Genomic DNA, 576,716 nt, shown 5'->3' on the forward strand with positions numbered 1-576,716 from the left:
TAAGTATATAAAAATTGACTGTAAACAATAAGGATTCAAGTATGAACATTTATAACAGCTTGTATGACTTGAACAATGTACAACATTATAAAAATCAATACCACTGTGCAAACATGTCATTGTAACACAAATGACTAACAGCTTGAACAGAACACTTCAAACAGACAACCTATTGTTAATGGCTGCTGTGACATAATAATTCGACACAAGTGTTTACTTCAAGATTTCAGTTTTTTTTTTTCCCCCAGAGCATATTTGAATACATGCACGCACACATGCAACCCACACACAGGCACACACACACACACACACACACACACATCAAAGCTATATTGCTCTTATACCAATAAAACATTTATGATTTTATGATGGAAGTAATGACACAGAATAAAGCAAGCACATACAGAAAAATAGCTGTGGCCAATAAACAGTCATATTATAGGTTTCACTGTTGGATTGTACTTTATTGTGAATGCTTTACCATCATAAAAGCTATCAGAGAAATCACACACACACAGAGATACAAAATAGCGCGACATACTAATCATTAGATGCAGTCCGTGCCCAATCCACTCTTTAAGTTCAGCTGTTTCGACAAGGTTAGAGCCGCTAGCCGACTCCTTCACGTTAATTTGCAGCGTTAGCCGCTAGCGTTAGCCTGTGGCCTGGCTACCAGTAGAAGCACTGAAAGCACAGAAGGACAGTGGATGAATGCCCGTCTGGATGCCGCCAAGAGTCTACTTAATGTCGGGTGAAAGTTTGGCATAGCTCCCTGAAGTCACACTCTATCACGTTTGCTTGTAGCGTTAGCCTACAAGGCTTCTGTTTGTTTGACTTCCTGACAACCACGTGACTTCATACGTAAGCACACGGCTTTCTTAAAGGGGAATACACATAGCCGAACAACACCAAGTCAAAGCGGGATGAAAAGACTATATTTTCTTGTTTTATTAAATTACCGAATTTACCAACATGGTCAAAATTACGTCGGTCATCGTGAAGAATTTCGGTAACGGTAAATTTTCGGTATACCGCCCGGCTCTATTTCAGACGTCACACGTACTGGCTTCAACAGGGGAACATTCGGAGCAATGCTTGATTTTAAACCATTGCATTGTAGTGTTCTACTGACAGCTCTCTTCAGGTCATTGACCAGCTCCTGCCATTTAGTTCTAGGCTGAGCCCTCACTTTTCTCGTCGAGTGATGCTCCACGAGGAGAGATTTTACATGGAGCCCCAGTCCGAGGTAGTTTGTCAGTCATGTTTAGCCTTTTCATTTTCCGAGGTAGTTTGTCAGTCATGGTTAGCCTTTTCATTTCCTAAAAATAGCTGCAACTGTTGATTTATTCTCACCAAGCAACTTTCCAATTGTCCCATAGCCTTTTCCAGCTTTGTGGAGCTCAACTATTTTTTTCTCTGGTGTCTTTCGAAAGCTCTCTGGTCTTGCCCATGGTAGCAGTTGGATTATGACTGACTGTGGGGTGCACAGGTGACAATAATGAGCTCAAACAGGTGGTGAGTGGGTGGGTGGTTCCTCATGGGATAAAGGTGGACTTTTTTTAAGGTAAACTGACAACTCTTTGAGTGTCATAATTTTTGCTGGGGTGCAAATACTTATGAAACCCAGTAAATTACAAATGAGTGCCAAATTTTTTTTAATTTTAGATCACAACTCGATAAGCTGAAATGCATCTACGATTGAGATTTCAGACTTCTGCCTATTTTCTAAGTGGGTAAACTTGCAAAATAACAAGGGGTGCAAAATGCAAATACTTCTGCGCCTCACTGTATTTCAAGTATGAGTAATTTGGAATGTACCTAATTGCTTAATCAATCCTGTCACCCGCAGGGCATCACGTATGATCACGTGGAGATGAACTTGTATTTGAATGGAAAGAATATGCATTGTCCCGCATCGGGGATACGAGGCACCGTGTCACCCGTTGTCTACGGTAAGAGATAGGAGTGGGAACCTCAGGGCACCTCATGATACGATACGATTCACGATACAAGGCTCACGATAATGATTATCTCACAATATCACGATGCAGCGATTATCGGTATATTGGTCAGAAATTTGATACATGATATTCTACGATACAATTGTTGAAACGAAAATATATATATTTCAAAATAGAAAAAAAAATTTTTTTCATATACATGTAAAGTGACACCTTTTCTGTGCAACGTTGCTGTAAAATATGAATCTACTACTGCAAATTGTTTACCTGCACATATAGAGGAAACAAACCACAACCACTGATATCTCTTGGATAGATCATGATGAATGGCAACCTTAATTTCTTTAAAGTTTTAAGTCTTCAACAACAACAAAAATAACAGTGCTGTAGGTGTCAGTCAGCAGTTGAGCTTGGAGTGGGGAAATGAGAAAATTGGTGGGTCTTTTCTTCGTCTATGACCTTCGTTGCCAAAAGCACTGGTTTGAGGACTTCCACCATCTGCTTCAGCATTTGAGTTGTCGGACTCAGTCAGTCACATTCTTCTTCACCTTAAAAACAACAAAATAAAACCAAAAATATTAGGTACTTACCGTAAATTTCGGACTATTAGCCGCTACTTTTTTCCTTCACTTTGAATCCTGCGGCTTATAGTCCAATGCTGCTTATTTGTTGTTTTTTTGGGGGTTAATAGGTAACACTTTATATGACAGCGGCATCATAAGACCGTCATAATTGTGACATGAGACTATCATGGGCATTACTGACTGCTTATGATGGATGTCATTAGGTTTCATGCGGCAAATTATGTCACTAACTCCCGTTTATGTCCAGTTCGGATCTTTTACATCCATTCAAAAGTGAGCCAATTTGCCAGAAAACACTAAATTCCATCCGTTAAAGGCATTCACGATTGATTATGACAGTGGTATGTCATAATTATGATTGTCTTATGGCGCCACTGTCAAATAAAGTGTTACCAAATATCGTAACTAGCAATTAATCAAACAACTGAACAGTAACTGAAGAAATAATTAGCACAGAACATGAATTTTGATTGTTATTTACATCTTTAGCGCTGCAATGCATGCTCGGAGGCATGTTTGATGACAACAGTGTGGACAGCAGGTGGGAGCAGAGGTTGATTGTCTCTCCCAAGGGAGCAGTGACGGCCAAATAAAGCTTCTTGAAGCAATGACGCTTCAAAGGTTCATGGTGGTTCATTTGGTCATATGATGCCGCTGTCGAATGAAGTGTTACCGGATGATATCTTTTGGTGTAACTATCTCATAATACAGTGATGACAGCTGCAGCTTATAGTCCAGTGCGGCTTATCTATGAACAAATGCGTTTTTTGTCTCAAATTTGGTGGGTGGCGGCTTATAGTCAGGTGCGCCTTATAGTGTGGAAATTACAGTAATAGCTTTTGAGTTAAAATCCTGATTTTTTTTTTGTGGTTGAAGTATTGAGTGAAATAAAAAAGATATGAATGAATTGAATGTATACAAAAATAAAAAATAATTACCTATTTGTAATATGTAGGCTACATTAATTATCATGCGCATCACCTTATATATCTTGGAAGCTATTCAAAGCATTTTTATAGCTTATTGTTTTAAAATGGCAGTAATAACAGTTTGTGTAGTAAACTAGATGGAAAGTGGTTCTCAAATAATATCAAATCAATAAATTCATGAATCGTGCCGCTCTTAAATTGTTCCTCTGTATTTCCTCATTTCCCGTTGCAGTGGACGACAGCGCCATCTTAGACTGCCAGTTCAGCGACTTCTACCACACGCCTCCCCAAGGGTTCGAGAAGATCCTCTTCGAACAACAAATCTTCTAAACGAGCGCCTTTATGATCGCTGTCGTCGCCCTCACGTACCGTAAACACGTTTCGATTGTGATTTGCCAATTTTCTCCGGCGGACGCCTCCCCAACAGTCCCGAATAACGTGTTCTCGAAATGTGTCGATGTGTGATGTCGTACTCATTTAAAAGGCCTTTAAGAGTGGGCACAATGATCAGGTTAATGATAATGTTAGCAGGGTTAATGATCAATTGTAACACTTCCAGTAGCCTCTTAGATTTTCCGAAATTGGATGTTTTCTGGATCACAAGCCATTTCTCGGGCTTAACGGTTTAAATAAAGGCCGGCACTGACATACAATTATATATTTATTTTATTTACAGATCAAACTTTAAGCAAGTTTCCATTCTTTAATGGATTGATCGCTTTTCCATTGCCTGAATTCATGAGGTTAATCAAACATGGAATACAGTGTTTTATGTTTGTGTTGAACTGACAGAAAATCAAGACATTTCGACAAACGCCTCCAAAGCTCCTTATGTATATGTATATCTTGAAAATCGTGTATGGCTTATTTATTCTCCAATATATGAGTACTATCAGAAATGGTGGCGCTCGGCTCTTAAAGTGAGATGCCGTACGGTTCATATTGTTGCAAGTCTGCCGCCGAAAGTTCCAATTACGTACTTGTCTTTGTTTGCACTAAGCATTTGATTGTACATGAAAATCCAAATACTGTTGAACGATTAAACATTTGTGTCTGCAGGAATCAGTTTTTTTATTGTTCATTGCAGAGAAGAAAACTTTTTTTTTTTTACTGAACAAATGTTTAGTCGCCCTTCCCAGTGTAAATGGTAGAGGTGTGCATCGGCACTGCCTTCACGATTCGATTCGATTACGATTCGGAGGGCCACGATTCGATTCGATTCAAAGGGTCACGATTTGATTCTGTTCGATTCGGCAATGCATCTCTATGCATTAAAGCCTGGGATGCATTAAAATTCTAAAGCAAAGCGTATTTTTCGTGAATCATGAGGCAACACAAGCGGTCAGACGTTAAACAACTTTTTATTGGCTCTTGTGTCACTCCTGGTTCAAGTCAAATGAAAATACTTTCATATATATATATGGCGGAAAACACTCAGGTGACTTGAAGTTCCGCTCTGAGACCCCCAATTTGGCCAAATTTCAAAATTGTCCGATATGCATGTGTTCTACATCATTGGAAAGCTTAAAATCTCATTTTTCTGGGGGAAGAAAAATTTTGAACTGGAGGGCATTTTAAAAAAAAAAATTTTTTTAAACAGCAAAACCCTATCTGGAGGTGAGAACACGCGAGAGCAGAATTACAGACGCCATGACTTTAACGAGATATTATCGCGTACTTATCTTGTTTCGATCCAAAAACTGCATGTTGCATGTATCACTGAGTGTCAAGCTACAGCTGTGAATGACCACAGCTGGATTTTTGGGGGATTTTATGGGTGAAACATGGTAATATAACAAGGGTAGCAATGCAGAAATCGCAGACATCAAGGAGTGGTTGAGATGTTCTTTTTCATAAATTTACCCTTTTAAACGTTTTTTTTTTTTTCTTTTCTTGGATCGATTATTATCTCAAATATGGGGGGAAATGCGACAGCAACAAAAAAATACAATTAAGCGATAGTTATGAGGTAGATATCCGTGACTTTTTTACAAACGCCATTTTTTTCATTGAGACGTCATTTGTTTAAAATATGCAAGTGAATAATTTTCTAAAGTCGTTTTTTTTTTTTTTTTTTTTTTAATGAAATATTACACATCAATTAATGATTCTAAGCTAAAAATGACTGACATTTTGAATGATAAATATAATTAATTACCTTCGTTTTATGGCTGGGTCGAAACAAAAGCGGTTGCGCGACGTCTGTAAACGGGGGTTTCCAGGGTAAAACGGACAAATTAAAAATAGTTCGGGGGCTTAATGCGCCATGAATCTGCTATGGCAGCATATAGACATTGTTCTATGAAACACAACAGTTGTTTTGGCTTTAAATAAGGCAGTTTCTTTTAAAGAGGAGTGCAAGAGCAGAAACTACTTATTCAGTCTTGTCTGTGTTTTCCGCCATATATATATTAAAAAAAACAGATCACAGCATTTAATTAGTGCTTTGAATGACACCAGGGCTTTCTCTCTTTTTTTTTTTTTTTTACACACAGTAGCAGCCTTTCACACAGTGCAACATTTGAACTCCTGTGCAAAATCAGTAATAATAGTCACTGTATTTTAGTCACAACGACCCATCAATAAAAATATTCAAGTAAATATTAAAGAAAACGACAAAGAAAATATTGTAGTGCAGCAGCATCTTTATCGCAATATCAATCCAGGGATCAGTTCAGTTGCAAACAAAACACCCAACTAAATTGCAATGTAGAACAAAAGTAAAATGTAGGCCTAGCCCACTAAATATGTGCAATAGAGGTTAGATCAGGCCTAAAAAATCCAGCCTGACCCGACACGGCCCGCTGGTATTGAAGCCCGACCCGGCCCAAGCCCGATCAATTAACTAGATTTGCAGGCCCAGCCCAAAAAACCCGATTTTTTTTTTTTTTTAAATAATTTGGAGTTACGCGGGGGGGAAAAAATGCAGTAGCAGCAGCAATTTATTTTCATTTCTTCGAGTTGGAAGAAAAAACACAAGTTTTCTTAATGTTTAAATAGTCTATATATTTTTATGATCATTATAAAAGCATTTACACAACGAAATAACGCTGGGAAAGTTTAATTAAAAAAAAAAAAAAAAAGCAAACTGTTTTGCAGACAAGATTCAAAAGGATCACATTTCTGTTGCCTTTGTGTGCATAAATAAAAGTCCTTCGTAACGAATTCTCAGTTGGCAGAAAAAAACGCAAATTTTCTTAATGTTTAAATAGTCTGCATATTTTTATGATCATTATAAAAGCATTTACACAACGAAATAACGCCGGGAAAGTTTAATATTAAAAAAAAAAAAAAAAAACATGCGGTTTTGCAGACACACAGAGGAGAAGATTCAAAAGGATCACATTTGTGTTGCCTTTGTGTGCATAAATAGAAGTGTCTTTCGTAACGAATCGCAAGCGCCACAGCGGGATGAGAAGCCACGGCATTCATGTGCGTGCACAAGCAAATGCACAATACAGAGAGCCTGCTCTCGGTTTTATCCCATTTTTTAAAATGTATTAGTCGGTGCGGCGGCCTGACCCGACCCGAACGTGAATGCTTAACATTTTGGGTCCGGGCACAAGATCTAACCTCTAAGAGATAGGACATAACAATGGCTGAAGCGGAGAAAGAGGGAGCGAGAAAGATTATTGATGCACCTAAGACATTGAAAGCAGACATCTGGAGACATTTTGGCTTCTACAAGGTTGGTGGGAAACTTGACCAGAGTTATGCGTGTGTAAAAAATGAAACATGAGAATAATAATACAAATGGGAAACCAAATCCGTTGCATCACCGGAATTGCGCTGGGAAGATTTTTGAACGTACTTATATATTTTAAAATGCGCTGAATCGGCAACTCAGTGCATTTTGGCATGTAGACATGGTTTAAGACAATCTCCTGCAGTTCAAACCGAGCATCACTATGGGGAAGAAAGGTGATTTGAGTGACTTTGAACGTGGCATGGTTGTTGGTGCCAGAAGGGCTGGTCTGAGTATTTCAGAAACTGCTGATCTACTGGGATTTTCACGCACAACCATCGCTAGTGTTTACAGAGAATGTCCGAAAAAGAAAAAATATCCAATGAGCGGCAGTTCTGTGGGCGGAAATGCCTTGTTGATGCCAGAGGTCAGAGGAGAATGGCCAGACTGGTTCGAGCTTATAGAAAGGCAACAGTGACTCAAATAACCACCTGTTACAACCAAGTAAGGCAGAAGAGCATCTCTGAACGCACAGTATGTCGAACTTTGAGGCAGATGGGCTACAGCAGCAGAAGACCATGCCGGGTGCCGTTCCTTTCAGCTAAGAACAGGAAACTGAGGCTACAATTTGCACAAGCTCATCGAAATTGGACAATAGAAGATTGGAAAAACGTTGCCTGGTCTGATGAGTCTCGATTTCTGCTGGGACATTCGGATGGTAGGGTCAGAATTTGGCGTCAACAACATGAAAGCATGGATCCATCCTGCCTTGTATCAACGGTTCAGGCTGGTGGTGGTGGTGGTGTAATGATGTGGGGAATATTTTCTTGGCACTCTTTGGGCCCCTTGGTACCAACTGAGCATCGTTGGAACGCCACAGCCTACCTGAGTATTGTTGCTGACCATGTCCATCCCTTTATTACCACAATGTACCCAACTTCTGATGGCTACTTTCAGCAGGATAATGCGCCATGTCATAAAGCTGGAATCATCTCAGACTGGTTTCTTGAACATGACAATGAGTTCACTGTACTCAAATAGCCTCCACAGTCACCAGATCTCAATCCAATAGAGCATCTTTGGGATGTGGCGGAACGGGAGATTCGCATCATGGATGTGCAGCCGACAAATCTGCACCAACTGTGTGATGCTATCATGTCAATATGGACCAAACTCTCTGAGGAATTCTTCCACCACCTTGTTGAATCTATGCCACGAAGAATTGAGGCCGTTCTGAAGGCAAAATGGGGTCCAACCCGTTACTAGCATGGTGTACCTAATAAAGTGGCCGGTGAGTGTATGTGTTTATTTGTACTTTAATAATGAATTTGTGAATTAATAATCATCAAAAAAAATTAATTGCAAAAAAAAAAGGAGTAAAAAATGATTAGACTAGTCGACTAATCGTTTAAAAAATGCAGACTAATCGGGAGAAAAATAATCGTTTGGGACAGCCCTAAAGCATTTTACCCCCGCCCACATCCGCCATGTGACTTTTGACGTCACCGACCCGCCCCGCACCCTGGAGCTCACCAGCAGCAGCAACAGCAGCAGGAGAAGGAGGACACGAGCTGCCGTGCCTGAGCCTCATCTCACAAGGAGGAGATCCCGAAAGCCGCCGGAGTAATAGAAGAAACCCCCCGCCCTCCCGGCTCTACACTCACGCGCACAGCCATGGCAGACAACGCCGGCTTGGAAAACCACCGCATCAAGAGCTTTAAGAACAAGGGGCGCGATGTCGAGGTGAGCCGAACCGATTGTGTGAGGCGACTTGGAGTCGTTTGCGAGCGGCTCTCGTTGGGCCTCCCTCGGCTGAGTAGCTTGCCCGGCCCCGGCTACAACTCCGGGAAAGCTAACCTCAGCAAAAGTGCTTATTAGCTTACCATTAGGACATTTTCCTGCAATTTCACTTATTAGGATAATCGCTGACTCGCTGTTAGTTCCTAAATTTGCTACTTTTTTCGAAATTACGACGTATTTAAATGGAATTTGAGCAAATGAAGCCTCGGCGATAGAGCTAGCTGTCAGTGGCTGCTAATGCTTCTAGCTAGTCGGCTGGACGCCGGTGGGAGCGGGCCTGGTCCTGTGGAATTATTTTCACATTCGCCTCGTGTACTGCCGAAACTTTTTCCGTGTTATCGTCTTTCCTGCATGTATACATCGCGTTAGCTATGAAATAGCTAACAAGCTGCTGGGAAAAATGACAAATCGCCCCACCTTTCCTCGCTCATGTTGCGAGCTAGCCAGGTGAGCTAGCTCGAGCGAGCATTCGGATTAAGCATTTTAATCACATGTTGACGTCGCCACATTACATTCACCTTCATGGTAACTGTATTTTAAACAACGAGGATCTATCTACAAAGTAACAGGCTTGTTACATCACCCGTTAACTAATCACTGGAAAAGGGACCACTACTCCATCAATCAATTTGATTTGGCAAATACTGTGTTCAAATTGATGCAAAATTGAGGTTTTCCTTGTTTCAGCCAGACTTTTTCCAGGATTTTAGTCATGAATTAATAGTTAAAAGGGTAATATCTTTGAAGAAACGCCACCACTCCTGCTGCTTCCTGATCTATTAGTAATCCTGAGATAATCCTCCAGCAGTACAATGCCTATAAAAGCAGCCTTAAACCAATCCACTCAGCCTAAAATTTGCAGTTCAATGTTCAGTACGTGCTTGTTTTGAATGTGTTTGAATGTTGGTGAGACGAGCACATGGCTGCTTTGACAGATGGACTTTGCCAATGCATTCTTGATGCTATTTCAGGCATCCTGCACGTCTAGCTTCTCCGTAGCAGCCTCTGCCTCATTGCATGTTGGCTTCAACATTTTTTCCCCGACCGTATTTTGGGGGACTTTTTTTTTGCAAACGATCCCCAGTGGCATCATGTTTTTTTGCTCCCGATCCGATCCCGATCGTTTTAGTTTTAGTATCTGCTGATCCCGATATTTCCCGATCCAATTGCTTTTTTTTGTTCCCGATTCAATTCCAATCATTCCTGATAATTTTTCCCGATCATATAGTACATTTTGGCAATGCATTAAGAAAAAAATGAATAAAACTCGGACGAATATATACATTCAACATACAGTACAAAAGTACTGTATTATGACAATAAATCCTCAAGATGGCATTTACATTATTAACATTCTTTCTGTGAGATAGATCCACGGATAGAAAGACTTGTGACTTTGTATATTGTGACTAAATATTGCCATCTAGTGTATTTGTTGAGCTTTCACTAAATGATACTGTAGCCATGCCCAAATGCATGATGGGAAAAGGAACCATGACCGTGCGTAGTGCTACCAATTGATATATCTTCTCTGCATTGGGAAATAACATAAGGTGTTAAGAAAAAGATCAATTGGAATCTTGCTTCCCCTACAATGCTTCCCATGATATTGCTAATCGTAGGGAGAGGGATTGTAAGGCTTTAGCCAATTACAAAAAGACTCCAAATGCTGCCAAAATTCACTCTACTCATTTTACGCTGCCTTTTATCTCTCTATATAGGTAAAACGGCGCCATTACAGATTGAGCGCGACAATGCGTGAGTAGGTCGTGCAGCGCATGCATTAATTGGGTTAAATATTTTAATGTAATACATTTTTAAAAAAAATAATTACCGCCGTTATCGGGATAGATTTGATGACCCTACCTTAAGCCTAAACTAAAGACTCTGGATGAGTGTAACATTATGTCTGTAGCGTTAAATACAATTAGAAAACGATTTAATAAAAATATATATTTAAAAAAGGCATGGCCGATATTTTTTTGCCGATTCCGATACTTTGAAAATGACGTGATCGGACCCGATCGATCGGCATCTCTACTTATTAGTTACCGTAATTTCACGAATATTAGGCGCACCCGTGTATAATGCGCACCCCAAATTTACTTGTAAAATCTAGGGAAAATTATTGTACCCGTTTATAACTCGCACCCTAATTTTAGCACCAATAAATAGAAGAATACAAGAAAACAGAGCTCGTGTACAGATACAGAAATGTCATTTACTGACTGGTGAAACACAGCACAAGCATAGCACATTGGTAGTTCAAAACATTACCATAAACTGACAATATTTACGGTAATAATTAGAGGTGGGAATCTTTGGGCACCTAACGATACGATTACGATTCAGAGACTCCAATTCGATTATAAATCGATTATTGATGCCCCCCTCCCCATTAGTATTTTTTTTTTTTTTTTCATGTTTTGTATATTTGTTCCAAAATTGTTAAAAAATCCTCTCCGGCTAAATAAACTTCAAATATAAATAAAAATAAAATTCAGCCCATTGAGGGGGAATTATTCAGAACGAGGAAAATCTGACGAAGAGAGCCGCAAAATGCCATTGTTTCAGTTTCTCTACTCCAGTATTTTTACAGGAAATTCATTTTATTCAAGTATTTTTTCCCCAATTGCTAAATAAATGGTATGGACATGACAAATAAGTCTTGTGCTAAATGGAATATGAAATAATAAAAATACATTTATTCATTATGACATGGCAAAATTACATAATGGTCAAAACTGTCGACTTCAACTTTACTATCGCACCTCCCGAATGATATTTTATGCCACCGTAGTTTGTCAGGCTTTTGTCATTTCCCTGCTCCGGCTTCGGAGAATGTAAACAAACCATAAGGCGTGACCGCTAGCTGACATGCTAATCCTGACCGAGTGATGTTTCAAAGTCTTCTAAGCGAAAAATCGCACAAAACTAGCCCGGATCATTTCACACAGCGGCCAGTTTGTCGATTGTCTTTGTCTGTCAGCAACCCGCCCGGCGGCGAGCAAGTTACAGCTCGTCACCTGCTGCGTGCAGGGGAGAGTGTTTGCCGGGGAAGCAGCTGGAGAATTACCGCCGGACAAACTGGCTGACGACGGAGGAGTGCGTAGCTGCCACATGGTCAACACAAATATGGCGTAAATTAATGCTTAACTACACGGCGAAGACGTAAACAGTGAGAGAGACTCATGCGAGAGCAGCTGCAGTTGTTGTGCAGCTAACATGGCAGAATGTGTCTGAGGAGAACTTTTCTACCTGTCTGTCCATGATCAAACGTATTTAAATAGTCCTTTATTTAAAGTAAGTTTTTAGTGTTTACTTGCTGCGAATACAGCCATTACAAAGTTGCAATTTCTGATGGGGTTGAAAATTTGACAGAACACCGAGCACACGAAGAGGGCAATAAGCCGAGTACAGCGCTCTCCTGGCGGGGGTGGGGTGCAATAAGACGCCGGTTGTCGGCCAAGTGGCATTCTCGGCGGACAAGGAGCATTGTCGGTCACAAATTACAAGACACCTCCGTATTAAAATGTGTGCCATGATCCCAGTATTTGACATAATACAAAACACGATGTCCAATGGTCCCACAGTTGTCACACACTTGTCTTTGCCGATCTTGGGGTGAACGGAAACTTTCTGAAACCCTATAAGGCTCACGCCTCTCCCTGGTGCAGCTACAAAAGCCTGCAGCCGTTTGGTTGCCGTGATGCAAAAAATAAACAAATAAATCTGTAAAATGAGCTGAATCCGCAGTCCATCTGCATGCTATAAAGCAATGCTGTATTGTGAGATGCTGACCCGGGTGACGTCACATTCCCATTCGTCCTAAACCCAAGATTGGAGCCGGAAGTCACTCATTTTCATGGCGCGGGATTCAAAAATTGAATATATAAAACGATCGCTTCCACACACAGCCAAGTGGTCAATTACATACAGGAGCATAAAACACCGCGTGAACTATGAAAGAAAAATGTGTTTTGCTTACATATGCACTAGGGGTGCAACGGTTCAGTTAGCCCACGGTTCGGTTTGAACCTCGGTTTTGGGATCAAGGTTTCGGTTTGCGTTTTGCTTTTTTTTTTTTTTTCTTCATAAAAAACTGCCTTTATTTTGCTTTTAATCAAAGTGAAATAAACACTTAAAACCTAAACATTTTCGACTGTTAAAATGCCTCTTAGCTCTTTGGCTAGTGTAGTGACTAACTACTGAAATACACAGTAGTAAAAAAGTTACTTGGCAAAGTAACTGGTGTTACCGTTCGTTGTCCCCCCCACCCCACCATTTTTTCAAAAAACAAAACAAAACAAAAACATAGTAACCTTTGCTATGTTTGGAGGTCATTTAATGTTGTGAATCCACTGTTAAAGTAGATAAAATTGCTCCCGTTTTTGCATTAGTTCCCTTCTGTTTACTTTCGACATGTGAAAATTTTAAAACTGTTTCATCCTTTAAAGATAGACTCAAGTCAAGATTTTGCCGATTTAGGAATATTTTAGATAAAAAATTACTTAGGTTCGCTAGGAAGGTTCACTACAACAGAGCCTTTCTGAGAAGTTTACTGCTCTAAAATGGCAGCTTTTTACTAACGCTACCGAGTCCGTCATTTCGTATGTAGTTCTATATGCATGAGCTATCTAGGCGTAGATTGTAGGCTGTCGGCTACAGTCAGGAAATATTGGAGCCACCTAGCCTAGCATCGTGTTTGCTACAGCGTCACAACAAACACTCTTCCCTCTCCGTGTCTCTGACTTTTCTGGTGTCATTCAACCAACGCACATTCTCGTTGCCGAAAAGGTGACCAAATCTGAACGGATGAAAAAAAAACAAAAACGTAATGCACGAAAAACGTGCTGATTTTGAACGTAACGTACGGCGTACACATTTAAAAATCAGTGCTCACTTGTACAAATTACGACGAGACCGTACAACTTGACAGGTATGAATTATAGTGGCCCGTCAGTAGCACTCCGTAGCACGGGACGTCCAACTATCAGTGGTCAGGGCGAAACTATGTGCTTTAGCGAAATCATCTTCGATGGCTTCGCGTGCCATTTCAGAAATGTCGGGGATTACGTTGTTGGAGAAATATGTCCGCGAGGGAACAATGTAACGCGGGTCAAGCGTTGCAAATAAATTAACGAAGCCCGCCGTGTGTTTTCACTGGTGTCGTCTTCGGGGTAGTCCTGCTCTGAAAAAGTGATATCCGTGGGTGATGCCGGTGTTTGCCATTAGCATAGGGAACAAGCGCTGAGCAATGCTTGAAAATTGTTTTATTTATTTATTTTTCAATATTTTCTCTTCCTCCGCATTGTAGTCCACAGGGAAACCGAAATGTTGCCACACCACAGATTTGAGAGAGGCCGGTGCTTCCTCAAAATTCGGTTTCTCCACTCCTCCGCTCGCCATAGCGTTTTGTTTTCTTTCTTGTTTCACTTTGCTCGTAAGCGAGAGAGGGCATTTCTCTGCTTCTATTACACAGGTGCTTGACAGCAATTGGACATTTACTTGCGGGGCGGGAATTTCTCACAACTGTGCTTCACGTCACACAGGCACACAGAGCTCGACCGATTCATTCCACAAGCGTTCGGAATAAATTAATTGCAAAACCGAAAAGGTGCGGTTCATAAAGGCGTATAGACCCCACTCACATGACGTCACAACCACGCCTCCGCACCATATTGTCCGTCTACTCGTCGTTTTGACACATTACGGCTACGTAAATTCCTCCTATTATGGCGTGTTTTTCTGCTCGTTAACATTAATAATCAAAATGGTGAAGGCGTGTGTGGCGGTTGGTTGCAGTAACATAGAAGATAGACGGAGAGACTTGAAGTTCTACCGTATTCCGAGAGACCCGGAGAGGAGAGCGAGATGGACTGCTGCAATTCGACGAGAAAACTGGGCACCAAACGATCACCACAGATTATGTAGTACGCTTTTTATATCTGGTAAGGTGCATTTAATATATATTTAGAGGGTTTTGGGCTGACAACCACAATTAAGATCATTGCTAGGCTAATCGCCGAGAACATACAGTTTCAAATTCAAGATGCTTATTTCTTCCACCATCATTACATTTTGAATAATATTTAGCTGGTACCAAGTGAAAGAAGCTGGCCTCGTCTACGGATCATCAGTTAAACGGGTGTGTCCAAACCTTTTGCAAAGGGGGCCAGATTTGGTGTGGTAAAAATGCGGGCGGCTACCTTGGCTGATTTACATAGAACAATATATTTAAACAAATTTTATCAAGCCCTTCTGTGTGGCACATTTGCTTTATTATTTTTTTTAATTCATGATTTCAACAGACTGTGGCGTTCTCTTTCGACACTTGGGCTCTTGCGAAATACTGCTGCTGTGAAATTAAACTAGCTTCAAGTTGCTATAATTTCTCGCTGCGTATCTTCCCTGTAATGTTGTCGTACATGTCAGCGTGTCTTGTCCGGTAATATCATTATCGCGTCACATCGAACTCTTTGAAAACGGTGACTGTCTCTTTGCAAATGAGGCAGACACAGTTGTTGCGTGTTTTATTGAAGAAATAGTCCAATATCCACCTATCCTTGGAGTGTCGGTCATCGCAGTCAACTTTTTATTTTTATTGATCGTCGCCATTTTAGAAAATTGGAAGTAAAGGGTCACACGGGGTAATGTTGCTTAGAGTGCTGCTCTTAAAGTTTTTCAAACTTTCGTGAGAATAGGCTGATTTTGTGTGGACAAGATAGTTGTAGATATCAGGGTAGCAGATGTCAGGCAGAGAGGGCGAAGACAGCGGGTCGAAAAATATCGATTTAGGCATCAAATATGGATCTGGCGAATGGATAGACTGAAGCTTTTCCACATAACACCTTTTATGCAACGCATCCAATGAGTTTACTGCGTCTGGAAGCACCGGGGCTTCCTTGAATTGCACTATAAATTGCACGACAAATTGAAACCATTGAGAATACGGACAATGATGGACATTATGACGGCTGAATACAGCGACACGTCATTCTGTGACATTGGGGAGTAGGGTCTATTGAACCGTACAGGGCGAACCGTACTGTTCGGCTTTGAACCGCAAACCGTTGCTCTGCTAACATGCACCTTAAGGCTAAAGCAATATGGCATCGCCAAGATAAGAAAACAAAACCGAGCAGCACCTGACACATGCATTTCACAAAGAAAAGCCTGGAATGGGCACATCACATGAGTGATAAGACCAAACACTGCTAACATGCGTGCTAAATTGTAACTACACATACAATAAGAAAATATCAGACATTGTAAATTTATGACGGGCACTATGGCGAATTTTTATCTCCTTCTCGTGTCGTCAGACGACAACTGGCATCCAGCTCGTTATGTTTTAGTCTTCAGAGACACGTCAAATTTTCGTGATCATCATCGTTGACGAAAACAACACTGCTCATAGGCTATCCCTAGTTTTTAAATTTGCAACATTAGGCCGGATCATCCCACCTGTGATTTAAATGAATGAGTCAGGCTACGGCTGGATGGATTACTAATGTTAACGTGGGCTTTTTGGAGCAAACATTTACACCGGGGTTCCTACGGGTCCTGAAAAAGTCTTAAAATGTCTTGAATTTAAAATCAGGATTATCAAGGTCTTCAATTGTGATAAATTTAATGGAAAATTGCAGTAGCTATTCAATAGCTAGACGATGCTTTTAATGCCAAGAAAATCACTGTAGTCTGCCGTCAAACTTTTTGTGCTGTGTATTCATTTGTAAGGGAACCTTGGACTTAAAGATTTGTAGGCTCTGATAAGCCACAATTGTTCCCTTTTCCTAAAATAAGTCATTAGAAACATGGGGCTAGGACTGCAGCTGTGGAATATTTTAGTAAGCGACTATTCTACTGAAAATTCCATCAATGTAATCGAGTAATCGGATGAAAATTTTTTTTTTTAAGGTAAAGAGCAATTATAAATACAGTGGTACCTCTACATACGAAGTTAATCCGTTCCAGGACCTTGTTTGTAAGTCGAAATGGTCACATGTCGAGCAGGATTTTCCCATAGGAATACATTATAATTCCATTAATTCGTTCCACAGACCAAAAACCTATACTTAATCCTTAATGAATACTGCTGGTACTATTACAAATGGATATTACACATAGCAAAACAAATGAATTATAAATCACAATCGGAATACAGCCAATATAATAGAAATAATAATAATAATTCCTGTATTAATATAACGAATCGGGTTCTAATGTGGCGGATGTTTTTTGCTGTACCTGAACGCACCGCGGGGCTGACGTGCCAGAGGGTGAGCTTGAGAGTAGAGCTGAAATGAATACTCGAGCAACTCGAGTAACTCGAGCTTAAAAACTGATCCGAGTAATTGTATTCACCTCGAGTAATCGTTTATTTTGACAGCTCTAAGTATCACGTTTTGCTCGGACTACTTTTAATGCGGGACAACGTGCTGATGTCACGCACGTGGAGGAAGAAGCAAATTAAAAAAAAAAAAAAAACTTACTGCAGTTACAAACGACGCCGACGTTGCTAAATACCAGCCCGCACGATGCTACGTTGGTAGCAGGTAGCGTCTGATGAGTCTCATAGAGATCACATGTATGTTGAACTAGATGCGAAATGACAGACTCGGCCGGGTCTGGGCAGCGTTAGTAAACAACCGCCATCTTAAAGCAGTAGAGCGCTAAGCGCTAATAAAGAGCGCTAAGCGCTAATAAATAAGATTAACGTTACTGTCACTAGCTCAAGTAACGTTAGCCCTGCGGAGGGCTAGGTTTCTATTAATTATGACCACTTTCGATGCGTGGCTAACGTGTCTTACATACAGGCTTTAACATAACATAGCGTTGTGGAGTGATGGGGGTGTAAAATAAAAACTCACTAATGCTAACTATCAATTTTAGCGCAGTAGTCATTGCTGGATAAAACACCAAGTAGCACTGGTCCCGAATGTGCTCCAATACAGCCTGTATCATACATTTATTTTGAACACTGCAAAAACTCAAAATCCTATCTGGACTTACAGTTTAGACTAACTTAAAACTTAACTAGAACTTAAAAATGGCTTGACACAAATAGAAATTCAATTGAAACACGTGGGGAAAAGTCCTAACTTTTAAGTGATGTGTGTTATCAAGCGTAACGGCATTTTTAGGTGTATATATATATATATATATATATATAATTTAATAAGATCTAAAGGTTTTTTGAGTGAAAGCAATGAAGTAGTCTTTTTTTAATTCTAGTTACATCTGAGATGCAATTGTTGGCTATTTTCAACAATATACATAAAAAATAAAGACATTGATTGACTGAAAATGGTTCAAGATTAGATGAAATGTCTTGTTTTCTCATGTATATTTATAATTGCTCTTGACCTAAAAATATATTTGTTTCATCCGATTACTCGATTAATCGATAGAATTTTCAGTCGATTACTCGATTACTAAAATATTCGATAGCTGCAGCCCTACTTAAGAGTTTCACTTTCAATTTTTTGAAACCTTGGGACCTTAATGGAAAAAAAGAGAAAAATCCAACCTTCAATACAAGTGCATTCATTCAGTGGGGAAAAAAATCCCACATAAAGAAAAAATTATTTGACATCAAATAATGTGTGTCACAATTATTAGCACCGCTGGTGTTAATAATTTGTGCAACCCCCCTTTGCCAACAAAACAAGGTCTGGGAACTGAGATGGCCATGGGAGGAGCTTGATTTTGTGTCTGGTGAACCATTTCTGTGTAGATTTGGCCATATGTTTAGATTTGGCCATCTTCAGCTTTCGGGCAACAGATTTTGATTTAAAATGTCCTGGTATTTCAAAGCATTCATGATGCCATGCACCCTAACAAGGTTCCCAGGGCCTTTGGAAGCGAAACAGTCCCACAGTATCACTGACCCACCCCCATACTTCACAGTGGGTATGAGGTGCTTTTCAGCATACGCATCTTTCGTGGCACGCCAGACCCACTTAGTGTTTGTTGCCAAAAAGCTCAATCTTGGTCTCACACAAAAATACATACACACAGTCCCAGGCTTCAACTGGGACCGTGTGCTTTGGTCAGATGAGACCAAGATTGAGCTTTTTGGTTGCATTTAGTTTTTGCATTTAGTTTTATTGCTGTGGGAGGATACACGGCACTCTAGTCTACCTCATTTCACATGGCTGAATCGATCTGATCCCTGTTAAGACCAACATAAGAAGTTTTTGTTTGAGCGAATGTTTTTTTTAATGCATTCGTCATTTATTTTATAAGTATATTTAGCCTTTTTTCTGCGAGAATGTTTCTGAAACATTTGTTAACAGCATTGTAAAAAAAAAAGTTAGCATTTTATCGCTGTTCGATGTTCCTTATCCGATTACTCGATTATTCGAACTAAATAGTTCATCGATTAATCGACTACTAAAATAATCGATAGCTGCAGCCCTACATCAAACTGTGTTTCATAGTCATACCATTTCATAGTCAATGTAGGGGTATTGTGGGTCAATATTTATAATGATCAGTGAGTGGTCCCAAACCAAGAAGTACTCCATATAGCACAGAAGTGAGGAGAGACAAGCTGGAGTAATTGCTGTATTTGTGCATCTGTTGGCTTTTGCCGTTTGAGGTCTTGTGACTTTTTCAAAGGGTTCATGTTGCTTTCCCAAATAGCCTCTTGCGTAATGTGCCCACAGTCAAAACTCAGGACGCTGCGGAGGTACCCGCCGCTGATCAACATCTTACGAGACTAAATTGATGGAGAATAACGGACCAAAAGAATCTAGACCTACTATTTTTTTTTTTTTTTTTTTTTTACAGTACTGTCTAAGCAAATCCACCGTACAACAATAAACAGAAAAACAAGCTTCTGCTGTGAATCGGAATGAGTTTATCATGAGTAGACGTCCAATCCATTTGAACTGGGAGGGTGGCAGCGAATGAACGAATCCCTCCAACTTCAAACGGATTGAACGTCTATGGCCGTCAGTAGCAGCCAATGCCAGTCAATGAGGTAATTTTGGACCATTTAAGGTCATTTACATGTTGATTTTCAGTTACTTCCTGTTGATTTGGGGGTATTTTATGGGTCACTTGCTGTTAATTTTGTGTTACAGAACAGGAAGTGACCTGGGAATAGCCCAAATGAATAGGCAGTGAATCAAACTCAACAGGAAATGACCTGCAAATGCCCTAAAATGAACAGCAAGTGACCTATAAATGTCCTGAAAATCTGACAAAATGACTGAATGCTCTGGTTTCGAATGAACGAACGTTCCCCTTTTTTTTTTTTTTTTTTTTTTTTTTTTTTAAGTCATTGACACCTTTTTAAAATGATATCTCGATTCTTGCAGGAGCATATCGATAACCTTTTGGGATACAAAGTAGGCCTGAACGTTATTGGGAAAAAACTATTGCAGCGATTTTTTGGGGGGGGGTTTGCGATATATTGGGATATTATATTACGATATTGAAAACAATATTAGGGCTGTCAAACGATTAAAATTTTTAATCGAGTTAATCACGGCTTAAAAATTAATCGTAATTAATCGCAATTCAAACCATCTCTAAAATATGCCGTATTTTTCTGTAAATTACTGTTGGAATGGAAAGATAGGACACAAGACGGATATATACATTCAACATACTGTACATATGTACTGTATTTGTTAATTATAACAATAAATCAACAAGATGGCATTAATATTAACATTCTGTTAAAGTGATCCATGGATAAAAAGACTTGTAGTTCTTAAAACATAAATGTTAGTGCAAGTTATAGAAATTTAATATTAAAACCCCTTAATGTTTTCGTTTTAAAATTTGTAAAAATTTCAATCAAAAAATAAACTAGTAGCTCGCCATTGTTGATGTCAATAATTACACGATGCTCACGGTGCTTAAACCCATAAAATCAGTCGCACCAAAGCACCAGCAGAGGGGGACAAAAAACACAAGTAACAATATTTTAAATGTTCTTTAATTAAAAAAAATTAATTGCCGCCTGTTAACGTGATAATTTTGACAGCCCTTTAAGATATATATATATATATATTTTTTTTTTTTTAAAAGAAATTTTTACTAGATGACTTGAATACCCCCCCTCCCATTTTGGGGGGGTGCTGAATGTATTTATTCAGATCTAGGACTGGAAAGCAATACAAGACATGTTTTTTCTCAATTTTTTTTCCCCAAAGTATGATTTTAAGAAATGTATTTATTTATATATATATATATATATATATATATTAGGGCTGTCAAAATTACCGCGTTAACGGGCGGTAATTATTTTTTTTAATTAATCACCTTAAAATATTTGATGCAATTAACGCACATGTCCCGCTCAGACAGATTTAAATGTCAGTAGAGTGAAATGCCCACTTGTTAATTGTGTTTTATGGAGTTTTGCCGCCCTCTGCTGGCGCTTGGGTGCGACTGATTTTATAGGCTTAAGCACCCATGAGCATTGTGTAAGTAATTATTGACATCAACAATGGCGGGCTACTAGTTTATTTTTTGATTGAAAATTTTACAAATTTTATTAAAACGAAAACATTAAGAGGGGTTTTAATATAAACTTTCTATAACTTGTACTAACATTTATCTTTTAAGAACTACAAGTCTTTTTATCCATGGATCACTTTAACAGAATGTTAATAATGTTAATGCCATCTTGTTGATTTATTGTTATAATAAACAAATACAGTCCTTGTGTACCGTATGTTGAATGTATATATCCATCTTGTGTCTTATCTTTCCGTTCCAACAATGTATTTTACAGAATATATCTAAAATTTACAGAAAAATATGGCATATTTTATAGTTTGAATTGCGATTAATTGCGATTAATTACGTTTAATTAATTTTTAAGCTGTAAGTAACTCGATTAAAAATTTTAATCGTCTGACAGCCCTAATATATATATATATATATATATATATTTTTTTTATAAATGGTTTTTAAGCACTTCAAATGCAATAATTATGATCAGTTTTAAACATAACTGTCCCACCGAATCATTTTTAAAAAAGAATAAAGTACCGTAGTAGAAAAATGCTTGGCTTTATTAAATGCTTGTGTTTACGCTTACTGTTTACATGGCTGTGACTCTTGGAGTGACATGTAGAAATTACAAACTCCTCATAATCACTTCTGGCGTTTATTTTATATGTCTGGAACCCCCCCCCCAACACACACAGACACACACGCACACATGCATTCCAGCCCGCGCTTCCTTGCAGAAACTGTTTAACAAGTTAAACGATGATTGACAGATTGCTGCCGTGTGAAGTCCGCTTCTTTGGCCAGATCAAAGCCATCGTTAACTTTAATAAGCAAGTGCCGCAGTGACAGAGCTGGGAAAGGGGGTGAGGGAGGCTGTGCGAGCGAATGGAGCAGAACAAAGGTTTGTTGATTGGAAGAAAAACAAAACAAAACTATTGCACGTCCTTGCGATGGGACTATCGCGCATGCGCACATCGCCATGACGATGTTTAAACGATATATCGTTCAGGCTTAATACAAAGTATCACAATATATCACCATTTCGATATTTTGTCACACCCCTAATCACAACTTGTCTGGAACGCCATCTAAGAAGCTTACTTGAAGTGCTATATTTCGCCAGAGGAAAAACATTCAAGGCATGTTGTCGTGTTGTGCGAGTTTATAATTGAGTGGAATGCTTTGAGAAGGCAAACATGACTCTGTCGACCTAGTGGCAACTGTCAAGATGTGGCTGGTGAGTAAAGGTGCTTCAGTGTTCACCCACAAAGTTGTAGAGTGAGGCAGTCTTAATAAAAATGCAATTAAGCCTATCAATGTATTTGAGAGGCTCACAATGTGACCTATAGTGTAATAGATATTACTCAAGAGGTAAAAAACGTGTCACCAAAAGTATTTTAAAACCCTGCATTCCTGAAAAGGAGCCAGGCTGCAAACCAATTAATATTAATGCTGCGTTCAGACCGTCCGCATTTTGTCACGCAAATACTTTTTGGTGTTCACACTATAAGTGTGACATTATCTCGAAAAGGTGCTATATCGCAGTACTTTGTAGGCTAAAAGATTATTTGAATAATGTGAGTAACTCGATTTTAAAAATAGATAGAGGAATTTTCCCCGCCTCGAGGAATCGTTTAATTTTGCCAGCTCTAAGCATGACGTTTTGCCCGGACTACTTTTAATGCGGCACAACGCGCTGACGTGACGTGCGTACAGAAATAAGACTGAGGCGGTGGATGTATTGATTTCAACTAGTGCTGCAACGATTAATTAACTCGAGTAGGGATGTCCCGATCCAGGTTTTTGCACTTCCGATCCGATACCGATATTGTTTGGCACTTGATGGCCTGTCGTGAGGAGGCAACCGTGAGGTACCCCCCCCCCCCCCCCCCCCCCCAACAGGTCCCAACCATCCCACAACCTTGGTATTGTTTATGGTGGTATTTCGCTAAATGCTTGATTAGGTTGGTTGTATTAAAACTTCTTACAGCTTTACCACCACGCTTGACTTTATTGTGGCATATGCTGTACTCTGCATCTTCGTATTTGTCGTCCTTTAAGGTGAAATGATCCCACACAGCTGACATTTTTACCGATAAAGTGGGAGACGGTAATGTAAATGTAGTGTGTTGAAGGTGTGCTGTGAAATGCGGACCGGATTTTAGGGAAACCGAAGTAAAAACCGGAATGGATTATGTCAATCTGTGCGCTGGAAAACCCGGACTGCACTTTTTTTTTTTTTTTAAAAACTGGATCGGAAGTCTGGTTCGGAATTTTTCCATGTTGGCCGATCCGATACTGACGCGCATTTTTTTTGCCCATATCAGCGATCGGAAAATTCAAATTGTCAAATTTGCCTCATGTAGATGTTTCACTGATGTAGGACATTTTGGCAGACCGCCTAGACATATTTCCTCCACACCATTCTCACCTTTTTAACCCCTGACCCATTTTCATGCCTGAATCAGGGTTCATGGGGGTTCATTTGGTCTTATGACATTCTTATGATGCCGCTCTCCAATAAAGCGTTATCGGTTAATATCTTTTGGTGTAAATATCCCATAGTAAAGTGAGGACAGCAACGGCTTATAGTTCAGTGCAGCTTATCTATGTAATGTGCTGTCTTTTTTTTTTTTATGTTCTCAGTTGTTCTTTGTGACATGTTTGTGTTCTCAGTTGTTCTTTGTGACGCATTAGGAGCGCACTGTATTTAGGGACGCCTGTGTCAATCAGCTGTGCTGGACGATTGCCTTACTTACAGCTGTGTGTGCCCTCATCTTTGTGCTCTCCAACATTTCCTGCGGTTGTATCCTACTTTTGATCTTTTTTTTTGTGCTCTAATTTCTATTGGACTTTGTTAAATTGGCGTACTGTTTGGCATGCTTCCTTTGTTGTACTTTTTATCAAATACAAACCTATTCGCTATTTCTATTTGTATCGCATATTGTATCTTGACTTAACCAGAAGTGTACGTAAAATGGTTGCCCAAGTTGGGAAATACTGCTGTACGCGAACGTTCAGGAGGTTTGTGTTTCAACATCACCTGGTGGTTAAGCGGGTTGTGTGAGAGGCTTTAATGCAAATGAAGAAGCTTAGAACACTTCCTATCCACAGTAAGGTCACTTCAGGCCGTTATCAATAAATGTTGTGTTTTTTTTCCACAGACTATGCGAAGACATCGGAATGAAGTGACGGTGGAGTTGAGAAGGGTGAGAAAACACACAGACACAAACATTGTAGGGCTGCAGCTATTGAATATTTTATTAATCGAGTAATCGACTGAAAATTCTATCGAGTAATCGGATAAAACAAATATATTTTTAGGTGAAGAGCAATTATAAATATACATGAGAAAACAAGACATTTCATCTAATCTTGAACCATTTTCAGTCAACCAATGTCTTTGTTTTCAATGTATATTGTTGAAACCAGCCAACAATTGCATCTCAGATGTAACTAGAATAAAAAAAAAAGACTTAATTCACTGCTTTCACTCAAAAAACCTGTAGATCTTAGTTTTTTTTTTTTTTTTTAATTGCAGTATTCAAAATAAATGTATGATACAGGCTGTATTGGAGCACATGAGGGACCAGTGCTTCATGGTGTTTTATCCAGCAATGACTACTGAGCTAAAATTGATAGTTAGCATTATTGAGTTTTTATTTTACACCCTCATCACTCTGCAACGCTAGGTTATGTTAAAGCCTGTATGTAAGACACGTTAGCCACGCATCGAAAGTGGTCATAATTAATAGAAACCTATCCCTCCGCGGGGCTAACGTTACGTGAGCTAATGACATTAAAGTTCATCTTATTTATTAGCGCTTAGCGCTGTTTATTAGCGCTTAGCGCTCTACTGCTTTAAGATGGCGGCTGTTTACTAACGCTGGCCAGACGCGGCCGAGTCTGTCATTTCGCATCTAGTTCAACATACATGTGATCTCTATGAGACTCATCAGATGCTACCTGCTACCAACGTAGCATCGTGCGGGCTAGTATTTAGCAACGCGGCGTCGTTTGTAGCAGCTGTCGGCTGCAGTAAGTTTTTTTTTTTTTTGCTTCTTCCTCTACGCACGGGACATCAGCGCGTTGTCCTGCATAAAAAGTAGTCCGAGCAAAACGTGATGCTTAGAGCTGTCAAAATAAACGATTACTCGAGGTGAATGAAATTACTCGGATCAGTTTTTAAACTCGAGTTACTCGAGTTGCTCGAGTATTCGTTTCAGCTCTAAAACATTGATTGAAAGGTTATTTCAAAGTACCAATGATACCGTGCCACTGTTTGATATTGAGTATGCTTGCATTTTCCAAATTTGTTTCTAGAAAGTCATCGAAATAAAAAATATGGTGTTAAAATGTTGTGGAAATCTGTACAATATCACAGTAATCTGTGTTTTGGCATCAATTTAGCATTTTTGTAATTGTAAAACAGTGATGCTTGGTGTCATTGAAGAACTTTATAGTCCACGTATCCGCGATGTGTCAGTCAATACACGCTTTGCCAACGCCCACGAACATCCGACCGACGGCCAATCAGACCAGAGAGTTGTAATTTCAGTGTTGAATATTCAAATTGGATCCAATGAGAAACCGGATTTTGCAGAAACACGAAGGAATCGATCAATTAAAATAGCTTTTTAAAAATGGTTTGTTTTGAAAGTGTTGCATTTAGTTTTATTGATTTGGGAGGATACACTGCCCTCTTGTGGCAATGGTGAGTATGACTCAATTGGCAGTGTTGCCAACTTGGCGCCTTTCTCGCTAAATCTGGCGACTTTCCAAAGCCTATTGGCGACAAATCTAGCAACTTTTTGTATTTTTTTAACTCACACTTTGCTACTTCTACCTTGTTAATCCTCTCTCTTACAATGTCCAATTGCAATGCAATATCAACCATGCAAATTAGGTGATGACGTCATTTAGCAACTTCTATAGACTCTTAGGACAGCTAATAGTTACTTTCCTTTCTGGGGGGTTGGCAACACTGTATGGCTGGATCCAGCTGTTCCCTATTAAGGCCAACATAAGGCTGTAGGTTTTTGTTTGAACTAATATGCTTATGCATTAGTAAGTTAGTTTTAGAGGTATATTTAGCAGTTTTCTGTGGAAATACATGTGTGAAGGATTTATTAAGAGAATTTATAGACTTCACTATCAGTTGACAAGACAGCTCCTACAGACATTGCGTAACTCCTTCCCGTAGGGGGCGGCCCAGGCAGATCGTTGTGGTGGCTTTAACTGTGATAAACTTAAACACTAACTGCGTTCTAACGCCGGATTTAAGTGGACACAGGACGAAAGTTTTACTGCATACAAGCAGGCAGGAGTGTCTCAAGAGTGATTTGGTTGAGGATTCAAGTAATGCTGCAATGATTAATCGATTAATTCGAGTATTCGATTAAAAGATTTGAATTAAATTTTGCTGCTCCCAGTATTCGTTTAAGTGGCGTTGCAATGGTTTATTTTGGAAGTGTTTGCATTTAGTTTAATTGATTTCGGTGGATACACTGCCTACACTGTTAAGACTAACATAAGCTAAGTTTTTGTTTGAGCTAATGTTTTTTTTTTTTTTTTTTAAATGCATTCGTAATTTAGTTTATAGGTATATTTAGCCTTTTTTTGTGGGAATATGTGTCTGAACCATTTGTTAAGAGCACTGGAAAAAAAAGTTAATAGCATTTAAACTAGCGGACTTTTGCTATGTAAATTAGCCAATTGTTCTTTTGTTGTACATAGATCCTCATTTAATTATTTATTATACCGTTTGAGGCTCAGCTCAGGTAATTTAATTTTTCATGTTCCTTATTCGATTACTCGATTATTCGAACTAATGGTTCATTGATTAATCGACTACTAAAATAATCGATAGCTGCAGCCCTAGTTTCAAGGTAATTATTATATAAAATAGCAGCATGCGTGCACTTTGGGGAAAAAAGTGAATGGAAAAAAAAATTTGCGTAACTTGAAATATTTACGTAAAATGAATGATAACTGTCCGGGTTTTGCTTTTAACCATTTGGACTGTTCCGCGTTCATACCTATAGAAATTCCGGGATTTTAGCATTGATTTACAAGAATTTTCAACTTAAAAAGCTCTTTGTTTTGTGATGGCCGCCATATTGGATTTTGTATCCATACACAATAGCGTAACTTTAAATTCAAATAATCAGGTAATTTTTGGCCAACTGCCGTTTTTTGGCAAAACTCGAGTAGTTTCGACTTTTCTATGTCCATACAAAAAACAATTCGGCTTTTACGTGTTTTATTTTATGTAACATTTCAATCTGAAAACGACGAGGGCCAGATAGCTGACAAGATGTGATGAGGCAATAGTGACATCGGAATTCAACCTAAGTTGTGATTGTATAAAAATGTCAAATTTGCTTTTGTTGAGTAAAATTAAGACTATTCTGCAGGCTTTCCTCAAGTATTACGTTTCTGATGTGAAAATTGAGTGATTTATTTGGTGTTGAAAACATGTCAAAATACCACTAAATTAAAAAAAAAGTCGCTATAACATAAATGATACGTTAAATATAGCTATTGATCCTGAAAGTATAGGTGATTATCTCTGCATTTGGTGATTTTTGTGCATCTAGCGCAAAATCTGAGAATTTTATAGCCATTTTAAGTTTTGTTATACTTGTATAAAAAATAATTCATCGGGAATTACTAGGGAGTGATTTTGAATTTTTTGATGCAGCGGCTCATGGAAACTCGTACATGCCTAAGGGTGGTGCCTGTTTTGGTTTTTGGGTGCTAGCGGCTTTAGTTTTGAAAATATTTGAATTTTAAGTTTTTGAAAATAGGCCCCCTACGGAGTGGCCTTTGCCCCGTTTCCCGTCATCTAATAGTGAAGTCTATGGAGAATTGTAAAAAAGAAAGAAAACAAACCTTAGCAATTAAGCTAGCGGGCTTTTGCTTTTGCAAGTTACTGTATGTGAATTTACTAGTACATCAAATTAACCTGTCAATTCAACTAATAATGAGTGAGATATTTAAACTCTTAATTGTTTTTTTGTTCTTTTGTTGCACTTGGATCCTCTTGGTGCTGATGGATTTCCAGGTTGAAATTAATATCATTGCTGGTTTAAGCACTTTTTTGTTTTACCTCCATAAAATTCTTCTGCAACACATTAAATGTTTGTTATCTGACGATGACTCAAATAGTGCTGCAACGATTAATCGATTAACTCGAGTAGAAAAAAGCTTGGAATCAAATTTAGCTGCTTTGAGTATTTAATTCGTAGCATTGTTAAGGTTTGTTTTGAAAGTGTTTGCTTTTAGTTTTATTGATTTGGGTGGGTACACTGCCCTCTAGTGGCAACAGTAAATATGACATAACTGATTAAAATGGCTGAATCCAGCTGATCCTTGTTAAGACCAACATAAGATAAACTTTTGTTTTAGCCATTGTTTTTTTACGCATTCGTAATTTAGTGTCTTGGTATATTTAGCCTTTTTTTGAGGTAATATGTGCTTGAACGATTTAAGAGCTTAGTAAAAAAAAAATATTAGCATTTCATAGAATTTAAGCTTTATAAGAGTTGCTTTGCAAGTTAGCCAATTGTTCTTTTGTTATACCTAGGTCTTCATTTTTTTGTAGCATTTTATATAATTTAAGCTAGCTGACTTTTGCTATGCAAGATAGCCGATTGTTATTTTGTTGGACTTTTTTTTTTTTTTTTTTTGGTTTACCGTTTGAAGCTAAGCTCAAGTGTTTTAATTTATTTTTAAATGAAAGCGCCAATCTGCATAGTTTGAAGAAACACTCAAGAATTTTATTTTGTATTCGCATGAAATGCTGTTTTACATCTCTTAAACTTGATTCTGCAACTCATTAAATGTTCCTTATCCGATGACTCTATTATTATCTACTATCATGACTGTGAATGCTCTGGTTTCGAATGAACGAACGTTCCTAGTATAAATGGATTGGGTGTCGAGGACCGTCAAGGCAGCCTTAGACTTAACTGAGACACTATTATGGTGGAAGATTTTGGTAGCAATTGTTGGTTCTAGGGCTGCAGCTATCGATTATTTTAGTAGTCGATTAATCAATGAACTAGTTCGAATAATCGAGTAATCGGATATGGAACATGAAATATTAAGATACCTGAGATGAGCCTCAAACAGTATAAAAAGAACAATTGACTAACTTGCATAACAAAAGTCCGCTAGCTTAAATGCTATAAAATACTAACTTTTTTTTTTTTTTAACAATGCTCGTAAAAAGTGGTTCAGACTCATATTCCCACAAAAAATGACTAAATATACCTTTTAACTAAATTATGAATGCATTAAAAAACATTAGCCCAAACAAAAACTTAGCTTATGTTGATCCTAACAGGGAGCTGTTGGATTCAGCCATGTAAAATAAGGCAGACCAGAGGGCAGTGTTTCCACCCTAATCTATAAAACTAAATGTAAACCATTTCAAAATAAACCATTACAATGCCACTTTAATCAAACGAATTCTCGAAGCAACAAAATTTAATTTGAACATTTTTTTCTTATCAAATACTCGAGTTAATCGATTAATCGTTGCGGCACTAGTTGGTTCCTTTTTTTTTTTTTTTTTTTTTTTTTTTTTTAATAGACATCGACACCTTTTTTAAACGATATCTCGATTCTTGCAGGAGCATATCGATAACCTTTTGGGATACAAAGTATCAGGATATATCACCATTTCGATATTTTCTCACACCCCTAGTTAACAGGTCAGCATCCTCATTGGGTTTCCGAATTAAGTAAGGCGCAACCATAAGAGGAGTTTAAGCGGGGCCCCCCTGGTGGCCGAAAAGTGTCATAGCATGTAACTGACTTTCCTGTATATATAAAAGTTGTAAAGCAATAAAACGAACAACAAAAATGAATGAAATGAACAAAAAAAGATATTTTCATAATGGGTCATAATTATTTTTCAAACAGATCATGTGACTAGGACCTTAGATGGTCATTTTCTTTGCATATTATTTAAAAAAAAAAAAAAAAAAAAAGCAATACAAATAAATACAGAGGTGGGGGCAAGCAATACAAATAAATACAGAGGTGGGGGCAATTTTATTTTTCAAATGATTTTTTCTCTGTTTTAATTCTTTTTTTTATTTATTTATTTTTTTTATTTTATTTTTTTTTTGATTGAAGCAACTTTTGGGGGGATTGAATGATTTGGGCAAAAATGTCCAACCCATAATATGGGCCAAAGACAAAAAGGACTGCTAAAATCTAAGAAAACTTTTTGAATGAAAAATTAAGTGTTCAAATGCAAATATTTGAGTCTCAAATATTTTTTCGCATTCAAAAACTTTTTCTACGATTGAAATTTCTCTTATTTTTATTGAAGTGATTTTTCTTTTGAAAATGTATATTTTTTGTTTGAAGCAACAGATATTTTTGTTTGAAGCAACATATTTTTTGATTAAATAATAAAGACATTAATATACTAGCCAAAATGTGACCCAAACGCAAAACATTACTTCAATCAAAAAAGTTGCTTCTAATTTTTTATTTTTACTTCAATCAAAAAAAAAAAAAAAAAAATTCAAATGGTAGAACAATAGCTTTCAAATGCATTTATTATATAATATGCATTCATTATATAATATATATTTTGATTGAAGCAACCTTTTTTTGTTTTTTGATCGAATAATGAAGATACAAATCTACCTCCATATGGTTCTGCGCAGGGGATACAATTTTTCACTGGGGTAACTACATTGGTACGACACCGGCGGGCGTACAATATTCACTGGATAACGTTCTTGGCGAAAAGTATAGCTGTCCTAGGCAGCCTGATTTAGAATTCCCCTCAAGCATGATGGGAACCACAAAACGCTCATTTTCAACTTATTATTATAAATATTCTTGTAAGTTTTTTATTTTTTTATTGCTGACACTGCGTTTTGGGGTCATCAACATGTTGTGCCCCCCCTGCCCCAAAAGTCAAACTCCGCCTGTGGGCGCAACACGTTTCATCACTTCCACATAGTATGATAAATTTACTTTTCTTCTCCTCAATCTCATATGAGGGCACTTTTCAGACTTTTCATAAAAATATCAGGGTTTCCCCTAGAATTTTTTTAAAACTGTGGTGGTGGGCTGCATCGGAGTCAGATAGCCTCACTATGTCGTGCCACGGTGAATTTTTTTCCCCCATGTTTTTACCCCCCAAGAAGAACCATAACAAGGATATATTTGAAATATTTCCTTCACGCTAATGTTGTAGCTCTCAGCTCCGTTACATTTATGTAAAATGCGCAGCTGATTACAGCTACGTTACCCTATGTAATAATACTTTTTTTCTCGTAGCAATAGTACGACTTACATCTCGTAGTGACCCAGGGGTCGGCAACCCAAAATGTTGAAAGAGCCGTATTTGACCAAAAAAGAATGTTTGTGTCATGTTTGTCCGCCTACAGCAGGGGTCGGCAACCTATGACACGCGTGTCAGCATTGGCACGCGAAGGGTTAACCAGTGACACGCGAGCGCATGGCAAAAAAAAAAAAAAAACAAGAAAAAAACGCCCTTTTACCTGAATTTCAGACATTTTCTGTTGCGCGCCCTGTTATTTAAGCCACACACACATCCAAGGGAATTCATGTGTAAAGAGACATGGGATTTACTCACGTCATTGCTTTCACGTATAAAAAGATGTCCCGAGAATGGAGCGGGTTGGACGCTTTCACAGACTTGTCCCGTTTTGCCCACTGGCGCTCTTTGTGCGGGAAGGGCCGCTGGCGCGATTTTATAACCTCTGACATTACGTCATTTTTGGTAGGCATCGGCTGTCACAATGTTGGTCAAATCGTGTTTTATTCCAGAGTCAGCGTTCCCAACGTCGTAACTGCAGCCAATTCAATCTCATCAAGACTGTATTTAAGAGTGTTATTCCCCCACCAAGATCTGCACCCGCGGCTCCACCCGGGCTGGTATGGGGCTAGATCAGTCTTCTAGCCCCACACGCCCGCGCCTTCCTTGGGCACCACGAGAGCTCCACCCGGGCCCGCGCCCGAGGCTTCCATGCGCACCATGAGAGCCAGCCTCCTCGGGGAGAGGCGGCTCCACTCGGGTTCTCGCCCGAGGCTTGCGTGGGCACCGCGATAGGGAAGCTTTCTCTCCCCGGGGAAAGGCTCGCTCCTCGCGGCTCCACCCGGGCCCGCGCCCGAGGCTTCCATGCGCACCACGAGAGGGGGCTCCACTCAGGTTCTCGCCCGAGGCTTCCGTGCGCACCGCGATAGGGAAGCTTTCTCTCCCCGGGGAAAGGCTCGCTCCTCGCGGCTCCACCCGGGCCCGCGCCCGAGCCTTTCGTGCGCACCGCAAGAGCCAGCCTCCCGGGGGCCGCGGCGGCTCCACCCGGGCCCGTGCCTCTCCCCGGGGAGAACAAGTGTCAAACGTCATTATGAGACAAACATGAAAATTCATTCAAGGAGGAGTCTGACAAGGCAGAGACATTAAAACGTGCTGTGTCCAGATAGTGTAAACAAAAACACCCTGAAAACCTTTTGTCACTGCTAAAAACACCGCCACCGAAGCAAGCTATCACTTTGCTCACTGCATTGCAAAGCAAGGAAAAACTGATGGCGAATATATCAAAGAGGCGATCTTGTCAAGCTCAGAGGTTTTGGTTGATGGCTTGACTAACAAAGAGACACTCAAAAAAAAGGGATAAGCAGCTAAAAGTCACAAAGTAAAACCCCGAAATCAGAGCTGAGCCAAGGAAAACAGGGCCAGGGATCACATTAAGGTAGGCATCTTTTATCTTTGTAATATAAAAGAATATCTAAAATGCTGCATATAATTTACTGTTTAAGTTGATAGTGAACAACTAGCTAGTGAACTGTTGCACTTATTTTCAAGTTTTGACATTTTCTACAATATGCATTTATTTTTTAGTTAATTGAAAAAGAATGGTAGTTATACGATTTCAATATATGTTCATGTTGTTTTCTTTGGGGTAAAATTACAGCTCTGTTGGATATAAAAAATTGGATGTGCGTCATTAATCTCGGTGTGGCACACTGATTGACAAGAAAATTTGAAAGTGGCACTCCACACCAAAAAGGTTGCTGACCCCTGGCCTACAGAAACCATATTTTAAAAAAATATATATTTCCGTCCCCCATCTTTTTCTATTCTCAAAAATCTTTGAAAACGCTCCAGGGACCCACTAGGGCAGCCACGCAGCTCTAGAGCCGCGGGTTGCAGACCCCCGTCGTAGTCCTTCTTTTTCCATATATTTAGCTCTAATACATGCTACATTACTACAAAAATAATGGTCCTTCTGTCAACTGAGCCATTTCAAGGAGTAGGGGGGAATTCTAATAGCCGTGTAAAGCGTTTTACTAGTTACGGTGAGAAGGTGAATAGTTTTTGTTGTTGTTGTTGTTGTTGTTCGTGAACTACATTTATACGCAAACGCACATCGAGGTACCATTAACCTAGCAAGGAGAGGCATGACAGTCATTTTTGGAGTGTCCCAGAGCTCGCAAAACTTGAAAAAAAGTGCATTTATCACGGTTTCTTCAGCTGTGATTGCGTCGGCCGAAACAGCAGATAGCACAGATTAACTAAGCCTGCCCCTCGTTGTCGAAGTTAGCGCGGCGGCGCTCTGGAAATCGAGCAAGGCTCTCGGCACAAATTCATTCAAACTTGGCCTCCCATCCAAGACGACCGTCCACCACTCACATTCGCCTAAATGTCCAATCCAAACTCCTGTAATGCCCCGGATATGGGGAAGAAGGAGAGAAGTCTGTATTGGCTCACCCACTTTATTGTGGTAACAATAATAAAGAAAAACAATTACAAAATAACAGTGGGCTGCCGCAACGTGCAACCGCTATCTCTCGCTAGCTCGCCCATTCTCCTTCTCGCTTCCTTCTACGTCACAGCTAGTCTTTTAAGGGGGCCTCGCATAATTACGGACATTGCAATACACAATGAATAGGTTGCCGCTGAACCCTTCACACTAGGCTTCTGCTAGTTTGAAACTGCCTTAAATTTTCTAAAATAATGATGTTATTAACAACAACAAAAACTCATTTGCAAGGCGTGGCGGCTTTTAGTTTAGTGTGGCGTGCCGCCAGAATATCTTGTATGTAAGGGAAACCCTGAATTTGCATTGCTAAGTACCCATGCAACCGAGACGGAGAAAGGCGAAGGAATGAAACTGAAAATAAGTCATAGGGCGCACATTGGAAGTGTGAGAGTGTCAACTAGCACGTAGACCTAGTAATTAATTCTGGGCAAAAGGCAGTTAAATCGTCATGGTCGTGCTTTGCTGAGGTGGTCTGCCGTCTAGTACATTCCGCAGAGCGGGATCAGGTCAGGACCAAAACAGTGCAGTAGGCTGATTAGTCATCGCTGACGCACAGCGGCATGATGCACAAGAATGTAGGCCAAGGGAATCTCCTCCTACCAGTAAAGTTGGTGTGTGTGCGCGCGTGCGTGCGTTCTGTACCACTTGATAATGAATATGTGTTAACTCTCAGGATGCGAGCCCATATATTCGAAGCTTTCAATTGTGATGTCGCATGTTCCACAGGGGGAAAAAATCTTTGAGGGATGATGGCCTGGATTCACAGTGGCTTTAAGAATTGATAAATGCAATAACACATTCCACCTTCACTCATGGTTTCATGACTTCTTCTGTCCTCTTGTCAGAATAAACGAGACGAACACCTACTGAAGAAGAGAAACGTCCCACAGGAGGAGAGTCTGGAGGACTCTGACGTTGATTCAGACTTCAAAGGGGTAAACAATGATCTGTTGTCATATATGTGGAATTCATTGTCAATGATTTGCTCCCAGAGGTTGGTAGTAATGGGTTGATTTACTCCATTACTTTTTTAGAGAAATGTTTTTCCAAGAGTAAATTTACCACACCATACTTTTTACCTGTGTAGATATGTGAAGAAGAAAGGCTATGCTTACTCCTGTATTTTGGAATACACTAGTCGTTACATTTGCCCTTTTTATTCTACAAAATAGATTTGACTTTATTTTATGCCCACGGTGGCTCTACCCGTTTCATCAATGAGACGTCACAAAAATAATCATATGATTCCATGATACCAATCAGATGTAACAGTACAATCGGTGTCCGCATACAAGCTTGCAAGTCGTAAGTCCTATGATCACGCCGGTGTCTTTAAAGCGCCGTAAAAAATAAACTATTTCGCACAGAGTGCTGCAGTCAACATGGCTCGAAAGCACAGATTTCAACCTCTCTCCCAGTTTTTATCTGGCACCGATAGACCACGGAAAACAACAGAAATGATCGTTTTAATTTCATGGGAGGAAATGTTTTCTTCACTACAGAGCACTCATGTTCTTTAGATGGGTGATGTTTCATTTCTGTAGCTTTTACTAGTTATAAGTTTAGAATTTGATTTTTTTTTGTGTGTGTGTATTTCCTGGCCTAATATGGTTGTGTAGTAGGTTATAGTACAGTAAAATAATAACGGTTCATATCAGGGGTGCACAATATCCATTTTTTGAAACCGATACTGATATCGATAACTTCCTGCTCCTCAAGGCCGATACGATACGATAACTAATAATATATATATAATTTTTTAATGTATATCAGTCAATATCATTGATGATGTGTCCCCTTGAACAATGAGCACTGATCTAAAACAAACATACACCCAACAGGTATTGTGCTTTGTCAGCAGATCAAACATTTGGTGCAACAGCAGAGGAGACTTTTGTCGTCTTGGTCCATGAAACAACGTTCTTAACCTGGCAATTATAGAACAGCAAGCCTATCAATAACCAAAAGGCCTCTCAATAACTTGTAAACATAACACTGTAAAATACAAACATTTGCTAACTGCCATAGTAAGGTTTATAACTCAGTGAAGGAATAATACGGCCTATAGAACAGTAACAAGCCTTTGCATACTGGCAAAACAGCAGTGGGAACAAACGTACACATCCCAATCCAACACCAAAAATATTATTACTAGGCCAGATAACATTTATTGTTATTGGATTTATCGGGATGACGTCATAATTCCTATAATCGGACCGATAATTATCGCGCACCTCTAGTTCATATAGATGATGACGTACTGAGGAAAAAAAATCTACCATTGTTAAAAAGAAAATCGGACATTGTAAGCCGTTGCTCATTACTTGAGTATTCTTTTCACCAAATACCGTAATTTCCCGAATATAACGCATACTTTTTCCCCCCAAAATCAACTTGTAAAATCATGGTGCGCATCATAACCGGGTACAGGGATGGAGACATATACAGTATATACAGTTTTTTTTTTTTTTTTTTTATTGACACGGCCATGTTGTGTTGAAGAAATGTATGCGGCAAACCGTTGCCAACCATTATGGTACGTGACGTCACCATTTTGTTTCTGTCGTGGCGAGCTAGGGAAGGAGTCGGAGGCGGAGTATCAAACAACAGCTAATCCGCGTTGTTTTATTGACATTTAGGCTGCGACAAAATACGGTAGCAATGTCTGTCTCACATGCAAACCGCGGAATATAACTATCTTTCCGGCTGTTCCCTCAACAAAATACCTCCCCCCGGGAACTATACAACGTGCCATCATAAGTTCCGCCGATGAATTCTGTTCTAACTCGTTACCCAGTAATACTCGAAATCGAATGATTTCGTCTGTGTTAAATTCAGTTGGCATTTTACAGCATTTAAGCTAGCGGACTTTTGCTATGTAAGTTAGCCAATTGTTCTTTTATTGTACTGTACATAGATCCTCATTTATGGTATTTATTTTTTTTTTAATACCGTTTGAGGTTCAGCTCAGGTATTTAAATTTTTTATGTTCCTTATCCGATTACTTCTTTTTCATACTTCTACTCCTTTTTAAAAGGATATCTCGATTCTTGACAGGAGCATATCGATAACCTTTCGGGATACAAATATCACGATAAATCACCAATTCGATATTTTGTCACACCCCTAAAGCACATCATTCAAATAAATAATGTTGTAAACAATTATTAATATACTGGTGGAAATTGGTAAACAGTAAAAAAAAAAAAAAATCTAAAGAAAAGGATTAAGGCCCATCACTAGAAATCAGGTGGCTGCCTTGTGGATTTCCTTCCTCCGGCTTTTCTTGAGACAGTGCAGCCTTCTTGTCAAAGGGGAATGGAGCCACCTAGGGCAACTTACTGTCAACATTGATTAGAACAAATCTCTATTTACCATGTTACATATTTTTCTCTGAGATTTTGTCGTAACATGACTGTTATCCCATGCAAAGAAACATCCTACACTGAGTCGAAATATTTAACTCACAGTAGCCTAATAGAGCAATGCATTGGACATGTAGCACTGTCAATGACAGCTAGTGAGTTAAGCTGTGAAATCCAGACAGTTGACACGCACTCTCTTCCTGCATAGATCCTTAAAAATGTTTTTCGAGCCAGTAATAGTATCATGGTATACTATGCGCAAAATGTGTATACACATGATAAAATAATCTATAGTGCAACAGTTGTGCATATGGATGATAAACCATCAGTTTTGTAGTTATGCATCATTTATGCATAGACACACACCCAGCGCTAAAATGTCCTTTTTGTGTCCTTTTTTGCAGCAAAATATCAGACTTGATGCCATTTTACAGGTAAGTCTCCTACTTAACTCCTAACTGTTCAAGTGAGACAGCTCAGCCGTTCGTCACTCGTCCTTCCTCATTTTCAGAACGCCACCAGCGACAATGCAGTCATCCAGCTCAACGCTGTGCAGGCGGCCAGGTGACAAATTCAAACGCACGTTGTGTAAAAACACGTTGTGACTTCAGTTAAGTTTAACATGACTGCGTTTCTCATCTGTCAGAAAATTGCTCTCCAGTGACAGAAACCCCCCCATCGACGACTTGATAAAGTCTGGCATCTTGCCTATTTTAGTCAATTGCCTGGAAAGAGATGACAAGTGAGTTTGAAACATTTAAGTCAATGTAAGCTATTAGCATTTGTGTGTGTGTGCTTATGTCTGAGTGTTGAGGAAATGCAGTTGGCGAGTCCAGGCCAAATATAACAGCATTCCTGTCTTTCGGAGGTCCAGAATTCCCAGGACCTCATGTTCACTTGAATAAATAGCTGGACTGGAAGAATTTGTAGGTGGAGTAGCAGCTCGACTAGTATCACATTGCCGCTACATTGGAGAATGTGATTGTTGAATTGTTGGTTTGCGTATCTTTTCGCTATTGGCATGCTTATTTTGTTGCCCTTTCCGCCTTCTCATCCCAAATGTCAAATGCCCTCTTAACTGTTCCTGTTAATGTTCTGCAGCCCCTCTCTTCAGTTTGAGGCCGCTTGGGCTCTGACCAACATTGCCTCTGGGACGTCAGCACAAACTCAAGCTGTGGTTAAATCCAGTAAGTTGACCCGCAACCTACCCAACGTTTTACAGCGCTATTTGTGTTTGCCTGCAGACTGTCTGGTAAACCTACATTTTGTTTTTTAAAATTATAATAATATATATAATATATATATATATAATATAATAATAATATTAAACTGCACTCTAGAATTTAGTGAACAATATCTCAACATTCAGTTGAAATACACAAGTGATCTATAACAAAATAATATATAAACAATTTACTGCTTCTAACCATTAGGGATGGGACAGTACTAGGCCTGCAGCTATTGATTATTTTAGTAGTCAATTAATCTATCACCAAGGTAGTTTGAATAATTGAGTAATCGGATTAGGAACATTTACGGGTTGCAGAATAAATTTTAGAACATGTAAAAAGGGCTTACTAAGACAGCACTTTCAAAGAGAATTAAATACGAATACAAAAGTATGTATTTCTTCAAACTATGCAGAATTGCACATTCACTTAAAAATAAAATAACAAAGCGTAAAAATTCATAAATGAAGATCAAACTACAACAAGAGAGCAATTGGCTAACTTGCATACCAAAAGCCCGCTAGCTTACTGTAAATGCTATCAAATGCTGACCTTTTTTTTGTTTTTGTTTTACAATGCTCTTAAAAAAATGTTCAAACACATATTCCCCCCAAAAAAAACTAAATATGCCTTTAAAATAAATTACAAATGCATAAACAAACATTTTAGCTCACAGAAAAACATAACTTATGTTGGTCTTAACAGGGAGGAGCTGGATTCAGCCATGTTAAATGAGTTATTTTATATTCACTGTTGCCATTACAGGGCAGTGTGTCCACCCAAATCTTAAAACTGAATGCAAATACTTTTAAAACAAGCCATTACAACAAATACTCGAACCTAAACCCTAAACCCTAATTAAAACTTATTTACTTTTGTTTCGGTTGCACGTGCAAGTACTGTACAGACAACAGTATAAAGTGTCCACAAAACGCAATGGCGATCGCCATTGAGTCTCATTTCACATTTCGTGGATTTCGGGTTGTGAAAGAATGTTATGAAGTGCTAGTGAAATCGTTTAAAGCCAAACACTGTGGGAAAGCTATTGTTTCTAAATAAAAATGAATCACTAATTATCCTTATAGCACTTGTAGCATTTTCTTCATATAGTAACATACAAACATATCATTTTCTTAAACAAGTAGCCATATAATTCTCAATACTGTTGACTTCTTGGGCTTTTAAGGCCAGTCAAGCACAAATGAACCACCATGAAGCTTTGAGCCAATTTTGCTACAAAAATTCATTGCTTCAAGAAGCTTCATTTGGCCATCACTGCTCAATGTAATCTCTCACTTCCCTTGGGAGAGATAGACAACTTTTGCTGCCACCTGCTGTCAACACTGTTGTCGTACACAATATTGTTAGCATGCCTCCCAGCATGCAATACGGCGGTACACATCTATATAATGGTCATGTGCTGTGCTAATTATTTCCATTACTGTTGCACTTGTTTCATTAATTGCTAGTTATGCTATTTGTTTTGCGATAATTTTAGTTTCGTCTTGACCTATGATTTAATGACCTGCTATTACTTGGTAGGAGCCTGTTCTTCTGCTTACACACTATGAGTGGAAAATGATCCAGCCTCATGAAGGCATCGAAATGGCTGGTGGCCACTATTAGTAAAGTTGCTTAGACAGTGCAGTGATTGGACTGAAATAGTTTCTGGGGTAATTGCTCAAATCATTTCCCAGTGCACTTAAGTCGCAATACATTTTTTCCCCCCAAACTCGGTGCGTATTGTAACGTTTCGTATGATCGTATCGCAGAATATCGTCAAATGATATTTCCTCCCAAGTCTTCCAATCATTGCTCTTTTTAGCGCTCCTCCCTGGTGCCAATGGGTACCATTTTAGTGAGCTCTACTTTGGTCTATAACGGATACCAAATTCTTTATAATGAATTAGTCAGCTGATTGATTTTTAGGCCATTCTCAAGTCAGTTTTTTGGGGGGGGGGGCTGCCAGAATATGATGTAGGCAGTGTTGTGTTTGGTCATTCTGAATGTTCACAGTTGATGTGTGTGTCTTTAGATGCAGTGCCATTGTTCTTGCGACTGCTCCTATCTCCTCATCAGAACGTATGCGAACAGGCTGTTTGGGCTCTGGGAAACATTATAGGTCAGTACACTGTGTCTTAGCGTGTTGTTTTTTTGTTAATGTTGTTAGAAAATACAAAACATGGGATGCTTGATGGTAAACGTTTTACTATGACTGATCCAAATATAAAATTCAATATATTTTCTACACTTGCATGTGAATGTATTGTTTATTTAGGAGCTCATTTATTCATCGAATATTTGAAATACTGTTGTTGTTGTTTTTTTTTTTTGTCCAATATTATTTTAATTTCAAGTTATTTCCTAGTCGAGAACACAAATACTACCCATATAAGAAAACACTTAAAACCAACTAAGTGAGTGGAACTTTTACACCTTCATTGTCCAGGTGATGGGCCAGAGTGCAGGGACTACGTTATTTCCCTGGGCGTGGTCAAGCCTCTGCTCTCATTCATCGACCCCTCCTTTCCCATTACTTTCCTGCGCAACGTCACGTGGGTCATAGTCAACCTCTGCCGCAATAAGGACCCGCCCCCGCCCATGGAAACGGTGCAAGAGGTAAAACGCTGATTGAATCCCCCCAGATTATCATGTCCCAACTCTTGTTGCACCATTAAAGTCTTGACAGCTTCTTCCTCTTTGTGTTGTTTTCATCTCGGCTTTGTGCTTCATATTTAATGAAACAGCTCCGCCCACTCTTAACTTGCTGTTTCTCTCTCTCTCTCCTCCCACACAGATTTTGCCTGCCCTCTGTGAGCTAATACATCACACTGATATAAATGTAAGTAACAATCAAAGGACATCAATGGTGTTGCCTCTTAATGTGCCAGATGCACACTAAGCGATGTGACTGAAAATTTGAACATATTGGTCGGTTCTGCAACTAGTTTTCAGTAGTTTCGGGCCATCTGCTACTGAATTGACTGTGAATCCAAATTTTACATTGCAAGTGAATAAATTTACAACAGCAAATATGTTTAAGGCCATTCAAAATTGCGTATTTTAGCTGATCTTTCACCCCAATGCTATCAAACCATACACAGTAGTGTTCTTATACGAGTTTTGAGATTCAAGCCATCATTTGTTTGTTTTAGTCTTTCTGCTCTGACATTCAGCTGTCGCAAAAATTCCAACCTCATTTCCTCATAGTCACGTCTCGTAAATGTACCTTCCTAACCAGCCTGGCTTTGGCGGACAAGCACTCATAAAGCGCATTCAAGGTACACATTGTCAGTTTTTGCAGTTTTTAATTCAGCATAACTCTTGGACTTATGTTCTTTAATATAAAATTAGCCATTCTTCCCTCCATTTTTGCAATGCAAATTTGAATGTTATCGCAAAATTCATTTGCTAACATTTGACCTCATTGCCCCAAATTTAAATCACTCTTCTGTTTCATATTAACTCATTCACTCCCAGCCATTTTCACCGGTGCAACCCCCTTCGCTCCCGGCCGTTTTACTGGATTTTGACTGATTTTGCAAGGCCCACAGAAAATTCTGTTCTATTGCTATATGAACATGGAAACCACCAGAAGAAAGATTACTCTCTTCTTTCAGCAGGATAAAAAAGTTAGTTCATATCTTTTTCCATTCTTTAGCAATCAGCATTAGAAAATAGCTTAGTTTGAGCAATTTTCCAATTTCTGATGAAAAAACAGAAATTGAGCTTTTTGTGAAAGCATACATTTCAAACATAACTTTGACTTAACACAGCTATTTTTTGCTTTAGTTACATCCCAAACATCTGAATACTGTTTCCCTTTTACAAAGTAAGATAAACTACAAGACAAATAGAGCTTTTGATAGCAAAGTAAATATTTACATATAAATTACTGAGAGATGACGCTGTTGTGGCTGCGACAGCCAGGGTAAACTTTTCCCTCATTGCTGCCTCTCTGCTCGGTGAGCAGCAGGGACTCAACGGCATCGTCCGCTGCACTGGTGGTCCCGGTCGTTCCGGTAGGTCGTGCAGCCCGGGCGTCCTCCCGGTTGTTCGGCTCAGTCGTCTACCGCCTGGCATCCTGTACGTCCATTCAGTCGTCTTACGCTGGCGCCCCAGCCGTGCGTCCAGCCGTTCGTTCCCTTGAATCGGGTTGCGGGTCTTATCAAATGCGCTACTGCCCTCCAGTGGCCAGTTTTATTGCTTTAAAATGGATTATTAGCTTCCTCTGTATTTAGCGGTACGCCCGAAGGTTCGTGAGCGGCTTGCCGGCTTAAGAGAGCGGCCAGCAGTTTCTTGTCTTTGGAGCTTTATTGCGCGCATTTCACTCGCTATCCGAGCGCTTTGAGGCTTCTTGTGAGTGAAAATAGTTGGAACAGCATTTGATTTTAGTCTCCGCTTATATCCAGCCGCTCCGGTGAGGCTCTTTCATAAGTTGTCGTCGACTAAAAGACTCAAACGCGGTAGGAGAAAAATGGCGAGAACAAAGCCTTGGGTGTTTGGGAAGTTTTGTCAGTCTACAGGCATTTTCCCAAACCTTTCTCCTCGTCTCGTCAATAGGAAATCTGTGGAGACTCACATCACTCCCCTTGCTTCCATTTGACTGGAAATCCAAAAGCAGCACATCGTGGCATTTTACTTAGCGAGTTTAGGCAGCAATACACAATTGTTGTATACAATTGGAAACGTCCCAATTAGGAGTGGGAACCTCAGGGCACCTCACGATACGATACGATTTGCGATACAAGGCTCACGATAACGATTATCTCACGATATCACGATACAGCGATTATCGATATATTGGTCAGAAATTTGATACAGGATATTCTACGATACAACTGTTGAAATGAAAAAAAAAAATGTTTCAAAATAGAAAAAAATACTGTTTGAGTCATTTATTAAACAGTGACACCTTTTCAGTGCAACATTGCTGTAAAATATAAATCTACTGCAAATTGTGTACCTGCACATATAGAGGAAACAAACCACAACCACTGATATTTCTTTGAGAGATCATGACGAATGGCACTTCTAATTTCTTTAAAGTTTTAAATGTTCTGAAAAAATTTTAACAGTTCTGTAGGTGTCGGTCAGCAGTTGAGCTTGGAGTGGGGCAATGATAAAATTGGTGGGTTTTTTCTTGGTATATGACCTTTGTTGCCAAAAGCATTTGTTTGAGCACTTCCACCATCTGCTTCAGCATTTGAGATGTCGGACTCAGTCAGTCACATTCTTCCTCACCTTAAAAACAACAAAATAAAACAAAAAATATTAGCTACTTAATAGCTTTTGAGTTGAAATCCTGATTTTTTTGTGTGTTGGAAGTATTGAGTGAATTAAAAAAATATGAATTGAATGTATAGAAATTAAAAATGCAATAATGATCTATTTTTAATATGTAGGCTACATTAATTATGCACATCACCTTATATATCTTGGATGCTATTCAAGCCATTTTTATGGCTTGTATCAAAATGGCACTAATAACAGTTTGTGTTGTAAACTAGATGGAAGAGGTTCTAAAAAAAATATCAAATCAGTAAATTCATCTAGGGTTGTTCGATATTCATTTTCATCCAGTTTAGGGTACTGGTTTATTTTATTTCATTCAACACCAAATGTCATCAAAATAATGCATGTAAATTAAAAAATCAATTACATTGTAAAACTTTCTTACCTCAAGTGATGAAAGGGAAGCAGTGAAGAAATCCAGTGTCCAATTCGTCACCAGCCGCTAGTGAACCTTATTTTTGTTAGACAATTCTTGCATACAGCAAAGTCCTTGTTCACCTTACTTCCTTTCTTGTTGGTGTAAAATGTAAAGTGTGTCCACATATGTGATTTGTAGCAATATTTTTCTCACTTTTTCCTCCACCGTTCTCACGAAGCTTTTTTATTTTTTTCAACCCACTTGGAGCTTCCTCTCTTCTTCTCTAGACTACTTGTGCGCACTTTACCTTCACCGCCACTCTCGAGCGCTCCTAGTGGACCGCCAAGGAATTGCTCAACAAACATTGAGCAGTTTACAACATCCAATGGCCAATATGTCAAATAAAAGTATCGATACTTGGCGGGAGCATATCGATAACCGATCGGGTTGCAAAATATCGCGATATATCGCTGTATCGAGATATTGTGACACTCTTAGTCCCAATTACGTCATCACTCCGAGCCCGCACAACATGGCACCAACTATCGGTCAAAATATGTACTAAATATTATAAAATATTGCCATTGATTTAACATTTTATGTGTTTTCTAACAACATATTTTAGTACAAGAGAACAATTGTGGTTTATTAGAGCCTACAGGTCTTTAAGATCGAGGATCCCTTTAATGAACAGTATTTTAATCTCTTTTACATTGCTCCCATGTGGCCAAAGCAGGCACATCAGAAAGAGCTGACTTCAGTGAATGTGCTATGATACATAGAATATTTTTTAAATGTTATTTTACATCATTAAAATACATATTTTGTTCTGCGGGGAAGACAGGAATGGAGAAATGCCTTGCACGTTGCGTGGGCTGACATTTTTAAACCGTTGACATTTGGTGTCTTTAGATCCTTGTCGATACAGTTTGGGCTTTGTCCTACCTTACGGACGGTGGCAACGAGCAGATCCAGATGGTCATCGACTCTGGCGTGGTTCCGCTTCTCGTGCCTCTCCTCAGCCACCAGGAGGTCAAAGTGCAGGTGAGATGTCAGATTTGAATATTAAAAAAAAAAATCAAAATCCGTTTCATAATATTTTCCCTTGCTGTGTTACAACATGTAGACGGCAGCTCTGCGGGCGGTGGGAAACATTGTAACCGGCACAGACGAGCAGACGCAAGTTGTTCTCGACTGCGAGGTTCTCAGATTCTTCCCAAAGTTGCTTACACACCCAAAAGAAAAGATCAATAAGGTACACCAAGTGCGGCCATAACAACAATAGATTGAGCTTTTCTTCCACGTGATACGTTAAGTCATTGAACCTGTTTGTTATCTGTTCTCTAATGACTGTTTTACCTCTAAGTTGCTTTAGTTTTTGATATCAAAATGGGCTTGATCTGTTTCAGGGTGAAATTGTCAACATCACAAAATCATTCTGCTCAGAAATAGCTGTTTATGTGATTTGTAGGAAGCCGTGTGGTTCCTGTCCAATATTACAGCAGGGAATCAGCAGCAAGTCCAAGCTGTCATCGATGCCGGACTCATCCCCATGATCATTCACCAACTGGCCAAGGTCTTTTTAGTTAGTGTATTTTCAGCACTATAGGGCGCACTTAAAAGCCTTAATTTTTTTCAAAAAGCGACAGTGCTTTATAATCCAATGTGCTTATACAATATATGGTGAATCATGGCATGATATTCCCTTTAGCGCAGCTCCATATAGTGAATGCATAACGCAACCCCAATCACCACTACTATATATATATTCCGATTCGCCTTATATATATGAATCAATACAGTTTGTCCTCGGTTTACGAATGAGTTCCGTTGCTACGCTAGCGACGTAACGCAAATTTCCGCATAAATCTGAGTTAACTCTTTAGTACTCCTAAATCTAAAAATAACTATGTCCAAAAGTATTGTAGTTTGTTGAATAGAGGAGGATACACTGCCCTCTGGTGGCAGCATTGGGTCGGGCTGGACTGTCGCCTTGTATGACTGAGGAACAGACTCAGGCGACTAACATGGATAAAGGATAGCTGTGCTCTGGTTTGGCCCACATCAGGCTGTAAGTTGTTTCAGCTAATATATGTTTGACTATGCATTTATAATTAAGTTTAGAGCTACAGTTTGTAGCATTATGTTTGAGCGATTTGCTAAGAGAATTGTAAATACGTTAGCAATCGTAGCATTTAAGATAGAAGACTTTTCTTAGGCAAATTTAATCTACTAAATTTACATATTGATCAGACTAAGGAAGTTTGAACACCAATTGTTATGTGTCAAGTATTATTAAAATGCGTTTGGTTTTTGGACATAAGTGTACATATGTGTGTTACAGGTTTACAAATGTCAAAAGTGAAGGGAGTAAAAAGCTTCAAAAAGCACAATTGCCTTGTTTGCTGTCTGTAAAGCTAAACAACTTCACGTTTAGTGAGGGCTGAACACATCATATTCATAAAGTAAGAAAATAAGATACTGAGATATACAATAAGGTACTGTTTATGCGACTAAAAAAACGACTGGAGACAAAATGGCAGCTTCATAAAGTCAAAATCGCTTTAATCGAGTATGTCGTAACCCGGGGGACTACCTGTATTGGTTAATCATGGCATAACATTCCCTTTAGCGCAGATCCATCTAGTTAATGCACAACGCAAACCCAACCACCTGCTACGACTGCTGCTGTGACTACTACTACTGCTACTGCTACTGCTACTGCTACTGCTGCTACTGCTACTGCTACTGCTGCTACTACTGCTACTACTGCTACTACTGCAGCACCTTACAATGTGGTGCACCCTATATATGAAAACATTTTTAAAATAGGCCATTCATTGAAGGCGTGCATTATATCCCGATATAGGGATATTCCTAATCCGATTTTTTTTTTTTAAATGTATAAATTTTTTTTTTTTAAGGGCTAAAAAGGAACAACATCCAGAAATACAATGGCATTGCCTAAAGAAACAAAAATATATACGTTTTATTAGTGCTGCAACGACCAATCGATTAACTCGAGTATTCGATTAGAAAAAAATATTCGAATTAAATTTTGCTACTTCGAGTATTTGTTTAAGTAAGGTGACGTTGTAATGGTTTGTTTTTTTAAAGTGTTTGCATTTAGTTTTATTGATTTGGGTGCATACACTGCCCTCTAGTCTGCCTCATTTTACATGACCAAATCCAGCTTCTACCTGTTAAGACCAACATAAGCTAGGTTTTTGTTTGAGCTAATGTTTTTTTAATGCATTAGTAATTTAGTTTAAAGGTATATTTAGCCAATTTTTGTGGGAATATGTGTCTGAACAATTTGTTAAGAGCATCGTTAAAAAAAAAAAAAAGTATTTTATAGCGTTTAAGCTAGCGGACTTTTGCAGTGTAAGTTAGCCAATTGTATTGCACATCGATTCTTGTTTAGTTTTTTTATACCGTTTGAGGCTCAGCTCAGGTATTTTAATTTTTGTATGTTTAACGGATTACTCGATTATTCGAACTAACTAGTTCATCGATTAATCGACTACTAAAATAATCGATAGCTGCAGCCCTACATTTTATACTCCCCAATACTCCTGGGAAAAGCGGAAGAGGAAGTACTGGAAACTACAGTACGGCAACATATTTGGAACTTTTGTTCAAATTAAACTTTTTTTTTTTTTTTTGTATTGGATCAAGACTATTGGCATAGTCTCAAAATCGGGTAACTCGAACTCACATACATTACTCTCCATTTTCCCTCATGGATTGTTATATTACTACACAATGTGCTGAATAGGCCTAGGTTCAGTGTGGTTGAAAGGACCATGTCATCCACATCATAGTGACAGCCTGCTTCTCCACAGGGTGACTTTGGCACTCAGAAGGAGGCAGCGTGGGCTATCAGCAACCTCACCATCAGTGGAAGAAAAGACCAGGTGAGCCATTTTAAAACAATCCGGCAGGCTTCTTGTAAGTAGATTGGTTTGTTGTGTGTGTGTTTGACTGTTCCTCCTGTATAATACTCGGCTGAGTGCATCTGCAGTGCTGGGTGTATTCAAGTAAATGGGAGCGAGTCATGCTTTTCAATATATCCTCACGTTCCTCTTTATACTTGCTCACGTCTTTTTGTAGCCACTCGCGTCTTTCGAGACTGTCACTATAAGCCGCACTGGACTATAAGCCACAGTGTATGAGGGTAGGTAGTAGGACTGAACGATATTGTACAAACTTACTAGTACATAGCGACTTTTTGGGGGTTTGCGATATGTATTGCAATATTAAAACTAAAAGAATTTTCATCAGATGACTTGAATAGCTTTGTTTGGGAAGACTTTTGTTGACTCATCTTCAGTGTTGTCAGTAATGCATTACTAAGTAACGCGTTACTGTAATCTGATTACTTTCTTTCAGTAACGAGCAATCTAACGCGTTCATTTTTCCTGGCCAGTAATCTGATTAAAGTTAGTTTCCTCGGTGCCTGTGCGTTACTATTTTGTTGTTGCCTCATACTGTATGTAGAATAAAGAATATTGTAGTCATGTACGCAGGGCATTTGAAAAGAAAATACTGCGCTTGAGTTTGGGAGTGACATCACATCTCACGTTTTCTCATCGGGGGGTAAAAAACGGGTCACGTGTAATACCATGCTGCCTGTGCGCGCGCCGTATGCCACGGCGGTCAACAACATAGCCTGCTAGCTATCAGGATGCTAACAGTAAAGGAGCCGGAGAGATACAACAAACGGCTGCATTTGCTCACTGGAGATACAGCCATTACTTCACATATCCGTCCTGTAAAGATGACAAAAATATCTCCGTGCGTCGCAAACTCGGCGCTGGCTCAGAAAGGCTGTCGACCGCTTTATACTCGACATCCAATTCAACAAGGAAGCACTTGGAATTACAGCACAACGCGTCGCGAAAAAAAAAAAAAAAGCCGACAGGTAACGAGACAGCCAGCTCTTCTACAGTTTGTAACCAGCCTTTATAATATGTGTAATTATGTACATTTTATAGTTAGTTTGTAATCATAGGCGGAGTTTTACATTTGTGGGACTGCGGGAGAAGCATGTTGAAGACTGAAACGAAAGTCAAAAGTTTGGACACACATTTTGTGTTTTATATATTTTCACTCCTATTATATATTCTCACTGAAGACATCAAAACTATGAACGAACATGTAGAATGGCAAAAAAAAAAAAAGTGAAATAACTGAAAACAGGTTTTGTTTTCTACATTCTTCAACTCCTCTGGTGTAGTTTTGGCTAAGCAAAGCAAAGGATAGTCTCCAAGGTGCAAGTCACGTGATCTGTTCGAAAAATGATTTTGACCCATTAGGAAAACTTAACGTTGTAGGATTTTTGTTCATTTAATTAATTTTTGTTGTTTGTTTTATTGCTTTACAACTTTTAGAAACAACATTTTAACGGCTAGGTCTTTTATTTCAAAGGGGAAGTTCTGAATTTTTTACATTAGGCTTTATCAGCGGGGGTTTAATTAGTCGTTGGAGTTGATTTCAACAAATTTTGTGCAGTTTGTCAGTTAGTTGTTAGTTTTAGGGCTCCGGAATGGCTAAGCAAGGGCGAGTCAATGGTGGTCGACTAATTAAACCCCCGCTAACTCAAAGATTAAGCCTTTATGTGAAAAACTCAATTAAACGCGATGACATTTTTCTGTTATTTTTATGTTGAGGCAGCGAAAGAGGAAAAAAATGGTAAAAAGTAACTGATAAGTTACTTTTAAGGTAACTTAGTTACTTTGATAATAAAGTAATCAGTAAAGTAACTAGATTACTTTTTTGAAGTGTAATCAGTAATTAAATTACTTTTTTAAATAATCCGTGACAACACTGCTCATCTTGACCACATTGTATTCATATAATACAGTTTACTTCAGGCAAAGGGGCTACATCTGTGAACTATGGAGATTGATGTATGTAAAAGGGATCCAGGAGGCCACGTCTCTGCACACTTGCTGCTTATATGAAGCAAAATAAAAGTTTACATGTTCAAAAATCAGAGGACGCGTTCGCACTCAGCTTGAGCTAGAACAAGAATGACGTCTTTTCTTCGGGTTAACCATATCACAAAGTCATCTTGTAACTGTCAATGATACCGGTGATGATGACAATAAATGAATAAAACAAAAAAACAATTGCACATCCTGCGATAGGACTATTGCGATGGCAATGTTCAAACGATATATTGTGCTGGCCTAGTAGATAGCATTGGCTACGTAATGTGGGCCTCGTGCAGCCTATTGAGGAAGCAAACTACTGTAGTTTTTAGACAATAAGGCGCACCTGACTATAAGCCTCACACACTCACCCACGAAATTTTACAAGAAAAAAAAAAACTATTTGCTCATATAGAAGCTGCACTGGAATATCAGCCACAGTGTATAGTATGGGGGTACATAGCATTTGTTATGTAATGTGGGCCTTGTTCAGCCTATTGAGGAAGCAAACTACTGTAATCTTCGGACTATAAAGGCGCTTTCACACTACCACTGTGTGTAGCAGTGCACCGGTTTGCGGTTCAAAGCCGAACCGTACGGTTCGCCCTGTACGGGTCAATACGCCTTTATGAACCGCGCCTTTTCGGTTTTGAAATTAATTTATTCCGAACGCGTGTGGAATGAATTGGTCGAGCTCTGTGTGCCTGTGTACACAGAAGCACAGTGAAGTGCAGCTGTGGAGAAATTCCCGCCCCGCGAGAAAATGTCCAATCGCTGTCAAGCACCTGTGTAATAAGGGCCGAGTAACGCCCTCTCTAACTTACGAGCGAAGTGAAGGTGAAACGAGAGAAAACAGAAAAAACTATGGCGAGCGGAGGAGTGGAGGGACCGAATTTTGAGGAAACACCAGCTTCTTTTAAATTTGCGGTGTGGCAACATTTTGGTTGAGGAGGAAGTCACTCTGTACATTTCAAAGGACTGTCTCGATGTGGATGGCACTCATTTTAAATGGTGGGAGAAGGAAGAGGGCAGGTTCCCCTATTTGGCAAAAGTTGCTCAAAGGCACTTCTGTGTCCCTGGAACCTCTGTTCCAAGCGAGAGTTTTCTCCATTGCAGGGGACATTATCAGTGCATGCCACTCTCGCCTTGCTCCAGAGAATGTCGACAGGCTTGTGTTTTTGCATAAGAATCTGAAACTTGGAAAAAAAGAAATAATAATAATCTAAATAATAGCTATTATCTATTAACAGTAACTGTAACTGATGTTGCACTTTTGACTTTACTGTACAGAAGTGTTTGTTACTTGAAAACGGTCAGTATTTTTATTTATTTGTTGCTGTTGCTGGCCGTTCTATTTTTGTTATTGTTTGTTTCCCCTGAACTGTTGTTTATATTCAGTCAGTTCACTCAGTAGTTCAAGGTAATGTGCAATTGTTCTTTTGAAGTTGTTTATACTACTGTGTGTGTATTTCAGTAGTCAGTCACTACACTAGCCAAAGAGCTAAGAGGCCTTTTAACAGTTAAAAATGTTTACATTTTAAGTGTTTATTTCATTGTATTAAAAGCAAAATAAAGGCAGTCTTTTGGAAAGTCAGACTTTTTTCTTTAAACGCAAACTGAAACCGAACCGAAACCGTGATCCCAAAACCGAGGTTCAAACCGAACCGTGGGCTAACTGAACCGTTGCACCCCTAACTGTGTGGTCTATTTTAAACGGACCAGAGTTCTTTTTCTCAGATAGTCCGCTTCGTTTTGTAAATGTGAATGCGCATCCAAAGTCTAGATCGGACCAAACAAACGAACCCTGGTCCACTCAAAAATCGTGGGTCTCGGTTCACTTTAAGCGCACCCTGCTTCGGTTGCGAATGCCACCAGAGCAGGGTGCGCATGTGCAGCGTCTCATCCTGGAGCTGTGATGCGCCAGGCTGTGACACTACATGCAGGGCATCCTTGGAAGTGGAAGTACAGCGCGCACGCTATTCAAAATCAACAATGGCAAGATGACTGACAATTAACCATGACCAAATGTTGTTGTGCTAAGCAGTTGCATTTGATACACAGAATCGGGTTCTAATGTGGCGGCTGTGTTTTGCATGCTGTTCCTGAACGCACAGTGTAAAAGGGACAGTGGCCTGGACAGGCGGAGCCTCTCGAGCGTCCGTTTCGTGAGTCTTGCGCTCCTGGAAGTGGCGACAATTTGATAGCCCCAAAAGGTCACAAAAGTGAGAGCGATAGCACGCTCCTGTGTGACTTGGGGTACCACTTGGTGCCCGTTCATGGTTTACTTTTCCCCTAGGCATTTTTTTTCATATAGTCCAATTCGCTCGGCATCATGTCGGGAGGAAGCGACCCCGCCGCTGGCTGAGCAGTGACTTCATTTATGCCGCATACGCTCCCTTCCCTCCCAGGAGGGAGGTATTTCCTCTTCTATTTGTCCAATCAATGAGTGCGCCTTTTGTCCACGTGACGCTACTCGGAAAGTCCGGTTGGCGCATTGTGAATACTGAACCTTTTCAACATGTCATTTGCAAGTGTTGTTGCGAGGCAGATCTCCACCCGGACCCTGCAATAGACTATAAACCGCAGGTGTCTCCACACCAAAAGATGATTAGCTTTACAAAATACGGCACACTGGACGATAAGCTGCAGAGTTCAAAGAGGAGGGGAAAAGTAGCAGCTTGTAGAAAATTACAACCGTTTCACCATGAATTCGCTTTCACTCGTTGCTGGATCAATTCTATGCCTCCTATTGCTTGAACTCAAATACCTACAGCACCTAATAATACAATATGTTTGTCTCATCCGAATAAATCTTCGCAAGTGATTACTCCTGCCTGTTCTGACTTCTTGTTATGATAGTGTTTGTCTCCATTTAGGGACCACTTCATCGCCTATTGTTGACCAACCTTCAGTTCTTGTAAGCACTGAATTTGTAACTAATAATATGCCTGTGGTGTGTATTTGTAGGTGGAGTACCTTGTGGACAAGAACGTCATCCCACCCTTCTGCAACCTGATGATGGTGAAGGATCCCCAGGTCGTTCAGGTCGTCCTCGACGGCCTCAAAAACATCCTCATCATGGCAGGCGAGGAAGCTAGCAATATTGCCGAGATCATCGAGGAATGCGGGGGTGTGTACTGTCGTTTTGTTTCGCTTTGCCTTGCACATGTGCATCCTCGGACAATTTTCTCTCACCGGATTTCTCAGGTTTGGAGAAGATCGAGCACTTGCAGCAACATGAAAATGAGGATATCTACAAACTAGCCTTCGAGATTATTGATCAATACTTTTCAGATGACGTAAGTTCACACCAAGTCATGACAAGGCACCCATTCACGACAATGTTCCACTAAGCAAACACTGTTAATGCTATGATTGGCTGCAACACATAATTGAACCGTATCGTATTATTGGTTAGAAACTTGTCACTCATTGAGTTACATTGCAAGATGGTACAGAAAACAATATCATTGGTCTATGTTATTGATTAGGTAGCTTTGCAAGTAATGCACAAGCTACCATATATAAAATTATACAACTTTTTATATTATTACCCATCTTATTCTTAGTGGTTTTTTTTTTTTTTTTTTGGCGTACTGCACAACCCAAACAGTTTGACCAACGCCGGGAGATTTTTGTTTGACCTCGTCAAAAATTACCGTTTACACAAAAAATATGGGTTTTGTGCCCAAAAAAAAAAAAATTTCAAAATTTATCGAGTCCTACACTTTTTGTCCAACTCGCATAAATCATGCATAAAAAAAACTTCAGGATATCAAGGCTGTTATTTTATTTGGGCTAAAAACATATAATGGGGCAAATAAGTATTTAGTCAACCACTAATTGTTCAAGTTCTCCCTCTTGAAAATATTAGAGAGGTCTGTAATTGTCAACATGGGTAAACATCAACCATGAGAAGCAGAATGTGGGGGAAAAAAACTGAAAATCACATTGTTTGATTTTTAAAGAATTTATTTGCAAATCATGGTGGAAAATAAGTGGTCAATACCAAAAGTTCATCTCAATACTTTGTTACGTGCCCTTTGTTAGCAATCATGGAGGCCAAACGTTTTCTGTAACTCTTCACAAGCTTTTCACACACTGTTGCTGGTATTTTGGCCCATTCCTCCATGCAGATCTCCTCTTGAGCAGTGATGTTTTGGGGCTGTCGTTGGACAACACGGACTTTCAACTCCCTCCACAGATTTTCTATTGGGTTGAGATCTGGGGACTGGCTAGGCCACTCCAGGACCTTAAAATGCTTCTTACGAAGCCACTCCTTTGTTGCCCTGGCTGTGTGATTGAGATCATTATCATGCTTAAAAGATCCAGCCACGTCTCATCTTCAACGCGCTTGCTGATGGAAGGAGATTTTCACTCAAAATCTCTCAATACATGGCCCCATTCATTCTTTCCTTTACACAGATTAGTCGTCCTGGTCCCTTTGCAGAAAAAACGCCCCAAAGCATGATGTTTCCACCCCCATGCTTCACAGTGGGTATGGTGTTCTTTGGATGCAATTGAGGATTCTTTCTCCTCCAAACACGAGAACCTGTGTTTCTACCAAAAATTTCTATTTTGGTTTCATCTGACCATAGCACATTCTCCCAGTCCTCTTCTGGATCATCCAAATGGTCTCTAGCGAACCGCAGACGGGCCTGGACGTGTACTTTCTTCAGTAGGGGGACACGTCTGGTAGCGCAGGATTTGAGTCCCTGGCGGCGCATTGTGTTACTGATAGTAGTCTTTGTTCCAGTGGTCCCAGCTCTCTGTAGGTCATTGACTAGGTCCTCCCGTGTGGTTCTGGGATTTTTGCTCACCGTTCTTGTGATCATTTTGACGCCACGGGGTGAGATCTAGCATGGAGCCCCAGATCGAGGGAGATTATCAGTGGTCATGTATGTCTTCCATTTTCTAATAATTGCTCCCACAGTTGATTTCTTTACACCAACGTTTTACCTATTGCAGATTCAGTCTTCCCAGCCTGGTGCAGGTCTACAATTTTGTCTCTGGTGTCCTTCGACAGCTCTTTGGTCTTGGCCATAGTGGAGTTTGGAGTGTGACTGACTGATTTTGTGGACAGGTGTCTTTTATACCGATAATGAGTTAAAACAGGTGCCATTAATACTAGGGTTGTTCCGATCATGTTTTTTTGCTCCCGATCGTTTTAGTTTGAGTATCTGCCGATCCTGATATTTCCCGATCCGATAGCTTTTTTTTGCTCCCGATTCAATTCATTCCCGATAATTTTTCCCGATCATATACATTTTGGCAATGCATGAAGAAAAAAATGAATAAAACTCGGACGAATATATACATTCAACATACAGTACTGTATTTGTGTATTATGACAATAAATCCTCAAGATGGCATTTACATTATTAACATTCTTTCTGTGAGAGGGATCCGCGGATAGAAAGACTTGTGACTTTTTATATTGTGACTAAATATTGCCATCTCGTGTATTTGTTGAGCTTTCAGTAAATGATACTGTAGCCATGCCCAAATGCATGATGGGAAGTGGAACCGTGACTGTGCGTCGTGCTACCAATTGATATATCTTCTCTGCGTTGGGAAATAACAAGGTGTTAAGAAAAAGATCAATTGCTATCTTGCTTCCCCACATTGCTTCCCATGATATTTCTAATCGTAGGGAGAGGGATTGTAAGGCTTTAGCCTATTAAAAAAAGGTTCCAAAGGCTGCCAAAATTCACTCAACTCATTTTGTGCTGCCCTTTATCTCTCTATATGGGTAAAACGGCGCCATTACAGATTGAGCACAACAATGCGTGAGTGGGTCGTGCAGTGCATGCATTAATTGCGTTAAATATTTTAACGTGATACATTTTTTTAAAAATTAATTACCGCCGTTATCGGGATAAATTTGATAACCCTACCTTAAGCCTAAACTAAAGACTCTGGATGAGTGTAACATATTATGTCTGCAACGTTAAATACAATTAGAAAACGATTTAATTAAAAAAAAAAAGTATATCTTAAAAAAATGCATGGCCGATATTTTTTTGCCGATTCCGATACTTTGAAAATGACGTGATCAGACCCGATCGATCGGCATCTCTAGTGAAAATGCATGACAAAATAGTGATTTTACAAAAACAGATACATCGAGAAAATGTTTTAATTTGACAAAACTTTTAACTGGATTTAGTCACAGAAAAAAAGTATTAAGAGACTAAGGGTATCATTTTAAGATTTGTAGGAATAATTCTAATTTTTTTTCCAGAAATCCTAATTGTGTTGCAATAAATGATAATATTACCAGATAATTTGGAATATTAGGAGAAAAATAGTGTCATGTCAGATTAATGTTAAGCTAATGTCATATCAGGAAAAACACTAAAGTTAACAAAAAAAAAAAACAAGTATAATTTAACATTTTTCATTTTATGCCAAAATATTAACAGCATATATGTTAATAAATTATGATTACTGTAATTTTCTCACTATAGGGGTGAGTGGGTTGTGCAACGCATTCATTAATTGCGTTAAATATTTAACGTGATACATTTTTAAAAAATTAATTACCGCCGTTATCGGGATAAATTTGATAACCCTACCTTAAGCCTAATCTAAAGACTCTGGATGAGTGTAACATATTATGTCTGTAACGTTAAATACAATTAGAAAACGATTTAATTTAAAAAATATATATATATTAAACAAAGGCATGGCCGATACTTTGAAAATGACGTGATCGGACCCGATCGATCGGCAGTGGAGCCTCGTTAGAAGAAGTTAGATCTTTTTGACAGCCAGAAATCTTGCTTGTTTTTAGCTGACCAAATACTTATTTTCCACTCTAATTTGGAAATGAATTCTTTAAAAATCAAACAATGTGATTTTCTGTTGGGTTTTTTTTCCACATTCCTGTCTCTCATGGTTGAGGTTTACCCATGTTGACAATTACTGGCCTCTCTAATGTTTTCAAGTAGGAGAACTTGCACAATTGGTGGTTGACTAAATACTTATTTTCCCCACTGTACCTTGAAACCGGTAATCGGCACATGTCTAGCACTGAGAGTGTGCAAGCAAGGTGCAATTGCGGAAGCGCGCAGCTTAGAGGGAACATTTTCTCTAGCTATTACGCATCAATCTGGAATATGAGTAAACATTTTATCCTCATGTTTAACATTTCCCCTCCTCCTCTTAGATTGATGAAGATTCCAACGTGATCCCGGACAGCACTCAAGGAGGAACCTTCAACTTTGACCCCGCTTCCAACATGCAAACAAAGGAGTTTAATTTCTAAGAAAAGAATATGGGGGGGGGGGGAAGCAAAAGCCAGGATGTTTGCTTCAACCAGCTGCACGGGTACTCTGTAATCTCTACTCCCCTGCTCCCCAAAATGACATTCATGCATTTTCCCTCCAATCTGGCAACCTAATATGGAAGAATTGACTTCAATATGGATATTCAGTCACCACTGGGGGATTTGTGGCCCTCATCACCCACCACCTTTGCACTGTGGGGATTCTTTTCTTCTTTTTTTTTAACTGGTCACCCCTCGCCACCATCTGGCAACCTGCCTCACAACAAGGATTTTTTGCTTCAACATATCACACGACACAGAAAGAAGAAGGACGGAATGATGTCGGTGGCAACATTTACTTGCCAAAATGTTCACAAGCACACGTTACTTACACACGCGCGTACATGAACACACACACTTTTGGACAGTTAGTGTGTATACTTCTTTTGGAAGCCATCATATCACAAATGGGGGAGAAATACTGCTGTTTTTGTTTTCCATTTGTTTTTGTTGCCTCCCTAAAACACTTTTGGTGTACAAACACGCCCACTTTTAGGGTCACACATGCTCCTGCAGGCCCCCGTCCCCAACGCAGTCCAAGTAACATATTGCAGAGCAAAGCCACGATTAACCACGGACGAACCCCCTCCCCTTTGCTCCCCGATCTGCTGAGGGTGAAAGGGCTCTTAGAGTGGCAGATGGACTTGACCGGACTTCATGATGTCACTTTTTTTTTTGAACGTGACTTAAAATGAATTATTCAACCCCAGCCCTACACCAGAAAGTGAAGTAACTGCCATTATTTTTTATTTCTTCCTGTTTAAAACTGAACTAGCTGCCGAGAAGGACCGGCAGAGTAAGGAAAGAGGTGACTGGGAAGTGCAGAGACTTCCTGTGTCCACTGTAGCGCTGGTATACCACCCGCTGCCCGGACTGGAACGCACTGGACGTCCTGTTTGCTCATGACTCCCCTGTAATGTGAAATTTGCAAGTTGGTGGTGGTGGGGGCTGGTGAGTTTGTACCAAAATTAGCTAAAACCGAGCTGAATTGAATATGTTCATTTTTAAACAATCCCAAAAAAAAAATGTGTTTAAAATGTTTTTGTTTTTTTTAAACAGATTTCAGTTCACCATGTGATGGTTTCTGTTTGCAGCTTCCATTGCCTTTGGTTTGGACCTTCACTATATTTTTAGTCTTATGAGCAGGAAGGAGTGTTAGGGCCACGCTGAAAAGAAATGGGGGAAGAAAATGATCTGGTCACAGGTAGTGGAAGTTTAAAAAAAAAATTGCAGGAGAAATTGTAATGGGAGCAATGTTGGAATATCACAAGAAAAAATGAAAATGTTGTTATTCTCGTAACTTTTTCGGTTGCAACTATTTTTTTTTTTTTTTTTACTTTTCCGAAAAACCATTTTCTGAATTCTGACCTCTGATTTTAAAAGCAGAATTCGGAGACTATAGAATACTGGTTTTAAAGTCAGAGAATAAAGTCAGAATTCTGTTCCGAGATTAAAATCAGGATTCTGATTTGAGATTCTATTCTCAGAATTCTGACAAATGAGATTTCTGATTTGGGATTCCTTTGTCATTGAGATTCAAATCGGAATGTTGATTTGAGATTCTAGTTTCAGAATTCTGACTATTCATTCTGACGTTAATCTCAGAACTCTGATTTAAATCTTAGAAGTCTGACTTTAAAGTCAAAATTTTGTTCTGGTTTATTTAATGTCAGAATTCTGATTTTAAAGTCTGAGAATAAAGTCAGAATTCAGTCTTAAAATTCTATTCTAAAAATTCTGATTTGAAATTCTATTCTCACAATTCTCACTATTCATTGACTTTAATCTCAGAATTTTAAAACCAGAATCCTGAGATTAAAGTCAGAATTCAGATTTTTAAATCAGAGAATAACGTCAGAATTGATTTGAAATTCAGAATTGATTTGAAATTCTATTCTCAGAATTCTGACTATTCATTAATCTTTAATCTCAGGATTCTGACCTGATTTTAAAACCAGAATTCAAATTGAGAATAGAATTCTGACCTAATTCTAATTTTAAAACCAGAATTCTGAGATCAAAAAGTCAGATTTATGTTCTGATTTGAGTCAGAATTCCAAACCGAGATACGATGAGATTAGTCAAAATTCTATTCTCAGAATTCTGACTTTTTGTTCTGATTTCAGAGTAAAGAATTCAGAATTCTGGTTTTCAAGTCTGAGAATAAAGTCAGAATTCTTGTCTGAGATAAAAATCAGGATTCTTATTTGAGATTCTCTTCTCAAAATTCGGACCAGAGATTTCTGACTTGAGATCTCACTGTCAGATTAAAATCAGAATTCTGATGCGAGATTCTATTTCCAGAATTCATTCTGACTTTAATCTCACATTCTGTTCTGATTTTAGGGTAACGTCAGAATTGCAATTTTAAAGTTGGAGAATAGTCAGAATTCTGTTCTGAGTTTAAAATAAGAATTCTGATTTGAGATTCTATTTTTGAAATCCTGACTTCAATCTTAGAATTCTGACCTCAATCGGATTTCTGTTCTGATTTCGAGATTCTAGTCTCGGAATTCTGACTAAGAATTCTGATTCTATTCATCTAATTCTGACTTTAATCGGATTTCTGTTCTAGTTTGAGATTAAAGTCAGAATTCTGATTTGAAACTATTCGCAGAAGCCTGACATAATTCATTCTGACTGTAATTTCCGGATTTTGACTTTAATCTTAGAATTCTGACATTAAAATGAGAATTCTCTTCTGGTTTGAGATTAAAATCAGAATTCTGAGAATAGAACCTCATACCGGAATACTGATTTTAATCTTCAGAATACTGATTTTATTCAGATTTGAGTTTAAAACTAGAATTTTGATTTGATTGTATCTTCAGAATTTTGACTTTGATAAAGTCAGAGAATAAAGTCAGTCAATGTCAAACTTCTGATTTATTTCATTCTTTAATCTTAGAAGTCAGAATTTTGACGTTAGTCTTCATTCTCACGTAATTCTGACTTGAAAATCGTAATTGTCATTTGAAAATTTTTGAATTCTGATTTGGGATTCAAATTCCATTCTTAATCTAATTTGGGATTAAAATCAGAATTCTGAGAATAAAGTCAGAATCTTGCAGACCTTTTTTGTTTTCTTTAGTGGCCCTAACCCTCTTCTGTTTACATTACTGTACATTTTTAATTTCTCGCAAGGTCACTCCGACTGTTAAAAAAAAAAGTCAACATTTCTTTTCAGCGTGGCCCCGTTCTTAGGCTGTTGAGAATGAAAATGAAACGTTGGGGTTGGGGAAGGCGCACGCAGGTTCCAACCTTCACAGTACTACTTCACCACTCTTTGGCCGGAGTGCTCGCTCACTCGATTTGAACACTTGTACAAAAAAAAAAAATGTGATGTGTATCTCTCCTAGCCGTCTATTGAATATAAATATATATATATATAAGTATATTGACATGAAGCCTGTACAAAGCTGCTGCAGCTGACACTCGTTGGACAGACGACAACGTTGACGACCTCGCTGTCCGACATGGCTGCCGAGGCTTTTTTTTTTTTTCCTCTTGATGAAGCAATATTTCTTTTGTTTTTATTTTTGACTTGCATATGTATTGTGATGATATGCTGATTATTAATAATTGGAACAGGTTTTTTTTGTCCTCTCTTCGTAGTGTTGTCGGGCTGAAGATGTGCGCTTTCTCCCGAGACTTTTCAAACGCTCCTCTAGTCGGCCGCTAACTACTGAGAGGGCGTGGTCACAACTGCTGGGGGGCGGGGTTAAATAGGGGATGGGGGCGTGCTAGTTGTTTATAACAGAACAAAAATTCTAGAGCGAGGGTGTACAGTCATGCACTAGCAGACTAGACCGAGCCACTTTAAAGATTTACAATTATGTTTGCCTTGTAACCACATTGGATACAAGCTTATGTTTGTTGCAAGATTTTTACTTGCTCTTTAAAAAAAAAAAAAAAGTTGTTTTAAATGAATAATAGTAAAGCAACAGACAGCGTTTTGGCCTCTGATTGTTTATATCTTTTTATAAATTTTAGATTGAACTCTCTTGTCTCTTTAAGGTGGCTCAATGATGCTTTCAACTCCTGTGCATATTAAAGACAAATATGAGTTGGAAAAAAAAAAAGTCACGGTGCCTTTTGTTTTTGTCGTTTGGTTGATTTCATTTTAGATTGTTTTTTGTTTTTTTTTAAGTGTGGGGAAAGTTGGAGCATAAAATGGCTGATCTCCATCAGTCATTGTAAATTCTGATTCTTAAATTGGTTGAATTAATGTTGCAAATTCTAAAAGTTTTTTTTTTTCTTGAAGGTGCAGCTCCCCGCACTTTTTGTTATGGAATATGAACACGCCAGATGTTATACCTGTACATGTGACCTCGTACGCACACATGCTGGTTGCCATGGCGATGCAAACACATTTTTACCCGTGTGCCCCCCCCCCCTTCCCATCACCACAAGCCATCGTCGCCACGTAAAACTCATTCAGGGGGATTTTTTCATAGCATTTCTTCTCATGGCACCCTCAGGACATGATCTGTGTTTCTGATCCGAAGCAAAATAAAAACCTGCTGTTCAAGCCGATTGGTCATCCGGCGTTTGCGAGTGTTTTGATTTGTTGTCATAATAATAAAAAAGTAAGGGGTAGGTAAAGTAGTCACTATATTTAATCGTTTCAGGGACATTGGTCAATACAGTGGACAGCTTTTTAAAAGTTGACACTTAACATCTTAAATTGTATTTATATAACATTATTTGAATTTATATATAATATATATATGTGTTAGGGAAGTTCACATTTGAACATCAAGACAAGTATTAACAAATAGCTCAAATAAGAGAAAAGAATCAGACTCAGCCAAGGACTGCCTGCTTCGAAGACTTTATGCATAGTATATACACTCTATTAGGTACACCATGCTAGTAACGGGTTGGACCCACTTTTGCCTTCAGAACTGCCTCAATTCTTCGTGGCATAGATTCAACAAGGTGCTGGAAGCATTCCTCAGAGAGTTTGGTGCATATTGACATGATGGCATCACACAGTTGGTGCATATTTGTCGGCTGCACATCCATGATGCGAATCTCCTGTTCCACCACATCCCAAAGATGCTCTATTGGATTGAGATTCAGACTGTGGAGGCCATTTGAGTACAGTGAACTCATTGACATGTTCAAGAAACCAGTCTGAGATGATGACATGGCGCATTATCCTGCTGAAAGTAGCCATCAGAAGTTGGGTACATTGTGGTCATAAAGGGATGAACATGGTCAGCAACAATACTCAGGTAGGCTGTGGCATTCCAACGATGCTCAATTGGTACCAAGGGGCCCAAAGAGTGCCAAGAACATCTTCCCCACACCATTACACCACCACCAGCCTGAACCGTTGATACAAGGCAGGATGGAGCCATGGTTTCATGTTGTTGACGCCAAATTCTGACCCTATCATCCGAATGTCGCAGCAGAAATCGAGACTCATCAGACCAGGCAAGGTTTTTCCAATCTTCTATTGTTCAATTTTGATAAGCTTGTGCAAATTGTAGCCTCAATTTCCTGTTCTTGGCTGAAAGGAGTGGCACCTGGCGTGGTCTTCTGCTGCTGTAGCCCATCTGCCTCAAAGTTTGACGTACTGTGCATTCACAGATGCTCTTCTGCCTACATTGGCTGTAACGGGAGGTTATTTGAGTCACTGTTGCCTTTCTATCAGCTCGAACCAGTCTGGCCATTCTCCTCTGGCATCAACAAAGCATTTCCGCCCACAGAACTACCGCTCACTGGATATTTTTTCGTTTTCGGACCATTCTCTGTAAACCCTAGAGATGGTTGTGCGTGAAAATCCCAGTAGATCAGCAGTTTCTGAAATACTCAGACCAGCCCTTCCGGCACCAACAACCATGCCACGTTCAAAGTCACTCAAATCACCTTTCTTCCCCATACTGATGCTCGGTTTGAACTGAGGAGATTGTCTTAAACCATGTCTAGATGCCTGAATGCACTGAGTTGCCGCCATGTGATTGGCTGATTAGAAATGAAGTGTTAACGAGCAGTTGGACAGGTGTACCTAATAAAGTGGCCGGTAAGTGTATATCAAGGGTACAAATGATGTGATCCAGGCAAGAGCTATGATCACGCAGAAGTACAATAAAACAGTGCATGACATGACTATATGATTTGTTGAAAGAGCATTACGTACTATGGGTTAGTGGTGCGTCCCCTCTTCCCATCCCTGATGGCCGGTTGATGGGAGACCACCCTGGATCCCTGGGGGGGGGGGGGGGGTTGACGATGGCTCCTTTGATGAGCTGCGGAAGGAGGAATGGGCTGTGCTGCGCCCCATCTCCCCCACCCCGAGCTGACTGGGTTGGCGCCTGCCCGGTGTCTCCACTCGCCTGCGGGGCTGTCGCGTGTTTGGTGGGGCTCACGTGTGGCTGGATGTTATTGGGCGCGCTCGGGTGGGGGGTCCCGGTGCGGGGACTGCCGGTGGGGCGGCGTAGGGTCGGTTGCCGACGGGCTTACCCTCACAAGGGATTCACACGATTACTGGGTTCTAGATCACAGAGCTGATTTGTGTACACTCTACCCCTCATGATTCAAGCATATAATGTATCTAATACATCGGTATCATCCCATAATAAGCAATCCAAATGGCAACAAGGGTCAAAAAGATGATGCTAGTCAGTAGCCTGCTGTGTCCATAACTCTCGCACTAGCGTTGGACTGCAGTGTATTTTTGTCTTTTTGTGGCTTTCTGGTGACTCGAGGTGAGAGCATGAAAGAGCATAATTAAAGACACCATGATTTTAACGAGATATTATCGCAAACTTATTTTGCGTTTTTTTTACTGATCTCGGCGGGTTCTGGTCCCCATACACTGCGTAAAACGAGGAATCATTGTACAGTATTTGTTTTTAAAAAAAACATTAAAATGAAATAAATCGACATTTGACTTATTCATAAAAATGTATTTAAAAAAAAAATTTTTTTTAATATAATGGGCCAAAAATGTGATCTTCATTGGGTTAAGTTCAGTTTTTTTTTTCTTTTTTTTTAATGACCAAAAATAGTCATTTACCCAATAAAGGCTAAGTGGGCGTAGTAAATGTCTGATTTGATTGCATACTTTACAAAAACACACTTAAAAACTCCCAAAAGCTAGTGGTTCAATCGAAACCAAGGTGGATTTTCGCTTAAAAACACCCCTCCCCGTTCAATTAGTCCAATCAAAACAGAGCAACTCTACGATCGATTAGTTAGCCTGCGTCATAAAGCGACTTCCGCAAACAAGCTTCAAAGCGTTTGCAGCCCGCGTTGCCAGATTAGGCCGGTTCCTGCCTTTTATATTTTCATCCACGTTGCTTCCTTACACTAGCATCTTCGCTCTAATCATAATGTATTTCTGCGTTTGACACTAATCTCCATAGAAATAATTTTTCCCAGAACGCACTTCGGAATCGACTGTGGAAAGTATTGTAAAAATTGTTTTCAACGTATAATAATGAATGAATATCCATTTGAAACGAAAAATAATACGATAATTTTAACCTTTTCTAATAAAGAACTACATCTCCCATGATGCTTATCGGCAAAACGGCAATGATTCCAATTCATCGTGAACGGGAGTTGATAATTTGGGTTGGTTTGTATTGAAGTGGAAACATGTTACGGCTTGTTTGAGCAGGAGACAGTCTTTCCGATCTGGCAACTCTGGTTACCCGGGCGGCTGCGTACAGCAGACTTCCTCGCTGTCACTGTTTTTTCCTGACCGCGACGCGGTAAACATTAGTAACAGACTTCCACAGTGGACCCCGGGTGCCATGGTGAAAGCGACAAATAGACCTGCTTCCCTACAGCCCAAGTGCATATTAGTAACGGGTGAGTTTTCGCCGGAAAACTAGTTAATTGTCGATGCTAAGTAGCTCGCGAGCTAAGCCGACGCTTTAAAACGCAAGAGCCCAGCAACGATTCGATCAAGGGCTCACGTTTGCCACTGAGCTAAGGCTAGCCCCTCTCCAGTCGGAAAGACCAAGTCAAGCTAGCAGCCTCTCTTTTACTTCATAATCAGCACCCAAAAATATCTCATTTAGGGGACGCTAATACGCTAGACGACTCCAGGATTCGAACTGAAGTACTCTTATTTAAAGCTGAAGTTGCCTTTCAAAATAAAAGTACTCAAAATGACTGATTTCGCCTGGTTAAAAACATTTTTAAATGTCTGTGTTATTTAAGAACCATTCCACATTTGAAAGTCCTCAGACTACCCCAAGAATCGACCTAAAGTACTCCAACTAAAATCTGATGTGGCATTTAAAAATTACAGTACTCTGAATATGGCCTAATTTGACTGTCATATTACCTGATTAAAAATTCTGTATATGGCGGAAAACACAGACAAGGCTGAAAAAAAAAGTCCCTGCTCTTGCACCCCTCTTTAAATTAAATTGCTGTATTTTAAGCCAAAAGAAGTGTTGTGTTTGATAGAACAATATGTCTATACAATGGGGCGAATAAGTATTTAGTCAACCACCAATTGTGAAAGTTCTCCTACTTGAAAAGATGAGAGAGGCCTGTAATTGTCAACACGGGTAAACCTCAACCATGGAGGAAGTCGGCGTGATGTCACGATGACGTCACCTCGCTTAGCAACGTGTTGCCATTTTGTGAAGGGGGTACGCACAGCTAAACATTCCACAGACAAACGTCTGAAATTCATATATTTCAGGTGTGTTTTGCGTCTTTTTTCCTCAAAACGTCTTAAATGTGGCTTACTATTATCACGAGTCACTGCCGACAGACGCGAGGAGGCGATGCAATATAAAATTAGCGTTTATTAGCTTACAAAACTGCCGATACAAAGTCGCAGCTGATAGCTGGATAAACAAAGGAATGGCCTGCAATGGAGTTCGGAAACATCTACAACTACCTCATAAAGTCACCCAGTAAATTGACCTTTATCATTTACGTGGAATATGTACTGTGTGGAACTGAGAAAATTGGTAGTATATACGAAGTGATTATTTCTGCCATTACCGGTAATTCGCCTGCAAGCGTTATTTAGCCGTCAACACGTCACGGCAAAATAACCAATTTCCACCAGGCCAATAATATACCGATTGACTAATCAGAGCAGTTCACGGCAAAAGAAAAAAAAACGCTTTGCGAGTTGCCAGTTAAGGTAAAAATAACCACTGCCTTGTCTATTGAATCGTAGCAGCTAATTTGGGCAAAAAATAGTCTATTAAACTCACTGGTAATAAAATGTCGGCTGCACACATAAATATGCTTGGATTTAGGTTCCCACAGGCGAATATAATTCCACGGAACCGTCTTCTTTTACTGTTCCTCGATTAATAGCGCTCAGCCATTTGTTTCTCATTTTTTTCTCACGTGGAAGAATGAAGAACTTCAAACACGGCTCCGAACTCTTCCTTGTGTGACAACCCGCAACACAGCAACTTTTAGCCATTCCGACGGAAAAAAGACGGCAAATAAGACGAAAGTTCAATGCGTTTGTATTATAAGTGACTCGTCTTTTACCCCGTTGTGAATATGGCGACGCTTTGTTGTGGCTGGTGACGTCATTAAATGCCCGGATGTCCGACTGCCTCTATGAGAGACAGAATGCGGGAAAAAAACTAGGGGTGCACGATATCCATTTTTTGAAACCGATACCAATATCGATAACTTCCTGCTCCTTAAGGCCGATACCGATACGATAACCGATAATATATATATAATTTTTCAATGTAAATTCACCTGAGTTCTTGAACACCTGTAGGTCAAAAATACTAGTGGTGGATTCAGCATAGATTTGCCTTTGACCTAACCAGAATTTTCATGAGTTACATGATTATTATCATCTAAAAATGTGATGAATATCATGTAAAAACAGGATAACTATCATGTAATAACGGGACATCTATGATGTAAAAACATGATTGCCATCATGTAAAAATGTGATATCTATGATGTACAAATTATTATGACGTAATCCCAATAAATCCAATAACATTATATTGGTATATAAACAGGAGTGGAAACGAATTCTCACATCCCAATCCACCGACACCGTCCCAAAATTAATATTAATAGGCCCAAATTAGGCCGCCCGATAATATATAATGTTATTGGATTTATTGGGATGATGTCATACTTCCTATTATCGGACCGATAATTATCGGAACGATAATTATCGTGCACTTCTAGAAATAATCCAGAAAATCACATTGTTTGATTTTAAAAGAATTTATTTCCAAATTAGAGTGGAAAATAAGTATTTGGTCACCTACAAACAAGCAAGATTTCTGGCTGTCAAAGAGGTCTAACTTCTTCAAACGAGGCTCCACTCGTTACCTATATTAATGGCACTTGTTTTAACTCATTATCGGCATAAAAGACACCTGTCCACAACTTCAGTCAGTCACACTCCAAACTCCACTATGGCCAAGACCAAAGAGCTGTCGAAGGACACCGGAGACAAAATTGTAGACCTGCACCAGGCTGGGAAAACTGAATCTACAATAGGTAAAACGCTTGGTGTAAAGAAATCAACTGTGGGAGCAATTATTAGAAAATGGAAGACATATAAGACCACTGATAATCTCCCTCGATCTGAGGCTCCATGCAAAATCTCACCCCGTGGCGTCAAAATGATAACAAGAACGGTGAGCAAAAATCCCAGAACCGCACGGGGGTACCTAGTGAATGACCTTGACAGTGAATGACAGTGCAGGGACTCAAATCCTGCACTGCCAGACGTTTCCCCCTGCTGAAGAAAGTACACGTCCAGGCCCGTCTGTGGTTCGCTAGAGAGCATTTGGATGATCCAGAAGAGGACTGGGAGAATGTGTTATGGTCAGATGAAACAAAAATAAAACTTTTTGGTAGAAACACAGGTTCGCGTGTTTGGAGGAGAAAGAATACTGAATTGAATCTGAAGAACACCATACCAACTGTGAAGCATGGGGGTGGAAACATCATGCTTTGGGGCTGTTTTTCTGCAAAGGGACCAGGACGACTGATCTGTGTAAAGGAAAGAATGGATGGGGCCATGTATAGAGAGATTTGAGTGAAAATCTCCTTCCGTCAGCAAGGGCATTGAAGATGAGACGTGGCTGGGTCTTTCAGCATGACAATGATCCCAAACACACAGCCAGAGCAACAAAGGAGTGGCTTCGTAAGAAGCATTTCTGGAGTCGGTCCTGGAGTGGCCTAGCCAGTCTCCAGATCTCAACCCCATAGAAAATCTATGGAGGGAGTTGAAAGTCCGTGTTGCCCAACGACAGCCCCAAATCATCACTGTTCTAGAGGAGATCTGCATGGAGGAATGGGCCAAAATACCAGCAACAGTGTGTGAAAAGCTTGTGAAGTTACAAAAAACGTTTGGCCTCAGTTGTTGCCAACAAAGGGTACATAACAAAGTATTGAGATGAACTTTTGGTATTGACTAAATACTTATTTTCCACCATGATTTGCAAATAAATTCTAAAATCAAACAATGTGATTTTTCCCCCCACATTCTGTCTCATGGTTGAGGTTTACCCATGTTGACAATTACAGACCTCTCTAATATTTTCAAGTGGGAGAACTTGCACAATTAGTGGTTGACTAAATACTTATTTGCCCCACTGTATACCGTGGTATGAAAATGTCAAGGTTTCAAAACAGCCAAAAATTTTCAGTCATACCGTGCCTACGGTATTATCTATTATGTCCCTGTTACTTTACCTGATTAAAAAATATTAAATAAAGCTCCAAGAACCATTCTAGTAAAAAAAAATATATATATTGACAGTGCATTTCTGCATCGTTTGAAGAAACACTCATGAATTTTATCGGGATTGGAAAGCATTCATTGGAAAGCTTAAAATCTCAATTTTCTGGAGGAAGAAAATTTTGAACATGAGGGCATTTAATTTTTTTTTTTTTTTTGACAGCAAAACCATGGAGGCGAGAGCACACGAGAGCAGAATTAAAGACACCATGATTTTAACGGGATATTATCGCGTATTTACCTTGTTTCAACCCAAAAACTCCATGTAACATGTATCATTGAGTGTCAAGACACCAATGTCAATGGCCACAGCCGGATTTTTGGGGGATTTTATGGGTGAAACATGGTCATATAACAAGGGTCGCGATGCAGACATCAAGGAGTGGTCAAGATGTTCTTTTTCATATATTTACCCTTTTAAACCTTTTTTTTTTTTCTTTGTTCTTGGATCGATATTTATCATCTAACATATCGGAGAAAATGTGACAGTAACAAAAAAAATACAATTAAGCGGTAGTTATGAGGTGGATTACCCGTGACTTTTTTACAGACGCCATTTTTTTCATTGTGACATAATTTGTTTAAAAGTTTAGAATATGTGAGTGAATAATTTTTTAAAGTCGTTTAAAAAAAAAAAAAAAAAAAAAAAAACGAAATATGAGACATCAATTAATGATTCTAAGCTAAAAACGACATTTTTAATAGTAGGTATAATTAACTATCTTCGTTTTATGGCTGGGTTGAATTAAAAGTGGTTGCGCGACGTCTGTAAACGGGGGTTTTCAGGGTAAAACGGAGAAATTAAAATAGTGTGGGTCTTAATGCGCCATGAATCTGCTATGGCAGCATATAGACATATTGTTTTATGAAACACAACAGTTCTTTTGGCTTTAAATACAGCAGTTTATTTTAAAGAGGAGTGCAACAGCAGAAACTGCTTTTTCAGTCTTGTCTGTGTTTTCTGCCATATATAATTGGAACCTGAGCTTGTCCAATGTCCCCTTCAATTGGACCGGTTCCTGAATATCTCCTCGTTTTATTATTATTATTATTATGTATTATTATTTTTAAATTGGATACCGTCACTCTGTAGGGAACTTGTCGTAATATTACATAATGCAGACTAGGAAATAAAAGGGGAGTGGCTAGCTTGACCTCATCTTTCCGACTGGAAGCTGGCCTGACCTCAGTCTTTTATCCTGTGGCGTCAGCCAGTTTGCTGAATCGTGTGTTTGTAACAAAAGCCACAATTTGTCTCTCACCTGAGCCTGTCATAGAGAAAACCACTGATGGGAAAACCTTTATTTGTTTCCCAAACGTGAACGAGTTTTGCTTAGATATATCCTCTAGGCGTGTGCCGTTATGAGATTTTGATGGTACGATAACCTTGAGCAAAAATATGCTATTTTGAGTGTGGGTTAAAAAAATTTTTTTCGATTGAAAAGCTTTTTTTTTTTTTTTTTCCAGAACATATTTAAAAATTGGTCCATGAATATATTGTTAAGATAGATAATTAATTTACCAAAAAATAACACATATTTTAAATAATATGAAAATGAATAGCACTTATAGAGTAGTCACAGGCTGCTCAGGTTGCTCAAGATTAGAGCAAGAACAAAAATAATTGCTATAAAAAAGTAAAAACAAGGCCTGTCAAAATTATCGCGTTAACGGGCGGTAATTAATTTTAATTAGGGCTGTCAAAATTATCTCGTTAACGCGCGGTAATTAATTTTTAAAATTAATCACGTTAAAATATTTGACGCAATTAACGCACATGTCCCGCTCAGACAGTATTCTGCCTTTTGGTAAGTTTTACAGCAAGGCTTTTTGCGCTGTCTAACAGCGAACTCTTGTGGTCGCTTTGCGACATGGTTTATTTTTTTCTTGCCAGTTCAATATGGCTGCACGACGTCTCGGGCTGACGCCTACGTTGTAATGTTGTGCTGATATGATCCTTGGACAAGATTTGTCCGTAAGTATGGTTGTTGTAAAGAATGTACATATTATGTTAGTAAGCGAAATGTTCTATTTTTTGTATGAGACGCTTTTGTTTATATTTAGTAAACCTGTATAGCGTGCTAAGCTAACGTTGTTGCTAATGCAATGCTTGTGTACTTTTTTTGTTGTTGTAGTTTTATGACTGTCTAAAGAGGACAATGGTTTGAGGCTATTTTATTAATAAATCAGATGAAAAAGGAAGAAGTCTGATTATTAAGGCGTCGTTCACTAGCTGTCTAGCTTTGGAAAAAGTAGACGCTTCGGAGTGAGGACAGCATAGACAAATTTAAATGACAGTAGAGTGAAATGCCCACTACAGTCCTTATGTACCGTATGTTGAATGTATATATCCATCTTGTCTTATCTTTCCATTCCAACAATTTATTTTACAGAATATATATATAATTTACAAAAAAATATGGCATATTTTATAGATGGTTTGAATTGCGATTAATTGATTTTTAAGCTGTAATTAACTCGATTAAAAATTTTAATCGTTTGACAGCCCTAATTTTAATTTTAATTAATCACGTTAAAATATTTGACGCAATTAATGCACATGCCCCACTCAAACAGATTAAAATAACAGTACAGTGTAATTTCCGCTTGTTACTTGTTTTTTGGTGTTTGGCTCCCGCTGCTGGCGTTTGGGTCCAACTGATTTTATGGGTTAGTACTACGGCTGTCCCAAACGACTAATTTTCTCCCGATTAGTCAGCCGACTATTTTTACGATTAGTCAACTAATCTAATAATTTAAAAAAAAAATAATTTTTTTTTGTTTTGTTTTCTAATTTAGCAATGAAATTTTTGTTGACGCCTATCAATTCACAAAAAACATATTGGAATACTTAAATTATTTATTAAAGTACAAATAAACACGTAAATAACAATAATAAATCACAAATAAACAATGAGTTGAAATGCTGATAGAATTAACTAGTGTAGCATCCTGATTGAAAAGATGGTCTCTTAAACTGATGGTTTACAACTTTTATTCCATCCTTGATGTAATCACACTGTAAAAGCTACGGTGCACACAAATAAAACAACACAATTAGAAATTAACGAAAACTTTTCACCTTTTTCCTTTTAAACCTTATTTATATATCAATGAATTGCCTATATGAATTGCCTTTACCTTAATTTATTACCTTATCATTGACAATCTCTCCCTTAAGTGCAATCACTGTATATACTGTATATATTTATGACCTTTTCACCTTATATAATTTTCTATACTATAAAATAAACCATAACATGAAATAAACCTTTCAGTTAGCATTAAGAACAATACTAATAGCGCTTACAGGCCCATTGTCAATGAAACATTATTACAGTGGTACCTCTACATACGAAGTTAATCCGTTCCAGGACCTTGTTTGTAAGTCGAAATGGTCGTATGTCGAGCAGGATTTTCCCATAGGAATACATTATAATTCCATTAATTCGTTCCACAGCCCAAAAACCTGCACTAAATCCTTAAAAAATACTGCTGGTACTATTACAAATGGCAATTACATATAGCAAAACAAATAATAAATAAAAATCGGATTAATAATATAATAATAATAATTCCTGTAATAGTGTAACGAAACGGGTTCTAATAAGGCGGACGTTTTTTTCTGTACCTGAAGGCACCGCGGGGCTGACGTGACAAAGAGGGAGGGGAGCGGGTGAAAGTTTACTTTCGCTTTCAATGCTTTCTTGAGAACATCGTCAATTGCGGCAGACAGCAGGCGTTTTGTGTTGAATAAGTTGTGAAAGAAATGATGAAAACGTGGCTAAGCTGGCGATTTCTCTGGAGGTGTTACCACAATAAGAATTGTCAGCTTAACTTATAAAGACTGGCGAACGATGGTCGGAGGAGGACCGTGGAGATGTATTGTTGAGCCATTTCACGGATGCCCACCCTACGCTCATATTTTTCTGTCATTTGCATCTTCATTTAGAAGGTAAGCGTCAACTTTTTCCTTGTTTCACCACCTGTACCAACCTTTTCTGAAACCTGTGTTGATTTGTCACACAAGAAAATCCGCCGTGCATTCGTCTGCGGTGCTGCCATTGTCGTCGTATTTCGAGCATGTCGTCGGATGTAGAAACAAATGGCGAGTCAAATTTTACGTCGGATGTCGAAAAGTTCGTGTGTCGAAGCGATCGTATGTAGAGATACCACTGTATTTAGTAAGGCGACAGCACCCTCTGGTGTACAAAAAATGAAAAAACAAAAAAACAAAATTACAAACTGGGTTACGGCGCTTGAGGTGTTTATTCACGGTCGACGTTTAGCCAAGCTTGGCATTGAAGAGACAGGACGGAAGAGTGTACGCTCCTTTGTTTCTTTGAAATAATGTTTTGGACACTCTGGTGCGGTTTTTTGGCTTTGTGCCGCTTTCCCCGCTTGCATACAGAGCATCCGACATTCTGAACTTTCCGTGCATATATTTTTTTAACCCTTCATTAACCGTCGACGGGATGTTGTGCTCGTCGACGGATTTACGTCATCGATGACGTCGACTATGTCGACTAGTCGGGACAGCTCTAGTTAGTACCATGAGTGAGCATGCTGTAATTATTGACATCAACAATGGCGAGCTACTAGTTTATTTTTTTATTGAAAATTTTACAAATTTTAATAAAACGAAAACTTTAAGAGGGGTTTTAATTAGGGTTGTTCCGATAACGTTTTTTTGCTCCCGATCCGATCCCGATCGTTTTAGTTTGAGTATCTGCCGATCCTGATATTTCCCGATCCGATTGCTTTTTTTTGCTCCCGATTGAATTCCAATCATTCCCGATAATTTTTCCCGATCATATACATTTTGGCAATGTATTAAGAAAAAAATGAATAAAACTCGGACGAATATATACATTCAACATGCAGTACATAAGTACTGTATTTGTTTATTATGACAATAAATCCTCAAGATGGCATTTACATTATTAACATTCTTTCTGTGAGAGGGATCCACGGATAGACAGACTTGTAATTCTTAAAGGATAAATGTGACTATGTATATTGTGACTAAATATTGCCATATATGTGACTTTGTATGTTGTGACTAAATATTGCCATATAGTGTATTTGTTGAGCTTTCAGTAAATGATACTGTAGCCATTTAACTGTTCTGCCCAAATGCATGATGGGAAGTGCAACCATGACTGTGCAAAGTGGCACCAATTGATATATCTTCTCTGCGTTGGGAAATAACATAGGGTGTTAAGAAAAAGATCAACTACTACCTTTCTTGCCCACATTGTTTCCCACGATATTTCTAATTGTTGAGAGAGGGATGGTAAGGCTTTAGCCATTTAAAAAAGGCTTTGAAGGCTGCCAAAATTCACTGTAACTCATTTTACGCTGCCTTTTAGCTCTATATATAGGTAAAACGGCGCCATTATAGATTGAACACGACATTGCGTGAGTGGGTCGTGCAGCGCATGCGTTGATTGCGTTAAATACTTTAACAAGATTAATTACAAAAAAATTAATTACCGCCGTTAACGCGATAAATTTGATAACCCTACTTTAAGCCAAAACTAAAGACTCTGGATGAGTGTTAGACATTTTGTCTGTAACGTTAATACAATTAGAAAACGATTTAATTAAAAAAAAAAAAATTTTAAAGGCATGTCCGATATTTTTTTGCCGATTCCGATACTTTGAAAATGACGTGATCGGACCGATCGATCGGGACATCTTTAGTTTTTATATAAAATTTCTATAACTTGTACTAACATTTATCTTTTAAGAACTACAAGTCTTTCTATCCATGGATCGCTTTAACAGAATGTTAATGTTAATGCCATCTTGTTGATTTATTGTTATAATAAACAAATACAGTACTTACTGTATGTACAGTACGTTGAATGTATATATCCGTCTTGTGTCTTATCTTTCCATTCCAACAATAATTTACAGAAAAATATGGCATATTTTAGATGGTTTGAATTGCGATTAATTACGATTAATTAATTTTTAAGCTGTAATTAACTCGATTAAAAAATTTAATTGTTTGACAGCCCTAGTAAAAACACTTCTAAATAAAATGTAAAAATATATACTGTACGACTTTTTTGTTTTTTTGGGGGGGGGGGGCTCAAGTGAAGTTTCCCCATTTTTAGGCATTGTGTCGACTGTAGTCTACATGTCATGCCTTTGTGTTAAAAAGACAAAGGTTATTACGTTAGTCAAAATGCAAATATTGTTGTGTAAAGGTTTCATCTTAAAAAAAACAAAAACATTGGGAGTGTGACTTCTCCTTGTCCAGCGAACGTGGATTTGTGCTTAGGGCAAGATCATCTGTCGCAATTAGCGATCTTTGACGCTATTCTTTTCCCCTTCATTCAAGCTTGTTTCTCAGTGGCAATTACATCGACGAAGTTCCTCTCCCAGCTAAGACTAGGCTAAAATTCTTCTTTGTAAGATTTTAGTCAGTTTGTATTTTGAATTTGAAAGGAAAATGTGTGTTTTATTTTTAGCAAACTTTTTCATGGTGTTCATAGATATAACTTTGTCACATTCTGTTGTGTTTGTGCTAATGAAGCTATTCACACGTGTTAAAAATACTAAATGTATACATTTTGTATATTGCAGTTACTATGATTTGAGAACTCCATAAATTCAAGAAAAGTACACCTTGTGTTTGGAGTGTTTCTTTTTTGGTTCGCTAGCTGTCTAGCAGAATAGCGTCACTGACAACCGGAGCGGGAGGGGTGAGCGCTACCGCTCCAACACACTTCTGGCTGCATTTTTGGAACATGTAAAATAGCAAATACCGTACTGCGGTATGCCGGAAAATTTTAGTGGTTTTGAAACCGTGAGGTTTTCATACCACAGTAAACCTTGAAACCGGTAACCGGCACATGTCTAACATCTCTAACCGTTTCCTTCTATTAAATATACAAGAGAGCTTCTGTAAATTCCCTCCTTCACTCCCCGTACAATCTCAGTATGTTTTAATCTTTGTTTTATGATGGTGTTGAGCAGATTTTGCAACACCCACTAGAGGCAAAGGATGTTGTACGTATTTCTGACTTTAAATTTGTACACCAAGTGCTGCATCTTAATAGCTTGAGATCAAATTTAATGGCACTTTTGAACACTCCAAATATCTGAGATGGGAGGAGCGCAACCTATTTCCTTGTTCTGTTGATTCTCAAAGGTAAACTAACTTTACTCCTATGCAGGAATTCGGTGAGAGCATGTTATTGTATAAAGTGTATCGCGTGACTTTGCAAACGTGTTTTGGGAAGATAAAGGAACACAGGTATTTGCGTTTATAAAGTGAAAGACTAAGAGAAATGTCACATTCTACAGGATTTTAACCAATAAAAGCCTAATTATTATATTATTATATTTAGGGCTGTCAAAATTATCGCGTTAACGGGCGGTAATTAATTTTTTAAATCAATCACGTTAAAATATTTGCCGCAATTAACGCACATGCCCCGCTCAAACAGATTAAAATGACAGCAAAGTGCAATGTCCACTTGTAACTTGTGTTTTTTGGAGTTTTGTCGCCCTCTGCTGGCGCCTGGGTGCGACTTTTTTTATGGGCCTCAGCACCCATGAGCATTGTGTAATTATTGACAACAATGGCGAGCTACTAGTTTTATTTTTTGATTTAAAATTTTACAAATTTTAATAAAACGAAAACATTAAGAGGGGTTTTAATATAAAATTTCTATAACTTATTCTAACATTTATCTTTTAAGAACTACAAGTCTTTCTATCCATGGATCGCTTTAACAGAATGTTAATGCCATCTTGTTGATTTATTGTCATAATAAACAAATACAGTACTTATGTATTGTATGTTGAATGTATATATCCGTCTTGTGTCTTTCCATTCCAACAATAATTTACAGAAAAATATGGCATATTTTATAGATGGTTTGAATTGCGATTAATTACGATTAATTTTTAAGCTGTTATTAACTCGATGAAAAATTTAAATCGTTTGACAGCCCTAATAAAAACCTATAAATGTTTGGGTGGTTTTAGTTAAAGCACAGTTTTTTCATCTGTCTGATTTTGACAAAGATCAGGTCACATTTGATGGTGATTTTATGCAGAAATGTGAGAAATTCCAAAAGGTTCAGATACTTCTTCATACCAATTTATATTAAGTGGAGCTGATTTATCAATCTCAATAATAATATGCCCAAGTATTCACAAACATTCCCATCACATGATCCAGCACCCGGCTAATCTCTGCCATGTGGTCGACTTCTTTTTTATTCACGCTCGTTTGCGCGTGGCTGTTTGTTGTAAAAATATTGAGACATTTTGCTGTTTGCAGCACGGGCAGCCTTCACTGCCTGCAGCCTCCACCTCTCCCCTTTGGCTTCCGCTTGAGAGTTCTACACCTGGCTGACCTCACAGTGACTGACAAGCGAGAACAAAATGGTGGATGTCACAAAATGGCCACTTTTCAGTCTAATGGCACCCCAGGAGCTGGCCTGCATATGGAAAGCATGTGTGTTCGGAGCTGCCGCCAACGAGGCCATATACATAACAAGTGATGACGAGGCAAGTGAACACAGCACTTCAGAATTGGTATTTATACTTTTATGAACACTAACTGTTCAAAGGTTTGGGGTCACCCAGACAATTTTGTCTTTTCCTTCTAAAGCAGGGGGTCCCCAAACTTTTTCGTGTGAGGGCCACATAACTTTTCCCTTCTCTGATGAGGAGCCGAGGTCAATTTTTAACCAAAAAAAATGTGACCATTGCAGGAGAGCCTAAATGTAAAAATCTATTGTTTTTCAGTAAGCCACAATCAAATAACCCTTGCTGGATTCTTCACGGAACAAAAGTAAATAAAATAAAAATAATGAAAATAAAATATGATATAATATAATAATACATTATAATATAAGTAGGGCTGTCAAAATTGTCGCGTTAACGGGCAGTAATTTTAAAAATTAATCACGTTAAAATATTTGACACATTTAACGCACATGCCCTGCTCAAACAGATTAAAATGACAGCACAGTGTCATGTCCATTTGTTACTTGTGTTTTTTGGTGTTTTGGCGCCCTCTGCTGGCGCTTGGGTGCGACTGATTTTATGGGTTTCAGGACCATGAGCATTGTGTAATTATTGCCATCAACAATTGCGAGCTACTAGTTTATTTTTTGTATGAAAATTTTACAGATTTTATTTTAAAAAATTAAGAGGGGTTTTAATATCAAATTTCTATAACTTGTACTAACATTTATCTTTTAAGAATTACAAGTCCTTCCATGGATTGCTTTAACAGAATGTTAATGATGTTAATGCCATCTTGTTGATTTATTTTATAATAAACAATTATAGTACTTATGTACAGTATGTTGAATGTATATATGCGTCTTGTGTCTTATCTTTCCAGTCCAACAATAATTTACAGAAAAATATGGCATATTTTATAGATGGTTTGAATTGTGATTCATTATGATTAATTAATTTTTAAGCTGTGATTAACTCGATTAAAAATTTTAATTGTTTGACAGCCCTTAATATAATATAATATAATATAATATATAATATAATTATATTATATAAAATGTAAAAGACGTATGAATATGTCTTTGGAACACTGAAACAATTAATAGAACGTAATTATACGTTTTTGGGAGCAAATGAGTCAATGCTCATGGCAGTGTCATGTCATAACTATGATTGTCTTATGGCAGTCTTATGGAGCCACTGTCAAATAAAGTGTTACCAAATTCCATAACTAGCAATAAATGAAACAACTAGAACAGTAACTGAAGAAATAATGAGCCCAGGACATGAATTTTGGATTGTTATTTAGATCTGTAGCGCTGCAATACATGTTAGGAGGCATGTTGGAGGACAGCAGTATTGACAGCAGGCTGCAACAGAGGTAGACTGTCTACCCCAAGAGAACAGTGATGGCCAAATTGAAGCTTCATGAAGCTTTGCAGCCAATTGGTTCAAAGCTTCATGGTGGTTCATTTGGTCGTATGAAAGTCTTATGATGTAGCTGTCAAATAAAGTGTTACCGGTTGATATCTTTTGGTGTAAATATTTCATAATACTGTGAGGACAGCTGCGACTTATAGTCCAGTGTGGCTTATCGATGAACAAATGCCGTTTTCGTGTCAAATTTGGTGGGTGACGGCTTATAGTGCGGAAATTACGGTACTCGAGTTAATCGATCAATCGCTGCAGCACTACTTGTAATGTCTGGTGGTTTTATCATCCCTGCCTGCATCAGGTGTACGTATTTGGCCTGAACTGCAGCAACTGCCTGGGCACCGGAGACAACCAAAGCACCATCGTACCCAAGAAGCTGGACTTCCTGAGCGGCAAGAAGGTGATCAGCATGAGCTACGGCAGCGGCCCGCACATACTGCTGGCCACCGAAGGTATCGTCACCACACCATGACTTCCTCCTGTGAACTATTGCGTGATCAAAATTGGTATTTTTCTTTGCTTGAATCATGTTTGCTTTCAGGCGGCGAACTTTTCGCATGGGGGCACAATGTTTACTGCCAGTTGGGAAACGGGACCACAAACCAAGGGCTTTTGCCGGTGCTCGTGTCGACCAATCTGCTCAACAGGAAGGTGACCGAGGTGGCCTGTGGCTCACATCACTCTATGGCACTCACTGAATTTGGAGAGGTGTGTGTTCTCACTATTACTATCACTAGCCAATTACCTGATATTAGCAGCTACTAGTGTTGCATCGATATAAATTTTGGCTTACGATACCCGGCTGTGTCATATAGGATGATGCCGATTTTGTACCGTTGCAATTATTTTCTGGGAGAAATTGAGCATTATCTGACAGAAATGCAGGGGTCCCAATACTTTTGGCCAGCACTGTATACAATATTGGCACGATAACGTATTGTTACCTATATACAGTGGGGAGAACAAGTATTTGATACAATGTCAATGGGAAAACCCATTGGCAGTGTATCAAATACTTGTTCTCCCCACTGTATCATTGGTACCAATACTGTATCGGTGCACCATTGGTAGTTATCATTTTTTTTAGTATGACTAGCAAGTATTTTTTACTCGCTGATCGCAAAAATGCAATTTTTTTGTTGTCCTTCTTTGTTTCTGTCAGGTGTTCGCATGGGGTTACAACAACTGCGGACAGGTGGGTTCCGGTTCCACGGCCACTCAGCCTCACCCGCGTCGCGTTTCCAGTTGCCTTCAGAACAAGCTGGTGGTCACCATCGTCTGTGGGCAGACCTCATCCATGGCGGTGGTGGACAACGGCGAGGTGATGACATTTTCCTAGCAGGGCCGAGAACCAAAAGTGGTATTTGCCACGTGGTAAAATTGATTTTGCCATGTGGATTTTTTTTTGCCATGTGGCAAAATTGATTTTGCCATGTGGAATTTTTTTTTGCCATGTGGCAAAATTTATTTTGTCATGTGGCATTTTTTTGCCATAAGGCAAAAATGATTTTGCCATGTGGCATTTTTTTGCCATGTGGCATTTTTTTTTTTTTTGCCATGTGGCAAAATTGATTTTGCCATGTGGCATTTTTTTACCATGTGGCATTTTTTTGCCATGCAGCAAAATTGATTTTGCCACGTGGCATTTTTTTTGCCATGTGGCAAAATTGATTTTGCCAGATAGCATTTTTTTGCCATGTGGCAAAATGGATTTTGCCATGTGGCATTTTTTATTTGCCATGTAGCAATTTTTTGCCATGTGGCAAAATTGATTTTGCCATATAGCATTTTTTTTTTGCTATGTGGCAAAATAGATTTTGCCATGTAGCATTTTTTTTGCCATGCGGCAAAATTGATTTTGCCATGTGCCTTTTTTTGCCATGCAGCAAAATGGATTTTGCCATGTGCCATTTTTTCTTTGCCATGTGGCAAAATGAATTTTGGGGATGTGGCAAAATGGATTTTGGGTTGTCGCATTTCTTGGGGGGGGGGGGGGGGTGTTTATTACAACGCATTGACTTGGGCATTGACATTCAACTGGCACCCAAGTCAATGCACTGTAATGTGGAGTGTATGGTCAAAAATCACAGCCACACATTGTTTTTCTGCCATTTAAAATGAATGGAAAATTTGGACGTGCATAGCTGTCAATGGCATGGATGTCGTCGTGCATGGCATGCAAAACTGACATACTAGTATACACCAAAAAAATGCCACATACCTCCCAAAAAAATGCCACAAACCAAAATCCATTTTGCCACATACCAAAAAAATGGCACGTGTCAAAATCCATTTTGCCACATGGCAAAATCAATTTTGCCACATGGCAAAAAAAATAAAATAAAAAATGCCACATGGCAAATACCCTTTTTGGTTCTCACTGTCTCTCAATCTTCTTCAGCTATCCAGAACGTTGTTCAGGTCTGACTTGCCTGCGTTTTTTTTTTTTTTTTTTGGAGACAGGTTTACGGTTGGGGCTACAACGGGAACGGACAGCTGGGAGTGGGGAATAACAGCAACCAGCTGACTCCCAATCGACTCACGGGTTTGCAGGGTTTATGTGTCCAACAGGTGAGTGAAGACTATAGCCAGGGGTGCACATATTTTTTTTGCCCAGGTTCTCAGAGGAGGACCTGGCGATGTGACTTGGTCCTCATTGAGCTTGAGAGCCGACCCGCCTGATGCGAAAAAATTATGACAAGCTTTACTTAGAGCCAATTACCTTTAATTCATTATATAAACAATTAACGCTTGATTAACATCAACTGGCACAACAAAATTGCCATTACTTTGAAGTGAAAAGTAAAGGAATAAACATAAAAGCACAAATTCAAAATAAAAGGCATTCATATGCGACTCCCACATTAACTCCAAGCCTTTGTAAAAGTGGGATGTCCTCCTCATAAGAGCTCATTGAACGTGCATGTTTAGCTTTGTGAAATGCGAGCAAAAACACATTTGTCAGTTCATGGCGCTTTTCTTCAATGACTTTTTTCCGCCACTTGTCCATAGGGTGAGTGGGGTCCTGTCTTGACATCGATAGTTTTCTTAATTGCCACATGCTCTGTTTTTTTCGTGCTTTTCAAAGTTTGGATGGCTAAAATTCTTTGACCCTACATAAAATGCGCTGCTCTTATTAACGACATTGGGATTCTCACGGCAAATGTTGCACCACATTACCATGCGAGCAGCATTTGCTACTAGCCATGGTACCTCCTGCCGCCACTTTTCAGCAAAAGTCCTTTTTTCCGGTAGCTCCGGTGACGTCGCTGTCGTCCGTCTGTCTTTTGACGGGGGTGGGGGAACACGGAAGTAATTACTCATGGGGCCTGCCTCTTTGACATTTCGAGAAGTGATTTTCTCGTGTCCGCCGCAAATACAGTGGTCAGCCATCGGTACGCAAAAGCGTATGGAAACCGTTGAGGCCCAGCGCATTTGTCTACCTCCAGTACGCATGCGCGCATGCGGACCACTTATGTGCACCCCTGACTATAGCGTAAACCACAGTAATTAACTTTAGGGGTGTGACAAAATATCAAAATGATGATATATCGTGAAACTGTGTATCCCAAAAGGTTGTGTTTTTTCATTACAAGCAAAATAAATGAAAATATTACTACCAAAGCATTTGTAATTGCAATCATTTTCTGGGAGAAATTGAGCATTATCTGACAGAATTGCAGGGGTGCCAATACTTTTGGCCAGCAGTATATTATTTGCCTTCAAACACCCAATGATTTATAAATGAAAATAATGGAAATTGTCAGGGGTGCCCAAACTTTTTTAATACCACCGTAATTGTACCCTACGTTGGCTGTTATTTTTACTCCAGATTGTGTGCGGTTACGCGCATTCATTGGCGCTGACGGATGAAGGCGACCTGTACGCGTGGGGCGCCAACACGTACGGGCAACTGGGCACGGGAAACAAAAGCAACCAACTGAGTCCCGTTCAGATTATGGGCGAGAAAGGAAGGTATGACAAAGCTCTTCCCTTTTGACCTGTTGCCATGTGGTTCCAAATCTGACAGGTGAAAATACTCAAGTCTCCCAATGTCAGATCAACCGACAACCTTGACAATCAACTCATTTAGAGGCCGTTTACATGGTGACTCTCCGAGAAGACGAAAAATTTCATGTTTGCATTTATATGGGCCCGTCTCCATTCAAACAATGTCGCAATTCCGCATGAAAATGATGTAGTATTCATGCCAGGCCCTAGGGGGCAGTGCACATTTACAAGGCGACAGGCGAATGATGCACTTTGACCCCACCAAAGTTCCTCAGCCCGGAAAAAAATATGCCCGCCCACTCGAAGCGATGGCATTTGTTTTTTTGTTCAGTATTTTTGAACTGACAACATATTTAATTTAAAAATATTAAAACAGTAAATTAAAGCCGACATTCTGCCATATTTGCTGTTTAGTAGCACCGCTGCGCATGCCCAATGTGACGTATACGAGTGCTGACGTTATCGGCGTGGTGTTGCGCCGCGGGAGCCTTTGATATAGAATTCTTCCACTTTGGAGGCAGGATTCAGAATTTTTCGTCTTCGCCGACACAGTATGCACGCGAGACCACTCCGCAACACAGTCATTGCGTCTTTGTGTCGCAGAGTGGCCATGTAAACTGCCCCTTAGAGTCCAAAAAGCTAAAAAAGAACCCAGACACGAAGTCAAACTTTTTATCGACCTATTTCAAACAAACAAACAAAAAACTGTGCCTGTGACATAACACAGTGTAAATTGATGCAAAGAAAAAGACAGCACTTGACAGTCGCTTCTCATGTTCCTCTCCAGAATAGTGGAGGTGGCCGCCTGTCACTCCACGCATACTTCAGCCGCCAAGACGCAGAGCGGCCAGGTGTACATGTGGGGCCAGTGCAGGGGACAGTCTGTCACGCTGCCCTACCTCACGCACTTTACCTGCACGGACGACGTCTTCGCCTGCTTTGCCACGCCCTCCGTCATGTGGAGGCTTCTGTCCGTAGGTGAGATTCGCGCAAACGTTGTCATATATTGACTTTTTAATACAGGTCGTTTGACAGAGGCGTCATAAGACTGTCATAATTATGACATGACACTATCATGGGCGATAATGAATGTATACGACACGTCATTTAGTGTCATCAGGCAAATCATGTCACTAACTCCATTCATGTCCAACTCGGATCTTTTACATCCATTCAAAAGTGAGATAATTTGCCGGATGACACAAAATGATATCTGTCATAAGCATTTATTAATGCTCATGGCAGTGTCATGTCATAATAATGATGGCCTTATGACTGTCTAATGGCGCCACTGTCAAATAAAGTGTTACCACATACTAGGGCTGTCCCAAACCACTAATTTTCTCCCGATTAGCCAGCCGACTATTTTTACGATTAGTCCACTAATCTAATAATTTAAAAAAATATTTTTTTTGACTATTTTAGCAATGAAATTTTGTTGACACTTTTAAATTCGCAAAAACATTTTGGAACACTTAAATTATTTATTAAAGTACAAATAAAAACGCAAGTAACAATAATAAATCACAAATAAACAATGAGTTCAAATGCTGAAAGAATGGAATGCAAACAGATTGAGACCAATGACTTCGCCTTTCCAAAATGATTCAAAATAATTCTTAAAAAAACACCTAGCATTAGTATTATAGTATAGTACTATATATAATAGTATTATAATAATTCTAATAATTATTCATTGCCAATCAGATTTTTCATAAAGGGTGTCATTTTAAAGGTATTCTTAGTGTAGAATCTGAATTCTGAAGTATGTGGATTAACTCCAGAAATCATTATTTATATGACGAACATGACATGCCTTTATTTTGAAGTGTTCACCGGAAGTTCGTTCGCTAAACAGCTAACTTCAGCTTTACACTCCGCAAAACAAGCACTTTTTGTCATTGTATGTAGTGTCAGTAATATATATATATTTTTCATTTTTTTCATTTGCAAATGCTGTTAACCAGCGATTTTTCTTGTTTGAAGTGTCACCTTTTAACCGCAAGTTTGCTTTCATGAGACGACTGCCAATGTTTTATAGCAGGTATCCTTTTTTCCCCATTCACCTCAGTGTAGCAGTGCTAACGTTACAGTGTTTAATATAGATGTGTTTTCTTATTTTGTATGTCTAAACTTTAATTCTACAGCGTGTTGATAAGAGAAAGGAACTGGAGTCTCATATGCCATCAGCACACACGCACGCGCGCAGCAATAATACGCAGCTGTGAAAATTACTGCCCTCATTTTTATTTGCCGTGCAATAAATGGACATATCGCGACAGGCTTAGCAACTTCAATAAAACATGTCGTTAGTTAGTTAGTTAGATAGACTTACAATCTGGATGACGGCGCTTTAGGTGTTTATTCACGGCCGACGTGCAGCCAAGCTTGGCATTGAAGAGACAGGACACAAGCGTGTACCCTCCTTTGTTTCTTGAAATAAGTTAATGTTTTGGACACTCTGGTGCGCTTTTTGGGCTTTGTGCCGCTTTCCCCGCTTGCATACAGAGCGTCCGACATTCTGAACTTTCCACGCATATATTTTTTTAACCCTTCATTAACCGTCAACGGGATGTTGTGCTCGTTGACGGATTTACGTCATCGATGACGTCGACTATGTCAACTAGTCGGTACAGCTCTACCACATACCATAACTAGCTATTAATGAAACAACTGGAACAGTAACTGAAGAAATAATTAGCACAGAACATGAATTTTAATTGTTATTTACATCTGTAGTGGTGGAATGCATGCTAGGACGCTGTTGGACGACAACAGTGTCGACAGCAGGGGGCAGCAGAGGTTGACTGTCTCCCTCAGGGGAGCATTGATGGCCAAATGAAGCTTCTTGAAGCAATGAAGCTTTGCAACCAATTGGTTCAAAGCTTCATGGCGGTTCATTTGGTCTTATGACAGTCTTATGATGCCGCCATCAAATAAAGTGTTACCAGTTAATATCTTTTGGTGTATATATCCCATAATACAGTAAGGACAGCTACGGCTTATAGTCCAATGCGGCTTATCTATGAACAAATGCCGTTTTTGTGTCAAATTTGATGGGTGTCGGCTTAAAGTCAGGTGCGCCTAATAGTCAGAAAATTACGGTACTTTTAATGCGGCACAACGCTTGCATCACGTGCGTACAGAAAGAAGACTGAAGCGGCGGATATATTTGATTTCAACCATGCATGAAGATAGAGGTAATGGCGAAGAAGCTGACGAAAGCAAATAGAAAAGCACCAAGAAAAAGCAGATCATGTTGGACACCAAGTCAAGCAGTTTCATGTATTCACTGTAAGATGACACTTGTTTTGAAAACGGGAGTTTCCTGATCCAAGGAAGGGGCGCCAGGCCGAATGGGTAATATTTTAATGCAGTCGTGTTCAGGCTGGGATACCTCACATACATGCCAGATATAAAAAGGATTGAACCTTGTATCAGGGCATGATTAGTCCTTTACTGAATCTGGCGAAGACTTAATTCTTAAGTTTGAAGACTTAAGATCTCATATGTCTCATGAACAGTCTTCCCAATTTTGAGGAGGATCCAACTAACTCCCTAGGTGACCGTGTCTCTGATATAGACCCTGTAACTCGATAAAAATTTCACATTCAATCCAAAATACCCGATTTCCTGTTGGGTTTGGAATATGGATGCAAGAGACTCCCCAAATTTCATTGCTCCATGTTGTAAAAACCTAATAGGAGAGGCCTGTTTGAAAGATTCAAGGAGACATTTTTCGCAACGACGCAAAATAATCGAAATTTACAGCCATGCCGCGTGTATGTGCAAATTTTAGTGACTTTTTGTGCATATTAATGCTTTCAAATTGGCCATTTTCATTTGCCATGAAAAAAATAAATCTTTTGTTGGTGCTCGGACCCTATTAACACGAAATACTGTTTTGGTAACCAATCGTTGATCTTTCAACAAAAAAATGAATTATTTCAGGTTTTCATGACTATAAGCACTCATATTTGCATTTTCCATGTTAACTCTTCAGCTGCCATTGGTCTTAGAGGAGCCCGATGTGAGATGTGCACAACAATTATTCATGAACTGGCCCTAATATTTCAATACACATTAAAGAAACGTTTTTTGGAAATACTTCTAACACGCTTAAGCCGAGATTTTACGTGTTATGTTGACAACGGATGCCTCGCCCTCCACTAATCAGCCAATTACGAGATAAGGTCTTTGTGTTTGTCCTGTTCGCCATAGCTCTTCAGACTCCGTAAATTAAGGTTGGAGAAATAAAACAAGGATATGCATATACTTTTTAGTTTAATTTTGGCCATCAATATTGCATATTGCTCCTTTAAGTGCTCCTTTTGAATAGCTGTTCCTGAAAGGGTGAACAACAATTGGGCAATGAAATCAGGTCAGCCATGTTACGTAGATTACATAGAAAAAAAAGCTTGCACTAATAAGCGTAACAATGGGTTGTATTTTTCTTCAGAGTTGGATGACTTTCTGACGGTGGCGCAGTCTCTCAAGAAGGAGTTTGACAACCCGGAAACGGCCGACCTCAAGTTCTGCGTGGATGGCAAATACATCTACGTCCACAAAGCAGTTCTAAAAATCAGGTTAGACTCACCTTGGAATGCAAAAACATGACCTCGTTCAGGCATGACTTATAGAATACAATAAAAAGCCTTTACTCTCATTGTACAGTAGGGATTTTTTGTAACCCTAAGGTTAACGATATGCTCCCACCAAGAATTGATACACAGCGGTATAAAAAAAGTATCTGAACCTTTTGGAATTTCTCACATTTCTGCATAAAATCACCATCAAATGTGATCTGATCTTTGTCAAAATCACACAGATGGAAAAACGGTGTCTGCTTTAACTAAAACCACCGAAAAATTTATAGGTTTTTAATGAGGATAGTATGCAAACAATGACGGGGGGGGGGGAGTAAGCGAACCATTACATTTAACATTTTGTGCCCCCCCCCTTTGGCAGCAATTACTTCAACCAGACGCTTCCTGCAGCTGCAGATCAGTCTGGCACATTCATCAGGACTAATCTTGGCCCATTGTAGTTCAGTCAGATTCCTGGGATGTCTGGTATGAATCGCTGTCTTTAGGTCATGCCTCAGCATCTCGATGGGGTTCAAGTCACCATCAAATGTGATCTGATCTTTGTCAAAATCACATAGATGTAAAAACAGTGTCTGCTTTAACTAAAACCACCCAATCATTTATAGGTTTTCATATTTTAATGAGGATAGCATACAAACAATAACAGAAGGGGGAAAAATAAGTGAACCCTCTGCCTAAGGAGACTTAAACAGCAATTGAAACCAATTTTTACCAAACAATTTAAGTCAGGTGTGTGCCCAATCACTGTTGTGTAGTGTAAAGCTGTCCTGCCCACTATAAAACACACACCTAGTAAGAATTGTCTTGATGAGACGCATTGTCTGATATGCATCATGGCTCGGTCAAAAGAGCTGTCTGAAGACCTGCGATCAAGAATTGTGGATTTGTATAAAGCTGGGAAAGGATACAAAACCATCTCTAAAAGTCTGGATGTTCATCAATCGACAGTCAGAGAAGTTGTCTACAAATGGAGAGAGTTTGGCACTGTTGCGTCTCCTCCCATGGCCGACCACCAAAGATGACGCCAAGAGTTCAGCGCAGAACACTCAGAGGTAAAAAAAACAACCCTACTTACAGAAATCACTGGCACTGTCCAATAGCTCTGTGCACACATAAACCATATGTAAAACTATGGCCAAGAATGGTGTTCATGGGAGGACTCCACGGAGCAAGCCGTTGCTGTCTAAAAAAAACATTGTTGCTCGTTTAATGTTTGTAAAAAGGCACTTGGACACTCCACAGAAGGGCTGGCAAAATATTTTGTGGACTGATCAAACCAAAGTTAAATTGTTTGGGAGTAACACACCATGTCATGTGTGGAGGGAAAAATGGAACAGCTCATCAACATCAGCAACTCATTCCCACAATGAAGCATGGTGGAGGGAGCATCATGATTTGGGGCTGTTTTCCTGCCTCAGGGCCTGGACAGCTTGCAATCATTAAGGGAAGAATGGATTCAAAAGTTTATCAGGATGTTTGCAGGAAAACCTGACACCATCTGTCAGACAGTTGAATCTAAAAAGAGGATGGTTGCTGCAACAAGACAATGATCCAAAACACAGACGTAAATCAAGTTCAGAATGGTTTCAGAAGAACAAAATACATGTTCTGGAGTGGCCAATTCAAAGTCAAGACTCGAACCCCATTGAGATGCTGTGGCTTGACCTAAAGACCGCAGTTCATGCCAGGCATCCCAGGAATCTGACTGAACTACAATGGGCCAAGATTAGCCCTGATTGATATGCCAGGCTGATCTGCAGCTACAGGAAGCGTCTGGTTGAAGTTACTGCTGCCAAAGGGGGGGGGCCCAAAATATTAAATGTGATGGTTTACTTACTTATTTTTCCCCCCTTCTGTCATTGTTTGCATACTATCCTGAAGGGCATAGTATCTTGTATTTACCAATCGACTGTTTGTATTACTCTAACATACTTAATATAAAATAAATAGCACTTATACCATAGTTTAAGGAAAACAAGCAGAATATAGGGCATAAGAGATACATGACGCCTTCTTATCACGGAAGCCCAACGTGTGCGTCATGCAGCTGACTGAGCAAGATTGACGCCGACTACCATGTGATAGGCAAGACATCTACAAGCCTACGCCTCCACGTCAGTTCTTCCGGACAGTCCAGAACAAATGCCGGGACGATCTGTCCCAACAACAGGAATACCGGCGAACGTCCGATATCCAACTGATAGCGCGACTGATAAGACTCCAAGAGCCCCTTTGACACTGAGGCGGGCAAAATCTCCCACTGCGGGTGCCTCAGTAACGGTGACTCAGCAACTGTGACGCACGAACTAAACAGCCCAAAGTGCGTAGAAGATTATCCTGAACACACCCTTCTTCTTGCCCACGGCCCGCCCCGTGAGAGCCTTCAAAAGACTCAATATTTAACTAAGCATTGTCATTTTTCTCGGGAACCTTTTGTTGACTTGTGATATGGTGACCCTGAATGCTCGTCTGGGTACCTCTGTGCTGTATGATTGCTCTCGACTCAGAATAAATTGTCAACTTGTGTTTGAAGCCTTTTTCCAGCTCTCAAATGGAGTCAGTACAAGGGGTTAAGAATGAGGTGAACGCGCAGAGTTTGGCCTTTTAGCAGAGTTGTCGGGGTCTCGCCGGGCCGGGTCGTTGGAGCGTGTGTCCGGCTGCCGTGATTTCGGCAATCTGGCGAAAGGGTCAGATTTCTTCAATCCTCATTGAAATATGAAAACCTATAAATGTTCGAGTGGTTTTAGTTAAAGCACTGTTTTTTGTCTGTGATTTTGACAAAGATAAGATCACATTTGATGGGGATTTTATGCAGAAATGTGAGAAATTCCAAAAGGTTCAAATACTTTTTCACACCACTGTATCGTTTTAAGAGGTGTCACTGTTTAGAAAAGAAAAACTACCAAAATTTTCCATGAGAATAGTTGTCTGTGTTACCTCCCTGGCTTTCACTTTCGTTAAAAGCAAAATGGAAAAGGCAAGCGAAATAGAAAAGTCAATGAAAAAATGGCAGCGTGTACCCCGCTTAGTGCCCATAGTTAGCTGGCATAAGCTCCAGCACCTTCGCGACCCTCGTGAGGATTAGCGGTATGGAAAATGAGTGAATGAATGAAAAAAAAAGTCATGTTTTTTTTAGGGCTGTCAAAATTATCGCGTTTAACGCGCGGTAATTAATTTTTTAAATTAATCACGTTAAAATATTTGACGCAATTAACGCACATGTCCCGCTCAGACAGTATTCTGCCTTTTGGTAAGTTTTACAGCAAGGCTTTTTGTGCTGCAGCACAACAGCGAACTCTTGTGGTCGCTTTGCGACATGGTTTATTGCTTTCTTGCCAGTTCAATATGGCTGCACGACGTCTCGGGCTGACGCCTACGTTGTAATGTTGTGCTTATATGATCCTTGGACAAGATTTTTCCGTAAGTATGGTTGTTGTAAAGAATGTACATATTATGTTAATTAGCGAAATGTTATATTTTTTGTATGAGACGCTTTTTGTTTATGTTTACCTGTATAGCGTGCTAAGCTAACGTTGTTGCTAATGCAATGCTTGTGTACTTTTTTTTTTGTAGTTTTAGGACGGTCTAAAGAGGACAATGGTTTGAGGCCATTTTATTAATAAATCAGATGAAAAAGGAAGAAGTCTGATTATTAAGGCGTCGTTCACTAGCTGTCTAGCTTTGGAAAAAGTAGACGCTTCGGAGTGAGGACAGCATAGACAGATTTAAATGACAGTAGAGTGAAATGCCCACTACAGTCCTTATGCACCGTATGTTGAATGTATATATCCATCTTGTGTCTTATCTTTCCATTCCAACAAATTATTTTACAGAATATATATATAATTTACAGAAAAATATGGCATATTTTATAGATGGTTTGAATTGCGATTAATTACGATTAATTAATTTTTAAGCTGTAATTAACTCGATTAAAAATTTTAATCGTTTGACAGCCCTAGTTTTTTTTATCTTTTAAGAACTACAAGTCTTTCTATCCATGGATCGCTTTAACAGAATGTTAATAATGGTAATGCCATCTTGTTGATTTATTGTTATAATAAACAAATACAGTACTTATGTACCGTGTGTTGAATGTATATATCCATCTTGTGTCTTATCTTTCCATTCCAACAATAATTTACAGAAAAATATGGCATATTTTATAGATGGTTTGAATTGCGATTAATTGCGATTAATTACGATTAATGAATTTTGAAGCTGTAATTAACTCGATTAAAAATTTTAATCGTATGACACCCCATTTTTTTCCTTTTGTTATTTTTAATGACAAATGTGAAACTCAATAACAAAATATACTTTTATATTTTCATTTATTTATTTATTCATGTATTTTATTTTTATTTTGGCACTCCTGTAATTCCATACGATCTGCCATAATTGCCACAGACAGTCTATTTTTTTTTTTTGTTTTCTTTTTTTTAACAACAAGGATGAATTTTACAATTTAAAAGGCAGTTTGGTATAAAATTCAAACACTGTGCTGGCTCCTTAATTCATTTTCTTCTTTTTTGGTGGTAAATAGATACAGTCCCTGACGAAAGTGATGTTGCTTATCCATTTTATAGGAACAATTGCTAATAACCTGACTTTTAATTGTTCAATTGGTTTCAGAAATGGCTCATATGAAAGCTAAGACCCTCCCAAATGATGTTAAATGTACAAAAATATATTTGTTTCACTGAAAAAAGATTTATTATTTAATGAAGACAAAAAGGTTATATTTTGGCAAGACAAACGTTTTGTCACCTACAGAAAGTAGTGTGAAAATTGAACAAAAAAATGTACTTCAAATACAAAAATACGTTACATAACATAGGCGAATCAAGTAGTGGTGCTGTGAGCTCCAAATGGAATATTTTGTATGACTTCCATGGGCTTCGGCAAGGATTCATACAATTTATTGATAAAGTCATCAGGAACATCAAAGAAAGCAGTCTTGCATGCCTCCCAGAGTTCATCAACATTCTTGGGTTTCGTCTTCCATGCTTCCTCTTTCATCCTACCCCAGACATGCTCAATGATGTTCATGTTCGGTGACTGGGCTGTCCAGTCCTGGAGGATCTTGATCTTCATTGCCTTGAGGAACCTTAAGGTAGAGATTGAAGTATGCGATGGAGCACCATCCTGCTGCAGAATTTGTCCCTTTTTATGGTTAGGAATGTAAGAGGCAGCTAAGATTTGTTGATATTTCAGACTATTTATGTTGCCTTCCACCCTGCAGATATCTCGCACACCCCCATACTGGATGTAACCTCAGACCATGATTTAGCCACCACCAAACTTGTTCTCGGAGTGAATCTCAGATGCATGCGGGCTCCAGTAGGTCTCCTGCAATATTTGCGGCGACTGTGGTGTAATTCGATGGAAGATTCATCTGAAAAACCCACCATTTTGCCAATTTTCCAGCATCCATCTTTTTGACAGGCTGTGGGCCTTGGCAAATGCCACACGGTTTTTTGTCTTTTGTTTAATGCTAGTTTCCTGGGACTGATTCGACCATGGACGCGGTTTCTAGACAGAATTCGACAGACTGTTCTGGTTGACACAGGGACCAGGTCTCGTGGAGCTCTGCTGCAGTGGAGAAAGATCAAGATCCTCCAGGACTGGCCAGCCCAGTCGCCAGACATGACCACATCATTGAGCATCTCTGGGGTAGGATGAAAGTGGAAGCATGGAAGACGAAACCCATGAATGTTGATGAACTCTGGGATGCATGCAAGACTGCTTTCTTCGATGTTCCTTGACGACTTGGATGAATCCTTGCCGAACCGCATGGATGCAGTCCTTCGAGCCCATGGAAGTCATACAAAATATTAAATTTGGATCTCACAGCACCACTACTTAATCCGCTTGTTATGTAACATTTTTTTGTTCAATTTTCACACTACTTTCTGTAGGCGACAAAACTTTTGTCTTGCCAAAATTTGACCTTTATGTCATTAAATGATAAATATTTTTCAGTGAAACAAATATATTTTTGAATATTTTACATCATTTGGGAGGGTCTTAGCTTTCATATGAGCCACTTCTGAAACCAATTAAATAATTAAAAGTCAGGTTATTAGCAATTGTTTCTATAAAAAGGATAAGCGACAACACTTTCGTCAGGGACTGTAGACAGCAGCAGCGTTTCAGCTTCATTATCGCCACCACAGACATATTTTCCGTGCACTGCTGCAATGCACTGGCTGCCACTGACGGCCATAGACGTCCAATCCGTTTGAAGTGGGAGGGATGGCAGCGAATGAACGAATGTTCATTCGCTGCCACCCTCCCAGTTCAAATGGATTGGACGTCTACTACTGATAAATTCATTCATATTTACAGCAGAATGATAAAAATTGCTCGATTTTCCTTTTTAGATAAACCGTTTTCATTCCGGTTCAGGTGCGAACACTTCCGCTCCATGTTCCAGTCGCACTGGAACGAAGACACGAAGGACGTGATCGAAATCGACCAGTTCTCCTTCCCGGTTTATCGCTCCTTTCTGGAGTTCCTCTACACCGACAACGTGGAGCTGCCGCCCGAGGACGCCATCGGTCAGACCCGAACGAGTCATCCGGCGCCCTCGTCGTTTTTAAACCGTTTTTCTCCCGTCCGTGCAGGCCTTCTGGACCTGGCGACGTCCTACTGCGAGAACCGCCTGAAGCGTCTGTGCCAGCACATCATCAAGAGCGGCATCACGGTGGAGAACGCCTTCACGCTCTTGGCGGCGGCCGTGCGATACGACGCGGAGGTCCGACCTCGTACCGTCGTATAAAAAAGTGGATTAACTCGTTGTGTAACTGTTTTTCAATGTCGATCAGGATCTGGAGGACTTCTGCTTTAAGTTTTGCGTCAACCACTTGACACAAGTGACCCAGACGGACGCCTTCGTCCAAATCGACGGCGACTTGTTGAAGGACTTCATATGTCGAGCCAGTCGCTGCGGAGCCTTCAAGAATTGACTGAGCAGTACTTTCACGGGCATTTTTTTTTCCTTTCTATTGCTTGCATTATTGAACTGACCATGTTATTATATGCACTTTTCCTACTTCCTTTTGGCTTAAGACGACCGTTTGCACTTTTGGAAGGAGCCGAATGTCTTCTTACTTAGCACTTATGAGCAGAGGTAGGTTGTGTAATATTGAGCACTGACAGCATAACATTGGATTTCATAAATAATATTTAAATGGACTTGTCAAGAAAAGCACCTCAGGTTACAAGACACATTCAGTTTATTAAAAGAGAAATACCAGTACAGAATTTCTTTTCTGAACAGTCGCTATGTACAACAAATGTCAGAGTTTGACTGGAATGACACCTCCATATCCAAATGAACACTCAACTGAAAGTAGTTGGGTTTTCCTGTATAATTCCCCTATTTGTAATTTTTATAGTAGTGTATAATAGAACAAATTATTTCCATCAATAAACATGATTTGAATTGAAATTTTGCAGAATTCAAGCACTATTTGAGAAGGACTAGGAATATACGGTGGCTGAGAAGTTCAGGTGACCTGCAAAGTCCAAACTTATCGCAAAAAGAAAAGCACGAAAGCAAATAGCCACAATTGCGCTCGTCATGCTTAAAAACGTGTCTCTGGCGCATTTGTCTTGGTTTTAGTCTCCATAGTTTGTCACATGTTCACAGTGTGCTAGAGATGAAACGATTACTAGAATAATTCGAGTAACTCAATTTAAAAAATTGAACAGGGAATCGTTTAATTTCTGCAGCTCTAAGCATGATGTTTTGCCTGGACTTTTCATGCGGCACAACACGCTGATGTCACATGCTTATTTATGAAATGCTTGAGTGAAATTTTTTTTTTTTGTTAAAAACCCGATCCTTTTCACCTGAGTCCGATCCTCTGAAAAATGGCACTACCCCTAGTCCCAATCCCTAGTTTAAATAGCGGCCGGTCATTTTAAAATAATTATGCTGATACCGATGTAAAGTGGGGCAAATAAGTATTTAGTCAACCACCAATTGTGCAAGTTCTCCTACTCAAAAAGATTACCCATGTTGACATTTACAGGCCTCGCTAAACCTCAACCATGAGAGACAGAATGTGGGGAGAAAAAAACAGAAAATCACATTATTTGATTTTAAAAATTTATTTTCAAATTAGAGTGGAAAATAAGTATCTGGTCACCGACAAACAAGATTTCTGGCTGTCAAAGAGATCTAACTTCTAACGAGGCTCCACTCGTTACCTGTATTAATGGCACCTGTTTTAACTCATTATCGGTATAAAAGACATGTCCACAACCTCGGTTAGTCACACTCCAAACTCCACTATGGCCGAGAACAAATAGCTGTCGAAGTACACCACAGACAAAATTGTGGACCTGCACCAGGCTGGGAAGACTGAATCTGCAATAGGTAATATGATTGGTGTAAAGAAATCAACTGTGGGAGCAATTATTAGAAAATGGAAGACATACACCACCACCGAAAATCTCCCTCGATCTGGGGCTCCATGCAAGATTTCACCCCGTGGCGTCAAAATGATAAGAATGGTGAGCAAAAATTCCTGAACCACACGGGGGTACCTAGTGAATGACCTACAGAGAGCTGGGACCACAGTAACAAAGGCTACTATCAGTAACACAATGCGCCGGCAGGGACTCAAATCCTGCACTGCCAGACGTGTCTCCCTGCTGAAGAAAGTACACGTCCAGGCCCGTCTGCGGTTCGCTAGAGAGCATTCGGATGATCCAGAAGAGGACTGGGAGAATATTATTGTCAGATGAAACCAAAATAGAACTTTTTGGTAGAAACACAGGTTCTCGTATTTGGAGGAAAAAGAATACTGAATTGCACTATACCCACTTTGAAGCATGGGGGTGGATACATCATGCGTTGGGGCTGTTTTTCTGCGAAGGGAGCAGGATGACTGATCTTTGTAAAGGAAAGAATGATTGGGGCCATGTATCGAGAGTTTGAGTGAAAATCTCCTTCCATCAGCGAGGGCATTGAAGATGAGACGTGGCTGGGTCTTTCAGCATGTCAATGATCCCAAACACACAGCCAGGGCAACAAAGGAGTGGCTTCGTAAGAAGCATTTCAAGGTCCTGGAGTGGCCTAGCCAGTCTCCAGATCTCAACCCCATAGAAAATCTGCGGAGGGAATTGAAAGTTCGCATTGCCCAACGACAGCCCCAAAACATCACTGCTCTAGAGGAGATCTGCATGGAGGAATGGGCCAAAATACCAGCAACAATGTGCTAAAAGCTTGTGAAGAGTTACAGAAAACGTTTGGCCTCAGTTATTGCCAACAAAGGGCACATAACAAAGTATTGAGATGAACTTTTGGTTTTGACCAAATACTTATTTTCCACCATGATTTCCAAATAAATTCTTTAAAAATCAAACAATGTGATTTACGGCCCCCCCCCCCCCCACACACACATTCTGTCTGGGTTTACCCATGTTGACAATTACAGGCCTAATATTTTCAAGTGGGAGAACTTGCACAATTAGTGGTTGACTAAATACTTATTTTCCCCACTGTATGTCAAATTTCCAAATATCGGCCTATCCCTACTAACAAAAGTCAATCTAACTCTAATACTTTGCAGCAGTTAACTCCCTTTCTCTTGTTCTAATCACTGGTGCATGCCAGCTGCGTTCCAAAAAATTATTAGATGCGAAATTCGACACGTGACAATTAGACTACGATTCATAAATGTTCAAAAATGATAGATTTCCGCTAACTTTATACCAGCCGCTAGTAGCGGAACGAAATTCAAAACATGTCTGCCGCCTGGACAACTTTAACGGACGCACGCCAACGTTATGATGGTTGCAGCTCTGAAGTTACTGAGCGAGATTTACTCCTGTTCAAAAGACTCAAAAACAAATTTGTGTATGAGACAGGCAGGGGCCCGGCGGTCACGCTCTGGGTCCTCTTCTGTGCGCAATTTGTTTTTTTTTTAAGCGAGAGGGGAAGATCATTTGTTGCTCCTCGTCTTTCAGTTGTCCAGCAGTAGGTTCAAGTCGTGTTAATTGAAAAAGTCTCTCGTGTTTTGTTAAGTCCCGTGTGCGTCTATCAGAGGTGAGTACACCAACCCTCTTGTACTGTTGTTTTTCAGATGTTAGTAGTTAGCGCAGAGCGCTATGCTAAATAGCGACTTCACTAACATGTATTTCAATGTCAATTGTTTGGTGGTGTACAAAAGTTACTCCAGATGCAGAATGTATAAAACCAGGATTAAGCGGTAACACTACAAACATGCCACATAGTACCGAAATCTGTGAAAACAAAGTACATTGGTTAAAAGTCTTATTTCTAAAGACTTTTCCAGAAAATGTGGAATTCATTCCACCAGTGTAAATTTAAGTATGTAAAAGTCCAAGAGTTTTAAGAGGATGCTCGCTGTTAGCGTTAGCCTAATGCTAGCCTAACGCTACAAGTTACATTTACACGTGACGTGATTGTGTTGTGGAACTTGTGGTTATGTCCCACACGGTTGTTGATGCGCTTGCATTTGTGCTTTTTTTTTTTCCCCCACAAAGTGTTCGGACTTTTTAGTTCGCCTGACACTTCTCAGCCACCGTAGGAATATGGCAAACAACACAAATTGACTCAGCACCACCAATAAGGCAATTTAGGTGGGGGGGGGGGGGGGGGGGGCAATCTATAAAGACATACCTATCTAATACTGTACTCTCCAACTAATTGCTGTGTTCATCAGAACTTGTCTTCTGTACTGCAGTACAGTATTTTTTTGAAACTATGACTACACAAACTTGTAGAAAAAAATGTATTTTAAAAACTCCAATGTGGTAACAAAAAAATCAGATACAAGTAATCATGAAACTCCAATGAACATTGACCTATAAAAATACTATTGCTTTGAAATTGTCGTTCAACCAAATGTTTTTTCAAAAATGAAACATTCAGGGGGGAAAAAATGACCTGCATGCAGTTGCGGAACAAATGTAAACAAGGCCCGGGTGCGATGAATATACAGCCTCCCCCCATGGGGTGAAATTCTGCATGTGGGTTCGTAGTGGATAAGTATTCACAGGCTCTTTAAGATGATCGTGGTACAATTGGGGGTTTATTTTAATATTTAAATTCTATATCAAGTCTTCGCTTATCATACCTTTCTGTTTGACGCTCTCGTCGTCTAACCACGTCACCTAGAGGCTCAGCGCCCCGCTTGCATGAATTGATTTCATTTCAGTTATTCCCGTGACCACTGGGGGGTCCCCCCCAACTTACAAACATTTTATTTGGCAGACCACTTACGAAGTTTTATACCAGTTTTCCTTTAGAACAAGTCTTGTTTTGTGGCGAGTTCACGTACAGTACTTGGAAATGAGAGAAGAAACAATAAATAACCCAGACGGGAAGGTGGTGAACTCATCTCCTCAGCAAAGACACGACATCTTGCATCGCCGCCATCGATTTCTGCACAGCCATTTGTTTCTTCTCCAACTCTAGCAAAACCACAAAGTTAAAAGGTTAATGACAAAAGTGTCCATTCTATAAAGTCAAAATATAGGTATGAAAATACAAAGTCATGACTAGGGATGTGGGCGACTACAGTCATTTTGGCACTATCGAGCGCAACTGACTATAAGCCGCCCACCGCATCAAATTTGGCACAAAAACGGCATTTGTTAATAGATAAGCCACACTGGACAATAACCCTAACCCTACACCAAAAGATATTAAACGGTAACACTTTATTTGACAGTGGCATCATACAACTGTCATAAAACCAAATGAACCACCATGAAGCTTTGAACCAATTGGCTGCAAAGCTTCATTTAGCCATCACTGCTCCCTTGGGGAGACATTCAACCTCTGCCGCCACCTGCTGTCAACACTGTTGTCGTCCAACATGCCTCCTGGCATCCATTGTAGCACTACAGATGTAAATAACAATCAAAATTCATGTTCTGTGCTAATTATTCCTTCAGTTACTGTTCTAGTTGTTTCATTAACTGACAGTTATTGTATTTGGCAACACTATTTGACAGTGGCGCCATAAGACTCATTAGACAATCACAATTATGACAGGACACAGTCACGAGCAATGTTCCCTCTAAGCTGCGCGCGTGCGCAATCGCGCACTGCTGGCACCTACTCTGCGCACAAGAAATTCAATGCTGCGCACAAAAAAAATCAACAGAAACGTATGTTGTAAATCGGTGAGTGACAGGTGTCCAGCAAATGATACGATAAGGTTCACTTCCGCTACGCAGCCAATCATAGCATTGACATTGCTCGCGTATTGCCCAGCCTACACGCGAGGTGTAGGTTAGCAAGCTGTCAACAGTGCGTGAGTGCGCGGAGTTGAGAGACGTAAAGGCCAACCCCTTATCATGGCGAACCGAACGGGCAGCGACACATCCACTCACCAAGCCAAAGAAAAAAAGAAATGCGGTTCATATCAGAAGGAGTGGCTGTCGGAGCATGTGCAAATAGACGAACAAGCGGTGAAACTGAAGCCAAAGTACCAAGTGAGTTTTCAGAGGGAAAAATGTGGACTGAATGGAAGTGGGACTACCTCAAGCGTCATATTCAGCAGAAAAGTCATTTGAAAGCTGTTGAAAATTACAAAGACTCAAGATGCGACAGGGGATTGGTACATTATAGCGGGAGAATGCAAAAGACTGACAGAAGAGAAACGAGCTGTCCCACAAAACAAAATCTGACCCAGAGCAAGTTGAAGTTCTCATTGACAATATTTTACTTGCCATCGAAATGAATGCGTCAATGGTGTTAGTTCAACAAATCCGCAATCACATGGCAAAGTATGTGAGTATACCAAGAAAGTTGGCGAAGTAAAAACTATGCCTTTGAATTTGTAAACTCAATCAATGATAGAGTGGAGAACGAGACTATGTGCAGTGTTAAAAATGCACCCTGGCATACACTGAGAGTAGATGAGAGCACTGACATATCAGTACACCAAATGCAAGTCCTATAAAGATGTGAAAAATAAGGTACAATTTAAGTCAGATTGGTGTGTATTCTAGTGACATTTATTAAGATATTTTAATTATGGATATTAATCATTAAATGCTCTGACTACTAAATAATTTACGGGCAGTAGAAATGCTAATAGGTGTGAAAAGGCGTGATACTGGTGTGTGGCCGCTATGTACCTTATTTTTCGGACTATAAATCGCAGTTTTTTTCTTAGTTTGGCAGAGGGTGCGTCTTATTTTCTGGAGCGACTTACAGTGGGGAGAACAAGTATTTGATACACTGCCAATGGGTTTTCCCATTGGCTGTATATGTGAACTTATTCACACATTATTATATCATTGTTGCTAGTTAGCATGTGCTTCATGCTATAGTTATCTGAATAACTCTAAATAGCTATGTTACATTGACATACCAGGCATGTTCTCAGTTCGTTGTTTATGAGTCATCTAATGTTATCATACCGTACACTTATTCAGCCTATTGTTCTCTATTGTATTATTATTCTAAATTGCCTTTCAAAATGACATGTCTGTTCTTGGTGGTGGATTATACCAAATAAATTTCCCCCCAAAATGCAACTTATACACTGGTGCGACATATATGTTTTTACCTTTTCATTGCACATTTTTTTGGCTGGTGCAACTTATAGTCCAAAAAATACAGTGCACATCTGATGTTGCTCATCGTGGGCCGCAGTGTGCTCAGGGAGATTGTGTGTTTGCTCAGACACATGAAAAATTAGAGGGAACATTGGTCATGAGCATTAATGAATGCTAATAACAGGTGTCATTTAGTGTTATCCGGCAAATTATTAAGTAATTATTAAGTTTTTAATGGATGTAAAAGATCTAAGACAGACGTAAATGGAGTTAGTGACGTAATTTGCAGGATGACACTTAATGACATCTGCCATAAGCATTCGGTAACTGCAGGATTCATAATGAAGGGAAAAAGTAGCGGCTTATAATCCAACAATTGAGCTAGTTGTTTAATTGTTTCACTGCCTACTTAAATGTTTCGTATTTTACTCGTCGGTTAAACGCAGCTATAAAATTCACTATCAGCTGATGGGGCGTGGAGCCGTTCCGTTTGGGGCCTATTTTCAAATACTCAAAAAGTTGTTTCCTAAAAAAATCCAAATTAATAATTTTTTTTTAGTGTAAGTATAACAAAACAGGGTGTACCCTGCCGTAGTTAGCTAGGATAGGCTCTAGCACCTCCGCGACCCTTGTAAGGATAAGCAGCTTGAAAAATGAATGTATGAATGAAACAAAATTTAAAATGGCTATAAAATTCTCAGATTTTACGTTAGATGCACAAAAATCACCAAATGCAGAGATAGTCACCTATATTTTCAGGATCAATAACAATATTTAACATATCATATACGTTTTTGCCCGAAATAGTGACTTAATTCTTTTTTTTTTTTTCAACAGCCATAAATCACTCAATTTTCACATTAGAAACTTAATACTTGAGGAAAGCATCCAGAGTCATCCTAATTTTACTCAACAAAGCAAATTTTGGATTCTTCTATATATAATCACAACCTATTTAGGTCTGAATTCCGATGTCACTATTGCCGCAGCACGTCTAGCCGGCTATCTGGCCCTCGTCATTTTTAGATTGAAATGTTGCATAAAACACTGAAAAAAGCAAGAATTTTTTTTAACCGATGCAGAAATGTCGAAAGTACTATTTTTTTGCCCAAAAACAGGCAGTTGCCCCAATGATACCTGATTATATTAATGTTAAGTTGCGCGATTGTATAGGGATACAAAATCCAACATGGCGGCCATCACAAAACAAAGAGCTTTTCAAATGGAAAATTCTTGTAAATTAATGCGTAAATCCCAAAATTTCTAACCATATGAACATAAAACAGTCTAGATTCTTGGTGAAAAGCAAAAAAAATGTGCAGTTTTTATTCATTTTACCTTAATAATTCAAGCTAAACTTACGCATAATTTTTTCCATTCATTTCATTGTATTCACAACTAGAGATGTCGATCGATCGGGTCCGATCACGTCATTTTCAAAGTATCGGAATCGGCAAAAAAATATTCGGCCATGCCTTTATACAAGGCCATATATATATATATATATATACACACATACACATATATATACACATATATATATACAGTGCCTTGCAAAAGTATTCGGCCCCCTTGAACCTTGCAACCTTTCGCCACATTTCAGGCTTCAAACAAAGATATAACATTTTAATTTTTTGTCAAGAATCAACAACAAATGGGACACAATCGTGAAGTGGAACAAAATTTATTGGATAATTTCAACTTTTTTAACAAATAAAAAACTGAAAAGTGGGGCGTGCAATATTATTCGGCCCCCTTGCGTTAATACTTTGTAGCGCCACCTTTTGCTCCAATTACAGCTGCAAGTCGCTTGGGGTATGTTTCTATCAGTTTTGCACATCGAGAGACTGACATTCTTGCCAATTCTTCCTTGCAAAACAGCTCGAGCTCAGTGAGGTTGGATGGAGAGTGTTTGTGAACAGCAGTCTTCAGCTCTTTCCACAGATTCTCGATTGGATTCAGGTCTGGACTTTGACTTGGCCATTCTAACACCTGGATACGTTTATTTTTGAACCATTCCATTGTAGATTTGGCTTTATGTTTTGGATCATTGTCCTGTTGGAAGATAAATCTCCGTCCCAGTCTCAGGTCTTGTGCAGATACCAACAGGTTTTCTTCCAGAATGTTCCTGTATTTGGCTGCATCCATCTTCCCGTCAATTTTAACCATCTTCCCTGTCCCTGCTGAAGAAAAGCAGGCCCAAACCATGATGCTGCCACCACCATGTTTGACAGTGGGGATGGTGTGTTCAGGGTGATGAGCTGTGTTGCTTTTACGCCAAACATATCGTTTTGCATTGTGGCCAAAAAGTTACATTTTGGTTTCATCTGACCAGAGCACCTTCTTCCACATGTTTGGTGTGTCTCCCAGGTGGCTTGTGGCAAACTTTAAACGAGACCTTTTATGGATATCTTTGAGAAATGGCTTTCTTCTTGCCACTCTTCCATAAAGGCCAGATATGTGCAGTGTACGAGTGATTGTTGTCCTATTGACAGACTCTCCCACCTCAGCTGTAGATCTCTGCAGTTCATCCAGAGTGATCATGGGCCTCTTGGCTGCATCTCTGATCAGTTTTCTCCTTGTTTGAGAAGAAAGTTTGGAAGGACGGCCGGGTCTTGGTAGATTTGCAGTGGTCTGATGCTCCTTCCATTTCAATATGATGGCTTACACAGTGCTCCTTGAGATGTTTAAAGCTTGGGAAATCTTTTTGTATCCAAATCCGGCTTTAAACTTCTCCACAACAGTATCTCGGACCTGCCTGGTGTGTTCCTTGGTTTTCATAATGCTCTCTGCACTTTAAACAGAACCCCGAGACTATCACAGAGCAGGTGCATTTATACGGAGACTTGATTACACAGAGGTGGATTCTATTTATCATCATCGGTCATTTAGGACAACATTGGATCATTCAGAGATCCTCACTGAACTTCTGGAGTGAGTTTGCTGCACTGAAAGTAAAGGGGCCGAATAATATTGCACGCCCCACTTTTCAGTTTTTTATTTGTTAAAAAAGTTTAAATTATCCAATAAATGTTGTTCCACTTCACGATTGTGTCCCACTTGTTGTTGATTCTTGACAAAAAATTTAAATTTCATATCTTTATGTTTGAAGCCTGAAATGTGGCGAAAGGTTGCAAGATTCAAGGGGGCCGAATACTTTTGCAAGGCACTGTATATATATATATATATATATATATTTTTTTTTTTTTAAATTAAATCGTTTTCTAATTGTATTTAACGTTACAGACATAATGTTACACTCATCCAGAGTCTTTAGTTTAGGTTTAAGGTAGGGTTATCAAATTTATCCCGATAACGGCGGTAATTAATTTTTAAAAAATTTATCACGTTAAATATTTAACGCAATTAATGCATGCGTTGCACGACCCACTCGCGCATTGCCGCGCTCAATCTGTAATGGCGCCGTTTTACCCATTTAGAGAGATAAAAGGCAGCGTAAAATGAGTAGAGTGAATTTTGGCAGCCTTTGGAGCCTTTTTTTAATTGGCTAAAGCCTTACAATCCCTCTCCCTACGATTAGAAATATCATGGGAAGCAATGTGGGGAAGCAAGGTAGCAATTTATCTTTTTCTCACACCTCATGTTATTTCCCAACACAGAGAAGATATATCAATTCGTACCACTACGCACAGTCATGGTTCCACTTCCCATCATGCATTTGGGTTGAATGGCTGCAGTATCATTTACTGAAAGCTCAACAAATACACTAGATGGCAATATTTAGTCACAATATACAAAGTCACAAGTCTTTCTATCCGTGGATCCCTCTCACAGAAAGAATGTGAATAATGTAAATGCCATCTTGAGGATTTATTGTCATAATAAACAAATACAGTACTTATGTACTGTATGTTGAATGTATATATTCGTCCGAGTTTTATTCATTTTTTTCTTAATGCATTGCCAAAATGTATATGATGGGGAAAAATGATTGGGAATGATTGGAATTGAATCGGGAGCAAAAAAAGCAATCGAATCGGGAAATATCAGGATCGGCAGATACTCAAACTAAAACGATCGGGATCGGACCAGGAGCAAAAAAAAAAAAAAAATGATCGGAACAACCCTATTCACAACGTTTCAAAGTGCATGCGTGGGGCTATTTTATATTATAATTACTTTGAATCCTTGAACAAATCACTCGAGAAAATCTTTCCTGCTTGGATGCAGAATAACTTTCGTCCTGTTTCCACCTAAACTTTGCATTAGAACGCAGTGTATGTTCATCACAGTGACAGCCGCCACGACGCTCTGCCCCCTACGGGAAGCCATGGCACAATGTCCGTAAGAACTGTCTCGTCAGCTGATAGTGAAGTCAATTACGCAGCATCTTGAGCCCCTTTCAGACATACGACTAGTCGCAAATAAAATTGGAGAAGAGTTGGCAGGGAAATTAGTCGAAATTCCCATCCCTAGTCATGACTGCAAATTAAATATGTAAACCTATTAGAATTAAGTTACGATGAGAAATACTTGTGTTCAAAATGAGGGAACTTTACAAGACATTCCTAGGAAGAACAGGTAAGATCACAAAAAGAAGAAATAGTGAAAATGCATGACAAAGTAGTGATTTTACAAAAACATACATCGAGAAAATGTTTTAATTTGACAAAACTTTTAACTGGATTTTTTCACAGACAAAAACTATTAAGAGACTAAGGCTGTCATTTTAAGATTTGTAGGAATAATTCTGATAATTTTTTTTTCCAGAAATCCTAATTTTGTTACAATAAATGGTAATATTACCAGAGAATTTGGAATATTAGGAGAAAAATAGTGTCATGTCAGATTAATATTAAGCTAATTCATATCAGGAAAAACACTAAAGTTAACAAAAAACACTAGGGCTGTCAAAATTATCGCGTTAACAGGCGTTAATTAATTTTTTTAATTAATCACGTTAAAATATTTGACGCAATTAACGCACTTGCCCAGCTCTGACAGATTTAAATGACAGTAGAGCGAAAGGCCCACTTGTTAATTGTGTTTTGTGGAGTTTTGCTGCCCTCTGCTGGCGCTTGGGTACGACTGATTTTATAGTGTAAGTAATTATTGCCATCAACAATGGCAATAATTTTAGTTTATTTTTTGATTGAAAGTTCTACAAATTTTATTAAAACGAAAACATTAAGAGGGGTTTTAATATAACATTTCTATAACTTGTACTAACATTTTTCATAAAGAACTACAAGTTTTTCTATCCATGGATCACTTTAACAGAATGTTAATAATGTTAATGCCATCTTGTTGATTTATTGTTATAATAAACAAACACAGTCCTTATGTACCGCATGTTGAATATATATATCCATCTTGCGTTTTATCTTTCCATTCCAACAATAATTTACAGAAAAATATGGCATATTATATAGATGGTTTGAATTGCGATTAATTGCGATTAATTACGATTAATTAATTTTTAAGCTGTAATTAACTCGATTAAAATTTTTAATCGTTTGACAGCCCTAAAAAAAACATCAGGTATAATTTAAGATTTTTCATTTTATGCCAAAATATTAACAAGATATATGTTAATAAATTATGATTACTGTAATTTTCTCACTATAGGACTCACCTGACTATAAGCCGCCACCCAGCAAATTTGGCACGAAAACGGCATTTGTTCATAGATAAGCCGCACTGGACTATAAGACGCAGCGGCTCTCACTTTATTATGGGATATTTACACCAAAAGATATTAACCAGTAACACGTTATTTGACAGCGGCATCATACGACTGTCATAAGACCAAATGAACAGCCATGATTCATTGCTTCAAGAAGCTTCATTTGGCCATCCCTGCTCCCTTGGGGGAGACGGTCAACCTCTGCTGCCAACACTGTCTTTGCCCAACATGCCTCCTAGCATGCATTGCAGCGCTACAGATGTAAATAACAATCAAAATTTATGTTCTGTGCCAATTATTTCTTCAGTTACTGTTCCAGTTTTTTCATTAATTGCTAGTTATGGTACTTGGTAACACTTTGTTTGACTGTGATGCCATAAGACTGTCATTAGACAATGACAATTATGACATGGCACTGTCATGAGCATTAATGAATGCTTATAACAGATGTCATTAAGTGTTATCCGGCATATTATCTCACTTTTGAATGGATGTAAAAGAGCTGCACATAAATGGAGTTAGTGACATAATTTGCCGGATGACACTTAATGACATCTGCCATAAGCATTCAGTAATGCCCATGATAGTGTCATGACATAATTATGATAGTCTTATGACGGTGCTGTCAAATAGGGTTACCTATTAATCGAAATAAACAGACAAATAAGCCGCACTGGACTATAGACCCTACTCACATGACGTCACAACCACGCCTCCGCGCCATATTGTCCGTCAACTCGTCGTGTTGACGCATTACCGCTACGTTAATTCCTCCTATTATGGCGTGTTTTTCTGCTCGTTAACATTAATAATCAAAATGGTGAAGGCGTGTGTGGCGGTTGGTTGCAATAACAAAGAAGATAGACGAAGAGACTTGAAGTTCTACCGTATTGAGATGGACTGCTGCAATTCGACGAGAAAACTGGGCTCCAAACGATTACCACGGATTATGTAGTAGTCATTTTATATCTGGTAAAATGCATTTAATATATATAGAGGGTTTTGGGCTGACAACCACAATTAAGATCATTGCGAGGCTAATTGCTGACAACATACTGTTTCAAGTTCAAGATGCTTATTTCTTCCACCATCATTACATTTTGAATAATATTTAGCTGGTACCAAGTGAAAAGCTGGCCTCGTCTACGGATCATCAGTTAAACAGGTGTGTCCAAACCTTTTACAAAGGGGGCCAGATTTGGTGTGGTAAAAATGCGGGGGGCTACCTTGGCTGATTTACATAGAACAATATATTTAAACAAATTTTAGCAAGCCCTTCTGTGTGTCACATTTGCTTTATTATTTTTTTAAATTCATAATTTCAACAGTCTCGTCTTTGTGGCGTTCTCTTTCGACACTCGGGCTCTTGCGAAATACTGCTGCTGTGAAATTAAACAAGCTTCAAGTTGCTATAATTTCTCGCTGCGTATCTTCCCTGTAATGCTGTCGTACATGTCAGCGTGTCTTGTTCGGTAATATCATTATCGCGTCACATCGAACTCTTTGAAAACAGCGACTGTCTCTTTGCAAATGAGGCAGACACAGTTGTTGCGTGTTTTATTGAAGAAATAGTCCAATATCCACCTATCCTGGAAACTATCAAAACCTTGCATTAAAGGGATCAACTTCAGAGGTATTGTATTTAAAAACTTAAGCATCAATTTGAGTGAGGCATCACCTTTTTGCTGTTTGCTGAGCATCTGCGTTATTTTCCCAGAAGCCATCATAACCTTGAGCGCCACGTCATAATCTGCAAAGACAGGCGTCATCACTTTACGTCCGGTGTTCTGACAAAATGTTCTACCCCTGTGAAACGTCCTACCAAAGAATAATTTGACACCTGAAGTACTACCAGGCACTTTCAGCTTGTTTTGTTTAGATGCATACAGAAGAAAATAATTAAAAAATGCCTTAAGAAAATACTTTAGTGTAGTAAGATCAAATAAGGGTGGTTTAAATACACTACGTGACTAATGTGTAGGGCTGTAGCTATCGATTATTTAAGTAGTCGATTAATCTATCAATTTGCTAGTTCGAATAATCAAGTAATTGGATTAAGAATACATTTTAGGAGATTGCACTTTCAAAAGAGCATTAAATGTAAATACAAAATTCCTGAGTGTTTCTTCAAACTATGCAGAATTGCGCGTTCGTTTAAAAATAAATGACAATATCTGAGCTTAGCCTCAAACTTTTTTTTTTTTTTTAAAAAAAGGTACAACTAAAGACATTTGGACAACTTGCATAGCAAAGGCCCACTAGCTTAAATGCTATAAAATGTTAACATTTTTTTCACAATGCTCTTAACAAATTGTTCAAACACATATTCCAACAAAACATGGATAAATATACCCATAAACTAAATTATGGAAGGATAAAAAACATTATGTTGGTCTTAATAGGGAGCAGTAGGATTCAGCCATGTTACTCAAGTTATGGCATATTCTCTGTCACCATTAGAGGACAGTGTATTCACCTAAAACTCAACACAAACATTTTCAAAACAAACCATTATAACGCCACTGTAATTAAATACTCGAAGCAGTTAAATTTGATTCGATGCTTTTTTTTTTTTTTTTAATCAAAATACTTGAGTTAATCGATTAATTGTTCGTTGCATTAAGATTCGCCACTTTTAACCGAATGCGTGAGTGCACTAGGCATTGGTAGGACGTTTCACAGTGTAGGAAGGAATTTCCATGAGGCGAACCGGTGTTTAACCTTCCTTGCTGGCCGTTTGATGCTGGATCCTCTCGGACATGTCCTTCATGTAATTTAGGAAATCATTGAAGATGGCTTCCGTGCATCCTGCCGTGTTGCATTGTCTCCAGAAGACGGCGGCGTTAAAGCCGCACTCTGTTAAATTGCACACATCAGAATGAAAATGATTGAAATTGTCAGTGGCACTTTGCAGTACTTTTTACAATTCTAGTATCAAGGTCAGATACCTCAAAGTTAAGGCTAGGGCTGCAGCTATCGAATATTTTAGTAATCGAGTAATCGACTGAAAATTCTATCGATTAATCGAGTAATCGGATAAAACAAATATATTTTTAGGTGAAGAGCAATTATAAATATACATGAGAAAACAAAACATTTAATCTAATCTTGAACCATTTTCAGTCAATCAATGTCTTTATTTTCGATGTATATTGTTGAAAACAGCCAACAATTGCATCTCAGATGTAACTACAATTTAAAAAAAAAAGACTAATTCCCTGCTTTCACTCAAAAAACTTTTAGATCTTATTAAAAAATGTGTATATATATATATATATATATATATATATATATATATATATATATTAGGCCTGAACGATATATCGTTTAAACATCGCCATCGCGATGTGCGCATGCGCAATAGTCCCATCGCAAGGACGTGCGATAGTTTTTTCATTTCATTTTTTTAAATCCACAAACGTTTGTTTTGAGCAAGGAGCGAGAAGGAGAGTGCACAGCCTCTCATTCTCTCCAGCTCGCAGTCATCGGCTCCTCCCCCTCCCCTGCTAGAGCGGAGTGGAGGGAGGAGGGGCCGAACAGCAGAGCGGAGGGAGGAGGGGCCGTTTTCAAAGTGAAAGCAAGCAATCAAGCAGCACGTTGAATAGGGAAGACTGTCTCCAAAAGGAGTTTTGGAAGTATTTTGGCTATCGACAAGAATGTAAGGAACAAAAAACAGCCCTGTTGACAGTGCCTCGCCGTGGTTGCCTCAACAAGAAGTAATCCGTCGAACATGTGGGACCATTTAAAACGCAGGTATCTATGCATTCCTGCTACGAACTTCCCATCAGAGGCTTTTTAGTACAGGTGGGAACATTGTTACGTGCCAACGTTTTTGTCTCAAGCCTGCAATGGTGGATAAACTAGTAGTCTTGGCCAAAAACCTATGAGACCCAGTTGAGAATTGCTGAGCAAGGAAGGTGGACGATATGCAGACAAATACATAACACAGCTGCAGGAATGTCTTTTCTTCTTTTTATTCATGTGACAGCTATCAGGAAGGCAGGAAATTTGGGAGTTAAAATGGTTCTGTTATTCATCAGTTATTTGCTGTTATTCAGTTCAATTATTTACAAGTTCAATTGAGTTTCTGTTTCTTTTATATTTAAATTAACTGTAAATCGTATTTTTCAAATAACTATAGTACAGCTGCACATAAAGTTTTGATACTTAATATTTTTTAAATATTTTTACAACTTTGTTGCAGTTTTGCAGTTCTATATTGTTATATTTTGTGTAAACAACTCAGGGGACTAATGCACTTGCACTTTTATTTGACAGATTTAATATTTAAGTTCAAATATGTTGACAACTTTATTGTTTTACTGAGGTTCTTATTTATTGTTATAGTTTGTGAACAACTCTTATTTGTCATATTTAATATTTTTGTTCAAATATGTTTACAACTTTGTTGTTATTTTACCGAAGTTGTTATTTATTGTTATATTTTGTCAAAAACTCAGGGGACGAATGCACCTGCTCTTTTATTTGTCATTTAATGTATTTGCTGCTGTTGAAGTGTCAAATATTGTGTTCAAGAAATTATCTATTTTGTGCAGACATGGCTTCCTGGATCCCTTCATAGTAATACAGCAATCTTAATCATTCACAAATGAAACGGTATTATATGAATACACTGTGGTCACGGTGTGTCATGCAAAGTATTTCCAAACAGCTATTCAAGTCATCTAGTGAAAATTTCTTTAAATTTTTTTTTTTTTTTTTTTTTTTTACTATCGCAATATAATATCGCAATATATTGCACACCTCAAAAAAATCGCAACAATAGTTTTTTCCAATATCGTTCAGGCCTAATATATATATATATCTTACCTAAAAATGCCGTTACGCTTGATAACACACATCACTTAAAAGTTAGGATTTTTTCCCACGTGTTTCAATTGAATTTCTCTTTGTGTCAAGCCATTTTTAAGTTCTAGTTAAGTTTTAAGTTAGTCTAAACTGAAAGTCCTGATAGGATTTTGAGTTTTTGCAGTGTTCAAAATAAAGGTATGATACAGGCTGTATTGGAGCACATTAGGGACCGGTGCTACTTGGTGTTTTATCCAGCAATGACTACCGAGCTAAAATTGACAGTTAGCATGATTAAGTTTTTATTTTACACCCTCATCACTCCACAATGCTATGTTATGTTAAACCGTGTATGTAAGACACGTTAGCCACGCATCGACAGTGGTCATAATTAATTGAAACCTAGCCCAGGGCTAACGTTACGTGAGCTAATAGCGACAGTAACGTTAATCTTATTTATTAGCGCTTAGCGCTCTTTATTAGCGCTCTACTGCTTTAAGATGGCGGCTGTTTACTAACGCTGCCCAGACGCGGCCGAGTCTGTCATTTCGCATCTAGTTCAACATACATGTGATCTCTATGAGACGCATCATACGCTACCTGTACCAACGTAGCATCGTGCGGGCTAGTATTTAGCAACGTCGGCGTTGTTTGTGGCGGCTGTCGGCTGCAGTAAGTTTTTTTTTTTTTTCCTTCTTCCTCTCCGCACGTGACAGCGCGTTGTCCCGCATTAAAAGTAGTCCGAGCAAAACGTGATGCTTAGAGCTGCCAAAATAAACGATAACTCGAGGTGAATAAAATTACTCGGATCAGTTTTTAAACTCGAGCTACTCGAGTACTCGTTTCAGCTCTAGTTAAGGCACTACTGATTTACAGTATATCACAAAAGTGAGTACACCCATCGCAAGGGTGTAACGGTACATGTGTTTCTATTGAACCGTTTCGGTACGTGGTTGCTCAGTTCGGAACGGAGGCGTACCAAACGAGTTTCTGACGTAATGTAACCCTTACTTTTCGAGGCTGTGAGTTGATCGGGTTACAGTTTCTTTGTGTAGATTATATTTACTCCATCTTCTCTACTATAACGAGAACCAACACAATAGGACAGTATAACACAGAAACGTCAACGGCGCGACAACGTGGCCGCTGCGAGAACGCAGCGAAACGCGGGCTTAAAGTCAATCACCCAATGCACACCAGTCGCAGTGCAGCCGCGTCCCAGAAGCGGCTCAACACGACGCACGCGAAAAGAATGGCAGAGTTTATTATTTGACGTGAGACGCGACCCTCGTGCGTCAATACTACTACCGGTAGCTAGGCTCGACAAGACTGGAAGTTACCCGTGTAAAAATACGGTGGATCCAGTTGATTTTCAAACTAATATGCAATCGTAACCCTATTTTTGAGTCCATCAGATCTCTTGAGTGGTAGATCCGGGCACAGTTGACTTGTCTTTGTTGATTTACTGCTGTCTTCTCTGCTATAATAATAACCAACACGTCGATAATACAAAACCCTCCTACCACAACAAAACAAGAAGGAACTAATATTCACATAGGAACTTAAGTTATACAACATAAAATATACAATATAAATGAATTAGGGCTGTCAAAATTATCGCGTTAACGGGCGTAATTAATTTTTTAAAATTACTCATGTTAAAATATTTGACGCAATTAACGCATGCAATGAAGGACCCGCTGGCATATTGCCTCAAACATTACAATGAGGCCGTTACAATGTGGACATTAAGAGTGAAGAGAATGCCACCGGCCGCTTGGGGGCAGCGCCGTTCTATACTCATGTTATGTCTTCTAAATGTGGGAGAATTAGTAGTTGTGAGATGTTTATGCTGTATTCACAATGCAATGCAAATTGCTATATGTGCTCCACACATATTTCGGTAAGGTTTCTTTCTTTTAGTGGCAATTATGTGTCTCTTGTTTTATTTTGGGTAAGATATGTACAGATACAGTGGGGAGAACAAGTATTTGATACACTGCCAATGGGTTTTCCCATTGGCAGTGTATTAAATACTTGTTCTCCCCACTGTATATGTTGTACAGTAAAGGCGAGTGGACACAGGCGTTCTTTGGACCGCGCCGTTTATTGGCATAAGCTTCTCCTTCACAACAAACATAAGTATCGTTTAGTGAAAGCACAACAAATATTCCTATCTCTCTCTCAAAAAAAAAAAATGTTCACAAAAAGAAAAGCACTTCAGTCTATAGTAATGAGGCCCTATTCTGACACACAGTTAAACAACAATGCAAAATGAACTGGCATTCCATATCAAAATAGCTATGCAAAATACACGTTAAACTTTTCACTCTATTTTTATTATAGTTACTTTTATTCTTATTATTATTATTATATTAACTCTACTTTTGATTGAAAATTTTACAAATTTTATTAAAACGAAAACATGAAGAGGGGTTTTAATATAAAATTACTATAACTTCTAACTATAACATTTATCGTTTAAGAACTACAAGTCTTTCTATCCGTGGATCACTTTAACAGAAAGAATGTTAATAATGCCATTTGTGGATTTATTGTTACAATAAACAAATACAGTACTGATGTACAGTATGTTGTATGTATATATCCGTCGTGTGTCTTATCTTTCCATTCCAACAATAATTTACATAAAATTATGGCATATTTTAGAGATGGTTTGAATTGCGATTGATTAATTTTTAAGCTGTAATTAACTCGATTCAAAATTTTAATCGTTTGACAGCCCTAAATGAATACTACATCGCATTTGTAAAATATAAACACGTGATAACATAGATAATAATCCATTTAAATAAAATAAATTGAAATGAGCTAAAACACCTGTAATTAAATAAGAATAATACCCAGATGCTGCTTACACAATTAAATTTATGAATTTCTGTGTGGCGCTTTAACTTGAGAAAATCCACCAATAAAGCTTTTGAAAACCCTAAGAAAAAAGATTCATTGAGGCATTTCATTTGTAAAATACGTGTTAAAATCATCTTCATTGGGATTGCTTTTCACTTTAGCACAGGACTTTTTGTTTCTTCTTTCAAAAAGAAAGCTGACCAATACGCGGGGTCTGAAAGGCAAATTGTTGTTGGATTATCTTTAAATACCCGCTACTTTTTTAGCAGGATTCTAGCTTTGTATAGGCTAATGTTCCTATTGTTGAAAGCACAAAGGTGTGTAATAAACTAGCATATTTATATTTAGCATTTTGTTTTCTTACTGTACCGAAAATGAACCGAACCGTGACCTCAAAAACACCGAGATTTTTGTGTACTTTTACACCCCTAGTACCAATACTTTTTTTGAAAACTTGGGAGAAAAAAAACATTTGATACTGGACTAATGTATACTCAATTGACTGTAAAGTAATTGCTATCAAGAAATTATTTAATTGACTAGCTAGCGCTAGCTGCGAAGGTGCATCTTAGCCTGCGGAAGAACATAAAGTGTGCAAAGTCATTACTTCTCTACCTTGGTCTCTCCACTGCGTGACCTCAGCTGTGGTGGGCGGTGGGAGCACAGTCTTGGATTCGTTATACTGAGGGAACATCTGCATTAGGATTTATTGAATACTACACGACGGGTGGATTAGTGAGCCGAGTATGGGACTGACCGCGCGGAGGGAGACTTCAGCAATGCTCACTTCAGTCATCTCTTGCTCTGCGGGAGATTTAAACAACTTGTAAAGTCGGCGGTGGCAATTAATGTTATCATTTCACCCGGCGTCAGGTATACCTTTGATGGACATGGGCGAATTTGTTGCATTTTCCCTGCAAGAGAAAATGTTGCATCATGTCATTTGTAGGGTATAAACACGATATCCTAAGTCGTTATTCAACAAATTGCTGGTGTCAATGCTTGGGTGATGATCTTCCGTACGAAGGTCGGCCAATATATCGATCCGATACCCGTTTTTTTTTTATCTTCAAGATAGGACGTAATCACCTAACATTTAGCTGATACTTAGTCATCCGGTAGATATATGGTCTTTAAAGATTGGCCGATATCAGCCAATATATAGCCAATATAATAATATGACAACTTTCTTTCTTATGAAGGTTGGCTGATATACAGTTTTATTTTCAACAACGGCTGATATCAGCAATTACAGTGGTATGAAAAAGTATCTCAACCGTTTGGAATTTGTCACATTTCTGCATAAAATCACAATCAAATGTGATCTGATCTTTGTCAAAATCGCACAGATGAAAAGTGTGTCTGCTTGAACTGAAACCACCCAAACATTTATAGGTTTTCATATTTTCATGAGGCTAGAATACAAACAATGACAGAAGGGGGGGAAAATAAGTGAACTGTCACATTTAATATTTTGCGCCCCCCCCCCCCCCCCCCCAAGTGTTACTGGTATTTTGGCCCATTCCTCCATGCAGATCTCCTCTAGAGCAGTGATGTTTTGGGGCTGTCGTTGGGCAACACGGACTTTCAACTCCCTCCACAGATTTTCTATGGTGTTGAGATCTGGAGACTGGCTTGGCCACTCCAGGACCTCTAAATGCTTCTTACGAAGCCACTCCTTTGTTGCCCTGGCTGTGTGTTTAAGATCATTGTCATGCTGAAAGACCCAGCCACGTCTCATCTTCAATGCCCTTGCTGATGGAAGGAGATTTTCAATCAAAATCTCTCGATACATGGCCCCATTCATTCTTTCCTTTACACAGATCAGTCGTCCTGGTCCCTTTGCAGAAAAACAGCCCCAAAGCATGATGTTTCCACCCCCATGCTTCACAGTGGGTATGGGGTTCTTCGGATGCAATTCAGTGTTCCTTCTCCTCCAAACACGAGAATCTGTGTTTCTACCAAAAAGTTCTATTTTGGTTTCATCTGACCATAACACATTCTCCCAGTTCTCTTCTGGATCATCCAAATGCTCTCTAGCGAACCGCAGGCGGGCCTGGACGTGTACTGGCTTCAGCAGGGGGACACGTCTGGCAGTGCAGGATTTGAATCCAAGGTGGCGCATTGTGTTACTGATAGTAGCCTTTGTTACTGTAGTCCCAGCTCTCTGTAGGTCATTCACTAGATCCCCCCATGTGGTTCTGGGATTATTGCTCAACGTTCTTGTTACCATTTTAAAGCCAAGGGGTGAGATCTTGCATGGAGCCCCAGATCGAGGGAGATTATCAGTGGTCTTGTATGTCTTCCATTTTCTAATAATTGCTTCCACGGTTGATTTCTTTACACCAAGCGTTTTACCTATTGCAGATTCAGTCTTCCCAGCCTGGTGCAGGTCTACCATTTTGTCTCTGGTGTCCTTCGACAGCTCTTTGGTCTTGGCCATAGTGGAGTTTGGAGTGTGACTGACTGAGCTTGTGGACAGGTGTCTTTTATGCCGATAATGATTTGAAACAGGTGCCATTAATACAGGTAACAAGTGGAGCCTCGCTAGAAGAAGTTAGACCTCTTTGACAGCCAGAAATCTCGCTTGTTTGTAGGTGACCAAATACTTATTTTCCACTCTAATTTGGAAATAAATCCTTTAAAAATCAAACAATGTAATTTTCTGTTTTTTTCCACATGCTGTCTCTCATGGTTGAGGTTTACCCATGTTGACAATTACAGGCCTCTCTAATCTTTTCAAGTAGGAGAACTTGCAGAATTGGTGGTTGACTAAATACTTATTTGCCCCACTGTAGAGTCATTTTCAAGATTGGCCGATATCAACCAATATGTAGCTGATACAATAGAATAACTGTTTCGTTCACTGTTTGGGTGATATGTTTCTTATGAAGGTCGACCGATATATTGGCCAGCCGGGGATGTGTGGACTATTTTTCCCCATGATCCGCCGATATCAGCCGATATTAAAGCAGATATAAAAGGATAACTTAGGTTCACTGTTTGGGTGATTGTTTTTGTGACCAGTGACCAGGGTTAAAAGGAAGTCACAAAAGAAAAAAATATATATATATTTTTTAAATTAGCATCGTCGGCCTTTCAAAATCCCAGGATACTTCGATATGATCACCATGGTGTGGAAATCAAACCCACAACAGCTAGGTTGGGGAATGACTACAACTGATCCATGCCGCTCCTCACACACACAAGACAAATATAAACAACAACAAAAAACTGGCTATTTTGTACAAAATTGTCAATCACTGAATAACACTGATGTCGGAAAGCATACCTGACACACTGCAGGAAGATGAGGAGAGAGAGAAAAAACATGGGTGTTATTAAAAGCCATTTCAAATTATATGCCCACAAAAATGACGCAACATACGTGCCACGGCTTCACGTCCTGACTTTCATCGAAATCTGAATCAATGGGAGCTAAAATTTCAGCTGGCTCTTCCTCACCTATGGGAGGGGGAAAAAAAGGCATGTCATCAAGTAACGTGGTGACGTATTGCTGTCAAATCTTTAACTAACAGGATCCATGAGAGTACTCTGTACATTTTAAAACATGAAATTGGAAAAGCCACAACCTGAACTTGAAGAATCGGACATTCGCTTCCTCTTATTTTCTGCCCTCCTGCAACACACAAATGTTACAACAAGGCAATTAATAAGCTCAATGAAAATTTTCCTCGCTAACAAGGGCATTTACAGTGACAAACTGAAATCAGGATTTAATAATTTTGGACTCATTGGCTACAATTGAAGGCTGTAGACGTCCAATTCGGTTAGACTGGGAAGGGTAAATTAACCCAGTCAAAATGGATTGGACGTCTACTACCGTCAATGGCATTGCAATGTAACCATTCACAGTGAGCAGAGGTGGGTAGAGCAGCCCAAAAATTTACTGAAGTAAAAGTAGCATTACTTCAAAATAATATTACTCAAGTAAAAGCAAAAGTAGTCATCCAAACAAATGTGAGCAAGTACAAGTAAAAAAAGTATTTGGTGAAAAGAATACTCAAGTAATGAGTAACATTGTGAGTAACTGCTCACAATGTTTGACTTTTTTAAACAATGTTTTTTTTCCCCTCAGCATATGAACTGTTATTATTATACTGTACTATAACCTATTACTTAACCACATAAAGCTAAATAAATAAATCATTGGATTTCAGCGAGAGAGAGAAAAAAATACAGAAAGGAAGCATCATTTGTCCAAAGAGCATGAGTGCCTTCTAGTGGAGAAAGTAGCTCCTAGTTTGAATTAGGGCTGGGCGATATGGCCTTAAGTACGTATCACGATAAATTGAGCAGATTTACCTTGATAACGATAAATGACGATAAATTCGCCCAAGCGGACTGTTATATAATTTGAAAATTTGAATCAATGCATGGAATACAAATTAAGCGTTTCTCATTAAATTTATTTAACCAGCTTCCAATTTTAAAATTGCAAATGCAGTCTAAACATTAAGTATTTAAAAAAAATCTTGTAAACAATAAGAATTCTAGTGTGAAAATTTATAAAGGCCTGTATGACTTGAAAAATGTACAGCATTATAAAAATCAACATGACGACTGTGCAAACATGTTATTCTAACCCAAATGACTTTCAGCTTTAACAGTACACTTCAGACAACTTATTGGTAATGGCTGCTGTGAAATAATTATTCAAAACAAGTGTTTACGTCAAGGTTTCAGTTTTTGTTTTTTTTTCTTCCCCGAAACATTTTTTAATACATGCACCCCCCTACACAGACACAACCAGATTAAAGCTGTATTGCTCTGATGCCAATGAAACATTTAAGGTTTTATTATGGCAGAATAAAGCAAACACATACAGAAAAATAGCTGTGGCCATTAAACTGTCGTATTATATATAGGCTTCACTATTGGATTGTACTTTATGCTGGGTGCTTTACCATCATGAAACCTTTCAAAGAAATCACAGAGATGCCAAATAACGCGACATAATGATTGCTACATGAAGTCCGTTCCCAGTCCACTCATTAATTTCAGTCGTTTCGGCAAGGTTAGAGCCGCTATCCGACTCTTTCACGTTCATTTGTAGCCGCTGTTAGCCGCTAGCGCTAGCCTGTGGCTTGGCTACCAGAACAAAGCACGGAAAGCATCCTCTCCTGATATCGTGAGAACCAGGGAGGACAGCGGGTGAAAGTCCATCTGGAACCCGCCAAGAGTTTACTTAAAGTCGGGTGAAAGTTCGGCTAAGCTAACTTAAGCCCGAATCCATCCCGTTTACTTGTGGCGTTAGCTGCTAGCGTTAGCCTACCGGGCTTCTGTTTGTTTGGCTTCCTGAAAACCACGTGACTCCATACTTAAGCACACTGTCTGCTTTCTTAAAGGGGAATGAACATAGCCGAACAACACAGCATCAAAGCGGGATGAAAAGACTATATTTTCTTGTTTTATTAAATTACCGAATTTACCGACATGGTCAAAATTACGTCGGTCATCGTGAAGAATTTCGGTGACGGTAAATTTTCGGTTTACCGCCCTGCTCTAGTTTGAGTAGATGAAAAGTGAATAGTTTCATCACAGTTCCTATTACGAAATTCAAAGTTGAAAAGTGGATAGTTTCCTCACAGTTCCTATTACGAAATTAAAAGTTTCAGATCTTTGGTTTTCCGTGTTTAATACGTGCCAAATAAAAACTGGGAGAGAGGTTAAAATCTGCGCTTTTGAGTCATGTTGAGGGCAGCACTCTATATCAAATACTTCATTTTTTACGGCGCTTTAGAGACACCACGTGATTGAACAGGCCGGCGTAAGCATAGAACCGCAAGGTTGAGTATGATTGGTATAATGGAGTCATGTGATTATTGTTGCCACGTCTCATTGGTGAAACTTGTAGAGCTACTGTTGGCATCGCTGGGAAAACACTAATATGTACAATAAAGAGGGAAAAATGTCCCGACTAGTGTAACCCAAAGTAGCGGAGTAAGAGTAGTGTTTCTTCATAAATCCACTCAAGTAAAAAGTATGACGTAGTAAAACTAATCTTAGAGGTATATTTTTCAAAAAAGTAACTCAAGTAAATGGAACAGAGTAAATGTAACATTTTACGACCCACCTCTGACAGCAAGTCTATACAATCAATGGCATTTCATGAGTAAAATACTATTAAACAAATGTAACCTGTGTAGGGCTGCAGCCATCGATTATTTTAGTAGTCGATTAATCGATGAACTAGTTAGTTCGAATAATAGAGTAATCGGATAAGGAACATAAAGAATTAAAATACCTGAGCTGAGCTTCAAACGGTTTAAAAAAATAAATAGGGATCTAGTACAACAAAACAACAATTGGCTAACCTACATAGCAAAAGTCCGCTAGCTGAAATGCTATTAAATGCTAACATGTTTATTCACGACGCTCTTAACAAATGGTGCAGATATTCCCACAAAAAAAAACTGCTAAATATACCTATAAAATAAATTACTAGAGCTGTCAAACGATTAAAATTTTTAATCGAGTTAATTACAGCTTAAAATTAATTAATCGTAAATAATCGCAATTCAAACAATCTATAAAATCAGCCATATTTTTCTGTAAATTAGTGTTGGAATGAAAAGATAAGACACAAGATGGATATATACATTCAACATACGGTACATAAGTACTGTACTTGATTATTATAACAATAAATTAACAAGATGGCATTAACATTATTAACATTCTCTTAAAGCGATCCATGGATAGAAAAACTCTTAGTTCTTAAAAGATAAAGGTTAGTACAAGTTATAGAAATTTTATATTAAAACCCCTCTTAATGTTTTCGTTTTATTAAAATTTGTAAAATTTTCAATCAAAAAATAAACTAGCTCGCCCGCCATTGTTGATGTCAATAATTACACCATGCTCACTCCTCAAACCCATAACATAATTGGGACCCAAGCGCCAGCAGAGGGCGCCAAACAACAAAAAACAAGTAACAAGCCGACATTACACTGCTGTCATTTTAATCTGTTTGAGCGGGGCATGTGCGTTAACTGCGTCAAATATTTTAACGTGATTTAAAAAATTAATTACCGCCCGTGAACGCGATCATTTTGACAGCCCTATAAATTACTAATGCATTAAAAACATTAGCTCAAACAAAAACTGATTTTATGTTGGTCTTAACAGAGACCAGCAGAATTCAGGCATGTGAAATCAGTTCTGTCATATTCACTGTTGCCACTAGAGGGCAATGTATCGACTCAAATCAATAAAACTAAATGCAAACACTTTCAAAACAAACCTTTACAATGCCACTTACATTATACTCGAAGCAGCAAAATTTAATTTGAATCTTTTTTCCTAATCAAATTACTCGAGTTAATCGATTAAAGTTGCAGCACTAAACCAGTGTGTATTTCTAATACACTGTTCTAATTTATTATAATGTCTAGTGTGGCAAAAATGGGAAACATACACAACACCAATCTCTCGCTATTCACTATCGGCAAAGTAGCAAAATACTTTCTGATCTGCATAGAACTATGTATTAAACACAGATAAAGAGGTATTAATGTTTACCACCACCATGTTAATACTGGAATACATAAACATTGTAATTTGCGAATTATGCCTACGAGAAAGGTGACTCTTCCCGGTCATTCTTTGAGCCACCAGTTTTAGGAGTAATGGTCTCTGGGATCTGGAAAAGGAAAAAAACAAAGAGGGGATATTATTACTCCAGGTATACAAAGTACATATGTAAATGTCTGCCGACTGTAATTAAATGCACAATTTTCAGAAATAAAGCTTGATATATATATATCCATGTCAAAAATCGTCAAATCGTAATTTTTTTTAATTGAGTTAATCACAGCTTAAAAATTAGTCGTAATTAATCGCAATTCCAACCATCTCTAAAATATGCCATATTTTTCTGTAAATTATTATTAGAATGGAAAGATAAGACAAGACGGACATAGACATTCAACATACTATACATAAGTACTGTATTTGTTTATTATAACAAATCCACAAGATGGCATTAACATTATTAACATTCTTTCTGTTAAAGGGATCCACGGATAGAAAGGCTTGTAGTATTTAAAAGATAAATTTGAGTACAAGTTATAGTAATTTTATACTAAAACCGATTCTTAATGTTTTCATTTCAACAAAATTTGCAAAATTTTCAATCGAAAAATAAACTAATAGCTCGCCATTGTTGACGTCGCCGAGCAGGACGTCACATGGGCTCTTTTACTTCTTTCTTCCACAGTGTCTTTACGTAAGATAGTGATTGAAATACACCACAAGGTGTCAAGGGCGAGTGTTAAATTAATTAGAGATCTAGCCAAGGCAAAGTCTGAGTAAGTTTTATGTGTATTTTGCATAGCTTTTGTTTTTGTGAACATTATTTCTTTAAGAGACAGGAATATTAGTTCTGTTGTGCTTTCATTAAATGATACTCTAGCGACATAACTGTTCCGCCCAAATGCATGATGGGAAGTTGGGCAACCATGACTGTCAGTGGTGGCTGCTAATAGTATACAGCAGGGGTCGGCAACCTATGACACGCGTGTCAGCACTGGCACGCGAAGGGTTAACCAGTGACACGCGAGCGCATGGCAAGGAAAAAAAAAAAAAAAAGCGTGTTTATTGTCAGTTGTATCTTTATCAGTTGCTGAAGCGCCCCATCTTGTGGCCGTTTTATTTATTGGTTCTAAAACAGTAAAAGAAAAATGCAAATAGGAAGTTCTTCAAATGTGATTGTTACATGGCAGCTCCACTCTCACAACTTCTGTGGCATTTGTGTTTGTTAGAGCAACGTCTGTGAGTATTTTGTTGTCAAATTGAGAATTTCATTCTTTATATTGTCTTTAGGTTGCATGTTTGTGGGGAAATGTGTTTGATATTTCTAATTAAGAACTACTGAATACAGGCTAATTGTGTTTGCATATATGGATGGCATTTTTGTTATTTGCAGCATTGTTGCTGATTGCATGTATTTTTTCATTGTTTTAGTCTCACAAAAAAGGAAAGAGAGACATAAAGGATTACTGAAAACATCCGACGTGTGAACCTTTTCATGTTTAGCTGCTTGGATAGCAGAAGCGAGCCCATTTACAATGCGCCTTTTTACCGGAAATCAAGGCATTTTCAGTTGCGCGCCCTGTTATTTAGGGGCTTTACGGGACCGCCCCTCTCACCCACTCTGCCTGTGGCGTTATATGCGAGCAATAATGGATTTTGAGCACACCTCCAGCTCTTCCTCTATTTCTCGACTCCTGCGCTTGTCGGATTTTTTTCTCTGCACGTTTAATTCAGCCCACGCTACTAACATGTCACGAAGCCGACCAATCAGAGAGCTGGCGGAAGTACACTGTGTTACCAATTGCACTTTTTGGTAATTGCAGTGGTTTCAATTCTGCACCGTAGTGTGTAGTAGACAGGCGATTAACGTGGCTTGTTGTCGTCGATTCGCCCGGTGCTTACTTCAGAGAGGTGGTGATGTGTATAAAAACACAGTGACACGTTGCATGGCATTTTGCTGGAGACTTGTATTAATAAAAGTAAAACCATCATGGTACACAGCCACTTTTCACGGCGCTCTTCGCACAACTCTCTCTCTCAACACCTTGTTTCGCTGCCTCTCTTTTTCTCACCCTTAACTAGTAAGCCGGTCATACTGTCGGTAACAACTGGTTCGCTGGTTACTTCCGCTAGCTCTGTGCATTATGCCTCAAGAGCGTTGTGTGCGTGTGTCTCACAACAAGTGTCAAACGCCACTATGAGACAAAACATGAAAATTCATGGAAGACTGGGCCAGGGATCACATTAAGGTAGGAATTTTTTGTATTTGTTATATAAAATCTAAAATTGTGCATAGAATTCACTGTTAGTGAACAAGACAAAGTAGTCTCCTGTTCTGACTTTGAAGGTTAAAACAGCCCGCTCTGTACTGTGAGAGACCTGCACTGAGAATCACGCTTGTTCCCGTTTTCTTGCTGGGTTGTGTGTGTGTGATATGTTTACATAAGATGATGCTCAAGTTTTGATATTTTCTACAATATACATTCATTTTTTTAGTTATTTGATAAAGAATGGTAGTTGTAAGATTTCAACGTATCTTCATGTTGTTTTCTTTGGAGTAAAATTACAGCTCTGTTGGATATAAAAATTCAGATGTGCGTCATTAATCTTGGTGTGACACACTGATTGACAAGAAAATTTGAAAGTGGCACGCCACACCAAAAAGGTTGCTGACACCTGGTATACAGTATGTTCTGCGATGTGTTCAATTAAGCGTGTTAAGAAAAAGATCGTCTCCAGTGAGAGACAGGAATATTAGTTCTGTTGTGTGCTGTCATTAAATGATACTCTAGTGACATAACTGTTCTGCCCAAATGCATGATGGGAAGTTGGGCAACCATGACTGTCAGTGGTGGCAGCAAATGGCATACAGTATGTTCTGTGATGTGTTCAATTTAGCGTGTTAAGAAAAAGATCATCTGCTGTCATTCTACACCAGGGGTGGGCAAACCGGTCCTTGAGGGCCGCAGTGGGTCCTGGTCTTTGTTCCAACTGACCCAGCACAGCTAGTTTAACCAATGAGGTTACAGCAGAAATGAGAAGCACCTGACTCCGATCGACTGATTGCACGTGTAAAACAGCACATTGGTGAAAAGGTGTCCTCTTAATGGGTTGCAACAAAAACCCGCACCCACTGCGGCCCTTTGTGGAATAGTTTGCCCACCCCTGTTCTACACCATGTCATTCGCCACAATACTTGCCACTAAAAGGCACGGTCCAATGAGCGCCTGTGTCCGCTCTTATTTCTCAGCATTTTCAGTCCCAATGTCCAAAAACGGCGTCATTGTAAACTGTTTTGAGGCAACGCATTAACGGGTCATTCCATGCATGCGTTAATTGCGTCAAATATTTTAACGAGATTAATTTAAAAAATGAATTACCTCACGTTAACGCGACAAATTTGAAACCCCTAATATAAATACAAGCTTATTGGCCTTCTCTCATGAATACAAATGCTGATCAAAACAATCGATCGCTATACAGGCATACAGTGGTACCTCTACTTACGAACGTCTCTACAAACGGAATTTTCAGGTTACAAAGACCTAAACGGGAAAATCTTGCCTCTTGTTACGAAAGAGATTTCAGGATACTAGAGGCAAAAATAAAGTATGGGCAGCTACTCGCACCTCCAAGAGTTTACTGAACTTTACTTATGGTTGCTCTGCCATTGGCCATTGCCAAGCATCTTCCTGGCACCCAATTTGCTACGAGGAACCGTTACTGTATGTGTGTATGTATCTCAGCGTCATTTTATGTTTATTGTGCAATAATGTAATTGTAACATGTATTTTTTACATGTTTTAATGCATTTTTACGCTTTATAAAAAATTTGTCTGAATTTTGAGGGGTTTGGAACATATTAGGGCATTTACATGGAAAACTCATCTTTACTTACGAAATATTCACTTTCTGAAACTACTACTACTACTATCTAATTTCACAAGTAGATGTACCACCGTATTCCCCCCCCGCCCCCCCCCCCCCCCGAGGTAAAATAAAAGCAGAGAGAAATCTTGAATTTAAAAACATGCACTAGCCAATGTAAAATAAGAACATCAATAAGGACATATACAAGTAAACATAAAGTACGTGGAAATCGTACGGATGTCCCGATCCCATCACGTGATCTGAAATCGGGCCGATCGCGCCATTTTTAAAGGATCGGAATCGAGTAAATAGGATCGGGTTTTTAATTTTATATGGCGGGAAACACAGACAAGGCTGAAAAAGCAGTTTCTGCTCTTGCACAATAAACTGCTGTATTTTAAGACAAAATAACTGTTGTGTCTGATAGAACAATAGGTCTATATGCTGCCTAAGAGTGTGACAATATCTCGATACAGCGATATATCGCGATATTTTGCAACCCGATGGGTTATCGATATTCTCCCGCCAAGAATCGATACTTTTATTTAACATATTGGTCATACAATGGAGTATGGATGCTGTAAACTGCTCAATGTTTGTTGAGAAATTCCTTGGCGGTCCACTAGGGGCGCTCGGGAGTAGCGGTGAGGGTAAAGTGCGCACAAGTTGTCTAGAGAAGGAGAGGAAGCTCCAAGTGGGTTGAAAAAATAAAAAAGCTCCGTGAGAACGGTGGAGGAAAAAAATGAGAAAAATATTGCTACAAATCACACATGGGGACACACTTTAGATTTTACACCAACAAGAAAGGAAGTAAGGTGAACAAGGACTTTGCTGTATGCAAGAACTTTCTAAGAAAAATAAGTTTCACAGGGAGCTGGTGACGTAGTGGACACCGGAGTTTGTGAGCTTCGCTTTCATCACTTGAGGTAAGAAAGTTTTGCAATGTAATTGACTTTTTAATTTACATGTATTATTTTGATGACATTTGGTGTTGAATGATATAAAGTAACCAGGACCCTAAACTGGATGAAAATGAATTTCGAACAAGCCCACATGAATTTACCGATTTATTTGAGAACCAATTTCCATCTAGTTTACTACACAAACTGTTATTACTGTCATTTTGATACAATAAGCTATAAAAATGGTTTGAATAGGTTCCAAGATATATAAAGTGATGTGCATGATAATTAATGTAGCCTACATATTAAAAATAGGTAACTATTGAATTTTTAATTTCTATACATTCAATTCATATTTTTTTAAATTCAATACTTCCAACACAAAAAAAAAATCAGGATTTCAACTCAAACGCTATGAAGTAGCTAATATTTTTTGTTTTATTTTGTTGTTTTTAAGGTGAGGAAGACTGTGACTGAGCAAGTCTGACATCTTAAATGCTGAAGCAGATAGCGGAAGTGCTCAAACCAAGCAACAAAGGTCATATACGAAGAAAAGACCCACCAATTTTATCATTGCCCCACTCCAAGCTCAACTGCTGACACCTACGGCACTTTTTATTTATTTATTTATTTATTTAAAGATTTAAAACTTTAAAGAAATTAAGGGTGCCATTCATCATGATCTCTCCAAGCGATATCAGTGGTCGTGGTTGGTTTCCTCTATATGTGCAGGGGCACAATTTGCAGTAGATTTATATTTTACAGCAATGTTGCACAGAAAAGGTGTTACTGTTTAATAAATGACTTAAACAGTATTTTTTCTATTTTTAAATATCTTTTTTTCCCCCCCCGTTTCAATAGTTGTATCGTAGAATGTCATGTATCCAATTTCTGACCAATATATCGATAATCGCTGTATCGTGATATAATCGTTATCGTGAGCCTGTTATCGCGAATCGTATCGTATCGTGAGGTGCCCTGAGGTTCCCACTCCTAATGCTGCCATAGCAGATTCATGGCACATTAAGTCCCCGAACTATTTTTAATTTGTCCATTTTATCCTGGAAACTCCCGTTTACAAACGTCGCGCAACCTCTTTTGTTTCAACCTTGCCGTAAAAAGAAGGTAAGTGATCGTATTTATTATTCGAAATGTCTGTCATTTTTAGCGTAGAATCATTAATTTATGTCTAATATTTAGTTAAAAAAAAAAAGACTAAAAAATTATGCACTCCCATATTTTAAACTTTTAAACAAACTATGTCACAATTAACAAAATGGCGTCTGTAAAAAAGTCATGGATATCTACCTCATAACTATCGCTTAATTGTATTTTTTTTTTTGGTTACTGTAGGGTTTTCTCCAATATGTTAAGCCAGTCAACATTTTGAGTTCCACAACAATTCTGTTTTATTGTGTTATGTATATATTAGGCATAAGGTTTACATTAGGGCAGTCAAACAATTAAAATTTTTTAATCAAGTTAATCACAGCTTAAAAATTAATTAATCGTAATTCAAACCATCTCTAAAATATGCCATATTTTTCTGTAATTTGTTGGAATGGAAAGATAAGACACAAGACGGATATATACATTCAACATACTGTACATAAGTACTGTATTTTTTTATTATAACAATTAATCCACAAGATGGCATTAAAATTATTAACATTATTTCTGTGAAAGGGATCGGATAGAAAGACTTGTAATTCTTAAAGGATAAATGTGAGTTTGTATATTGTGACTAAATATTGCCATTGAGTGTATTTGTTGCACTTTCAGTAAATGATACTGTAGCGACTTAACTGTTCTGCTCAAATGCATGATGGGAAGTGGCGCAACCATGATTGTGTGTGGTTGTGGCAAACGCTATATCTTCTCTGCGTTGGGTACACTACAGGGTGTTAAGAAAAAGATCAACTATCATTCTTCCCCACGTCGCTTCCAACAATATTTAGAGTTGCTCTGGGAGAAATGACAAAGCATTTGCCAATTAAAAGCACAGCCCCAATGAATGCTTGTGTCTGCTCCACTCACTTGAAACTGCTTCTTATCTCTGTATATAAGTAAAACGGCGGCATTGTGGGCTGTTTACGGCAATGCGTGTGAGTCGTACCGCGAATGCGTTAACTGCGATAAATATTTTCACGTGATTAATTTTTAAAAATTAATTACCGCCCGTTAACGCGATAAATTTGACAGCCCTACATTTAACAAAACAAAATAAATGCATTAATTTGGGATGAAATGCATAACCGATGCTACAACAATCTAACGATATACTGGTAAGTAAAGGTGTGCAAAATTTCCTATTCTTAGATTATTCGCGATTCGGCCGTGGAAGATTCGAGAACGATTCACAAACATCCAAATTCCGATTATTGAAATATGCCAAGTAAAGTGGAAGTACAACACACTCAGCGCGCCGCGCGGTCTTCGGGACAGAACGGAGCGAGAGTAGCTAAACATCATGCTTCTCATTAATAGTAAGGTAATGCCAACGCTCAACTCGCGGCTCTAGCTCAACTCATGCCACGAGATAAAAAAAACACAACAACATACCTGACTGCTGCCGAAAAGCTGCTACAAAGTACAGCCACATAATGTTACGGTAGATATCATTTATATAAGACTAGATGCATTATAGATTCGGTAGTGTTAACTGCACATCTACAAAAAGCTAGATGCGGGCGTTAGTAAACGGCTGCCATCTTAAAGCAGTACACTTCCCTGCAAGGCTGTTGTAGCGAACCTTCCAAGCAAACCTAATTAACTTTTTATCTAAAATACTCCTAAATCGGTAAAATATTGACTTGAATCTATCTTTAAAATAGTTTTTAAATTTTAGGGAAATTATGGAATAACGGGAGCAATTTTAACAACTTTAACGGTTGATTCACAACATTAAATTAATTGAATGTAGTTTAAAGCTGCTGATACAGAATGGGGACTGGAGTTTTTTTTATTTAATGTTATTTTTGTCTATTTGTTTACTGCTATATGTTAACTTGATACTGAAATAGTAGTTTGGTTTAGCCTGAGAGTATTTTTGAACAATTTTGGAACTAATGTACAAAAAAAAAAGGAGGGGGTGCATCAATAATCGTTTTATAATCGAATCGGAGCCTCTGAATCATAATCGTAATCGAATCGTTAGGTGCCCAAAGATTCCCAGCTCTACTGGCAAGCGGGGTGGCCAACCAATTTAAAGCGGGTGGCCGTGGCCACCCCTGGCCACCCCCTGGTGGCGCCACTGATAATATCCCGTTAAAGTAATGGCGTCTGTAATTCTGCCCTCACGTGCTCTCACTTCCAAATAGGGTTTTGCTGTTTACATTTTTGAATTTTTTTTTCTTCTAAAAATGCCCTCCTGTTCAAAAATTTTCTTTCCCCTGAAAATTGACATTTTAAGCTTTCAATGGGAGCCAGTGAGTTCACACTATTCTAACGGAAGACTTTAGTAGCAAGTAGCAACCCTGGCATTAAACGCATCTTATGGAAATTTAATACCTCCTGCAATTTTCCATTAAATTTAAAACAAATGAAGAACTTGATTATCCGGATTTTTAATTTAAAACATTTTAATATTTTCTAAGGACCCGCAGGAACCTACATTTTAGTTTGTGTGTTCCAGCACAAAAAAAAAAGCTTAGTTGCGAATATGACGCGTTATGAGAGCACGAACCTATCACAACGCACGGTGTTTGCAGGGGGTTTAAATATCTACCCAAAACAAAAGGGTCAAAATACTTGATTTTACTTACATGGTTCGTTATCAGACCATGGACACCGATGCCCGGCTGCGAAGCTTGATGATGGTTTGGGGATACAACGTGAGGGTGCTTCGCTCTGAGATGGTACGACAAAGACGTGCTGCTTCTGTGGTACTTGAATTCGTTCTCGCAATACACGCAAATGACTATAGACTTCTCAAGCGAGCCGTCGGGCAACCTTTTAAAAAGAAACTTTCCACCTAAAAGTCCTTTGTACATTTTGGCGCCGGTATCCATCTTTAATTCGGCTTCACACGTGAACATAGGTGAAGAATCAGCTGCGACCGGAAGTAAACAAAGAAGTGCATTTCCGGTTAGCGTGAAAACAAAACAACAGAATAACGACGTGTCGTCCGTTTTTGTTTGAATTACGCTTTTATTTCAAACACAAAAATTATTTGCGAATTGTGTAGTGGTGGTGAATATTAAAATATTGAGGTTTTCCGTGCGTTTTGTTTGACTCGCGTCAATGCTTCCACTGTCTCTAGCACCACCAAGTGGACATTAAGTGTATTGATATGCAAGGATGAGTTTTTGTTGTGCAAAATTTGGATTAGGATTACTGTACACTCATTAAATGATGGATTTTCACCTCCCAGAGAGAATCTTTCCGCCTTTGAAAAAAGTTCACATGGAATATATGAAAAGCACAAGTAGCTTAGTTTAAACAAGTTTGGGTAAAGGTTTTGTTATACCCCCTAATATTGCAGGGGCTCCTCGTACTAGTGGAGATTCGGTTCTCCTAGGTATATTTTCACCTCGATAACGTAGTCTGTACTGGAAGTGCTGCGCGTCTGCCGTGAACTGAGATCTACACGATGCCACACTGTGGTGCCTGGAGCGACAAACAAAAAAATGATGTTGGAAAAAGAAAGTCTCATAAAACATACAGTCAATAGTGAAATTCGAGCGCACGGCATTGTGGACCTTAGAAAAAGGCCTACACTGCAAAAACATACCTCCTTAAAACTAGTTAAATTTCCTCATTTTCAGTGTAAATCTATTAAAAATAAGTGAAATTATCTGCCAGTGCGACCCTCGTGAGGATAAATTGTTTGGAAAATGAATGAATGAATGGGTCAAGTAAATTTTACTCACTGAGATTTCTTGAAATAAGAAAAATAGCAATCTGATAATAAACTTTAGACTTATTTTAAGCAATAAATTAGTACATTTAATCTTAAAAAAAGTTTGTTTGCCTTTTATGTTCTTAATTCAAGAATAGATATTGTTCAAAATGTTATTTGAAAACATTTTTTTCTTGATTTAGGTGATTTAGATGTATTGGCTTAATAACAACAAATCGTAATATTTACTTAAAGTAAATGGAACAATCTAACACAATATTCTGTTATCTAGTCTTTAACACTCAAAACAAGATGGAGAAATTTATTTGACAAGAATAACACAAATGCTTTGGTAGTAATATCTTCATTTATTTTTCTTGTAATGAAAAAACTCAAAAGAGAATGGGAAAAAAAAAATTAATCATTATAATTTTACACAAAACTTCAAAACTGGGCCGGACAAAGGTATTGGCACCCTTTGAAAAATCATGTGCTGCTTCTCTAATTTGTGTAATTAACAGCACCTGTTACTAACCTGTGGCAAACAACAGGTGGTGGCAATAACTAAATCACACTAGCAGCCAGTTAAAATGGATTAAAGTTGACTCAACCTATGTCCCGTGTGTACCACATTGAGCATGGACAAAAGAAAGAAGACCAAAGAACTGAGGACTTGAGAAGCAAAATTGTGAGGAAGCATGGGGTAATCTCAAGGCTACACGTCCATCTCCAAAGACCTGAATGTTCCTGTGTCTATTGTGCGCAGTGTCATCAATAAGTGTAAAGCCCATAGCACTGTGGCTAACCTCCCTACATGTAGACGGAAAAGAAAAATTGACGAGAGATTTCAACGAAAGATTGTGCCGATGGTGGATAAAGAGCCTCGACTAACATCCAAACAAGTTCAAGCTGTCCTGAAGTCCGAGTGTTAACCCGTACTATCCGTCAGCCTCTGAATTCCCCTAACCCTAACTCTATGGTAGGACACCCAGGAAGACCCTACTTCTGACCCAGATACATAAAAAAGCCAGGCTGGAGTTTGCCAAAACTTACCTAAGAAAGCCAAAAACTTTTTGTAAGAATCTTCTCTGGTCAGAAGAGACAAAAGTAGAGCTTTTTGGGAAAAGGCATCAAAATAGAGTTTACAGGGGAAAAAAATGAGGCCTTCAAAGAAAAGAACACAGTCCCCACAGTCAAACATGGTGGACATTCCCTGATGTTTTGGGGTTGCTTTGCTACCTCTGGCACTGGACTGTTTGACCGTGTGCATGGCATTATAAAGTCTGAAGACTCCCAACAAATTTTGCATCATAATGCAGGGCCCAGTGTGAGAAAGCTGGGTCTCCCTCAGAGGTCATGGGTATTCCAGCAGGAAAATGACCCAAAACACACTTCAAAAAGCACTAGAAAAAGGTTTGAGAGAAAGCACTGGAGACTTTTAAAAAGGCCAGCAACGAGTCCAAACCTGAATACCATAGAAAAGGGGTCCCCAACGACCAGGCCGCGGACCGGTCCATGGCGCATTTGGTACCGGGCAGAAATAATAAATAATTTATTAACGACTGCATTCTGGCCGATTGACTTTGGCCTGTGCCGCTTAACACACCAATATCACTGTCTACTCTAGATATACAACTACAGGATAGGAGGTTGTCAGAGAAATGCATTGATTGGAATGTTAGCAGTACAACTTGTTTTGTATATCTATGTGCGCTTGGCCTCGATAATAACGTACGACGTAGGTCGTCGCCCATCACATTTGTTCCCGGAAATAATTAGCCCCCACACTAGAACGACTGAAAAACAGACGTCTTTGGACAGATTTTTTACAGGGAAAAGGGAACCTGACGAGCCAGAAGATGAGCCTATAACCTCGAAGAAAACAAAATCTATGCTACTTCCCAATCACTAAAGACCCACGACCACGAACTGCGAAGGAGTGGATTCGCGACTAGGCATGTGCCGGTTACCGATTTCAAGGTTTACCATGGTATGAAAACGCCACGGTTTCAAAACCACTAAAATTTTCCGTCATACCGTAATACGGTATTCGCTATTAAACATTTCCCAAAAATGCAGCCAGAAGTGTCTTGGCGGGGCATTTTTAACTCAATAACTTATGAATTCTTTATGTCTTTTTAACACAAAGGCATGACATGTAGACTAGAGTTGACACAGTGGTTGAAAATGGTGAAACTTCACTTGAGCTTTTTGCCCCCTCAAAAAAAAAGTCGTACAGTAGATATATATATATATATATATATATTATATATATGTATTTTTTTTTTTTTTTTGAAGTGATTTTACTTTTTTATAGCAATTATTTTTGTTCTTGCCCTAATCTTGAGCAACCTGAGCTGTGGCTAATCTATAAGTTCTATTGATTTTAATTTTATTTAAAATATTTGTTATTTTTTTGTTTATTTAGTTTAACATTATATTCATGTTCCAATTTGAAAATATGTTCTGGAAAAGAAAAAAAAAAATCCCGAAAAAACGTCTTTTTTTAACCCATACATCTCAAAGTAACACATTTTGAAGCTATAATTGCAATACCGTGATACCGTGAAACCGCGGTATTTTTCCTCAAGGTTATTGTAACGTCAAAATCTCATACCGGCACATGCCTATTTGCGACCTGTATGTGAATAAACCGATTCGAGCATGTCTGTGCAACAGGAATATCAGCTTGTAGAGATCGCAAATCACGGCGACCTTAAACGTACATTTGAGACAACAACTCTATTGAGGTTCTGGATTAAAGTCATTTCGGAATATCCTGACATCGCTAGGAGGGCACTGAAAACTGTGCTACAATTTCCAACTTCGTATTTTTGTGAAACGGGCTTCTCTCACTTTCCCATCTCGGGACCATCTCGTATCAACAAAACAAGGTCAGGCCTCCCACCGATTCAGCGGGTGAGTTGTATTTTCCATGCACTTAACACGGCGGGGCTAAAAACAAATGTTATTTTATATCTGCTGTATTTTTCTGCCGCACATTGCCGGGGTTCTGACAAATTTGGCATGTGCGTCACGTTAAAAATTACCATGAACGCAGCGATTTCAAAGCACACACTACAAACTTTCTTTAAAGAAAGGAATATTAACTTACGTTTGCCATGTTAGCTGCACACAACAACTGCACGCAGCTCTCTCACTTAATGACTTCGCCGTGTCGTTAAGCATTAATTTACGCCATTAACGTGTTGCACATGTATGTTTACGATGTATATAGTTTTTTAGCACTGTTGGATAACATTGAGAGTAGGCCTGAACGATATTGGAAAAAACTATTGCTGCGATTTTTTGGGGGTTTGCGATATTATATTGCGATATTAAAAAAATATATATATCTTTTTTTTTTTAAAAGAAATTTTCACTAGATGACTTGAATAGCTTTTTGGAAAGACTTTGGATGACTCACAATGACCACAGTGTACAGTGATCCCTCGTTTTTCGCGGTTAATGGGGACCAGAACCCGCCGCGATAAGTGAAAAATCGCGAAGTTGCGCACCCCGCCGCCCAAATTTGTATTTTTTTGTGTGTGTGCCCAATGTATTTATTCAGATTTAGCATTGGAAAGAGATGAGGCATGTTTTTTTTCTCACTTTTTCCCCAAAGTATGATTTTTAAAAATGTATACACATAAATAGGGCTGTCCCAAACGACTAATTTTCTCCCGATTAGTCAGCCGACTATTTTTACGATTAGTCGACTAATCTAATAATTTAAAAAAATAAATTTTTTTTGGTTTTTGTTTACTAATTTAGCAATGAAATTTTTGTTGACGCTTATCAATTCACAAAAAACATATTGGAACACTTAAATTATTTATTAAAGTACAAATAAAGATGTAAATAACAATAATAAATCACAAATAAACAATGAGTTCAAATGCTGATAGAATTAACTAGTGTAGCATCCCGATTGAAAAGGTGGTCTCTTAAACTGATGGTTTACAACTTTTATTCCATCCTTGATGTAATCACACCGTAAGAGCTGCGGTGCACACAAATAAAACAACACAATTAGAAATTAACAAAAACTTTTCACCTTCTTCCTTTTAAACCTTATTTATATATCAATGAATTGCCTTTACCTTAATTTATTACCTTGTATACCTTGTATTACCTGTATATACTGTATATATTTATGACCTTTTAAACTTATATAATTTTCTATACCATAAAATAAACCATAACATGAAATAAACCTTTCAGTTAGCATTAAGGACAATACTAATAGCACTTATAGGCCCATTGTCAATGAAACATTATTATTCAGTAAGGCGACAGCACCCTCTGGTGTACAAAAAAAAAAAAAAATTACAAACTAGGTGACGGCATTTGAGGTGTTTATTCACGGCCGACGTGCAGCCAAGCTTGGCATTGAAGAGACAGGACAGAAGAGTGTACCCTCCGTTGTTTCTTTGAAATAAGTCAATGTTTTGGACACTCTGGTGCGCTTTTTTTGGCTTTGTGCCGCTTTCCCCGCTTGCATACAGAGCATCCGACATTCTGAACTTTCCACGCATATCTTTTTTTTAACCCTTCATTAACCGTCGACGGGATGTTGTGCTCGTCGACGGATTTACGTCATCGATGACGTCGACTATGTCGACTAGTCGGGACAGCTCTACACATAAATATATATTGATAAATGGTTTTAAGCACTTCAAATGTACCGTAATAATTATGATCAGTTTTAAACATAACTGTCCAACCAAATCATTTTTGAACAAGAATAAAGTAGTGTAGTAGAGAAATGCTTGGCTTTATTAAATACTTCTGTTTATCTACCTTAGCTGTGACTCTTGGTGGACATGTAGAAATTACAAACTCCTCATGATCACTTCTGGCATTTAATTTACATGTCTCAAACCTCTCCACACGCACACACATTCCTTCCAGAGCTGCTTCGTTGCAAGTTAACAAGTTAAAGGATGATTGACAGCTGCTGTGCTGTGATGTCCGCTTCTTTGGCAAGATCAAAGATACCAGCATGATAACTTTAATAAGCAAGTGCTGCAGTGACTGGGAGGTTCAAAGAGCTGGGAGAGGGAGAGTGTGAGGCTGTGTGCAGAGAAGAAAGCAGGGCGTATGTGGATTAAAAAAAATAAAAACTATCGCACGTCCTTGCGATGGGACTATCGCGCACGCACACATCGCGATGGCGATGTTTAAACGATATATCGTTCAGGCTTAATGTATATAGTTTTTTAGCACCGTTGGATAACATTGAGAGTCCAACTGAATATAAAAGAGGGCTTTTTTCACTGCCACAAAAGCTTTGGGAGCAAAATTTTACATTTGACAGAACACCGGTCCGTGAAAAAAAAGACCCACATCACAATGGTCCCTGGTGGAAAAAATGTTGGGGACCCCTGCCATACAACATCAGAGGAGAGATCTGAAAATGGCAGTTTGAAGAAGGCACCTTTGAAATCTCAGAGACCTGGAGCAGTTGGCCAAAGAAGAATGGTCTAAAATTCCAGCAGAGCATTGTAAGAATTTCATTGATGGACGGAAGCAGTTGTTTGCAGTTATTTTGTCTAAACGTTGTGCTACCAAGTATTAGGCTGAGGGTGCCAATACTTTTGTCCCGGCCCATTTTTGGAGTTATGAGTAAAATGATCATGATTTAATTTTTCTTTTCATTCTTTTTTGTGTTTTTACATTGCACTGCAAGCTGCGGCCATCCGTTTCTTCTCAGTAGCCGAAGTACTCCCATACTAGCGACTTTGTCTTTTATTTTAGGGGGGAAAGCTAAGGTGTAGTGTCACCGACAGACACGGGACAGAGCAACAAGTGCGTGGGGGGGGGGGGGGGGGGGGGGGGCACACTGCTACTCCAAGACACGGATTTCTTGCTGCTTTTATGGGACATAAAAAATAACTAATACCTTACTACAGTATGACGGAAAATTGTAGCGGTTTCGAAACCGTAACGTTTCTATAACACGGTAAACTTTGAAACCGGTAACCGGCACGTTCTTACTGCTGACGATGTAAAATGTCGGACCGCACTGTTCGCAGCAGTACGGGATGATCAGGAAGGCTCTGGTCTTGTAGTGTGACAACTTGTTCGTTCCAAGACTCACTGCGACATCATGACACATTACATGATCACAATATGACACTGCGATTGTTTGGAACGACCAAATAAATTGTGTACTCTAACATTAGTCTGTCTTTTTTGACTGAAATGCAACACTACAATAATAACCATTTGTGATACAGACAGCAGAACAGGTGCACTTTCACCTAAAAGCAGATTTGAAAACGCTTATCTGGCAACCTAAAGGAGATGTGAATGTTGTCAATTTGAATATTTTGATCCTGGTTGCAGTACCATTTCTGGCCAAAAATCTTACATACTAGTATGGCTCCTTTATTTGAAGCAATCATTGCATTAACAACTTAACTACTAATGTTTATTTTATATTTACAAGTTTATCCTTAAAACATTATTTCGCTTACTGGTGTTCTGGCGTTCATGATTGGTGTCATTCTCATGCAGGGCTCTGTAATGTCTCAGCATGGATGAAGTGTTGTTGTTGTATCCCAGCTCTCTCAAACACAACATGCACTTCACCTAACAATGAAAAAATCGACTATAGTCACAATTCATCAAAATACACATTCAATTCCATCTGGAAAACTTTGTTCTTACCTTATTCGGGTTAATCATTTCGAAGAAATCCCAAATAGGGGAAAACTTTCTTTTTTTCACTGGATCCATTACAGGGATGACTTAAATGTCAAATGACAAGCTGCTTACAAAACTATCTGAAATATCGTACTCACAAACGAGTAAACTCCATCGCGTTTCGTTGACGTTTTGACATCAGGAATTGAACTGCAAGAGCCACTTCCTGAAGCGGTCACGTGGTACGGCCGGAGCCGCGAGAGCCTTGTTTCGAGGCTTCGAACGTCATCAACCACGTCAACGGAGCTTTTTTTACGGTGCGCGCTTCAAATACTTGCTCTCCGTTTACACGGTACACGCAACAAAGACTCAACACAAAGAACACATCACTACTATGTTTTTTAAAAAACACAAATCATAATGTAAAACGCCCATCCCCCCTTATGCCATATCCTGGAAAACGTTTTCTTCTGCTACTTGAACATGTGTTTCGGTGTGACACTGCCCCCTGTTGATTTCATGAGTTTGTGCATGATTTCCAGGAGTCGAGGAAAACAATGAACTCCAGCCAACACCTTTAAAAAAAAAAAAAAAAAAAATCTTTCTTTCTGGGCAATGGCCAAAATTGTAATTTATCTCGTCTTGATGGGTGAATGAAGCCCTCTGAAGCACTGAGGTTTTCTTTTTGTATCAAAAATGATTCGACGCTTTGGGGCTTCACTGCGATATGAAACAGTGCTAACAGAGATTGCGCTAGACTTTTTTGTTGTCTGTCATTTTGACTGACAGGGTCATAAAAATCCGGTCATAATCTATTTTTACCCATCACTTAAATGTTTAAAATGACTATCTTGATCTTGATGCAGTCACTATATGTATATAGACAATAATACAATAATACTTTATAATAGAAAATAACTAACATTAGTGCAGTCATGGATTACAGTAAGCAGGTCAGTACTGTGTTTCCATATATATTTTTATTATGTATATACAGGATATATATATATATATATATGTATATGTATATATATATGTATATATATATATAATCCCCCCCCCCAAGTGGGACCTTCCATGATCCTTATACATTTAATAATGGTAAAATATTATATAATGCCATTTTATATATATATATATATATATATATTTTTTTTTTTTTTACATTTATTATTATTATTAAATAAAAATGCACGTTGATACGACGCACATAAAGGCAACTTCCAATTTTTAAAAAAATCGTTAGAAAGTTGTATGGACTTACAATCCGCTAGCTTGTTGTTTCCTGTTGTCTTCCGAAATACACTGGGGTGACGGCGCGTCAAGTGTTCGTTCATAGCCGACGTGCTCCCGTGGTATGCGAGCTCAGCTTGGCAAAAAGACTACACACAGTGGTGGCACCCTCCATATTTTCCTTGAAATAACTTCAGGCTCTGGCTAGTCTGGTCCGCTTTTTTGGCTTTATGCCGCTTTCACCGTGTTACCAATTCTGCCCTTCTTGGTAATTGGCAGCGTTTTCAACTGCTCGCCGCAGTGAGGAGTGAACCGGCGATTCACTTGATTTGTTGTCATCCTTCACTGCATCAGTCCCTCTTTTTTCACCTCTTTTATCAACACCATTGTCGTTTTGGGGCTTTTTGAAGAAACTTCGGACACTCAGTTGCCTTGACATTTTTCCGAGTAAGGCCAACGACGTCATGCAACAAGAGAGACAATAGCTAATTAATATGCTCACTCGCCACCCTGTGGTCTGGGGTGTTAATTGCAACCTGTCAAAATGACAGATGGACTTCAGTTTTTTCCGTCACCGTTGTAAAAAACCGGTCAACGACGGAAAATATTCGGTTAACACGACCCCTGAGTGCTAATCAGGGGTGAAAGTGGCTAAAATTTCTTGCCGGAACTCCCCAACGTAATATAACACATACAAAAACTGATTTTCATTCAAAATTGTGTTTTTTCAATGATTTGCAAAATAAAGTAAGTGAACAAAAACAGCAATTACCCCATCCTCCTCATTTTTATTTTCCCTCATTTCCTCACATACTAAATGCCAAATCTCAATTTTAACTACTTAGGAACATAGGATGTATATTAAAATTGAAGTTAATGTAAACATTTACTTTTTGTTTTTTGTTTTTTTAATATTAAAGATATAAGTAACATACATTCAGAAAAATAAGTACCCTAATTTCCGGACTATAAGCCGCTACTTTTTTCCCTCATTTTGAATCCTGCGGCTTATAGTCCAGTGTGGCTTATTTGTTGATTTATTTGGGTTAAAAGGTAACACTTTATTTAACAGCAGCATCTTAAGATCATCATAATTATGACATGACACTATCATGCTTATGACAGATGTCAATAAGTGTCATGTGGCATATTATGTCACTAAATCCATTTATGTCCAGCTCAGATCTTTTACGTCCATTCAAAAGTGAGATAATTTGCCTGATGACACTAACCGACATCTATTATAAGCATTCATTAATGCTTATGACAGTGTCATGTAATAATTATGACTGTCTTATGACAGTACTATGGCACCACTATCCAAGAAAATGTTACCAAATACCATAACTAGCAATTAATGAAACAACTGGAACAGTAACTGAAGAAATAATTAGCACAGAACATATCTGTTATTTACATCTGCAGCGCAGCAATGCATGCTCGGAGGAATGTTGGATGACAGCAGTTTTGAGAGCAGGTGGCAGCAGAGGTTGACTGTCTACCCCAAGGAAGCAGTGATGGCCAAATGAAGCTTTTAGTGACAATAAGGCTTTGCAGCCAATTGGTCCAAAGCTTAATGGGGGTTCATTTGGTCTCATGACAGTCTTATGATGCCATTGTCAAATGAAGTGTTACCAGTTAATATCTTTTGGTGTAAATATCCCATAATACAATGAGGACAACTGCGGTTTATAGTCCAGTCCGGCTTATCTATGAACAAATGCCGTTTTCATGTCAAATTTGGTGGCTGGCGGCTAATAGTCAGGTGCGCCTTATAGTCCAGAAATTACGGTACAAATGACTTATATTATGAAGAGTGAAATGGAATATATTTTGAAGATCGCGCAAACATTCACTTTTTTAAATCATAAGGAAATGAAAAGTAGCCTAAAATAAATGAATATAAGTCCAAAGTGCACATTGACAGCCAAGATGTTCTGAACCTCCCCATTACAGCAAATAAAACTAAATATGATAAATAAGCCTCCTCAACTCTTTCGTTGCTCTTAAAGATTTGATCCATTTTATGCTGTATTGCCTTTTTTTGGTCGCATCAATTCAACAACCTTTTTTTTCTGCTTTTCCAGAAAACATGCACATTTGAACCAATCAGAGCTCACAATCTCTGCTGATCACATGTCAGTATGTCAGCCAATTGAACGGATGAATGAGTCCAGGCGTTTTGCTTTGCTGCGTGCATTCGCACATTGACGTGACTCATCATCGTCAGACTCGGATAACTGCAGCAGCTGGGGAAACCTCCATGCCGTCCGTGGAATAAAATAAATGATAAATATTGGTGGGAACGAATTACGCTACACAAGCACTTTATTATGCTTGTTGTTAACACTTGTGTATGTAAATCTGATGTTGGTTAATTGTTTTCTTCTTGGAGATGAAATGCATGTGTGGTAGCTTAGCATTTTTTTTTTTTCATAGCGTTTTGACAGTTGCTGTCATATTTTTGGAATCAAACCATCGTGTACTGGAACTGCGTTCTGGCTCTGAATCTTATACCGGAACTGCGTTCCTGACCATTCTGGCCCACTTTCACCCCTGGTGCTAATTGATGGTAGAATCGGATTACAGTAGCTGCTTCCAAATTTGACCAAACATTGTTTCAAACCAGAACATAAATAAAAAATCTCCTGTTTTTGTAGACAGTCACTGACAATGCCAGTGGCGGAACAAATGTGAACAGGGCCCAGGTGCAATGAGCTTCCATGGGCCTTTTGAGCTGAGCGGGCACATGGGGGTTCAATCGACGCCCCTATTGACAAAACTAAAAGTAGTAGTTCTAAACCTTGATAAAGGTTCTGAATCCAATGAGTTTCACATGTGCATTCACCGAACCCTTTAGAATTCAATAATGCATATGGCGGAAAACGCAGACAAGGCAATAGCAGTTTCTGCTCTTGTACCCCTCTTTAAAATCAACTGCTGTATTTTAAGCCAAAAGAACTGTTGTGTTTGATAGAAAAATATGTCCATATGCTGCCATAGCAGTTTCTTGGCGTATTAAGCCCCCGAACAAGTTTTAATTTGTCTGTTTTACCCTGAAGACCCCCGTTTACAGACACTGCGCAACCGCTTTTGTTTCAACCCAGCCATAAAAAGTACGTAAAAAGTAAGCCATTGTTAAAAAAAATAATAGTCAGACTTCATGTTCATTTTGGCAGATCCGGCAGCTCTCGTGCATATAAAATAATAATATAAAAGCGTTGGGGGGAAAGAAGGAGATGAGTCATTGATGGCGTTCTCCACTTTATTGTGGCAACAATAAGAAAACAAAATAGTAGCGGACTGCCGCCACATTCGACCGCAAAGTTTTGCTTCTCGCTGATCTCCTCCTCGCCTCCTACTACTCCAGCGTCTCTTAAACGGATCGTGCATAGTGTCTGGTTATGAGCTTTTTGTTTACAAATGTATCGAACACATGACGTGCTGACAACTTTGTTTCTTTATTAACACATGGAGCTAACAGTACAACATGGCTCGGGGCTCTCGGGAGGAAGTGGTGTCTAATGGTGTGAGGAAATGTAGTTTTTTCACACAAGCGAACTGATTACAAAGCACCACTTCAGTGTTGTCCCGTGACTACATTTCCCATGATTCACTGCGTGACCTGCGCGCTCGCTGATTCGTTGCCAGACATTAAAAGCAACACGCATGTTGTTGTCACCTGTCAGCGGCTCTTGTACGTAAAACACAAACTAGAAGGCTATCAAGTGTCTGTTACGGATCGGCGCCGATCAATGCGTGATCACTGTGAAACGCCGAACCGTACAAATGCAATGCAATGCTAGAAGCATGAAGGTGGAAATACATAATACAAATACAAATAAATGTGCACAAACTCACCGGCGGTGTGTGTCTCTTACTGCAGCGTGACCGTGAATTACCGCGACGCCGACCCGCTTATATGCACATCCACACCCCTTTCCCGATTGACAGTGGATTAACCCTTTCGGACAAGATCGTAGATGACGCACAATTTAAACACGCTTAACCTAGCGAACTCAACAACAACTATGATCGGGGATTGCCACGAGTTAACTTTCGGCTAACGTCGCTAGTTTATACTGTTCATTCCACAACAGTTGGCAGCTCTGCTTTGACAAAGTCATCAGTCATCTATCCAAAAATCACACTTACTTTTTGGCAAATCCTTGATAATAAGCAGACCGGTTAAGGAAGCAGGCATCTTCGAAGTGTTTGCAGCAAAGAACACTACTAGATGATGGCGTGAAATTCATTCGCTTCGTGCGAACGAAAGATGTCCATTTACGTGCCCTGCTATCCTTTGGCCATTCATACAACTTTTCGTTTGAGTGAGAACAAAACATCGCCACACCGCCGTGGCATCTTACCGAGAAGCAATGCAACAAACAATACTGTTCTATGGCGCACTTCCCGGTGTGACGTATTTTCCGAAGATTTCCGAAGAAAAGCATTTTCGTTGTCAAGGGCGTTGCTATGGGTTAAACAAAGAATCTGGAAGGGTTGCGTTAAAAAAAATAACGAAAATATGCTTATAACTGTTTAGCCATTGATATTATTCAAAAACATGGTTGGCCAACCTTACTTCACATTACTGCTTTAAGCATTCATTCACAAGAATTTTCACCAGAAAAGCTGTGTTTACACAAGGCGGCCGCTAGCTACATTCACTAACAGACTAGCGTTGTACTTTGACATATTTATGTAAAATAAATGCTAACTGCAGTTTTTTTTTTTTTGCTTTGACCAAGAATGGACTATTAAAAGGAATAAAGCCTTTAAATTATTACTATTAAATTGTTATTAAGACAGCAGCCAGTGAGTTAAATGCAATAACCACTGGTCTTGCAGCACCATTGTCGGATTACTACTATTAATTCGTTCATCTGTATCGCTTATTCTCACAGGGGTCGCGGAGTGCTGGAGCCATTCCGACTAACTACTGGCCATTTGAAATATTTATCCTCGCACACACAAACAACAAAACATGAGTTATTATCATCAAATTTTTTAATACATATCTTAAAAAAGTCACAGGGCAGTGACATCACCATACATAATGTACAAGATAGCAGCTCCAATCATAAACATCTCATGACAGGCATTAATTAACAATATCTACATTCAGAGCACGGAAGGAATAAGTTATCGCTATACAATGCAAGTTTTCTTTTTGTAGATTGCAGTAACACACAGTGATGGAAAAATAGTCTAATGACAAACGACAGACAAGTTGTAAAAAAATAAAATATTACGAGTAAAAGTGACTAAAGTAACATTTGTGTTTTTCCTGCACTGACTTAGGAATATACACTCACCGGCCACTTTATTTGGTACACCTGTCCAACTGCTCGTTAACACTTAACTTCTAATGAACCAGTCACATGGCGGCAACTCAGTGCATTTAGGTATGTAGACATGGTTTAAGACAATCTCCTGCAGTTCAAACGGAGCATCAGTATGGGGAAGAAAGGTGATTTGAGTGACTTTGAACGTGGCATGGTTGTCGGTGCCAGAAGGGCTGGTCTGAGTATTTCAGAAACTGCTGATCTACTGGGATTTTCACGCACAACCATCTCTAGGGTTTCCAGAGAATGGTCCGAAAAAGAAAAAATATACAGTGAGCGTCAGTTCTGTGGGCAGAAATGCCTTGTTGATGCCAGAGGTCAGAGAATGGCCGGACTGGTTCAAGCTGATAGAAAGGCAACAGTGACTCAAATAACCACCCGTTACAACCAAGGTAGGCAGAAGAGCATCTCTGAACGCACAGTACATCGAACTTTGAGACAGATGGGCTACAGCAGCAGAAGACCACGCCGGGTGCCACTAATTTCAGCTAAGAACGGGAAACTGGCTACAATTTGCACAAGCTCATCGAAATTGGACAATAGAAGATTGGAAAAACGTTGCCTGGTCTGATGAGTCTTGATTTCTGCTGCGACATTCGGATGGTAGGGTCAGAATTTGGAGTCAACAACATGAAAGCATGGATCAATCCTGCCTTGTATCAACAGTTCAGGCTGGTGGTGGTGGTGTAATGGTGTGGGGAATATTTTCTTGCCACTCTTTGGGCCCCTTGGTACCAATTGAGCATCGTTGGAACGCCACAGCCTACCTGAGTATTGTTGCTGACCATGTCCATCCCTTTATGACCACAATATACCCAACTTCTGATGGCTACTTTCAGCAGGGTAATGCGCTATCAGTGTTGTCATGGATTACTTAAAAAAGTAATTTAATTACTGATTACTGATTACACCTCAAAAAAGTAATCTAGTTACTTTACTGATTACTGTATTATCAAAGTAACTAAGTTACTTTAAAAGTAACTTATCAGTTACTTTTTACCAATTTTTTTCCTTTTCCTGCCCCAACAGAAAAAATGTCATCGCGTGTAATTGAATTTTTCACATAAGGCTTAATCTGAGTTAGCGGGGGTTTAATTAGTCGACCACCATTGACTCGCCCTAGCTTAGCCATTCCGGAGCCCTTAAACTAACAAATGACTGACAAACTGCAAAAAATTTGTTTAAATCAACTCCAACGACTAATTAAACCCCCGCTGACTCCAAGATAAAGCCTAATGTAAAAAATTCTGAACTTCTCCTTTGAAATAAAGACCTAGCCGTTAAAATGTTGTCTCTAAAAGTTGTAAAGCAATAAAACAAACAACAAAAATTAATGAAATGAACAAAAATCCTACAACGTAAAGTTTTCATAATGGGTCAAAATCCTTTTTTCGAACAGATCATGTGACTAGCACCTTGGAGACTATCCTTTGCTTAGCCAAAACTACACCAGAGGCGGCAAGATGGGTATTTAGAATTTCTTCAAACCTAAGCTTTCAAACGCTGCCAACAACTTGAACAGTTGATTGAACTCGAACAGTGTCAAGATGTGTGTATATATTGGCCAAAAGTCTGGAGACACCTCAAAGGTGGATACTTTGAAGAATGTAGAACACAAAACCTGTTTTCAGTTATTTCACTTTTTTTGCCATTCCACATGTTCGTTCATAGTTTTGATGTCTTCAGTGACTGATGGGGAAAATATTACATTATGCCTTTGTGATGTATGGTCACTTCTGTGACCTAGATCATTACAACTTCTACCTTGAGTTTCATAGTTAGGAGGGAATCTCACGGGATAACTTGTTTTGCGTCATAGTCCCATACTTAGGAGGGCCATAGGTAGGAGGGAATATCACGAGATAACTTGTTTTGCACTCATAATATTTACCGTGGAAAAACACAACATCTGCTACCGGACGGCACAGCCTGGGAACCACGCAAAGAAAAGCCCCTTTTTCGAGGGGCTGAACCAAAAGTCGCTTTGTCATTGGACGGGGCCACGCCGCCTGGGAGCGGGGGTTGGCGTGTTCCTACAAAAACCGGGCATTTCCGGGCGACCAGTGAAGTCCGTCAGCGGGTCACGGATCGCCAGGCTTTGTTCCTTCGCCGCCTTACTGGAGCGTTGGCTCCCGCTCATTTGTCACGGTAAGCGATTTTCATTGCTAAGGGACATTTGGTTTTGCTGTAACGGTAGTGCGGGGATTCTGGGATTGACAAACTCAATCTAGCGTCATCGTTACCCTTGTTATGCTTGTTTTTGATACTTGTTGCTTGCTCTTGTGGGATTGTAATCAATAAATCGCATTTATTCTGCATTTTCTAATCAATAAACATGGTCTATTTTGCAAAAGTGTGCCTGTTACTGATTCACCGCCAACCTGGAAATTTCGGAAAACAGTGAGAATATACAATAGTAGTAAAAATATTAGGGCTGTCAAAATTATCGCGTTAACCGCGCGGTAATTAATTTTTTAAATTAATCACGTTAAAATATTTGACGCAATTAACGCACATGTCCCGCACTGTCCCATGTCAGACAGTATTCTGCCTTTTGGTAAGTTTTACAGCAAGGTTGTTTGTGCTGTCTAACAGCGAACTCTTGTGGTCGCTTTGCGACATGGTTTATTGCTTTCTTGCCAGTTCAATAAGGCTGCATGACGTCTCGGGCTGACGCCTACGTTGTAATGTTGTGCTTATATGATCCTTGGACAAGATTTGTCCGTAAGTATGGTTGTTGTAAAGAATGTACATATTATGTTAGTAAGCGAAATGTTATATTTTTTGTATGAGACGCTTTTTGTTTATGTTTAGTGAACCTGTATAGCGTGCTAAGCTAACGTTGTTGCTAATGCAATGCTTGTGTACTTTTTTTTTTGTAGTTTCACTACGGTCTAAAGAGAAGAATTGTTTGAGGCCATTTTATTAATAAATCAGATGAAAAAGGAAGAAGTCTGATTATTAAGGCGTCGTTCACTAGCTGTCTAGCTTTGGAAAAAGTAGACGCTTCGGAGTGAGGATAGCATAGACAGATTTAAATGACAGTAGAGTAAAATGCCCACTACAGTCCTTATATACCGTATGTTGAATGTATATATCCATCTTGTGTCTTATCTTTCCATTCCAACAACTTATTTTACAGTATATATAATTTACAGAAAAATATGGCATATTTTATAGATGGTTTGAACTGCGATTAATTGCGATTAATTACGTATAATTTTTAAGCTGTAATTAACTCGATTAAAAATTTTAATCGTTTGACAGCCCTAAAAAATATATAAAAGGCAAAAATTATGAAGTGTGTCCAATCTTTTGACTTTCGTTTCAGTCTTCAACATGCTTCTCCACCCAGTCCCACAAATGTAAAACTCCGCCTATGATTACAAACTCTAACTATAAAATGTACATAATTACACATATTATAAAGGCTGGTTACAAACTGTAGAAGTGCTGGCTGTTTCATTACCTGTCGGCTTTGTCTCGAGTTTTTTTCGCGACGCGTTGTGCTGTAATTCCAAGTGCTTCCTTGTTGAATTGGATGTCGAGTATATAGCGGTCGACACTCTTTCTGAGCCAGCGCATAGTTTGCAACGCACGGAGATATTTTTGTCATCTTTATTGGACGGATATGTGAAGTAGAATATGTGAAGTAATGGCTGTATCTCCAGTGAGCAATGTTTGTTGTATCTCTCCGGCTCCTTTACTGTTAGCATCCTGATAGGTAGCCACTAGCCAGGCTATGTTGTTGACTGCCATGGCAGACGGCGGGCGCAGACAGCATGGTAATACACGTGACCCGTTTTTTTCCCCCCGATGAGAAAACGTGAGATGTGATGTCACTCCCAAACTCAAGCGCAGTATTTTCTTTTCAAATGCTCTTCGTACATGACTACAATATTCTTCATTCTACATACAGTATGAGGCAACAACAAAATAGTAACGCACAGGCACCGAGGAAACTAACTTTAATCAGGTTACTGGCTTGGAAAAATGAACGCGTTAGATTGCTCGTTACTAAAAGTAATCAGATTACTGACAACACTGTGCGCCATGTTATAAAGCTGGAATCATCTCAGACTGGTTTCTTGAACATGACAATAGCCACGTTTACATGCTGACTTTTATTCATACCGACTCAAATCATTCCGAATGGAAATTTCAGATCAGCTGTTTACATGTCACTTCATCTATTCCGATCAAGCGTTTACATGTGTCTGCCTTTATTCCGAAAGGACGTTTGACAACTGCCGTCTGACATGCGCAGATTAATCAAAACAAAGCGTCACGTTGCAAAACATGGAGATCGATCGTCAGAGTGCTGCTGTTTTAGCTTTAACCCACTTGTTGTGTTTGTGGGGTCATATCCGCTTCTGCTGTTTTGCTCTTTTGCCTTGTAGTAGCCGATTGTCAGCGTTTTCCACCGGTTTCTAATCTGGTCAACGCTCCGGTCTATTCCGGCTCCGTGTAACCTCTCGTGAACTTTTTAAAATAGTTCACTGTTCCTCGTTTTACGCCCGTCTAAGCGAGCAATTATATTCAATTCTTTTAAAGTTTGAATTAAATACAATCTTTCCGCCAGACTCCAATTAGGTGCGCTGTGCTTGGAAGCCATGTTGCAAGTGACATTACTTACGTCACCAAGTGACGTCACCACGTCAGTACGGAGCATGCGCAGAAAGAACGCAACCAGACACCATTCCGCTTCCCTGTTTACATGATATAATTTTACTTCTAATCGGTTTGGGAAAAGGAATATTCCACCACTGTGAATCGGAATGAAATTCCATTCGGTTTGGGCCTGTTCATTCCGAATGAGGTGTTTATATGGAACACATTTATTCGGTTTGAACATCTAAACCGATTGTAATTGGAATATTTGGCTCCATGTAAACGTGGCAAATGAGTTCACTGTACTCAAATGGCCTCCACAGTCACCAGATCTCAATCCAATAGAGCATGGGTCCCCAAAGTACGGCCCGCCTCTACATTTGGTCCGGCCCCCTGAATTTTTTATTTTTTTTTCTCAATAGTGTTATTTATTTCCTGGCTTTTTTCTGTGAAGAACCCAGAGATGTTTATTTGGTTATTATCTATTTCATTAATAGTGTTATTATCTATTATTATATTATATATTTAGGGCTGTCAAACAATTAAAATTTTTAATCGCGTTAATCGCAGCTTAAAAATTAATTAATCGTAATTATTCGCAATTCAAACCATCTATAAAATATGCCATATTTTTCTGTAAATTATTGTTGGAATGGAAAGACACAAGACGGATATATACATTCAACATACTGTACATAAGTACTGTATTTGTTAATTATAATAATAAATCAACAAGATGGCATTAACATTATTAACATTCTATTAAAGTGATCCATGGATAGAAAGACTTGTAGTTCTTAAAAGATAAATGTTAGTACAAGTTATAGAAATTTTATATTAAAACCCCTCGTAATGTTTTCGTTTTGATAAAATTTGTAAAATTTACAAACAAAAATTTAAACTAGCAGCTCGCCATTGTTGATGTCAATAATTACTCAATGCTCATGGTGCTGAAACCCATAAAATCAGTCGCACCCAAGCGCCAGCAGACGGCGCCAAAACACCAAAAAACAGAAGCAACAAATGGACATGACACTGTGCTGTCATTTTAATCTGTTTGAGCGGGGCATGTGCGTTAAATGCGTCAAATATTTTAACGTGATTAATTTAAAAAATTAATTGCCGCCCGTTAACGCGATAATTTTGACAGCCCCCTAATTATTATTTTTTTGATTTTTATTTTATTTACTTTTATTCCGTGAAGAATCCAGAAAGGGTTATTTGAATGTGGATTTCTGAAAAACAATACATTTTTACATTTAGACACTCCTGCAATCGTCACACTTCTTCTGTTACAAACTGACTCATCAGAGAAGGGAAAAGTTATGTGGCCATCACAGGAAAAAGTTTGGGGACCCCTGCAATAGAGCATCTTTGGGATGTGGTGGAACGGGAGATTCGCATCATGGATGTGCAGCCGACAAATCTGCACCAACTGTGTGATGCTATCATGTCAATATGGACCAAACTATCTGAGGAATGCTTCCAGCACCATGTTGAATCTATGCCACGAAGAATTGAGGCAGTTCTGAAGGCAAAAGGGGGTCCAACCCGTTACTAGCATGGTGTACCTAATAAAGTGGCCGGCGAGTGTATAACAGCAGAAAATTTGCTGTACGTAACTGTCTAGCTTTGAAATGTGCTCATGTAGTAGAATTAGTTCCTGGTTGATCCACTGAAGGATACATTAGGTACTGCTGGCCTCTTTTATATACTGTATACGTCATCATGACATAAATTAATACTGTATATTCTTAAACAATTGCCCACCCGTTTAGGGGCGCAGGATGTCTATGCATGGGTGTTTGGAAAATATGCTGGTTTTGATGGGTGGATATCAATGTTAACATTAACCACAGACAGCCACAAAACTTTCGAGAGAGGGAGTGAGTGGCGAGTGCACAATTGAGTCAAGTGCGGGCCAGCTCAGGATTTGACATCGGTGAAAGGCGTGCAGGTTTCACTGCAACTGGATGATGTGCTGAGGTGTCCTGAACCGCTGCCTTCTGTTTCAACACAAGAACAAGGGTTGTATTGTTTTAAACTTCAGCTTTGACAACAATCAAGATGTTACACAGATGTTATCATAAGCGGAGTTTAAGGGGGGCCAGGCCCCCCGGTGGCTGAAAAGTGTCATTGCATGTAATTGACTTTCCGATATACAATGGGGAGAACAAGTATTTGATACACTGCCGGTTTTGCTGGTTTTCCCACTTGCAAGCCATGTAGAGTTCTGTAATTTGTATCATAAGTTCTCTTCAACTGTGAGGGACGGAATGTAAAACAAAAATCCAGAAAATCACACTGTATAATTTTCAAATAATAAATTTGTATTTAACTGCATGGAGTAAGTATTTGATACATTACCAACTAGTAAATATTTCGGCTTTTTGTTCTATTTTAAGAACCCCTCCTGTTCTCCACTCATTACCGGAAGTAACTGCACCTGTTTGAACTTGTTACCTGTATAAAAGACACCTGTTCACATGCTCAAACAAACAAACTCCAACCTCTCCACAATGGCCAAGACCAAAAAGCTGTGTAAGGACATCAGGGATCAAATAATAGACCTGCACAAGGCTGGGATGGGCTACAGGAAAATAAGCAAGCAGCTTGGTGAGACGGTAACAACTGTTGGAGCGATTATTAGAAAATGGAAGTTCAAGTTGACGGTCAATCTGCCTCGTTCTGGGGCTCCATGCAAGATCTCACCTCGTGGGGCATCACTGATCATGAGGAAGGTGAGGGATCAGCCCAGAACTACACGGCAGGACCTGGTCAATGACCTGAAGAGAGCTGGAACCACAGTTTCGAAGAAAACCATCGGAAACACATTACGCCGTCATGGATTAAAATCCTACAGCGTACAGTGCATGTCCAGACAGGTCTAAAGTTTGCCACTGACCATCTGGATGATCCAGAGGAGCAATGGGGGAAGGTCATGTGGTCGGATGAGACCAAAATTTAACTTGGCTCGTCGTGTGTGGAGGAAAAAGAAGGATGAGTACAACCCTAAGAACACCATCCCAACCGTGAAACATGTAGGAGGAAACATCATTTTTTCGGGGCTGCCTCTCTGCCAAGGGTACAGGACGACTGCACCGTATTGAGGGGAGAATGGATGGGGCTATGTATCGTCACATCTTGGCTGACAACCTCCTTCCTTCAGTGAGAGCCCTGAAGATGGGTCGTGGCTGGGTCTTCCAGTATGACAACGACCCAAAGGACACAGCCAATGCATCTAAAGAGTGGCACCGTAAGAAGCATCTTAAGGTCCTGGAGTGGCCTAGCCATTCACCAGATCTGAAACCGATAGAAAATCTATGGAGGGAGCTGAAAATCCGTGTTGCCCGGCAGCAGCCCCAAAACCTGAAGGCTCTGGAGAAGATCTGCATGAAGGAGTGGGCCAAAATCCCTGCTGCAGTGTGTGCAAACCTTGTCAAGGACTACAGGAAACGTTTGGTATCTGTAATAGCAAACAAAGGTTTCTGTACCAAATATTAAGTTGGATTTTTGTGATGTATCAAATACTTATTTCATGCAATTAAATGCAAATTTATTATTTAAAAACCATACACTGTGATTTTCTGTTTTTTTTGTATTAGATTCCGTCCCTCACAGTTGAAGAGAACTTATTATACAAATTACAGACCTCTACATGGCTTGCAAGTGGGAAAACCAGCAAAATCGGCAGTGTATCAAATACTTGTTCTCCCCACAGTATATGCATAAAAGCTGTAAAGCATTAAAGCAAAGAACAAAAATGAATGAAATGACAACAACAACAAAAAGATTTTTATAATGGGTCAAAATTATTTTTCGAACAGATCAGGTGACTAGCACCTTAGACAGTCATTTGCTTTGCATATTATTTTAAAAAAAATTAGGGGAGGGCAATTTTATTTTTCAAATGATTTTTTTCTTTGTTTGAAAATATTTTTGGGGATTAAAGCAACTTTTTGGGGGAATGAACAATTTAGACGCAAATGTCCTAACCATAATATGGCCCCGAAACAAAAAGGATTGCTAAAATGAAAGAAAACGTTTTAAATTTAAAATTAAGTGTTCGAATGCAAATATTTGCGTCTTAAATATTTTTTCCTTTCAAAAACTTTTTTCTATGATTGAAATTTTTCTTTTTTTTGATTGAAGTGATTTTTTGTTTGAAAATATATATTTTTTGTTTGAAGCAACTTATTTTTTTGATTGAATAATAAAGACACAAATGTCCTAGCCAAAATGTGGCCTAAACGCAAAACAACATTACTTCAATAAAAAACAAAAAACAAAAATTGTCTTCAATCAAAACAAAAATTCAAAGAAAAATTGCTTTCAAAATACATTTTGAGTTTCAAATGTATTTTTGCATTCAAACACATTTTTTAAATCTACAAATCTACCTCCATATGGCTCCACCCTGGGGATACAATTTTTGACTGGGGTAACTACATTGGCACGACATCGGCGGGCGTACCTTATTCAACGGATAATGATCTTGGCGTTTCGGGGTCATCAACATGTTGTGCCCCCCCCCGGCCCAAAAATCAAACCGTAAATGTAAATCAAAATGTACTTGATTTAGTTTATACTAGTGCTGCAACGATTAATCGATTAACTCGAGTAATTCAATTAGAAAAAAAGATTCAAATGAAATTTTGCTGCTTCGAGTATTCGTTTAATTAAAGTGGCGTTGTAATGGTCTGTTTTGAGTGTTTGCATGGATTTTTATTGATTTGGGGACATAACTCATTTCACATGGCTAAATCCTGCTGCTCCCTGTTAAGACCAACATAAGCTAGGTTTTTGTTTGAGATGTTTTTTTAATGCATTCTTAATGTAGTTTATAGGTATATTTAGCCATTTTTTGTGTGAATATGTGTTTGAACCATTTGTTAATGTAAACAAAAAACAACATTAGCATTTTATAGCATTTCAGCAAGCGAACTTTTGCTATGTATGTTAGCCAGTTGTTCTTTTGTTGTATTTGCGTAGATCCTCATTTGTTTTTTCCACTCAGGTATTTTATATTTTTATGCTCCTTATCCGATTACTCGATTATTCGAACTAACTAGTTCATCGATTAATCGACTACTACAATCGATAGCTACAGCCCTATTTCATACCCATAACATATACAGGGTGACCCAAAAAAAAAAACGGGCCCCAACTCTAATTAGGCCCCGTTTCTTAGTGTTTTGTCCGAATGAAATGAAACTTTGGTCATAACTAGTTTATTTTATTCAAAACATCACATCAAAACACTAGGGTCTTTGGCCTTTTTTCCTCCGTTCTACAGCATATGTTCTAGATGGCCTCCATTTAGCTCCATGCATTTCTTGAGGCGCTACTTCATTGGGTCTGGAGGACCCCCAGAAGACATTTGTCTTGGAGTTCGCCTTTCCATCAAGATGGAAGTGGGCTTCATCTAATGAAGTAGCCACCAAGCCCCTGCACTCTCCTAAGTGCATGGTGTGGGCTGCAATCTCGGCCAGAGGCATCAATGGACCAATCTTCATCGAAGAATCTGGCGCAGCAGTGACAGTCACCAAGGAGCGGTATGTGGAGGTCCTCAAAACCTTCAAGAATAAGCTCCAGACCATCTACCCGTCGCTCATGAGCAAGTTCTGGTTCCAGCAAGACGGAGCAAGTTCTCACACCTCAAATCTGTCCCGAGATTGGCTGAAAGAGAACTTCGGAGGCCGAGTGATCAGTCTCAAGACTGATTTTGAGTGGGCACCCCATAGCCCGGACCTAAGCCCCCCAGATTTTTTTCTTTGGGGCTATCTTAAGGACAGAGTCTACGCAGGGAAACACAGAACCATCACGGAACTCAAGAAAGCCATCTGGGAGGAGATGAGAGCCATTACCAATTCAGTCTGTAAGAACGTCATGGACAACTTCGTGCTGCGCCTCAAGAAATGCATGGAGCTAAATGGAGGCCATCTAGTACATATGCTGTAGAACGGAGAAAAAAAGGCCAAAGACCCTAGTGTTTTGATGTGATGTTTTGAATATAATAAACTAGTTATGACAAAAGTTTCATTTCATTCGGACAAAACACTAAGAAACGGGGCCTAGTTAGAGTTGGGGCTCTTTTTTTTGGGGTCACCCTGTATTCATATTCACTAGATTTGAGAAAATTTTGTATAAATACAATTTTGTATCTTGGCAATACAAGATGTCGCGATACGCAATTTGTAAAAAATGCATCGCGATAAATAGACTAGATGCATTGCCATATGATTTGAGCAATATAGCCTATATTTATTTTAGTTACCGTAATTTCAGACAACACAGCCATGGGAGGAGCTTGACTTTGCTTGAAAGCTCAATCTTGGTCTCACACAAAAATACACACGGTCCCAGGCTTCAACTGGGACCGTGTGCTTTGGTCAGATGAGACCGAGATTGAGCTTTTTGGCAACAAACACTCTAAGTGGGTCTGGCGTGCCACAAAAGATGTGCATGCTGAAAAGCACCTCATACCCACTGTGAAGTATGGGGGTGGGTCAGTGATGCTGTGGGACTGTTTCGCTTCCAAAGGCCCTGGGAACCTTGTTAGGGTGCATGGCATCATGAATGCTTTGAAATACCAGGACATTTTAAATCAAAATCTGTTGCCCTCTGCCCGAAAGCTGAAGATGGGTCGTCACTGGGTCTTTCAGCAAGACAATGACCCTAAACATATGGCCAAATCTAGAGCTGAAACGAATACTCGAGCAACTCGAGTAACTTGAGTTTAAAAACTGATCCGAGTAATTTTATTCACCTCGAGTAATCGTTTATTTTGACAGCTCTAAGCATCACGTTTTGCTCGGACTACTTTTAATGCGGGACAACGCGCTGATGTCACGTGCGTAGAGGAAGAAGCAAAAAAAATAACTTACTGCAGCCGACAACCGCTACAAACAACGGCGACGTTGCTAAATACTAGCCCGCACATGCTACGTTAGTTGCAGGTAGCGTCCGATGAGTCTCATAGAGATCACATGTATGTTGAACTAGATGCACAATGACAGACTAGGCCGCGTCTGGGCTGCGTTAGCAAACAGCCGCCATCTTAAAGCAGTAGAGCGCTAAGCGCTAATAAAGAGCGCTAAACGCTAATATATAAGATTAACGTTACTGTCATTACTAGCTCACCTTACGTTAGCCCTGCGGAGGGCTAGGTTTCAATTAATTAAGACCACTTTCGATGCGTGGCTAACGTGTCTTACATACAGGCTTTAACATAACATAGCGTTGTGGAGTGATGAGGGTGTCAAATAAAAACTCAATAATGCTAACTATCAATTTTAGCTCAGTAGTCATTGCTGGATAAAACACCAAGTAGGACTAGTCCCTAATGTGCTCCAATACAGCCTGTATCATACATTTATTTTGAACACTGCAAAAACTCAAAATCCTATCAGGACTTGCAGTTTAGACTAACTTAAAACTTAACTAGAACTTAAAAATGGCTTGACACAAAGAGAAATTCAATTGAAACACGTGGGAAAAAATTCTAACTTTTAAGTGATGTGTGTTATCAGGCGTAACGGCATTTTTAGGTAAGATATATATATATTTTTTAATAAGATCTAAAAGTTTTTTGAGTGAAAGTAGTGAATTAGTCTTTTTTTTAATTTAAATTCTAGTTACATCTGAGATGCAATTGTTGGCTGTTTTCAACAATATACATCAAAAATAAAGACATTGATTGACTGAAAATGATAAAATGTCTTGTTTTCTCATGTATATCTATAATTGCTCTTCACCTGAAAATATATTTGTTTTATCCAATTACTCGATTAATCGATAGAATTTTCAGTCGATTACTCGATTACTAAAATATTCGATAGCTGCAGCCCTAGCCAAATCTACACTGAAATGGTTCACCAGACACAAAATCAAGCTCCTCCATGGCCATCTCTGTCCCCGGACCTTGTTTTGTTGGCAAAAGGGGGTTGTACAAAGTATTAACACCAGGGGTGCTAATAATTGCGACACACATTATTTGATGTCAAATAATTATTTCTTTACGTGGGATTTTTTTCCCCACTGAATAAATGCACTTGTTTTGAAGGTTGGATTTTTCTCTTTTTTTCCATTAAGGTCCCATATTATTTGAATAAAAAAAAATTCTTAGAAGCTAAAAAACACATCTTTCCCAGGGGTGCCAATAATTATGGAGGGCACTTTAGTATCATGATGTATCGTATTGTGACCCTGTCATATAGGGATGTATCGTATTTTGAGTTTAAATGTTGCAAATGCATGTTTCTGATAAGGATATGTATGTTCCCGCCCCTTTTGTACGTCTGTGTTGAGTACCTGAGCTGGTGAGTGAATGACACGACTTGGACTTTACAATGAGTGTAATCAAATTTGCCGTGGCTATCCAGCCCTCAGTGGAGGTGTTGAGGTTACGCACTAACCTGCAACAAACAAAAAGAAACAAACTGTGTTATTTGTGATTCCGAAATGGATTGGTCAGTGATAAATGATGGCTATTCCGGCTCACCACTGTCCGTCCTCCCCCTCCTTCACCAGCTGCACAACTTCTCCGCTTTTTACCGCCACGTCTTGGTTGGAACTTTTCTCATAGTCCGCCGTTGCCGTGTATTTACCAGCGCACTGTTCACAAAAGTATTAAGTGATTAAAATGGTGTCTCTTGTGAAGGTTGCAGATCTTTACATTATGTGACAATTGTACATACTTTATATGAAATCAACTCAAAATGAGATAAGTATAGCAGTATAAGAACTGTATTTTTGAAAACATTAAGGCTTCTGGAGAAATTATCGGAAAAAAATACATTTTTGGAGATTTTTTTGGTGATATCACATATGATCTTTGCTCCTTAACCCATTGGTTTTGTCTGCTATTAGCATAACCTCTTTTCTGATTGGCTGAGAAATTTTATTTAAAACAAAACAAATATATATGGCGGAAAACACAGACAAGACTAAAAAAGCAGTTTCTGCTCTTGCGCCCCTCTTTAAAATAAAACGCTCTATTTTAAGCCAAAAGAGTTGTGTTTGATAGAACAATATGTCTATATGCTGCAACAGCAGATTCATGGCGCATTTAGCCCCCAAACTATTTTTAATTTGTCCGTTTTTCCCTGGAAATCCCCGTTTACAGACATCGCTTTTGTTTCAACCAAGCCATAAAAAGAAGGTGATTATATTTCTTATTCAAAATGTCTTTCATTTTTAGCTTAGAATCATTAATTAATATCTGGTATTTTGTTTGAAAAAAAAAAAAAAACACTTAAAAAAATTATTCACTCGCATATTTTAAAGTTTTTAAAAAATTACGTCACAATGAAAAAATGGTGTCCGTAAATAAGTCACGGATATCTACCTCAAAACTATGGCTTAATTTTTTTTTTTTGTTACTGTCGCATTTTCCCCGATATTTTAGATGATAAATAATCGATCCAAACAGAGGAACTGAAAACAAAAACATTTAAATGGGTACATATATGAAAAAGAACATCTCGACCACTCCTTGATGTCTGCGATTTCTGCATCGCGACCCTTGTTATATTACCATGTTTCACCCATAAAATCCCTCCCAAAAATGAGTGTTTTCCGCCATATATACAGTATTTACTGCATATACAGGTAGTCCCCGGGTTACTACGTACCCGACTTATGTGATTTCGACTTTTCTACGCGTGTCTCGTCAGCTGTTTTTTCTCTAGTCTTTTTTTCGTAACTGTGTCTCGTCCGCCACCTTTGAGCATTGATGGTAAATACAGTATATTATTTGTCATTTAATTTTGTTCTTTATTAAGTCTAAATAATCTAAACGGTCGATATCTCATTATTGTATACATTTCTGGTATTTCATTATACAGGTAGTCCCCGGTTTACAAACGAGTTCCGTTCCTGTGCTGGCGACGTAACCTGGCTTTCCGCGTAAATCGTAGTTAACAATTTAAATACTTCTAAACAGCCTCTAAATTAAAAAAAAAAAAAAAAAAAAAAAAAAATCCAAAAACATGTATTATAAATCATTGTACTGTCCTAACGTTGGAGCTAAGTCCTAGCTAGACAGTGAGTGGATCTCCAAAATGACGATATCAGATGTCCGTGTGGTTTGCTGACTTTATTCAGCTGCTTATATCAACACTTGCAGAATTAAACTAAAATAAAATAAAATTAAATCAGTCTCATCTTCAATTATAGCATTTCAAATTTGCGTTTACAAGCAGTTGCTGATACAGCAATAACAAACAATTAGCATGTATCAATTAGCGTCTGCACATCATCAAAGACAATCACATGAACTCGTCCCCAAGTATTCGACCACAATTGAAAACGCACAATAATTAGTACAAACAAAAGGTGTTATCATATATAGCCGTCGCCTCTGGATGCTTCACAAGTAACAAATGTGCGCGCAGGCTGTCACCTCTTTCACTCGGCTGCGCTCTTCGTCATGTGTGAGTGTGTGGTGGGGTGGGTGCGTGTGTGTGTACATGCGCTCGCGTGCGGAAGTACTACCTCCTCTACGCTTCCTGCACAAAAATAAAGGCATGCATCACAAAACAAATGTCAACATAAAAAAAACAACGACGAGACTCTGGCGTCGTAAAGTTGAAATCACGTTAGTCCGGTACGTTGCAATCTGGGGATTAACTGTAGTGGTGTTTAGCAAGTCATGTACTTCAGTACTCAGAATCACTCGGAATCAGACATTAGGGGTGTAACGGTACACAAAAATCTCGGTTCGGTACGTACCTCGGTTTTGAGGTCACGGTTCGGTTCATTTTCGGTACAGTAAGAAAACAAAATGCAAAATATAAATGTGCTAGTTGTTTGTTACACACTTTTGTGCTTTCAACAATAGGAACATTAGCCTCTACAAAGCTGGAATTCTGGTCAACAATAGAAAATACAATATTCTGAAATGTAGAAATTTTGAAAAACAAAATAAAAATAACTTTGGCTAAGACTTTTTCTTTAAAATAAATATCTGATGTGCAAAATTGAACTGTTGCAACACTGAAGTGAAGAGTTGTTCCATCTATATTCTTTTTTAATTTGAATTCCCCACCCAGAAGGCCAACCATCTTCCATGTTAACATTTAACCATTACCCACGCTGCTCACTGCACTTCTGAGTGGTGCGACGGCCCTGGCCGTTTAATTGTTATCTTTTTTGAGACTGTCAGTCATCTGATTGCCGCGTCCGCCAGCTGGCTGCCTCCCCTCCCAACGTGGCGTACTCTGATTGACGCCAGACGGGCTGACGACGTCACCGCCGCTGACGGGCCACCCGAACTAGCCGCTGTCTGACATGTATCCATTATGCAGCGCTTTGTTTACATTTGCGGCAATAACGACACTTTACGGCAGCTAATCCGATACACGGTAATACGGCTCTGGGTAATACTATTAGGCCGTTGTTTGAGCTTGCATACCCGCGTGTGTGTTGTATTGTTAACCAAATAAAGGCCGCGTTAACAAAAGTCATCTGACCGCTCGTCATTATACAGTCAACACTCAAAGAGTTCGCTACTTCGCATTTGACAGCATACGTGCCGCGTACCTCCTCGCCAGCTGTTAGCTCGCTATTCATTCACCTGTGCATTTGATCGCTATTTTGTTACACTCCCGCTTTTTCGGTGAGGTATTTTGTGTTCATTCGTTATTGGATCGTTTTTGTTCACCACTGTAAATAAGAGCATCGCAGCAGTAGAGGTAAACTGCCGTTTTCGTTCAACCCGTTTTGTTTAGTGTAGAAGCCAGGTTAGTGGCTGTATTGTTTTTTCTTTTTTACAATCAGTGTTTACTTAGCGGGTGGGGTTCAAGTGTAGTTTCATTTTTGTTGTTGTTTTGGCCTGAGCTTACGCTGAAGCTAGCTTCTTCCACATTTTGTGTATTTTGTTCATTGCGAGTTCGACTTGTGTGAATAAATTTGTGTCCACTTGCAACTTGTGTGCGTGTCTCGTTTTATGTTACGCCCTTAGCAGCCGTCCGTGGGACGTAACAGTGGGATTATGGGAAGCATGAGCGGGCATTCCGCGCTTGCGTTAAATGCGTCAAATATTTTAACGTGATTAATTCAAAAAAATTAATTACCGCCCGTTTACACGCTAAGTTTGACAGCACTTTACGTTTCGTCAGAAACTCGTTCGGTACGCCCTCGTACCGAACCGAGGACCCCGAACCGAAACGGTTCAATACAAATACATGTACCGTTACACCCTTATCAGACATTTTTGAAAAAATGATTTATTCACTATAAACATGAAAACGCATAAGACTCACAAGCTTCTTGGCGTTGTCCTCCTCTGCATCAGAGTTGAGAGGATCTTCGCCACTAGAGTAGCCTTCATGCTCCTCTGATGCATCGAGCGACAGGGAGGTCTTGTTCCAGCCTAAGGGGAGATCAGATGAAGTGGGATACAAGGTTAGTTCATGAAACACTGGACATGTGTTTGACCTATGTTTAATTTTGAAAATGTACTCTCCCTTAAAGTACACTTATTTGGCATATTTGAGCTGTGGCAAGATTCGTGATGCCTATTTGGAACATTCCTCGGCACTCTCTGATTCTGAACCAAAAGTGTTTTTTGAGCATTTTTGACATTTGGAAAAAAGCGTAGAAAAGTGCTAAAACTGGGCCCCTGTAAAAGTACATTTTTTGGCATAGGCGGAGTTTGACTTTTGGGGCGGGGGGGCACAAAATGTTGATGAACCCGAAACGCAGTGTCAGCAATATAATTAACTTACAAGAAAATTTTTAATAATCATAATAACCAATGTTTTTAATAATCATAATAACCAATGTAGTTACCCCAGTCAAAAATTGTATCCCCTGAGCAAAGCCATGTGGAAGTAGATTTGTGTCTTTATTATTCAATTAAAAAAAGTTTCTTCAATAAAAATATGTATTTTCAACCCCCCAAAAAAGTCCCTTCAATCAAAAAAAAAAAAAAAAAAAAAAGGGAATGCAAAAATAAATTTGAAACTCAGAAAAATGCATGTGAAAGCTATTTTTCTTTAATATATTTTTTTTTTGATTGGAGTTCCCCCCCCCCCCCCCCCCCCAAAAAATAAGTTCCTTAAAAAATATACATTTTTGAAGAAGAAAAATCAATAAAAAAAAGAAAAATTTCAATCATAGAAAACGTTTTTCAATTGAAAAAGTTTTCTTTGATTGAAGCAATCTCTTTTGTGTTTGGGCCATATTATGGGTAGGACATTTGTGTCTAAATCATTCAATTCCAAAAAAAAGTTCAATCAACTTCAATCCAAAAAAAAAAAAAAAAAAAAAAAAAAAAATTTCAATCAAAGAAAAAAATGTTTAAAAAAATTAAATTGCCCTCCCCTAATATTTTTTTGGGGGGGAAATTATATGCAAAGCAAATGACCATCTAAGGTGCTAGTCACATGATCTGTTTAAAAAATAATTTTGACCCATTATAGAAATATACTTTTTTTTTCATTTCATTCATTTTTGTTGCAGTTTTATTGCTTTACAACTTTTATATATATATGAAAGTCAATTTCATGCAATGAAACTTTTTGGCCACCGGGGGGGCTCCCTGCCCCCCCCTTAAAATCCGCTTATGGTTTTTGGGCTGTGCCAAGAGTTCTGATGCGTGTTTGGAACATTTCCCCGCACTCCCTGGACAAAAGTTTTTTTTTTTTTTTTTTGCCTTTTTGAAAATTTGAAAAAAGAATACAATGCAATTGTATGCAATACAAGCATACAATAATGCAAAGTCCTGGCCCTGCTCAGGTGGAGAGGGGGAGACCTCTTTGAGAGAACACAGTCAATGCCATGAATCGTTATGGATAGACTTATGGATGAATATTGAAAGTTACCCTTAAAGCCGAATGGTGTGGGGTCACTCTGGCGCTTAGTCTTGTGATCAGGGCTGGTTGGAGACCCTAAAAATATAAGGTAGTATGCATGTTAGCGCAAGATGATAGAACACACCATCCAAAGAGCAAATCCTAAGGAGGTAAGTACTACAGCAACCACAAGCAGAGGCTAGTATTTACTTTCTAAATTTTTTTTCATACTTATTTGCTCATGCTCTTTGGTTAGAGTCAAGTACAAGCGAAGCAAGTGGGAAAAAGTTTTACCAAGCAAGACTGGGCTAAGGAGCATATGCTGTCTCTATCTAGAATCTAAAACACTATCCACCAACGGTAATGGGTCAGAAGAGCGCATATATATGTAAAAAAAAAAAAAAAACTGATGATTTATTTTTATGCCATCAAAATGTCAAATTAGCTACGGGAAAAGCATCGGGACTGCACTGAATGATGCTGCTAATACTGCTACGTGATACCTGGACAAAGCAGAATGGTGATGGGCAAAGTGAAGCTTTTATCATCTGTGTTTGGTGGCTCTGTGGAGGTAAGCATGCAGTGTTGGATCTTACAATGAACTATTATGATTCACTAAATCTTCAATTATTTAGCCTATAAGATTCATACTTGATTCAGATCTTAGATAAGCTTTCTCATAAGATCTTTCATACCAGCAGTGAGTTATCTTAAGGAACAGGGGGCAGGGAATCAACAAACAATGGCTGCAGCGATAAGAGCTTATTTTAACTAAGAGCTATGATTAAATAGGCCAGCTGTGTATATTTTCTCATATTTGTAGTGATGCCCCCCCCATGTGTTCCTATGATAAGTACCGTATTTTTTCGGACTGTAAGGGGCAATATTTCCACAGTATGGCCGAGTGTGCAAGATACTCTGTAGCGGCTTATGTGTGAAATGACTGACACATTATTCTATCATTTCACATGTTATTTTCACACTAAACCGCAAGAGGGCACCTGTGTTTCACCTTTGGTGGGAACTTATAAAAACCAATTAAAACAACTGAGAAGGGCCAAACAAAATTTCACCGGAAAAGAAAATCATATTCTGCAAATTACAAGCTGCAAGTAGTCAAATATGCAGCTGAAAACAGTAATAGAGCGGCAGAAAGATAGTTTGTAGTTAGCAAGAACCTTGTAAGGGACTGGCGAAACATGGGGGTTACTCTTACTGAAATGAAAAAAACAAAAAAAGCTAATTGTGGGCTAAAAGCTAGAGGAACGACTTTGCACATGTGTGCTGAGTAACTCTTAATAGCTATGTTACGTTAACATCTCGGCCACAGTCTCAGTTCGTTGTTTTTGTGTCATGTAATATTAGTATACGTACACTTATTCAGCCTGTTGTTCTCCATTCTATTTTTACCTTAAATTGCCTTACAAAATGACAAGTCTGTTCTTGGTGTTGGATTTTATCAAATAAATTTCCCTAAAAAAATGTGACTTACAGTGGGGAAAATAAGTATTTAGTCAACCACTAATTGTGCAAGATCTCCCACTTGAAAATATTATAGAGGCCTGTAATTGTCAACATGGGTAAACCTCAACCATGAGAGACAGAATGTGGGAAAAAAAACTGAAAATAACATTGCTTGATTTTTAAAGAATTTATTTGCAAATCATGGTGGAAAATAAGTATTTGGTCTATACAAAAAGTTCATCTCAATACAGTGGTACCTCTACATACGAATTTAATTCGTTCCAGGACCTTGTTTGTAAGTCGAAATGGTCGTATGTCGAGCAGGATTTTCCCATAGGAATACATTATAATTCCATTAATTCGTTCCAAAGCCTAAAAACATACACTAAATTCTTAATAAATACTGCTGGCACTGTTACAAATGGCAATTAAACATAGAAAAACAAATAAGTTATAAATAAATAAGTCAGAATAATATAATAATAATAAGAATAATTAATAATTATTCCTGTAAATAATGTAACGAATTGGATTCTAATATGGCGGACACTTTTTACTGTCCCTGAACGCACCGCGAAGCTGACGTCACGGTGAGATAGGTCGGTGCGGTAGAGATAATACTTTCGTTTTCTTGAGAGCAGTCAACTGCTTAAGACAATGGGCGTTTTGTGTTGGATAAGTTCTTAAATAAATGATAAAAACGTGACGAAGCTGGCGATTTCCTTGGCAATGTTACCACAATAATAATTGTCACCTTAACTTATAAATAGTGGCGAACGGTGGTCGGAAGAGGACCATGGAGCTGTATTGTTGAGCCAGTTCAGGGACGCGCACACCAAGCTCATATTTTTCTATAACTTGCATCTTCATTTCAAAGGTAAGCATCACTTTTTTCCTTGTTTCTCCAACTGTATCAACTTTTTTTGAAAACTGTGTTGATTTCTCACACAAGAAAATCCACCGTGCGTTCGTTTGCAGTGCTGTCATGTCGTCGTATTTCGAGCAACTCGTCGGATGTAGAAACAAATGGCGGCTCAAATTTTACGTCGGATGTCGAAAAGATCGTGTGTCGAAGTGATCGTATGTAGAGGTACCACTGTACTTTGTTATGTACCCTTTGTTGGCAATAACAGAGGCCAAACGTTTTCTGTAACGCTTCACAAGCTTTTTACACACTGTTGCTGGTATTTTGGCCCATTCCTCAATCTCCTCTAGAGCAATGGTGCTTTGGGGCTGTCGTTGGGCAACACGGACTTTCAACTCCCTCCGCACCCCGTGGCGTCAAAATGATAACAAGAACGGGGAGCAAAAATCCCAGAACCACACGGGGGGACCAAGTGAATGACCTACAGAGAATTGGTACCACAGTAACTCAAATCCTACACTGCCAAACGTGACCCCCTGCTGAAGAAAGTACACGTCCAGGCCCATCTGCGGTTCGCTAGGGAGCATTTGGATGATCCAGAAGAGGACTGGGAGAATGTGTTATGGTCACATGAAACCAAAATAGAACTTTTTGGTAGAAACACAGGTTCTGTTGTTTGGAGGAAAAAGAATACTGAATTGCACCATACCCACTGTGAAGCATAAGGGTGGAAACATCATGCTTTGGGGCTGTTTTTCTGCAAAGGGACCAGGATGACTGATGCGTGTAAAGCAGTGCTTCTCAATTATTTTCTGTTATGCCCCCCCAAGGAAGACGTAAATGTTTCGCGCCCCCCCAACTCTCTGCCGCCACTGTAAGTAGTATCATTCGTCTATATTACTATTATAAGTACGCCTCAGCCTAACATTGTGTCCTTTTTTTTCTATTAAAGAAAAAAAGTAACATAGATCAACTTATAATAAAGTATAACTTTTTTAACATTGTGTTGCTTGCAGTGTTGTTAATAACGGCGTTACAATATAACGGCGTTACTAACGGCGTTATTTTTTCAGTAATGAGTAATCTAATTAATTACTTTTCTCATCTTGGTAACGCCGTTACCGTTACTGAGGCGGGAAAGGCGTGCGTTACTATGCGTTACTAAGTTGGTTGAATAAAAAAAAGTCAGAGAAACGGACTCACGGGAACGAGAGCAGAGCAGGAGTGGGGAAGACGCCGTTGCAACCGCGATGCTAGGTGGCTCCAATAATACCTGACTGCAGCCATAGCCGACAAACTACACCCACATGACACGGTAGATATCATATTATAGAACTAGATGCAGATGACAGACACTGCTGCATTGCCAACATGTTTTAAGGACTACATGCGTTTGTAAACAGCCGCCATCTTAAAGCAGTAGACCTCTCAGGAAGGCCCTGATGTAGAGATCCTTCCTAGCGAACCTAAGTAATTTTTTTTAAAATCTAAAATGCTCCTAAATCGGCAAAATCTTAACTTAAATCTATCTTTAAATGATGAAACAGTTTTAAAACTTACGCATGTTTAAAGTAGACAGAAGGGAACTAATGCAATAACGGGAGAAATTTTAACAACTTTAACGATTCATTCACAACTTTAAATGACTTCCACACATAGCAAAGGTTACTAGCTAGTTATCGCAATACCCTTTTGTCTAGTTAAGTTGAGGGTAAAGAATTGGGCTAGGGCCAATTGTCCCCCAAACCCTTTAAGCTTCACATTGTGTGACCTGTTTTTTTTTTGTTTTTTTGAGAAAAAAAATATATATCACTAGTTACTTTGCCAAGTAACTAATTACTCTTACATTCAGGTAACTGAGTTACTAACGCAATTACTTTTTGGGAGAAGTAATTTGTAACTGTAATTAATTACTTTTTTAAAGTAAAATTAACAACACTGGTTGCTTGTAATAGAAAAGACTTAACGCGCATCAATTTGCCTGAAGTTAAAAAAAAAAAAAAAAGTCACATCCAAACTGTAAAAATACACTCAAGGTACATTTTTGACCATTTGATACTGAAAAATAAAATGTAATAAAATCAGTAAATAATAACAAATTCAAATTGATTAGAAACATTTACTCTTCAGGACAACATGCCAAAAAATTTGACCGAAAAAAAACAAAACTGAATAGAAGGGGGGAAAAAGGTCTTTGGACAGAAGGAAAGTTTTTATTTTCGCTGATTCACCACAGTGCTCACTGGTTTACTGATATAACACTGACAAAGCAGGACGATTGTGACAATTGGCAATATTCGGCACGTTTTCGCTGAAAAACAATCAAGCGGCTTATCAATGAGATTGTGGTCTAATGTCTTTAAGTGGCGTCTTAACTGATTTGGCTTCTCCGCTATAATCATTTTTAGACTCAGTAAACAGTGGTCTTTCCTCATTTCCCACTATATTAAAAGTCAAAGGCAAACGGCCCGAAAAAAGCGCATTCTCGGCGGCCGAGGGAGAACCGTAGGTGAGGGCGGTGGTCGTGACGATCCCAAGCCGAAAACGGCACTTCTCGGCCGGACACGTGAGAACCGAAGACAGTGGGTTGCTGCGTGAGTCCAGCTCTGCATGAGTCTCTTCCGTGTGCTCTTGCTTACTTCAAAAATACTGCACGCACTTTGAAAATGAGAGCGCCACTGCCACCCACGGAGTGGATGTGCAAGTACACTTTATTCTAGTACGGCAAAAAAAAAAAAAAAAAAAAGCATGTTCCCCGAGGTCACTCGCGCCCCCCCTGGCATCGCTCTGCGCCCCCCTGGGGGGGCGCGCCCCACCATTTGAGAAGTACTGGTGTAAAGGAAAGAATGAATGGGGCCATGTATCTAGAGATTTTGAGTGAAAATCTCCTTCCATCAGCAAGGGCATTGAAGATGAGACGTGGCAGGGTCTTTCAGCATGACAATGATCCCAAACACACAGCCGGGGCAGTGAAAAGTCCGTGTTCCCCAACGACAGCCCCAAAACATCACTGCTCTAGAGGAGATCTGCATGGAGGAATGGGCCAAAATACCAGCAACAGTGTGTGAAAAGCTTGTGAAGAGTTACAGAAAATGTTTGGCCTCCATTATTGCCAACAAAGGGTACATAACAGTATTGAGATGAACTTTTGGTATTTACCAAATACTTATTTTCCACTATGATTTGCAAATAAATTATTTAAAAATCAAACAATGTGATTTCCTGGTTTTTTTCCCCACATTCTGTCTCTCATGGTTGAGGTTTAACCATGTTGACAATTACAGGCCTCTCTAATATTTCCAAGTGGGAGAACTTGCACAATTAGTGGTTGACTAAATACTTATTTGCCCCACTGTATACTCCAGTGCCACTTAAAATGTTTTTCTTTCCACTCCATTGCGCATATTTGGCTAGTGCGACTTAAGTTCAGACCACAGGTCTTAATGCACAAATCTGATTTTTTTTCATATCAGATTTTTTGGTGTGTCCGTTCATACTGCCTTTGTCCATTGAGCTCGTTCAAGTGTTATGCATATGCATTAATTCGTAGTCCGACACACGCAGAGCAAACTGACCCGCATGCCCAGAAGCATCAACTTCAAATTGAACTGCTGCCCTCTGGGGGACACTATAGGTGTTTAAAAGCAAGAGCAAACAGACTGAGGAACAGTTTCTTTGCTAAATGTAACACCACATCACCCAATGTCCAATATTCATTTACATGCAATATACTGCACTATGTACAATACTTACTAAGTGCAATATTCAATGCCTCACTGTCAACTTCTGCTACTTCTATCCACACATATTCTATGTGGAATACTTATTTATGTGTAATATTAATGTGCAATATTCAATGCCTGACTGTCAACTTCTGCTACTTAACTTCTCACACATATTCTATGTGCAATACTTATTTACGTGCAATATTAATGTGCAATATTCAATGCCTTCACTGTCAATTGCTGCTACTTCACTTCAATTACTTGCACTGCCTGAACATATAGGATTACCTCACACATATTTTATGTTTATTTAGATTTTATACTTTTATTCTTGCAAGCCACTTCGAGTTTTTTAGTTGTCCTGCACTGAAAAGTGAGATGCTCCACAATTTAATTGTACAACTGTATAATGACAATAAAGGGCTATTCTATTCTATTCTAGAGATGTCCCGATCTAGAGATGTATTTGGATCGGATCAGACGCCGATATGGGCAAAAAAATGCGCATCGGTATCGGATCGGAACACTGGAAAAATTCCGATCCAGACTTCCGATCCAGTTATTTTTTGAAAGTCCGATCCGGGTTTTCCAGCGCACCGATTTACATAATCCATTCCAGTTTTTGCTTCGGTTTCCCTAAAATCCGGTCCTAAATTACGGCACACCTTCAACACACTACATTTACATTACCGTCTCCCAATTTAATTTTAATTAGGGCTGTCAAAATTACAATTAACGCACATGTCCCGCTCAGACAGATTTAAATGACAGTAGAGTGAAATGCCCACTTGTTAACTGTTTTATGGAGTTTTGCCGCCCTCTGCTGGCGCTTGGGTGTGACTGATTTTATAGGCTTCAGCACCCATGAGCATTGTGTAAGTAATTATTGACATCAACAACGGCGGGCTACTAGTTTATTTTTTGATTGAAAATTTTACAAATTTTATTAAAACGAAAACATTAAGAGGGGTTTTAATATAAAATTTCTATAACTTGTACTAACATTTTTCAGAACCACAAGTCTTTCTATCCATGGATCGGTTTAACAGAATGTTAATAATGTTAATGCCATCTTGTTGATTTATTGTTATAATAAACAAATACAGTCCTTATGTACCTACCGTATGTTGAATGTATATCAATCTTGTGTGTTATCTTTCCATTCCAACAATTTATTTTGCAGAATATATATAATTTACAGAAAAATATGGCATATTTTATAGATGGTTTGAATTGCGATTAATTAATTTTTAAGCTGTAATTAACTCGATTAAAAATTTTAATCATTTGACAGCCCTAATTTTAATATGTAATATTTATCACCAGTACTTTAGTATATTGCTATTGGACGTTAGAAACTTAACATTTTTTAAAATAGTTTTGTGCAGTTGTTACCTTAAAAAATAAAATTTCTAGACACTTGAACGTGCTTCTCACATTTTCCCTAAATGCCTTGTGGGGTGTTCTTTATGAATGTCAAACCTCCCAGAACAGGCCTAATGATCTGATGTGAAAGGACAAGATGACCTGCAGTTACCTTTCTGAGCTTTGAGGTTACTGAAGCCCTGTAAAGTAAATCGCTTTTTAGCTGCCGCACTTCTGTCTGAGGTAGGGCTTGAGGCTCTCTCTTCCGACCCAAAGGAAATGCAAGAGGAACAGGAAGATAATACAAAAATAGAGGAAAGGCGCAAGGTAAGTAGAAAGACACTCAAAGGAAGGAAACATGAGGAATGACATGAATCAAACAAGAATTGGGAATAAAGGTGTAGTTATCATGTATGAATATAGCCTGAAACCCTCCCAAAATGTTACCTTTCCCTGCTGACTTTGACGAAGGAGAAGAATTGGAATCGAGAATGCATTGTTCTGCTTTCCTCTCATCTCCTTTCTTCAAACTTCTTTGGCCCATCTTGAATGGACTGCTGCTGGACATAAGTCAAGAATTTTAGCTTGGAAAACATAATTTTCAAGCAGGCCCGGCCCTCAGTGACAAGGTGCCCTAGGGGATGCTTGGACAGTAACTGAAGAAATAGCCAAGAACATGAATTTTGGTTGTCTGTAGTGCTGCAATGCATGCTATGAGGCATGTTGAATGACAACAGTGTTGACAGCAGGTGGATCTGCTAACATACTGTAAGCTTGGATTCCTCCTTCCTGCCTCTTATGTGCTACAAAATAGCAAGTGGCTAATACACCCCAGGTTGGAAACAGCCCACATTTTTTCTAGGGCTGTCAAACAATTAAAATTTTTAAATGAGTTAATCACATCTTAAAAATTAATTAATCGTAATTAATCGCAATTTAAACCATCTCTAAAATATGCCATGTTTTTCTGTAAATTATTGTTGGAATGGAAAGATAAGAAACAAGACGGATATATAGACTCAACATACTGTACATAAGTACTGTATTTGTTTATTATAACAATAAATCCACAAGATGGCATTAAGATTATTACCATTCTTTCTGTTAAAGGGATCCACGCATAGAAAGACTTGTAGTTCTTAAAAGATAATGTGAGAACAAGTTATAGTAATTTTATATTAAAACCCTTCCTTAATATTTTAGTTTTAATAAAATTTGTAAAATTTTCAATCAAAAAATAAACCAATAGCTTGTTGACGTCGCAGAGCGGGACGTCACATGGGCTCCCTGGCATTCTTCCAGTGTTTTTAAATTCGTAAGATAGTGATTGAAATACACCAAAAGGTGTCAATGGCGAGTTTTAAATTATCATATTTTTTTCATAGTTTGGCTGGAGGTGCGACTTATGTGTGAAATCATTAACACATTTTTATATCATTTCACATGTTGTTTTGGTGTTTTGGAGTGACACTGATGGTTTGCTAAACTTGTTAGCATGTTCTTTATGCTATAGTTATCTGAATAACTCTTAATATCTATACTACGTTAACATACCGGCCACGTTCGCATTTTGTTGTTCATGCATCATGTAATATTATCATACTGTACACTTATTCAGCATGTTGTTCTATATTTTTATTTTAAATTGCCTTTCAAGATGAAATATCTGTTCTATGTGCTGGATTTTATCAAGTAAATTTCTCCCCAAAATGCGACTTTACTCCAGTGCGACTTAGATATGTTTTTTTCCTCTTCATTGGGCATTTTATGGCTGGTGCGACTTATATTCAGGTGCGACTTATAGTCCGAAAAATACGGTAATTACAGATCTAGCCAACGAGTGCGTTTTCCCCTCGACTGACGCCGTAGTTTCTGGGTTCATTGTACCTTACGTTCATTTGAGTGTTGACTTCACAAAGTACGAGACCTCTGATAGTTTGCATATTGTGAGTAAATATTGCCATCTGTGTATTTGTTGAGCTAAACGAAATGTTTGGTTAGAGTTTGACCAAAGTTTAAGTAAGTTTTATGTGTATTTTGCAAAGCTATTTTGATTGGGAATGTCAGTTCTCTTTGCATTCAGCGCTGTTCTTTTTGTGAACATTATTTTTTCCGAGAGATAGGATTATTTTTTGTTGTTGTGCTTTGACTAAATGATACTGAAGCGACTTAGCTGTTCCGCCCAAATGCATGATGGGAAGTTGGGCAATCATGACTGTCAGTGGTGGCTGCAAATGGTATTTGTTCTGCACTGTTCTTCCCCACGTCGCTCGCCACAGTAGTTATATTTTATCTACTGTTAAATAGCAAAATATTTTAACGTGATTAATGAAATAAATTAATTACCACCCCTAACGCGATAAATTTGACAGCAATATTTTTTTCTTTTATATATATGAACTATTTAAATGAATTAATATGTTAGAAAATGTTCTTGAAGTGTAGCGTGAAAAAAATTTTTAGGGTATTTTTTTCCACCCCAAAGGAATTTGGCACCCCTGCAACAAGATGGCACCCTAGGCAATCGCCTAGCTCGCCCATGCACAGGGCCGGGCCTGTTTTAAATAGCAAAATCCCACTTACCTTTGATTGTCTGGTCCTCCTGGAGGACATTGGATAACCTGATCTGGCGCCCTCTGCTGACTTGCTTCTGAACAAGAAAAAAAAAGCATTTAGAGGGCGTCCATCCTCTATTTTATTCAGTGGCATCAATTCCCAACCATGATACCATGGCAGATTGTCAGAGGTGATGAAGGAAATGATCCAATTTCTGTTATATAATCTGAAAAGCAGGAAGTATTTATACATATAAATATAAATATATTGTTGCTTATCTCAACTCAATTTTATTAATATAGCACTTTAAGAACAGCTGCAACAAAGTGCTGCACATAAACACAACAGTCAAACATAATACAACATGACATCATCATTCCCACAAAAAGGCTAAAAAGTATAATAAAATAAAGAAAATAAAACAAGTCAGGAAAACACAAGATCATGAGCTTAAATTCTGTCAAAAGCCAAAGTGTAAGAGTGAGTTTTGCGGTGGGATTTAAATATGGACAGAGACGGTGCTCGTCTGGTGGGCACAGGGGGGTCTTTCAATAATTTCGGACCAGGAACAGAAAAAGTTCGTTCTTCTCTAAGCTTTTGCTTAGACTTTGGAACCCCCTGACGCTGCCGCTTGGCCGACCAAAGGCACCTGACAGGGGGATAGGGATGAAGCACCTCTGCGAGATAAGGTGGGTCATCACCACTTACAGCTGCTTTGAAGACAAAAAAGCAGAATCTTAAAATTACAGGCAGCCAATGAAAGGAAGCCAAAACAGGGGTGTTGTGCTCCCTATTACGTGTTCCAGTTCAATAATGAGGGGCAGAATTGTGCATTCTACAGTATTTGTGCATATAGTGTGGTCACATATAGTGGCATGCAATCGGATAGGGCAGGGGTCGGCAACCTTTAACACACAAAGAGCCATTTCGACCATGTTTCCTCAGAAACAACAACACTGGGAGCCGGACGCACATATTGATACTTGAAATGATCCCGTCAGCTTGACTATATATATATATATAATTAGAGTATATACAGTGCCCTCCATAATTATTGCATTTAAAATAATTATGTGTTTTTTAGCTTCTAATATTTTTTTTCTAAATAATATGGGACCTTAATGGAAAAAAAAGAAAAAAATCCAACCATGAATACAAGTGCATTTATTCAGTGGGGGAAAAAAATCCCACATAAAAGAAATAATTATTTGACATCAAATAATGTGTGTCACAATTATTAGCAGCCCTGGTGTTAATACTTTGGACAACCCCCTTTTGCCAACAAAACAGCACCTAATCTTCTATAATGTTTCACAAGATGGGAAAATACAGAAAGAGGGATCTTCAGCCATTCCTCTTTGCAGAATCTCTCTAAATCATCCAGAGACCTGGGTCCTCTCCTCTGTACTCTCCTCTTCAGCTTAGCCCACAGGTTTTCAATGGGGTTGAGGTCTGGGGACTGAGATGGCCAAGGGACGAGCTTGATTTTGTGTCTGGTGAACCATTTCTGTGTAGATTTGGCCATATGTTAAGGGTCATTGTCTTGCTGAAAGACCCAGTGACGACCCATCTTCAGCTTTCAGGCAGAGGGCAACAGATTTTGATTTAAAATGTCCTGGTGTTTCAAAGCATTCATGGTGCCATGCACCCTAACAAGGTTCCCAGGGCCTTTGGAAGCGAAACAGCCCCACAGCATCACTGACCCACCCTAATACTTCACAGAGGGTATGAGGTGATTTTCAGCATGCGCATCTTTCATGGCACGCCAGACCCCCTTTGAGTTTTTGTTGCCAAAAAGCTCAATCTTGGTCTCAACTGACCAAAGCACACAGTCCCAGTTGAAGCCCCAATACCGCTTGGCGAACTCCAGACGTTTGAGTTTATGATCGTGAGTGAGGAAAGGTTTTCTCCGTGCATGCCTCACAAACAGCTTGTTGGCGTGTAGACAGCACCTCATACCCACTGTGAAGTATGGGGTGAGTCAGTGATGCTGTGGGGCTGTTTCACTTCCAAAGGCCCTGGGGACCTTGTTAGGGTGCATGGCATCATGAATGCCTTGAAATACCAGGACATTTTAAATCCAAATTTGTTGCCCTCTGCCCAAAAGCTGAAGGTGGGTCCTCACTGGGTCTTTCAGCAAGACAATGACCCTAAACATATGGCCAAATCTGCACAGAAATGGTTCACCAGACACAAAATCAAGCTCCTCCCATGGCCATCTCAGTCCCCAGACCTCAGCCCCATTGAAAACCTGTGGGCTGAGCTAAAGAGGAGAGTACAGAGGAGAGGACCCAGGTCTCTGGATGATTTAGATAGATTCTGCAAAGAGGAATGGCTGAAGATCCCTCTTTCTGTCTTTTCCCATCTTGTGAAACATTATAGTTTTGTTGGCAAAAGGGGGTTGTACAAAGTATTAACACCAGGGGTGCTAATAATTGTGACACACATTATTTGATGTCAAATATTTATTTCTTTATGTGGGATTTTCCCCCACTGAATAAATGCAGTTGTATATTTTTCTTTTTTTTTTCCATTAAGGTCCCATAATATTTAGAAAATTTTTTATTAGAAGCTAAAAAACACATAATTATTATAAGTCCAATAATTATGGCTTATGGCTGAAAAAAAAACAGACAAGACTGAAAAAGCAGTTTCTGCTCTTGCACTCTCTTTAAAATAAACTGCCGTATTTTAAGCCAAAAGAACTGTTGTGTTTGATAGAACAATACTAGTATGTCTATATGCTGCCAATGCAGAATCATGGCGCACTAAGCCTCCGAACTATTTTTAATTTGTCCGTTTTACCCTGGAAACCCCCATTTACAGACGCTGCGCAACCGCTTTTGTTTCAACCTAGCCATAAATAGAAGGTAAGTAATTATATTTATGATTCTAAATGTCTGTCATTTTTAGCTTAGAATCATGAATTGATGTCTAATATTTAGCTTTAAAAAAAAAAACGACTTAAAAAAATTATTCACTCGCATATTTTAAACTTTTAAACAAATTACATCACAATGAAAAATTTGGCGTCTGTAAAAAAGTCACGGGTATCTACCTCATAACTATCGCTTAATTGTATTTTTTTGTTACTGTCGTATTTTCCCCGATATACAGTGGGGCAAATAAGTATTTAGTCAACCACTAATTGTGCAAGTTCTCCCACTTGAAAATATTAGAGGCCTGTAATTGTCAACATGATTAAACCTCAACCATGAGACAGAATGTGGAAAAAAAAACAACAGAAAATCACATTGTTTGAGTTTTAAATCGTGGTGGAAAATAAGTATTTGGTCACTAACAAAGGTTCATCTCAATACTTTGTTGTGTACCTTTTGTTGGCAATAATGGAGGCCAAATGTTTTCTGTAACTCTTCACAAGCTTTTCACACTGTTGCTGTTATTTTGGCCCATTCCTCCATGCAGATCTCCTCTAGAGCAGTGATGTTTTGGGGCTGTCGTTGGTCAACACGGACTTTCAACTCCCTCCGCAGATTTTCTATGGGGTTGAGACCTGGAGACTGGCTAGGCCACTCCAGGACCTTGAAATGCTTCTTACGAAGCCACTCCTTTGTTGCCCTGGCTGTGTGCCACTTCTCATCTTCAATGCCCTTGCTGATGGAAGGAGATTTTCACTCAAAATCTCTCGATAAATGGCCCCATTCATTCTTTCCTTTTCACAGATCAGTCGTCCTGGTCCCTTTGCAGAAAAACAGCCGCAAAGCATGATGCTTCCACCCCCATACTTCACAGTGGGTATGGTGCAATTCAGTATTCTTTTTCCTCCAAACAAGAGAACCTGTGTTTCTACCAAAAAGTTTTATTTTGGTTTCATCTGACCATAACATATTCTCCCAGTCCTCTTCTGTATCATCCAAATGCTCTCTAGCGAACCGCAGACGGGCCTGGACGTGTACTTTCTTCAGCGGGGGACACGTCTGGCAGTGCAGGATTTGAATGCCTGGCGGCACATTGTGTTACTGATAGTAGCCTTTGTTACTGTGGTCCCAGCTCTCTGTAGGTCATTTACTAGACCCCCCCCCTGTGCGGTTCTGGGATTTTTGCTCCTTGTTCTTGTTTTCATTTTGACACCACGGGCTGAGAAGGGAGTTGAAAGTCCGTGTTGCACAACGACAGCCCCAAAACATCACTGCTCTAGAGGAGATCTGCATGGTGGAATGGGCCAAAATACCAGCAACAGTGTGTGAAAAGCTTGTGAAGAGTTACAGAAAACGTTTGGCCTCCGTTATTGCCAACAAAGGGTGCATAACAAAAGTATTGAGATGAACTTTTGGTATTGACCAAATACTTATTTTCCACCATGATTTGCAAATAAATTCTTTAAAAATCAAACAATGTGATTTTCTGTTTTTTTTCCACATTCGGTCTCTCATGGTTGAGGTTTACCCGTGTTGACAATTATAGGCCTCGCTAATTTTTCTCCACATTGTCTCTCATGGTTGTGGTTTAGCCATGTTGACAATTATAAGCCTCTCTAATATTTTCAAGTAGGAGAACTTGCACAATTCGTGGTTGACTAAATACTTATTTGCCCCACTGTACTAGATGATAATCAATTCAAATAAAGAAAAATAGAAAAATGACGTTTAAAAGCGTAAATATATGAAAAAGAAAATCTCGACCACTCCTTGTTGTCTGCGATTTCTACATCGCGACCCTTGTTATATCACCATGTTTCATCCAGTAAGTATGCGATAATATCTCGTTAAAATCGCGGCGTCTTTAATTCTGCTTCCAGTTAGGGTTTTGCTGTTTATTGATTATTTATTTATTTCCTGTTGATTTTCAGTTACTTCTTTCTGATTTGGGGGGATTTAAAGGTCACTTCTTGTTGATTTTGGGGCATTTACAGGTCACGTCCTGTTGTTTTTGGGTTACTGAATAGGAAGTGACTCAAAATCAACAGGAAGTAACCTGTAAATGCCCACAAAATGCTGCGAATGCTATGGTTTCAGTGCCATTAAGGTACATAGACTATTTTAATGCAATATTTAGGTAGATTTTTTTTATTAAACAGTGACACATTTTAAAACGATATATGGATTCTTAGTAGGAACATATTGATAAATTTTTGGACTATAAATTATCGTGATGAATCACGTTTTGGATATATTGTATCGACATGCACTGACGTTTCATTTACAGATCACTTTTACCTCTGCATGCTTCCAATTGAGTTGTCAAAACCTTCCTTATCTCCTTCACCCAGGTGGTCTTAACTTCAGGTGTTGGTGCCTGATATTTTAAGAATAGCATGCAATGATAGGTTAGAAAAACTGGATTTTTGTTGATGTTGCTAATTATCAACATTGGAAGCTATTAGCATGTCATCAAGCATTTCCTACCTGCACAATGTAGACCTCTTCTCTAGAATTACACCAGATTTCAAACTTCTTATTATCTCCTTTGGCATTTTCAGTAATGCCAACAGCATTCATCTGTTGAGGAAAATAATCCAAATACATTTTAAATAATGCAAGCAAATACTGTATTTTTCGGACTATAAGTCGCTGTTTTTTTTCATAGTTTGGCTGGGGGTGCGACTTATACTGAGGAGCGACTTATGTGTGAAATTATCAACACATTATGATATCATTTCAGATGTTATTTTGGTGTTTTGGAGTGACACTGATGGTTTGGTAAACTTGTTAGCATCTTCTTTATGCTATATTTATCTGAATAACTCTTAATAGCTATGGCCACGTTTTGGCAATGTGTGCTCAATATTGACTTTTTTTATATTGAAATGCATGCTTTTAGTTTGTGGCGCTTTCACGCCCAAGTGGGGGCGCACTTGCACTTGTTTACGCAAAGAACAGCACTCACACGCCAGAAGAAGAGCGAGCGAGTGGGCGAGAGAGAGGGAGAGAATTGTTTATGCTTGTAAAATATCGCTACAGAGGCAACGTTTGTGTGTATCATCTTTTCTGTTGTTGTGTGTTTTCCACCCGCGTTAGGACACTTAGAGCCAGTTGTGTGGTTGTTTAAGCGATGTGCTAATGCTAGCGAACGCATGCTAACCGTTTGTGTCATTGCTGTAATAGCAGCTAATTATCATTTATTTACCTTAATGCAAACCTGTTTGGTATCGAGGACGAAATTGATTTGTATTATTTCTATTTTTAGTTTGACTCTTCAAATGATGGTGTCATAACGACGGCTTAATTAAAGGCAGCAAATTATACGGACGTCCAGCATCGTCATTTGGGAGTTTAGCTCGCTGTATAGCCAGGACCGTAGCGTCCTGGTGAGGACAGTATATTCGCATTTCGTTGTTCATGCATCATGTATCATTATCATACTGTACACTTATTCAGCATGTTGCTCTCTATTGTATTTTTATTAGGGCTGTCAAAATTATCGCGTTAACGCGCGGTAATTAATTTTTGTAACTAATCACGTTAAAATATTTGACGCAATTAACGCACAAGTCCCACTCAGACAGTATTCTGCCTTTTGCTAAGTTTTACAGCAAGGCTTTTTGTGCTGTCTAACAGCGAACTCTTGTGGTCGCTTTGCGACATGGTTTATTGTTTTCTTGCCAGTTCAATATGGCTGCACGACGTCTCGGGCTGACGCCTACGTTGTAATGTTGTGCTTATATGATCCTTGGACAAATCCGTAAGTATGGTTGTTGTAAAGAATGTACATATTATGTTAGTAAGCGAAATGTTCTATTTTTTGTATGAGACGCTTTTTGTTTATGTTTAGTGAACCTGTATAGCGTGCTAAGCTAACGTTGTTGCTAATGCAATGCTTGTGTACTTTTTTTTGTAGTTTTACGACGGTCTAAAGAGGAAAATGGTTTGAGGCTATTTTATTAATAAATCAGATGAAAAAGGAAGAAGTCTGATTATTAAGGTGTCGTTCACTAGCTGTCTAGCTTTGGAAAAAGTAGACGCTTCGGAGTGAGGACAGCATAGACAGATTTAAATGACAGTAGAGTGAAATGCCCACTAGTCCTTATGTACCGTATGTTGAATGTATATATCAATCTTGTGTCTTATCTTTCCATTCCAACAATTTATTTTATAGATTATATATATAATTTACAGAAAAATATGGCATATTTTATAGATGGTTTGAATTGCGATTAATTGCGATTAATTACGATTCATTAATTTTTAAGCTGTAATTAACTCGATTAAAAATTTTAATCGTTTGACAGCCCTAATTTTTATATTAAATTGCCTTTCAAGATGACATATCTGTTCTATGTGTTGGATTTTATCAAGTAAATTTTCCCCAAAAATGCGACTCATACTCCGGTGCCACTTATAAATGTTTTTTTTCCTCTTCGTTAGGCATTTTTTGGCTGGTGCGACTTAAACTCAGGTGTATACGGTAATGAAATATGTCGAGAATGGTGAAGCACTTACGCTGAGTGACTGCTTGAAGCTGTAAGAGGGAGCTTTCTCGTATCCCTCACCACTCTCCTCCCTTCGCTTACAGAAGAGTAGGGCTTTCTCATGCAGGAAGATGTGCCTTTGCATGGGCTTAAAACGGGCTAGGTCCTTCACCTTGGCGTGGCCTTTCTTGTGTTCCGTCCACACGCTGAATGACCCCTGCATCAGCAGCTTTCCCAGCTCACTCAGGTTGCCCTACAGTAGTAAAGGAAAATACACTGCAACTTAGACACAAGTGATGTCAAGTCTTATATGTCCATGTTTCAGTGAAGCTGGTCAGTTCAATTCTTTATTTCTAGCAAGGGACTAAAATACAGTGGATGTGTCTGAATTACTGTTTTTCCTCAAATAGTGAACAAAAATTACTTTCATTATGACTTATACCCGATAAACACTTTAACTGATAACCGATATTGTCAAACTAAAAAAATATGATACCGATATCTGCTGTTGTGCACTTAACGTGTTATTGCTAATTGTATTCTGATGCCCCACTGGATCAGATGCTTTAATAATGATAAATGTAACAACCCCAAGAAAACTTCAACTGGCGTTAATAGAAAATAAATGTCCCATATGGGGCTGCAGCTATCGATTATTTAAGTAATCGATTAATCCATCGATTAGTAAGTTCGAATAACCGAGTAATCAGATTATAAACATTTAATGCCTTGAAGAATAGATTTTAGGAGATGTAAAATGAAAGTGAAAAGTGTTTATGCTTGCAAAAATATTCATTTTGTCTTGCTTAGATTCATTCATTCATTCATTTTCCATGCCGCTTATTCCTCACGAGGGTCGCGGAGGTGCTGGAGCCTATCCCAGCTAACTTCGGGCAGTAGGCAGGGGACACCCTGAATTGGTTGCCAGCCAATCGCAGGGCACAAGGAGACACACAACCATTCACGCACACACTCACACCTATGGACAATTTAGAGTGTTCAATCAGCCTACCATGCATGTTTTTGGGATGTGGGAGGAAACCGGAGTTCCCGGAGGAAACCCACGCAGGCGCGGGGAGAACATGCAAACTCCACACAGGAAGGCCGAAGCCCGGGATTGAACCCTTGATCTCAGAACTGGGAGGCAGACGTGCTAACCACTCAGCCACCGTCCCGCCTTGCTTAGATTGCACTTTCAAAATAAAATATACAATCCCTGAGTGCACTTTCATTTCACAAGAGCAATACATACATTTAAAACTAATTTTAAATATCTGAGCTTAGATTCAAATAGTAAATAAATAATTAACAATGATATAAGTACATAAAATGAACAATTGGCTAACTTGCATTGCGAAAGTCTGCTGGCTTAAAGCTATAAAATGCTAATGTTTTTATTATTATTATTTTTTTTAACAAAGCTTTTAAGAAATTGTTCAAACACCTATTCCCACCATTCTAAATATACTTCTTAACTAAATTATGAATGCATAAAGAAACATATTAGCTCAAACAAAACCTTAAATTGGCCTTAACAGGGGAGCAGTTGCCACTAGAGGGCAGTGTATCCACTCCAATCAATAAAACTAAATGCAAACACTTTCAAAACAAACCATTACAACACCGTTCTAATTAAACGAATCCTCGAAGCAGCAAAATTTAATTTGAAGCTTCGAATACTCAAGTTAATCGATTAATCGTTGCAGCACTAATCCTGTATAAATCATATAACTTGAAATGCGCCAAATTTACAATTAAATCACGTTTACAGTAGTTACACTAAAGAGCCACTAGGGGACAACAAAAGCATTACAAATACAGGCAGGCAATCATTGCGCATGCCAATGCAATGACAATTCCCATGATACATTTTGCTGGGCTTTTCCACAGATTTTTTTATTTTAGTCGTTGGCGACAGACGATTCGATTGACCAATTAATTTTCTTTGAACCCTCTGATGCAGCTTAGTTTTAGATAAAATAAATGATTATTTCATTAAAATTTCATTCTGGTGCTTGTGAGATTTAACATAGAAACTTAACGGCTCTTTAGTAAGAAGATCAAGTCAAAGCAAACTGTTTTGTGTGTTAATTTTTGGAATATTCAAGCATTTCATGAAGTCCACAACTACGTGACAGGTGATTCAGTAGCATGGAGGTATGTACCACAACAAAGGGGTGGGCAAAAACTCGCACGGATGACTTGGCAACTTTTTTTTCCATCCATGCCTATATAAGTGATTCGTTGACCTGTATCACATCTCACCTCATATCCTGTAATGGCAATGAGATGCATGGAGTCATTGACAGCCTTAAGGATGCCCAAGATGGAGGTCAGAGCCTCTTGCAGGTCATCCGTACCCTCACAGCCTTTACTGTATTTAAGCATTTCCTGAAAGAAAAAAGACAAATCAATAATCATTTTTAGCCCAAAATACTCAAATTACGAAAGCGAGAACCAAAAGTGATATTTGGTATGTGGCGAAATGATTTTGCATGGTGGTATTTATTTACTTTTTTTGTCACGTGGCAAAACGGATTTTGCCATGTGGCATTTTTTTTGCCACATGACAAAAAATGCTACATGGCAAAATCTATTTTGCCACATGGTAAAAAAATGCAACATTGCAAAATCTATTTTGCCACAATGGCAAAAAAAATTTCACATGGCAAAAAACATTTTGCCACATGGCAAACAAAAATTGCAACATGGCAAAATCTATTTTGCCACATGGCAAAAAACATTTTACAACATGGCAAATTTGCCACATGGCAAAAAATGCCACATTCCACATGGCAAAATCCATTTTTCCACATGGCAATAAAAATGCCACATGACAAAATCAATTTTGCCACATGGCAAAAAAAAATTGCAACATGGCAAACTTTTTCCACATGGCAAAAAAATGTCACACGGCAAAAAAATTTTTGCAACATGGCAAATCCATTTTGCCACATGGCAAAATCCATTTTGCCACCTGGGAAAAAATGTCACATGGAAAAATGTATTTTGCCACATGGCAAAAAAATGCCACATGCCACATGGCAAAATCCCCTTTGTTGACATAATTCACCCACCGTAATTGTGTGTCTGATTGGCCGCGCGCGTTCCGGTTCAAGAGAGAGTGTACGAGAGTTCAAAGCGAGCAATAAAGACTCTTAACCAAGCATACAGCTTCACTGATTTTTCCATATGGCAAAAAAAAAAAAGCCACATGATAAAATCAATTTTGCCACATGTCAAAATCTTATTGCCAAATGGCAAAAAATGCCACATGGCAAAATCGTATTGCCAAAAGGCAAAATCTTATTGCCACATGGCAAAAACATAATGCCACAGGGCAAAATCTATTTTGCACCATGGCAAAAAAATGCCACATGGCAAACAAATCTAATTGCCACATGGCAAAAAAATAATGCCACATGGCAAAAAAACAAAATTCCCTCATGGGGAAATCTATTTTGCCACAAGGCAAATAAAAATGCCGCATGGCAAAAAAAAATTGCCATATGGCAAAAAGATGCCACATGGCAAAATCCATTTTGCCACGTTGCAAATACAGTGATACCTCAGCTCACGAACGCTTAAGCTCACGAACTTTTCGCCTCAAGAACATTAAATTCGCGAGCATATAGTCTCTGCTGACGAACTAGTTTTCGGCGGACGAACGAAACCACGCGGTCGAACAGCGCCACGAGAAGCTGACGCATGCCCACGGCGTCCCAGTTGGTCCCCTCCCTTTCGTTGAGTGCGGACGTGGTTTGTGTTTGATAGACATTTTTGACCATATTGAGTGTACTTTTGCTATTATGGGACCGAAAAAGAGTTACCTACAGTCATTATGGAAGGTGACTCGTGTTACCAATTCGCCCTCGACTGGTAATTGGTGGTGCTTTCAGCTTCCCACCGTAGTGAGAAGTGGACCGGCGAGTCACGTTGGCTCGTTGTCGTCGCTTGTCTTCGGTTCGCCCGATTTCCTCTCCAGAAAGGTGGCGGCGTGCATACAAACACCCAGAGGCGTCGGATGGCTTTTTGTGGACACTTTTATTAACAACCAAAAGCATGTGTGGGACACAGCGCTGGAGTCTACGCTAACTGCGCACTTTGCCGGTAACACTCTCCTTCCAAACAGTAACTCCCTCCCTCCCTCCTCCTCCCACTCCATTCCATCAAGCCATCAACTACCATCACAAAGGTAAATAAAACGACTTTATTCTACAGTACAGTTTATTTCTTTAATTATAATACAATAGCACATTTATTATACATAAAATAAGGTATATTTTTGTGTAGTTTTAAGGCTTATTTAGTAGAAAATTATGTTTTATGGGGACCTGGGAACGGATTATTCTCATTTTAATGGTTTCTTATGGGAAATAAATGTTCGGAAGACGAACTTTTTCGCCTTACACACACTTTCTGGGAACCAATTATGTTCGTGAGCTGAGGTATCGCTGTACCACTTTTCATTCTCGGCCCTGCTCCAACTTTCTCACTCATTGTTACCTTCAATAGCAGCTGATATTTGGTGATTCTCTGCACAGGTTTAAGCAAATAGGAATCCAAGCCAAGTTTGTGCTCCAGCTTTTTCTGACACTCCTGTTGAAGAGTGTGAAATAAAGATGTCAAACACACGAGCCAAAAATAACCAGGTTTAAATGTTGAGAGTACCTGGAAGAAGATGCAGTCGGAGCACTGCCTCCAGAGGCTTTCGGAGCGAGGCTTGTTGTGACAGTACTTCTCATAGATTTGCAGGTCTGTCATCTAAGCGAAGACAAAAATGTTGAGGAAATGTTACATAACAATCCTTACATGCTTACAGAACGTCTTAATTTGCTTACCCTTTCTAGGAAACATCTCCCGACTAGTTCTGGACAGTCTGCGTAAAGCTCCAACTCCCTGAGAAATGTCCTGGGAACAAATTTGGATGACTATTGATGAAGGCGCTAATTGTAGTTCAACTATCTAAACAGGACAAAGCCAATTTATAGTATTTTTGAGAACATTCTGAAATCAAATGATCCATTGTAGAAGATAAAAAATTGGGAAAAAATGTTTTTGTTATTTTTGGCTGTTCTGTCGAGATGATTCAACACTTTGTTATTTTTGGCTGTTCTGTCGAGATGATTCAACACTCTCATAGCTAGCAAGGAAGCATGATGATGGCCACATAAACAGAAATGGCGAAAGCATAGATGCGAGAAGTGGGGTGCTGAGGGTGATGCAGCACCCCCTGGTGTTGGGAAGGAAAAAGGTTTGGTAGGTTCATATATATATATTTTTTATGTTAAAAATATATAAAACATTGAAACAATAGCGTTGAGGATTAAATAGATGTGTTCTTTTCTTTTTAATAACATGGTCACCACCTGACGCCTTTAAAACGTGTTTAGGTCTAAACAGGAAAGTGAAAATGTCGGAATTTTGTGTCACGACAAATTTTGAACAGTCATAATTTGGCAGAAAACTATGGAGGTAGATTTGTGTCTTTATTATTCAATCAAAAAAAAAGTTGCTTCAATCAAAATATGTATTTTCAATCGAAGAAAACGTCACTTCAATCAAAAAAATGTGTTTGAATGCAAAAATAAATTTTAAACTCCCAAAAATATATTTGAAAACTATTTTTCTTTGATTGAAAATTTTTTTTTTTTTATTTAAGTCAAGTTTTTTTTTGACTGAAACACCATTTATGATTGAAGTCATGTAATTTTGCGTTGGGACCACATTTTGGCTCGGACATTTGTGTCTCTATTATTCAATCAAAAATTAAGTTGCTTCAAACAAAAAATATATATTTTCAAAAGAAAAATCACTTCAATCAAAAATTTTAAAAATATTCAATCGTAGAAAAAAAGGTTTGAATGTGAAAAAATATTTGAGACTCAGAAATTCGCATTTGAACACTATTTTTCATTCAAACTGTTTTCTTTGATTGAAGCAATCCTTTTTGTGTTTGAACCATATAAGGGGTAGGACATTTGTGTCAAAATCATTCAATCACAATAAAAGTTGCTTTAATCAAAAAATTATTTTTAATCAAAGAAAAAAATAATTTGCAAAAATATATTTTTTTTGAAAATATTTTTTTAAATTTGAAATATATATTTTTTTATTGAAGTGTCACTTTTTTTGAAAAGCAAAAAGTTTTAAACTCTTTTTTTTTTTCAAAGTGGAAAAGGTTTTGAACACACTTTTTTTTTTGAAGTGGAAAAAGTTTTGAAGGCACTTTTTTTCGATAGAATCATTTTGACACAAAGATTCAACTTCAATGCTACTTCCGGTGTGTTTGAGTGGCAGGTGGCTATGCCAATGACATAAGAGTATGAAGCAAGCCATTCAAAAAAAAACTTGACTTAAATCAAAAAAAAAAATTTTCAATCAAAGAAAAATAGTTTTCAAATATATTTTTGGGAGTTTCAAATTTTTTTTTGCATTCAAACACATTTTTTTGATTGAAGTGACGTTTTCTTCGGTTGAAAATATATATTTTGATTGAAGCAACTTTTTATTTGATTGAAGCAACTTTTTTTTGGATTGAATAATAAAGAGACAAACCTACCTCCATAGAAAACATATCTGCGCCAAAATTCCAGTGCTTGGTGAGTCATACCCTGAAGGGTATGGGTCATTTGCATCAATATACTCACAACATACTATGTTGTGTTGTAAATACCCATTGAGAGAGTGAGGACAGCTGCGGCTCATATTCCTGTGCGGCCTATTTATGAATAAATGCCGTTTTCATGTCAAATTTGATGGGGGGCGGATTATAGTCAGGTGTGCCTTATAGTCTGAAAATTACTGTAGGTACCTCATTCATTTAATCCATTTTAACATCAAATCAAAAATGAAACAAATCCCCCAAAATTGCTTTGGTTTGCATTTTCTAATCTGATGCTTACATAGAAAAATAACATTTGAAAGTACTAGCGTCATCCAATTCATGATAGGAGTGAATTAAAAATCAAATTCATCAATATCTTCCCTCCCTCACCTCTTGTGGAAATGGTAGATTTCTGGCATGTTGCCAAACAAAATCTCCTTTTTGTTCAGCAAATGAGGAGGGATAAGATGCGCCATGGCAGCGTTATCCATCTCGGAGGCATAACCCTGCAATAAACAAAAACTCATCGCACAGATGTCGCACATAACTGTCTAGTCTTGTGAGGAGGTTAAGTAAGAACCTGTAAGACACAGAGCAGCTCCTCCACATAGGCCCTTTCTGTTTCCAGCAGCTCATTCATGACATGCCTTCGAACAGATGCACAAATCAGTGAAAAGATCCAACAAAACAGTCCTTTAACAGTGTAGTCTGATGCCTCACCTCCTGAGCACAGCCAGATTCTCTTCCTCCTCTGAAAGAGAGCCGTGTCTGCGTTTGATCTCCCCGTTCTGAAGATGTTCATCTCCCTTTGGAAGGGTAAATTAAAAGTGTCAGCATCGGAACGTGTCTATACAGATAATATCGTCACTTCACCCACTTTTTCATAAGTGGCATTGTTTCCTTCGGAGTGGCTTCTATCCAGTTTGCCTCTGTGTGCTGTGGCAGAAAATAAAGACAGAATCAAAACACAAATATTTTAGCCTCACTATTAGGACATACAGTGCCCTCCATAATTATTGGCACCCCTGAAAAAGATGTTTTTTAGCTTCTGATTTTTTAAAATTTAAATAATATGGGACCTTAATGGAAAAAAAGAGAAAAATCCAACCTTCAATACAAGTGCATTCATTCAGTGTGGAAAAAAATCCCACATAAAGAAAAAAATATTTGACATCAAATAATATGTCTCACAATTATTAGCACCCATGGCGTTAATACTTTGTACAACCCCCTTTTGCCAACAAAACAAGGTCTGGGGACTCAGATGGCCATGGGAGGAGTTTGATTTTGTGTCTGGTGAACCATTTCAGTGTAGATTTGGCCATATGTTTAGGGTCATTGTCTTTCTGAAAGACGACCCATCTTCCGCTTTCGCGCAGAGGGCAACAGATTTTGATTTCCAGGGCCTTTGGAAGCCAAACAGCCCCACAGCATCACTGACACAGCCCCATACTTCACAGTGGGTATGAGGTGCTTTTCAGCATGCACATCTTTCGTGGCACGCCAGACCCACTTAGAGTGTTTGTTGCCAAAAAGCTCAATCCTGGTCTCACACAAAAATACACACGGTCCCAGGCTTCAACTGGGACCGTGTGCTTTGATCAGATGAGACCAAGATTCTCAGTCCCCAGACCTTGTTTTGTTGGCAAAAGGGGGTTGTACAAAGTATTAACACCAGGGGTGCTAATAATTGTGACACACATTATTTGATGTCAAATAATTTTTTCTTCACGTGGGATTTTTTCCCCACTGAATGAATGCACTTGTATTGAAGGTTGGATTTTTCTCTTTTTTTCCATTAAGGTCCCATATTATTTGAATTAAAAATAAATACTAGAAGCTAAAAACCACATCTTTTTCAGGGGTGCCAATAATTATAGAGGGCTCTGTACACTCAAGTTGTACATAAAGGATGTCAAACGTTGTACACGCCTTGTAGCTCATTCATACTGTACATACAGAATCCAATGCTTTTATTTTGACGTTTGTGCCATAAAATTGGAAATTTGTGATCAGGAAATTATTCTAGGATATTCTATAAAATAACTAGTAAACAGAAAAAAGCTATTTTCATCCTTCTGCTGTGAATTGGTATGAGTTTATCACTTGTAGACGTCCAATCCGTTTGAACTGGGAGGTTGGTAGCGAATGAACATTCGTTCATTCGCTGCCTACCCTCCCACTTCAAACGGATTGGACGTCTATGCCCGTCAGTGGCAGCCATCGCCAAGCAATGAGTTCATTTTGGGGCATTTCACGTCATTTTCTGTTCATTTTCAGTCATTTCCTGTCGATTTTAAGGCATTTGCAAGTCACTTCCAGTTGATTTTGGGGCATTTACAGGTCACTTCCTGTTGATTTTGGGGGTGTTACAGGTCACTTCCTGTTTATTTTGTGTCACTGAAAAGGAATGTGACTCAAGAATGTCCAAAATGAACAGAAAGTGACCTGTACATGCCCACAAAAGACTGGCTGTGAATACTTTGGTTTCAGTGCCATTGACGGCGTAAGTCGTCCAATCCAGTCAAAATGAGTTGGATGTCTAGAGCCGTCAATGGCAGCCAGTGAGGTAACAGACACTATTCTAATGGAAGATTTTAGTAGGAAACTGTTGGTTCCGCAACAGTGATGTCTTTTTAAATCTGTATATCAATTCCTGGTGGGAGCATATCGATAACCTTTTGGGCAACAAAGTATCATGACATGACACCTTTTCGATGTATTGTCACACCCCTAGTCAATAGCAGCCAATGAGTTAACAAAGAAGTGATCTAAATGTCCCAAAACCAAGAGTAAGTGACACAAGATCAACAGGAAGTAACTTGGAAAAGCTCAAAAGTCAAAAGAAAGTGCCTAATGAACAGGAAGTTGCCCGGAAATGCCCATAAATAGATAGGAAACTAGCACTGCAAGCAGGACTGAACGGGTCCGCGCAGTTTGGTACATCTTAGACGTCACACAACTCGGACAGTACGCAGGTCAGGGTGGTGGCAGATCGTTCCCCTCTCATCATCTTATGAGAACCTAACATGCTCAATATACACCTCTCGTTTGGGGATTAGCAATACATTCACACACCTAGGAGGAAAAATCCCTATTGAAGAGGGTGCTAAAAAAAAAAGAGGCACTACTGAGCTGTGCAGCCATGTCCTTATTCAAAACCAAAATGAATATTCCAATCGGGCCAATTCGACCAAGTGTGCCAAATTTTGTGGTGCTATAAACTGCCAAAGTCCCTGAAGTTTTAATGGCGAACAAAGGGTTGTTATGGCAACAGACAGAGAAATGTGGACATTGCCCTCAAAATGTAGTATTACAAAAGGTCTTGTAAGTACAATGACCAACCTGAAAAGAACTGGACATGTATAAGTATCATGAGTAATTTTCTGTTGCCACTAGTTGGCGCTGTAGGGTTGATGCAAAAGACACCTACAGACCCTTCAGGGTACGACTTTCACCAAGCACGGAAAGTTTGGTGCACATATGTTGTATATCTGCTGAGTTCTGACTGTTCAAAATTTGTGGCGAGACAAACTGGCAATGATGATTTTCACAGTCCTGTTTGAACACCTCTGCTTCAACGAAACTTCAGTATTTTTCATTAGGCACCTAAACAAAGGTCTTAATGCCCTGATGCAGGTTTAAGGTCAATTGATGTTTTTCCCTTGGAGGAGGTTCTTATCAAGTAAAAAAGGTTTTCTTCTTCCCAGCAGGGGACGCAAGGCCTATTGGTTAATTTTTCAATGCAGTCGTATTTAGGCTGGGATATCTCTCGTACAAGCCAGATATGAAAAAGACTGCACCTTGGATCAAGGAGTTATTAGTCATTTACTGAATTTAACTTAAGATCGCATATGTCTCACGAACAGTCTCACAAATTTCAAGGAGGATCAACCGAACTCCCTAGGTGCCAATGTCTCAAATATGCACCCTGTAACTCGGTGCTCGGGCCCTAATGATCCAGAATTTAGAGGAAGCGACCTGTACGAACCATAAAATTATAAGCAAGTAACGCAAAATAAACCAATTGCCTACGATTGACAGCGATAGACCCACATGGCAGTGGATGTTTATGTTTCAGTACCATCGACGCCGCTAGACATCCAAGGGACGTCTAATGCCATCAATGACAGTCAGTGAGTTAACATATTTGGCTAAAAATAAATGGGTCCCACACGCATGACATATAATTGCCATGAATATGGCCCGCAAATCAAACACCGTTTGACAGTCATGCTCTATATCTGTAAATAGATACGCCTGCACAAGAGTTCTATGAAAATTTGTGCGTATATAAAAATGCAATGCTTTGTTTTGATTTGACTCAGATTTTGAATCAAAGCGGTGTACAGAACTTCAATGTCCAAGTATACCTGTTGGAGATTTAGACTGACCGGGTGAGCTAAGAGGAGATTTGATGAAGGCTTCAGGTCTTGGAGCGACCGGCTGCACTGGCCTAGTCTGTTTGGCTGCCAGTTTGTTGAGGCTGACCCTTCTCTTGTCGAACATCTCCTGCATGGACGCTTGCTTCTGGAACACCTTCTCCACTTGGTCCTATTCAACAGTGTTAGAGTGTCAATGGCTTATTCTAAAATCCCAAATTTAGTTCTGAAAAAAATGTGTACCCTGAGCTGCTGGTCGAGCACGGCCTCATATTCTGTCCAGATGCCGCTTGGCTCCAACAGTCGGTTCTGTCCTGCGTCTGCCAAGAACCTTTCCAACTCCTGTAGGGCTGACTCCGCCCCCTCATGAGATTGACACTTGTCCACGGGCTGAGAGGCTAGCAGGTAAATGCCATCGTCGCACCACTTTAAAGCCTTTATCGATAGACAAGAATAAACATGTAAAATCTGTTTTCGTGTTTACATTTACGTGTTGCTCACCTTCTCCAAGCAGTGATGCAGCTCTCGGACTTTGAGGAGCAACTCCTTCTTTGACTTTAGGCTGTCGCTTAATTCCTGGCAGAGCGTCCGTAGCTCGTTGCTTTTGGGAACAATTGAATCCTGAGCGTAATGGGCCTTCTGGATGAGGTCATCACCTTCACGGGCCAAAGCCAAAGCTCTGTCCAGCACCTCCTGTGGAGCACAAACAAATTTTGTTATCCATAGAAAGACCGCAGGAACCATTGAGTAGGTTAGGACCTTAAGTAAATGTTCAAAACGGATGGAGAAACATGAAGTTTTTACACGTCGTGAAACAAAATACTGTTTCCCAGCTTAAACAATAGTAGATTGCACCAATACAGCACAAAAATGACGTCACTGGTATCGGTGAGTACACTTTTATTTCACCACTGGTTCTGTTATTTGCAAAAGACAACGTAATAATAATGCTTAGCATGTACTTACGCAAACTCTTTCCTCATGGGCGTTGAGACCACTGAGAATATGGTCAACATGGGTGGGGCTGATCCCCACCTCAGAGAACGTGTCCAGTTTCTCAGTCAGCTGATCCAGCAGAAGCCTTAACTAAGGTACAAAAACACATTGGAAATGAATAAGAGAAACCTCAACACTGCTAGTTAATTTCATAAGCTAACCTCCTTGTAATCATCCTCAAAGTGGCGCAACTGCAGACACTGCTCCAGTTTGGTCCGGTGCTTTGCCCAGAACTCGTCAAAAGCCGTTTCCGTCTCATCCAATTGTGACAGGAGTCTAGGAGATGGCAGAGAAATAGGTGATGGTTGAAAAATTTGCTTGGGTTTAGAGACGAAAGCCAGTTGATGTGGGATGCTGAACTTTGGCTACATTCGCACTCAGCCCTAGAGTGAGCGTGAGTGAGAGTAAGTTTAAGCTTCAACAATAAGTTATGATAAGACTGCAAGCAATAAGCTAACCCTTTTCAGGTTTGCGTAATCCAGTACTTCTCAAATAGTGGGGCGGGCCCCCCCCAGGGGGGCACAGAGCGATGCTGGGGGAGGCGCATGTGACCTCGGGGAACATACTTTTTTGTTGTACTAGAATAAAGTGTAATTGCACATCCACTCAGTGGGTGGCAGTGCCGCTCTCATTTTCAGCGTGTGCCCAATATTTTTGAACCAAACAAGAGCACACAGCAAAGAGCAATGGAGATATGAAAAGCTAAGACAAGGAAATATGACGAAGTGTATGTAGCATTTGGCTTTGACTTTTAGTACAGTGGGAGACGAAGAAAGGCCAGTCTGTTTACTTTGTCTAAAAATTAGGGGTGCACCATATCCATTTTTTGAAACCGATACCGATATCGATAACTTCCTGCTCCTCAAAGCCGTTACCGATAATAAATATATAATTTTTAAAATGTATAACCTGAGTTTTTGAACACCTGGAGGTTTAAAAAAATAGTGGTGGATTCAACATAGATTTGCCTTTGATCTCATCAGATTTTTCATAATAACATGAACAAAACAGTGTGTTTCACTTCTGCACTGCCCGACAGCCAGCTAAGAATGAATGCACTTCCATAAACCACAAGGCTTGGTCTTTTCTTTGTGAAAGTACAACAGAAAAATACACATATTAAATACTCAATATACAACAAACTGCACAATACACTTATATACACAACTATTATAAGTATAGCATAGCACACTAGCTTGAGCTACTAAAGCATTGGCTGGCTTCTATAACACAATTTATGAAGTTCTGTACATATGACCCTTCACCACAGAAGTAAAGATATTTTGCACATCCATATGTAATAGTAAACATAAAATACTTATATATTTCTGAGGCGGAAACGTAACAGAAAGCATTCACAACTGTCAATGCTACCGCTAGACACCGCAAAGTAAGTGATTGAACCAAACTACTGTAACAAAAAATAGGTGCATTGAATTATTCTGACCGGCAGGTGGGAGCAATGCCCCGCAAATGGTCAACTGATTTCCCATACTATTGTGTAAACTGCAAAGCCAGAACAGTAAATATTATCGGTCCTATTATAAATGTTATTGGATTTATCGGGATGACATAATTCCTATTATCGGATTGATAATTATCGGACCAATAATTATCGTGCACCAGGACTACAAATGTTTGCAGCGGACAGCAGGGATTATTTTTTTCAACGAAAACGTGCCGAATACTGCCAACAATCCTCCCGCTTTGTCAGTGTTACATCAGTAAACCAGCGAGCACTGTCAGAGTCATATAAGGTTGCATACCAAGTTGCTCAGTGCCAAATAACCCCACACCATAGGAAAAAGTTAATCTACACTCACCGGCCACTTTATTAGCAACACCATGCTAGTAACGGGTTGGACCCCCTTTTGCCTTCAGAACTGCCTCAATTCTTCGTGGCATAGATTCAACAAGGTGCTAGAAGCATTCCTCAGAGAGTTTGGTATTGACATGACGGCATCACACCGTTGGTGCAGATTTGTCGGCTGCACATCCATGATGCGAATCTCCCGTTCCACCACATCCCAAACATGCTCTATTGGATTGAGATCTGGTGACTGTGGAGGCCATTTGAGTACAGTGAACTCATTGTCACGTTCAAGAAACCAGTCTGAGAGTATTCCAGCTTTATGACATAGCGCATTATCCTGCTGAAAGTAGCCATCAGAAGTTGGGTACGTTGTGGTCACAAAGGGATGGACGTGGTCAGCAACAATACTCAGGTAGGCTGTGGCGTTCCAACGATGCTCAATTGGTACCAAGGGGCCCAAAGAGTGCCAAGAAAACATTCCCCACACCATTACACCACCACCCTGAACCGTTGATACAAGGCAGGATGGATCCATGCTTTCATGTTGTTGACGCCAAATTCTTACCCAACCATCCGAATGTTGCAGCAAAAATCGAGACTCATCAGACCAGGCAAGGTTTTTCTAATCTTCTATTGTACAATTTCGATGAGCTTTTTTTTCAAATTGTAGCCTCAGTTTCCTGTTCTTAGCTGAAAGGAGTGGCACCCGGCATGGTCTTCTGCTGCTGTAGCCCATCTGCCTCAAAGTTCGACGTACTGTGCGTTCAGAGATGCTCTTCTGCCTACCTTGGTTGTAACAGGTGGTTATTTGAGTCACTGTTGCCTTTCTATCAGCTCGAACCAGTCTGGCCATTCTCCTCTGACCTCTGGCATCAACAAGGCATTTCCGTCCACAGAACTGCCGCTCACTGGATATTTTTTCTTTTTCGGATCATTCAATGTAAACCCTAGAGATGGTTGTGCGTGAAAATCCCAGTAGATCAGCAGTTTCTGAAATACTCAGACCAGCCCTTCTGGCACCAACAACCATGCCACGTTCAAAGTCACTCAAATCACCTTTCTTCCCCATACTGATACTCGGTTTAAACTACAGGAGATTGTCTTAAACCATGTCTACATGCCTAAATGCACTGAGTTGCCGCCATGTGATTGGCTGATTAGAAATTAAGTGTTAACGAGCAGTTGGATAGGTGTACCTAATAAAGTGGCCGGTGAGTGTATATTACTTTTTTCTTTAATATTAAAAAGAACACAGTGTTATGCAGAGGTGTACTTTAAATAATATGAATTTTATATACAAATGATATTACAGTATATTTACAGTGGCGGCAGAGTTGGGGGGGGGGGGCGCGGAACGTTTACGTCTGCCGGGGGGGGGGGGGGGGCATAACAGAAAATAATTGAGAAGCACTGGCGTAATCTAAAGAATGTAGAAAGAAGTCTGCCATTACAACGCATCCTTCCCACCTCTGTACTGTTGCCAGGTTCTCTAGTTCGTCTTGGTTCATGTTGTGGTCAGGGTTGTGCATCAGAGGTTCATTAATGCTCTCCAACAGCCTGCTCCCTTGCCTCAGAGCCACCAGCAGATCATCCTGTACAAACACACGCGCATCAACTACATACTGTCCTAAGCACATTTACAAGTCTACTGAATTTACAAACAAGACTTACCTTCATCTTGTCTTTCTTGCAGCCATGTTCACTGAGGAGGAAATTGGTGGCTTGGGTCTCATTAGGGAGTTCTGTTTCAGCCAGTTCAGCGCCAAACGACTGCAGTGCCTGGGCCATCTTTTTCACCATCAATGCAAAGCCCTCAATAGCCTGCAATCACAAGAAAAAATGGTGTGTTTCCAAGGGCGTAGGTTTGGTCTCAATATTGGTAGGGACAATATAACAGCAAAAACTGCATGTACACTTTTGCTGGGGACAGGACATTAATAAGACCAAACAGATGTGGTGAATGGGGGTCAGGCCTACATTTGTCATGAATATGAACCTAATTAATTTGTAAGCTAAATGGTCAATGCAAAATAAATCTGTATTGATTTATACTTTCAGACTGCAAATTTATAACATCTTAATCTGATAAAATTTTTTTAAATCTAGTCGAATAATTTTCTCCATCTTGTTTTGAGTGTTCAAGACTAGTTAACAGATTAATGGGACAGATCATTCCATTTACTTCAAGTAAAAACTACCACTTGTTCTTATTAAGCCCATACATCTAAAAGTCGGTAATTTTCACCTAAATCAAGACAAAAAAATGCAAAAAATACATAAAGAAATTCTTGGCTTGGAGTGGCAGCGCTCGGCCCTCACCCTCTGGTTGTTGCTCTGTCCTATGTTTGTCGGTCATATTACACCTGAGCTTTTTCCTCCTTCAAAAAAGACAAAGTCGCTAGTATGGGAGTACTTCGGATACCGAAAAGAAACTGATGGACGCGGCTCAGAGGAGGAAGGACAGCTAACATGCTCGCGGAGGGTGGAAGCCATTGGAAGCAACACCTCCAACATGATTTCACATTTACATGACCAACATCTGTCAGTTTGCACAAAATTCAAGGTAAGTAAATGCTGTCATGAACGTTTCCCACTAGCTACGAGAGTTCACTCCAGTGTGTTTAATGTTTCTAGCGATCGTAAAACATACTATGGCATAAGCCTTTTAACGAGGCAGAAAACGCAGCTAGTTAGAATTCCAAGACGGCTAACTAGTTTCCTCTCTACTATTAGCCTACTTTTGTAAAGTCTTCCGCCTTTGTAAACCTCTGTTCAAAATAAAATTTTTAACATTAACATCACATTGACATTTTTTTCTCACTGGCGACTTTCTATGTTGAGAGATGGTGAGAGTGTGAGGGTGTATAATGTGTAAATTATGATCCGAGTCATACACATGCGCTCTCCATAATTGCGATGTTCACCACTTTTTGTCTTACTGCGAAAAAAAGAAGAAATGACGATCGGCCCGCCATGATATTTACGTCATCAGCCATCATGTTGTGACCTGGGAATTTAAAGCTTCTTTCACATACCGCTTCCCGGGAAAGTCCCTGACATTATACTAAGACGCGACTCGGTAAATGTCCGCGTCATCACCGTGTCAGGTGACCCAGGAAATTGCTTAAGCCTGAGTTATGCTCCCGTGTTACGGTGACGCCGCAGCGACTACGGCGTCATTCGACATTTGATGGTTCTCCGGCCAGGTGACGCGTTGCTCTGTAATTCACCGCCAAGCCACTAGAGGGGTGTGGCGTTATGTTTGTACGGTTTTGGGGCATGCTTGTTGACTTCCTCTTGCCTAGTTTAACGGATAAAAAATAAACAATGCAAGATGGAACCCTTGAATGTGGATCTTCAGCTCATCAACATTGAATAAATGTTGATCATACAAATGTTGAGGCGCAGGGGACGGAGAAGACTGTTTCGAGGCGGTCTGTCCAACTTTTGATGCCGCATAGAGAGTAATAGCCCCGGGTGAAAATCAACTAGCTTCAAAATGGCGTTGAGCACTGCGTCCAGCGTTTTGTCAGAGGTCTGCAAAGCCCTCAAGCCCGACTTGTTTGCCGTGTTCTACAACCAGCCAGTTGGAAGCCATAGTAGATTTCTGGCGTCTATGGAACTGCCCAAACTGCGCTGGAAGCCTTGATGTTCACATTATCATAAAAGCACCGAGGCACTCTCAATCAGTGGTGATGTATCGTGTCTGGGCTGTCTGTTCTAAGATCAAAACAACTCTTTTGACACCAAACCTGTGCTTTCTTCTTCATATAATTGAAGTGTGACACGCAAAAAAGTCAGACTCACAGCTAACAGATGTACACAATAAATGAAGTGCACCAACCCAAAATACGAAAGAAAGAGATAAAAAGCTGGCAGTTTTTGGCTGACTGGGTCACCGCTTCGTGTGGCCACTCGATTCCGAACACACACGTCTCGGTGGTCCTTCCATTTTTGTTATTCGATCGCTGACCTTCCCATTTGGCAATCTTAATGTCTTGACGAGACTTGCTCTTCGATGATACTCCCGTCGGCTTGGTCCATTTTTGCGTGTACAATGGCGGTGATTTCGAGCTAAACCGGAAACAACAGTCTGAGCGGACCAATCACAGTCCATTTCCGTCACGCCATCTGCGTCGACGTGACGCTAGGGTTTGAAAATTCAATAGGACCGCGTCAGGCTACGGCGCAGGGCCGTAAATAGAGTTTTCCTTGACGGCGCAGGTCTGACGCGGAAGCATAACTCGGCCTTTACACACATAAGGGCTACTCATTTAAATCACGGGATTTTAACAGTGTTTAGGTATGTGTGAAAGGGGCTTGTTAAAGAGTATTTCAGTGACCTATTTCTGTTAATAAATACAGAAACAATACTATTGTAGCATCCTTGTTAACAAATCAGTGTCTTCCTTAACGCATTGCCCTCTATTGACAACGGTAGATGTCCAATTCATTCAAACTGGGAAGACTCGCTTTGAAATCTCATGGTCGAGTGCCACTGACGATGCTAGACGTCCAATTCAGTTTGACTGGCGCAACCTAAGTGTTTTGACAAAAACATACCGTGCGGTGAGTGATCCACTTTTCGTGACAGTATGCCTGCGTTCCCCCGAGATCCTGGCTCAGCTGTGTCTGGTCGATGTACGAGTGAAGCTCACTCACCGAGCTCAGCATGATCACCTGGAACAGAACCACATCACAATCACTGCACAGTACGTTCTCCAGCAGGAGACAGGTAAATAAAAGTAAACTACATACAGGCACTTTCATTTTGAATTCATCCTTGTTGAATTTGAAGAGGATGTCGGAGAGTGTGCGCTGGAAAAGAGTAGTGGGCCGGAGGACCAGAACCAGCTGCAGGTTTCCAGGGAACGCACCCTGAGGCGAGGAGGAGAGTAGAAGAGCTGTATCAACAATTTGTCTTGAAAAAGAAAATCATTTCCCGATTTAGATTAAGGTGCCACCGAAGTAGCAGGCCACAGAGTAAAAAGAGCAGAAGTGATTAAGTTTAAAAAGATTAAACTAATTTAATTTAAAATGAGCAAGTATAAATAATCAGATCCAGTTTCATCTTTTTCCTGTGCTCCGTCTCTCTACTATAACAGATTGTTTGAGCCAACCTAGAACAAAAACACCAGCAAAACTCTTTGAACCAAAGGGATTATAGCTGTAGCTGTGATAGCCAGGAAGGCGAAATAGAGGCTTCAACAAAGCTTTGATATAAGGATGATGTAACTCTCTGATATCATAACACAAGGCACAGTTCAAGCGGAAGTTCAGAATTTTTGACATTAGGCTTAATCTTCGAGTTAGCGGGGGTTAAATTCGATGGTGGAGTTGATTTGAACAAATTCTGAGCAGTTTGTTAGTTATTAATGCTCCGGGGTGGCTAAGCTAGTGCGAGTCAGTGGTCCTTTGTAGGCAACTGCCGGTATGAGATTTTGACGGTATGAGCAAAAATACCGTGGTTTCACGCTATTCAGATTCAGATACCTTCATTTTTTAACATCAACATGAATATAATGTTTAAATTAGGGCTGTTAAACTATTACATTTTTTAATCGAGTTACTCACAGCTTAAAAATTAATCGTATTTAATCGCAATTCAAACCATCTATAAAATATGCCATATTTCTCTGTAAATTATTGTTGGAATGGAAAGATAAGACAAGATTGATATATACATTCAACATACAGTACACAAGTACTGTATTTGTTTGTTATAACAATAAATCAACAAGATGGCATTAACATTAACATTCTCTTACAGCAATCCATGGATAGAAAGACTTGCAGTTCTTATAAGATAAATGTATGTAGAAGTTATAGAAATTTTATATTAAAACCCCTCTTAATGTTTTCGTTTTAATAAAATTTGTAAAATTTTCAATCAAAAAAGGAACTACACTCAAAAAAATGGGGTGTTGAACTGACATAAAAAAATTATGGAATGAATTTGCACCTGATAATATTGCTTTCCTTCAGCATTTAGCAATTGTGTCCTTTTAACATAAAGCACACATGTCTAGCCAATATTAGGCACTCATGTTGCGCGAACATAAGGCACTCATGTTCACCCCAAAATACATGTTGAACCAACATTAAAGAAATACATAATTTGCACCTGATTAAATTGCTTTCCTTCAGTATTTAGCAATTGTGTTCTTTTAACAGAAAGCACACATGTTGAGCCAACATAAGGCACCACTAGGGCTGTCAAATTTATCGCATTAACGGGCGGTAATTAATTTTTTAAATTGATCACGTTAAAATATTTAACGGATGCACGGAACGACCCATCACGCATTGCCGCAAACAGACTACAATGGCGACGTTCTACGTATATACAGAGCTAAGAGGCAGTGACAGGTGAGTGGAGTGGATACAGGCATTCATTTGAACCGTGCTTTTAATTGTTAAAATCTCTTCCACAACAATTGTAACTATTGAGGCGAGCAACGTGAGAGAGATACTATTTGCAGCCGCCACACACAGTCACGGTTACCCACTTCTCATCATGCATTTGGGCAGAACAGTTTTGTCACTACATTATCATTTACTGAAAGCTCAACACATACACTAGATGGCAATATTTAGTCACAATATAGAAACTCACAATTATCCTTTAAGAATCTATCCGTGGATCTCTTTCACAGAAAGAATATTAATAATGTTAATGCAATCTTGTGGATTTATTGTTATAAAAACAAATACAGTACCTATGTACAGTATGTTGAATGTATATATCCGTCTGGTCTTATCTTTCTATTCCAACAATAATTTACAAAAAAATATGGCATATTTTAGAGATGGTTTGAATTGCGATTAATTACGATGAATTAATTTCTAAGCTGTGATTAACCCGATTAAAAATTTTAATCGTTCGACAGCCCTAATTTTAACGTAAATGACCGTCAATGGCATCAATTTATATATGCCTCAATGGAATCCAGTACATTGGCATCAATAGTAGCGACATTCATGATAGTCGATGGCATGGACGTACAAAGCTGTCAGTGGTATTGACTTACTTAGGCGCCACTTCAATGTCAATGGGCTGTAATGGTAAGTGGTCAAATCACAACCACCTATGTTTTCCTGTCATTGAAAATGAAGGGGAAATGTTTGCCATTAAAAATGAATGGAATTCCGGTCATTTTGATATTTAAACGGTGCCGGTCGGTCAAACGGTTTGGAGTCTCCACTGCGCCGAAAAAATGTGGCTAACAAGATTATGAAAGAAAGAAATGAAAATAAAGCTGAGGAATTTTACTAGCTGGGCTTTTGCCTTTCAAAGTCCCATCTAATAAAAAATCTCTTTTCGCATACTAAATAATAATTCAATGGTGACGGTACCAATATCTAATCAAGCTCCTCATTCACTGTTAATGTTTATGTAGAGACTGCATGATTCAATCATGCTCACCTTGGAAACATGATGGTTTCTTGCTGAAAATGCACACTGTCTTTTAGTAAACTTTACAACCTGCTTGATTCATTTTTTTGAGTGTAGTAAGTAGCTCGCCATTGTTGATGTCAACCCATAAAATCAGTCGCACCAAAAGCGCCAGCAGAGGGAGACAATGAACACAAGTAACAAGTGGACATGACACTGCTGCCATTTTAAACTGTCCGTGCAGGGCATGTGGGTTAATTGCGTCAAATATTTTAACGTGATTAATTAAAGAAATTAATTAATGCCCGTTAACGCGATAATTTTGACAGCCCTAGTTTAAATAAATAAATAAAACACACACAAAAAAACTAAAAATAAAAAACTAACTGACCTATTTTAAACAAAATTGAAAATAGAACTTAAACTCTAAAGTAGTGCTGCAATGATTAATCGATTAACTCGAGTATTCAGTTAGAAAAAAATATTCGAATTAAATTTTGCTGCTTCGAGTATTCGTTTAATTAAAGTGGCATTGTAATGGTTTGATTTGAAAGTGTTTACATGTAGTTTTATTGATTTGGGTGGGTACACTGCCCTCTAGTCTGCCTCATTTTACATGACCAAATTCAGCTGCTCTCTGTTAAGACCAACATAAGCTAGGTTTTTGTTAGAGCTAATGTATTTTTATGTATTCGTAATTTAGTTTAAAGGCATATTTAGCCAATTTTTGTGGGAATATGTGTCTGAACCATTTGTAAAGCGCATTGTTAAAAAAAAAAAAAAAAAGAAAAGTATTTTTTATACCACTTGAGGCACAGCTCAGGTATATTTGTTTTTTTATGTTCTTTATCCGATTACTCGATTATTCGAACTAACTAGTTTATCGATTAATCGACTACTAAAATAATCGATAGCTGCAGCCCCACTCTAAAGCCTGAGTTATGCTTCTGTGTTGCGGTGACATTTTACTACCGTAATTTTCGAACTATAAGGTGCACCTGACTATAAGCCGCCGCCCACCGAATCTGACATGAAAACAGCATTTGTTTATAGATAAGCCGCATTGGACTAAGCATACCTGGCATACCTGTCAAGTTGTACAGTTTCGGCGTAATTTGTACAAGCGCGCACTGATTTTTAAATATGCACGCCGTACGTTAAAAATTTGTACGTTTTTCGTGCATTATGTTTTTTTTTTCTCCGTTCGGATTTTGTCACCGTTTCGACAACGAGACAATGTACTTTACGATGCGAAGTCAGAGACACTGAGAGAGAAGAGTGTTGTGACGCTGTCGCAAACGCGATGCTAGGCTAGGTGGCTCCAATATTTCCTGACTGTAGCCGACAGCCTACGATCTACGCCTAGATGTCAAATGCTTATAGAACCACATGCGAAACGACAGACTGCGGCGTTAATAAACAGCCGCCATTTTGAAGCAGTAGACTTCTCAAAATACACCTAAATCGGCAAAATGTTGACTTGAATCTATCTTTAAATTATGAAACAGTTTTAAAACTTTAACATGTCGAAAGTAGACAGAAGGGAACTGATGCAAAAAACGGTAGCAATTTTAACAGTTGATTCACAACATTAAACCTTTTTTAATGTTGTTTTTTTTCATTTTTAATGAAAAAAAAACAAAAAAACATTAAAGGTAACACCAGTTACTTTGCCAAGGAACTAATTACTCTTACATTCAGGTAACTGCGTTACTAATGCAATAACTTTTTGGGAGAAGTAGCTTGTAACTAATTACTTTTTAAAAGTATGATTAACAATACTGGTCATAAAGACGAAGTCTGCAGAATGAAATCTCCGCTTTCGTCACTTTTCAAGCCAATTTGTTGCCGAACACATTTTGCCCGCAACTATTGCTGATCACTTCTCAGAATTAGCAAAACAAATGTTCCCTGACTCCAAGATTGCATCGGTAAGTTAATTTTATCAATTGACCTTTTTAATTTATAATTGGACACACTAACGAACTACCTTCAAGTCAAACTGAATTGCGAGCTGAAGTGCCATGAAGTGCAGCCATCAAGACATAATAGAAATTGCCAAAAGTGCTACATTCAATTATAACAAAAGTGACGGTTAAATTTAAGTAATCATTATCTAGCTGAAGATATTGATTGTTCTTTGACAGGTTATATGTTACAATATTACCGATAAATTCATATTATAATTTTTTAAAATTTTTGTTTCATATTGCACGCTATATACAACGTTGTAAGATTAGTCACCAATTTGTAAGGGCATACATCACTATTTGTAAGATTGGCAACGGCCTCGGGTTGACAGGTATGTATAAGCCACAGCTGTCCTCACTGTATTAAGGGATATTTACACCAAAAAATATCAACCGGTAACACTTTATTTGACAGAGGCATCATAAGACTGTTAATAGACCTAATGAACCACCATTGCTTCAAGAAGCTTCATTAGGCCATCGCGGCTCCCTTTGGGGAGACAGTCTACCTCTGCTGCCACCTTCTGTCAATACTGTTATTGTCCAACATGCCTCCTAGTATGCATTGCAGCGCTACAAATGTAAATAACAATCAAAATTCATGTTCTATGCTATTTTTTCTTCAGTGACTGTCCCTGTTGTTTCATTAATTGCTAATTTTGGTATTTGGTAACACTTTATTTGACAGTGGTGCCATAAGACTGTCATAAGACCATTATAATTATGACATGACACTGCCATAAGCATTAATGAATGCTTATGACGGATTTTATCTTGTGTAATCCGGCAAATGATCTCACTTTTGAATGGATGTAAAAGATCTGAGCTGAATATAAATGGAGTTAGTGACATAATTTGCTGGACAACACTTAATGACATCTGTCGTAAGCATTCATTAATGCCTATGATAGTATCGTGTCATAATTATGACAGCCTTATGGCAGTCTTATGATGCTAGCCCAAATAAATCAACAAATAAACTGCACTGGACTATAAACCTCAGGATTCAAAATTAAGGAAAAAAAGTAGCGAATTATAGTCTGAAAATTACGGTAATTTTGGTCAAATTCCAAATTGTGCTACCAGTGCAGAGATACTCATTCTGTTCCTTTGACATTTTCGCAGCTTGAAAACATTTGTACATCATTTTTGTTATGAAAGTAGTCCATTATTTAATCCTGCAGGTTACATTAGTAGATTGCACCCTGAGAGTCACAAAAGGACTTCTAATGCGCCAGTAAGCAAATATGCCCGTCTGACTGAGAGGCAGGAGCAGACATGTGCAAAACAAAGAAGTCACCGGATGGGTGAACTCACCGCGATCCGTAGCAGAGTCCCTTTGACGGCGGCCCATCGGTCCTGCCGGCGATCGATGACAAGAATGAAGCCTACGTCCGTTGATGGCAAACTGGCAAAAACACAGCAAGGAAAAATCCATTAAATGTTGAGACTGAACTGCAACACTAGTTCAGATGTAAGAACCAGCATTTTTCTTTTGTGAGACGTGATGAAAACACTTTGTGTAATTATGTGGCTCTCCGTATCTACCCAGACAGGGACGCACCTCCCTGTGCCCACCCTCCACCACGTGCCAATTTGGCGGACACTTTACACATCCGCCCGCATCTTCTCAGAATGCGTATGGAAAACAGAGCCAGCAATCTTAAGGTTTTATCTGCTTATTGCGGCCAGCAACAGAATAAATAAGCACTACCAAAGCTAAATTGTAAGTAGAGTTGAATCCGTCACAAAGCTACTGTAGATACCATCATGCAAATATGTGCTCAGCCTAAGCCCCACCTCTTCATCTAGCAGCCACACAGAGATTGATGGAGGTTGGGAAATGTGAGCCAATCATAAAGGTTGTGGCAGAGTGATGAGCTGCTGTAGCTAGAGTGTGTCTTAACAGACAAAAGGGGGATGGGTTGTCTAACAAGAGGCCCCTGTAAACAAGGTTTTACGGTTATCCAGGCATATAATGCTCTCTCAACTGTAAAAACCCACTAGCAATAATCTGAGGCAATTATACAGCGGTCCCTCGCCAACTCGTGCTTCGAAATTTGCGGTTTCACTTATTCGCGGATTTTTGAGTTACCGTATTAGCCTCCATTGGAATCTACACTGCAAAAACACCTTCTTAAAGCTACCTAGTTAAATCCCCTTCTTTTCAGTGTCAATCTATTAGACAGCCAAATTACAAGTGTTAATTTAATTCAGATAGTCAAACTCAACACTTTTTCTAAGTTTATGTAATTCTCACAGATTTTGAGTTAAAGTTACACTTTGAAAAGTGTTAATATTTTAACTCATTAAATATCTGACACGTCAGTGATGTTTAATAACACTAAATTGTGATACTCCTTGTCACTCCGAGTATTGTTTTCGTTTAACATTCATGGTATATTACTATACATGAAAGTGCATTTTTTTAATACTAATTTGCGTTGTTTTTTCTTTTTTTTATTTTATTTTTATAATAGGTGTGTTTATTATAATTATTTTATTACATTTAATTCAATATATTGTTTATGTGCGGGGGACCCAAGCGCAGAAAGTGGGGCTAACTAGCAGTTGTACCCAACTGTGGTGTGCACTAGAGGTAACAGAAGAACTTTGCATCCTTTAAAGGGTATGTAACGGCAAAGGGGGTGTGAGACATCAATAGAACCGTTATGTGCCAAGATAACAAATATTGATAAAGTTAGCAAAAAAATCAATCACATTAATGAGCAATTGTCGAAAATAGATTGAAAATGACGAACATTTCCGAAAGTGTTCCAGAAACAGCCGAATGGGGCGGCGACGTCACAACAAGTGATTGACAGTCGAGGCGGAGCCAGGTGCCATTGTTTTTTACCGACGCGAGAGTAGCGTTCGGGTTTGTTAGACCAAAACATCACTAAAATGGTTCAAAACTGCTGTGCTATGTGGTGTACAAATAGCTATTTGTCGGAATATAGTATCCATGAGTTCCCGAACGCGAAAAAAAAAAGCTGGACTACGCAGAAAATGGGTAAAGTTCGTCCGTGCAAAGAGGGCTAATTTTCTAGACCCAGCCTCCGGCACGGTTTTCTGTTATTTTCCACCTGAAAGCTTCTCGAACTATGGACAAGTGAAATCGGGTTTTGCTGCAAGATTGCTGCTCAAAGCAGATGCGGTGCCCACCATACACGCGCAGCCACCTAAATGTCCCGAGATATCAAGAAAGAGGACGATGACTGGCAAAGGAGGCTAAGGCTAAGCAAAGGAGGGGAGCAGCCAAGCTCGAAATGGCCAGCATGAGTACTCTTTTATAATAAAAAAATATCACGCACTGGATACAGGACTGGACACATGTATAAATTATCGCTTGTAAAATATATAGAACAAATCCTCTGATCCCATTCATATTTGTGTCTGTTGGCTGAACGAAAAACTATGATAGCGCAATAAATGATAATTATTCTACACATTACTTTATTTTGCCGTCACGGTGTATCAGCTTCACAAAAAGAAATGCAAAAAATATCATTCGTTGTTTCCCACACGATCTGCTGCCGATGCTTCATCAGTGTCATTGCTCCCCTAAATGACCGTTTCATTACGCTGCATTGGCGTTCGTTTGGGCTCAAATTGGTAACCTAAAACACCAATTAAAGCTTCGTAACGCTCCTCGTCACCATTAGATGAACATTCGTTACGTCCTTCTACGTCGGATTCGTCGCTGAAACTAGAAACGAAATTGTCTGCCATCATCGCCGCCATTCAGTATTAAAGCACTGAGCCTTTTTTCTTGTTGAAGAAACACCCCTCACTGTCAATTCTGAATTCTCTTTTATTGACAATGAGGGGTGCTTCTTCATGAGGGAGCCTGGAATATGTGCAGGACGAACACAATGCAACAGCATAAACAGCTCAAAACACTGCTAATTCTCCCCTCACTAGAAGGAATTATATTGATACAGACAGGCGCTGCCCCCCTAGTGGCCGGTGGCACTCTCTTCACTTGTAATGACGTCACACACACAATCTGCCAGATCTCGGGCGCCGGTCGTTTTAGCTTGACAATCGAGCCAAATTTCTCTCATTTTCTTGTGTGTAATTACACGAAGTTGCATGATATGAATAGAAAAGGCATGCGTTTATGGATAAATGATGGAATATTAACATTTTCCCAGGGCATGACATACTCTTTAAGTAAGCATAGTAGTCAAGCTCACTTTTAACAGTCTTTATTCATACGCAGAGATTTAGAAGGGCAGAGCGTCCCCTGGTGGCCAAAAATGTGACTACATGCAATTTACTTTCTAGTACGTATATGAATTTAAAATTAAGACTTTGTTGGTAAAATGTTGTCTGTAAAAGTTGTTAAGCAATAAAACAACAAAAATGAATGAAATGAAAACAAATATATATTTTTTTATAATGGGTCAAAATTATTTTTCACACAGATAGGGAAAAAAAGTCATATGTATCTCTTGCAAATTCTGTCAAATCTGAGTATATACATTAATAAATACATTTATATAGGCTCCGCCTCTACTTTGCGGATTTTAGATTTCTTGCTTATCTTTTTGATACAGCCACGTAATTCAAGTATAGTGTACATCCCCAACAACATGAGACCTGACTTGCCAGGTATTCAGCCTGCAAAAAAACTAATATGACAGCAATGTGACTAGTAACCTTACCTGGGTACACTTGTCAGGTAGGTGAGCACATTGTGAAATTCTCTGTCCGTGATCTCGCTGAAAGATGGGAATTCTGGAAAAATGATGATGGGGCTACCGTTGTCTCCTCTGCCTCCTGAACAAAAGCAAAGACACATCATAAGATATAGTACTTTTAAAATGTTAGCCATTTGTTGCCTTTAGATGTGCGCTACATTTTTTGTTTGTTTTGTTTTCTGGAGTTTGTCCGTTTTAAGGTAGGCTCCAGCACAGGCCAAAAGTTTGGACACGCGTCATTCATACTTTTATTACCTTCAGTGATAATTTACGATGTAAATAGTCATGAAAATATAGAAAAGAGTGTGGTGACGCCGTTGCAAACGCGATGATGATTGGCTAAGTGGCTTGGAGCGTTAGCATAGCATTCGCGTTTTCGTTAGCATTAACATTTAGCGTGGTGAGCAGCATCTTAAACTCTCGGGCAACTTTTTTTTTGTTTTTTGACAAAGTTCATGGCGTCCACGTGGGTATAATTAATGGAAAAGTATTGTTTTCCTGCTGAGAGTACATTATCATAACCAAGCTGGCGTTGTCCCTGTAGCTACAATATAATACATTAGGGTGACCATATATTATTTTCCAAAAAGAGGACACTCGGCCAGGCCTCAAGATACTTAAATTTTACTCGAAGTTCATTCAAATGCCTTATTACTATATTAGACTTATTATAATATATTTAAAATGTGCCTCCTCTGCCTGGATAGCAAATTCAGTTTAATAACAAAATAATGGCTATATAACTTAAGACACAAATTCAAATTCTCAGAGGTTACTCAACAAGCTTTATTATTCCTAAAATAATAGAACAATAATAATGTATAAAAAAAACTGGAAGGAAAGAATTGTTTATACTGTATATTAACTAATTTGCTATATATATATTAGGGGTGTGACGATACACACAAGTCAATGCTCGTTCATTCGCCCATCCCAATCAAAATGCATTGGACGTCTAGCGCCATCAATGGCAGGTGAGCTAGGACCCTAAAATGCTCCAAAATCTATGCAATTTTTCCAGAAATTCAATTTTTTAGTTAATATTAAAATCATATGATGACAACCACAATCCCACCAATTTTTTGCTGCTTGCATTTAACAGCTGCTCCGTAAACGCATGTGCCCGGAATATCAATCTACCCGGCCTGCTCATTCTTTCTTCTCATCACTATGGCAACAGCAAACGCGCAGTCATGGTTCAAATAATGTCTGCAAAATGGTTCCCGACACTGCTGCTTTTACAAGGTCAGTGAGGGGGCGTTAATGGAAGATGAGACTTGCAAGTATAGACATTTTTTGAGCCAAAATGAAATATTGTATATTACAGTATAACAATATATATATGTGTGTGTGTGTGTGTGTGTGTGTCTGAATGATCTTTGCGGCTAGTGACTAGGAAAAATTATGGCACTGTCCTTTTGAGATGAGCAATGAGATTGAACTGTGACATTTGAATACTAAATAACTGCCAAGCAAAAAATAGGTCACAGAAACTAAATGCAAAATAAAGCTGACGCGTGTTAGATTGAAAAACTGCGGCAGTCGCCGCCAGTCAGACGACGTTATAAAAACTCAATGACCTCAAGTATTTATGTTAAACTAAATCAGTTGAGACTTTAAAGAGCAAATTTTTAAAAAATTGCAAAATTTTTTCAACATCTAAATTTTTATCACTTACTGTAAAGGAGTAACCATTTTTTTCTGACGTTTCCGAATGCATTTGCATGTACACTATGTAAAATAAATATAAGCAATCATAAGGATTTTTGGGACTCAAAATTTTAGTAATGGATTAAAGTGGGAAAAAAATCATTTGACTGAAACTTTGCTTAGACTAAACATGGGGTAATATTGTTGGGGTGGTATTTCAGCTGTTTAACTCATTTAAGGTAAATGCACCTATTTTCATTAATTGGACATTTATAAAAAAGTTTTCCATGTAAATGTACTTAAATAACAATACAATACTTCAAAATGTATGCAGTAATACACAAGAAAAAGTGTTGTTGCAGACCAATTGCATCAAAACTTAGTTATCATCATGTTCCCTCCATTGAGCTCAGACACAGGTTAGCTTGTTAGCTAGTGTTGTTTTTGTCAGCCATTTTAATTTTCATCTTAGTCGTATAGTCTTTCGGACGATAATATTTATTAGTCTGAGACCTATTTTAGTCATTTTAAAATGTGTTAGTCTTTATCTCGTTTTACTCAATGAAAACAGACAAATTTCGACTAGTTTTTGTCGACAATTGTCATAATGTTTACATCTATAAACTTCAAAAGTTTTAGTCCATGAATAAATAAATAAAAGGTTTCCAACAATTTCGAATGAACAAGACAGACGAGCACATAACTGTAGAGTCTACAAGGACATCACCATTTTCCTGATAATACACACTCAGAAGCAGTGCTTTATTTGTAAATCATAAAGTGCCGGAACGCAAAGTACATATGACAGCGCAGGGATGACAAGACGGGCACAGGTTCCAGAACATACGCAGAAAATGGTGCTGAAAACAAAAAGCAAATACACACTTCCCATGCTGTGGGACTTTTCTTTTTTTCTTTCTTTTCTTTGTGCTTTCCTGACTCGTTTTGAACCATCTTCCATCTTTTTGAAAAAAGTCAGTGAATCCAACTGTTTTTTTGGAATGCTGAAATACTGTTTGATCCTGGCTGCTTGCTCCCCAGATGGCGCTAATTTCAAATGTTTTTTTTTTTTTCAATGTCGGGGCGTGATATGTTGGTCCAGCTTTTCAGTGCATCAACGTGCAGCACGTCGCAAGAGTGACACGACCAAACACTGGTAAAGCGTGCTAACTACTCATAAAATAAGAAAATATCACACATTGGGAATTCATGATGGAAACCATGGCGGATTTTCATCTCGTTCTCATGTCGTCAGACAACAACTGGCATCCATCTCATTATGTTTCAGTCTCCCAAGACACCTTTTCACCGAGTCATTGTGACGTCTTCGTCATAAAAAAGTTGTTCGCTGACGAAATATTTTCGTTATCGTCATTGTTGATGAAAACAACACTGCAACCCGCGTTGTTTTTTGTGAATCAGTGAAAATGGGGAGCCCGATAAGAATTTATAAATGAAGCCAGATTCTAGCCAAGTCTACAGTATCTCAAAGGCCAATGACAAAAATAAGAAGTGTATGGGGCGCCGTTTGTAAAGCAATTACTTTTCTCATCTTGGCAACGTCGTTACCGTTACTGAGGAGGGAAAGGCGTGCGTTACTATGCGTTACAATTAGAGCAGGGCAGTAAACCGAAAATTTACTGTTACCGAAATTCTTCATGATGACCGACGTAATTTTGACCATGTCGGTAAATTCGGTAATTTAATAAAACAAGAAAATATAGTCTTTTCATCCCGCTTTGACTCTGTGTTGTTCGGCTATGTTCATTCCCCTTTAAGAAAGCAGTCAGTGCTCTAACATATGGAGTCACGTGGTTTTCAGGAAGCCAAACAAACAGAAGACCGGTAGGCTAACGCTTGCGGCTAACGCTAGAAGCAAACGTGATGGAGCCGGGCTTAAGGGAGCTTCGCCAAACTTTCACGCGACATTAAGTAAACTCTTGGCAGGTTCCAGACGGCCTTTCACCCGCTGTCCTCCCTGGTGCTCACAATTTCAGAAGAGGATGCTTTCAGTGCTTTCTTCTGGTAGCCTAGCCACAGGCTAACGCTAGCGGCTAACGGTACAAATGAACGTGATGGAGTCGGATTGCGGCTCTAACCTTGTCGAAACGGCTGAAATTAATGAGTGGATTGGGCACGGACATCATCTAGCAATCAATATGTCGCGTTATTTGGTATCTCGTGTGTGATTTCTCTGAAAGCTTTCGTGATGGTAAAGCACTCAGCATAAAGTATAATCCAACAGTGAAGCCTATATGTAATATGACAGTTTAATGGCCACAGCTATTTTTCTGTATGTGTTTGCTTTATTCTGCCATCATAAAATTTCAAATGTTTCATTGGCATCAGAGCAATACAGCTTTAATCTGGTTGTGTTTGTGTGGGGGGTGCATGCATTAAAATGTTCTGGAAAAAAAACCCTGAAACCTGACGTAAACACTTGCGTTGAATAATTATGTCACAGCAGCCATTACCAATAAGTTGTCTGAAGTGTACTTTTAAAGCTGCAAGTCATTTGTGTTACAATGACATGTTTGCACAGTCGTCATATTGATTTTTATAATGTTATATTTTTTTCAAGTCATACAAGCTGTTATAAATGTTCACACAAGATTTTTTTTTTTAAACTTAATGTTCAGACTGCATGTGCAATTGTTAAGGCGCTTTGAGCGCCTTGAAAGGTGGAAAAGCGAAAGCTGGAAAAGCGCTATATAAGTATAACACCATTTACCATTTACCATTTAAAATGAAAGCTGGTAAATAAATTTAACAAGAAACGGTTAATTTGTATTCCATGCATTGATTCAAATTTTCAAATTATATAACAGTCCGCTTGGGTGAATTTATCGTCATCGAGGTAAATCTGCTCAATTTACCGTGATACGTACTTAAGGCCATATCGCCCAGCCCTAGTTACAATGTTGGTTGACTGACGCGAGAAAAGTCTGAAAAAGACAGACTCACGGAAACGAGAGAGCAGAGCAGGAGCGAGGAGGAGGCATGGGAGTGTGACTCCGTTGCAAACGGGATGCTACTTTGCTAGGTGGCTCCAATAATACCTGACTGTACGCCCACATAATGCTTCGGTAGATATCACATATATACAGAACTAGATGCCAATGACAGACACGGCGGCATTAGCAACATGTATAATAAAGAACTAAATGCGTTAGTAAACAGCCGCCATCTTAGAGCAGTAGACTTCTCAGGAAGGCTCTGTTGTAGAGAACCTTCCTAGTGAACCTAAGTAACTTTTTCTCTAAAATACTCCTAAATTGGCAAAATTGAACTTAAATCTATCTTTAAATGATGAAACAGTTTTGAAACTTATACAGTACATGTCGTAAATAGACAGAAGGGAACTAATTCAATAACAGTAGCAATTTTAACAACTTTAACGGTTGATTCACAACATTAAATGACTTCCACACATAGCCAAGGTTACTATCTAGTTATCGCAATATCCGCAATACCCCCTAGTTAAGTTTAGGGTAAAGAATTGGGCTAGGGCCAATTGTCCCAAAAACCCTTTAAACTTCACATTGTGTGACCTGTTTTTTGTTGTTGTTGTTGAGAAAATAACATGAGAATTATCACTAGTTACTTTGCCAAGTAACGAATTACTCTTACATTCAGGTGACTGAGTCACTAACGCAATTACTTTTTGGGGAGAGGTAATTAATACCTATAATGAATTAATTTTTTTTAAAGTAAGATTAACAAAACTGGAAGTGACCATGAGCAAACTGCATGTACATGCTGGATTCTTTGCAATTGAATTGCTTAATGCAGACAATTACACGAGTCACTATGATCCAAGTCACAAGTCCCGAGTCTTACCTGTCATGGGCAAGTCGAGTTGGGTCACGAGGTTATGTCAAGTCAAGTCGAGTCGTGTCACAAGGTTGCAAAGACGAGAATCATACAATGATTGAGTTGAGTTACCTGAAAGAAAAGCGAACTGCCTCCTGAGTTCAGGAGTGATGTCAGCAGCGCGGAGAGGGCTGCTGTCCAATTGCATGATCTCATCTGTTGGGAAAACACAAAAAACATGCCATTAGAAGAATGAAAATGAATCTGCTTTCCTCTTCCCTACTATGGCACTTTATTGTAAATTTGACTGAGTCTGTGTAAAACCCTTATCATTCGGTGTTTGTAGGACGAATAATGTGCTTGGTTCAGCTTGATGACACTGAGAGAACAGAAGAAGCAAACAGATCGATAACCTAACGATCTGTGGTTAAACCAGAGGTGCTGGTTGTAAAAGAGTTGCATAAAGAATGACTGTAAAGTTCTTTTAAAGGACAGTTAAGGGGTTTGGTTACAATGGGAATGAAGGTCAACCCATTTCTGATTTTACTTCATAGTTATGCAGAAAATCAATTGTTAAATGTCATTTCGTCGTGTTTCACGTCAAACTAAGTCTACAAAATAAGGAGGAAAATGTACATTTACATATACGGCAATTTTTAGATTATAAGCCGCTACTTTTTTCCTTCATTTTGAATCCTGTGGCTGATACTGCAGTGGGGCTTATTTGTTGATTTATTTGGGTTAATAGGTAACACTTCATATGACAGCGGCATCATAAGACTGTCATAAGACCATCATAATTATGACATGACACGATCATGGAAATTACTGATTGCTTATGACAGATGTCATTAAGTGTCAACTTGCAAATCATGTCACTAACTCCATTTATGGCTAGCTTGGATCTCTTACATCCATTAAGTTAGGTAATTTGCTGAATAACACTCGATATTATATATATATATATATATATGTATATATATATATATATATATATATAACAGGTATTTGATACACTGCCAATGGGTTTTGCCATTGGCAGTGTATCAAATACTTGTTCTCCCCACTGTATATATATACATATATATATATATTAGGGCTGTCAAACGATTAAAATTTTTAATCGAGTTAATTACAGCTTAAAAATTAATTAATCGTAATTAATCGCAATTAATCGCAATTCAAACCCTCTGTAAAATATGCCAAATTTTTCTGTAAATTATTGTTGAAATGGAAAGATAAGACACAAGACGGATATATACATACAACATACTGCACATAAGTGCTGTATTTGTTTATTATAACAATAAATCCACAAATGGCATTATTAACATTCTTTCTATTTAAGTGATCCACGGATAGTAAGACTTGTAGTTCATAAAAGACAAATGTTATAGTTACAAATTATAGTGATTTTATATTGAAACCCCTCTTCATATTTTCGTTTTAATAAAATTTGTACAATTTTCAATCAAAAGTAGAGTTAATATAATAATAAGAAGAATAAAAATAACAATAATACGAATTTAGTGACCAAACTCTGAGTAATGCCAGTTCACTTTGCATTGTTGTTTAGCTGTGTGAGAATAGGGCCTCATTACTACAGACTGAAGTGCTTTTCTTTTTGTGAACATTATTTTTTTTGAGAGATAGCAATATTATTTTTGTTGTGCTTTCACTAAATGATACTTCTGTTTGTTGTGAAGGAGTTGCAGAAGCGTATGCCAATAAACGGCGCAGCCCAAAGAACGCCTGTGTCCACTCGCCTTTATAACAGATATATCTCTGTGCATATCTTACCCAAAATACAACAAGAGACACATAATTGCCACTAAAAGAAAGCAATCTTACCGAAATATGTGTGGAGCACAAAGCAACAGCATAAACGTCTCACAACTACTAATTCTCCCACTATTAGAAGGAATAACATTAGTATTGAACGGCGCTGCGCTGCCCCCAAGCGGCCAGTGGCATTCTCTTCACTCTTAATGTCCATAAACGGCATCATTGAAATCTGTTTGAGGCAATGCGAGAGCGGCTCATTCAGTGCATGCGTTAATTGCGTCAAATATTTTAACGTGTTTAATTTAAAAAATTAATTAACGCCCGTTAACGCGATAATTTTGACAGCCCTATATATATATATATATATATATATATATATATATATATGTGTGTTATAACCATTCATTCATGCTCATGACAGTGTCATGTCATAATTACGAATGTCTAATGACAGTCTTATCGCGCCACTGTCAAGTAAAGTGTTACCAAATGCCATAACAAATGAAACAACTGGAACAGTAACAGAAGAAATAATTAGTGCAGAACATGAATTTTGATTATTATTTACATCTGGAGTGTTGCAATGCATGCTAGGAGACATGTTGGACGACAACAGTGTTGACAACAGGTGGCAGCAGAGGTTGACTGTCTCCCCGAAGGAAGCAGTGATGGCCAAATGAAGCTTCTTGAGGCAATCAAGCTTTGCAGCCAATTGGTTCGAAGCTTCATGGTGGTTCATTTGGTCTTATGACAGTCGTATGATGCCGCTGTCAAATAAAGTGTTACCGGTTAATATCTTTTAGTGTAAATATGAATGAAGTGAGGATAGCTGTGCCTTATAGTCCACTGCAGCTTATTCATAAACAAATGTCGTTTTTGTGTTAAATCTGGTGGGTGGCGGCTAATAGTCAGGTCCGCCTTATAGTCTGAAAATTACAGTAAAAGCATTAGAAAGTAGAACATTAAAGAAAAGTCAAAAATACAATTTCAAAGTCGAAACCCAAACTTGTCGGGAAACAAAAGTGTTTTTATAGGTCAATGTCATGAAATAAACTAGGAGATAACACTTGGGAACAAAATACAGTAGGTGTTATTCTTGAATCAGCTGGGAACCATATTTGGTTGCTAAAATGAATGTTCAAAATTGAATCAGGAGACCTATTTATCAACCAAAATATAATCATAATTACTTCCGCCAAACCTACAGAAGAGGAAGAGTGATGACATTTTGAGGCATGAGGAGGACAAAGGTAAAATACCAACTTCACCAAAGCTGATGGTGCGTTCAGCAGGGGGTGCTGAGGATCTTTTTTAGGATTTCCCATCCAAAAACAGCAGTTTTGGTCCAAATTTGTCATGCTAGCGCATTTTCTACATACAAGACGTGCACAATGGCAGTGCAAACACATGCTGGATAGTTGACGAACTACTACAATGCTACTAGAAAGACGGCTCTATTTCACCTACAGTGTGTGTTGGAGTTTTTGTAATGGAAATAAAAGCGGCCGTGAATTATCACGCAAGTCAGTGTAGCGAGATGGCGCAATGACAAATACATTTGAAAACTAAAAGGTCCAACACGCATCAGTTTAACATAGAACTATCATTACAGTCATCTTCATTTTCGACATTGAATGTTAGAAATTTTTGTAAGGAAAAAAATCGCTGATTTGTTTTTGCAAAATGTTAACGCTTGTTCAGTCAAAAGTTTACTTTTCTGTTCCAATAGCACCTTATTCATCGTGACCCGGTAGTAAGAAAGGTGTCAGGTGGTGACCATGTTATCAACAAAAAAACCCCAAAAAAACCCAAAGTTTTTCATCATATACAGTATATTTAATCCCCAAAGTTAAATACTCTATTGTTTCAATGTTGTATTCATTTATTTATTTATTTTTAACAACAACAAAAAAAATCTACCAAAACATATTTCCCTCCCCAACACCAGGGGGTGCTGCACCACCCTCAGCACGCCACTTACCACGGCACTGCTTGGACATAAGTATGAGCATAAACATGCTTGGAGTAAAACAACCTACTGTAATTTTCGCACTATAAGGCGCACCTGACTGCCACCCACCAAATTTGACACGAAAACGACATTTGTTCTTAGATAAGCCGCACAGGGCTATAAGCCGCAGCTGTCCTCACTGTATTATGGGATATTTACACCAAAAGATATTAACCGGTAAAACTATTTGACAGCGTTATCATACGACTGTAATAAGATCAAATGAACCACCATGAAGCTTGGAAGCAATTGGCTGCAAAGCTTCACTGCTTGAAGAAGCTTCATTTGGCCATCACTGCTCCCTTGGGGGAGACAGTCAACCTCTGCTGCCACCTGCTGTCAACACTGTTGTTGTCCAACATGCCTCCGAGCATGCATCCCAGTACAACAGATGTAAATAACAATCAAAATACATGTTCTGTGCTAATTAATTCTTCAGTTACTGTTCTAGTTGTTTCATTAATTGCTAGTTATGGTATTTGCTAACCCTTTATTTGACAGTGGCACCATAAGACTATTATAATCATGACATGACACTGCCATGAGCATTCATTATGCTTATGACAGATGTCATTTTGTGTCATCCGGCAAATTATCTCACTTTTGAATGGATGTAAAATATCCGAGCTGGACATAAATGGAGTTAGTGACATAATTTTCCGGATGACACTTATTGACATTTGTCATAAGCATTCAGTAATGCCCATGATAGTGTCATGTCACAATTATGATGGTCTTATGACGCCACTGTCAAATTAAGTGTTACCTATTAACCCAAATAAATCAACAAATAAACCGCACTGGACTATAAGCCGCAGGATTCAAAATGAAGGAAAAAAGTAGCGTCTTATAGTCCAAAAAATTACAGTAATCTACAAGGTGATTGAAAAGTAACTCCCTTTTTCAAAATGCTCATAATTTGTTCAAATAGTGTAATATTTTTCTCATTTTTTGTGTGTATGTTCCCCTATGTAGATAGATAGATAGATAGATAGATAGATAGATAGATAGATAGATAGATAGATAGATAGTTACTGTCCAATTTTATTGTCATGTTTCTTTAAACAAAATAACAATGGTCTGATATTGTCTGCATGGATTCATGTTAAATTGCCACCTGTAGTTTGCTTCTTTTGGCTTTGAGCCTGTGCATGACAGCAGGGGGCTCAGATCACGTCCAGTAATACAACGACACCAACAACACACTTGCGAATGAGATTAGCTATCTGGAATCAGCAAATTGTCAACAGTCTACTAATAATATGCACATGCTTGTTACAAAGACTACTACAGATTTGTATGTATCAATAAACAGAAAATTAAAAATGCATTTTTGAGCAAAGACAGACAGAAGCTATATTGTTGAAGAGAAAATGAAACAGATTGCTTCTTTTTTGCTATTGATTGCCTGAAGAGACTACAAGTTATTGATTAAGAGCAGACATTTGAGGAACAGTTTCAATTTCCTCTTTCCTTTCATTCTAACCTCCGGCGAGGGTGTGCATGCAGCCAACAAAGCAACAGTGGAAGTGTAAATGAGACGTGACAAATGGCCCCGACTCTGATGTTTGTCGTCTGGTATAAAGCAGGACTCCCTCACGGATGATAATGGCTACTTGCAGCCCGAGGTTGTAGAATAATCTGCAGAGTGCTCGCAGAACCAGTCATATACTGCTCGTGCCCTTGACTCAACAAACAACCACACCTTGGCCCCTGGCGATTCCCAGAAAATCGAATCCAAACAAACACTAACTCTGCTTTATCTTAAGCTCTTAAAACATGTCAGTTTTGGTTGTTTTTGTATTTCTATTTCAAACAGTTATTGTTATTTTCAATTGGTAAATGTTGAATGTTTGTTGGTCAAGTTCTAACATCACAATTTATCGTTCAACACTGAAATCAGTGTTAACGCAGTGGTGCATTTCTCTGGTTCAGTTCCCACTCAGTATTTGAGATCATGTTGGGTATTGGTATCAAGGTACTTCATGCAGGTAAATCAGAGTTTGGGTATCGTGAAAACAATGTCTGAGTGTTAATAAAAGCATAATAATAAAAACTGCCTATGCCCCTCCCTGGTGGCCAAAAATGTCATTGCATGGAATTGACTTTCCTATATATTAATTGAAAATTAAGACTTTACTGGTAAAATGTTGTCTATAAAAGCTGTAAGGCAATAAAACAAACAAAATTGAATGAAATGACCCCCCAATTTTTTTTTATAGTGGGTCCAAATTATTTTTCGAAAAGATCATGTGACTAGCACCTTAGAGACGATTATTTGCTTTGCTTAGCCAAAACCACCAGAGGACAGAAAAGGCAAGATGGATATAAAGCGACCCCAAACTTTTGAACGGTAGTGTAGAGCCCCAGATCGAGGGAGATTATCAGTGGTCTTGTATGTCTTCCATTTTCTAATAATTGCTTCCACAGTTGATTTCTTTACACCAAGCGTTTTACCTATTGTAGATTCAGTCTTCCCAGCCTGGTGCAGGTCTACAATTTTGTCTCTGGTGTCCCTCGACAGCTCTTTGTTCTTGGCCATAGTGGAGTTTGGAGTGTGACTGACTAAGGTTGTGGACAGGTGTCTTTTATACCGATAATGAGTTAAAACAGGTGCCATTAATACAGGTAACGAGTGGAGCCTCGTTAGACCTCGTTAGAAGAAGTTAGACCTCTTTGACAGCCAGAAATCTTGCTTGTTTGTAGGTGACCAAATACTTATTTTCCACTCTAATTTGGAAATAAATTCTTTAAAAATCAAACAATGTGATTTTCTCTTTTTTATTCCCTCATTCTGTCTCTCGTGGTTGAGGTTTACCCATGTTGACAATAACAGGCCTCTCTAATCTTTTCAAGTAGAACTTGCACAATTGGTGGTTGACTAAATACTTATTTGCCCCACTGTATGACATTTATCAAACAATGGTGCTTCTGCAGCACATTTAACACCATTTACCCTTCGCATTTCACACCTAACGACATCAATCGAAAGCCGTTAGAATGTAAATCAGTCAACACAACAATGTTACTGATACACTTGAAACCGCTCCATTTTAGGAGTGTAGGGTTTCAGACTGCTTTCTTTTGGGACTTTCTCATCATTAAGTATCACTGATGTCACAATGACCTTGTAAGATATTCATGCATCAATGACACCACAAGCACCTTTTCAAAACCAGTCAAAATTAGCATTATTATGTTTGTGAGGGCAGATAGAAATAGCGATAACAAACACAGGCTACTATTTCCCACTTCCATTGAAACACGCACATGTATGAACACAGACATTCAAACAAGTATACAACAGCTGCTGTTTTAGGGGCTAATGTTCTTTAACGGGCTTAACGGCGGGGATTAGCTTCCTTCTCACGATTGTTGGGGAGGGTGAGTCAAACGTCAGTGGGTCAGTCACACCTGGACCGTCTTCCGCGACTGACACACATTTAACAAATGCCAAAGAACATGTAACAACCAGCCTCTGAGAAAGGCCAAATGCATGAATGAGATGAACTGAGTTAATAAAAATGACAGTAGAAACAAGCTTCTCTGTTCTCTCCAATATGTAAAATATTTGATATTGGCCAGGATGGGAGAAAAATCAAGAGGAAGACCAAAAGTGGACATCTATTCGAAGAAGGTGGGGGATGGCATTACAGTTATGGGCATTGGGAAAAGAGGTCTGCTTGACAAAACCATCCACTAACAGACACACATTTTTAAATGGAAAACTATCAGAAATTGGGTCACGGTTTTCATAAGTCTCACTTGCGACGAATAGAAAATTGCTGAAGATTCAAAAACGTTTCAGTGATTAAATAGGCACTAACTGAACACAATTATTAAGTATGCTTACACAGCCAAGATACATCCAATAAAAGAGTTGTCTGAAAAAGAATTCTTTTAAAAGTGTGATTAAAGCTGTATCAATTTTACCATATAGTTTCCAAAAAAAGCAAACACAAGCAGAGGTGGGTAGTATCGCATAGAGATGTCCCGATCCGATATTTGGATCGGATCGGACGCCGATATGGGCAAAAAAATGCGCATCGGTATCGTATCGGAACATGGAAAAATTCCGATCCAGACTTCCGATCCAGTTTTTAAAAAAAAGTGCGGTCCGGGTTTTCCTGCGCACCGATTTACATAATCCATTCCAGTTTTTGCTTCGGTTTCCCTAAATTCCGGTCCGCATTTTATGGCACACCTTCAACACACTACATTTACATTCCCGTCTCCCAATTTACCGAGAGAATTTATCGGTAAAATGTCAGCTGTGTGGGATCATTTCACCTTGAAGTACGACAAAGACGAAGAGGCAGAGTGCAACATATGCCACAATAAAGTCAAGCATAGTGGTAATGCTGTAAGAAGTTTTAATACAACTAACCTAATCAAGCATTTAGCGAAATACCACCACAAACAATACGAGGAGTATGTTAAGAAAACCGAAGACAAAAAGAAAGGTCCTACGCAACTAACACTGGCAGAAATTTTGCTATGCGTGACAAACTGGCACTCGACAGTCCCAAAGCCCAGGGAATAACAAGAGTCATTGCTGAAGAATTCATTCTGGATGACGAGCTATTATCTCACGTGAATAAAGACGCACCATCCAACACTTAGAACCACAAAACAACATTCCCAGCCGTCATTACATCCTTGAGCGATTCGGCCGTGGAAGATTCGCGAACGATTCACAAACATCCAAATTCCGATTATTGAAATATGTCAAGTAAAGCGGAACTAATACACAGCGCGGTCTTCGGGACGCAATGAGAAACTGACCGCATTGCGTCCCGAAAGTAAACATAATGCTTGTCATAGACCCGGGTAATGCCAATGCTTAACTCACGGCTTTAGCTCAACTCATGCCGCTGGATAAAAAACACAAGAATACCTGACTGCTGCTGACAGCCGCTACAAAGTACGTCAACGTCATTTTACTGGAGATAATAGATATCAAAAGTATATAGAACTAGATACAACACGACAGACTTGACTGCGTTAGCAACATTGAAGTACTGAAAACCAGATGCCTTAGTAAACAGCCGCCATCTTAAAGCAGAAGACTTCCCTAGTCGGCTATTGTGAACCTTCCAAGCGAACCTAATTAACTTTTTATCTAAAATACTCCTAAATCGGCAAAATCTTGACTGGAATCTATCTTCAAAACAGTTTTAAAACTTTCACATGTCAAAAGTAGACAGAAGGGAAATTATGGAATAACGGGAGCAATTTTAACAACTTTTCAACACTTGATTTGCAAAATTAAATGAATTGAATGTAGTTTAAAGCTGCTGATACAGAATGGGGACTTGAGTATTTTATTTACTGTTTTAAAATGTTAACTTGATACTGATATAGTCGTTTATTTAAACCTGAGAGGCTTTTTATACAAGTTTTGTAACTAATGCACGAAACATTAAAAGCATCTAATAACTTGGGGGATTTGTGGGATTTTCCACTGAGGTTGTTGGTGTGTTTTGCTTTTTTAAGACAGTTTACAATATTATTTGCACGTTTTACTGACTGACTATGCCATTTCTGTTTGTTATTTATAATGTTTTGTGTTTGCCACTGAATAAACAGGTCAGTTTCTTGTTACCAACCGTTGTGTGTTATTGAAACTCACCTAATTCAGCTGGCTAGATGTTATCAAGAGTACTAAAACCTTTTTCAACATGAGTCTGACAACTAAGTAAGGAGGCTGAATAACTAACTTTAACACATGCTCAGATCGGTATCGGCCAGTATCGGTATCGGAAGTGCAAAACAATATCGGTATCGGATCAGAAGTGCAAAAACCTGGATCGGGACATCCCTAGTATCGCGTCACATTTCCTCCGTTACATTTACTCAAGCAACCTTTTGAGGAAAAATGTACTTCTAAGAGTAGTTTTATTAAACCATACTTTTTACTTTTACTTGAGTGGATTTGTGAAGAAGAAACGCTACTCTTACCCGCTAGTTTGGGCTACACTAGTCGTTACAGATGCCAACAGTGGCGCTACAGTGTCACCAATGAGACGTCGCAGCAATAATCACATGACTCCATTATACCAATCAGACTGAAGCTTGCCATTCTATGCTCATGCCAGCTTTTTCAATCACGTGGTGTACTTAAAGCACTGTAAAAAAAAATATTTGTATTTGGTATAGAGCGCTGCCGTCAACATGACTCGAAAGCGTGCATTTTAGCCTCTTCTGGAGATATGACCCTTTTAGTGTCATTATAGCGTAGCGGTAACATCGTAGCAGTTACTCACAATGTTACCCATTACTTGAGTACCACTGTATAAGTTGCACTTGAGTATAAATCGCGGACCCAGTCAAACCGTGACAAAAGTGCGACTTATAGTCCGAAAAGTACAGTATTTCCTATGGAAGAATTATTTGAAATGTGAATATTGGACAAGCAAATGAACGATGATGATTGTAACATTTTGGCCTTGGCGGATGTCGTAAGTGGATTTTAAGGGGGGGACAGGACCCCACTGGCGGCTGAAAAGTGTCATTGCATTAAATTGACTTTCCTATATATATATAAAAGTTGTAAAGCAATAAAACTGCAACAAAAATGAATGAAATGAACAAAAAAATACATTTTTATAATGGGTCAAAATTATTTTTCGAACAGATCATGTGACTAGCACCTGGGGACGATCACCGGCTTTGCAAAAATTTTCAAGACTCAAGTTTGAAAAAAGACTTTTTGAACACCAAATTAATTTTTACACAGAAAATAATTACAGTACATCTGAAACAAATGATTATAACAACATATTTGAGAGAAAAAGCATGTTATTTTGCCTCATTCAAATCTTAATATTTAAATTTACATTTAAATATACATATATATGTATAAATAACATATATATGTATAAATAACATTTAAATATGTAAACTAAAGTGCAATCACATTCGTAAATGAATGGCTTCTGGTTTTTGAAAAAAATTTAAATAAACCAATCTATTGTGATAAAACAACAAAATTGCAATAACTGCATTAACCATTAAAGTGAAGTCTAACTGTAACTGTAGTCTTCAAACAAATCTGAATAAGGAAAAACATTGCAATAAAATAACGCAAACTGGTTAAACTTGAGAGTAGCTGAGATCTGTCATGACAGAACATTGCTTCAATTATATCTGGCGCCATCTAGTGTCGTGAATGGGTATAATGTCTAGACCGTGAATATAAGACAACCCCCACTTTTTCAGTCTTATTTCAATGCAAAAAACACCGTCTTATATTCGGGCCAATACGGTATTTCGACGGTCCTCTTCCGACCGCCGTGCGCCAGTCTCTATAAGTTAAGGTGACAATTATTGCCATTGGAAAACGCCGTCTTCGTCAGGTTTTTAGTAGTTTAATTTAGAACTTGTGCAAAACAACACGCCTACTGTCCGCTGTCATTCTGCACCTTGGTCACTGTCGTCAGTCACATGGTGCATTTAGGAATAGCATACAAAACAGAACCGCCGCATTACAACCCGATTCCTTATACTATTATTGTTATTATTAAACCAATTTTTATTCATAATTTATTTGATTTGCTTTGTGTAATTGGTAATTGTAATTGTACCATCAGTATTTATTAAGGATTTTGCGTAGGTTTTGGGGTAGTGGAACAAATTAATCAAATTAGAATAAATTCTTATGGGAAATTCCCGCTCGACATACAGTTGTGGTCAAAAGTTTACATACACTTGTGAAGAACATAATGTCATGGCTCTCTTGAGTTTCCAGTTATTTCTACAACTCTGATTTTTCTCTGATAGAGTGATTGGAACAGATACTTCTTTGTCACAAAAAACATTCATGAAGTTTGGTTCTTTTATGACTTTATTATGGGTGAACAGAAAAAAGTGATCGAATCTGCTGGCTCAAAAATATACATACAGCAGCGCTAATATTTGGTAACATGTCCCTTGGCCATTTTCACTTCAATTAGGCGCTTTTGGTAGCCATCCACAAGCTTCTGGTTGAATCTTTGACCACTCCTCTTGACAGAATTGGTGCAGTTCAGTTAAATTTGATGGCTTTCTGACATGGACTTGTTTCTTCAGCATTGTCCAAAAGTTCTCAATGGGGTTTAAGTCAGGACTTTGGGAAGGCCATTCGAAAACCTTAAATCTAGCCTGATTTAGCCATTCCATTACCACTTTTGATGTGTGTTTGGGGTCATTGTCCTGTTGGAACACCCAACTGCGCCCAAGACCCAGTCTTCGGGCTGATGATGTTAGGTTATCTTGAAGAATTTGAAGGTAATCCTCCTTCTTCATTATCCCATTTACTCAGCAAAACAGCCCCACAGCATAATACTACCACCACCGTGCTTGACGGTAGGCATGGTGTACTTGGGGTTAAAGGCCTCACCTTTTCTCCTCCAAACATATTGCTGGGCATTGTGGCCAAACAGCTCGATTTTTGTTTCGTATGACCACAGAACTTTCCTCCAGAAGGTTTTATCTTTGTCCATGTGATCAGCAGCAAACTTCAGTCGAGCCTTAAGGTGCCGCTTTTGGAGCAAGGGCTTCCTTCTTGCACGGAATCCTCTCAGTCCATGGAGATGCAAAACACGCTTGACTGTGGACACTGACACCTGTGTTCCAGCAGCTTCTAATTCTTGGCAGATCTGCTTTTTGGTGATTCTCGGTTGAATCTTCACCCTCCTGACCAATTTTCTCTCAGCAGCAGGTGATAGCTTGCGTTTCTTCCTGATCGTGGCAGTGACAAAACAGTGCCATGCACTTTATACTTACAAACAGTTGTTTGCACTGTTGCTCTTGGGACCTGCAGCTGCTTTGAAATGGCTCCAAGTGACTTTCCTGACTTGTTCAAGTCAATGATTTGCTTTTTCAGATCCATGTATGTATATTTTTGACCCAGCAGATTTGATCACTTTTTCTGTTAACCCATAATAAAGTCATAAAAGAACCAAACTTCATGAATGTTTTTTGTGACAAAGAAGTATCTGTTCCAATCATTCTATCGGAGAAAAATCAGAGTTGTAGAAATAACTGGAAACTCAAGAGAGCCATGACATTATGTTCTTCACAATTGTATGTAAACTTTTGACCACAACTGTACATTTTGACTTGCAAACCAGGTTCCGGAACGAATTAAATTCGTATGTAGAGGTACCACTGTATGAGTGGCATTTGAGTATAAATCGGAGACCCAGTCAAACCATGAAAAAACTGCGATTTATATAGTTTGAAAAATATGGTATTTCCTATGGAAGAATGATTAGAAACGTGAATATTGGACAAACAAACGAAGATGATGATGATTGTAACAATTTGGCCTTGGCGGATGTCTTTTTCTCTTCTTGTTTCAATCTAGATCTGTTATTGTGTGTCGTACATTCGTACTTAATGAGGTGATGCATGAACAACACAAGGAGAATATAAGACACCTACCACACATCCACTGGCAATAACAGGAAAATCTGTGGTATTTTTGGACCTCCTCCAGGGAGATGCGTACATGATCCCAGCTTTCTACAGGCTGCAAAGTCACATGCAGGGATCTACTCCAATGACTACTTGATTGTCTTTCTGCCTTCTCTTGTACTAATCCTAAATCCACCTGCATTTTATTGTCTTCCATACTCCCCCGCTGTTTCTCCTCATTCACTTTGTCTCGTTCCCATTTCTCCTCTATCTCAACCGAGTCCATCTTCTCCAGTACCACAGTACTCTGTAGCTCTGAGTACACTTCAATGCAGAAACCCGAGTCCGACTCAACATCCGTAACGGTGCCTGAATTAGACGCCGCTTCTTCCATCCTGCTGCGCTAAGCTTGTCGACTGCTACACTTGTTCCAGTCATCACAACAGGTAGCTTCTCATTCGGACACCCTGCCCAGCCCTTGTCTCCACATTCAAAGCGCCACACTATAACTGTGTACTTCCCCAGGCTAACTCAGGTTACATCCTTATCGTGGACAAAAGCTACCTTGTAATGCATGAATCCTTTACTCCCGCCCCGATACCTGTAAGTTCTTCCTCCAAAAGGACATTTAGCTGACCACGCCCACAAATGATTCACTCTCACTGACCAAAATAATAGTTAGATACCCTAACATGATACCATTTGATATAAGGTACCCAAATCCAATTGCTTGGCAGTTCAGTAAAAACAGATTTTTTAAAATTATTGCATGTATCTTGTTCGATTAGTCCATTTTTTTAAATCCTTGAAGCAACATCAGGTAACTTTTCAACCTTTAAAAATATTTTCATAACTTTTACGATGCTACGTCGACTGACAGGTACCGTAATTTTTGGACTATAAGCGGCTACTTTTTTCCTTTATTTTGAATCCTGCACCTTATAGTGCAATGTGGCTTACTTGTTGATTTATTTGGTTTAATAGGTAACACTTCATTTGACAGCGATGTCATAAGACCGTCATAATTACGGCATGACAGTATCATGAGCATTAATTAATACATATGACAGATGTCATTAAGTGTTATCTGCTCGAAGCTTTTACCGTAATTTTTGGTCTATAAGCCGCTACTTTTTACCTTCATTTTGAGTCCTGCGGCTTATAGTCCAGTGTGGCTTATTTGTTGATTAATTTGGGTTAAATGGTAACACTTTATTTGAGAGTGGCATCATAAGACTGTCATTATTATGACATGACACTATCATGGGCATTACTGAATGCTTATGACAGATGTCATTAAGTGTCATCCGGCAAATTATGTTGCTAATTCCATTTATGTCCAGCTCGGATATTTTATCCATTCAAAAGTGAGATCATTTGCAGGATAACATTAAATGACATCTGTTATAAGCATTCATTAATGCTCATGACAGTGTCATGTGATAATTATGATTGTCTAATGACACTCTTATGGCACCACTGTCAAATAAAGTGTTGCCAACTACCATTACTAGCAATTAATGAAACAACTAAAACAGGAACAGAAGAAGTAATTAGCATAGAACAGGGGTCCCCAAACTTTTTCCTGTGAGGGCCACATAACTTTTTCCTTCTCTAAGGCAGCAATGGCGAGCTAGTAGTTTATTTTTGGTTTGAAAATTTGACAAATTTTATTAAAACCAAAACATTAAGAACTAATTTTAAGAACTACAAGTCTTTCTATCCGTGGATCCCTTTAACAGAATGTTAATAATGTTAATGCCATCTTGTTGATTTATTGTTATAATAAATAAATACAGTACTTATGTACAGTATGTTGAATGTATATGTCCGTCTTGTGTCTTAACTTTCCATTCCAACAATAATCTACAGAAAAATATGGCATATTTTATAGATGCTTTGAATTGCGATTAATTACGATTAATTTTTTAAGCTGTGATTAACTAGATTAAAAATTTTAATCGTTTGACAGCACAAAATATTATATAATATAATAACACTATTAATTAAATAGATAATAACAAAATAACCCTCTCTGAGTTCTTCACAGAAAAGAGCCAGGAAATAAATAACACTATTGAAAAAAAAAAAAAAAAAGTTCAGGGGGCCGGACCAAATGTGGAGGCAGGCCGGATAGGACCCCTGGCGTAGAACATAAATTTTGATTATTATTTACATCTGTACCACTGCAACGCATGCTTGGAGGCATGCTGGACGACAACAGTGTTGACGCCAGGTGGCAGCAGAGGTTGACCGTCTCCCCCTAGGCAGCAGTGATGGCCAAATGAAGCTTCTTGAAGCAATGAAGCTTTGCATCCAATTTATTCAAAGCTCATGGTGTTTCATTTGGTCTTATGACAGTTGTATGATGCCGCTGTCAAATAAAGTGTTACCGGTTAATATCTTTTGGTGTAAATATCCCATAATACAGTAAGGCTTTTATTCCAGTGCTGCTTATGTATTAATAAATGGCGTTTTCGTGCCAAATTTGGTAGGTGGCGGCTTATAGTCAGGTGTGCGTTATAGTGCGAAAATTACGGTACATCCATCCAAACTGAGAATTTGCCGAATGACACAAAATGACATTCGTCATAAGCATTCATTAAAGCTCATGGGAGTGTCATGTCATAATTATGTTGGTCTTATAACAGTCTTATGGCACCACTGTCAAATAAAGTGTTACCAAAATACCATAACTAGCAACTAGTGATGTTTTCTTGCCAAATTTGGTGGGTGGCAGCTTATAGTCAGGTGAGCCTTATAGTCCAAAAATTACGATAGTTGAATGACACCTCTTTTATATCTTGAGGGGGTCTGTATCACTTTCACTGGCACTATGCAACTTTGAGGAGGGTGGCAGGGACCGTGCCACACAAAAAAACTACAAATGTGCCGACTGCTTCATGGCATACGTCACTTCCCCCTTTCTTCATTTGTTATAAAGACGTAAGTTGATCCGAATGCTTTTCGCTCGAATTCTGCAAGGATGGCTGAGCAACAAAAGAGACAAAAAGTTTTGTCAGAGAAGGATAAAAAAGGCTACCAGCATAAAAGGAAACTCAAGAATAAACACTGGCCCCCCCAACCGAAGTCGTAGACGAGTCGGGTGAAGTGGGGGTTAGCCACACTAAGCCATACGGTTGCTAACCGTCATATGCTATTGTATAGCCATAAGTGGATTCATTACCTTATTACTATTCATCCTTCATGCAGCCGCTGGAAACAGAAACAGAACTCCATCTGCAGATGACCGTTAGATCAGGATTTTAAGACACTGTGCGCTGGTACTCATGGGAAATGCAGTCCATAGACTTTACTGTCAGTTTACGGGTCTCGGGCCCATCCGTAGGGGGCCTATTTTCACAAACTTACAATTCAATATTTTCAAAACCAAAGCCGCTAGCGATCTAAAACCAAAACAGGCACCTCCCTTAGCCATATATGAGTCTCCACGAGCAGCAACATCAAAAAAATTCAAAGTCGTTCCCGAATAAAATCTCGATTTTTTTTTTTTTTTAATTCAAATATAACAAAACTTTAAATGGCTATAAAATTCTCCGATTTTACGCTAGATGCACACAAATCCCCAAATGAAGATGTAATCACCTACTGTATATATTCAGGATCAATAGCAATATTTAACATATCATACGTTTTGCCAAAAATAGCAACTACATTTAAAAAATAATAATAAATAAATGAATAAAATGAGTTTTCAAAGGCTAATAAATCACTAAACTTTCAAATCAAAAACTTAATACTTGAGGAAAGCAAGAAGAATCATCTCAATTTTACTCAACAAAAGCAAAATTAGCATTTTTCAATATACAAGCACAAATTATTTTGGTTGAAATCCGCTACTGTGTAGCTATACAAAATCCAACATGGCGGCAGTCACAAAACAAAGAGTTTTTTAAGTTGAAAATTCTTGTAAATAAATGCTTAAATCACAGAGTTTCTATAGATATGAACGTAAAACAGTCTACATTTTTGGTCAAAACTTAAGAGCAAAAAAAAAAAAAAAAAAAACCGGGCCGTTATCGTTCATTTTACGTAAATATTTCCAGCAAAAGTTACAGCATTGTGTAATCCAACATCGCGGCCATCACGAAACAAAAAGCTTTTTAAGTTAAAAACTCTTGTGAATAAATGCTTAAATCGTGGCATTTCTACAGATATGAATGTAAAATACTTTAGAGTCTTGGTTAAAAGCAAAAAAGGGGCAGTCATTGCTCATTTTACGTAAATATTTTAAGCAAAAGTTACGGTATTGTGTAATCCATGAGGGCTGTCACGAAACAAAGTGCTTTTTAAGTTGAAGATTCTTGTAAATAAATGCTTAAATCGCAGAATTTCTATAGATATGAACTTAAAACACTCTAGACTCTTGGTTAAAAGCAATAAAACGGGCAGTTATCGTTCATTTTATGTAAATATTGAAAGCCAACGTTACGCTCATTTTTTTCATTCATTTCATTTTTTTCACAACGTTTCAAAGTGCATGCATGGTGCTATTTTATATCATGATTACCGTGAATCCTCGACCTAATCATTCTTGAGACATTCCTTTCTGCTTGTATGCAGTAAAACATTTGTCCTATTTCCACTTAAATCCGGCGTTTGAACGCAGCGTGTGTTTGAGTTTATCACAGTGAAAGCTAACTCAACTTCTGACTGGGTCCGGCCCCCTATGGGAAGGCGTGGCACAATTTGCTGTCTTGTCAACTGATGTTGGAGTCTACTGTATGTCTTCTTTTAGGCAAAACACTACCACTTTTGTCCACTGGAGTCGCTAAAATCGACCAAAACCGAAAGTTTACTTAATGTTGCTTTTAAATGAGTTTCAAATTTCAGCAGCATAAAGTCGGAAAAAAAGAAAGAAAAAAAACAAAAAGTACAGTTTGCTTCTCTGTTATCTTCGACTGCACAGGTTTGACGAAGTAACAAGGTCAGGTGGTCAGTGTACACTGTTCCACTCAGCTGCATTATCTCATGAGCCTTAAAAGTACAAAGCCTCCATTCTGACAGACCCATTTAAAACACAGTCTGAATCTCTCTTTAACAATTCACAGACTTTGGCCATTCAAAGCCCTCGGCCTTATTTACACCACTCAAAAGACTCCATTATCACTAACTCAGAGACCTAATTCTAAAGTCACTGTCAAAGAACAGCACTCTTACTTGACTACAATGTGACAATGTAAGTTCAGTGACTTGAAGAAAGATTCAGCGCACTCCAAAGTCAGCTGGAAAGTTCGAACAAGGAGTTTTTATTATAATTCAAGCAAGGGCGCAGTTTTGGTCTCAACATTGGTGGGGACGATATAACAGCATGACCTGCATGTACAGGACATTAATAAGACCAAACACATTGGGTGAACAGGTGTCAGGGCTACATTTCTCGCACATATGAACCTAATTAATTGATACAGTGCCTTCCATAATTATTGGCACCCCTGAAAAAGATGTGTTTTTTAGCTTCTAATATTTTTTTTAAATTCAAATAATATGGGACCTTAATGGAAAAAAAGAGAAAAATCCAACCTTCAATACAAGTGCATTCGTTCAGTGGGGAAAAAAATCACACATAAAATAAAAATTATTTGACATCAAATAATGTGTGTCACAATTATTAGCACCCCTGGTGTTAATACTTTGTACAGCCCTCTTTTGCTAACAAAACAAGGTCTCGGGACTGAGATGGCCATGGGAGGAGCTTGATTTTGTGTCTGGTGAACCATTTCTGTGTAGATTTGGCCATATGTTTAGGGTCATTGTCTTGCTGAAAGACCCAGTGACGACCCATCTTCAGCTTTCGGGCAGAGGGCAACAGATTTTGATTTAAAATGTCCTGGTATTTCAAAGCATTCATGATGCCATGCACCCTAACAAGATTCCCAGGGCCTTTGGAAGCGAAACAGCCCCACAGCATCACTGACCCACCCCCACACTTCACAGTGGGTATGAGGTGCTTTACAGCATGCGCATCTTTCGTGGCACGCCAGACCAACTTAGAATGTTTGTTGAACATCAATAGAATGGACAGTCAATGGCATTAAACAAAGTAAACGCCATTAGAAATGATTGGGAAAATTGGACGTCCATGGCCGTCAATGGCACCACCCTCCATAAACGTCAATGCAATCGGGGACATTTGGGTTACACGTCCTATTGATATCTGGTCATTTCCTGTTGATTTGGGGATATTGTTTTTTTTGCCATTGAAAATGAATGGGAAAAAATTTGGACGTCCAAGGACGTCAACGGCAGACCTGTTAAGTTTGACGATTTGGTCGGGAGACTCCCGATTTTGACCCCAATGCTCACGCCTCACGATTAGAAAGCCAAATCTCCCGATTTTCCAAAAATGTCAATTTTTTTTTTTTTTACATTTTTGTTTGTCACCGTTTGTAACGATACCATTCGGCCCGATTCGGAAAGTGACCAACAACGAATAGCCTGGCCGTCTCCGACTTCCCTGCCCTCCCTCCCCTTCAGAGCTGGAAAAGCCCAACCCATACATCTGACAGGGAGGGAAGAGGCGAAGCACCACCGACTTCCCAAGATGCTGGCACTAATAAACCGGCTTTTAGACTGGTTCAAGTCTTTATTTTGGAAGGAAGAGATGGAGCTGACCCTGGTCGGCCTCCAGTATTCGGGAAAAACGACGTTTGTCAACGTAATTGCCGTAAGTCTTACCTGCCAGCGATAGCTAACTAGCCTAATGCTAATAGCATTAGAGCTAATGATGGGAGAACGATGACGAGGAAGAAGTCGCTGCTTTACTCTGTGTTTTCGTGGATCAAACATCATGGAATATTAAACCACTGCGGTCCTACCCCCACAATATATGAATTTAAGTGAGAAAGCGTATCGTTACTTACTTGAAGTTTAATCATTTAGATTCGCTATTATGCTAAAGCTAAAGTGTATACTATACACTTTATTACATTATATCATTATTACTGTGGTGAAACAAAAAATATAAAGTTTCAATTCTAGGTTACAATTCAATTATAAAACTGCCATGACAAAGATACTTTTAAAAACAAATATGATTAATTTTCTAAATGATGTAATTAATGTTTTTAATCTTGCTGATTTAGTCTCACGAAACCCTAATTGGAGTGATGGTTGATGAGATGAAGAGGTTGCTGAGGAAGCTGATGTCCAAATTTGTGCAAATGGATGTGATCAGGAAAGCTGAGGATATCCTAGATGTTGATTACAGGAACAAGGAGAACTGGCATGACACAGGCAACATAGCAGTATCACATGATGCCAGACAATACATGGAGCAAGTTGAAGACTATCTCTGATGCCACCAAAAAGAGGTTCTTTGACAGTGTAGTTAATTTTTACACAAGTGTTGTGACCAAAATGAACTTGAAAAAAAATGGTTGCATTTTGTCTTAGCGATTGTCGCGCGCGCTCGCATCATCGGGGTTGGCAAACAGAAATCTCCCTATTTGCAATTTCTACAACTTAACAGGTATGCAACGGTATCAACTTACATAGGTGTCAATGGAATCTAAGTACATTGGCATCAATAAAATGAAAAAACATGCTGAAATGCCATTGGAAATGAATGGGAAGTTTGGACGTCCATGGACGTCAATGACATCACCCTCCATAAGCGTCAATGCAATCGGGGACATTTGGGGTACATGTCCTATTGATATTTAGTCATTTCCTGTTGATTTGGAGACATTGTTTTTTTTGCCATTGAAAATGAATGGGAAAAAATTTGGACGTCTCTGGACGTCAATGGTGTCACCCTCCATAAGCGTCAATGCAATCGGGGACATTTAGGGTACACGTCCTATTGATATCTGGTCATTTCCTGTTGATTTGGGGACATTGTTTTTTTGCCATTGAAAATGAATGGGAAAAAATTTGGACGTCCAAGGACGTCAACGGTATCAACTTACATAGGTGTCAATGGAATCTAAGTACATTGGCATCATTAATTTGAAAAAACATGATGAAATGCCATTGGAAATGAATGCGCAGTTTGGACGTCCATGCACGTCAATGGCATCACCCTCCATAAGCGTCAATGCAATCGGGGACATTTGGGGTACATGTCCTATTGATATTTGGTCATTTCCTACTGATTTGGGGACATTGTTCTTTTTTGCCATTGAAAATGAATGGGAAAAAATTTGGACGTCCATGGACGTCAATGGTATCAACATAAATAGGTGTCAATGGAATATAAGTACATTGGCATCAATAAATTGAAAAAACATGGACAATCTAAATTATCTATGTAACTGAACTCATTATATAATGCAAATAAGGTTGCTTCAGAGTTGGTGGGCACAATTTGAGCATTCTGAAATGTTGGTAGTGTTATGTCCCTACCATCCCTATGCAAACCTACGCCTTTGAATACAAGTATATGTTATATAAGGTGTTTTATTTGCCCAATGAACCAAATGCACACATATCAGTGCAATAAATGAGAAAGTAAACACCAAGGCTAACATTGGGTTGGTCTTCGTAGTGCTAAAGGTTGGTTTGTGATGGCCAATGATTCAAAATGTACTGTAAAGAATTAACATAAAGATAATTGAACCGGAATCAGGGTAAAAACTTAATAAAGTCAATTTGCAAAGAAAAATTAACAAAAGACATTTGGGAGTAAACGTAGCTGCATGCGATATTTAATTGAAGACTACATACTGAAAATGTGCATACCAATGTTGTCAACTTCATATTTTCTTCCCTAGAAATCAACGTAATTGGACAAGATATCTGCCCGTATTTTGTTTCAATTAATGTTTCTTATGTTCCTTGATGTGTTTTTTTCTGCGTCTTTTCTTTTTCAATTATTCTCTTCAACTGTTATCCTTCTGTTGACCAATCAGTTTGAGTTGTCTGATAGTGACTTTTTTAACTGATAACTGATATACAGATATTGTCCAACTACAAAATGCGATTCCGATACATGGGGTCGTGGACTTAACTTATTACGGCTGATTGTATTGTAATGCCCTACTGGATGCTTTACTCATGATAAATGTAACAACTTCAAGGTTCCCCCCCAAAAAAAATTCTGTGAAAAATAAAAGAACATTTAAGCATTTATTCAAAGGAATTTTCATCGTAAAAATCTCTTTGTTGTGATAAGAAGGCGCCACATTGGCTAAATGACTAGCATCACACGCGACATATTTACGTAAAATAAATACTAACTGCCCGGTTTTATGCTTTTAATCAAGAATCGAGACTGTTTTACATTCATATCTATGAAAAATTCTAGGTTTTAAGCTTTTTTTTCTTTAAGAATTTTATTATTTAAGAATTTTTAACGTAAAAAGCCCTCTGTGTTTCCAATCGTTCAGCTTTGAAGCGCCCCGTGTCCCATCAATATATTATGAAGTCTATGCATAAGCAATTAAAACACCAGAGCTGAGCCTCAAACAGCAAATAAATAAATAAATAAATGAGATTGAAGAACAACAAAATAACAACTGGAGAACTTACATAGCAAAAGTCCACTAGCTTAAATGCTATAAAATGCTAAAAAAATAAAAATAAAATAAATACATTTTACAATGCTCTCAACAAATGGTTCGAACACATATTCCCACAAAAAAAAAAAACGTCAAAATATACCTATAAACTAAATTACAAACACAATGAAAAAACATTAGCTCAAACAAAAACTTGGCTTTTGTTGGTCTTAAAAGGGAGCAGATGGATTCAGCCATGTGAAATGAGTTGTATCATATTCACTTTTGCCACTAGAGGGCAGTGTATCAACCCAAATCAATAAAACTAAATGCAAACACTTTCAAAAGAAACCATTACAACGCACTTTAATTAAATGAATACTCAAAGCAGCAAAATTTAATTAGAATCTTTTTTTCTAATCGAATTACTCGAGTGAATCGATTAATCACTGCAGCACTAATATACTGTATTTTTTTCCCCAAAATCAATAAATATTTCAATTTGTTTAGTACAAAGTACAAACAACAGATGCAAGTTATCATTCTGCCTTACACATACTTTTTGAGTTAGGAGACAATTATATATTTCCAAGCAGACACCAACCATCTACATTTGAAGATGACCTTGAACAACAACAAAAAAAAGCATCTTACAATGGAAACGACACAAGTATCATATAGAAGTACAACACCATTAAAATGTTCTTTCACTCACGTCGCTTAAGGGTAACCATTGGAATCGCATTTTCCCATTTAGAAGCATTCCTCTTGGCTTTCCTCACCATTCTTTCCTCCCTGCGCCTTGCAAGGACCACAGGAGGTCTCAAGTGGAAACTGTGAGCCCGACAGAACACCAAGCGTTTCCCTCGTCTTCGAAGCAGCTGCTGCGCTTGCGGCTAAAACGCAAATGACAGCAAAAAGTGCTGTGCAGACGCCCAGATTTGTATGCTGGTAGCGTTTGTTGATGCAGCACAGGCTTGCACTCGCCCACACACACACACACAGACAGACAGACTGACAGTAAAAGCACACACTCTGAATGTGGTCCACACAAAGAAATGAGAGGGAAGCCAACATAAGAGATAAAAATGAGAATATTACCAGTATTTAAATGAACTTTCCACTGCTATTTCACAATGTGATGGAGTGCGCTTGCTATGTGAATGTAGAGTAAATTGTGCATCACTCCATAAACAGCCATTTGTATTCAAACGAATTGTTTTAAGCTAGGGTTGTTCCGATCATGTTTTTTTGCTCCCGATCCGATCCCGATCGTTTTAGTTTGAGTATCTGATATTTCCCGTTCCCGATCCGATTGCGTTTTTTTGCTCCCGATTTAATTCCAATCATTCCCGATAATTTTTCCCGATCATATACAGTTTGGCAATGCATTAAGAAAAAAATGAATAAAACTCGACGACGAATATATACATTCAACATACAGTACATAAGTACTGTATTTGTTTATTATGACAATAAATCCTCAAGATGGCATTTATATTATTAACATTCTTTCTGTGAGAGGGATCCACCGATAGAAAGACTTGTAATTCTTAAAGAATAAATGTGACTTTGTATGTTCTGACTAAATATTGCCATCTAGTGTATTTGTTGAGCTTTCAGTAAAGATACTATAGCCATTTAACTTCTGCCCAAATGCATGATGGGAAGTGCAACCATGACTGTGCGTCGTGGTACCAATTCATATATCTTCTCTGCGTTGGGAAATAACATAGGGTGTTAAGAAAAAGATCAACTACTACCTTTCTTCCCTACATTGCTTCCCACGATTATTCTAATCGTTGGGAGAGGGATTGTAAGGCTTTAGCCATTTAAAAAAAGGCTCCAAAGGCTGCCAAAATTCTCTCTACTCATTTTACACTGGCTTTTAGCTCTATATACTGTATGGGTAAAATGACGCCATTATAGATTGAACGCGACAATGCGTGAGTGGGTCGTGCAGCGCATGCGTTAATTGCGTAAAATATTGTAACGTGATAAATGTAATAAATATTCATTCTCGCCGTTAACGCGATAAGTTTGATAACCCTAGAGTATAACACATTATGTCTGTAACATTAAATACAATTAGAAAACGATTTAATTAAAAAATATACATATATTAAAAAAAGGCATGTCCGATATTTTTTTGCCGATTTCGATACTTTGAAAATGACGTATTAGGCTCCTAATGCAAGGGTGTAAGTTTGGTCTCAACATGGGTAGGGACAGTGTAACAGCATAATCTGCATATACATTTTTTTGCTCGGGATGCGACATAAAAATAAGACCAAATAGATTGGGTGAACGGGGGTCAGGGCTACATTTCACTCGAATATGCACCAAATTAATTGATAGGCTAAATCAGGGGTGCTCGTTACGTCCATTATAATCGACCAGTGGATCGCAACGCTAGTGTGGGTAGCTCACGGCATCCCTAGATTTTTTAAAACGTAAATAGTTAATTGTGATTATGTTGTGTGAGCAACGTATGAGTTTATGCAGCACCCGTCTCTTTCTAAGCAGCTTCTTGCTGACGATTTTCTGGTTCTATAGTTTCCAGCAAAGGTAACTTGATTTCTCAGTTTAATTAACGTTAACAGTAGAAAACAGAAACAGAAGGACACTTCTCTCTAAGCAGCTTCCTACTCGAGTTTTTCAGGTTAGCAAGTTCACACAGTTTAATGTTTTGCCAACTCTGATGCATGTCTGACTTACAGTAGCAAAAATAGTGGCGTGTTTTCCACCTCCACAACATTTTGAAATGACTTACGATGGCTGCTGCTGGCCGAAAAAAACTTAAAATATCCCTCTTCTTGGGAGGAGGCGGCATGTTATCGACATAGGGGCTGTGCAAGTGTAAGCGTGCATGTGTGTTGGGGACGGGTGACGTCATCAGCCAATCAAACGTGTGTTTGAAGGGGGAAAAAAATGGACTCGTGCATTCAGCAAGTGAAAGCGGTTTTAAAATTTTAACATAATGAAAATAATTCACTTAATAATGGTAGGATCAATGCTTTTCTTGCAACATATGGGAATACAATTAAATAAATAAATAAATAAATTACCTATATAACTGAACAAATTATATAATGCATATAAATTGGCTTAAAAGTCGGTGGGGACAATTTGCGCATCCTGAAAAGTTGGTAGTGTTATGTCCCTACTGTCCCTATGCAAACCTACGCCATTGTCCTAATGCCAACCGAGTAATAAAACTTGGGAAAAAAAAAAAAAAAACTCTATGAAAAATTGAAGATGTCAGACATGTTTATGACAATTTAACATTATTGATACTTGCCTCAATGCTAACAACGGTAACCTTGGTCTCCCAACATTCTTCAAAATTGTAGAGAAATGGGGTTTATTGCAAAAATTCCAACACATCAGCCTATGATTACTGAGGAGGGGCTCAGCGGCACCCACTACTTGGTAGGGAAAGAAACGAGAGTGCCAGAAGTCAAGTCTCCAAACACAAGCAGCTACAATAGAAACACAAGCAGCTAAAATAGAAAAAACCCCACCAGAAATAAGCTCGAGTCGTTTTTAACAAAGCAAGTGTTGTTGGATGATATTGAAAGTCTCCGGTGCAACTCGGAGCAATGGAATGAAAATTGAAAAATGCCTTACACGGATGTTAATACCACAAAATCACTGATTCACTCATTTCCTTGTCAATCAAAAAATGATTCAACCTCAGACAGATCATCCAATCATCACCGAGAAAACCAGAGCCAAGCCCTGCTCACTGGGCATAGACCCCCAGAGATGCACAGCGTCCGATGGGCGGGATGAACCCAGCCTTTAACCAATGTCTCGTCTCATTTCGCTGTTGTAGGGAGATGCTATAGGTGTTTAAAAAGCAAGAACGAACAGACTGAGTAACAGTTTCTTTGCAAAAGCCATCTCCATCCTGAACAGCGATATGTAACACCACATCACCCAATATCCAATATTCATTTACATGCAATATACTATGTGCAATACTTACTGAGTGCAATATTCAATGCCTCACAGTCAACTGCTGCTACTTAACTTTTAGTCACAAATATTCTATGTGCAATACTTATTAACATGCAATATTCATGTGCAATATTTAATGCCTTCACTGTCAACTGCTGCTAATTCACTTCAATTATTTGCATTGCCTGAACATAGACTACCTCATACATATTTTATATCTATTTAGATTTTATACTTTTATTCTTGCAAGTCACTTTAGAAATTTTTACTTGTCCTGCACAGTAAAGGGAGACGCTCCACAATTTCATTTTACAACTGCATAATGACAAAAAAGGGCTATTCTATTCTATTCTATTCTATTCTATTCTATTCTATTCTATTCTATAACAATGTACTCTCAACTCTGGAGAAGCACAGCTTATTTGAAGGACTGTGAAGCTGTGCGAATGAATGAAAAGCCGCATCGTAACCAGTGATAAGAAGCTAATTCTGAACAAAAGTTGAGCGTGCTGTAGCGTAAATTTTGTCAACGCCCTGTACACACAACAGTATACATTTGATCACTTATTTTTTGACATTTTGGGAGAAGCTTAGCTCCCCTTGCAGTCTTAGATCAATGGCCTCCAAAACAAATACTTTGTAGCATGCAAAATCGTACACAGTGACCCCCACTACTTCGCACTTCAAACTTCGTGCCCTCAGTCCTTTGTGGATTTTTTAAAATCAAAAAAATGAATAAATAAATAGCTGTCCAAATCCGATCACGTTGTCTCACTCTCCTGCTGCTTTTCTTGGTCAGGCAGTGCACTGGAGTTGCTTATTAGGATTGACAGACGTTAAGGTTCGATCTGGCCAGAGATGTTTTAAAGCCGAAACTTCAATGCGCCGCATGCGTCAATCATCGTTAAACTTGTTAAACAGTTGCTGTGGCAACTCGTGTCTAAGTGCGCAGCTTGTGTGGATTTGAGTGGACTCAAACTTTGTTTAAAAATAAGTCGGTGGGACAGTCACATGTTTAAAACATAATTATTGCAGTGCTTAATTTTTTGCGGGGGGGGGGGTGCTGCTTATTATAATTATAACATTTGAATTGCTTAAAAAAACATTTATTTAAAAGGTTTTTTTAAACACTTAAAAAAGTGAAAAAACATGTCTTATATGTATCTCTTTCCAATGCTAAATCTGAAAAAATACATTGAACAAAAAAAAAAAAAGGGTGGGGAGTGGCACGCTACTTCATGGTTTTTCACTTATTGCAGCTGGTTCTGGTCCCCATTAACTGTGAAAAACGAGCGATCACTGTACAGTACTATTTTTGCACTATCAATATACCTCCTCCACCCAAAAAAAAAAAAATGCTGTTTGACGTAAAATCTCTAGTTGACACTTTAAAACTAGCCTAATGACTAACAGATGATGATAATAAATACCCTTTTGCTAAACACTTTAATTTGTGAACCTATTAAAAGAACAAATACATGGCAATAAAAACTTCACCTTTCTTTAATCCTACTGATAAACGAATTCAACAAAAACCGGGGATTGAAAAAAATAACAAACAAATCAACCACCAAATTCTAAGAAAACCTTACCTCCCACTTTATTGCATAATCCCTATTATCCAAAATCATACGTGGAGATTAGCCCTACCTGGTGGCCTAAAGTGTCAGTGCATATAATTGACTTTCCAATATATGAATTTAAAATTAAGACTTTGCCGGTAAAATGTTGTCTATAAAAGTTGTAAAGCAATAAAACAAACAATAAAAATGAATGAAACTAACCCAAAAATATATTTTAATAAATTATTTCTATAGAGGTCAAAATTATTTTTCAAACAGATCATGTGACTATCACCTTAGAGACAGTCATTTGCTATGCTTAGCCTCCCCCAAAAAACACCTGAGGACAGAAGATGGAAGATAGATATACGTAATTTTTTCAAACCTAAGCTTTCAAAAGCGACAACGACTACTGAGCCAGAACCAAGGATTGAAGATGTGGACCATGAAACGCTGAACAAAATGTTGAGCGGGGTTTCAGCTTGCTCTATTAAAGACGTTAACCCTAAAAAATGATTGGAAACAAACAAACAAAAAAATGCTAATTTTCACATATTATTATAAATGTTGCTGGCTGGAATATTCAGTCAAAATGGATACAGCGTCTAATTCTCCACTAGGTAAGACAGAAAAACACACGCACACACACACACACAGCTGGGATGCCTGTATGTACAAGCACAGGCTAAGCTACTATCGGAGCGTATATCTTGTAAATTGATTTTATTGCCAACTCTGCGTTTCGAGGTCATCAACATTTTTGCTCCTGCCACAAAGGTCAAACTCCGCTTATATCCAAAATCTTCTCCGCTTATGTCCAAAATTTTAACATTATTAACCAAATACTTACAAACAAATTCACAAATGACGATCAAAACATGACAGCTGACTAAACACACTAAAAGCACATGCAACTATTCTAAAAACCTACACAAACTAACAATCAGCAACCCTCTAATTTGAAATTATGAGCACTTGCACAGACTTTTCCACAAATTCCACTTGGGATTGTCAGTGCGCAAAAACTATCATCTCCTCTTACCATCCCAATCCTTCCAGGAATTCTTACGACTGGCTGGACTGAAAGCGAAAGAAGATCCAAGTCCTGAGATGTCCAAGTTCTGGATCAGAAGACTGAGCCGGTTCATGATCCGGTATGACGCCTCGCCGCCCTCCCGCAAGAACTCGTGCAGAGACATTGGGCCTTGGGATGGTTTCAAAAACTCAATCTTCAAGGTTAGCCACTGGAAGCATCCTGTTCACCTCTAAGATCGTACACGATTAGCCCGATATGCAGGAATCCCGCGATCCGGCTTCTCCTGCAGATGCATATCGGGGACCTAATGCAAAGCCTGGTAGGTCTAAAGAGCTGAGTCACTGCACAACCTCTGCAAACGGTCACGCTATTGGCAAGAATAGACCTTGCTTTGCTCTGCATGAACACACACACTCCGGTAGACTCACATACCTCATCGCAAGTGTCAACTATTGACGGCCGCATAGGTTTCTCTGCTGGAAGGAGACAGCAGCCGGTGAAGCACAAATCCCCTTCTGCTGCTCGGGCTAATTATATTCTTCCACTCCTCTACTAATCTGCCTCGGCTTTCCCCGCACCATGTCTTCCCGGATACCTCCAACTTATTTCCACTACCGGAACACCAGAATGAAGAGTTTGCTATACTTGTGCTGTTGCGTGAACAAATATTTGTCCAGGAAGACAACGTAGGGAGAACGTAGCGTTAGACATTGTTTGTTGTGTGCACAACAGTCAGGGTTGCCAACTGTCCCTTGAAAAACGGAATCGTCCATTATTCAGAAACAAAGGTACGCGTCCCATATTGAGATTTCAAGGAATGTGCTTTGTCCCCTACTATCCTCAAACTCGAAAATAGTGTCTTATTTGTAGAACGGACCAATACCTGTATGGTGCTTTACAAGAATATGCAGGGAAACGCGCTCTCCTGCATATCCTAACTTTTACTTAAAAAAAAAAAATCTACTTCCGTTATTTAATCCTAAATCTGTAACTAGGGTTGTTCCAATCATGTTTTTTTGCTCCCGATCTGATCCCGATCGTTTTAGTTTGAGTATCTACCGATCCCAATATTTCCCGATCCGATTGCTTTTTTTTTTGCTCCCGATTCAATTCCAATCATTCCCGATAATTTTTCCCGATCATATACATTTTGGCAATGCATTAAGAAAAAAACGAATAAAACTCGGACGAATATATACATTCAACATACAGTACATAAGTACTGTATTTGTTTATTATGACAATAAATCCTCAAGATGGCATTTACATTATTAACATTCTTTCTGTGAGAGGGATCCACGGATAGAAAGACTTGTAATTCTTAAAGGATAAATGTGACTTTGTATATTGTGACTAAATATTACCATCTAGTGTATTTGTTGAGCTTTCAGTAAATGATACTGTAGCCATTTAACTGTTCTGCCCAAATGCATGATGGGAAGTGCAACCATGACTGTGTGTAGTGGCACCAATTGATATATCTTCTCTGCGTTGGGAAGTAACATAGGGTGTTAAGGAAAAGATCAACCACTACTGTTCTTCACCACATTGTTTCCCACGATATTTCTAAATGTTGAGAGAGGGATTTTAAGGTTTTAGCCAATTAAAAAGAGGCTCCAAAGACTGCCAAAATTCTCTCTACTCATTCTACGCTGCCTGTTAGCTCTATATATGGGTAAAACGGCGCCATTATAGATTGAACGCGGCTATGCGTGAGTGGTTTGTGCAGCGCATGCGTTAATTGCATTAAATATTTTAACGTGAATAATTTTTTAAAAAATTAATTACCGCCGTTTACACGATAAATTTGATAGCCCTACTTTAAGCCAAAACTAAAGACTCTGGATGAATGTAAGACATTTTGTCTGTAACTTTAATTAGAAAACGAATTAATTAAAAAAATAAAATAAAATAAAAAAAGCCATGTCCGATATTTTTTTGCCGATCGGCACATCTTTATCCGTAACCTACCCACCAAATTTGACACAAAAACGGCTTTCGTCAATGGATACACTGTAAGTCCAGTGCAGTTTATTTGTTGATTTATTTGGGTTAATAGGTAACAGTTTATTTGACAGTGGCATGGTAAGACCACCATTAGACCGTCATAATTATGACATGACACTGTCATGGGCATTAAGGAACGCTGGCATATTATGTCAGTAACTCCATTTATGTCCAGCTCAGAATTTTTACATCTATTTAAAAGTGAGATAATTTGCTGGATGACACAAAATGACTTCTGTCGTAAGCACTCATTAATGCTCATGGCAGTGTCATGTTGTAATTAAGATGGTCTTTGGCACAGGTTTATGGCACCACTGTCAATTAAAGTGTTACCAAATACCATAAATAGCAATTAATGAAACAATTGGAACAGTGACTAAGAAATAATTAGCATGGAACATGAATTATGACTGTTATTTTCATATGTAGCACTGTAATGCATGCTAGGAGGCATGTTGGATGACAACAGTGTTGACAGCAGTTGGAAGCAGAGGTTGACTGTCTCCCCCATGGGAGTGGGGATGGTCAAATGAAGCTTCTTGAAGCAATGAAGCTTTGCAGTCAATTGGTTCGAAGCTTCATGGTGGTTCATTTGGTCTTATGACATCTCATGATGCCGCCAACAAATAAAGTGTTACCGGTTAATATCTTTTGGTGTATTAATCCCATAATACGGTGAGGACTGCTGCGGCTTACAGTGTATCACAAAAGTGAGTACACCCCTCGCATTTCTACAGATATTTAAGTGTATCTTTTCATGGGACAACACTGACAAAATGACACTTTGACACAATAAAAAGTAGTCTGTGGCCAGCTTATATAATAGAGTTAATTTATTTTCCCCTCAAAATAACTCAAAATATAGCCATTAATATCCAAACCCCTGGCAACAAAAGTGAGTACATCCCTTAGAAATTACTAAAGGGGAAAAGATATCGTCATCGCACACACCATATAATTGTCTGCATTAGTCTAACACATATATAGTCTAACACATACATACGGTACAGGCCCTCGTAGGCACCGTTTAACTGTTTGCATTACTCCAACACACGTAATATAATTAATCAGGAAATAGTATCATTTTCATATTTACTACATGAAAATACACACTACACTCCCGACTACACTACTAATATAAAATAAATAGAACACCATAGTTTAATGAGAAGAAAGAGAAGAGATACACAATGCCGTCTTATCACAAGATTGACGCACCAACTCTGGCAATCAGCTCTCCCAGCAAACTCCAAGGACAAAGCGCTTTGTCCTAAAACAAGTACAACCAGCCCGGACAGCAAAGTTGATAGCGGGCGTCCCAATCCGCGCACGAACCTAAACCGCCCAAAACCGGCCACAGAGGGGATGATCCAAAAGCAACGCCAGGAAACGCCTTCGACAAGACCCGCGTCAGCAAAGACTTTAAAAAGACTGGACACTGAGATAAGACAGATTTTTTCTGCTCGGAAACATATAGCCTTGTTTTGGATCCAGAATTATCCCTCCGTCGTCTGTTTTTGCCTTGTTTTTACCATTGTCAACGAATAAATTGTCAACCTGTTTTCGGTGAGTGTTCTTCAAGCTTTTGAAACATGGAGTCAATACAAAGGGTTAAAATAAGAGGACGCGCGAGATTCGGCCTTCCCGGTGGGCGCACGCGGGGCAGCGTCAGCCGAGCGGCACTTGTTTTGGTTGGTGCTGTCCGCGGGTGCGTCTGGGCCGGGGGGGGGCGAATTTCAACACTACGTACATCCCTAAATGTCCAAATTGAGTACTGCTTGTCATTTTCCCTCCAAAATGTCATGTGACTCGTTACAGGAGTGCTGTCAGCATTGCTGCAGAGATTGAAGAGGTGGGGGGTCAGCCTGTTAGTGCTCAGATCATACGCCGCACTCTACGTCAAATTGGTGACATAGCTGTCTCCCCAAGAGGAAGCCTATTCTGAAGATGGTACACATGAAAGCCCGTCCGTCTCATCCGACCATAGGACATGGTTCCAGTAATCCATGTGCTTTGTTGACATGTCTTCAGCAAACTGTTTGAACTAAACTGAAAATCACAAGCAGTACTCAATTTGGACATTCACGGATGTACGTAGTACAGGTTGAGAAAATATGGTATTACACTTTCTTACTCTAATTTGAAGGCATTTTAAAGCAAATTTTCTATTGATGTCTATATTTTCCCCCAACAAACTCAATTCCTCTGGAAACCTGTCATCTAATAGTCCTATTTATTGATACATTACACTCAAGTTGTTGCGGATTGTGGAAATCGCAACCAGACTTTGTATTTTGACAGAATGTCGCTTTGCTACTGTTACATGACAGACGGCAACATCGCCCCTCTCAGCTCTGACACTGTTGACCATGCCTCTTCTTGTTAATCTGGTTTGATCCGCACAACACACTCCTGTTTGTAATCTTATCTCAAGGCCTTAGTCATACACTATCATGCATCTGACATGTCTATTCTTTTCTTGGAGGAGTCATAGCACAATGACAACAATAGCCCAATACAACTAGTGATTACAGAAACACACCAAAATTGCATTTTAGGTCAATCAAAAAAACTTGACTGTTACCACTAAAACATTCATCCTGAAGCACTATCCAAGCTAATTTCGGATGAAAGAAGGTGAGCTGAGACCAGCTTCCGACCTGAGGCTAAAGGAGAGACTTGTAATCTCTTGTATATCTAGTATATGTGGTATCTGATATATGGAAACACTATCCAGCTTTTACAAATTTGTGTTGCTTCCTGTCCATACAATGTGGACCTGGACTAGGTACCAGCACATACATTAACAATAGATACTGTGTCATGCTTGGTATATAATGAGCGATGCCTCAGCCTACACGAAGAAACCCGGCAGTATGTGACTCACTGATCTGGGTATCCCTGGAAGTAGGTCAATCAGGCCATTAGTAGTCAAGGAGATAGCAAGTGATTGAAAAGTCTGAATTTACTGTGCTCTGGATTGCTTCGAAATGAATCAAGATGGGAATAGTGATCATTGGCAATTTGGCAGCAAACCTTCCTCTGTGGAGACTGCATTTTCTTCTAGTGCTTGCTCATTGCAATGCTACTCTGGCTTCCTTCCACTGCACCAAACCATGAATGTTAGGTTCCTTAAAGACTATTCATCAATTTAAATTGAGTCTAAATAGTAGGCCTGCACAATATATTGTTTGAACATCGCCATTGCAATGTGAGCATTTTTTCTTTTTTTTTAATTGTAAACTTTTGTTTTTCTTCAAAAAAGGCAATTATGCAGAGACATGGCTTCTTCGATCCTTTTTACAGTATATACACCAATCTTCATCATTCACAGATAAACCCCTCAGCCTGGATTAAACTGTATAATGCGAATACTCGGGATATCCCGATTGCATATTTTTGGGTCCAAGTCCAAATCATCTGATTTTGAGAATCTGCGGATACAGAGTCCCAATCCGATAACGATTTAAAAATTTTTTTGCTTTGATGCTTATGCTATCGAGAACAGCCTTTCACTTACGCAATGAATGAGTTGCTACAACATACTTATGACTGTGTACCAAGCTTAACAATGATTAACACATTTGTGCCTTTGATCGTAGAGCTACCGAAGCGTCTCTGGCCGGATCAAAGTTACAAACCTGTCAATCATCATTAACCAAATGCGAGCTGGTGACCAAGAAAAACAGTTTGGACTGCTTTCCCGGAGGCTGTACCAGCATGAAGCAGACAAACATGAATATATATATATTAGGGCTGTCAAAATTATCGCGTTAACAGGCGTTAATTAATTTTTAAAATTAATCACGTTAAAATATTTGACGCAATTAACGCATGCAATGAATGAGCTGCTCTCGCATTGCCTCGAACAGATTTCAATGAGGCCGTTTATGGACATTAAGAGTGAAGAGAATGCCACCGGCCGCTTGGGGGCAGCGCAGCGACGTTCCATACTAATGTTATTCCTTCTAATAGTGGGAGAATTAGTAGTTGTGAGACGTTTATGCTGTTGCTTTGTGCTCCACACATATTTCGGAAAGTTTGCTTTCTTTTAGTGGCAATTATGTGTCTCTTATTGTATTTTGTGTAAGATATGCTCAGAGATATATCTGTTATAAAGGCGAGTGGACACAGGCGTTCTTTGGGCTGCGCCGTTTATTGGCATACGCTTCTGCAACTCCTTCACAACAAACAGAAGTATCATTTGGTGAAAGCACAACAAATATAATATTGCTATCGCTCAAAAAAAATAATGTTCACAAAAAGAAAAGCACTTCAGTCTGTAGTAATGAGGCCCTATTCTCACACAGCTAAACAACAATGCAAAGTGAGCTGGCATTACTCAGAGTTTGGTCACTCAATTCTTATTATTGTTATTTTTATTCTTATTATTATATTAACTCTACTTTTGATTGAAAATTGTACAAATTTTATCAAAACGAAAATCTGAAGAGGGGTTTTAATATAAAATTACTATAACTTGTAACTATAACATTTATCTTTTGTGAACTACAAGTCTTACTATCCATAGATCACTTAAACAGAAAGAATGTTAATAATGCCATTTGTGGATTTATTGTTATAATAAACAAATACAGCACTTATGTACAGTATGTTGTATGTATATATCCGTCTTGTGTCTTATCTTTCCATTCCAACAATAATTTACAGAAAAATATGGCATACTTTAGAGATGGTTTGAATTGCGATTAATTGCGATTAATTACGATTAATTAATTTTTAAGCTGTAATTAACTCGATTAAAAATTTTAATCGTTTGACACCCCTAATATATATATATTCTTTTAATTAAAAACCCTTTTCACCCGATTCAGAACCTGTGAAAAATGGTGTGATCGGCCCAATTTCCGATCATGTGATCAGATCGGGACATCTCTTATTAATGCTATTTGGTCATAGTGAGTCAACCAAAGTTTACACAAACAGAGCTATTCTGGTAAAAATTCTTCTAGTTTAATATCACAATATATACAGCAAACGCCCCCCAAAAAATCGTAACGTTTGTTTTTTCCAATGTTGTCCAGCCCTAGTAAATAGTTGTTTACATGCACTCTGGACAATCAACCCAGGGTGCACCACGAGTCTTATGTAAAGTCAACAGTCATGAATTCCAGCCCGTTTGGGATTGTAGAGGAAGGGAGTAGGTTTGCATAGGGACGGTAGGTACATAAAACGACCAACTTTTCAGGATTCTCAAACTGTCCCCACCAACTTATAAACCTTATTTGCATTAATATAATGAGTTCAGTTATATAAATTAGAATTTTAGAATGTCTTCCCATACTTTTGCAGGAATACAATAGACCCTACCATTATTAAGTGAATTATTTTTTTATTCAGTTCAGACTTACATTTATCCCTGAATCCCTGACTCCTGAATGTGCGGGTCCATTTTTTTCCACCTCAAACACACGTTTGATTGGCTGATGAATTTACAGACACAGACACACGCACACTCACACAACCCCGACAAATTCATGTCGACAACATGCCGTCTCCTCCGCCCCCTTCGAAGAGTTGGGATATTAGAAAAAAAAATTTCGGCCAGCAGCAGCCACTGTAAGCATTGTAAAAAGACACCAATGTTGTGGAGGTGGGGGAAACACCACTAATTTTGTGACTGAAAGTCCGACCTCTATTCAAGTTAGCATAACATTAAACTGTGTGAACTTGCTAACCTGCAAAACTACTGCAGTCAGGCCAGCCTCCACAAGGAACACCAGGTCAAGCTAGCCGTCCTTCATTTGAATCATTGTTTGCAATACGGTAATGCAACGCGGTGGGGGACCGATCCAAAAATGGGTCAATTTCAGGGGGGAACTGATATGAACATGAAATGTCATTCCCCCAAAAAAAATCTGAATTTCATGAGAGTACAGTACTCTTTTTCGAGTCTTGGGGTAGCCTAATATGCCTCAGATGTAGATCGGTCCTTAGATATCTCAGATATTCTTTCATTATTTTTTTCCCAAATCACTTTCCAGTGTTAGTTTGAGTCAAGGGGTGCTCCAGTGTCCCCAGAAGTGGACCCATTCTTGGATAATTCCCCATTCTTTTTAATAAAGGGACTTGCACATGGAAATGTTTCTTCAGTGGTTTTTGAAAACAAAGGTTTGAATCGAACGTTGTATCACCTGAACCAATACACATGAAAGTTAGTATCAAGTCAATACAGATTTGAACAGCTAGCCTACCAATTAATTAGGTACACATTTGTGAGAAATGTAGCGCTGACCCCCGTTCAGTAATCTGTTTAGTCTTATTAACATCCCGTCCCCAGCAAAAAGTGTACATGCAGGTTATGCATTTGTATCGTCCGTACCAATGTCGAGACCAAACGTACGGTCTTGCTGTAGAGAACAGGCGTGATAGAAAATGCATAGGATACGGATATCGATCACTTGGGACAGCTAGTGAGTTAAATGGCATGGAAGCAAAATACTGGTTTGGTGGGATAACGTCAAAGCCCTAACAGATTTGTGTCGGTAAATCTTATAATCCCAAAACATGGGTGTCAAGTTTCACAGCTCACTGACATTGGGTGAGGGATGGGTTGCACTCTAGTCCGAGAGTCTATTGCAGTGTTTATTTTGATATCTTGGTAGCCTGTAACCTGTTTTTTTATATTATCCTTATTAGGGTTGTTCCGATCATGTTTTTTTGCTCCCGATCCGATCCCGATCATTTTAGTTTGAGTGTCTTGCGATCCCGATATTTCCCGATCCGATTGCTTTTTTTTTTGCTCCCGATTCAATTCCAATCATTCCCGATAATTTTTCCCGATCATATACATTTTGGCAATGCATTAAGAAAAAAAATGAATAAAACTCGGACGAATATATACATTCAACATACAGTACATAAGTACTGTATTTGTTTATTATGACAATAAATCCTCAAGATGGCATTTACATTAACATTCTTTCTGTGAGAGGGATCCACGGATAGAAAGACTTGTAATTCTTAAAGGATAAATGTGACTTTGTATATTGTGACTAAATATTGCCATCTAGTGTATTTGTTGAGCTTTCAGTAAATGATACTGTAGCCATTTAACTGTTGTGCCCAAATGCATGATGGGAAGTGCACCCATGACTGTGCGTAGTTGTACCAATTGGTATATCTTCTCTGCGTTGGGAAATAACATAGGGTGTTAAGAAAAAGATCAATTACTACCTTTCTTCCCCACATTGCTTCCCACGTTATTTCTAATTGTACACTGTAAAAATTAACCTATAGAATTTACCCAATAAAGTTGAGGTAACAATTTGCATCTACTTTTATTGGGTAGATTTAATTCCATATACTGAGTATAAAGTAATTGAAATAAAAAGCTATGAAATACTTAAAGAAATTGGGTAAAATTTACCTAATGTGTATGTATATATTCAATACATACCTACTCAATACAATTGGGTAAAATTACCTAATATTTATGTGTAGGCCTATATTCAACAGATACCTACTCAATGAAATTGGGTAAAATTTATCTCCATTGCTAGTAGGTAATACCTGATAATTCATTCATTCATTCATTCATTTTCCATGCCGCTTTTCCTCACGAGGGTCGCGGAGGTGCTGTAGCCTATCCCAGCCAACTACGGGCAGTTAGGCAGGGGACACCCTGAACTGGTTGCCAGCCAATCGCAGGGCACAAGGAGACATACAACCATTCACGCACACACTCATACCTACGGACAATTTAGAGTGTTCAATCAGCCTACCATGCATGTTTTTGGGATGTGGAAGGAAACCCACGCAGGCACGGGGACAACATGCAAACTCCACACAGGAAGGCAGAAGCCCGGGATTGAAACCTTAATCTCAGAACTGTGAGGCAGATGTGCTAATAATTTATAAGATAATATTACTATATAAATCTTACCAACCCTCTCATTAACAGAGGGGTGTCCTAAAAACTAGCACGGACGTACACGAATGGCACCACTTCAGAACCATTTTGCAGTAAATGAGGGGCTTAGAGGAACGTCATCACTCGATATTAATATCTGAACCCCACACCCCCAATTTACTGCAAAACTGACACGAATTTGTGTTTTAATCGTGCTAGTTGTTAAGACAACCCTCTGTTATTGAGAGGGTTGGTACGCTCCATTAGCCGCGAGAGCTAAGCTAAGGAAACTAATATCTCAATAAAAAACATAATACTGTATCTAAAAAAACGTAGCACAAACGATTTACATCATTTTCATTAAAAAAATGCGTCTGGTGTTACAATTGGGAATTGTGCTATTTTTTTCTAGTTGAAAAGGTTTTGGACATTGCATTTCGCCTGACACCTATCGACCACAGTTCTTTGGGGTATATGTTACCCTATTTTTCCATGTGATAGTTGTTACTGTTAACGAAGAGGTAGTATGTGTGAAATTTACCCATTATTTTATAATTCCTTGGGTGACAAGGAAGATTAGGCAAATTTTATACAGTTTGGCGAGATTATATTTACCACTCTCCAAAATCGCTTTTTTCAGTGTAGGGAGAGGCATTGTAAGGCTATAGCCAATTTAAAAAATGCTCCAAAGGCTGCCAAAGTTCACTCTACTCATTTAACGCTGCCTTTTAGCTTTTAGCAGGACAGGTAAAAATAAATAAATAAATTTAAGAAAATAACATATCATGCATGCTTGTAGAATGAGGAAGGAAATCGGCGAAAATGCCTAAGATGAGACCCTAACACGAAACCTTAAAACACCTGAAATTTTGGCATTTCAAAAAGTAATCAAATATGATGAAATGTCTAGATAGAAAGAAGATTTAATTTAATTGTGTGGGACAATCTTCAGTCAATCTCTTTAAAGAGTGCTTGGATTAAAAATTCTTTTCAGTTTAGACATAAATTCTTCTGACTTTCCTGACTCTCGCCCGGCAAATCTCATTCTCTCTCCTGTCTCATGACATCATTGTTACTTTTTTTTCCTTGCACTCTCCTCATCTAGCCACTGCAAATCTCTGTCACGGTTGTTGGCTGTGTGTGCATCACGCAGGGGTGGAGAACCTATACCCTTTAGGTACTACACACCCTATCAGAGAATTCAAATCGACTTCAAAATGAATGCAAAAAAACCCTGTTGTGAACAAAAAGCAAGTATATTCCACGGGAGTAATATAAATTCCTCTTAACTAGCCTGTCTACTCACTGCTAGTAAAGCGTCATGTAAGATTGTGCGGTGAGGAGGTTTGCTGCTGGAACTGTGCACCATCAGGACTTCTCTTTGCTTCACTGATCTCATTAAACAATTGGCTTCTCCTAATTGTTTTATGACTGACCTGTTTTTCAAACAGGTACTGCTCATCTCAGCCTGTATTGTATGTTTTTGTGTGCGATTCTTCATGGATCAGGGCCAATGTAAGCAGTGAGGCGGAGTCACTATCACTGACAGACATTATTCTAGGAGCACTAAAAATGACTATCGGTGGCATGTTTCAGGAGACAATGAGAATTATGACAGTGAGAGTGTAAATAATTAAGCAGTAGAGTGTAATACAAAACATTATGATAATCATAAATAATGAAGGAGTCCCTTTTCTCGTAGGCATCGTCTAACTGTTTGCATACTCTAACACACTTAATATAATCAATCAGGGAATAGTATCTTTTCTTGTATTTACTGACCAACTGTTTGTATTACTCTAACACACTTAATATAATCCATCAGGGTATAGTATCATTCATTATAAAATAAATAGCACTTATACCATAGTTTAAGGAAAACAAGCAGAATATATGGTATAAAAGATACATGACGCCTTCTTATCACGGAAGCCCAACATGTGCGTCATGAAACTGACTGAGCAAGATTGACGATGACAAGCCCACATCTGCACCACCAACTCTTGCAATCAGTTCTCCCTGACAGTCCAGAACAAATGGCGGGACGCCCTGTCCCAACACAAGTAACACAGCAAAACGCCCTATATTCAACTGATAACTTGACTGATAAGACTCCAAGAGCCCCTTTTGAAGCTGAGGTGAAAAAAATCCACAACCCTTGTTGCCTTGACAACAGTAACTTCCGAATCCTCCTGTCCAATCCACAAACAGACAATAATGGCAAACACACCCTTCTTCCTGCCCACCGCCCACCCCGCGAGAGAATTCAAGAGACTAAATGGTTAACTAAGGGTTGTCATTTTTTCTCGGGAACCTTTTGTTGACGTGTGATAGGGTAACTTCGCCTCCCCGCCTGAGTCTCTCTGTTTCGCCTTGCTGTTTGATTGCTGTCGACCTGAATAAATTGTCAACTTGTTTTCGGTGAGCCTTCTTTAAACCTTTCAAAATGCAGTCAGTACAAAGGGTTAAGACTAGGGTTGTTCCGATTATGTTTTTTTGCTCCCGATCCGATCCCGATTGTTTTAGTTTGAGTATCTGCCGATCCCGATATTTCCCGATCTGATTGCTTTTTTTGCTCTTTATTCAATTCCAATCATTCCCGATAATTTTTCCCGATCATATACATTTTGGCAAAGCATTAAGAAAAAAATGAATAAAACTCGGACGAATATATACATTCAACATACAGTACATAAGTACTGTATTTGTTTATTATGACAATAAATCCTCAAGATGGCATTTACATTATTAACATTCTTTCTGTGAGAGGGATCCACGGATAGAAAGACTTGTGACTTTGTATATTGTGACTAAATATTGCCATCTAGTGTATTTGTTGAGCTTTCAGTAAATGATACTGTAGCCATGCTCAAATGCATGATGGGAAGTGGAACCATGACTGTGCGTAGTGCTACCAATTGATATATCTTCTCTGCGTTGGGAAATAACATAAGGTGTTAAGAAAAAGATCAACTGCTACCTTGCTTCCCCACATTGCTTCCCATGATATTTGTAATAGTAGGGAGAAGGATTGTAAGGCTTTAGCCAATGAAAAAAAGGCTCCAAAGGCTGCCAAAATTCACTTTACTCATGTTACGCTGCCTTTAATCTCTCTAAATGGGTAAAACGGCGCCATTACAGATTGAGTGCGACAATGCGTGAGTGGGTCGTGCAACGCATGCATTAATTGCGTCAAATATTTAACGTGATACATTTTTAAAAAATTAATTACCGCCGTTATTGGTACCTAATGCCTAAACCAAAGACTCTGGCTGAATGTAACATATTATGTCTGTAACGTTAAATACATTAAGAAAACGATTTAATTAAAAATTATATATATATATAACAAAAAGGCATGGCCGATATTTTTCTGCCGATTCCGATACTTTGAAAATGACGTGATCGGACCCGATCGATCAGGATGCCAATCGATCGGGACATCTCTAGTTAAGACTAAGGTGAACGAGCACAGTTTGGCCTTTTTGCCGGGATGTCGGGGTCCCGCCGGACCCGCGCTGGCGCTGCTCCAACGACCCCAGTGGTATTTATTTTATATTGGGTGTGTTAGAGTAGTACAAACAGTCAAACAGTAAATATGAGAAACGATACTATTCCCTGATTTCTATGCCTATTGTCTGCCGCAGTTGACGCCAACAACAAAACATTAAAAGAGAAAGTAAAATCTCTACTGCACCTTTCTTACTCTGTCACGTCAGCCATGCGGTGCGTTCAGGTGCAGCACGCAAAACACATCCGCCACATTAGAACCCGATTTGTTACATTATTACAGGAATTATTATTGTATTATTATTATTCAGATTTTTATTTGCAATTTGTTTTGCTAAGTGTAATTGCCATTTGTAATAATACCAGCAGAATTTATTAAGGATTTAGTGTAGGTTTTCGGGCTGTGCAACGAAATAATGGAATTGTAATGTATTCTTATGGGAAAATCCTGCTCGACATACTGTACGTCCATTTCGACTTACAAACAAGATCCTGGAGCGAATTAACTTAAGAGGTACCTCGGCATATACATATACATATATATACCTAAACATAGTTTGTATTATCAGCCACATAACCTATAATATTATATACTGCATCTTGACCAAGGTATCGTAATTTTCTATAAGAGGCTACTTTTTCCCCTCATTTTGAATCCTGCAGCTTGTAGTCTATTGGGCTTCTTGCTTCTGTTCATTTATTTGGGTTAATAGGCAACACTTTATTCGACAGCGATGGCATAAGACTGTCATAAGACCTTCATAATTATGACATGACACTTGTGGGCATTAATGTATACTTATGACAGATGTCATTAAGTGTCATCCATTTATGTCCAGCTTGGATCTTTTACATCCATTCAAAAGTGAGATCATTTGCCGGATGACACAAAATGACATCCGTCATAAGGATTCATTAATGCCCATGGCAGTGTCATGTCATAATTATGATGGTCTTATGACAGTCTTATGGCGCAACTGTCAGATAAAGTCTTACCAAATACTATAACTACCAATTAATGAAACAACTGGAACAGTAACTGAAGAAATAATGAACACAGAACATGAATTTTGATTGCTATTTACATCTGTAGTGCTGCAATGCATGCTAGGAGGCATGTTGGATGACAACAGTGTTCACAGCAGGTCGCAGCAGAGGTTGACTGTCTTCCCATAGGGAGCAGCGATGGTCGAATGAAGCCTCTTGAAGCAATGAACCAATTGGCTGCAAAGCTTCATGGTGGCTCATTTGGTCTAATGATCACTGTCAAAGTGTTATTGGTTAATACCTTTTGGTGTAAATTAGGGCTGTCAAAGGATTAAAATTTTTAATCGAGTTAATCACAGCTTAAAAATTAATTAATCATAATTAATCGAAATTCAAACCATCTATAAAATATGCCATATTTTTCTGTAAATTATTGTTGGAATGGAAAGATAAGACACAAGACGGATATATACATTCAACATACTGTACATAAGTACTGTATTTGTTGATCATAACAATAAATCAACAAGATGACATTAACATTATTAACATTCTGTTAAAGCGGTCCACGGATAGAAAGACTTGTAGTTCTTAAAAGATAAATGTTAGTACAAGTTATTGAAATTTCATATTAAAACCCCTCTTAATGTTTTCGTTTCGATAAAGTTTATAAAATTTTCAATCAAAAATAAACTAGTAGCTTGCCATTGTTAATGTCAATAATAATTATGGTGCGGAAACCCATAAAATCAGTCGCACCCAAGCACCAGCAGAGGGCGGCAAAACACCAAAAAACACAAGTAACAAGTGGAAATTACACTTTGCTGTCATTTTAATCTGTTTGAGCGGGGCATGTGCGTTAAATGCGTCAAATACTTTAACGTGATTAATTAAAAAAATTAATTAACGCCCGTTAACGCGATAATTTTGACAGCCCTAGTGTAAATATCCCATAATACAGTGAGGACAGCCGCGGTTTATAGTCCGGTGCGGATTGTCAATGAACAAATTCCGTTCTCATATCAAATTTGGTGGGTGGCGGCTTATAGTCAGGTGTGCCTTATTGTCTGAAAATTATGGTACGTTGTAACATGGGCTGGACAATATATACCAGGGGTAAGGAACATTTTTGGCTGAGAGAGCCATGAACACCACATATTTTTAAATGTAATTCTGTGAGAGCCATACAATATGTTTAAAACTAAAAATACAAGTAATATGTCCATTTTATGTAATTTCAACACTTTTAAAGTACAATAAGTCTCTGAATTCTGTTTAATAACTGTTATAAATAATAATAATAAAATTAAATAATAATTATTAAATAATATTTAAATAGTTATTTTAATCCACAGATACTCTTGTACTTACAGTTTTAAACCAGCAGGGGGGAGGCGTTCGCTAAGTGGCATGAATGGGCAATAAATATTCACATTTTAGAGCAAATAAGAAATCCGCCTTGGCAGTAATGTGAGACGGACGTTGTAAACTAGTATTTTTTTCTTGTTTGAGGTGAGAAAATGAGTATAATTTGACTGTGTATATTAGCGGATTGCTTTATTTTAGGATGATTGTGATGTGTGCTGAGTGTTAATATAGTTCAGAAATATGTTAATCGTTAAGTTCTGTAATGTCCATAACTACCCGTGGGCCCTTGAAGAGGCCATCAGACGGCAGAGTAGTGACGTAGCGGGAAGCAAGGAGGAGAGAGCGTACGGCGTGAGAGCGGAGTTAGCAAGTTGCGGATGCTGCTGTTATTTTGTTTATTATTTCTATGGTTGCCACAATAAAGTGGGAAAGTCATCACCAACTCCTCTCCTTCCTATTTCCACATTCGGGGCTATTACAGTATGTTTATGTGTGACTGCAGATGTGTTCGTAATGGCGAGTGGACGACGAGTGAATGCTAGTAGTGTCTAAAATGCAGAAGTTAAATGTTTTTTCACAAAAACTTGTATTTGTTTATTCATATAATTATATAAGAATCCGCATTTTAGAGCGAATAAGAAATAAGCTGTCTGTAGCAATGCGAGACGGACGTTTTTTTTTCTCTTGTTTCAGCTGTATAAGAAAAATGAAAATAAAGCAAAATTAAATGTGTAACAACAGACTGAAGCATTTAATCCCTGTCTGCACCACGCTACAGATCCAGCGCTACTATTTCAACTGACTGCCACACGCATCATCAGACTTCGAACGTCCTCCACAGCCACACCTGGAGTGTCTATAGTGTCCCGACCCGAATATCGCCTGATCACTGGCTTGCCAATAAAAAAAAAAAAAAAATGTGAGCGCCCCTACTGGTTGCTCTTTTTAACGGTTCCCTTGTGGCTCTTACGCCCGCCAGGTTTCCCCCGAGGTCCTAGCGCCCTTCCCATTACATGACGAAACTTTTTTTTTTTTTTTTTAATAATTGAAGATTTGTCTGCGAGCCAGATGCAGCCGTCAAAAGAGCCACATCTGGCTCGCGAGCCATAGGTTCCCGACCCCTGATATATACAGTGCTATCTACTGTGAATGGGTAAAAAGCAACAAGAGAAAGGCAGTAAATGAACATCTATCAATTACCGGAAGCAAAAACAAGCATTATTATCTTAGTAATAGTAGTAAAATTATTTTTTATCCAGCTCTTGTAATGAACTTCATGACATTTAATGCAGGTGTACCTATTATTGTGTCTACTTTGTGTATACAGGAAAGGATCAATAAGGGCTTAACAAAACAAAAGCATTCATTTTCCCCCCATTAATAGTTTAGTAAAATTATACAAAAACAAGTATTTGGCTCACTCACTAAATGTATATTATTGAATCGACACTCATTGTCGGTGCATTGCTCTTCTGCTACATCTCATAAAAATGTAGGTCATCATGCCATATTTACGTTTGCTAACAATTAAATTCTGGCTCTCAATTTTTAAAACTGCTTTGTTTTATCTTCTTAGAATCCAATTTTGACCGAACATACACGGGAATGTCCTTGTTTAGGTATGGGTGTGTGTGGTTGTGGCCCACCTATACTCCTTGTGACCGTCCTCAGCCTCTCAATCAGCTCCCCCACGTCCATCTCCTCCGTTTTCATCCACAGAATCATCCTCCAGAGGGGCAGCGGGAGACCAGCAGCCCAGCAGGGAGACACTTTCCTGGGGAGAAGAGACAGCTTGCCTGCTTTTACCGGACGGTTCCTCGGAGAGAATGGTGTGGTGGCGTTAAGGGGGGATGGGGGAAGGTGGTGGGAGGGAGAAGGGGACGCAGAAGGGTCTAACCCAATATATGTATTCCTGGTCGTCGTGTTGTTTGAAACATGGATTCCGAGGGTGTGTGAGTAGGCGATGATGGAGGCGCCCTCAGATGCTCAAGTGATGCTGACGTCGCCTCACTCAGCATAGGCTGCCGGGACACGTCCTCGGCAAGGGAGTGACGGGAAAGGGAGGATGCTGGAGAAGATGGGGAGGAGCCGCAGCAGGATGATGATGATGCAGCCTCGTTCGTACACATCAGTGACACGAGGGATGCTGCAAACCTGTGCAGACAAAAATGGGTGGGAGAACGACAGTTTCACGCATGTGGTACAATACTGACATCTCGTGTGCAAGACATGTACTTGCAAGGTGAGACGACTGACAGTAACAATGATGTAGTGTCATTATGATAGTTTAGTTGAAATAACTGTTTTGCCAATACATTGATGAGACATTACATACCTGACCACATATCTTTGTGTTTGTGCTCAGTTCTTTTTGGAGAGACAGCGACAACAAAAAGTGGAATTTGGTATGTGGCAAAATGGCTTTTGGCATGTGGCATTTTTTTTGTTATGTGGCAAAATGGATTTTGCCACGTGGCGTTTTTTTTTTGGTACGTGGCAAAATGGATTTAATGGATTTTGGTATGTATGTGTTTTTTTTTGGGTAAGTGGCTTTTTTTTTTTTTTTGGTATATGGCATTTTTGCAGGGCATGCACGCCCATGCCATTGACGGCTATGCACGTCCAAATTTTCCATTCATTTTTAATGGCAGAAAAACATGCGGTTGTGATTTTTGACCACACACTTTACATTACAGCGCATTGACATTCACCTGGCACCCAAGTAAAGCTATACCATTGACGGTTATGAACGTCCAAATTATCAATTCATTTTAAATGGCAGAAAAACATGTGGTTGTGATTTTTGACCACACACTTTACATTACAGCGCATTGACATTCACCTGGCACCCAAGTAAAGCTATACCATTGACGGTTATGAACGTCCAAATTATCAATTCATTTTAAATGGCAGATAAACGTGTGGCTGTGATTTTTGACCATACACTTAACCTTACAGCGCATTGACATTCAAGTGGCACCCAAGTCAGACTATGCCATTGACGGCTATGAACGTCCAAATTTCCCATTCATAACGAATGGCAGAAAAACGTGTGGCTGTAATTTAATATTATATATAGGGCTGTCGAAATTATCGCGTTAATGGGCGGTAATTAATTCTTTTTAATTAATCACGTTAAAACATTTGACGTAATTAACGCACATGCCCCGCTCAAACATTAAAATGACAGCATAGTGTCATGTCTACTTGTTACTTGTGTTTTTTTGGTGTTTTGTCGCCCTCTGCTGGCGCTTGGGTGCGACTGATTTTATGGGTTTAAGCACCATGAGCATTGTGTAATTATTGACATCAACAATGGCGGGCTACAAGTTTATTTTTTGATTGAAAATTTTACACATTTTATCAAAACAAAAATATTAAGAGGGGTTTTAATATATAACTTGTACTAACATTTATCTTTTAAGAACTACAAGTCTTTCTATCCACGGATCGCTTTCACAGAATGTTAATGCCATCTTGTTATTTATTGTTATAATAAACAAATACAGTATTTATGTACAGTATGTTGAATGTATATATATCTTTCCATTCCAACAATAATTTACAGAAAAATATGGCATATTTTATAGATGGTTTGAATTGCGATTAAATAGTAATTTTTAAGCTGTGATTAACTCGATAAAAATTTTTTAATCGTTTGACAGCACTAATTATATATAATATAAAAAATCTATATTATTTTAAATAATATAATAATACCCAAAATAAGCTAAGTGTTTTGTTTTTTAACCATTTTCGGATTGTAAATTCTGCTATCACCTTTCGCCATGGGTCACCTTCTGCGTTCCGACATTGGGTATTCACGTTTACAGTAATATTCACTGCATCGCTAAATTTAAACTACAGTATTTCATTATCGTCGTTGTAGCACGTATACGTCACTGTAACATTATGTAGAAATCGTCGTTGCTCACAAAGGAATGCTACTTTGGTCATCACCGGAACATTGTCGTAGTGTTCGTAGGAATGCTTCTCTGATCAACTGTACCAGCCCAAAATAAATTAAAAAAAAAGGATGAAGAAAAAAAGGACCGTTGTCCTGTGTGAATAATTAAAAATGTGAAGAAAGGACGTAAATTGTCTTCAAATTGTCAAATGACCCACCTAATAGAACATTGTTGTTGCATACGTAGAATGCTACTGTGATTATGTGAACTCGCACGATAGTGTAGTTGTCACACTGACATACGGGTATGCTATTCTGATAAGTACGCTGGTCTGGCAGAACACTGGTTTCAAATATACACTCACCGGCCACTTTATTAGGTACACCATGGTAGTAACGGGTTGGATCCCCTTTTACCTTCAGAACTGCCTCAGTTCTTCGTGGCATAGATTCAACAAGGTGCTGGAAGCATTCCTCAGAGAGTTTGGTCCATATTGACACGATGGCATCACACAGTTGGTGCAGATTTGTCGGCTGCACATCCATGATGCGAATCTCCCGTTCCACCACATCCCAAAGATGCTCTATTGGATTGAGATCTGGTGACTGTGGAGGCCATTTGAGTACGGTGAACTCATTGTCATGTTCAAGAAACCAGTCTGAGATGATTCCAGCTTTATGACATGGCGCATTATCCTGTTGAAAGTAGCCATCAGAAGTTGGGTACATTGTGGTCATAAAGGAATGGACATGGTCAGCAACAATACTCAGGTAGGCTATGGCGTTCCAACGATGCTCAATTGGTACCAAGGGGCCCAAAGAGTGTCAAGAAAATATTCCCCACACCATTACACCACCACCACTAGCCTGAACCGTTGATACAAGGCAGGATGGATCCATGCTTTCATGTTGTTGACGCCAAATCCTGACCCTACCATCCGAATGTCGCAGCAGAAATCGAGACTCATCAGACAAGGCAACATTTTTCCAATATTCTATTGTCCAATTTCGATGTGCTTGTGCAAATTGTAGCCTCATTTTCCTGTTCTTAGCTGAAAGGAGTGGCACCCGGGGTGGTCTTCTGGTGCTGTAGCCCATCTGCCTCAAAGTTCAATGTACCGTGCGTTTAGAGATGCTCTTCTGCCTACCTTGGTTGTAACGGGTGGTTATTTGAGTCACTGTTGCCTTTCTATCAGCTCGAACCAGTCTGGCCATTCTCCTCTGACCTCTGGCATCAACAAGGCATTTCTGCCCACAGAACTGGATATTTTTTCTTTTTCGGACCATTCTCTGTAAACCCTAGAGATGGTTGTGAGTGAAAATCTCAGTAGATCAGCAGTTTCTTAAATACTCAGACCAGCCCTTCGGGCACCAACAACCATGCCACCTTCAAAGCCACTCAACTCACCTTTCTTCCCCATACTGATGCTCGGTTTGAACTGCAGGAGATCATCTTAAACCATGTCTACATGCCTAAATCACAGAGTTGCCGCCATGTAATTGGCTGATTAGAAATTAAGTGTTAACGAGCAGTTGGACAGGTGTACCTAATAAATGGCCGGTGAGTGTATGTTTCCATAAGTCTATGGTATTTCAATCACTGAATCTATAATTTATATTATATCATATACACAGTTGAACCTCAACATACGAATTGAATTTGTTTAAGGACCTGGTTTGTATGTCGAAATCGTCGAATGTCGAGAGGGATTTCCCCATAAAAATACATTATAATTCTATTAATTTGTTCCACAGCCCAAAAACCTACACTAAATCCTTAATAAACACTGTTGGTACAATTACAAATAGCAATTACACATAGCAAAACAAATAAATTATAAATAAATCGGAAATTCAAAAAGTGTTTTTAATGTCACCTTAGCGCATATAGACTGGCAAACGGAGGTTGGAGAAAACGGGTGTTGTGAGAGAAAACTTATAACCATTATACGTGATATTTTGTATGCTTTTGTTATGCTTGCATGAGAACATTGTAGCATAGAGCATCATTGTTATATGAACCTGTTTGAGTGTGCCTTCCCATAGCCTTGACTATTGTAGACTGTATCACAATATGCCCAAATATGGACTGTTATGTTCCTGAGTTTTCCAATATGCCCAGAATGAATACAATGGGCGACTGTGGCTTATCAGCCTGAGCTCATCATCGTTCTAGCCAGAGCCGGTGTTCAAGGTCACAACTTGAGGTGTTTTTCCCCTACTAAAGATGTTTTTCTGTAACTTGAGATGTTTTTAACCAGGATATGCTATATTAAGTTTCGGTTTTGTTTCTATGATGTCAACCCATAAATAAAGGCATGCCCTGCATTTCTCTTTTGTCCACACGCGGAGAGGACGCTTTGTGCGTGGCACCGCGTCTGTAACCGAGAGCTCTTGTTCATAAAGCCTTCGAAGCAAGACAATCCTTGGCTGAGTCTGTTTCTGTTCTCTTATCTGATACTTGTCTTGGTGTTAAAAAGTGAATTTCCCTGACATTTTTAACTTGGCCCTTCGAAATTGCTGGATGCCAATTCCCTTCTCCGGTGGATGATCGACGACGTCTGACAGGTGCGCACCGCCCGGAGCCTTACAACCTCCGGGGAACAGGACGCGGACATCCTCCATCGGTGAATTGCAAACGGCATTTGAACCTGAGAACGAATCAACCAGCAACCAGGATTGAACAAGGTTAGTGTTGATTGTTGTAATTAACACAGGATACACTTGGAAGGTCCGTGTAATTGGACACGTTTGGGAAGCGTAGGTCCCACGTGAGGCAAATTTATTTTGTCAGGTTAAGTTGTATACAACAGGATACACTGGGATTTGTATGTCCCGTGTAATTGAATGCGTTGGGAACGTACGTCCCACGTAAGACGAGTTTCTTCGTCAGGATAGACTTGGTCGTCGACACCACAGTCTAATTTTATTTTAAGCATTAAAGTACAAAACGGGAAAACCGAGCAAGGTCAGTTTCGGTAGGTTTCAATATATCCACGAATCTAAAACTGATGGTTTGTGACTGTGAGTATAAACACCTGGCAGTATCCGCCTTCCTCGGAAGCAGTGTTGTCAGTAACGCGTTAGTTAGTAATGCGTTACTGTAATCTGATTACTTTTTTTAGTAACGAGCAATCTAACGGGTTCATTTTTCTGCACCAGTAATCTGATTAAAGTTAGTTTCCTTAGTGTCTCTGCGTTGCTATTTTATCATTGCCTCATAACGTATGTAGAATAAAGAATATTGTAGTCATGTACGAAGAGCATTTTGAATAGAAAATGCTAAAATAAAAGGTTCCTGGTACGTGTTTCCATGACAACCTCTTAGTTATTTCCTGTTTTGGTCTCGCGTCACATGTTGTAGGACTGAGGCGGGTGGACATTCGTGCCGAGTATTGAGACGTTGCGAGGGAATGTTGATCTGTGGATATTCATGAATGAATTTGAGTATTTTGCCTTCATTCTGGAGGGTATCAGCAAAAGGTTGGACCCCCTACATGCGCGGCCGTTTTGTAGCTTTCCCGTAGCAACGACGGGCAGTCTACGCTCCAAGTTGGCAAGCTTTGTTTACATCATATGCGTGTTGCACATTCATGCCGTGAGGTGATGTGTTCGTTTAGCATCTGTGAGATGTGTTGTAAGTCCGACTGAGTGTAAAATGCTTAGTTGCCGCCACATTTTGTGGCCAAATTGACCGCGTGTGTGTTGAGAGGAGTACTTCCAGGTTGTTAATGTGCACAATCATCCACGCCCGCCACCACCTTTGTGTTTATTGCACTGTACAATCCACTTGTGTTGTTGATTACTGTGCCGTCAGTTTGCATTGTTTTACATTGGCACTGATATGCTGTTAACCATAACCCGAAATTCAGAAGTTTTGACATTAGGCTTAATCTTAAGAGTTAGCGGGGTTTAATTGGTCGGTGGAGTTGGTTTCAACAAATTCCAAGCAGTTTGTCAGATATTTGTTAGTTTCAGGGCTCCGGAGTGGCTAAGCTAGCGCGAAATTAGGATATTCCCCTTTAAATTCAATCATCGGAAAGTCAATTACATGTGATGACATTTTTCTGTTGTCATTCTTATGTTTAGGCGGCAAAGGGAGAAAAATGGGTAAAAAGTAACTGATATATTACTTTTAGTGTAACTTAGTTACTTGGATAATGAAGTAATCAGTAAAGTAACTAGATTACTTTTTTGAGGCGTAATCAGTAATCAGTAGTTAAATTACTTTTTCAAGTAATCGGTGACAACACTGCTCGGAAGGTAGAAGCTTGGTACCTGGTCACCCACTGGGCAGTGCTTTTTCCTGCGTTGAGAGACACCATATTTAATAAAATAAAATGAATACAGTTGATAAGCCGCCTGGATTAGTTTGATATGCAAAGGGTAAAAGATATATATCTTGTTTAGGGCTGCAGCTATCGAATATTTTAGTAATCGAGTAATCGACTGAAAATTCTATCGATTAATCGGATAAAACAAATATATTTTTAGGTGAAGAGCAATTATAAATATACATGAGAAAACAAGACATTTCATCTAATCTTGAACCATTTTCAGTCAATCAATGTCTTTATTTTCGATGTATATTGTTGAAAACAGCCAACAATTGCATCTCAGATGTAACTAGAATTAAAAAAAAAAAAAAAAAAAAAAGACATTCACTGCTTTCACTCAAAAAACTTTTAGATCTTATTAAAAAAAAAAAAAAAATATATATATATATATATATATATATCTTACCTAAAAATGCCGTTACGCTTGATAACACACATCACTTAAAAGTTAGGATTTTTTCCCACGTGTTTCAATTGAAAATCTCTTTGTGTCAAGCCATTTTTAAGTTCTAGTTAAGTTTTAAGTTAGTCTAAACTAAGTCCTGATAGGATTTTGAGTTTTTGCAGTGTTCAAAATAAATGTATGATACAGGCTGTATTGGAGCACATTAGGGACCAGTGCTACTTGGTGTTTTATGTTTTATCCAGCAATGACTACTGAGCTAAAATTGATAGTTAGCATGATTAAGTTTTTATTTTACACCCTCATCACTCCACAATGCTATGTTAGGTTAAAGCCTGTATGTAAGACACGTTAGCCACGCATCGACAGTGGTCATAATTAATTGAAACCTAGCCCTCCGCAGGGCTAACGTTACGTGAGCTAGTAGCGACAGTAACGTTAATCTTATTTATTAGTGCTTAGCGCTCTTTATTAGCGCTTAGCGCTCTACTGCTTTAAGATGGCGGCTGTTTACTAACGCTGCCCAGACGCGGCCGAGTCTGTCATTTCGCATCTAGTTCAACAAAGGTGATCTCTGTGAGACGCATCAGATGCTACCTGTACCAACGTAGCATCGTGCGGGCTAGTATTCAGCAACGTCGGCGTCGTTTGTGGCGGCTGTTGGCTGCAGTAAGTTTTTTTTTTTTCCCTTATTCCTCTCCGCACGTGACAGCGCGTTGTCCCGCATTAAAAGTAGTCCGAGCAAAACATGATGCTTAGAGCTGTCAAAATAAACGATTACTCGAGGTGAATAAAATTACTCGGATCAGTTTTTAAACTCGAGTTACTCGAGTTGCTCGAGTACTCGTTTCAGCTCTAATCTTGTTTATAAAGTCTTCGAAGCATGCAATCCTTGGTTGGTCTAATTCATTCTCTCATTGAGCTATCGAGTTGACACTTGTCGTGGAGTTCAAAGTTGAATTTCCCTGACAGGTGTGAACTGTGGAGGTTACAAATGAATTAAATTAGACACATGTGAAACAAATTATGAATAAATGAGAAATTGAAAAAAACATTTTTATTGTTCAGGAATTGACGCAAAATTAATTCATTGCCTGCCACTGACAGCGGTAGATGTCCAAATCACTTAAACAGGCTGTGGATGCTCATCTTTCAGTGCCATTGACGGCGCTTGACACCCAACTGACGTCTAGCGCCGTCAGTGGCAGTGAGTAAATTAGCTTATTTAGACAAAAATAAACTGATCTGGCCCACATGATATGTAATTGCTGGGGTAGCAAATCACAATAGAATCGTGACACACCCATCCATCCATCCTGAAAATGTAAAGGTAAGGAAATTCAATCAAAAATTGCACCACTAACCTTTTCACCATTTCTTTATTCCAAGCAAAATAACAATACAGTGCATTTAACCCTAATTTGCTACAGACAGGCTTGCAAAATAGTTAATAAAAGGAAAAAACATCATTTTTTTAAGAAAAAAAAAAAGTCTCAAAACCTTTTATATATAATTATTAATACAAACAGTGCTGTACGGAAGATGCATGTACCGCTCGGGAGCGGACATACACACACACGCCTGGCATCTTTGCCATGCTCGTTGACGTCAGCATTTTGAACTCCTGCTGCACTTGTGCTGATGGACTTCAGAGAAGCAGCGTTGACATTCGAGAAAAAGGCTGGTGAGATACAACCATTTGAGATGGAGGCCAATTTGTTCCAGTTTCAAGTTATTTGGTCACTTCATCCACTACAATCTTCATAGAAAAATAACGTAGAGTAGTATAGCAGTATCAACTCAACGGACCCCAATTTTTGGGCGAACACTGATCTGTACCACAAAGTGCTGTGTCATATCTCTGACCCTTTTGGTAAACCCAGACCCAAATTTGATAATCTAATCATTAACAGATGTACAAAAGTAGCAAAGGAAATGTACACAAAATACCAGAATGGGCAACACAACTACAAGGAGTTGAAAAATATAGAAATTACTAGAGTTGTCCGATATTATCGGGTAGCTGATAAAAGCATTAAAAAAAAAAAAAAACGGATAATATCGACATTGGTTTTTCATGATCAGTTTGAAGGCATTATGCATGTTGCCTTCAAAGTGAACGCAGGAGCTTTCTGCCTTTGTACCAGGGTTGGTCACAGCTTAGCTCAGCAGTTATGCTTACTGACCATTAGATGTCTCTAAACTAAGATGCTTGGAAATTTATATGTGAGCTTTATTATTATTAAAGCATCAAGTGGGACATCACAATAAAATTAGCCATAAGTCCAAGAACGACTATATCCGTATCGGTTTAATATTGGTATCGGATTTTTGGAGTTGGACAATATCTGTTATCATTTAAATAATCATTATTGGACAACTCAAGAAATTACAAATAAAAATGATTGTAGATGACCACAATGTATTCGAGTGTTTTTTTGTTTGTTTTTTCATGCTTTCAAATACAACACAGCATGAAAGCACAATGTGAGATGAGTTGGAACTTAATTCTTCAAATGCAAAGAAATGAAGTAAAAATGCATTGTAGTTGAGCACAATGTGTTCCACCCGAAAGCTCTTATTTTTTTTTCTTAAATTCCAAATAAAAAAATTTATGAAGGCAATATTATGAGCAAAGCTGGACGTAAATTGAAGTATGGCTAGGTTCATACCGCAGTTCTTAATGCGCGAATCCAACATTTTCGTGTTTTTCCGACTCGAGTGAGGCATTAACTTGATGGTCTGAACGGGACAAGTGGCATAGAAGTGAACTTCAAATCAGATCCAGGTCACAGGTCTTAATGCACAAATCCGATTTTTTGTCAGATCTAGTCTTTTCACATGCCCGTTAAGAAAGTGACCAGCATGCGCAGATGTAGAAAAATACGTCACAAGAAAGAAGCGCCATTATATGCTACTATAATATCTTTGTATGGTTTCTCCTATTGATTCTTGAACTTCAATCTCCCTCCACTTCACACCACAGATCATTCCGCCCTCCATGTTAGTTTTCAACATTTGCTACTTCATTGCGCAAATCCACCCGTTGCTTAACGGTACAAATTAGCGTCATCAGCGGTCGCCAGAATTCTGATTTGGGAAGACATCTTCAGACCCGTGTTGTTTCTTCAACGATGTTACGAAAATATTTCGGCAACAAACAATTCTTTCATAACGATGAGGTCACGATGACACGCTTACGACGTGTCTTGGGAAACTAAAAGATGATGAGATGGATGCCAGTGTCGTCTGACAAGAACGAGATGAAAATTTGCCAAAGTTTCCGTCAGTTTTATTTTCGTCTATGATGACTATGACGAAAATAATTCGTCAACAAACAATTTTTTCATGACGATGACGAGACGATAAATAGCTAAAAACGTTTAGTGGGAGATTAAAGCATAACGAATGCCAGTTTTCGACTTTTGTCAAATGTTCACAATGTGTTTGGTTGTGTCACTCATGTGACGTGCTCCGCCCCTCCACCCCAATTCATCCCGCTAGTGTCCTCTCCAGTCTTCCCATTGCCTGTTTTGAGATACACACGAGATTAGTCTTTTTTTCTTGGCAAAAAGAGAGAATAGGAAATGTTTATTTAGCCTTTAAAGGTCTGTGCTGAGTGTTCATCACACACTAAATGTAACTCGTAGCTGCGTTAGCATAGCATTTACGTTCGCGTTAGCATAAGGCTATTGCTAACGGCAAGCGTCCTCTTAAACTATGCTGAGTGATCATCACACACAAAATGTAACTCGTACCGTTAGCATAGCATTCACACTCCCCTTAGCATCCGGCTATTGCTAACGGCGAGCGTCCTCTTAAACTCTCAGACAACTTCTCTACATAATGTTCGTGGCGTCCTGGTGGGTATAATTAAATTTTTTTTCATTTTACAGACGAAAACATTTTTATTAAACGTCGACTAAAACTAGATGAAATTAGTCTTGAGTTTTCGTCAACGAAAACTAGACGAAGACACATTTTGAGATGACTAAAATATTACTAAGACTAATAAGCACTGTCCTCCAAAAGACTAAGACGAAAATTAAAAGGGCTGACAAAATCAAACACTGGTTTCCGTCATAAGTTCACAATGTGTGACATTTTCTTATCATGTGTGTGGTTAGCACGCATTTTAGCAGTGTTTGGTCGTTTCACTCGTGACGTGCTATGCCCCACCGCCCCAAACACCGGTGAGTAAGCGTGTTCCCATTCTAGGCTCCTTTTGTGAAACGTGTCAGGTGCTGCTTGGTAAGTTTTGCTTCCTTCTCTTGGCTATGCTATGGTGGTTTAGCCTTTAAAGGTCTGTGATAAGTAATCATCACACACTAAACTAGGGTGACCATATTTTTATTCCCAAAAAAGAGGACCCTCGGCCCGGCCTCAAGATACCTGAATTTTACTCGAAGTTCACTCAAAGATGCCTATATCACTTAAATATATTTAAAGTGTGCCCCCTCACTCTGGATGGAAAACTGCAGTTTGAAAAAAAAATAAAAATAAAAAATAAATAATGACAAATATATACATATATATACATATATATATATATATACATATATATATATATATATATATATATATATATACTGTATATATAAACGTATTATAATGCAGACCCATAGAAATGTAGTCCAGTCAATACACATACACACAGTAGGCTATGTGCCAACTAAACATTTTTATAAATTACTAACACGAGAATTGATATTCTCATTCAATGTTCTAGATTGCACACAAACAAAAACCGACATAAACTGACAAACTATTCAACCAGCATGTTTCCAAACGTAGCAGTTCAAAACTACGTTTCCCATAATGCCTAGCGCGGTTCAACTTACTGATAGCTAGCTGAGGCAAAAATCAAACTTTGCTATAAAAGTTTACAATCATCGGCAGCGCAACGATGCGACACCAAACGGGATTTTACAGTCAAAGCTCCGACAGAAGTCAACAGTTGCCATTATATACGTATTTATCGTAAAAAACTTAAGGCGTTGTGGCCAAATCGTCAACCCAGTAGATGGCGGCAATGCCTCATGATAGGGGTAAACTGCCAACAAAAACAAGAACTACTCCTTCCCTCCCTACTACTAGGAGCCATGTCATCGCAGGCAGGCGCTGACACCCAGCGGCCGGAGGGATTCTCTTCAAATTTGTCCCGTGAGACATCCTAAAAACCGAACATTTTATGAATTTATAAAACCCGCCCGGACGTGGAGGATACTTCGCGAAAGTAGGACTTGTCCAAGCAAAAGAGGACGTTTGGTCACCCTAACTAAAGTAACTTGTAGCGTTAGCATAGCGTTCACGTTAGCATAGCGTTTGCTTTAGCATTTAGCGCGGTGTCTTCTTATACTCCTGGAAAATGTTTTACAGACAGGTGGCGTCCAGATGAATTTAATTAATTGAAAATAATGTGCCGTTTTCCTGCTGAGTATGTATTATCATCATCATGAAAAGGGTGATTTCCTTGTAGACTACAATTATGTGCTCGTCTGTCAACTAAAACTAGACGAAGACGAACACATTTTGAAATGACTAATATATGACTAAGACTAATAAGTGTTTTCGACCAAAAGACGAAGACTAAGACGAAAATTAAAAGTGCTGCCAAAAACAACAGACCGTAGCCACATTCTGGAAAAATGTGTCATAGATTGGGTTTAAAACCCACATATAAAAGTGACCTAGATAGGATTTAAAATGGTCCACTTCGGATTTGCGCAGTAAAACCTGCGGTATGAGCCTAGCCAAGACTTTGAATGGGCACAAAATAGCAGAAATGCATTGTCCGCAACAACAATGCATCCCACAGACATCGTTTTATGCATACATGTGGATGAAAGCGCAACACTATTATACAGTACTAGTAACAGTTGGTAAATTAAAGGTCAACCCATCCTTTTGATAACAAAATGTGGTACATTTGTCAACATTGAAACAGAAAATACAGTTTTTGGCACGCTGAGACTTAAGAAAGCAGTTTTAAAAAATAAATTACAAAATGTGAACATGCGGCATACATAACGTACAACTAAATAATGGCGGAGTGTGCAACAATCTTTGAAGCAGAGGAGTAACGTATTTTTCGGTTTATAAGTCGCACCTGCCAAAAAAATGCTTAATGAAGAGGGGAAAAAAAAAACATAAGTCGCACCATAGGCGTTGAGCGCCCTCTTGTGGTGACCAAACTATGAAAAAAAAACTGCGACTTATAGCCCGAAAAATACTGTCAAATCTGGATACAACATGGCAACAGCACAGTGAGTGTCACTGAGGTCAGGATGTTGAGTCCCGAAATCATAACAGACTGAGCTTGTATCTAATCTGTACAATAAAAATTCCTTTTTTAATATATGAAATCTATACCCGTTGGTAGATGGTGATGTGTATAAAAATAAACTGTTCTTGAGAGGAAAAAAAGAGGTCGATCCGGAATGAGCTACAATCGTCGGCTGGACATGGACAAATTGGTTTGACATTCTATTGATTGATTGTGAAGTCGCCTATTCAAGTCTTCCTGCTGAGTATAACATGTGAAAAGTTACATCCCTTCATTGATAGTGACTGCCACCGTAACGGGGAGACAAAAGGTACACGCGCTTGGCCTTCTTTCCGACTTGACATGAGTTTTTGCATAACATACAAAGAGCACGAAAATTGCTATTACAACACCTGAAACTATCACAGTGCTCGGAAGGAATATTAGGGCCACACCAACATGTAAAAAAAGCAGGATTGTATATTTAAGTGTCAACATTACTAAATTATCTTATGAAAAACTTGATAAGAATAAAGACAAGTTAAATCTATTGTTTCATGTGACTAAAGATGCAATGATTCGAGTTGTCCGATAATATCGCGAGATAAAAGCATTTAAAATTTGGGGAAAATACAGGTTTCAGTTTTCGCCAATACGCATGCTGGGTTATAAAAGTTTGTGGATGGGCTGGTCACAGCTTAGCACAGCAGCTGTGCTTAGAGTGACCTCTAGATGTCTCCAAACTAACAGGCTTGGGATTTGTTAACTGAGGGAAAGACCCTAAACACTTGTGGTGCACAAATAAAATGAACAATAAATTAAAAATAATTAGTTTTAAACTCATCAAATATAACTACTGTGTCACAAGTAGGCATGTGCCGGTTACCGTGGTATGAAAACGTTAAGGTTTCAAAACCGCTAAAATTTTCCGTCATACCGTCCCTATGGTATTTGCTATTTTTTATGTCCCAAAAATGCAGGGCCTCCCCACAAGTTGTTGCTCATGTCAGTGAGTCAGCTGTGCTGCACGTTGACTGGAGGACATGAAACACCTTAACTTTTTCCACCATGGAAGAAAACAAAGTCACTGATATGGGAATACTTCGGGTAAAGGAAAGTTACAGACAGCCGCGGCTTAGGTGGGCCAACTGAAATGTAAAATATCTCCAATATGATTTCACATTCAAACAAAATTACAGGTTATGTCATGAACGTTTCCCACAAGCTACGAGAGTTAACTTCAGTGTGTGTAGTGTGTCTAGCAGTAGTAAAACATACTGTCACGTAAGCTTGTTAACTAGGCAGATGACGTGGCCAATTAGCATGCAAATTTAATTTTATTTAGAATTTTTTTTTTATTCATTTAACTTAACATTATGCTTAAATTCCAATTTTGCTAATATGTTGTTTTGAAAAATAAAAATCCTGTTCAATGGGAAAATTGTAATTTTTTTTGTAACCCAGGAATCTCAAAACAAAACATTTTAGAACTGTAATTGCAATACCATGATACTGTCAAACAGTGATATTTTTGCTTAAGGTTATCATACTGTCAGAATCCCGGCACATGCCTAGTCACCAGATAGAAATACTCACTAAGAAAAGTAATAAATCCCATAATTATAATTAAAGATATGTGCAAAAGCCCAGCATAATGCAACGTGGGAATTGTCATTGCATTGGCATGTCCTATAATTGCCTGCCTGTATTTTTATTGCTTTGTCGCCCCCTAGTGGCTCTTTGGAGTATCTATTATAAATGTAATTTTTTTGTGAATTAACTTTTATCTAATTATGAACAATTTGGTTCATTTCAATTTATTTATTTTATTTGTAGGGGACATTATTTTGGCAATTTCCCCCTATAACTTCAGTTGAAGTTCTCTATTTTTTACAGAATATTTATTTTATTCGGAAAACCTTGAAGTTGTTACATTTACCATTATTAAAGCAACTAGTGGGACATCACAATACGATTTGCAATAATATGTTAAGTCCACGAACGCATATATCGGTATTGGTTTGATATCAGTATCGGATTTTTGGACCTAGACAATATCGGGATAAGTGCTGCAACGATTAATCGATTAACTCGAGTAATTTGATTAGAAAAAAGCTTCGCATCAATTGTTGCTGCATCGAGTAACGTTTGTTTTGAAAGTGTTTGCATTTAGTTTTATTGATTTGGGTGGATACACTGCCCTCTAGTGGCAACAGTTAATATGACATAACTCATTTAACATGGCTGCTCCCTGTTAAGACCAACATAAGGTAAGTTTTTGTTTGAGTTATTGTTTTTTTATGTATTCATAATTTTGTTAATAGGTATATTGACCAGTTTTTTTTTTTGTGTGGGAATATGCGTTTGAACGATTTGTTAAGAGCATTGTGAAAAAAAAAATATAGTAATTTATAGCATTTTTGCTAGCGGGCTTTTGCTATGCAAGTTAGTCAATTGTTCTTTTGTTGTACTTAGTTCCTCATTTGTTTTATTTATACCGTTTGAGGCTAAGTTCAAGTATTTTAATTTATTTTTAAACGAAACTGCAAGTCTGCATAGTTTGAAGAAACACTCGGGAATTTCATTTTGTATTCGCAATTAATGCTCTTCTGAAAGTGGTATCATGGCAGGCCTTTGTTTTACATCCCCTTAATCTTTTAATGTTCCTAATCTGATTAGTCGATTATTCCAACTAACTAGTTGGTAGATTAATCGACTACTAAAATAATCGATAGCTGCAGCCCTAATCGGGATATCAGTTATTTGTTAAAAAGTAATTATCGGACAACGCGACAGTAATGATGCAATGATTTTTCACAGGATTAAAGTAAGGTTACAAACATAAGGTTATTAGCAATAAAGTCAGAAAATATACGTGAGTAAAGATGTGACGTTACATGAAATGGTGATATTTCAAGAATAAAATGTAAATGGTGTGGCCCCAATTACTCCTCTGCACCATGTAGTAACACAATATAATAAAATATAAATCCGAGTTCAGTCCTGGGTAGAAATCACCATGCAAAGAGTTGAGACATGCAAGGAGACAAAGGTGAGATGGAGTAGTGAAAATATGTATCCCATAGAAACGACTACTAGCAGGCATGTGTAAATTAAGGCAGGGTGGCGACATTACTGCACATCCCTCTCTTATTTTTTTCCCCATCCTCGTAGGAAGAGGTGTGTTGGGGGTGACTGTGTGTGTGTAAGGCTTTGTAATACATCACTTCCTATTATTTATTTTTTGATTTTTTTTTTTTTACACCTTTGGCTCTTAGCCTGCTGCTATGTGATTTACCTGTAAGGCAAAGGTGTGTCACGTACAAAACATACGGTGCAGGCATCTTCATGCACGCAGGCATACATACACGACATAAAGGTCGGAGCTTGATAGCAGCCCTTACTTGACCAGAAATTCTGAACACACAAACAGAATGGGGGTGGAAGAGGTACATATAACTGTATTATAAGTATACTGTATAAATCCAAACATATACAGTATAAATACAATTTGTAACAAACATTTGCAAAATAAAAAAAGGACATAAGCAAGGAAGAACAGGCAAAATTTTCATGAATAGGAATGTCCCGATTAGGTGTGTGACAATATATCGAAAAAGTGATATATTGCGATGTATGTGTTATATATTTGTTCATTCAATTTCCGATCATGTGATTGGATCGGGGACATCCCTAGTTATGAATGTACAAAAAGACTGAACTGTAACTCATAAATGAGGAATTTGGATAATACTACCTAGAAAGGGGTGCTCTCTGGTCCAGAAATGAACATAAGTGAGCATGTGTGTTGTACAAATTCTCACCCTTGAGATAAAGATGGCTGCCTGCACATCCCGTGATACTCTATTCCGCACACACTCACACAAAAGTTTTAAGTCCGGTTGGACTTCAGACCGACGTTTCTGGGCCCGGAGCGTAGTAGGCTATCCCCGCCCCGGAAAGCCGGAGCATGCACGGGCTGAGGGAGCGCAAGTCCGCCCTCCCCCCTTCTGCCAAGTGCACCAAGAGTTTTTGGGGAAGGGGGTTGGAGGCGCGGAGCGACAGCGTCTCCACCGTGCCGAGCTGCAGCTGAGAGGAGTCGATGCTCGCGCCTTTGTAAGAACGACAGGAGGACAGCTCGGCCACGTCATCCCGTGCCAACTTGTCACGATCCTGCTGGGACATACACATCACATCAGCCAAAAGGTTTACATATTAACGGCATAATAGCTACAATTTACAGTAAAAGTCTTTACGTCGATTGCCCCTCAGGTTGTATAGGTCAGGGGTCCCCAACCTTTTTTGCACCACGGACCGGTGTGATTTGGGTCTTTTTTTCACGGACCGGTGTCCTGTCAAATTTTGCACCCTTATAAAATTTTGCTCCCAAAGCTTTGCCGGTGAAAAAAGCCCTTTTTTATATTCAGTTGGACTCTCAGTGTTATCCAATGGTGCTAAAAAAAACTATTTACATCACAAACATACATGTGCAACACGGAAATGGCGTAAATTAATGCTTAACGACACGGCGAAGTCGTGACGTGAGAGGGCTACGTGCAGTTGTTGTGTGCACCTAACATGGCAAACGTAAGTTAATATTTCTTTCTTTAAAGAAAGTTTGTAGTGTGTACTTTGAAATCGCTGCATTCGCGGTCCTTTTTAACGTTACGCGCATGCCAACTTTGTCGGAACTTTGTGCGGCAGAAAAATACAACAAATATAAAATAGCATTTGCTTTTAGCCCCGTCGTGTTAAGTGCAGGGAAAAAAATACAACTCACCCGCTGAATCAGTGGGAGGCCTGAGTTTGTTTCGTTGAGACGAGATTAGGGATGGGAATTGATAGGATTTTTACAATTCCGATTCCATTATCGATATTGCTTAACGATTCGATTCTTTATCGATTATCTTATCGATTCTAATTTGGGGAAAAAGAAGAACAAACGTTTTGATTGACATCGAGTTTGTTTAATCAGAAGTCACAACCTTACAAACTCACAACGAGATCAAAAGAGGCCCAAAGCCTCAATGTTAACTGTGGCAATAAGTGGCAAATACACAAGAATGTGTAACATTTTACTGAAACGTTTATCTAATAGAAATAAAAAATATTGGTATATATTGGCAGATAGGTTGTTGTTCTGCCTTTGGCAATATGTGTTAAAGCAGGGGTCCCCAAACTTTTTCCTGTGAGGGCCACATAACTTTTCCCTTCTCTGATGAGGGGCCGGGGTCAGTTTGTAACAGAAAAAGTGTGACGATTGCAGAAGTGCATAAATGTAAAAAATTATTGTTTTTCAGAAAGCCACAATCAAATAACCCTTTCTGGATTCTTTATAATAATAATAATTAATAATAAAAACACTATTAATTAAATAGATAATAACCAAATAACCCTCTCTGAATTCTTCAAGGAAAAGGCCAGAAAATAAATAACACGATTGAGAAAATTTAAAAAATTCAAAATGGCCGGACCAAATGTGGAGGCGGGCTGTATTTGGGCTGCGGGCCGCAGTTTGGGTACTGCTGGGTTAACGTGTATTATTTTACCATTACATTGTATTGCATGCCTTTTAGTTTTTGTGGCACTTACACACTCAAGTGGGGGCGCCCCTGCGCTTCCTCACGCGAATAAGAACGCGCTCACGTGAAGAAGAGCGCGCTTACACCCATAGAAGAAATGCCGCATCCAAGTGAGTGAGTGAGTTAGTGAGAGAGGGAAACACTTCTACGAGCCTACGTTCTTTGTTAATGTTAATATCTACAGAGGCAACGCCTGTATGTATCATCTTTTGTGTTGTTGTTGTTGTGTTTCCACTCGCGATCGGACACTTAAATCCAGTTGTGTAGTGGTTTGAACGGTGTGCTAATGCTAGCGAACGAATGCTAACCATAGTGTTATTAGCAGCTAATCATCGCTGATTTACGTTGATGCAAACCTGTTTGTTATTGGGGACGAAATTGATTTGTTTCATTTCTATTCTTAGTTTCACTCTTCAAGTGATGGTTGAATAAAGTCAGCAAATTATACCAACGTCTTCTGCATCGTCATTTGGGAGTTTAGCTAGCTGTATAGCCAGGAGTGAGCCTTAACCTCTCTGTGAGGACAGCACAGTCTTATTCCCTCCCGATGCAGTTAGCTCCACCTAGCAATGACTGCAAGTCGCTTTGTTGTAATTTTTCCTCGTGAAGTGAAGACACACTTTCGAGCGTTTGAACCTACGTGCTGTCATTGTTATGTTTAGGGCTGCAATGCTCGTGCTTACCCGTCGTAACCTTTCATTTTCACACTCTTTCCTGGTGAAGTGTAGTCAAACTTTGGAGCGAGTGGTTCTTGGCGCCATGTTAGTTTGATGCGTCTGGACAACAACACACGTCACGACGCAATACGCGTCTTCAGGAATCGTTAAAGGGATCGTTAAGGCTTTTTCATTGTGATGTCGAGGCCTCGAAACACTCGCAACCGGTTCCGAATTGGAATCGGATTTCGATTCCCATCCCTAGACGAGATGGTCCCGAGATGGGAGAGTGAGAGAAGCTAGCATCACAAATACACGATGTTGGAAATTGTAACAGTTTTCAGCGCGCTCCTAGCGATGTCAGGATATTCCGAAATGACTTTAATCCAGAACTTCGGTAGAGTTGTTGTCTTAAATGTACGTTTAAAGAGTATGTCATGCCCTGGGAAAATGTTAATATTCCATCATTTATCCATAAACACATGCCTTTTGTATTCATATCATGCCACTTCGTGTAATTACACACAAGAAAATGAGAGAAATTTGGCTCGATTGTCAAGCTAAAACGACCGGCGCCCGAGATCTGGCAGATTGTGTGTGTGACGTCATTTCAAGTGAAGAGAGTGCCACCGGCTACTAGGGGGGCAGCGCCTGTCTGCATCAATATAATTCCTTCTAGTGAGGGGAGAATTAGCGGTGTTTTGAGCTGTTTATGCTGTTGCATTGTGTTCGTCCTGCACATGTTCCAGGTTCCCTCATGAAGAAACACCCCTCGTTGTCAATAAAAGAAAATTCAGAATTGACAGTGAGGGGTGTTTCTTCAACAAGAAAAAAGGCTCAGTGTTTTAATACTGAATGGTGGCGATGATGGCAGACAATTTTGTTTCTAGTTTCAGTGACGAATCCGACGTAGAAGGACGTAACGAATGTTCATCTAATGGTGACGAGGAGAGTTACGAAGCTTAAATTGGTGTTTTAGGTTACCAATTTGAGCCCAAACGAACGCCAATGCAGCGTAATGAAACAGTCATTGAGGGGAGCAATGACACTGATGAAACATCGGCAGCAGATCGTGTGGGAAACAACGAATGATATTTTTTGCATTTCTTTTTGTGAAGCTGATACACCGTGACCGCAAAATAATGTATAGAATAATTATCATTTATTGCGCTATCATAGTTTTTCGCTCTGCCAACAGACACAAATATGAATGGGATCAGAGGATTTGTTCTATATATTTTACGAGCGATAATTTATACATGTGTATCCTGTATCCAATGCGTGATTTTTTTTAATTATAAAGGAGTACTCACTCTGGCCATTTCGAGCTTGGCTGCTCCCCTCCTTTGCTTAGCCTTAGCCTCCTTTGCCAGTCATCGTCCTCTTTCTTGATATCTCGGGACATTTAGGTGGCTGCGCGTGTATGGTGGGCACCGCATCTGCTTTGAGCAGCAATCTTGCAGCAAAACCCGATTTCACTTGTCCATAGTTCGAGAAGCTTTCAGGTGGAAAATAACAGAAAACCGTGCCGGAGGCTGGGTCTAGAAAATTAGCCCTCTTTGCACGGACTAACTTTACCCATTGTCTGCGTAGTCCAGCTTTTTTTTTTTTCGCGTTCGGGAACTCATGGATACTATATTCCGATAAATAGCTATTTGTACACCACATAGCACAGCAGTTTTGAACCATTTTAGTGATGTTTTGGTCAAACAAACCCGAACGCTACTCTCTCGTCGATAAAAAAACAATGGCACCCGGAACACTTTCGTAAATGTTCGTCATTTTCGATCTCTTTTCGATAATTGCTCATTAATGTGATTGATTTTTAAAAAACTTTATCAATATTTGTTATCTTGGCACATAACGGTTCTATTGATGTCTCACACCCCCTTTGCCGTTACATACCCTTTAAGGTCGCCGTGATTTGCGATCTCTATTCCTGTTGCACAGACATGCTCGAATCACTGGGTTTATTCACATACGGGTCACGAATTCATTCCTTCGCAGTTCGTGGGTCTTTAGTGATTGGGAAGTTGCATAAATTTTGTTTTCTTCGAGGTTGTAGGCACATCTTCTGGCTCGTCAGGTTCCCTTTGCCCCGTAAAAAGTCTGTCCAAAGACGTCTGTTATTCAGTCATTCTAGTGTGGAGGCTAATTATTTCCGGGAAGAAATGTGATTGGCGACGACTTACGTCATACGTTATTATCGAGTCCAAGCGCGCATAGATATACAAAACGAGATTTAGTGCTAACAGCCCAATCAACGACCTCCTATCCTGTAGTTGTATATCTAGAGTAGACAGGGATATTGGTGTGTTAAGCGGCACAGGCCAAAGTCAATAGGCCAGAATGCGGTCCTTCATAAATCATTTATTATTTCTGCGCGGCCTGGTGCTAAATGCGCCACGGACCGGTACCGGTCCGCGGCCCGGTCGCTGGGGACCCCTGGTATAGGTTATCAACAACAAAAGTTTTAAAACCCTAGTTTACTGCGGGACATCATCACGGATGCAGAGTTGAATTTTACGGTTTCTTTTGATTTGTCTAATCATTTGTTAATCTATCACATATGTTAATCTACCGTAATTTCCCGAATATAAGGCGCACCCGTGTATAATGCGCACCCCAAATTTACTTGTAAAATCTAGGGAAAAATATTGTACCTGTTTATAACGCGCACCCTAATTTTAGCACCAATAAATAGAAGAATACAAGAAAACAGAGCTCGTGTACAGATACAGAAATGTCATTTTACTGACTGGTGAAACACAGCACAAGCATAGCATATTGGTAGTTCAAAACATTACCATAAACTGACAATATTTACGATAATAATACGATTTGACAACTTCTCCAGCTTACCAGAATCTAGAAGAAAACAAAACAGATGTGACTTTTCTTTTAAAGGCTGCTGTATAACTTGCTCGTTTCATCATGATGAATAAATGTTTCTTTCATGGATTGATACGGTAAAATGAAAGTGAGAACGTAAGTCGGAAATCCGTGAGAGCTCATCGCTGTGACCACGACAATAACAATAGGAACTATTGTTATTTGGGATTGATTTTTCTGCGGGACAGATATAGTTGACGGACACAGGAAGTCTGTGTGCTTACATTTGTTATGGTCAGAGTTGCGGAGCTGCAATAAACGTTGACTCAAATGAGTTTAAGAAACTAAATTCCGTGCTTTATGAAGAGTAAAAAAAGCAGAATTTAACACAGACTAAATCATTCGGCCGATTAGAGTGAAGTATTACCGAAACAAAATGGTGACGTCACGTACCGTAATGGTCGGCAACGGGTCGCCGCATACGTTTCTTCAACACAACGTGGCCGTGTCAATTATAAAAAAAATTGGTTTATATATCTATGTAATATATATATATTTCTGTCTCCATCCATGTACCCGTTTATAATGCGCACCATGATTTTACAAGTTGATTTTGGGGAAAAAAAGTGCGCTTTTTATTCGGGAAATTACGGTATGTCTTTGACAGGCAGATTCATTCATTCAAATAAATTCTTTAAAAAATCAAATAATGTGATTTTCTGTTTTTTTTCCCACATTCTCTCTCTCATGGTTGAGGTTTCCCATGTTGACAATTACAGGCCTCTCTAATCTTTTCAAGTAGGAGAACTTGCACAATTGGTGGTTGACGAAATACTTATTTGCTCCATTGTAGACATCAAATCCGTTTCAAGCGAAAAATTGCTGCCAGCACTCCCAGTCAAATTACATTGGACGCCTATCACCTTCAACGGCAGCCAATGAGTTCTTACGAAAAAATAAATATATTTTAAAAACCCAATCCTTTTTACCCAATTCTGATCCTTTAACAAATTAATCCTTTGATTTTTTTTGTCTGGACACCCCTGAGTAAGGTGATGCAGCGCAGGTAGATTGCTTTAAAGGCCTAAAGAGAGTCACCTGCTCTTCTTGCTCCTCCTTCGTCTGTTTGGCTCAATCAGAAACTCATTCTGCTGGACGACTGAGAAAGCATGAAGATGGTGGAGGGCTCCACAGTAAGGCACGGGCGAGGAGTGGACTGTTGGTTAACCATGTGTTGCACAGGGTGGAATCAGTGAGGGTGAGGACATGGAGGGAGGACGACAGTTAATGAAATCGGCGTTAGAAGCCAGAATGGAAAAAAATAGATGTCGGAGGGTAGAAATGTGTTTATGGTTGTTTGTTAGAGATGAAAAGACAAAAGCAGAGCAGGAAAAAGAGTGTCAGTGCTTTCATTCATCATCCAGTGGGGTTCATTGAAGGATAAACTAGATCAACTGAATGCAGCGTCTTGTTGATGATGCTTAAATGTGAAAAATTTAATTGAAATTTTCAACATTACATTTGGCATCTGATGTTAATCACTACATCACTTTATATGCAAATTTTGTTACAATATTGTGATATAATTTTTAGGCTATAACAATGGGGAGGGGCAATATTGTCGAGGTGGGACTCGAAGTGCTTAATTCAGTTTAGGTGGATCCTATTTTCGCTACTTGGGCATTTTTAATCAAGTTTTCAGTGCAAATGCATTTTAATAACAATTCAATACTTCAATAACTTATGCCATAATAAACAAGAACGCCATATTATAGTGCTGTTGCAGACCAATTGCATCACTCGAATGCTCGCCTTCAGCCTCAAACATGAGCTATCATCATGTACACCGTTTCCAGACTTCTTGAGGTGGATCGGTACCTCCCTTCATGACTCCCGATGCAGGTTTGATTGATGATTTGGACTGTTTTGGGCTTTACGCCCTGCGTCATTTTTTTGTGAATCAGTGAAATTGGGTAGCCCAATAAGAATGAAAAAAAAAACAAGCCATAATATACAAACCTAATATACAAAAACATGATAAAGACAGGGTTACAACTGTTTAAAACAACTGCAATTGTACTTGTAAAATTAATCATAGGCCCCTATTCCATGTTGCATTACCTCCCACCAGCACCCCCTACTGACGCATTTCCATCACTACGATGGGGAACTTTTAAAGTGCCTATGACGGCAAAAAGTAGAGATGCACGATAATATCGGTCACCGATAATTATCGGCCGATAATGGCAATTATGACGTCACACAGATAATCCAGATAAATTGAAATTCAACCGATAATGCAATCCGATAATTATATACTTGCTTTACCCTCCAAATGTGCGCAATCAAAAAATTTGTCCAATTCTGCTAGTTTTAAGGTTTTTTTTTTGCAGTGTAGTAATGTGATATATGTTAGGAATGGCTTACTTTTAAAGGCATTTTTGTGCAACTTGGGTGTTTACTCTCGAAGTAATTGTTGCCAAAAGCTTACCGTTACACAATGTCATTGCTATTGTTTAGATGTTGGAATTTACTACTTGTTCACATTTGATGTGGAAAAAAAAATAGCACTAAATTACATTTTTGCACAGTAATATTTGATCTTTGTATACTTGAAAATTTTACATACATATTTGAATAGAATTATCCGCGTGACATTATCGGTTATCGGGTGGAAGGGGCAGGAAATTATCGGTTATCGATATCGGCTGAAAAATATATTATCATGCATCACTAGCAAAAAGCATGTTTATTTCACACTGTATTTTATTCTCCTGAATGAAATTGACACTTGGATGTGTGTGGAAGCGATCGAAATATTTATTCAATTTTTTTTAATCCCACGCCATGAAAATGAGTGACTACCGGCCAGAGTCTGGATTGAGGCAGAAGGATAATGTGACGTCAGCGGACTAATCATCTTCACAATACAGCTATTACTATATTATGCAGAAGGGACTGGGGATTCAGCTGATTTTGCGGATTAATTTGTTTATTTTTCTTTCGTATCACGCCAGCCCAATGTGCTGCAGGCTTTTGTTGCTGCACCAGGGAGAGGTGTGTGAGACTTTTTGGGTTTCAAAAAGATCCTGTTCACCACGAAGAATGGTCAAAACAAGTCAGACAAATGTAGGACCATTGGATGGACAAGGAATTGAGTAAGCTACATCTTTTATATTATGTAAAATACTGGAATTATGGCACACGTCTTAATAAGGAGGTGGTTTGCATTTTGTGGGTGACAATGCTCCCTGTCCACCGAAAAGGCGGGAGTGGCCGCATCCCTCGGCCTACGACTGGCGGCTTGTTGCACACCATGGTCCCCGGCCGATGAGCATCCGTGCTCGGTCGGGCAGCCACGTGCTCTCGTCTGCAGTTCTCGATTGTGTAGAGACTTCAACCCCTCTCGGCCCTCTCCGTGTGTCTGCCGAGTGAGCACCATCCTCGGCTTGAGCATGGGCAGCCACGCGCTCCGACGTCGGCTGGTTTGTCCGCTGAGAATGCGCCATTTTCTGCGTTCAACGACGAGCCGAAACTTGCTCGCCGCAGGCGGCTGGCCGATTGGTAAAGGCTAGCACCCCCGCCGCCGTGTGTGACATGAGTTGGATGTGTGATTTTTTGTTTTCGAAAGGTGAGGAAGAGACTTGGAAGACCCGCTCGGTTTCGGTTAGCATGTAGCACAGCTCTCATACTCTTTTGTTTACACTCTTTCATTGTGTCCGAGTCCCAGCAGGGAAATGACAAGAGCAGACTAACTCCTGTGGCATAAAATACCGTTCGAGAGGTTTAAGAAGTCGGTAGTTTTGACCATTATGCAGTAATTTAGCCCTGTCGTACTGAATAAATGCATTTTTAATATTTCATATTCCATTTAGCACAAGAATGCCATTCTATTTATTTAGCAATTGGGGAAAATACTTACTGTAATTTCCGGACTATAAGCCGCTACTTTTTTCCCTCATTTTGAATCCTGCGGGTTATAGTCCAATGCGGTTTATTTGTTGATTTATTTGGGTTAATAGGTAACACTTTATTTGACAGTGTTGTCATAACACTGTCATAACACTGTCATAATTATGACATGACACTAAAATGGGCATTACTGAATGCTTATGTCATTAAGTGTCATCCATTTATGTCCAGCTTGGCTCTTTTACATCCATTCAAAAGTGTGATAATTCGCCAGATAACACTAAATGACATCTGTTGTAAGCATTCATTAATGCTCATGACAGTGTCATGTCATAGTTATGATTTTCTAATGAGTCTTATGACACATCTGTCAAATAAAGTGTTACCAAATACCATTTCTAACAATTAAAGAAACAACTAGAACAGTAACTGAAGAAATAATTAGTACAGAACATGAATTTTGATTGTTATTTACATCTGTAGTGCTGCAATGCATGCTAGGAGGCAGGTTGGACAGCAACAGTGTTGACAGCAGGTGGCAGCAGAGGTTATCCGTCGACCCCAAAGGAGCAGTGATGGCCAATTAAAGCTTCTTGAAGCAATGAATCTTTGGCTGCAAAGCTTCATTGTTTCATGGTGGTTCATTTAGTCTTATGACAATCGTATGATGCTGCTGTCAAATAAAGTTTTTTACCGGTTAATATCTTTTGGCGTAAATATCCCATAAAACAGTGAGGACAGCTGCGGCTTATAGTCCAGCGTGGCTTATTTGTGAACAAATGTCATTTTCGTGCCAAATTTGGTGGATAGCGGCTTATAGTCAGGTGCGCCTTATAGTGCGAAAATTACAGTACATAAAAATAATATTCTGTAAAAATATTGGAGTAGATAGATAAAAACAATGATGACATTTTGCTGCTCTCTCATTTTCCTCGTTCTGAATCTTCCTCCTCCATTGGGCTGAATTATAAATCAGCTGAACTCGTTACTCTGCCAACATCATCATCTCGATGGCGGCGCCAGAGCGCTATAATGACAGGAGTATCTAAACAGCAGATTGAAAAACTCATTTTTGTCATCTAATCTTTGCCAAATTGTTGTATATAGTTGAATCTTCACAAAATATGATTTTAATTCACATACTAATGTTATTTAAGATTTTTTTTATGGTGTCACAGGCACTTTAATCCTGTCAGTGTTTAATCATGGAAAGAGGCAGCCTGTATGGACTCTATGTAAGCGAAGGATTTTTAAGCTACTGAAAACAGATATGGGATCAGAATTCATTCCGACAGAGTCTCACCTGAGTACGCTCAGTGGCTGTAGGGCATACGGCCCTGCAGAGGACCTTCTTAATGACATCAGGAAGCAGGCTGACCGTGATGAGCAAGATGATGCTAAGCCAGGCCGGCCCGCTGGATAGCATTTGCATGAAGACATAATACATCCTCTGGTAGTTGAGGAAGGGCCTACGCAACAAGAACAGATGAGATTCCATTCTTCAGCAAGGCACAAATCGATGTCGGCATTATCGGAGATGGAAAATGTTCATCGAATCCTACCAAATGATGCCTCCCCAAAGGAGCGAGAAGATCACATAGAAAAGGAGAGAGCCCCAGATGACAAAATGGTTGATCCAGGTCCAGTAGTGCGTGTCCAAGGCGAGCTGGACAAACAACATATTTATAAGCACATTATAATCACATGCTCATTTGTCTAAGCTTAAGACTTAGACTAGTGTTTTTCAACCGGTGTGTCGTGAGAAATTATCCAATGTCGCATTTTTTTTTTTTTTTTACGTTGTCGGAGAGGGTTGCAGTAGGAAAGAAGGAGTAGGTAGGAAGTTGCTCGTGTCGCGTTCAAAAACTGCTCGGATTTCTAGCCATCAGCCAACTCGCTGTCCGCGACAATGTGGACCCCAGCACGTCTACTGTACATCATTTGATTAGACTCGTCAAGTGTTGATATACACGAAAGGGTCCTTTCCATTTTATCCATATGTGACGACTTTCAAACCTGCCCGTGTTTTTATTCCAACACATTGTCGAGGATAGCAAGGTGGCTGATGGCTAGAGAGCCGAACAGTTCTTGAACGTGACACGAGTAGCTATCTGACAGCGCCATGGTGCCAAGCAAGCTTAAACGTCATCTCCAAATGAAACACTTGTCGCTTCAAAACAAGTTCATGGACTGTTTTGTTCTCCTTTGTGAAAACACAGAGAAACAGGCAACTTCTTTGAGAAAAACTACAAAGTTAAAGAGAAACCCCTCAAAGCCAGTTACCTTGTTGCTCAACTTGTTGCTAAATCCAAAAAGTCCCACACTGTGGCAGACACATTAATACTACCTGCCTGCAAAGCCATTGTCAGCGAGATGCTCGGCCCTGATGCGGTTAAAGACATTGCTAAAGTCCCCCTGTCTGATAATTCTGAGTTTTTCAAGCCTAACTGCTCTAAAAAAAATAAAAACAGAGAGACTGAGAGGTGTTGAAGAGCATTCCTGCCAGGACATCGGCTCTGTGTTCATCTAAGCAGGCTCAAACGTCATTGCCTGGTACACCAGACTCACCGCTATTCGAGCTATTGAGTCTGGCCACCATTCACGCGGATACAATTTCCAGGGTGGAGCAAGCCACTGCAAACAGACAGCGGAGTGGACCAATCAGCGACGGGCAGACGTGACGTTAGTAAAACGACGAGGGCAGGACGAGGGACTTGCGTGCGGAAGTAAACATACGAAGAGAGCGGAGTTTATTCAACATGGCTAGCTTGAGACAGACTGTTGTCAGTGACTCGTGTCGATGTGTTTTTGGTAATTTAAAACTGATTTAACCGTGGATTGGAACATATTCTCGGCACTCCCGTTCACCATCTGTGTTGTTTTGGAGACGACTTTCGACGCGCAAGAGTGACGTTGCTCGTTAAGAACACGCCACGCAAATAAACTAATCTGATTTGTCGATTGATTTTGTACCTGCTCGAGAGGCCGTTAATGGGCTGGTTCCCAGACCTTTCTCTCAGTGTTTGAAAAATACAGAGAGAACAGTCTGGCAGAGCCAGGCAACAAATGTCAAACTGAGAAAGTATAAATACTGAGAAATTATTTTATAATCAAATGTACTGCCAAGAAAGTAATTTTGGAACGTGTTTGGTTTTTCCAATAAATGACTCAGAAAAGGTTGAAAACCACCGACTTAGACAATTGAGCTCATTGGCAGCCATTGGCGGCACTGGAAGTCTAGTCCATTTTGACTGGGAGTGGCGAATGAATGTTTGTTCAACAGAGTCAGTCAATGGCTTGAAACATGAGTATTTACGGCCATTATGCCCAGTTTAAATGAATTGGACGTCTGTTAATGACATCCAATGAGTTAAATACTATGAAAAAAAAAATCTACTTTTGAGTGTTACTTGGGCCATAACCAGAGTGTACTTCTGTTTTTATTCATTTCAACTTGATTACCGTATTGGCCCGAATATAAGACGGGCCTGATTATAAGACAACCCCCTCTTTTTCAAGACTCAAGTTTGAAAAAAAAGACTTTCTGAACACCAAATTAATTTTATACAGAAAATAATTACAGTAGATCTGAAACAAATGATTATAACAATATATTTGAGAGAAAAAAGCATGTTATTTTGCCTCATTCAAATCTTAATATCTGAACATTTAAATATGTCAACTAAAGTGCCATCACATTCGTAAATGAATGGCTTCTGGTTTTAGAAATGTAAATAAACCAATCTATTGTAATAAAACAACAAAATTGCAATAACTGCATGCACCATCAAAGTGAAGTCTAACTATAAGTGTAGTCTTGAAACAAATCTGAATAAGGAAAAACATTGCAACAAAATAATGCAAACTGGTTAAACTAGTAGCTGAGATCTGTCATAACAGAACATCGCTTTAATGATATCTGGCGTCATCTAGTGTCGTGAATGGGTATAATGTCTAGACCGCGAATATAAGACGACCCCCACTTTTTCAATCTTATTTCAATGCAAAAAACACAGTCTTGTATTCGGGCCAATACGGTAATTTAGATTTACTTAACATTTTATTAATTTGGAAATTCATTTGTTATTATTTTTTTTTCTTTATTAATAAAAATAATTGCTAAAGCTGTCCCTAAAAGGGTTAAATTACATTGTAAAATTTTAATATGTAATTCAAAATTTGAAGATTGTGGTGCTGTGCTAAAAAAAAATTTAGGGCTGTCAAACGATTAAAATTTTAATCAAGTTAATTACGGCTTAAAAATTAATTAATCGTAATTAATCGCAATTAATCGCAATTCAAACCATCTATAAAATATGCCATATTTTTCTGTAAATTATTGTTGGAATGGAAAGACACAAGATGGATATATACATTCAACATACGATACATAAGGACTGTATGTGTTTATTAACAATAAATCAACAAGATGGCATTAACATTGTTAACATTCTGTTAAAGCGATCCATGGATAGAAAGACTTGTAGTTCTTAAAAGAAAAATGTTAGTACAAGTTATAGAAATTTTATATTAAAACCCCTCTTAATGTTTTCGTTTTAATAAAATTTGTAAAATTTTCAATAAAAAAATAAACTAGTAGCCCGCCATTGTTGATGTCAATAATTACTTACACAATGCTCATGGGTGCTGAACCCTATAAAATCAGTCGCACCCAAGCGCCAGCAGAGGGCGGCAAAACTCCATAAAACACAACAAGTGAGCGTTTCACTGTACTGTCATTTAAATCTGTCTGAGCGGGGCATCTGCGTTAATTGCGTCAAATATTTTAACGTGATTAATTTAAATAATTAATTAACGCCCGTTAACGCGATAATTTTGACAGCCCTAAATAAATTATTTGGGACCACAATAGGCAATCTACTGCGTAGATAAATAAAACAATGTATTCTTTGTGCCAATATGGTTAGATGGTTCTGTGGTAGATATCAAAAGACTTGTGGCTCCTGGTATTCACGTTTGTTTTTTTGTGGTAGAGGGTCAAAACGTCCCTTTGAGTATCTAAAGTTGCTGGTCTATGTCAATGGCTTTGCTCCAGTCGTATGTAGTCCATCATTCACCACATTTAAAATGAAGTTCTATTTCAACCCTGCTGACCGCCAGAGGGCGTTGCTGAAAGCACTGAAAGATCCCTTCTGGCGCAGGGATTATTCAGTGCTTTCTGCAACGTCCTGTGGCGGTCATACGGCAGTCAAAGACCTGTAGTTACATTCGTAACTTTCGATATATGTCAAACAATACCTTGAGTGTCACGGTGAACACTAGCACAGTGAAAACAAGAGTCCCGAAGGTCCAGTTGCCAAACATCTGCAAGGAGAATGGAAGAAAAGAGACAGATTTTATACTTGATCACATACATATTTCACACTGGTGGATTAGTTAGAAGTTTGTTACCTTTCTATAAGACACAGAAAAAGGCCTGTTCATTACAATTCGTATGACCAATAAAATTATTGAGAAAAAGACTTGTTGGGTTTGAGATTAGTTTAAGTAGTTCTTCCTTAACATTTTGTCTATGGAGGTAGATTTGTATGTTTATTATTCAAACAAAAAAAGTAAATACTAATAATATTTCCCGTGTTGAGTCAAATTATGAGATGGAGGAGCACATCTCGCACAGATCCTGTCGTCTGCCTGAGGCGCGCTATTTTTGGCTAGGACTGAGGTGACTGCTTGGGACGGCCCGACGAGTGGTGGGCATGATTCTTGCTTCTTCAAGCTTTTCAGAAATACACCATTGGTGTAGCCACTTGTCACTCAAAACATGTCTGACCGATGCGAAGTGCAACCTTGGTCTCAAAATGATTTAATAAAAAAAAAAAAGTAAGTTAAAAACTTTTTTAACTTAAAAAGTACGTTCAAGAAAAAAAAAAAAAAAATTTAATAAAAATAATATTTCCCCCCCAAAAATTGAACATTATTTTTAGGGGGGGAGTTTTAATTTTGCAAATGAATTTTTTCTTTGATTGAAAATATTTTTTTTGATTGAAGCAATTTATTGGGGGACTGAATGATTTAGACACAGGTGTTCTACCCATAATATGGCCCAAACTCAAAAAGGATTGCTTCAATCAAAAAAAAAAAAAAAAAAAAAAAAAAAAATTGTCAATGAAAAAAAGTGTCCAAATGCAAATTTTTGAGTCGCAAATATTTATTCGCATTCAAAAATGATTGATTTTTGTTTTGTTTGAATTCTTTTGTAAATACTTTTTTGCTTGTTTGAAACACCAAATTTTTTAATTGAATAATAAAGACACAAATGTCCTTGCCAAAATTGTGGTCAAAACGCGAAACAACATTACTTCAATTAAAAAAATTGCTTCAATCAAAAAAACAAAAACAAACAAAAAAAAAAAAAATTAAATAAAAAATAAAAATATTTTTAAAATGTTTTTTTTTATTTTTAAATCTCAAATTCATTTTTGAATTCAGACATTTTTTTTTTATTGAAGTGACATTTTTTAATTGAAAATATATTTTTTGATTAAAGCAACTTTTTTTGATTGAATAATAAAGACACAAATCTACCTCCATATTTTTTTATGCTTACACACAAGGGTCTCCATGTTGCTGAAGTACGATCCTAGTTAAAGACTCCCCGAAATGGAACTTATTATGGCACAGAAATAGATCCTCGGTGCAATATGAATTATATAGTTAACTAAATATTGGTTTCAGGAATCAATAGTATCAATTTATCAGAAGTGAAAGAGTAATTATATAAATGAATAGAGCTAGAGAAGCCTGCGATCATATGTGAAAATATGACTTTTTGTCATCCTAGCGACACTTGCTTAGTTGAAAAACACTAGTGAAAAATTGAGTTTAGTTCTATTTGTTTTTTTTTTTTTTTTGGTAACTGCTTGTGTTTGAAGACTTGACTTCTGGCACTCTAGTTTCTTTCCCTACCGAGCAGCGAGTGCTGCTGAATTTTAATGTGACGTAAATCAATTTGATTTATTGTTGAATCGTGTTGTACAAGTAAATTTGCCTTGGCTAAAATTTCTTCCTAGTCCAGTCCGCATAGCTAGACAGAGATCATTTGTGCAACTACGTGACCACATTAACACACAAAAACGGACAAGTACAAAGACACCATAGACAAGCCATAGTCTGAAAGGATCATGATCTACGGTGTTATTCTATTCGCTACCACATCAAAACACAGGCATCATGTGAGGAAGCGTTTAGGAGTTGCATAGAACAATGAGGTGGTGGGAGACTACACACTGAAATGAAGATGGAACTTAAAAAAAAAAGACATCAAAACTTAAAAGGGCATTTGGAAAGACAGAGCACGGAGAGGTAGGAAGACAGCCTTACCATCTGCGTGTTGGTGGTCATGAGCTAGAGGCGTCAAAAGGAAGGAAGAAGAGCAAAATAAAGAGAGGAAGCAGAGAGAAAGGGGGAGAAAAAAGAGAAAATCAACACAAAAAAATTAAAATCAATTTCATGAGGTTTCACCCAAAAAAAAAACAACAACAACAAAAAAAAACGAGCAAATAAATAAAAAAAACAAATACAAATTAATACAAAGAGACGGGCTCTTTTTGTTATGAATGGACATCTCATGTTGTCTACCCTTTGTTTGTGAAAAGCAAATCCATTAACTCATTCACTCCCAGCTATTTTCACCGGAGCAAGGCTCTTCGCTCGAGCTGTAAATTGCTCTCCGCCGGCCGGTTTGCCGATCCGCGAAGACAATCGACAACCCAGTCGTCATGTCAAATAATCTGGGCTAGTTATGTGTGATTTTCTGCTTCGAAGACTTTGAAACATCACTCGGTTCGGGTTAGCATGTCGGCTAGCTGTCACGCCTCTCGGCTTGTTTACATTCTTCCAAGCCCGGGAAGGAAAATGACATATGTCCGATTTAGGTGTCGTAAAATATCGTTCGGGAGGTGCGACAGTAAAGGTGAAGTCGACAGTTTTGACCATTATGGAGTCATTTTGCCATGTCGTCCTGAATAAGTGCATTTTTATTATTTCATATTCCATTTAGCACAAGACTGTTATTTGTCATGACCATGCCATTTATTTAGAAGTTGGGGAAAATACTTGGATAAAAAGAATATCCTGTAAAAATATTGAAGTAAAGAGACAGAAAAACAATGACATTTTGCAGATCTCTTTGTCGCGTTTTCCTTGTTGTGAATAGTTCCCCCTCGACGGGCTGACTGGTCCTTCTCAAGCCATTTATTTAACTATTGGGGAAAAATACTTGAATAAAAAGAATATCCTGTAAAAATATTGGAGTAGAGAGACTGAAACAATGACATTTTGCGGCTCTCTTCGTCGCGTTTTCCTCGTTCTGAATAATTCCCCCTCAATTGGCTGTATAGTAAAACCGATGAGCCCATTCTCCCGCTGACGTCATCCACCTGTTGGGGACGCTTGAGCCCTATAATGGTAGGCATGGCTAACCGGCAGATTAAGAGACTAATTTCTCGTCATCTGCGCTTTGCTAAATTGTTGTATATAGTCGAATCGTCTCAAACTATGATTCTAATTCACATAATAATGCTATTTAAGACTGTTTTTTCCACTGTCGTATGCTCTTTAAAATGGGTTTTGAGTAGGGTTGTTCCGATCATTTTTTTTGCTCCCGATCCGATCCCGATCGTTTTCGTTTGAGTATCTGCCGATCCCGATATTTCCCGATCCGATTGCTTTTTTTTGCTCCCGATTCAATTCCAATCATTCCTGATAATTTTTCCCGATCATATACATTTTGGCAATGCATTAGGAAAAAAATGAATAAAACTCGGACGAATATATACATTCAACATACAGTACATAAGTACTGTATTTGTTTATTATGACAATAAATCCTCAAGATGGCATTTACATTATTAACATTCTTTCTGTGAGAGGGATCCACGGATAGAAAGACTTGTGACTTTGTATATTGTGACTAAATATTGCCATCTAGTGTATTTGTTGAGCTGTCAGTAAATGATACTGTAGCCATGCCCAAATGCATGATGGGAAGTGGAACCATGACTGTGCGTAGTGCTACCAATTTATATATCTTCTCTGCGTTGGGAAATATCATAAGGTGTTAAGAAAAAGATCAATTGCTACCTTGCTTCTCATGATATTTCTAATCATAGGGAGAGGGATTGTTAGGCTTTAGCCAATTAAAAAAAGGCTCCAAAGGCTGTCAAAATTCACTCTACGCATTTTACGCTGCCTTTTATCTCTCTATATAGGTAAGACGGCACCATTACAGATGGAGCGTAACAATGCGTGGGAGGGTCGTGCAGCGCATGCATTAATTGCGTTAATTATTTTAACGTGTTACATTTTTTAAAAAATTAATAACCGCCGTAATCGGGATAAATTTGTTAACCCTACCTTAAGCTTAGACTAAAGACTCTGGATGAGTGTAACATATTATGTTTGTAACGTTAAATACAATTAGAAAACGATTTAATTAAAAAAAAAAAAATATATATATATATATATATATATATATATATATATATATTTAAAAAAGGCATGGCCGATATTTTTTTGCCGATTCCGATACTTTGAAAATGACGTAATCGGACCCGATCGATCGGGACATCTCTAGTTTTGAGCTTTGTACATTCTATCTAAAATACATGGGAACCTGTAGATGCCGATTGTGAAAAACAAACGCAAAAGACGTATAAATACGTTTTTGGACACTGAAGCAATTAAAAATAGAACGTATTTATAAGTTTTTGGGAGCGAATCAGTTAATAATAACACAACATGTTTTGACCTGAATATGACGCGGTGAAGACCACATGACGACACATTTTCATTCATTTAATTGTACAGATTAACGAAATTAGTTTAACTGCTTTTTTACTTATGTATACCACAATGTTAAACATGAATAAACATCCAAAAAGATTTGCGTGAATTACATCAAAAGTACACTTAACCCCTGCCTGACTGCAAATAGTGAAATCTCATTGACACCAATTAACTCATTTGGCTCCAACATGGGTCAGAATAGAGACTGAATGGTCATGTTGTCGTAACACCTTTCTGCTCCAAAATGCTCACCTGGCCATTGCTGGTGAAGGTGGTATTGTCAAATAGGAAGTAGGCACCAAAGAAGAAGACGACGGCGTCAAACACGCCCAGGCATGTCCAGTACAGAAAGACTGGCCAGCAGAGGAGGGAGTTTTTGGCGATATCCCTAAGGGGAAAAAAAGGTTGTAAGGAATATTATCCGCACTTTAAGGTGCATCGGAGTATAAGATGCAGCTTCAATGAATGGCTTTTTTAAAACTGTTTTCATATTCAGGCAGTCCCTGGGTTACGAACGAGTTCCGGTCCAATGCTGGCGACGTAACCCGAATTTCCGTGTAAGTCGGAATTAACCCCTTTTAAAAAATAACTATCACAAAAGTCTAAAGGTATTTTATTACATTGAATGATGGAGCAATGCCCTCTGGTGGCGGCATTGGGTGTTGCTGGACTGTCGCCTTGGCTTCTACGACTGAGTAAGAGACTCATCTGACATGGATATTGGAGTCTTGTATGGCCCACATAAGGCTGTAAGTTTTCTCAGCTAATACAGTGGTATGAAAAAGTATCTGAACCTTCTGGAATTTGTCACATTTCTGCATAAAATCACCATCAAATATGATCTGATCTTTGTCAAAATCACACAGATGTGAAAATAGTGTCTGCTTTAACTAAAACAACTCAATGGGGATTCATATTTTATTGAGGATCGATTATAAACAATGACAGAAGGGGGAAAATAAGTAAGTGAACCCTCTGCCTAAGGAGACTTAAAGAGCAATTGAAACCAATTTTTAACAAATATTTTAAGTCTGGTGTGTGTGCAATCACTGATGAGTGTTTTAAAGCTGCCCTGCCCCCTGTAAAACACACACCTGGTAAGAATTGTCTTAATGAGAAGCATTGTCTGATGCGCATCATGGCACGGTCAAAAGAGCTGTCTGAAGACCTGCAATCAAGGATTGTGATATGTATGAAGCTAGGAAAGGATACAAAACCATCTCTAAAAGTCTGGATGTTCATCAATCGACAGTCAGAGAAGTTGTCTACAAATGGAGAGGTTTGGCACTGTTGCTTCTCTCCAAGGAATGGCCGTCCACCACAGATGATGCCAAGAGTTCAGCGCAGAATACTCAGAGAGGTAAAAAAGAACTATTGGGTGTCTGCTAAAGAGTTACAGAAATCACTGGCACAGTCCAATATCTTAACTACATGTAAAACTATGGCCAAGAATGGTGTTCATGGGAGGACTCCACTGCTGTCTAAAAAAAAACGAAAAAAACAGCAACATTGTTGCTCGTTTAATGTTCGCAAAAAGACACTTGGACACTCTACAGAAGTTTTGGCAAAATATTTTGTGGACTGATGAAACCAAAGTTGAATTGTTTGGGAGTAACACACAATGCTATGTGTCAAAAAAAAAAAAAAATAGAACAGCTCACCAAAATCAACACCTCATCTCCACCGTGAAGCATGGTTGAGGGAGCTTAATGATTTGGGGCTGTTTAGCTATCTCTGGGCCTGGACAAATTGCAATTATTAATGGAAGAATGAATTCAAAAGTTTATCAGGATGTTTTGCAGGAAAACCTGAGGCCGTCTCTCAGACAGTTGAAGTTAAAAAAAAAAAGAGGATGGATGCTGCAACAAGACAATGATCCAAAACACAGAAATAACTACCGTATTGGGCCGAATATAAAACGGCCCTGATTATAAGACGACCCTGTTTTTCAAGACTCAAGTTTGAAAAAAAGACTTTTTGGACACCAAATTAATTTTTATACAGAAAATAATTACAGTACATCAGAAACAAATGATTATAACAATATATTTGAGAGAAAAAGCATGTTATTTTGCCTCATCCAAATCTTAATATCAGAACATTTAAATAGGTAAACTAAAGTTCAATCACATTCATAAATGAATGGCTTCTGGTTTTTGAAATGTAAACAAACCAATCTATTGTGATAAAACAACAAAATTGCAATAACTGCATTCAGGGCCGGCCCAGGCCATTTGGGGGCCCTAAGCAAAATAATGCCAAGGGGCCTATATTTTTGGCCCACCATTTCATCACAGTGTACTGTGAAACCCATACATGCAATCCAACCCATACGTCCATATTTTGTACATTAATCAGATTTTTTGTTTCTCTGCTCCAGAAGGATAAATTCTCTTCGACATATTCGTACATCTATTTTCCAAGCAAGTTTGAGCACCAATCATCGCAAAGCAGGTTCAACGTCACTCCCCAGGTTGCCAGATAGTAAAGACAAGAACATTAATTTTTGCATAGATAAATGGCAATGTGCGTCACATGATTCACGATTCTCTATTAAAAACGTATAAAATGAGGTTGCCAGATTGGGGGCCCCCTAGTGGTCAGGGGCCCTAAGCAGCTGCATAGTCTGCGTATCGGCTGGGCCGGCCTTGACTGCATTAACCATCAAAGTGAAGTCTAAATGTAGTCTTGAAACAAATCTGAATAAGGAAAAACATTGCAATAAAATAATGCAAACTGGTTAAACATGAGAGTAGCTGAGATCTTTCATGACAGAACATTGCTTCAATAATATCTGGCGCCATCTAGCGTCGTGAATGGATATAATGTCTAGGTCTCGAATATAAGACGCTCCCCACTTTTTCAGTCTTATTTCAATGCAAGAAACACAGCCTTAGATTCGGGCCAACACGGTATATACTGTACGTACTTCAGAATGGTTTCAGAAGAACAAAATACACAATCTGGAGTGGCCAAGTCAAAGTCCAGACTTGAACCCCATTGAGATGCTACGGCATGACCTAACGACAGCGATTCATGCCAGACATCCCAGGAATCTGACTGAACTACAGCAGTTTTGTTGAGAAGAAAAGGCAAGGATTAATCCTGATCGCTGTGCCAGACTGATTTGCAGCTACAGGAATCGTCTGGTTAAAGTTATTGCTGCCAAAGGGGGCGGTGGGGGGATTTTGACAAAGATCAGATCACCTTGATGGTGATTTTGTGGAGAAATGTGAAAAATTCCAAAAGGTTCAGATACATTTTCATACCACTATAGCGCAAGCTATCGCGAGTAAACATGCTAGCCGAGAAGGATTAGCCAATCGTCCTCTGTAGTGGCAGATACTTTTTCACACCACTGTATAATATGATCCAATTTGAGATCTGTTACTAAAAAAAAAAAAAAAAAAATCTGCTATTACATTTATGTGATGTGTACACTTGTTTGATTCCCTTACCTGTACAAGGAGGGCTCCCGTTTAAGCGTCTCCATGGTGACGTGCTTTTCCACCAGACTGTAGAGGAGGATGGGCAGTGACGTGAAGCTGATGTTATACAAGGTCAAATAAGCCGTGTCGTACAGAGGCTGTCGTGAGACACAGAAAAAGATAAACAAAAAATGGTTTAAGGTTCGAAAAGGTTGTCATCTTTTTATGCATCTAGGAGGGCTGTTTTGAACAGACCAGAGAGGGCTTGAAGCTAAATGCAAGCATGCGTAACATCTGGTCTAGTACATGATGTGCAAATTGCCAAGGCCATTAAAAGGCCCATTTGTGGTAGCGTGCTACAAACAGCGCTGACTTGACAAGTTAAATAGTTACCTGCTGGGAGAAGCCGCAGAAGAACTGGTACAGGAACTGCGGGAAGATGAAGCATACATTCTGGAAAGATTTGAAATAAGGAGCTTAAGTATACATGAGGATCTACACATTTCTATGGTGTCACATAAAGCCGATTGAGTGGGAAGTGGGGGGTGAAAAATAGCCTGCCAAAAACGACTGTGAGTGCAACGGAATACACCCACGCACATCATTACAGTCGGTTTAAAATCGGGCACCTTGTAGAAGAAGTACTGGACCAACTCGGCGATGCGTATGTAGTAGTAGTGGCCGTGAACCAGCAGCATTTTTTTCAGATGCTTGAACTTGGGGATGGCATAGTCGCTGTTCCTGGCGGCCTGTCGACCTTCTTTACCCATGATCCCTGAGAAGACACATAGTCAACCATAATCAAATACTCTTTATTAGCTGTTTACAATTTTAACCAAATTAGTTGTGTGTATGGACATGGTTAGAATATTTGGTCTAACAGCTCCCCAAAAAATAATTATGTTCACTTCTGATTGAAACTGATTGAAACACTTGAAACCTTGAAGTTGTTACATTTATCATTGTTAAAGCATTCAGTGAGGCATGACAAAATAATTAGCCATAATACAGTGATCCCTCGCTACTTTGCGCTTCAAACTTAGCGCCCTCAGTCCATCGCGGATTTTTGTTTTATTAAAAAAATAAAAATAAAATAAATACAGATGAGCTATCCCGATCCGATTACGTAGTCTCACTCTCCCTCCCGCTGCTTTTCTTGATCAGGCAGTACACTGGAGTTTCTTATTAAAGTTAACGATGATTGACAGATGTTTAAATTTTAGCTTGTCAGAGGTGCTTGGAAACCGAAACTTCAAAGCGCCGCATGAGTCAATCATCATTGAGCTTGTTAAACATTTGCTGTGGCAACTCATTGTAAGTAAGCAGCTTGAGCGGATTTGAGTGCTCACTCAATGACGCATTTAATACGGGCAAGCATTTTTTTACTTTATTAATGTTTAAAAACAATTCGGTGGGACAGTAATATGTTTAAAACTTATCAAAATTACTACATTTGAAGTGCTTAAAAGACATTTATTAAAAAAATATACAGTGGGGCAAATAAGTATTTAGTCAACCACTAATTGTGCAAGTTCTCTCACTTGAAAATATTAGAGAGGCCTGTAATTGTCAACATGGGTAAACCTCAACCATGAGAGACAGAATGTGGGAAAAAACCCAGAGAAGACAGAGGTGATCATTTTTGGGCCAAAAAAGGAAAGGTCAAAGATAAGCAGCCAACTTAGCACAATGTCACTTACAGCTACAAATCAAGTCAGAAACCTCGGCGTAATTATTGACTCAGACCTAAAATTTGATAGCCATCTAAAGTCCGTCACTAAATCCGCTTATTACCACCTAAAAAATATAACCAGAATTAAGGGGCTTCCGACACAACAAGACATGGAAAAACTTATGCATGCATTCATTTTCAGCAGATTGGACTATTGCAACGGTATATTTACAGGTCTTGATAAAAAATCAGTCAGGAAGCTGCAGCTAGTACAGAATGCTGCAGCCAGAGTCCTCACAAATACAAGGAAGCTGGACCACATTACACCGGTTTTGAAATCGCTACACTGGCTTCCAGTGAGTCAAAAGATAGACTATAAAATACTACTGCTCGTCTACAAAACACTTAATGGCCTTGGACCAAAATACATGCTTGACTTGTTAGATTCCTATGAGACATCTAGACCCCTAAGGTCGTCTGGAACCGGTCTTCTGCATGTTCCAAGAACAAGAACCAAGCAGGGTGAGGCAGCATTTAGTTACTATGCTCCTCACCTCTGGAACAAGTTACCCGAACCTCTGAAGTATGCTCAAACTGTTAGCTCTTTTAAATCAGGGCTAAAAACGCTTTTGTTTAGCACTGCATATCCATAAATGTCTATATATTTCAATCTACCTGCTTTCTATTCCTCTTGTGCTTATCTCCATTGCTGATTTCAATTATTATTAGGAGTAGTAGTTTTTGTTTTATCTTTTATTTTTGTTTTATTTGTATTTATTTATTTTTATTCTGTGATTAAGTGCGATCTTTTGTCTTGGTTTTTACGTTGTATTGATTTAAATGTGATTTTTATGATCTTCATGTGATGTAAAGCACTTTGAATTGCCTCGTGTTGAGTTGTGCTATATAAATAAATTTGCCTTGCCTTGTTATATTACCGTGTTTCACCCATAAAATCCCCCAAAAGGATGTGGCCATTCACAGCTGTTTCTTAACACTCAGTGAGACATGCTACAGAGTTTTTGAATCGATACAAGGTAAGTACCCGATAATATCTCGTCAAAATCATTTTATCTTTAAATATGCTCTCACCTCAAGTTAGGGCTTAGGGGTTTAATTATTTATTTATTTATTTATTTATTTATTTTTTTAGTGCCTTTCTGTTCAAAAATTTTCTTCCCCCAGAAAACTGAGATTTTAAGCTTCCCAATGATGTATCACACATGCATATAGGAAATTTTAAATTTGGCCAAATTGGGGGTCTCAGAGAGGAGTAAGTCACCGAGTGTTTTCTGCCATATACTGTACAAATATTTTTTTTAAACATTACTTTGGGGAAAAAAGTGAAAAAAACATGTCGCTACTTCGCGTTTTTTCACTTATCGTGGCGGATTCTGGTCCCCATTAACCGTGAAAAACAAGGAAAACTATGTTAATTCCAAGACCGCATATATCGTTATCGGATTTTTGGAGTTGGACAGTATTGGGATATCGATTAAAAAGTCATTATCGGAGACCTCTAATATTTTAGAGCAGTAATTTCAATGTTAGAGTTTCACTTAGAAAACACTAAAATTTCAAAATGTAAGACCATAGATTACAACAATGTATGCTACTTGGAATTCTCAATTTCTTTATGATGGTGCGTTTTTTTCTGCATGTTAACAAAATGAGCTCACCAATGCCCACGTGTGCTTCTAAAATCATGCTGACGTCATTCGCTCCATCTCCAACAGCGAGCGTAATCGGGTGCTCTTTGGAGGCTTTGATCAGCTTCACAATCTGATGAAGGGGAAAAAAATACCACAGGTTCAATAAGGCTGCCCGTCTTATAATCCATAGTGTGTGTTTTGCCATTTCTGACCTGTGCCTTCTGCAGCGGTGCCATTCGACAGCAAAGCACAGCGCTGCAGTTACGACAGATCTCCAGGAAGATCTCTCGATAGTTTCCGTGGCCGGCAACGTCCTGGTTTGGCTTGAGGACGGCCGACAGCGTGGCTCCGTCGATGATCAGGCCGAAATCCAGGCAGTCGACAGTCAACCTGCAAAGGTATTTTGACAGTGTTCTCCTTTTAAAGGAACTATTTGGAATTTTTAGTGTTAATTTAAAATACTTTTGTACTCCATGCATGCTCCACCAATGCCTGATTAGTACACAGAGACCTAACATTTAAAAAGCCCTTTTTCTTCCCTTCAATAGAGACTTTGGATCAAAAACTCTGGGCGAATACACATCCAGTGCACGTCCATGTACGTCCCAGCAGCAGCACCGTTTCACCGAGCCTCCGCCTAGCCTTGGCAAAACCACTTTTTTAACCCACTTAAGACTTGCTACCAACAAAAAAAGTCACATTTGCTTTTTTCGCACGTTTCTGGTGCAACATATTTCCAACTTATTTTTAAAAAAATGCTCAAAAGACTACAGAAAAAAGTTATATGTGCCCTAACGTGTTCTGAGTTTAACGCTTCCACTAAAATTATTTTTCACCGCTACCACCTTTTGAGGCTTAAAGAGCACATATATTTTCAAAATGCTAGTGTAATGCATCATATTATGCAGAAACTAAACCCAATATTAGGTGACCTCGTTCCAATCTGTACTCCACAGCACACCTATACTACCAGGGGAAAAAAATCAAATCATTGGGAAAAAAAGAGGGCTAAAGTATACAAGCTTTTCAAGAAAAAACTCAAGAGCTCAACTCCAAGCAATGAATGATTAATACAGTGTATCACAAAAGTGAGCACACCCCTTGCATTTCTGCAGATATTTAATTATATCTTTTCATGGGACAACACTGACAAAATGACACTTTGACACAATGAAAAGAAGTCCGTGTGCAGCTTATATAATAGAGTTAATTTATTTTCCCCTCAAAATATAGCCATTAATAGCTAAACCCCTGGCAACAAAAGTGAGTACACCCCATCGGGGTGAGCCATCTTAGGCACCCCGCGATTCGATTTCTGAACGACGATCACGGTATTGACGATGATCGCGGTTATCGCGATTATCGATGCATCGTACGGTACTGATTAATAGAGTAGCCAAACAAATTTATGTCAATTATTTATTTAAAATATCCTTATTATTCAACAGGAAAGATGGAAACATGCCCATACAACAAAAAGCTGCCCTTAGGCTGCTTTTTAATTTTCTTATTTTTTTACAAGAAAGTGCAAAAACATTAACCATTTTAAAGGGAGTACTTATTTCTCTCAGCAATACAATAAAATTTACATTGGTAGAATGAATTCCACATTCTCTGGAAACAAACAGTGTTCAGCAGTTGCTGTGGCAACTTATTGTGTGTAAGTGAGCAGCCAGGGTAGATTTGAGTTGATTCACTCAATGAAGCATATAATAAAGACAAGTTTTTTTTTTTACTTTTTAAAATGGATTGGGCATCTACTTTTTTTCTTGTTTAAAAATAATTCAGTGGGACAGTAACATGTTTAAAACTTATATTGATTACATTAGAAGTGCTTAAAAAACATTTCTTAAAAAATATATACTATATACAGTATATATACATAATTTTTGTTAAACAATAAATTTTGGGGGGTGGGGGGGGGTGAGGGGAGGAAAGAAAAAACATGTCTTATGTGTATCACTTTCCAAAGATAAATCTAAATAAATACATTAAACACACACACACAAAAAAAATGTGGGGGGGCGCTACTTCACGGTTTTTCACTTAGCGCGGTGGATTCTGGTCTCCATTAACTGCGAAAAACGAGGGGTCACTGTACTGTATCTATTTGTATAAACCCTGTATTGTATGCTTTGAATGACGTGTGAATTAAAAAAAAAAAAAAAAAAGCAGGCTGGAGTTACGCTTAACGCCGCAGGTGGCAGTCGCGAGTAAAAATGTAAAACTCCATATAGATACATCAACCTTCAAGTCATAGTTTGCACATCAACTACTTATATAAGTAATCAGTTCTTTTTATTCCACTCCAAAGTCAAATGAAAAATGCTTCTAAATGTGAGAAAAGAATAGTTGGAACATATTATTATATGTGATTCTATTGCAGTTTAAATATAAATCCAATTAAACTATACCATAGACTTCATAATACTCTATGACCATACTCTACTTAAAAACAAACAAAAACCACTTTAAACATTCATTGAGGGAATTTTTAACATGCCACTAGGGGGAGCCAGAGTACCATTGTTGGCACTTTTATCATACTTTAACCACCACGTATTGCTTTATTGTACCTGTGACATCTCAAGAAAATAAACATGTTCAGCATTATTTTTTCAAGATAGAAATTTTAGCCCTCACCCAGAAATGGATCGCTGCCTGAGAACTGTCCTGTTGAGCTCAAACAAAACATCATGCAGACTCTGCTCCTCTGTGCGCTTCTTGGTCAGCTCCAGGATTTGAGTGGTACGGCGAAACAGCTTGCTGGCGTAGCAGGTGGCCGCCGCCGTCTCCATTTTGTCTCCTGTCAGCACCCAAACTTTAATTCCCGCCTTGTGCAGTGACTCGATGGTGTCGGCCGCCTTCTCCTGGAGCCTGCGCATCAGTAAGTCAATAAATTGAGGGGGTGGGATCGGGAGGTTAATGCATTTAACAAAACTCTGATCAGTCAGTCAATCAAATAAGTGGTGATAACTTATCAATGTGCTACCACCCGCTATCCAACACTATCTCCCGTTTATCTATTCGGTCAAACTGTCAGGCCCCCCAATCGATGAGCTTTAGAGCTGCCTGATAATCAATACCCTTCTCCTTGTCTCAGTGTAAAAACAAAGAACCAGGATGGCATTCGGAAAAGCCAGACTTCCGACAAGGCCAAATGTTTTTTATAGGGCAGTCAAAATTATCGCGTTAACGGGCGGTAATTAATTTTTTTTACTTAATCACATTAAAATATTTGACGCATTTAACGCACATGCCCCGCTCAAACAGATTAAAATGACAACACAGTGTCATGTCCATTTGTTTCTTATGTTTTTTGGTGTTTTGTCGCCCTCTGCTGGCGCTTGGGTGCGACTGATTTTATGGGTTTCAGCACCATGAGCATTGTGTAATTATTGACGTCAACAATGGCGAGCTACTAGTTTATTTTTTGTTTGAAAATTTTACAAATTTTATTAAAACAAAAACATGAGGGGTTTTAATATAACATTTCAATAATACCCTTTAAGAACTACAAGTCTTTCTATCCATGGATCGCTTTAACAGAATGTTAATAATGTTAATTCCATCTTGTTGAGTTATTGTTATAATAAACAAATACAGTACTTATGTACAGTATGTTGAATGTATATATTAGTCTTGTGTAGGGTTGTTTTTTTTGCTCCCGATCGTTTTAGTTTGAGTATCTGCCGATCCCGATAACTCCTGATCCGATTGCTTTTTTTTTTTTTGCTCCCGATTCAATTCCAATCATTCCCGATAATTTCCCCCTATCATATACATTTTGGCAATGCATTAAGAAAAAAATGAATAAAACTCGGACGAATATATACATTCAACATGCAGTACATAAGTACTGTATTTGTTTATTATGACAATAAATCCTCAAGATGGCATTTACATTATTAACATTCTTTCTTTGAGAGGGATCCACGGATTGAAAGACTTGTAATTCTTAAAGGATAAATATGACCTTGTATATTGTGACTAAATATTGCCATCCAGTGTATTTGTTGAGTTTTCAGTAAATGATACTGTAGCCATTTAACTGTTCTGCCCAAATGCATGATGGGAAGTGCAACCATGACTGTGCGTAGTGGCACGAATTGATATATCTTCTCTGCGTTGGGAAATAACATAGGGTGTTAAGATCAACTACTACCTTTCTTCCCCACATTGCTTCCCACGATATTTCTAATTGTTGAGAGAGGGATTGTAAGGCTTTAGCCATTTAAAAAAAAGGCTCCAAACACTGCCAAAATTCACTCTACTCATTTTACGCTGCCATTTAGCTCTATATATAGGTAAAACGGCGCCATTAAAGATCAAACGCGACAATGCGTGAGTGGGTCGTGCAGCGCATGTGTTAATTGCATTAAATATTTTAATGTGATTAATTAAAAAAAAAATAATTACCGCCGTTCACGCGATAAATTTGATAACCGTACTTTAAGCCAAAACAAGACTCTGGATGAGTGTAAGACATTTTGTCTGTAATGTTAAATACAAAAGGCATGTCCGATATTTTTTTGCCGATTCCGATACTTTGAAAATTACGTGATCGACATCTTTAGTCTTGTGTCTTATCTTTCCATTCCAACAATAATTTACATAAAAATATGGCATATTTTAGAGATAGTTTGAGTTGTGATTAATTAATTTTTAAGCTGTGATCAACTCGATTAAAAATTTTACTCATTTGACAGCCCTATTTTTGTTATATTCCCAAAGGAGACCAACCAGTGACGTTTTCCCCTCAATGAGTCATGATAACGCTAAAAACCTCATGATTCATTTAGCATTGGGTTTGTCCAACCAACCTGTCCTCTACTGCAGTGGCACCCAGGAGCACAAATTCTCTTTCAATGACCTCATAAGCCTCAGCCAGCCGCTGTTCCCTGTCCTGCAGAGCCAGCTTGGCATCCGTCAAGTGCCGACATGCATCTTGGTACTCGGACTCCGACAGCTTCTTGTAGGCTACGCACAAGGTTCGCAGGCCCTCCTGTTTCCATGGAAACATTTGAAATATCTCATTAGCGGCTCTGTGACTCGTTTGTGTTATGCCTTTAGTATGACTTTAATTGCATGTTCATGAATTAATGTCGATCAGTGCACCCTTTAGTCAGAATAATGTATACAACAGTGGTTCTTAACCTCGCTAGAGGTACCAAACCCCACAAGTATCACATCTGGATTCACCGAACCCTTTGGAATTAGAAAATAAAGCAATTATTTTAACATCTAAGCTAGCAAGTTCATAATTTAGCAAATTCTCAGTCGAAATTTCTTCTCATTTTGATGGTCAATATTTGAAACCACACTGCCCATTGGTCTGTTGTATTCCCTCATACCAAGTGCGAGTCAACCTTCCACTGAGCAAACCAGTTCCTCCTCCCATCAGATCGAGGATTAGCATTTAAAAGAAAAGCCTGTAAATTGGAAGCAAACCAGAACAAAACTGGTCTAAAAAGCCTACATTTGAAAAAAAAAAAAGTTCTATTTTTAATTGTTTCAGTGTCCCAAAGACGTGTTTATACATCTTTTACTTTTTTTTTTTTCCACAAGAGACATCTCTGGGTTCTGATTCAACTTAGCTCCAAAGCACAACGCCGAAAATCCATTTTAAAGCAATAAAACTGGCCACTGGAGGGCAGTAGCGCATTTGGTAAGACCCGCAACCCGACTCAACGTAACGAACGGCTGGTCCGCACGGCCGGTCCGCACGGCCAGGGCGCCGGCGGAAGACGACCGAATGGACTTCCAGGATGCCAGGCGGCTGGACGACCGAGCAGAACGACCGGGACCACCACTGCCAATGAGGGAAAAGTTTCCCCCGGCTGTCGCGGCCACAACAGCGTCATCTCTCATTTAGTTATGTGTAAATAAATTGTTACTTTGCTATCAAAAGCTCTATTTGTCTTGTTGTTTATGTTACTTTATAAAAGGAAAACATTATTCAGATGTTTGGGATGTAACTAAAGACAAAAAAAAGCTATGGTAAAGTCAAATTTATGTTCAATAAAAAGCTCAATTTCTCTGTTTTTTCATCAGAAATCGGAAAATTGCTCAAACCAAGCTATTTTCTAATGCTGATTTCTAAAGAATGGAAAAAGATATGAACTCATTTTTTTTTCTGATGAAAGAAGAGTATAATCTTTCTTTTGGTGGGTTCCACGTTGAAATAGCAATAGAACAGAATTTTCTGTGGGCCTTGTAAAATCAGTCAAAATCCAGTAAAACAGCAGGAAGCGAAGGGGGTTGCATCAGTGAAAATGGCTGGGAGTGAATGAGTTAATCAGCGTATGAAAATAGGACTCTGCATTTCTTTACCTTCGCCGACCCCCTTATACTTACTCACCGAATCCTTGGGGTTCAATCGAACCCAGGTTAAGAACCACTGGTATACAACATTCATGGCCTAAATCTTTTTTAGATCTTAGAAACTTGACATTATTTAAAGCAACACTAGGGAACTTTTCAACCATTATAAAATATTTTCATAACATTTGTGATATGTCGTCTGACAACTAGTTGAATGACACCTGGGTGGTCTGTATTGCTTTTACTACTGCTAGTTAACTTTGAGGAAGGTGGCAGGAAGCCTGCCACACATAAAAAAACTACACATATGCTGACTGCTCTGCGGCATACGTCACTTCCCCCTTTCCCTATTCGTTATAAAGACGGAAGTCGATGCGAACGTTGAAAGATGGCAGAGCAACAAAAGAGACAAAAAGCTTTATCCGTGAAGACAAAAAAAAAAAAAAAAAAAAAAGAATAAAAGGATAAAAGGACACCCAAAAATAAACATTGGCCCTGCTTTCGCTGGAAACAGTAATGTGTATCATCCTTAAGGCAAAACATTACCGCTTTTGTTCAATAGCGCCACTAAAATCGACCAAAACTCAAAAGTTCCCTAGCGTTACTTTCAACACCATGCAACTGCACCATGTACTGTACAGACAGTAATCAATACCAATGTACAGTATGTACAGGTGGGTAGTAACGCGTTAAGTGTACTCCATTACATTTCATTTAGTAACTTTTGGAGAAAAATGTACCTGTAAGAGTGGTTTTACTGCACCATACTTTTTACTTTTACTTGAGTAGATTTGTGAAGAAGAAATGCTACACTTACTCCGCTACTTTGTGCTACAATACATTTTTCCTCTTTGTTCTACATTTTAGATTTTACTTTATTTTTCCCATAGATGCCCACATTGGCCCTACTAGTTTCCAGTGTTGTTAATTTTACTTTAAAAAAGTAATTAATTACAGTTACAAATTACTTCTCCCAAAAAGTAACTGTGTTACTAACTCAGTTACCTGAATGTAAGAGTAATTAGTTACTTCGCAAAGTTTTTTTCAAAAAAAAAAAAAAAAAAAACACACACAATCTGAAGTATAAAGGGTTTTGGGGACAATTGACCCAACCAAATTCTTTACTCTCCACTTAACTAGACACAAAGGTATTGCGATAACTAGATAGTAACCTTTGCTATGTGTGGAAGTCATTTAAAGTTGTGAATCAACCGTTAAAATTGTTAAAATTGCTCCTGTTATTGTATTAGTTCCCTTCTGTCTACTTTCAACATGTGTAAGTTTTAAAACTGTTTCATCATTTAAAGATAGATTTAAGTCAAGACTTTGCCGATTTAGGAGCATTTTAGATTAAACAAAAAAAAAAAGTTACTTAGATTCGCTAGGAAGGATCTCTACATTACATCAGAGCCTTCCTGAGAGGTCTACTGCTTTAAGATGGCGGCTGTTTACTAACGCATGTAGTCCTTATAACATGTTGCCGATGCAACCGTGTCTGTCATTTGCATCTAGTTCTATAATATGTGATCTCTACCATATCATGTGGGTGTAGTTTGTAGGCTATGGCTACAGTCGAATATTATTGGAGCCACCTAGCATCGCGTTTGCAACGGCGTCTTCCCCACTCCTGCTCTGCTCTGCCGTCTCCGTGAGTCCGTCTCTCTCAGACTTTTTTTAATTCAAGCAACTTAGTAACGCATAGTAACGCACGCCTTTCCCGCCTCAGTAACATCGTTGCCAAGATGAGAAAAGTAATTAATTAGATTACTCATTACTGAAAAAATAACGCCGTTAGTAACGCAGTTATATTCTAACGCCGCTATTAACAACACTGCTAGTTTCACCAATGAGACATGGCAACAATAATCAACTTAGAACATTCAGACATGACACACAAGCCTGCAGTCCTATGATCACGCTGGCGCGTTCAATCCCATATTGTCTTATAACGCCGTAAAAAAATAAACTATTTGACATTGAGCGCTGCCATCAAACTGACTCGGAAATACGGATTTTAACATCTCTCCAATTCGGCGCTGACTGACCTAGGAAAACCGGAGGCATGATCGTTTTTATTTTATGGTAGGGAATATGTTTTCTCCACTAGAGGGCACTCATGCTCTTTGGACATGTGATATTTCATTTCTGTAGACATATCTAGTCAGAATTCGATGATTTTTGTGTATTTTGTTTTGGCCTAATATGATCTTTGAGTATTCTTTCCACTCAATACTTTTACTCGTACTTGAGTACATTTTTTTAGGATGACTATTTTACTTGAGTAATATTATTTTGAAGTAATGCTACTCTTACTTGAGTAAGATTTTCAGCTACTCTACACATATATATGTGTATATACAGTAGCATATGTGTATATAGCAACAGACACGCTATTACAACTTTCTCAGCTAAATCAGTAGATAGAATAATGGTAACGTAAACATGGGCCAATTACTGTAGCTGAGAAATTGAGGTGAATTGTAAACCTGACAAAACTGAGGGATAAAAATTAATTATGGTGAGCCATGTGGGGTCCATTTTGGGTTCAAATACCATTTTATGGCACTTACTACAGCATTTTGCTCCACACGAGCCTTCACCTGCTCCACCTTGCCAGATACCACCACAGGAAAAATGGCAGAATCAGCGCCCTTGCAGAAGAGCAAATATTCCCCTGAGAAAATACAAATATTTAGAACATTTTAGGTACAGTAGGGTGCCCTTAATACATTAACAGTGCAATTCCCCAACCACTGTGCTGCGGTACATTTGTGTGCAGTAAGAGACCATGGGAAAGCGTCCGTCCGTCCGTCCCTCCACCCACCCATCTATCCATAGCTTAATCCGGGGTTGGATCGCAGGAGCAGCAGCTTTAGCAGGGAAGCCCAGACTTCCCTCTCCCCAGCCACTTCAACCATCCTCCAGCGGGATTTCAAGGTGTTCCCGAGACATAGTGTTTTCAGCGTGTCCCGGGTCGTACCAGGGGCCTCCCGACAGTGGGACATGCAAACACCTCTCCAGGGAGGTGTCCAGCAGGATCCCAACCAGATGCCCAAACCAACTCAACTGGCTCCTTTCCACACAGAGGAGTAGCGTCTCAACACTGAGTCCCTACCGGATGACTGTGTTTCTCACCCTATCTTTAAGGGAGAGCCCGGACACACTGCTGAGGAAACTCATTTGGGTCGCTTGTATCCGGGATCTTAGTTCATTTGGTCACGACCCACAGCTCGTGACCATAGGTGAGGGTAGGAACGTAGATCGACTGGTAAATCGAGGGCTTTGCCTTTTGGCTCAGCTCCTTCTTCAACACTACGGACCGGTGCAGAGTCCGCATCTTTGTGAACGCTGCACCAATCCGCCTGTCGATCTCCCGGTCCCTCCTACCCTCATTCTCGAACATGACCCCAAGATACTTAAACTCCTCCACTTGGATCTCATCCCTGACCCGGAGAGGGCACACCACCCTTTTCCGACAGAGGACCATGATCTTGGATTTGGAGGTGCTGACCTTCATCCCAGCCGCTTCACACTCGACTGTGAACCGCTCCAATGAAAGTTGGAGGTCACGGCTTGATGAAGCCAACAGCACCACATCATTTGCAAAAAGCAGAGATGCAATGCTGAGGCTACCAGACCAGACCCCCTTAACACTTCGGCTGTGCCTAGAAATTCTGTCCATAAAAATTATGAACAGAATCGGTGACATAAGGAAACCTTGGCGGAGTCCAACCCTCACTGGGAATGAATTCGACTTACTGCCGGCAATACGGACCAAACTTTGACAGCAGTCGTACAGGGACTGAACAGCCTTACAATGGGGCTTGGGTACCCCGTACTCCCGAAGCACCTCCAACAGGACTCCCCGAGGGACACTGTCAAACGCCTTCTCTAAATCCACAAAACACATGTAGACCGGTTGGGCGAACTCCCATGCACCCTCGAGGACCCTGCCGAGGTTATAGAGCTGGTCCACTGTCCCACGGCCGGGACAAAAACCACACTGCTCGATTCGAATTCCCAACGGACCCTCCTCTCCAGTGCCCCTGAATAGATTTTACCAGGGAGGCCGAGGAGTGTGATCACTCTATAATTGGAACAGTTTCCGTTCACAGGTCCAAAATATTTAATACAAATTATGAACCATCTAATGTTTACTCTTAGATATATTGAGATAGAAACAATAATAAAGTACAGATAGTCCCCGGGTTACGACAGACAATAATATACAGTTCCTGACAAAAGTCTTGTCGCTTATCCATCTTGTAAAAACAATTACGAATAACTTGACTTTTAATTATTCAATTGGTTTCAGAAATGGCTCATATGAAAGCGAAGACCCTCCCAAATGATGTTGAATGTACAAAATACGTTTGTTTCACTGAAAAAAGATTTATCCTTTAATGAAGACATAAAGGTCAAATTTTGGCAAGACAAAAGTTTTGTCGCCTACAGAAAGTAGTGTGAAAATTGAACAAAAAATGTACTTCAAATACAAAAATATGTTGCATAACATAAGCGAATTAAGTAGTGGTGCTGTGAGATCCAAATTTAATATTTTGTATGACTTCCATGGGCTTGAAGGACTGCATCCATGAAGTTCGGCAAGGATGTATACAATTTATTGATGAAGTCATCAGGAACATCAAAGAAAGCAGTCTTCCATGCCTCCCAGAGTTCATCAACATTCTTGGGTTTCGTCTTCCATGCTTCCTCTTTCATCCTGTTCATGTCTGGTGACTGGGTTGGCCAGTCCTGGAGGATCTTGATCTTCTTGGCCTTGAGGAACCTTGAGGTGGAGATTGAAGTATGCGATGGAGCACCATCCTGCTGCAGAATTTGTCCCTTTTTATGGCTAGGAATGTCAGAAGATTTGTTGCTACTTTGTACTATTTATGTTGCCTTCCACCTTGCAGATCTCTTGCACACCCCCATACTGGATGTAACCCCAGACCATGATTTTGCCACCACCAAACTTCACTGTTTTCTGAGTGAATCTCAGATCGATGCGGGCTCCAGTGGGTCTCCTGCAATATTTGTGGCGACTGTGGTGTAATTCAATGGAAGATTCATCTGAAAAATCCACCTTTTGCTACTTTTCCAGCGTCCATCCTTTTGACAAGCTGTGGGCCTTGGCAAGTGCCACACGGTTTTTTAAATCGTCTTTTGTTTAATGCTGGTTTCTGGGCACAGATTCGACCATGGAGGCCATTTCTAGACAGAATTCGACAGACTGTTCTGGTTGACACAGGGACTTCTGACCAGGTCTCGTGGAGCTCTGCTGCAGTGGAAAAAGACCCTCCAGGACTGGCCAGCCCAGTCACCAGACATGAACAGGATGAAAGAGGAAGCATGGAAGACGAAACCTAAGAATGTTGATGAACTCTGGGAGGCATGCAAGACTGCTTGCTTAGATGTTCCTGATGACTTCCTCAATAAATTGTATGAATCCTTGCCGAGCCGCATGAATGCAGTCCTTCAACCCCCATGGAAGTCATACAAAACATTAAATTTGGCTCTCACAGCACAGTTATGTAACATATTTTTGTATTTGAAGTACATCTTTACTTCAATTTTCACAGTACTTTCTGTAGGCGACAAAACTTTTGTCTTGCCACCTTTACGTCTTCATTAAATGATAAATCTTTTTTCAGTGAAACAAATATATTTTTGTACATTCAACATCATTTGGGAGGGTCTTAGCTTTCATATGAGCAATTTCTGAAACCAATTGAATAATTGAAAGTCAGGTTATTAGCAATTGTTTCTACAAAATGGATAAGCGACAAGACTTTTGTCAGGGACTGTACTTTTTGAGAGTACTATGAGATTTTTCTAGAGTAAAATATGTGTCATGTTGAGAACAGTTTATTGCGTCTCCAAATAGAGAATGTACTCCAATTACTTTGACTCACATTTTGGGACTTTTGGGGGTGAAAAAAATACAGTAAATGCTTTTTAATAACTGCAATTATGTGTTATTTCAACTTACCTGAACTCGCCCTGACAATGACACTCATTCTCCTCCTGACAGAGTCAAAGTTGAGCACATGAAGCAGCTCAAATCTAAGGGAAAGCAAGCAGTGGCATTAAAAGAACTCTTAATTGATTTTTTTGTTGATAATATAATTCAGGGTCTTTTTTGAAGAAGAACAAGAAATCTTTTACAGGCCAACTGTGCACTTAGGACAAAAACCATACTTTCTTGATAAATATCCACAGAAAGGCTTGATAATAAGGCTTAATAAGGCTTTTCGGTATTAAAATGACTATATAGATGAAACTAAGCAGATGTTCATAGAGCCATTGTAATTCATTATGTGTCTTAAAGGGAACCTCGGACTTAAAGACTTGCAGGCTCTAATAAGCCACAATTGTTCTATTTTGCAAAAAAAAAAAAAAAAAAGTTATTAGAAACACATACAATATTGCCATTTGTTTCAGAATCTATAATATTTAGTACATGGTTTGACCTACGGCGGGCGCCACTTTTTATGCGCGCAATGGACGCTAGGGGTGATGACACGGTTGGGCTGGACTGGGAGAATAGCTGTGCTAGCTAGCAAGCGAAGCTAGTATGACGACTGGCATGATTTTTTCCACATTCCGCTGATGGCCAGACTGTTTTGTTACAAAGCTATGGGATGAGTTCTTAATGTCGTACCTGTATCCAATTCCAGCTCATCAGCAGTGTCTTTAAACCGATCCTAGGCGGCTTGCCGAGATATTGACTTGCAGCCATTTGACAGTTTGTATTCTCGACCTCTTCGATGCAAGTTGCATCTTTGCCTTGGTTTTTCCGCCGTTCGTCCGCCTCTCACCTCGGTTTTCACCCGGATTTTTTTTTTTTTTTTTTTTAATTGATCCCCACCTATTGTCACGGACCCTTTTCGTGTTTCCCTTTTTGTTGTTTTTTGTGAGTTCAGTAAACCCTTTCACGCAAACCCTGTGTCATTGTTGTCTGCTTGCTTCCGCATTCGCGGACTGTAACAGATTTATTGGTTTTCATCTGAGGACTTATTACTGATTTCAGCTAATAGATGGAATAGCTCTTTATAAAGAAAATCATGACTCCGACGTCATGCGGAAGTATAAGTCCTGTGGTCTACGCGCTCGTCTGTCGCATGGGAAATGCGGATTCGAATCCCACTGGAGACCTTCATTTAATTGCTTTTGCTGCACGTTTTGTGAAATATTGACAGCGCTGTCCTGGTCATCAGGTTCCAGCTCAGGTTCAAATTGGAAAGGCAGAACCAACTACATGTTTATGTAGCTAAAGAGTGACACTGTGGAAACCCGGCAGTGCCGCCCAGTGACGTTACCGCCCAGGGTGCATTGCGTCGTAAACAACAATGGCGACCTACTAGTTAAACTAATTTTACAAATTTTATTAAAACGAAAACATTAAAAGGGATTTGAATATCAAATTATTATAACTCATACTAACATTTATCTTTTAAGAATTACATGTCTTTCTATCTGTGGTACCATTTATCGTATTTTTTGGACTATAAGTCGCATTTTTTCCCCCCATAGTTTGGCTGGGTGTGCGACTTATACTCAGGAGCAGTTTATGTGTGAAATTATTAACACATTATGATATCATCTCACATGTTATTTTGGTATTTTGGAGTGACACTGATGGTTTGGTAAACTTGTTAGCATGTTCTTTATGCTATAGTTATCTGAATAACTCTTAATAGCTATGGCCACGTTCGCGTTCTGCCTTGGGCAATGTGTGTTCTATTGTATTATTGACTTTTTTTATATTGAATGCATGCTTTTAGTTTGTGGTGCTTTCATGCCCACATGGGGGCGCACTCGCACTTGTTTACGCAAAGAAGAGCGCTCACACGCCAGAAGACGACGAACAGCTACACAGCGTCTCTGAGCAAGTGGGCGAGAGAGAGACACGGCTGCGAACCTGCGTTCATTGTTTATGCTTGTAAAATATATTTAGAGAGGCAACGCCTGTGTGTATCATCTTTTCTGTTGTTGTTGTGAGTTGTCCACCCGCGATCGGACACTTAGAGCCGGTTGTGTGGTTTGAACGATGTGCTAATTCTAGCGAACGCATGCTAACCGTTTGTGTCATTGCTGTAATAGCACCTAATTATCATTTATCTACGTTGATGCGAACCTGTTTGGTATCGAGGACGAAATTGATTCAGCAAATTATACGGACGTCCAGTATCGTCATTTGGGAGTTTATAGCTCGCTGTATAGCCAGGACCGAGCCGTAGCGTCCTGGTGAGGACAGTATATTCGCATTTCGTTGTTCATGCATCATGTAACATCATACAGTACACTTATTAAGCATGTTGTTCTCTATTGTATTTTTCTATTAAATTGCCTTTCAAAATGCCATATCTGTTCTATGTGTTGTATTTTATCAAGTAAATTCCCCCCCCTAATGCGAATTATACTCCGGTGCGACTTATTGGGCATTTTATGGCTGGTGCGACTTATACTCGGGTGCGACTTATAGTCCGAAAAATACGGTAGTTAAAATAATTTTACAAATTTTATTAAAACGAAAACATTAAGAGGGATTTGGATATCAAATTATAATAACTCATACTAACATTTATTTTTTAAGAATTACATGTCTTTCTATCCGTGGTACCATTTAAGTGATGGGGTGCAAAGTCATCCCAGCTAGAGTCAGTCATTCTAGCTAAACTATGAAAGAATAGACTGGAGTCAATGAAAGACTATTGTAACATCTGGAATTGCTTGAACCAAATGTTTCATCACATAAGTAGTCAGCACAAAATTTAAGTAAAGACTGAGTTGTTTTCTTGAATGTTGACTGTTCCTTAAGGTCAAGCTTTCCCGTTCTTAGGCTGGCTGTTATGCCCTGGCCCTTCCTTAAGAAAAAAGACTGGCAGTCCACCGATTAACAAAAGGGCAGCCACCGTTTTAAAGAATTTCAGTGGATTAACATCAATGCCGTGTCCAATCCAATATATCACGTGTTACAATAAGTGAAATAAATTTGTAAACAACTTCAGTACTGTGATTTATTTACGATTGAGCTTTTGTCTCATCCTCCATCGTACAAGTCAGATCAATGGCAACGCGTTCCCTGAGGTTTAACCACAGCAACCACTCAGATCACGAACCTTTCAATCTCGTCGTCTTTGTTCAGGATCTCCATGTAGTTGTCTTTCAGTCTCAGGTAGGTGTAGCCCAGCCTGGAGATGATAATGATGGACAAATCCATAAGTGTCATTACTATTGTACTGGAATTATGATCACACACATATACATTCATTTTGTTCATTTTTTTCCCCCTATGCTTCATTTTTTTCCCCCTATGCATAAAAAGCATGCGTTTGCTTAGAGGATGCGTTAATGCCGTTAATAAAAAAAAAAAAACAGGATGAATATGCAGTATTATTTAGAACTACAGGTGGCTTGTAAGGCAATATTTTACTCCGTTACATTTACTTTAGTAACTCTTAGAGAAAAATTGACTTCTTAGAGTACATTTTTATTTTTGAGTAAATTTGTGAAGAAGAAACGCTACGCTTACTGTGGGCTACAGTAGAGTTGTTACATTTTCCTCTTTACTTAATTGTTGCTAGAGATGATCATAGTGGCGCTACCAGCTTCACCAAAGACATCGCAACAATAATAATTTAATATAAACAATAATCACATGACTCCATTGTAACAATCACACTTAACAATACAGTCACACCACCACACACAAGATTGCAGTTGGGAGTCCTATGATCACGCCGGCATGTTCAATCATGTCTTTAAAGTGGTGCAAAAAAATAAACTATTTCACATAGAGCGCTGCTGTCAACACTACTCCAAAGGACGGATTTAAATCCCTCTCCCAGTTTTCATTTGGATAGAAAACCTGTAATATAATAGTTCAATTTCATGGAAAGAAATATGTTTCCTCCACTAGAGGGTACAAAATGCTTTTTGGATGGGTGACATTTCATTTCTGTAGATTTTTCTTGACAGAATTCGATGATTTTTGAGTATTGTTTTGGCCTAATAAGGTTAAAGTAACAGTATAATAATAATTCCATTAGAAGCTGTTATGCCAAGAAAAAAATATAATATACCATTGCTTAAAAGAAATCAGACATTGTAAGCAGTTACTCATGACTTGAGTATTCTTTTCACCAAAAACATTTTGACTTGTACTTGAGTAAAATGTTTTTTGAAAACTGTTTTTACTTTTACTTGAGTAATTTTTAGGGTTGTTCCGATCATGTTTTTTTGCTCCCGATCCGATCCTGATCGTTTTAGTTTGAGTATCTGCCTATCCCGATATTTCCCGATCCGATTGCTTTTTTTTTTTGCTCCCGATTCAATTCCAATCATTCCCGATCATTTTTCCCGATCATATACATTTTGGCAATGCATTAAGAAAAAAATGAATAAAACTCAGACGAATATATACATTCCACATACAGTACATTAGGGCTGCAGCTATCGAATATTTTAGTAATCGAGTAATCGACTGAAAATTCTGTCGATTAATCGAGTAATCGGATAAAACAAATATATTTTTAGGTGAAGAGCAATTATAGATATACATGAGAAAACAAAACATTTTATCATTTTCAGTCAATCAATGTCTTTATTTTTGATGTATATTGTTGAAAACAGCCAACAATTGCATCTCAGATGTAACTAGAATTAAAAAAAAAAAAAAAAAAAAAAAAAGACTAATTCACTGCTTTCACTCAAAAAACCTTTAGATTAATATATATATATATATATATATATATATATATATATATATATATATACACCTAAAAATGCCTTTACGCTTGATAACACACATCACTTAAAAGTTAGGATTTTTTCCCACGTTTTTCAATTGAATATCTATTTGTGTCAAGCCATTTTTAAGTTCTAGTTAAGTTTTAAATTAGTCTAAACTAAGTCCTTATAGGATTTTGAGTTTTTGCACTGTTCAAAATAAATGTATGATACAGGCTGTATTGGAGCACATTAGGGACTAGTGCTACTTGGTGTTTTATCCAGCAATGACTACTGAGCTAAAATTGATAGTTAGCATTATTGAGTTTTTATTTGACACCCTCATCACTCCACAACGCTATGTTATGTTAAAGCCTGTATGTAAGACACGTTAGCCACGCATCGAAAGTGGTCTTAATTAATTGAAACCTAGCCCTCCGCAGGGCTAACGTAAGATGAATTAGTAGTGAAAGTAAAGTTAATCTTATATATTAGCGCTTAGCGCTCTTTATTAGCGCTTGGCGCTCTACTGCTTTAAGATGGCGGCTGTTTGCTAACGCTGCCCAGACGCGGCCTAGTCTGTCATTGTGCATCTAGTTCAACATACATGTGATCTCTATGAGACTCCTCAGACCCTAGCTGCAACTAACGTAGCATGTGCGGGCTAGTATTTAGCAACGTCGGCGTCGTTTGTAGCGGTTGTAGGCTGCAGTAAGTTTTTTTTTTTTTTGCTTCTTCCTCTACGCACGTGACATCAGCGCGTTGTCCCGCATTAAAAGTAGTCCGAGCAAAACGTGATGCTTAGAGCTGTCAAAATAAACGATTACTCGAGGTGAATAAAATTACTCGGATCAGTTTTTAAACTCGAGTTACTCGAGTTGCTCGAGTATTCGTTTCAGCTCTACAGTACATAAGTACTGTATTTGTTTATTATGACAATAAATCCTCAAGATGGCATTTACATTATTAACATTCTTTCTGTGAGAGGGATCCACGAATAGAAAGACTTGTAATTCTTAAAGGATAAATGTGACTTTGTATATTGTTACTAAATATTGCCATCTAGTGTATTTGTTGAGCTTTCAGTAAATAATACTGTAGCCATTTAACTGTTCGGTACGCTACTCTTACTTGAGTATAAATTTTAGGCTACTCCACCATCTCTGTTTAGAACACTGACCTTTTCATTCCCTCGACTAAAGCCACCTCATCCGGAGAGGAGGAGATGTAAAAGGAAGTGGGTCGGCCTTGATGGATGCCCTTCTTGATGCCGTCCACTGTCTCCTCCTCCTTCACTTGCACCGTGTGACACAGACACAATGCCCGGAAAAACAGGTCCTCATGCTCCTAAAGCCAAAGAATGAAATTAAGGTGTAAATATTAAGTGTAAATATTTCTAAAAGGTTATTTTTTAACTATTGAGATATTACTTAGGATCAATTAGGGAATAAACCATTTATTTTGCCTGCTTTCTGTCTACTATTAAGCACATTCCTATGCTCAAATAGTTTGGCAGGCTTGCTCATGCGGAGACTGCTGATGAACAATTTTCTAAATGTGAATTTGGTTGGCACAGATTAAATTTGCAATCACTTTTATATGCACTAGGGGCACATTTCTTAAAGGCCATCACTGAAGGTTTACAACAGCTTTAATAATTTACAAAATAAAGTGGGGATTAAGACTTTTTAAAAAAATGTTCATATATGCCAGTAGATTTATAAAATGTCCAAATTACGGCTTGAGGGCCAACTGTGGCCCACTGCCCAGTTTTTATTGGCCAGCAGCAAATTATTAAAATATTGAATACAGCGGTACCTCTACTTATGAACGTCTCTACAAACAATATTTTTTAGGTTACGACATGTCTAAACGGGGGGAAAATGCCTGTTGTTATGAGTGAAATTTTAGGTTGCAAAAGGCAAAAATAAAGTACAGTCTGGCGTGTATTGGCAGCTACTCACAGCTCCCAGAGTTTACTGAAAGGGACGTACTCATATACGCTCTGCCATTGGCTATTGCCGAGCACCGTCCTGGCATCCAATTTGCTAACACTGTACAATGTATGTGTTTGGTCAGCATCGGCTGTCACATTCTGTTAGTCAGATCGTGTTTTGTTACAGAACAGGTTGTGGGAGCAAGCTCACCAAGACTGTATTTAAGCCCAGGTCATCCAAGAGAAGGGTGCCGAGATATTAACTTGCAGGGCGCCATTGAACACCTTGTCCTCTAGAATTTTGTTAGCTTGTTCGTCTGCCGCCCTGGTTTTGAAATCTCTACATTGTGCTAGCATTTGAGTGTTTAATTTGTCGTCTTATTGGTTCTCTGCCAACCGCTTAAGTTAGTATTATTGATCCACGTCAAACTACTGTAACGGATCCAGTGTGTTATTCCCCCTTTTCTGCGATCGCATGTATTTTGTATTTAATAAACCCTTGAACGCTTCTTCCTGTTGTTTTGTGCTTTGAGGTACAACCTTGTTTCCACAGTTGCGGGCCCCAACATTGGCAACAAAACAAACCACACATTTTCAAAGATGGACGATGGATTCGATTTCATTATGTTTTCAGTTTCATTTTGCCATTTCCAGTTTGCCTTGTTGATAATTGTGATGTTTGTTTGCCGCTTTTCATTTTACTGCGAAGAAAAAAGAAATGACGATCGGCCCGCCATGATATGTACATCATCAGCCTCAGTGTTATGACCCTGAATCAAACACGTGCTGTCATACATGCCTCGTCCCGGGAAAGTCCGAGACATAATACGCGACCCGTTAAATGTCCGCGTAATGCCGTGTCGTCTGCGTGGCTTCTGCGTGCCCGGCGAGGCTCGCATGCGGCTGAATGTTATTGGGGGCGCTCGGGCGGGGGGTCCTGGTGCCGGGATTGGCGATGGGGTGGCGTAGGGTCGGTCGCCAACGGGCTTACACTCACAAGGGATTTACACGATTACTGGGTTCTAGATCACAGAGATGATTTGTGTACACTCTACACCTTTCTCTTAGGTTATAGGCTCCCCCACCTTCTTCCCCCTCTTTCCCTGGTCAACAGGCCCCCCACATGGTGTCAACCAGAAATACATTTAGCTGACAATAGCACCAACATATTAGTTGTTAGTGTAGTTAGGCGTTCAATGTATTTCTTGTTGTTGTTTGTGTTTCTTCTCTTTCTTCTCTTGTGTTTATTTTTTTCTGTTCCCCCATAACTCGGGTTGTTCCGATCATGTTTTTTTGCTCCCGATCCGATCCCGATCGTTTTAATTTGAGTATCTGCCGATCCTGATATTTCCCGATCCGATTGCTTTTTTTTTTGCTCCCAATTCAATTCCAATCATTCCCGATAATTTTTCCCGATCATATACATTTTGGCAATGCATTAAGAAAAAAATGAATAAAACTCGGACGAATATATACATTCAACATACAGTACGTAAGTACTGTATTTGTTTATTATGACAATAAATCCTCAAGATGGCATTTACATTATTAACATTCTTTCTGTGAGAGGGATCCACGGATAGAAAGACTTGTAATTCTTAAAGGATAAATGTGACTTTGTATATTGTGACTAAATATTGCCATCTAGTGTATTTGTTGAGCTTTCAGTAAATGACACTGTAGCCATGCCCAAATGCATGATGGGAAGTGCAACCATGACTGTGCGTAGTGGCATCAATTGATATATCTTCTCTGCGTTGGGAAATAATATTTGCCTGGCTCTGCCAGACTATTCTCTCTGTATTTTTCAAACACTGAGAGTATAGTCTGGGAACCAGCCCATTAACGGCCTCTCGAGCAGGCACAAAATCGATCGACAAATCATTCGTTTATTTGCGTGACGTGTTCTTAACGAGCAACGTCACTCTTGCGCGTCGAAAGTCGTCTCCAACACAGATGGTGAACGGGAGAGCCGAGAATATGTTCCAATCCACGGTAAAATCCGTTTTAAATTACCAAAAACACATCGACACGAGTATTGACAACTGTCTGTCTCGCGCTAGCCATGTTGAATAAACTCCGCCCTCTTCGTATGTTTACTTCTGCGCGCAAGTCCCTCGTCATTTTACTAACGTCACGTCTGCCCATCGCTGATTGGTCCACTCCGCTGTCTGTTTGCTGTGGCTTGCTCCGCCCTGGAAATTGTATCCGCGTGAATGGTGGCCAGACTCAATAGCTGGAACAGCGGTGAGTCTGGTGTACCAGGCAAAAATAATATAGGGCGTTAAAAAAAAAGATCAACTATTACCTTTCTTCTCCACATTGCTTCTCACGATATTTCTAATTGTTGAGAAAGGGATTTTAAGGCTTTAGCCAACTAAAAAAAGGCTCCAAAGACTGCCAAAATTCTCCCTACTCATTTTACGCTGCCTTTTACTTCTATATATAGATAAAACGACGCCATTATAGATTGAACGCGACAATGTGTGAGTGGGTCGTGCAGCACATGCGGTAATTGCGGCAAATATATTAACGTGATTAATTTTTAAAACATTAATTACTGCCATTAACGCGATAAATTTGATAGCCCTATTTTAAGCAAAAACTAAAGACTGTGGATGAGTGCAAGACATTTTGTCTGTAACGTTAAATACAATTAGAAAACGATATATATATATTAAAAAAAGGCATGTCCAATATTTTTTTGCCGATTCCGATACTTCGAAAATGACGTGATCGGACCACATCTTTACCCATAATCCCTTCCTGTTCGCTGTTTTGTCATAATAAATGAGGTGTGTTGAATGATCACAAAGGGAGTATGTCAGACTCTCAATGTGAAACATTAAAAATGTTCAGACTATCCGGGCACTTAGACTTCGATTCTCCGTGTCAAACAGCTGAACAGGACAGGTTAAAAGACAAAAAAAAAAAAAAATGCCCGCGTAATGTCTGTCAGTCGACCTGGGAAATTGCTTTCACAAACAACGGCTACCCGTTTAAATTCCGGGATTTTAACGGCGTTCAGGTATTTGTGAAAGGGGCTTAAGTTTGGCCTGTCATCTGCTGAATAATTGTCGACTAGCACCCTACCCCACCCTCTGTCTGATGATTCACTTGAGGCGTCCCGTTTATGATCATCGCACCCGGCCCCTGTGTACATTTGTTCCGCCACTGCTAATAAGTATAAATGTTTTTCATTTTTAACCCCTAATTTTTTGAGCGGGAGATCAAATACAAAAAACAAAACAAAACAAAAAAAACCCACCAAGTCACAGTTTTGAAGTCGCGCACACTTACTCTGCGATATCCACCCGGTGAAGAATCAATCATGTCTATGCTGGAGGCAGCGCTTAGGATTTGACCGTTGCAGATTGCATGGGGAATGTAAACGTTCCCATCTACGCAGCATTCGATAAACTCCATGTTGTTCTCCGTCAGAGTGCCCGTCTTATCAGTGAAAACATATTCCACCTGGAAATGGAGCAACAAAAATGGTCGCAGGCAACAAAATAAAAATGTTTATAGGTCGAAAATATAATTTGCAACTACCTGACCCAGCTCCTCATTCAGGTCGGAGGTGTTAACCTGAGCTCCCTCTCCCAATTCCTCGTCGAACATTTCCTCATCCCACGTGATGAAATAGGAGCCCAGAAATTTCTGCATCTCCACCGTGACGTACATGGACACGGGAATGATGTAATTGAACAACACGGTGAAGGCTAGGAAGTCGGTGAAAGCTCGGATCACCTACGGGAAAACACGACACACATTTTGTGACGGTATACAGCAATAAAGTGGCAATGTTTAAACCCATGTTTAGAAATATAAGTATACGCAGCGAATGTGCAGTAGTTAGAATAGCGTTTAGGGAAATTCTACACAGCAGTAGAATAAAGTGAACGGTGAACAAAACAAAATATATTTTTCAAGAATAAGATTACCGTAATTTTCGCACTACAAGGCCCACCTGACTATAAGCCGCCACCCAACAATTTTGACATGAAAACTGCATTTGTTCATAGATAAGCCGCACTGGACTATAAACTGCAGCTGTCCTCGCTGCATTATGGGATATTTACACCAAAGATACGAACCTGTGACACTTTATTTGACATCGGCACCATACGACTGCCATAAGACCATATTAACTTGTCATTTAAAACTCATATTAAACAAACCTGCAGAACAGCCTTCTTTCACCTGCGCAACATAGCCAAAATTAGAAATATTTTGTCTAAAAACGATGCAGAAAAATTCACGCGTTCGTTACATCTAGATTGGACTACTGTAACTCCCTACTTGCAGCTTGTCCTAAAAGTTCTCTAAAAGGTCTTCAGCTAGTACAGAATGCAGCAGCAAGACTTTTAACAGGAACTAATACAAGAGAGCACATCGCCCCTGTGCTCCAGGCCCTTCACTGGCTTCCAGTCAAGTTTAGAATTAAATTCAAAATCCTCCTTCTTACTAGGGCTGTCAAAATTAGTGCGTTAACGGGCAGTAATTAATTTTTTAAATTAATCACGTTAAAATATTTTACGCAATTAACGCACATGTCCCGCTCAGACAGTATTCTGCCTTTTGGTAAGTTTTACAGCAAGGCTTTTTGTGCTGTCCAACAGCGAACTCTTGTGGTAGCTTTGCAACATGGTTTATTGTTTTCTTGCCAGTTCAACATGGCTGCACGACGTCTCGGGCTGACGCCTACGTTGTAATGTGCTTATATGATCCTTGGACAAGATTTGTCCGTAAGTATGGTTGTTGTAAAGAATGTACATATTATGTTAGTAAGCGACATGTTATATTTTTTGTATGAGACGCTTTTTATGTTTAGTGAACCTGTATAGCGTGCGAAGCTAACGTTGTTGCTAATGCAATGCTTGAGTACTTTTTGTTGTAGTTTTACGACTGTCTAAAGAGGACAATGGTTTGAGGCCATTTTATTATTAAATCAGATGAAAAAGGAAGAAGTCTGATTATTAAGGCGTCGTTCACTAGCTGTCTAGCTTTGGAAAAAGTAGACGCTTCGGAGTGAGGACAGCATAGACAGATTTAAATGATAGCAGAGTGAAATGCCCACTACAGTCCTTATGTACCGTATGTTGAATGTATATATCTATCTTGTGTCTTATCTTTCCATTCCAACAATTTATTTTACAGAATATATATATAATTTACAGAAAAATATGGCATATTTTATAAATAGTTTGAATTGCGATTAATTTCAATTAATTAATTTCTAAGCTGTAATTAACTCGATTAAAATTTTTAATCGTTTGACAGCCCTACTTCTTACATTTAAGACTATAAATGGTTTGGGGCCATCTTATCTCACCGATGCTCTGGTTCCATACCGCCCCAACAGAACACTCCGTTCTCAGAATGCAGGTCTACTGGTAGTTCCCAGGGTTTCTAAAAGTACAGTAGGCGCTATAGCCTTTAGCTACCAAGTTCCTGTTCTATGGAATCAGCTTCCAGCTAGTATTAAAGAGGTCGACACAGTCTGTACATTTAAGATTAAACTAAAAACGTTCCTATTCGACAAAGCTTATGGTCAGGCTAGTTGAAATCGGACTAGACTCACAGTTCAGTCTAAGCTGCACTAGAAGCTATAATGCTGGGGGAAGCACAGCCACTGAGTCCTATCTGCTTTTCTCACTCTACCTATAACTTGTCTTACTTTATCTCTCTCTTCTAATTTTGATATCTAGTTGACTAGTCTCTTCATCACTAGTCACCCGGTGTGCCAGGGGAGGGGCAATTTTTCAGCCGCAGCCTCCTGACTATCCGGACCCCTGGCTGGATGGATGTCCTCGTTGCCCCCCGTCTCATCTGGCTAGATGGACCTCCTCCTGTTCCCTCACTCTATTGCATTTCTATAAACTGTAACTCTGTCTGCTAATTCCCATTAGCAGTCCTGGTGCATCTTGTCTATCCGTCCTGGGAATGGATCTCTCCTGACTGTGGTTCTCCCCAAGGTTTCTCATTTTTTCCCCCAAAGAGTTTTTGGAGTTTTTCCTTGCCGACATGGAGGGTCTAAGGAAGAGGGATGCCCAGGACTTGGACTAGAACCCAAGACTTGGACTAGAACTTTATTTAATTCATCTACTGTTTTTGACTATGTATCATATTGCCTCTGCAAAGCCCTTTGAGACAACCTTGTTGTGATATAGGGCTATACAAATAAAATTGAATTGAATTGACCACCATGAAACCAATTGGCTGCAAAGCTTCATTGCTTCAAGAAGCTTCATTTGACCATCACTGCTCCCTTGGGGAAGACAGTCAACCTCTGCTGTCACCTGCTCTCAAAACTGCTGTCGTCCAACATGCCTCTGAGCATGCAACACAGCGCTACAGATGCAAATAACAATCAAAATTCATGTTCTGTGCTAATTATTTCTTCAGTTACTGTTCCAGTTGTTTTATTAATTGCTAGTTTTGTATTTGGTAACACCTTATTTGACAGTGGCACCATAAGACTGTCATTAGACAACCATAATCAAGACATGACACTGTCATGAGCATTAATGAATGCTTATAACAGATGTCATTTCGAGTTATCTGGCAAATAATCTCACTTTTGAAGGGATGTAAAAGATCAGAGCTGGACATCAATGGAGTTTGTGGCATAATTTGCCAAATGATGCTCAATGACATCTGTCATAAGCATTCAGTGATGCCTATGACAGTGTCATGTCATAATTCTTATGACGTCGCTGTCAAATAAAGTGTTACCTATGAACCCAAATAAATCAACAAATATGCCGCACTGTACTATAAGCCGCAGGATTCGAAATGAAGGAAAAAAGTAGCGGCTTATAGTCCGAAAATTATGGTAATTTCACGACAATGAATTAGTAATTTACATATCATTATAATTATTTTTAAAAACTTGTAATTCACAATCCGTGAAGCCCTCTGAGACAAACCTGTTATGATATAGGGGTTATACAAATGAAATTGAATTGAATTGAATTAAAAGTCAGCAATGTTTTTGCCACAATTTTGCAAGAGTAACAATGTAAAAACAGAAGCAAACAGAATGAGAGCTCAAACAAAAAAAATTACCGTATTGGCCGGAATATAAGACGGGTTTTTTGCATTGAAATAACATTGAAAAAGAGGGGGTCCTCTTATATTCGCGGTCTAGACATTATACCTATTCACGACGCTAGATGGCGCCAGATATCATTGAAGCGATGTTGTCATGACAGAGCTCAGCTACTCTTCCCATTCAAGACGCTAGATGGCGCCAGATATCATTGAAGCGATGTTCTATCATGACAGATCTCAGCTACTCTTTTTAGTTTAACCAGTTTGCATTATTTTATTGCAATGTTTTTCCTTATTCAGATTTGTTTCAAGACTACAGTTACCGTTAGACTTCACTTTGATGGTTAATGCAGTCATTGCAATTTTATTGTTTTATCACAATAGATTGGTTTATTTACATTTCAAAAACCAGAAGCCATTCATTTACGAATGTGATTGCACTTTAGTTTACATATTTTAATGTTCAGATATTAAGATTTGAATGAGGCAAAATAACATGCTTTTTCATGCTATTTCATTAATCATTTGTTTTGGATGTACTGTAATTATTTTCTGTATTAAAATTAATTTGGTGTTCAAAAAGTATTTTTTCAAACTTGAATCTTGAAAAAGAGTGGGTCGTCTTATAATCAGGGCCGTCTTATATTCGGGCCAATACGGTATATTGCAGTCACAATATTAAAAGAATCGCTATATGAATTGATATGAGACAAAAGTCATAATTTCTGTGAACAAATGTGTTCAGGCTTGTGCCTGTCCATCAACGCACCACATGTCTTTGTCGCTCATTCTCCGTCCTATGGTTGTACCATGGCTCGTCACGGTCCGGAGACCACTGCCAGGCGTATTTTAGTACGGTGTTGATGACTGCTTTACTGATCAAGATGCAAAGATAGACAATCAGAAAGGCATTCATGGACCTGCGGGGAGAGACAAAGTTGCCTGATGAGACAAACCCAAACATTTGATTCAAAGAAAAATGGTGGATAATCATCTCTTACTTTTCTACGGCGGAACGCTTCTGTGACTTGGACTGGTAATTGAGCGCCATCTTCGTCTCCATGCCGGTGTAGATGGCAACGGCTAAGGAAGTGTCGGGAAAAAAATATTATTTATTATGGCAATAAACATCAGCGTAAGGAGACATTCATTTAACCCTTCAATGCATCAGTTATAATTTTTTTTCCTTTATATGTTTTTATTACATTCATATAGGTCAGCGGTCTCAAACTTGCGGTACAGGGGCTAACTGCGGGGCCGCGGGACAATGTTTTGCGGCACACATTTGACATCTAATTGTCCTATCAATGTTGCCCACACATATTTTGCAATTGAATATATGTATGATTTTAAATAAAGTGAATGCATTAATTGAAGGATCCAATCAGTTTTTTAAATAGTAACAAATAAAAAATATTTTTAAAAAAGCATATTTAAGCCATGAGAAATAAAACATTAAAAATTCTAAATATAATAGAATTAAAACAATTAAAATTACAAAAATAATAATAATAAAAAAAAAGACTAATAAAGACGTTAATTCAAATAAGCGTGGTCTGTGTGTATTTTGCTCTTGGAATTTTGTTTTGTTTTATAAATCCACAAAGCTTCAGCTGCCGGTGATGGCAACCGATGTCCAATCCATTTTGACTGGGAGGAGCTGAAATTGCCGTCAGTAAGAGTTTTCAAACTCAATTTTCCTCTTTTACTAACTGCTCCAACAAATACGTTGTAACATGGGCTGCCAGTGAATGAGTTAAGCTAATGACAACTAGGGCTACAGCTATCGATTAGTTAGGTAATCGATTAATCAATCAATTAGTTCAAATAATCAAGTAATCAGATTACGAACATTTAATGTGTTGCAGAATATATTTTAGGATATGTACAACAAATAAACAAGTATTTAATGCTTGCAATGTGTAAGATATGCTTGATTGTATGACCATTATACTCTGCGGGTTATACAAGTTTGCTCTCCCACAGCTATCATACGCGCTCTCCCAAGCTATTATGAATAGTTTTAGCCCATAATCATGTGCTTACATTTTTATTACCGGCAATTGCTCACATTCTGCTGATAAACAGATACACACACATATGTTGATTCATCACACAACGTCTCAGTACTTTTCCGCCAAGCTACTTCGAGTGCAAATGTGTGTTCAAAACAAAGTTATCTTGCTCGCTCAGGAGTGTGACTGTTCAATCAATGAGTGTGACTGTTAATTTAATCAATGACTAGAATAAGGAACTTGCCCGTTTGAAACTGCCACGTTGCACAACAGTGTATATTACTATAACTATATTCTGCCCAGCAACAAGCCCTCAATAAAAGTCAGCAGCGCGGGGAGCTCTGAGAGAGACTTCGATGAGACGCTCTTAGTCACGTTGCCCGATCTCAGACCTCTGCCCAAACTGCAGCTTGGTAAAAGTCTACTCTCCGACTCCTGCCTCCTTGTGTCCTGGCTTTGTCACCTCGCTCTGGGTCAAAAGCTAAATTGAAGAAGGTGTTTTAGACCCAACACAATGAAATTTATTTTATTACGGCCTGCCGCATTACACTTTCAAAAGAGCATCAAATGCGAAAACAAAATAAAATTCCCAAGTGTTTCTTCAAACTATGCAGAACTGCACTCTCATTTTACAAGAGCAATAAATGCATTTAAAAATAAATTTAAAAACCTGAGCTTGGCCTCAAATGATCTAAAAAATAAATAAATGATCTAAGGACAACAAAAGAATGACTGGCTAACTTGCATAGCAAAAATCAGCTAGCTTAAATGATATACATTTTTTTTTTTTTTTTTTAATAATGCTTTTAACAAATTATTCAAACATATCCCCACAAAAACTGCTAAATATACTTTGAAACTAAATAACGAATACATTAACAAACACATTAGCTAAAAAAAAAAAAAAAAAACTTATGTTGGTCTTAACAGGGAGCAGCTGGATTCAACCATGTTACACAAAACAGCATATATTCTGTTGCTACGAAGAGGGCAGTGTATCCACCCAAATCAATAAAACTAAATGCAACACTTTCAGAACCAACCATTACAACGTCACTCTAATTAAACAAATCCTCGAAGCAGCAAAATTTGATTTGAAGCTTTTTTCCTAATCGAATTACTCGAGTTAAGCAATTAATCGTTGCAGGACCAGTGTTGAGCTCCTCTTCTGGCTCAGCACGTGGCCTTTTCCCCATAAAAATCCTGTCCAAAGACATTGCCGCCCGAACCACAAAGCCAAGAGAAGCTAACGTTATCGATTATCGTTACAGCAATAATACACTCAAAAAATTCAAATCACCCTGACGGGAAAATGTAAAGCAATATGTCTTGAAAAGGAAATGCACAACAAAATAAAAGGGGAATAAATTGTACATAAATGGAATACATTGTGTTCTAAATTTGGGAATAACCTAAGATTTTAAAGATATGTTTTTATGTTTGCACGAATGACAACTTTTGAATAGGTGTCCACTGTCGTGACCCCTGTCCCTGAAAGTGTAAAACAAATCATCACCATAAATATGTTGTGTGTTCTTCAGTGTTGCTCCTCTGAGTAGTAAGTTCTCAGCACCAAGTGGTCTAAAAGAAAAAAGGAGCGATTGACTTTACAATTCAATTCAATGCAATGCACTTTATTAATCCCTTGGGAGGGTTCCCTCAGGGAAATTAGCTTTCCAGCACACACAACACCACAGTAACAAAGATCCAAGTGTAAAGTGCAAGTTAGTAAAAGAGGGCTAGCATAAAAGGATTAATAGAACATAAAAATGGAATACAATACGATATTTCTTAAAAATACAAAAAAAGAAATAATACACAACAGGCATAGAATAGCATGAGAACAAAGGCCTGATTTAAAAATGGCAGCAGCAAACTTGCTAACTATCTAACAACAACAAAATTGTACATTTAATCATGATATAAGAGGAAAAAGTTTAATATACAGTATTACATAAATACAGCCAAGCATTTGTAAAGAGTTATTATAATTTTAAACATAACAGGTGTAATATAATGTGGAAATTATACTAGTGCAGTGGTTCTTAACCTGGGTTCGATTGAGCCCCAGGGGTTCGGCGAAGGTAAAGAAACGCAGAGCCCCATTTTCGTACGCTGAATAAATCTAGGCAAAGTGTCTTTTTAGACCAGGTTTTGGACTGATTTGCTCCCAATTACAGGCTTAATCAATTTCTTTTAACTGCTAGTCCTTGATCTGATGGGAGGAGGAACTGGTTTGCTCAGTGGAAGGTTGACTCGCACTCGGTGTGAGGGAATACACCAGACCATTGGGCAGCGTGGTCTCAAATTTTGACCTGTTTATAAAACATCCTGTCAAAATGAGAAGAATTCTGAACTGTAATTTGCTAAATTATTAGCTAGCTAGCTTAGAAACCGCAATTTTGGAACTATAAGCCGCTACTTTTTTTCTCCCTCATTTTAAATCCTGCGGTTTATAGTTTAGTGCAGCTTATTTGTTGATTTATTTGGGTTAATAGGTAATACTTTATTTGACAGCGGCGTGAGACTAACTCCATTTATGTCCAACTGGGATCTTTTACATCCATTAAAAAGTGAGATAATTTGCCAGATGACACAAAATGACATCTGTTATAAGCATCTATTAATACTCATGGCAGTGTCATGTCCTAATTAAGATGCTCTTATGAGTCTCATGGCGACACTGTCAAATAAAGTGTTACCAAATACCATGACTAGTAATTAATGAAACAACTGGAACAGTAACTGAAGAAATAATTAGCACAGAACATAAATTTTGATTATTTACATCTGTAGCACTGCAATGCATGCTAGAGGGCATGTTGGACGACAACAGTTTTTACAGCAGGTGGCAACAGAGGTTGCCTATCTCCTCCAAGGGAGCAGTGATGGCCAAATGAAGCTTCTTGAAGCAATGAAGCTTTGCAGCCAATTGGTTTAAAGCTTCATGGTGGTTCATTTGGTGTTATGACATCTTATGATGCCACTGTCAAATAAACTGTTACCGGTTAATATATTTTGGTGTAAATATCCCATAATACAGTGAGGACAGCTGTGGCTTATAGTCCCGTGTGGCTTAACTATGAACAAATTCCGTTTTCGTGTCAAATTTGGTGGGTAGCGGCTTATAGTCAGGTGCGCCTTATAGTTAAAAAATTATGGTATATTGGTTTTGAGTTTCAAAAAATTGTTTTATTATTTGATTCCGAAGGGTTCGGTGAATCCACATGTGAAATTTGTTTGGGTTCGGTGCCTTTAGCAAGGTTGAGAAACCACTGTATTAGTGTTAAAAATTAAAATAATTTTTTCAAGAGCAACACTTGGTAACTTTTCAGTTTTGGTCGATTTTAGCGATGCCGGTGGACAGAAGCAGTAGTGTTTTGCCTTAAGGAAGACTACGTTTTCCATAAGGACCAGCGCACATCTGCAAAGTGTCGTAAAATCATCAATCAATCAATAATCAATCTCCCGGTCGCCTGCAGATGGATTAAACAACATTTCTGTTTCCAGCAGCTGTGTGAAGGATGGACAGTAATAAGGGAATGAATCCAGTTGTGGCTAAACAATAGCATATGATGGTTAGCAACCGTGTGGCTAGGTGTGTCTAACCCCCCCCCCCCCAATCCGCCTCACGAGTTCGGTTGGGGCGTCACGCCAGCGAGTGAAAGCGGGCCAGTGTTTGTTCTATATGTCCTGTTAGCTTCCCTTTTTTTCCTCCTCAGACAAAACTTTTTTTTTCTTTTGTTGCTCTGCCATCTTTGCACAATTCGCGCGAAAGCATTCGCATCGACTGCCTTCTTTATCACTAATGGGGATTAGGGGAAGTGACGTATGGCGTAAAGCAGTCAGCACATTTGTAGTTATTTATTTATTTTTGGCAGGGTTACTGCCACCCTCCTCAAAGTTAATTAGTGCCGGTGAAAGTCGACATATTATCACAAATGTTATGAAAATACTTTATAAAGGCTGAAAAGTTAACTAGTGTTGCTTTAAAAGCAGGAAGTTCAACATACAATTAATCAAATAAAAACTTACCTCGCGACAGGTTCTTCATTTTCCTTATAAATATTGATCCGTCCCACAAATCTAGGTTAAGAAGAAAGGCAAGACAAAACGGCAATAAAGGAAAGTGACTGAGTTTTCACACAGACATTGAAGTGTACCACTCACTTGTAGAGGTCAGGCTGTGGTTGTTCACATTCAATAGTGGCGTGTAGGGAATCCACTTCCTGGTCAGTCCTGAAGGCCATTGTATCTGGTATGGCGTAGTACGTCTGAAGAAAGAGGAGCGATGCTTACATTGAGGAAAATTAGCTAATTTATTAGTGTTGCACTGATATGGTACTAAAATGACATCATCGATACTGGGGATTTCTAAGAAATAACCTGCCAAATTATGTCAGTAACTCTATTTATGTCCAGCGCGGATCTTTTACATCCATTCAAAAGGGTCAATTTTCCGGATGACACAAAATGACATCTATCATAATTAGAGATGTCCCGATCACCGATCGATCGGGTCGGATTACATCATTTTTATAGTATCGGAATCGGCAAAAAAATATCGGCCATGCCTTTTTTTAAAATATATATATATTTTTTAATTAAATCGTTTTCTAATTGTATTAAATGTTACAGACATAATATGTTACACTCATCCAGAGTCTTTAGTTTAGGCGTAAGGTAGGGTTATCAAATTTATCCCAATAACGGCGGTAATTATTTTTTTTAAAAAAGTGTATCACGTTAAAATATTTAACGCAATAAATGCATACGCTGCACGACCCACTCACGCATTGTTGCAGTCAATCTGTAATGGCGCCGTTTTACCTATATAGAGAGTTAAAAGGCAGCGTTAAATGAGTACAGTGAATTTTGGCAGCCTTTGTAGATTTTATTTAATTGGCTAAAGCCTTACAATCCCTCTCCCTACGATTAGAAATATCATGGGAAGCAATGTGGGGAAGCAAGGTAGCAATTGATCTTTTTCTTAACACCTTATGTTATTTCCCAACGCAGAGAAGATATATCAATTGGTAGCACTACGCACCGTCATGGTTCCACTTCCCATCATGCATTTGGGCATGGCTACAGTATCTTTTACTGAACGCTCAACAAATACACTAGATGGCAATATTTAGTCACAATATACAAAGTCACAAGTTTTTCTATCCGTGGATCCCTCTCACAGAAAGAATGTTAATAATGTAAATGCCATCTTGATTTATTGTCATAACAAATACAGTACTTATGTACAGTATGTTGAATGTATATATTCGTCCGTGTTTTATTCATTTTTTTCTTAATGCATTGCCAAAATGTATATGTTCGGGAAAAATTATCGGGAATGATTGGAATTGAATCGGGAGCAAAAAAAAAGAAATCGGATCGGGAAATATCAGGATAGGCAGATACTCAAACTAAAACGATCGGGATCGGATCGGGAGCAAAAAATCATGATCGGAACAACCCTAATCATAATCATTCATTCATGCTAATGGCGGCGTCATGTCATAATTTTGATGGTCTTATGACAGTCTTATGGCGCCACTGTCAAATAGTGCAACCAAATTCCATAACTAGCAATTAATGAAACAACTAGAACAGCAACTGAAGAAATAATTAGCACAGAAGATGAATTTTGATTTGTTATTTACATCTGTAGCGCTGCAATGCATGCTAGGATGCATGTTGGATGACAACAGTGTTGACAGCAGATGGCAGCAGAGGTTGACTGTCTCCCAAAAGAGAACAGTGATGGCAAAATGAAGCTTCTTGAAGCAATTCATGGTGGTTCATTTGGTCTTATGACAGTCTTATGATGCCGCTGTTAAATAAAGTGTTACTGGTTGGTTAATCTTTTGATGTAAATATCCCATAATACAGTGAGGACCGCTGCGGTTTATAGTCCAGTGCGGCGGTAGCTCTGAATGCTCTGGTTTCAATGCCATTGACGGTGCTAGAGGTCAGTAGTTTCGTCAACCATCGCCATATGATAACGAACAGATAGTTCTTTGATGGCGTTACGCAGAGTCAACCCACTCCTGACTGACACTGACAGAAGATAATCAGCATCGACTCGAAAACAGTAACCATGAACTCTTTTGCCTAATTCAAGACTGGAGAAACCCATGGGCAGCGCCCTACCAGCTCCTCTGATCTGCCTCCCTAACTCCTGGCACCTTCTAAAAGACCCAAATTTTCACTTTTCAGGATTCCGAGAGGAGTGCTGCTAGAATGGGAGCCTGGGCCCAGTTTTCTCCCTCTGTTTGTCTGACAGTTTTCATGGTTGTTCTCATTATTTTTGAGTGTTCTCGACTTGGATTAATTGGTCTCCGTTTTGGAAAGACGCCATTAGAGCTTTTCTTTGGATTATCAAAATTAGTGTTCTTGGAGTCAGATAGTGGTTACAAAAACATGAACGCGCGGCCAACAGTGTGGTTTATAGTTCAGAAATTACGGTACTAAGTTTGTTTTTAGTCAATTATAGCATGAAGTCTGGGGGGAAAAAATGACCAAATAATTTTGTGTCCTTTAAAATATGAGGTATACAGTTGTATGACAAAGTGTTTGAACCTTATGGAATTTCTCAAATTTCTGAATAAAATCACCATCAAATGTGATCTGATCTTTGTCAGAATCACACAGATGAAAAAACAGTGGTTGCTTTAACTAAAACCACCCAAACATTTATAGGTTTTCATATTTTAATGAGGATAATACGCAAACAATGACAGAAGGGGGAAAATAAGTAAGTGAACCATCACATTTAATGATTTTGTATCCTTTCCCAGGTTTATACAAATCACCAATCCTTGATCGCAGGTTTTCAGACAGCTCTTTTGACTGAGCCATGATGTACAGATAATGCTTCTCATCAAGACATTTTTTTGCCAGGAGTGTGTTTTATAGCGGGCAGGGCAGCTTTAAACCACTCAACAGTGATTGGGCACACACCTGACTTAAAATGCTTGGTAAAAATTGGGTTTCAATTGCTCTTTAAGTCTCCTTAGGCAGAGGGTTCACTTACTTATTTTTCCCCTTCCTGTCATTGTTTGCATGCTATCCTCATTGAAATATGAAAACCTATAAATGTTTGGGTTGTTTTAGTTAAAGCCAGGCATGCAAACTGGTTAGGGGTGAAAAAGGTGACAAAGTAACATGGACACACGGCATGCGCAGGAAAGTGCATTTCATAGTGCAACCAGAGACATCTCGAATTAAAAACAGTACATAATAATTTAACATATACAAGTCAATCTCTCATCCTGAAATCAGAACATATAAGACGCATTAAGTATCAAATTATACAAAATCTAAATTATAAAATATACAGTATGTCCCATTTGCATTAAGCAGAGAACAGCTGTACAGCATAAAATATAAATGTACAGGTACAGTATAAATTCCATTCACTTAACTATTATGTGTAAGATAGATAGATAGATACAGTGGGGAGAACAAGTATTTGATACACTGCCAATGGGTTTTCCACTGCCAATGGGTTTTCCCATTGGCAGTGTATCAAATACTTGTTCTCCCCACTGTAGAATAAAAAAAAATACAAGTCTTTAAAAGCATTAACTGTAGTGATCATAACTTTATTTACATTCAACCAAAGCAATTAGTCCCATGGTCCTTAACTTCGATTGATAGGGCATCATACTGGATAAACAGACGTACACCTGTAGGCTGTTTTATGAACGGGGGTGTGTACGAAGAACGCGGGAATGGGGGTACTTTCAAATGCAACCTGTAGCGGAGCTCTCCGGTTTGATAAACTCTTGATGGCTAAACGAATGAAACGACCTCCACAACAAGGCAAAACTCTTCCCTTTATGTAATTATCGGAAAGTATAGAGGGGCCTTAAATAACTCGTTGTCAAAAATAACTGGTGACCATTCAGAACTTTACTGACAAAGCCCTGAACATGACTTGTATGGAAGGCACTAGTTCATCACTCTAGTTACCTCATTGCTCAGGATTTTTGTTTTTTATCGTTGACAAGCGCTTTACAAAGGGGCCTTAAATAACTCGTCACAACGCCAACTGGCGACAATTCAGATCCCAACTGACGTTCGCTAACTTTACTTACAAAGCCCTGTGTGAAAGGCGCTAGTTAGCCCCTCCGCAGTTAGCGCTACCTCGAGTAACCGCGTTCTACGAGGCGGTGAAATATCGAGGACTATCTGAAGTCAGTTATCAAGAAATTAAGCGAATACTTGTGTTATAGACACCATTACAAGCGCAGGAATTGATCGAACAACACGATTGAATGATTTATGAAGACTATTATAGGCCGTCACTCAAACTTTTAGCTTTAAGAAGTTAACCATTTTTTGACATTAATCCCTTACCTTGCCGCAATTTCCAACGGGTCCGGGCGAGAAGCTGGGATGGGGAGGGGTTCCGCCTCCTCATTGCTGATTGGTGCTAACTGTGCTCACTATTGTCAGTCATTTGTTGTCACGAGAAGAGAGTGGCGGTGATAGGTCTAGGTCATCGGACTAGAGTGTAGTTTTGAGCATGGACTACAGTTTTGAAGTTAAGTTTCACTCGCTTGTTGACAGACGCCCCTGACCCCCCCCCCCGCGCCATTTTTTTTCTCCTCGGATCTACGTGATTCAGAAGAATGACCCATTTTGATTTCAAAACGGCGAAATTTCGCCGAAAGGTGGCAAGTTTGCATGCCTGTAAAGCAGACACTGTTTTTTTCATCTGTGTGATTTTGACAAAGATCACATTACATTTGATGGCGATTTTTTGCAGAAATGTGAGAAATTGCAAATATACTTTTTCACACCACTGTATTGTAGTCATATAATTTTGGTGCACCTTGTGACTGGACTCCCCATCCAGGCTAGTGGTTGTGACGTAGCAGGTACCATCCTGTCGGCTTGACGAGAGGAGGATGAGGTCACATGGGAAGGTCTCGTCTTCTCTAACCACCACGATGTCACCCACCTGTCACGACAACACAACAGCCACATCATTGCGGCGACATCCATAATAGATGACAGAGCTTTCGCCCACGTGGACACACTTTTTTTTGGCAGGATTGAGAAATTGCGTAACAGATAATGCCAAGCGAGCAGCTTACGTGGCGCGGATAAAATCCTATCGTCATGGTGACCGTACACATGACACATGCTCTGCGAATCTGCCTGATTAATATATTCGTCATTATTCCTACTGCCGGCTCACGCGCTAATCCGCTCCGTTTGATCCACGAAACACGGCCGCAAAACACAAGAGAGACACTCGTGACGACAGGGAGGTGTGGGGGGGGGGGGGGGGGGTAATGGGGGTCGGGTAAAGAATGGAAAACACAACGGACAGGGACACATTACCCTGCACGTGGATTGAGCAAGAGAGGCTTTTCTGGATTTTGCACGTACTATTGTGAAAAACTCGTAAAGGCAAGGAATCATGCTCATATCATGAGGGTCCACTTTACAATACAATTCATAACATCCACACTAGGCCTGAACGATATTGGAAAAACTATTGTTGCGTTTTTTTTGTGGTTTGCAATGTATTGCGATATTATATTGGGATATTAAAAATATATGTACTGTATATATACTGTATATTAGAGCTGTCCCGACTAGTCGACGTCATCAATGACGTAAATGCGTCGACGGGCAAAACATACCGTTGACGGGTAATGATAGGTTGAAAAAAAATTTACATGCCGATAAAGTTTAGAATGGCAGGCGTTCGCGACGCAAGCGGTTGTTACTGGCACCCCCAAGGGGGCCGCTGTTATTTCAATGTGACCGGCATTGTCAGATTGAGCAAAGAGGAAGAAAGTGGGAGAGCGAGAGCGATGGAGCGAGATCGGTGAGTTGGGAAAGTGCGCGGGTACCGCGGAGTTGAGTGGCTGCATCCCCCACGTTTTTGTTTTGGTCAATAAAAGTATCCAAAAAGAGCCATCCGACGCCTCTCGGTGTTTTTATGCACGCCGCCGCCTTCCTGAGGAAGAAATCTGATGAACCGAGGACAACGAGCCAAGTGAATCGCCGGTTCACTCTTCAGTACAGCGAGGAGTTGAAAACACCGCCAATTACCAAAAAGGGCAGAATTGGTGACACGTGAAAGTGGCATAACGCCAAAAAAGTGGACCAGAATAGCCAGAGCCAGGAATTATTTTAAGGAAAATATGGCGGGTGCCACTGTGTGTACTCTTTGCGAAGCTGAGCTCGTATACCACAGTAGCACGTCGGCTATGAACGAACACTTGAAGCGCCGTCACCCAAGTATAATTTTCAAAGACAACAAGAAACAACAAGCTAGCGGATTGTAAGTCCATACAACTTTCTAACGATTTTTAAAAAATGGAAGTTACCTTTATGTGCGTCGTATCAACGTGCATTTTTATTTAATAAAATAATTAATATAGATATTATATAATTATACAATATATTTTTAAAATTATTATTAAATGTATTAGGATCATGGAAGCTCCCACATTGTGTATATACATATAGTAGTATACTATATTTAAATAAATAAATTAATACTATATATTTAATTTTTGTTACTGTGAGTATGTGTGCCTCTCATTCAAAATAATTGTAATATTTCAGTGTGGCCTCTACTTTATCTATTTTCAGGTTAAAACAAACAAAAGTTAAACAGTTTTTCCCCTCCCCCAAAAATGCAGAATGCACACCACAAAAAGCATCTGAACTCTGTGACACAAAGTATTCTGAAAATGGTTGTCCGGGACATTGCAATTTATTTTAACATTTAGAACAATATAGACAATGACATACCACAAAAAGAGTAAGAATTATTTTGACTTCTGTTAAAGAGGTGAAGTCTTTGTTTTTCCGTTTTCATTTTTTTTCGCACTAGTTAATGCCGGCAGCATTTGACCTCATTGTTTGTGATTTATTATTGATATTTATGTTATTTGTTTATACGTTAATACAAAATTTAGGTGTTCCAAAATGTTTTTTGTGAATTAATAAGCTTCAACAAAAATTTCATTATTAAAGTAGTTAAAAAAAAAAAATTATTAGATTAGTCGACTAATCGTAAAAATAGTCGGCTGACTAATCGGGAGGAAATTAGTCGTTTGGGACAGCCCTACTGTGTATATATATATATATATTTTTAAAGAAATTTTCACTAGATGACTTGAATAGCTGTTTGGAAAGACTTTGTGTGATTCAAAGTGACCGCAGTGTACAGTCATCCCTCGTTTTTCGCGGTTAATGGGGACCAGAACCCGCCGCGATAAGTGAAAAACTGCAAAGTAGCGCACACCCCGTGTGCGTTCAATGTATTTAATCAGATTTTGCATCGGAAAGAGATACATGTTTTTTCACTTTTTTTCCCCCAAAGTATGATTAAAATAATAAATGTTTTTTAAGCACTTGAAATGTAATAATCATGATCAGTTTTAAAAATAACTGTCCCAGCGAATCATTTTTAAACAAAAATAAAGTACTGTATTAGTAGTAGAAAAATGCTTGGCTTTATTAAATGCTTCTGTTTACCTACCTTGGCTGTGATTCCTGGAGTGATATGTAAAAATTACAAACTTCTCAAGATCACTTCTGGGGTTTAGTGCCACAACACAACATGTCCGGCTGCCTTGAACGTCTCAACACACACACGCACACACATTCATTCCAGCGCGCGCTTCCTTGTGCAGCAACTATTTAGCAAGTTAAACAATGATTGACGTATGCGATGCATGTGAAGTCCGCTTCTCTGCAAGATCAAAGACAACCATCCGTCAACATTTTTAACTTTAACTCATTCACTCGCAGCCATTTTCACCGGAGCAAGGCCCTTCGCTCCCGGCCGTTTTACTGGATTTTGACAGATTTTGCAAGGCCCACAGAAAATTCTGTTCTATTGCTATATGAACGTGAACCAAAAGAAAGATTAGACCCTCTTCTTTCATCAGGAAAAAAAAGGAAGTTCATATCTTATTCCATTCTTTCGAAATCAGCATTAGAAAATAGCTTAGTTTGAGCAATTTTTCCAATTTTTGATGAAAAAACAGAAATTGAGCTTTTTGTGAAAGCATACATTTCAAACATGACTTTAACATAGCTATTTATTGCTTATGTAACACCCCAAACATCTGAATAATGTTTTTGTTCTACAAAAAAACAAACAACAAGACTAATAGAGCTTTTGATCGCAAAGTAACAATTTATTTACACATAACTAAGCTATTGAACTGTTGAACTATTTGCGCACTAAACAACGGGGAAGGCTCTCGGCTGCTCCCGTGGCTAATTTGATGAGTCTGGATCAAGATCGGTCTCACTTTTTTCATCATCTTCAACGTTGGTTCAACCTCGGGCTAAGGACTAACGCAACGTGAGCTCGGCAGAACGCGTGTGGAACCTGACGCTGTTGTGGACGTCACCGTATGTCTCATCAAGATAGATTTTTTTGAATCCTTCTTTGATGATGGTTTCGTTTTCTTTTCAAAACACTCCTCCAGTGTCGTTTGCCTTTTTATTCCCCGATCGTTCTCCACATTTTTCTCAAATTCTCACGCATCTTCACAAGATCCCTCCAACTTCCGTTTCCTGACTATTTTTCTTCACTTCCTTTCTTGGCCCGAGATGAGTTATTACCAAATGCGCTACTGACCTCTAGTGGCCAGTTTTATTGCTTTAAAATGGGTTTTGAGCTTTGTGCATTGTATGTTACATACATAGGAATCTATAGATGCCTCTTGTCAAAAAAAAAAAAAAAAAAAAGCAAATGACGTATAAATTAGGCCTGAACGATATTGGAAAAAACTATTGCTGCGATTTTGGGGGGGGGGGGGGGGGGGGTTGTGACATTATATTGCGATATTAAAAAAAAATAAAAAAATATTTTTTTAAAAAGAAATTTTCACTAGATGACTTGAATAGCTGTTTGGAAAGACTTTGGATTTATTCAGATTTAGCATTGGAAAGAGATACATATAAGGCATGTTTTTTTCTCTTTTTCCCCAAAGTATGATTTTAAAAAATGTATATATATATATATATATATATATTATATACAGTATATAATAATAAATGGTTTTAAGCACTTCAAATGTAATAATTATGATCAGTTTTAAACATAACTGTCCAACCAAATCATTTTTTAACAATAAAGTACTGTAGTAGAAAAATGCTTGGCTTTATTAAATACTTCTGTTTATCTACCTTAGCTGTGACTCTTGGAGGACATGTAGAAATTACAAACTCATGATCACTTCTGGCATTTAATTTATGTGTCACAAACGTCTCCACACACACACACACATTCATTCCAAAGCAGCTTCCCTGCAGAAACTGTTTAACAAGTTAACGATGATTGACAGCTGCTGCGCTGTGATGTCCGCTTCTTTGGCAAGATCAAAGATACCAGCATCGTTAACTTTAATAAGCAAGTGCTTCAGTGACTGTGAGGTTCAAAGAGCTGGGAGAGGGAGGGTGTGAGGCTCTGCGCAGAGCAGAAAGCAGGGCGTATGTGGATTAAAAAAAATAAAAACTATCGCACGTCCTTGCGATGGGACTATCACGCACGCACACATCGCGATGGCGATGTTTAAACGATATATCGTTCAGGCTTAGTATAAATAATTTTTTGGGACACTGAAGCAATTAAAAATAGAACATATTTGGAAGTTTTTGGGAGCAAATGAGTTAATAAGCATGTGCCACAGCGACTAAGGAACAAAGAGCTGGGAGAAGGAAGGAGGCTGTGCGGAGCGCATGAAGCTGAACAAAAGTTTTTGGATTAAAAAAAACAAACAAAAAAAACTATCGCACGTCCTTGCGATAAGACTGTTGCACATGAGCACATCGCGATGACGATGTTTAAACGATATACCATTCAGGCTTAGTCCACACACATCATGTTGGATTAATTGGAGCGTGTTTTACACAGAAGACAAATGTGGACTAAGCAATGTGTCGGCTTTGGGGCCCCAGGTGCCGTTCGGCTTAACAAGCCAGTTGTTACCCGTAGCTTGTGACTCTGCGTCCTCGCCGCCTTCCCACGCTGCACCACATCCACCGGACACTCGTTGATGGAGCAGTCAGCTTTGTGTCGTAGCCAGTCCTCGTAGCCCTGATGGGACAAGATTGAAGATTTCAAATAGTAGGAAAGGGGTGGGGGTTGGCTAGATGATTATGAAAACCGGGTGTGATTAATTAGCGGCGCGCACATTGAGCTGGGTGACCTGCTTGCTTGATTTCGAGGCGACGCTTCATGCTTGAGATTTATGTCCCGCTAAATTTCGTTTCTCTTGAGCCAGCATGGCCCCATCTATCACTGATAGTAGCGCAAGGGGGAGGATGCATCCCCCCAGGGGCTCCAGTGATGAACAGAGGAGGGCATTCATTACCATATTTCTCACATCAGCAGACATATTCAATGCGCCCAGAGAAGAATGTGTGTATGTACAGATAATAGAACAGCTGATTGGAGTCCTAGGATGTAAGTTGTGTGCTAGGAATGAGTGTGTTTGTGTGTATCGTATACCTGCTTGATGGCGGTAACCGTGATAACGAAGAAGAGCGGCAGGCCACTGGTGACTGGGCTGGTGGGGGTGTCGATGATGAGCTGCAGGCGAAGATGAAAGACATGCATTAGGTTCCAGTTCCTCATTTTATGAGTTTTTCTGGGTATGATCAGTTGCTTGGTCCTGTTTTTCCTTCATGTTGCCAAATTTTTCATAGGGTTGGCCGGATGGGGCCACTTAAAATCTTGGCGTGGCCAAAACTAAAAGCCATAATTTCAGGTTTTCATTATATTATTGCAGTAAAAAGGTCAGGGGAAAACTATCAGAAAGACTTTAGGACACGGCTACTGATATACTTCGGTGTATTGTGTAATATTTGATGTTACTAATGATTTAATGTGCATAGGCCATAACTGTCCAGTCAACATTTTGAGTTCCACAACAATTCCGTTTTATTAAGTTATGTATATATTAGGCATAAGGTGTACATTTAACTAGGGCTGTCAAACAATTAAAATTTTTAATCGAGTTAATCACAGCTTAAAAATGAATTAATCGTAATTAATCGCAATTCAAACCATCTCTAAAATATGCCATATTTTTCTGTAAATTATTGTTGGAATGGAAAGATAAGACAAGACGGATATATACATTCAACATACTGTACATAAGTACTGTATTTCTTTATTATAACAATAAATCCACAAGATGGCATTAACATTATTAACATTCTTTCTGTGAAAGGGATCCAGATAGAAAGACTTGTAATTCTTAAAGGATGAATGTGAGTTTGTATATTGTGACTAAATATTGCCATCTAGTGTATTTGTTGAGCTTTCAGTAAATGATACTGTAGCAACTTAACTGTTCTGCCCAAATGCATGATGGGAAGCGGTGCAACCATGACTGTGTGTGGTGGCTGCAAATGCTATATCTTCTCTGCATTGGGTACACTACAGGGTGTTAAGAAAAAGATCAACGTCGCTTCCCACAATATTTATAATTGCTGTGGGAGAGATGACAATTAAAAGCACGGCAACAATGAATGCATGTATCTACTCCACTCGCCTGACACTGCCACTTATCTCTGTATATAAGTAAAACGGCGCCATTGTTGGCTGTTTGCGGCAATGCGTGAATGAGTCGTACCGCGAATGCGTTCAATGCGATAAATATTTTCACGTGATTAATTTTTAAAAAATTTATTACCGCCCGTTAACGCGATAAATTTGACAGCCCTACATTTGACAAAACAAAATAAATGCATTAATTTGGGATGAAATGCATAACTGATGCTACAACAATCTAACGATATACTGGCAAGCAGGATGGCCAGTGGGGTGGCCAACTAATTTATAGCACACACACACCAAACAGTCTCTACAGCCTGTGTTAACATGAGGTGGAGATTGATACGCCTGCCACCTGAGTGACCAAAATGAGGCGAAATTACAAATAATAGTTGCCTAATGCAAAAGTGCTGCGACGGATTTTGTTGTTACAAGGAAATACCACATAGAATTTTGTCACCTGGTTGGATTATTGTATTATGAGCTCATCACCCATGTGCGTCCATATAAACACAAGAAGTATGTCTTTTTTTTTTTTTTTTTTTGGCAGATATTCATCACAATAAAATTTTGGACAACATGATTCCATTTCTTATTTTATTTCTGACAATTTGTGTATTTGCACTTTGTTGCTGTGCATCAGCGATTTTCAGGTTCCTGATTGTGTTTCCTTGCACTGCCAATAAATCAATAAAACACAAAAATATTTTGGCTGTGGTGACTCTTAGCCATTTCTTCATGTTGTCCTCCAATGTCGTGATGATGGCTGATGGATGCGGTCAAGCCAGTCGACAGGGGGGGGGCAACCGGGTATTTTTTCTCCCGGGCCTCAGGACCATAGGGGCCCCTGAATGACCCTTAATTTATTTTACTTTACTTTCACATATATCTTTTTTATTTTGAATTATTGTCTGATTAAATATTATGTTCCGCTCGATATAAAGTGTATCACAAAAGTGAGTACACCCCTCGCATTTCTGCAGATATTTAAGTATATCCTTTCATGGGACAACACTGAAAAAATGACACTTTGACACAATGAAAACTAGTCTATGTACAGCTTATATAAAAGAGTTGATTTATTTTCCCCTTAAAATAACTCAAAATATAGCCATTAATATCTAAACCCCTGGCAACAAAAGTGAGTACACCCCTACGTACATCCCTATATGTCCAAATTGAGTACTGCTTGTCATTTTCCTTCCAAAATGTCATGTGACTCGTAACAGGAGTGCTGTCAGCATCCATTGAAGAGGTGGGGGGTCAGCCTGTTAGTGCTCAGACCTTACGCCGTACTCTACATCAAATTGGTGTGCATGGCTGTCACCCCAGGAGGAAACCTCTTCTGCAATAGAAAGCCTGCAAACAGTTTGCTGAAGACATGTCAACAAAGCACATGGATGACTGGAACCATGTCCTATGGTCTGATGAGACGATTAATTTGTGTGGTTCCGATGGTCTCAAGCATGTGTGGTGGAGACCAGGTGAGTACAAAGATAAGTGTGTCATGCCTACAGTCAAGCATGGTGGTGAAAATGACACCCCCCCCCCCACCTCTTCAATCTCTGCAGCAATGCTGACAGCACTCCTGTAAATCCTATGTCATCCCTATAACATAGAGCCTAAAAGAATAAAATGCTAATTGGCCTTACCTGGACAAGAAATATGACCAAAAAGTAGAAGTTGGCAATTCGTCGGAACTGTTCAAACAGGTTCTTGGGGATGAAGTTCCAAAAGGTGTACTGTCAAAGTGAAAAAAAAAAACTTACATTTATACAAATTTAAAAAATATATAAATAAAAAATCAACATCTCATATTGAAACACACAAACAAAATACATTGAACGTATGATGCATGGGTTGCTATTTAATCAATTACCAATTTCTAAACAAAAATGAAATAAGCCAGAAATGTGAGCTGTTGACATTTTTCATTTCTTGTCATGAAATGAACCAAAATTGCTTTAATTTTCAATTTTCAATCTGAAAAATTAAATCCAAAATGATTTCTGATATCTGCCATCTAAAGGTTTATAATAGTAACTACACGGCAGATGTCTGCCATCTTCAGGTGCAAAGTAGTAACTTCAAGAAACACCATATTTGCAGCTCTGGCTTGTTAAAGTCAGCAATGATGCTTGTCACAATTTTGTAACTTTGGCGCTCAAACACTTAAGCCACTTTAAATGGTTTCATGAGTGAGATGCTTGAACAACTTCCTGTTGGCAAAAGCAGTTTAGCACCAAAGAAATGGGGATTATTTCTGATCATTATAACCTAAATCCTAGGGGAAACCCTGCATATTAGAGGTGTGCATCAGCACTGCCCTCACGATTCGATTCAATTACGATTCGGAGGGCCACGATTCGATTCGATTCGGCAATGCATCGCGATGCAGTAAAGCCTGGGATGCATTAGAATTCTAAAGCAAAGCATATTTTCCGTGAATCATGAGGCAACACAAGCGATCAGACATTAAACAACTTTTTATTGGCTCTTGTGTCACTCCTGGTTGAAGTCAAATGAAAATACTTTCATATATATATATATATTTAAAAAAAAAAAACAGATCACAGCATTTAATTAGTGCTTTGAATGAGACCAGGGCTTTCTTTTTTTTTATATATTTTTTTTTTACACACAGTAGCAGCCTTTCACACACAGTGCAACATCTGAACTGTGCAAAATCAGTAATAACAGTCACTGTATTTTAGTCACAACGACCCATCGATAAAAATATTCAAGTAAATATTGAAGAAAACGACAAAGAAAATATTGTAGTGCAGCAGCATCTTTATCGCAATATCAATCCAGGGATCAGTTCAGTTGCAAACAAAACATCAACTAAATTGCAATGTAGAACAAAAGTAAAATGTAGGCCTAGCCCACTATATATGTGCAATAGAGTAGGCCTGTCGCGATAACAAATTTTAGTGTGCGATAATTATTCTCATAAATTATTGCGATATGCGATATTATTGCGCCCCCCCCCCAATTTTTTAAACCAATTTACAATAACACAGTGCGAATACAGTATATATTAATAGATGAAGTACACCCATTTAAACGCGATATTTACTCTTAAATTCAAATCTACTTTTTAAGAAATCACAACTAAAAACAATAGACCATACCTCTTAAGTAAAAAACAACAATATTTATACCGCACAGAAACACAGAATAAATAAAATGTGTTTAAAAAAAAAAAAAAATGCACTTAACAACTTCAGCATTTAGAAAATTTTTTCCCGTCATAGCTTCTGCAATGGTGTTCCATAGGGATGCAATGATACAGTTAAGTCATGGTTCGGTACGAATTTTGATACGAGGGACATGATTTTCGATCCGATTCAATACATTTAATGCTCTGTAAAAAAACAAAAAACAATTGTATTTTTTTTTTTTTTTTTTTGCTAACGAGCAAAAATTAAATTGCCATCATATAAACATGCATTTTAGTGCATAATATTTATGTGCTTACTTCTTACTGATATGAAAAAAAATTGCATAAAAGTGCTGAGAACAATCTTTACTGTTTGTAAAGTGAGGCAGGGCACACCGTTGATTGCTACAGCTCTCTTAGTAGCTAGGTTTACTACATGAGCAAGACATCCTATTTATGGTCCGAATCCATTTGTGTCACGTACTGAATTAACAATACTTGCAACATTATCTATAGGCACTGGTATGGATTGATTTGGCCTTCTTAATCTCATGTGACAAATGACAGTTTAGAATTCATCAATGTAGTATATGGACTACATGTCCCATAATCACTCTGGGCTCACGTAGCCAATGGCATGGGAAGTAGCACATCTAGTTTGCCATTTCATGATATCTAGTGTGTGCGCGCATTAAAAAAGTTAGCAAGCGCCGCGAAAGTCACGTCTGCTCATTACTACACAACACCAGCATATGAGGGCTTTCATATACAGGACGAGTTTGAAGCACAGCGCTCTTACCGGTAATTTCATTCAGCTGTTCTTTGTCAAAGTGAGGTTATTCGTAGCAGCCAAGTCGGTAACAATGTTTTGGCGGACTTAATTGTAAATATCCAGCGTTGTGCCGAAAAATAGCCGCCCCGCGTGAAATGTCACTCCTGACGGGAGCGCCCGCACGTCAACAACACCGGTGTTCTGCCAAAATATTCTACATCGGCGAAACGTCCTACATTAGTCGAATTTGAGACCTAAAGTACTACCGTGCGCTCTAAACTTGTTTTGTTTAGATGCATACAGGAATAAGGTACTAAAAAAATGCCTGCAGAAAATACTTAAATGTAGTTATATCAAATAAGGACGGTTTAAACACGCTACGTGACTAATGTGGTCAACTGCTTCAAAGCTAACACAAAAAAACACAATGGTTAAAAGTATGAGAGGGTAATACATGCAAAAAGTATCTTTGAGGCTGTGAAAAGGTTCTAAATAACTAAATACAAACAAAAATAGTGAGTAATCGCCGCCTCTAACAGATGTGCGCATGCGTGTGAATGCATGCGCAAGCGCCCTGAGCATTGTGTAGAACGTTTCGCCGCGTAGTAAGGAATGGCCGAACACCGGCGCGCCATAGATGGTCCACAGTCACTCCGGAGCACTGACGCGGCCGGTATACGTTGAACAATAGGATATAATGGGAACAATTGGCTCTGGCGCTAGTTTTTGGCGGACCTGGAACGAAGATGCATTTTGCGCAGTTGGTAACGAACTATTAACAGCACGTCTGCCGCACGCGCACACACACGTGCACGCGAGGCGATAAATCGCAGCGGAAAAGTTATCGCCTCCATTTTTATATATCGCGCGATAAATGGAATTATTGCATATTGCGACAGGCTTACAATAGAGGTTAGATCGGGCCTAAAAAAATCCAGCCCGACCCGACACGGTCCGCTGGTATTGAAGCCCGACCTGGCCCGATCCCGATCAATTAACTAGATTTGCAGGCCCAGCCCGAAAACCCCGAATTTTTTTATTTTTATCAATTTTTTTGTTGGAGTGACGCGAAAAAAAAAAAAAAACACGTAGCAGCAGCAATTTATTTTCATTTCTTCGAGTTGGCAGAAAAAAACGCATGTTTTCTTAATATTTAAATAGTCTACATATTTTCGTGATCATTATAAAAGCATGAACACAACGAAATAACGCTGGGAAAGATCCTTCGTAACGAATTCTCAGTTGGCAGAAAAAAAACGCAAGTTTTCTTAACTGGTTAAATAGTCTACATATTTTTATGATCATTATAAAAGCATTTACACAACCAAATAACACCGGGAAACTTTAATATTAAAAAAAAAAAAAAAATGCGGTTTTGCAGACACACAGAGGAGAAGATTCAAAAGGATCACATTTCTGCTGCCTTTGTGTGCATAAATAAAAGTGTCTTTCGTAACAAATTCTCGGCAGAAAAAAAACGCACGTTTTCTTAATGTTTAAATAGTCTACATATTTTTATGATCATTATAAAAACATTTACACAACAAAACGCTGGGAAAGTTTAATATAAAAAAAAAAAAAAAACATGCGGGCCACGGCGTTCATGTGCGTGCACAAGCAAATTCACAATACAGAGAGCCTGCTCTCGGTTTTATCCCATTTTTAAAATTTTTTAATTTTTTTATAATTTATTAGTCCGGTGCAGTGGCCCGACCCGACCCGAACGTGAATGCGTAACATTTTGGGCCCGACCCGACCCGAATAGCGGAGAAAGAGGGAGCGTGAAAGATTACTGATGCATCTAAGACATTGAAAGCAGACATCCTGGAGACATTTTGGGTTCTACGAGGTTGGTGGGAAACTTGACCAGAGTTATGCGGTGTGTAAAAAATGAAACATGAGAATAATAATACAAATGGGGAAACCAAATCCGTTGCATCACCGGAATTGCGCAGGGAAGATTTTTGAACGTACAGTATATATTTTAAAATGCGCTGAATCGATTCGGCTTGTTGCCCGCATCGAATCGAATCCTCCATGCCCCGCATTGGGATGCATCGCCGCATCGATTATTGTTGACACCACTACTGCATATATCGATATAATATCTCTGATTTCAGCTTGTTTCTTTAAAAACTCGTGGAAGAACGCTAAACTGCTTAAAATTGTAAAAACCAGTGCAATTTTGATACCATTTTTGGCAATGATTACCAATATGGATATACAGTGCCTTGCAAAAGTGTTCGGCCCCCTTGAATCTTGCAACCTTTCGCCACATTTCAGGCTTCAAACAAAGATATGAGATTTAATTTTTTTGTCAAGAATCAACAACAAGTTGGACACAATCGTGAAGTGGAACAACATTTATTGGATAATTTAAACTTTTGTAACAAATAAAAAACTGAAAAGTGGGGCGTGCAATATTATTCGGCCCCTTTACTTTCAGTGCAGCAAACTCACTTCAGAAGTTCAGTGAGGATCTCTGAATGATCCAATGTTGTCCTAAATGACCGATGATGATAAATAGAATCCACCTGTGTGTAATCAAGTCTCCGTATAAATGCACCTGCTCTGTGATAGTCTCAGGGTTCTGTTTAAAGTGCAGAGAGCATTATGAAAACCAAGGAACACACCGGGCAGGTCCGAGATACTGTTGTGGAGAAGTTTAAAGCTGGATTTGGATACAAAAAGATTTCCCAAGCTTTAAACATCTCAAGGAGCACTGTGCAAGCCATCATATTGAAATGGAAGGAGCATCAGAACACTGCAAATCTACCAAGACCCGGCCGTCCTTCTAAACTTTCTTCTCAAACAAGGAGAAAACTGATCAGAAATGCAGCCAAGAGGCCCATGATCACTCTGGATGAACTGCAGAGATCTACAGCTGAGGTGGGAGAGTCTGTCCGTAGGACAACAATCAGTCGTACACTGCACAAATCTGGCCTTTATGGAAGACTGGCAAGAAGAAAGCCATTTCTCAAAGATATCCATAAAAAGCCTCGTTTAAAGTTTGCCACAAGCCACCTGGGAGACACACCAAACATGTGGAAGAAGGTGCTCTGGTCAGATGAAACCAAAATTGAACTTTTTGGCCACAATGCAAAACGATATGTTTGGCGTAAAAGCAACACAGCTCATCACTTTGAACACACCATCCCCACTGTCAAACATGGTGGTGGCAGCATCATGGTTTGGGCCTGCTTTTCTTCAGCAGGGACAGGGAGGTTGGTTAAAATTGACGGGAAATGGATGCAGCCAAATACAGAAACATTCTGGAAGAAAACCTGTTGGTATCTGCACCAGACCTGAGACTGAGACGGAGATTTATCTTCCAACAGGACAATGATCCAAAACAAAGCCAAATGTACAATGGAATGGTTAAAAAATAAACGTATCCAGGTGTTAGAATGGCCAAGTCAAAGTCCAGACCTGAATCCAATCGAGAATCTGTGGAAAGCTGAAGACTGCTGTTCACAAACACTCTCCATCCAACCTCACTGAGCTCGAGCTGTTTTGCAAGGAAGAATGGGCAAGAATGTCAGTCTCTCGATGTGCAAAACTGATAGAAACATACCCCAAGTGACTTGCAGCTGTAATTGGAGCAAAAGGTGGCACTACAAAGTATTAACGCAAGGGGGCCGAATAATATTGCACGCCCCACTTTTCAGTTTTTTATTTGTTAAAAAAGTTAAAATTATCCAATAAATTTTGTTCCACTTCACGATTGTGTCCCACTTGTTGTTGATTCTTGACAAAAAATTTAAATTTTATATCTTTATGTTTGAAGCCTGAAATGTGGCGAAAGGTTGCAAGGTTCAAGGGGGCCAAATACTTTTGCAAGGCACTGTATGTCTGTGCATTTGTTTTTTTTTTTATATTAATAACTGCATCGTGACTTACATGTTCTAACATTGTTATTATGGCTTTGTCGAGGAGTAATAGGTTAGCTTTTGGTTGTTGTTTTTTTTTTTTTTACCTTTGAGGAGACGATGCGGTTGTCAGGGTAACGCTGAGGTATATAGGCCTCTGCTCCAGGAGGGGGTTCTTTATGGCCGATGTAGACGGTCCTACTGTCGACCCAGTTCTCCTCCCCTACGCACTAATGGAGAGAGAGTAGAAGATATAAATAGAAACACAGGTAAAGACAAAAAAAATGCTTCAATGGAACTGCTCATTAAAAATTAAGCTATGATAAAGTAAAAAAAAAAAAAAAAAGGAGTTGAACGAGATGGACAAAAAGACCCCCTTTATGTGAATTTCTGTAGTGCATCATGGGAGGTGAGTGCAGCACATCCAAGGTGTGCTTCATGAAGCGATGGTCACATTGGACAAGGCTCATAGCATTTTGGCCCCAATGAAAATATCCGCTGGCAGCACGACCCAGCTGACACAGCTCAAACATTGTTGAGCATTCATTGAAAAGTTCTGGAGCAAGCACCGCATTTAGTCATCACAACTTTGGTACAGATTACGGATGTCCCGATCTCATATTTTTGCACCCGAGCCCAAGTCAGCCGATACAGACTTCCGATTTTTCCATTTTTGTAATCTTTGGCAACGCCATTGTATTTCTGGCATATTTTGTTACTCTTTAGCCCTTAAAAAGTTAAAATAATATAAGTTAGGTTCGAAAAATATTGGAAAAAAATTGCAATATACAGTATACAGTGGCGGACTTGGCAATTTTGGGGCCTAAGGCGAACATATCCAGGGGCCCTCTTCATGGGTCAGGGGTTAAAAAGGTGAGAGGGGTGTGGAGGAAATATGTTCCGGCACACTAGGGCTGTCCTAAATGACAAATTTTCTCCTGATTAGTCAGCCGACTAGTTTTACGATTAGTCGACTAATCTAATCATTGTTTTTTTTTACTAATTTAGCAATGAAATTTTTGTTGACGCTTATTAATTTACAAAACTATTTTGGAACACTTAAATTCTTTATTAAAGTACAAATAATCATGTAAATAACAATAATTCATCACAAATAAACAATTAGGTTAAACGCTGATAGCATTTACTTGTGCAAAAGAATGGAAAGTGAACAGATTCAGAACACTGACTTTGCCTTTCCAACATGATTCAAAACCATTCTTAAAAAAAAAATTCAAGCATTATTATTATAGTATAAACTATATATAACAGTAGTATAATAATTATAATAATTATTCATTGCCAATCATATTTGTCATAAAGAGTGTCATTTGAAAGCTATTCTTAGTGTAGAATCTGTATTCTGTAGTATTTACTCAACATATTATAATATTAATTCTGAAGTATGTGGGATTAACTCCAGAAATCGTTATTTATATGACGAACATGACGTGCTTTTATTTTGAAATGTTCACTGGAGGTACATTCGCTAAACCGCTAACCGAAAGTTTTACACTCCGTTAAAAAAAAAAAAAAAAAAATCATCATCATTGCTTGTAGTGTCACTAATAGATTTAAAATTTTTTTCATTAGCAAATGCTGTTAACCAGCTGTTGAGTGTTATTGTATGACTGATTGGAACTCTACTGCATTACTTCGCCACAGGGTGTGCTGTCGTGTATTTTATGTTCGGTGTGAGAAGAAGAAGGAAGTTGAAAGTGACATTAGAGGCCTATTCTGAACTTCTCCCTCACTGCACTTTGGCTCTCATGGAGAGCACGTTCGCTCATGTGTTCGAAATAAACGATAGCCGACGTGCAAAGTAGCAAGTGAGCTGTAAAAATAGCGAGCTTAGTGGCGTGAAAAACGCGGGAGAGCTAAGTGAAGCTAACGAACAGCTAAGCGGAGCTAAGCGATGCTAAACGGAGCTAAGCGAAGCTAAACGGCGCTAAATGAAGCTAAGCGACTGATAGTCCGTTGTCGTGGAACAGTCCCTTGTAGTGCTTGTGTGTGTGTGTGTGTGGGGGGGATAATATAAATGCAGCGTTCAAATGGCTTTCTTTTTTGTTTTGTTATTTGTTTGGTTGGTATGCTGACATAATTCTACGTGACGAATAGTTGGGGGTGCTGCTGGCTCCGGTGGCCCAAGCCCTTGCTCGTTGGGGCAAGGGCAACTGGAATTCACTAACAAGGCAACACCCCCTCCCCCCATAGATGCCCGATTCATTTGTGCCATGTTATATCCGTGCAAATTAAAGTCAGAGCCTTTGTCATCTTTAGTAGATAATCCTTAATGTGTTCAAAATTCTTGTAGAGACTCCTGCCGTTGATAAGTTTCAGCTTACCGTCCACAGCCACGGAGTTGTTATACTGGTCTGCTGTGTAGTATTTACAGTTATCCAACATGCTATTGTAGAGGTTGTGGTCCGGATCAAGCAAATTATGTGGGTCATCATGGCACTCTTCAATCTGTTCATCCAGTTTTAATCGAAGTGTGGTTTCAGATGTCATAATTAATTTTCGAGTGGGATCAGCTCGTCGAGACTCCTTATAGCTTTAATCTTCATATCTTGCATCTTGATAAGGATCCTGCAATCCGAGACCCAGGTGTTGGCTATTTTCCCAGCTTTCTGGAGTTGGCGTGCTTTTCTTGCAATTTCGGCGAGTCAAGTTGTCATTCAAAAAAATCTTCGACCCTTTCAGGTGGCGGCGCTGGTTAAGCAGGGCAGTCTTGGTCTTGTGGTATGTCAGCTTCATGAGCACCGTCGCCGGTCCTCTCCCCCCAGATGGGAGCAGAAAGCAGCGACGGATGTCCAGCAGTTCCATGTTTATTCCATACTCTTTCATCTTAGCGATTGTCAGTTGCGCCACTGTATCACCTGGGCTAGGCGTCAGTTGTAATCCCGAAATGATGAGCTCATTTGCGCGTCGGCACTGGTCGAGATCGTAAGCCAAAATTTCCAGGCTTTTGATGCGAACATCTCTCTCCTCGACCCCCTGCTTGAGTTTCTCGTTTTCAGCACGCATTAACTGGAGCTCTCTGACGATTTCTCCTTTGATTTTCTTGATTCTGGCTTTGAATCAAGCCAGTCAAGGAGACCTCCGATTTCTGTATGGAGGATTTTATTTCTTCCAAGTCTCCAGATTTCAAATTCTTTGGTGCCATACTGGGAGTAAAGCTTGCTGCCCCTGAGCGCTTATTGGTTGAGATAAGTTGCTCGTGGGAGCTCGGAAGAGTGCGTCTGCACACAGCTTGAGCTGAATCACGATTTTGCGATGTAAGTTATTCTTCTGTTGTACTCAGATCCTCATTTATTTATTATTTTAATACCGTTTGAGGCTCAGTATTTAAAATTTTTTATGTTCCTTATCATATTACTCGATTATTAATTAGTTCAATCGACTACTAAAATAATCGATAGCTGCAGCCCTAAATGTCAAAACACATAATAATCCCGTCACTGCACACTAATAGTTGAATTAAGAATTTACTTTTGCTGTTAAGAAAATCCAAAACCGCTATAGTGCTTTTTTGCTGTTCTTTTTTTAGAGAACAGCAAATTAACCCGACCTTCCATGTAACATATTCATACACATAGAATACAGACGAGACAGAACTCTTAAAAATATAATGTACTGCTATCTAAAAAGCTTGCACTTGCTGCTTAAATGCTAAAAAGCATCTTAAGTAGCAAGGGTTTGTGAGCTGTGAGGTAGACATCCATAAGTTATACAAAGCAGTCAACAGGCACCGGGTGGGGACTAAAATAGACAAGCTGCCAACAGTGTCAGCTGGCTTGAGACCCCATCAAAACATTGAGAGAGGTGGGTGGAACATGACCCAGAAACACAGAGGAGAGAGTGTGAGAGATAAATGGAAAACAAGGCTGTGAAACAATAATGAGATTCAACACAAGAGCTAAATAAAAAAACTACCCTTTACAAACGTAATGTTCTCTTTTGATTGACAGCGTCTGAGGGGTATCAATTACTGTATTGGGTTTGTGTAGAACTCCACCACATTATATTGTGGTGGGTAGTAAAGTGTTACATTTACTCAAGCTACATTTAATTGAATAACTTTTGGAGAAAACTACTTCCAAGAGTAGTTTTGCCACACCATACTTTTTTACTTGAGTAGATTTGTGAAGAAGAAATGGTACTCTTACTTCGCTACTTTGGGCTACACTAGAGTCCTTACATTTTTCCTATTTATTATACACACTCGATTTTACTTTATTTTTGCCAGAGATGGCCACAGTGGCTCGACCAGTTTCACCAATGACCAATCATAGGAAACAATACAGTCCCATGACCACGCACAAGCTTGCAGTCGGAAGTCCTATGTTCATGCCAGCCTGTTCAATCACGTGGGGTCTTTAAAGGGAACCTCGGACTTAAAATACTTGTAGGCTCTAATAAGCCATGATTGTTCTCTTTTACAAAAATATGTTATTAGAAACTCATAAAATATTTCCATTGATTTAAATGATGACGTAGTTTGTCACTGTCACTAGACCAAGGGTCGGCAACCCAAATTGTTGAAAGAGCCATATTGGACAAAAAAAATATATATATATACCAGTATATGTCTGGAGCCGCAAAAAAATAAAAACCTTACATAAGCCTTATAATGAAGGCAACACATGCTGTATGTATCTGTATTAACTATATTAGCCTACTATCAAAATGAAGAAGTTGGCTAAAAATACATACAGTGGGGCAAATAAGTATTTAGTCAACCACTAATTGTGCAAGTTCTCCCACTTGAAAATATTAGAGAGGCCTTTAATTGTCAACATGGTTAAACCTCAACCACAAGAGACAGAATGTGGGGAAAAAAACAAAATCACATTGTTTGATTTTTAAATAATTCATTTGCAAATCATGGTGGAAAATAAGTATTTGGTCAATGCCAAAAGTTCATCTCGATACTTTGTTATATACCCTTTGTTGGCAATAACGGAGGCCAAACGTTTTTTGTAACTCTTCACAAGCTTTTCACACACTGTTGCTGGTATTTTGGCCCATTCCTCTATGCAGATCTCCTCCAGAGCAGTGATGTTTTGGGGCTGTCGTTGGGCAACACGGACTTTCAACTCCCTCCGCAGATTTTCTATGGGGTTGAGACCTGGAGACTGGCTAGGCCAGTCCAGGACCTTGAAATGCTTCTTACAAAGCCACTCCTTTGTTGCCCTGGCTGTGTGTTTGGGATCATTGTCATGCTGAAAGACCCAGCCACGTCCCATCTTCAATGCCTTTGCTGATGGAGATTTTCACTCAAAATCTCTCGATACATGGCCGCATTCATTCTTTCCTTTGCACAGATCAGTTGTCCTGGTCCCTTTGCAGAAAAACAGCCCCAAAGCATGATGTTTCCACCCCCATGCTTCACAGTGGGTATGGTGCAATTCAGTATTCTTTTTCCTCCAAACAAGAGAACCTGTGTTTCTACCAAAAAGTTCTATTTTGGTTTCATCTGACCATAACACATTCTTCCAGTCCTCTTCTGGATCATCCAAATGCTCTCTAGGGAACTGCAGACGGGCCTGGACGTGTACTTTCTTCAGCAGGGGGACACGTCTGGCAATGCAGGATTTGAGTCCCTGGCAGTGCATTGTGCAACTGATAGCAACCTTTGTTACTGTGGTCCCAGGTCTCTGTAGGTCATTCACTAGGTCCCCCTGTGTGGTTCTGGGGATTTTTGCTCCCCGTTCTTATCATTTTGACGGCACAGGGTGAGAGGAGGGAGTTGAAAGTCCGTGTTGCCCAACGACAGCCCCAAAACACTGATCTAAAGGAGATCTGCATGGAGGAATGGGCCACAATACCAGCAGCAGTGTGTTAAAAGCTTGTGAAGAGTTACAGAAAACGTTTGGCCTCCGTTATTGCCAACAAAGGGTACATAACAAAGTATTGAGATGAACTTTTGGTATAGACCAAATACTTATTTTCCACCCTGATTTGGAAATAAATTCTTTAAAAATCAATACTTTTGGGGGGGGGCAATACTTTTGGCTAGCACTGTAAATCATTTTTCCACTGCCTGTCTGCCTCGCTTCTGTGCTTTCCCTGCATTTGGGTCCACACTGCCTGCCCTATCCTTGGATTGAAGTGGGATTTAGTTTTTCATTTTTTAAAATGATGCTACGGCAGAAGTGTGATGGGAAAGGGATTAAGTGTGGATATAACCAAAGAGAGTGAACTCATTTTGAATATCGTGGCGCGATACATGTGCCTCCGTCCCGTCTTCCCAGTAAAATGATCATAAAGTCTTTAGGAATATACTAATACAGTGCATGAAGAGGCAAATCCAAGACACCTAGGCAGCATAGAGGCCTACTGTAAATGCAGTGGTGGATCATGAGTAGGGTTGGGCATTGTTTGAAATTGAACAATTCCGGTTCTGATTCCGATTGCACATTTCGATTCCGGTTCTGAACAATTCTCAATTAAGATTCTTTTAAGAGGCAGGGTAAAAAAAATGCAGGGTCAAAAAAATTACATAGTTTAAATTAAGGTTTTAACTTCTCGGTGATTTTTTTTTAAATGGCGTACCGCACGCAGGCTATTTTTAGACCGTGACGTCGCATCGTAAAGCGGAAGAAGTAGGACATTACAGACCCGCCCTCGCATAGACGCAACGTAAAAAGTGCTACTTTTCTCCGGTAATCTTTCAAAAATGAACATGCCGATCACGCATTGCTTTTTTGGAACTTGTAGAAATGACTTTAGACATTACGACACATGAAGGATGTTTTCTTCATACGTTTCCGGAAACCAAAAACTCGAGAGGAAAAAATGTGAAGACCGAATCAATTTGCGCGGACTTTAACACCAGCTTGGCGAATCCATTCACGTTTCATATGCAGTAAACATTATGTTGGGTTGGCATGGTCTTTCAGAGGACAAAGAGGTAAGCCATTTTTATATTTTTAACTTATTTTTTAGCGTAACGTTGTGCCGTACTGCTTCTGTCTGACAATGAATGACCTGAAAAGAATTACAATGGTATCTGACTGCCACCGTTACCGTTTCTGTTATATATATATATATATATATATATATATAAAACTTTAGTAAGGGGGAAGTGTAAATAAATTATAGGATTAAGGTGTGTTATCAATGAAAAAATTAAAAGTGTTCGTTGGCTGTCACGGACTAGCATTTGCGATCGCTACACAAAGCTAACTAAATTACCCCCAAGAACGGTCAGAGACGTAGGACAACCAGAGGATATATAAGAAAGACAGGGCTGATGGTAAAGGATAGCTTGTTGAAACAGGAGAATGTCATTGTCAGTCACGTCGATAAAAAAGCTAAAGCTATGCTTAGGTCGGCTCGTTTTTTTCGTCTTTTTCAGCCTTCGACACTAAAGCCATCTCTTTAACTGAACATTTTTATGTTCTTCCACATCTTTGCCAGTCAATTTGGCACCAGGCACATCATTTTCGGAGAGAATTGGTAGGTTTAACTCTGTAAACATCTTCTTCGTACACAATTTCCATTCATTTCCTATTAGGAACAAATAGTGGCTTGTCCTTACTTAGCAACAGTAGCTAATGTCATGAATATTAATGAGCGGAAGTGACGTATTGCTTGCGGTACGCCATTAAATGAACTTCTCACAGGGTTAATTTTAACTTGTATATAAATATCAGTCTTTGAACTCGAGCAGTTTTTTTCCACTCGGCAGTCAGGGCATGGAAACAAGGAATTGAAATTAAAATTCGAACGAATCCGGGAGCATGGAGTGTTAGAACCGGTTCCCATCGATGCTCGATGCCCAACCCTAATCATGGAACAGCTGATGTACAACCGGAAAGATCTGACCGTATCACAAAGAGGCAATTTAAAGACTATCTCCTACATTCCACATTGTTCCATCCTTTTCCATCATATCGGCATGCCTAAAGCGCCTTTGTGGTCCTGGCCGTGTGGAGCAAGAGATCAGATTATAGTCTGCATTTATCTGATCATTAATCCTCGCTGATCCCAATCAACCTCCGGTCCAATGTTCCATTCCTCCTTCTGCCTTTGCTCCATCACACAAAGCGGCCAGGCTAGTCAGCATCCGATACAGAACGCTTTGTCTTTATTAGCAGCAACACAATCGTAGTGAGCTAGTTTTACTGCAGCGAAACGCTATTGCCCTTACTGTAAAAAGGTTCTTGGCCACATCTTTATCTTCACACTTGGAGTCAGGCAGTCTCCGGTAGTGTCACTGTCAATATGAGCAACCTACGACCTGAGACAGTGCAGCTCCCTGCAGAGCCGCAATAAAAAGGAACAGACCATTACGAGGTTTGATTAAAAGGTCGCGTCTCGTCAGTCGTCCCGCTTTCACGTCTCCGCCACGCACTGACGCACAGCCATGTTGAGCTGGCATCCTTCATTAAGCCAGGTCATTTTTTTTAATGAACTCCTCAATTTAAAGTGGGCAAAGGTTGTAGCAGCATCGTTCTGAGTTAACACACACCGACTGGCGACTGAGGTCCACCTGCACAGTTTATGCCTCCATTAGTTTTTATTTTTTGCTCTGAAGCATATTAGGCGAGTAGGAAAGCTATGTGACGAGAGGCATACAATGCAGTGGCATGAAAAAGTATCTGAACCTTTTGGAATTTCACACATTTCTGCATAAAATCCCCATCAAATGTGATCTACCGTAATTTCCTGAATATACAGGGTGACCCAAAAAAAAGTTTACACTCAGTTGACTGCTTGTTTAAAAGCCATTGAAACATATCTAAATAGGTTGTCATGCTTAAGTGATTCATTAAGGTCACTCAATGCAGCTGGTAATCTCTCATCTCTACAATTCCTGTGCTTCTGCTGAAAATGAAGAAAACTTTAGCTGTACCTGAATTGCTGCGTGCCGGTCTGACACCTACTGAGATTGCAGCAAATCTGAGAATATCCAGATGTGCAGTCTACAAAGTTAAAAAGAAGCTGAAAGATACTGGAACAGCCTCACGAAAACCTGGGTCTGGAAGTGTCCGATCTGTGGGGACCAAAAAGTTGATTGACAAGGTCATATGTGGCCACCCAGAGTCCAGATCTCAATCCCCTGGATTATAGCATATGGGCAACTGTGGAGGACAGTGCCTGTAAGAAGCCACAAACTTCTTTGGCAGCCTTGGAGAGGTCCATTGTTAGATCTTGGGAAAAGATGACAGCATCCTACAAAAAGCAGACCTGTCAAGCATTCCGCAGGCGCCTGGAGGCTGTTGTGACACTTAAGGGAGGACACATTGAAAAATAGAGTGTACTGTACATGTTCTTTACAATAATGTATAATTTGTGATTAAATTCTAATTCTAAGCTTAATAAATATGGCATTTAAGTTGTATTTTGGCAGTGTAAACTTTTTTTGGGTCACCCTGTAACGCGCACTTTTTTTTGCACAAAATCAACTTGTAAAATCATGGTGCGCATTATAAACGGGTACATGGATGGAGACAGAAATATATATATGTATTATATATATGGCAGAAAACACTTAGGTGACTTGAAGTTCCGCTCTGAGACCCCCAATTTGGCCAAATTTCAAAATTGTCCGTTATGCACGTGTGAGACATCATTGGAAAGCTTAAAGTCTTAATTTTCTGTGGAAAGAAAAATTTTGAACAGGAGGGCATTTTGAAAAAAAAAAATTTAAACAGCAAAAACCCTATCTGGAGGTGAGCGCACGCGAGAGCAGAATTACAGACGCCATGACTTTAACGAGATATTATCGCGTACTTACCTTGTTTCGATCCAAAAATTCCATGTATCATGTATCACCCAGTGTCAAGACACAGATGTGAATGGCCACAGCCGGATTTTGGGGGGATTTTATGGGTGAAATATAGCAATATAACAAGGGCCGCGATGCAGAAATCGCAGACATCAAGGAGTGGTCAAGATGTTCTTTTTCATACATTTACCATTTTAAACTTTTTTTCCAATTTTTCTTTGTTTGGATTGATTATTTATCATCTAAAATATTGGGGGAAATGTGACAGTAATGAAAAAAAAATACAATTAAGCGATAGTTATGAGGTAGATATCCGTGACTTTTTTACAGACGTAATTTTTTTTCTTTGCGACGTCATTTGTTTAAAAGTTTAAAATATGCAAGTGAATAATTTTTTAAAGTTGTTTTTTTGTTTTTTAACTAAATATTAGACATCAATTAATGATTCTAAGCTAAATATTTCAGACATTTCGACTAATAAATACGATTACTTAACTTCTTTTTATGGCTAGGTTGAAACAAAAGCGGTTGCGCGACATCTGTAAACGGGGGTTTTCAGGGTAAAACGTGCAAACTAAAAATAGTCCGGGGGCTTAATGCAGCATGAATCTGCTATGACAGCATATAGACATATTGTTCTATGAAACACAACAGTTGTTTTGGCTTATAATACAGCAGTTTCTTTTAAAGAGGAGTGCAAGAACAGAAACTGCTTTTTCAGTCTTGTCTGTGTTTTCTGCCATATATTAAAACCATTTTTTTTTTTTTTTATTGACACGGCCATGTTGTGTTGAAGAAACGTATGCGGCGATCCGTTGCCGACCATTACTGTACGTGACGTCACCATTTTGTTTCGGTAATACTTCACTCTGATCGGCCGAATGATTTTGTCTGTGTTAAATTCTGCTTTTTTCACTCTTCATAAAGCACAGAATTTAGTTTCTTGAACTCATTTGAGTCAACGTTTATTGCAGCTCCGCAACTCGGACCATAAACTAACAACACAGACTTCCTGTGTCCGTCAACTATATCTGTCCCTCGGGAAACTGAAACCCAACTAAAAATAGTTCCTATTGTTACTGTCGTGTCGACAGCGATAAGCTCTCTCGGATTTCCGACTTACGTTCTCACTTTCATTTTACTGTATCAATCCATGGAGGAAACATTTATTCATCATGATGAAAGGAGCAAGTTACACAGCAGCCTTTAAAAGAAAAGTCACGTCTGTTTTGTTTTCTCCTGGATTCGGGTAAGTTCAAGAAGTTATCAGATCATATTATTACCGTAGATATTGTCAGTTTACGGTAATATTTTGAACTACCAATGTGCTATGCTTGTGCTGTGTTTCACCAGTCAGTAAAATGACATTTCTGTATCTGTACACGAGCTCTGTTTTCTTGTATTCTTCTATTTATTGGTGCTAAAATTAGGGTGCGCTACCCACGGGTACAATAATTTTCCCTAGATTTTACAAGTAAATGTGGGGTGCGCGTTATACACGGGTGCGCCTTATATTCGGGAAATTACGTTAATCTTTGTCAAAATCACACAAATGAAAATACAGTGTCTGCTTGAACTAAAACCACCTAAATATTTAGAGGTTTTCATATTTTAATGAGGCTAGCATGCAAACAATGACAGAAGGGGGGAAAAAATAAGTAAGTGAACCCTCTGCCTAAGGAGACTTAAAGAGCAATTGAAACCAACTTTTACCAAACACCTGAAGACAGGTGTGTGCCCATTCACTGATGAGTGGTTTAAAGCTGCCCTTTCCACAAAAAACACACACCTGTGGTAAGAATTGTCTTGATGAGACGCATTGCCTGATGTGCATCATGGCTCGGTCAAAAGAGCTATCCGAAGACCTGCAATCAAGGATTGTTGATTTGTATAAAGCTGGGAAAGGACACAAAACCATCTCTAAAAGTCTGGATGTTCATCAATCGACAGTCAGAGAAGTTTTCTACAAATGGAGAGAGTTTGGCACTGTTGCTTCTCTCCCAAGGAGTGGCCGTCCACCAAAGATGACACCAAGACCTCAGTGCAGAATACTCAGAGAGGTAAAAAAGAACCCTAGAGTGTCTGCCAAAGACTTACAGAAATCACAGGCACTGTCCAATATCTCTGTGAACACATCAACTATATGTAAAATTATGGCCAAGAATGGTGTTCATCGGAGGACTCCACAGACGAAGTCACTGCTGTCTAAAAAAAAAACATGGTTGCTCGTTTAATGTCCGCAAAAAGGCACTTTGACACTCTACAGAAGTTTTGACAAATTATTTTGTGGATTGATGAAACCAGAGTTGTTTGGGAGTAACACACAACGTCACGTGTGGAGGAAAAATGGAAAAGCTCACCAACATCAACACCTCATCCACCCCGTGAAGCACTGTGAAGGGAGCATCATGATTTGGGGCTGTTTTGCTTCCTCAGGGCCTGGACAACTTGAAATCATTAATGGAAGAATGAATTCAAAAATTTATAAGGATGTTTTGCAGGAAAACCTGAGGCCGTCTGTCAGACAGTTGAAGCTAAAAAGAGGATGGATGCTGCAACAAGACAATGATCCAAAACACAGAAGTAAACTTCAGAATGGTTTCCGAAGAACAAAAAATGTGTTCTTGAGTGGCCAAGTCAAAGTCCAGACTTGAACCCCATTGAGATGCTGTGGCATGACCTAAAGATCTGACTGAACTACAGCAGTTTTGTAGAGAATAATGTGCCAAGATTAGTCCTGATCGATGTGCCATACTGATCTGCAGCTACAGGAAGCGTCTGGTTAAGTTATTGGGGGCACAAAATATTAAATGTAATGGTTCACTTACTTATTTTTCCCCCCTTTGTCATTGTTCGCATACTAGCATACTATCCTCATTGAAATATGAAAACCTAAAAATGTTTGGGTGGTTTTAGTTCAAGCAGACCCTGTTTTTTGATCTGTGTGATTTTGACAAAGTTCAGATAATATTTGATGGTGATTTTATGTAGAAATGTGAGAAATTCCAAAAGGTTCAGATAAAAAGTAAAAGTGATAGTCCCCCCCCCCCCCCCCCCCAATATCGTTCAGGCCTAATTGCCACGATTTGATATTGTATGTACAAGAATAAAATAAATCAATTTACGAGCCAAATACAAGCTGTGCGCCTTCACCTTGAAGCTTATAAATTAGCTTTTTGAGGAGCTAAAATTAGACTGAAATGCATCACCAAATGTCATGTGATCATCTATTACAGATGCTTTGTAGATAGTACACTGATAAATTAAGGCCTTGATCACATGGACACTATTAACTGCCATAGCAACAATTCATTTCATTTCATTTGCAGTAGACTGTCGAAGGTTGAATGCTTGTACAGTGGGGCAAATAAGTATTTAGTCAACCACTAATTGTGCAAGTTCTCCCACTTGAAAATATAAGAGTGGCCTGTAATTGTCAACATGGGTAAACCTCAACCATGAGAGACAGAATGTGGAAAAAAAAAAAAACTGAAAATCACATTGTTTGATTTTTAATGAATTTATTTGCAAATCATGGTGGAAAATAAGTATTTGGTCAATACCAAAAGTTCATCTCAATACTTTGTTATGTACCCTCTGTTGGCAATAACAGAGGCCACACGTTTTCTGTAATTCTTAACAAGCTTTTCACACACTGTTGCTGGTATTTTGGCCCATTCCTCCATGCAGATCTCCTCTAGAGCAGTGATGTTTTGGGGCTGTCGTTGGGCAACACGGACTTTCAACTCCCTCCACAGATTTTCTATGGGGTTGAGATCTGGAGACTGGCTAGGCCACTCCAGGATCTTGAAATGCTTCTTACGAAGCCAGTCCTTTGTTGCCCTGGCTGTTTTTTTGGGATCATTGTCATGCTGAAAGACCCAGCCGCGTCTCATCTTCATTGCCCATGCTGATGGAAGGAGATTCTCACTCAAAATCTCTCGATACATGGCCCCATTCATTCTTTCCTTTACACAGATCAGTCGTCCTGGTCCCTTTGCAGAAAAACAGCCCCAAAGCATGATGTTTCCACCCCCATGCTTCACAGTGGGTATGGTGTTCTTCGGATGCAATTCAGTGTTATTTCTCCTCCTAACACGAGAACCTGTGTTTCTACCAAAAAGTTCCATTTCGGTTTCATCTGACCATAACACATTCTCACAGTCCTCTTCTGGATCATCCATATGCTCTCTAGCGAACCGCAGACGGGCCTGGACGTGTACTGGCTTCAGCAGGGGGACACGTCTGGCAGTGCAGGATTTGAGTCCCTGGCGGCGCATTGTGTTACTGATAGTAGCCTTTGTTACTGTGGTCCCAGCTCTCTATAGGTCATTCACTAGGTGTCCCCGAGTGGTTCTGGGATTTTTGCTCACCGTTCTTGTTATCATTTTCACGCCACGGGGTGAGATCTTGCATGGAGCCCCAGATCGAGGGAGATTATCAGTGGTCTTGAATGTCTTCCATTTTCTAATAATTGCTGCCACAGTTTATTTCTTTACACCAAGCGTTTTACCTATTGCAGATTCTGTCTTCCCAGCCTGGTGCAGGTCTACAATTTTGTCTCTGGTATCCTTCGACAGCTCTTTGGTCTTGGCCGGAGTTTGGAGTGTGACTGACTGAGGTTGTGGACAGGTGTCTTTTATACCGATAATGAGTTAAAACCGGTGCCATTAATACAGGTAACGAGTGGAGCCTCGTTAGACCTCGTTAGTAGAAGTTAGACCTCTTTGACAGCCAGAAATCTTGCTTGTTTGTAGGTGACCAAATCTTATTTTCCACTCTAATTTGGAAATAAAATTCTTTAAAAATCAAACAATGTGATTTTCTGGTTTTTTTTCCACATTCTGTCTCTCATGGTTGAAGTTTAACCATATTGAGAATTACAGGCACTAATATTTTCAAGTAGGAGAACTTGCACAATTGGTGGTTGACGAAATACTTATTTGCCCCACTGTATAGTAAATTTACTTTTTGTGACCTAAGACTAGGTCTGGCAGCTATGTAACAATAACATGAGGAGAATAACACAAGGTTTGAAGACTATCTCATCCGGCTCAAAGGTAGAGTTGTTATAGTCTATTTTGGTTTTATTGTACATTTCGTTGCACTTGTTGTAATGACAAATAAAGCTGATCTGATCTAACATCTCTTTCTATTTAAACTACATTTGAATATATCCACAAAATTCCAAATAAAACAGTATGCTGAAGTATGTCTAGAGCCATAACCTTTTTTTCAACTGTCTCATGATGCAAACATCCTGCAGCATCAGAGGATTAAAAAAAAAAAAAAATAGACGGATTACTTTTAAAAAGAATGACAAAACGTGTAAGCTGTTGCTTCGTCCCCTGCTCGACTCCAACTGTGATGTAACTCTAATTTGGCAATGCTCCCCCCTCCACCCCTTAAACCACCATCCTAATCTGCGCCACCCATAACTCTCTTCCTCCTTTCATCCCAATTCGACACAGGCGATGTGCTAACAACCTGGTGGAAAGCCGTGAGAAGTCCTTCTCAAATGCCAGGAGAGCGATGTTCAGTATAGCAGTCGACGAGATTAAGGTGAGGGTGTATCACAAAAAAAGTGTCACTTTAGTCTTTCAAGTGCACAGGTGAGGAGGAGTGGAGGATCTAAGATGGTGCGAGAAACCTTTCTAAAGTCTCTTCACCCGTCTAGCACCTACTGGATCGAAAGAAGCCACTACTTCCTCCTTGCTAACGCCGAGTCCATTCACGCGCCTTATACAAACCCTAGCAAAAAGTATGGAATCGCCAGTCTCGGACGCGCACTAACTCAGACATTTTATTACGTAGAACAAACTCAAATAAAAAGCTTTAAAAAATAATGAATTAGTTCAAAAGTGCAACTCTTTAGCATTCAGAAACACTAAAAGAAATGAAGAAAAACATTGTAGTGGTCAGTAAATGTTGCTTTTATAGAGCAAGTTCAGCAAAATAAATATAGAATCACTCCATTCAGAGGAAAAATATTTGGAATCATGAGAAACAAACAAATAACCATCAATACATATCTCTAGTATTTAGTTGCACCACCTCGGGCTTTTATGACAGCTTGCCGTGTCTGAGGCATGGACTTCATGAGTATTCTTCATTAATTTGTTGCCAACTCTCTTTGATTGCAGTTTCCAGATCATCCTTGCAAGTCGGAGCCTTGTTGTGGACCGTTTTTTTTTTCAATTTCCACCACAGGTTTTCAATAGGGTTAAGGTCTGGGCTATTTGCAGGCCATGACATTGACTGGATGAGTCTTTTTCCAAGGAATGCTTTAACAGTTTTAGCTCTGTGGCATGATGCTTTGTCATCTTGGAAAATTATTTCATTATTTCAAACACATTTTAAATTGAAGGGAATCAGGGATAAGAAAGCTGTCAAAAATTTCAATGTAAACTTTGCCTTTGCCTGACATTCAGCCCCATATCATCAAGGAGTGAGGAAATTTTGAATTTCATCTTTGTAAATCTCACTGGAACGACACCTAACAAAAGTTCCAGCATCATCACTTTGTCCAATCCAGGGACTTAACCGGAATTCAGCATATGTGAAAGGGGCAAGTGTCTCATCCAGCCACCTCTCTTGCATTGATGGTAAGAACAGTATCTGATTGTTTTTTTTTTTTACTTTATTTTATTAATATGATGTATAATACATGTTTTTGATATACTAGTATATTTTGAGATTTAGGGGGCATTTAGGGGTAGTTAAAGGGTTGGCTTTGACCTTGTAGATGCTACAATATAGTTTATGTTGTGTTTTCTACAGCATGCTGTATCTGTTAAAAAGACTGAAAATCCCATACAAAATACTGGCAAAGCGTAAATGTTGACAGGCATGCTGTGCAGTTATGAATAGTTTCATAATACCCACACATTGACTCTGGAGTGGATAAATAATTTATTTTCCATTATTTCCTATGAGAAATCTCGTTTGAAATCAACAACAACAACAGAGCAGTATAACGAAATGGCAACATTGCGTCCTTTTCAGTTTAATTAAGGGGCAGCTGCTTACATGGCATCCAACTGTGATGCTTGTCAAACCCAACGCGTGACCTACAACCTTTGATCCTAGGCCGTAAAACTGTCTCCAGTGCTGTGAGGATAACAGTCTCGCTAATAAGTTTATGTATTGTTTTGACTTCAACACGCTTGTTTTTTTTACAAGCGCTCTGGAAGCAGACATAATAGTGCGACACTGCAGTGAGAGGAAAAGCGGGTGTCGGCTGGGTTCATTGAATGGACCCCCCTCACCTCATTTGTCACCCGCATGGCTATTTGCATCCTGGCTGCAACATTATGCAGTTGATGGTCAATTAATCATGAATTCAATTATGCAGATATTGACGGGGAGGAGGGAGTGAGAGGGTCAGAGGGGTGATATATGAATGTTTGATAAATATATGTTTGGCTGACTAACGTTAACCGTTTACTGGTATTACACCGACACTATTGTTTAGGGCTGCAGCTATTGATTATTTTAATAGTTAATTAATCTATCAACTATATTGTTCGAATGATCGAGTAATTGGATAGGAAATATTTCAAGATTGCACTTTCAAAAGAGCATTAAATGTGAATACAAAATAAAATTCCCGAGTGTTTCTTCAAACTATGCAGAATTACTTTCATTTAAAAATAAATTAAAATACCTGAGCATGACCTCAAACGCTATAAAAAAAAAACAACAACAATAAATGAGGATATAAGTAAAAGAGAACAATTTGCTAACTTGCATAGCAAAAGTCCGCTAGCTTAAATGCTATCTAATGCTTACTTTTTTTTTTTTTTTTTTTTTTACAATGCTCTTAACAAGCCATTCAAACACATATTCCCACACACAAAAAAAACCAAACAAAAAACGGCTAAATATACCTATAAACTAAATTACGAATGCATAAAAAAACATTAGCTCAAGGAAAAACTTACCTTATGTTAGTCTTACCGGGGAGAAGCTGGCTTCAGCCATGCTAAACTCAATGTTGCCACCAGTGTTGGGAATAACGCCGTTATAAATAATGCTGTTACATAACGGCATTATTTTTTTAGTAACGGGGTAATCTAATTATTTTTTCTGCCGTTACCACGCTGTTACCATTACTGACGGTCAAAAGCGGTGCGTTACTTACTTTGAATAAATTGAAGAAACTACCAGCCGTAGCGAGTCTACTCTGCTCTGTTTATTTGTCATTCAAGACTTTGGGTGCGTTCAGGTTCATTGCAATGAAAATAGTAAACACACATAGCCTACTTTTGCAAGAACGATGGAGTTGCCGTTTGATACGGTCATAATGTGCAGGTCCTGAACCCATCCACAGCAAAACTGTTCGTAGCTTTGAAGCGATTTGTAATTTCGGAATCGCTGATGAGTTTAGTAACATACACCAAACAATAAATACAGCAGAATGTCCTTTCGCGCAATTGTGGAAGCCCGTCGACATCTTTACTCCATTTGTCTTCGGCTTGCTCGTAAGGGTCAACATTGTTCATATCCTTAAGTTTGATCACATATCTGTTCTTTGCCTTAGTAACGAGTTTGTCTCTTTATCGAACTGGCAAGTTAAAGTTTAATGTCCCGCGAGCCAGACCTGCTTCCAATATGGCTGCGTTGTTGTCAAATCTCACATGATCCCCCATTCTGTGACGTAAACGCTCGAGCCTAATAGCGCAAGTACTTCAGAGCCGGTGTTTTCACACACAAACCGGAACAGCGCATGCGGCAAACACACACACCCAAAACAGATGCAGAGGGATATGATGGCAGAGCATTCAGAGGAAAATTTGTCCTTTACGAGGTGGAGATATAAACACTATTTCAAGTTGGTCAAAATAAGGAAAGAACGTGCATGTAAAGTGATGTCCCGGGGCAAAGCTTTTGTCGACATCTGTGGTAAGCCATTCAAATCTGTTTATTTATGTTGCACTTCAAGTTTAGGATAAATCTGTTGCTGGTGAGGTGCAATAAATATTACAAAGTTCTATAACACAACTACCTGTCTGTTCTTCTCTATTCAACCGACTCAAATACTGCTCAGAAAATTTCAAATTCTTTGACATACAACAACTTCTTTTTAAAGTAACGTAAATAGTTATTTTCCCTGGTAACTAGTTACTTTTACTATAGGGTAATTCAGTTACTAACAGTTACTTTTTGGAAGAAGTAGTGAGTAACTATAACTAATTACTTTTTTAAAGTAACGTGCCCAACACTGGTTGCCACTAATGAGCAGCATATCCACCCAAATCAATACAACTAAATGCAAACCACTGCAATCTGTAAAGCAATCCACTTTTTTTTTGTTTTTTTTTTTGCATTTTTTAAAAAATTGGCTACGACAGACGGTGCTAGACATCCAATCAATTTGAAGTGGGAGGGCCACCCACTTCAAATGGATCAATTTCATATAACTTTATTATTCCATTAGGAACTTCAGTCATTCAGAGCATCGGTGCATAATCATGACATCACATTGTAAACAACACAGTACCAGACCAAAAACAATCTAACAAAGTGCGTCCCCCAGGCGGGTGAATGAGTTAAAAAAATATCTGTAAAATATCAAGAAAAATACACAACAGTAAAAGAGTAAGGACTGGTTAAAGGAAATTTCAAAGTATTAAAATATGCTACTATAAATAGATAAATAAGTAGTCAATCGATCAGTTATTCATTAGTCTGTTGGAAGAAGGCGCAAAGCGGGCTTTAGCTCTCTGGACATACACTGTATCACAAAAGTGAGTACACCCCTCGCATTTCTGCAGATATTTAAGTATATCTTTCTTGGGACAAAACTGACAAAATGACACTTTGACACAATGAAAAGTAGTCTGTGTGCAGCTTATATAATAGAGTTCATTTTTTCCCCCTCAAAATAATTCAAAATATAGCCATTAATATCTAAACTCCTGGCAACAAAAGTGAGTACACCCATTTGAAAAAACGTACATCCCTAAATGTCCAAATTGAGTACTGCTTGTCATTTTCCCTCCAAAATGTCGTGACTCGTTACAGGAGTGCTGTCAGCATTGCTGCAGAGATTGAAGAGGTGGGGGGTCAGCCTGTTAGTGCTCAGACCATATGCCGCACTCTATACATCAAATTGGTGTGCATGGCTGTCACCCCAGGAGGAAGCCTCTTCTGAAGACGGTACACAAGAAAGCCCGCCCATCTCATCAGACAATAGGACATGGTTCCAGTAATCCATGTGCTTTGTTGACATGTCTTCAGCAAACTGTTTGCGGGCTTTCTTGTGAGCCGTCTTATGAGGAGGCTTCCTCCTGGGGTGACAGCCATGCACACCAATTTGATGTAGAGTGCGGCGTATGGTCTGAGAACTAACAGGCTGACCCCCCACCTCTTCAATCTCTGCAGCAATGCTGACAGCACTCCTGTAACGAGTCACAACATTTTGGAGGGAAAATGACAAGCAGTACTCAATTTGGACATTTAGGGATGTACGTTTTTTCAAATGGGTGTACTCACTTTTGTTGCCAGGAGTTTAACAGGCTGATTTGCTAATCATTCTTGGCTAGCATGTTTACTAGCAATAGCTTGCGCTACAGTGGTATGAAAAAGTATCTGAACCTTTTGGAATTTCTCACATTTCTGCATAAAATCACCATCACCATCTGTGATCTGACATTTGTCAAAATCACATGGATGGAAAAAAATGTCTGCTTTAACTAAAACATCCCAAACATTTCTAGGGTTTCATATTTTAATAAGAATAGATTGCAAACAATGACAGAAGGGGGAAAAATAAGTAAGGGAACCATCACATTTAATATTTTGTGCCCCCCACCCCCTTTTGGCAGCAATAACTTCAACCAGACGCTTCCTGTAGCTGCAGATCAGTCTGGCACATCGATCAGCAATAATCTTGGCCCATTGTTCTCTACAAAACTGCTGTAGTTCAGTTCGATTCCTGGGATGTCTGCCATGAATCGCTGTCTTCAGGTCATGCCACAACATCTCAATGGGTTTCAAGTCTGGACTTTGACTTGGCCACTGCAGAACGTGTATTTTGTTCTTCTGAAACCATTCTGAAGTTTACTTCTGTGTTTTGGATCATTGTCTTGTTGCAGCATCCATTCTCTTTTTAGCTTTAACTGTCTGACGGACGGTCTCAGGTTTTCCTGAATTCCTTCTTCCATTAACTATTGCAAGTTGTCCAGGCCCTGAGGAAGTAAAACAGCCCCAAATCAGGATGCTCCCTCCACCATGCTTAACGGTGGTGATGAGGTGTTGATGAGCTGTTCCATTTTTCCTCCACACATGACATTGTGTGTTACTCCCAATCAATTCAATATTGGTTTCAGCAGTCCACAAAATATTTTGCAAAAACGTCTGTGGAGTGTCCAAGTGCCTTTTTGCAAACATTAAACGAGCAACAATGTTTTTTTAGACAGCAATGGTTTCCTCCATGGAGTCCGCCTATGAACACCATTCTCGGCCATAGTTTTACATATAGTTGATGTGTGCAAAGAGATATTGGACTGTGCCAGTGATTTCTGTAAGTCTTTAGCAGACACTCAAAGGTTCTTTTTCACTTATCTGAGTATTCTGCGCTGATCTCTTGGCGTCATCTTTGGTGGACTGCCATGCCTTGGGAGAGAAGCAACAGTGCACAAACTCTATTTGTAGACAACTTCTATGACTATCGATTGATGAAAATCCAGACTTTTAGAGATTATTATTATGGTTTTGTATCCTTACACAGCTTTATACAAATCAACAATCCTTGATTGATGATTGATTTAAAAAAAAAAAAAAAAAAAAAAAAAACAATTCTTGATTGCAGGTCTTCAGCTTCAGACAGCTTTTTTGGCTGAGCCATGTTGCACATCAGACAATGCTTCTCATCAAGACATTTCTTACCAGGTGTGTGTTTTTGTAGTGGGCAGGGCTATCTAAAACCATTCATCAGTGATTGGGCACACACCTGACTTATAATGTTTGGTAAAAATTGGTTCAAATTGCTCTTTGAGTCTCCCTAGGCAGAGGGTTCACTTATTTTTCCCCCTTCTGTCAATGTTTGCATGTGTTGGAATTGTTGTGCATACAGTTAACGTTTATGCTTTCCTTAGTCAGTCTTTCCTTTGTCCTGGGCCATGTGGCCCCCATGTAGTCTATGTATTCTATTCAATGTTCTATGTTGCTTTCTTGACCCCTCCCATCCAATTGTTTGCCCCTGAATAAAGAAGGTTGCTATCACAGCTGCTGCGGGGGAGCAGCTACCAACCTCCACAAAAAGCTACATCAACTTCCTGTGTGTTCTTTTTAGCCAAGCTCGGTGTACATAAACCTAGCTTCAAATCTAACGGCATGCTTTCGTTAAAATATGTAAAATAAAACCACCCAAACATTTATAGGTTAAAGCAGACCCTGTTTGTTTCATCTGTGTGATTTTGACAAAGATCAGATCACATTTGATGGTGATTTTATGCAGAAATGTGAGAAATTCCAAAAGGTTCAGATAGTTTTTCCTAACACTATATATTCATGTTCATTCATTCAGTCATTCTCTGCTCTTTTCATGTTTTTCAAATATAATACGGCTAAAATTCTTCGACTTTATAAAACACACCCGTTTTATTAGCAACATTTAATCGTGCTTATCGTTAGCTTCAAGCCACGGCATGTCTTGAAGACACTGTTAGAAAAAAAAACTAGTTCGGCTCTTGTTCCGGCTTGGTAAGGTGTTTTTAAACAACAAAGACGCTGCTGAAAGTCTGTTTTTTTTTTTTTTTTTGGGGGGGGGGCATCTTAACTCACATGTACGCAACCCAAAGGCGCGTCGTGATGCACATGATGTTACGTTCATCGTTCTAATTATGTGCACCTCTGAGTATAGTAAAGTCTATTGTTTTTTTTAACAATGATAACAATGTACTTCTTCTAAAGGTTGAATATAAATTTCACTGATAATATTTCATACGTAAATCTTATCTAATTGCGTCAATCCAGAAAATGTGTGTGCGCAATTCGAAGGTCCAGAATCCACGTTATCTCTAGTGACCTCCTGTGTATGCTGATATGTAAGTGCATGTGTTATATTTGTACAATGTGTGCCCTTTTGTGATGTGGTAATAATAGCCGTAGCGTGATGCCTTGGCGGGGCGCCGCTTGTGAAGACCGCACGAGAAGGTTGCGATCTGTATCAGTGGCACGCTAATGTATGTAGGTGGATGGCTTTGTCCAGTATAAAGACAATAATAAAGTCTTGGAATATGGGCGCATCATAAAGGATCGGTCTTGACCATATTTGCACCATATGACCTCATATAGCATCACCCCTTTAATCAAATAGGTCAAACAGCTGGCATCTGAATAATTGATCCAGAAAATGGTGATCCATGTAAAAAATTACTTTAGCATTTTGACTATCTTGAAAGACCTAATCCACAAATTGGAATGTCATTCCGCTTGGGATCGTTCCACATTCAACAAGGACAATAATTTGCAGTGAGAAGGCAATGTCTTACCTGTTGACCATTCCAAACAGCCATACACGTATAAGAAAGTAACCACTGCTAAACAATGTAAAATAATGAAATGGAACATAACAAATTTTATCGTTCCTTGTAAAATGACAAAAAAATATTATATGATCAGACCAAAAATGAAAATACAAAACAATCAAACAGCTTTGCATTATGACAAAGGCTAAACTTATGTTTATGTAACTTTGTTATGCAAGTGTAAAATGAAGTAAATTCAGTGGGATTTAATGTTTAACCTTTGTATTATTTACAGTAATTTTCCGTTTCTTTTTTGTAGTTTGGCCGGGGGTGCGACTGATACTCTGGAACGACTTACTGTATGTATGAAATTATTATCAGATTTAGTGATTTCGAGTGACACTGATGATTTGGTAAACTTGTTAGCATATTCTTTATGATAGTTAGCTGGATAACTCTTAATAGCTCTGTTATGTTAACTTACCGGTTACATTCACAATGAATATGGATACAAAGCATCACGATATATCACCGTTTCGATATTTTGTCACACCCATAGTGTGCATAATAGGGGTAATAATAGCGAATACTCCAGTAACTCGCGCTTAAAAATTGATCAGAGTAATTTTATTCGCCTTGAGGAATCATTTAATTTTGCCAGCTCTAAGCATCATGTTTTGCCCGGACTACTTTTAATGCGGCACAACACGATGGCGTCACGTCTGTAGAATAAGAAGCAATAATACCTGATTGCAGCCAGCAGCCGCTACGAACTATGCCAACGTTGCTACAAACTACGCCCCCATGATGCTACAGTGTAGCAGGTAGTGTCTGATTCGTCTCATAGATATCCCATGTATATGGAACTAGTTGCAAAATGACAGACTCGGCGGCGTTAGTTAACAGCTGCCATCTTAAAGCAGTAGACTTCTCAGCGCTAATAAATAAGATTAAGGTTACTGTACCTTGCTAACGTAACTTTAGCCCTGCGGAGGGCTAGGTTTCTATTAATTATGACTACTGTCAATGCGTGGCTAACGTGTCTTACATACAGACTTTATTTAATTTGTAAAAACACAGCTCTATAGAGTGATGAGGGTGTAAAATAAAAACATAATAAAGCTAGCTGCCAATTTTAGCTCAGTATTCATTGCTGGATAAAACACCCAAAATTCTATCAGGGCTTACAGTTTAGACTAACTTAAAACTTAACGAGAACTTAAAAAAAGCTTGACACAAATGGACATTCAATTGAAACACATGGGGGAAAAAACCCTAACTTTGAAGTGATGTGTGTAAACGTAATGACATTTTTAGATAAGAAATATATATATATATATTTTAAATAAGATCTAGAGGTTTTTTGAGTGAAAGCTGTGAATTTTATTTTTTTTCCTAGTCACATCTGAGATGCAATTGTTGGCTGTTGTCAACAATGTCAGTCGAAAATAAAGACAATGATGGTCTGAAAATGGTTCAATATTAGGTGAAATTATCCGATTACTCAATTAATCGATAGAAATTTCAGTCGAATATTCGATTACTAAAATATTCGATGGCTGCAGCCCTAGTGTATAAAGTGTAAATAATGATACGAGTCATACACACGCACTCGGTCTCTTACTCTCGCTCTATATTAATATTCAACTTGATATTAATAGTAGGGTTGTCCCGATCAGATATTTGGATCGGATCGACCGCCGATAAGTGCAAAAAATGCGCATCGTTATCGGATCGGCTGACACGGAAAACTTCCGATCCACACTCCCTATCCAGTTTTTTTGAAAATCTGGTCTGGATTTTCTAGCGCACTGATTTACATAATCCATTCCAGTTTTTGCTTTGGTTTCCCTAAAATCCGGTCCGCATTTTACGGCACACCTTCAGCACACTAGCATTACCATCTCCCAATTTACTTCCTTGGCATCTCCTACATATATATGACTGCAATGTAAATTTAAAGTTAATCGGTAAAATTGTCAGCTGTCACCTGAGCATCTTGAAATGCTTGTCTTTGTCAAAAAAAAAATCTCCCCATCATGCTGGGACTGCATCCAGGGCAAACAGCTGAAGGGAGTGTGTAGAATAGATGGAGATGGAGCAAGAAAGTGTAGAGAAGACTGGGGAGTAGAAGCCATTCTTGGTTTAAAATTGTGTTATTTGCACAGATTTTTTTAAAGCCTTGGTACAGTTGTTCAAGAGCAGAGAACTGATGCTGAGTTAATAGTTTATTTTCCACTGAGGTTGTTTGTGTGTTTTGCTTTTTTTAAGACAGTTTACAATATTATTTGCACGTTTTACTGACTGAATATGCCATTTCTGTTTGTTATTTATAATGTTTTGTGTTTGTCACTGAATAAACAGGTCAGTTTCTTCTTATCAACCATTGTGTTATTTAAATTCACCTAATTCAGCTGGCTAGTTGTTATCAAGAGTACTAAAACACTTTTCAACATGAGTCTGACAACTAAGTAAGGAAGCTAAATAACTTTAAACTTTATTACATGCTCAGGTAGGCCGGTATCGGTATTGGCCAGTATCGGTATCGGATCGGAAGTGCAAAACAATATCGGCATCGGATCGGAAGTGCAAAAACCTGGATTGGGAGATCCCTAAATAATAGTAGTAGTTGTATGTGTTTTACATAAAATCAATATGGTCATATATTGTTTAAGTCCAGTTCCATATTACCAAGGGTTATTGTGCTATTGTTGAACAACTCGAGCTGTGGCTGGAGGTTTATTAACTTTATTCTAGGGCTGTCAAACTTATCGCGTTAACGGGCGTTAATTAATTTTTTAAATTAATCACGTTAAAATATTTGACGCAATTAACGCATGCAATGAATGACCCGCTGGCATATTGCCTCAAACATTACAATGAGGCCGTTTATGGACATTAAGAGTGAAGAGAATGCCAACGGCCGCTTGGGGGCAGCGCCGTTCCATACTCATGTCTTCTAAACGTGGGAGAATTAGTAGTTGTGAGACGTTTATGCTGTGTTCACAATGCAATGCAAATTGCTATTTGTGCTCCACACATATTTCGGTAAGTTTTCTTTCTTTTAGTGGCAATTATGTGTCTCTTGTTTTATTTTGGGTAAGATACTGTATGTACAGATACAGTGGGGAGAACAAGTATTTGTCCCACTGTATATGTTATACAGTAAAGGCGAGTGGACCGCGCCGTTTATTGGCATAAGCTTCTCCTTCACAACAAACATAAGTATCGTTTAGTGAAAGCACAACAAAAATAATATTCCTATGTCTCTCAAAAAATAATAATGTTCACAAAAAGAAAAGCACTTCAGTCTATAGTAATGAGGCCCTATTCTGACACACAGTTAAACAACAATGCAAAATGAACTGGCATTCCATATCAAAATAGCTATCCAAAATACACGTAAAACTTTTCACTCTATTTTTATTATTGTTGTTTTTATTCTTCTTACTATTATATTAACTCTACTTTTGATTGAAAATCTTACAAATTTTATTAAAACGAAAACATGAAGAGGGGTTTTAATATAAAATTACTATAACTTGTAACTATAACATTTATCGTTTAAGAACTACAAGTCTTTCTATCCGTGGATCCTTTAACAGAAAGAATGTTAATAATGCCATTTGTGGATTTATTGTTACAATAAACAAATACAGTACTGATTTACAGTATGTTGTATGTATATATCCATCGTGTGTCTTATCTTTCCATTCCAACAATAATTTCCATAAAAATTAAAGATGCACCGATACCGATACTAGTATCGGCAGGGGGCGCCGATCCGGCCCAAAATGGTGGTATCGGTATCGGCGAGTACCAACAAAGACGGCGCCGATACCATTTACCGGTTCAATATCATAACATTTGACCGCAGCCTTTTTTTTTCCTCCTGGCGCTCACTACACTTTGTCTCTGTGTTGTGTGATGACACGTGACCACCAAACAGCTATCACTATTGGCCTGCTCCAGACCAATGAGAACGGGCCAATAGCCACTTCTGACCAATGACATGGCCGACATGGCGACATGGCCGACATGGCAGCGGTCGGGAAATATTTCAAAATAGAAATCCCGTCAATTAAAATCAATGGCTGCGTGCAAGATTTGCGGCCTTAAAGTTTCGAGATGTGGAGTTAAATCGGCCAGTTTCAATACCTCGAACCTGATAAAACATGTGAAGGCGAAACGTGAACGAACACAACGAGTTTGAGCCTGCAAGAGCAGGACTGCTCTCCAGAGGAAGGGTGCTGGACAGGTGCAACAATCTCTGGTCAGTTCACTACGTCTACTTAACTTTTATTGTCTTTTACTGAAAGAAATGCTGCAGTAATTTGGGAACTGTTTCCAAAGTAGGGTTGCCACCTTTCAGAAATAGAAATAAGGGACCCACCCCCTCCCGAAAAAACGAGGCTAAGAGAGAGACGGGATGCTGTGGTCGATTATTATTACTCATAATTGTGAGCGTCCGCAAATGCGGAAACAAGGTTGAACCTCGAAGCGGACAACAAGCGGGGGATTAGTACAAGGGTTTAATGATTGCAAACAAAAAATAACACGCGATCGCGGGAGAGTAGAAATAACAAAAGGAGTCCGTGACAGCAGGTTGACGGAGCTCAATACTACAAACTCGAAGATTTATTAACGAAGACGATAGGCAGCGAGCCAAAAAGCCAAAATAAAAACACTCAAATACCTGCACAGGGTAGAGGTTACAAACGAGTACAGCACACTACCAGAAAAAACCCAATGCAGGGGCGTAACAAGCAAATGTAGCGAGACTATAGTGCGAGATGTCAAATGGCGATCAGCAAAGCAAGTATTTCGGCAGCCTTCTCTGAGCTCACCCGTGCTTAAATGCTGCGTTGATGAGCCCGCATTGGATTCAGGTGTGACGTCAGGAACGCCCCCACTAACAGCCCAGCAACAAAACACAATCCAACCAGCAGCAGAATGTGACAATAATTTCATGAAAGTTGCACTGTTTGGCCTTTGAGAGGTTTAAAAAAAGTTTACTCATTTCATTCGGAGTTTATTATTATGAACTTATTTTTACTTTCTTACTGTTGGGCTAGTATTATACTTTGTACTAGTCTTTTTCCTATTTTGCAAAGGTAAGCATCAGCCTGACAAAGCCTTGATAGCAATGATTTGACATCCAATTATGTAGCTCTTTGGGGAAAAAAAAAAAAAAAAATTATATATATATATATATAATCGGGGTGGTATCGGTATGGTATCGGTATCGGCCGATACTGCACAGCCAAGTTTCGGTATCGGTATCGGGGCCAAAAAATGGTATCGGTGCAACACTAATAAAAATATGGCATATTTTAGAGATGGTTTGAATTGCGATTAATTGCGATTAATTACGATTAATTAATTTTTAAGCTGTAATTAACTCGATTAAAAATTTTAATCGTTTGACAGCCCTACTTTATTCTATAAGTTAGTTCTGGTTATTTCAATTTTATTCAAAACCTATTTCAGTTATTTATCTTAACATTATATTCATGTTGACGTCCCAATTTCCAAATATGTTATAAAAAATTAAAAACAAAAAATCCTGTTCAATGGAAAAAAGTTTTTTTTTTTTTTAAACCCATACACCTCAAAATTACTCATTTTAGAGCTATAATTGCAATACCGTGAAACCGCGCTATTTTTGCTTAAAGTTATCAAACCGTCAAAATCTCATTCTGGCACATCCGTAGTCCAAACCAAATATTTTGGAAGCATATCAGTGGTGAACTGGAAAAAACCTTTTTCACCTGACACCTATCGAATGAAAATTTCATGATCACAGAAACCAAACTGTTACACTTTGGACGTTAGTGCATGCCGCTTTTTTCATGTGTTCTGGCAGTGTAAAAACGATGATGGATACGACGTGAAAATAATTCACCCGCTCAACGGTAAAAACAAAAACAACAACAATCGACATCAAATTGAATAACTACCTGTTTATATTTTCCTTAATCCTTAATGCAGGTCAAATGCTGGTGCAAGTGTTCCTAATACAACAGCCTTTGATTGGAGTTAATTTTGCATGCATGTTGCGGGTTTCCCCTTAGCAACTTCATAAGTGGGCCAGCCAAGTTGATTTCTATTCCGCACATTCAGCGAGCAGTGTTGCATGTCGGGATGTGCTGGCATGTTCCCCATTGAGGGCAAGTCAATGGTTTGCACACCGAGGCAAACATTTGGGATTTGTTTTGAGCATCCTGTCGCTAATTAAGCTAAAGCACATATGCATTGCACACAATGGACATATTTACATGCAGTCAATAACACTTTCCAAATCGGGTTTTGGGGTTATGCAAGGGCATGTTAAAATGTTCAAGAATGCCTAATAAGATCCTATTTTTAAAAACCTGATAAGGGTGAAGCCTTTAAAGCGAATATCTTAGCTAGCACATTTGAAAGGAACAACTGCACGTGTCATTCGCAAGAAGTTGTTGTTTTTTAGTACATTATGTAGTTGCTGCTGTTTCATACATGGTGAAAAAACAATATGAAACAATTTGGAGGGAAAAGATAGAAAGGCATGACTTCATTAGTGTCGTCAAAAGACAAGAAGAATAAGTCTTTATGCGGTAGAAAGTACTGGGATAGAAAGATTTAAAAGAAGGCAAGCGAAAAATGGGAGTTTGCGTGGTTCTGAAGAATACGGAAATGACGCAATTTTGCGTTATCACGTTGATTTACATCGATTGTCGGGGGGAACATTTTTTTTTTTTTTTTTTTTTTTTTGAAATGCTTGTCCTTACTGAGGTTACGGGTGAACTTAATGAGAGAAAACATCAATCCTGATTGGTCACAAGCCAATTGCATAACAGTACAGTGAACCCCAGCTATTCACAGGGCACGGGGATTGGGAACTGATGCAAAACCCCCAAATTTTTAAATATATGACATAGTGCTGCTGCAACGATTAATCGATTAACTCGAGTATTTGATTAGAAAAAAAAAATTCAAATTAAATTTTGTTGCTTCGAGTATTCGTTTAATTAAAGTGGCGTTGTAATGGTTTATTTTAAAAATGCTTGCATTTAGTTTTATTGATGAGGGTGGATATACTGCCCTCTGGTCTGCCTCTTTTCACATGGCTGAATCCAACTGCTCCCTGTTAAGACCATTGTAAGCTACGTTTTTGTTTGATGTAATGTTTTTTAATGCATTCTTAATTTAGTTTATAGGGATATTTAGCAGTCTTTTTGTGGGAATATGTGTCTGAAGCATTTGCTAAGAGCATTGTAAAGAAAAAAAACTTTAGCATCTTATAGTATTTAAGCTAGCGGACTTTTTCATGGTAAGTTAGCCAATTGTTCTTTTGTTGTACATAGATCCTCATTTAAAAAAAAATTTTTATACCATTTGAGGCTCAGCTCAAGTATTTTAGATTTTCATGTTCCTTATCCGATTACTCGAACTAACTAGTCCATCGATTAATCGACTACTAAAATATTCGATAGCTGCAGCCCTAATATGACACCCAATTAGTACATTTTATGGCTTCCTTTAATTACCAGGGAAGAATTACTTTTGTAAAACGGTCTCAAACTGACTTCAACATAGTTCCTCGGCACTAAGAAAGCAAAAACAAGAACAAGAAAACAGTCGTTTTCTTGTGGATGTGTCGAAGTGCCCTTGGGAAAGGCACTGAATCCAATGGGTTGACAGCGCCTTGCATGGCAGCAGCCCCATTGGTGTGTGAATGTGTGCGTGAACGGGAAAATGTGTGCTAATGCAAAGCGCTTTGGGCGTGGTAGCCATGCAGATAAATGCGCTATATAAGTACTGTCCATTTACCATAGATTAGCGCCAGGGGTTGGAAACCTTAAACACCTAAAGAGCCATTTCGACCTGGTTTCCACAGAAAAGACAACACTGAGAGCCACAAACACTTTTTGCCATCTCAAGATGTTAGCCCAAGGGTCGGGAACCAGACAAGCTCACTTTTTATACACCTTTAGTCACAGAACACTAACGGAGGTTATTATTTCACCAACTATGTAAAGTCCTGGTGTCAGTTGGAAAGTGGCACCATGCCTTTACATAGTTGGTGAATTGACTTGCGTGTGTGTTCTGTTTACAAAGAAGGTGAGCCTGACTTGTTATTCTCACCATCATCAGCATCATCATTATCATCATCACAGCTCTTGCGTTGGAGCTGGTTTCCCGTCGCATTGCGTAAACTTGACCAGGCGAGTTAGGCCCTTAATGTCTTGTGCCAGCAGATTTGCATCCTTCCCGGTAACTCTGCACACTATAGCGAAGCTAAATTCCTTTGTTAAATTTCATAAGCACCACAATATGTTTTGATCCAATGCTTGTGTTTTGTTTTTAAAATGAGCTGCATCAGCGAGAGTTCAAAGAGCCGCATTCGGCTTTGGCGCCGCGGATTTCTGTGGCCCCTTTCTTGATATGAATCTTTTAGGTTTTTGTTGCACCCAGGCAGTTGGCCAAAGTTAGCCAAAGATTAGAGGCAAGACTGAGTCACCAATCTTGTTCATGTCTGAAAAACTGTTGTTGACAACGAAAATATTTTCATCAACGAACAAGTTTTTTCGTGATGATGTCACGATGACAAGCTAAGACGTATCTGAGGAAACTGAAATGAGAAGGATGCCAGTTGCCGTCTGACGAGATGAGAACGAGATGAAAATTCGGCATAGTTTCTGTCATAAGTTCACAATGTGTGATATTTTCTTATCGTATGTGTAGTTAGAACGTATCTTGTTTGGCCGTGTCACTCATGTGACGTGCTGCACCTCCCTCCACACAGTCTTAACGTGTGCCCATTCCAGGCTCCTTTTGTGAAACACATGCGTCAGGTGCTGCTTGGTGTTTATTCTTATCTTGGCTATGCCATGTTGCTTTAGTTTTTAAAGGTCTGTGTTGAGTGATCATCGTACACTAAACAAACTTTTAGTGTTAGCATAGCGTTAGCATTTAGCGCGGTGACTCGGTATCTTCTTAAACTCTTGGAAAACTTTACTTACAGTTCGTGGCGTCCCCGTTAGTTTAATTAATTGCAATTAATGTGCTGTTTTCCTGCAGAGTGTGTATTATCATCATGAAGATGTTCATGTCCTTGTGGACAATTATGTGCTCGTCTGTCAATGTACATTCGAAATTAATGGAAATATTTTATTACTATCATTATTTATTATTTTCGTTGAAAAGACTAAGACTAAGACGAAAATTAAAGGGCCGCCATAAACAACACTGCTGAAAAAGATTTTTTGGATTTGATTAAACACTTTTTTTCGTGGAATACTCGATGTGTTCGAGACCACAAATTTAGAGTTTAACATGCAACTAACTAGAGGTGTGCAAAATTTCCGATTCTTAGATTATTCGCGATTCGGCCGTGGAAGATTCGAGAACGATTCACAAACATCCAAATTCCGATTATTGAAATATGCCAAGTAAAGCGGAAGTACAACACACAGCGCGCCGCGCGGTCTTCGGGGCGCAACGAGGAAGAACGCAGCGAGAGCAGCTAAACATCATGCTTCTCATTACCCGGCCCCTCGGGTAATGCCAATGCTCAACTCACGGCTCTAGCTCAACTAATGCCACGAGATAAAAAAAAAAACAACAACATACCTGACTGCTGCCGAAAAGCTGCTACAAAGTACGTCATCCACATAATGTAATGGTAGATATCATTTATATAGGACTAGATGCACCATTGATTCGGTAGCGTGAGCAGCACATCTACAAAAAGCTAGATGCGGCCGTTAGTAAACGGCCGCCATCTTAAAGCAGTACACTTCCCTGCAAGGCTGTTGTAGCGAACCTTCCAAGCAAACCTAATTATCTTTTTATCTAAAATACTCCTAAATCGGTAAAATATTGACTTGAATCTATCTTTAAAATAGTTTTAAAACTTTCACATGTCGAAAGTAGACAAAAGGGAAATTATGGAATAACGGGAGCAATTTTAACAACTTTAACAGTTGATTCACAACATTAAATTAATTGAATGTAGTTTAAAGCTGCTGTTACAGAATGGGGACTGGAGTTTTTTTTTTTACTGTTATTTTTGTATATTTGTTTACTGCTATATGTTAACTTGATACTGAAATAGTAGTTTGGTTTAACCTGAGAGGATTTTTGAACAATTTTGGAACTAATGTACAAAACATTTAATTTAAAAAAAAAAAAAAAAAAGGAGGGGGGGTACATCAATAATCGTTTTATAATTGAATCGGAGCCTCTGAATCGTAATCGTAATCGAATCGTTAGGTGTCCAAAGATTCCCAGCTCTACAACTAACATGCATGCTTTTGCAAACTGAAGTACTAGGAGAAAACACCAGCATTTTGAAGCTCAGAACTTGCACTAATTGGCCCAAAATGCTGCCCTTGGCACCAATTTGTTGCTACTAATACCTTTCACGTTGTTGCTTGAGCATGGTGGGCCGGATTAAATGGTTTTGTGGGCTGTATATTGCCCAGGGACGGTATGTTGACAACCCTTGCTTTAATAATACTGTTGCATGTTCTTCTTAGGGTTGCTATGTAACGGCTAATATAGGGTGTTATGTACTGTCTGCGTGTATTGGGGGTTCGCTTACGTATCGACTGATGATGTTCCGGAGCCGGCTGAAATCCATCCTCCACACGAAAGCGACTAATAGACGTTTCCGTGGACTCTGGCGGACGCTACCTCCCTCGAATCGCCCCGCTCGGGTCCATAGTCATCATCGCGCACCTCCGTGCTCTTCCTCAATGGATTGTTGTGATTTTCATGGCATCAGCCTACCCTCACTCTTCATCCTCTTCTTTACCGCTGTGATCACCCACGCTGCTGGAGTGACTACATGTCGGAGACAAATATGGCTCCTCGTGCAAAGCGCCGGATACGGGAACCCTCCAAGCGCTCAGCCCTCGTCTCAGTCGTTACCGCGTGGAGGTAGTTTGCAGTGTGTGGACGCGCCAGTTCTGCAGCCGTGGCCCTCGTCTTGATGAAGTCCACTCTCTCGAACACACGCATACACCTACAGGCATACACACGCACGGAAGAGCTCCAGCCGTCAGATGACTAGGACGCGCATGCGTACTGACGCTCGCCTGTTTTATGCACGCGCACTCCAACACAGAAAGAACACGTGAATTTATGTACATATCTACTGCATACATGAATCAGATAATAACGGTAATTCGCATATACATGCAAATATTTCGATACATAGATCAAGTATATTGGAAACGCACAAATATTGGTTATTTGGGGAATTTGGGCACTGAGGACTGAGTACATACAGTGGGGCTAATAAGTATTTAGTCAACTACCAATTGTGCAAGTTCTCCTACTTGAAAAGATTAGAGAGGCCTGTAATTGTCAACATGGGTAAACCTCAACCATGAGAGACAGAATGTAAAAGAAAAAAAAAGAGAAAGAAACAGAAAATCACATTGTTTGATTTTTAAAGAATTTATTTCCAAATTAGAGTGGAAAATAAGTATTTAGTCACCTACAAACAAGCAAGATTTCTGGCTGTCAAAAAGGTCTAACTTCTTCTAACGAGGCTCCACTCATTACCTGTATTAATGGCACCTGTTTTAACTCATTATCGGTATAAAAGACACCTGTCCACAAGCACAGTCAGTCACACTCCAAACTCCACTATGGCCAAGACCAAAGAGCTGTCGAAGGACACCAGAGACAAAATTGTAGATCTGCACCAGGCTGGGAAGACTGAATCTGCAATAGGTAAAACGCTTGGTGTAAAGAAATCCACTGTGGGAGCAATTATTAGAAAATGGAAGACATACAAGACCACTGATAATCTCCCTCGATCTGGGGCTCCATGCAAGATCTTACCCCGTGGCGTCAAAATGATAACAAGAACGGTGAGCAAAAATCCCAGAACCACACTGGGGGACCTAGTGAATGACCTACAGAGAGCCAGGACCACAGTAACAAAGGCTACTATCAGTAACACAATACGACTCAAATCCTTCACTGCCAGACGGGTCACCCAGCTGAAGCCAGTACATGTCCAGGCCCGTCTGCGGTTCGCTAGAGAGCATTTGGATGATCCAGAAGAGGACTGGGAGAATGTGTTATGGTCAGATGAAACCAAAATAGAACTTTTTGGTAGAAACACAGGTTCTCGTGTTTGGAGGAAAAAGAATACTGAATTGCATCCGAAGAACACCATACCCACTGTGAAGCAAGGGGGTGGAAACATCATACTTTGGGGCTGTTTTCTCTGCAAAGGGACCAGGACGACTGATCTGTGTAAAGGAAAGAATGAATGGGGCCATGTATCGAGAGATTTTGAGTGAAAATCTCCTTCCATCAGCAAGGGCATTGAAGATGAGACGTGGCTGGGTCTTTCAGCATGACAATGATCCCAAACACACAGCCAGGGCAACAAAGGAGTGGCTTCGTAAGAAGCATTTCAAGGTTCTGGAGTGACCTAGCCAGTCTCCAGATCTCAACCCCATAGAAAATCTGTGGAGGGAGTTGAAAGTCCGTGTTGCTCAACGACAGCACTAAAACATCACTGCTCTAGAGGAGATCTGCATGGAGGAATGGGCCAAAATACCAGCAACAGTGTGTGAAAGGCTTGTGACGAGTTACAGAAAACATTTGGCCTCTGTTATTACCAACAAAGAAATACCAAACAATGTGATTTTCTGTTGTTTTTTTTTCACATTGTCTCTCATGGTTGAGGTTTACCCATGTTGACAATTACAGGCCTCCCTAATATTTTCAAGTGGGAGAACTTGCACAATTAGTAGTTTACTAAATATTTATTTGCCCCACTGTATATAGGAAAGTCAATTACATGCAATGACACTTTTCGGCTACCGGGGGGCCTGCCCCACTGCCTCCCCCTTAAACTCAATTTATGGATTTGACATAAGATATTCGCAAAATTTTGCGTTTCCTTTTTGTTCATTTCTAAAGAATTGTGTGCCCTACCCTCTAGGTTTTTGTTTTGTTGTGGATACTGCATTGTTGTATATTGTGTATCTAAATATTAATCATGAAAACAACACATCCAAAAAAAGCTGGTCTTGGAATTGTATCTGTATCGGCCCTTATCTTGATTCAGATATAGGGATTGGAAATTAAACAATGCTGATCAGTGTACCCCTTGTCACAATACGTTGGTCTCAGATGATGTAACATGGCTCACTGTGTTATATGCATTGTTCTTTTACCTTGATCCCATTTGGCACGCATGGTGGTCACGTCTACTTTAATTTGTAGGAGACGCCATGCAGGCTTCTTTGTTGAATTTGAATATTGCTATGTTTGCAACTGCAAGTAAAAGTGAATCTACAGTATGTTGTGTAACTGAGTCATGTGACATGTTGAATGTACAGAACATTCTAAAATTAGCCCCACCTCCGTCTTAGGTCTGGTGTGGATGGTCCTGAGTGAGTCAGGTGGCCGGGTGGGATGTCTGTACCAATCATTTCATTTGCAGGCTTAACATCTTTCAATTAGTGCGGACATGATCAATAATGCATGGTACAGTACTCCGTGACCTACTAATGTATGATGATACCATTGTTTACCTCCATGCAGGCCTTAGGGTGCATTATAATGATGACTACTCTTCTTGCATGCACAGATGGGGCTGCGAGAATTAAGTGCTTTATGTCATCTTTTGTAATAATGGCGATTGAGCTCTATTCACTACTCACACACAATAGCTACATTGCATTATGCAACAAAGCCACATTAAAGTGGACAAAATATTACTTTGGCAGTGATACGTTATTTGTCCACACCAGATAGGGCAGTAACACGTTATGTGTACTCCGTTACATTTACTTGAGTAACTTTTTGAGAAAAATGTACTTTTAAGAGTAGTTTGACAAAGCCATACTTTTTACTTGAGTAGATTTGAGAAGAAGAAAAAAACGCTAATCCGGGCTGCACAAGAGTCGTTACATTTTTCCTCTTTTTTCTACATATTAGATTTCTTTTTTCTATATATTAGATTTATTTATTTTGCCAATGATGCCAGGAGTGGCTCTACCAATTCAAACAATAAAATGTTGCAACAATAATCACGTCTCCATTATACCAATCAGATGCAATCTTGCCGTTGTATGATCAACCAGCTTGTTCATTCACGTGGCGTCTTTAAAAGCACCGTAAAGATTGAAGTATTTGATATAGGGCGCCGCGCTCAACATGATATGAAAGCGCGGATTTTAACCTCCCTCCCAATTTTTATTTGGCACTGATTGACCATAATAGGAACTATTCACCATTCAAACTAGGAATTATTTTCTCCACTAGAGGACACTCATGCTCTTTGGACAAATAATGCTTCATTTCTGTCTTTTTTTTCTCTCGCCGGAATTTGAATTTTTTTTGTCTGTATTTCTTTGGCTTAATGTGGTTGGGTAATGGGTTATTGTACAGTATCATTATAAAACAGTTCATATAGATAACTTTGTGCAGAGATCAAAAATACCATTGTTAAAAAAAAAAAATCTAACAAAAATGTAAGCGGTTACTCATGAAGGAATCTGACCTTTTAGCCAGACTGCCGGAATCGTGCCAGCCGAACCGCCGGACCCGAGCTGGCGCAGCTCCAAAGACCAGGGCCGGCGGGATGCCGACATCCCGGCCAAAAGGCCAAACTCTACGCGTTCACCTTAGTCTTAACCAGTGTTAGGAGTAACGCCGTTATAAATAACGCCGTTACATAACGGCGTTATTTTTTCAGTAACGGGGTAATATAACTAATTACTAATTACTTAACTAATAACTAATTACTATTTCCGCCGTTACAATGCCGTTACCGTTACTGACGGTCAAAAGCGGTGCGTTACTTACTCTGAATAAATTGAAGAAACTACCAGTCGTGTCGAGTCGACTCTCTGCTCTGTTGATTTGTCATCCAAGACTTGGGGTGCGTTCAGGTTCGAGAATAGCGCACGTACTTCTGACTCCAAGCTGTTTGTCCCTGCTCATTCAATTAGACAAAGCTTTCCAAAGTTTGGTAACGTTTCTGTGTTTGCTACACCTGATGCTAGCCTCGTTCCCATCTCCCACTGTCAGCCAGCAATAATTCTGCTTCCATCTTGAGGACGGCAGACGCTTTGAAGGTGACGTGAATTGTCGGGAAACGAGCCTACCTGAATGCCCCTCGAGAGATGCGATGGAAGTGATTGTGACTGGCTGAGGGTTAGAGTCATGTGTCGTGATAAGCCAATCAGAGCCGGTGATTTCACAAGCAAACCGGAACAGCGCGTGCGGCAAACACACACACGCAAAACAGATGCACAGGGTCGGGATGGCAGAGCATTCTGAAGAAAAATTGTCCTTTAAGAGGTGGAGATATAGACACTATTTCAAGTTTGTCGAAATTAAAGGAAAGAACCTGCATGTAATGTGTAATTTATGTCCCGGGGCAAAGCTTTTGTCGACATCTGTGGTAAGCAGTTCAAATCTGCTGAAGCACCTAAAAAGTTAACTACCTGTCTGTTCTTCTCTATTCCACTGACTCGAATACTGCTCAGAAAATTCCAAATTCTTTGACATACAACAAGTTCTTTTTAAAGTAACAGAAATAGTTACTTTCCCTGGTAACTGGTTACTTTTACTATAGAGTAATTCAGTTACTAACTCAGTTACTTTTTGGAAGAAGTAGTGAGTAATGTAACTAATTACATTTTTAAAGTAACGTGCCCAACACTGGTCTTAACCCTTTGTATGGACTCCATTTTGAAAGGTTTAAAGAAGGCTCACCGAAAACAAGGTGACAATTTATTCAGGTTGACAGTGATCAAAACGGCAAGGCAAAACAAACTCTCAAGCGGGGAGGCAAGGTCACCCTATCACATGTCAACAAAAGGTTCCCGAGAAAAAATGACCACGATTAGTTAAACATTTAGTCTTTTGAAGGCTCTCGCGGGGCGGGCTGTGGGCAGGAAGAAGAGTGTGTTTAGGATTATTGTATTTGTTGATTGGACAGGAGCATTCGGGAGTTACTGTTGTCCTGGCAACGAGGGTTGTAGATTTTGCCACCTCAGCATCAAAGGGGCTCTTAGAGTCTTGTCATTCGTGTTATCAGTTGGATATCGGGCATTCTCCGGTGTTCCTTGTGTCGGGACAGGGCGTCCCGCCATCTGTTCTGGACTGTCCGGGAGAACTGATTGCGAGAGTTGGTTGGTGCAGACGTGGGCTTGTCAGCGTCAATTTTGCATTTAGTTGCATGACGCACACGTTGGGCTTCCGTGATAATAAGGCGTTGTTTATCTCTTATGCCCTATATTCTGCTTGTTTTCCTTAAACTATGGTATAAGTGCTATTTATCTTATATTGGGTGTGTTAGACTAATACAAACAGTCAAACAGTAAATACGAGAAACGATACTATTCCCTGATTGATTATATTAAGTGTGTAAGAATAATGCAAACAGTTAGACGGTGCCCATGAGAAAACAAAAAAAGTCTCCTTCACTCACAATGTTACTTATACTTGAGTATTCTTTTCACCAAATAATTTTTTACTTGTACTTGAGTATATTTTTGGATCACTACTTATACTTTTCTTGAGTAATATTATTTTGGTTTAACGCTACTCTTCGAGTAAAATTTTTGGCTACTCTTCCCACCTCTGGTCCACAGACATACTGTTTAAAAAAAAAAAAAAAAAATTAATAATGGTATTACACTGAAATATCAAACACTGTACTACTTCAAAGTCTACACATTAGAGTAGAGGTACAGTACGTCATGGATTTTGGGGGAGGTCTTTTATTTTTACAAATACATTTTTGAAAAATAATTGTACCTTCAATTAAACATTATCTCCCCACCACAAAAGGAAAATATAGTTTGACTACTCCTGACAATTTCTATTATTTTCAGTTATAAATCATTGGGTGTTTGGATCAGCAACTTCATTTTGATGTACAGTATCAAAAAAAAAAAACTAAATGACAGAGTAAAATATCAGAAGTGAAACCAAAGTTATTGGACAATATGAAGATGTGCACTAAAGTTGATGCAGCTTCAGGTTTGCAGCCCCTTAATAAAGATATTTCAGAATCCTATGCTGTGTATTTTGCTGACTCGGTTATGCAGTCAGCACTATTGTATAGGGGGTACTTAATAGGCTCTTAATGTACTCTGTAGTGTGAGCAACCTAAAAATAGAAATATAAGAATACAATGCTGACTTATCGGAATTTTCGGACTATAAACTGCTACTATTTTCCCTAATTTTGAATCCGCCGGTTTATCATCTAGTGCGGCTTATTTGTTGATTTACTAGGTTTATAGGTAACACTTTATTTGACAGCGGTGTCATAAGACTGCCATAAGACCATCATAACATGACACTACCATGGGCGTTAATGAATGCATATGACAGTTGTTATTAAGTGTTATCCGGGAAATTATGTCACTAACTCATTTATGTCCAGCTCGGATCATTTACATCCATTCAAAAGTGAGATAATTTGCCGGATGACACAAAATGATATCTGTCATAAGCATTGATAACTGCTCATGGCAGTCTTTTGGCGCCACTGCCAAATAAAGTGTTCCCAAACACCATAACTGGCAATTAATGAAACAACTGGAACAGTAACTGAAGAAATAATTAGCACAAAACATGAATTTTGATTGTCATTTCCAATTTTAGCGCTAAAATGCATGTTAGGAGGCATGTTAGGCGACAACAGTGTTGACAGCAGGTGGCAGCAGAGGGTGACTGTCTCCCTCTAGGGCGCAGTGATGGCCAAATGAAGCTTTTTGTAGCAATGACACTTTGCAGTCAATGTGTTCATGGTGGTTAATTTGCTCTTATGATGCCGCTGTCAAATAAAGTGTTACCGGTTAATATATTTTGTTGTAAATACCCCATATACAGTGAGGACAGCTGCGGCTTATAGTCCAGGGCGCCTTATCTATGAACAAATACCGTTTTTGTGTCAAATTTGGTGAGTGGCGGTTTATAGTCAGGTGCGCCTTATAGTCAGAAAATGACAGTAATTTATTTTGTGACTACAATTCTAAAACTTGTATCTCAAACATCTTTTCCCATTTAATTCCATGAAATATCATTATCGCATCCAGCTTTATAGAGAAACAATGGCACTTCATAACATTGGCTAGTGCAGATGAAAAATTGTTGATTTTTTGGGGAAGTTCTACTATATGTACTATAAGTACTATACTATGCGTTTTGTATGGAGCCCCTTAAGGGACATTAACAGGAATAAAATTAATTTAAACTATTTGGTGCACACTGGAAACAGTAGAAACAATTAGCATTATTGAGCATTTAAGCTAGAGGACTTTTGCTATGCAAGTTAGCTAATTGTTCTTTTGAAGTAAGGCTCAACTAAATCCTGTATTATAATTTTTAGCACGGCAAAACTGCTCGTGTCAGATGCGCGCCTGAGCTTAGCTCAAGTGATCTGGAAAAAAATAATAAATGAAGATCTTACAAAAGAAGTGGTGGCGCGTCCCTTTATCCCATCGCTTAAAACCACATAAATAAAATAAAAATGAAAATTGGGGCAAAGGGGGTTAAAACTCAGTTCATTACATTTCCCACAGTTTAAATAACGTTAACAGTAGAAAACATACTGAAGGACACTTCTCTCTAAGCAGCTTCCTCCTCGAGTTTTGCAGGTTAGCAGATTCATACAGTTTAATGTTATGCTATCGCTGATGCAGGTCGGACTTTCAGTAGCAAAATTAGCGGTGTGTTCCCCACCTCCACAATATGTCTTTTTACATTACTTACAGTCAGAGGCGTCGCGTCCCATTAGGCAAACCAGGCTATTGCCTAGGGCCCCCAGCCAGCAGGGGCCCCCAGAGGGCCAACAGATTTAGCACACGCAGCTTTACTGCACTGTTGCAGCAACAAGTGTAGGGAGTGTTTCAATACCAAGGAATCATTTGGCAGATTATGTAACGATTCTGTTATCAATCCCAATCAGCACTAACTATGTCACATCAATTATACATGTTTAAGGAAGTCCAATTAGCTATTAATACAACATGATTGTTTAAAGAGTGACTCACCAAGTACTCTCTGGAAAGTCCTTGCTAAGTTGTTTTACGTTGATTTTCACAGGCCACCTCATTATTCATGTGACTACTTAAAGAAATGGTGGTTTTTCCAAAAAAGTCTATTAATGAGTCTATCGTATTCCTCGTCGAATACTCTAATAAAAGAAAAATATATCATATATGCATCTAAAATAATCCTAAACGATTTTATTAGCAATTTTATTACTCCTTTCAGCAAGGTTCCTTGGGTATGCGTACGTTCCCATAGCAACCAGTCCTGTTATTGTCCTACGTCACAAACGCTGCATATTCTGGGAGCGAGAATAGGCGCAAGGTGCGCATTTCGGGCAGAGGACGGCCACCTGTTAAAATGTGTGCGTCCACGAACGAATGTAAGAACATACATATGAGTCAGTGTAAAGTGCTTAGTTTTCGCCACTTTTATGGCCAAGATGACCGCACGTGCACGCAGCGCGCACTGGCACTCCCCCACCTTTGTGTTCATTATACTGCGCGAGTATGTATGTGTGTCACGTGACTCAGAAGGGCCCCATGTTGCTTGCTGCCTAGGGCCCCCGGGGACCCTTGCGCCGCCTCTGCTTACAGTGGTTGTTGCTGCTGCTGCTGGCCGAAATAAAATTGTAATATCCCTCGTCTTCGAAGGGGGCGGAGGAGGCAGCATGTTGTCGACATGTTGTATTTCTGTCTGGGCTGTGAGTGTGTGTGTGTGTTGGTGTCATGTCATCAGCCAATCAAATGTGTGTTTGAGGGAAAAAAATGGACTGGCACATTCAACAAATAAAAAGGGGTAAATGTCACCCTGAACATAATGAAAATAATTCACGTAATAATGGTAGAGTAAATTCTATCCATACCAAACAACATATGGAAAGAGAATATAAACTTTCTTTTCGGTGATTTTTTTGGGAGGTCATTAGGTATTTTTCCCTTCGAGGAGGAGTCGGTCTCGTAAAAAAGGCCATTTCCTGTTCCCAGCAGGGGGCGCCAGGCCTAATGGGTGATATTTCAATGAAGTCGATTTCAGGCTTGGATAAATCACGTACATGCCAAATATGAAAAAGACTGAACGTTGTATGGGGGAGTTATTAGTCATTTTCAGAATTTGGTGTTTTGTCAAAAAAATGTCCGACTTTGGCACCCCATCGACTTTGGCACGATGAAAAATACATTGTATCTTTTTTTCTCCTACAGATGAAGTAGCAGAGTGTGAAGCAACAGCCTTAATGAGTCAAAGCAGTTTCTTCACTGCGGTCATCAGATGAACCAATTTACTTTTCATTACTTTTCATTGAAAAGTACATAGTATTTTTTTCTCCCACAGAAGAAGTAGTTTTATCCCTAATACTGTATATGTCATTGAAAAGTACATAGTATTTTTTTTCTCCCACAGAAGAAGTAGCAGAGTGTGAACCCTAACCCTAACAAAAAAAAAACACCCCGCACAGGTCAGCCCTCGGATGAAAACTCACCATTTTGATATGTGCAAATTTATTGAGTTTTCGTGTATGTTCAGAACTTCAAATTGGCCATTTTCATTTGCCCTGAAGAAGCCCTAATCCTAAACCCTAACCCTAATCCCCAAATAAACTTCAAATTGGCCATTTTCATTTGCCCTGAAGAAGCCCTAACCCTAAACCCTAACCCTAATCCCCAAATAAGCCTGACTTTGGTACTTCGCCCAGGTCAGGCCCGTGAATGAAAACTCACCATTTTGATAACTTAACATCTCATATGTCTCATAAAGAGTCTCACCAATTTTGAGGAGGATCCAACTAACTGCCTCGGCGCAATGGTCTCAAACGTGCACATTGGTTTTCGACAAAATTGGCATGTTTTTCAATATTCAATCCAAAATTCCCGATTTCCTGTTGGGTTTGGAATATGGGCGCAAGAGACTTTTTGAAGCATTTTGGCCCAAGGTATCGACTCCCCAAATTTCATCGCTCTACGTTGAAAGAAAACTAAATGGAGAGGCCTTTTTTAAAAAATTCCAGGGGGCGCCACTGAGCCATTTTTTGACATTTTTTCACAACGTTGCCAAATTATCGAAATTTTCGCGAATCCCCATGTTTGTGCAAATTTTGGTGCGTTTTTGAGCATGTTAAGACCTCCAAATGGGCCATTTTCATTTGCCATGAAGAAAGATAAATTACCTGAATAACTGAACTCATGATATAATGAAAATAAGGTTGCTTAAAAGTTGGTGGGGACAATTCAACCATCCTGGAAAGTTGGTAGTGTCATGTCCCTACCGTACCTATGCAAATCTACGCCCTTGGCTAATAGACAGCTGTTCAACTACTTATTTGCAGCAGTATAACACAAATAAATTGTTTAAAAAAAAAATCATACATGTGATTTATGGATTTTTTTAGATTGTCTCTCACAGTGGACAAGCACCTACCATCAGGGCCGGCCCAGCCTATACGCAGACTATGCAGCTGCTTAGGGCCCCTGACCACCAGGGGGCCCCCAATCTGGCAATTGTTTAATTTGTGTTCTATTTTGTTTACTACAGTTTGCTTTATTTGACTTTTGAGAGTTTTGAGACTTGATTACAAGCTTAAAAAAATAAAAGTTCTTCCTTAACTTCTTTCTGTCCTCTTTTAGAAAAAGGTTTGGCGCTATCTACTATAAGTACTGACAATCATTTGGGGTGACAAGTTTGAAGTATGCAGTGCAACAAAATCTGATTAATATACAAAATATGGACGTATGGGTTGGATTGCATGTATGGGTTTCACAGTACACTGTGATGAAATGGTGGGCCAAAAATATGGGCCCCTTTGCATTATTTTGCTTAGGGCCCCCAAATGGCCTGGGCCGGCCCTGCCTACCATGATAATTTCAAACCATCATTTCTAAATGGGATAACTTGCAAAATCGCACGGTGTTCAAATACTTATGTCAAGATAGGAACGCAGTAGTAGCACAATCTTAGTCAAATAGCTCTATCTAGTGGCCATAGTGCCAAAATACACCCCAGCAGTGTGGTAGTGTGTGACTGGTGGAGCGTCTTCAGGTAATTTGGCACTTCATTAATTGCTTTGATTGTGTGTAATTGGAGGAGCATTAATGTGTGAGTTAGGAGGACTAAATGAGGCGCATCCTATTATTATTCATGAAAATGACGACGTGTTAACCATGACATGAGACGGATGATGATTGGGAGCTTGCTTGACTGATGGAACAGGCCTCTGCACAAGAGTGTGTCTACAAGTGAGTTTGTATTCATGCAAACAGGCTTCTTGTGTGACCTTATGTCAAACGTCACATAGCGTGGCGGTGACATCTTGAGGGACTTTTGGGCCGGAAATGTGGGTGACTGCGTGGATGCCATGTTTAGAAATTGAGGGGGGGGGGGGGGGGGGGGGGGGGCTTTGGAAGGGGAAGGTGTCTCTGTTGGATGTGCGTCACATGCCTCCACCTCTGCGGGTGCCAGGAGAGGCTTAAAACCTGCGTCTGGAGATGGGAGCCGAGGAGATCCCAGGGAGCGCATACTTGGCACCGTGAAATAGGATTTGGGTAGGACCAAAGCAATGAAGCGAGAGGAGGAAAAAGGGGAGCCGCTGCCAAGTCCTCTCTGCAGATTTAGTGCTCCAACCCCAATCCTCCTCCTCATCCCGTCACCCCTTGTACACACAGACACACACACACGCACGGAGGGAGAGGAAGGCGAAAAATGCTCATCTCGGAAGAGGTGTTCAGACAACAGTATTGTCACAGAGCTGACCTGAACATGTGTAACCAACTTCCTAATCCTGCAAGCACTTTACCAGGTGCTTCCTACTTATCCATGTGTGTGTGTGTGTCCACATTTTGTTATTTGACGGTAAAAGCTTTAAAATAAAAGGCCCAACAGTGTATAATATAGACTTAAGATACATCGGAAATTTGTATAGTCATCATGAAACTTCAGTTTTGTGAGTTTTACAGTGATAACATGATCTCTGCCTGTGAGCATAAATTTACATTGACAGTGTTGGCCAAAAGTATTGGCACCCCTGCAATTCTGTCAGATAATGCTCAATTTCTCCTAGAAAATGATTGCAATTACAAATGCTTTGGTAGTAAAAGCTTCATTTATTTTGCTTGCAATGAACAAACACAAAAGAGAATGATTAAAAAAAAAGTGATTATTTTACACAAAACTCCAGAAATGGGCCGGAAAAAAGTATTGGCACCCTCAGCCTGATGCTTGGTAGCATAACCTTTAGACAAAATAACTGCGAACAACCGCTTCCGGTATCCATCAATGAGTTTCTTACAATGCTCTGCTGGAATTTTAGACCATTCTTATTTGGCCAACTGCTCCAGGTCTCTGAGATATGAAGGGTACCTTCTCCAAACTGCCATTTTCAGATCTCTCCACAGGTGTTCTATGGGATTCAGGTCTGGACTCATTGCTGGCCACTTTAGAAGTCTCCAGTGCTTTCTCTCAAACCACTTTCTACTGCTTTTTGAAGTCATTGTCCTGCTGGAAGACCCATGATCTCTGAGGGAGAGCCATCTTTCTCAGGGGCCGTTTACATGGTGACTCTCCGAGAATACGAAAAATTTCAAATTTGCATTTGCGTCTCCATTTGAACAATGTCGCAATTTCGCATGAAAACGATGTAGTATTCATGCCAGGCCCTAGGGGGCTGTGCAGATTTACAGGGCGACAGCGAATGATGCACTTTGACCCCACCAAGCTCCCTCAGCCCGGAAAAAAACATGCCTGCCCACTCGAAGCAATGGCATTTTTCTTTTGTTCAAAAAGGCACAAAAATGGAAACATTCAACATATTTAATTAAAAAATATTATTAAAAAAGTAAAGTAAAGCCGACATTCCGCCATATTTGCTGTTATTAATGTTTAGTAGCACCGCTTCGCACGCCCAATATGACGTGTAAGAGTGCTGACGTTTACGGGAGCCTTTGATATGCATGCCGAGGAAGCCCCCCTCAATCCCCAGCAATCGGATTCTTCAACTTTGGAGGCAGGATTCAGAATTTTTCATCTTCGCCGACACCATATGCACGCGAGGCGAGTCCGCTACTCAGTCATTGCGTCTTTGTGTCGCAGAGTCGCCATGTAAACTGCCCCTCACACTGGGCCTTACATTATGCTGCAAAATTTGTTGGTAGTCTTCAGACTTCATAATGCCATGCACACTGCGCACGGTAGACACAGGAACATTCAGGTCTTTGGAGATAGACTTGTAGCCTTGAGATTGCCCATGCTTCCTCACAATTTTGCTTATCAAGTCCTCAGACAGTTCTTTGGTCTTCTTTCTTTTCCCCATGCTCAATGTGGTACAAACAAGGACACAGGCCAGAGGTTGAGTCAACCTTAATCCATTTTAATTGGCTGCAAGTGTGATTTAGTTATTGCCACCAGCTGTTATGTGCCACAGGAAAGTAACAGGTGCTGTTAGTTACACAAATTAGAGAAGCGTCACATACTTTTTCAAAGGGTGTCAATACTTTTGTCCGGCCCATTTTTGGAGTTTTGTTTAAAATGATAATGATTTAATTTTTTCTTTTGTGTTTTTCATTGCAAGCAAAATCAATGAAGATATTACTAGCAAAGCATTTGTAATTGCAGTCAGTTTCTGGGAAAAATTGAGCCTTCTCTGACAGAATTGCAGGGGTGCCAATACTTTTGGCCAGCAGTGTATATCACCAAACTAAGTCATTTCATTAAAATGAACTATCTTCTTATCTAAACTTATATATATAAATGCTACTTGTGTGTCTGTGTGTGTTCGTTCCCTATGGACTCCGAAACGGCTGGGCAGATTTTGAAGCAGAGTTTTACACATTTGTACTTTACATTTCTGGGGGTGTTCTTAGATGGGTTTGGGCTCTGTAGGCGTTCATTTAGTGCAGAAAAATTGATTCTAAACTCCAAAAAAGTAGTGTAGAAAAACCCTTATCGCTGAGGCGTCTTTTGTGATTTCAATGTCGCAGTTGGCTTTCAGACTTTACAGTTTCATGTAGAAATTTAAATGTGCTGTGATGATACGTTGTGGCTTTGAATACTCACAGTAAGATGCTTGATTAAAATAAAATGTACATTTTCTAGAATAACGACTGTTATATTTTATGTGTTATGGGTAGTTGTGGCAACCATGGCTGAGAGTGGTGTCTGCCATTGTTACGTTCTGGTGTTTTCTCTTCAATAAAGGCGCTGTCTCTTGTGGGCGTGCAGTGAATGAGAACAGCAAATGTGAAACACAAGGGCGTAGGTTTGCATTGGGATGGTAAGGACATAACACTACCAACTTTTCAGGATGCTCAAATTGTCCCCACAAACTTTTACACAACCTTTTATGCATTATAGAATGAGTTCTGTTCTACACGTAACTTAAACTGTCTTCCCATATGTTGTAAGGATAGAATTTGCCCCACCATTTTTCAGTGAATTATTCTCATTATGTTCAAACTTACACTTACCCCTTTTACTTGCTGAGGTCCATTTCCCCCCCTCAAATGAATGTTTGATTGGCTGATGACTTGACCCACCCCTGAGACACACACACACGCACGCTCACACACACACACAGCCCGGACAGAAATACATGTCTATAGACCCACTCACCAACGTCACATGACGTTGACGTCACATTATGTAGTAGTCATTTTATAGATCCCACTCACCAACGTCACACAATGACGTGTCGCTGTATCCGGCCACCATATTGTCCGTCACTGTTTATCCGCATTCTCAATGGTTTCAATTTGTCGTGCAATTTATAGTGCAATTCATGGAAGCCCTGGTGCTTTCCTGGTGCTAATATCCTGTAAAAATATTGAAGTAAAGAGAAAGAAACAATGACATTTTGCAGCTCTCTCCGTCGCGTTTTCCTCGTTGTGAATAGTTCCCCCTCGACGGGCTGACTGGTCCTTCTCAAGCCATTTATTTAGCTATTGGGGAAAAATACTAGGATAAAAAGAATATCCTGTAAAAATATTGGAGTAGAGAGACTGAAACAATGACATTTTGCGGCTCTCTACGTCGCGTTTTCCTCGTTCTGAATAATTCTCCCTCAATGGGCTGAATAGTAAAACCGATGAGCCCATTCACCCGCTGACGTCATCCACCTGTTGGGGACGCTAGAGCCCTATAATGGTAGGCGTGGCTAACCGGCAGATTAAAAGACAAATATCTCGTCATCTGCGGTTTGCTAAATTGTTGTATATAGTCGAATCGTCTCAAAATATGATTCTAATTCACATAATAATGCTATTTTAAGACTTTTTTTCTCCTGTCGTATGCTCTTTAAAGATTTGATCCATTTTATGTTGCATTGCCCTTTTTTTGTCGCATCAATTCAGCAACCTTTTTTTTTTTGCCGTTCCACACAAATTTGAACCAATCAGTGGTAACTATCTGCATCAATTCAGCAACCTTTTTTTTTTTTTTGCTGTTTCACACACATTTGAACCAATCAGAGCTAACTATCTATGCTGATCACATGTCAGTATGTCAGCCAAATGAATGGACAAATGAGTCCAGGCGTTTTGCTTTGCTGCGTGCATTCGCACATTGACGTGACTCATCATCGTCAGACTGGGATAACTGCAGCAGCTGGTGAAACCTCCATGCCGTCCGTAGAATTAAATAAATAATAAATATTGGTGGAAACGGATGACGCTACACAAGCACTTTATTATGCTTGTTGTTAAAGTGATCCTCGATCTTTAAGACAAGTAATTCTTAAAAGATAAATATTAGTAAGAGTTATAATAATTTGATATTAAAACCCCTCTTAATGTTTTCGTTGTAATAAAATTTGTAAAATTATTTTAAGTGATAGGTCGCCATTCTTGTTACGTCGCAGTGGGTGACGTCACCAGGCCGAACTTCCAGCGTGTCACTCTTAGCTACCCCAACATGTCGTCGATTCTGCCCTTCCAATTTGAACCAGATCGGAAAAATGAAGAGCAGGACAGCACTGTCTGTCGTTCACAAGACGAGCAGCAAAGGCAAAATGAGAACAGGAAATACGGTACCTTATAAGAGAAAAATTGGGCAAAACTGGTGATGTAATCGCTGCAAGTGCCTCTCAATGATAATGGAGTGAGAAAGGGTAAGCTGTTGAGAACTCCGGTTTTTGTTGGCAGATCTTCAAGGTAAGATATTGCGTTTTCAAACTTATCCCACTATAATCATGTAGATTGTTAGTGTCCAGAGCTGTCGTATGCTTTACATACAGTACAAGCCAACAGTTTGACGGGAACAAATCCTGAAATCGAGTGTAATCCATGTCTTGGACATTGTAACGCGTGGTAGGTAGGATACGTGCATAAAAGTACCAAAAAGGGGAGAAGCTTCCACTTATGCACATTTATTCACAAAAAAAAGAAAAATTTCACCTTGACCACTCGTCACTCGGGAGTTCAACGCTTCGCACACACGCGTTCCCAGACGAACTCCAACATAAAAGGTCCATGTCAGAGTCACTGTCGTCACTGTAGCGTGCCATAGTGCTTTGATTATTTGGTATGATTTGGGGAAAACTCCCACGAAGAATAGCCAACAAAAAAGATAGCAATAGTAATCCAAATCCGCGTTTTTTCACTCACTCGAAGATCCAGGAATTAGACCGATCTCATGGCAATGTTGCAACCGCGATCAGGCCGTCGAATCCACAAAATAGACTAATCCAAAAAGCCGCTGTGGGACCGACAAATCAGGAAATTAGACAGATCCGAAACCAATATTGCCGCCGCGGTGGGACCGTCGGATCCAGAAATTAGACGGATCCCTTACTTGACTGAGGATCCAGGAAAATTGTCCGGGCGCCAGTTGTAACATGTGGTAGGTAGGATACCAAAAAGGGGAGAAGCTTCCACTTATGCACATTTATTCACAAAAAATAATAATTCCACCTTGACCACTCACGTCACTCCACTTGTTACCATTTGACTGGAAATTGCATCCAAAAGCAGCACATCGTGGCATTTTACTCCGCGAGTTTGGGCAGCAATACGCAATTGTTGTATACGCTACACATTTGGAAACATCCCATTTACGTCATCACTGCGAGCCCGCAAAACATGGTGCCAACTATGGGTCAAAATGTGTACTAAATATTATAAAATATTGCCATTGATTTAACATTTTATGTCTTTCTAACAACATATTTTAGTACAAGAGAACAATTGTGGTTAATTAGAGCCTACGTGTACTTAAGGTAGAGGATCACTTTAACATTTATGTAAATCTGATGGAATGTTTGGATAGATTGTCATTTTCTTGGAGATGTGTGCATGTGTGGCAGCTTAGCATTTTTTTTTTTTTTACATAGCAATTTGACAGTTGCCGTCATATTTTCAGAATTAAAGCACCGTGTACCGGTACAGCATTCCGGTCCTGAATCTTATACCGGTACTGCGTTCTGGCTATGAGTCATTCCGAGACTGTGTTCCTGACCATTCTGGCCCACTTTCACCCCTGAATGTGAGCTAAGGAGCCCAGTATTGTGCAAATCACATGTAAGTGTGGACACATTGACATCCTATTCTATGATTCCTGATCGCTAATCCTGGCATAGACAATCTCTCTACCTGCGTATGTCAAATTGCACCCAGTCATGTGTCTCAAGTTTCTCATTGGTGCTATTTATTTAATGGCTTAAAACAGTACTTCTCAAATAGTGACCTCGGGGAACATGCTTTTTTTTTTTTTTTTTTGCGCCGTAAGGCAAGGCAAGGCAAGGCAAATTTATTTATATAGCACAATTCAACACAAGGCAATTCAAAGTGCTTTACATCACATGAAAACCATAAAAATCACATTTAAATCAACACAACGTAAAAACCAAGACAAAAGATCGCACTACTAGAATAAAGTGTACTTGCACATCCACTCAGTGGGTGGTAGTGGCGCTCTCATTTTCAAAGTGCGCGCAGTATTTTTGAAGTAAGCAAGAGCACACAGAAGAGAGATATGAAGAGCTGTGCGCCGTTTTCGAAAGCCGTTTTCCGGCCGGACTCACGCAACGACCCACTGTCTTCTCCGGTTCTCACGTGTCCGCCCGAGAAGTACAATTTTCGGCTTGGGATCGTCACGACGACCGCCCTCACCTACGGTTCTCCCTCAGCCGCCGAGAATGCGCTTTTTTCGGGCCGTTTGCCTTTCGGCTTTGACATTTAATACAGTGGTAGATGAGGAAAGACCACTGTGTCTAAAAATGATCATAGCGGACAGCTGGAAGCCAAATCAATTAAGACGCCACTTAAAGACATTAGACCTCAATCTCATTGATAAGCCGCTTGGTTGTTTTTCAGCGAAAACGTGCCGAATATTGCCAACAATCGTCCCGCTTTGTCAGTGTTATATCAGTAAACCAGTGAGCACTGTTACATGCTCAGTGCTAAATAACCCCCCACCATTGCGAACTGGAGGTGATACTGGGAGCAGCGAAAATAAAAACTCCTTCTGTCCAAAGACACTCTTTTTTTTTTCTTCTTCTTCTATACAGTTTTGTTTTGTTTGTTTTTTGGGTATATTGTCCTCATGAGTGTAATGTTTCTAATCAATTTGAATTTGTTATTATTTACTGATTTTATTTTTCAGTATCAAATGGTCAAAAATGTACCTTGAGTGTATTTTTACAGTTTGGACGTGACTTTTTTTTTTTTTTTTAATTCAGGCAAATTGATGCGCGTTAAGTCTTTTCTGTTACAAACAAAACAATTTTAATAAAGTGATACTTCATAAGTTGATCTTGCTTATTTTCTCTAATAGAAAAAAAGGACACAATGTGAGGCAGAGGCGTACTTATAATAGTAATATTATAGACAAATGATACTATTTAGAGTTGGGGGGGGGCGCGAAACATTTACGTCTTCCTTGGGGGGGCGTAACAGAAAATAATTGAGAAGCACTGGCTTAAAAATATAGGGAGAAGCAAATTGTGAAAAATACGTTCATGCTAAATCTTCATATTTCTTGTTTGCTATCTCATCTATCAGTTTGTATCTTTAATACTGAAAAACCCTAACCCTTAACTTCCAACATTCAAAAAGTTCATGTTTTTGTACTTGCATGATACTTCAAATTCTCCAGCACCACCACACATGTACACATAATTACCAATGGCTTTGACACTTATAAAAGACAGACCCATACATCATTTTCAAAAGGACTTGTCCGCAATAGTGCAGTCAATATCAACTCACTTTGGACAAGGTGACGGCCAATTGTACTGGCTTTAAAGCCATTTTCAATATTTCTTTTTGAGCACATCAGACAAATTGAGGTTGACCAGCATCTCAAAATGAGTTGTGTTTGACCTCAGAGGCTCCACTCGGTGTGTTTGTGCTCATGTGTTGTCGAAGGCAGCTGCAGGCCCAGGAGCTGAAAAGGGTAGGAAATGAAGAGGCGGAGCTTCTCGTAAGGCTGTCAAAGGAGGTGATTGATTTTATGGCCCTTGTTATCGAGGCCGGCAGCCCTGAGGACCCCTCTAATTTCCCCCCTCCTTAGGTCCTGCTGCTCCATGTGATCAGACAAACAGATGCGAACTAACACACACTTTTGCTGCCTATGTTTATCACAAGGCAGAGGTTCTAGTCATACCTGCAAAAGGTGAAAATCCATGCAATAGGGAGATCATTAATAAATAAATATGGTGGAAAACACAGATAAGACTGAAAAAGCAGTTTCTGCTCTTGCACTCCTCTTTAAAAGAAACTGCTGTATTTTAAAGAGCATACGACAGGAGAAAAAAAGTCTTAAATAGCATTATTATGAGAATTAGAATCATATTTTGAGACGATTCGACTATATACAACAATTTAGCAAAGCGCAGATGACGAGAAATTTGTCTTTTAATCTGCCGTTTAGCCACGCCTACCATTATAGGGCTCTAGCGTCCCCAACAGGTGGATGACGTCAGCGGGTGAATGGGCTCATCGGTTTTACTATTCAGCCCATTGAGGGGGAATTATTCAGAACGAGGAAAACGCGACGGAGAGAGCCGCAAAATGTCATTGTTTCAGTCTCTCTACTCCAATATTTTTACAGGATATTCTTTTTATCCAAGTATTTTTCCCCAATACCTAAATAAATGGCTTGAGAAGGACCAGTCAGCCCGTCCAGGGGGAACTATTCACAACGAGGAAAACGCGACGAAGAGATCTGCAAAATGTCATTGTTTTTGTCTCTTTACTTCAATATGTTTACAGGATATTCTTTTTATCCAAGTATTTTCCCCAATTGCTAAATAAATGGCATGGTCATGACAAATAACAGTCTTGTGCTAAATGGAATATGAAATAATAAAAATGCACTTATTCAGGACCACATGGCAAAATGACTCCATAATGGTCAAAACTGTTGACTTCACCTTTGCTGTCGCTCCCCCACCCCCGAACGATATTTTATGACACCTAAATCGGACATGTCATATCCCTTCCCCGGCTTCGGAGAATGTAAACAAACCAAGAGGCGTGTCAGCCAGCCGACATGCTAACCCGAACCGAGTGATGTTTCAAAGTCTTCGAAGCGGAAAATCACACATAACAAGCCCGGATTATTTGACATGATGACTGGGTTGTCAAATGTCTTCGCGGATCGGCAAACCGCCCGATGGAGAGCAATTTACAGTTCGTTCCCCGGAGGAGGGCAGCTGCAGTTGTTGTGCAGCTAACGTGCAGCTAATGTGCACGAGGAGAGCTTTTAATATGCCTATCAATGATCAAACGTAAGTAGTCCTTTATTTAAAGAAAGTTTGTAGTGTTTACTTTGTAATCGCTGTATTCGTATTTGACATAGTACAAAACAAGATGTTTACTCACTTCCTCGTAAGTCCAATAGTCACACAGAAATAGGGCTTGTTTTGGCCAATATCCACGGTGAATGGAAACCTTTTGAAACTCCAAAAAGGCGCACACGCTTCTCCCTCATAAAGCAGGATTTTTCTGCAGCCGTTTGGCTGGCGTGATGCGAAAAATAAACGTAAACGCAGCGCCCTTCTCCTCAATGCAAGACCGAAGCCGGAAGTCACTCATTTTCATGGCGCAGGATTAAAAAAACTAAATAAATATAGCGATCACTTCCACACACATCCAAGCGGTCCATATCATTCAGGAGCGTAAAATACCGCGTGTATTATGAAATAAACATGCTTTTTCGTGTCACATGCACTTTAAGCCAAAACAACTGTTGTGTTTGATAGAACAATATGTCTATATGCTGCCATAGCAGATTCATGGCGCATTAAGCCCCCGAACTATTTTTAATTTGTCCGTTTTACCCTGAAAACCCCCGTTTACAGACGTCGCGCAACCGCTTTGTTTCAACCCAGCCATAAAAAGAAGCTAAGTAATTATTATTCAAAATGTCTGTTGTTTTTAGCTTAGAATCATTAATTGATGTCTAATATTTTGTTTAAAAAAAAAAAAAACTTATAAAAAATTATTCACTTGCATATTGTAAACTTTTAAGCAAATTACGTCACAATGAAAAAAATGGCGTCTGTAAAAAAGTGACGGATATTTACCTCATAACTATCGCTTAATTGTATTTTTTTTTTCTGTCGCATTTTTTCTGATATGTTAGATGATAAATAATTGATCCAAACAAAGAAAACTTGAAAAAAACATTTAAAAAAGGTAAATATATGAAAAAGGACATCTCGACCACTCCTTGATGTCTGCGATTTCTGCATCGCGGCCCTTCTTATAGACCATGTTTCACCCATAAAATCCCCCCAAAATCCGGCTGTGACCATTCACAGCTGCGTCTTGACACTAAGTGATACATGCTACATGGAGTTTTTGGATCGAAACAAGGTAAGTACGCGATAATATCTATTTAAAGTAGGGCTGTCAAACGATTAAAATTTTTAATTGAATTAATTGCAGCTTAAAAATTAATTAATCGTAATTAATCGCAATTCAAACCATCTATAAAATATGCCATATTTTTCTGTAAATTATTGTTTGAATGGAAAGATAAGACACAAGACTGATATATACATTCAACATACGGTACATAAGTACTGTATTTGTTTATGATAACAAATCAAGATGGCATTAACATTATTAACATTCTCTTAAAGCGATCCATGGATAGAAAGTGTAGTCCTTAAAAGATAAATGTTAGTACAAGTTATAGAAATTTTATATTAAAACCCCTCTTAATGTTTTCGTTTTATTAAAATTTGTAAAATTTTCAATCAAAAAATAAACTACAAGCTCGCCATTGTTGATGTCAATAATTACACCATGCTCACTCATTGTGCTTAAACCCATAAAATCCTTTGGACCCAAGCGCCAGCAGAGGGCGCCAAACACCAAAAAACAAGTAACAAGCGGACATTACACTGCTGTAATTTTAATCTGTTTGAGCGGGGCATGTGCGTTAATTGCATCAAATATTTTAACGTGATTAATTAAAAAAATTAACTAACGCTCGTTAACGCGATAATTTTGACAGCCCTAATTTAAGGTCATGGCATCTGTAATTCTGCTCTCGCGTGCTCTCACCTCCAGATAGGGTTTTTCTGTTTAAAGGGCAACTGAAGAGCTTTTCGGATTTCGCTCTTGAGTGTTTTACTCAGTTGAATTGTAACATGTTTTTTTTTTTTTTCAAAATTCCCCCCGCTCAAAATTTTTCATCCCCAAGAAAATTGAGATTTTAAGCTTTCCAATGCTGTCACACATGCATATCGGACAAATCTGAAATTTGGCCAAATTGGGGGTCTCAGAGCGGAAATTCAAGTCACCTGAGTGTTTCCGCCATATATACAGTGCCTTGCAAAAGTATTCGGCCCCCTTGAATCTTGCAACCTTTCGCCACATTTCAGGCTTCAAACATAAAGATATGAAATTTAATTTTTTTTGTCAAGAATCAACAACAAGTGGGACACAATCGTGAAGTGGAACAACATTTATTGGATAATTTAAACTTTTTTAACGAATAAAAAGCTGAAAAGTGGGGCGTGCAATATTATTCGGCCCCTTTACTTTCAGTGCAGCAAACTCACTCCAGAAGTTCAGTGATGATCTCTGAATGATTCAATGTTGTCCTAAATGACCGATGATGATAAATAGAATCCACCTGTGTGTAATCAAGTCTCTGTATAAATGCACCTGCTCTGTGAGAGTCTCAGGGTTCTGTTTAAAGTGCAGAGAGCATTATGAAAACCAAGGAACACACCAGGCAGGTCCGAGATACTGTTGTGGAGAAGTTTAAAGCCGGATTTGGATACAAAAAGATTTCCCAAGCTTTAAACATCTCAAGGAGCACTGTGCAAGCCATCATATTGAAATGGAAGGAGCATCAGACCACTGCAAATCTACCAAGACCCGGGCGTCCTTCCAAACTTTCTTCTCAAACAAGGAAAAAACTGATCAGAGATGCAGCCAAGAGGCCCATGATCACTCTAGATGAACTGCAGAGATCTACAGCTGAGGTGGGAGAGTCTGTCCATAGGACAACAATCAGTCGTACACTGCACAAATCTGGCCTTTATGGAAGAGTGGCAAGAAGAAAGCCATTTCTCAAAGATATCCATAAAAAGTCTCGTTTAAAGTTTGCCACAAGCCACCTGGGAGACACACCAAACATGTGGAAGAAGGTGCTCTGGTCAGATGAAACAAAAATTGAACTTTTTGGCCACAATGCAAAACGATATGTTTGGCGTAAAAGCAACACAGCTCATCACCCTGAACACACCATCCCCACTGTCAAACATGGTGGTGGCAGCATCATGGTTTGGGCCTGCTTTTCTTCAGCAGGGACAGGGAAGATGGTTAAAATTGACGGGAAGATGGATGCAGCCAAATACAGGAACATTCTGGAAGAAAACCTGTTGGTATCTGCACAAGACCTGAGACTGGGACGGAGATTTATCTTCCAACAGGACAATGATCCAAAACATAAAGCCAAATCTACAATGGAATGGTTCAAAAATAAACGTATCCAGGTGTTAGAATGGCCAAGTCAAAGTCCAGACCTGAATCCAATCGAGAATCTGTGGAAAGAGCTGAAGACTGCTGTTCACAAACACTCTCCACCCAACCTCACTGAGCTCGAGCTGTTTTGCAAGGAAGAATTGGCAAGAATGTCAGTCTCTCGATGTGAAAAACTGATAGAAACATACCCCAAGCGACTTGCAGCTGTAATTGGAGCAAAAGGTGGCGCTACAAAGTATTAACGCAAGGGGGCCCAATAATATTGCACGCCCCACTTTTCAGTTTTTTATTTGTTAAAAAAGTTTAAATTATCCAATACATTTTGTTCCACTTCACGATCGTGTCCCACTTGTTGTTGATTCTTGACAAAAAAATTACAATTTTATATCTTTATGTTTGAAGTCTGAAATGTGGCGAAAGGTTGCAAGGTTCAAGGGGGCCGAATACTTTTGCAAGGCACTGTATTTTTAAAAGTGTTTACATCTCCCACATGTTTTAAATTGATTAAAACATTGTTTAATTACCATTTGTACCAATTGTCTGATTTAAACATAGCCCCGACACTTGGAAAAAAAGACAACTAAACATTGTACAAGTAAAAACTAAAATATTAACCCCAGCCACATCATTTCATTTTACAAATGGGTTAATAATGTAAAATGCCATAGGCACATTAGCAAAGATGTTACGGTAATTATAATAAACCTTCAACTGCAACTTTAATACATAATGTATACAGCATTTACAATATATTATATAACATTAGACTATTGGCTGATTTTATTTTGTAATTTTTTGTGCCCATAAAAAGCTGTCTTACACAGAGATATTGCTTTACTGTCATCTTTTGGCATCTGCGTGAAACTTTTAACTTCTTTTTGTAAATCCATAGCATAGTCTAATAGAAAACAAGTGCTTTGCTGCCAACCTGTGGCATCTATAGTCAATTACAAAACTTTTTGTGACGTCCTTATTACACACTGATCTTCTCAGACACTTCTTGCTTTAATTTTATATGGTTTGTGATATTTTAATGGCTTAAAATCAACAGGAAATGACCCGATATACCAACCATCACAGCAAATTTGTCATCGCTTCTCTTTTTTTTTTTTTTTAATTCTTGAAACACACCCTTTGAGTTGAACCACATTTTTATCAACCCCATATATCGATGATAAAGGGTTTCTATTATATCATCTATGAGGTCATAACCGAAGTCATATCATGAGTACGTTTGGCTGTTCGCTTGGGAGACAAGAAAAGCGGGAGCTGGCACTGTTCTTTTGGCCGGAAGCAAAGAAGTCGAAAGAATAAAAAGAGGAGGAAGCACCAGTGATGGGAAGTAACAATCACATTGATAACATAATTGTTAAAGCTGTAATGTGAAGTAATTTCTTAACATGCCAAATAGGGTCACGTAATTAAACATTGTCCAACACATAAAGCATGAAAAAATAATTTATACGATGTATATTTAACAAAATAATCGCGTTTCCGAAGTTCGAGCCTGAAAGGGGACGAACCTGGAAGTGATACGTCACACCGAGAACAGCTATGGCAGCGCGCCATATGGCCGCCATACAAAGCCCTTCAAACAATGATTCAAACAGCGGTATAAGCGATAGATCGAGCGCAAGGGAGGAGACCCAAGTTTTTGAAGAGTTGGAGGAAGAGGAGGAGGTTGGAATTTTATGTTGGACCGTACATGGGATATTAGCCGGAAGCTAATCAGGATGCAAACAATGTGCTCAGGCTACTTGACATGGAATGGAGACTAGACTCATCGAGATTACAAGATTGGTAAGATATGGGCTGTTATTATTTTCATGATTTGAAGATGCAGGCATTTGCACATAATTTTATGTTTTTGTCTATCTGATGACATCGTTTAAAAAAAAAAAAAACAGACTTCATGTTCATTTTGGCAGATCCGACAGCTCTCGTGCGTATAAAACAATAATATAAAAACGTTGGGGGAAAGAAGGAGATGAGTCGTTGATGGCTTTCTCCACTTTATTGTGGCAACAATAAGAAAACAAAATAATAGCGGACTGCCACCACATTCGACCGCTCATCTCCCCCTCGCCTCCTACTACGCACAGCTCTCCAGTTCCAGCGTCTCTTAAACGGATCATGCATAGTGTCTTGTTATGAGCGTTTTGTTGACAAAGGTATCGAACACACGACGTGCTTACAACTTTGTTCCTTTATTAACACATGGAGCTAACAGTAGCTGGGGCTTTCAGCAGTAAGTGGCGTCTAATGGCGTGAGGAAATGTGCTTTTTTCACACAAACGAACGGATTACAAAGCACCACTTCAGTGTTGTCCCGAGACTACATTTCCCATGATTCACTGCGTGACTTGTGCCGCTCTCTGATCCGCTGCGAGATTGACTCAATGCTAACACGCTCGCTGTCACCTGTCAGCGGCTCTCGCGAAACATTTCACAGCATTCTGCCTAGCGGTCCTCCAGCTGTTTGCTCGCAATTCACGCTCGTTTGCATTTGATCGCTAGTCTGATACACTCCCGCTTTTTCGGTGAGGTCTTTTGTGTTTATTCGTTATTGGATCGTTTTTGTTCACCACTGTAAATAAGAGCACTGAAGCAATAGGTGTAAGTCGCCATTTCTGTTCAACCCGTTTTCTCCGGTTTTGTTTAGCGTAAGAAGCTAGGTTAGTGGCAGTCTTTTCTTTGTTCTTTTTCATGATTAGGGTTAAGTTAGTGGTTGGGGTTCAAGTGTAGATTCCTTTTTTGTTGTTGTTTTGGCCTGGGCTTACCCTGAAGCTGCGCTTCATCCACATTTTGTACATATTCATTGCGAGTTTGATTGTTGTGTAAATAAATTTGTGCCACTTGTGAAATTGTGTGGCTCGTTTTATGTTACGCCCTTCGCGAGCTGTCCTTGGGACGTAACACTAGCGAACACAACAACAACTATGCCACGACTATTGCCACGAGTTGGCTTTCGGCTAACGTCGCTAGCTTCTACTGCACATTCCACAACAGTTGGCAGCTCTGCTTTGACAAAGTCATCAGTCATCTATCCAAAAATCACACTTACTTTTTGGCAAATACTTGATCATAAGCAGACCGGTTAAGGAAGCAGGCATCTTCGAAGTGTTTGCAGCAGAGAAGACTACTCGATGATGGCGGCGTGAAATTCATTCACTTCGTGCGAACGAAAGATGTCCATTCAAGTGCCCTGCTATCCTTTGGCCACTCATACAACTTTTCGTTTGAGTGAGAACAAAACATCGCCACACACCGCCGTGGCATCTTACCGAGAAGCAATGCGACAAACAATACTGTTCTATGGCAGACTTCCCTTGCACTTCCTGGTGTGACGTAATTTCCGAAGATTTCCGAAGAAAAGCATTTTCGTTGTCAAGGGCGTTGCTATGCGTTAAACAAAGAATCTGGAAGGGTTGCGTAAAAAAAAAAAAATGAAAATATGCATATAGTTGTTTAGCCATTGATATTATTCAAAAACATGGTTGGCCAACCTTAGTTCACATTTCCCCTTTAAATTGTTACTGTGCTTATTAAGTACATGATTTATTCATCTGTGCCTTTACTTTTGTAAAAGTAAGCGCAAAAACAGAAAACTACACATCTTAATAATTTTTTTGGCCTTTGTGGAGAATGTCGTGTATACCAGGGATTCCCAACCACCAGGCCGGGGACATGTACCGGTCCTTGGCGCATTTGCTATGGGGCCACAGAGAAATAATAAATAATTTGTTTACGACTAATCCGAGTAGAGCTTTGTATACATCGCCTTATAATGGTTGGCCGCCATTACTGGGGTGTTTACACACCTCAAGCAGCCCAGCCTCAGTTAATGTAAACAGTAATGTTGGCTGCTGTCGGCTGTGTGCTGCGGGCGGCACATCTCAGCAATGGCAGACCGGGTACATCCGGTCGTTTTGCTCGGTTTAGTCATAGCTAGCATCTAGCAACTACTTCTTACAGTGGGGCAAATAAGTATTTAGTCAACCACTAATTGTGCAAGCTCTCCCACTTGAAAATATTAGAGAGGCCTGTAATTGTCAACATGGGTAAACCTCAACCATGAGAGACAGAATGTGGAAAAAAAAAACAGAAAATCACATTGTTTGATTTTTAAAGAATTTGTTTGCAAATTATGGTGGAAAATAAGTATTTGGTCAATACCAAAAGTTCGTCTCCATACTTTGTTATGTAGTCTTGGTTGGCAATAACGGAGGCCAAACGTTTTCTATAACTCTTCACAAGCTTTTCACACACTGTTGCTGGTATTTTGACCCAATCCTCCATGCAGATCTCCTCTAGATCAGTGATGTTTTGGGGCTATCGTTGGGCAACACGGACTATCAACTCCCTCCACAGATTTTCTATGGGGTTGAGATCTGGAGACTGGCTAGGCCACTCCAGGACCTTGAAATGCATCTTACGAAGCCAGTCCTTTGTTGCCCTGGCTGTATGTTTGGGATCATTGTCATGCTGAAAGACCCAACCACGTCTCATCTTCAGTGCCCTTGCTGATGGAAGGAGATTTTCACTCAAAATCTATCAATACATGGCCCCATTCATTCTTTCCTTTACACAGATCAGTCGTCCTGGTCCCTTTGCAGAAAAACAGCCCCAAAGCATGATGTTTCCACCCCCATGCTTCACAGTGGGTATGGTGTTCTTCGGATGCAATTCAGTATTCTTTCTCCTCCAAACACGAAAACCTGTGTTTCTAACAAAAGGTTCTACTTTGGTTTCATCTGACCATAACACATTCTCCCAGTCCTCTTCTGGATCATCCAAATGCTGTCTAGCGAACCGCAGACGGGCCTGGACGTGTACTTTCTTCAGCAGGGGGACACGTCTGGCATTGCAGGATATGAGTCCCTGGCGGCGCATTGTGTTACTGATAGTAGCCTTTGTTACTGTGGTCCCAGCTCTCTGTAGGTCATTCACTAGGTCCCCCCGTGTAGTTCTGGGACTTTTGCTCACTGTTCTTGTTATCATTTTGATGCCACGGGGTGAGGAGGGAGTTGAAAGTCCGTGTTGCCCAACGACAGCCCCAAAACATCACTGCTCTAGAGGAGATCTGCATGGAGGAATGGGCCAAAATACCAGCAAGAGTTACAGAAAACGTTTGGCCTCTGTTATTGCCAACAAAGGGTAGACAACAAAGCATTGAGATGAACTTTTGATATTGACCAAATACTTACTTTCCACCATGATTTGCAAATAAATTCCTTAAAAATCAAACATTGTGATTTTATGTTTTTTTTTCCCCACATTCTGTCTCTCATGGTTGAGGTTTACCCATGTTGACAAATGAGCGGGAGCCAACGCTCCGGCAAGGCGGCGAAGGAACAAAGCCAGGCGATCCGTACGTGACCCGCTGGCGGACTTCCGCTCATTTGTCACGGTAAGCGATTTTCATTGCTAAAGGAACACCTGGTTGTGCTGTAACGGTTTTGCGGGGATTCTGGGATTGACAAACTCAAATCTAGCGTCATCGTTGCTATTTGCTAGGCTTGTTTTTGATACTTGTTTGCTTGCTCTTGTGGGATTATAATCAATAAATCTCATTTATTTTGCATTTTCTAATCAATAAACATTGTCTATTTTTCAAAAGTGTGCCTGTCACTGATTCACCGCGAACCTGGAAATTTCGGAAAACAGAATTTCAATCAGAATGGGCGTCATCGGGTTAGAACAGTGAAGCATTTTTATTTTAATAAGGCTTTTAATCTGAATCAAACTTCCATGCAAACGTAGCTAATATAAATTCAGTTCATATTCACATTCCAGAGATTAAGCTTTTTCACTTTCATTAACTGAACATAAAAGGAGTTGAATCAGAACTTCTACTTTAACCACTATATTTTATTTTCTACACAAATACTGTATATGTATTTCTACTCAATTACACAGTGCGACCACCTCTGGAAAGCACACAAATTGTCTGCCATGAATGTGGTCTCGTTTCAGGTGATTCAGAAAGAGCAAGAGGCGGATAAATCACAGCGGTTTCAAAAGGGGCCGTCAGACCTGTTGAGCGCTACAAGTGAAGTGAAGTCGACCGCAGTGTTTTTGCTCAAGTGTAAAAGTCGCCAGCCCAGTGGGGGGATGACAGATATTTCAAGTCTAATTAAGCAAGGCCTTTTCAATGTTCTCCCCTTTACTTTCCACCTCGGGTCTCCTTCCCCATTTCTTCCGGCTCTCTATCTTCCTCTCCTCAATTTTCTTCAATAGACTGCTGCAATTTTGCCATTACTTATATTATTGCCGGTGAAGCCTCGGCGGCAGCTCCTTGGCGGGTAATTGCAAGCTGCAGGTGTGAGAGGGCGCATTAGCATAAAACCGAGGCTTGCCCAATGTACCGTTTGGGCCTTAATGGCGGCATGAAAAATACATCCATCAGGCTAATGCCAAAGAGATGGATTTGCGCTGCAGTTAACGCCATGAAGACATGTCGTTAGGTACACGCGATATCCTGCCGCGGGAGTGCTTTTCACATGCCCCCCCCTCCCCCCGGATAGTAAGTGTACACACCTGAAACAGAAAGTTAGGGGAAATATTTATTAATTGGCTTCTTATAAGTCAGGGGTGAACGTTTGTTCATTCGCCCTTCCAAGTTGAAGAGAATAGTATCTTTTCTCATATTTACTGTTTGTACGTATTAATCTAACCAGAGCCGTTCCTGACCAATTTGGTGCCCTAGGCAACACATTTGTTGGCACCCCCCCATTTTCACCACATACAGTGGGGCAAATAAGTATTTAGTCAACCACTAATTGTGCAAGTTCTCCCACTTGAAAATACTAGAGGCCTGTGATTGTCAACATGGTTAAACCTCAACCATGAGAGACAGAATGTGGAAAAAAACACAGAAAATCACATTGTTTGATTTTTAAAGAATTTATTTGCAAATCATGGTGGAAAATAAGTATTTAGTCAATACCAAAAGTTCATCTCAATACTTTGTTATGTACCCTTTGTTGGCAATAACGGAGGCCAAACGTTTTCTGTAACTCTACAAGCTTTTCACATACTGTTGCTGGTATTTTGGCCCATTCCTCCATGCAGATCTCCTCTAGAGCAGTGATGTTTTGGGGCTGTCATTGGGCAACACAGACTTTCAACTCCCTCCACAGATTTTCTATGGGGTTGAGACCTGGAGACTGGCTAGGCCACTCCAAGACCTTTAAATGCTTCTTACTAAGCCACTCCTTTGTTGCCCTGGTAGTATGTTTGGGATCATTGTCATGCTGAAAGACCCAGCCACGTCTCATCTTCAATGCCCTTGCTGATAGAAGGAGATTTTCACTCAAAATCTCTCGATACATGGCCCCATTCATTCTTTCCTCTACACAGATCAGTCGTCCTGGTCCCTTTGCAGAAAAACAGCCCTAAAGCATGATGTTTCCACCCCCATGCTTCACAGTGGGTATGGTGCAATTCAGTATTCTTTTTTCCTCCAAACAAGAGAACCAGTGTTTCTACCAAAAAGTTCTATTTTGGTTTCATCTGACCATAACACATTCTCCTGGTCCTCTTCTAGATCATCCAAATGCTCTCTGGCGAACCGCAGACGGGCCAGGACCTGTACTTCCTTCAGCAGGGGGACACGTCTGGCAGTGCAGCATTTAAGTCCCTGGCGGCGCATTGTGTTACTGATAGTAGCCTTTGTTACTGTGGTCCCAGCTCTCTGTAGGTCATTCACTAGGTCCCCCCGTGTGGTTCAGGGATTTTTGCTCACCGTTCTTGTTGTCATTTTGACGCCACGGGATGAGGAGGGAGTTGAAAGTCCGTGTTGTCCAACGACTGCCCCAAAACATCACTGCTCTAGAGGAGATCTGCATGGAGAAATGGGCCAAAATACCAGCAACAGTGTGTGAAAAGCTTGTGAAGAGTTACAGAAAATGTTTGGCCTCCGTTATTACCAACAAAGGGTATATAACTAAGTTTTGAGATGAACTTTTGGTATAGACCAAATACTTATTTACCACCATGATTTGCAAATACATTCTTTAAAAAACAAACAATGTGATTTTCTGTTTTTTTTTTTTTCCTCCACATTCTGTCTCTTATGGTTGAGGTTTACCCATGTTGACAATTACAGGCCTCTGTAATATCTTCAAGTGGGAGAACTTGCACAAATGCTTATTTGCCCCACTGTATATTTAAACACTCACACTGAAAAAGCACATTATCTCTTTGTAATTTATTATATAAAAAAAGACAACAAACAAGTGCATAAATTAAAAGAAAAACGCTGTAATAACTATTCAAAAGCACCAATAAAAAAACACTACAAAAACAAATGCATTAAATAAATTACAATTGTTATTACAATATGATTAACACCCACCCACACGAACCTATATAAAGACACACAGAACGCTTTAAAATCAGACTTTTTTTCACCTTGACTTGGCCTATAACCTTACTCACCTTGTCTTCACTGATGCAAAAGCATCTATTGCACTTTCATATGACAGTTGTTTTGGAAGGTGCACTTCTTTCCTGGACTTGGTGGGCTTGGACTTGGTGCTGATGTGGATAAGTTCGCTGTAAAAAAATGACTGTCTTTTTGTTCTATCCTTTTTACGATCAGGGTTTAGTTAGCGGGTGGGGTTGAAGTGTAGATTCCTTTTGTTTGTTGTTTTGGCCTGGGCTTGCCCTGAAGCCGCGCTTCTTGCACATTTTGTACATATTATTCATTGCGAGTTTGACTGTGTAAATAAATGTGTGCCACTTGTGAACTTGTGTGGCTCGTTTAATATTACGCCCTTAGCGAGCCTTCTGTGGGACGGAACATCCCTGTTAATATGTCCCATATTAACTGTTTTAATGATACTTTGAAGAATGAGAAGACTATAAGCTACTACATAAATACAGTGCCCTCCATAATTATTGGCACCCCTGAAAAAGATGTGTCTCACACAACAATACACACGGTCCCAGGCTTCAACTGGGACCGTGTGCTTTGGTCAGATGAGACCAAGATTGAGCTTTTTGGCAACAAACACTCTAAGTGGGTCTGGCGTGCCACGAAAGATGCGCATGCTGAAAAGCACCTCATACCCACTGTGAAGTATGGGGGTGGGTCAGTGATGCTGTGGGGCTGTTTGGCTTCCAAAGGGCCTAGGATGTGTGTGGAAGCGATCACTATATTTATTTAGTTTTTTTAATCCCGTACCATTAAAATAAGTTACTTCCGGCTTCGGTCTTGCATTGAGGAGGACGGCGCTGTGACGTGTATGAGAGAAGGAGTCCTCTTCACTATACAGCAGTACTGTTGTGTATGACGACTAAGGATTCAGTTGATTTTGCGGATTAATACGTTTATTTTTCGCATCACGCCAGCCAAACGGCTGCAGAAAAATCTTGCTGTATGAGGGAGAGGTGTGTGCGCCTTTTTGGAGTTTCAAAAGGTTCCCATTCACCATGGATATTGGCCAAACAAGCCCTACTACTGTGGGACCATTGGACTTACGAGGAAGTGAGTAAACATTGTGTTTTGTATTATGTCAAATACTGGGATCATTTTAATATGTAGGTGGCTTGCATTTTGTGGCTGACATGCATGCGGGGCGTCTATTTTTCAGCACAACACCGGCGACTTGTCGCACATCCACCCGCCGGGAGAGCAATATATTTGGCTTATTGTGCTCATGTGCCCGGTGTTCTGTCAAATTTTCCGACCGATCAGAAATTGCAACTTTGAGTTAAAAATAGCCGCGAATACAGCGATTACAAAGTAAACACTACAAACTTTCTTTAATTTAAGGACTACTTACGTTTGATCATTGATAGGCATGTAAAAATCTCTCCTCATGCACATTAGCTGCACGTTAGCTGCACAACAACTGCAGCCGCCCTCCTCCGGGGAACGATCTGTATATTGCTCTCCGGCGAAGACAATCGACAACCCAGTCGTCATGTCAAAACATCCGGGCTAGTTATGTGTGATTTTCCGCTTCAAAGACTTTGAAACATCACTCGGTTCGGGTTAGCATGTCGGCTAGCTGTCACGCCTCTTGGCTTGTTTACATCCTCCCAAGCCGGGGAAGGGAAATGACATAAGCCCGATTTAGGTGTCATAAAATATCGTTCGGGAGGTGCGACAGTAAAGGTGAAGTCGACAGTTTTGACCATTATGGATTAATTTTGCCATGTCGTCCTGAATAGGTCCATTTTCATTATTTCATATTCCATTTAGCACAAGACTGTTATTTGTCATGACCATCCCATTTATTTAGCAATTGGGGAAAATACTTGGATAAAAAGAATATCCTGTAAAAAAAATTGAAGTAAAGAGACAGAAACAATGACAATTTGCAGCTCTCTTCGTCGCGTTCTCCTCGTTGTGAATAGTTCCTCCTCAACGGGCTGACTGGTCCTTCTCAAGCCATTTATTTAGCCATTGGGGAAAAATACTTGGATAAAAAGAATATCCTGTAAAAATATTGGAGTCGAGAGACTGAAACAATGACATTTTGCGGCTCTCTTCGTCGCGTTTTCCTCGTTCTGCATAATTCCCCCTCAATGGGCTGAATAGTAAAACCGATGAGCCCATTCTCCCGCTGACGTCATCCACCTGTTGGGGACGCTAGAGCCCAACAACGGTAGGCGTGGCTAACCGGCAGATTAGAAGACTAATTTCTCGACATCTGCGGTTTGCTAAATTGTTGTATATAGTCAATTGTCTCAAAATATGATTCTAATTCACATAATAATGCTATTTAAGACTTTTTTCTCCTGTCGTATGCTCTTTAAATATTTATCTAATTATAATTTTTTTAAAAAATGGCTTTTTTTTCACATACAAAAAAATAACTAAAGGTTGAAGGTTATCGGGTTAGCCAGCTATACCGATGAGGTGTCCCTTTTTTTTTTTTTTTTTTTTAGGGTGTTGGCAACCCAAAGTGATACCTACTCCAATATAACTAGCCCAAGTGTCACACCGAGTAAAAATACGATAACTAAATTTTTCTTTGTGTTTATTTGATTCCAATTAAATACACAACTTTGTTATTTTATACTAGTGGTGTGCCTTTGGATTTCTTTTTCTTTTCTTTTTTTTTTGTGAAAAAAGTGTTCTGTGGCTCAAGAAATGTTGAAAAACACTGCATTACACTATTGCATCAGTTCAAGTAATGAAGTACGAGATACATAGTTTGGAAAGGATGAATCAATCCATCACTTGTAAATGCAAAACGGCCACTGGTTGAATTGAAATTAAATATGCCCAGCCCCTGCGGCCTTCCTGCCTGCCTCCAGATGGTCCCTGTGGAGTGTTTATCAGCCCTATCTGAGCCTGGGAACCTGAGAGCATTGATGTTGGGTGGGCAGTGTGGTGCCACGCCAAGCCGCCTGTCCCCAGGAGCCCGAATACGATCCCCCGCCTTTGCTTGCTCCCCCCCCTCGTCGCCAAACCTCCTCCTCTCTCCGCTTGCACCTCACCAACAGCTAGACTTACTCCCACCTCTGCCCTGGGATAGACTTTCTTCCACCTGACAAGGCTTGGCCTGGATTACTGGAATACCTGGACAGGTTGGTGGACTAGGGAAGGTGTCAAATTTGGCCAGCCAAGTCAATGGCTGGGAACTTGGCATATCATTCCGTTTCCAAAGTCCTATCTAATTATCCCATGAATAAATAAGCCGGGTTGAGGCCATGTTAATAAAGTTTTGATTTTCAGCCTGCCTGCGTCGTTCGGGTCCCGCCAACTAATTAGGCCGTGTCTTGGGTTTCCCTGTCATGTGCGATATGAGTCTATCAGAGCTGCCCGTCAGCCTCGTGCGGGTCATGGGACGTCGCGCTCGGCCGAGCCACGCAAAGTCTGAGAGAGCGGCGAGGGCAGCGTTCATTGAGATGTGGCGGGAACAAGTGTGAGACCTCAAATACAGCAACACTGAGTATGGATTGCTGGGTTGTGCAGAAAGACAAAAAAATGCTGAATGTTAATATTAAATGAAAAGGAGAAGCATATACAGTGGTATGAAAAAGTATCTGAACCTGTTGGAATTTCTCACATTTCTGCATAAAATTGCCATCAAATGTGATCTGATCTATGTCAAAATCACACAGATGTAAAAACAGTGTCTGTTTTAACCAAAACCGCCGAAACATTTATAGGTTTATATTTTAATGAGGATAGCATGCAAACAATGACAGAAGGTGGAACAATAAGTAAGTGAACCATCACATTTAATATTTAAAACAGTGTCTGCTTTAACCTATTAATGTTTGGGTGGTTTTAGTTTTCATATTTTAATGATAGCATGCAAACAATGACAGAAGATGGAAAAATAAGTAAGTGAACCCTCTGCCAATTTTTACCAAACAATTTAAGTTAGGTGTGTGCCCAATCAATGATGAGTGGTTTAAAGCTACACTGCCCACTATAAAACACACACCTGGTAAGAATTGTATTGATGAGAAGCATTGTCTGTACATCATGGCTCGGTCAGAAGAGCTGTCTGATGACCTGTGACCAAGGACTGTTGATTTGTGTAAAGCTGGGAAAGGATACAAAACCATATCTAAAAGTCTGAATATTCATCAATCGACAGTCAGAGAAGTTGTCTACAAATGGAGAGAGTTTGGCACTGTTGTTTCCTTCATAAGGTGTGGCCCTTCACCAAAGATGACGCCAAGAGTCAGCGCAGAATACTCAGAGAGGTAAAAAAGAACCCTCGAGTGTCTGCTAAAGACTTACAGAAATTACAGACACAGCCTAATATGTTTGAGCATACATCAACTATATGTAAAACTATGGACAAGAATGGTGTTCATGGGAGGACTCCACGGAGGAGGCCACTGCTGTCTAAAAAAACCCCATTGTTGCTCTTTTAATGTTAGGAAAAAGGCACTTGGACACTCCACAGAAGTTTTGGCAAAAAAAATTGTGCACTGTTGAAACCAAAGTTGAATTGTTTGGGAGTAACACACAACATCATGTGTGGAGGAAAAATGGAACAGCTCATCAACATCAACGCTTCATCCCCAACATGAAGCATGGTGGAGGGAGCATCATGATTTGGGGCTGTTTTCCTGCCTCAGGGCCTGGACAACTTGCAATCATTAATGGAAGAATGAATTCAAGAGTTTATCAGGATGTTTTGCAGGAAAATCTAAGGTCGTCTGTCAGACAGTTGAAGCTAAAAAGAGGATAGATGCTGCAACAAGACAACGATCCAAAACACAGAAGTAAATCAACTTCAGAATGGTTTCAGGAGAACAAAATACACGTTCTGGAGTGGCCAAGTCTAAGTCCAGACTTGAACCCCATTGAGATGCTGTGGCATGACCTAAAGACAGCGATTCATGCCAGACAGACATCCCAGGAATCTGACTGAAATACAGCAGTTTTGTAGAGAAGAATGGGCCAAGATTAGTCTTGATCGATGTGCCAGACTGATCTGCAGCTACAGGAAGCATTTGGTTGAAGTTATTGCTGCCAAAGGGGGGGGGGGGGGGGGCACAAAATATTAAATTAGATGGTTCCCTTACTTATTTTTCGAACCAAAGTATTGACATGAAATTCTGATATCATTTCAAAGATTCTTTTTCATGTCAGTTTATGTTCATGTCAATGTCCCCCGTAAGTTGACCCATTATTGGATAACGTCACGTTTTTTTGTTTTTTTAATGAAGGGGCCACCGCGTTGTCACCTTGTGACAGAAGCAACAGTGCCAACTCTCACCATTTGTAGACAACTTCTCTGACTGTCGATTGATGCACATTCAGACTTTTAAAGATGGTTTTGTATCCTTTCACAGCTTTATACAAATCAACAATCCTTGATCGCAGGTCTTCAGACAGCTCTTTTGACCGAGCCATGATGTACAGACAATGCTTCTCATCAATACAATTCTTACCAGGTGTGCGTTTTATAGTGGGCAGGGCAGCTTTAAACCACTCATCATTGATTGGGCACACACCTAACTTAAATTGTTTGGTAAAAATTGATTTCAATTGCTGTTTAAGTCTCCTTAGGCAGAGGGTTCACTTACTTATTTTTCCATCTTCTGTCATTGTTTGCATGCTATCATGAAAATATGAAAACTAAGGCTGTCAAAATTATCGCGTCAATGGGTAGTAATTAATTTTTTTAATTAATCACGTTAAAATATTTGACGCAATTAACGCACATGCCCCACTCAAACAGGTTAAAATGACAGCACAGTGCAATGCCAACTTGTTACTTGTGTTTTTTGGAGTTTTATCGCCCTCAGCTGGCGCTTGGGTGCGACTGATATTTTGGCCTTAAGCACCCATGAGCATTATGTAATTATTGACATTAACAATGGCGGGCTACTAGTTTATTTTATGATGGAAAATTTTACAAATGTTATTAAAACGAAAACATTAAGAGGGGTTTTAATATAAAATTTCTATAACTTGTACTAACATTTATCTTTTAAGAACTACAAGTCTTTCTATCCATGGATCGCTTTAACAGAATGTTAATAATGTTAATGTCATCTTGTTGATTTATTGTTATAATAAACAAATACAGTACTTATGTACCGTATGTTGAATGTATATATCCATCTAGTGTCTTGGCGATGGTTTGAATTGTGATTAATTACGATTAATTAATTTTTAAGCTGTAATTAACTCGATTAAAAATTCTAATCGTTTGACAGCCCTAATATTAATGCTATGTAAACTCTGATGCAGGTCGGACTTTCACTAGCAAAATTAGTGGTGTTTCCCCCACCTCCACAACATTGACGTCTTTTTACATTACTTCGGTACTCCTGCTGGCCCCCCCAAAAAAACCCTAATATCCTTCCTTTTAGAAGGGGGTGGCATTTTGTCGACATGAATCTGTCAGGGCTGTGTGAGTGTTGTGTGTGCCGGGGGGGGGGATCAAATCATCAGCCAATCAAATGTGCGTTTGGGGGGAAAAATGGACCGGCACATTCACCAAGTGAACAGATAAATGCAAGTCTGAACTATGGCTGTCAAACGATTAAAATTTTTAATTGAGTTAATCACAGCTTAAAGATTAATCGTAATTAATCCCAATTCAAATTCTAAAATATGCCATATTTTTCTCAAAATTATTGTTGGAATGGAAAGACAAGACGGATATATACATTCAACATACTGCACATAAGTACTGTATTTGTTTATTATAACAATAAATCCACAAGATGGCATTAACACTATTAACACTCTTTCTGAGAAAGGGATCCACGGATAGAAAGACTTGTAATTCTTCAAGGATAAATGTGAGTTTGTATATTGTGACCAAATATTGCCATCTAGTGTATTTTTTGCTTTCAGTAAATGATACCGAAGTGAATTAACTGTTCTGCCCAAATGCATGATGGGAAGTGGGCCAACCAAGATGGTATATCTTCTCTGCTTTGAGCACAATACAGAGTGTTAAAAAAAAAAAACTCAACTCCTGTCATTCTTCCACACGTCGCTTCCCACAATAGATATACAGTAATAGATGTGGAAGAGATGTCAAAGCTTTTTGCCAGTTTTAAACACGGTCCCAACGAATGCTTGTATCTACTCCATTCAATTGACGCTGCCTCTTAGCTCTGTACAGTGGGGAGAACAAGTATTTGATACGCTGCCGATTTTACTGGTTTACCCACTTGCAAGCCATGTAGAGGTCTGTAATTTGTAACATAAGTTCTCTTCAACTGTGAGGGACGGAATTTCATACAAAAATCCAGAAAATCACATTGTATAATTTCTAAACAATACATTTGTATTTAACTGCATGAAATAAGTATTTGATACATTACCAACTAGTAAATATTTCAGCTTTTAGATGTTTTTTAAGAACCCCTCCTGTTCTCCACTCATTACCGGAAGTAACTGCACCTGTTTGAACTTGTTACCTGTATAAAAGACACCTGTTCACGTGCTCAAACAAACTCCAACCTCTCCACAGTGGCCAAGACCAAAGAGCTGTGTAAGGACATCAGGGATAAAATAATTGACCTGCACAAGGCTGGGATGGGCTACAAGACAATAAGCAAGCAGCTTGGTGAGAAGGTAACAACTGTTGGAGCGATTATTAGAAAATGGAAGAAGTTCAAGTTGACGGTCAATCTGCCTCGTTCTGGGGCTCCATGCAAGATCTCACCTCGTGGGGCATCACTGATCATGAGGAAGGTGAGGGATCAGCCCAGAACTACACGGCAGGACCTGGTCAATGACCTGAAGAAAGCTGGAACCACAGTCTCGAAGAAAACCATCGGAAACACATTACGCCGTCATGGATTAAAATCCTACAGCGCACGCAAGGTCCCGCTGCTGAAGCCAGTGCATGTCCAGACACGTCTGAAGTTTGCCACTGACCATCTGGATGATCCAGAGGAGCAATGGGAGAAGGTCATGTGGTCGGATGAGACCAAAATTGAACTTTTTGATCTCGTCGTGTTTGGAGGAAAAAGACGGATGAGTACAACCCCAAGAACACCATCCCAACTGTGAAACATGGAGGAGGAAATATCAATTTTTGGGGCTGCTCCTCTGCCAAGGGTACAGGACGACTGCACCGTATTGAGGGGAGGATGGATGGGGCTATGTATCGCCAGATCTTGGCTGACAACCTCCTTCCTTCAGTGAGAGTCCTGAAGATGGGTCGTGGCTGGGTTTTCCAGCATGACAACGACCCAAAGCACACAGCCAAGGCAACTAAAGAGTGGCTCCGTAAGAAGCATCTTAAGGTCCTGGAGTGGCCTAGCCAGTCACCAGATCTGAACCCGATAGAAAATCTATGGAGGGAGCTGAAAGCACGTGTTGCCAGGCAGTAGCCCCGAAACCTGAAGGCTCTGGAGAAGATCTGCATGGAGGAGCGGGCCAAAATCCCTGCTGCAGTGTGTGCAAACCTTGTCAAGGACTACAGGAAACTTTTGGTATCCGTAATAGCAAACAAAGGTTTCTGTACCAAATATTAAGTTCGATTTTTGTGATGTATCAAATACTTATTTCATGCAATTAAATGCAAATGTATTAGATTCCGTCCCTCACAGTTGAAGAGAACTTATGACACAAATTACAGACCTCTACATGCTTTGCAAGTGGGAAAACCAGCAAAATCGGCAGTGTATCAAATACTTGTTCTCCCCACTGTATATATGTAAAATTGCGCCATTGTAGTCTATTTGCGGCAATGTGTGAGTGGGTCGTTCCACACATGCGTTGAATATTTTAACGTGATTAATTTAAAGAAATTAATTCCCGCCTGTTAACAATTAAATTTGACAGCCCTAGTCTGAACATAAATTAAAATAATTCACTTAATAATGGCAGGGTCTTTTCTATCCTTACAACTTGTGGGAAGACAATCTACATTTTTCTTATATACGTGAATTAATGGGAGACAATTCATTTCTCGTTTTTTGTTAACACACATAAAAACAAACAAACAAACAAACAAACAAACAAACAAACAAAAAAACAGAATTGTGCTGGTTTCCATTTATGGTTTTCCAAAATTAGGGGGAAAAACAAATGGTCATAAGGTACATGGACAGTTTGGCCAAATTGCTTAATGTCTTAATTCCTTTACACATAAACATATTAGCTCTAACTCGGGTTTCTTTCAGCATACAACTTTGTGGTAGAACTTTACTGTGGTTGAGAAAAGCTAAATAATTTTACATAAGTGTACTATATGAGTAATTTGTGGCCAATCTATGAGAAAAGAGCTCACCCGCTGATGGCAAATCTTTCACGGACCCCACGTGACGTCTCTCAGCACATTACTGAACTATAAGTAAAGAAATTGAGACTTAGCGCAGTTTTTATTTGAGGTTAGCTTTGTTCAGCCCTGGGTGGCATCATTAACACAGTCTGGAGGAAGGCATTTAAATCAGATGGCATTGTTATACATGTGGCCACTACTGTTCTTGCATCTGATTGGTGTCCAGTAGGCTGATTAATTTCGCACAATAGTTATTTAGCTACAATACAGCTACAATAAGAAGTATGTGAACCCTTTGGCAGTACCTGAGTTTCTGCATAAATTGGGAACATAACGTGACAATAGAAAAACACAATTTTCTTAAACCAATGCTAAATAAACAACAGCACAGGTCAGACAAAAAGGTATGTGAGCATTTTAATAATTGGTTGAATAGCTTTTGGAGCGGTAACTTCAACCAAACACTTCCATAGAGTTCCAAATACGACCTGGACAATCGTCGTGTTGAACGTGTGTGACGATATTCTTGCAATTTCTGGTGTACTGGTGCCACTCTTAGTCTATTTTCTCCTATTAAGGCGATTCAGTTGTTGATTTACAGTACTTTGTCCACTGTACACTTTAAATTGTATTTGTCTGCACCATTTATGTGTGTTATGTGTTTTTTTATATTTTTTAATTGATATGTTTTATTTATAATTCTAAGCATTGGGTTTTGGTCTTGGTCTGAGAGGACCGATATTTCATCCAAACTATATATGTCATGCATGTATAGCATATTTGAAAATAAAGCTGAATTTTTTTAATTGAAAGTCCGAAATACGCACAGCCGAGACAAGACCCTCAAAATGTAGTCTCGAGACCAAGACTAAAATGTCTGTGCCACGCCCCATTCTATTGCCAAATGCAAAGGTGGGTAGAGTAGCCAAAAATTTTACTCAAGTAACAGTAGCGTTACTTCGAAATATAATATTACTCAAGTAAAAGTAGTCATCCAAAAATTTACTCAAGTACGAATAAAAAAGTACTTATTTAAAAGAGTACTCAAGTAATGAGTAACATTGTGAGTAAATCTGACAAAGTATGATTTTTATTTAATAATGTTATATATTTTTTCTTAGCACAACTCCATCGATATGAACTCCTATTTTTATGCAATGATCACTCGTTTTTCCCGGATAATGGGGACCAGAACCAGCAGCGATAAGTGAAAAAACTCAAAGTAGCGCGCCCTCCGCCCCCAATTTATTTATTTATTTGTGTGTGTGTGAGTGTGTGTGTTCAATGTTCAATTCATATTGAGCATTGGAAAGGGATACATAGACGGCATGTTTTTACTTTTTTCCCAAAGTATAATTTTTAGGGCTGTCAAACAATTTAAATTTTTAATCGAGTTAATCACAGCTTAAAAATTAATTAATTGTAATTAATCGCAATTCAAACCATTCAACCATCTCTAAAATATGCCACATTTTTCTGTAAATTATTGTTGGAATGGAAAGATAAGACAAGACCTATGTACAGTTCTCCCACTTGAAAATATTAGAGGCCTGTAATTGTCAACATGGGTAAACCTCAAGCCATGAGAGACAGAATGCGGAAAAAACAAACAGAAAATCACATTGTTTGTAAATAAGTATTTGGTCAATACCAAAAGTTCATCTCAATACTTTGTTATGTACCCTTTGTTGGCAATAACAGAGGCCAAACGTTTTCTGTAACTCTTCACAAGCTTTTCACACACTGTTACTAGTATTTTGGCCCATTCCTCCATGCAGATCCCCTCTTGAGCAGTGATGTTTTGGGGCTGTTGTTTGGCTATACGGACTTTCAACTCCCTCCACAGATTTTCTATGGGGTTGCGACCTGGAGACTGGCTAGGCCTCTCCAGGACCTTGGAATGCTTCTTACGAAGCCACTCCTTTGTTGCCTTGGCGGTGTGTTTGGGATCATTGTCATGCTGAAAGACCCAGCCACATCTAATCTTCAATGTCCTCGCTGATGGAAGGAGATTTTCACTCAAAATCTTCTCGATACATGGCCGCCTTCATTCTTTCCTTTACACAAATCAGTCGTACTGGTCCTTTGCAGAAAAAAAAACCCAAAGCATGATGTTTCCACCCCCATGCTTCACAGTGGGTATGGTGTTCTTCGGACGCAATTCAGTGTTCTTTCTCCTCCAAACACGAGAACCTGTGTTTCTACCAAAAAGTTCTATTTTGGTTTCATCTGACCATAACACATTCGCCCAGTCCTCTTCTGGATCATCCAAATGTTCACTAGCGAACCGCACATGTGCCTGGACGTGTACTGGCTTCAGCAGGAGGACACGTCTGGCAGTGCAGGATTTGAGCCCCTGGCGGCGCATTGTGTTACTGATAGTAGCCTTTGTTACTGTGGTCCCAGCTCTCTTTGCTCACCGTTCTTGTTATCATTTTGACGCCATGGGGTGAGATCTTGCATGAAGCCCCAGATCAAGGTAGAATTTCAGTGGTCTTGTATGTCTTCCATTTTCTAATAATTGCTCCCACAGTTGATTTCTTTACACCAAGCGGTTTACCTATTGCACATTCTGTCTTCCCAGCCTGGTGCCGTCAATGGCAGCCAATGAGGTAATTTTGGGCCATTTAAGGTCATTTACCTGTTGATTTTCAGTTACTTCCTGTTGATTTTGGGTTATTTTATGGTTCACTTCCTGTTTATTTTGTGTTACAAAACAGGAAGTGACCTAGAAATCACCCAAATCAATAGGCAGTGACTCAAACTCAACAGGAAATGACCTGGATATGAAAAACAAGTGACCTGTAAATGCGCTAAAAATCGGACGGAATGACTGTGAATGCTCTGGTTTCGAATGAACGAACGTTCCCAGTCTAAATGGATTGGGTGTCGAGCACCATCAAGGCAGCCTTAGAGTTAACTGAGACACTATTATGACACTATTATTATTATATACTTTTTTAAAACGATATGGCGGAAAACACACAGGTGAATTGAAGTTCCGTTCTGAGACCCCCAATTTGGCCAAATTTCAAAATTGTCTGATATGCATCATACATCATTAGAAAGCTTAAAATCTCAATTTTCTGGGGGAATAAAAATTTTGAACGGGAGGGAATTTTTTACGAAAAAAAAAATTAAACAGCAAAATCCTATCTGGAGGTGAGAGTACGCGAGAGCAGAATTACAGACGTCACGACTTTAACGAGATATCGTGTACTTAACTTGTTTCGATCCAAAAACTACATGCAGCACGTATCGTTGAGTGTCAAGACACAGATGTGAATGGCCACAGATGGATTTTTTGGGGATTTTATGGGTGAAACATGGTAATATAACAAAGTTCGCGATGCAGAAATCGCAGACATCAAGGAGTGATCAACATTTTGTTTTTCATAAATCTACCCTTTTAAGTTTTTTTTTCTTCAATTTTTCTTTTTTTGGATTATTTATCATCTAACATATCGAAGAAAATGCGACAGTAACATAAAAAAAAAAATACAATTAAGCGATAGTTATGAGGTAGATATCCTTGACTTTTTTACAGACGCCATTTTTTTTCATTGTGACATAATTTGTTTAAAATATGCGAGTGAACAATTTTTTAAAGTTGTTTTTATTTTTCAAACAAAATATTAGACATCAATTAATGATTCGAAGCTAAAAATGACAGACATTTTGAATAATAAATAAATTAAATACCTACAGTGGGGAGAACAAGTATTTGATACACTGCCAATGTTGGCAGTGTATCAAATACTTGTTCTCCCCACTGTACGTATTATGGCTGGGTTGAGACAAAAGCGGTTGCGCGACGTCTGTAAACGGGGGTTTTATGGGTAAAACGGACACATTAAAAATAGTTTGGGGGCTTGATGCGCCGTGAATCTGCTATGGCAGCATATAGACAAATTGTTCTATCAAACACAACAGTTGTTTTGGCTTAAAATACAGCAGTTTCTTTTAAAGTGCATGTGACACGAAAAAGCATGTTTATTTCATAATACACGCGGTATTTTATGCTCCTGAATGATATGGATCGCTTGGACGTGTGTGGAAGCGATCGCTATATTTATTTAGTTTTTTGAATCCCGCGCCATGAAAATGAGTGACTTCCGGCCTCAGTCTTGCATTGAGGAGGAGGGCGCTGTGACGTGTACGGTAGAAGACGTCCTCTTCACTATATAGCGTACTGTTGTGTATGAGGACGAAGGATTCAGCTGATTTTGCGGATTAATACGTTTATTTTCGCATCACGCCAGCCAAACGGCTGCAGAAAATTCCGTATGAGGGAGAGGCGTATGCGCCTTTTTGGAGATTCAAAAGGTTCCCATTCACCGTGGATGTTGGCCAAGCCCTACAACTGTGGGACCATTGGACTTACGAGGAAGTGAGTAAACATCTTGTTTTGTATTATGTCAAATACGAATACAGCGATTACAAAGTAAACACTACAAACATTCTTTAAATAAAGGACTACTTACGTTTGATCATTGATAGGCATGTAAAAAGCCCTCCTCATGCACATTAGCAGCACGTTAGCTGCACAACAACTGCAGCCACCCTCCTCCGGGCAACGAACTGTAAATTGCTCTCCGCCGAAGACAATCGACAACCCAGTCATCATGTCAAATAAGTGAGGCTAGTTATGTGTGATTTTCCGCTTCGAAGACTTTGAAACACCACTCTCTTCTGGTTAGCATGTCGGCTAGCTGTCACGTCTCCGAAGCTGGGGAAGGGAAATGACATATGTCCGATTTAGGTGTCATAAAATATCGTTCGGGAGGTGCGACAGTAAAGGTGAAGTCGACAGTTTTGACCATTATGGAGTAATTTTGCCATGTCGTCCTGAATAAATGCATTTTTATTATTTCATATTCCATTTAGCACAAGACTGTTATTTGTCATGACCAGCCATTTATTTAGCAATTGGGGAAAATACTTGGATAAAAAGAATATCCTGTAAAAATATTGAAGTAAAGGCAGAAACAATGACATTTTGCAGCTCTCTTCGTCGCGTTTTCCTCGTTGTGAATAGATCCCCCTCAATGGGCTGACTGGTCCTTCTCAAGCCATTTATATAGCTATTGGGGAAAAATACTTGAATAAAAAGAATATCGTTTAAAAATATTGGAGTAGAGAGACTGAAACAATGACATTTTGCGGCTCTCCGTGTCGCGTTTTCCTCGTTCTGAATAATTCCCCTCAATGGGCTGAATAGTAAAACCGATGAGCCCAGTCTACCGCTGACGTCATCCACCTGTTGGGGACGCTAAAGCCCTATAATGGTAGGCGTGGCTAACCGGCAGATTAAAAGACTAATTTCTCGTTCTCTGCGCTTTGCGAAATTGTTGTATATAGTCGAATCATCTCAAAATATGATTCTAATTCACATAATAATGCCATTTAAGACTTTTTTTCTCCTGTCGTATGCTCTTTAAAGTGGAGTGCAAGAACAGAAACTGCTTTTTCAGTCTTGTCTGTGTTTTCCGCCATATCTTTATTCTTGCAGGAGCATACCGATAACATTTTGGGATACAAATATCACGATACATCACCATTTTGATATTTTGTCACACCCTTAATCAAAATGTTATCTGCTGCTCTGTGATTGGCTAGTCTGTGTATCAGGGGTGTGTCTTTGTTGCTTTGGTAGCCTTTCTAGTCACTACTGACCTACTGATGTCACTATTCTTTGTCCTACTGAGGCTTCTTCTCTCACGCTGATATCGTCGGTGGTGAAAGAGGCTACAGAAGCCTGTAATTAGCTGCTCGACCCCCAGGGAGTTTGCTTGTATGACCCAGGCAGCCGTGGAGTGCTGATGCCGCCTGATCACATGAGTAATTCTAAGCATGGGCGGTTGAAAGACATCCGCCAGTGCACTTTGTCACCAGCGCTCCCATGAGTCAGGGCGGACCGGATAGGGAATCACAATCCACGCAAAGACCTCGGAACACACCGGCGGCCATAATTCAAGGAAAGTAAGTGAAGGTGGGTGGTAACCTGATCCAGGTAGGGAGGGGGAGCGGCGTTGGCCCTCGGTCAAGTACCTTGAATCTCGCAAACGGCTCGTATCTGGTTGCACTCCACCTGAGAAACTGACCCCGAGGTAAGAATTAAAAGAGAGGCATTGGAGACATCCTCGTCGCCCTCCCGTTTTCAGTTCATGGAGATTTCAGATCATTGCAAGGATTCATTGAAACTCTGAACACATCTACACTTGATTCTATAAGAGTGGCAGTTGAGGCGTGCGGGTGCATTTCAGAGTTACAAGATGGTGAAAAGGGTCAATCTTTTCAGTCAAACATTTCAGAAAGTGAACTTATTTCATTGAGATTCGTCACATAACGTGAAATATTTCAAGCTTTTTTTTTTTTTTTTTAATTTTGATAATTACGGCTTTCAAATATTGAAAATGTAAAATTCTGAATTCACCAGAAATTTTGAGTATCCCATAAGGCCAATCAAAAATTTGTTGTCCGATAATGACTTTTTAACCAATAAGTGATATCACGATATTGTCTAACTCCAAAAATCCAATACCGACATCAAACTGAAATCGATATATGCGCTCGTGGACTTGACATATTCATTATTTTTCAATCATTTTTTGTTCATTTAATTTGTGCACCATGAATGCAAATAGTCTGCTCACATACAGTGGAGCAAATAAGTATTTAGTCAACCACCAATTGTGCAAGTTCTCCTACTTGAAAAGATTAGAGAGGCCTGTAATTGTCAACATGGGTAAACCTCAACCATGAGAGATAGAATGTGGAAAAAAAGAATTTATTTCCAAATTAGAGTGGAAAATAAGTATTTGGTCACCTACAAACAAGAAAGATTTCTGGCTGTCAAAGAGGTCTAACTTCTTCTAACAAGGCTTCACTCGTTACCTGTATTAACGGCACCAGTTTTAACTCATTATCGGGATAAAAGACACCTGTCCACAACCTCAATCAGTCACACTCCAAACTCCACTATGGCCAAGACCAAAGAGCTGTCGAAGGACACCAGAGACAGAATTGTAGACCTGCACCAGGCTGGGAAGACTGAATCTGCAATAGGTAAAACACTTAGTGTAAAGAAATCAACTGTGGGAGCAATTATTAGAAAATGGAAACATACAAGACCACTGATAATCTCCCTCGATCTGGGGCTCCATGCAAGATCTCACCCCGTAGCATCAAAATGATAACAAGAACGGTGAGCAAAAATCCCAGAACCACACAGGGCGACCTAGTGAATGACCTACAGAGAGCTGGGACCACAGTAACAAAGGCTACTACTATCAGTAGCACAATCCGCCACCAGGGACTCAAATCCTGCACTGCCAGACGTGTCCCCCTGCTTAAGAAAGTACACATCCAGGCCCGTCTGCGGTTCGCTAGAGAGTATTTGGATGATCCAGAAGAGGACTGGGAGAATGTGTTATGGTCAGATGAAACCAAAATAGAACTTTTTGGTAGAAACACAGGTTCTCGTGTTTGGAGGAGAAAGAATAATGAATTGCATCCGAAGAACACCATACCCACTGTGAAGCATGGGGGTGGAAACATCATGCTTTGGGGCTGTTTTTCTGCAAAGGGACCAGGACAACTGCTCTGTGTAAAGGAATGAATGAATGGGGCTATGTTTTGAAAGATTTTGAGTGAAAATCTCCTTCCATCAGCAAGGGCGTTGAACATGAGACATGGCCGGGTCTTTCAGCATGACAATGATCCCAAATACAAAGCCAGGACAACAAAGGAGTGGCTTCGTAAGAAGTATTCCAAGGTCCTGGAGTGGCCTAGCCAGGCTCCAGATCTCAACCCCATAGAAAATCTGTGGAGGGAGTTGAAAGTCCGTGTTGCCCAACGACAGTCCCAAAACATCACTGCTCGAGAGGGGATCTGCATAGCGGAATGGGCCAAAATACCAGCAACAGTGTGTGAAAAGCTTGTGAAGAGTTACAGACAACGCTTGGCCTCCGTTATTGCCAACAAAGGGTACATAACAAAGTATTGAGATGAACATTATGTATTGACCAAATACTTATTTTTCACCATGATTTGCAAATAAATTCTTTAAAAATCAAACAATGTGATTTTCTGTTTTTTTCCCCCACATTCTGTCTCTCATAGTTGAGGTTTACCCATGTTGACAATCACAGGCCTCTGTAATATTTTCAAGTGGGAGAACTTGCACAATTAGTGGTTGACTAAATACTTATTTGCCCCGCTGTAACAAATCCCAAACATCTTAGTTTGGAGACATTTAATGGTCAATAAGCATAATTGCTGTGCTAAGCTTTGACCAGTCCTTGTATAATGGCAGAAGGCTTCTACATTTTACTTTAAAGGCAACATGCCTATTGGCCAAAAATCGATGAAAAACCGATGTTGAGAAAGTTGGTAAAGTCTATTCAGGGGTGCTGGAGAGGAGGGTCTGTCGGGAAGTCGAATCGGGCAGTGTGATTTTCGTCCTGGCCATGGAACTGTGGACTAGCTCTATACCCTCGGCAGGGTCTTCGTGGGTGCATAGGAGTTCGCCCAGCCGGTGTACATGTGTTTTGTGGATTTGGAGTAGGTGTTGACCGTGTCCCACGGGGAGTTCTTTGAGGGGTGTTTTGGGAGTAAGGGGTACTGAGCCCCTTGGTAAGGGCTGTTCGGTCCTTGTACGACTTGTGTCAGAGTTTGGTCCACATTGCCGGCAGTAAGTCGATATAGTTCCCAGTGAGGGTTGGACTCCGCCAAGGTTGCCCTTTGTCACTGATTCTGTGCATAATTTTTAATGGACAGAATTTCTAGGTACAGCCAAAGCGTTAAGGGGGTCCGGTTTGGTAGTCTTAGCATTGCATCTCTGCATTTTGCAGATGATGTGGTGCTGTTGGCTTCATCAAGCCGTGACTTCCAACTCTCAATAGAACGGTTCGCAGCCGAATGTGGGATGAAGATCAGCACCCCCAAATCAGAGACCATGGTCCTCAGTCAGAAAAGTCGGGGATGAGATCCAGACCCAAGTGGAGGAGTTCAAGTGTCTTGGGGTCTTGTCCACGAGTGAGAGTAGGAGGGAGCAGGAGATTGACAGGCGGATCGGTGCGATGTTTGCAGTGATGCGGACTCTACACAGGTCCTCAGTGGTGAAGCGGTGTTTGCAGTGATGGGGACTCTGCACAGGTCCGCAGTGGTGAAGGAGGAGCTGAGCCGAAAGGCGAAGCTCTCGATTTACCAGTCGATCTACGTTCCTACCCTCACCTATGGTCACGAGCTGTGGGTAGAGACTGAAAGAACAAGATCCCGGATACAAGGGCTCTCCCTTAGAGATAGGGTGAGAAACTCAGTCATCCGAGAGGGGACTCTGTGTCGAGCCGCTACTCCTTCGCGTTGAGAGGAGCCAGTTGAGATGGCTCGGGCATTTGGTTCGCATGCCTTCTGGACGTCTCGCTGGAGAAATGTTCCGGGCATGTCCCACCTGCAGGAGACCTCAGGCACGACCCAGGACGCGCCGGAGAGACTATGGCTATGTTCATACTACAGGTCTTAATGCACGAATCCGATTTTTTGTCATATCCGTTTTTTTGGCGTGCCCGTTCATACTGCTTTTATCCATTGAGACCGTTCAAGTATTACGCATGCGCACTAATTCGCAGTCCGACACGCGCTAAGCAAGAAGACCCGCATGCGCAGAAGCATCAAAACAAACGACACACGTCATCCGTCATTCCAGGGATATCATGTTTTGCTTTTCAAAAGGAGGACACAAATAACAGACATTAATAATCCCCGTTTAGGCTTATATTCAAAGTTTATATGGATCGATAGCATGCACGCACTGTCCGTGCACGTCACACACATATGGGCAGTTTGCCCCGACTCTCGGCCGTGTAAGCAATGTTGAAATATTGCTCACTTGTAACAGAGAAAACTGAGCATTCTCAGGCTTATCCTCAACCCATTTTTATTTTTTATGACTCTTGTGAAGCCCAGCCCTTCCCCGAAAGCAGTGTTCACTGCAAGCTAGGCGCTAATAACGCACAGGTGCATCGCTACGACTCTCTCGCTATTTGATGACGTAATTGCTGCATGAAATCCGATTTGCGGGACTGGACAGTACAGACCGCCGCGACAGTCTGGAAAAATGTGGCCCAGATCGGATTTAGACCACATACGAAAGTGACTCAGATCGGATTTGAAATGGTCCCGTTCTATGCGACTTGTCACGTTCAGACCGTCAAGTTAATGCCTTACTCGAGTCGGAAAAACACGAAAAAATCGGATTCGTGCATTAAGACCTGTAGTATGAACGTAGCCTATGTCTCTCGGCTGGCCTGGGAACGCCTTGGGATCCCGCCGGAGGAGCTGGTTGAAGTGGCTGGGATGGATGGAAATTAAGTGTCAAAAAGGAAGTTATTTGCCATTGTCATGACTTGTTTAGAATTGAATTGTCAAATTGTCCTGATTCTAAAAAGTATGTTTTTTTTTGTGTGTGTGTTTTTTCTTTTAATGATATTTTAACCTGTCCAGGGCGGCACGGTGGCTGAGTGGTTAGCACGTCTGCCTCACAGTTCTGATATTAAGGGTTCAATCCCGAGCTTCGGCCTTCCTGTGTGGAGTTTGCATGTTCTCCCGGTGCCTGCGTGGGTTTCCTCCGGGAACTCCGGTTTCCTCCCACATCCCAAAAACATGCATGGTAGGCTGATTTTACACTCTAAATTGTCCATAGGTATGAGTGTGTGAGTGAATGGTTGTATGTCTCCTTGTGCCCTGCGATTGGCTGGCAACCAGTTCAAGGTGTCCCCTGCCTACTGCCCGTAGTTAGCTGGGATAGGCTCCAGCACCTCCGCAACCCTCATGAGGAGAAGCGGCATGGAAAATGAATGAATGAATTAACCTGTCCTGGTTATCTGCTTAGAAATAGCAAAACTCAGTGTCTTTAAAGAGTATTACAACACCTGGGGAAATGCTAATATTCCATCATTTATCCATAAACGCATGCCTTTTGGATTCATATCGTGCCACTTCATGTAATTACACACATTGCAACACCAAGAAAAAGGACAGAAATTTGGATCGATTGTCAAGCTAAAACAACCTGCGCCCGAGATCCCGGAAATCTAGCATATTGTGTGCGTGACGTCACAACTCGGAAACACCCGGCTCAGTGCTTAGTGCTGAATGGCTGCGATGATGGCGGACAATTTTGTTTCTAGTCGCAGCGACGAATCCGACGTAACGAACGTTCTTCTAATGGTGACGAGGAGAGTTATGAACCTTTCTTTGGTGTTTTGGGTTATCAATTTGAGCCCAAACGAAAGCCAATTCAGCCTAATGAAACGATCATTGAGGGGAGCAATTACACTGATGAAACACCGTCAACAGATCGTGTGGGAAACACCGAATGGTTTGTTTTGCATTTCTTTTTGTGAAGCTGATACACCGTGAACGCAAAATAATGTATAGAATAATTATCATTTATTGTGCTATCATAGGTTTTCGCTCTGCCAACAGATACAAATATGAATGGGATTAGAGGATTTGTTTGTATATATTTTATGAGCGATAATTTATACATGTGTCCAGCAGAGGTTGCGCTAGACTTTTTTGTTGTCTGTCATTTTGACTGACAGGGTCATAAAAATCGGGTCATAATCTATTTTACCCGTCACTTAAATTTTTAAAATGATGATAATGACATATTCAATAGTATTTAGTTTTCATTCATCTTTAATTAATATTCTGTCCGAACAAGCTTAACAGAGAATCCACACCGCGCCATCCCACATCAAGCAGCTGTGCGTTATTAGCGCCTAGCTTGCCTTGAACACGGCTTTTTAGGAAGGGTCGGACTTGACAAGTCATAAAAAAAAAAAAAAAAAAAAAAAAAGGGTTTGAGGATAAGCCTGAGAATGATCGGTTTTCTCTCTGCTCCATATAAGCAATATTTCAACATTGCTTTACACGGCCGAGAGTCGGGGCAAACTGCTCGTATGTGTGTGTGACATGCACGAACAGTGCGTGCATGCTATCGATCCATATACTTTGAATATAAACCTGTACAGGGATTATTTATGCCTGTTATTTGTTTCCCTTTTTTTAATAAGCAAAATATGATATCCGTGGAATGACGGATGACAGCCAGCATGTGTGATTGTATGGTCATTTGTTTTGATGCTTCTGCGAATGCGGGTCGTCTTCCTCAGCACATGTCAGACTGCGAATTAGTGCGCAAATATGACAAAAAATCGGATTCGTGCATTAAGACCTGTAGCATGAACGTAGCCATAGGCTTGTTGCTGTTACCTATATCCAATGCGTGATATGTTTTTTATTATAAAAGAGTACTCACTCTGGCCATTTCGAGCTTGGCTGCTCCCCTCCTTTGCTTAGCCTGGGGTGGTGGGGTGGTCTCATCAGTGCCAGTTATCGTCCTCTTTCTTGATATCTCGGGACATTTAGGTGGCTGCGCGTGTATGGTGGGCACCGCATCTGCTTTCATCAGCAATATCTTAGCAAAACCTGATTTCATTTGTCCATAGTTCGAATAGCTTTCAGGTGTAAAATGCGCACCACACAAAACCGTGCCGAAGGCTGGGTCTGCAAAATTAGCACTCTTTGCACGGACGAACTTTACTCATTGACTGCGTAGTCCAGCTCTTTTTCTCGCGTTCGGGAACTCATGGGTACTACATTGCGACAAATGGCTATTTGTAAACCACATAGCATGACAGGTTTGAACCATTTTAGCGATTTTTTTGATAAAACACGTACGCAACTCTCTCATCGATAAACAACGATGGCAGCTGCCTCGACCTTTTGTTTTCTTGTTATGACGTCTCCGCCCCATTCAGCTGTTTCCGGAATACTTTCGGAAATGTTCGTAATTTTCGATATATTTTCGATAATTGCTCATAAATATGATTAATTTTTTTGTTAACTTTATTAATATTTGTTATCTTGCAACTTAACGGTTCTATTGATATCTCACAGCCCCTTAGTATTATAATTCTCTTTAAAGTGCTTGTGACACGAAAAAGCATGTTTATTTCATAATACACGCGGTATTTTATGCTCCTGAATGATATGGACCGCTTGGATGTGTGTGGAAGCGATCGCTATATTTATTTAGTTTTTTGAATCCCGCGCCAGGAAAATGAGTGACTTCCGGCTTCGGTCTCGCATTGAGGAGGAGGGCGCTGTGACGTGTACGGTAGAAGACGTCCTCTTCACGCTACAGTGTACTGTTGTGTATGAGGACTAAGGATTCAGCTGATTTTGCAGATTAATACTTTTATTTTTTGCATCACGCCAGCCAAACGGCTGCAGAAAAATCATTCTGTATGCGGGAGAGGCGTATGCGCCTTTTTGGAGTTTCAAAAGGTTCCCATTCACCGTGGATATTTACTGTAAGACCATTGGACTTACAAGGAAGTGAGTAAACATCTTGTTTTGTATTATGTCAAATACGAATACAGTGATTACAAAGTAAACACTATAAAATTCCTTTAAATAAAGGACTACTTACGTTTGATCATTGATAGGTATGTGAAAAGCTATCCTCACGCTCATTAGCAGTTAGCTGTTAGCACGTTAGCTACACAACAATTCCAGCCACCCTCCTCCAGGGAACGAACTGTGAATTGCTCTCCGCCGGGCGGTTTGCCGATCCGCAAAGAAACTCGACAACCGGGTCGTCATGTCAAATAATCCAGGCTAGTTATGTGTGATTTTCCACTTCGAAGACTTTGAAACATCCCTCGGTTCGGGTTAGCATGTCGGCTAGCTGTCACTCCTTCTGGTCTGTTTACATTCTCCGAAGCCGGGGAAGGGAAATGACATATGTCCGATTTAGGTGTCATAAAATATCGTTCGGCAGGTGTGACAGTAAAGGTAAAGTCGACTGTTTTGACCATTATGGAGTAATTTTGCCATGTCGTCTTGAATAAATGGATTTTTATTATTTTATATTCCATTTAGCACAAGTTATTTGTCATGACCATGCCATTTATTTAGCAATTGGGGAAAGTACTTGGGTAAAAAGAATATCCTGTAAAAATATTGAAGTAGAGAGACAGAAACAATGACATTTTGCCGCTCTCTTCGTCGCGTTTTCCTCATTGTGAATAGTTCCCCCTCGACGGGCTGACTGGTCCTTCTCAAGCCATTTATATAGCTATTGGGGAAAAATACTTGGATAAAAAGAATATCCTGTAAAAATATTGAAGTAAAGAGACAGAAACAGTGACATTTTGCCGCTCTCTTCGTCACGTTTTCCTCGTTGTGAATAGTTCCCCCTCGACGGGCTGACTGGTCCTTCTCAAGCCATTTATATAGCTATTGGGGAAAATACTTGGATAAAAAGAATATCCTGTAAAAATATTGGGAGTAGAGAGACTGAAACAATGACATTTTTCAGCTCTCTTCGTCTCGTTTTCCTCGTTCTGAACAATTCCCCCTCAATGGGCTGAATAGTAAAACCGATGAGCCTAGTCTACCGCTGACGTCATCCACCTGTTGGGGACGCTAAAGCCCTATAATTGTAGGCGTGGCTAACCGGCAGATTAAAAGACTAATTTCTCGTCATCTGCGCTTTGCTAAATTGTTGTATATAGTCGAATCGTCTCAAAATATGATTCTAATTCACATAATAATGCCATTTAAGACTTTTTTTCTGGTGTCGTATGCTCTTTAAAAGGTGGAACCGTTTTTATTGCCTCGTGGGATATTGGTGGTTCGCTGGAAAATGCAGCTGGACAGAAAAGGGTTTTGTGGACAGAGAAGAAGAAAGAGCTGTGAGAACAGTGATACATAGAACAAGAACAACATATACAGCCCTATGAAAACGTTTTGATCAGCAATTTCAATTAAATACATCACAAAGCAGTTAAACGCAGTAATATTTGAGAAGAGGAAAAAAATGACTCACAGAAAGTATGCAATGATTATTAAAACAAAAGAAGCCAGATACAGAAATTTGGGTATCCTTTTCTTTTCTTTTTTTCTTCTTGATACCTTCACCATTAGTATTTCAAGAAATAAACATTTGAAATATTTCAATCTACGTCAAGTTTTGTAATTCAGTATAATGGTTTACGTTTTGAAGGCTGACAAATAAAAAACATTTTGGTGATATTGTAATTTATGAATGCACCTGTAATTTTGTTTCATGTTTTGAAAGCATTCCCCGGCGGGTCAATAATCACTAAAATGTGTGGCAGGCAAGCTTTCATAACTTTGCCGTGGCTAATTAAAAAACCAGGAGAAGAGGGTGTCACCAAGGACGCGCTGGGAGACGCACACCTGAGACGGTGCAGCCACTAATGCTTCAGGCACCTCGGCATGACCTCAACACAACTGTTTGAAGTTGCTACTTAGCTTGAGAAAAAAAAAAAGTACGACAATGGAGGCTGGATGTCAAACTGGTGTCGCCCTTGGGGGAGGGAATCAAGTCAAAGGCAAGAAATAGAGAGGTGATAGTGATGAAGGCAATAGAGAAAACATCTCATGGGAAGAAGAGTTGATGCCACCTCTTGTCATACATACAACAGTTCCAGTATTTAGTAATACAGTGATCCCTCGCTACTTTGCGCTTCTATCGCGGATCCGTCTTTGCTCTCTGATTCCCCAGGCAAGCACTGCGTGCATTGGAGTTGCTTTTTACAGTTAACGACGGTGACACATGATTGCGCCGCATATTGCAATCATCGTTTAACTGCCAATAAATGTTAACAAGTTTGATCTCTGTGTGCTTACGCGGGTAGGGAGAGACAGGGAAGCGCGCGCTGTAATGTGTGTGCGTGGCGAGGTTAGAGGCAGCCGGCCCGCCATGATTGTCCACAAGGTACACAGCGATCGAGAGCAGTTTGTGATCGCGAGCACTGCTAACACTGTGGGAAACACGCCGCAGTCATCAAGCTACACTGGCAGAGTGCGGACTCGGAGTTGTCAACAAAAGACAACAAGTAGGTTGACTACTGCTATCCCTACATGTGTAGACAGAGACTGTAGAGTGTTGCCTGGCACGGTCAGACTGTTCTCCCTGTATTTTTCAAACACTGAGAGAATAGTCTGGGACCCAGCCCATTAACGGCCTCTCGAGCAAGTACAAAATCAATCGTCAAATCAGATTCGTATATTTGCGTAACGTGTTCTTAACGAGCAACGTCACTCTTCTGCGCCAGAAGTCGTCTCCACAACAACAGAGATGGCGAACAGGAGAGCCGAGAATATGTTCCAATCCACGGTAAAATCAGTTTTAAATGACCAAAAACACATCAACACAAGTCATTGACAACAGTCTGTCTCGCGCTAGGCATGTTGAATAAACTCCGCTCTCCTCGTATGTTTACTTCCGCACGCAAGTCCCTCGTTGTGTTTCTAGCGTCACATCCGCCCGTCGCTGATTGGTCCACTCCGCTGTCTGTTTGCTGTGGCTTGCTCCACCCTGGAAATTTTACCCGCTTAATGGTGGTCAGACTCAATAGCTGGAACAGCGGTGAGTCTGGAGTACCAGGCTATGTAGAGTGTAGACCCATTAACATAGTCGAAGACGAGGGCGTTGAAAATCCAATGACAACAAACAACAACAACAAACCACTGGACAGGTACAAGGCAGTGCCAGCATGGACTCATGTCCATTACAGTGGTGGTCTGGGCACAGTGAGCTGGCCCATGCAAAAAAAAGTATCTGGTCACACCTTCCACAACAGTTTCTTGCGAGAGACTGTTTTCTTTGACAGTGCACATTGTTCAAAAGTAAAGGTCTGCTCCGTTATCTGAAAATGTCAACAAGCTAGTTTGCCTGAGCAGTTGGTTAAAAAAGAAATAGAGTATGACTGACTAACTTAAGCAGTGTTTCTAAACACCTTTACACACAGTTTAGTGTAATGTTTTCCAGTTAAGTGTGTGATAATTGACAATTTATTTTTTTTATATCTCACACAGCTTTCAGGCCATTTAGTGCAAAACTGCAAATGCTGCATTTATTTGTGTGAAATGTTCAATTTAACAGACAAGTTGTTTACACATTTTTTGAAACACTTGCTATTGTTACTGTACTGTGCTTGTCTGCTCTTTAAATTGGCTGTTAATTTTGGGTAATATGCCAAACGGTACTTGAGCCACATTGTTACTCTGAGGCACCTTAATCTGTTAAAGCTCTTTGCTGTATCATACAATTTATTTTATTTATTATTTTATACGAGCTGAGTTGTTAAATACAATTTTAAAACTCTATTTGGTTAAGTATTAATTCATTCACACATCATACATTTCATCTTAAAACAAATTTTAAGTCAATTATAGAATTTTCCTGAAGAGCAACTTTATTTATCTCGAGGGAAATGTGATTAATCATGATTAATCACACAGTTGACACATGATTAACTAGATTAAAATTTTGAATTGTTTGACAGCACTACTTAAAATACAAGAGCAGAAACTGCTTTTTCAGCCTTGTCTGTGTTTTCCGCCATATACTTAACAATAGTTTTATCAGTCAAAATTGGTGTGCTAAGAGTCTAAGGTAACAGTACTTTCTTTCACTGGATCAACTAAATGATTAGACATATAATAAAGATGAAAATAGGAGAGTTTTGATCGGAACTGTAGTTTAAAAAAAGTTTCTATTTGTAATATTTTCGTTAGTTTTGGCTTTCCAGACACTTTAATTGAATTCCAAACTTTACCTCTTGTCGACATTTGGACTTCGACATTATGTTTGTAGAGTTGACAGCTCTATTTTAGGATACCTGTTTTGTCCCTACCTTTTCATACCTCTCTCAAGTCATGTTTACACAAGCTCTTTGCATTATTTTCCTGCCTTCTCTTCCTCCTCCTTGTCTTACGTCGTTTTTCTTTGTCCTTTCTCCCGCTGCTCGGAAATCTGCGAGGCTTGCTCATCGGCGCCAGCCTCTGTTAATCCCCTCCCAAAGCACCTTAGCAACGCTCAGAATTTAGAGATGCTAAAAAAAACTAGGGGGGGGGGGGTGTTGGGGGGGGGGGCGCACCACCACGACAACTGTTCTTAACGCTGGGCCCGTATTGGCACGAGTGGCCACATCTTGAGATGTGTGTGTTTTCCATAAGTAGTTGAGAACAATCTGGGAGACTGTGATAACCAAGGATCTCTCAAGTGTATGTGTTTGCGTATGAGTGTGTAAAGTGGAAACGTATGTCTTTGCCATACGATGCCAGCAAACTGGTAATCCCTGCGTGTAGTCACCTGAGATGCTTCATTATCTAGTCCCCCAACACTCGTTGAGTAGGGACCCCGACCGGACTTGCATCCTTTGTACAGTCACAGTTATGAACGAGTCGTGAACACGCTGCCCCACCACCAGCCATTAAATGTAGTATGTCATCATGCAACCTGAGCACAAAAAATTATATGGAGCTGTTCAAGTAGAAGACGTGGTGCTTCAACTTTTTTTTCAGTTTGAAGCCTATGGATACATTAACAATTAGGGGTGTAACAGTACACAAAAATCTCGGTTTGGTACGTACCTCGGTTTTGACGTCACGGTTCGGTTGATTTTCGGTACAGTAAAAAAACAAAATGCAAAATATAAATGTGCTAGTTGTTTATTACACACTTTTGTGCTTTCAACAATAGGAACATTAGCCTATACAAAGCTAGAATTCTGCTCAAAAAGTAGCGGGTATTTAAAGATAATCCAACAACAATTTGCCTTTCAGACCCCGCGTATTGGTCAGCTTTCTTCCTGAAAGAAAGACGTCCTATGCTAAAGAGAAAAGCAATCCCAATGACAAAGATTTTAACATGTATTTTACAAATGAAATGCCTCAATGAAACATTTTTTTTTCTTATGATCAGTTTTCAAAAGCTTTATCGGTCGATTTTCTCAAGTTAAAGCGCCACACAGAAATTATTAAATTTAATTGTGTAAGCAGGATCTCTATATTATTCTTATTATTTAATTACAGGTGTTTTAGCTCATTTCAATTTATTTTATTTAAATTGGCTATTACTTATTTTATTATGTGTTTATACTTTACAAATGTGATGTAGTCTTCATTTATATTGTATATTTTATGTTGTATAACTTTAGTTACTATGTGAATATTAGTTCCTACTTGTTTTGTTATGGTAGGAGTGTTTTTTATTGAATTTATATTGTTGTTATTATAGCAGAGAAGACAGCAGTAAATCAACAAAGACAAGTCAACTGTGCCCCGATCTACCACTCAAGAGCAGTTGAATAGAGAAGAACAGACAGGTAGTTGTGTTATAGAACCTTGTAATATTTATTGCACCTCACCTGGAACAGATTTATCCTACACTTGAAGTGCAACAAAAATACACAGATTTGAATTAGGCTCGAGCGTATGACGTGGCACTCGCGAGGTTTCCGCCGCTATCGCCATTGTGGAAGATAAACCGAGGCATTTCAACACAGGTCGCTCTTTAAAAATGGTTGGAAATTATTGTGCGGTAAAGAATTGCAACAACCGATCGAATAGAAAGGAGAATGTACAGCTCGACGGAACACCATTGAGTTTCTTCCGGATCCCTACATGGCGAAAAGGCGAGGGAAAGCTCATATCTGAACTTACCAAACGTCGAAGAATGGCATGGGTGGCCTCGATCAGAAGGAAGGGCATAACGTTTGATTCTCCAGTTACACACTGAGTTTGCTCTATGCACTTCCACCCCGGTAAGTTAATTTCGTTTGTTTACGCAAATTTCAGTAACTTTACGCCCTAAGTCGGCCTGTTGTTAGCTATTGCTACAGCTAAACAACTAGCATGCATACATGTGCATTGTCTTCATAAGACATAATTCATGTCGTTGCTAAATGAAAAAGCTGTAATATTTTGACGTGAGAGAGTGGCAAAGAATTTGTACACAGGCTACATTTTATGCAGCAAAAGATTTGTACATCCGTGGTCACAGACTAATGTAAACACACATTGCCTACCTTTGCTAGAAAGATGGTGTTGCCGTTTGCTATGGTCATAAAGTGAAGATCCTGCACCCATCCGCAGCAAAACTGTTCGTAGCTTTGTAGCGATTTGTAGTTTCGGAATTGCTGATGAGTGTAGTAACATATACCAAACACTAAATACAGCATGATGTCCATTTCGCGTAGTGGTGGAAGCTTGTCGACATCTTTATTCCATTTGTGTTCGGCTTGCTCGTGAGGGTCAACATTGTTCACATCCTTAAAATTGCTCACATATCTGTCCTTCGCCGTGGTAACAAGTTTGTCTCTGTTTCAAACTGGCAAGTTTTCCCTACATTTTTCCATCTTTGGCACTCGTAGTTGAATTGTATTTGCCGTTAAGTTTGAATGTCGCGTGATGCAGACGTGCTTCTGCAATGGCAAATCTCGCACGATCCCGTGCTGCTGTGACGTAAACGTTCGAGCCTAATTGCTTACCACAGATGTCGACAAAAGCTTTGCCCCGGGACATAAATTACACTTTACATGCATGTTCTTTCCTTTAATTTCGACCAACTTCAAAAAGTCTTTATATCTCCACCTCGTAAAGGACAAATTTTCCTCTGAATGCTCTGCCATCATATCCCTCTGCATCTGTTTTGCGTGTGTGTGTTTGCCGCACGCGCTGTTCCGGTTTGTGTGTGAAAACACTGGCTCTGAAGTTTGTTTACAAAAAAACAAAACTTTATCAACAGCAAATACACGTGTGCTATTAGGTTCGAGCGTTTACGTCACAGAATGGGGGATCACGTGAGATTTGACAACAACGCAGCCATATTGGAAGCAGGTCTGGCTCGCGGGACATTAAACTAACTTGCCAGCTCGATAAAGAGACAAACTCGTTACTAAGGCGAAGAACAGATATGTGATCAAACTTAAGGATGTGAACAATGTTGACCGTTACGAGCAAGCCGAAGACAAATGGAGTAAAGATGTCGATGGGCTTTCACAATTATGCGAAATGGACATTCTGCTGTATTTATTGTTTGGTGTATGTTACTAAACTCATCAGCGATTCCGAAATTACAAATTGCTACAAAGCTACGAACAGTTTTGCTGCGGGCGGGTGCAGGACCTGCACATTATGATCGTATCAAACGGCAACTCCACCGTTCTTGCAAAGGTAGGCTATGTGTGTTTACTATTTTCATTGCCATGAACCTGAACGCACCCCAAGTCTTGGAAGACAAATAAACAGAGCAGAGTAGACTCGCTACGGCTGGTAGTTTCTTCAATTTGTTCAAAGTAAGTAACACACCGCTTTTATACCGTTGTCAGTAACGGTAACGGCATCGTAACGGCGGAAAAAATTAGATTACCCCATTACTGAAAAAATAACACTGTTATATAACGGCGTTATTCCCAACACTGGTGATGAAATTCGCAAAAGAATGGGTTTGTGTTATTTATTGTAATCTCTGATTTTTTAAAAATGTTTTAAAAGTTGACCTGTTGAGAAACTAATTGCTATTGTACTATAAATCCCTCTGTGATTATGTGGGCAATTGCCCATGCTGTGCAGAGTATAGCCTCAATAATTGTAAAATGTTGTCATGAAATTTATACCACGGATATTATCTGAAATTGAGGCTTATAAGTCCCACAGCATGGCAAGTGGGCATTTGCGTGTTTTTTTCAGCACCATTTTCTGCGTATTTTCCGGGACCTGTGCCCGTCTCGTCATCCCTGCGCTGTCATATGTACTGTACTTTGCGTTCTGGCACCTTACGATTTACAAATTAAGCACTGGGCGGGACTAATACTGCAATCCACCTGTTTCAAACCGGTGTTTGTGCTATATTTTTTCATACCAAGATAAACATAACATCAACCCCAAATCATAATCAATGCCTTTCAATATGCTATATTAGACAATTTAGTATGCTGTCATTGATTTAAATGGTGCAGGCAAAAAAACTTAAATAATTTAAAAAATAAAACGTCTCTGATTTCATCATCTACTAACTGATTTTCAAAGGTCTTAGAGCCATGAATGATGCAAGGCATAATACGATGAGCTCATTAAGCTATATAAAAGGCAGAAATGAATCGGAATGCACTTACCTTTGTGTTTGATGCGCTTCCATTTCTGCCAAAACATAACGACATTTTTTTTCTCCCCTTAGCAAAACAGGCTTATTCAAATGTACATATCCTATTTTATCTGAACAATATCTTGGAAAAAAAACAAACTTGCAAACATTTAATCTTGAGGTGTGGAAACGGATTAATTGCTGACACACAGTTCAAGTACTAGTAGTCGACAGATTTGTTTTCATTTAGTGCCCTATGCACAGCGGGTTAGGTATAGAAAGCAGTGGTTCTTCCTCAAGGTTATGTATTGTTTTAGAATTCAGGGGTTGGCAACCCGCAGCTCTTTTAACCATCTGATTTGGCTCAGTTTTATAATAAATAAATGACTAATTGATTGAAATTTATCCTGATGCTTGCAAAGTTCTGGCCAGGGCCGTTCCTAACCAATTTGGTACCCTAGGCAACATACTTGTTGCCCCCCCCCCTATTTTCACCACATATATTTAAACACTCACACTGAAAAAGCACATAATCTCTTTGTAATTTATTATATATAAAAAGACAACAACGAACAAGTGCAAAAATTAAAAGAAAAAGGCTCTAATAACTATTCAAAGACACCAATAAAAAACACTTCAGAAACAAATAAATAAAATAAATTGCAATTGTTATTGCAATATCATACAAACTTATATAAAGACACATTGAACACTTTAAGATGCAACTTTTTTTTTCACCTTGAACGTTAACTCACCTTGTCTTCACTGATGCAAAAGCATCTATTGCTCTTTCATATGACAATATGATAAGTTTGCTGTAAAAGATGGCCCAGGATGCACAGAGGTAGAAGGAAAATATTTCAGAAGAGCATCTACAAATAGAAGAAAGGGGAATGTTACATTATATTAGTCAAATAACTGTTGATTTTGAAACCAGCATGACATAACCATAATAGCGCCTAAATTCTTGCAGTCTACTGTACCTGTCTACTGGATCCAGCCACTATCTTTGATGGGCGTAGATAAAAGAAAATACATTCTTGAAGCACTGCAACTACATAGGACTATCCAATAATAATGAATTAAATGATAGAAGAAAAAAAAAGAATTTTTTTTTTACATGAACGTGATCGTCACTTTAATGAATTAATGACACACTTAAAAACAAATGTTTGCATTTAAATCCGTGGCACTTTTAGTCCCCCATACCACAGAACTTTGAAATTATTAGTTGCATATTTAATTGTGTATTTATTTAATTAACTTTGTCGCTTTTAGGCAAGGCAAATTTATTTGAAAAGCACAGTTTAACACAAGGTAAACATGGTTCACATCACATGAAAACAAGCAAGGCAATTTTAGTCCCCCATTCACTTTGTCCAACTTTCTCCAAAATAGGAGGTGGAGTAAATTTAACTGTAACTAATCCACAGCTGGCTGAATATTTCTAATACAACAGCCTGGCTAATGATAGCCTACAGTATAATTTAGCATTAGCAGTATCTCATATAAACTCTATGTAAATAAAAAATGGGACCTGGAGGGCTTTTGTCTTTTCATGAAGTTGACTCGTTACTAGAGGTGGGAATCTTTGGGCACCTAACAATTCGATTACGATTCAGAGGCTACGATTCGATTATTGATGACCCCCCCCCCCCCCCCACTATTAGCTGCTTTTAATGTTTTGTACATTAGTTAAAAAACTGTAAAAAAAAAAAAAAAAAAAAAAAAAAAGAAAAGAAAAAAAAAAGCCTCGCAGGCTTAAATAAACGACTATTTCAGTATCAAGTTAACAGTTAAAAACAATAAATAATATACACAAATCCCCATTCTGTATCAGCAGCTTTAAACAACATTCAATTAATTTAATGTTGTCAATCAACTGTTAAAGTTGTTGAAATTGCTCCCGTGATTCCATAATTTCCCTTTTGTCTACTTTTGACATGCGAAAGCTTTAAAACTATTTTAGAGATAGATTCAAGTCAATAATTTACCGATTTAGGAGTATTTTAACTAAAAAGTTAATTAGGTTCGCTAGGAAGGTTCGCTACAACAGCCTTGCAGGGAAGTCTACTGCTTCAAGATGGTGGCCGTTTACTAACGCCCGCATCTAGCTTTTTGTCCATGTGCTGCTATCGCCACCGAGTCTATTTTGCATCTATTCCTATATAAATATGATATCTACCGTAACATTGTGTGGACGTACTTTCTTGCAGCTGTCAGCAGCAGCCAGGTATGTTGTTGTCTTTTTTATCTCGCGGCATGAGTTGAGCTAGAGCCGTGAGTTGAGCATTGGCATTACCCGAGGGGCCGGGTGATGACAAGCATGATGTCTAGCTACTCTCGCTCCGTTCCTCATTGTGTCCCGAAGACCGCGCGACGCGCTGAGTGTGTTGTACTTCCGCTTTACTTGACATATTTCAATAATCGGAATTTGGATGTTTGTGAATCGTTCTCGAATCTTCCACGGCCGAATCACGAATAATCTAAGAATGGGAAATCTCGCACACCTCTACTCGTTAAAGTAACGTCGTTCAATTGCGGAGGCTAAAAATAGCACCTTCAAGTAGCTCACTGGTCTGCTGTGGTGAAATTATCGCGTCACAGGAAAAAGTGAAATGGGCAGAAAGCACACTAGAAAAATGATTTCATTATTACTTTTTATTCATGATTATTAATGATTTTCATTATATAAAGACTTATTACGATAGGTTTTGCTGTTCTATTGTTTTGTATAATTTTTTGAATACTGCTATCATCAAATATTATTTGAATATTTTTCTTGACGTCTTTTTTGATGCTGTGGCGCCCCTGGGCATTTGCCTAGCTCCCCTTATTGATGGCGCGGGTCTGGTTCTGGCAAAGTTTAACTTACCTTAGGAGGTAGATCAAGTCAGGCACGCTATTTTGTGTGTTTGTTAACAGAACACTCATGCAGGTCAGGAATTTACCAACTATGTAAAGTCGTGGTTGCAACTCGGAGGGTGAAGTCACCAATCGCGCATACATAGTTGTCTTTAGATTTAATTGTGTAAAAAGTCAGCTCCTATTATCACAAGTGATTAGTAACGGGTTACATTTTATCCGTGACATTTACTTTTGGAATTCAACCTTTTGAGAAAAATGTATTTCTCAGAGGAGTTTTACAACACAATACTTTTTACTTTTACTTGAGTTCTACATATTGACTTAATTTTTGCCAGAGATGCCGACAGAGGCTGTCTCAGTTTCACCAATGACACATTGCAACAATAACCACATGCTCCATTATACCAATCAAAGGTAACAATGTTTTTTTTCTCCACAAGACAGCGCTCATGCTCTTTGGAAGGGTGATGTTTCAAGTAGTGCTGCAATGATTAATTGATTAACTAAGTAATCCAATTAGAAAAAAAGTAATTTGATTAGAAAAAAGGCTTCAAATCAAATTTTGCAAACAGTTTGCAGAAGACATGTCAGCAAAGCACATGGATTACTGGAACCATGTCCTATGGTCTGATGAGACGGGGAGGCTTTCTTGTGTACCGTCTTCAGAAGAGGCTTCCTCCTGGGGTGACAGCCATGCACACCTATTTGATGTAGAGTGCGGCGTATGGTCTGAACCCCCACCTCTTCAATCCCTGCAGCAATGCTGACAGCACTCCTGTAACGAGTCACATGACATTTTGGATTTTGGATGTACGTTTTTTTCTAAGGGGTGTACTCACTTTTGTTGCAAGGGGTTTAGATATTAATGGCTATATTTTGAGTTATTTTGAGGGGGAAATAAAATAACTCTATGCTCTAAGCTGAGACACAGACTACTTTTCATTGTGTCAAAGTGTCATTTTGATGATGATGATGATGATGAAACTTTTTTATTTCGAGCATGCACACACAAAAGAAACAAAAAACATACAATATAATTCAACAAAAATAATTGTACTCGAAAGGGAGTGGGAAGAAGAAAAAAACTTATTTTGTCCCACCCCTGATCTCATTGTCCAGCATCCTTACTCGTGGGATACTCATGTCCACACAATGAAAAGAAGAAAAAAGGAAAAACAGACAAAAACAACTAAACCAACAGACAACCAACTAATGTTTGCTCATTCCCCAAAATTTCAATATTTACACCAACTGACATAAACAGCAACACACATTGTCAGCAAATGTCATTATATTGTGACCAGACCATATTTTTATACAGCGATTTAAATTTTTGGATATTCTGACACTGCTTGAAATGATTGTCTAAATTGTTCCAGAGTTTCACTCCACATACAGACACACGAAAACGTTTGCAAGTGGTTCGAAATCTTGGCAACATAAAATCTCCAGAGCCTCGCAGACTATGGATATTCTCACGAATCTTAAATAGGTTTTGTGAATTTTGGGGCAGTAATTCATTTTTTGCTTTAAATAGCATTATAGCTGTATGATAGTTGACAAGATCTTTGATTTTTAATAGTTTTGAGAGAGCAAATAAACGGTGGGTGTGATCGAGAAATCCAACCTTATGTATGATTCGTACCGCACGTTTCTGCAATGTGACTAATGAATTGATGGTAGATTTGTAAGTGTTTCCCCACACTTCAATACAATATGTGAAATATGGGAGCACTAGAGAACAGTACAAAGTGCGGAGTCCACTGTCATCAAGGTATGATTTCACTTTGTTTATTAGTGACAGGCTTTTGGAGATCTTGGTTTTGATATGTCTGATGTGGGGTTTCCATGATAATTTACTATCTACAATAACTCCTAGAAATTTGAATTCATTTACATTCCCGATTGGGACCCCATCAATCTTTATTTGTAGTTCTGCGTTATATTTTAGGTTACTAAATATCATTACCTTTGTCTTATTTAAGTTAAGTGATAATTTATTTATATCCATCCACCTCTTTAATTTACTTAATTCCTCATTAACGGTAGTTACCAATTCATTTTGGTTTTCACTACTATAGAATATGTTTGTGTCATCTGCAAAAAGTATAAATTTCAATAACTGAGATACAGTATATATATCGTTGATATAAATATTAAATAATTTTGGTCCCAAAACAGACCCCTGAGGGACCCCATGAGAGATACTGAGATGTTCTGATGACCATTTCCCCATTTTCACATATTGTACCCTTCCTGTTAAATAACTTCTCAACCACTCCCCAGCAACCCCCCTGATACCATACAGATGTAGTTTCTTGAGTAAAATTGTGTGATCAATTGTGTCAAAAGCTTTCTTTAGATCAATAAAAATTCCAACTGCATGTTTTTTTTTCATCCATTTCATCATTTTGTCAGTGTTGTCCCATGAAAAGATACAGTGGGGCAAATAAGTATTTAGTCAACCACTAATTGTGCAAGTTCTCCCACTTTAAAATATTAGAGGGGCCTGTAATTGTCAACATGGGTAAACCTCAACCATGAGAGACAGAATGTGGGAAAAGAAAAAACTGAAAATAACATTGTTTGATTTTTAAATAATTTATTTGCAAATCATGGTGGAAAATAAGTATTTGGTCAATATTAAAAGTTCATCTCAATACTTTGTTATGTACCCTTTGTTGGCAATAACAGAGGCCAAACGTTTTCTGTAACTCTTCACAAGCTTTTCACACACTGTTGCTGGTATTTTGGCCCATTCCAACATGCAGATCTCCTCTAGAGCAGTGATGTTTTGGGGCTGTCGTTAGGCAACACGGACTTTGAACTCCCTCCTCACCCTGTGGCGTCAAAATGATAACAACAACGGTGAGCAAAAATCCCAGAACCACACGAGGGGACCTAGTGAATGACCTACAGAGAGCTGGGACCACAGTAACAAAGGCTCCTATCAGTAACACAATGCGCCGCCAGGGACTAAAATCCTGCACTGCCAGACGTGTCCCCGTGCTGAACAGAGTACATGTCCAGGCCCGTCTGCATTTCACTAGAGAGTATTTGGATGATCCAGAAGAGGACTGGGAGAATGTGTTATGGTCAGATGAAATCAAAATAAAACTTTTTGGTAGAAACACAGGTTCTCGTGTTTGGAGGAAAAAGAATACTGAATTGCACCATACCCACTGTGAAGCATGGGGGTGAAAACATCATGCTTTGGGGCTGCTTTTCTGCAAAGGGACCAGGACGACACATCTGTGTAAAGGAAAGAATGAATGGGGCCATGTATTGAGAGATTTTGAGTGAAAATCTCCTTCGATCAGCAAGGGCATTGAAGATGAGACGTGGCTGGGTCTTTCAGTATGACAATGATCCCAAACACACAGCCAGGGCAACAAAGGAGTGGCTTTGTAAGAAGCATTTCAAGGTCCTGGAGTGGCCTAGCCAGTCTCCAGATCTCAACCCCAATGAAAATCTGTAGAAGGAGTTGAAAGTCCGTGTTTCCCAATGACAGCCCGAAAACATCACTGCTCTAGAGGAGATCCGCATAGAGGAATGGGTCAAAATACCAGCAACAGTGTGTGAAAAGCTTGTGAAGAGTTACAGAAAACGTTTGGCCTCCGTTATTACCAACAAAGGGTACATAACAAAGTATTGAGATGAACTTTTGGTATTGACCAAATACTTTATCTTCCACCATGATTTGCAAATAAATTCTTTAAAAATCAAACAATGTGATTTTCTGTTTTTTTTTTTTTCCACATTCTGTCTCTCATGGTAGAGGTTTACCCATGTTGACAATTACAGGCCTCGCTAATATTTTCAAGTGGGAGAACTTGTACAATTAGTGGTTGACTAAATACATATTTGTCCCACTGTATACTTAAATATCTGGAGAAATGCGAGGGGTGTACTCACTATTTGAGTATATTATTGTTGACACATTTAGGTCATATTTACTAAGTAAAATTGGGTAACCTTTCCACTATCAAACATAGTGTTAATTGTTTTCTCAATTTTACTGAGTAAATTCCATAGGTTGTTTTATACAGTGTGTAAGTGAGGAGATGGAGTGGAGTTGAGTGGGCTCAGTCAATGAAGAATTTAATAAAGCCAAGCATTTTCTTTACTTTACTTTATCACTTTTACATACTTTATTCTTTCTTGTTTAAAAAAAAAACTTCAGTGGGGCAGTAACATGTTTAAAACTAGAGATGTCCCGATCGATCGGGTCCGATCAGGTCATTTTCAAAGTATCGGAATCGGCAAAAAAATATCGGCCATGCCTTTTTTTAATATACACATATATATATATATATATATATATATATATATATATATATATATATATATATATATATATATATATATATATATATATTTATATATATATATATATACATATATATACATACATATATATTTTAATTAAATCGTTTTCTAATTGTATTTAACGTGACAAACATAATATGTTACACTCATCCAGAGTCTTTAGTTTAGGCTTAAAGTAGGGTTATCAAATTCATCCCGATAACGACGGTAATTAATTTTAAAAAAAATGTATCACGTTAAAATACTTAACGCAATTATTGCATGCGCTGCACGACCCATTCACGCATTGTCGTGCTCCATCTGTAATGGCGCCATTTTACCTATATATAGAGATAAGAGGCAGAGTAAATTGAGTAGAGTGAATTTTGGCAGCCTTTGGAGCCTTTTTTTAATTGGCTAAAGCCTTGCAATCCCTCTCCCTATGATTAGAAATATCATGGGAAGCAATGTGGGGAAGAAAGGTAGCAATTGATCTTTTTCTTAACACCTTACATTATTTCCCAACGCAGAGAAGATATGTCAATTGGTAGCACTACGCACAGTCATGGTTCCACTTCCCATCATGCATTTGGGCATGGCTACAGTATCATCTCCTGAAAGCTCAACAAATACACTAGATGGCAATATTTAGTCACAATATACAAAGTCACAAGTCTTTCTATCCGTGGATCCCTCTCACAGAAAGAATGTTAATAATGTAAATGCCATCTTGAGGAGTTATTGTCATAATAAACAAATACAGTACTTATGTACTGTATGTTGAATGTATATATTCGTCCGAGTTTTATTAATTTTTTTCTTAATGCATTGGAATTGAATCGGGAGCAAAAAAAAAAAAGCAATCGGATCGGGAAATATCGGGATTGGCAGATACTCAAACTAAAACGATCGGGATCGGATCGGGAGCATAAAAACATGATCGGAACAACCCTATTAAAAACGTATAATTATTACATTTGAAGTGCTTAAAAAAAGTGAAGAAACACATCTTATATGTATCTCTTTCCAATTCTAAATCTGAATAAATACATTGAACACACACAAAAACAAAAAAATTTTTTTTTTTTTTGAGGGGGGGCTACTGTACAGTTTTTCAATTATCGCGGCGAGTTCTTTTCCCCATTAACCGCGAAAAACGAGGGATAATTGTATATGTATATGTTTAAAGAGTATATCATGCTCATATTCCATCATTTATCCATAAACGCATGCCTTTTGTATTCATATCATGCCACTTCGTGTAATTACACACAAGAAAATGAGAGAAATTTGGCTCGATTGTCAAGCTAAAACGACCGACGCCCGAGAACTGGCAGATTGTGTGTGTGACGTCATTTCAAGTGAAGAGAGTGCCACCGGCCACTAGGGGAGCAGCGCTTGTCTGCATCAATATAATTCCTTCTGGTGAGGGGGAGAATTAGTGGTGTTTTGAGCTGTTTATGCTGTTGCATTGTGTTCGTCCTGCACATATTCCAGGTTCCCTCATGAAGAAACACCCCTCGTTGTCAATAAAAGAGAATTCAGAATTGACAGTGAGGGGTGTTTCTTCAACAAGAAAAAAGGCTCAGTGCTTTAATACTGAATGGCGGCGATGATGGCAGACAATTTCGTTTCTAGTTTCAGCGACGAATCCGACGTAGAAGGACGTAACGAATGTTCATCTAATGGTGACGAGGAGAGTTACGAAGCTTTAATCGGTGATTTAGGTTACCAATTTGAGCCCAAACGAACGGCAATGCAGCGTAATGAAACGGTCATTGAGGGGAGCAATGACACTGATGAAACATCGGCAGCAGATCGTGTGGGAAACAACGAATGATATTTTTTGCATTTCTTTTTGTGAAGCTGATACACCGTGACCGCAAAATAAAGTAATGTATAGAATAATTATCATTTATTGCGCTATCATAGTTTTTCGCTCTGCCAACAGACACAAATATGAATGGGATCAGAGGATTTGTTCTATATATTTTACGAGCGATAATTTATACATGTGTCCAGTCCTGTATCCAATGCGTAATATTTTTTTATTATTAAAGAGTACTCACTCTGGCCTTTTCGAGCTTGGCTGCTCCCCTCCTTTGCTTAGCCTTAGCCTCCTTTGCCAGTCATCGTCCTCTTTCTTGATATCTCGGGACATTTAGGTGGCTGGTGTATGGTGGGTACCGCATCTGCTTTGAGCAGCAATCTTGCAGCAAAACCCGATTTCACTTGTCCATAGTTCGAGAAGCTTTCAGGTGGAATATAACAGAAAACCGTGCCGGAGGCTGGGTCTAGAAAATTAGCCCTCTTTGCACGGACGAACTTTACCCATTGTCTGCGTAGTCCAGCTTTTTTTTTTCGCGTTCGGGAACTCATGGATACTATATTCCGATAAATAGCTATTTGTACACCACATAGCACAGCAGTTTTGAACCATTTTAGTGATGTTTTGGTCAAACAAACCCGAACGCTACTCTCTCGTTGATATAAAACAATGGCACCTGGCTCCGCCTCGACTGTCAATCACTTGGTGTGACGTCGCCGCCCCATTCGGCTGTTTCCGGAACACTTTCGGAAATGTTCGTCATTTTTTATCTATTTTCGATAATTGCTCATTAATGTGATTGATTTTTTTGTTAACCTTATCAATATTTGTTATCTTGGCACATAACGGTTCTATTGATGTCTCACACCCCCTTTGCTGTTACATACCCTTTAATTACATTTAAATAGAGTCGAGTTGACTCAATCATTTCAAATGTCAATATGTGCGTGCGGCTCCCAGTGTCGTCTTTTCTGTGGAAACCGGAACGAACTGCTTCTTTAAGTGTAAAAGTTTGACGACCCCTGTTGTAGATAAACTTGACACCAAGATGTTTCTTCAAGTTGAATGTTTTGCAGGTGAGGTAAATGTCAACATTATAATGTGCCTGTGAATTTTATGTAAAAAACATTCATAATAAAATTATCACTTAACTGCACGTCCCCCTCATTCTTACGAACGTAAAGCAAACGATACATCATAAAGCTTTTTTTCATGCCACATTCAAACTCTGCTCGGAGTGAATTCCTTTCGCATGAAATCCTAGCAAATTCTCATCAGAACAAGCACCGCTGCGCGCATAATTTTAATCCAAGTCAAATACCATCTAAAGCAAGGTTAAATTGCTAGTACCAATTATTCTGTCAGTGCTTCCATTTGTTGGCTTATCACATTAGTAATGGCCCCACTCCAACCTCCCTCTTCTTTCTCTACTCCGAAAATTCAATTACTTCAGTGCTACGGTAAATAATTGAGGGTACATACATGGCCTTGGACTTTAAAGACTTGAAAATTATAAATATATTTTTCTTAATATTTGGGGAAAAAAAAAACACAAATGGTTTTCTCGCCAAACTAACTTTATCATCATGCAACAATACGACACATGTGCAGGTATGCGCTTGAATCTTATAGCGTATTATAAGATGTAATAAAGGACATGGGCATTCACATAAAACACTTTTGATAAGTACAAATGAAGTATGTCCAGAAATACTAATTTCCCTTGAAAGTTTTAAATGAAGATATATTTTTATCGTAGACTTCATAACCTACCAACAATGCTACTTTGTTTGCGATTGAGCCTAGCGGCCGCCTGGCATTAGAGGAACTTTTCTGGCGAATATTCTTGTGAATAAATGCTTAAATCCCCAAATTCTTCATAGATATGGACGTAAAACAGTCTCGATTCTTGGTTAAAAGCAAAGAAACCATACAGTTAGCATTTATTTTACGTATATTGAAAAGTACCATGCTACTATGTTAGCGAATGAGGCTAGCAGCCACTTGGCATAAAAGGAGCTTTTCTGGTGAATATTCTTGTGAATAAATGCTTAAATTCCCGAATTCTTCATAGATATGGACGTAAACCAGTCTCGATTCTTGGTTAAAAGCAAAGAAACTGTACATTTAGCGTTTATTTTACGTATGTTGACGAAGTACCATGCTACAATGTTAGCGACTGAGGCTAGCAGCAGCCTGGCGTAAAAGGAGCTTTTCTGGCGAATATTCTTGTGAATAAATACTAAAATCCCCAAATGTCGTCTCAGATTTTACACTATATGCACAAAAATCACCAAATGCAGAGATAATCACCTATATTTTTAGAATCAATAGCAATATTTAACATATAAGTTTTTGACCAAAATTAAAACTTAATTGTTTTTTTTATTTACTGCAAGTTTTCAACAGCTAATAAATCACTTGAGGAAAACATGCAGAATCAATCATGAATAATATGTAAATAGATAATTAATTAATTCTATATACAGTTACAACTTATTGTAGAATAGAATGTCCCTTTATTACCATTACACACTAAAATACTATTAGTGAACGAGGCTAGCAGCCGCCTGGCGTAAACAGAGCTTTTTGTGAAATTGTTGTGAATAAATGCTTAATTCCCCGAATTCTTCATGTATATGGATGTAAAACAGTCTCGATTTTTGGTTAAAAGCAAAGAAACCGTAAGTTTATTTTACGTATATTGACAAAGTACCATGCTACTATGTTAGCGAATAAGGCTTGCAGCCGCCTGGCGTAAAAGGAGCTTTTCTGGCGAATGTTCTTGTGAATAAATGCTTAAACAGCCATTCTAAGTTGTGTTATACTTATATAGAAAATAATTACCATATTTTTCGGACTATACGTCGCACCTGAGTATAAGTCGCACCAGTCATAAAATGCCCAATGAAGAGGAAAAAAAGATATGTAAGTCGCACTGGAGTATAAGTCTCATTTCTGGGGGAAATTTACTTGATAAAATCCAACACATAGAACAGATATGTCATCTTGAAAGGCAATTTAAACTAAAAATACAGTAGAGAACAACATACTGTTTAAGTGTACAGTATGGTAATGTTACGTGATGCATGAACAACAAAATGTGAATGTGGCCGGTATATTAACAAAACATAGCTATTAAGAGTTATTCAGATAACTAGAGCATAAAAAACATGCTAACAACTTTACCAAACCCTCATTGTCACTCCAAAAGACCAAAATAACATCTGAAATGATATCATAATGTGTTAATAATTTTACACATAAGTCGCTCCTGAGTATAAGTTGCACCCCCAGCCAAACTATGAAAAAAAACTGCGATCTATAGTCCTTAAATACGGTAATCAGGGAACGACTGAATTTTTCGATGCCGCTGCTCATGGAGACTCATATATGGCTAAGGTAGGTGCCTGTTTTGGTTTTAGGTCGGTAGCAGCTTTGATTTTGTAAATACTGTATTTGAATTTGATGTTTTTGAAAATAGGCCCCCTACGAATCGACCCTGTTTTAAGTGTCATGTCAATAGGTTATGAAGTCTATGCATGCTGTCTAACCAGCATCTTGACATTCTCTCAGCCAAAAAGTGCCCACCATCAGATTTGTGCATAACACTTAAATTGTTCTGTGTACAGTGGGGCAAATAAGTATTTAGTCAACCACCAAATGTTCATCTCAATACTTTGTTATGTACACTTTATGGCAATAACGGAGGCCAAACGTTTTCTGTAACTTCACAAGCTTTTCACACACCGTTTCTGGTATTTTGGCTCATTCCTTCATGCAGATCTCCTCTAGAGCAGTGATGTTTTGGGGCTGTCGTTGGGCAACACGGACTTTCCACTCCCTACACAGATTTTCTGTGGGGTTGAGATCTGGAGACTGGCAGGCCACTCCAGGACCTTGAAATGCTTCTAACGAAACCACTCCTTTGTTGCCCTGGCCGTGTGTTTGGGATCATTGTCATGCTGAAAGACCCGGCCACGTCTTATGTTCAACGCCCTTGCTGATGGAAGGAGATTTTCACTCATAATCTCTCAATACATGGCCCCATTCATTCTTTCCTTTACACAGATCAGTCGTCCTGGTCCCTTTGCAGAAAAAAACCCCAAAGCATGATGTTTCCACCCCCATGCTTCACAGTGGGTATGGTTTTCTTCGGATGCAATTCAGTATTCTTTCTCCTCCAAACACGAGAACCTGTGTTTCTACCAAAAAGTTCTATTTTGGTTTCATCTGACCATAACACCTCTTCTGGATCATCCAAATGCTCTCTAGCGAACTGCAGACGGGCCTGGATGTGCACTGGCTTCAGCAGGGGGACACGTCTGGCAGTGCAGGATTTGAGTCCCTGGCGCCGCATTGTGTTACTGATAGTAGCCTTTGTTACTGTGGTCCCACTCTCTGTAGGTCATTCACTAGGTCCCCCTGTGTGGCTCTGGGATTTTTGCTCACCGTTCTTGTTATCATTTTGTTGCCACGGGGTGAGATCTTGCATGGAGCCCCAGATTGAGGGAGATTATCAATGGTCTTGTATGTCTTCCATTTTCTAATAATTGCTCCCACGGTTGATTTCTTCACACCAAGTGTTTTACCTATTGCAGATTCAGTCTTCCCAGCCTGGTGCAAGTCTACAATTTTGTCTCCGGTGTACTTCGAAAGCTCTTTGGTCTTGGCCAAAGTGGAGTTTGGAGTGTGACTGACTGAGGTTGTGGACTGGTGTCTTTTATACCGATAATGAGTTAAAACAGGTGCCATTAATACAGGTAACGAGTGGAGCCTCGTTAGACCTCGTTAGAAGAAGTTAGACCACTTTAACAGCCAGAAATCTTGCTTGTTTGTAGGTGACGAAATGCTTATTTTCCACTCTAATTTTGAAATAAATTAAAAATCAAACAATTAGATTTTTTTTTTTTTTTTTTCTTCCACATTCTGTCTCTCATGGTTGAGGTTTACCAATGTTGACAATTACAGGCCTCTCTAATATTTTCAAGTGGGAGAACTTGCACAATTAGTGGTTGACTAAATACTTATTTGCCCCACTGTATGTGGAAAATGTAGTTTTAATTATTTTAGATTTTTATTTTTTGTTGTCTCATTAAAAATGGGAGCAAAAACAAAAGTGTTCATTTTTGTACACTTTTGTTCAGTATGTCAGTCAGTGGTCCAACAAGCAAACATTGTAAACATGAATATCAATGCAGTCTTACTTAGAGTAGAAGGTCAAATTTGCTGTGCCGATTTCACGACACATGTAAACATTTGCTGCAGCAACAGATGAGTTTGACCTCTGACCAAAGCAAGTGGCAGATATCGCGCAAGGCTGCTACATAGCGGGTCAGACGGCTCCCGAAATACATACACTTGGGGCTGCGAGAATATTCATTACAGGCATTTTGATGGCGTTTACAGACGTGGAAATACAGCCAGTTCTTGGAAAACATGCCAAGAGAGGGACTAAGAGTATTAAGACCGAGAAGCTGGCTCCAGTGGAATGGAATGATGGAGGAGGGGGGATTTTGGAGACATTGCTGTTGTTATTATTTATCATACTGCACGCTTTTGCTGAGATGAGTGGGAATGAGGATTGTTTGCACCGTCAGGTAAGCCAAATTAAATCAATCCGAAACAGGATAGACGATCACCACAGCTTACGTCTACCCACATCAGTTACGTGGTGACACGATGGACGCTTTACTCATCCAGCATGGAAAGAAAAAGCAGGGGTTGTTTTTGGTCGGGTTGCAAAAACAAAAATAAAAATATCTAAAAACGAAGTGCATATTTACTGTAGTGGAAATATGAATTTATATATTCATAGAATTTTATAAACTCTTCATCTTTTGTGACGCAGTGGTTATTACAACCCCTAGCAAAAAGTATGGAATCACCAGTCTCGGACGAGCACACACTCAGACATTTTATTATGTAGAACAAACTCAGATAAAAAGCTTGAAAAAATAATAAGTTCAAAAGTGCAACTCCTTGGCATTCAGAAACACTAAAAGAAATGAATAAAAAACATTGTGGTGGTCAGTAAATGTTACTTTTATAGAGCAAATGCAGGGAAATAAATATAGAATCATTTCATTCTGGAAAAAAAATGGACTCACTCCATTTTGAGGAGAAAATACAGACATACAGAGTAAATTTCCTTTCCTCAATTGGGCCCCTGCCTCAGATTAGATCTGCACGTTAGTCAGCAGTTAAAAACAGAGCAGTTATCACACCTTGGAGGGCTGCTGGACTAAGTGGATTCACAAAAATCATGGCTCCAACAAGAGAGATGTCTCTTGAAACCAAGGAGAGGATTATGAAGTTTCTTGAAGAAGGTAATGCTATACGTATGGTTGCCAAAGATGGGGGCTGTTCACAGTCAGCTGTATTAAAAATCTGGACCAAGTACAAACAGCATGGCAAGGTTGTTTAAGTTAAGCGTACCGGTAGACCGAGGAAGACAACGTCATGACAAACAATTAGAGGCCATATATCTTAAAAACAGAAGATGTACAACAAGACAAATGAAGAAGAAATGGGAGGAAGCTGGAGTCAAAGTATGTGAAAGAACTGTGCAAAATCGCCTAAAGGAAATGGGATTTTCATACATGAAAGCTAAAAGGAAACCATCATTGACAATTAACGCATTCACTCCCAGCCATTTTCACCGGAGCAAGGCCCTTCGCTTCCGGCCGTTTTACTGGATTTTGACTGATTTTGCAAGGCCCGCAGAAAATTCTGTTCTATTGCTATATAAACACGGAACCCACCATAAGAAAGATTAGACTCTCTTCTTTCAGCAGGAAAAAAAGTAAGTTCATATATTTTTCCATTCTATAGAAATCAGCATTAGAAAATAGTTTAGTTTGAGCAATTTTCCAATTTCTGATGAAAAAACTGAGAAATTGAGCTTTTTGTGAAAGCATACATTTCAAACATAACTTTGACTTTAACACAGCTATTTTTTGCTTTAGTTACATCCCAAACATCTGAATAATGTTTTCCTTTAACAAAATATCACAAACAACAAGACAAATAGAGCTTTTGATAGCAAAATAACAATTTATTTACACATAACTAACTGAGAAATGACGCTGTTGTCGCCGCGACAGCCGGGTAAACTTTTCCCTCATCGCTGCCTGTCTCATAAAGACAGATTTTTTTTTAATCTCTGCGGGGTCTGCTCGGCAAGCAGCACGGACTCAACGGCATCTTCCGCTGCACTGGTGGTCCCGGTCGTTCTGCTCCGCCGCCTGGCATCCTTCCGCCGGCACTCAGACTGTGCGGCCCAGCCGTTCGTTGCCGTTGAATCAGGTTGGAGCTCAGTTGAATCAGAACCCAGATGTCTCTTATGATTAAAAAACGTAAAAGACGTATAAATACGTCTTTGGGACACTGAAACAATTAAAAATAGAACGTATTTATACGTTTTTGGGAGCAAATGAGTTAAACAGAAAAGAACAAGACTAATGGGCTAAGGAGAGGGAATCATGGACTGTGAATGAATGAAGGTTATTTTCAGTGATGAGTCAGGAATCTGCATTGGACAAGGTGATGATGCTGGAACTTTTGTTGGGTGCCGTTCCAGTGAGATTTACAAAGATGACTGCCTGAAGAAAACATTTAAATTCCCTCAGTCCTATATGATATGGGGCTGCATGTCAGGCAAAGGCACTGGGGAGATGGCTGTGGTTAAATCTTCAGTAAATGCACAAGTTTACATTGAAATTTTAGACAGCTTTCTTATCCCTTCAATTGAAAATATGTTTGGGGATAATGAAATCATTTTCCAAGATGACAATGCGTCATGCCACAGAGCTGAAACTGTTAAAGCGTTCCTTGGAGAAGACTCATCCAGTCAATGTCATGCCCTGCAAATAGCCCAGATCTCAACCCTATTGAAAACCTGTAGTGGAAATGGGAAAAAAATGGTCCACAGCAAAGTTCCGCCCTGCAAGGATGATCTGGCAACTGCAATCAAAGAGAGTGGGCACCAAATTGATGAAGAATACTCATCAAGTCCATGCGTCAGAGACTGCAAGCTGTCATAAAAGCCAGAGGTGGTGCAACTGAATACTAGAGATGCGTTTTGATTGTTATTTCTTTGTTTGTTTCTCATGATTCCATATATTTTTCCTCAGAATGGAGTGATTCTATATTTATTTCGCTGCACTTGCTCTATGAAAATAACATTTACCGACCACCACAATGCTTTTTATTCATTTCTTTTAGTGAACCAATTCATTATTCTTTCAAGCTTTTTATCTGAGTTTGTTCTACATAATAAAATGTCTGAGTGAGTGCTCGTTCGAGACTGGTGATTCCATACATTTTGCCAGGGATTGTAGATGTATGCACCCACCATTGTTTTTTTTTTTTTTTTTTTTTTTTTTTTGTCAACGATGATTATAACAAAAATATATCGTCAACGTACAATTTTTTTATGACTGATATTACTCATAACTAGATTAGAACATAACGAGACGAATTCCAGTTTTAGTCTGACGAGACGACCACCGGATGAAAATGCGACATAGTTTCTGTTTTATGTTTACAAGCGTGACATTTTCATGTTGTACGTTGAGTATGTAAGCCTGCATCATAGCAGTGTTTGGGTCGTGTCACTCAGATGAGATGTGCTGTTTATGTACTGTATATGTCTATATTTTTGGACTAAAACTTTTGAATTGTACTGACGAAAAACATTTTGAGTAGTCGTCGTCTTAAAGTAGACAAAATTTGTATGACATTTCGTTGATTAATACTTGACGAAGACGAACATATTTTGAAATGACTAAAATATGATTAAGACTAGGCATGTGGCGGTTATCGGTTTCAAGGTTCACCGTTGTATGAAACCGTCATGGTTTCAAAACCACTAAAATTCCCCCCCTGGTGGCTAAAAAGTGTCATTGCATGAAAATTGACTTTCCTATATATATATATATATATATATATATATATATATATATATATATATATATATATATATATATATATATATATATATATATATATATAAGTTATAAAGCAATAAAACTACAACAAAAATGAATGAAAAAAAAAAAATTGTATAATGGGTCAAAATTATTTTTCAAACAGATAATGTGACTGGCACCTCAGACGGTCTTTTGCTTTGCATATAATTAAAAAAAAAAAAATAGCGGAGGGCAATTTTATTTTTCAAATGATTTTTTTCTTTGATTACAAATAATTTTATTGATTGAAGCAACTTTTTTTGGGACTGAATGATTTAAACACAAATGTCCTACCCATAATATTGCCCAAACACAAAAAGGATTGCTAAATCAAAGAAAAACTTTTCCAATGAAAAATTCAGTGTTCAAATGCAAATTTTTCAATCTCAACTATTTTTTTTGCATTCGAAAATGTCTTCTATGATTGATTTTTTTTTTTTTTTTTTTTTTTTTGATTGAAGTGATTTTAAGCAACTTATTTTTTTGATTGAATAATAAAGACAAAAATGCCTTACAGACAAAATGTGGACCAAACACAAATCGACATTACTTCAATCAAAAAAGTTGCTTCAATCAAAAAAAAACAAAACAAAACAACTTGACTCCAATAAAAAAATTCAAAGAAAAATAGCTTTCACATGCATTTTATTGAGTTCCAAATTTATTTTTGCATTCAAACTTTTTTTTTTTTTTTAAAAATTAAAGTGACTGTTTTTTATCGAAAATATATATTTTGATTGAAGCAACTTTTTTTTTACTGAAGCATATTTTTTTGACTGAATAATAAAGACACACATCTACCTCCATATGGCTCTGCCCAGGGGATACTATTTTTGACTGGGGTAACTACATTGGCACTACACCGACGGGCGTACCAAAATCAATGGATCACGATCTTGGCGAAAAGTATTGCCTAAGCAGCCAAATGTAGAAGTCCCCTGAAGAATGATGGGAAACAAAAAAACGATCATTGTCAACTTATTATTATAAATATTCTTGCAGGTTAATTTTATTGCTGACACTGTGTTTTGGGGTCATCAGCATGTTGTGCCCCCTCTGCCCCAAAATTCAAACTCCGCCTATGGTAGGTGTGTATGTTAATAATGTGTAAATAATGATACGAGTCATACACACATGCTCCATCTCTTGCTCTCGCACTCCATTATTTTTGTTCTTGTTTTAATGTTAAGCAACTTGAGCTGTGGCTGTGGGTTTAGTCTATAAATTCTATTCATTTCACTGTTATTTAAAGTCAGTTATTTATTTTTTATCTTAATTATTTATTTTAACGTTATGTTCATGTTGATGTTCCAATTTGCAAATATGTTGTGAAAAATAACAAAAAATCCTGTTCAATGGATATATTTTTTAACCCATACAAAATACCAGATTTTAGAGCTATAATTGCAATTCCGTGAAACCGCGGTATTTTTGCTGATGGTTATCACACTGTCAAAATCTCATACTGGCACATGCCTAATTAGACTAATAAGTATTTTCATCCAAAAGACTAATATGAAAATTAAAAAGGCTGCCAAAAAGAACACTGCTACTCACAGACTACACTCGTTAATGCTTTGGCAAATAAATTAACATCAATGTCAACTGGGTTAGAAAATACATTGTAATATCATTTATCTGATCATTAGAAGAGAATCACACAGGGTGCATACAGCTCAATAGCTAATAGTGGGCGGGTTATCAAGGAATTAGAAGTGGATCAAAAATGTAAACAGACCGATAGGCTCCAAGCATCTAAAACAGCAGCGGGAGCAAATTGATTAGGCTTTTAACCATTAGGGACCATTGACCTGGTCCTCACACATCCTTCACCTCGCACGCTATCTCCCCTCTCACTTCACTCCTTTGGGTTCAGAGGTCAGCTGGCTCAAAGTGCTATCAGCGCGTGGCAGGTTGCAGCGGGCGTCGTATAAAACCAAAAAAGGAGGGGGAGAGACGATGTTACTTATCAGAACTTTTTGACCCCTCATTAACCTTAGCTGTGTGTCTTTGAGAGTGATCACCTGTCAGGTGGGAGGAGAAATCCTTTACAGCATCCAGTGGCTTCCCTTCATGCGCACCAGTGATACGCTCTCGTTGCACGATCTGTCTCCTCGGTGTAAGAGCGTGCTGTCAAGTGTCAGCCATTGAATGCTTAAAAAAAAAAAAGACTTTAACTTGTTAAAAAAAAAAAAGAAAGACTTTAACTTGTTTTTTCTATGGAGTGATTTATAATGGATTGAATATTTTGTGTGTAAAATGAGTTGAGAGGTCTCAGGTTTGAATCTCGTCCTGCTGGACTTTGTTCTCCTTGTGATGTTGGGGTTTTCTGCGGGTATCCCAATTTCCTCCCACATCCCAAAAATATTTGCATCAAGTTAATTGAAAGATTCTGGAAAGTGAGGGAAAAGAGTGTTTTTAACAAGTCTGCCAAATTAAAATACATACAGTGGGGCAAATAAGTATTTAGTCAACCACTAATTGTGCAAGTTCTCCCACTTGAAAATATTTGAGAGGCCTGTAATCATGTCAACATGGGTGAACCTCAATCATGAGAGACAGAATGTGGGAAAAAAAAACAGAAAATCACATTGTTTATTTTTAAAGAATTTATTTGCAAATCATGGTGGAAAATAAGTATTTGGTCAATACCAAAAGTTCATCTCAATACTTTGTTATGTACCTTTTGTTGGCAATAATGGAGGCCAAACGTTTTCTGTAACTCTTCACAAGCGTTTCACACACTGTTGCTGGTATTTTGGCCCATTCCTCCATGCAGATCTCCTCTAGAGCAGTGATGTTTTGGGGCTGACGGTGGGCAACACGGACTTTCAACTCCCTCCGCAGATTTTCTATGGGGTTGAGATCTGGAGACTGGCTAGGCCACTCCAGGACCTTGAAATGCTTCTTACGAAGCCACTCCTTTGTTGCCCTGGCTGTGTGTTTGGGATCATTGTCATGCCACATCTCATCTTCAATGCCCTTGCTGATGGAAGGAGATTTTCACTCAAAATCTCTCGATACATGCCCCCATTCATTTTTCCTTTACACAGATCAGTCGTCTTGGTCCCTTTGCAGAAAAACAGCCCCAAAGCATGATGTTTCCACCCCCATGCTTCACAGTGGGCATGGTGTTCTGGAGTGTGACTGGACAGGTGTCTTTTATACCGATAATGACTTAAAACAGGTGCCATTAATACAGGTAAAGAGTGGAGCCTCGTTACACCTCGTTAGAAGAAGTTAGACCTCTTTGACAGCCAGAAATCTTGCTTGTTTGTAGATGACCAAATACTTATTTTCCACTCTAATTTGGAAATATATTCTTTAAAAATCAAACAATGTGATTTTCAGTTTTTTTCCCCCACCTTCTGTCTCTCATGGTTGAGGTTTACCCATGTTGACAATTACAGACCTCTCTAATCTTTCCAAGTAGGAGAACTTGCACAATTGGCGGTTGAGCGTATACTTATTTGCCCCACTGTACCACATACCAGTCAAGAAAAAGACTTGTGCTTACACCTTTTGATTGATCACCCGTGACTTTACATAGTTGTTGAATTCATTTGACCTGTGTGAGTGTGAGTATACCCGATTTATGCTTCTACGTTCTCTTGACAGCGTTGACACTACGTCATCATTAAGCATTCAAGGTTCTGCGTCAAAGGAACACGTTACCCTGTAATTCACCGCTAAGCCACTAAAGGGGTGTGGCTTTGTCTTTGTACGTTTTGTGGCACCTTCGTCGAATAGCGTACCGCACGAATGCTATTTTTAGACCGTGACATCGCCATCGTAACGCTGAAGTGGGACATTATAGACACACCCTCGCATACAAACCATGTTGTTTCTGCTTTTTTTCTCCGGTAATCTTTTAAAAAAAAGAACATGCCGATCAAACACTGCTACTATGGAACTTGTAGAAACGACTCTAGACATTACGACATTTGAAGGAAGATTTCAAAGATTTTCAAAAGAACAGTGTAACGCCAGTGAGGTGAAGCCATTCACATTTCATATGCAGTAAACATATTGTTGGGACGAAGAGGTAAGCCATTTTGATACATTGAAATGGTATCTGACTGCCACTGTTACCTTGTCTGTTGTGGGAAAAAAAAAAAAAAAAAACTTAAGTAAGGGGGAAGTGTAAATAAATTGTAGAATTTGGATTTGTTATTAATGAAAAAATTAAAAGTGTCCGTTGGCTGTCACTGAGTAGCTTTTGTGATCGCTACACGAAAATAGCAATGTAAATTGCCCCCAAGAACTGTCAGAGATGTAAGACAACCAGAGGATATAACATACAAGAAAGACAGGGCATATGGTGGTAAAGGATAGATTGTTAAAACAGGAGAATGTCATTGTCAGTGGCGAAAGGCAATGCACACACAAAAAAAAGGTGTCGATAAAAAACCTCCTCCACCTCTTTAACTGAACATTTGTATGTTCTTCCACATCTTTACCAGTGAATTTTGCACCAGGGACATCATTTTCGGACAGAATTGGTAGGTTTAGCTCAGTAAACATCCCGTACGTACAGTATTTCCATTCATTTACTATTGGGGACAAACGGGTGGTTGACCCGCCTAGCCACAATTGCTAACGTCATGAATATTAATAAGCAAAAGTGACGTGTTGCTTGCGGTACACCATTCCTTTAGTTTTCTTCCCGTCAGACATCAATGGTAACGGAAATGGACTCTGTGTATTTGCAACAGCAGCTAATCTATATTGAACAACAAATGCTGTTATTGCAAATTTTGAAGCATAGGCGACACAGAAGATATTTGCGAATGTTGAAAAATGGCAGTGTTGTTGTACTTAACCGGAAACAACGTTCTGAGCGGACCAACACAGTCCTTCGACGTTCATGTCACGACGCGTTGATTTGTCGCGCAGTCAGGATTATTTCGTGGTGCACGTCAGGCTACGATGTTGGGTCATAAATCAGGTCTGCGTTAACGGCGTAGGTCCACCGTCACCGCAACGCAGAAGCATAAATCAGCCTTTAACCAATACACAAAACAGTGACTAGGTTCAAACTGCAGGTCTTAATGCACAATTCCAATTTTTATGTGTTAGGTTTTGTGTTGGTTTTGTCCTAATGTGACTTGTCCCGGTGATTGCCCATTGATTTCACCTGTTGTGCCAGCTCCTAGTGTATCCTCCAATCTGCATCCTCCTGTGCTCACCTGTTCCTCGTTGTGTCGTTACCCCTTGTCTGTGTGTGTATATCAGCTCCCAGTTTCTTGTTACTCTTTGTTGTGTCATTGTCAATGTCCATATCCAAGTCCGAACCTGTTCTCGCCAGTTTTCTCCAAGCCCTCATGTTCCCCTCATTAAGTTTTGATACCCAGCCTTTTGTTAGTAACCTGAGTTTTGTTTGCTGCTGTGTTTTTTGGGATGTCGTCATTATTTGTTGGTACTTTGTTTTTTGCTTGCCGTAATTAAATCATTTTTGCACCGTCAATCTGCCTCGCCTCCTTTCCCTGCATTCGGGTCCACACACCACCTGCCGGCCCGTTTCCTAACATTATGCCTGCTATCTGCAAAAAGTGTGTAAAAGGTGAGCACTTCTTCTGCCTGCTAAAAGGAGTCTAAACTGCTTTGTTAAGTCAAATATGCGCCACGGAATATACTTTATGTATGTATGATATGTGTGTATGTATAGATATACAGTTGAGCCTATGCAATAATATTCAAATGACAATGCGTGCGGCTCCTAGTGTTTTATTTACTGTGGAAACTGGGTCAAAATGGCTCTTTAAGTGGTAAATGTTGCCGACACCTGTAATGTAGCATACAAAAAACAGTGCAATATTTGCAATTGTCATCAAACAAACCTTATAAAACACAGCCAAACTGATATTTTAGACAAATCAGCTACAAAAAGGAATTAACAGTAGGTAGCACCGTGTTTTTACATGATTGCTTGACATTTGGTTTGTTTGAGAAAATTATGGTGATTCACAGCAGAAGGCCACTCAGCACAGGGATAACAGCTTTATAAGGTGTTTTTATTTTTTTACCCTGTGAAGATCTCACTAAACCTATTTGCAAGAGGTGCAAATCCTTGCTGGGAGATCAAATAAAAAAAATCATATAGCTTTAACCCTCATCCTTTCTTAAAACTAGGAGTTTAGAAATTTAAATATTTTGTAGTCGACTTGATGTCGACTAAGCGTAGACATCATCAGGGTCTCTGCAGGTTTCAACAAGCCAAATTTAAGAATTTTTTAAAGACCATAACGAATACAGCTCGGCTGCTTGAATAAATTGGTTTTCTAATTACACTTTAAAAAGTTAAAGTGAGATAATTTGCCAGATAACACTAAATGACATCTGTTATAAACATTCATTAATGCTCATGACAGTGCCAGGTCATAATTATGATTGTCTAATGACAGTCTTATGGCGCGACTGTCAAATAAAGTGTTACCAGATACCATAACTAGCAATTAATGAAACAACTACAACCGTAACTGAAGACATAATTAGCACAGAACATAAATTTTGATTGTTATTTAGACCTGTAGTGCTGCAATGCATGCTAGGAGGCATGTTGCACAACAGTGTGGACAGCAGGTGGCAGCAGAAGTTGACTGTCTCCCCCAAGGAAGCAGTGATGGCCTATTCAGGCTTCTTGAAGCAATGATGGTGGTTCATTTGGTTTTATGACAGTCGTATGGTGGCACTGTCAAATAAAGTGTTACCGGATAATATCTTTTGGTGATAATATCACACCTGCGGCTTATAGTCCAGTACGGCTTATGTATGAACAAATGCCGTTTTCCTGCAACATTTGGTGGGTGGCGGCTTATAGTCAGGTGCGCCTTGTGGTCCGAAAATTACGGTACTGTGTGGATCGTTAAATCCCAAATGATGCATTGTGTAAACTAGGAGTGTGAACCTCTAAGTACCTCACGATACGATACGATTTGCTCACGATAACGATGATCTGACGATATGGCGATACAACGACTATCGATACATTGGTCAGGAAATCATTCTAAGATATTCTACAAGCAACTAATAAACAGAAAAACACAATTTTCATCCTTCGGCTGTGTGTTTATCACTAGTAGACATCCAGTCCATTTGAACTGGCATTCGCTGCCATCCCTCCCACTTCAAATGGATTGAACGTCTATGGCCGTCAGTGGCAGCCAATGCCTTGCAATGAGTTAATTTTGGGCCATTTAAGGTCATTTACCTATTGATTTTCAGTTACTTCCTGTTGATTTTGGGGTATTTTATGGGTCACTTCCTGTTTATTTTGAGTTACAGAACAGGAAGTGACCTGGGACTCACCCAAATGAATAGGCAGTGACTCAGGAAATGACCTGTATATGCCCTAAAATGAACAGCAAGTGACCTGTAAATGCCCCGAAAATTGGACCGAATGACTGAATGCTCTGGTTTTGAATGAACGAACGTTCCCAGTCTAAATGTACTGGGCGTTGAGCACCGTCAATGGCAACCTTAGAGTTAACTGCGACACTATTATGGTGGAAGATTTTGGTAGCAATTTGATGGTTCTTTAAAAAAAATTTTTTTTTAATCATTAACACCTTTTTAAAACGATATTTCGATTCTTGTCAGGAGCATATCGATAATCTTTTGGGATACGAAGTATCACGATATATCACCATTTCGATATTTTGTCACACCCCTAGTGTAAACTGTACTTTGTCTCTCTTTGTAATTCTGTCACCCTAATGCAGGGGTGTCCAAACCTTTTGCGAAGGGGGCAAGATTTGGTGTGGTAAAAATGTGGGGGGCCGAACTTGGCTGATGTCCTTTACGTAGAGCAGGGGTAGCCAACGTCGGTCCTTGAGGGACCCTATCCAGCTTGTTTTTGTGAGGAGCAGCATTTAGTGTGTGAGCTACTTCATATGCTGGTAGCAGGTACTGCTGACAAATTTATTAAGTCTGTGTGAGGGCCAGACGTTATTTATTTTATGACAGAGGCTGGGGGCCGGATGAAATTTGACCATGGGCTGCATTTGGCCCCCGGGCCAGACTTAGGACATTTCTGCCCTAATGTCAATGGACCTATCGCAAAGCCCCGCCCCCTGGGAAAACCAAAACAACCCGAGGCTCTGTCAAATTCTCTCAATGACAGTAACTGAGTGAACGAATAATTTATGGATGATAGCAGGAGTTCGAATTTCGGTTAAGTTCGGGGTGGTTAAGTCATCAGCCAATCAAATGAGCATTAGAGGGGAAAAAATGGACCGACACATTCAGCAAGTGAAAAGGGAAGTCTGAACATAATGTGAATAATTCACTTAATAATGGTAGAGTCTATTCTATCCTTACAGTGTATGGGAAGGCAATCTAAATCACCTATATAACTAAACTCATTATACAGTGGGGCAAATAAGTATTTAGTCAACCACTAATTGTGCAAGTTCTCCCACTTGAAAATAGAGAGCCCTGTAATTGTCAACACGGGTAAACCTCAACCATGAGAGACAGAATGTGGAATAAAAACCAGAAAATCCCATTGTTTGATTTTTAAAGAATTTTTTTTGCAAATCATGGTGGAAAATAAGTATTTGGTCAGGACCAAATGTTCATCTCACTACTTTGTTATGTACACTTTGTTGGCAATAACGATGGCCAAACATTTTCTGTAACTCTTCACAAGCTTTTCACACACTGTTGCTGGTATTTTGGCCCATTCCTCCATGCAGCTCTCCTCTAGAGCAGTGATGTTTTGGGGCTGTCGTTGGGCAACACGGACTTTCAACTCCCTCCACAGATTTTCTATGGGGTTGAGATCTGGAGACTGGCTAGACCACTCCAGGACCTTGAAATGCTTCTTACGAAGCCACTCCTTTGTTGCCCTGGCTGTGTGTTTGAGATCATTGTCATGCTGAAAGACCCAGCCACGTCTCATCTTCAATACCCTTGCTGATGGAAGGAGATTTTCACTCAAAATCTCTCGATACATGGCCCCATTCATTCTTTCCTTTACACAGAGCAGTTGTCCTGGTCCCTTTGAAGAAAAACAGCCCCAAAGCATGATGTTTCCAGCCCCATGCTTCACAGTGGGTATGGTGTTCTTTGGATGCAATTCAGTATTTTTTCTCCTCCAAACATGAGAACCTGTGTTTTTACCAAAAAGTTCTATTTTGGATTCGTCTGACCATAAAACATTCTCCCAGTCCTCTTCTGGATCATCCAAATGCTCGGGCCTGGACGTGTACTTTCTTCAGCAGGGGGACACATCTGGCAGCGCAGGATTTGAGTCCCTGGCGGTGCATTGTGTTACTGATAGTAGCCTGTGCTACTGTGGTCCCAGCTCTCTGTAGGTCATTCACTAGGTCCCCCCGTATGGTTCTGGGATTTTTGCTCACCGTTCTTGTTATCATTTTGACGCCACTGGGTGAGATCTTGCATGGAGCCCCAGATCGAGGGAGATTATCAGTGGTCTTGTATGTCTTCCATTTTCTAATAATTATTCCCACATTTGATTTCTTTACACCAAGCGTTTTACCTATTGCAGATTCAGTCATCCCAGCCTGGTGCAGGTCTACAATTTTGTCTCTGGTGTCCTTCGACAGCTCTTTGGTCTTGGCCATAGTGGAGTTTGGAGTGTGACTGACTGAGATTGTGGACAAGTGTCTTTAATATCGATAATGAGTTAAAACAGGTGCCATTAATACAGGTAACCAGTGGAGCCTCGTTAGACCTCGTTAGAAGAAGTTAGACCTCCTTGACAGCCAGAAATCTTGCTATTTTGTAGGTGACCAAATACGTATTTTCCACTCTAATTTGTAAATAAATTCTTTAAAAATTAAACAATGTGATTTTCTGTTTTTTTCCACATTCCGTCTCTCATGGTTGAGGTTTACACATGTTGACAATTACAGGCCTCTCTAATCTTTTCAAGTAGGAGAACTTGCACAATTGATGGTTGACTAAATACTTATTTGCCCCACTGTATAATGCAAATAAGGTTGTTTAAAACTTGGTCGGGACAATTTGAGCATTCTGAAAAGTTGCTAATATTATGACCCTCCCGTCCCTATGGAAACTTATGCCCTTGACTAAGACAAACACATTTTGAAATGACTAAAATAAAAAGACTAAGACGAAAATTAAAAGGGCTGCCAAAAACAACACAGCACAGGATAAAAAACATTTGAAAAGTGTTGGATACCCTTGATCACCCCATTAATATGAAGTAGTATAAATGGATATTAATAGAATAAAGTCAACGTCTTACTTGATGGTGTCACTTATTTATATATAGAACATAATGGAAGCTTCACCGGTGTCATCAATATAAATCCCAAGGATCATCGTACAATGATCTGCCTTCAGGTGCTGTAGGAAAAAGGGAAACCGATGGATGATCCGTTCAGCGCGTTCCTGGAATGGCATGTCTGCAATAAAGATGAGTATTTAATTGTGTTTGATTCACATTCTTACAACACTTGAGATGCATTTCGTTTATCTGTTGTGCACGCGCTATAAGAAAAATTTAGTTTTGACCTTGTTTTCAGAGTTGGCAAATTTCCACACCTGAGGAGCGTCTATTCTTATTCATGCAGAAGGTTGTTCCTGCTTGCCAGATTTAAACTCCGCTTTTTTGTAGTTCAGACAACATTATCCTTGCTCACGGACACACCTGCTTTTTATGACTAATACCTCATCTAACAAGCTTTTCCATTGCAATTACAGCGCTTAAAAAGTTTCATACCTTGGCATAAGACTTTAATTTGTTCCGTGACCGAGCGGCCAAATCGATTTACTTGTATATCAAAATTTAATTCTCTAATCTTTGCAACATGAATTAAATTAGAGGTCTGAAACTTACAGCACAGGGATAATTTGTCCCCCCCAAAAATATATAAATTAGCCAGTTTGTTTAAAGAACCTGCCAGGTTCAAAAAGACAAAAGTAGTGGCTTATACTCTGAAAATTACAGCTTTCAAACAGGTAAAGGCCAATTATTATTTACCGTAATTTTCGGACAATAAGTCACTAATTTTTCCCTCATTTTGAACCCTGCGGCTTATAGTCCAGTGCGGCTTATGTGTTGATTTATTTGGGTTAATAGCACTTTATTTGACAGCAGCGTCATAAGACTGCCGTGAGACCGTCATAATTATGACATGACACTATCATCAGCATTATTAAATGCTTATGACAAATGTCATTAAGTGTTATTTGGCAAATTATGTCGCTAACTCCATTTATGACCAACTCGGATATTTTACATTCATTCAAAAGTGAGAAAATTTGCCGGAGCATAAGCATATTGCATAATGCATTATAGCATTAATGCTCATGGCAGTGTCGTTCCATAATTATGATGGTCTTATGACAGTCTTATAGTGCCACTGTCATATAAAGTGTCACCAGATACCATAACTGTGAAGAAATAATTAGCACAGAACATAAATTGTGATTGTTATTTACATCTGTAGGGCTGCAATGCATGCTAGGAGGCATGATGGACGACAACAGTGAACAAATGCCATTCACGTGTCAAATTTGGTGGGTGGCGGCTTACAGTCAGGTGCGCCTTATAGTCCAAAAATTGCGATATACTGTTTCCTGATGCCACTGTAAGAAAGAAAGGAAGGACGACATTGGCAATAATGCTGTAACGATTAATCAATTCATTCGAGTACTTAGATTACAAAAAAGCTTCGAATTCAATTTTGCCGCCTCGTTGATCCGTTAGTGGCGTCACAATGGTTTGTTTTGAAAGTGTTGCGCTTACGTTTATCGAATTGGAGGGTAGACTGCCCTCTGGTGGCAAAATTGAATATAACTTGACAGTCTTATAGTGTCACTGTCAAATAAAGTGTTACCAAATACCATAACTAGCAATTAATGAAACAACTGGAACAGTAAGTGAAGAAATAATTAGCACAGAACATAAATTTTGATTGTTATTTACATCTGTAGCGCTACTAGGAGGCATGATGGATGACAACAGTGTTGACAGCAGATGGCAGCAGAGGTTGACTATCACCCCCAAGGGAGAAGTGATGGTCAAATGAATTTTCTTGAAGCAATGAAGCTTAGCAGCCAATTGGTTCAAAGCTTCATGGTGGTTCATTTGGCCTTATGATGCCGCTATCAAATAAAGTGATAGCAGTTAATACATTTTTGTGTAAATATCCCATAATACAGTGATGACAGCTGCAGCTAGTCCAGTGAGACTTGTCTATGAACAAATGCCATTCTCGTGTCAAATTTGGTGGGTGGCGACTTACGAAAATTATGGTATACTGTTTCTCGATGCCACTGTAAGGAAGGAAGGAATATATTGGCAGTAGTGCTGCAATGATTAATCGATTAAATCGAGTCCTTCGATTAGAAAAAAGCTTCGAATTCAATTTTGCCGCTTCGGTGATTCGTTAGAGTGACGTTGCAATGGTTTGTTTTGAAACTGTTTCGTTTACGTTTATTGAATTGGGAGGGTACACTGCCCTCTGGTGGCAAAAGTGAATAGGATAGAGCTAATATGTCCGAATCCAGCTGCTCTCTGTTAACACTAAGTTTTTGTTTGAGTTAATAAGTTTGTTTATGCATTTATAATTTCGTGTAGCAGTATAATTAGAAGTTTGTTTTGTGGTAATTTGTGTTTGGAGAGAACTGTTAAAAAAAAAAAAGTTGGCATTGTATAGTATTTAAGCTAAAAGACTTTTGCTGTGCTGTGTGCATACATCTACTGATGGATACATCTTCAGTGATGTTCCTGGAATCATCGGGTGTTAGGGGTCTTTCAACATCATACACCCTCCTCCAGGTGACCCAGTTGATCAGACCCCGGCTTGTGTCCAGATGGCGAGCTACCATGTCACCATGGCTCTCCTCTCTTGAGCCACAACCATTTTGAGGCTCTCTCTGCCGCATCGGTTATACTGCGGATGGCTCTCCTCTTCCTCTCTCCCTCGATGCCTAAAATATTGAAGGCCTTGGCTAGAGAACGGGCTGCGAAACCCCTACATCTGACTTCAACTGGGAGACACCTTGCTCTCCACCCAGCTTGCTGGCAGTCACTAACCCAGGGTTCACTAAATCCGGACCTCGTGCCACTTTTCCTGTCGTGTTGGAGGTTTGTTGGAGGAGGGAGACATGGAAAACACCACAGGAAAAGTGGCACCGAGGTCTGGATTTGTGAACCCTGCACTAACCAGTCCCATGTACTTGGAGAGTTTCCTCTCAAAGGCTTCCTGCAGTCGATTTTCCTATGGGACCGTTAGCTCAAGTAACACCACCTGATTGGTGGACTCAGACAAGAGGACAGTGTCTGGCCGCAGGGTGGTGACAGCAATGTGACTGAGGTCCACCAATAGCTGCCGGTCTCTTGCCGAAGCCAGAATGCCAGCAGATGTTCTTCCAGGAGGGGCTGCCTTCTCCCGAACTTTGACAAATGTGATGGTTTTTCTTGAGGGTCGGGCCTGCTTTGCACACACCAATCCAGTGCTGATAGCTTCAGCAATGGTTTTAAGGACTTGGTCGTGCCTCCAACAGTACCTTCATTCTCCAAGTGCCTTGATGCAGCTGCTGAGGATATGCTCCAAGCTTCCTCGCTTAGAACACAAGGGGCAAGCTGGTGTTTCAGCTAAGCCCCAAGTGTGCACATTTGATGGGCAGGGTAACATATTGTAGACTGCCTGGATAAGGAATTCAATGCACAGAGGCTCAGCTCTCCAGAGCTCCGCCCACGTCACTTTCCTCTCCATTGCATTCTCCCAGCTTGTCCAAGCTCCCTGTTGTTTCATTGCCATGGCCATGCAGGATCTTGAGTCATCTTCGACTGCCCTCACCTCCTCCTGAACCCTTGATATTCACTTGAGGAGCTGGGAAGGACCCTAGCCCGCCTCGGCCCCGTGTGACCACACCCACTAGGTTCCTATGGCTAAGCCTGGCCTCGGCTTCTTGGACCGCAAATCCTCTGCCTTCCACTTTCTGCCAGTTCTCACTTGGATTCCAGCTTTGGCCACTTTTGGGTCACTCGAGTCCCTGTACCGCAACACTTCTCTGGCTCTTGACACCTTGAATTCCTCTTCCGGGGATCTCAAGGGTAGATGGAGCTTGTTGTTGCACTCATAGAGAGCTATGCTGCTCAGGCTCTCCAGTGTCTCATCCACTGAGATTGGCAAGGTGTAGATGAGGAGGGGCCACAGGATTCTGGGGACAATGCAAATTTACTATCCCATCTAGTAAATTCACATACGGCGGAAAACACGCAGGTGACTTGAAGTTCCGCTCTGAGACCCCCAATTTGGCCAAATTTCAAAATTGTCCGATATGCATGTGTAATACATCATTGGAAAGCATAAAATTTAAATTTTCAGGGGGAAGAAAAATTTTGAACAGGTTTTAAAAAGCAAATCCTATCTGGAGATGAGAGCACGCGAGAGCAGAATTAAAGACGCCATGACTTTAACGAGATATTATCGAGTACCTACCTTGTTTCGATCCAAAAACTCCATGTAGCATTTATCACTGAGTGTCAAAACACAGCTGTGAATGGCCACAGCTGGATTTTTGGGGGATTTTATGGGTGAAACATGGTCATACAACAAACATCGCGATGCAGAAATCGCAGACATCAAGGAGTGGTCGAGATTTTCTTTTTCATATATTTTCCCTTTTAAACGTTTTTTTTCCCCCAATTTTTCTTTGTTTGGATCGATTATTTATCATCTAACATATCGGGGAAAATGCGTCAGTAACAAAAAAAGTACGATTAAGCGATAGGTAGATATCCGTGACTTTTTTACAGACCGCATTTTTTTCATTGTGACGTAATTTGTTTAAAAGTTTAAAATATGCGAGTGAATCATTTTCTTAAGTCGTTTTTTTTTTTTTTTTTAACTAAATATGAGACATAAATGATTGATTCTAAGCTAAAAATGACAGACATTTTGAATATTAAATACAATTACTTTCCTCCATTTTATGGCTGGATTGAAACAAAAGCGGTTGCGCGACATGTGTAAACGGAGGTTTCCAGGATTAAACGGACAAATTAAAAATAGTTCGGGGGCTTAATGCGCCATGAAACTGACATATTGTTCTATCAAACGCAACAGTTCTTTTGGCTTAAAATACAGCAAGTTATTCTATAGAGGGTTGCAAGAGCGGAAACTGCTTTTTCAGTCTTGTCTGTGTTTTCCGCCATATCAATTTGATTAATTAGATATTTAATTTTTTTTGTTTTGTTTTGTTTGTTCTTTTAATGTACTTAGATCCTCATTTCGTTTGAGGGTAAGCTCAGGTATTTTAATTTACTTTTAAATGCATTTATTTCTTTTTTGAAATGACAGTGCAATTCCGTAGTTTGAAGAAACTTGTATTTTATTTTGTGTAACCCAGCTACAAATAAAGGGTTAATTAAATTATGAATAAAAACAAATAAAGGATTAATTAAATTTAGAAAAAAGACAATAAATAAATAAATAAAATGGCTATAATTTAAAATTCTTTTTCAACATCATAAAATAAAACTGCACCTTGAAAACAAATTAAATTGAAAATAAAGAAGCACTTGATAAAAGTAAGCCCCTTCCCCAGCTGAGCCTGATGGCTGAGATCGACAGAAGCCTCACAATAGCCACAAGCCGCTGGAGAGAGAAGACCATGCTAAACAGAGTGACAAGGTAGGAAGAAAAACGATTGGAAAAAATAGTTTAAAAAAAAAAAGTGACTAAAACCCAAAATATCCATATCCAAGCTCAACAGAGACATCGGCAGAACACTTGAGAAGTGATCAGGAGCGTGGAAAACGTGTCTATTGAGCTTAAACTGTCTCGGTAAGCAAGCGTTCTACTCGGAGCAGACGAGCTAACGGCTAATGCTAACGATGCAGACGAGCTAACGGCTAATGCTAACGATGGTTTTCCTAATCATTAAGTTAAGAATGATAAACGTTATTTTTATTATTGAAAATAATAATTTTGTTTTGTTTGTTATTTTGTCTGATAAAAAATGGAAAAGATGCATCTGAAAGTGGAATAGGGAATGGGACGTACTACGTCATTGTTTGGACGCGCCTCCATGCTGGCAATATGATTCACTTCCGGGCCGGCAGAGTCAATGCGGATTGTAACGTGTGGTAGTGCTAAGCTAACTCTTTCGGTGTTTTAGAAAGAAAATATGGGTGCTTATTGTTGCGTTACCGGGTGCAACAGCGTCTCCTACGACAAAAAAAGGGGCTAGGAAAAATGGACTCACTTTTCACCGTTTTCCTGCATGGAGGACCAAATATCAGATCACGAAGGTACGACGGATGGCTGGATTGCAGCGGTTCGTCGGAAAAGCATTTATGATCATATTTCTGCTGGAATGAGAGTGTGTTCCTGTCATCTCTACTCTTGTAAGTTGAACGCTTTATCCACTTTTGGTTTCAATACGTTTTTGTTTTTTTTACACCGTTGTGTAAATCTGCCTCGGTAGCAATGCTCGCCTACTACGACTCACCTACCTGTTGTGTTCCTAGGTAAACCTGCTGACAACACATCCCGATTGGTCACCATCTCTCTTCTTGGATCATTTGACAAAGAAAATTTGTTCAATGGAGTGGTTCCATTTGTCCTGTGTCGGACTCAAACAAGCCCCTGCAGCAGACGCCATCTGGGTCTGCCCTTCTCGTCGATGAACTGCGGGCTTTTAACTTGTGAAAATGCAAGAACTTTAATGCACATATTTATTCTGCCTGGCTATTTAACTATGGCCAGTGACGTATTATTATTATTGTTATTTTTTAAACCACTTTGACAAAGACACGTTTCATTGTAATGTTGAATTTATATATTCTATTATTATTTTTAAATTATAATATTCTTATTTGCACTTATGGAGACTTTAGACTGTCAATTCAAATAGTGTTGGAAAAGTTGCAATACCTAAAATAGAAATGCAAGAACTGTAAAGTACATATTTATACACCTTTATTTACCTAAGGCCACTGAATGTTTTTTAACTGCTTTGAAAAAATACAGGTTTTGTTGTGATCTTGTATTTATATAGTATATAGCTTTTTATAATGTATTATGTATTATAATGTTTGCTGCCCCCTGCCAGAGTGTGGGCCATTTTGTACTAAAAGGATTTTAAACTGTCAGTTCAAATACTGTGTTGGAGACTAGTACTTCCAATACTTAAAATGGAAATGCAAGAACTTTAAAGCACATATTTATCCTGTCTGGCAATTTACCCAAGGCCAGTAAATAGTGTTTTAAACTGCTTTGACAAAGACACGTTTATTGTGATCTTGTATTTGTGTATTACTTATAATTATATAATATTTGCTGCCACCGTCAGAGGGTGGGCCTTGTTTGCACTAATTTAAAGATTTTAAACTGTCAATTCAAATATCGTATTGGAGAAATTGCATTACTTGAAATAAATCTATTGCAACTTATCAGTCCCAGTTCTTGTCTACAACACTGTCCAAAAATTGTCAATGCATATTCCAAATAGAATAACAAAATTAAGTCACCTGACTTTGTAATTATTACACCTGTTTATTATGAAGACCTGAAGTAAACAACAAGCAGTTACAGTTTGTCAAGAAGTTGTTCAAGTCATGTTTTGGTATTCATATTTTATTGACTTTTCACAACAACACTTGGGATCGTGTTTGTAAGAGCAGAGCAAACTGAAGTTTCAGCGTGCACTCTTCGCCTTTCCAACCTCTCATAACGCTCCGATGTGGTGCGCTTGACCTCAGAATAACCCAAGAAGAGATATGGTGACCAATCGGGATGTGTTATCAGCATTTCATATGCAGGTTTTCCTAGTAACACAACAGGTAGGTGAGGAGGAGGAGAAGGTTAGCATTGCTACCGAGGCAGATTTACACAACAGTAAAAAAAACAAAAAAAAAAACGTATTGAAACCAAAACGGATAAATCGTTCAACTTAAAAGAGTAGAGATGAGGGGAATACACTCTCATTCCAGCAGAAATATGATCAAGAGAAATGCTTTTCCAACGAACCGCTGCGCCCCAGCCATCCGTCGTGCCTTCGTGATCTGATATTTGGTCCTCCATGCAGGAAAACGGTGAAAAGTGAGTCCAGTTTTCCTCGCCCTTTTTTTAGTCGTAGGAGAAGCTGTTGCACCCGGTAACACAACAATACACACCCATAATTTCTTTCTAAAACACTGAAAGAGTTAGCTTAGCACGACCACACGTTACAATCCGCATTGAGTCTGCCGACCCGGAAGTGAATCATATTGCCAGCATGGAGGCGCGTCCAAACAATGACGTAGTACGTCCCATTCCCTATTGAAAGTTCAGTGTTAAGCAGACCCGGCGGCATGGGCGGGCATTAGGGGGCCGTGCCCGCCCTGAGGGACGGCTGTGCCCGCCCTAGCTTGATTAAACTGTACTGTGTAATTTTTTTTTTTTAAATCTTCCACAAAAACACACACACACGGGGAGAATGAACCCTATATTCCAGTGTTTTTCAATCGATTGTGCCGCCGCCGCGAGAAATTATCCAATGTCGCTTTTTTTTAACATCGTCGGGCAAAGTTGCTGTAGGAAGGAAGGAATGTGGAAAAAGTTCTCGGTTGTGTGCAGATGAGTCGTGTTGCTTTCAAGAACTGCTAGGATTTCTAGCCGTCAGCCACCTTGCTCTCCGTAACAATGTGGACCCCAGCACTTCTACTGTTCATTATTTGACTCGTCAAGTGTCGATATATACAAAAGTGTCCTTTCCATTTTATCCATATGTGACGACCGTTAATCCTCCCTCTTTGTTTTATTCCAACACATTATCGAGGACAGCTAGGTGGGAGATACCTAGAAATCCGAGCAGTTCTTGAACGGGACACGAGCGGCTATCTAGCGCCATGGCGCCATACAAGCTTAAAATCATCTCCAAATGAACCCCCGTCGCTTCAGAACAAGTCGATGGATTATTTTGTACGCCTTCGTGAAAACACAGAGAAATGGGCAACTTTTTTGAGGAAAACTACAAAGGTAAATAAGAACGCCCTGAAAGCCAGTTACTTTGTTGCTAAATCCCAAAAGTCCCAAACTGTGGCAGAGACGTTAATACTACCTGTCTGCAAAGCCATTGTCAGCGAGACGACCAGCCCTGATGTGCTTAAATGCATTGCTCAAGTCCCCTGTCTGATAGTTTTTCAAGCCTAATTGCTAAACGTTTCACACTGAGTAAGTATAAATACTGAGAAATTATTTTATAATTAAATATACTATACAGAAAGTAATTTTGGAACATTTTGGTGTGGTGTGCCGCGAGATTTTTTCCAACGTAAAAACGTCCCGTGACTCAGAAAAGGTTGAAAAACACTGCTCTAGTCATCCTATCTTGATCTGTCGTCACAATCAAAGCAGTGAATGTAGGCAATTTCTAGCCAATCACAGATAAGGGGGGCGGGCTGAGTAGCCGGTGTTGTGCCGAAAAATAGCCGCCCCGCGTGAAATGCCCCCCCCGACGGGAACGCTTATTTATTACGCTTTATTGAGCTTTTATTTGATTTATTTGTTTATTTATTTTATTGTTGAGCGCCCACACGTCACTCGTACAGCTTTTTCTTACCAATCGATGGACATGGAAACGACTTTCTTATACCGTTAATATATGTATTATTTTACTCTGCTTGAACTAAATGTCATAACTGTGTGATTGTCATTGAGATATGGTCGTTAAAAACCTGCAGACTAATACATTTCTGTTCAAAGATGGTTATGTGGCCCAGTCCACGATTTGTTAGTAAAATAAAGTACTAGTATTTTGTCTAATTTATTTATTTAAAAGTGATTTTACAGTCGTAAATCCATTACTGTAACGAGTCCATGAAAACATTTAATGTTTTCACCTCAATAAAGCGTTATAAATAAGCGTTCCCATCAGGGGGGACATTTCACGCGGGGCGGCTATTTTTCGGCACAACACCTGCCATTGTGTACTGCGATTGGATAGGGATAGCTCCGGTTACAGAAATGGCGACTGAGCGGCTCCTCCGTTGCTAATTCAAATTGGAATGGACATCCATGTTTTTTTTTTTCAAGAAACTAAAGACGAACTCAAGCCATGACAAAGACGCGGCCGAAAGTCAACATGAAGGGATAGCGCTGCCACCTCCTGCAGTTTCACTGACTGACACTATCATCAGAAAATATAACGGGTAAAAATGCCACTGTTACGGCTAAATTTACATTGAAGAAGTGTGCCCCCCCCAAAAAATGTAATGCCCCCCCCCTGTAATTTCTTTCTGCAGCCGGGTCTGATGTTAAGTGAAATGACAATGTTAAAAATAATATTGTGTGTGATTGTTACAAATTCTGTACAGTGTAAATGTACAGTAAATTTATTTAGATATGATTTGTCTCTCAAAATGAGACGAGTAAAATACCTGTTTGTAAAAAACTACAACAGGTCAGGTCTTTTTGTGAGACTGGATTAAAGATAAGAAGATTCCGGAAATTTGATGGCGAGCTTCCCAGCGTGAAAAGACCAAGAAACTTCATACTTCATGGACTACTCTTCAGCGTGGTAGGACAATACCATCTCACAGGATTCCATACAAACTTTGGAGAAAGAAATACCTTATACAGGATTAAGGAAAAAAAGTGATCACTAGATATTTGAGTGAAAGACATTTTTGTTTATTATTTTTGGGCCCAATTTTATTTTCTTATACTGTTCTATTGTTTTGTATTGCATTGTTGTTATTGTTGTTGCACAAAGTAAAAAATAATTGCAAACTGCATTATCTGAGCTATTCATTCATGGTTACTGTACAACACTTAGCTCCCTAGTCGAATTGGAATCTTCTGATTATTTTGTGCACTGGTTACATAGAAGTTACATTTTGTATTCGCCTTTAATGCTCTTTTGATAGTGCAACGTTGGCGCCAATGGATGTGCTTGTCAATATAATTATTCCAAGCATAAACTCTTGTTTTGTTGTTTTACGTCTACTAAAATGATTCTGCAACATGTCAAATGTTTGTTATCAGATTACTACCATAATTTCCGGACTACAAGACGCTACTTTTTCCCCTCATTTTGGATCCTGCGGCGTGTGCAATGATGTGGCCAATTTGTGCATTTTTCTGACGGCCGCCAGGGGCGCTCGAGCATGGAATGTGGGAGTGAGACACGTGGAATATAAGTGTCGAGGAAGACGCTAGTTTGCACTATTACCGGTGGTTTAACTTTGTACGTTGTGCATGAATAGAGGTGGCGGACCCTCGTCTTTGTGCATGAGTAGAATTGGCAGATCTGCATCATGGAAAACGCTAGAAAAAATTCAATTGGCCATCCGAGTTGTATGGGAAGTTTTGATGACTCGCGGCGAGAGATCGTTTGCCAAGACTCGCCTCATGGGAAGAGCCGCCATTGCACAGGTAATGCCGGGGGAGCCTGGCAGCATGAAAGAAGGAAGTCCGCCATCACCAACGGGTTTCAAGGGGCCAGTCTGCTGCGTGACGAGGAGGATGGCACGGGCTCAGGAGTGAATTTGCCTCATTATGGGAGACATTGAAGGCGACAGCGAAGAAGAGACTGAGTAGGTGCGTGGCGTGTGTATCTGAGCGTCTTCATATCCGACACTGAGGGTGAAGACTTCCATGGTTTGAGTGCACAGGAGGAAGATGAAGATGGCTAACAAAGACTTTAATGTTTTAATAACCAGCCCAATTACTGCTGTACCGCCGTGCTAATGCTATGTAACTTCCGTGCCGCTGCTATATACAGTAACTGCCGTGCTTGCTGGCACTGTTTGGAACGAAAAGTTAAGGTGTGTTAATAAAAATTTTGAAAACTCTGTATTTCTTTGTCAATATCTCATGTTACTAAGTGGGCACACGCGGCTTATAGGCAGGAGAGGCATATGTATGTACATAGTGGTTTTTCCTTTAGAAATGTACTGGGTGAGGCTTGTAATCAGGGCACCCGATAGTCCAGAAATTACGGTACTTATCCGACAGATTAATTTATTGGTTCAATAATTGATTGGTGCAGCCACAACTGGAAACCTGTAAAAGAATCACCGAGTGAACTTTATTACAAAAATTATGGACAACCTAATGGCCACTATCATGCTGCTTTTATTGTCTCACCTCATAGGCCTTCCCATGATGAACACGTTGACAAAAAAATCACCAGACTTTTGGGGGGGAAACCTGTAAAGACCATAAATAACACTAACTTAAAAAAAGCACCCAAAATCATTCCTTCCTGGGTCACTTTTTATTATCAGGAAGAACTGTCATAAACTGTTTTACTGATCCTAACGCATGCAGGTTCACATTTTCCATTCAAAACACTCGTTGTTCATGTTGCTTGTCTTCACGAAAGGCTACAGAAAAAATGAAAAGAAAAGAATGGCTAGTATGTTTGATAAAAGAAAAGTGATTTCCTTCAGGTTTCATAGACTGTGACTATGACCTTGCAGTTAAAAGATGAAGTCTAATTTGCACTTGGAATCAAGGATACTGACTAGCCATGCAGCCTCCATTTTTAAATAACCAATGACCTCCACCAAAGATGACAGTTAGAAGGATTACACACACACAAACACACACAAAACAAAAAAATATTTCCAAGAAAGTTTGAAGGAGTTGTGCAGGGTCCAAAGAAGAAGCCATTGAATCCTAATGTGAAAAAAGTATGAATGCATCACTTTGAGGTATTTTCAACAAAGAAAACATCAAATTATATACACTGGGGCAAATAAGTATTTAGTCAACCACCAAATGTGCAAATTCTCCTAATTGAAAAGATTAGAGAGGCCTGTAATTGTCAACATGGGTAAACCTCAACCATGAGCGACAGAATGTGGAAAAAAAAACAGAAAATCACATTGTTTGATTTTTAAAGAATTTATTTCCAAATTAGAGTGGAAAATAAGTATTTGGTCACCTACAAACAAGCAAGATTTCTGGCTGTCAAAGAGGTCTAACTTCTTCTGACGAGGTCTAACGAGGCTCCACTCGTTACCTGTATTAATGGCACCTGTTTAAACTCATTATCGGTATAAAAGACACCTTTCCACAATCTTAGTCAGTCACACTCCAAACTCCACTATGGCCAAGACCAAAGAGCTGTCGAAGGACACCAGAGACAAAATTGTAGACCTGCACCAGGCTGGGAAGACTGAATCTGCAATAGGTAAAACGCTTGGTGTAAAGAAATCAACCGTGGGAGCAATTATTAGAAAATGGAAGACATACAAGACCACTGATAATCTCCCTCGATCTGGGGCTCCATGCAAGATCTCACCCCGTGGCGTCAAAATGATAACAAAAACAGTGAGCAAAAATCCCAGAACCACAAGGGGGTACCTAGTGAATGACCTACAGAGAGCTGGGACCACAGTAAAAAAGGCTACTATCAGTAACACAATGCGCCGCCATGGACTCAAATCCTGCACTGCCAGACGTGTCTACCTGCTGAAGCCAGCACACGTCCAGGCCCGTCTGCGGTTCGCTAGAGAGCATTTGGATGATCCAGAAGAGGACTGGGAGAATGTCTTACGGTCAGATGAAACCAAAATAGAACTTTTTGGTAGAAACACAGTTTCTCGTGTTTGGAGGAGAAAGAATACTGAATTGCATCCGAAGAACACCATACCCACTGTGAAGCACAGGGGTGGAAACATCATGCTATGGGGCAGTTTTTCTGCAAAGGAACCAGGATGACTGATCTATGTAAAGGAAAGAATGAATGGGGCCATGTATCGAGAGATTTTGAGTGAAAATCTCCTTCCATCAGCAAGGGCATTGAAGATGAGACGTGGCTGGGTCTTTCAGCATGACAATGATCTCAGACACACAGCCAGGGCAACAAAGGAGTGGCTTCGTTAGAAGCATTTCAAGGTCCTGGAGTGGCCTGCCAGTCTCCAGATCTCAACCCCACAGAAAATCTGTGGAGGGAGTTGAAAGTCCGTGTTGCCCAACGACAGCCCCAAAACATCAAAACAGCAAATCCCAGCAACAGTGTGTGAGAAGCTTGTGAAGAGTTACAGAAAACGTTTGGCCTCCGTTATTGCCAACAAAGGGTACATAACAAAGTATTGAGATGAACTTTTGGTATTGACCAAATACTTATTTCCACCATGATTTGCAAGCAAATTCTTTAAAAATCAAACAATGTGATTTTCTGTGTTTTTTTTTCCCTTTCACATTCTGTCTCTCATGGTTAAGGTTTACTCATGTTGACAATTACAGGCCTCTAATATTTTCAAGTGGGAGAACTTGCACAATTAGTGGTTGACTAAATACTTACTTGCCCCACTATAAGTTTTGAAGATGCAGGAGGTGGGTATTTAATCAAAATACCACAGCAAACCTTCCTTAAGGAGGACCACCGTGTGACTGTTCCAACAACTATTGTCGACACTGCTGGTCAAAAGTATTGGCACCACTGCAATTCTGTCAGATAATGCTTTATTTCTCCCAGAAAATGATTGCAATTACAAATGCTTTGGTAGTAATATCTTCATTTATTTTGCTTGCAATGAAAAAACACAAAAAGAATGGAAAAATATGAAATCATTATCATTTTACACAAAACTCAAAAAATGGGCCGGACAAAAGTATTGACACACTTTGAAAAATCATGTGATGCTTCTCTAATTTGTGTAATTAACAGCACCTGTTACTTACCTTTGGCACATAATAGGTGGTGGCAATAACTAAATCAGACTCGCAGCCAGTAAAATGGATTAAAGTTGACTCAACCTCTGTCCTGTGTCCTTGTGTGTACCACATTGAGCATGGAGAAAAGTACAAAGAACTGTCTGAGGACTTGAGAAGCAAAATTGTGAGGAAGCATGGGCAATCTCGCTACAAGTCGATCTCCAAAGACCTGAATTTTCCTGTGTCTACCGTGCGCAATGTCATTAATAAGTGTAAAGCCCATGGCACTGTGGCTAACCTCCCTAGATGTGGACAGAATGGAAAAATTGACAAGAGATTTCAACAAAAGATTGTGCGGATGGTGGATAAAGAACCTCAACTAACATCCAAACAAGTTCAAGCTGTCCTGCAGTCCAAGGGCACAATAGTGTCAACCCGTACTATCCGTCGGCGTCTGAATGAAAAGGGACTCTATGGTAGGATAGCCAGGAAGACCCCACTTCTGACCCAGAGACATAAAAAAGCCAGGCTGGAGTTTGCCAAAACTTACCTGAGAAAGCCAAAAACGTTTTGGAAGAATGTTCTCTGGTAAGATGAGAAAAAAGTAGAGCTTTTTGGGAAAAGGCATCAACACAGAATTTACAGGGTAAAAACAAGGCCTTCAAAGAAAAGAACACGGTCCCCACAGTCAAACATGGCAGACGTTCCCTGATGTTATGAGGTTGCTTTGCTACCTCCGGCACTGGACTGCTTGACCGTGTGCATGGCATTATAAATTCTGAAGACTACTAACCAATTTTGCAGCATAATGTATGTCCCAGTGTGAGAAAGCTGGGTCTCCCTCAGAGGTCATGGGTCTTCCAGCAGGACAATGACCCAAAAGACACTTCGAAAAGCACTAGAAAATGGTATAAGAGAAAGCACTGGAGTCTTCTAAAGTGGCAAGCAATGAGTCCAGACCTGAATCCCATAGAACACCTGTGGAGAGATCTGAAAATGGCAGTTTGGAGAAGGCACCATTCAAACCTCAGAGACCTGGAGCAGTTGGCCAAAGAAGAATGGTCTAAAATTCCAGCAGAGCATTTTAAGAAACTCGTTGATGGATACCAGAAGCGGTTGTTCGCAGTTATTTTGTCTATAGGTTGTGCTACCAAGTATTAGGCTTAGGGTGCCAAAACTTTTGTCCGGCTCATTTTTGGAGTTTTGTGTAAAATGATAATGATGTCATTTTTTAAAAATTCTCTTTTGTGTTTTTTTTATTGCAAGCAAAGTAAATGAAGATATTACTACCAAAGCATCTGTCATTGCAATCATTTTCTGTGAGAAATTGAGCATTATCTGACAGAATTGCAGGGGTGCCAAAACATTTGGCCAGCAGTGTAAGGCATCTTTAGTTCTGTCTGTATGCATTCTAGAAAAAAAAAAAAAACTGCTGAAAGCGCACTGTGGTACTTTGGGTGTCAAATTCGCCTCTTGTAGAACGTTTCGCCGGTGTAACACAATTTGGCAGAACGCCATTTTTTTTCTACTCTCGTCTCGTCTCATCCCGTCTTTCCTATTCATTTTGCTTTTGCTGCTTATTATGTAAAATATCGACAGTGATGTCATGCTCATTAATGTTCATCTCAGGTTCAAATTAAAAGGGTTGAACCGATGATGTTTATGTCGCTAGAGTCATACTCGCCTGGCAGTGTAACCATGTGACGTCACCGCCCTGCGACATCAACAACAATGGCGACCTGCTCGTTAAACTAATTTTACCAATTGTATAAAAACGAAAACTTCAAGAGGACTTTCAATATCAAATTATTTTAACTCATAATAACATTTATCTTTTAAGAACTACAAGTCTTTTTATCCATGAATCCTTTTGAGCTCATAGCAGGGGCGAAACTTAGGTGGGCCTCTAATGGGCCTGATTTGTGGGCGTAAAATTGGCGTGGTTGTGCAAGGGGATGGTCAAACAGAAAGGTAAGATGATGCACGGAGCTGTAATATAGTGTTTAAGTGTTAAAATATCTCTGCCATCTGCATGCCTGGTTTTATGGAGGGGCCGCAAAAATATTTTCACTTGCACCCCCCACTAGGGTTTGGCATCGTTTGAAATGGAACGATTCCGGTTCAGATTCCGATTCCACGTTTCGATTCCGGTTCTGAATGATTCTCGATTCCTATTCTTTTAAGAGGCATGGTAAAAAAAAACAAATGCAGGGTCAAAAAAATTGCATCGTGTATAATAAAGTCTTAACTTCTCGATGATTTTTCAGATAAAATGAACTTCTCACGGGGCTAATTTTAACTCTTATATAAATATCAGTCTTTGAATTCGAGCAATTTTTGTCCGCTCGACGCCCAGGGAACCGAAACAAGGAATCCAATTTTAAAAGTTCTAACGATTCGAGGAGCATCGGAATGTTAGAACCGGTTCCCATCGATGCTCGATACTCGATGTCCAACCCTCACCCCCACACACTCACGCGCCCACACCCCCACACCGGACAATAGTCTTGAGTAGCCTGCGAAGGTGTGGAGGGGCCCGTGATTAATTGTCCACTTCGCATAGCAACGTGTCAGGTGCACAGGTAAACATCCGTAACAAACGTTGTCTGAAATTCATATATTTCAGCTGTGTTTTGCGTCTTTTTTTCATAAAAACGCCTTAAACTAGGGTTGGGAATATCTGGCATGAAGCCGATTCGATATGTATCTAGATACACAGGTTACGATTCGATTCAAACACGATACATTTTTAAGGCCGACCGATTCGATACAATTCGATACAGTTTAAGAACGATACGGTTCGATACAGAGTGAAAACGATACGATAGTAAACATTTGTTGTTTGTGTTCGTACAGTATTTTAAACATATAAAAAAGACCACATTTCTAATAGCAAAATTCAACAACAAAATTTCATACCAATGTTATGTTTAATTTTTTTTCCTATGGAAAAAAAAAAAATAAGGCTTACTATATGACCTCCATTTTGTTGGATGGGATTGATAATAAAATAAAACTCCAGTGACAGACAACATTAAAGTGCAGTAATTCAATTACTGTATTTCCTGGTGTTTCGAACACAAGAGGTAAGTAATTTAAGTGCAAACTTTCAACGTAAACATCTTACGAACAAAAAATAATAATTATATGCAGCAGAATTAAACCTGCAATGTTATCATAAATAAATAATAAATTATGCTTTACCATTGATATAATTGGGGGAATAAAAACATGGCATTTTAGACAGACAGGTCAATAATCATTACTTTAACCTTATACACAGCAGAGTCTTTCACTTATGCCTGTGCTTCCACATTTTTTTTTTATTCCTCATCACTGTCCATATCTTTTTGGAGGAAGGATTTTTTTCTTGAGGAAGATCAACTAATCCACATGTTAATGTTTAAGTAGACTGCGTTTCGTGGAAAAAAAATCTCCAGAGTGTCGTGCTGCCCTTTCCAACATTGTAGTAGGTTATTTTTCAGGGTTAGAAACTCACAATCTCTGTACCGCTCCACACTAGCTCTGTCCCATGTGAACAGATCTGGCGGCCTTCCTCACTTCAAAGTCCGACTTTTGTTTTTCCTGGGTGCGTTGAAAACCAATCGTTGCACGTCGCTGGCGTCGGTGCTCAAACTGTCCATTGTTTTAGCATGTTGCTTCGTTGCCACTACTAGTTTTGTTTTCGTTTTGGGCTGTGAAGAAAACGCTACGCAGCATGCGTTACAGTGGTTTTGTTAGCTCTCGCGTTGTTATGACACGCCCGTGATCGGGTAATGACGGCGACTACTAGCGGTTCTGCCGAAATGCATGGGAAGTTGTGCGTGCGGTCTCAATCTAAGTGCGCTGTGTGGTGAATAATAATAATAATAGTAATACATTTTATTTATAACGACACAAGCGCAGCATGTGAAGTAAAAGCTAAATTATCATCCCATTAAGCAATGCATTGAACTAGGCATTAGAAGCCGATTCTCGTGCTCGCGATAGCCGAATTCCATCTCTACTATCGGTTCATTGAATATTTAATGGCTAATTACTGTCGAATGGTAAGTTTACTATCGATACAGCTGTATCTCTCACCTGTAAAACCGGATATCCGGTCGTATCGGTTTATCGTTCTCAAGCTTACCTTAAACATGACTTATTATTATCACGAGTCACTGCCGACAGACACGAGGAGGCGATACAACTTAAAGTTAGCGTGTATTGGCTTGCAGATCTGCCCATACAAAGTTGCAGCTGATAGCTGGCTAAACAATCCAAAGGAATGGCCTGCAGTCGAGTTGGGAAACATCTAGAACTACCTCATAAAGTCACTCAGTAAGTTGACCTTTATAAATTACACGGAATATGTACTGTGTGGAACTGAGAAAAATAATAGTATATGCGAAGTGATTATTTCTGCCGTAACCGGTAATTTGCCTCCAAGCGTTATTTAGCCGTGAACCGTGGTAGTAGAGCTAAATGGGGTGTCATGAGGCAAGAACGCAGTGCATGAGTCACGTCAAAACAAAAAAAAAAACAATTCCCACCAGGCCAATAATATACCGATTGACCAATCAGAGCAGTTCATGGCAAAAGAAAAATAACACTTTGCGAGTTGTCGGTTACGGTAATAATAACCACTACCTAGTCCAGGGGTCCCCATCTGCCGGGCTGCGGACCGGTACCGGTCCGAGGCGCATTTTTTACCGGGCCGCACAGAAATAATAATTTAATAATGACCGCATTCTGGCCGAATTAACCCTGTGCCCCTGCTTAACACACCCATATCCCTGTCTACTCTAGATATAATACTACGGGATAGATTAGAATGTCGTCATAGAAATACATTGATTGGACTGCTAGCAGTACATCTTGTTTGTGCATATAATATATCTATGGGCACTTATCCTCGATAATTACATATTACAAGGCCGCGGGCGCAGCACATTTGTTCCCAGAAATAATTAGCCCCCACACGAGCGAAGATGACTGGAAAACAGACGTCTTTGGAGATATTTTACGGCGAAAAGGTCACCTGACGAGCCTACAACCTCGAAGACCCCCGAACTGCGAAGGAGTGGATTCGTGACGCGTTTGTGAATAAACCGAGTGATTCGAGCATGTCTGTGCAACAAGAAGATTAACTTGTAGAGATTGCAAATGACGGCGACCTTATTAAACGTACATTTGAGACAAAAACTACCGAGGTTCTGGATTAAAGTCATTCTGGAAAATCCTGACATCGCTACAAGAGCATTGAAAACCTTGCTACAATTTCCAACATCATATCTTGTGAAGCGGGGTTCTTAATTAATGTTAAACGACAAGGCAAAGTCGTTAATGGTTAGAGCGGTGTGAAGTTGTTTTGTGCAGCTTACATGGCAGGATGAATCTGAGGAGAACTTTTCTACAAGTCCTTTCATGATCAAACGTTAGGTAATATTCCTTTCTTTCAAGAAAGTTTGTAGTGTTTACTTTGGAATCGCTGCATTTGCGCATTTTGCGGCTATGTTTAATGTTACGTGCATGCCCAGAACCGCATCGATGCAATTTTTGATGGGTTGCAAAATTTGTCAGAACACCGGTCCGTGAAAAAAAGACCCAAATAACACCGGTCCATGGTGCAAAAAAGGTTGGGGACCCCTGGCCTAGTCTATTGAATCCGAGCAGCTAATTGGGGCAAAAAAAAACATCGATTAAAGTTTCCTCACCAGTAATACCGTATTGGCCCGAATATAAGACAGTGTTTTTTGCATTGAAATAAGACTGAAAAAGAGGGGGTTGTCTTTTATTTGCAGTGTAGACATTATACCCATTCACGACGCTAGATGGCGCCAGATATCATTGAAGCGATGTCCTGTCATGACAGATGACAGCTACTCTCCCCATTTACGACGCTAGATGGCGCCAGATATCATTGAAGCGATGTTCTGTCATGACAGATCTCAGCTTCTCTCAAGTTTAACCAGTTTGCAATTTTTTATTGCGATGTTTTTCCTCATTCAGATTGGTTTCAAGACTACAGTTACAGTTAGACTTCACTTTGATGGTTAATGCTAGAGATGTCCCGATCTGATCAAGTCATTTTCAAAGTATTGGAATCGGCAAAAAAATATTGGACAAGCCTTTTTTTAGTATATATATATATATTTTTTAATTAAATCGTTTTGTAATTGTATTTAACGTTACAGACATTATATGTTACACTTATCCAGAGTCTTTAGTTTAGGCTTAAGGTAGGGTTATCAAATTTATCCCAATATCGGCGGTAATTAATTTTTAAAAAAATGTATCACGTTAAAATATTTAACGCAATTAACGAATGTGCTGCACGACCCACTCACGCATTGTGGCGCTCAATCTGTAATGGTGCCGTTTTACCTATATAGAGAGCTAAAAGGCAGCGTACAATGATTAGAGTGAATTTTGGCAGCCTTTGGAGCCTTGCTTTAAATGGAGAAAGCCTTACAATCCCTCTCCCTGCGTTTAGAAATATCGTGGGAAGCAATGTTGGAAAGCAAGATAGTAATTGATCTTTTTCTTAACACCCTATTTTATTTCCCAACACAGAGAAGATATATCAATTGGTAGCACTAAGCACAGTCATGGTTGCACTTCCCATCATGCATTTGGGCACGGCTACGGTATCATTTACTGAAAGCTCAACAAATACACTAGATGGCAATATTTAGTCACAATATACAAAGTCACATTTATCCTTGTACAATTACAAGTCTTTCTATCCGTGGATCCCTCTCACAGAAGGAATGTTAATAATGTCAATGCCATCTTGAGGATTTATTGTCATAATAAACAAATACAGTACTTATGTACTGTATGTTGAATGTATATATATTCGTCTGAGTTTTATTCATTTTTTTTTCTTAATGCATTGCCAAAATGTATATGATCGGGAAAAATTATTGGGAGCAAGAAAACATGATCGGAACAACCCTAGTTAATGCAGTTATTGCAATTTTGTTGTTTTATCACAATAGATTGGTTTATTTACATTTCAAAAACCAGAAGCCATTCATTTACGAATGTGATTGCACTTTAGTTTACGTATTTAAATGTTCAGGTGTTAAGATTTGAATGAGGCAAAATAGCATTCTTTTTCATTCAAATATATTGTTATAATCATTTGTTTCGGATGTACATATGGTGGTACATATGGTGCATATGGTGTCTTCGCCGACACCATATGATTGCGAGGCGAGTCCGCTACTCAGTCATTGCGTCTTTGTGTCGCAGAGTCGCCATGTAAACTGCCCCAGAGACTGCAAGCTGTCATAAAAGCCAGAGATGGTGCTACTGAATACTAGAGATGTGTTTTGATTAGGGTTGTTCCGATCATGTTTTTTTGCTCCCGATCCGATCCCGATCGTTTTAGTTTGAGTATCTACCGATTCCGATATTTCCCGATCCGATTGCTTTTTTTTGTGCTCCCGATTCAATTCCAATCATTCCCGATAATTTTTCCCGATCACATACATTTTGGCAATGCATTAAGAAAAAAAAAAAAAAAAAACTCGAACTAATATATACATTCAACATACAGTACATAAGTACTGTATTTGTTTATTATGACAATAAATCCTCAAGATAGTATTTACATTATTAACATTCTTTCTGTGAGAGGGATCCACGGATAGAAAGACTTGTGACTTTGTATATTGTGACTAAATATTGACATCTAGTGTATTTGTTGAGCTTTCAGTAAATGATACTGTAGCCATGCCCAAATGCATGATGGGAAGTGGAACCATGACTGTGCGTAGTGCTACCAATTGATATATGTTCTCTGTGTTGGGAAATAACAAAAGGTGTTAAGAAAAAGATCAATTGCTACCTTGCTTCCCCACGTTGCTTTCCATGATATTTCTAATCGTAGGGAGAGGGATTGTAAGGCTTTAACCAATTAAAAAAAGGCTTCGAAGGCTGCCAAAATTACCTCTACTCATTTTACACTGCCATTACAGATTGAGCGCGACAATGCGTGAGTGGGTCGTGCAGTGCATGCATTAATTGCGTTAAATATTTTAACGTGATATATTAAAAAAAAAAAAAAAATCACCGCCGTTATCGGGATAAATTTGATAAATTTGAAGCCTAAACTAAAGACTCTGGATGAGTGTAACATATTATGTCTGCAACGTTAAATACAATTAGAAAACGATTTACTTAAAAAATATATATATATTAAAAAAAAAGGCATGGCTGATATTTTTTGGCCGATTCCGATACTTTGAAAATGACGTGATCGGACCCGATCGATCGGCATCCCGATCGAAATCTCTAGTTTTGATTGTTATTTCTTTGTTTGTTTCTCATGATCCCTTATTTTTTTTCCCTCAGAATGGAGTGTTTCTATATATATTTCCCTGCACTTGCTCTAAAAAAGTAACATTTACTGACCACTACAATGTTTTTTCTTTCATTTCTTTTGGTGTTTATGAATGCTAAAGAGTGCACGTCTGAACTCATTCATTATTTTTCTCAAGCTTTTTATCGGAGTTTGTTCAACATGATAAAATGTCTGAGTGACTGCTTGTCCGAGACTGGTGATTCCATACTTTTTGCTAGGGGTTGTAGAAACTGAACTGATACTGACGTTTTCATTGGTGCCAAGCCAATTTTTTAGGGTGGCAATCGCCCCCCGTGCCACCCTGGTGCATCAAAATAATGACTCATGGGTGAGCTAGAGCCAATTTCAATAAACTTTGGGCAAGAGGTGCTTGGGTCACTGCTGTACTTTTAGTGACAATCCAACTTTTCTCACCAAAAGCATTTTCTCCAAACGTTCCATTCTCTTCTTTCTTCCCGCGGAGGTTTTGTGTGGTCCGAGCACTGTCTTGCTTTGTGTAAAAATGGTCACACCTGCACCTCTGGTAGCCCGTGTCCCCTTCAGGCAATCTACTAGAGTTTGTAACGATTACTGCAGGAGCCATGGAGTGCAAAAACTTCCCAACCTCAAACCGCCCTGGCCTTGCTTAAATAAGGGTGAGTGAGAGTGTATGGTGTCTCAGTGTGGGGCTGCCAAATTCCAATAGTGGCGCTCCACAATCACTACCAAGCAGCAGGGATGGAACATAGTGACAAATGGGAAGTGTATATTTAAGCCTGGAAGCTGACAATTTATCGTTGTTGGTTTGCGACCTTTATTAATTTTTATTAATATAGACAAGGGCGTAGGTTTGGTTTCAACATTGGTAGGGACGACATAGCAGCATAAACTGCATGTACACTTTTTGCTGGGGACAGGACAATAATAGGGCTACATTTCTCACGAATATGAGATAAGAGATGATGAACAATGCAAAATGAATCTGTATTGATTTATAGTAACTTTCATGCGTATTGGTTCAGGTGAAACAACGTTCAATTCAATCATTTGTTTTCAAAAACTACTAAAGAACCGTTTGAAGGGCAAGTCCCTTAATTGAAAAAATGCGGAACTATCGAAGAATGGGTCCACTTTTTGGGGGACACTGGAGCACCCCAAGACTCAAACTAAAGTATTGTAGCATAAATGTGATTTGGGAAAAAAAAAAGATTAAAAAATTAGGGCTGTCAAAATTATCACATTGTCGGACTGTAATTAATTTTTTTAATTAATCACGTTAAAATATTTGACGCAATTAACGCACATGCCCCGCTCAAACAGATTAAAATGACAGCACAGGGAAATGTCCACTTGTTACTTGTGTTTTTTGGTGTTGTTCCGCCCTCTGCTGGCGCATGGGTGCGAATGATTTTATGACCATTGTGTAATTATTGACATCAACAATGGCGAGCTACTAGTTTATTTTTTGATTGAAAATTTTACAAATTTTATTAAAACGAAAACATTAAGAGGGGCTTTAATATAAAATTACTATAACTTGTAATAACATTTATCTTTTAAGAACTACAAGTCTTTCTATTCATGGATCACTTTAACAGAATGTTAATGATGTTAATGCCATCTTGTTGATTTATTGTTATAATAAACAAATACAGTACTTATGTACCGTATGTTGAATGTATATATCCGTCTTGTGTCTCATCTTTCCATTCCAACAATAATTTACAGAAAAATATGGCATATTTTATAGATGGTTTGAATTGCGATTAATTACGATTAATTAATTTTTAAGCTGTAATTAACTCGATTAAAAATGTTAATCGTTTGACAGCCCTAGAAAAAATATGAGATGTCCAAGGACCGATCTACATCTGAGCCATACTAGACTACCCCAAGACTTTAAATAAAGGGACTTGCACTCTGATGCCACCGTGTTGCATTACCGTAATGCACATAATGCAAATAATGATCCAAATGAGGGATGGCTAGCTTGACTTTGTTGTTCCCTGTGGAAGCTGGCTTGAAGGCAGTCGTTTTGCACGTTAGCAAGTTCACACAGTTTAATCTTATGCCAACTCTGATGCTGGTCCGACTTTCAGTTGCAAAATTAGTGGTGTGCTCCCCACCTCCAAAACATTGACGTATTTTTGCATTATTTACAGTGGCTGCTGATGGCTGAAAAAAAAACTTCTAATATCCGTCCTCTTTTAAGGGGACGGAGGAGGCGGCATGTTGTCAACATGAATCAATCGGGGTTGTGTGAGTGTGCGTGTCTGTTTGTGTGGCGGGAGGGTGTTTGTGTGGGGGAGTCGTCAACCAATCAAAAGTGCATTTGAGGGGGAAAAAATGAACCGCACATTCAGCAAGTGAAAATAAAAGTAAAGTAAAAAAAAAAATCTATGTTTGAACATAATGAAAATAATTCACTTAATAATGGTAGGGTGTAGGAGTGGGAAACTCTTGTTGCGTCATGATATGATACAATTTGCGGTTCAAAGCTCACGATAACGATGATCTGACGATATGGCAATACAACGATGATCAATACATTGGTCAGGAAATCATTCTAGGATATTCTACAAACAACTAATAAACGGAAAAACAAGCTTCTGCTGTGAATTGGAATGAGTTTATTACCAGTAGAGGTCCAATCCATTTGAACTGGGAGGGTGGCAGCAAATGATGTTCATTCGCTGCCATCCCTCCCACTTCAAACGGATTGAACATCTATGGCCGTCACTGGCAGCCAAGGCCAGGTAATGAGGTCATTTTGGGCCACTTGTGGTTATTTACCTGTTGATTTTCAGTTACTTCCCCGAATATCGGACAGAATGACTGCGAATGCTCTGGTTTCAAATTAGTGCTTCAACAATTAATCGATTAACTCGAGTATTCGATTAGGAAAAAAGATATTCAAATTAAATTTTGCTGCTTCGAGTATTCGTTTAATTAAAGTGGCATTGTAATGGTTTGTTTTGAAAGAGTTTGCATTCATTTTTATTGATTTGGGTGGATACACGGCCCTCTAGTCTACCTCATTTCAGATGGCTGAATCCATCTGCTCCCTGTTAAGACCAACGTAAGCTAAGTTTTTGTTTGAGCTAATGATTTTTGAATGCATTCGTAATTTAGTTTAAAGATATATTTAGCCATTTTTGTGGGGATATGTGTGTCTGAGCCATTTGTTAAGAGCATTGTAAAAAAGCGTTAGCATTTTATAGCATTCAAGCTAGCGGACTTTTGCTATCTGAGTTAGCCAATTATTCTTTTGTTGTACATAGATCCTCTTTATATATATATATATTTATACACCGTGTGAGGCTCAGCTCAGGTAAAATTGTTTATGTTCCTGATCTGATTACTCGAATATTCGAACTAAATAGTTCATCGATTAATCGACCACTAAAATAATCGATAGCTGCAACCCTATTTTGAATGAACAAACGTTCCCAATCTAAATGGATTGGTCGTAGAGCACCATCAATGGCTGCCTTAGTTACCTGAGACACTATTCTGGTGGAAGATTTTGGTAGCACCTTGTTGGTCCCCCCCTTTTTTTTTTTTTTTTTTTTTTTTTAAACATTGACACCTTTTTAAAACGATATCTCGATTCTTGGGAGGAGCATATCGATAACCTTTTGGATCCAAAGTATCACGTTATATCACCATTTCGATATTTTGTCACACCCCTTGTAGGGTGTATTCTATCCTTACAACTGAAGATAATCGAAATTTTTATCATATATATATATATATATAATTAATATTATTATATAACTGAATTCATTATGTAATGCAAATAAGGTTGCTAAAGTTGGTGGGGACAATTTGAACATCCTGAAAAGTTGGTACTGTTATGTCCTCACCGTCCCTATGCAAACCTACGCCCTTGAATATAGACGGATGGTGCGTTCACTGACTCTTTACTTTTTGATAGCTATAGATAAGGCGACACAGTGTTTAAAAATTGCAAGCGACGAGTAAAATAATAACAAAAAAATATTGTTCAAGGGCCAAAGTTGCCAAATAAAGCAATTTTCCCTTCCCAACTTTTATTTGTTATTACTCTCTTCCACGTACGTCGGTGCTGCGTTTGGGTGCTTTCGCCGCGCGCAGATAGCGCAGCAGCACGGCAGGATTAAGAGGCAGCAAGATTGTTAAACATGTCAACGTGTAATTGGACGATAAGGCCCCTTCGGAGGCATTCACTGGCCCAGTTGCTTTCTCTATTCCGCGCTAATCTCGCCCGCCACATTCGCTCTGTGCAATCTGTCTCCATAATCTTCTGTGACAGAGCAGTGCAGGCTGCTGGTTGATTTTTTTTCTTTTTTTTTTAGGGAAAAGGGGGAGGCGGAGACGTGCAGAAAATATGCAGAGGCGTGATAAAGTGACGCTAATTATCCCCATTTAGGACATGGCAGTGCAAGGGATCGGGGCTTTAAGCAAACCGGAGTCCTAGCAGGGAATATCAGTGGCCTGCATGCATACAAGATAACAGTGGCGCACATTTGCAGAGATTTATTGGGAATGGTCAACGTTTAAAAAAAAAAAAAAAAAGGAAAAACACACACTTGTGCCTCATCAACGCGGGTTCAACATGTTTGCATCCCGCCATCTCTTACATAAGACGCAAAAATATTTGCTTTTAAGTGGTTATTTTTTTCGTTTTTGCAGCTTACATCACACTAAAACGCCATTTTCTTCGCAGCTTTTATTGACACGAGGCGTCAAACCTCATCAAGTGTGAAACAGCCAAGCCGCCCTTAACGATGGATTTCACATTAATTGATTTTTTTTTCTCTTCAAAATGCATAAGTAGGCATCAAGTTGCCCTCATTTGCATGTGTATGGATATTAGTCCTCAGGCAATTAAAAAAAATGGCATGTAAATGTCAAAACCAGCTGCGGGCCTGTCAAAAAATAATGACGTCATACAGTCAGTTTTCATTGAGGTAAAAATAATATTAAAAAGGATTATTAATTTAATTGGCACGAGAAGGTTTTTTTGGGGCGGGTGGGCTGAAATAAAAGCCAAATTGTCATCAGTGAGGAGATTGGCAGTTAATTACCCAGCATGCAACTTGTCGCCAGCCTTTTCCCCATGCGGATCTAAAAGTTGAATTGGTTCAAAGTAAATGATATTCAAAATTATTATTAAGAACGGCACTTCTATGTTGAGTTCATAATTATAAGACATGAACGGGGGGATCAAACGATTCAATTTGATTATGCATTAAAAAAAAAATCTAAATGCAGTATGGCAATTTTTGTAAAATGATTGAATCTATTTTAGATAACTTTTCGATTGATAATTAAGGTAGATGTCGGCAGAAAGAGCATCCGATGTAAAAACGACGTCCCAAAAAATCATGCGAGTGACTCGCTGAAATTCTTCATCATCTTCACATTCTTTGAAATTTAAATAAATGCAACATTTCAATTCATATTTTAGATCGATACACAACAGTATTCGGATTTTGCAGTGTTTTTTTTTTTTTTTTTTTTTTTTAATTGGATCTGTTTTAATAACGGAAATTATTTACAAAAAAGATTGAAATTAAAGTGTCCGATTCCTCTCAAATCAGAGATCGAGGGCAATATGATTTATTACCAACATAACACTAACAGGTGGTTTTTCGTATGAGGCCTTAAAGATGACATTTTTAAGACCCCGCAAAGAAAAACTGATTCACAATCATTGTGGCCTATTACACACGGCAGATAAAAAAAACCGTATATTAATTAAATCCCGTACAATGAAAGTTGGCAATCACGAACCATTATTTTAACAAAGATAAATCCTTCTTTCGAAAGGGCTGCCATTTATTTAACGCATAAGTAATTCATGCCGTTTAAAACATGGCAGCAATGGCTTTAAATTCAAAAGCAATTAGGAAAAAAATCGTTTCTTAACTCTTCATAATTCAAAGCAACATCTTTTGAAATTTATTCCATTCATTTTTTTTATCATTGCAGTAATATCAGGGCTTTTCACTTGCGGAAAAGCACATAAATTACAACAGCACGTTGCCAAGTCATCCTTTCAATATTAAAATTATTCACAATTGTACAATAATAATAATAAGAGTGGAGAGTGTTACAACAATAAAACGAGGGCTTAAAACACAAACGCTTTGGATTTTTAAAAAAATGTATTTTTTTTTTTTTAAACTTTCTGTGATATTGTATTGACATTTTTAATAACTTACAGGATATGGGGGGGGGGGGGGGGATTAACTTAGACCCGAAGAGATGATGAAATAGCACGTTAACTAAAAATATCAGCGTGAGTTCGATGCCCCCTCTTTAACACAATAACAAGAAAAAAAGCCTTCATTTACACGTGATCAACATTCTGTACAAAATGCAGGTAGTTCTTGCAGGAGCGGGGTTAGAAAAGAGGTAAATATTTGGTCATGTGTTCCTTTGCAATTCCAGTGATTGGGTTGGGATTGGATTAGATGTGTGTGAGCGGGACAGTCCCGTTGACTCCGGCCGCGGCGGCGCTCTGGTAGTGCGCCGGCAAGGCGTGGAGCCGGCTCTGCATGGCCGGATCGGCCGGTTCCCCGGTGGGCAAGTACATGCTTATCATCTCCCGCAAGTCCCCGGGACAGGGGCCGCGCGCGTGGGGGGCTCCGCTCACCGGCGGGCTGACGCTGGGTTCCGACTTGACTAGCGAGCCCAGCGTGCCCAGCGCGCCCATGGAGGCGGCTGCGGCGGCGGCAGCTGCCGAGGAGGAGGACGAAGAGGAGGAGGACGAAGAGGACACGCCGGAGCCTTGGTGCTGCGTGTAACTGAGCGCGCCGTAACCGGACGGGGACGCGCTCATGTAGCTCTGCGAGTTCGAGATAGGGCTGTACTGGAGCGCGCTCATGTCGTAGCGGTGCACGGGCTGCGGGTTGTGCGCGTGGTGGTGATGGTGGTGTGCGTGGTGGGCGTGCGGGTGCGCGTGGTGATGGTTCAGGTGGTGCGCGCCTCCGCCCGGGTGCTGGCCGAAGGCGAGGTGCGCCTCCTGCATCATAGCAGCGGCGGCCGCGGCTGCCGCCACCTGGCCCGGGTACGCGCCGTTGGCCCAGCCGTTCATGTGCGCGTAGCCGGAGCCCGCGGAACCTCCGTGGGGCGCCCCCGGGCTCTCCAGCCGCTGGCCCGTTGACGAGGACGCCATGCCGACCCCTAAGCCAACCCCGCCGCCGCCGGCTCCGGAGAGCAGCCCACCTGCCAGCGAGTACTTGTCCTTCTTGAGCAGCGTCTTGGTCTTCCGCCTGGGCCGGTACTTGTAATCCGGGTGCTCCTTCATGTGCATGGCCCGCAGCCTCTTGGCCTCGTCGATGAAAGGCCGCTTCTCCGCCTCGGACATCACCTTCCACTCGGCCCCTAGTCTCTTACTGATCTCGGAGTTGTGCATTTTGGGGTTTTCTTGCGCCATCTTCCTGCGCTGGCCGCGGGACCACACCATGAAGGCGTTCATGGGTCTTTTCACCCGCTCCTGACTCGCTTTGGAACCCGCGTTGGGCCCCGTTTGCCCCGCGGCCGTGTTGGTTTGGGGGCCGGGGGAGTGGAGGTCGGTCTCCATCATCATACTATACATTCAAGCGGCTCGTTTGCAAAAACTTCACCAGCAAGAAAAAGGAAATTCAAATCGAGCTGGGAGAGAGTCTCTAAAGTGAGCCGAAGCATAAGCAATATTCCCAAAAGAACTCTCCAATCCGTCGCCCTGCTGCCTCACATCCGCTGTGACAGAATGCACACTGGAGCCACTCGGAGTTGACAAGTTGCTTGCAGCGGCGGCCATGTGACGCGGGCACTGACAGCACTTAAATGAGGCGCGGGCGGCCAATGAGGAGCCAGCTCGCTGCCTCATTTGCATATGTTGGGTCAGCTGACTCCAGAAGCACAACACGACAGTAGGGGTGTCATTCCAAATAACGTTCAATTAATTGAATGAAGCATTTCTAAATACAAACACAAAGAAATATTTTTCCAGACAAATTGGTTACGTGACACTTTATGAATGATTAGGTATTGATTGTTGCTTAAAATCAAGATTTTACTTATATTATGAACGTCTTTACGTGCAACTCCTCATAGGGCCCAAAGGAAATTTTGATTCAAGCCGTCTATTTCTGACAATAACTTTGATTAGTGTTTATTCATTGTTGCATATCACCTTTGTAATTGTAGTGAAAATGATAAATTAAGCATTATTATTAAAAAAAAAAAAAAAAAAAAAAAGAAGTAATCTAAAAATTAGAGATGGCTGTTGACTTACTTAATATTATATCAAGAACAACGTTAGAACATTATGAGATTAGTGTAATTTGTGCGTTTTGGGGAAAAAAAGTATTTCCTTTCAGTACAGGCCACATTAATTTTTTTATAATACACTTCACTTTATTTTATATTTAAAGCAACAGAAAAGCACAGTAGACAGTTCGGATGATACAAATATTTTGTACATGTATAAACCCATATGAAAGTTTTTTTTGGTTATGTTAAATATAGGACATTGCTAAATAATAACACATTAAAAAATATTTGTCGTTCACTCGCAAGCATTTTACAAATAACACTAAATTTGAATTTCAATAAATAATTAAACAATTAAAAAAAAAAACACACAAACGAATTCAGCCTAATTATTATATTCTAATTATCCTCCTCCAAAATTGCGTATGACTAAAACAGCAAGAATACTGAGCAACACAGTTTGAGTCGAGGCTTGCATGGGGATTGGACACAATGCTGCAATTTAACCTTTGTGATGATGACATAAGCACCCTGGTGACACCCTTCCCATGCTGCAATGACTGCGACGATAGGGATCATGTGCGCAAGGTACACCCTCGCCCACATATAGACGCGCGCGCAAACATCACACTATGGACTGATGAAACTTTGCGCCAAAACACAATCCGCGCGTAAAAATTAGACAACCAGCAATCATTCAGTCGATTAAAACACAAAATTTCCAACAAAATAACGCACAAAATTACAATTAAATATCAAAATAAAGCATCCCTTTACACACAAATAAAAAGCCATCACAATTGCAATTAACCTCACTGATTCCTGCGCGCCAATTCGACTTCACTGTGCGTCAATCATTTTTACGCACGACACGACAATCTAACGAATCCAAGACCAGGACTTCTATTTTCGCGTCTACTCACGTCCACTCCACTCGACTGCAGACAAAGAGGGTAGATTTCCTCAAATCTAAATACAGTGGCGCCTTCCCCCCAAAATAAAGCAGCACAAGACGCGCTAAAGCTCGAGCGGTGCCAGGGGCATCCGAGCATCCCCTATAAGAGCCAACAGCACCTCGCCACTGTGGGCCAGACGCGAGAAGAATGACAGTTTTACAAGCACACACGCGCGCGCGCGCACGCACACACAAGCACACAAAAAAGACGACTATTCCAAGTTATTGTTGCTCTCTGGGAAAAAGGGGACTCGCTGCTATCGTAATGGGGCAGGGAAAAGAGGGTGGGGGGGCTTTTGTGCGCATGGCACAGAACAATAGCAAACACGTTTTCTAATAAATACAGCATTTGTAGCTCTCCAAGCATGATTGGGCTGGAGCGCCACTGGTTATGAAAGGCAGCTGTGCCGCATTTGAGGAGGAGGGCCCAGGCAAGACTTGGTGGGCACCCCGCCTCCCCTCCCAAATAACGACCTCTATTAAACTACTCATGTCTGTGAGAGAAGATGATACAGATGGGGGGCTTGGGTAGTGTTTTGTGACCGTTGTTAGGTAGTGGTGGTGAATTCCCCCCAACTACAAACTGTATTTTTGCAGTTTCCTATGAGATGATCACCATCATCATCTATTCCAGATTTTGACATGCGAGGCTGTACAGCTTGCAAACATGTGTTTTTGACAGCCTCACACACGCACACACATAGGCGGAGTTTCACTTTGTTTTTCGGGGGGGGGGGGGGGGGGGGGGGGGGGGCGCACAATATGTTGATGACCTCAAAACGCAGTGTCAGCAATAAAATTAGCTTACAAGAATGTTCAAAATAATAAAGTGACAATGAGTGTTTTTTGTTTCCCATCATTCTTGAGGGGAATTCTTAATCAGACTGCTTCGGCAATACTTTTCGCCGAGATCGTCATCCATTGAATTTGGTACGCCTGTCGGTATCGTGCCAATGTAGTTACCCCAGTCAAAAAATTGTATCTGCTGGGTGGGAGCCATATGGAGGTAGATTTGGGTGAATCAAAATATATTTTCGAGAAGAAAAAAAAAAGTTGCTTCAATCAAAAAAAATGTGTTTGCAAAAATAAATTTGAAACTCAAAAAACTAAAAAAAAAAAAAAAAAAAAAAAAGGATGTGAAAGTTATTTTTCTTTTATTAATTATTATTATTATTATTTTTTTTTTTTGAATGAAGTCAAGTTTTTTTTTTTTATTGAAGCAACTTTTTGATTGAAGCAATGTTGATTTGTGTTTGGGCAACATTTTGGCTAGGACATTTATCTCTTTATTATTCAATCAAAAAATAAGTTGCTTCAAAAATAAATATAGATTTTCAAAAAGAAAAATCACTCCACCCCCCCCCCCCAAAAAAGAAAATTTTCAACCATAGAAAAAAGTTTATGAATGCGAAAAAATGTTTCAGATTGAAGAATTTGCATTTGAACACTTAATTTTTCATTGAAAAAGTTTTCTTTGAAGCAATCCTTTTTGTGTTTGGGCCATGTTATGATTAGGACATTTGTGTTTAAATCATTCAATCCCCAAAAAAGTTGCTTCAATCAAACCCCCCCCCCCCCCCCCCCCCAAAAAAAAAATTTTCAATCAAAGAAAGAAATATTTTTTCTCTAATATATATATACATTTTAAATTATATGCGAAGCAAATGACTGTCTAAGGTGCTCAAAAAATAATTTCGATCCATTATAAATTTTTTTTTTTTTTTCATTTCATTGAATTTTGCTGCAGTTTTATTGCTTTACTATATATATATATATATATATATATATATATATATATATATATATATATATATATATATTAGAGCTGTCAAAATTATCGCGTTAACGCGCGGTAATTAATTTTTGAAATTAATCACGTTAAAATATTTAACGCAATTAACGCACATGTCCCGCTCAGACAGTATTCTGCCTTTTGGTAAGTTTTACAGCAGGCTTTTTGTGCTGTCTAACAGCGAACTCTTGTGGTCGCTTTGCGACATGGTTTATTTTTTTTCTTGCCAGTTCAATATAGCTGCACGACGTCTCGGGCTGACGCCTACGTTGTAATGTTGTGCTTATATGATCCTTGGACAAGATTTGTCCGTAAGTATGGTTGCTGTAAAGAATGTACATATTATGTTAGTAAGCGAAATGTTCTATTTTTTGTATGAGACGCTTTTTGTTTATGTTTAGTGTACCTGTATAGCGTGCTAAGCTAACGTTGTTGCTAATGCAATGCTTGTGTACTTTTTGTTGTTGTAGTTTTACGACGGTCTAAAGAGGACAATGGTTTGAAGCTATTTTATTAATAAATCAGATGAAAAAGGGAGAAGTCTGATTATTAAGGCGTCGTTCACTAGCTGTCTAGCTTTGGAAAAAGTAGACGCTTCGGAGTGAGGACAGCATAGACAGATTTAAATGACAGTAGAGTGAAATGCCCACTACAGTCCTTATGTACCGTATGTTGAATGTACAGTGGGGAGAACAAGTATTTGATACACTGCCAATGGGTTTTCCCATTGGCAGTGTATCAAATACTTGTTCTCCCCACTGTATATATCCATCTTGTGTCTTATCTTTTCATTCCAACAATTTATTTTACAGAATATATATATAATTTACAGAAAAATATGACATATTTTATAGATGGTTTGAATTGCCAATCATTGCGATTAATTACGATTAATTAATTTTTAAGATGTAATTAACTCGATTAAACATTTTAATCGTTTGACAGCCCTAATATATATATATATAAATACACACTCAAATATACGAATATATACAGTATATATATGTAGGAAAGTCAATTACCTGCAATGACACTTTTCGGCCACCAGAAGACCCCCTCTTAAAATCCTCTTATGCGCACACACACTCGCTCCCAATTGCTGTCTGACCTGTCTGCATGTGGAAACATGCACACTAGTTCTAACAATCCAAATAATTATTAGAGCTACGTGAATATGTTCGGCCCGTTAGCACTATAGTAATTAGAGGCCGGCCGATATATGGACTTTTTTTCCCATACATCAGCCATCGGCCGATTAACTTACAAAAAAAAAAAAAAAAAAAGCCGTTAAATAAAGATTTTGATCAGGCATCTGTGTGGCCACTACTGATTGACAGTAGGACCCTGGAAGGACCCTAAAGCAGCTTGAAGGCAGGCTGACACATGAAGCTTCAGGCTTGCCTATTCTGTGAATACCTGTGTTGTTTTTTGCAGCCCTTTAATTTTTTGTCTAAGTCCTTGTCTTTTGGTCAATAACACTTATTAGTCTTAGTCATATTTTAGTCATTTCAAAATGTGTTTGTCTTCGTCTAGTTTTTGTTGACGAAAACTCAAACTAATTTCATCTAGTTTTAGTCAAATGTTTACTCAAAATGTTTTCGTCTGTAAAATTCAAAAGTAACTCCAAAAATAGATAGATAGAGATACAGAGTATCACATAAGTGAGTACAACCCTCGCATTTCTGCAGATATTTAAGTATATCTTTTCATGGGACAACACTGACAAAATGACACTTTGAAACAATGAAAAGTAGTCTGTGTGCAGCTCATAAAATAGTTAATTTATTTTCCCCTCAAAATAACTCAAAATATAGCCATTAATATCTAAAACCCCTGGCAACAAAAGTGAGTACACCCCTTAGAAACTACATCCCTAAATGTCCAAATTGAGTACGGCTTATCATTTTCCCTCCAAAATGTCATGTGACTCATTCGTGTTACTAGGTCCAGGTGTGCATAGGGAGCAGGTGTGTTCCAATATGTAGTGCAGCTCTCACACTCTCTCATACTGGTCACTGAAAGTTCCAACATGGCACCACATGGCAAAGAACTCTCTGAGGATCTCATCTTTGTGTAACGTCTTCAGAAGGGGTTTCCTCCTGGGGTGACAGCCATGCACACCAATTTGATGTAGCGTGCGGCGTATGGTCTGAGCACTAACAGGCTGACCCCCCACCTCTTCAATCTCTGCAGCAATGCTGACAGCACTCCTGTATTGAGTCACATAACATTTTTGAGGGAAAATGGCAAGCAGTACTCAATTTGGACATTTAAGGATGTACTTTTTTTTCAAAAGGGGTGTACTCACTTTTGTTCCCAGGGGTTTGGATATTAATGGCTATATTTTGAGTTATTTTGAGGGGAAAATATATTAACTCTATTGTATAAGCTGCACACAGACTAATTTTCATTGTGTCAAAGTGTCATTTTGTCAGTGTTGTCAAATGAAAAGATATAAATACAGTGGGGCAAATAAGTATTTAGTCAACCACCAATTGTGCAAGTTCTCCTACTTGAAAAGATTAGAGAGGCCTGTAATTGTCAACATGGGTAAACCTCAACCATGAGAGACAGAATGTGGAAAAAAAACAGAAAATCACATTGTTTGATTTTTAAAGAATTTATTTCCAAATAAGAGTGGAAAATAAGTTTTTGGTCTCGTACAAACAAGCAAGATTTCTGGCTGTCAAAGAGGTCTAACTTCTTCTAACGAGGCTGCACTCGTTACCTGTATTAATGGAACCTGTTTTAACTCATTATCAGTATAAAAGACACCTGTCCACAACCTCAGTCAGTCACACTCCAAACTCCACTATGACCAAGACCAAAGAGCTGTCGAAGGACACCAGAGACAAAATTGTAGACCTGCACCAGGCTGGGAAGACTGAATCTGCAATAGGTAAAACGCTTGGTGTAAAGATATCAACTGTGGGAGCAATTATTAGAAAATGGAAGACATACAAGACCACTGATAATCTCCGTCGATCTTGGGCTCCATGCAAGATTTCACCCCGTGGCGTCACAATGATAACAAGAACGGTGAGCAAAAATCCCAGTACCACACAAGGGGACCTAGTGAATGGCCTACAGAGAGCTGGGACCGCAGTAACAAAGGCTACTATCAGTAAAACAATGCGCCGCCAGGGACTCAAATCCTGCACTGCCAGACGTGTCCCACTGCTGAAGCCAGTACATGTCCAGGCCCGTCTGCGGTTCGCTACAGAGCATTTGGATGATCCAGAAGAGGACTGGGACAATGTGTTATGGTCAGATGAAACCAAAATAGAGCTTTTTGGTAGAAACCCAGGCTCTCTTGTTTGGAGGAAAAAGAACACTGAATTGCACCTGTGAAGCATGGGGTGGAAACATCATGCTTTGGGGCTGTTTTTCTGCAAAGGGACCAGGACGACTGATCTGCGTAAAGGAAAGAATGAATGGGGCCATATATCGAGAGATTTGGAGTGAAATCTCCTTCCATCAGCAAGGTCATTGAAGATGAGACGTAGCTGGGTCTTTCAGCATGACAATGATCCCAAACATACAGACAGGGCAACAAAGGAGTGGCTTCGTAAGAAGCCTTTCAAGGTCCTGGAGTGGCCTAGCCAGTCTCCAGGTCTCAACCCCATAGAAAATCTGCGGAGGGAGTTTAAAGTCCGTGTTGCCCAACGACAGCCCCAAAATATCACTGCTCTCGAGGAGATCTGCATGGAGGAATGGGCCAAAATACCAGCAACAGTGTGTGAAAAGCTTGTGAAGAGTTACATATAACGTTTGGCCTCCGTTATTGCCAACAAAGGGTACATAAAGTATTGAGATGAACTTTTGGTATTGACCAAATACTTATTTTCCACCATGATTTGCAAAAAATTCTTTAAAAATCAAACATTGTGATTTTCTGTTTTTTTCCAAATTCTGTCTCTCATGGTTGAGGTTTAACCATGTTGACAATTACAGGCCTCTGTCATATTTTCAAGTGGGAGAACTTGCACAATTAGTGGTTGACTAAATACCCTACTGTATTCTGTGGTCAATATTTCATTTACCAAAGGAATTTTGCCTCATTTTAGTAAGCAATTTAGAATCCTCACACATTTATAGATGTGTATAGATGTATTAAACTTCGGCAACAGAGTTAGGGAGAATCTTCTGAAGAATATTTCATTTCCATTGCACAACACATAATAGACAGTGTCACCTTATGGCGTATCAGTTGTGAAGAGTTAAATCTGAATGGATAAAAAGGCTGGCAACACATGAGATGAACCTCAACTTGGTGTTATTTAGAAGACGTCCGTCATGTGACTGCATTTTCAGGTCTTCGGGCTTCCCGATTCAGCTCGGCAGCGCTAACCTCAACCTGCCGTGGCAGAAGGTGCGCCGCGCCGCTGAGTAACAGTAACGTGCCATTCAAAAGTAGGCCGCACTTGTCTATGAGCAATTTGTTTGTCGCTTCTGCGCTCTCTATTTTCATCTTGTACGAGGGCCTGATGGAGTGGTGATTCAGAGGCGGGATGACACCACGAAGGCCAAAGAAGAAGTGAGTGGGAATACTAAGAGGGAGGGATAGAGAGGACCAGGGAGGCCAATGTCAATCCGGCAGCAAACAGCAGTGGATAATCATGGTCTTTAGGAAAACACTGTGTCCATAATGCTATTACCCGGGATTACCTACTCCAGCGGCGCAGGCGAGACTCTCTCCACAATGTGCCACAGACCTTTCAGATAATCATCTTATCACTGCTGACAAACCCACAAGAAACATCCCATTATTATTCCGTAAAAGGAGGGGCTGCGGAGCGTGTTCGGATGAAGACGTAACTAGGACGGAATTAAAGAGGAACCTCGGAAGTTGACTAGGCGTGCATTTGGAATTTGTCTGGGGGAAATGCCTCGCAAGTATTGGTAAATGATTGATTGACTTAGTAAATCTGATGATTGAAGAAAATAAACATCAACGCACCTTATAATAGATGCTTCACAAGCAACAAATGTGCGCGCAGGCGGTCACCTCTGCAACGACTGCTCTGTGTGTGTGTGTGTGTGTGTGGGCGTGTCTGTACATGCGCTTGCTTCCTGTTCTACACTTCCCGGGCCAAAATAAAAGCATGCATCCCAAAAAAAAAAAAAAAAATCTACATTAAAAAACAAAACAAACAAAAAAAAAAAAACGACGAGATGCAGGCGTCGTAAAGTTGAAATCGCGGAAGTCGACTCCGTCGTAACCCGGGGACTACCTGTGGAGTCCCTGACAAAAGTCTTGTCGCTTATCCATTTTGTGGAAACAATTTCTGATAACCTGACTTTTAATCTATTCAATTGGTTTCAGAAATGGCTCATATGAAAGCTAAGACCCTCCCAAATGATGTTAAACGTACAAAAAATTTTATCATTTAATGAAGACAAAAAGGTCACATTTTGGCAAGACAAAAGTTTTGTCACCTACAGAAAGTAGTGTGAAAATTGAACAAAAAATGTACTTCAAATACAAAAATATGTTACATAACATAAGCGAATCAAGTAGTGGTTCTGTGAAATCCAAATGTAATATTTTGTATGACTTCCATGGGCTTCGGCAAGGATTCATACAATTTATTGATGAAGTCATCAGGAACATCAAAGAAAGCAGTCTTGCATGCCTCCCAGAGTTCATCAACATTCTTGGGTTTCGTCTTCACGCCAACACGCACACTAGTTCCATGTTTTCTTATTATTCCTTGCTTTGTTTCAATAGCGTACCACACGAATGCTATTTTTAGACTGCAAGGCTACGTGACGTCACCATTGTAAACCGGAAGGGGGTCAACATAGACGCGAGCTTTTTTACAACCCATGCTAGTACTGCTTGTTTTCTGTCGGTAATCTTCCAAAAAAGAACATGCCGAGTAAACACTGCTGCTATGGAACTTGTAGAAACGACTCTAGACATTACGGCATATGAAGGATGTTTTCTTCATACGTTTCCAGAAGCCAAAAACTCAGAGGAAAAAATGTGAACAACAGATCAACTTGTGTGGACGTCCAAAAGACGACAGCAAGGTAACCTTCATTCACCTTCGTATGCAGTAAACATTTTGTTGGGGGCGATGTTCGCCTGCCCCGGAGGCGAGAAAGTTACAGCTCGTCGGACTCGTTCCCTTCTGCGGGCAGGAGAGCTAGTTTGCTGTGAAAGCAGCTGGAAAATGACCGCCGGACAAACCGGCCGACGTCGGAGGAGCGCGTAGCTGCCACATGGTCAACACAAATATGGTGTAAATTAATGCTTAAAAACACGCCAAAATGTAAACAGTGAGAAATCGGCGCGCAGTTGTTATACAGCTAACATGGCAGGATGTGTCTGAGGAGAACTTTTCTACATGTCCGTCCATGATCAAAGTAAATATTCCTTTATTTAAAGGAGGTTTGTAATGTTTACTTTGTAATCACTGTATTCGCTGCCATTTTTAACACAAAATTGCAATTTCTGATGGGGTGGAAAATTTGACAGAAGACCGGGCCCACGAAGAGGTCAATAAGCCGAGTACTGCACTCTCCCGGCAGGGGGGTTGGGGGGGTGCGACAAACTGCTGGTCGTCGGCCGAGTGCCATTCTCGGTGGACTAGGAGCATGTCAGCCACAAAATGAAAGCCACCTCCGTATTAAAACGTGTGCCATGATCCCAGTATTTGACATAACACGATGTTTATTCACATCATCGTAAGTCCAATGGTCCCACAGTTGTCGCACACTTGTTTTGGCCGATCTCGGGTTGAACGGGAACTTTCTGAAACCCAAAAAGGCTCATACACTTCTCCCTGGTGCAGCTACAAAAGCCTGCAGCCGTTTGGCTGATGTGATACGAAAAATAAACGAATTAATCAGCAAAATCAGCTGAATCAGCAGTCCATCTACATGCTATAAAGCAATGCTGTATTGTGAGATGCTGACCTTCCATGCACTCTTCAGTGCTGATCGAGTTTTCCAAGACTCAGCGTTACTCCGCATCTCTCAGCTGCCAGTCAAATTGGAACTGGACGAAACACCTACTATGCAAGAACTTACTAAAGCAAAAGAGCAGTTAAAGAATGGCAAGGCAGCAGGAGTTGATGGAATTCCACCTGAGTTTTGGAAAAGTGGAGGCCCAGCGCTACACAGCAAGCTACACAAACTCCTTGTCTGTTGTTGGGAGCAGAGCAAACTGCCAAGAGACCTCCGCGATGCAGTCATTATAACCTTATACAAGAAGAAGGGGGAAAAGTCTGACTGCTATAGCTACCAGGGGATCACACTGCTCACAACTGCAGGAAAAATCTTTGCTTGTGTGCTCCTGAACAGGCTAGTACCTATCATGGAAGAAGACCACCTCCCAGAAACCCAGTGTGGCTTCAGAGCAAACCGGGGTACCACAGACATGGATTTCGTCCTCCAGCAGCTCCAAGAAAAGTGTCGGGAGCAGAACAAAGGACTGTATGTAACATTTGTCGACTTAACCAAGGCGTTTGACATGGTGAGCAGGAAGGGTCTTTGGCTAATCATGGAGCGCCTTGGCTGCCCCCCAAAGTTCCTCAGTATGGTCATGCAGCTGCATGAAGACCAACATGGCCAAATTAGGTTAAACAACAACCTCCCTAATCCCTTCCTCATTATCAACGGCGTGAAACAGGGCCGCGTACTGACACCGACTCTGTTCAGCATCTTCTTCAGCATGATGCTCAAGCAGGCCATGGAAGACTTTGACAATGCTGTCTACGTCTGCTATCGCCTGGACGGCAGTCTATTCAACCTGCAGGCCCACACAAAGACTCGTGAGCAACTATTCCAAGACCTTCTCTTTGCCGACGACGCTGCTCTAGTTGCACATACCAAAAGAGCCTTGCAGTGCCTGACATCCTGCTTCGCGGAAGCTGCCCTGCTCTTCGGACTCGAGGTCAGCTTGAAAAAGACGGAAGTCCTCCACCAGCCTGCACCTCAAGAAGAGTATTGCCTTCCTAACATCACCATTGGCGAGACTGTGTTGAAGACCATTCACCAGTTCACCTCCCTGGGGTGCACAATCGCATCAGACGCCAAGATTGACAGGGAAGTAGACAACAGTCTGGCCAAGGCAAACAGCGCTTTCGGCAGACTGTACAACAGAGTCTGGAAAACAAACATCAGAAGAAGGGCACCAAGATCAGCGTGTACAGAGCTGTTGTACTCACCACCCTACTGTACGGCATCTTGAGCATTTCCATCAGTGCTGTCTCCACATTATCCTCAACATTCACTGTGTCAGGGAAATTCAATTTTGAACTCCAAGACAAGTGTCAACTCGATAGCTTGATCAGAAATGAGTCTAACCCCAACCATGGATTGCTTTGCTTTGAAGGCTTTATGAAAAAGAGCTCTCGGGTACAGACGCGGAGCCACGCACAAAGCGTCCAGAGCGTACAAAGCGTACAAAGCAGAGCATGCCTCTATTTATGGGTTGACATCATAGAAACAAAACCGAAACTTACTATAGCATATCCCGGTTAAAACATCTCCAGTCGGGGAAAAACACCTCAAGTTATGACCTTGAACACCGGCACTGGCTAGAACGATGATGAGCTCAGTCTGATAAGCCACAGTCACCCATTGTATTCAATCAGGGCATATTGGAAAACACAGGAACATAACAGTCCATATTTGGGCATATTGTGATACAGTCTACAATAGTCAAGGCACACTCAAACAGGTTAATATAACAATGATGCTCTATGCTAAAATGCTCTCATGCAAGCACAACAAAAGCATACAAAATATGATGTATAATGGTTGTGTTTTAAGCATGAATAAAATTCTCTCACACACTGGAGCGACTACGTCACAAAATTTGAGGTCCTTGAACAGGTGTAGATCACCAGCATGCTGCTGAAGTCACAGCTACGCTGGGCAGGAGATGCCTCCAGAATAGACGATCATCGCAAGCCCAAGATAGTCCTGTATGGCGAGCTGTCAGAGGGGAACCAATGAAACGTTACAAAGACTCCCTGAAGAAGTCCCTCGGTACTTGCCTCATTGACCATAGCCAGCGTTCTAATCTGGCTGTTGACCGCGACTCCTGGCGCCACATCATCTACCAGGCTGCCTCCTCCTTCGAGGATTCCCGCAAATCAACCTGAGGGATAAACGCCACAGGAGGAAAACTCGTGACGCCTCAGCAGTCGTATCTGACGTTACCTTTGACTGCAGCCACTGAGGCCGCACCTGCCAGTCTCGCATTGGCCTTGTCAACCTTCATGAAATCTTTGTTCGCGAAGCCAAGCCGAGAGAGATTGTGCCATGCTGACCCGGGTGACGTCACATTCGCGTTCGTCCTAAACCCGAGACTGGAGCTGGAAGTAACTCATTTTCATGGCGCGATATTCAAAAATTGAATGTATAAAACGATCGCTTTCACACACATCCAAGCGGTCCATTTCATTTAGGACTCAGGAGCATAAAACACCGCATGAAATATGAAATAAACATGCTTTTTGGTGTCATACGCACTTTAAGCCTAATGTTAAAAATTCTGATCTTCCACTTTAAGGTGAGGTGCCATGAGGGTCCACTTTCTTGACAAAATGCGTGTTCATCCTGATGTACGGTCGATCCACAGTAGAAGATCCGGATTTTAAGTTGTGAGGAAAATCAAACACCATCAAAGTATGAACAGGATGCTCTTTTACTTTTTCATATTTGCATAATTGATTCCAAATAAAGGATCGGTCACAGGAAGTGCACTAGAGAAGGTTCAAAAGAATAAAATGGATAGTCCTCAAAAGGTAAGGTTCGATTTCAAGCAGACCCTCTGAAGTAGATTGCACAGGAAAACCTCAGAAGTTGCTGAGCAGGAACACAAGAAGGTGGAAGGAAAGTTGCATGAAGTAGAGCAGGCACGGTTTTCATGCTTATTATCAAGGGCTTTGTCTTGCCACGGCCACTTATTATTCTTTCTTTATTCATCTTATTCTCCACGTTTTTTCAGCGTGCTGTGCAGCCCGAACCGTGAGACTGATCGGCACCGTTCGAGTATCGACATGACCGGAATTTCCACGTGACGCAGGGAGTTTTTCAAACGACCCCGAAAAAATTTCCGTTCGCCCGGAAACGCCCATTTTCCGGAAAAAAAAAGTTTCAAAATATATTTAGTCCTACAATCTTTGACCAAATCATATAATTTGCGCATCAAAGATTCCGGGACGGTGAGGGGCATAAAAGTTGTATATTGTACAGAATTAGGAAAAAATTCAACGTGCCCAAAAAAATTTCCCCAAAATCTTCCCATTCATTTTTAATGGAAAATTTCCCATTCACTTCCAATGGAATTTACATTTCATTGATGCCATTGAGGGCCATGTATGTCGAATCTATTAGTGCCAATGTACTTGGATTCCATTGACGCATATGTAAGTCGATGCCATTGACGGCTATGGACGTCCAAATTTTCCATTCATTTTCAATCGCAAAAAAATTAATGTCCCCAAATCAACAAGAAATGACCAGATAACAATAGGATGTGTTCCCCCAAAAGTCCCTGATCCATTGACGCTCATGGAGGGTGCTGCCATTGATGGCCATGGACGTCCAAATTTCAAAATCATTTCCAATGGCATTTACTTTGTTTAAAGCAGTAATGTGAAGTAATTTCTTCACATGCCAAATAGGGTCACAAGTAAAGTAATTAAACATTGTCCAACAAAAAAAAAAACATGAAAAAATGATTTATATGTTGTATATTTGACAACATAATCGCGTTTCCGAAGTTCGAGCCTGAAAGGGGACGAACCCGGAAGTGATACGTCACACCGGGAACGCGATGGCACCTCCATACATACGGCCGCCATACAAAGCCCTTCAAACAATGATTGAAACAGCGATATAAGCGATAGATAAAGTGCAAGGGAGGAGAGTTGGAGGAAGAAGAGGAGATTGGAATTTTATGTTATTAGCCAGACGCTAATCAGGATGCAAACAATGTGCCTAGACTACCTGACATGAAATGGATACAAGACCCATCGAGATTTACAACACTGGTAAGATATAGGCTGTTATTATTTTCATGATTTGAAGATGCAGGCATTTGCGCATAATTTTGTTTTTGTCTATCTGATGACAAAAAAAAAATAATAATCAGACTTCATGTTCATTTTGGCAGATCCGGCAGCTCTCGTGCATATAAAATAATAATATAAAAACGTTGGGGGGAAAAAAGGAGATGAGTCGTTGTTATATCTTGACTGAGTGACCCACACGACACCTTTATTGGCTTTTACAACTTTACTCAACGTCTTGCCAAGTGACTCTGAACAACAGCTTTTCTCCCCTTTAGTGAAGGAGTAAGGCACAAACAATAACACATCTAAATGACATGCGTACACTCTACTGGTGAACTCCCGTATTACAACTAAACAATATCCACTATATCACAGTCGCCGATGGCTTTCTCCACTTTATTGTGGCAACAATAAGAAAACAAAGTGGCGTCTAATGGCGTGAGGACATGTAGTTTTTTCACACAAGCGAACAGATTACAAAGCACCACTTCAGTGTTGTCCCGAGATTACATTTCCCATGATTCACTGCGTGGCCTGCGCGCTCGCTGATTCGCTGTGGCAAAACACAAACTCGAAGGCTATCAAGCGATCACCGTGAAAGAAACGGCGAACCGTACAAATGCAATACAATGCTTGAAGCATGAAGGTGGAAATACATAATACAAATACAAATAAATGTGCACAAACTCACCGGCGGTGTGTGTCTCTTACTGCAACGTGACCGTTAATTACCGCGACGCCGACCCGCTTATGTGCACATTCACACCCCTTTCCCGATTGACAGTGGATTAAACCTTTCGAACAAGATCGTAGATGACGCACAATTTAAACACGCTTAACCTAGCGAACGCAACAACAACTATGATCGGGGATAGCCTCGGCTAACGTCGCTAGCTTATACTGTTCATTCCACAACAGTTGGCAGCTCTGCTTTGACAAAGTCATCAGTCATCTATTCAAAAATCACACTTACTTTTTGGCAAATCCATGATCGTAAGCAGGCATCTTCGAAGTGTTTGCAGCAGAGAACACTACTCGACGATGGCATGAAATTCATTCGCTTCGTGCGAACGAAAGATGTCCATTTACGTGCCCTGCTATCCTTTGGCCACTCATACAAGTTTTCGTTTGAGTGAGAACAAAACATCGCCACACAACGCCGTGGCATCTTACCGAGAAGCAATGCAACAAACAATACTGTTCTATGGCGGACTTCCCTCGCACTTCCCAGTGTGACGTAATTTCCAAAGATTGCCGAAGAAAAGCATTTTCGTTGTCAAGGGCGTTGGTATGGGTTAAACAAAGAATCTGGAAGGGTTGCGTTAAAAAAAATAATGAAAATATGCTTATAATTGTTTAGCCATTGATATTATTCAAAAACATGGTTGACCAACCTTTGTTCACATTTCCCCTTTAATGCCACTGACGGGCATGTTTGTCAATTCTATTGATACCAATGTGCTTGGATTCCATTGACGGCTATGTAAATAGATACCATTGACGGCCATGGACGTCCAAAAATTTCCCGTTCATTTTCATTGGCAAAAAATAATGCCCCCAAATCAACTGGAAATAACCAGATATCAATAGGAGTGTCCCCGATTCCACTGACGCATATGGAATTCAATGCCGTTGACGGCCATGGACGTCCAAATTTCCCATTTATTTCTAATGGCATTTACTTTGTTTAATACCATTGACGGGCATTTTTGTCCATTCTATTGATAGCCCTGGGCGGGGCTAAGATCTGTATCTCCACACAGCAAAGCCCTAGAGTAATTATCCAGAAATTGCTGTTTCTCGTTTATTCAAATTGTGCAAAGAATGATCACATTTCAATTTTTCATTCTTAAAAAAAAAAGAAAAGAAAAAGAAATTCAAGAAATTACTTGAAATTACTTACCAGAGGTGGATATTCCGCCATAATTTCAAAACCTCCTGTAGTTCTACTTTAGTTTTGCTTTATTATGCAGTGATTCACTTCTTTCCGACCGGCATTTTTATTTGAATATGCTACCGACAATTACAGTAGATTTTATACAATTAGAGGAACAATTTTATGCACTCTCTCAGGTTATCAACTAGACATATAGGAATACTTCGCCAATTGGTCCGTAACAGGCAGCAACTGGAAGGTGCTAACAGCGTTGTCACGGTGATAGAGAGGAGGGGGGGTGTAAAGACAGTGCGCTAACGCATCTCTAATTAGAGCACACAGTAAGTCATTACTGATGTAATACGGTGTAACACTAATGGCTATCTGGCCAAACCCCTTCATTCAGACCTTGAAGAGGATGGTAGGGGTCTTTTAAAGTGAAAAAAGAATGCATGAAGGAGAGGATGGGAGATGGATTGAAGAAGGGAAAAAAGGTGAAATATTTTGCGTACACTAAGACAAGGTCAGAGCCCATTAGTGCACAGTTTTCCCTCTGATTATGGCAAAAAAAGCTCACCTTGTGAGGATAGATATGTTTAAAAATATATAAATAAAAGGAGGGGGGAGGAGGCTGGAAATTAAAATGGGGATATGAAGTTCCAGACACGAGGTTGAGCTGAGGTAAGAAAGGGGGCCGCACACATTAACCACTTAAGCACTTAGATACGTACCTTCTTATCACAGACACATTTTGAAGTCCATTTGCTGCAAGAACGCTCTTGCTTTTTGCACCTTTTGGCCACAGAATTGCAATGTTGTGACAACAAATACTGTATATATATTCATACCTGTCAACCCGAGGCTGTTGGCAGTCTTACAAATAGTGACGTATGCCCTTACAAATTGGTGACTAACCTTAAAACGTTGTATATAGCGTGCAATGTCAAACAAAAATAAAACTCAATTTTTTAAAATAATATGAATTTATTGGTAATATTGTAACATATAACCTGGTGCGATCAAAAAATCAATATCTTCAGCTACATCATGATTACTAAAATTTAACAGTGACTTTTGTTATAATTGTATGTGGCGCTTTTGGCAATTTCTATCATGTCTTGATGACTGCACTTCAGCTTGCAATTCAGTTTGACTTGAAGGTAGTTCATTAGTGTGTCCAATTATAAATCAAAAGGGTCAATTGATAAAATTAACTTACCGATGCAATCTTTGAGTCAGGGAACATTTCTTTTGCTAATTCTGAGAAGTGATCAGCAATAGTTGCAGGCAAATTGCGTTAGGCAACAAATTGGCAGAATGAAATATCCGCTTTCGTCACTTTTCATTCTGCAGACATCATCTTTATGATCAGTTTTGTTAATCATACTTCTATAAGTAATTAATTAGTTACAAATTACTTCTCCCAAAAAGTAATTGAGTTAGTAACTCAGTGACCTGATCATGCCTTGCTCAGAATGATGACACCAGGTTAAACACTTCTTAAATAAAAAAGTCAGACGTTTTGCAATGTAAATTAACAAAGATTTAAGTGATTTACTACAATCCAGAATATAATAAAGATTTAGAGACGCTTGAGCCGTATGCAGCAAGACCATACTCTTAACATTTGAATGACCTTGACCGATTCAAGAGGCACTGCATTAAAAACTGGCATCAATGGGTAAAAGATTGCGGCTAAAGGGAAACTTCAGAAAATTACCTCATCAATTCAACTTTATATGTTCATATATACAGTAAATGCAAGTTAAAACTCAGGCAGAAAAAGATAAAGCCGCATAAGCAACAACTTCCAGAAATACCGCTGAATTTGCTGGGCCAAAACTCATCTGAGATTAACTGTCTAGTGCTAGTCTGTCAACCCATAGCAAAAATTTGCTACTCATCTGTTGCTTAATCTCGTCTCGTGAGACGAATTTGATCATCTCAAATTGATCTCATTCTCTGCTTATTTGTTTCTGAGTTTTCGCTCCTAAGGGTACCCTTAGGAGCAAGTGATGAGCAAAGACATCAATGACACAAAGGAGAATGATTTGAGAAAAACAGATTTGAGCAATATTTGAGAAGAGAAATTCTTTTTAAATAAAAATTGAGCTACACTTACTTGTACAGCACCTTTCAGGCACTCAAAGCACTTTGACACTACAGTGGGGCAAATAAGTATTTAGTCAACCACCAATTGTGCAAGTTCTCCTACTTGAAAAGGTTAGAGAGGCCTGTAATTGTCAACATGGGTAAACCTCAACCATGAGAGACAGAATGTGGAAAAAAAAACAGAAAATCACATTGTTTGATTTTTAAAGAATTTACTTCCAAATTAGAGTGGAAAAGAAGTATTTGTTCACCTACAAACAAGCAAGATTTCTGGCTGTCAAAGAGGCTTTTACTTCTTCTAACGAGGTCTAACAAGGCTCCACTCGTTACCTGTATTAATTGCACCTGTATTAACTTATTATCGGTATAAAAGACACCTGTCCACAAGCTCAGTCAGTCACACTCCAAACTCCACTATGGCCAAGACCAAAGCGCTGTCAAAGGACACCAGAGACAAAATTGTAGACCTGCATCAGGCTTGGAATACTGAATCTGCAATAGGTAAAACGCTTGGTGTAAAGAAATCAACTGTGGGAGCAATTACGTATTAGAAAATGGAAGACATACAAGACCACTGATAATCTCCCACGATCTGGGGCTCCATGCAAGATCTCACTCCGTGGCGTCAAAATGATAACAAGAACGGTGAGCAAAAATCCCAGTACCACACAGGGGGACCTAGTGAATGATCTACAGAGAGCTGGGACCACAGTAACAATGGCTACTATCAGTAACACGATGCGCCGCCAGGGACTCAAATCCTGCACTGTCAGACGTGTCCCCCTGCTGAAGCCAGTACACGTCCAGGCCCATCTGCGGTTCGCTAGAGAGCATTTGGATGATCCAGAAGAGGACTGGGAGAATGTGTAATGGTAAGATGAAACTTAAATCTAACTTTTTGGTAGAAACACAGGTTCTCGTGTTTGGAGGAGAAAGAATACTGAATTGCATCCGAAGAACACCATACCCACTGTGAAGCATGGAGCTGGAAACATCATGCTATGGGGCAGTTTTTCTGCAAAGGGACCAGGATGACTGATCTGTGTAAAGGAAAGAATGAATGGGGCCATGTATCGAGAGATTTTGAGTGAAAATCTCCTTCCATCAGCAAAGTCATTGAACATGAGACGTTGCTGGGTCTTTCAGCAGGACAATGATCCCAAACACACAGCCAGGGCAACAAAGGAGTGGCTTCGTAAGAAGCATTTCAAGGTACTGGAGTGGCTGAGCCAGTCTCCAGATCTCAACCCCATCGAAAATCTGTGGAGGGAGTTGAAAGTCCGTGTTGCCCAACCTCAGCCCCAAAACATCACTGCTCTAGAGGAGATCTGCATGGAGGAATGGGCCAAAATACCAGCAACAGTGTGTTAAAAGCTTCTGAAGAGTTACAGAAAACGTTTGGCCTCCAATATTGCCAACTAAGGGTACATAACAAAGTATTGAGATGAACTTTTGGTATTGACCAAATACTTTTTTTCCCACTATGATTTGCAAATAAAGTCTTTAAAAATCAAACAATGTGATTTTCTGTTTTTTTTTTTCACATTCTATCTCTCATGGTTGAGGTTTACCCATGTTGACAATTACAGGCCTCTCTAATATTTTCAAGTGGGAGAACTGGCACAATTAGTGGTTGACTAAATACTTATTTGCCCCACTGTATATCTACATCTACCTGCTGGTGACACAACAATGTGGGGTTCAGTGCCTTGCTCAAGGATACGTAGATGAATTCATCAGGACAGAGAGTTGAACTCACAACCTCTGAGTTGGGGAACAACTTCTCTACCACTGAGCCACGCACGGGCTCAGATGCACTGTGCTCGATGTGACGTGGCACCTCAATGGAAAGCAATTTCAGAAAGTGCGTGTAGCAGCGAAGAAGAAAATTTATTATATTTTGGTTCATTCAATAATATATATATTGTATATTTCTTTGATATTTCAAAAAAAGAACTGACATGAAAACATGTTGCATATGAGCCAGTAGTTTTAGCGAGACATCTTCAGCCAGCGTGTTGCCAGTTTTGATTACCTTATCTAACAAGAGGACTAAGGTTCTTCACAACATTTTGTGGTAATCTTTCGGTCTTCGAGACCAAAAACCGATAATGCATTTGTAGCGGCAGATAGTTTTCGGCGCCGAATTTTTGGTCACATCTCTAATTTTTACATTGAACAAGATGAACCAGATGTTATTTCATTATTTGACCAATTATATTATTTTCTCGGATTTTGGCATGAAATGAATTAAGATGTGATTGGACATGTCAGAGCAGACAGTACTCTTTCTTGCAATGAAAGAATCTTGAAAACCCAAAATAAGCAAATGCAGACTGGAAGGAGATCAAATTGAGAAATATTTGTGACTGGCACCATATAAAGTTGCTCCGCGAGATCAGTAAAAGAGGCAGTTTTGAGGCAAGTTGAAAAACTAAAATACTGTGCTCATCCATATCTATTACTGAGACATTACTGAGATGGTGACTCCAAGTAAGGAGATAAAATTGAGACACATTTGCGATCGACACAAGTCCTCATAGTTGTCTCTTGGTGAGATCTTGAAAGGAGACAACTGTGAGACTTAATTGAAAAATCGTGCCAGTAGAACTATTCTCAAGAGCTTCTCATGTAATGCTCACTATGAGACTTACTTCTCATTACACATTTTAGAAAACTGAGAAAACCACTCTGGTCTCGATGATTGCTGAATCATTTCTCAGAGATGTAAATGAGACATAAACAAGATCTCATCTTCAATTTTGCTTTGCTATGGGAATGTTCATTCGAAATAGTTGGAAACCTTTATTTATTTGTTTAGGAGTCGGTTTTTTTTGTTTTTTGTTTTTAATTATACAGATGAAAATTTTTTTGTCAATGTCAACCAAAACTAGACGAAGACCATATTGAGATGACGAAAATATGATTAAGACTGACAGGTATTATCGTCCAAAAGACTATGGCGACATTTAAAATTGCTACCAAAAACAGCAATGCTTGACACTTTGCAATATTATTGATTCAGCAACCCAACCTGAGTGTAGCAGTGAACTCTCTCTCTCTCTCTCTGTCATGTTATTTTTTCTTGAGGGATAGGGGGCATGCCTGGAACTGCTTACATGCATTTTCATTCTTTACATTGAGGAAAGCTAATTTGACCTATGAGTGTCTCGAATTAAAATCGTGGTCATGGAACAAATTAAACTTCTATCTCGAGGCACCGCTTTCGAACTACGAAAAAAGTCTAACAAAAAGCACAACACAGTTACAGTGGTATGAAAAAGTATGTGAACCTTTTGGAATTTCTCACATTTCTGCATAAAATCCCCATCAAATGTGAACTGATATTTGTCAAAATCACACAGATGAAAAAACAGTGTCTGTTTAAACTAAAACCACCCAAGCATTTATACGCTTTAATATTTGAATGAGGATAGCATGCAAGCAATGACAGAAGGGGGGGGGGGGGGGGGAATAAGCAAGTGAACCATTTGCCTAAAGACAAGTTAAGTCAAGTGTGTGCCTAATCACTGATGAGTAGTTTAAAGCTGCCCTGTCCACTATAAAACACAAACCTGGTAAGAATTGTGTTGACGAGAAGCATTGTCTGATGTGTATCATGGCTCGGTCAAAAGGGCTGTCTGAAGACCTGCGATCAATGATTGTTGATTTGTATAAAGCTGGGAAATGATGCAAAACCATCTCTAAAAGTCTGGACGTTCATCAATCGACAGTCAGAGAAATTGTCTACAAAAGGAGAGAGTTTGGCACTGTTGCTTCTCTCCCAAGGAGTGGCCATCCAGCAAAAATGACGCCAAGAGTTTAGCGCAGAATACTCAGACGGGTAAAAAAGAACCCTACAGTGTCTGCTAAAGACTTACAGAAATCACTGAAACAGCCCAATATCTCTGTGCACACATTCGCTATCTGTAAAACTATGGCCAAGAATAGTGTTCATGGGAGGACTCCACGGGGGAAGCCACTGCTGTCTAAAAAAAACATTGTTGCTTGTTTAATGTTCGCAAAAAGGAAGTTTTGGCAAAATATTTTGTGGACTGATGAAACCAAAGTCGAATTGTTTGGGAGTAACACGCAACGTCATGTGTTGAGGAAAAATGGAACAGCTCACCAACATCAACACCTCATCCCCACCGTTAAGCATGGTGGAGGGAGCATCATGATTTGGGGCTGTTTTGCTACCTCTGGGCCTGGACAACTTGCTATCATTAATGGAAGAATGAATTCAAAAGTTCATCAGGATGTATTGCAGGAAAACCTAGAGGCTGTTTGTCAGACAGTTGAAGCTAAAAAGAGGAGGGGTGCTGCAACAAGACCATGATCCCAAAACACAAAAGTAAATCAACTTTAGAATGGTTTCAGAAGAACAAAATACACGGTCAAAGTCCAGACTTGAACCCCATTGAGATGCCGTGTCATGACCTAAAGACAGCGATTCCTAACAGACATCCCAGGAATCTGACTGAACTACAGCAGTTTTGTAGAGAACAATGGGCCAATATTAGTCCTGGTCGATGTGCAAGACAGATCTGCAGCTACAGGAAGCGTCTGGTTTAAGTTATTGCTGCCAAAGGGAGAGGCTCAAAATATTAAATGTGATGGTTCACTTACTTATTTTCCCCCTTCTGTCATTGTCTGCATACTATCATCATTAAAATATGAAAACCCATAGGCCTATAGGCACCTTAGCACAATGTCACTTACAGCTACAAATCAAGTCAGAAACCTTGGCGTAATTACTGACTCAGACCTAAAATTTGATAGCCATCTAAAGTCCGTCACTAAATCTGCTTATTACCACCTAAAAAATATATAGCCAGAATTAAGCGGCTTCTGACTCAACAAGACATGGAAAAACTTTTTTCATTTTCAGCAAATTGGACTGTTGCAACGGTATATTTACGGGTCTTGATAAAAAATCAGTCAGGAAGCTGCAGCTAGTACAGAATGCTGCAGCCACAGTCCTCACAAATACAGGAAAGCTGGACCACATTACACCGGTTATGAAATCGCTACACTGGCTTCCAGTGAGTCAAAGGATAGACTATAAAATACTACTGCTCGTCTACAAAACACTTAATGGCCTTGGACCAAAATACTTGCTTGATTTGTTAGATTCCTATGAGACATCTAGACCCCTTAGGTCGTCTGGAACCGGTCTCCTGCATGTTTCAAGAACAAGAACCAAGCAGGGTGAGGCAGCATTTAGTTATTATGCTCCTCACCTCTGGAACAAGTTACCTGAACGTCTGAAGTATTCTCAAACTGTTAGCTCCTTTAAATCAGGGCTAAAAACGCTTTTGTTTAGCACCGCATATCCATAACTGTCCATATATTTCAATCTACTTGCTTTCTCTTCCTCTTGTGCTTATCTCCATTGCTGATTTCAATTATTATTATTATTAGTAGTAGTTTTTATTTTATTTTTATTTATTTATTTTATTCTGTTTGTGATTAAATGTGATTTTAATGTATAATTTTATTTCCTATTTTGATTGTCTTGGTTTTTACGTTGTATTGATTTAAATGTGATTTTTATGATCTTCATGTGATGTAAAGCACTTTGAATTGCCTTGTGTTGAATTGTGCTATATAAATTAATTTGCCTTGCCTTAAATGTTTTGGTGGTTTTAGTTAAAGCAGGCACTATTTTTTCATCTGTGTGATTTTGACAAAGATGAGGTCACATTTGATGGTGATTTTATGCAGAAATATAAGAAATTCCAAAAGATCCAGATACTTTTTAATACCACTCTAGTCCAACATGGTCATTTTGCTGTTTTTTGCATGTTGGTGCATATTTCATTAAGACATAATTTTACATCATTTGATTACACACTGTACAGATAACGTGCAAAGGCAGCTTAGCTAGAAGCATTAGCATTCGGTTGGCCTTTAAGGAAAGTGCAAGACTTCAATATATGTGCATGCTAGCAGGCAGGCTGGGATCTTCGTCAGTTGTCAAAGTTAGCAGAATTTGAAAGAAGGTCATCATCCCCGGGAGGGCCTCCAAGTCAAAGCGCACCTTCCTTTGCCTTGCCCTTTAGCTCTCCACGTCGCCATTTAAAACCTTACCTTATTTCCTGTGTCCTCGCCGCCATTTTGCTTCCTTTTCATTTAATTTATAGAAACATTCCAAAGACAGACGTGCGGGACAAAGAAGAAAAAGGTAGTCTTCTCCTCGGCTAAAACCCCTATTGTTGCTGGCTTTAAAACTGTTATTACAAAATTAATTTTGTGCAAATTAGTCAAACAATAAAACAGAAATGGCACTATTTAGCAGATAAGGTAGGTAATAGGTGTTTTAGGGCGTCCACTCAGTGTGTGCAACGCGGCACAGATGCATATCCAATAGGCCGCAGCACAATAACACACTATTCTTATGTTAATCAAGGAGGCCATTAATGTTTACATTGGGAATCAGACCTTCCAAAGCACGGCCATTCAACTCCTGCTAAACGGGCATAATTAGTTCCCTCTTAAAGCCATATTCCATTAACTCACAGGTGAATTGCATCACATTTCTGCTTGGTTTGTGCAAGATAATGCAATTTAAAAGCAAATCACGTATAGTGAGCACTCGGTAAGAGGAAGGGAAAATATTTTACATTGATCTGTAAACATTTTAAAGTGTTGTCTATAATTCTATGCTGATGATTTATGCATACATACATCTTCGGCAGTAAACAGCTTATTAGAGATTACAGAGTTTGAAAAGCTGTGTGTTGATACCTTATGCAAACAAGACCAGCGGTACTCAAATACAAATCTTAATGGGCAACAATGAAGTCAAATGTCCATTTATAAGTCGGTTAGGGCGAATGCAATAAAGCTGTAAAGTTCTTAAAGGGATCCTCTATTTTTAAGACAAGTAATTCTTAAAAGATAAATGTTAGTATGAGTTATAATAATTTGATATTAAAACCCCTCATAATGTTTTTGTTTTAATAAAGTTTGTAAAATTGTTTTTAAGTGATAGGTCGCCATTCTTGTTACGTCGCAGTGCGTGACGTCACCAGTCCCGTTACCGAAATTCCAGCGTGTCACTCTTTAGCTTTCCCAACATGTCGTCGGTTCTACCCTTCCTATTTGAACCAGATCTGAAAAGTGAGGAGCCGGACAGCACTGTCGGTCGTTCACAAGACGAGCTTCAGGGAAAAATGTGCACAGCAAATACCTGATAAGACCAAAGTTGGGCAAAACTGGTGATGCGAGAGAGTGCTGTTGACAACTCCGGTTGGGAGCGAGAGTGTATGCTGTTTGGAACTTCGGTTTTATTAGCAGATATTCAAGGTAAGCATATTGCGTTTTCAAACGTATCCCAAAATAATTATGTAGATTGTTAGCATCCAGAGCTGTTGTGTGCTTTACATACAGTACAAGCCAAAGAGCACACCTTGTGTAATCCATGTCTTGTACATTGTAACGCGTGGTAGCTAGGATATGGATATAAAAGTACCAAAAAGGGGAGAAGCTTCCACTTATGTATATTTATTCACAAAAAATAATATTTCCACCTTGACCACTCTTCACTTGGGAGCTCAGCAGTACGCAAACACGCGTTCCCTGACGAATTCCAACATTGTTATAAGGTCCACGTCAGAGTCACTGTTGTCACTGTAGCGTGCCATAGTGCTTTAATTATTTAGTATGATTTAGGGAAAACTCCCACGAAGAATAGTCAAAATAAAAGATAGCAATAGTAATCCAAATCCGCGTTTATTACTCACTCGAAGATCCAGGAATTCGACCGATCCAATGGCAATGTCGCCATCAGCCGCGATCAGGCCGTCGATTCCACAAAATAGACTGATCCGAAAAGCCGCTGTGGGACCGACAAATAAAAAAAAAAATGGACAGATCCGAAACCAATATTGCAGATGCGGTGGGACAGTCGGATCCAGAAAATAGACGGATCCCCTACTTGACTGAGGATCCAGGAAAAATGTTCGGGCGCCAGTTGTAACGCGTGGTGGGTAGGATACGTGCATACAGGGACCAAAAAGGGGGAGAAGCTTCCACTTATGCACATTTATTCACTAAAAATAATAATTCCACCTTGACTTCACTTCACTTCACTCCCCTTGTTTCCATTTGACTGGAAATTGCATCCAAAAGCAGCACATCGTGGCATTTTACTTTGCGAGTTTAGGCAGTAATAAGCAGTTGTTGAACACGCTACACTTTTGGAAAGAGCCCAATGACATCATCACTGCAAGCCCGCAAACCATGGCGCCAACTAAAGGTCAAAATGTGGACTAAATATTATAAAATATTGCCATTGATTTAACATTTTATGTGTTTCTAACGACATATTTTAGTACAAGACAACAGTTGTGGTTTATTAGAGCCTACATGTATTTGTTAGAGGATCACTTTAAGGAAGGATGAATCAAAACAACGATAAAAGGAGAACAATGATTTCTATTAAGTATTCTATTCTATAGCTAATAATTTTTCATGACGATGACGAGCTAAAAACTTGTCTTCGGAGACTAAAACATAACGAGACGAATGCCAGTTTTCGACTGACGAGACAAGAATGAGATGAAAATTGGCCATAGTTTCTGTCATAAGTTCACAACGTGTGAAATTTTCTTATCTGTGTAGTTAGCACAGTACTTCTCAAATAGTGGGGCGCGCCCCCCTGGGGGGGTGCAGAGCGATGCCGGGGGGGCGCATGTGACCTCGGGGAACATGCTTTTTTTTTTTTTTGCCGTACTGGAATAAAGTGTACTTGCACATCCACTCAGTGGGGTGGCAGTGGCGCCTCTCATTTTCAGAGTGCGTGCAGTATTTTTGAACTAAGGAAGAGCACTCCTCACACACAGAAAACAGATATGAAGAGCAGTGCGGTGCCGCCATTTTCGAAAGCCGTTTTCCGACCGGACTCACTCACGCAGCGACCCACTGTCTTGTCCGGTGTTCGGCCATTTCTTACTATGCGGCGAACCGTCCTACACAATGCTCTGCGCGCTTGCGCACATCGGTTAGAAGTGGCGAGTACTCACTATTTTTGTTGTTATTTAGTTTTTTAGAACTTTTTCATTGCTTCAAAAATACTTTTTGCATGTATTACCCTCTGATACTTTTAACCATTGTGTTTTTTTGTGTTAGCTTTGAAGCAGTTGAACACATTAGTCACGTAGCGTATTTAAACCGTCCTAATTTGATATAATTACATTTAAGTATTTTCGTAAGGCATTTTTTTAGTACGTTCTGCCTGTATGCATCTAAACAGAAAAAGTTTAGAGCGCACGGTAGTACTTTGGCTGTCAAATTTGACTAATGTAGCACGTTTCGCCGATCTAGGAGATTTTGGCAGAACACCGGTTCTCACTGCGCCGCCCAAGAAGTGCCATTTTCGGCTTGGGATCGTCACGACGACCGCCCTCAACTACGGTTCTCCCTCGGCCGCCGAGAAGGCGCTTTTTTCGTGCCGTTTGCCTTTTAGCTTTGACTTTTAATACAGTGGGTTATGAGGAAAGACCACTGTTTACTGTGTGTAAAAAAATTTATAGCGGACAGCCAGAAGCCAAATCAATGATGACGCCACTTAAAGAAATTAGACCCCAATCTCATTGATAAGCCGCTTGATTGTTTTTCAGCGAAAACGTGCCGAATATTGCCAACAATCATCCTGCTTTGTCAGTGTTGTATCAGTAAACAGGTGAGCATTGTTAGCATGCTCATTGCGAAATAACGCCACACCATTGCAAAAGAGGTAATACTGTGAGCAGCAAAAATAAAAACTGTCCTTCTGTCCAAGGACACTCTTTTTTTTCTTTTATTCAGTTTTGTTTTTTCGGTCAAATTTTTTGGCATATTGTCCTCATGAGTGAATGTTTCTAACCAATTTGAATTTGTTATTATTTACTGATTTTATTTTTCTGTATCAAATGGTCAAAAATGTACCTTGAGTGTATTTTTACAGTTTGGATGTGACTTTTTTTGAAATTCAGGCAAATTGATGCGCGTCAAGTCTTCTCTGTTACAGACGAAACAATGTTAATAAAGTTATACTTTATTATAAGTTGATCTATGTTACTTTTTTTCTTTATTAGAAAAAAAGGACACAATGTTAGCAGATGCGTTTTTGTAATAGTAATTTTATAGACAAATTATACTATTTACAGTGGCGGCAGAGAGTTTGGGGGGGGCGCGAAACATTTACGTCTTCCTTGGGGGGGCGTAACAGAAAACAATTGAGAAGCACTGAGTTAGCACCAGGGGTTAATTTCTGGAACAAGAGCCGGCACCTCTAGATTTTGGCCTCCCTGTGTTCCGGGACTTATTTGGACAGATCTGGCACCTCTCGTGTATAGATAATAATAATAATTTAAAAACGTTTTTTAAAAAATGTATTGCAATAGACCCGAATGGGGGGAAAGAAGGAGAGGAGTCGTTGATGGCTTTCTCCACTTGTTGTGGCAACAGTAAGAAAACAATAAACAAAATAACAGTGAACTGCTGCTACATTCAACCGCTAACCTCACAGCTCTCCAGTCCCAGCATTTCTTAAAGGGACCTTGCATAGTTACGGACATTACAGTTTAGAATAAAATAATAATATGCATAACTTCATTTACAAAAAAAAATCCCAAGAATTGCATGTTGTTTATAAAAATTTAACGTCGATTGAAAAACTCTGAGATTTGTTGATGCCCTGAAAAGCTGGACCAACAAACCCCGCCCCTGACATTTAAAAAAAAAAAAAAAAAAAAAAAAAAAAAGCCAACAAAGGTTACATACCAAAGTATTGAGATGAACTTTTGGTATTGACTAAATACTTATTTTCCACAATGATTTGCAAATAAATTCTTTAAAAATCAAACACTGTGATTTTCTGTTTTTTTTCCCACCTTCTGTCTCTCATGGTTGAGGTTTACCCATGTTGACAATTACAGGCCTCTCTAATGTTTTCAAGTGAGAGAACTTGCACAATTAGTGGTTGACTAAATACTTATTTGCCCTACTGTAGATGAAATAACCCTTTTTACTATTGCCATATCAACATTGTTGAAATCAGTGGACAACTTTCTCTTGCAGTTATTTACTATGTTCAGGATTTCACTTTCTTCTACATCAATTAAAAACATTGAGTTAGGATTTCTCTTTAGCAAACCTTCCATTTTTCCCCCATTTCCCCTGGATCTGGAGTTTCTCTCGCAAAACCAGGACCCACATTAACAAAAAAGTTATTAAACCCATTAACAACATCTTGTGTATTGTAGTTCTCCGTACCATCATAAATAGAGTGATGGGGAACATTTCTTGATGAGTTTCCTTTTCTTAAAGATATTATTTAATATATTCCATATCCCTTTAACATGATTTTTATTATCATTAATTACTTTCCTATAACGAGCCTTTTTATTTGCCCTGATAATATGAGTTAGTTTATTCTTATATTTTTTATATTTATTTTCTGCTTCATTTGTTCTTACTCTCAAAAATTATTTGTAAAGACTTTTTCTTTTTACAAGCATTTACAATCCCATTTGTAATCCAAGGATCATTGCTGTCCTGTTTCCTTATGCCTTTCCATTCTATAATTGGGTAATGGTTATCATATAATTTACAAAATATATTGATAAAGGATTCATAAGCAGTGTTAACATCATTGTTTTCATATATTGTATCCCAAGTCTGGTTGCACAAATCATCTTTAAGATTTGTATAATCTTAATCGAAATAAATTCTTTAAAAATCAAACAATGTGATTTTCTTTTTTTTTTTTTTTTCCACATTCCGTCTCTCATGGTTGAGGTTTACCCATGTTGACAATTACAGACCCCTCTAATATTTTCAAGTGGGAGAACTTGAACAGTTAGTGGTTGACTAAATACTTATTTGCCCCACTGTATACATGAACAACTTGATTACTATCTCATCAAATGCATTTCATGATGCAGTAGCATTTGGTAAGTAATAAAAGGCAACAATATGATTCCTTAAATGTGTTGAAGTCGACTTATGGAACCTCTGAATTACAAGGCAGTATTATCAAGAGCTAAACATGTCTATAGTTATCCATTCCAAAAATGTGTCATGCTGCAATCAATCATGGAACATCCTATTATAGCAATCAATACTTTATTATGAGCCTTCATTGGTAAAAGCAAATATTTAATAACCATTTAAGAATTATCTTATCAATGCATCCGGAGTATTTGTTTCTCACAGCCCTTAATTCATTCAATGCCATTGACAGTGCTAGACTTCCAATCAAATTTAACTAGGAGGCTGAGATCCATCCCAGTCAAAATGGATTTGACATTTATCGCAGTCAACGGCAGCCAATAAGTTAATACTAGGGTTGTTCCGATCATGTTTTTTTGCTCCCGATCCGATCCCGATCGTTGTAGTTTGAGTATCTGCCGATCCCGATATTTCCCGATCTGATTGCTTTTTTTTTTGCTCCCGATTCAATTCCAATCATTCCCGATAATTTTTCCCAATCATATACATTTTGGCAATGCATTAAGAAAAAAAAATGAATAAAACTCGGACCAATATATACATTCAACATACAGTACATAAGTACTGTATTTGTTTATGATGACAATAAATCCTCAAGATGGCATTTACATTATTAACATTCTTTCTGTGAGAGGGATCCACGGATTGAAAGACTTGTGACTTTGTATATTGTCACTAAATATTGCCATCTAGTGTATTTGTTGAGCTGTCAGTAAATGATACTGTAGCCATGCCCAAATGCATGATGGGAAGTACATCCATGACTGTGCTTAGTGCTACCAATTGATATATCTTCTCTGCGTTGGGAAATAACATAGGGTGTTAAGAAAAAGATCAGTTACTACCTTTCTTCCCCACTTTGCTTCCCACGATATTTCTAATCGTAGGGAGAGGGATTGTAAGGCTTTAGCCAATTAAAAAAGGCTCCAAAGGCTGCCAAAATTCACTCTACTCATTTCACACTGCCTTTTATCTCTCTATATTGGTAAAACGGCGCCTTTACAGATTGAGCGCGGCAATGCGCGAGTGGGTCGTACAGCGCATGCATTAATTGCATCAAACGTGATACATTTAAAAAAAAAATAATTACCACCGTCATCGGGATAAATTTGATAAACCTACCTTAAGCCTAAACTAAAGATTCTGGATGAATGTAACATATTATGTCTGTAACGTTAAGTACAATTAAAAACGATTTAATTAATAAATATATATATATATATTAAAAAAAGGCATGTCCGATATTTTTTTGCCGATTCCGTTACTTTGAAAATGACGTGATGAGACATCTCTATTCAAAACTACTGAAATGCAAAGAAAACTGTTTTGGTCAGTTATTTCTATAACACATACAAAAACTGATTTTCATTCAAAATTGTATTTTTTCAACGATTTGAAAAATAAAAGTTAACAAAAACAGTTATAACCCCAACTTCCATCTCCTAATTTTTATTTTACCTCATTTCCTCACATACTAAATGCCAAATCTCAATTGTAACTACCGGTACTTAAGAACACAGGATGTATATTAAAATTGAAGATAATGTAAACATTTTTTGGTGTGGTTTTTAATAATAACGATATAAGTAACATACATTCAGAAAAATAAGTACAAATGACATATTATTCTGAGTGAAATTGAATATATTTTGAAGATCGCGCAAACATTGACTTTTTTAAATCATAAGGAAATGAATAAATAGCCTAACATAAATGAACAAATATAAGGCCAAAGTGCACATTGACAGCTAAGAGGTTCTGAACCTCCCCATCAGAGCAAAAAAAACTAAATATGATAAATAAGGCACCTTAACTCTTTCTTTCTTTCTTTCTTTCTTCATTTTCTGTTGCATTGCCCTTTTAAATTTTTTTTTTTTTTTTTGCTGTTTCAGAAAAGATGCCAATCAATCAGAGCTAACTATCTCTGATGATCACATGTCAATATGTCAGCCAATTGAACGGATAAATAAGCCTGGGCGTTTTGCTTGCTGCGTGCATTCGCACATTGACGTGACTCGTCATTGTCAGACTCAGATAACTGCAGCAGCTGGGTAAACCTCCATGCCGTCCGTGGAATAAATTAAATAAATATCAGTGGAAACGGATTATGCTACACAAGCACTTTATTATGCTTGTTGTTAACACTTGTGTATGTAAATCTGATGTTGGTAGATTGTTTTCTTCTTGGAGATGAAATGCTTTTTTTTTTTCATTTCGTTTATTTCAGGCCATGATTCCTTGTCAAGACAACAAATATATACAGCTCATACAATCATGTAACAAAAAAGAGCAGCAAAGCTAAGTAACATTGCAACATCAACTACATGCCTGAAAAGGAGCGGGAAGAAGAACATTTATTTAATCCCACCTCTATTCTCATTTAATTAAAAACAAAAAAAATTGTGCTACTTCCTTCCAAAAATGTAGGCCACCTAAAAATCAGTCCAAACAGTTTTGCACATATACATTTTTGTAACAAATTTTGTCCCTTGTTGTCAAGTTCAAAAATAGACCCTTAGGTAGACATTTGTAAAATTACTCAAAAATAAGGAGAGAAGACACTCAGCTTTCTTGGCCAAGGAGAGTAAGGAGGGACTAGACAGTGAAATGCTGGATTAGGCTGTATAGTCACCAAAATTGATCTAAAACTAAACTCCTTGCTCTTTCTTTTATTAGGGGTTTGTCCTAACACAGAAAGGTGCCGCCCTAAAGGGAGGGGGAAAGCAAGCTGGAGACACCCATGTGATTTTGGTTGGCTATGTGTGAGCATGTACGTAGGATGAACTAACTAAATACACGTGTGTAAGCAAAGGCACTTAGGTAAAGTGGTCAGAATGACCCAGACACTTCAGTTATGCAACGCTGCGGTCATGGAAGATGTCCTCGAATGGAAGATTGTCCTCGAAAGTCTAGACAAAAGTCTAGACGTAAGACGCTGAAGATGTCCTAGAAGGTCTAGTTACGCAATGTTGCGGCCATGAAGCAAGGCAGTTGTCACCCCCACCCTCTTTAACACTTTGTAACACTTAAACATTATACTACAGCCTAGTATTGCAAGCAATAATCATATACTGGTTATATCAAAAAAGAAAAAATATGGCAATATGTATTATGTATGTATTAGGTATATATGAGCACAAGTAAATATTCAATCAATCAAGCAAATATTCAATCAACCCTCGATAATTAACTCAACACTTGTGATGAAGTTACCATAGGTAACACCCAAACCAAAAACAATATCATACCAACATGTTAAATGAAAGTAAAACCATACCAACAATGGTAAAGGCCACACACACAGGACGACAAATTATAAATGGTAACAGTAACTATACGAACCATGTGTGGCAGCTTTGTATTTTTTTATTATTATCATTTTTTACATAGTGTTTTGACAGTTGCCGTCATATTTTCGGAATCATAGCACCGTATACTGGAACAGGGTTCCGGCCCTGAATCTTATACCGGAACTGCATTCTGGCCCTGAATCTTATACCGGAACTGCATTCCTGACTGTTCCCACCCACTTTCACCCCTGTAATACTTAGGAAAAAAAAACATTTTAAAAATCTCAATGTTTTTGCACCCGATTCTGATCCTCCGTTCAACAAATGAAAGCGGAAGCCATGTTTTCACTCGGACGTCTTTTAGCATTGTGAGGACACTTATGATTTACAAAGTATAGGTAGGTAAGCTTCACGTGTTGCCCACTCTTACATGAGCGCACACACGGGAACACACACAGAATGTAATGGATAGGAGGCGGCTGAGGGCGTCTGTCAGGGGCGACTGTTCTAATCAGAGCAGTGGGGAGAGAGATAAAGGAGAAAATAATGAGTGTGGCATCGGGCCTTTCATAGCGCAACAAAAGGCCACGGGATCAGATAGACAAACACAATGTGAAGAGAAGGAGGAGAGGAAGAGGGGAGAAAGGGAGTGAGAGGGAGGAGACTGCTCGTGTGTGTGTGAGACTGGACTAGGAGCGTTTGCTAATAAGCCATCCTGCACTGTAACAGTTTTAGGAAATGCAAGCGTACTTTGATGCTGCTGATTGATGGTCGTCTCCGTGACAACGTGGATGCCTCCCCTCCTTTTCCTCCTCCGTCCTCACCATAAAACTGGCTCAAATCTTTCCCCCGTTCATGCTTTCTCAAACCCCTTCCGCTGATTAGTGCTGCTTCATTTGCGGGCGGGCGGCATAATTTCCAGGCACCCTTTGATTATTAATGCCTAATTTCCACAGATTACACCTCTTGGATTATTAATGCCTAATTTAGTTTGATGACTCCAGTCATTAGACAGTGGCCAAACAATCCTTAGTGGTTTACAGTATGGGCAAATACACAGAGAGCTCATAGATGGGGGGCCAGCATGTGCTAAATCGATGGTTAGGTCGAGATTTTTTTTTCATTTTTCTGTTCGTTTTTTTCAAAGTTTCAAGGGAATAAGAAATTGTAATTAGAAACTGCAAGCTAGGAGAAATGAGCAGGCAAACTCAGACGAAAAAAAAAACCCTATTCACAGACTTAATGAGCTTGTCGAAAGCTGAATAATTGATTTCTAATTCTAGCCTGCAGCTGTTGACCCAACCACTGAGCACCCCCACCACATTTTTTTTTTTTTGAATGAAGTCGAAAATATGTCGTTGCACCGCGACTTGGCACCGTGCGACGCCGCTAACCAAACTCTGTCACGCCTACTTCACACTTTAAAGGCTTTTATTTTGATGCCGGCTGTAAAGTTTTGACAGTTAAAGGCTTGATCACCAAACAGGCGTGCCATGTACCGTTTGGAATTCATCAAATGCAATGCTTTTGATAGCTTCATCTTCCCTGGTATAAGTAGCTAAATGTTAGCTGAAACCGTAGAGGTTGAACTCAGTCACATTTGTGAAATACAGAGGTATGTATGAAACAATATCTGAACCTTTTGGAATTTCTCACATTTCTGCATAAAATCACCATCAAATGTGATCTGATCTCTGTCAAAATCACACAGATTTAAAAACAGTGTCTGCTTTAACTAAAGCCACCCAAACATTTAAAGGTTTTCATATTTTAATAAGGATAGCATGCAAACAATGACAGAAGAGGGAAAATAAGTATGTGAACCCTCTGCCTAAAGAGACTTAAAGAGCAGTTGAAACCAATTTTTACCAAACAATTTACAGTGCCTTGCAAAAGTATTCGGCCCCCTTGAACCTTGCAAGCTTTCACCACATTTCAGGCTTCAAACATAAAGATATAAAATTTGAATTTTTTTGTCAAGAATCAACAACAAGTGGGACACAATCGTGAAGTGGAACAACATTTATTGGATAATTTAAACTTTTTTAACAAATAAAAAACTTAAAAGTGGGGCGTGCAATATCATTCGGCCCCCTTGCGTTAATACTTGGTAGCGCCACCTTTTGCTCCAATTACAGCTGCAAGTCGCTTGGGGTATGTTTCTATCAGTTTTGCACATTGAGAGACTGACATTCTTGCCCATTCTTCCTTGCAAAACAGCTCGAGCTCAGTGAGGTTGGATGGAGAGTGTTTGTGAACAGCAGTCTTCAGCTCTTTCCACAGATTCTCGATTGGATTCAGGTCTGGACTTTGACTTGGCCATTCTAACACCTGGATACGTTTATTTTTGAGCCATTCCATTGTAGATTTGGCTTTATGTTTTGGATCATTGTCCTGTTGGAAGATAAATCTCTGTCCCAGTCTCAGGTCTTGTGCAGATACCAACAGGTTTTCTTCCAGAATGTTCCTGTATTTGGCTGCATCCATCTTCCCGTCAATTTTAACCATCTTCCCTGTCCCTGCTGAAGAAAAGCAGGCCCAAACCATGATGCTGCCACCACCATGTTTGACAGTGGGGATGGTGTGTTCAGGGTGATGAGCTGTGTTGCTTTTACGCCAAACATATCGTTTTGCATTGTGGCCGAAAAGTTCAATTTTGGTTTCATCTGACCAGAGCACCTTCTTCCACATGTTTGGTGTGTCTCCCAGGTGGCTTGTGGCAAACTTTAAACGAGACTTTTTATGGATATCTTTGAGAAATGGCTTTCTTCTTGCCACTCTTCCATAAAGGCCAGATTTGTGCAGTGTACGACTGATTGTTGTCCTATGGACAGACTCTCCCACCTCAGCTGTAGATCTCTGCAGTTCATCCAGAGTGATCATGGGCCTCTTGGCTGCATCTCTGATCAGTTTTCTCCTTGTTTGAGAAGAAAGTTTGGAAGGACGGCCGGGTCTTGGTAGATTTGCAGTGGTCTGATGCTCCTTCCATTTCAATATGATGGCTTGCACAGTGCTCCTTGAGATGTTTAAAGCTTGGGAAATCTTTTTGTATCCAAATCTGGCTTTAAACCTCTCCACAACAGTATCTCGGACCTGCATGGTGTGTTCCTTGGTTTTCATAATGCTCTCTGCACTTTAAACAGAACCCTGAGACTATCACAGAGCAGGTGCATTTATACGGAGACTTGATTACACACAGGTGGATTCATTTATCATCATCGGTCATTCAGGACAACATTGGATCATTCAGAGATCCTCACTGAACTTCTGGAGTGAGTTTGCTGCACTGAAAGTAAAGGGGCCGAATAATATTGCACGCCTCACTTTTCGGTTTTTTATTTGTTAAAAAAATTTAAATTATCCAATAAATGTTGTTCCACTTCATGATTGTGTCCCACTTGTTGTTGATTCTTGACAAAAAAATTAAATTTCATATCTTTATGTTTGAAGCCTGAAATGTGGCGAAAGGTTGCAAGATTCAAGGGGGCCGAATACTTTTGCAAGGCACTGTAATTCAGGTGTGTGCCCAATCACTGATGAGTGGTTTAAAGCTGCCCTGCCCACTATAAGACACACACCTGGTAAGAATAGTCTCGATGAGAGGCATTGTCTGATGTGCATCATGGCTCGGTTAAAAGAGCTGTCTGAAGACCTGCGATCAAGGATTGTTGATTTGTATAAAGCTGGAAAAGGATACAAAACCATTTTTAAAAGTCGATGTTGATCAATCGACTGTCAGATAAGTTGTGTACAAATTGAGAGGGTTTGGCACTGTTGCTTCTCTCCAGAGTGGCCGTCCACAAAAGATGATGCCAAAAGTTCAGCGCAGAATACTCAGAGAGGTAAAAAAAGGAACCCTAGAGTGTCTGCTGAAGACTTACAGAAATCACCGGCGCAGTCCAATATGTTTGTTCTTACATCACCTATACAGCATGTAAAACTATTGCCAAAAATGATATTCATGGGAGGACTCTACGGAGGAAGCCACTGCTTTCTAAAAAAGACATTGTTGCACATTTAATGTTCGCAAAAAGGGACTTGGACACTCCAGAGAAGTTTTGGCAAAATATTTTGTTAAGTTAAATTGTTTGGGAGTATCACACAACGTCGTATGTGGAGGAAAAATGGAACAGCTCACAAACATCAACACCTCATCCCCACCGTGAAGCATGGTGGAGGGAGCATCATGATTTGGGGCTGTTTTGCTGCTTCGGGGCCTGGACAACTTGGAAATGGAAGAATTAATTCAAAAGTTTATCAGGATTTATTGCAGGAAAACCTGAGGCCATCTGTCAAGAGGATGGAGCTGCAACAAGACAATGATCCAAACCACAGAAGTAATTCAACTTCAGAATGGTTTCAGAAGAACAAAATACACATTCTGGAGTCAAAGTCCAGACTTGAAACCCATTAAGATGCTGTGGCATGACATAAAGACAGCAATTCATGCCAGACATCCCAGGAATCTGACTGAAATACTGCAGTTTTGTAGAGAAGAACGGGCCTGATTAGTCCTAATCAATGTGCCAGACTGATCTGCAGCTACAGGAAGCGTCTGGTTGAAGTTATTGCTGCCAAAGGGGCGGCCACAAAATATTATGATGGTTCACTTACTTATTTTTCCCCTTTCCATCATTGTTTGCATACTATCCCCATTAAAATATGAAAACCTATCAATGTTTGGGTGGTTTTAGTTAAAGCAGACACTGTTTTTTCATCTGTGTGATTTTGACAAAGATCAGATCACATTTGATGGTGATGTTATGCGGAAATGTGAGAAATTTCAAAAGGTTGAGATACTTTTTCTTACCACTGTATGTATATAAAAGTAAAAAAATCGAAACAAACAAATAAATCTGGAGAAATCTAATTTATTCTCTTTCTAATGGGTCATTTCTCATAGGGTTTAGGGTTAGATCCCCGTTCGCCAGTCTTTAGAAGTTGAGGTGAAAATTATTATTGTGGTAACTTCACCAAAGAAATCGCCAGCTTCGTCAGGTTTTTAATCATTTATTTCACAACTTGTGCAACACAACACGCCTACTGTCCATTGCAGTTGACGCTAAGAACAAATCATTCAAAGACAAAGTAAAATATCTACTGCACCTTTCTCTCTCTGTCACGTCAGCCACGCGGTGCGTTCAGGTACAGCACGCAAAACACGTCCGCCACATTAAAACGCGATTCGTTACATTATTATACAAATTATTATTATTATTATTATTATTATATTAATATTCCGATATTTATTTATAATTTATTTGTTCATTTGTTCTGGACTGTCCGGAAGAGCTGATTGCGGGATTTGGTAGTGCAGATATGGGCTTGTAGGTGTCTTGCCTATCATCTGGTTGTCAGCGTCAATCTTGCTCAGTCAGCTGCATGACGTACGCGTTGGGCTTCTATGGTCATAAGGCGTCCGGTATCTTCCTGTCCTTATCTTCCCGTTGTCTTTGCGCTGCAAGTTCTAATCATCTCAAGTCCAACTGTTTATAAGATCAAATATATTATGCTTGTTTTTCTTAAACTATGATAGAAATGCTATTTATTTGATATTGGGTGTGTTACAGCAGGGGTGAAAGTGGGCCAGAACGGTCAGGAACGCAGTTCCGGTATAAGATTCAGGGCAGGAACGCAGTTCCGGTATAAGATTCAGGGCCGGAATGCTGTTCCGGTACACGGTGCTTTGATTAAAAAAATATGACGGTAACTGTCAAAAAGTTATGTTAAAAAGAAAAAACAAAAAATGCTAAGCTGCCACTCATGCATTTCATCTCCAAGAAGAAAACAATCTACCAACATCAGATTTACATACACAAGTGTTAACAACAAGCATAATAAAGTGCTTGTGTAGCGTAATCCGTTTCCACTGATATTTATTATTTATTTTATTCCACGGACGGCATGGAGGTTTCCCTAGCTGCTGCAGTTATTTGAGTCTGACGATGATGAGTCACGTCAATGTGCGAATGCACGCAGCAAAGCAAAACGCCTGGACTCATTTATCCATTCAATTGGCTGACATACTGACACATGATCAGCAGAGATAGTTAGCTATGATTGGTTAAAATGTGCATGTTTTCTAGAACAGCAACAAACAAAAAAAGTTTTTTGAATTGATGCGACAAAAAAGGGCAATGCAACAGAAAATGGATTAAATCTTTAAGAGCAAGGATAGAGCTGAGGATGCTTATTTATCATATTTAGTTTTATTTGCTCTGATGGGGAGGTTCAGAACATCTTAGCTGTCAATGTGCACTTTGGAGTTATATTTGTTCATTTATGTTAGGCTACTTATTCATTTCCTTATGATTTAACAAGTCAATGTTTGCGCGATATTCAAAATATATTCCATTTCACTCTGCATAATATGTCATTTGTATTTTTCTGAATGTATGTTACTTATATCTTTATTATTTAAAAAAAAAAAAAAAAGTGAAGCAAAAGTAAATGTTTACATTAACTTCAATTTTAATACACATCATATGTTCTTAAGTAGTTAAATTTGAGATTTGGCATTTAGTATGTTAGGAAATGAGGGAAAATAAAAATTAGGAGATGGAGGTTGGGGTTATTGCTGTTTTTGTTAACTTTTATTTTGCAAATCATTGAAAAACTAGAATTTCGAATGAAAATCAGTTTTTGTACTGTATGTGTTGTAGAAATAACTGTGCCAAAACAGTTTTCTTTGCATTTCAGTAGTTTTAGGAGGTTTGCCCCCCACCCCCCCAAAATAAAATAAATAAATAAAGAAAATTTCGGCGACTTCCACGTCGGGGAGTTCCTGCAAGAAATTCTAGTCACTTTCACCCCTGTGTTACAGTAATACAAACAGTCAAACAGTAAATAAGAGAAAAGATGCTATTCCCTTTAAACCTGATTCATTACATTATTACAGCAATTATTATTATTATATTATTATTCAGATTTTTATTTATAATTTATTTGTTTTGCTATGTGTAATTGACATTTGTAATGGTACCAGCAATATTCATTAAGAATTTAGTGTAGGTTTTTGGGCTGTGGAACGAATTAATGGAATTATAATGTATTCTTATGGGAAAATCTTGCTCGACATATCACCATTTCGACTTTCAAACAAGGTCCTGGAAGGAGTTTACTTCGTATGTAGAGGTACTACTGTATTTCGGATTTTCTTATCAAAGCCTTATAACATTTATTGGGTGCTTGGATAACAAAATGCAAAAGACCCAAATGAAAGTATTTAAAATTATATTTGCATGGTTAAATGCAAAGTACTTAACTTTTAAAAGAGAATACTATTTGTACGGGTAATACTCTGTTTTACTGAGTGATTGTCTATGTGGCTGAGTGTCCCATCACATCCCCGGGGGCATTTGCTCAATTGGGGAGTTTCGCACAGTGCTGCCAGTGTGTGAACCACAGCCGCCCAGCGTCCCTGTAAGATGACCTCATGGAAAATAGGCCTAATTATTGCCGTGACAGACCCGTGCTATCATATTCTGCCTACCTGGGAGAGGGAGGGGCCTTGACGACGGTGAGGTGGGAGGTGGATGAGAAAAACGAACAGAAATATATACCGCCGCCATACGACCGAACCCCCCTAAACTGAGCCCCATTTATTTTTAATGCCCTAATCAGCAGCTCCCAATACACAGGGCATTGGGGTGGGGGAGCCGGGGATTAGCGCTTGCGCTCACACAGGTGAGTTAGCAAAGGTGAGGTAACAGACTAGATGAGCGTCTGAAGCAAGGAACAGGAAGTGATACGAATCTTCCCATCCTTTAATGTCACACTCAAGGAAAGTCAATTCAGAAGGAATGGTTGAATAAAGCAGCGTTAAAGCATTACGAGATGAGCAGAGGCTATCAAGGTCTGTCTCAACAGTCCCCGTAACCACCACCCAAGCCACAGTCATTAAGCCTGGATCATTATACGATACATTTCAGGGCTATTTGCCTGGTTTTGTTCCAAGGAGACAGCAGGCCTGCATGGCAGAATGGGACGATCCTGGGAAAACGGATACACAACAGCCAGTTGTCCACCATGAGAAAAACATGTTGCTGAATTACATGATACTGCTGCTATAAGAACCTTTGAAAATCCCCCCCAAAAGTATTGATTGCATTGCTTTCACACCAGCGCTACAGTGTGTGCATCTTTAGCTGATATTTCAACTACTTTGAACAATTGCATCATCATTTCTTCATTTGCAAAATTTACATAAAAGAGTGAGAGAGAGAGCAGCTGAATAAAGTCAGCAAACCACACGGACATCTGACATTGTCATTTCGGAGCTTAGCTCACTGTCTAGCTAGGACTTAGCTCCAGCGTCTTGGCGAGGACATTACAATGATGTATCATACATGTTTTTGGATAGTTATTTTGAGATTTAAGGGTGCTTAAAGGGTTAATTCTGAATTACGTGGAAATTTATGTTGTTAGCGTAGGAACGGAATTCGTTCGCAACCCGGGGGGTATCTGCATACGCATCAAAATGTGCTATATAATGTTCATGTGTATGACTTAAAAGAAGAATATAACTTACAAGTTGGGTTGTTCCGATCATGTTTTTTTTTGCTCCCGATCCGATCCCGATCGTTTTAGTTTGAGTATCTGCCGATCCCGATATTTCCCGAGCCGATTGCTTTTTTTTTTTTTGCTCCCGATTCAATTCCAATGATTCCCGATAATTTTTCCTGATTGTATACATTTTGGCAATGCATTAAGAAAAAAATGAATAAAACTCAGACGAATATATACATTCAGCATACAGTACATAAGTACTGTATTTGTTTATTATGACAAGATGGCATTTACATTATTAACATGCTTTCTGTGAGAGGGATCCACGGATAGAAAGACTTGTGACTTTGTATATTGTGACTGATTATTGCCATCTAGTGTATTTGTTGAGCTTTCAGTAAATGATACTGTAGTCATGCCCAAATGCATGATGGGAAGTGGAACCATGACTGTGTGTAATGCTACCAATTGATATATCTTCTCTGCGTTGGGAGATAACATAAGGTGTTAAGAAAAAGATCAATTGCTACCTTGCTTCCCCACGTTGCTTCCCATGATATTTCTAATTGTAGGGAGAGGGATTGTAAGGCTTTAGCCAATTAAAAAAAGGCTCCAAAGGCTGTCAAAATTTGCTCTACTCATTTTACGCTGCCTTTTATCTTGCTATATAGGTAAAACGGCGCCATTACCTATTGAGCGCGACAATGCGTGAGCATGCATTAATTGCGTTAAATATTTTAACCTGATACATTTAAAAAAAAATTAATTACCGCCGTTATCAGGATAAATTTGATAACTCTACCTTAAGCCTAAACTAAAGACTCTGGATGAGTGTAACATATTATGTCTGTAACGTTAAATACAATTAGAAAACGATTTAATTAAAAAAAAGGCATGTCCGATATTTTTTTGCCGATTCCGATACTTTGAAAATGACGTGATCGGACCCGATAGATCGGGATGCCGATCGATCGGGACATCTCTACTTACAAGCGATGCTTTATCAAGGCACAAACAGCGAAATAGCAAGCAATGGCTGCCGAAGTTAGTTAGTTTTTTAGCACTCCATGTTTTGTATGAGCTCGAGTAATCGTGATAACGTCTGTAAAATGAACTGGAACTTAAACTAGTTACACTTAAGCACCACTAGAGGGGCGACAAAGCATTATAAATAAAGACAAAGAACCAGAGGACGTGACAGTAAATTTAATGTGGTGTTTTAGCAGAGTTTGCGACTAATTAGGCAATTTACATGTAAAACATGATTCATTATACAAACAAATCATGGTGTTAAAGACCCTAAACCCTAACCCTAAACCCAACCCTAAACCCAAACAAATCAGGTGGAAAAGCGCTATATAAGTATAAGACCATAACCATAACCATGGCATTAAAGACACTCCGGATTGAATTAATTTCGTATTTGAGGTACCACTGTAGTTTTATTTTGCTCTTGATTGTCAGATTTAGTTTAAAATCATCAAATATTTTAAAATTTAATGGAAAAATAAGGACTGATTTCACAGAACAGGTGGCAACCCAACCTGTGGGTATGGAGGACAAAGTGATTGCATTTCGTAAATATGGGTAGAGAGAAGATCACAAGCATTGTCTGGCAGCGGTGGGTAGAGAAGCCACAAATTTGACTGGAGTAAGAGTAGTGTTACTAAGTAGTGTTCCTAATCCGATTACTCTATTTTAACTGTTGTTAGATTAATCGATTACTTAAATAATCGATAGCTGCAGCCCTAACTGCATGGTAAAAGTACTCTTAGAACTACATTTTTAAAAAAGTTACTCAAGTACCGTATTGGCCCGAATATAAGACGGCCCTGATTATAAGACTACCCCCTCTTTTTCAAGACTCAAGTTTGACAAAAAGACTTTTTGAACACCAAATTAATTTTTATACAGAAAATAATTACAGTACATCTGAAACAAATGATTGTAACAATATATCTGAGAGAAAAAAAGCATTTAATTTTGCCTCATGCAAATCCTAATATCTGAACATTTAAATATGTAAACTAAAGTGCAATCACATTCGTAAAAGAATGGCTTCTGTTTTTTTTTTAAAATGTAAATAAACCAATCTATTATGATGAAACATCAAAATTTCAATTACTGCATTAACCATCAAAGTGAAGTCTAACTGTAACTGTTGTCTTGAAACAAATCGGAATAAGGAAAACATTGCAATAAAATAATGCAAACTGGTTAAACTTGAGAGTAGCTGAGACCTGTCATGACCAGGGGTCGCGTTAACCGAATATTTTCCGTCGTTGACCGGTTTTTTAAAACGGTAACGGAAAAAACTGAAGTCCGTCCGTCATTTTGACAGGTTGCAATCCACACCCCAGACCACAGGGTGGCGAGTGAGCATATTAATTAGCTATTGTCTCTCTTAATGCATGACGTCGTTGGCTATTCTGTCAGAATATTGTAGCGTCACCGGGGTCTGGCGGCGGCACCGTGATTGACACATCAACGCGAGGTTCTTATTGGTGCACCCGGTGTGCCAGCGCGTCATCCAATTGGTGGACTAGATTGCCGCCTGTGTATAGACCCCAATCACAGGAGGTGACAACTCCGCCCCCCCAACTGGAGCCGCCATATTGTCAGTCAGCTCGTCGTGTTTACACATTACCGCTACGTACATGCCTCCTATTACGGCGCGTTTTTCTGCTTGTTAACATTAATAATCAAAATGGTGAAGGCGTGTGTGGCGGTTGGTTGCAGTAACAGAGAAGATAGACGGAGAGACTTGTTTCTACCGTATTCTGAGAGACCCGAAGAGGAGAGCGAGATGGACTGCTGTAATTCGACAAGAAATCTGGGCACCAAACGATCACCACAGACTACGTAGTAGTCATTTTATATCTGGTAAGATGCATTTAATATATATTTAGAAGATTTTGGGCTGACAACCACAATTAAGATCATTGTGTGACGTTGGTGATTGGGGTCTATTTAGTTGCCTCTTTTTCTTTGGGGGTGGAGTTGTTGTTTTGTTGGTGTTGTTGGCGGTAAGCAGAGTAAAAAGAGGGAGAAAAATACCACGACTTCCGTGTCTAATTTTTCGCCGCCAAGCAAGCGTTACAATATTAATTAAAAATGAATGAAAACTAAATACTATTGAATATGTCATCATTATCATTTTAAAAATTTAAGTGACGGGTAAAAATAGATTATGACCGGATTTTTATGACCCGGTCAGTCAAAATGACAGACAACGAAAATGTCTAGCGCAACCTCTGGTCATGACAGAACATCGCTTCAATGATATCTGGCGCCATCTAGCGTCGTGAATGGGTATAATGTCTAGACCTGGAATATAAGACGACCCCCACTTTTTCTTATTTATTTAGTCTTATTTCAATGCAAAAAACACCGTCTTATATTCGGGCCAATATGGTAAATCTAACAGAGTGAATGTAACTCGTCACTACCCGCCTCTGGGATTTGGAGGTATTGAAAGTATTCGTAACGCCATAATGAACAGGTCTATTGTGGCAAATGACCTGTGAGACAGTTTGACAAACAACAGAACTAGTTGCTCCTCTATTTGTTACAACAACAGCATGAGCCTCAGGTTACTTCCTAATGGACTTTCATTACTTTTCGTGCCGCAATCATGAAGTTTGGTGTTTGGCCTATCAAGTCGTTGACCACACGTCGAAGTTTTCACAAAAACCACACACCACAACAAAATGATAACTGCTCAGGTTCACATGTGATAACCAGCCCTTGCCGACTGTGATCAGAAGCGAGGAAGAATGCTTAGCTAATAGGCCATGTTTGATTTGGAAACAATATGAACATGATAAGAAAATAATTGATCTCGTTGGGAACAATATTCGAAATGATGGTTCCGGATTTGTGAATGAATGACTGCATTAACCCTTGTAAAGCCTTGTAACCCAGCCCTGCCCTCCACCTCGCTGTCACTGACCATGTGTAGTGTGTAATAGGCACTGACAGTCGTGCTGCAGGTCACTCACCCTGTGGCCCTGTCTAATTGAGGCTAAGGATCCCGCCTTGTCCTGCCATCTATAATTAAGCACATCATCTGCAGTCGTATGAAAGATTCAGTTCGACTGGGAGTGGCAGACATATGATCGCGTCGTTTGGCCGTTCACCGCTCATGTGGATAAACACGAAGCGCTTTGTGAATCGAAACAATTAACCCAACAGGTGGAACGATAAGTTATAAAAACATTATTTTACTAAAGGAATTAAGCGGCAATAACTTCGCCGGAGGTGGAATGTTGCCGCATTTGTGAAAAGTGCACATAATCGCGTTGCTGAATTTGTTCGTGTGTTTGCAAAGGGGAAGTAAGACACTGTTGGCAGCAGCCCTGACACATTACACGCAAAATCAAACAAGCTCCACCCCTTAAACACACCTGCAGGTAAACACAGATGGTAATATTTTATAGGCAAGGCAAGGGAAATTTATTTATATAGCACAATTCAACACAAGGCAATTCAAAGTGCTTTACATCACATGAAGATCATAAAAATCACATTTAAATCAATACAACGTAAAAACCAAGTCAATCAAAATCGCAAATAAAATTATACAATATAGATCGCATTTAATCACAAATAGAATAAAAATAAATTAAAATAAAACAAAAACTACTACTACTACTAATAATAATTGAAATCAGCAATGGAGATAAGCACAAGAGAAAGCAAGTAGATTGAAATATATAGACAGTTATGGATATGCAGTGCTAAACAAAAGCGTTTTTAGCCCTGATTTAAAAGAGCTAACAGTTAGAGCATACTTCAGATGTTCAGGTAACTTGTTCCAGAGGTGAGGAGCATAATAACTAAATGCTGCCTCACCCTGCTTGGTTCTTGTTCTTGGAACATGCAGAAGACCGGTTCCAGACGACCTTAGGGGTCTAGATGTCTCATTGGAATCTAACAAGTCAATCATGTATTTTGGTCCAAGGCCATTAAGTGTTTTATAGTCTATCCTTTGACTCACTGGAAGCCAGTGTAGCGATTTCAAAACCGGTGTAATGTGGTCCAGCTTCCTTGTATTTGTGAGGACTCTGGCTGCAGCATTCTGTACTAGCTGCAGCTTCCTGACTGATTTTTTATCAAGACCCGTAAATATACCGTTGCAATAGTCCAATCTGCTGAAAATGAATGCATGAATAAGTTTTTCCATGTCTTGTTGAGTCAGAAGCCCCTTAATTCTGGTTTTATTTTTTAGGTGGTAATAAGCGGATTTAGTGACGGACTTTAGATGGCTATCCAATTTTAGGTCTGAGTCAATAATTACGCCAAGGTTTCTGACTTGATTTGTAGCTGTAAGTGACATTGTGCTAAGTTGGCTGCTTTTCTTTGACCTTTCCTTTTTTGGCCCAAAAATGATCACCTCTGTCTTCTCCACGTTTAACTGGAGAAAATTCTGGCACATCCATTCATTGATTTGATGAATGCATTTACTCAGGGAGACTAAGGGACTATAACCATGTGGGGACACAGAAATGTACAGTTGTGTGTCATCTGCATAGACATGATAGGAGATGTCATACTGCTCCATTATCTGAGCTTACGGAAGCATATAGATGTTAAATAAGAGTGGTCCACGAATTGACCCTTGAGGGACTCCACACGTGAATTTGGTTCGTTCTGACTGATGGTTTCCGATTGACACAAAGAAATCCCTATCATGTAGATAGGATGTGAACCACTGAAGAATAGTGTCAGTAAGCCCTACCCACTGTTCCAATCTGCTGAGTAATATGTTGTGATCAACCGTGTCGAATGCGGCGCTGAGATCCAATAGTAACAGAACAGATGATTTGCCCGCATCGGTATTCCGACGAATATCATTTAGGACTTAGATAAGCACGGTCTCGGTGCTGTGTTGTGGCCGAAATCCAGACTTAAATGAGTTAAAAAGATTGTTTTGCATCATTCATTATAAAACGAATCTGTATTCTTAAATTAGTTAACAATGTGTTTAGAGCAGTGTTGTTTTCGTCAACAATGACGATAAGGAAAATATATCGTCGATGAACAATTTTTTTCATAACGACGTGACGGGCTAAAAATGTGGCTTGGGAGACTAGAACATGACGAGACGAATGCCAGTTTGACGAATGCCTAAAGTAATGAATTAGATTACTCACTACTAGGGATGGGAATCAAAATCCGATTCCAATTCGGAACCAGTTCCGAGTGTTTCGAGGCCTCGACATCATAAGGAAAAAGCCTTAACGATCCCTTTAACGATCCCTAAAGATGCATTTTGTGTCGTGACGTGTCTTGTTGTCCAGACGCATCAAACTAGCATGGCGCCAAGAACCACTCGCTCCAAAGTTTGGCTACACTTCACCAGGAAAAAGGGTGAAAATGAAAGGTTACGATAGTTTAGTATGAGCATTGCCGCCGTAAACATAACAATGACTGCACGTAGGTTCGAACGCTCGAAAGTGTGTCTTCACTTCACGTCCTCACCGAGACGCTAAGGCTCAGTCCTGGCAATACAGCTAGCTAAACTCCCAAATGACGATGCAGAAGACGTTGGTATAATTTGCTGACTTTATCCAACCATCACTTGAAACTAAAAATAGAAATGAAACAAATCAATTTCGTCCCCAATAACAAACAGGTTTGCATCAACGTAAATCAGCGATGATTAGTTGCTAACACAGTAATAACAAACAGTTAGCATGCGTTCGCTAGCATTAGCACATCATTTAAACCACTACACAACTGGATTTAAGTGTCTGATCGCGAGTGGAAACATACAACAACAACACAGAAGACGATACATACAGGCGTTGGCTCTGTAGATATTTTGCAAACATTAACAAAGAACCTAGGCTCGTTCGTGGCAGTGTTTCCCTTTCTCACTAACTCAGTCACTCGCTTGGATGTGCATTTCTTCTTCTTCGCGTGTAAGCGCGCTCTTCTTCACGTGAGTGCGTTCTTCTTCGCGTGAGGAAGCGCAAGGGCGCCACCACTTGAGCGGGAAAGCACCATAAAGACTAAAAGGCATGCATTTCCATATACTGGTAAATAAAAACAGGGGTCCCCAAACTACGGCCCGCGGCTCCATATTTGGTCCGGCCCCCTGAACAATTCCAGAAAGCATTTTGAAATTTTTTTTTGTTTTTTTTCTCCCTCAGTAGTGTTATTTATTTCCTGACCTTTTTCAGTGAATAACACAGAGAGGGTTATTTGGTTATTATCTATTTAATTAATAGTGCTATTATTATTTATTATTATTATATTATATTATTATTTTTATTATATTTACTTTTGCTCCATGAAGAATCCACTGAGGGTTATTTGATTGTGGCTTTCTGAAAAACAATAATTTTTTTACATTTACGCACTCCTGCAATCGTCACACTTTTTCTGTTACAAACTGACCCCGGCCTCTCATCAGAGAAGGGAAAAGTTATGTGGCCCTCACAGGAAAACGTTTGGGGACATTGCCAAAGGCAGAACAACGACCTATATGCCAAAATATACCAATATTTTTTTATTTCTATTAGAAAAATGTTTCAGTAAAACTTACTGCCACAGTTAACATTGAGGCTTTGGGCCTCTTTTGACCTCGTTGTGAGTTTGTAAGGTTTTGACTTCTGATTAAACAAACTTGATGCCAATCAAAATGTTTGTTCTTCTTTTTCCCGAAATTAGAATCGATAAAGAATCGAATCGTTAAACAATATCGATAATGGAATCGGAATCGTAAAAATCGTATCAATTCCCATCCCTACTCACTACTAAAGAAAATAACGCCGTTATTAACAACACTGGTCTTATGGCAGTCTTATGATGCCACTGTCAAATAAAGTGTTACCTATTAACCCAATAAATCAACAAATATGCCGCACTGGACTATAAACGGCATGATTCAAAATGAGAGAAAAAAGCGGCTTATAGTCCAGAAATTACGGTCATGAGTACCTTCATCCAAAAGACAAACAAAAATTAAAAGGGCTGCCAAAACAACTCTGGTTGGAAGTAAATGAGAGGGGTAAAGCTAATTATTGTTGTTTCTACATACTCTCTATAGGATGCAGATTTCCATCTATTGTGGCTTTTTCTTGAACATATTCCCTGTGAAAAATCCCCAGATGTTATGATGTTATTTCCCCCTAGTGGCTGTAAGATGAATAGCACTGATACAACATGTTAAAAATTACAATGGTAACATTATGAATCGAACAAACTAATATTTGATTGTGTTCTTGTTCCCCCACCCCCAAGCGTGACCTAAAACTTCAAGTGTACTCCTTGGCGGCCTCTCTCCCCTCACTTCCTCCTCACCCTAGCCCACTCTGCTACTCTCTCTTCCCTGTCTAGGGCTTTGAAATATGGCTTGAAAAAAATCTTTTTGAATTAATGAATCATTTTTTTGCCAGGTGTCGTTTAGGGAGCGTGTGTGTGTTTGTGTGTGTGCTCGTGTCGTGCCTCTGAGTTGGGGGGACGAGGACTAATAAAAAGACTGGAGAGTCTCCCCCTCGTCCAATTCCCCTTCTTCGCCAGCACACGCACCTTAACCCCCCCCCCTCCCCCTCCCCAGCTGGAGATGAAAGGCCTGGCTCGTTCATGTACCTTTAATTTAAAGCTGAAAGGGAAAACGAGAGCGGGGGTGCGAAACAGCTTATGAATATGTAGAGAATTGAATGAAGAGCGTCCTTTTGAATAAATGTGTATGAATGTCCCTTGCCCTTGTCGAGACCAAGGTTACAGGACACCCTTGGAAATACAGATAGAGAGCCGTCTGACGCACCAATGTGTGTGTTTATTAACTGTGCACTTCTGTTTAAAATACAAACTTTACATATATACGGCGTAACGTACATAGGTTTTACAGGCAATGTTCTAATTGAGTTCACCTTGAGCAGACCGGGGTTTCAGAAAAACAGACCAACAAAAGTGACATGCTCATGAGTGAAAGGAAGTTTTTGTAAATAATATCACGATGGGAATAGCACAAGGTTGTGTTGAACACGACATAAGCAACTCGTGATTTATATTAATCAAAACCTTCATAATATACATAACGGTGAGCCTTAGTATCTTGCTCTAATGTCAGTGATTTTCCCTTCAGGAAAATAAAGAGCAAAGATGTGTGCTTTGATTTCTGTAGGAATTCACCTACCATGCCGTCAATTATTATGAAGGGTTTGCCAGTAGAGAAGTCAGCCAGGATACAGTAAGTACAGTGCCTTGGAAAAGTATTCGGCCCCCTTGAACCTTGCAACCTTTCGCCACATTCCAGGCTTCAAACATAAAGATATAAAATTTTAATTTTTTGTCAAGAATCAACAACAAGTGGGACACAATCGTGAAGTGGAACAAAATTTATTGGATAATTTAAACTTTTTTAACAAATAAAAAACTGAAAAGTGGGGCGTGCAATATTATTCGGCCCCCTTGCGTTAATACTTTGTAGCGCCACCTTTTGCTCAAATTACAGCTGCAAGTCGCTTGGGGTATGTTTCTATCAGTTTTGCACATCGAGAGACTGACATTCTTGCCCATTCTTCCTTGCAAAACAGCTCGAGCTCAGTGAGGTTGGATGGAGAGTGTTTGTGAACAGCAGTCTTCAGCTTTTTCCACAGATTCTCGATTGGATTCAGGTCTGGACTTTGACTTGGCCATTCTAACACCTGGACACGTTTATTTGTGAACCATTCCATTGTAGATTTGGCTTTATGTTTTAGATCATTGTCCTGTTGGAAGATAAATCTCCGTCCCAGTCTCAGGTCTTGTGCAGATACCAACAGGTTTTCTTCCAGAATGTTCCTGTATTTGGCTGCATCCATCTTCCCGTCAATTTTAACCATCTTCCCTGTCCCTGCTGAAGAAAAGCAGGCCCAAACCATGATGCTGCCACCACCATGTTTGACAGTGGGGATGGTGTGTTCAGGGTTTTTACGCCAAACATATCGTTTTGCATTGTGGCCAAAAAGTTCAATCTTGGTTTCATCTGACCAGAGCACCTTCTTCCACATGTTTGGTGTGTCTCCCAGGTGGCTTGTGGCAAACTTTAAACGAGCCTTTTTATGGATATCTTTGAGAAATGGCTTTCTTCTTGCCACTCCTCCATAAAGGCCAGATTTGTGCAGTGTACGACTGATTGTTGTCCTATGGACAGACTCTCCAACCTCAGCTGTAGATCTCTGCAGTTCATCCAGAGTGATCATGGGCCTCTTGGCTGCATCTCTGATCAGTTTTCTCCTTGTTTGAGAAGAAAGTTTGGAAGGACGGCCGGGTCTTGGTAGATTTGCAGTGGTCTGATGCTCCTTCCATTTCAATATGATGGCTTGCACAGTGCTCCTTGAGATGTTTAAAGCTTGGGAAATCTTTTTGTATCCAAATCCGGCTTTAAACATCTCCACAACAGTATCTCGGACCTGCCTGGTGTGTTCCTTGGTTTTCAGAATGCTCTCTGCACTTTAAACAGAACCCTGAGACTATCACAGAGCAGGTGCATTTATACGGAGACTTGATTACACACAGGTGGATTCTATTTATCATCAACGGTCATTTAGGACAACATTGGATCATTCAGAGATCCTCACTGAACTTCTGGAGTGAGTTTGCTGCACTGAAAGTAAAGGGGCCGAATAATATTGCACGCCCCACTTTTCAGTTTTTTATTTATTAAAAAAGTTTAAATTATCCAATAAATGTTGTTCCACTTCACGATTGTGCCCCACTTGTTGTTGATTCTTGACAAAAAAATTAAATTTCATATCTTTATGTTTGAAGCCTGAAATGTGGCGAAAGGTTGCAAGATTCAAGGGGGCCGAATACTTTTGCAAGGCACTGTATCTGGGCACTATCCTGGAAACATGCTAATGTCCACGGACAACTATTTTAAGGTCACCCAGAGGCTATTTTACTTCAAGGGAAAATAAGTATTGAACACGTCAACTGTTTTCTCATTAAAATTGTTTCCAAAGCATCAATTCAAATGAAATTTCTATTAGATTAGGGATGAATTCAAATGATCCACACATGAATTAAAATCACAACATTTGAGTCCATACTTAATGATCATACGGAATTTAGTGCAATAACACAGGAAAAAAGAATGGCGTACCGCATGCATGCTATTTTTAGACCGTGACGTCGCATCGTAAAGTGGAAGTAAAGCCGAAGTGGGACATTATAGACCCGCCCTCACATAGAAACAACGTAACTTGTGCTACTTTTTGCCGGTAATCTTTCAAAAACGAACATGCCGATCACGCATTGCTTTTTTGGAACTTGTAGAAACGACTCTAGACATTACGACACATGAAGGATGTTTTCTTCATTCGTTTCCGGAAACCAAAAACTCGGGAGAAAAAAATGTGAAGACCGAATCAGCTTGCGCGGACTTTAACACCAGCTCGGTGAATCCATTCACATTTCATATGCAGTAAACATTTTGTTGGGTTGGCATGGTCTTTCAGAGGACAAAGAGATAAGCCATTTTTATATTTTTAACTTATTTTGTTAGTGTAACGTTGTGCCGTACTGCTTCTATCTGACAATGAATGACCTGAAAAGAATTACAATGGTATCTGACTGCCACTGTTACCGTTTCTGATATATATATGGGTATACTGTCTAGACCGCGAATGTAAGACGACCCCCTCTTTTTCAGTCTTATTTCAATGCAAACAACACCGTCTTATATTCAGGCCAATACGGTATAATCTAACAGTGAAGCCTATAATATGAACGTTTAATGGCAACAGCTATTTTTCTGTATGTGCTTGCTTTAGTCTGTGTCATTACTGCCACCATAAAATCTAAAATGTTTCATTGGCATCAGAGCAATATAGCTTTAATGTGGTTCTGTCTGTGTTGGGTGTGCATGTATTATAAAAATACTGTTGTAATGTTTTGTTTGTGCTCTTTTTGTTTTATAGATATTGAGATGTTTATTGACCCATAAAAGATTGGTTAATATCTCAAAAACAAAATAAAATTTTTACAGCACGCACAAACAAATGGCGCCATTTTGGTTCCATTCAGCCTTAGATGGGGGGGGGGGGGGTGCTTCTTGACATCCTACATACATACAGCAGTTTTCTACACTTCCAACAAAAGTAAAACAAATTCACATATACCAATAAACTAAAATTCTATACAGTATGTGACCTTTGTGTTGCCCTCATTTAGCCAGTTGCCGGCTTAAAACTTATTTTGTATTAAGAAACACTGTCCAGAAATTACTCATATATATGATAAAGGATAATTTAGACTCGCTACCCATTGCTGAGATGTGTCATATTTGTTGGGAGTGTTGTGAAAGTGCGCTTCTGTGTATGAGTTGACGTCAGGCACGACAACGTTGCTGGAAGATACTTAAGTGACTAATGCAATATGGTTCTTAACTTTTGAACGAAATCCAGCTAAATCCTCAAGAGAATACGTCGCCTGACTACATGAGCAAGCAAGAGCGACGCAGCAGCCAAGTGTGTTGATTAATAAAAAAGGGGGATTAATTTCAATTGTGTGGAAGTACTCTCGTGGGCGACGCGGCTGATGGGATAGAGTGGACGTCTCGTGATTGAAAGACAGTTGGCTCCACTCCCGCTTCCTTCAAAAGTTGTCATATTTGAGGAAAATGTTCTCCTCGTCCGTCGAAACGCTAAGCCTGGTGTCCCCGAGCTGTACCATTCAGGTACGGTTAAAGGCTATAAAAATGTGCTGTCGAAATACAAGCTTGATCATCTGAGTAACTGTTTTTTCCTTTAAGGAAAATGTTTGAGGAGAAATTTTCTAATTTTGAGGAGAGATTTTTCTTTTGCAGTTTGATTCAAGGGATATGGAGTAAAGTAAACAATGAAAATATGACAATATAATTGAGGGATTTTAAAGTAGGGCTGCAGCTTTTGCTATTTTAGCATTCAAGTATTACTGAAAAATCAATCCAATAATTGAGTAAAAGGAGTCCTCGAGTTCTTACGCTGGCGACGTAAGTTGGATTTCATTGTGAAAGGCGAAATTGTCGTGAAAATACTTATAAAACTAGAATACATTAATATTAATATTTAAATATATATATATATATATATATATATATATATATTAGCGCTGTCAAACGATTAAAATTTTTAATCGAGTTAATTACTGCTTACAAATTAATTAATCGTGGTTAATCGCAATTCAAACCATCTAAAAAAAATTTGCCATATTTTTCTGTAAATTATTGTTGAAATGAAAAGATAAGACACAAGACGGATATATACATTCAACATATGGTACATAAGTACTGTATTTGTTTATTATAACAATAAATCAAGATGGCATTAACATTATTAACATTCTCTTAAAGCGATCCATGGATAGAAAAACTTGTAGTTCTTAAAAGATAAATGTTAGTACAAGTTATGGAAATGTTATATTAAAACCCCTCTTAATGTTTTCGTTTTATTAAAAATTATTTGTAAAATTTTCACTCAAAAAACTAAACTAGTAGCTCGCCATTGTTGATGTCATTACACCATGCTCACTCCCCAAACCCATAAAATCATTTGGACCCAAGCGCCAGCAGAGGACGCCAAATAACAAAAAACAAGTAACAAGCGGACATTACACTTCTGTCATTTTAATCTGAGCGGGGCATGTGCGTTAATTGCGTCAAATATTTTAACGTGATTAATCAAAAAAATTAATTACCCCCCGTTAACGCGATAATTTTGACAGCCCTAATATATATGTATATATATATATATCATGTTGTACTTAGCATTACTGCTAAATTAGAGTTTTCAATGATTTATTTGCAACCGAAACCACCTAACACATCTACTGTGACGCCCAAAAAAACCGTGGAAAAAAACAGCCCACCCTCTCTGACTCGTCATACATGCACAGAGTACTTTAAAGTGCCTGTGATGCCATTAAAAAAATCTTAATATTAATCTTAATCTTAATCCCAGACGGTATTTTATGCAACCGTAGTTAGTGCGGCTTTTGTCATTTCCCTGCCCCGGCTTCAGAGATGGAGGAAAGAGCATAAACAAAACAGGAGGCATGAGAGCTAGGCGACATGCTAACCTAAGTCTTCTAAGTCTCTTCCTCGTCTTTCTGAAAACGAAAAATAACAAAACTACCCCGACTCATGTTACACACGGCGGCGGCGGTGTTTGTCTTCACCGATCGGCCAGCCCCCGCTGACAGGCAGCGCTTGTCGCTGGGGACACACATGGGAATGAATGCTGAAAATTGCGCATTCTTGGTGGACAAACCGGCTGACGTCGGAGTGCGTGGCTGCCCAAGCGGAGTATAGCGCTCTCTAGTCGGGCATGTGAAGAAGGCCAAAGGGGGGTAGAAGTCTCAACATACTCGAGAACCGGAGACGATAGCGGGGGGCTCCCTGGGACCAAGCCGTGGATAGCGCTCTATAGGTGAGCAAGGCTTTATCAGCAGGCAACCATGGTGTGGGACAAGCTGCCGCTCGTCGGCCGTGTGGCCTTCTCGGTGAACAGGGAGCATTGTCACCCACAAAATGCAAGCCACTTCCTTATTAAAACGTTTGCCGTGATCCCAGTATTTGACATAACTTAAACACATAGCTCACTCAATTCGTCATCCGTCCAAAAGGTGTCTATATTATCAGACTTGTTTTGCCCATTGTTTGCTGTGAACGGGATCTTTTGGAAATCCAAAAAGCCTCACATCACTCTCCCCGGTGTAGCAACAAAATCCTGCAGCAAACTGGGCTTGTGTGACGTAAAAAATAAACAAATGAATCCTCAAAATCAGATGAATCTGCAGTCCTTGTGCAAACTATAGTAATGGCTGTATTATGAAAATGATTAGTCCCCTGACGTCACATTCGTCTTCTTCCTCAATCCATACTCTGGCTGGAAGTCACTTATTTTCATGGCGCGGGATTTAAAAAATTGAATAAATATATCGATCGCTTCCACTCATATCCAAGTGGTCTATTTCATTGAGGAGCATAAAATACCGCGTGTAATATGAAATAAACATGCTTTTTTTTGTGTCACAGGCACTTTAATCTACTACCTCATAAGAACTGCTTAGGCCTTGCAATACACAACAACGGACTGTCTCAATTGTTGCCTGTCAATCCATCACTTTATTATTATGATTACTTTTAGTCCTTTTGTCAATTTTTAAGTCATGTTTGTGTTCCAATGTATGTACTGTATGTCTCACTTATGTTAGTCCTGTGTTACGTGTCCTTCATAGGGATAGAGAGAGAGAAACGCAATTTCATTTTCTTTGTATGACCTGTGCATATGAAGAAAATGACAATAAAGCTGACTTTGACCCCAAAAAACAGCACTCAACCTGAAGCATACATGCAACCCGAGTCGTTACATTACTGTCAACTACTGGCGACGTAAGTTCTGTTTCATCTAGGGCTGTCAAATGAAAACAAAATTTTTAATCGAGTTAATCACAGCTTAAAAATTAATTAATCGTAATTAGTCGCAATTCAAACCATCTCTAAAATATCCAATATTTTTCTGTAAATTATTGTTGGAATGGAAAGATAAGACACAAGACGGACATAAACATTCAACATACTGTACATAAATACAGAATTTGTTTATTATAACAATAAATCCACAAGATGGCATTAACATTATTAACATTCTTTCTGTTAATGTTATCCACGGATAGAAAGACTTGTAGTTAGTTCTTAAAAGATACATTTGAGCACAAGTTATAGTAATTTTATATCAAAACCCCTCTTAATGTTTTCATTTTAATAAAATTTGTAAAGTTTTCAATCAAAAAATAAACTAATAGCTCGCCATTGTTGACGTCGCCGAGCGTGACGTCACATGGGCTCCCTGCCATTCTTCCACAGTGTCCTTAGCTACGTGAGGTAGTGATTGAAAAACACCACTGGTGTCAATGGCGAGTTTTAAATTAATTAGAGATCTAGCCAAGGCAAAGTCTGGATAAGTTTTATGTGAATTTTTTATAGCTATTTTAATTGGGAATGCCAGTTCTCTTTGCATTGAGCGCTTTTCTTTTTGTGAACATTACTTTTTTGAGGGAGAGGAATATTATTTTTGTTGTGCTTTCACTAAATGATACTGTAGCGACTTAACTGTTCCGCCCAAATCCATGATGGAAAGATGGGCAACCATGACTGTCAGTGGTGGCTGCAAATGGTGTACAGTATGTTCTGGTTCTGGATTGTGGTCGCGATGCAGAAATTGCAGACATCAAGGAGTGGTCGAGATGTTCTTTTTCATATAATAACCCTTAAAAACTTTTTTTTTTTTTCATTTTTCTTTGTTTGGATCGATTATTTATCATCTATCAGAGAAAATGCGACAGTATAAGAAAATACAATTAAGCGATAATTATGAGGTAGATAACCGTGACTTTTTTGCAGATGCCATTTTTTTCATTGTGACATACCGTATTGGCCCAAATATATAACAGTGTTTTTTGCATTGAAATAAGACTGAAAAAGTGGGGGTCGTCTTATATTCGCGGTCTAGACATTATACCTGTTCACGACGCTAGATGGCGCCAGATATCATTGAAGCGATGTTCTGTCATGACAGATCTCAGCTACTCTGAAGTTTAACCAGTTTGCATTATTTTATTGCAATGTTTTTCCTGATTCAAATTTGTTTCAAGACTACAGTTACAGTTAGACTTCATTTTGATGATTAATGCAGTTATTGCAATTTTGTTATCACAATGGATTGGTTTATTTACATTTCAAAAACCAGAAGCCATTCATTTACGAATGTGATTGCACTTTAGTTTACATATTTAAATGTTCAGATATTAAGATATAAATGAGGCAAAATAACGTGCTTTTTCTCTCAAATATATTGTTATAATCATTTTTTTCAGATGTACTGTAATTATTTTCTGAATAAAACTTAATTTGGTGTTCAGAAAGTCTTTTTTTCAAACTGGAGTCTTGAAAAAGAGGGGGTCGTCTTATAATCAGGGCCGTATTATATTTGGGCCGGTACGGTAATTTATTTAAAAGTTTGAAATATGTGAGTGAATGATTTTTTTAAGTTGGCATTTTTTTTAAAGTGAAACATGAGACATCAATTAATAATTCTAAGCTAAAAACGAAAGACATTTTGAATAATGAATATAATGAATTGAATGAATCTTCATTTTATGGCTGGGTTGAAACAAAAGCGGTTGCGCGACGTCTGTAAACAGGGGGTTTCAGGGTAAAACGGACAAATTAAAAATAGTTCGGGGGCTTAATGCGCCATGAATCTGCTATGGCACCATATAGACATATTGTTCTATCAAAACAACTGTTTTTGCTTAAAATACAGCACTTTATTTTAAAGAGGAGCGCAAGAGCAGAAACTGCTCTTTCAGTCTTGTCTGATTTTTCCGCCAACTGCATGATGAATCAACGCATCAGCAAGTACAGTCTTGTTTGCAAGGCTACAACATCCACTGAGCAGCTAGCATTTAGCATAGGACATTTCTTAACACTATATTTTTATGAGGAATAATGAAATATTCCATTTGAATTAAAACTCCCATCTGTACATGACTCTTGTGACTCCTCATCTCAAAGCCACTTCTTACATGAAATTTGAAAGTCTTTAAATGGCTTACAAAAACATCGATATCAGTCAGTAAGAGTTTAAACCAAAGCGAATGCATTGTATGGTCACAATTTATGAACGTAAGCTTCTGCACGGCTGCCACAGATTTCCTCAATATACAGTATCAGATGAGAGGAAAACAGAAGCAATAGGACGAAGGACAACAGGAAACAAAGGGAGGCACGGATAATTGTAAGGACTTCGGATCAGTTTGAGGTTGTCTTCTGCTGGCTCCGTGCGCCTATTGTGTGTGCCAGACGGAGGAGAAATTGAATTCCTGGCTACTTTGGGGAGAACAAGGAGATACTTACGCACACTCATGAGTTAAATGCTAATTGAAGGCGGCAGAGCGGCGGATGGGAACTGTGAGCGCTCCGACTGAATGGTGCTCGGCCTTGGACTGAGAAGATGACAATTGAAGGAGCTAAAAGCGGTTTGTACACTAGTTGGTCTACAGATACTCTTTGTTAGCAGACAGTAAGGCTTGGATTCCATTTCTGTGATCACAAAAAACAAGCGGCAATGTCTGCCGATTATTTGGTTTGATTGATTGATTGATTTTTATTTCAAGCAATAACAACAACAACAAAAACAACAAGTATGGAAAAAATAATAAAATAAAAATAAAACAGTAATGATGATTGTAACAAAAATTATAACAATACATTCACATGTAGCTCAAAAAGGAGTGGGAAGAAGCCGAGCTATTTTGTGTCCCACCCCCCATTTCACTCCAAAAATTCCATAAGAATGCAGTCACTTCCCTACAACAGCTGTACTAATCATAATGATTACATCGATAATAATAATAATATTTGCAGTAATCGTAATAACACCAACATATATATATAACTAATAATACATATGAGTAACTATTACATATGTACTAAATATTATACATAAAACATGTAATATTTCTACATATACCCAAGACATTTAAAGACCTCTTTCTGTATATCGTGACCAGACCTGATGTTTATACAGCAATTTGAATTTCTGGATACTTTGACACTGCTTATAATGTAATCCCAAACTGTTCCAGAGTTTTACCCCACATACAGACACGCAGAATCCTTTAAGAGTAGTACGAAATTTTGGTCGTGAAAACTTGGCAAATCTCAAATTATGAGATTGCTCTTGCACTGTAAAAAAATAAATCGCATTCATGAGCAATTATCGAAAATAGATCGAAAATTACGAACATTTCCGAAAGTATTCCGGAAACAGCCGAATGGGGCGGAGACGTCATAACAAGGAAACGATAGGTCGAGGCAGGTGCCATCGTTGTTTATCGACGAGAGAGTTGCGTTTGTGTTTCATCCAAAAAAAAAAAAAATCGCTAAAATGGTTCAAACCTGTCATGCTATGTGGTGTACAAATAGCCATCTGTCGCAATGTAGTACCCATGAGTTCCCGAACGCGAGAAAAAGAGCTGGACTACGCAGACAACGAGTAAAGTTCGTCAATGCTACGTGGGCTAATTTTGCAGACCCGGCCTCCGGCAAGGTTTTGCGTGGTGCGCATTTTACACTTGAAAGCTATTCGAACTATGGACAAATGAAATCAGGTTTTGCTAAGAAATTGCTGCTGAAAACAGATGCGGTGCCAACCTACATGCGCAGCCACCTAAATGTCCCGAGATAACAAGAAAGAGGACGATGACTGGCTCTGATGAGACCACCCCACCACCCCAGGCAAAGCAAAGGAGGGAAATGGCCAGAGTGAGTACTCTTATATAATAAAAAACATATCACGCATTGGATATAGGACTGGACACATGTATAAATTATCGCTCGTAAAATATATAGAACAAATCCTCTAATCCCATTCATATTTGTGTCGGTTGGCTGAGCGAAAACCGATGATAGCACATTAAATGATAATTATTCTATACATTACTTTTTTTTGCGGTCACAGTGTATCAGCTTCACAAAAAGAAATGCAAAACAAGCCATTTGGTGTTTCTGTTGCCGCCGGTGTTTCGTCAGTGTGATTGCTCCCCTCAATGATCCTTTCATTAGGCTACATTGGCTTTCGTTTGAGCTCAAATTGATAACCCAAAACACCAAAGAAAGGTTCATAACTCTCCTCGTCACCATTAGAAAAATGTTCGTTACGTCGGATTCGTCGCTGCAACTAGAAACAAAATTGTCCGCCATCATCGTCACCATTCAGTACTAAGCACTGAGCCGGTTGTTTCCTTATAGTGACGTCACGCACACAATATGCTAGACTTCCGGCATCTCGGGGGCGGGTCGTTTTAGCTTGACAATCGACCTAATTTCTATCATTTTCTTGGTGTTGTGATGTGTATAATTACACGAAGTGGCATGATATGAATTCAAAAGGCATGCGTTGATGGATAAATGATGGAATATTAGCATTTCCCCAGGTGTTGTCATACCCTTTAAATAACAATATTGATGTGTTGTATTTTACAAGATTATTAAATTTTAACAGTTTTGATTGAGTAAATAAATCATGAGTGTGATCTAAGAAACCCACTTCGTGTATAATCCGAATTGTTTTCTTCTGTAATGTAACTAATGGATATAATGCACTTTGGTGCATAAAGTGTTCCCCCATACTTCGACACAATATGAAAAGTATGGGAGTACCAAAGTGCAGTATAAAATTCGAAGTGCATCAAGGTATTGTTTTGCTTTGTTTATGAATGACAGACATTTGGAGATTTTGTTTTTCGTGTATCTGATATGGGGTCTCCATGACAGCTTGCTATCAATTGCAACACCGAGAAATTTAGCTTCATTTACATTACATCTTACATCTAAGTTACATCTAAGGGGGCATTTGGATGGGTTTGAAATGTATTGATTTATTATTTAGGAAGTATTATCTCATTGGCTGTTATTGAATGAGATAGACGTCCAATCTATTTTGACTGGGGGGACTGGCAGCAATTGTTTGATTGCTGCCAGCCCCCTCGAGTCAAATTGCATTGATATTGCAAAAAAAAAAAAAAAAAAAAAAAAACCCTGAAAAATCTGAAAATTCTAGTTTCACACATTGATTTCAACATTTTGTCAGGTTTTGGCTTCTACATTTAACTCATTTTCTCCCAAAAACGTATAAATACGTTCTATTTTTAATTGTTTCAGTGTCCCAAAGACGTATTTATATGTCTTTTACGATTTTTTTCATAAGAGACATCTCTGGGTTCTCGTTCAACTGAGCTCCATAGCACAAAGCTCAAAATCCATTTTAAAGCAATAAAACTGGCCACTGGAGGGCAGTAGCGCATTTGGTAAGACACGCAACCCGATTCAACGGCAACGAAAGGCTGGGCCAAGCGGCCGGGGTGCTGGTGGAAGGATGCCAGGCGGCGGACGACCGAGCAGAACAACCGAGTGGACGCCCGGGATGCCAGGCGCTGGATGACCAAGCAGAACGACCGGGACCACCAGTGCAGCGAACAATGTCGTTCAGTCTGTGCTGCTCGCCGAGCAGACCCCACAGAGACTTAAAAAATCCATCTTTATGAGACAGTCGGCGATGAGGGAAAGGTTTACCTGGTTGTCGCGGCTACAACAGCGTCATCTCTCAGTTAGTTATGTGTAAATAAATTGTTACTTTGCTATCAAAAGCTCTATTTGTCCTGTTGTTTATGTTATTTTCTAAAAGGAAAACATTATTCTGATGTTTGGGATGTAACTAAAAAAAGAAATAGCTGTGTTAATGTGCATGTGACATGAAAAAGCATGTTTATTTCATAATACACGCGGTATTTTATGCCCCTGAATGATATGGGCCGCTTGGATGTGTGTGGAATCCCGCGCCATGAAAATGAGTGACTTCCGGCTTCGGTCTTGCATTGAGGAGGAGGGCGCTGTGACGTGTGCGGTAGAAGACGTCCTCTTCACGCTACAGTGTACTGTTGTGTATGAGGACGAAGGATTCAGCTGATTTTGCGGATTAATACGTTTATTTTTCGCATCACGCCAGCCAAACGGCTGCAGAAAAATCATTCTGTATGAGGGAGAGGCGTATGCGCCTTTTTGGAGTTTCAAAAGGTTCCCATTCACCGTGGATATTTACTGTGGGACCATTGGACTTAGGAGGAAGTGAGTAAACATCTTGTTTTGTATTATGTCAAATACGAATACAGCGATTACAAAGTAAACACTACAAACTTCCTTTAAATGAAGGACTACTTACATTTGATCATTGATAGGCATGTAAAAAGCTCTCCTAATGCTCATTAGCAGCAGCACGTTAGCTGCACAACAACTCCAGCCACCCTTCTCCGGGGAACGAACTGTAAATTGCTCTCCGCCAGGCGGTTTGCCGATCCGCGAAGACAATCGACAACCGGGTCGTCATGTCAAATAATCCAGGATAGTTATGTGTGATTTTCCGCTTCGAAGACTTTGAAACATCACTCGGTTCAGGTTAGCATGTCAGCTAGCTGTCACGCCTTCTGGTTTGTTTACATTCTCTGAAGCCGGGGAAGGGAAATGACATATGTCCGATTTAGGTGTCAAGAAATATCATTCGGGAGGTGCGACAGTAAAGGTGAAGTCGACAGTTTTGACCATTATGGAGTAATTTTGCCATGTCGTCCTGAATAAATGCATTTTTATTATTTCATATTCCATTCAGCACAAGACTCTTATTTGTCATGACCATGCCATTTATTTAGCAATTGGGGAAAATACTTGGATAAAAAGAATATCCTGTAAAAATATTGAAGTAAAGAGACAGAAACAATGACATTTTGCCGCTCTCTTCATCGCGTTTTCCTCGTTGTGAATAGTTCCCCCTTGACGGGCTGACTGGTCCTTCTCAAGCCATTTATTCCCTATTGGGAAAAAATACTTAGATAAAAAGAATATCCTGTAAAAATATTGGAGTAGAGAGACTGAAACAATGACATTTTACGGCTTTCTTCGTCGCGTTTTCCTTGTTCTGAATAATTCCCCCTCAATGGGCTGAATAGTAAAATCGATGAGCACAGTCTACCGCTGACGTCATCCACCTGTTGGGGACGCTAAAGCCCTATAATGGTAGGCGTGGCTAACCGGCAGATTAAAAGACTAATTTCTCGTCATCTGTGCTTTGCTAAATTGTTGTATATAGTCGAATCGTCTCAAAATATGATTCTAATTCACATAATAATGCCATTTAAGAATTTTTTTCTCATGTCGTATGCTCTTTAAAGTCCAAGTTATGTTTGAAATGTATGCTTTCACAAAAAGCTCAATTTGATTTTTTCATCAGAAATTGGAAAATTGCTCAAACTAAGCTATTTTCTAATGATGATTTTTAAAGAATGGAAAAAGATATGAACTTCCTTTTTACCTGCTAAAAGAAGAG

At 39.3% G+C, this 576,716-nt stretch overlaps 7 protein-coding genes across 31 annotated transcripts in view; 3 read left to right on the forward strand and 4 right to left on the reverse strand.

The window, feature by feature from the left end:
- Nucleotides 1-4,528, forward strand: part of LOC130927561 (SPRY domain-containing protein 7) — a 23,761-nt gene extending 19,233 nt beyond the window's left edge. Inside the window, exons 4-5 of the mRNA XM_057853496.1 lie at nt 1,850-1,952; nt 3,707-4,528. Of these exons, the coding sequence (XP_057709479.1) occupies nt 1,850-1,952; nt 3,707-3,804 (201 nt within the window). The 3' untranslated portion in view covers nt 3,805-4,528. The remainder of the gene's footprint in view (nt 1-1,849; nt 1,953-3,706) is intronic.
- Nucleotides 4,529-8,684: 4,156 nt separating this feature from the next.
- kpna3 (karyopherin alpha 3 (importin alpha 4)) lies at nt 8,685-57,729 on the forward strand. 3 transcript variants are annotated; one of them, XM_057852334.1, is made up of 17 exons: nt 8,685-8,902; nt 24,604-24,648; nt 35,103-35,192; nt 38,027-38,056; nt 38,134-38,186; nt 38,269-38,364; nt 38,724-38,809; nt 40,887-40,973; nt 41,301-41,470; nt 41,649-41,693; nt 45,417-45,548; nt 45,631-45,759; nt 45,976-46,080; nt 48,350-48,421; nt 53,408-53,570; nt 53,648-53,739; nt 57,612-57,729. In XM_057852334.1, the coding sequence occupies exons 1-17, from the start codon at nt 8,834-8,836 to the stop codon at nt 57,708-57,710; spliced, it is 1,563 nt and encodes a 520-aa protein (XP_057708317.1). In that variant the 5' UTR covers nt 8,685-8,833; the 3' UTR covers nt 57,711-57,729. The 3 variants fall into 3 exon arrangements, with proteins under 3 accessions (XP_057708317.1, XP_057708319.1, XP_057708318.1); XM_057852336.1 differs by lacking the exon at nt 8,685-8,902 and adding an exon at nt 24,134-24,242; XM_057852335.1 differs by lacking the exon at nt 8,685-8,902 and adding an exon at nt 24,274-24,463.
- Nucleotides 57,730-65,105: 7,376 nt separating this feature from the next.
- rcbtb1 (regulator of chromosome condensation (RCC1) and BTB (POZ) domain containing protein 1) lies at nt 65,106-98,683 on the forward strand. The gene is made up of 12 exons (XM_057852215.1): nt 65,106-65,597; nt 77,801-78,030; nt 79,727-79,877; nt 79,967-80,133; nt 80,588-80,746; nt 81,889-81,996; nt 83,258-83,400; nt 84,224-84,414; nt 87,896-88,022; nt 94,455-94,606; nt 94,673-94,803; nt 94,874-98,683. Exons 2-12 carry the CDS (start codon nt 77,905-77,907, stop codon nt 95,012-95,014), a joined length of 1,596 nt encoding a protein of 531 aa, XP_057708198.1. The 5' UTR covers nt 65,106-65,597; nt 77,801-77,904; the 3' UTR covers nt 95,015-98,683.
- A 413-nt stretch (nt 98,684-99,096) lies between these two features.
- On the reverse strand, nt 99,097-115,869 carry phf11 (PHD finger protein 11). Its single transcript, XM_057852216.1, has 6 exons — nt 115,804-115,869; nt 115,682-115,728; nt 115,540-115,606; nt 109,966-110,100; nt 108,923-108,994; nt 99,097-99,497 (listed from the first exon to the last, which is right to left on the reverse strand). The coding sequence occupies exons 1-6, from the start codon at nt 115,814-115,816 to the stop codon at nt 99,421-99,423; spliced, it is 411 nt and encodes a 136-aa protein (XP_057708199.1). The 5' UTR covers nt 115,817-115,869; the 3' UTR covers nt 99,097-99,420.
- Nucleotides 115,870-144,969: 29,100 nt separating this feature from the next.
- Nucleotides 144,970-261,412, reverse strand: LOC130927028 (guanine nucleotide exchange factor DBS-like). Of its 16 annotated transcripts, XM_057852481.1 has the most exons (33): nt 227,635-229,087; nt 214,545-214,628; nt 208,914-209,028; nt 205,561-205,651; nt 199,636-199,755; nt 199,441-199,557; nt 196,549-196,698; nt 196,345-196,469; nt 193,226-193,340; nt 193,035-193,154; nt 192,570-192,761; nt 192,312-192,503; nt 192,081-192,240; nt 188,564-188,622; nt 188,407-188,492; nt 188,267-188,333; nt 188,077-188,192; nt 185,921-185,990; nt 185,751-185,843; nt 185,586-185,678; nt 183,345-183,470; nt 181,111-181,332; nt 179,077-179,169; nt 178,888-178,966; nt 173,738-173,804; nt 171,602-171,714; nt 171,327-171,416; nt 164,239-164,298; nt 163,766-163,831; nt 162,203-162,312; nt 158,440-158,552; nt 158,250-158,353; nt 144,970-151,942 (listed from the first exon to the last, which is right to left on the reverse strand). In XM_057852481.1, exons 1-33 carry the CDS (start codon nt 227,999-228,001, stop codon nt 151,863-151,865), a joined length of 3,855 nt encoding a protein of 1,284 aa, XP_057708464.1. In that variant the 5' UTR covers nt 228,002-229,087; the 3' UTR covers nt 144,970-151,862. The 16 variants fall into 16 exon arrangements, with proteins under 16 accessions (XP_057708464.1, XP_057708471.1, XP_057708474.1 ...); XM_057852488.1 differs by lacking the exon at nt 227,635-229,087 and adding an exon at nt 261,021-261,412 and having other exon boundaries at nt 185,586-185,843; XM_057852491.1 differs by lacking the exon at nt 227,635-229,087 and adding an exon at nt 244,062-244,117 and having other exon boundaries at nt 185,586-185,843.
- Nucleotides 261,413-269,396: 7,984 nt separating this feature from the next.
- LOC130927029 (phospholipid-transporting ATPase IH-like) lies at nt 269,397-389,505 on the reverse strand. Of its 8 annotated transcripts, none has more exons than XM_057852497.1 (31): nt 389,049-389,505; nt 355,354-355,476; nt 349,095-349,184; nt 346,393-346,473; nt 345,871-345,978; nt 340,729-340,857; nt 336,063-336,166; nt 335,928-335,978; nt 333,409-333,473; nt 330,879-330,960; nt 330,647-330,797; nt 326,374-326,571; nt 326,122-326,295; nt 322,066-322,232; nt 319,277-319,348; nt 316,144-316,217; nt 312,722-312,825; nt 308,651-308,832; nt 306,471-306,704; nt 304,040-304,217; nt 303,855-303,957; nt 301,133-301,278; nt 300,897-300,956; nt 300,534-300,661; nt 297,328-297,463; nt 294,610-294,633; nt 292,528-292,593; nt 288,831-288,934; nt 288,572-288,737; nt 284,455-284,572; nt 278,316-278,459 (listed from the first exon to the last, which is right to left on the reverse strand). In XM_057852497.1, exons 1-30 carry the CDS (start codon nt 389,085-389,087, stop codon nt 284,492-284,494), a joined length of 3,420 nt encoding a protein of 1,139 aa, XP_057708480.1. In that variant the 5' UTR covers nt 389,088-389,505; the 3' UTR covers nt 278,316-278,459; nt 284,455-284,491. The 8 variants fall into 8 exon arrangements, with proteins under 8 accessions (XP_057708478.1, XP_057708477.1, XP_057708479.1 ...); XM_057852498.1 differs by having other exon boundaries at nt 278,317-278,462; XM_057852495.1 differs by lacking the exon at nt 284,455-284,572 and having other exon boundaries at nt 269,397-278,459.
- A 118,444-nt stretch (nt 389,506-507,949) lies between these two features.
- On the reverse strand, nt 507,950-512,035 carry LOC130927031 (transcription factor Sox-1a-like). The gene has a single exon (XM_057852503.1). The coding sequence runs from the start codon at nt 511,570-511,572 to the stop codon at nt 510,442-510,444; it is 1,131 nt and encodes a 376-aa protein (XP_057708486.1). The 5' UTR covers nt 511,573-512,035; the 3' UTR covers nt 507,950-510,441.
- Between the last annotated feature and the right edge of the window lie 64,681 nt (nt 512,036-576,716).

Source organism: Corythoichthys intestinalis, chromosome 12 (genome assembly GCF_030265065.1).
Source record: "Corythoichthys intestinalis isolate RoL2023-P3 chromosome 12, ASM3026506v1, whole genome shotgun sequence".
Taxonomy (NCBI): domain Eukaryota; kingdom Metazoa; phylum Chordata; class Actinopteri; order Syngnathiformes; family Syngnathidae; genus Corythoichthys; species Corythoichthys intestinalis.

Excerpts from the sequence above, each read along its gene's own strand:
- kpna3 (XM_057852334.1), top strand. The coding sequence starts at position 8,834 with ATGGCAGACAACGCCGGCTTGGAAAACCACCGCATCAAGAGCTTTAAG. Across the intron at positions 38,187-38,268 it reads AACGCTGTGCAGGCGGCCAG|AAAATTGCTCTCCAGTGACA; the intron begins GTGACAAATTCA and ends CTCATCTGTCAG. Across the intron at positions 45,760-45,975 it reads CAAAAGAAAAGATCAATAAG|GAAGCCGTGTGGTTCCTGTC; the intron begins GTACACCAAGTG and ends TGTGATTTGTAG.
- rcbtb1 (XM_057852215.1), top strand. The coding sequence starts at position 77,905 with ATGGTGGATGTCACAAAATGGCCACTTTTCAGTCTAATGGCACCCCAG. Across the intron at positions 80,747-81,888 it reads CGGTGGTGGACAACGGCGAG|GTTTACGGTTGGGGCTACAA; the intron begins GTGATGACATTT and ends TTTTGGAGACAG. Across the intron at positions 88,023-94,454 it reads AAAGCAGTTCTAAAAATCAG|GTGCGAACACTTCCGCTCCA; the intron begins GTTAGACTCACC and ends ATTCCGGTTCAG.
- phf11 (XM_057852216.1), bottom strand. Across the intron at positions 110,101-115,539 it reads CACGCAGTGGAGAGACCAAG|AGTGCGGCTTTAACGCCGCC; the intron begins GTAGAGAAGTAA and ends GCAATTTAACAG. Across the intron at positions 99,498-108,922 it reads GCTCAGCAAACAGCAAAAAG|AGTTGGAGAAGAAACAAATG; the intron begins GTGATGCCTCAC and ends TGGTTTTGCTAG.
- LOC130927028 (XM_057852476.1), bottom strand. The coding sequence starts at position 228,001 with ATGGAAGAAGCGGCGTCTAATTCAGGCACCGTTACGGATGTTGAGTCG. Across the intron at positions 188,493-188,563 it reads ACAATGCCACTTATGAAAAA|GGAGATGAACATCTTCAGAA; the intron begins GTGGGTGAAGTG and ends ACCCTTCCAAAG. Across the intron at positions 173,805-178,887 it reads TCAATTGGAAGCATGCAGAG|AAGCAAGTCAGCAGAGGGCG; the intron begins GTAAAAGTGATC and ends TTTCTTGTTCAG.
- LOC130927029 (XM_057852494.1), bottom strand. The coding sequence starts at position 389,087 with ATGGATTTCAGCCGGCTCCGGAACATCATCAGTCGATAC. Across the intron at positions 292,594-294,609 it reads TGACCACCAACACGCAGATG|ATGTTTGGCAACTGGACCTT; the intron begins GTAAGGCTGTCT and ends TTCTCCTTGCAG. Across the intron at positions 288,935-292,527 it reads TGTTCACCGTGACACTCAAG|CTCGCCTTGGACACGCACTA; the intron begins GTATTGTTTGAC and ends TTGTTTGTCCAG.
- LOC130927031 (XM_057852503.1), bottom strand. The coding sequence starts at position 511,572 with ATGTATAGTATGATGATGGAGACCGACCTCCACTCCCCCGGCCCCCAA.